Source organism: Myotis nattereri (assembly GCF_964212035.1).
Source record: "Myotis nattereri genome assembly, chromosome: 1".
NCBI lineage: Eukaryota > Metazoa > Chordata > Mammalia > Chiroptera > Vespertilionidae > Myotis > Myotis nattereri.
In genome coordinates this window covers 201,612,003-202,188,718 of record NC_138075.1, presented here as the reverse complement: position 1 = coordinate 202,188,718, position 576,716 = coordinate 201,612,003, and the positions used below count along the sequence as shown (strand labels likewise).

General features: G+C 38.4%; 3 protein-coding genes across 4 annotated transcripts; 1 reads left to right on the top strand and 2 right to left on the bottom strand.

The window, feature by feature from the left end:
- Positions 1–77,456: 77,456 nt before the first annotated feature.
- GABRA4 (gamma-aminobutyric acid type A receptor subunit alpha4) lies at positions 77,457–145,192 on the bottom strand. The gene is made up of 9 exons (XM_081088375.1): positions 144,716–145,192; positions 144,192–144,310; positions 128,935–129,002; positions 127,159–127,379; positions 126,916–126,998; positions 124,190–124,333; positions 122,608–122,760; positions 116,012–116,271; positions 77,457–79,955 (listed from the first exon to the last, which is right to left on the bottom strand). Exons 1-9 carry the CDS (start codon positions 144,799–144,801, stop codon positions 79,425–79,427), a joined length of 1,665 nt encoding a protein of 554 aa, XP_080944501.1. The 5' UTR covers positions 144,802–145,192; the 3' UTR covers positions 77,457–79,424.
- Positions 145,193–176,210: 31,018 nt separating this feature from the next.
- Positions 176,211–541,716, top strand: GABRB1 (gamma-aminobutyric acid type A receptor subunit beta1). 2 transcript variants are annotated; one of them, XR_013995819.1, is made up of 10 exons: positions 176,350–176,501; positions 176,658–176,749; positions 177,216–177,283; positions 321,054–321,274; positions 449,724–449,806; positions 521,029–521,166; positions 521,269–521,421; positions 524,320–524,564; positions 538,799–539,229; positions 541,432–541,716. XR_013995819.1 is itself a non-coding variant. In XM_081088362.1 (9 exons), the coding sequence occupies exons 1-9, from the start codon at positions 176,422–176,424 to the stop codon at positions 539,138–539,140; spliced, it is 1,422 nt and encodes a 473-aa protein (XP_080944488.1). In that variant the 5' UTR covers positions 176,211–176,421; the 3' UTR covers positions 539,141–541,715. The 2 variants fall into 2 exon arrangements, 1 of the variants encoding a protein (XP_080944488.1); XM_081088362.1 differs by having other exon boundaries at positions 176,211–176,501; positions 538,799–541,715.
- Positions 541,717–555,477: 13,761 nt separating this feature from the next.
- COMMD8 (COMM domain containing 8) lies at positions 555,478–563,091 on the bottom strand. Its single transcript, XM_081103165.1, has 5 exons — positions 563,002–563,091; positions 559,190–559,345; positions 558,196–558,348; positions 557,456–557,611; positions 555,478–556,367 (listed from the first exon to the last, which is right to left on the bottom strand). The coding sequence occupies exons 1-5, from the start codon at positions 563,065–563,067 to the stop codon at positions 556,347–556,349; spliced, it is 552 nt and encodes a 183-aa protein (XP_080959291.1). The 5' UTR covers positions 563,068–563,091; the 3' UTR covers positions 555,478–556,346.
- Positions 563,092–576,716: the final 13,625 nt, after the last annotated feature.

Below are 576,716 nucleotides of genomic sequence, written 5' to 3'. Positions count from 1 at the left end.
GGAGCACACAACTCTAATTATAAGTCAGGTAATCACCACCTCCAACATTACTGTCACTTCATACATGTTTTTCAAGAAACAAAGAATGAATTCTAGTTCTGCAATTTAGTTGAGGGATTCCTACTTTGAGTTAGCTCGCCAAAGGTAAGCCAGAAGGGTTTCTAACCACAGGAGAGGCTGAAAACTAGGTTGTCACATTTAAAGTGTCTCATGCTTGAGTTATTCTGTAAAGAAGTTTTAGAAAAGGAAATTAGAGGACTATGGGACTTGCTTAAATTATCCCCAGAACTATCTGTAGTAAAATTACTGGAACTTTAGAGACTGATGAGCTTAAGTACTTAGTCCTATAAAACTGTGAAGTCCTATACCTGAGGGGAATTCTGGCAGGGCTTAAAATTAGGCTTCCAGAGAAACCTATCCAAAGATAAAAGGTACCTGGAGTAGTCTACCTTTCAATCCTACGTGCATTGAAAGGATTACTTTTACATGGTTTTAAATCAGCAATCATGTGTGTGGCAAATAACTTTCTATTTCATTACTAGAGGCCTGGTGCACAACATTTGTGCACTTGGGGGAAGGGGAGAGTCCCTCAGCCCAGCCTGTGCCCTCTCACAGTCAGACATCCTTAGAGCTGCTGCAGAGGCAGGAGAGGCTCCTGCCATCGCTGCTGAGCTTGCCAGCCGTGAGCCCGGCTTCAGGCTGAGCAGCACTCCCCCTGTGGGAGTGCACTGACCACTGGGGGCAGTTCCTTTGCTGAGCATCTGCCCCCAGGTGGTCATTGTGTGTCATAACGACCGGTCATTCGGCTGGTCAGTCAATTTGCATATTAGCCTTTTTTGGACTGTGCTGATAATTTCTCTATTCCTTACATACCCAGCAAAAAAAGGGCAAATTGAGTCAGAGATCCATTGAAAAAAATGCCATGTTGCCCTCTAGAAGAGTGTTGCTAGATAAAATATTTTGGATACATTTATACTAAAAATTTATTCATTGTTTATCTAATATTCTAATGTAATCAGGTACCCTATATTTTTATTTGTAAAATAAATATTTATCTGATGTAGTCCCAGTTATTTTCTTAGTTTCCTTAGCCCTAGGAGATATATCCATAAACATATTGATATGAGAGATAGGTCTGAGATTTTGCTGCCTATGGTTTCTTCAAAGACTTTGATGGTTTTATGACTTACATTTAAGTCTTTTATCCATTTTCAGTTTATTCTTGTGTCTGGTGTAAATTGGTGGTCTAGTTTCATTTTTTTTTTTCACGTATCTGTCCAATTTTCCCAACACCATTTATTAAAGAGACTGTCTTTACTCTGGTGTATGTTCTTGCCTCATTTGTCAAATATTAATTGAGCATAATGGCTTGGGTCTATTTCTGGGGTCTCTGTTGATCTATAGGCCTGTTCTTGTGCCAGTACCAAGCTGTTTTGATTACAGTGGCTTTTTGTATAACTTGATATCTGGTATTGTGATCCTCCGACTTTGTTCTTCCTTCTCAAGATTGATGTGGCTATTAGGGGTCTTTTTTTGGTTCCATATAAATTTTTGGAGATTTGTTCTACATCTGTGAAATATTGTCAATATTTTAATAGGGGTTGCACTGAATCTGTAGATTTCTTTGGGTAGTATGGACATTTTAAAGATGATGTTTCCACTGTAATACTGGCTGCATATGGACAAGAACTAGAAGTTGCTGTTCTCTCACAACTTACTGAGATCCTTCTCTGAAGGCCTTGGAGCTTGTTTGTGAGCCTTTTAAAAGTGGGTGGTTGCCCTAGCAGGTTTGGTGCAGTGTATAGCAGGGGTGGGCAAACTTTTTGACTCGAGGGCCACAATGGGTTCTTAAACTGGACCGGAGGGCCGGAACAAAAGCATGGATGGAGTGTTTGTGTGAACGAATATAAATTCAAAGTAAACATCATTACATAAAAGGGTACAGTCTTTTTTTTTTTTTTTTTAGTTTTATTCATTTCAAACGGGCCGGATCCGGCCCGCGGGCCGTAGTTTGCCCAAGGCTGGTATAGAGCATTGGCCTGCAGATTGAAGGGTCCTGGGTTAGATTCTAGTCAAGGGCACATTCCCAGGTTGCAGGCTTGATCCCCAGTAGAGGGTGTGCAGGAGGCAGCAGATCAATGATTCTCTCTCATTATTGATGTTTCTCTCTCTCTTAGTGTCTCCCTTCCTCTCTGAAATCAATTTAAATAAAAATAAACAAATTAAAGTGAGTAGCAGACTCAGGATTTTGCTTCATTTTGCCTTTTGGATTTAGTGTATGGAGACAAAGAATGATTCAACCTCAGCTCAGACAACAGGTATAAGTAAGAAGTTAAAAGAAGAGCCAGACAAGAAAAAGGAACATTGAGGGAAAGCAATTAAACCTCAATTAAACAGAATAAGTGGTTAAAGAATAACTTGTTACCATTCTTTGCTAGAGTCTATTTTGATGGGTATGTGTATGGATGGACAACAGAAAGAATAAGAAAGGAACCAACAGTTATTTAAATGTTTACCAAGAGCCAGGCATTCTGCTATGCGATTTGCATGAATTATTTTATTCCATTCTAAAAACACTTTGAGGTACAGGTAGAATCATTATCCTCTTTCTGTTGATGAGGACATTGGGACTGCGGATTTAAGTATAGCTACAATGCAAATAGCCAAGCTTAGGTTCACATTTCCCTCATCAATCCCCTAAGTCTATGACCTCTCCCCTACCACAAGCCGAATAAACTCAGTATCAACATTTTCACTGTACATTTTCTTCTGTCATTCTTTAATTAGGCAACTTTAATTCACTAGCTAGGGCTCTAAACACTCTGAATAATTATATAATCAAGGCATAATCCTAGGTCACAAAGTATATAGCACTTTCTGAAATACTTTCCCCTTTTAAGAAAACATGATGAGTTAAAGCAAAAATAGCACAAAGGGCTTAAAGTCGGGTTGTAGAGTCAGGCTCAGTGAAATTTAAAGAAAAACAAGAAGATGGAGGAAAAGCAAGCCTCAAACTGGGGCAGCTGAAAGAGGACAGATTCTCTAATCATATCAGTAGTTTGGAGCTTTGCTATTGAGAAGAGTTGGAGCGTCACCCTATCCAGACCCTCTTCAAACATGTTTTTCCCTAAGCTTCAGATCTTGCTTTGTATGAGACATTTGAATAACGCTTTGAACCTACGCATTTCTCAGCAGAACATAGGAAAGACCTGGTTAGAAATTTAAATTTCAGAAACACTAAAAATTGCAAAAGAGTTTTTTGGGTTTTTTTTACAAAGTACTGTGCGGTGGCTTCCAGTGCATCTTGTTATGACTCTTCCAAGGGGTAACTTGCACTGACATCCATGCGGGAATGGATTGTTTGAAAACATCCAGAATGGCTGGACAAGTGAGAATGAGTGGAGAGAAAACTTGTATGTCAAGTCTCAATTGTTCAATGTCCCTGTATGTATTCAGTCACCTTTATATCGAATCAACTGACATTAATCTCAGCACATCCAGGAGAAAGCAGAAAGAATGTTCATTAGCATTTTTTATTGAAGGTCCGCTATGTTCAGAATATTGCAGTGAATTGTAAAGAATACTTTGCACGAAGACAGACTCCTAGACTTTAAGCATCTTTCAGTGGAATGTTAAACCAAAATAACAGAAATGTGCTTATTACTATGATCAATGAGTGCACACATTTTGTTATCATCGAAAAGTACCAATGATGGCATCTCAGTCTTATCTGTGTCATAAACACAAACCCTTGGTTCTGTGTTAACCATTTCAGACATGCCGTTGTGGATAGCACACATTTTGTTTTAGTTACTCATTTGGCTGTCTTTCTTCCACAAACACTGTAAGTTTCAAAAACAAAGAGACCATTATTTCTACCTATTAATATAATATATGGTGCTTTATATAATGGGTATTCAACAACTATTTTTGAATAAATGACTAAAATAAATGTTTTCAGAGTCACTCATTAGACATGTCCACACTCACCTCAAATTTTGCCCTTTTTAAAACAAAACCTTTAAAAAACATATTAGCTTCATTTGGTTGACAAGTGACAGAGTTTCTTGCATAATACAAATATTAAATGACGACTTCTCATAGGAAAAAACTATAAAATGAGGGTGATTCTGAGAACTCCCAAATCCACCTTTATTCATCAAAAGCCCCTTTTGTGACACCACTTTAGGATCACACCCCTTTCATTGGTTCTTCATATGTGAATTCAGCAGCTGTGCTAAGGGCTAGAAGTAGAGTAGCACCTCAATCTCAAGGAATTTATAGTCTGGAGGTAGAGAAAGCAATAAAAGCAACAAATAAAAATGTAACCATGGTTAAATGCTAAAGTAAAGCAGAGCTGTGTCAAGAAATCCCAATCTAGTCCCAAATAGGGATTAAAATATACAGGGCAAAATTCCAGACCTTGCTACTAAATGGCTTCATTCCAACAGGCAATTGCACCATTTCTTCAAGGCAGACTGTTAGGTACTCAGACTAAAATAATTCTCTAACTAATTTGATGATTTGGTTTCTGCTAAAACATAAAAACAGTTAAGCAGTATATCTGAAAGAGTAGTCAATCTTAAGGTAAATGTCAAGATTTATATTCAACAGTCTATGGCACAGTCAACCACAATTAATACAGTTGAAGCCTGGGAATCTGAATTTTAACAAGTTCTTCAAGTAGGTTTTATGCATACTAAGGTTACAGCCACTACCTTATGCTGACCTTGTTTACCTGAAAACCACCTCTGAGTTATCACCTGGTTGTTTTTAGTTGACGCTCTTTTGTTCTGAATTCAACTCAAATATGGATTGTCAATTAATTACTTTTAACAAGGTGTCACATAACCTCAATAGAAAATCATGAGGTAGAAGTCATGAGAGGCACTTGGAATGGTGCACTAGAGGAAATTCAGTCCCTTTCATCACAGAAAATAATGTTAGCATAAATAATTCCTTTGGACAGAAATTACTTTTCAAGAAAAAAACAACAACCATGAACTCTATTTGGCAGAAACAGTTTTTGAAGTTTTCAGTAAATCCCAAACTAACCTTAAATATATTTGATCTTACATTTTACAGCCTTTAGGTGAACTGACATAAATTAGGACACAATGCAATAAGCAACAAGAGTGATCATATGCAGCAGTGTTTTTAGTGACACAACAACTGGACTTGGAGATATGTATACCGTGAAAACAGAAAATAGAAGAAGCTATTGTAACCTTTTTAATTTCAAAGTAGTTTTAAGACTAAGAAAAATTATCTGATATGAGGAGGAACATCACATAATTACAGAGGGATCAATTCTTTGAGAATATGAAACAATTCTAAATGTACAGGAAGCTAACAAAAGAACTTGAAAATATATTAGATAAAGACTGATAGAGATGAAAGGAGAAAATTAAAAATCCACAATTATAATTGTAAACTTCAACACTCTTCTCTCAGTAATAGACAGAAAAATTAATCAAGAAATTTTTAAGTATAGAAATAACTTGAATATCACTATAAACCATCCAGCCCTAATTGAAATTTATAAAATAATTCACCAAACAACAGCAGAACACAAATTTTTCTCAAGTGCACACATGACATTTAAAAAATACCATATCCTGGTCCATATATTTAGTTTTAAAAAAACTTAAAAAGTACAAATAAAAATAAAAAGTACAAATAAAAACAAAGTACATTTTCAGACTATACGGGGAACATCAAATGATCATTTCATCACTACTTTTTTCCCCTCTGAAGAGAACATATTTATTTTTCATATATGTGACATGCTGCCAAGACTCATCTTTTTTTAAATCGAAAAACTATGTCAAGAATCATAATTCAGTTTTGTTGAACATTATGCAATAACAATGTCTCTCATTTCATAACAATCATTTGGTGACCATGGAGTAAGTATATATCATGGTGTCTATAAATAATCTATTTACAGATCCTTGGAAGAACTCTTTTTCTACCTCAACATGCACCCACTTTTACTAGTACTCTTTTGCAAAAAATGTTAACACCTATATTTACATATGAAAAAAGGTGGCATTACAAATACACATAAAAAGATGGGTTTTTTTCAATAAAAGATGTTAGGGCCACTAGTTTGCCAATTTGATTGCTTTCATGCATCTTTCTTTCACAAGTATTTTACTCTAATTATTATTATTCCAACCCTATTCTTTTTCCCCTTGATTATGACTCTACCTCATCAGTTCAACAGTATAAATCCTCAATGACTCAAAGATTTAAGTATATGAAATGAATCTTCATAAAATTATTAAAGGAAGCCATGAAAAAATTTTAAAATAAACTAGAGGCAATACTGTTCACTAAACACATATTTTTTTAAAGTAATTTCTTTAAAAAATGTAATGAATGGCAAAATCCTATAGGAATAATATCAAAAGACAAGCAAATTAAAAATGTAATGGCAACTAATACCATAAACAATGTACAAATCTCTAAATCTTTCCAAAAAATCCCTGAAAAAATGGGCAAGTATATAAACTTCTAATAATTTCTCAAAATGAAAATATGAATAATTCTTAAACATGAAAATATTCTCAATCATAATAAGAGAAATAAAAGTCAAAAGCAAATTGAAAACATCTCCTTTTTTTCCCCTCAACAGATTGGTAAAGACTCAAAAAATTGAAAACACTGTGTTGATGAAACATGGTGTAAAAAAAAAATGGGTGTTCTCATATATTGCTAGTGGAAATATGTATGACATTATAACTTAAAATTTGGAAGCATCTACCAAAATTACAAATGCACATAATTTCTACTTTAAGGTATACTTGCACATAGACACAACTGTAGTACAAAGCTATTTGTTGCAACATTGTTTATGGTAGCAAAATTAGCAAACCAAATGTTCTTCTAGTTTGTAAACATTCTATGTGAAAATGGATTGCTTTCAAAGTCATAAAAAAATGCAGTAACTGTTTTGAGATACACAAACACAACTTTTTTATTCTCAACCACAGGTTATATTCAGTACAATTCTGCACCAATTTCAGATGTACAGCAAAGTGGCCAGAAACCATGCACTCTACAGTTGAACATTATGAAATGTTCTACAGTTGAACGTTATGAAATGTTATACAGAGTGGTTACCCTGCTGACCCAAGCACCCACCTGGCACCATACCCAGTTATCTCTACACTAGAGGCCTGGTGCATGAAATTTGTGCACGGGGGGTAGGAGTCTCTCAGCCTAGCCTGCACTCTCTTGCAATCTGGGACCCCTCGGGAGATGTTCGACTGCCTAAACAGGCAGTCGGACCCTCTCGCAATCTAGGACGGCTCCTAACTGCTCGCTGCCTCCCTGCCTGCCTGATTGCCCCTAACCACTCTGCCTGCCTGTCTGATCAATCCTAACTGCTCGCCTGCCTGCCTGATCGCCCCTAACCACCTCTGCCTTGGTCCCCACGGCTTAGTCTAGAACAGTGATGGCGAACCTATGACATGCGTGTCAGAGGTGACACGTGAACTCATTTTTTTGGTTGATTTTTCTTTGTTAAATGGCATTTAAATACATAAAATAAATATCAAAAATATAAATCTTTGTTTTACTATGGTTGCAAATATCAAAAAATTTCTGTATGTGACAGGGTACCAGAGTTAAGTTAGGGTTTTTCAAAATGCTGACACGCCGAGCTCAAAACGTTTGCCATCACTGGTCTAGAATGACGCCTGGAAGGTCATTCGACTGTCCGGTCTAATTAGCATATTATGCTTTTATTATTATAGATTATTGACAACATTCTCCATGCTGCAATCTACATCTCTGGCTATTCTGCAACTACCTACTTGTACTGCTTCATCCTGTCACCTTTTCCACCCGCCCCCCCCCCCCCCCCTGCAAAATCCCTTCCCTCTGACAACTGCCAGTCTGTTCTCTATATCCATGAGTCTGTTTTGTTTATTTTGTGCAGTAGATTCCACATATATGTAAAATCATATGGTTTATTTTAGCCTATGTCAATCTCCTAAATTATCTTTTACATACTGTCTCCAGACTAATAACTATTATGATGGAAGTTTTAATCTCTTCATTATAAACTGAAATACTGAAAAATACTTTTAGCAAATGAGATTTAAAATACTTTTTAAAAAATAAAATATGAGTGAAAACTCTAGTTATCCAGAAATTTCTGATTTCCTTTAGTGATATAGAGTGGCAAATGATACACACGCAAAAACAATATTAGACAATTCCATTACAAATTAATAACTACACATTTTCAATTTTTATACCTTTACAGTACTATAGAATGAGAAATCTGCTTCAGAGTATAAATAAAATATATCTAATATATATTTTTTCCAAATGCAAAAAAATATTTATCAATGATTGATATTAAGCAACAGAAAATAAGCATTAGTTGAAGAAAACTTTCAACAATGATTGAGTCACAAAGGAAATTCAACTCAACTTTGATCAAAGATCCAAGTAATTAGAAAACTGTTCAAAAGGCATTCTATTTAACCAAGTTTTTCACGCTGCAATTTAGTTATAAAAAATATATTTTTTCATTATAAAAAATATCTGCACTACATTTTCCAAACGTTCTATTTCCTAACAGATCATCTTTTTAGTAATGCCCACTACTGGTTATTTGGTTGTCATTCTTTATTGACACCTGAAGGAAGATGTGAGTTTAGTAACCAACCTTAGAAAAAAAATTTGAAATTTTTCAAACTGTCCCTGGCTTCTAATTCATACTGCATTAATTAATCTGCTCAGGCAGCTATAACAAAATATCATAGCCTGGGTTGCTTACACAAGAGAAATTTATTTCAGAGTTCTGGAGCCTGAGAACAGTGAGATCAAAGTGCTGGCCAATCTGGTTGCTAGTGAGAGCTCTCTTCCTGACTTGTACAGTGTCCAATCTGGTTGTGTCCTCACAGAGAGCTCTAGTCTCGTCCTCTTGTTCTATTATTTATAGCTATAATTTTTGTAATACTAATTCCATTATGGATGTTCCACCATCACATCCTCATCTAAACTTAATTACCTCCTAAAAACCCCACCTCCTGATATCATCATATTGGAAGTCAGGATTTCAACACATGAACTTTGGGGAAACAAACATTCAGCCCATAACACATACTTTGCAATTATATTTAATATGAAGGCAACACAGAACCTTAACCACATTTCTAGGAATCATCGCATCATAACAATTGTCACTCTGCACAATTTTACTGAATATTTTTTAATGTTCTCATATACTGGTATTCATGGGTCTCACCTGGGGAGCTTGTGCAACATAAAAATGAGATCTAATCCAAACATATAAATATAGATATAAGTTATTGAAAACAACTTGATTGCTATCATAGTAGTTATTAGTCTTGAGACAGTATGTAAAAGAGAATTTAGAAGACTGACATAGGCTAAAATAAACCATATGGTTTCTCTATAAATTCTAACTACTGGCAGAAAAAAAAAATCTCTCCCTATGTAACTTATGAGGATATTAGAAAGTAAGGGAAAAAAACTCACCACTGAAATCAAACTCCTTTGCAAATTCATAGCTGTTTCTTGATTATTATATGTCCTTGATCTCTTTTGGAAATCTAATGCAATCATCAAGCTATATTCATCAAATATTAATAGTTCACTATAAGCATACACTTTTTTATAAAAGTCAGGAATGTATGATTTTGGAAAGAGAATTCATTATCAGGATGAGAGGGGACTCTTACAAAAGTAATGACAATTAAATACCCAATAAGGGTTTTTTGGTAACATTCTGCTTTATGTGTTCTTATACTGCCTCATGCTGTCTGTTGCCACATTTCAGAAATACCAAAGAACAACGTAATGTATGGAGAACAATAATATTAATAAACCATTTCATTATTTATAAGTGAAGAAAGGTACAAAATGTCAGAACTCCTCATTTTGAAAGACTGAAGTAGAAATATTATAAAGAATACACAGATAAGGTGAACATGGATATTTACTAAATCCTAGATGCCGAGAAAGTAAATCTGGTAAATAATATCCTCTTTGAAAGTACATTACTATGTTTCACAGATGAAGCAAAGCAGCCAAAAACTACAAGCAAAACAGTTTCAAAAAAAATTTAGGTGAGTTAAGCATTCTACATCAGCATCAAATTACAAAGGAAAGTTAAATTGTATTTAGGTCCCTCTTCTATGGCATTTGACATCATGCAAGATAATTATGCAGACTAAGAGGTAGCATTTTCAAAGTAAAAAAAATCATGAATGTACTACCTATATGTGTTACATTGAAAATAATTTCGATAATGTATAATACTTTTTTATTATTATACCTACATATAGAATATGTAATTTATCTCAAACAGAAATATATATAAAATGCAAAAAATTGCAGAAAACCACTAAAATTTAATTATGATTAGCACCCCTCATTAGATGAAGAGTATAGATGGAATATAATCATAGAAGCAAAAAACACCTGTTATCTATGTTAGTTGTTCTCTGTTTTATCAGGAAAATTTGACTTGTACCATAGAAGAGTATCTCTAACTTTCTAACAGACCCCACTGGTCATGAATCAAAACATACCTTAATCCATTAATCCTGGATAGAGTAAAAGTATGGAATATTTTGTGATTGCACAAACATGTCTTGATGCCTTTGGGTATTCATAGCTCTTTCAAGTGTGTGGTAAACTGGAGATGGTCAGTCATTATTAAAACCTGAATCATTGGCAGCTTTCCTTTTATTCATCTGTCACAGTTAGAAAAAATAGTAATGTGCTCAAATTTCCTTCTGTAGCTTATCCGGAGTCCTAAGAATTCTGAATGGCATTTGGCCCAGTCCCAGACATTTTATTCTACATTGATTTTGCCGTTCCTGGAGCCTCTTTCTTTCTTTTTTAATTCAAAATCTGTTCCCAAAATAATCACAAGATCAATCACTAAAATCAATGCCAATGTCCCTGGACCTTCTTTTTAAATCAGATTCTTTGAGCATTTAATGCCTTTTTAAACATCAACTGGTTATAAATTTTAAGCTTTATTTTGAGACCATTTTCTTATTTTAACTCCTTTGAGTTTCTATGATTTTATAAATAGTGTCCTTATTATGGTCTGCTTCTGGCTTTCCTCACAGACATTGTGGAGTCCCCGAGCAGAGCAGCCTATTTTTTGAGCTCTCTTGAGGAGGCTTGTTCCCTATCCCTCTCTCACTGTGAGTTTGTTCAGGCTGATATTTTGATGTCTCCCTCGACTAACCCTGGCCTTTCAACCACTGAACTTCAGTCTGCCTTCCTTGTTACAGCTCTTGGCTTTCTGCTTCAGTCTGTCAGTAGAATCCTTGGCAACTTGCTGTGTTGTTTCTTGCCCCTCTTCTCCACAGATTACTTTCACCAATTTGTCTTTTCAAAGACAGCCTGTCAGCAGTTCAAGGTGTGGATTTTATCTCTGGCCTCCTAGACTGTTCATTTTAATTATTAGTAAGAGGCAGCAAGGCTGACACATAAAAGTAAGTGACCACCTACACTGTGTCTTTGAAAAGGCACAGGGTGCCTGAAATTCCAGATGAGAGATTCATTTCTCTGATTTCAAAAACATTAATATTTTAGGAAAGCTTGATCAAATAGCAAATACTCTCTTTTGCTTACCCTTATGTTTATCTGCATGCACTACTGTGTTGCTTGTACTGTATATTGTAATTAATGTTTCTGTGCCCCCATGAGACCGTAAGCCATTTGCATAGGAATGGTGTTCCAGTCCTGATATCTTAGGATCTAGGATAGCATATGGTGACAGTAGTTCTAAATACCTATAGGAGGTATTTAGACCTACCGGTTGTTGAGTCAACAAATATATAGTTGGAGAGGTCAGAAACTTAATGCATTTGTTTTAACTGTAATACTAATTAGTAACAATTAGTTTTTGAGTCACTTGAGGCAACAGAAAACCCAAATAACAATGGTTTAAACACAACATGGTAAACTTTTCTCATGTAATGAGAAGTCCAAAGGAAGGAAATTACTGGTATCCATTTGGAAGTTCAAGATGTCAAGATGTCATGGCTAAACTCTCAGTAATAATCCTACCTTTTAATGTTGAAAGGTAACTGCTCCAGTTCTAGTCACCCTGTGTAAATTTCAGGAATAAAGAAGGGCCAAAAAGAAGATAAGGCAATATCTGTATCAAGAAAGCAAAACCTCTCCAGAAAGTCCAACAGATTTCTGTTCATATTTCACTGGACAAAATTATGACAGATTTTGTCTCCCATAGCAACAAGAAGGATGAGCAAATATGGGGCCTGTATCATATATTCTCATATTCTTTCTCTTTCTCTCTCTCTCTCTCTCTCTCTCTCTCTCTCTCTCTCTCTCTCTCTCTCTCTCTCTCTCTCTCTCTCGTTTTGTTACCATATTTCTCTCCCTCTTTTCTTTGCCTGCAGCAATATCTGGACTTCTCAAATGAGGAGAGGAGAATGAATATTGAGTGAACCATAATAAATCTCTGTCACAGAGGGGTACTGAGTATATGAATTCTGGGAGAGTCAATGTAAATGTAAATGAAAGATAGTCAATGTAAATGAGAGAGCATATGCTGTCAGCTAATGGTTGCTGCACTGTTCTGCCCAGTAACGGCTAACAGGAATGAAGCATTTGGATCTATCAGTTTTAAAGCCTAATGGAGAGATGAGTTTCACAGGAATTCTAATTCCATTCATCCTCTTCATGAACTTCATAAAGTTTTCCCAAGCATTTTCTATATATCTGGCAATACATAGAGTAATATATAGAGTAATATAATACTTGCCATCAAACTTCCCACTTTAAATTGAACTTTGCAATGACAGAGCTGAACATAGGGTCTTGCACTGGTCCACTGAAGAGGCACTAACTCAGCCTATGTGTGTGCTTTGTGGAGTGGGAGTTTAGTTGGGAAAGAATTGTCCTAGAAGGAGAAAATGGAGCTCCCCAAATGAAGTGCAGAAGGGTGTTAGTGGCACAGAGCATTAACTGGTAAAGGCATGGGAAGGAAAAGAAAGTAAAAAGTATTCTGGGATTTATAATTTTTTCAGTGGTGCAAAGTACAGAATCCAAAGGGTGAGGATAATGGTAGTGAGCCAAATTAGAAGGGAGGTAAGCAAGAACCAAAGCATTTTGAGAAAAAGACACTAAATGAATTAGTGTCAATGCTTTAGGAAAACTATATATTTAAGACTTGCTTTAAGAAAATTTACTGGATATAGGTATCATTGGAGAGAGAATATAATTAAAGGACTATTCCAATTGTTCAGGTGAGAAATATGAGGGCCTAACCCAAAATGATATTATGAGGGCCTAACCCAAATGAAACATCAGGGCCTAACCCAAACTGATTCCACGGACATTACACAAGTCTAAGTTAAAGAGCACATTCAAAAAATGTGTGTGTGTGTGTGTGTGTGTGTGTGTGTGTGTATGGGCATGGGAAAAAAGTGTAGAGGTAGGGCTAAAATGAAGGTAGAAAACTAAAATGACTTCCATTTTTTCACTCATTCATTGATTCAGTGATGACTGAGCCAACCTTCCTAAGGATAGTGTGTGCTTGGAGTAATGTACTACCCAAGTAAGATATAATAATACATACACTTGTCTGTATTAGTGCCTATACATCTGACCTAAGTATAACAGAAGTGAACCTCAACAAGAACATAGTTATTCAGCCATTGAAAATGAGGCCATGGAACCAAATGCCATTCAATGTGCTCTTAAATCATGGTTGAACAGTCTACTCCTTAGAGCAAATTTCAAAGACCAAGGGAATAATATGAAACACCAGATTTTATTTAACAAAGTATAGGCCTGATCATGCCATGTTTCCATGGTGAGTTACTTAGTAGACTTCAAAAGAAATTATTAACAAAATAAGGAACTTATTACATTGGCCTCTGTAGCAATTAAAAGAGTAAGATCTGATATGTAAAATATCAGGAAAAATTCTTAAACCACAAGAAAAATGATGAAGGCTTCACAGAGCCAATTCAAGTAATTAGATACTTAAATAGAATAGCAAGGCACACAGGAACAGAGGATAGGCCCAGGTCCAGAGAAAAACCAACAGAAATGGTAAGTTAGAAGCATGCAACAGTTTTTAAAATTAGCATTTTATTATCCTGCCTTTACATTATGCATAAAGGATCCTTAAGGTTCACTAACCCAATAGTCCTTGTCACTGCTGTTACCAGCTCAACCATGCTTTTAACAAGGGCTCTCTTAATGCACTGCCTGGTTTGAAAAAAAAAAAAATGTGTAGCAGAATAAATGCCCTAAAGTCACTCTGGTTTCTGGACACAAGGAACATCCCTATTAAAGAATCCACCTCCTCTTTTTCAAAATTTCTGTTTCCTCTATGTTTACACATTGGGAGACTATTTGACCTTAAGAACAATGAAATCAACAAAGTAGCAGAAATGAGTGTGATTAAAACAAATGCATAGCAGAATGGTGATGGTTCATTTTAAGTCAGAAAGACCATGATTAAAATCTTGGCTTTTGCACTTACCAGGTTTCTTACCCTCTCTAAGGCTTATCAATAAAGTAGAAATACTAGCACCTAGTTCACAGAACTGTTGTGAAAAGTAAATGTTCATGAGGCACTCAACCCCAAATCTGGCATATAGTAAGTGTTAAGTACATATTAATACAAAGGATGAGTTAACAGTATCCTGTGAAATAAGATTTGCATTTCATTTTACAGAAGAGATTGAATCTCTGAGAGGGTCATGGTGCTAGTAAAAATGAGAACTACTATTCAAATCCAGGTCTACTCTGGTAGGTTCACTGCTATGATTTTTTGTGTGTGTTTATTTTCTACATTTTAGAAGATATCCTTTCAATAAGTCAGGATTTAATACAAATACTGTACTGAGCTAAAGGGTTCAGAATTAAATGAGAGTACGAGAAGAAAATGAAAGTAAAAGCAGTGTATTGCAAACAGCTCAATATTATAAACATACAAGTTATCAAGTTTAGAACATGAACCCTATGATAAATAGTTAAAACTATAAAGATAATTTAGTCTGGAGAAGAGACAGTAAAGGGAAATATAATAGCAATAACCAATTGTACAGAAATGCAGTTTCAAATATTATGCATACTTTCACTTTGTAAGGATGGTTTAATGATTCCCAAAGGACTAAAAATTAAATGCAAGGAAAAATGACAGTTATAAAGTAGGTACTGCGCTGCCAGTTTTGAATGAGTATCTATGGGGGTGGGGTCACTTAGGGGATAGATAAGAGTTCTATTTACGATTCGGGGATGAATTATGCTTACATTTGCAAGTTCCGAGGCTATGGGAAACTGCTGCATTGTAAGAAAATCTCAAAACTTGGATTAATTTTTTCACACCATGAATATTTCAAAAAGAAAATGTAATGTTTGAATTTTCATGTTTAATTATTAAAGTGCCCATGAGTTTACCAAAAAAGGAAACCATGCACAGCAATTTGTCACTTAACAAAATTATTACCACCACAGAACTTGATTATCCTATAAAATTTTATCTCAGTATGTAATTTCACATTTACTAAGTCATATATTATTGGTTTTTAACCTAAAAATGATTACAAATTAGATATTCCCAAATTCTACTTTCAGGTTGACCACTGACTACAGATATAACTATGGATAAGGGCAAGAAAAAAATTAATTTATATTTATAGTTATACATCATACTGACCAAATCAAACTAGCATTAAAAAAGATGCTTGTCACTATCTAATAGAAAAATGAGGTTTTAAAAACAATGTCTAAATTTCTCATAAACATATAATTTCTCATAAACATATGGTGTGATTGTATTCACACCAGGGGGCGATCTTAACACTGAAATGATGGATGACATTTTAAAACACATGGTGGTTTCAGCTAGCCAAAATGAAGGGTTTTTTAAAAGCATGTAATACCTGCAACAAGAGCTCATCTCTCCAAAACTGTTGCCAGCATAACACAACTCCCTTTTCCTATCAAGTAAAACATTTTCTGCTGATAGGAAGTATCTTATTTTGAAAACATCTACCTATTTAGCCGGCATCTGTCTTATTCTTTCTGTGATTGGGCTAATTCTGAATAATAAGTAAAGCACTTAAAATTGCATACAACTTTAAAAACTTGTTTTATCATCAATGTCATTTTTTATAAAATATCCTACCAGAATTTCAGGGGTTTTTTTCTTTCATTAAAAAAAAGAAAAAGAAAAGAAAAAGGATTCTCAAAGTTATCTAAAGCTGACACTTACAATCTGGCCACTATGGGCCTTTTTCATATTTTCTCATTACCTGGTAGAAATTCTGAAGCTCAGATGATCTCCAAAAGTTCAAGATGCAGAATCCTAAAAATATAATTAGAAAATTACTGTAAAAATTCAAGAAAATAGAAAAAGGCAAAAGACAAGTATGGGCTAAGTTACCCAGAAATGCAGGTAAATTACAAATGATGCCTGCTTAAATAAACTTTAATAGCTTAAAGTAGAAAGGAAAGAATGACAAAGTATGTGAAAAGAAGAAAAGATAGCTACACAACTTTCTATAGTGGTAGAGAATGAGTTTATAAACTTTTCTCAAACATTATAGTTGAGGTCACTCCTTTTTTTTCTATCAGCTGCCTCCATGAGTCACCATCTGCCTGTGCCCAAGTTCAAACAGAGAATGTTCTGGCCATGGTTCACCTAATATGTATAGACAGTGGAGAGCTACCTATCCCTCATGAGTTCAAGCAAACAGTCATGAACCTTTCTATGTTTGTAAGCTAAATCAAATTAACAAGCACATTACTGTCTCAAATCCTGTTGATAGGGAAAAAAAATCATTTTATAACAAGAGTAACAGTATAAAGTAAAAATTCACCTGGAGAAAATAATAGATTAACTAGTTTAGACCTAAGTGTATATGAATGACGGGACATCATACCTATCCAGAAACATATTTTAACAGTTTTTGAGGATGTAGGGGAGAAGGAAGGAACAAAGAACATAGGATGAAAACAAGATAGGCCACAGAGGAGAAAACTCCACAGAAAGTGTATGTTAGACTACCATTACCTGTGTTACTCCTTGATCTTCGGAGTGAAACAAGTACTGAAAGGTTCATTAAGGTATATGAAGCCTTGTTTGGTGAGAGGCAACATCTGACATGAAACAATCTGGTATATTGTAAAGAAAGCCATGTAGTTTCGATCAATAGCCAAGACCAGAGAGTAGGCCCTGACCAGTTGCTAAAAATTGCTAATAGAGTTTACTCCCCATTAGGACTAGAATGGTTGCCAGGTAACCACCAATTGACCTATATTTTAGATTACATTTAATGCCACTTGAAGATAGGGATACTAACCAGAAACAGCAAAGTTTTTTAAAAGGTTTGAAAAATTGTTTTTTGGATAGGAAAGAATAGAAAAGTCAAGGATGACACAAAGGTTTTTGATTGGACAACTGAAAGGATAAAGCTGCCATTAAGTGGAACTGTAAAAAAAGCAGGTTATTAGGGGAAGTAATTATATTGACTATGGATATGTAAATTTGGAGATGTCCATTAGACATACCCAAGAGGAACAATATAAAGTAAGCATTGACCGTATTAATGTGGAATTTAAATATGGTGGTCAAGCTTTTAAGTACAAAACTGAACACTCTCCCTTCATTGACAGTATTTATATCCACAAGATACATAAATTGGGTGCAGACAGAGAAGAGATAGGGTGAAAGACTAGCCCTGGGATAGGTAGACTCCTGGGTGGCTCCATTATCCCAGCCTCCTGGTGGTCATGTCCTCCTATGAATCCCACTCCCTACTGTGTAGGCAGGACCTGTAACTTCTTTCTGACCAATAGAATACATGACAGGTTATATATGAGTTACACTGTGTGATCACATTATTACATTATATAAGTTTTTCCTTCACTAGCTAACTTTTGTGAAGCCAGCAGCCAAGTTGAGAACCCACTTGGCAAAGAACTGAGGGCAGCTTCTAGAAACTGAGGGCTGTCTCTAGCTGACATCTTATAAGATCTCCAGCCCCCAACAAACAAGAAAACTAAGACCTCACTCCTATACATTCAAGAAAATAAATTCTGCCAACAACCTAAGCTTGGAAATAAATCCTTCTCTAGCCAAGCACTCAGATGACAACCTAAGCACCAGGTGACACTGTGACTATAGTCTCACAGAAGACCCAGTTAAGCTATGCCCAGACTTCTGATCAAAGTAGGAAGTAGTAAGTATGTGTTGTTTTAAATCACTAAATTTGTGGTAATTTGCAATAGAAAAGTAATGCAAGCTGTGGGTTAATACAACACTTAGAAGCCAAGGAAATATAAAAAAGCCAGCATAAAAAGGTAGGACAATGAAGGAGGAGGAAAACCAGAAGAAAAGCATTTCTGAGAAGATTATATCCAGACTAGAGGCCCATTGCATGAAGAGATTCGTGCAATAGGCCTTCCCTCACTCTGGCTGCCGGCACCGGTTTTCCTCCGGCACCCGGGACCCAGGCCTTCGCTGCTCCGGCCAGAGCCTTCAGTCTTCGCTCTGCAGCTTCGTGCCTACATATGCAAAATAATCTCCACCTTTGTTGGGTTAATTTGCATACTCTCTTGATTGGCTGGTGAACGTAATGGAGGGATGGTCAATTTACATGTTTGTCTATTATTAGGTAAGATTCCTCAGAGAAATATGAAATAGAGATACTAATGAGCAAAGGGAAAACTGAATTCACTGACTTACTAAAGGCTCACAATTGAATGGGACATGAGAAGTCAAGTGGAGTCACCTCCATTCCAGCCTTAGGGTCTTCTACTTTTCCCCTTCCTAAGAGAAAGTGGTAAGAGGCAGTGGGAATCGATAGATGCCAGAAAGCATTCAGTTATTTCTGCTCCAGATCAGTGGTCACCAACCTTTTAGACCTCATGGATCACTGGTTGGTGACCACTGCTCTAGATGGTCATTCACCAACAATACTAGTCCTTGTATTGAGAGTTAGAGCTGTTTTTTAACAAAGATGGATTCTTTAAAGACTTTTTTTGTAGGGCAAGGATCCCTGTAATCTAGCCAGTTCTCAGGTAATCACCACTGAAAGGCGTTAAGAGCAGCCAGGTCTAGTCACCTTCATACCAGCCTCCTTACAAGGAGAAAGTGGTAAGACGCAATGTTAACACATTGTATGCGGGAAACGTATTTATACGTTTTACGTATTTATACGTTCTACCAGTGTAGTAGAGCACGGGACACGTATTAATACGTTTTTTATAGACTAGCGGTAGAATGCGGGTAACGTATAAATACGTAAACTAAAGTTATCATAATTTCACTGAACGTTGCCATTTTTGCAAAAAATTAGCAAAAATGGCCCGTGCCACCTGTTAGCGTGCGATAAAAACTACCCGCAAACAATGTGTTAAGTAAAGGACATGTAAACCTATTAGGCTCCCAGTACACCAAATTAGTGCCAGAGTTGTGACTGTTTACTATTTATAAGCCCTTGAAAGTTGGTATTTCAAAACTGGCTAACACTTAATTTTTTTTAAAATATATTTTATTGATTTTTTGCAGAGAGGAAAAGAGAAGGATAGAGAGTTAGAAACATTGATGAGAGAGAAACATCAATCAGCTGCCTCCTGCACACCCCCCACCGGGGATGTGCTCGCAACCAAGGTACATGCCCTTGACAGAAATCGAACCTGGGACCCTTCAGTTCGCAGGCTGACGCTCTATCCACTGAGCCAAACTGGTCAGGGCAATATTAATCAAAGTCAGCTCATTTTAATTACTAAGAACCTAACATAACCTATTTTTAAATACTTCATTGTAATAACATGTTTAGGTTGGTTTTTAATTTATTTTTTCATCAATACAACTAAATTTAATGAGCAAGTATTGCGCGCAAGGCTTTGAATTAGCTAGGTATAACCCAGGGAAAGAACCTGCCCTGCTTCTTTTTGTACATTTATATTTTGTATGCAAATAGAGCACTGTCACATTATGCCTTAATGTGATTAGTATTCAGCTTTTATCTAGATTTATATATAGTGAGCATCCTATTTATATATATATGGAAGTCTAAGCTACCAAACGACTGGTTGACCTGTCGCTATGACACACACTGACCACCAAGGGACAGACACTCAATGCACAGGATCGGGCCTGTGGGAATCGGGCCAGCGGGGATCAGGCTCCCTCCTGTGTGACTCAAGCCTGCAGGGATCGGGCCAAAACCTGCTATCTGACATCCCCTGATGGGTCCCAGATTGCAAAAGGACAAGGCCAGACTGAGGGATCCCACTGGTGCATGAATCTGTGCACTGAGCCTCTAGTTTTCCTATAATGCTTTAAAATCTATTTCTTCTCCATTCATTCAATGTGATACATCACATAAACAGATCGAAATATAAAAATCACCTGATCATATCAATAGACAAAGAAAAAGCATTCAACAAAATCCAACACTCTTTTTGATAAAAACTCTCAGCAAAGTAGGAATAGAGGGATCATACTTCAATGTAATAAAGGCCATATATGACAAACCTACACATCATACTCAGTGGGCAAAAATCAAAAGTATTTCCCCAAAGAACAGGAACAAGACAGGAATGCCTGCTTTCACCACTCTTATTCAACACAGTACTAGAAGATCTAGCCACAGAGATCAGACAAGAAGAAAAACTATAAGTCATTCGAATGAGAAAGAAATGTCATTATTCACAGATGACATGACATTGTACATAGAAAACCCTAACTGCTCCACCAAAAAACTACTAGGTTTAATAAATGAATTTAGCATTGTAGCAGGATACAAAATTAACACCCAGAAATCGATGATATATTTATACACCTATAATGAATTCTCAGAAATAGGAACTAAAAAAACAATACCATTTACTATTGCAACAAAAACATTAAGATACTTAAAACTATTTTTTTATTACATAAATCACAAAGCATCAAGATACACTGAGTAGAAGGTAGAACCATTATTTTTAAATTAGAATACTAATTAAGTACTACCTACTAGCAATAATAATTAAAAATTTCCTAATAAGTTGAACAAATATAATACAATCTATATCAACATATGTATCAATAGGTATCAAAAGATAGCTTTTTAGATTTTTCACATTTACTTTAGATAACTGGTTACCTAAAACATTGCATTTTTTAAAAATGTTTTATACATTAATTTTTTAAAATTCCTTGCCCAAGGATATGCTTATTGATTTTTTGAGAGAGGGATTGGGGAGGGGGAGGGAGGGAGGAAGAGAGAGAAAGAGAAAGATTGACATGAGGAATAAACATCTATCAGTTGCTTCCGTTAACACACCCTGACTGGGAACCTAACCCAAAATCTAGGTATGTGTCCTGACCTGGAATTGAACCAACAACCTCTTGGTATTCGGAATGACACTCCAACCAACTGAGCTACACTGGCCAGGGCTTGAATTATTTTATGATAAAAAAATAGTTTTATAAAAAATGTTTGGTTGGAAAGAGGAAAGAAAACATTGCTAGTTACATGACATCTTAACTTTAATCTTGGTTCTTCTTTAATCTTGGTTCTTCTTAATTATGAACTATCAGTTTGGTTTTTCTTTCACCCAATTGCATCTGTAATTTTTCAAGTACTATTAAATTTAGCAAAACTTCTGCAATAGAATACAAGGTATTTCTCTTCAAAGAATACATGAAAGAATATCTTAGTATAGATATGAAATTTGAACAGTGCACAGTAGTCAAGATACCTAGCAGATTTGAGAATATGAGAGGTAAATTCTAAACTAGCTCTATCCAAGATGGTAGCCACCAGTCATAAGTGGCTATTTAAATTTATTTTTATTTTAAATTTGTTAAAATAAAATAACTTCAGACGAAACCGGTTTGGCTCAGTGGATAGAGCGTCGGCCTGCGGACTGAAAGGTCCCAGGTTCGATTCCGGTCAAGGGCATGTACCTGGGTTGCAGGCACAATCCCCAGTAGGAGATGTGCAGGAGGCAGCTGATTGATGTTTCTCTCTCATCAATGTTTCTAACTCTCTATCTCTCTCCCTTCCTCTCTGCAAAAAATCAATAAAATATAAAAAATAAATAAATAAATAAAATAACTTCATTTAATGGGCAGACATCTCCAACATTGTAAAGAGTTCTATTGGATATTACTGCACTACACTATAAGCTCCATGAGGCTAGAGCAGGGGTGGGCAAACTTTTTGACTCGAGGGCCACAATGGGTTCTTAAACTGGACCGGAGGGCCAGAACAAAAGCATGGATGGAGTATTTGTGTGAACTAATATAAATTCAAAGTAAACATCATTACATAAAAGGGTATGGTCTTTTTTTTTTTTTTTTTTAGTTTTATTCATTTCAAAAGGGCCAGATCCGGCCCGCGGGCCGTAGTTTGCCCACGGCTGGGCTAGTGGGTAGCAAAGTGCCTTAACACATAGTAATCACTCAAGACATATTTGTGAAAAGAATGAATAAGCAGAAGATAGTATCAGGAATAAAATCCATCAACATATAAGAGATATTTATTACAGAATTTTTATGACATTGGAAATAAGTTATATATTCAATAACAAAGTCATCTGCCGAAACCGGTTTGGCTCAGTGGATAGAGCGTCGGCCTGCGGACTGAGGGGTCCCAGGTTCGATTCCGGTCAAGGGCATGTACCTGGGCTGCGGGCACATTCCCAGTGGGAGATGTGCAGGAGGCGGCTGATCGATGTTTCTCTCCCATCGATGTTTCTGACTCTCTATCTCTCTCCCTTCCTCTCTGTAAAAAAATCAATAAAATATATTTAAAAAAAAAAAGTCATCAACGTAATAATGTTCTTATGATGAAATATTATAAAGCCATTTAAAGAAGTATTTAGAGCCCTAGCTGGCTTGGCTCAGTGTATAAAGCATTGGCCTGTAGAGCAAAGGGTCTCGGGTTCAATTCCAACCAAGAGCATGTACCTTGGTTTCAGGCTCCTCTCCAGCCCAGGCCCTGGTCAGGGCTGTGCAGAAGGCAACCAATTGATGTGTTTCTCTCACATCAATGTTTCTCTCTGTCTTTCCCTCTCTCTTCCACTCTCCATAAAAAAAAATCAATGGAAAAAATATCCTCAGGTGGGAATATTCAAAAAAGCAAAACAACAACAAAAAGAAGTATTTAGAAATAATTGACTTGGAAAGTTCTATAGATAAGTGAAATAAGCCATAGTAACATTTTAATAAGAATTATCCTATATAATAAAAGCCTAATATGCAAATTGTCCCCTCAGGCTGTCGTTCAACCAGGAGACCCTGAGTTCGACCACTTGCTAAGACTTGTACTGACGTCCAAGGGGCAGCATGGAAGATAGGGGGTGTCCATGACTCCCTGTGACCTCTTGCCGGCTACCTGCGGGTGGGGGTGATGGGGATGAAGGTGCGGTGAGAATGTGAGGTGTCTGCCGAGCTCAGTCTCACTCCCCCGCTACCCTCTCCTGGGACACCAGGGCTTGTGGACCGAGGAAGCCCCACGCTCAGGTGCTGGGTGCCCACAAGGAGCCCGCCCTGCACCCGGGCAGACTCTTCCGGTGAGCCGGGCTGCAGCCACCAGGACCGCAGGGGCCGATTAGGCTCTCTGTGGGTTCACGCAGGAACTGGTCTGCGAGGCCAGCCAGGAGAGGACGAGCTGCCCACCTGGCTTCCATGAGGCGTCACTGGTTGGCTCAGAGGCCCGTGCTACACCCCAGCCTAAGGAGTCCTGCCATGCACACCGCAACTCTGCATGGGGACTCGGGCACCATGACTCAGGCAGAGGTGGGTGCGTAGGGACCCAGGGGCCCAGGTGCTGCCCTGGGCCCAGAGGTCAGCTGGGACCTGCCCTTCCACATCAGATGCTCGCGCTTCAATTGCCAGTCAGGCCTAGGGACCGCACCCACGCATGAATTTCGTGCACTGGGCCTCTAGTGAAACTATAAACCCAAAAGTTAAGAGTGAAATCTAGTTATTTGATTGTATTTTATTTTTCTTTTGTCAATTCCTCCTTTTAAAGTTTTTATGTTAATGTTTTACTTTTCTCATGAAAATAAAAGAAAAATGTTTGGTTTGTTTAAAGCTCATAGATTTAACTTATAAAGCCTAGATCTAGGATTGATTCCTAAAGAAATTAACAGAATATCCCAGCTAGTGTGGCTTGGTAGTTGAGTGTGGACCTATGAACCAGAAAGTCATGGTCCAATTCCTGGTTGTGGCACATGCCCAGGTTGCAGGTTTGAGCCCAGGTGAGGGTGAGGGTGTTCAGGCAGCAGCCAATCAATGATTCTCTGTCATCATTGATGTTTCTATCCCTCTCTACCTCTCCCTTCCTCTCTGAAATAAATAAAAATATATTTAAAGAAATTAACAGAATAACACTTAGAAAAAAATAATCATAAATGTTTACCTCATTATTTTAAAAATCAAAGATTTCTGTATAAGAATATTCAATACTTACTCCTAATTGAAAATGAAGAAAGAAATGAAGAATAGTGTAAGAGAGAATAACAAAATATGCTAATCATCACAGAAGAAAACATGACAACTACATGCTTCTGAGCAATATTAAATGTATGGCAAATTAGTCACATGTACTGGCTACTTTGATTTATGTGCTTCTTTAGTTACACAATGAGAAAAGATAAGCTAAAAATTACCTAGGCAATCTGATCCTAAATTTGTTGAACTTATATAATATAGAGGCAACAGGCAGTTGTTTAGACAGTGAAATACATGGAGCCAGAGAAATAGATAATTAACTATATTTACAATAGATTTCTCTGGGTATCAGGGTAACAATATTTTTCTTCATAGTTTTTAAAAAATATTTTATTATTGATTTTAGAGAGGAAGGGAGAGAGAGAGAGACAGAAACATCACTGATGAGAGAGATCAGCTGCCTCCTGCATACCCCCTCACTGAGGATTGAGCCTGCAACTGGGGTATGTGCCCTTACCGGGAATCAAACCATGATCTCCTGGTTCATAGATCGACACTCAACCACTGAGCCAGGCCAACTGGGCATCTTCATACTTTTCAATTTTAAAATATTCATAATTAGTCTGGTTTATCAGAAAAAATAAAATATTATATTAAAAAATAGTCCTAAAATCTGAGTTATCTGCTTCCTCCAATTTTTTACAGACCATTATGGAATGAAACAGCCAGGCAGAGGAACAGGGTTTCCTTCCAAAGCCACTGACTAACATCACCTGGTTCAAACATGCTTGACTCCACATAATCACCTCAGCTCCACACTATACTGGGACACTGACTTTCACTGCTCAAGGTCACCTTACATGGACTTAACTATTCACCATGTTGTTCATATGTTCTACTTTTCAACTGCAAAGTCCAGTTTCTATTCTTTTAGTCTCCTCCCATTGTGAATCATCCAGCATTGCACATAGCTTTTGATTTAAAAAAAAAAACAAAAAAAAAACACTATGTTGAACAGAAAATTTTCCCTTGAGTAGAAAGAAAGTGCACAGTTTTTCATCCCAGCAGACACCTTTAAGTAGAAAGGGCAAAATTAATAGTTGAAGACCTAACTATTCTTAGGGGGAAAAGAGATATTTTAAGTAATTGGAAAAGTCTTGAGGCCGAGTTATTAATTCTTGGAAAATTCTTGAGGCAGAATTTTTTTATGCAACCAGTCATCATAGCTGAAGTGTATTTTTGTTTGTTTTTAAGGGGAAAGCATCAGTAAGGGATATGTTCAGTGGAAGAAAATCACAGCTATGTTACTCTAGAATTTCACAGATGAGGTGAAATGGTGAATAGAAATAGAACAATTCAAACAATGGAGATAGTTTGCTATAACTGTGCAATAATGGTAGAAACTTTTAAATTTAAAAATTAAATTTCAAGCAATCAGAGGTAAATCAGACTGAAAATTTTGTCAACATTATACCAGCTCTTCTTATACATGGGCATGACAGATGCAAACAGAACAGGAAAGGTACGCACAGGATGACAAGGTAGGCAGCTTAGTGGTAAGGGTACAGAAGCAGAAGTCTGACAGCAAGAGTCAAAAATCTCACCACTCTCACTACCTATCTAACTCTCAACAAGTTACCTAACCTTTCTAGACCTCAAATTTCCCTACTATAAAATGAGGATAATAGCAATACCTATCCCATATGGCTCTTGGGGGAATAAACTTATCCCACATATTAAATTTAATAAGTACTTAGTTGATTTTGGGTGTGAGGTGAAGAACGTAACTATTTCAAGTGGAATCCATTTTATTTGGTTTACAAATATCACAAAAGCTTAATTTCTATTTAAAATTTAAACATCAATTTAGAGTCATGAATGTAGGTCCTAATTGGGGTTCTTCTACCTTGAGGTAAACTGTGGGCACACCACTTTCTTTTCTAAGCCCCGCGGTATGCTGGATAAGCATTCTCTTGCTGCTTTCAAACTCCTATGATCTATACAGCTGAGAAAAAAAAGTGTTTTAATACTGCTGCTTACAAAATATTTTCACAGCAGGAACTGAAATAGTGGAGCACTTCAACATATTTATGTAACAGCTAAATTAAACAAAGAGCGAGTATAATTTCCCAGTGGGAGAGCTACAGAAGTAAAAACTGATCAAAACAAAGAGTTTCAGAACGTGTGCAATACAAAAGTATCCGTGAACAGAAGAAAGGGCCTGGAAAACCAATCCTGGAGTTGCAAAGAGCAGAAAGAATAAGAGAAGCTTCTTTTTTTCCCTTCTCCTCTGCATTTTTCCTCCTTTATAAAGCCTTATTGAGAGATGAAAGGAATACTATTAACACATAAAGTGAATTCCACTGATATAGTTACACCATTTTACCTCATAATCTAATTTAACTAGTGTTTATTTTACTTACAGTGTGGTATAAATGTTAGTAGCTAGTGGGAATTTTCTTTTTTTTTTAAATATATTTTATTGACTTTTTACAGAGAGGAAGGGAGAGAGATAGAGAGTTAGAAACATCGATGAGAGAGAAACATCGATCAGCTGCCTTCTGCACATCTCCTACTGGGGATATGCCCGAAACCCAGGTACATGCCCTTGACCGGAATCAAACCTGGGACCTTTCAGTCCGCAGTCTGATGCTCTATCCACTGAGCCAAACCGGTTTCGGCAGGGAATTTTCATTGATTTTTTAAAAATCAAATGTCTGCTCTCTAGGAGTCTATTGTAGTATATAATATTTATGTAGAGAGAGAATATATACTACATATAGAGAGAATATATATAAAATAAAATATATTATAATGAGAGAATAGGGTACAGTTAAAAATGAAAAGTAGAATGTATTCAAATACAAAAATACCTGGTTTAATTCCAGGATAGTAAATTCAAATAATTACCAGGTCCAAGAAGGCCAAGTAAATAAATGCAAAAGGCAAGGTAGATACTGTGCCAAATGGAAGCATGTTTCCTCAGAAAAGCTGCCTACTTGCCTGGCCGGCATTGACTCAGTGTTGAGCCTTGACCTATGAGCCAAGAGGTCACAGTTCCATTTCTGGTCAGGACACACGTTCAGGTTGCAGACTAGATTCCCAGTAGGGGACACGCAGGAGGCAGGCAATCAATTATTCTCTTTCATCATTGATGTTTCTCTCTCTCTCTCTCATTACTCTCTCTTTTCCCTCTCTGAAATCAATAAAAATATACTTAAAAAAATAAAGAGCAGATTTTTTTTTTTAAGGGAAAGCTGCCTACTTAGCACCTATGATTGCTCATTATTTGGGAATTAGATGTTTTAATTTTCTAAAGAGAAACCAGAATCTAGATATTTATGTAATCTCCTGATTTTTTTAGGGTTGGAAAGTATTTAAAACATTGTGTAAATGAAATAGATATGCCTCTCTCTAAGGCATATGCATTCTGTGAGCTGTTCGTTTACAATATTTGGATTATCAAGTGCTGTAGAAAATATTTGTCAGCACTTTAAGATGCTTCAGATATTTAACATGCTATAATTTTTTTCTCATAAAACGCCAATTCTGACCATTTTATGGGGCATTGAGGATCAGGGAAGCTAATGTCAACACAGTCACATAATAAGTAAGCAGATTTGGTTTCAAAACCAGGTTTATCAAACTCCAACGTCCACGCCCTATATATATATAAAAAAAAAATGTTTAAAGATGTATGAAAAGAGAATTTTATGTTAGACCTGGGAGAATAGTTAAGACCTGGGTAACCAAAGAGGTGATATGAAATGGTTTAATTAGAGACAATATGTGAAAAAGAAGAAAACAGAAGCATGGTATTTCTAAAGAGTAGCTTAGAAACTGGCCTGGTCACAGTAGAAATTTCATATCAGGCAAACCAGGAAAAGTGACTTACATAGAAGACAATAATAATATTTAATTCGATGTTCACCAAAAAACAAAACAGTAAAAGCTAGTAACCTTAAAGAAATCTTTTTCTATTCATGTTAATCTCCAGTGTCAAGTAATGATCAACAACACTCTTTATTGTCTTATTATTTTCCTAAGAGAAACCAATATTTCAAACAAAAGTAAGTGCCCTTTCTAGATAAATTATCCATAAAATTATGTTCTTAATTTTATCTGAAGATTACTCAGTTTCCCCACAAAATGTCTTATTCCAGCATCTCAAAGCACATTGTCTGCTCAACAAGGAGCTAAAAAGGTGCCCTGATCACTGAGAAGAAATTAATCCACATTCTTAAATAATGTGTTTAGTTTCAAACCACAAAAAGAAGGCTGATTCCTTTAAAAATCCAAATTGTATTATCTCCATTAAAACAGCCCTTCCTTTGTGGGAAAATTAGAAATGGTATGTGTAAGGCTATTTATCTTGAACTAATATTGAAGAGATGGCCCAATATTGTTAGAATTTCTGATATTTATTTTCTTCTAAAGAAGCTGGGAAGCTGGTTTTATTACACGTAAAGTATGTTAATATTTTAAATTTTGGCTGAGTTTTAAAAATAACTTATGAACAAAAAATAATAATATTAATAATAATAATACTCTGCACACACTGCCCCCTGACCTGTAGTCTGTAACCTCTGGGTAAAGACTACAATAGTAAGCAAAACACAAGAACCTCCCACAGAGACATAAAGTCTAGAGAAAGATACAGAGATAGGATTAGGCAATTAAAAATTAAAATATTAAACTTGCAAAAGATGATTTGAGAACAAAAGGCTGTGGGGTCACCTTCTCAGTGTTAAGGAAGCAGGAAGGCTTCCCAAGACCACTCAACTGTTCACTGAGACCTAAAGGAAAAGTAGAATTAGCCAGGATTGAAGGAAGGGTGGGGTAGAATTGTAGCAATGAAATAGAAATGTCTCTTATTGATTATCTTTACCATGTCCTTCCCCGTCTCTGCCCCAATTGCTGAACCCTCAATTCCTTTATCTGGCTCTCAGGAATATACATTACCTTTGTTTCTTTTTTCTATCTCAGGAAGGTAATTCTTCACAAATTATATCAAAAGAGGAATTCTATGGCATAGAGTCATGAAGTGAAATGGGATGACAATGTCAAAGAATGCTACCTACCTCATAGGGCTCTGGTGATAACTTGATTAAATAGAAATTAAGTAAAGTAGGAAACACTTAGAATATGGTAGCAGCCCACTATTATTTCTTAGAAGTATTATCATTTCCTTATTTATTTAAACCACAATTTGGTTTAAATAATGCTGGTCAAAGTATCAGGGACAAAAATTGAGGTTTACTGGCTAAATGGATTAAAATATTAAGTACCCTAAAGAGAAAAATATATTTGTTTTCAGATTAAAATCCACTTTGTGTTTCTTTTTTTTTTTTTTTTTTTTTTTACGCCAATTACCATTTTTCTCTTTTATTAGTGTAGATTATTATTATTATTATTTTTTTTTAATTAAATCTTTATTGTTCAGATTATTACATTTGTTCCTCTTTTTTCCCCCCATAACTCCCCTCCTCCCAGTTCCCGCCCCACCATCCGCAATCACTCCCCACCCACTGTCCTCATCCATAGGTGCACGATTTTTGTCCAGTCTCTTCCCGCATCTCCGACACCCCTTTCCCCCCCAAGAATAGTCAGTCCATTCCCTTTCCATGTCCCTCATTCTATTATAATCACCAGTTCATTCTGTTCATCGGATTATTTATTCACTTGATTCTTAGATTCACTTGTTGACAGATGCATATTTGTTGTTCATAATTTGTATCTTTACCTTTTTCTTCCTCTTCCTCTTCTTAAAGGATACCTTTCAGCATTTCATATAATCCTGGTTTGGTGGTGATGAACTCCTTTAGCTTTTCCTTATCTGTGAAGCACTTTATCTGACCTTCAATTCTGAATGATAGCTTTGCTGGATAAAGTAATCTTGGTTGTAGGTTCTTGGTATTCATCACTTTGAATATTTCTTGCCACTCCCTTCTGGCCTGCAAAGTTTCTGTTGAGAAATCAGCTGACAGTCGTATGGGTATTCCCTTGTAGGTAACTGAGTTTCTTTCTCTTGCTGTTTTTAAGATTCTCTCTTTATCTTTTGCTCTTGGCATTTTAATTATGATGTGTCTTGGTGTGGTCCTCTTTGGATTCCTTTTGTTTGGGGTTCTCCGCGCTTCTTGAACCTGTAAGTCCATTTCTTTCACCAGGTGAGGGAAGTTTTCTGTCATTATTTCTTCAAATAGGTTTTTAATATCTTGCTCTCTCTCATCTTCTGGCACCCCTATAATTCTGATGTTGGTACGCCTGAAGCTGTCCCAGAGGCTCCTTACACTATCCTCGCATTTTTGGATTCTTTTTTCATTTTGCTTTTCCGGTTGGGTGTTTTTTGCTTCCTCGCATTTCAAATCATTGACTTGATTCTTGCGCTCCTCTGTTCTGCTGTCGGGAGTCTGTATAATATTCTTTATTTCAGTCAGTGTATGCTTAATTTCTAGTTGATTCCCCAATATAACATCGAGGGTCTCATTAGTTTTCTTGTAGATCTCATTAAGTTTATCGGCAGCTTCTAAACAGTTCTTGAGAGACCTTAAAAGTGTGGTTCTGAACTCTAGATCTTCCATTGACAATTTTGTCCTGTTTCTTTGTCTCCGCATTTTGTTATGCTTCCTTGGTGCACCCCCTAGTGGTCTTTGTTCGTGGTTTTATAGTTAAATCTTGATTGCTGTAGCTAATTCCAGGGAGGGTTTGACCTCCAGGCCAAGTGGCTATGAGAATCAGCTGTGTCAGCAGTGAGAGAACTTCTGTCCTCTAGGGAGGTGCTAATCTGGCGTTTGCCTGAGGCTATCTGGCAAATGCCTCTGTGCAGGGCTTGGGCGGGGCGGGTCGCACAGTATCAATAGGGTGGGCCGGAGAGAGCAGTGATGGCGGCTCTCAGTCCTGTCCCCAGGGGCTCTGCCTCTCTGAGTCCCAGCACCCGCTGCAAAGCTCGGAGAGAAAGCTGCACTCGCTCTGACCGAAGCCAGGCAGTCCCACTTCTCCCGTTTGAGTCTGGGTCCCTAAAGACTCGCCCGGATCTGGAGCTCAGAGTCTGTGACTCCCTCCGGATTGAAAACGCCAACCGCGCCCTCCGCCGCCAGCCCGCTCCGCGCACTCCGCACCTCAGAATTTGACTTCAGCACTGCGCCTCCTCTGAGTGTCCGTATGCGTTTCTCTTTCCTCCTAGTTGTAGGACTTCCATTCAGCCAGCGTTCCAGTGGTTTTGGGTGATGTCCGTTCTGTCTTTTAGTTTCACTTTTGAAGTAGTTGTTCAGAGCAGCAAACTCCGGCGTTAACCTATGCCGCCATCTTGGTTCTCAACCCACTTTGTGTTTCAAGTGAAATTTAAGCAAGGCCTCTCTTAGTCTGTAAACTTCAGCTTTTCCATCTTATTTTTTTTTTTAATGCATGGAAATTTGGCTGAGATTTCTGTGAAAACTAAATTCATTCCATCATTTACAACACATGACCAAAATCCAATCCTCAACTTTAGTGTTTTATGCAAGAGCAACATAGCTAGGAGGGGGGAAAATGTCAGAATTTGCTTAAATTTGTTATACTTTTAAGATTCACAAAATATACAAAAGGCAACGCTCTAGTTGCAGTGAAGACACAAGACAATCCCAAAGGAACGAAGTAGTTGAGTATAATTTCACCCCTGAAATCGTCACTGGCAATGTATTTTTCCAGTTGCAACCTCTAATGTGTAAAGCTAAAAAGCAACAAGCATATCTGCATTTTTAAGATTTTCTGGAGAGGACATGGAACAAAATAATTACAAAACAAGGAAATTAAAGATATTTTTAAATTCAATGGCAAATGCAAAATACTAGATTTTCATGTTTCTTTCAGATAATGCATTACCCACTCATGTTGCTTATCTTCTGGAGCCACTTTTAACCTTCCACTTTTTTATTTGTTTCACTGTGTTCTCAGCTGTCCCTGGAAAGAGGTCAGACTTGCTCTACCTTAATCCTCAGTATCCTAGCTCAGTCTCTAGGCCCCAAACACAGGTCATTTTTTAACTGCCTAAATGACAGTTTTCTCTGCCTTCCATCCACAGTGTAAACATCCTCCAGATTAAATTTCCAAATATACCACTTTCATCATGTCGCAGTACTGCTCAAGATCTTTCTGTTGTTTCAGTGATTATGAGAACAGCCCATACTTCTCAGTCTGACAGGTTCCAAGGCCCAGGGAATAACGTCCCATTTTTATTATCAAGTTAACCTCCTACGACATTCCAACTTTTTTTTTTTTTCAGAATAAACTCCTTTTTATCTCCATGCACCATTGCTTATTCTGCCTCAGTGACATTCCTCATATTCACCTCCTTTTCCCCCGATCTCTTCAGCTGTCCAAATCTTCTCTATCCTCCAGGGTAAACTGAAGTATCATAAATCCTCTAAGAATTTTCAACTTCTCCAGCCCATAAGTCACAGTATTCCCTAAAAATATACTATATTTACCATATGACTATAAAATGCCAGGAAGTTTATATGTTGTGCTACACTGTTTCTCCTTTGGAACAATTGCTAATCCACGTAGATCATAAACTGCTTGGGTCATGGAATACTCCCTATAGGTGTTTGGCTTCCCTATTACACACTGTGCTTTTTTCATGGCTAGAAACACACTAGATGTACAAGGACACAAAGTGGACTTCATATGATAACCTTTTTTTTAAAGGGGGTTTACAAAAGGCCATTCTGGTAAGTGTACTATTGTCTATAGTAGATTAATGATTGTCTAAGAGATATTAATGGGGCAAATCTATGTGCTGTGAAAGAAAGATTAAGTAGATATCAAATATTTATAAACAAAACAATAGTTTAAATATACTGACTGATAATACTTAAGTAATCTATTGATGACTCTCTCTATAAAGAGGACCACTGACTTTCTGAGTACCAAACTCAGTTTTCTGCCCTATTCTCTTAAGAAGAAACTTTTTGATTTTCTAAAACACGAAGTGAAAAACAAAACAAAACAGAACAGGTAGAAGACAGCAAAGCAGACATGGCAGCCAGCTGTGAGAGGGGTACCCATAGTAATCCAGACATGTGTATGAGAGCCCAGATGAGTCGAGGAGGGTGTTCACAGGGGAAATCTCCCTATGATGGAGTGTCAGGTCTAAACTGAGTGAGGAGGGCATCACCATGAAGGAGCAAAATGGAGTGAGCTATGAGGTGGGAAAGCATCCAAGCAAGAGAGAGGAGGCAAAGACCAGCATAGATATTCAGAACCAAGCAGAGTAAGTAGTGATCCCTATGAAAAGGTGGTCTGACATGAGATATCAGTACCTAAGCAAGATGAAAAAGGCAACCTTTGATGAGTGTGGCATAGTGTGAGGTGTCAAGAGCCTCAGTGGGTGAGAAGGATCTTCATATATGCAGTCTAGTCCATCAGGGAGAACTAGGAGTTCAAATGGAGCGAGGAGGATATATATGAGAGCAGCCTAGCACTGGATGTCAAAAGTCCAAGCAGGGTGAGAAACTCATCTCTACAGAGTGACTTAGGATAGGGTATAGGACCCCAAGTACAGTGAAGAGGACATCCACACACAAAGTGTCAGGGAGGCAAGGGCACCTGTGTGGGGGAGGTGATAGATATAAGGGAATATAGGCTATTTGTACATTATCTTTAATATTTCCTAGGAGAAATCAGGAAAAAGGTTATTCAGAATCAGAGATGAGAGTTGTACATATAGGCAAAATGAGAAAACTAAAATGAACCCTATGGTTTTAAGACTGGTATTGTATTAATGAGCACTCATGGTTTTCACTATTTAGAGAGAAATAATTATTGACATGAGAGTGTGTGTGTGTGTGTGTGTGTGTGTGTAATACACATATCAATATTTCCTAGATCTATCTACTGTAAGACCTAGAAACAGTGACACTTCAAAAGAAATCGGTACAACTAACTCCAAAAGAAATCAGTACAACTAACTCCTGAGTCTTAGCTTCTATCATTCGCCACTAAAAAGAATCAGGCTACTTGGAGAAATTGCTGATTCTAGGCCCGAGACAGAAAAAGTACAAAATAAGCTACAAATATTAAAGATGAGGTTAATATTCAAACTAGATAAGAAATTCATACAACTTAATAGCTAAAAAATAAAATAACTCAGTTTAAAAAAAAAATGAGCAAATGACCTGAATAGACATCTTTCCAAAGAGATATACAAATAGCCAACAGGCATATGAAAAGGTGCTCAGCACCTCTACTCATCAGGGAAATACAAATCAAAACCGCAGTGAGAAATCAACTCAAATATGTTAGGATAGCTATTTAAAAAAAGCCAAAGATAAGTACTGGTGAGATGTGAAGAAAAGGGAAATCTTGTACACTCTTGGTGGGAATATAATTTGGTACAGCCATTAAGAAAACCAGAAGGGAGTTTCCTCAAAACATTAAAAACACTTCTGGGGCTGAAACCGGTTTGGCTCAGTGGATAGAGCGTCGGCCTGCGGACTGAAAGGTCCCAGGTTCGATTCCGGTCAAGGGCATGTACCTGGGTTGCGGGCATATCCCCAGTAGGAGATGTGCAGGAGGCAGCTGATCGATGTTTCTCTATCATCGATGTTTCTAACTATCTCTCTCCCTTCCTCTCTGTAAAAAATCAATAAAAAATATATTTTAAAAAAACAAAAAAAAAAAACACTTCTGGGTATATATCCAAAGGAAATGAAATCAGTCTCTTGAAGAGATATCTGCACCCCTATGTTCACAGCATCACTATTTATAATAGTCAAGACATAGAAATATAGGAATAACCTAAGTGTCCATCAATGAATAAATGGATAAAGAAAATTTCATATATATTTTTCTTTATCCACTTATATATCTATAGATCTTTTATATATATGTAAATAAAACATCAATTATGGAATATATTACATATGCATACATATTATGAATACATATGTATTCATTTTATGTAATCATGTATTTATGTATTCACATTATATGTATTATGTATAGATAATATATGTGTATATATACAAAGTGAAATATTATTCATTCATTAATATATATAATAAAATATGTACTATGGAATATAACATATACATATGTATTATGGATACATATGTATTCATTTTATGTGTTCATATATATTTATGAATTCACATTATAGGTATTATACATAGATAATATATATGTATGTATACAAAGTAGAATATTATTCATTCATAAATATATATAAATAAAACATCTATTATGGAATATTATATACTTAGATATTATGAATCTTAATTATCAGTTTTAAGTTCTAAAGATCTACTGTATAAAATGGTGGGTGACTATAATTAATAATAATGTATTATATATTTGAAATTTCCTAAGAGAGTAAATCTTAAGTTTCACCACAAAAAAAAAAGTTAACTGTGATGCACGAATATATTCATTAGCTTAACTACATTAATCACTTCACAGTATACATTTATAACAAATCATAACATCATACAATTTAAATATATGAAATTATTTTTTAATCATATATATGTGTATGTATATGTATGTGTGTGTGTGTGTATATATATATATGTATGTATATATATCCTATCTAATAATAGACAAACATGATAATTAACCATACCTCTGCTACGCTTCCCATTGGCTAATCAGGGCGATATGCAAATTAACTGCCAACCAAGATGGCGGCCTGAAGCCAGGCAGCTGAAGCGAACAGGAGGCTTGCTTGCTCCAGTGATGGAGGAAGCCAAGGTTCCCCGCCTGTCGCAGTCAGGCTCTGTGCTCCAGTCTAAGCAACAATGTTGCAATTAGAGAAGCTAAACAATCCCTAGGTACCTGCTTTCAGCCAGCCGGCCTTGGAGCTTAGAGAGCCAGTGATGGCAACAGAGTTTCAATTATAGAAGGTAAACAAACCCAGATACCTGCTTTCAGGGGCAACGGCCTCAGAGCTGGAGCTGGCTCTCAGTTCCAGTGCACTATAGAAGGTAAATAAATCCCAGAATAAAAAGAAAAAGAAAAGATGCTGGGAGCTTCAGTCGCCCGCCAGCCTGAAAATGGCCCTAAGCCCCTCACACAGGCTGGTCAGGCACCCCAGCGGGACCCCCACCCTGATCCGAATCACCCTTCAGGGCAAACCAGCCAGCCCCCACCCGTGCACCAGGCCTCTATCCTATATAAATAAAGGGTAATATGCAAACTGACCCTAACAGCAGAAAGACTGGGAATGACTGGTCACTGTGACACACACTGACCACCAGGGGGCAGACGCTCAATGCAGGAGCTGCTCGCTGGTGGTGTGATCTCACAGGGGGGAGCTCTGCTCAGCCACAAGCCAGGCTGATGGCTGCCAGTACAGCAGTGGTGGTAGGAGCCTCTCCTGCCTCCTCAGCAGCACTAAGGATGTCTGACTGCAGCTTAGGTCTGCTCCCCGCTGGCAAATGGACATCCCCGAGGGCTGCCGGGCTGCCAGAGGGATGTCTGATTGTCATCTTAGGCCCAATCCCCGGGGGAGCAGGCCTAAGCCAGCAAGTGGTCACCCCTGAGGGGTCCCAGACTACAAGAGGGCCCAGGCCGGACTGAGGGACCCCTACCTCCAAGTGCACAAATTTTGTGCACCGGGCCTCTAGTATATATATAAAAGCCTAAGCGACCAGCTGACCAGCAGATCGGCCAACCGGTAGCTATGACGCACAATGACCACCAGGGGGCAGACACTCAATGCAGGAGCTGCCAAGCAACAGCAACTTTGCAGAGTGCCCTCTCGCACTCCAGGTCCACTTAGCAGTGGTTCTCAACCTTCTGGCCCTTTAAATACAGTTCCTATCCCTAGCCAGTTTGGCTCAATGGATAGAGGATTGGGCTGAGGACTGAAGGGCCCGAGGTTCAATTCCGGTCAAGGGCATGTACCTTGGTTGCAGGCACATCCCCAGTAAGGGGTGTGCAGGAGGCAGCTGATTGATGCTTCTCTCTTATCGATGTTTCTAACTCTCTATCCCTCTCCCTTCCTCTCTGTAAAAATCAATAAAATATATTTTAAAAAATAAATAAATAAATAAATAAATAGTTCCTCATGTTGTGACCCAACCATAAAATTATTTGCATTGCTACTTCATAACTGTAATGTTGCTACTGTTATTAATAGTAATGTAAATATCTGATATGCAAGATAGTCTTAGGCGACCCCTGTGAAAGGGTCATTCGACTGCCAAAGGGGTCGCGACCCACAGGTTGAGAACCGCTGACTTAGGGGATGTTGGATTGCCAGTTTCAGCCTGATCGCCGCAGGCCAGGCTGAGCTACCCCACCTGCCGGAGGGACCTACTCACTCCAGATACTCTTCAAGCCCTGGTGCCACCCTAGGTGCAGCTGACTGGAAAGGGACCAGGGGAGGTTGGCTCGAGGGCGTGTCTGGCTGTCTCCCCCAGTCACATGCAGTGGGCAACCTTCTAATTAATTTCCCTTCATTGTGCATGAATCCGTGCATAGTGCCTCTAGTACTTCTATAAAGCTAGAAAAAAAGGAAAGGATAAGCTACAAAGTAAAGAAGTACTCAAATAATGGGACATATCCAAAGAGCAGAGAAGCCAGCTTATGTGGTCTACTGCTGCATATTGCAAACAATTCTGAACACAAAAATAAAATAGAAAGACTTTAGCTTTGTAGATAAAATTAACAAATTAAGCAACTGATTTCTGAGGAATAGGATATTTACATAGCTCCAACACACCCTCCAATAAAATATTTATTACCAGGGAAAAGAGTTACTTTACAGTGAAGAAATCAGGCAGACACTACCTTAATCAAATAATTAAAGTGAATATCACTAGCAATGATACAAATTGAAATTGTGCACCACCTGACAAGATGCAAAGAAAACAAGAAAGCATTCTTTCTGTGGTTTCCTGACAAAGATGGCTGATCTGAATGTAATCATGAGGAAGCATCATACAAATTCATATTGAGGGAACACTGTACAAAATAACTGACCTGCAATCTTCAAAAGTGTCAAGGTCATAAAAGTCAAAGAAAATCTTGTGGAAATGTTCCATACTGAAGATATTAAAAAACAAAACAAAATGTAACATATAATTTTGAACTGGGTCCTTTTGCTATAAGTAATGTATTTGGAAAAACTGGAAATACTTGAATAGCATTTTAGATTTCCAGGATGTATCAAGGTTGATTTTTTGGTTTTGATGGTGGAACCATGATTACATGGAAGAATGTCCTTTTTTATAAAATCAAATCCGTAACATTCAAATGGTTCAGGGAAAATTGCATTAGTTGTACTGGGCTTCCAATTTTTCTCTAATTTTAGGATTTTGTGAAAAAATTATTAAAATAGATACTTTGAGTCCTTGTTTGCTAACCAGAAGAGTCATACAAAAATTTAAATATAAATAAAATACCATTATTAAATACACATTCTTGATCTAAAACAAAACATTAGATGGAGTAGTCCAAAAGTTTGGGACAGCAATCAGACACATCTTTTAACAAAAATTCCACTTCCACAGTATAGAAAGTTTCTCTCCTCTCTTTCTAGTATCATGGGCATTATCGATCAAGAGAAATTCAGAACTGGTTAGTACAACTGATTGGTATCTATGCAGAAAAATTTTACTGAAGGTTCTAGAATTTTAGATACAAAAAGATCTGTGTGACAACCAAACCTCTCTTCTTTCTAAACTCTGAAGTTTGGATTCCAGCTTGCCTGACTTATCTTCATCACTACTCTTGCCATATTTAAAAGATTAGAGAGACTAAGAGATGACAAAGATTGATTTCTTTTAAAAAAATATATTTTTATTGATTTTTTACAGAGAGGAAGGGAGAAAGATAGAGAGTTAGAAACATCAATGAGAGAGAAACATTGATCAGCTGCCTCCTGCACATCTCCTACTGGGGATGTGCCCACAACCCTGGTACATGCCCTTGACCGGAATCGAACCTGGGACCTTTCAGTCCGCAGGCTGACGCTCTATCCACTGAGCCAAACCGGTTTCGGCTAAAGATTAATTTCTTTACTCAACCACACCTGTATGTGGTCTATATGGCACCATAAACTCTGCCAATAGCTATATATACCTAATAAATTACCCTAAACCATAAATCATTTTAATGAGTCCAATTGAACCTGGGCTACAAATAAACTTTTAATTATTAAAGTTTTACATTAATAGCTCAAGGAAAGTCCTGGTAAAGATAGTGCCTATGGCTACTACTTCCTCTGCTTTTACAGTACAGTTTGAACAGAACATCCTGTAAGCTTAGCTTTTTGCAATGTAGCATGCAGATTTTAAAGGCCCAAAGGATATTAGGTAGAGCCTAAATGAAATCAATCTTTTGAATGCCGTTTGATATAGTAGCTTGCAGAGTGGGGTAAGAATTTAATAGTAAACTCTGGTCATTTTCTTAAATATTACTATAGCCATGGGTCTTACCCCTTATCTGTCTTCAAATATCATTATTACTGCATACCTGTACTATTCCTCATTACTTCTGATGAATTTTGCAATTGGGAAGAGACATTTAATGAACGAGATGGTCATTAAATGGGCTCTTGGGTAATTTAATTTGAAGGTTATAATTTTATATAAAATAGTCAAGTTCTATTTGTGATAAGCAGTGGGAAATAAAATTTCTACCTTAAACTTTTGACTAAAAAAAAAATCAATGTGTATTATATTTTCATACTCTAGACTGAATCCTAGGTAAGGCTAGTACCAACCCTGAGTATAATTAAATCAACATCACATCTGGATTAAATATTTTAATTCTAGAAGAAAATGTTTAAGCATGTGAAGAACATTATTTATTGTTTTCAATTGATTTAACAATTCCAATCATTTATTTTCTTCATGCTTATTTAAAATAATTTCATAGATTTGATTTTGGTATATATCTTGGTCATTTAATTTAGGAAATAATCTCTCTGATTTGGTCCTTTCAAAGTCCCCTATCTTTCCATATTATTTTTGCACTGAAACATTTTCTGAAGTTCTCATTTACCATCTGATACAGTATTAAACATTTAATCTGTTTATTTTTGCTTGTTTTTTAATTTTCTGTTCTGCAATGATCCTTAATTATTTTGCTTAATAGAACATTCTAATTCTAGTTATCTCAATTTTGAAGTAATAGAAGACATTCTATTCAGCTATGCCTCGTGTCTGACATCAGATAGTAGGATAAATACAAAGATGAATAAGATATAACCCTTTCCTTTAACAAATTTACAGTCTAGAATAAATACTTCAAAATTAGGCTTGATAACACAGGAAAGAGATTGCATTCCCCATAGCACCCTACTTATCTCAGCATTTAAATCTTCCACTGGAGGTGGAACCTATAATAATATAAGAGAAGGCGATAAATTGTTAGAGAAATTTGGTTTCAGGTCACAAGCTATCATCACTGACCCATTGGCCCAGTCACAGAAAACAGCACACAAAGCTTACCTAAATGACACTTTTTAAAAATTGGGTTTACGAGTCGAGAGATTTCTTTCTTTTTTTTTTTTAATGTATTTTTATTGATTTCAGAGAGCGAGAGAGAGAAACATCAATGATGAGAGAGAATCATTGATCGGCTGCCTCCTGCACACCCGCTACTGGGGATCAAGCCCGCAACCAGGCATATGCCCTGACCAGGAATCGAACTGGTGACCTCTTGGTTCCTGAGTCAACGCTCAACCGCTGAGCCACACCCGGCTGGGCAAGAGATTTCTTTTTCATGCTGGAATAAATGTACTGAATCAACTAATGGAAACTTCACCATGCAAACAACAGTTCAGTGTGTATAAGCCATGTGAAACCACCTTTTCAAAGGACTGGGGTGAAAGGTAGGCGTTAGGGATGAAAGATCTGCAACTGTCGCATGGCCATAGAAACTACCAAAACCGACATCATGTCAGCCTGGGAATATAACTAGTGCAAGTTTCAGGGACCGTCTTAAAAATTACTGATGTGCCAGATTCTTGTTAAAAAAAAAAAAACAACATTATCAACAAACATTTACTCCAGAACGATATGAAGAAAATGACCATGAAAACTATGAAAATATTTATTTTCACAATAAATAAAGTTATTAGTCCTTGGGGTCAATATATAATTATAGTAATTATAATTATCCACATATCTTTAAAATGAAGTTTATTTTAAAAGGATTCAATGAAGATGGTAAGTTTAGCTACTTCAAAGCAGCCCTGATTTATAAATGAAAATGTCAAAATATAAACTAAAAGAAAAATGTAACTAATCATCAAGTTATTTCTCAAATAGGAACAGGCAGTAACCCAGAATCTATTTTCAGCCTTTCAGATAATAAACAGGTGAAACCAAAAGTTCAATATGAGGAAACATCTTTTCACAGATTTAAGGAACATTTGATTAAAGGAAAAAGAAACCCCCTAGGTGTACATAAAGGAGTCCACCTACTGGACAGAACTGTTAATTGGTTTGGAAAAAAATCACAAACAGGTATTTTATGCTCTAGGCAGAATTCTTCTCTAAAACTGGAAATGTAATGGCCCCCTTTTTTGTAACAATTAGCATTACAATTCTAACAAGAGGCAGAAATAATTAAGTCATTAAATGTGCTTCCCATCTAGGAGGACTAAATACAAATCAAATCTAATGAAAGAAAAAAGTGTCTGTCCAGATCTTGGCTGTTGTAGATAACACTGCTATGAACATAGGACTGCATACTAGTATACTGTTTCAAATTGGTGTTTAGGGAATCTCAGGATATATTCCCAGGAGTGGAATATATCCATTTTTTATTTTATTATTATTTTTTTTAATCTTCACCCAGGGACATGTTTTTTTGTTTGTTTATTTTTACTTGAGGGGGGGGGGAATGCAAGAGAAACATTGATCAGTTGCCTCCTGTATGAGTTCCAGATTGGGGATTGAGCCCACAATCCAGGGATGTGCCATAACCATAAATTGAACTTGCAACCTTTTGGTGTACAGGACAATGCCCTAACCAACTAAGCCACCTGGCCAGGGCCATTTTTAATTTTTGAGGAAACTCCATACTGCTTTCTACAGTGGCTACACCAATCTTCATTTCTCACTAGTAGTATACTTGGATTCCCCTTTTCTCCACATCCTCATTAGCGCTTGTTGTTTGTTGATTTATTGATGATAGCCATTCTGGCAGGTGTGATAGCTCATTATGTTTTTAATTTGCATCTCATTGATGATTCCTTACATTGAGCATTTTTTCATATGTCTATTGCTCGGTTGAATGTCCTGTTTGGAGAAATGTCTATTCTGGGTGAAAATGGGGATATCCGTAATAGTGTCAACAATAAAAATAAAAGGAAAGAAGGGAAGAAAAGGAAGGGAGAAATTAATCCCATCACTTCTTCATAATCTTCCTGTTTCATTTTGTTCACTTTTTCCTGAGAAGCATTTCAGGGAAGGGATAGATTTTAACATGCATTTTTCATAGAAAGATATTATGTCCTTCTAGTCTAAGGGCATCAGCCAAAAATAAAACAAACAAAAAAACCACTCATTTAAGAAACAAACATTTATTCTACTAGCCAAATGGATGTCAGTGAGAAAACAGGAAAAGGTTGCCTTATGTCTTTCATCTGCACACAACCTACTACCCAGGGCTCAGAGATTTCATCTAAGATCATGTACATAAAACTACTTTACAAAATAAATATCCCAGAAATATACGATAATCAAATCTTATTTGAAAATCATAAGGAGCAGGCAGTCTTTCTACCTCTTTCCTTTCACCTCACCCCAGCAGAGTTAAACCTCTGCCCCCTGCAGGCAAGTTTGGAGAATGAAAACAAGGGCAGGACTTGGCCTAGTACAGGGATTTCTTTGCCACCTCCTGGACATGGCTCACTTCCACTTGGAGCTATTAATCAGGCCAAAACCAGTAGGCTGCCAACCCCTGCTGAAGGCATTGATGACCAAAATGGAAGGCCTACTTGCTGTGCTGACATCATTCTTAATGACTCAAACATCTGGAGAACAACATTTCACAGTGACAGTCAGAACTTCCCTGATAAATAATAACTCACATGCTGCACACTATGCATTAGAGCAGTGATGGCGAACCTTTTGAGCGCGGCGTGTCAACATTTTGAAAAACCCTAACTTAACTCTGGTGCCGTGTCACATATAGAAAGTTTTTGATATTTGCAACCATAGTAAAACAAAGACTTATATTCTTGATATTTATTTTATATATTTAAATGCCATTTAGCAAAGAAAAATCAACCAAAAAATGAGTTCGCGTGTCACCTCTGACAGGCGTGCCACAGGGTCGCCGTCACTGCCCTAGACGAGCAGCAGGAGCAGTGACGTGGTGCCGCTCAGAAGGTGCCGCCAGAGCTCAGTGCTTTCCTTCGAGATAAAGGCTTTGGGAGCTCAGAGGTGCTTGCAAGTAAGAGAATGCATTCCACCAAGACTGCAATGAATCCCTCTGGGATTATAGGAACTAAGCATATTTAGATCCTGGTTTATTTCCAGCTTGTTAATACCAATTTAAGAATATAAGTAATATTTTAAAAATAGATATTTTCAAATCACAAAAGTAACACATAGCTAGTCAAGTAACAGGGATAAGTGACTACATTTCTGAAGATGACAGACTACTATTGAATGATTATATGGCAATGCTATATCTTCCCTATTTCTCTTGTTTATATTTCCTCCAATTCCCAATTCTATCTCTTCCCCTAGTCCCCCTGTAGTAGGCAGTTAGACAGGTATGAGCAGAGTAAGAATAGGCCAGGTATGGAAAGTCACCAGGGCAGAAAGCCCCAGGTGCCTATCAATGGACAACTGTAGGGTGGGACCTCACCCCAGGTGACCTTTCCTCCTCTAGCATATCTCTGATCATGTGGTTTAGATCCCCTGACCTTTCATATCAATGGTCATGCAGTTTGGATCCTCCCCTGACCTTTCTTCCCCTGAAATATTGCTAGCCCTGTGGTAGACCCCCATAGAGGAGAGCAAGGAGGCTGGAAAATAGCCTCAGTGGACTCTCATAAAAGCCCTTGCATGCACTCCCTTAAGCATTAAGTCCTCAAGACAATGAAGTTCTGACCTTTGTTCTTAGGAACAAAGCCTTGGGTCTATTGACCACAGAGATAGAGTTTTGGTCAAACTAGAGATAACATCTAGGCCTCAGTTGTGTTTCAGCTCCAGGCCCAGCAAGCAGCAACATCAGGCAGAGGCAGGCCGTGGCTGACATCAGGACCAGGTGTGAGGACTAATGACTCCCTCCACTGGGGCCCACCAATCAGTAGAGACCACAACCCTGAAAGGCCACAAACTAGAAAAGCTGATGGATATTCTATTGAGATTCTCCCCTGAGGAATAAGAACCTTCAAAATGGAGGATCCAGCGAGGCTCTCTCTCTAGACCACACCAGCACTTTTCCCCACCCCAGTCTTTCCCTGGCACACCCTCTCTCTGGAGCATGAAGAGCCTTTCCCTCTCTTCTTCCCCCAGGTGCATGTATCCTTGCCTTTCTTTTCCCTGAGCTCCAAGTGCTCTTCTTTTGCCTCTATAGCTTGTTCCCTGAACCCACACAGCTCAGCTGGATCACTTCTTCCACAGCTCCCTTCTCCAACTTCTGTGATTTTTCTAAGTAAACTTTTGCTTATATCTGAGTCTTGACTCTGAATTCTTTCTTAGCCAGAACTGAAGTACCAACGTTGTTAAACCAAGGTCTAACATCTGGTGCTGTTTCACTGCCAACACCCTCACCAAAATCAAAAAGCAAGCACCAACAGCTAATCTTTAAGGAAAGTGGACAGCTATGTATCTGTACTTTCTGGTGTTCCTACAATGACAGTGTGTTAATTAAACAAACACAGAGAGAAAGATGCATTTGGTAGAAGTAGTTAAACGACTCATAAAAAGTTTCCACATTTCCATCACCCACTTTGCTTATTTTCTGTATTCTCTTTGTCTAGGACTTAACATTCATACTTGTTAGGTCTGGCGTGGTGCTATTAGTGACCTGCCACCTGCTCCCTGGATTTAGACTGTCACAATCTTAGCAGTAGACTCTTCCCCATGTCCACCAAGCCTGACACCACAGTACTACTCCCTCCTATTTTCACTAATTGAATTCTGTTTTCCAATATGCTCTGGTGTGTCCAATCAGGCTTCTCTTCTCTTAAAGAGAGAGTACAAAGGTCTGACAAAATGGACAAATGTACATTCAGGCACATGGAAAGAGTGAATTTTACTAGTAATTTCATGTAAAAGGATGCCTCCTAAGGAGCAGTTCATAATGAGGGCACAAAGTCAAATCCTCTCATATTTTAGAACAGGAATAAAGGACTCTGAACAGAAATATTGTTGGCTTACCCCAATTCTGTAAAAACATGCACAAACGATAAAACTGATAACACATCAAAATGTTAACAATGCTTGTTTCTGAGGAGTGGAAATTTGAATAATTACTTTTCTGCTTTTTCTACTACTGTTGTTTCCAATGTTTCCTCATTAGTTCAATCTGTATTACTTTTATTAGAGAAAAATGATTTTGACAAAGAAATAAATGCCAGTAGCTTGCATGCTAGGAAATTCACCTAAGCTTTGAAATTTCTAACTCACCGCCTGCTGAGCCCAGCTCCCAACTCCAGAAATAATGAATCTAGCTGAAGGCAGTAGGACAGCAGACTTAAGCCCCCACTAAGCAGAACCAGAAATGTGTACTGAAGCTTTGTTAGCTACCCTGTGTGTCTAAGTAGAAAAGTAACCTGAGTCTAGGCGTCCCTTAGTACATGATATGTTTTAATAATCACATGGATTTGGCTTCTGTTCCAGTACAGATTAGCTGCTGAAAGCTGGGTCTGGCAACTGGCTGAGAATTATAATGGATTTAACCATGGATATACTCCCTTTACCTATCCCAAGAGAAAGAATGCTGCTCTAATGCAACTGGCACTCCTAAAACATTAATTATGCCTTATTCATTCATTCCCTAGATATTTACTCAATGTCTTCCTAATGCCAGAACATTTTAGACTCTGGATATATAAGAGGACAAATCAGACCATGTTGCTTCCCAAAGAGATTTTACATTCTACTGGGAGATGTAGGTAATAAATAAATATATAAAGAAAAATAAAGCAGGGAAAAGGTGCTACGTTGACCAGTGCAGGCAGCTGTGAAGTTTTATCTGACAACCTGTCACTTAAACAGAGACTAAATGAAGTAAAAGAGAAAACCATGTAGCCCTGACCAGTGTGGCTCAGTGGATAGAGCGTCGGCCTGCAGACTGAAGGGTCCCAGGCTCGATTCCGGTCAAGGGCATGTACCTTGGCTGCGGGCACATCCCCAGTAGGGGGTGTGCAGGAGGCAGCTGATCGATGTTTCTCTCTCATTGATGTTTCTAACTCTCTATCCCTCTCCCTTCCTCTCTGTGAAAAATCAATAAAATATATATTTTTTTAAAAAGAGCAAACCATGTGGACATTTGGATGAAGATCATTCTGGACAGAGGGAACAGCAAGTGCAAAGACTCTAAGGTAGAGTCCTTCTAGCAATTAGTAGAGCAGCTGGAGAATAGCCAGTAAGGTGAAAATTAGTTAGTTTGCAGTCAGATAATATAAGGCCTTTGGGTCACAGTAAGGATTTTTGACTTTATATTGAATATAACAGAAAATCATCAGAGGGTTTCTATTCAGAGGGTAGTAGCATATTTACATTTTAAAAGGCTCTTTCTCATCCAGGGTGAATATAGGTAAAGGGGGATAAGAGTAAATACAAGGAGTAGGAGGATAAAGTCAGAATGCAGGCTAGAGATGGTTAATGGCTTGAATGAAAGTGGTAACAATAGAAATGGAGAGAGGTGGTGAGATTCCAAATAAATTTCAAATGTGTACAAACAACAGTTTTACTGATGTGAGATGTGAAATAAAGAGTAACATCAGGGGTGATTCAAAAGTTTCTGACCTGAGCAACTAGATGTTACCATTAATTTGAAGGGGAAAACTATGGGAGAAACAGATTGGGGGAGGGGGTAGAAAAGAATTCAAGTTAGGGTATGTTTTGTATTGGCAGACAGATATGGGTCTCAAGTTCAGGGGAAAGATTCAGGCCAGATATAGAATCTGGGGAGCCGTCAGTGTAAGGATGGTAACTAAAAGATAACCTAGGAAGTGAATGCATCAAAAGAAGAAGAGTCCTGGGACACTTCAGCATTTAAGGCAAAGGATCGGGCAGAAAGGACTGAAAGGGAGCGGCAACGAGACAAGAAGATGAGAAGAAAGATGCCCCAAAGTCAACTGAACAATATGACCAAAAGAATACACTTTGGCTCAGCTGGCGTGGCTCAGTGGTTGAGTGTCGATCTATGAACCAGGAGGTCATGATTCAATTCCAGGTCACGGCACATGCCCTGGTTGCGGGCTCCATCCCCAGTGCGGGTGTGCAGGAGGCAGCCGATCGATGAATTCTCTCTCACCATTGATGTTTCTATCTCTCTCTCCCTCTCCTTTCCTCTCTTAAATAAGTAAAAATATAAAAGAATACACTTTGGATAACACAAGTATGTAAAGTTCCCTGGTCTTATTTCTGATCTCAGAGCCCTGGAGCAAAGAGATCAGCTTACCAGTACATTAAATTTAAGTTTTCCCTATCTCTTTGACATCTATGTAACAGACTAATGAATACTATGCCATCCCATTATGGATTACTTGTTTAGCTCTGAACCCACTCTTGTTTCTTCCCCTTCTCCTCTAGCCTGTGTCACCAGGGAATTACATTGGATTCAGCACAAGTTGAAGAGACAACAAATTTTTCCAGGTAACACATCCTGAAAGTGGAGCTTGATTATGAGCATTGTAAAACCGAATTAAATTGCAGGCATGTTATTCTGATGCAGTGAAGAGAAAATGAGGCTCAGATGTAAGCAGGCTTTTTTTGTTCCTGTTCTGTGCAGTGGATCTCTTAGCATTTGTTTATTTCCTTACTCTTTCACCCTAGCAGTTAAATCTATTTTTAGCTATTGTTGGGCATCCTTCAGGAGAGGCAAATACTAAGGACTACAATGAATACAACCCAAAGGTTCCAAAGAACTGGCTTCTGAATGCCTCAATGTCAACACTTTTCCTCCCAGGAGAGTCAAGGACTTCCTCCTGCTAACTCTGTATATAGTCTAAAAAGAAATGAAAAGCAGAATCACACAAGTTGTTTACCAAATTTCACTGACATTTTTTATAATGTTCGTGGGACAAGTCTCTCAGGAATGTCACAGGAGTTAATACAGGTAGACAGTATAAGTGAACATTTTAAAAATTACTGTCATGTATGTTTGTTCCTATTATCCACGATACCATGATACAAGAATGGAAACACCCAAGGACAAGCATTCTTTGCATGAGTGTTACTTTGGGGACCTGCCATCAGTTTATATAGTAAGCAGAGCTTAGAGCACTTGAAGAGGTGATTTACTCAATGGTGCTTGACTGTTTTACCCCAAATCTTTGCCTTTCTTCCCCATGTGAATTTCCATTGTTAGGAAAATAACCATTAGAAGAAGAAAAAATCAAAGTAGCCTCCAAATCTTTGGAAAATATGACCAGAATAGGACATTGTTATCCCCAGGTCACTAGCTATTATGGGAAGGTATTTTTGATTTGTTGTTGTGTTGGCAATGGCAAGAATGGCACCAGGTGTTATAACAATCTGGTCAGACTGGACTTTTAGTCAGCAACCTCAGTACTTGAGTTCTGGCTAAGAAAGAAGTCAAGCCAAGGTTCAACAGAGAAAATTTATTTAGAAAGTCACAGAAGTAGAAGTGAGAGGTAGAGGAAATGGGCTCAGGAAACAAGTTACAGGGGCAAAAGAAGGACCCTTGGAGCTTAGGAGAGAGGAAGGTAATGGTAAGGGGAGGTAATGGTAAGGGGTTTCGGGCTTCATCCCCAGCTTAAATTTAATGTAAGCTGATGTCTTTGCTCCAGGACTCTGAGACCATTATCTTTGGGGTGAGGTCCTTGTTACCAGAGACTCTCCACCCTGGTAACCTTCTGTACCTGGCCCATTATCTTTACTCTGCTCATGTCTGTCTAACTGCCTACCACAATTGCAGAAATAATTTTTTCTAGACAAATTTATTTTAGGAGATTTTATTGTATTTATACTTTTTATAAGTAATTACAAATATTTACTGCCTTACCTAAATTTATATACATAAATTTTTATAAAGGGATCCCAAAATTGTATAAGCTTCAGGCTGCACCAAATCCACATCTTCCTGAGATAAAAATTATTGTTTAAAGTCATAGAGCTAGGAAAAATGATTAAAAGTGGGCTTATAATTAGGGCTGCTTGGTCTCAAGGAGTTATTTCTATTGCACTATCACCATGTTAATCAGTTAAACCTCCATGTGAATGATTTTCACCTTCTCTTAAGTATAAATAATTTTGGAGGGGAGAGAAAAATCTATGAGGCCTCTAAAGATGAGGATATCATTACACCCACAAAGAGGAGGTAGAGGTACCTAAAGATAAACTACTCCTACTTCACAATTTGCCTAGACTTGTGCCACTGACCTCCTGTTACAGGGCTGGCTAAAAAGAATTATTATTGAATATACATGAGTTTGAACTTTTATTTTGTCCTTACTTTGCATTTCCATAAATTTGACTATGGTTTCACAATCAGCATGCCATGAGATTGTCTGATTGGGGAAAAAGAAAAATCTGCAATATGCCCTTTGTTTATGGAAATCTCTATCTCAGAGGTACCAACCTACTTTTATTTTTAGATGCCTTGCATTATTGCGTCGATTGTGCTATTGGAAAATATACCCAGTGGCAATTTCATGACTTGCATACCCAATAAAAGCAATAAATAATTAAAGCTAGAATTAGGCATGCTAATAAGTGTACAGAATTGTTTCCTAAAACAATTACACCAGTAATGTAAAAAGGTTACAACAAGCAGAGAGACAAGCTAATCACACTTGAGATTTGATCATTTTTCTGAAAGATTCACAATTGCTCTGCTATTAAAGCTATTGGGAAAAACTTCCTCTGGGGACTATTTTCCCTGGTTCATTTTGTAGCATGCTAGGAGGAGGAGGAGGAGGAGGAGGAGGAGGAGGAGGAGGAGGAGGAGGAGGAGGAGGAGGAGGAGGAAGAAGAGGTAGAGGGAAGGGGAGGGAGGAGAAATGAACTAAAAACACAGGGTCTATAATAGGAATAAACCTCAATATATCTAATACACAGTTCTGGGCAACTGAATTATTTATTTTCTGCAAATAGCAAGCAACAGGCACCTTTTGTTTTTATTAATGCAGTTCAGCTGATATGAGTAGACAGAATTGAAACGAGGGGAATGTGTTTTATCATCTGTAGACAAATTTCAATTTTCTCTTTCAAGTACTACAGTTAAATGCATTTTCTTTGCAACCCAAAGACAGAAGATCTTGATTACTGATGCAAGAATAATCTCAGCCTTTGTGTGAAGATAGGGAAAATAAATAGTCTCTCTGGATGATGTGTCAGCTTGTGAACTTACAGAACAAGATATATTTTTGGAGGTAGGGAAATTAAATTAAGGTAAAATGGTACAACCATTAAAATGACAATTGAGGGCTTATTTTGTAGGCCTTGGCCTGCTTTCCAATTGTCCTTTGTCCTTAGCCTCACCCCAGGGCACAGACAATAGAACCAGAAACAAACAAGGTCAAGACAGGGGCAACTGTCTGGAAATACAGGTCATTCAGGCTGTGGGCCCAGTCAAGAACTGCCAGCTATTTTGTAAAATTAAGGTTCCAACTCCCTTCTCCTCTTCCCCTACAACCACTTTTATTTCAAGTCTTCAAACAGAAAAATACTTGATAACTCTCCAGATTTCTTCTCAGTTTTATCCATATGAAAAAAAAAAAATCAATCCAACACCTGTTTATTTGGGGTCTTTCTATAACAGGAGAATGCTTAGCATTCACCCTCTTGAATATTAGAAAAAGGTGTATTGCTCTGTCACTTGTACTTTATCCCCACTCAAAGGACAAACATTACCTGGGCTTCTATTAAGAAACAGAGTAGTAATGTGTCCACAGTAGTACCAGAAGACACTAGTTTAGGAACCAGTCCATTATGACCCTCTCAAATGTTCTCAAGCACCCCCTCAGGATAGCTCATATAGCTGCCAACTCAGCGCTGCTCTGCCATTACTACCCACACTTCTTCCTGTCTACACTGCTCAAATAAAATAGCTCACTCTCAACTCACCTGATAAGTAATTCTGCAATAATTGGTGACCTAGTTTAATGTGCAAATTTACATTACAGGCCTCTTCATTTCACAAACCACCCCACCTTGGCTATTATTTAAACCACAAGATTAGTGTGGCCTTCTCAGACCTCTTTTTTTTTTTTTTTTTTTTTTTACTTCATCAAAATTTGACACAGCTGACCACATAAAGTGTAAGCCCTGACATCCGGTTTTTCCCTTTTTTATAATGCAAGTGCCTGATCTAAGTGAGATTTGATTGCCAAGACATCCACTTCAAAGATGGCTACCTGGAATAAACACATTTCCATGGACAGAACTAGATAAGGCGACAGGCCAAACCTCAGTTTCCTTTGTTTTACAGATCTTGATTGATTGAGATAACCGACGAGGCTGCTTGTTTTCTCTCTTCCCATTTCATGCTTTAAAGTCCCATTCTTAAATTTTAAACTCACCCCTAGAGTGAGCCCTCAAAACCCTAGGCCCCCAAGCTCAACCTCAATAAAAGCGGAACTCCAGGCTCTCTCCCCCTCCTCTCAATCCCAAAAACAAAGGGAGAAGGTCTCCCAGTTTCTTTTTTTGTCAATTCAAATTCACTTATATTTATCAATATAACTCCCTTAACTACTCAGGTAGAAATTAGATGAGAGGCCAGGCATGTTATAGCAATGGATCTTATACATGAAAGGAAACATCAGAAGTGGGAGGAAGTGTTCTACAATCCTTCCCACTTACCATTTTCTCCAGCATTCTGTTCTCCTAAACCAGTGGTCGGCAAACTGTGGCTCGCGAGCCACATGCGGCTCTTTGGGCCCTTGAGTGTGGCTCTTCCACAAAATACCGACTTCTGCACATGGGCCACGAAGTTTCAATCGCACTGTACATGCGTGCTCGCACGTGGTATTTTGTGGAAGAGCCACACTCAAGGGGCCAAAGAGCCACATGTGTCTCGCGAGCTGTGGTTTGCCGACCACTGTCCTAAACCATTGGAATTAATCATTAAGCTTCAGCTCAGAGAGGGGAGTAGCTTCCCTCCTGAGAAAGGAATCAGCAGCCTATCATGACTTTTCCTGCTCCCACCTTTATCAGTCAGCTGCCTCACCTATGACTTTCATTATCCTTCTGGGACCACCATTGGCAATTCATATTTTTCAGCCTGGAATCCTCCAACATAGGTCAAAAATCACATTAATTAAATTAAATTTGTAGACATTCTATATCTAAAGTTGAAAATTTATTCTAAATTCTATTTCTTTTCCCAAGTTATGATCAGAATATTATCCAGCATTTCTATCAGAGGTCCTATAATTAAATCAAATGGCTTAAGTTCAAATAATAAAATTCTGATATTATAGAGATATCCCAAACTTTAAAATAACCTTTTTAAATGATTAAATTCCCAAGGAAAAACAAAAGTCCAAAAATTAAATCACCATGAAAGTTAAAATACAAAAAACCATTAAAGTTCAAAGGAATTACAGTCTATAGCCAAATTCTCAAGCTTGTGTAAACTACAGCTCAAAGACCTTAACATTGGACTATTTAAGTGAAAGTCCCAAACTCATCCTGACAAATTTCTTCTTTTACTTCCTCTCAGTCAAAGGCATTCTCAATGTCTGGAATGGGTAGAGTTCCTTCAGAGATTGAGAAATTATATCATGTCAAAAACAAGTTTTTACTATTTTAAAGAGTTCAAAGAATCTGGAAAAAAGATAAAGTTGAATCTATATTATAATCCATGACATTAATAAACTCAAAAAAGAATTAACGATTTAAATGTAAAAAATAAACCATGAACGTACGGAAAGAACACACACAAATTTGTTTCGTCAACCAATGGTGTCAATTCAATTCCAACAGGAAACCATAATTTGGACCAGGAGCTTCTTAGTAAGTATCTTCTTTCTCAGGGTCAACACTTTACAAACGTGGCATGTGAACGACATTACTAAATATGATTCAAAACCCATAAAAGAAAATATGGTACTGAATCTCGAGAAGAAACAAAACTGAAGCAGACTCATAGATACAGAGAACAGACTGGTAGTTCACAGAGGGGAGGAGGCAAAGGGGACTAGGTGAAAGATGAAAGGGTTAAGAAGCACAAATTGGAAGTTACAGAATAGGAAATATAGTCAATTATATTGTAATAACTATGTATGTTGTAAGGTGGGTACTATAAAGTATATACTTTGTAAAGTATATGAATATCTAACCACTATGCTGTATACCTGAAAGTAATATAAAATAATATTGAATGTAAACTGAAATTTTAAAAAAATACAGTACTGATATATTTCACTATATTAAAAAATAAGTACAGTCAAAAGACAAATGACTCACTTAGAAAAATATAATAGAAACTAACATCACAGGCAAGAGTAACTACATATTGAACAAAAATAGAACACTAAAAGCTTCTTAGAAAATGGGTAAAGAACATGAGAGCCAATTCACAGAAAAATAGCCCTTACAAAAATGAAAAAATATTCAACTCATTCATATTGTATTATTAAATAATAAATACAAGTTAAAACAACACTAAAATAACCTCTTTCACCTATCAGACTGGCAAAAATCTAACAATTTCATAATACTCTGTGGATGAGGCTATGATGAAGCATAATTCTCATGTTGTAAGAATGCAAAATGGTAAAAGATTTATGGAATTTGGCACTATATGAAGAACACTAAATATGGATCTTTTGATGCAGCAATCCAATTTCTAAAAATTTATACTACAGATATACCTGCCAAAAATGACAAGTATGTAAATTTACTTATTATCACACTATTTGTAATTGCAAAACAATGGAAATCACCAGTGTCCATCAATAGGTGAATGTTTAAATAAACTGTGATATAGTCAGATAACAAAATATTAATATTATGCAGCTATAAAAAAGAATGAGAAGCTCTTTACATACTCTTGTGTAAATATTTCCAGAAAACATGATTGATGTTGAGAAAAAAAAGAAAGAAAAAGGTGAAAAACAGTGTATAATCTGCTTTCTTTTCTAGAGAAAAGGAAAAATTAAGAATATATATTTAAATATGCATGTATTTGTACTTAAAAAAAAAAATGACTCAGGAGGCATACATACTACAGGACCTACTAAATTAGTCTGACCAGAACCAGATCCCTGGGTCTTTCTCTGTCACATACAAATTAATTAACCTCTGTGAACCTGCAATGGGGAATGAATGGGCTATACTACTTAGGTTAGTCTAACTAGCCATAGAACAGAACAAAAATGAGTATGTACTAACAAGGTAAGCTTACGAAAGAATCCTATATAATAAAAGCCTAATATAAGAAGTGTCCAACCATTCATTCATCCATTCGACCAGTCGCTATGACATGCACTGAACACCAGGGGGCAGATGCTCCGACCAGATTAGCTTGCTGCTGTGGTCCGGCCGATCAGACTAGGCAAGACAGGTCAGACATGCCCTGGAGCCAACCTCCCACGGTCCCACCCCGGCCTCTAAAATATTTCTTCTAATTAACTTCCTTTCAATGTGCATGAATCTGTGCACCAGGCCTCTATTTATATATATAAAGCTACCCATGTTAATCTTAGTAAATGTGATTTACCCAGATTGTTACTCTAACCTTATTTTCCTCAAAACTGGACCTTGCATGCTAAAAGTTGTTTGTGGTGGGGATTTTTTTTAGTATAATTTCAGGAGTTTCCATTCCTGTGTGAACCTAGGAAGCAGCCTGGCCTCACGACCCGCCCGCGCACCCCCCCCCCCCCCCCGCAAAAAAAAAACAAACAATTCAGCTGATAAATATGCCCAGATGGCGAACTCAAGAATGGCGACCATAAAAATCCATCTCCACGTGCAGGGAAGTTATCCTGCACAGTCTATATATCCTGTACATCCTACATAAAATCTTTATGCTAACAAAATAACCTTCTTAATTAAATAACATATAATAAATAATATATCTCCCTCAGTTTGTGTGTCACAGATTCCAGAAAATGTCTATTAATACATTAACTCTGACACTATGGATTCATCAAACATGGGAGCAAAATGCACTTAGCTTACATACTGCTATCTCTCTCAAAGAATGACATTTGAAACATTCCTTCCTTCCAGAAAAGTTTAAATATTTATAATAAAAATTACCAGATTTTATTTGTACATGAAAAATGTTTTAAAATCCTCTTCATTTCCATTCCCTCCTATAACCCCGTTTCTGGCTCTGTTACTGCTGGAATCAGAGACCATCTTATGAAACAGGGCCTACTATCTCCAGTAAGCAGGTATTTTCAATCCTATACTTATGACAGTGCTTCTTCCCCTAACTCTTGATATGGAATTGCTAAACTGCCTCTGAGGGAGGGTTACTCTCTTATCCCATTTGCTATAGCTGGAATATCATTCTCAATAGATTCCTGAACTGAAGCTACAATTGCTTCTGAAACCTGAGCACCTCAAGGCCCAGTGAGAAGGAATACCTCTTCCAGGTGCTCATTTAAGGCAGTCTTTTCTCAGTGAATTATTCAGATTTTGAATAGCATTTTTATGCAATGTATTTTTTCCTGGAAATATGTCTCTAGTTTTTATTTTCTCCTATCCTCCAACTACACCTTTCAGAATGTTTTAAGTTTTTAACTATTTAATCTGTTTAAGAACTGATTTTCTAACTGCCTAAGCTGCTCATTAATTTGGTCTCCTCTCCAAATAATATTGCTTTTTGCTGGAAATGTATACATGCTTTCCTTTTTATCTTTTTTAGACATTAGCTAGTTCTAATATATTCCTCTATTTCTTAAATTCCAGAATTATCTCTATCATCAGTGATGAAATCATTAACTTCTGGGTCTATTAAAAACCTCTACTATTTAAACAAATCTTTTCTGATTCCTTGAGATGGGTAATTCCATGGAGGAATTTTTCTACCATCAGACCCACATCAAGTACATACAAGCTTAGTCTTAACTCCTTTTCTTGCCTGGCTCCTTCCAATATGCCTCATCTTGCTGAGCCATGTCGAGTCAATTCTTGGCATGCTCCTTCAAGGCATAAGCTAGACCTATACAAAAATCTACAGTGACTCTATTACCTTGAAAATTACCTAATGATACTTTTTTGTGTATTTTACAGATCTTCCTAGTCTTTCCCAATTTTAAGATGCTGTTTTAACATATTTTACATCATCCCTTTTCTGTGACTTCTCAATAGTCTCCTGTTTCTAATCAAAAAGAGAGCGGCATAATCTTAAATGAAATGACTCCTTCAAAAAGAGTCAGATTTGGGAGCTGGGCCCCTATTTCAATCTAGTAACATACCTTGTTGTAGAGCACTTAGATTGCCTTGAATTTCCATTTCTCTCTTATAGGTATGTAGTTGAATTCAAATAGTTATTTTCTATGTCACCTCTGTCAAGTTAGTTTTGTATTTTCTCCTTTTCTCCTAAAAAAGTTTTATTTTCTTCCAGTCTATTTTTTTTTTCTTTTGGCTTCATTCTTCCATTGTTCTATATTAACCCTGAAACTTGTATTAAACTACTCCAACACTTTAAACTCCTAAGCAAAATCATTAGAACCAGAGCATTCCAAGCACAAGTCCTTTTATTTTTTACCCACTGTTTTTGCAGTAATTTCATTGAATTGTATCTCATTCTCAATGTAAGAAGGTATATGCTCTTTACAGGAAGGGCCCTAATTATTTTTACTTTGATATGCATCAACACCCTATGGGCAGATTCACAGTTTGAATCTCAGCAATCGAAAGCCATGGTCAGCCCTGGCCGTGTGGCTCAAGGTGGACAGACCTCAGCCCGGACGCCGAAGGGTCTGGGGTTTGATTCCTGGTCAAGGGCAGGACCAGGGCTGCAGTTCCATACCTGGTCCCTGTAGGAGCTTTGACGGGAGGCAACCAATCCACGTGTCTCTCTCACATAGAGGTCCCCCCCACCCTTTCCTTCTTTCCTCTCTCTCTAAAAATCAATGAAAACATTACCCTCAGGTGAGGATTAACAAACAAACCCCCCTCCCCCCAAAAAAGTCATGGTCAAACCATACAGAATTATCCAATTCAGAGGCACTCAGATCAAGAAGCAGCAACTTTTAAACCCCAGGACAAGTCACGTGACTCCTGGATTTGTCTCTTCAACGCCCCCTCTCTTGATTCCAATGGGGAGTCAAGCAATGTGCGAGGGATCGGAATCTGAGCGGACTTCCCCCCCGCCCCTACCTGGACCCCCCACGCAGGCCTGGCACTGACTACTCACTGCAGGTACTCCCTGCGGGCACTGCTGGGTGCAATGGAAACCTCTGAGGCCGGGGAGAGGCTGCTGCATGAAGAGACCCCCACTGGAGTCAAACCCTTGTCTCAGAGAACACGTCCTGGACGCGGAGTCCCAGGGCCAGTGGCCAGTGGCCGCAGCCGTTGGGCCGGAAGGAAGGATCAGGAACCTCCGCACTCGGTTCAGCCACGGCCTGCGGCTCCCCCTCGCCTCGCCCTCGCTCACAGCCCCGCGCACGCGCACTTGCCTTTAGGGCAGTGGTTCTCAACCTGGGCTGCACAGTAGAATCACCTGGGCATCTCTTTAAAATCCTGATTTCTGGGCCTCATCCTCCGGAAATTCTGTTTCTTTGTGATGGGGTGGGGGCCACAACTTTAGTCACAAAGAAACAGAATTTCCGGAGGGTGAGGCCCAGAAATCAGGATTTTAAAGAGATTCCCAGGTGATTCTACTGTGCAGCCCAGGTTGAGAACCGCTGCTGTAGAGACATGCCTGTGCGATTACATAAAAACAGCCACTCGCGCGTGTGCAAAATCGCCGTAAATGGCCACCACCCTCTACAACCGGAAACGGGCGGTCCGTTCTCAGTCCCAAACTCGCCAAGTCTCACACCTCCCTTGAGGCAGGCCCGGAGCTTTACCCCGCAAACCCTCCACGCACGGACTTCCTCTCTGGCTTCGTTTTACTTCTACCCTACTCTTTCCACGATGCTGGCGAGTGAGGAGGGTCCGTGGATAACGTCATTCTCTTCTCTAAGGGATTTAACTGAACAGAAAAACAGCAGGAAAACAAAAATATTTACAACAGCGAGAAGAGATATTTAAAGCTGTGGCTGACAGATTACAGAACCCCAGAGTTAGAGAGATTTACCAACGACGTCACAGGCAGCCCCCAGGGAAGATGGCGCAGAGGTAAGTTCCCTCAGCCGCGTGGCCTGGAGGGGTGGCGTCACACCGGCACTTCCTCTGGGCAGCTCGTCCCAAGGCAGAAAGGAAGGGGCGGGTCACACACGAACTGTCGCTTTCCAAGTTGACCAATCGGATAACTGATCACCAGCTCCACCGGAAGAAGGGAGCTAAGAGAAGCCGTTATGGGTGTTGTTCTCATATGTGTCCCTCCACAGTGAGGTAACAGCAGGCAGGAAAGAAGTGTTCCCCCTCCTCGACATATTGCTTGGTCTCCCCTGTAGGGAGCTTTTCCTTCCGGGTCACAGCGGCCTGCTGGCAAGCTCCCTGGCGCTTTCTCTCAGCTGCATCTTCATCCCATGGGGTCACGGGGAACTTTGAGGGGTGCCCTCTCCTAAGCCTCCCGGGTTGTTAATTACTATGGTAACCATATGATATTATATTGTCGAAATTAGGATCCTTGAAAGTGAAAGGGGGCAATAAAATTAACTCAAATTATATTTGCGATGTTATACTGGTGAATTTATTGAAAGTGCATTTCAAAATTCATTTTGTTCAATTCTTTCTAAAAATAAGAATAACTATAGTCAAATAGAAACTTTAAAAAATGTCTTTAAAAATAACATAGAATGAAAATGATTGGTGTTTGTTGCTGCATTTCAATTACATTTCCAGTCTTAATTGTCTACTAGAGGCCTGGTGTACAACATTCGTGCACTGGGGGGTGGGGTTGGGGGGGGGTCCCTCAGCACAGCCTGTGCCCTCTCACAGTCTGGGACCCCTCGGGGGATGTCCGCTGAGGAGTCCTTAGCACTGCCCTAGACGCAAGAGAGGTTCCTGCCACCGCCAATGCACTTGCCAGCCATGAGCCCGGCTTCTCTGCCTGCATTGAGAGCCTGCCCCCTGGTGGCCAGTGCACAATATAGCAAGCAGTCGTTCAGCTGTTTGGTCAATTTGCATATTAGCCTTTTATTATATAGGACTAGAGGCCTGGTGCACAAAAATTTGTGCACTCGGCGGGGGGATGGGGGTCCCTCAGCCCGGCCTGGGCCCTCTTGCAGTGTGGGACCCCTCAGGGGATGACCACCTGCTGGCTTAGGCCTGCTCTCCAGGGGATTGGGCCTAAGCTGGCAATCAGACATCCCTCTGGCAGCCCAGGAACTCTCGGGGTATGTCCACTTGCCAGCGGGGAGCAGACCTAAGCTGTAGTCGGACATACTTAGCCCTGCTGAGGAGGCAGGAGAGGCTCCCACCACTACCACTCTACTGGCAGCCATCAGCCTGGCTTGTGGCTGAGCAGAGCTCCCCCTGTGGGAGCACACTGTCCACCAGGGGGCAGCTCCTGCATTGAGCGTCTTCCCCCTGGTGGTCAGTGTGTGTCATAGTGACCAGTCATTCTACTGTTAGGGTCAATTTGCATATTACCCTTTTATTATATAGGATATATAGGATACAACCAGATGACGGGCCGGTAGCTCTTATGTGCACTGACCACCAGGGGGCAGATGCTCAACGCGGGAGCTGCCCCCTGGTGCTTAGTGCACTCTTACAACCAACCTCCAGTGGCTGGCCAACCTCCCATGGTCCCTCCCTCGGTTGGCCAGCTGGCCCCAATGGGCCCCACTGGACCTCGATCACCAGCCAGGCCAAGGGACCCCATATATGCACGAATTCAGTTATAATAGGAGCTACATAAAAAGAGTCTTTGTATGGGTTAATATGTTCAGAGGTACAATTATAAAATTTCAAAATTAACTATTATACATCATTCAAATGCCAGTTGAATTTCATTAGGTTATTTTTTGATTTTGTAGCAGTTAGTTTAAATGTTTTTCTATATTGCAAGCTTTCTTTTTCAATAACAGCAATCTGAAAAAGCTTCAAAATCATAATTTTATTAGCACAATTTTTGAATTATTGGATTATAAATTTCTAAATGATTGTTCACACAATGCAACAATATTTTATGTTTTATTTATAAAAAGTTCAGTACCTTTGTAGACCTTTTTAATTTATTTACAAAATATTTTTAAAGAATCAAATATTTGTAAAGTCCTATTTAGAAGCAACAAAGAAGAAACATGTGCTATTATGTTTAAAGGGTTTTTTTTTTTTTAGTACTCAAATCTCTAATTTTATAACAAACAGTTTTGTAATTTTATTCATCAAATTGTTATATATGCCAATATTTGTGAATTTTGACAATTGTAGCTTATATGTCAATTGCAGTTTGGATGCATTTATAAATTACATTTACACCATAGCCAATACCATGGATATAATTATTCCAAAGGTTTCTCAATAAGAATTTTTATTTTCTTTACTATGAACCTGTGCTCTGCCCAATATAAATTTACACTGTGCTTGGAGTAATTTTATTTTAAATATTATCCTTTAACACAATATACATTAATATTTAAAATAATAGCACATATTTTACTTTTAAAGATTTGATTTTTAAGTTTTTATTTGATTTCATAAATTGAAAAGAAAAAACAGATGGATATAGAAGTAACTCTGAAATATAGTGAAATGGATGGGATATAAAAGGGAATTTTTAGACATCTTCTTTGAGATTATATGTACACACCTCATGGTATTTCAGAAGTTCAAGTAAATAAATGAATTCACTTGATATTTGATTTTTTTTATCGTTGTGCTATGTTTTTATGACTGTCATTGTAACTCTAATATTTCAATAGGATAAAAATAGTACAACCAATGGAATTTAGAAGAAAATGTTATAAAATATGTCTTGATCAAGAAAATTCTCAAGTCTAAAATAATTAGCTATACTAGCACTTATAAGATATGTTTACTTTATGATACCAAGCTATACATCTTACAGCCTGACCATACACATGATTTTATGACAGGCTCTACTTCATGACTCCCAGTAAGTTTTTTGGTTTTTTATTAGCTTTAAAGCTGATAGTTTTTAGGTTATTTGACAGAACTGACATCTCCATTTATTTAGATCACTAGAGGCCTAGTGCACGAATTCGTGTACGAGTTAGGTCCCTAGGCATGTCCAGCAATCAGGGCTGATCTGTGGAAGGACCGACGGGATGATTGGGGAGCCCCCACTCACACCTGCCTTGGCCTGGTGCCACACACTCATCATCCGCTTCCCCACCCCAACGCTGCCAACTGGGGCCTGCAGGCTGGAGGCCGCTCCTGCATTCAGCGTCTGCCCCCTGTTGGTCAGTGAGCATCATAGCAACTGGTCGTTCTACTGGTCGTTCCACCGTTCAGTTGATTTGCATATTAGGGTTTTATATAAATAAATTACTTGTTTCATTCAAATTGCCACTTAATTGGCTCAATTGCCAGCCCACCATTAGGTATGAAGTTAATTAACTAAATAAAGGAACAATTAGGGGATAGAGTAATATCAGCAGAAATATATGATATCCTCACTGTCACAATCCCAAAGCTCAGAGTCATTTTACTTAATTGTGCTGCCATTTTTAGCTAAGGTTGAAGAAGTCACTCTCTTCTGGTAATTCTTTGCCCAGGAACCTGAATGACCTTTAACTTTACACTTATGTGACCTGATATTGTCACAGTCTTCTTTCATGTGTTAAAAGTAAAAAGATGTGTATCCTCTATGGATTTTATTGAAGGAAAAATGGTTCTTCCTTGCTATCCTTTCTTCCTGATTGGTGTCAGAGGTGACAGGAAAATAATAGCTTGGGTTATTTTTCATGTGTACTGATTAGATAAAGCTAATTATTCAAAGACCATTTTTAAAAATATCTCAGTGTGAAGAGTTTAGGGCCAACATATTTAAATTCACAGAGGTTTTTTAGTGAATGTTAGCATTCACTTAGTAGGCCACTGAATGATGTTAATATATTAAAGATGACTATAATTCATTGACACTCCTAGTTGAGAAGTGAGGGTTGTCCACACTTCTTGAATCTGAGAGGACTCTGTAACTACTTTGACCTGTAAATTATGGCACAAGTGCCATATTTGTACCAGTTTGAAGCTGGGTATTAATTGACTTTCTGCTTCCACTTTCTATCTCTCAGAATGCTTGCTCTGGGGAAAGCTAGCTGCCCAGTATATATGATTCATGAGATTCCCACGCTATGAGAAAGCACAAGGTAGCCACATAAAGAGAGAAAGTCTCAAATAGCCACCATGATGATAGCCCTTATGGTCCAGGTATCAGGCCTGTGAGTGTAAAAACATTGCTGTGACTCCATCCTCACCTGGCATTTACCTGTAAGTGTAAATTGTTGTTTTAAGCCACTAAATTTTGGGAAAGTTTACTAAACAGAAATAGAAAACTGGGATAGCATCCAACATGTATGACACACTTACCTATGTACCAGGTACTTCTCAAAACATGTTCACATGAATCAATTCATTTAAATATCAAAGCCACTCCTGAGATAATTAATTATCCTTATGTGACTGATGAGGAAACTGTGCAGCAGTGAGATGAAATAATATGCTTAAACTCACACACTATGAAGTGACATATGAATCTAGAGTCCCTGAGTCACCACTATGCTAACCTACCTCTAGGTAGTAAGTGAGGCGTTAAGCTGTCATTTTACATATCTCAGTTTATAATGCCTCATTTACAATATTGTGCACGATTGCCTGACTAATAATTTTTGCCAACATGTATTAAACCATCAAAACCATTTTCAGCTTCATCACATCAGGTGGCAAGATGTATATACATAAACTATGATGGCAGTATAAAGAAAGACAAAATTTGAAAGTAAAATCAATACCATTAATAAAGCCTAAGCGACCGAATGACTGGTCACTGGTTGCTATGATGCACACTGACCACCAGGGGGCAGATGCTCCCACAGCCAACCTCCCATGGCTGGCCAACCTCCCGCGGTCCCTCCCCCTGGCCGGCTGGCCCCAATCAGCCTCGATTGGGACTGGGCGAGATGGCCCCAATTGGCCCCAATCACTGGCCAGACTGAGGGACCCCATCCATGCACGAATTTGTGCATCGGGCCTCTAGTATAAAAATAAATCTATAGCATGTACATTTAGTTAGTTATATAGTACCAGACAATCTTCTTCCTTCAAAAGAACTTCTAACTCTTGAATGAGAGTCACTTGTATATAATCTTCTATCCATACAATATTACTAACATACATCATGTACTCATAAGAGTAACATTGAAACATTGTAAGAAAAATAAAATACTAGATCAAATGTAGTGTGTTCTTGAAGTGTTTATAGCCAGGAGTAGTAAGGAATTTTCAAAGAGGAAGGCATGTTAATGCAAGTGATATAACAAATCACTTTTTAAATTAAAAGTGTTATTTTTCCCTTTAACACCTTATATCTTCAGAGTATTTCTGCCCTCCATTTTTATTTTACAGCTTCCTCTCTATCTTTAAATTATTCTTACATTACAATTTAAAGATCAATTTATATCCTAAAGAAGTCATTTCTTGCCAACTAAGTAGGAGAAATGGCTGATTTAGTTAGTTTTGTTTTATAGCCACGAAACCAACACCATTCAATACAAGTAGCTAAATCAGCAACAATTTGATTGTGTCCACAGCAGAATGATACTAAACAGCTATGTTTCTATGCAAACAAGTCAGAAATAAGAACAACAACAAGCTTAGATATACATCACATTATACTGATTGAAAAAGACTCTTATTATTTTTCTCTTCATTATCTAAACTTATGTTCTGTAGCCCAAGGTTAACTTTTAATTGTACATGATTTGAAAATTGATCTAGAAATAGTAGAATGGCATCCCTGCTCTTTAAAGTATTTCATTTCATTCTACTCCTGGCCAACTTTAAAAACCGTTGTGGAACTTCTCTCAAAGTATTCCTTACCATTGTTGCTAATTTTTCTCACCCTTTTACTTCTTTTTCTTCCTACTCACACTACAGGAAGGAGTTTGGTACATGTTAGCATGCCATAGACAATGTACTAATATACTATTACTAAAATAAGGTTTTCATCGAACAACAATGGGATGGAAATGCTCTACTTTTGAAATCAGTGGAACTAGAACAAATTCTATTCTATAATTACTCATGAGAACATTTATTTCAAAACAATTTATATTGTCTGAATAAGGTACATTTTGTAATTCAAAGCATGATTATTTTCAAAGACACATAAATTTATTTGAATGCTTAACTGACAAAAATTCTCTGGGGATATAAAGAGAAAATGAGTTTTCAACCATGATATGAGTATGAAGCTGATCCTTTTAATTCTCTCTATATATTTTCTCACCAAGTGGCAGGTAAGGAAGAAATAATCAAGAACAGTAAAATTATATTTATTATTCACCAAAAAATACAATTTTAAAATAACTTTGAAATATATACATCTGAATCCCCCTCCAATTGATATCAAATAACTGTCAGAATTATGATTATAGATCCATGGTAATACCTTCATTTGGAAGTATTAAAAATGGTTGTTTTGGTCATAGTACCCAATCTTGAATTTGAATTGTATGAAGTAATTTGTTTTGCCTACTTCTGTTAAATAATGTTATTTTAACAAAATCTTATATAATAATAAAAGCGTAATCTGCTAATTAGACTGGCGACCTTCTGGATGAAGCCGGGGCTGTAGGGGCCAAGGCAAGCCACTATGGGTGAGAGGGCCGAGCCCCTTGCATGGATTTCGTGCATCGGGCCTCTAGTATATAAATAATGTGAAGGATGTTGGCATGCTATCCTCTTTGGCAATCAGCTAACTTCAAATCCTATATAATAAAGAGCTAATATGCATATGGTCATCACACCCTCGCACCCCCGTGCCCTCACGCCCTCGCACCGGAACTACTCAGACATTCAGCACTGGGGAGAGAGGTATGGGGACCAGCCAGGCACAAACAAGCTTGTGAGAGAGGAATAGGGACCAGCCAGGCACAAACAAGCTTGTGAGAGAGGAATGGGGACCAGCCAGGCTGTGACCTGGGAGAGGGACAAGCCACCTGCCCCGTGGTCCTGGGCGCCAGTGCCCGTGCCTACGGCCCGGGAGAGGGACAAGCCACCCGTCCCGTGGTCCCAGATGCCGGCGCCTGTGGCTGCAGCCCAGGCGAAGCCGCCCACCCACGGTCCTCTGCTGCCCGGGCGAAGCCAACCTGGGTCCTGGGTGCCTGCGATCCAACCTGCTGGAGGAGGGAATCCTGGGTCCCAGGTGTGGGGCAAGGCAGAGGCAGTTAGGGGTGATCAGGCCAGCAGGAGAGCAGTTAAGGGTAATCAGGCCAGTAGGGGAGCAGTTAGGGGTTATCAGGCAGGCAGGCAGAGGTGGTTAGGGGGTGATCAGGCAGGCAGACAGAGGGGTTAGGGGCCATCAGGCAGGCAGGCAGGCGAGCAGTTAGGAGTCAGCGGTGCCGGATTACAAGAGGCAGTTGGACATCCCCCAAGGGGTCCCAGATTGGAGAGGGTGCAGGCCGGGCTGAGGGCTTCCCTTCGTGCAAGAACTTCATGCACCAGGCCTCTAGTTATCTAATAAACTAAACCTACAGATGGCCAAACACTATGTAAGACTCCTCAGTTTATCATCAGACAATGGGCATATTGATTTTATTTATTTACTAGAGGCCCGGTGCACAAAAATTTGTGCTCTCGGTGGGGAGGGGGGTCCCTCAGCCTGGCCTGTGCCCTCTCACAGTCTGGGCCCCTCGGGAGATAACAACCTGCTGGCTTAGGCCTGCTCCCGGGTGGCAGAGGGCAGGCCCAATCCCTAGGTGCAGCCCCTGGTCGGGCTCAGAGCAGCGCTGCTTGGGGAGTTGGGGCGCTGCCCCCTGTCATGCATAGAGCACAGTGGATCAGGAGGTTGCGATGCCACCCTCAGTAACGCTCAGGGTAGGGCCGATTGGGGGGTTGGGGCACTGCCCCCTGTCATACTCAAGGCAGGGTTGATGGGGAGGTTGCAGCGCCACCCCCTGTCACGCACAGAGCAGGGCCCATCAGGGGGTTGGGACGCCACCACTGTCACACTCAGGGCAGGGCCGATGGGGAAGTTATGGCTCTACCTTGTCACACACAGAACAGGGCTGAAAGCAGGTTTCTGGGGTTTTGTTTAGCTTCTATATTTGTAACTATGTTTCAAACTGCAAGCTCAGAGGCCGGCAAGGCAGGCAGGGAATGTTAGAGTCCTCCGTCACTGAAGCAAGCAAGCTTCATGTTAACTTCAAGCTGCCTGGCTGCTGGCAGCTATCTTGGCTGGCAGTTAATTTGCATATCGCCCTGATTAGCCAATGGGAAGGGTAGTGGACATATGGCTAATTACCATGTTTCTCTTTTATTAGATAAGATTTTTATCTTTTTTTAATATAATTTATTGATTTTTTACAGAGAGGAAAGGAGAGGGATAGAGAGTTAGAAACATTGATGGGAGAGAAACGTCGATCAGCTGCCTCCTGGGTACATGCCCTCGACCGGAATCAAACCTGGGACCCTTCAGTCCATAGGCCGATGCTGTATCCACTAGCCAAACTGGTCAGGGTGATTTGATTTATTTTTTAAATTTATCATTATTGTTGGAAGTATTTTAGATGTCCCCTTCCCCCCTTCCCCCCCATTGACCCTCTCCACCCAACTCCCCAGGCCTTCACTGGACTATTGTCTGTGTCCATGCAGTATGCATATATGCATAAAGTTCTTTGGTTAATCTCTCCCCTCCTCCTCCACCCCCTCTGAGATTCCTCAGTTTGTTGCATGTGTCCATGTCTCTGGATCTGTTTCGTTCATCAGTTTATTCTGTTCATTAGATTCCACATATAAGTGAGGCATATTGATTTTAGTCTTGTTAAACTTACAAGATAAAACTGAACTTGTGATCAGAGAGCATAGTTTATTCATCCTTTATCCAAACATAATAATTTTACAAATAAAAACAGATATGTTACCAAATGATCATAATATATATGACAGACACTACAAAAGAGATGTTGAAACCATGAGAAAATGCCATGAATTAATTCAATGAAAGAGAATCATATATGGCATCAGTGAATGGGGACATTGGTGCTGTAATTTACAGGAGGTCATCAACAAGACCAGAGCAGGAGAAAGGAAATTGAGGCAAAGGATTAGCTTGAAAAGACTTCTAAGGTATGGTCATGCAGATTATCTTTTAGAGAATTTCATCTTGTCCTGGGTGAATAGATCATAGAATAGGTGGAAGGAGGGAATGAAGGTGATATGAGAGTTGGGTTGTGTTGGACCATGAATGTCAGAGGAAGGAATTCACATTTTATCCCAAAGGTGATAGAGATTCAGTAGAGACTCTAAGGCAAGTGTGAAATGGACAGAAATAGTCTGACATCAGCATGTAAAATGGGCAAGGCAGGAGAGATGAGACCAAGGAGCCAGAAATTAGACCACCGCTTGAGCAGAAATGCAAGGAGTAATTATGTAATGGACAATGATTACATTTCACTCAAAGTATACAATGAATGCCAGCCTTTTAGATCTGCTCTTTAAGGAGTGTATTTGAATAGTTCACTTGGCACAATCACTACAGGGCATTTTCGTTTCTGTCTATAGTTTATTCTTAGAGTAGCCAGAAGGTTTTAGTTTATTCACAGTGCAACCTTTTCTAAAATAAAGAGCAATAGCTTCCCCCCTCACATTTGCTTTTCTGCTAAAAGAAACAATTAACCTAGTTTTGCTTATGAGTGAAGAATATATTGTTCTCATTTATCAGGGACTATTATCAGTATATAATGTATCAGAAAATTATGCACTTGAATATACACAAAAATAGAACAATGTCTTTAACCCTTTCATTTTGCATGTAGAAGAGAAAGGAATTTTTGTTCTCTTCTCTCCGTGACAGGAATACCACAAACACTGGAGGAAAGTAGTGTTGCCATAATACTACATTTTTTTACTCTAAGGAGAGAGTAGGCTAAATGCAGTAAAGAAGAAATGAAAATGTTATCAGAATGTTAGAATAAGCATGCCAACTGAGATATCACCCTCTGTTAAGAGTACCCGTGTATCCATCTGTTTACTTTTCAATTGATGAAAGAACATGGGGCATTGTGACAATATTATTCTACAAGTAGACATATGGGCCTTACTTAATAAATTATTTTAGCAATTAGCATTTATCTTAATGCTAATGATACAGATTCATGAATCCGTTTGCCTGGAATACCAAGTTGATGAATATTACCCTGAAGAGCTTTCAAATGAGAACATAATCCAAATCCAAAGCGATGTTATTATTTTACATTCTCCAGAATAAAAGGAGAGGGATAGCATTGAAGAACTCAGATTATGGGTGCATATTTGACATCAAGTAAACATACTAGAATATAACAACAAGACTTCCATGTAATTTCTTATGAGAGAAATTAATTCTCAGGATGCACAGAGGATGACAATACAGATTAGGTACCATTGTAAACAAGTTCACAATTTTGAACTGCACCAGGGTGTATTTTCATAACCAAGCAGCCAGCATTGAGCTTCTGCTTCCAATTAGTCAGAAAAAAATTAACCTTTAACTATTATATTCCAAAAATGAGCTTTGTAGAAATTATTCATAGATTAAAACAACTGAATGTAGCATAATCAGTTGATGTAATCCAGTTAGAAAAGTCATAATACCCCGACTAGTACATGTTCCATTACTTTATTTTTCCTACCTCTCTATTTAAGCTTATATTTGAGAATAGTTTTGGTTTTGATTTCCCCCCCTTTTTTACATTAGCTGTGCTTTTCTATTATCACTATTGAAAATAAAAGGCAGGCACTTTGGAACTAGTATTCAGTTTAGTTGGGACCAGGTTCTGGTGATCAGTGAGACCTTCAGAATTCCTTAAAGGCATAACACCATTAGTGTTCAAAGTGCTTCATTTCTCAAAATAATTATAGCTAATATTCTGAGCTAGATATTAAAAGGCATAAGGTCACATATTTTTATAAGTTAGCCTCATTCAGTTTCTCAGAAATTTATTTTGGTCTCACAGGTTGGAATTAAGTTACAGATTGCTATTCTGTATTACTTTTGACTGATCAGAAATACACACACACACACACACACACACACACACACACATATACACACATAAATGATTCCCCTGCAGTTAATCAAAACCATATAGTTAAAGGTTTTCATTGTGCCAAATCATATTTCATGGGTCCTATAACTTTTCTTTATCCATTTCACCCACAAAGATTTTTTTCCAGCCATAAAAAGCTGGCAAAACTATACTCTAGTGATATTGGTTATTCAGGAAATTAGAGATGAGTGAAAACTAGGGATATTCATGATAGGAGCTGGGCTTCTAGATGAAATATCATGTCTCAAATGATACTATGACCAATTTAAAGGAAGGATACTTATTAAAAAATTCATAAACATAAAATATTCCAAATAAGTTTGTTTATTGTTTTAAATTTAAATAGAAAAAAATATTAGCTATGTTTAATTTTAATGATTCCAGAGTTTAGCTCCAACACATCTTAAAATATAAGTATCTATGAGCAAATTTTATGTCAATTTAAATCATTATTTTAAATACTCATTCTCCAGTGAGAAATTGAACACTGAATTATTCCACAGTGCTATGCTCAGGTATGCATTTTATTTTAAGAAGCAAAGACAGTTTATTACTATGAGTAATAAGCTAGCTTATTACTTATAGTAAGCTTGTCTTGAGAACCAAGCTTCTCTTGAGAACCAAGAAAAGCTTGCTTAAAGAGACATTAAAAAATGATTTACTGAAGAATTATTTTAAAATATTAAAACGACATTTGATAATATTCCTCTTTTGAAAACAAATTTGCAAAAGCAAAATTATAAGGACTATGTTGTCTTCACTATAATGTAGCAAGGTAATACTCTTACACAGAATAAAATCATAAATTTAAGGGGGCTTAAATGTGATTGCTATAAAATCAAGGAATGTGTATTTTATAAAAAGAAACAACACAAAACGGTATTTCTATAAAATAAAAATATCTTGATTACCAACATTTTTACTGTTTTAAATTCCACACTTTATTATTTGCTATTCTGATTGAGCAAGAATAATACAGCTCAAAATATAACAAGCTTAGCTTTCATGATATGACAAAATAAGCATTGTTATGTTTCTCTACTTTTGTAATAAAGAACATTTTCAATTAAACAATTTAAAATTATTCAGAGGGTAGGCATATATCCTTTTATTTCTCAGTATGTGCAACACTCCAAATGAAAAACCAAACAGAATGCTTTCTTTTTATTCCTTCTTCAGTTCTCAATATTATTAGTGTAAATTCTTCAGAAAATTTTATTGTTGAGGATAAACCAGTTGAAAGTTTAACCTCTTGTTTACTATGGCCATTCATTGTCTTATAGCATACAGCATATGACTTTTCATGAAAATTGGATTTTGATTTATTTTCCAGTGAAACTCCCTTAAAATAATAAAAACTAACCTCAAGAATAATTTGTACGTATCTTAAAGATTGAAGCTCTGATTTATTGTATATTTGAATAGGAAACAGTATATATAATCAATAAAATGACAACAAACATGCTCCACTATATTAGCAAACATCTGCAAAGATGAAATGCAGACTATTATTCACAAATACAAAAGACTGAAAAGACTATGTCAGTGAAAGGTTAACTAAAATAATACATATTTTCTATAATTATTATTTATTTTCTTTCCCCCAAAGGGAAGTGTTTCTTATTGACTGTGTTTTCACTTATTTAATCCCGCTTTAATACTGGATTGCAATGATACCTGATATACAGAAGGGAAAATCATGTAGCTCTGGTTGTCAATAAAGGATACCAGGAAAAGATACTGTAGTCAACCCCTGATCCAAATGAAATACAAATGAAAGATGGTGATTTAGTTTAAAATGGTGAAATAAATGCATTTATAATTCTCTCATCTCCTACGAAATCCCTCCAACAATATAATGAAAACTTGGGGAAAACAAAATGAAAACCATGCCTGAAATTATAAGTAACTGACAACAAACTATGATAAATAGCTTTCAAATAGGGAGCCATTTGCACCAATAGGAAAAAGGAACTTGGCTGGCACATAACTTGGTAAGGTACAGATTTCAATAAGTGTCACTGTCTTCGACATCCTCCAAAGACTGTTTGAAGTCATGCGATGAAGCATGAACAGTCAGGAGAAGAACAGAATCTCTCTTCATAGAATTGCAGTTATGTATTCCCACTGGTAGAATATGGGGTAGAGAAAAAAATTGCTAATAGACTATTTTTGGTAGTTGTGAAGCAGCCTGCTGCATCACAAGCATTACAGTGAGAAAACGGAAGAAAAGACAATAATCACTAGACCACTAACAACACTGAGAAAGTAAAACTGAGAGAGTGTTACCCTGTGAGCAACAAATACCACCTGAATGTCAAAAATAGATAAAACGGATCTGAGGAGATGGGCTTAAATCCTGAAATTTAAGTTGCTGTTGTGGGCTGATCTAATTCATTTTCCACACCATAGTTCATTCAGTAAATAGCTGGCTTCATTCAGTGATTAATAGAAAGAAACCAGACCAGAATATAGGCAAAGGAGACAAAAACACAGTGGGGAAAAAAAAAGATAAAGTTCATATCAAAGAAAATTTTTCATCAGAGGAATATGTATATAAATAGTTCACTATAGTCTCAAGTAAATTATAGACATATCTCGTTAATGGTGAGAAACAAAAATGTATAATTTCAATAAAGAGGTTATAAAAACAGCAGAAATAAATGGAAAAAATGAAATGGCACAGACCAAGAAAGCAATGGGGAAAAAAATGAAACCAAAATGAATTTGAAAATTACGTTAGAGGTTGCAACAGAGCATAAACACAACTGAAAACTCACTTGGGTTATGGTTGACACAAGTGAACTACAAATTTAAAAATACAAATATGGCTATTATAAATAGCTATAGAGACAAAGGGGATTTAAAATAATTAGCATTCTGAAAGAAAAAAATTATTTAGACAAATAATAGAATAAAACTTGCTTGAAATAAAGATTGAAATCTGGGATAAAAAGAGTCCCTAAAATGACTTGCTTTGATTAAATACTAAATTTCAACAATCTCTTCAGTTTACTCCAGTATTTTTTAAAATATATTTTTATTGATTTCAGAGAAGAAGGGAGAGGAAGAGAGAGAAACATCAATTATGAGAGAGAATCATTGATTGGCTGCCTCCTGCACATCCCCTACTGGGGACTGAGCCCGAAACCCTGGCATGTACCCTTGACCAGAATCGAACCCTGGACCCTTCAGTCCGCAGGCCGACGCTCTATACACTAAGCCAGTGGTTCTCAACCTTGGCTGCACATTAGAATCACCTGGGAATCTTTTTAAAATCCTGATTTCTGGGCCTCATCCTCCGGAAATTCTGTTTCTTTGTTACTAATGTTGTGGCCCCACCCCATAACAAAGAAACAGAATTTCCGGAGGATGAGGCCCAGAAATCAGGATTTTAAAGAGATTCCCAGGTAATTCTAATGTGCAGCCAAGGTTGAGAACCACTGCACTAAGCCAAACCGGCTAGGGCTACTCCAGTATTTTTATCTTAAATTGAGGTAAAGGTAAATTTAAGTTTTTAATTATTTAGCAACAACTTTCATATATGGGATATTGGGCTCCTAAATTATAAAATTCTGCCTTTTATTCAATGTACCATTCTAATATTCTATACAAACACATCTATACAAAAAATATCTGGAGAGATATTCATGAAATAGTAAATGTTTGGTGGTGAGATTTGAGATTGTTTTTTAATTTCTGCAATACATATATTATTTTTAACAATCATGTATCATTTTTACAAATAACAATGAAGTCATTGATATTTTAAATAAAACAAATGGAAGGCCAATAATAATTGAGAGAGAAAAGAAAAATGAGACATCTCAACTCTTGCAATACCTCTAGAGACTCATGGCCCATCATTCCATAGTTCATACAGCAACCAGGTGATTTATCTAAAACTGAAGCATAGTGTGTTCATTGTCATCTTATTATCCAGCAAGAATTTCAATAGATTGCCATTAAACTGAAATCAAATCCAAACGTTTTAGTAATTTACACAAAACTATCTCTAATCCGGCCCTACAGGTACTTCCAACATCAACAGCTACCACTTCCCTGCATTCACTTCCCTACCCCCACCCCTCATTACCCTGAACTATTTATAGTTGGAGTTCCCCTCTAAGTTCCAAATCTATACATCTCTTTTCATGCTTCAGGTGGTGCTAAAATGGTGCATTTGTTGTTTGTCTATTTGTAGGAGTACACAGAGGGGCTAGGATCCCAAATTATTCTATAAATATCAGTAATATCTCTGTGAAGGCTTCCCTGCCATCCCCATCAATTAAGTTATAAAATTGCATGTATCTTTTTTCTACCCTGTATATCAGTGCCATGCCAAGTAATATTAGAGTCCGTTGCAAAAGAAAATATCATTAATACTGATCTCATTTCTATATAAAATTTAGTTATTTGATTCACCCATGAATTTTGATTTTTTAAAATATTCTTTTTTAAAATATGTTTTTATTGATTTTTTTAGAGACAGAGGAAAGGAAAGGGAGAAGGAGAGAAACATCGATAGGTTGTCTCCTGCACGGCCCCTACTGGGAATCGAGCCCACAACCAGGGCCTGTGCCCTGACCAGGAATGAGCTGGTGACATTTTGGTGCATGGGACAATGCTCAACCAACTGAGCCACATCGGCCAGGGCTAAATATTCTTTCAAAATATTGTTTATCTGCTTATTGTGGTTTTTGGTACCCTCATATTGATAGGAGAGGGGCACGTAATAGAAATAGAATCACAGTTGTTTAATAGCTACTCAGTATGAAGAGATTTTCTTACAGACCCTTGGGAAACTGGAGGGTGTATTGCAAGCAGAACAGGCCCTGGAGATAAGGCAGCCACGGAGCCCAGATGAGCCTGTCACTCAAAAGAAAATCCCGATCAAGGACAGGACCTATCTGAAGGGAGACAGTGTTCCGGGCTAATCTTTTCCAGGGCGAGTCTTTGCAAGGAAAATGAAAGAGGGCAGACCCTGGGAACTAACTTTAGAAATTTTCCCTCCAACTACCCATATATAAGGGCTGATTTGAGATGAAATGTCAGAGTGGTCTTTTCAGGCTGTACACCTGCCACTCTCTTAGATAAATGCGCCGCAAGAATTCAACCTTGTCTCTACTTATTTGATGGGCAACAGGAACCTTTTGTCTGGTTTCAAATTTATTTTTGTGCCCAAGGTGAGTGCTGAACTCATATTACCCGAGTCTCAGCTCTATTCTATACTACTGTAGCACTTATGGTTCTTTGTCTACACATATGTCATTGCTACCAGACTGGGACCACCTGTAAGGAAAGGAACCAGTTTTGTTTATCCATGTACATCTAAAAATCAGCACAGTATCCAACATTACATACAGTTGGAAATCATTTAATTCAGATGAATAAAAACCCAGACAAGAGAAATAACCAAAATTCTTCAGTCTTTATAGAATATAATCTTCCACAGGGAAGAAAATATATAATCTAAATGGGGAGATTTATTTCTTTTAAGATAAGGAAATGATGCCCTGACCGGTATGGCTCAGTGGATAGAGCATCGGCCTGCGGACTGAGGGGTCCCGGGTTCGATTCCGGTCAAGGGCATGTACCTTGGTTGCGGGCACATCCCCAGTGGGAGGTGTGCAGGAGGCAGCTGATCGATGTTTCTCTCTCATCGATATTTCAAACTCCCTATCTTCTCCCTTCCTCTTTGTAAAAAATCAATAAAATATATTTTAAAAAAGATAAAGAAATGTTAATATTAAGATAAGGCCCAAGTCATGAGCTAAAAGTAATTAAGCAATGAACTAAAATCAATTCCTTCTCCCCCATAAATATATATTTATGGCACAAAGTATTGAGTGTATCTATTCCAAAAATATAGTCTATCTGAGAACCAGAGAATATTAAAATGGAACGAAATCTTAGTTATTTTTTAATTTCACCTTCTTTTTGTAAATAGAAAATGAACTTAGAGAGTTTAAATGACATATCTAAAAGCACAATAGAGTAGGCAGAGCCAGAACTTGGAGTCAAGTCGTCCGTTTCTCTGTTGGTACTTTTCCACTAGAGGTTATTCACAAATCTAGAAGAGGGGACACTGGGAAACAGGGGAGTGGAGGGTAGGCACTTTTTCCTAGGTCAGACAGAATCACCAATTCATTGATAAAATAAACCACAAGTTTTATGTATTGCTTGAAACACAGTCACTGCTAAGGAGAGGTGATTGAAAAATGACCTTTTAAAGTTCATTCCAGCCTTATGCTTTTTATCTTTGTCACTAAATTCTCTGTGATTCATTTCCTTCTGTAAAAGAAGGCGCTTCTACTCTCTGCCTACTCTAATTTAAGATCGGTGAGGTCCAATTTTAAATACACATTATTCATATATTCTGTATTTGAACAAATGCAAGCCATTTTTAACTGTGGATTGACCATGTAAATCAATACTTGATCATGCTTGGAGGAAATTGGAAGTAATTATGTAGCATTTATTGTCCAATTTGGTGTTGAAAGCTAGGATATAGGTATTGGTACTGAATAAAACAATTCTGAATTTTATATAAAAAAGAGAGACATACAAGGGCACTATTCTCAGCCAGAATTATTATTCTTCACAAATTGCCAGGACGTTGGGGTCTCATATGACTAATGAGATTTTCTAATGGTGAAAAGTGACTGGTTCTTCACAAGTGTTACATTTAATGTAGCTCTGAGTTATTAGAAAGATAGAAACGATGACCCCCTTGCCCCCCCCCCCCCCAAAAAAAATTAGCCTTGCCCTAGCCAGTGTGTCAGTGGTTAGAGTGTCGGCCTGCACAATGAAGGGTCTCCTATTCGATTCCTGGTCAAGGGCACTTACCTTGGTTTCCAGTTCACTCCCCACCCTCCACCACCCCCCACCTCCCCAGCCCCCATCCGGGCACTTTCAGAGGCAACCAGTCCATGTGTCTCTCTCATGTCGAAATTTCTCTTTCTCTCTCTCTCTCTCTCTCCCTCTTCCTCTATCCCTTCCATTCTCTCTCAAAAAGGAATGGAAAAAATATCCTCAGGTGTGGATTAACAACAACAACAAATTAGCCTTGAATTAATTTGATGGAATTCAGTTAGGGAAAAGCAAATTATGCATTATTATTATTAACATTGTTTGCATATGAAATAATTCCTTTTTGTACTAATAATTAGACTTTCTGATCGATATATTATTCAAATTAACAATTAAGAATTCTTGGTTAATTTTGCCCTTTCTCTTTATATGGCCACTTTATTTAAAATGTTCTTCATGTGCAAAAGTAAGAAAAATACTATGAGTTCACTTGGATCTCTGCTCTATAAATCTAAAATCATTTATTTTTATCCATTGACCATCTATAAAATTTATAGGAGAAGAATTTATTCTTTAAAAGGGAGGCCAATTAAATACTTCTTAAGAATAAACTAATAGATAAGCAAGGAGTAAGTTTCTCAGCAAAGAAATAAGGTCATTTCATTAGAAAAACGAACAATCATAGCTTCCTATATTTCAAGCATTGTCCTCAAGGCTAGAAATCTATTTACATTCATGAAATAATGCTTGATAAGTTTTGTGTACAAGAACTCTTTATTAAGTATATACATTTATACAGATTTTACTGGGCCTCATATTACTGGCCTCAATTTGTAAATAAGGGGTTTAGATTGGGTGATTTCTAAAGCATATTTCAGCCTTCAAACTGTTGATTATTTTAAATATCTAAAGAGATGACCAGTAAGGAATTCTCCAACATGACTCACAATTAATATTTGGCATTTGCACATGTTACAGGTCTCATACAAAGTTACTCGAAGGCAATGCAATAACTGAAAAACTAATACAAATTAATATCATTTCTTTTATAAAAAAAAAAAAAATAAGAGATCCTGTTTTCAAAGTGGCCATTTCTTTTCAAATGTTCCCTCAAACATGCAGAACACATTCATTCACAAAAACTAGGTTAGGGAGACAGAGTAGTATAAAATAAAAATTTGGAAGCAATACAACACAAAAAATTGGACCTAGATTTAGCAGCATAAGACAGCTGCCAGAAATTCAATTAACTTGTTAAGCCTACCTAATGAAAAAGAAAAGTCAGTACATGAACATCCTGATAAATTGCATAACAGAGTCAGTGGCATACCCTTGGGCTAGGGTTTTTTCTGTACCCCATTCCTGTGCTATTGCTCTTTTAATTCCAAACATCTCACCTTAGTTATGAAACTATACAGAGCTTCCCCTCCAAATGAACATGAAATTGTCCTGAAATACAGAACTACAGACACAGAAACCTCCCAGAAGTTTAGCATTTCACCAGCTAATACATTTCACCAAATCTATGTTGGGAAAAACATCTAAAAAGCCCTTGTGTTGAGTTCCTAATTCTGATGATTCTGTGATTCTGATCAAATTCTATTATGTGATACTGATCAAATTTCAGATAGGTAATCCATAAGGTCTTACAGTGCCCAGATTGCTACTTTCAGGCGCACAGTGATTTTCAGGTACAGAAAAGTCTGTACCACATTTTCATGATATTTTGATGTCAATTGCTGAAGTACTCATGTGTACTTATCTCCAAAGTGGCTATGTGAACAATATACCTGTTATCTCTATCAATGTGGGAGACAAATATTTTGAATATGTTTTCAGATTCTAGATCATGTATCTTCATTAAAGAATGCACTGGTTTCTGCTAGTTTATGGTTCATTCGCATGCGTTGACTATTCTATTTAAGTAATATTGTAGGCAAAGGTGAAGGAGCTTTCCTAGAGAGACAATGTCTAGCATAGTGCCTGGGACACAGTAGGCTCTGAATAAACACACATTGAAGGAGTACAGAACTGAATGAACTACTATCAAAAGAATTAATACAATGAGTTAAACTTTGGCTCAAAGCACAAATTTCCAAGTCAACTGTTAAGTCCTGTTTGGTCAACATATGACAGGGCATGTATTTTCCCTGGTCTCTGTATTTCTTTTTGATGCAGCAGAGGTTTCACTCCATTGGTCAGTATTTGTTTAGTTCCATTTTCCTTTTAAAAATGTTTAATTTAACAGGAAAAGTCCTTTTCTGCAGAAACTAGGTAAGAGGATCTCCAAAGGTCACGGCATATAATATCTGATAAACAATTCTGATTAAGGGCAGTGCCACTGGGAAATTTAGGGTGGTTGGTTGATATTCATAGTGTATATTAAAAAATGCCATAGTCCGTTTTCAAATTTCAATGCATAAATATGCACCACATATTTCTAAGAGCCCTATTTCTCTCGTCCCAACTTTCCAAGATGGTCTGTATTCTGTCTAATTTGAATGCTGAATTGATTCTATTTAAATCATTTTTCTGAAATGAAAATTGGCTCACTTTCTTTTCACTGAGGAATTAATTAACTCTCCCAATAACTGGCTTGAATTTTTTCAAATGGGAAAATTACATAGGATGTTTATTTTAGTAAAGAACAATTGTTTATCTTTAAAAACATTTAAAAAGACATTCTGCATTCAAGTTCATCATATTTTAGGAAACTTCTATAGCAAAAAAAAATTACAGTAGACTTTCTGATTTCTCCATAGTGTCCTTGGATAAATAAACAACCCAATAGACCATGTTAAATGCCCCAAATGTTACTGGAAAGAGAATGCGGGCATACTTGTCTATTTTACTTGTGCCAGATCCAGGAGGTGGTGGGGCAGAAGGAGGAGGAGTGGCTGACAACTTCCCAGAAGCCCCTACGGTATTAACTGTTGTCTTAATTCGCCCCAGTCTTGATCCAAACACATGGTGGGTAAAAGCAGGTCCTGCTGAAGCTTGCGGGGACACATACCCAGTTCTGCTAGGAGTAGAAGAAGCAGATGGTAGTGCTCTTGCAGCAGATATAGTTTCAGCGGCATTTGCATGGCTGAATGGGTTTGGACTGGAAGCTAAGTAAGTCTGCGATGTGGCCTCAGAAGCTGCTTGAACAGTCATGGAAGATCTGCTCGAATGGTTTCCTACCTCGGTTCTGATGCCAACGTCAGATTCAGACTGAACCAAAACATTTGTTCTTTTCCTCATGTTCAGATTGGCATTTGTGTTCTGAAAAGATATAATCAAAATTACATTGGCATGTCATTTTATATAGATTTATACAACATTTAAATGGATCAAATCATTAGAACTAGTTGTTTCCATAAAATAGACCTTTATGAGTATGCTATAATCAGCTTGATATAAAGGCTTACCAAAAAGAATGTGTACATATCTGAAACTGAATCAAAAATTTTCTTTTTTGAAATTGTTATCCATTCCTATAAATAATTAGGATTTAAATCTATAAAAAGAAGATTAGGCTTTTATGAGCATAAACTAGAGTTATACTTGACTTTAAGGATTCAGGATGATGGCAGTACAACTTATTTGTTCAGTTTTATTGTAAATAATATTCTGTGATATGTTGTGTACATTTCAGTGATTTTTATATAGTTTGCTTTATAAACAAGAAAAACTTTACTTATTCTTGTGCATAGAATAACAATAATAATAACCATCCACATGTGCATGCCATTCTTTAAAAAAAATCCAAAAGCTTTCATTTCTAAGTCCCTGGAATTTATTTTCATACTAGTAGTCTTCTATAAGCAATCATACACAACATTATAAATCCAGAAATCCTAATGCATTTTAGATTTTTACCATAATCAATAATGCAAAAACAAAAAAACCAGATTTTAAATAAAATGTTGTATTAGACATATAAACAGGATCACCATTGCATAAATATCTAAATTCAAATTATTTATGTATAAAATGTTTCAATAAACATGAAATTCAGTATTTTCCATCAAATTATATTCTGTGTAAAACAAAACTACACTTGAATGAAGATGCATGAAAAGTATTAAAAGTAATGCTCCTTGTATTTTGACAGACATGATAAATAACTGTATAGCCAACTATAGATTGTCCACACTAGTGAAGGAAAGCAATTGCTCAAATTATTCAAATGTCTGTCCTTAGCTATAGTTTGATTGTTTTGCAAAGATGTTTGTTTCTTAATTACATTTATTCTAAGTTATATTAAGGGTAAATAGTAATTGCTTTCTATATACTCTTCCCCTACCATTTCATGAAATAAATGATGGGTGAGAAGATGGAGAAGTAGAAGAGAGACAGAGGAAGAACAGCTCACAGTGTATGATTCAGAAGCCAGCCTACAAGAAATTTCACAGATATTACATACAATTAATTAATAATCCACTTTACAGAAAAATGGTTGGTCTACAAATATAATCTTTTTTCAATACCACACTCATCAAGCAGGTTAAATGTGTTCAACCCATATTTCATATATTTGTGAATTATGACTTCAAGTTTTCTGAGAAAGAAAATAAGCCTCACAAGGTGAGAGCCATAACAGGATCTGAGAGTCTTCGAGAGCGTTCTTCCTGTCAGCCTGGAGGATTCTTCTAAGTAGATTGCAGTTGAACTCTTGAGAACTTGTCTAACATATGGCATCTAATTTCAGTGGAGACAATTTAAACCAAAATTGACATCAACCTAAAAAGTGAATTATCATAATTTACCCAGAACATTTACTCTACAAAGCACACTGTACACATCACTTAATTAACCCTCAGATTTTGAGTCCCTTTTTTTTTTTTTTTTACAGAAAAGGATAACCATTCATTGATTACCTTTAATTCTAAAATGTAATACACATGGTGAAGAATATAAAGAAGTGTAAGGTATATCCACAACATTTAGAAAGCTTACACTATTATTGGTAAGGTAAAATGAATACCCATGCACATGATACAATAAAATATGTAACAAATATACTAAGAAGACAAGGAAGAGAGTAATAAAAGGACCAATTGGACGAGCAAGAGAGAAATATGTAGTTTCAAATACCGTATAATCTGATACTTTCTTATTGCCTTTTCCACCAAAAGTTAGGTCATATATAATCTTTAGAAACCCATCTTTTCATAAAAATAAACTCTAAGAATTGGATACAGTGGGGCCTTGACTTACGAGTTTAATTCGTTCCGAGACCGAGCTTGTTAAGGAGCTCGTTAACTCAAATTACTCTATCAACTCAATGCAAAAAATTGGCCGAGAGACAGCAGATATCTCAAAAAACGCGTTAGTCGGGACACTCGTAAGTCAAGTGTACTTCCATTTCTGGCCAAAATGGAGCCACAGAGACAGAATTTACTCTCCTGCATGAAGTGACTGGACAAAGCCCCACCCGGGTTGCTCAGTTGGTTGGAGAGTCACTCCCTACCCAAAAAGGTTGTGATTGGATTCCAGGCCAGGCACATACCTAGGAGGCAGGTTTGATCTCCAGATGGGGCAAGTATAGGAGACAACTGGTCAATGTTTATCTCTCCCATCAATGTATTTCTCTCTCTCCACCCCCTCCCCCTTCCCCTCTCTCTCAAATCCATGAACATATCCTTGGGTAAGGATTTAAAAAAGAAAAAAAGGATTTAAACTTAAAATAAAGGAAATATGTGAAATAAAAATTGTTTTTTGAAGAGACTGGGCACTAGACAACATAGAACCATAATCACTGGGAGAAAAAAAAAAAAAGGAAAGAAACAACCTTGAGAGAGTCCTATGCTTTGGTGCAGAAAGGGAGAATCTGGGCAAAAGCTGGCAGACTCCCTGAATTGAGGAGATGGAGCTGAGAATCTAGGGAAATCAAGGTGGTTAGCATTCACAGGAAAAAGTAACAGAGAAGTGTATGCTGAAAAAAGGAGAGAACTCCAAATGTCTGAAGAGTCCCATTGAGTATTTTGCTAAGCACAGATCAGATTAAGGGGGTGGGGAGAATTAACTACCAAAGGCTGCAAGAAGAACCACCTGAAAGGATTAGAAGCAGTACCTGGCATATACTAAACCAGTGGATATGCCTGTTCCCACCAGCCAGACTGGAATATCTCAAGATTCAAATAAAATTTGGCAGAGTACTCAGAAGGCATTTGCCTCAGTAATATGAATGACCAACTCCATACACTGATCTAGTCTTGCATAATGAATCTTAAAAGTAAGACCTAAAAAGATGAAACTAATTCTAAGTAACCTAAGTGCACCCCACAAGAAATCACAAGCACATTTATCGGATCTTATCTTCTTTTCCTCTAGATCAATATCCTTCTGGAACTTCCTGAAATCCCAACTGTGAATTATGTTCTAATGGTTGCTTGAATAATTCATCCTCCCTCTTCATATCCCACGCCTCACCTTCAGGATCTGGAGCCTATTTTCCTATAGGCTTCCTTATGACTTTCTCTGGCCAACAGTGTGGTGGAAGTGATAGTGTGCACTTCCAGGTCTTCGCCTTAAGAGCCCTGGCTTGCCTTCTACTCTCAGAACACTGCCACCATCATAAGAACAGAGGTGGGCTAGCCTGATGGAGAAATCTTTTAGAGCAGAATCAGTCATCCTAGGGAGGTTTATCCTAGAAGCCAATAGCTAACTGATCACTAGACATGTGAGTTTGCTCCAGCTAAGAGACAATGGACTGCCCAGCCAATCCTAATCCAGATCAACAGAACTTTCTAATTCACTCACAGTATTAAAAGCAAAAATAAATTGTTGTATGCTAATTAAGTTTTGTAGTTGTTTGTTATGCAGCATGGTTGTGGCACTAGATAACATACGTAGACCAACTAAACCAAGGGCCCTAAAGGAGGTATTCCCAAAACTCTGGAGAGGAGAAGTTCCCCAGACATTCTGGGATAATTAGAAGGTGTTCCTGCCCAGAATGTATCAAAGACCATTTGTAGACCCTATTGCCCAACTCCACACACTAGTTAAAGGACCAAGATATTTTGCCCTCTATAACCCCATTCTTAAAGAATAACATTTTAAAACTGCAAGAGTTTTTTAGTGATCAACTTACTCCAGTTCCTCATTTACAGTAGGGAAAAATCCAAGCAGAAAGGTCATGACTGAATGGAAGGCATACACTGAGTTACTTAACTAAGTGTTCTGCCATATTGTACAGCCTCTTCGTGCACAGATGTGGAGGAGGCATTAAAATACTTAATAAACTACTCCTTTTGAGTCATTCGAGTCAGTCAAGTATATGTAAGTCAATTATATTGTTAAAAATTATTTGAGACTTGGAAGTCAGAAATGAGTACAGCTTGTTCTTTCCATGTCATAATGGAGCATTAATTAACAATTCCATGCAAGGATTATTAAGTTTCTAGGAGAATTTACTTGAGTTTGATTTTGCTATTTAATATTGGATTTGAGCCAAATACTATGAAGTTATATATTAACTTGAAGGCTCTTGTCCAGTAAAAAGACCACCAAAAGTTATGATTTTGTTGGCCTGTAGGATGTTAACCACTTCTATATCTGACATAGCAACCTCATCCTAACATTTACTTTTTTATTTTTTAAAAACGTATTTTATTGATTTTTTACAGAGAAGAAGGGAAAGGGATAGAGAGTTAGAAACATCGATGAGAGAGATCGATCAGCTGCCTCCTGCACACCCCCTACTGGGGATGTGCCCACAACCAAGGTACATGTCCTTGACCAGAATCGAACCCAGGACCCCTCAGTCTGCAGGCTGATGCTCTATCCACTGAGCCAAACCAGTTCGGCAACATTTATTTTTTTAAAGTTACTTGTAGTTATTACTCATAAAGATTTTGAACCCATTTTATCGTTTAAGTGGTTCTCTCATTAATTAATGAGTTGAACATTACTTTGCCTTAATGTCCATTCAATATTTTTTTGCAATGTTTTTGAAAATTTGAAAATTATATTCTGACAACATCTATAATTAGACAAATTATAATCTATACTAATAATAGAGGAATATGCAAATTGTCCAGGACACCGTCACAGTAACAATAACAACCGAACAGCAGGCTGTGTGGGGCGACCAGGCTGGCAGGGGGGTTAGTGAGGGATGACCAAAAGACTAAACAAGCAGGCTGCATGGGGTGACCAGGCTGGCGGGGGGGGGGGGGCAGTTAGGGGCAATCAGGCCAGCAGGCAGAGATGGTTAGGGGTGATCAGGATGGTGGGGGGGGCAGTTAGGGGTGATCAGGCAGGCAGGCTGGTGAGCAGTTAGGAGCCAGCAGTCCCAGATTGTGAGAGGGATGTCCCAGATTGGAGAGGGTGCAGGCTGGGCTAAGGGGACCCCCCTCATCCCCATGCACGAATTTCATGGACCGGGCCTCTAGTTATCAAATATGTGTAAAGAAAATGTCTGGAGAGAAAAGTGATCCCAAGTCAAAGAGATGAGCTCAATCTATGGTGACTGAAAAAAATAATCAACAAAGTGAGAGACTTGATGAAAATGGAGGGAGCAGTATGAAGTGTGCCACTTAGGATTATCACCTGAAAAGAAAGGTTGAATCTTTAAGATTACCAGTGAACTTCTAGAGCAGGGGTCCTCAAACTACGGCCTGCAGGCCACATGCAAATACAAATACTGTATTTGTTCCCGTTTTGTTTTTTTACTTCAAAATAAGATATGTGCAGTGTGCATAGAAATTTGTTCATAGTTTTTTTTTTTAAACTATAGTCCGGCCCTCCAACGGTCTGAGGGACAGTGAACTGGCCCCCAGTTTAAAAAGTTTGAGGACCCCTGTCCTAGAGTATAAAGACCATCTTACTAATCATTGTAAGCTAATGAACAGAGCAGGCACCTACTTCATTTTAAAATAAATTTTAATGGAATGGATATAGAACAGAATCAAGATTATTTTTTAAATTAAGAAAATTAAAGAAAAACTGTACAAATATTTTCTACCTGACCTCCAGATTACTATTTCTTTGTTTATGGGTCAGATTTCTAGGATATTGCAGACAGTCCTAGCGCACGGAAATTATGTTGACTCAATCCCAAGGGTGACTGAGAATACCTAAAAAGTCTCTCAATACTCTATTATCAGAACATATAAAGGAAGGAAAATTAGACTGATTTGAGGCTTAAATCTTTGCTCTCTGCCAAACAGCCAAAGAATACTCAAGTTATTTGGGACTAATGTCTCAAGGTCTACTATGTAAAAAGTGTGTCATTTTCCATGGTGACAAACCACAAAAGGATTGAGAATTCTGATGATCTACCTGGCACAGGACTCACTAGGAATAATATTCACACAGTTTTCAAGTTTTGAAACAAACTAATGTGTCAGTCAGAGTAATGTTATGTTTCATACAGTGTTCAGAGACTTGAGTGGCTCCATCAGTATTCAGCAGACACAGTGGTTACAAACAAGAAAAGTACCTCAGCTTCATTTGAATTTTAAAAAATGATTTAGTTTGAAATTATTTTGTCATTAGTCACAATAGCCCGAAGCAGGGAAACTGGTGGGATAGAGAAGGGAGGTGGCAGATTCAAACATCACCAACAAATTAAAGCAGCAACAGGCAAACAGGAGCAAATCCAAGCAATTTGTCAATCATGACTGTGATCTGACACAGTTTCTAAAGAAGTATTATCAACTGCGAAAATGAAAATTCATCTAAACTTATTACTCTAACCACAATGAGATAAAGTGACTAATACGAAGTTTGTAGAACACAAGCTACATTCATATTGCCTGCTTGAGAAGCTAAGGAAGTTTAATAAAATGTAATTTAAGTCTCTAAATTAAAAACAAACAAGGCTAATAATGAACAGGTTTATCTTCTAGAATATCAATGAGTCACATACAAAAAAAAAATCCAATAATGTAAAGCTATGTATTCAGGGCCATTTCGACAGGGCTTCGGGGGCTAGCCACACATCCTATTTAATAAGGAAATAAACAAGTAGGGGGGAGCAGCTGAAACCAGACTCCAAGGTAGAGATTTACTGAGGGCTATCAGTAGTGTTTTAAGAAAATGGAAATGAAAAACACCCCCTTCAAATAAACATGCTAAATATTTCATACACAGTCACCACGGGGCTCTGTCAGACATTGAACAACAAAATGCAGTAATGAAAACGCTGAGTTTCCTATTTATTGTATTTCATTTCCTCCCAATGTTAGCATTTAATTGAATGTTTGTATTTCCATAAGCTATAGAAATATTACTTTCAATATCAGGAACTGGGATAAGAAATTTATGTCTTCAGTTGGGGGACTACCAGAGAACAAGGTCTTAAAGAGTTCATTCATTTCCTATTTACATATTTAGAAGTTAAAAATGTAAAATATTAGGATTTCTTGAAGATCTGTGACTTTTGTGGTTAGTTTTGTTATAGGGATTCTTAGTACTTCTTCTCCGTGCACCGCCCCCCCCCCCCGCCATGCTTTGTATATTAAATATGTGTCTCCAGCAAAAGAAATCTCTTTGTCAGAGACTTCAGTAGTCAGAGCACAGGGTCTAAGTTTGATCAAGCGATCTTGGCCTGGATTTGCTCCAGGAGATACATTCATTCACTATTGCGGCCAGCATAGCCCTAGAGATGGTAGAGGGCAAAGGACACGCCACTCACTTTCTCCAAATGCAAACACTAAGCTGGATGATTCTTCTCTTGCTCAATAATGAAAAGCAGCATTGTAGTCACTCTAAATGTTTATAAGAATGAACACTGGGCTCTAGCCAGGTGGCTCAGTGGGTTGGAGTGTCATCCCATACACCAAAAATAAAGGTTGTCGGTTTGATTCCCAGTCAGGGCACATATCTAGGTTGAGGGTTCAGTCCTCAATTGGGGTGTGTAAGGGAGGCAACCGATCGATGTTTCTCACATTGTTGTTTCTCTCTCTCTCTTTCATATATATATATATATATATATATATATATATATATATATATATACAGACACACACACACACATACATACACACATCCCTAAAAAATCAATAGAAAAATATCCTCTGGTGAGGATTTAAAAAGAAAAGAATAAACATTGGGAGTTAGTTAAAAACAGTTATATCAGATCACTGGTCTCTCTCTGTGACTTTTCCAATTATCAGTGAAGTCCAGATACTGGAACTCAGGGAAACCACAAAGACTGGAAGAACTGTTGCCATCCAAAGTACAGGACTATATTCACACCTCATTCTACGAATAAAAAGACACACCTAGAACATTGGCTCATAATTAGAACTTTGGCAACCCAGTTTGACTGGCACACTTTCTAAATATAACAGAATATTTTTAAAATTTGTATCTGTGAATATATTGGCCATTATAGTGTCACTCTTCTTTTTTATCTATTTTAATTACAGTAATCAAAACTACTTTCTTCCACATATAAATTGGAAGCAAGAAATGAGTCCATGAAGGGCATCAAATGGGATGTAGAAAGAAACAAATGTCCAAGAAGGCTTTAAAAAAAAGAAAAAGAAAAAGAAAGAAATATTAAGAGGTTTTAATCACTGCTATAGACTGAATTGTGTCCCTTCAAAATTCATATGTTGACATCCTGATACTCCCCCATTCCCAATAAGATCTTGGAGGAAGTGATTAGGTTAAATGAGGTCATAAGGATGGACCCCTGCTGAGACAGAGCTGCTGTGCTCCTGAAAGAGGAAGAGACATCCAAGAGCACTTCTCAGAGTCACACAGGGACACAGCAAGAAGACAGCCATCTGCAAGCCAGGAAAAGAGCCCTCACCAGAGTCCAAAACCTGCTGGAACCTTGGTCTTGAACTTCCTATCCTCTAACCAATGGGAAAATAAATTTTGGCTGTTTAAGCCATCCAATCTATGTTATTTTGCTATGGTTGCCTGAGCAGACTAAGACAATCAATCATCCAACTTTAGTAAAAATAAATTCAGAACACACACAATTTTAAGATTTTTAAATATTGTATATTAACTGACCTTTTCATAGGGAAAAAAAATAAAAGCTAAACAAACCTGCAGCTTTCTCCTTTCAGATACTCTCTTCGTTTCTGGTCTGCTCTGCCCTCTCTTCCTCATTGAGTGAGTATACTTATCTTATAACCCCAAATCCTAGGTAGAGTCAAGATAAAAGGCAGAGAAACTGAGATGCATTTGGCAAGAATTAAACATTGATCTGTTTGCAGTATTTTTAGTCATCCTTTATTAATAAAAATGGTAGGGGCTTCTACAGCCTCTGCCTAAATTATCCCAGCTGCCTGGATACCTTGAGTCACTTTCAGTTTCTCTTCACCCAAATCAGAGGATTTCAGTTAACTGGGGCTTTTTTTTTTTTAAGATGTTTTTAAAATTGATTTTGAGAGAGAGGGAGTGGGAGAGAGAGAAACATTGATTGGCTGCCCCATGCACACCCCCTACCTGGGATTAGGGATCTAGCCCAAAACCAGGGCATATGCCCTGACTGGGAATCAGACCAGCAACCTTTCAGTTCATGGGAGGATGACCAACCAATTGAGCCACACCTGCCAGTGTTAACTGGGGATTTATTTGACCTTCAGTTTGAATTTAGCTCCAGATTTCACTTCAACTGCCCACTATTTTTCCCTAAATATTTTTGCCTCTCTTCAGATTATGACTTTTTTTAATCCTCACCTTAGGATATGTTCATTACTTTTAGAAAAAGAGGGAGAGAAAGAGAAACATTGATGGGTTGCCTTCCTTATGCACCCCAACCAGGTATTGAACCCACAACCTTTTGGTGTAGGGACAACACTCCTACCAACTGAACCACCAGACCAGGGCCAGATTATGACTTTTATGTGTGACTGTGTATGTTTATGTGTGAATGTGTGTACACTTATTATGGATTTCAGAGCATGTATTTATTTAAATATTGGAAAGGTGTAATTAACCTAACTTATAACCTTTTCACACTTTATATTAAAAATATTTTTTAATTCTTAAAAGTAGATTAATATATGTAATGATATCTGATAAAACATTGTAAAAGGAATCTTGCTAGGTTTTTCAATTCCTAACTTGGGTGGCCAAATAAATTCATTTTTTAAAGCATCCACATCATATGGAAATGAGTTATTTCGGTTTCAAAATATTCAGAAAATCTCATTTAAACTTAGAAAATGCTTGTACAATGCCTTTTCCTTAATATAGACTTGATATGATTTGTTCATAATGACATTGTGCTATGACAAATAGCCACCCAGAAAGACGTAGATTCATGCCGACACTATAGGAGGCTGGCATAGCAAGTAATCTAAGTCACAGTTTTATCTGCATCAGCAAAGGCAAAAGGGGTACTATCCAAAAAGCAATAATTTATCAACACCAAATCCTCAGTATATACTTCTGCTGGGGGAGGGAGAGGAGGAATTCCACAGCCCAAGCATTATCAGCCACAGCCCTTTGTGAATTCATAGCTATGCAGCAGAGGAAGTCTGTGATGAGCCAAGGACCTTACCTGAAGTAGCCTGAGTTTGGAATATTGGACAATGTTTGCCTACTGAATCTAAACATTTATAATAGCTTTAATAGATTTTTTGGAGAAAAAAGCTCAAGTCCTATGCTTCACCTTTTGTTGGAAGTAACAGAAGGGCCACAATTAATCTCATAAGCAATAAAGGACCCATTAAATACATTGATTGATTCACTCAACTAAATCATTTATTTACAAATATGTATGAAGTGCTCAACTTTTAAAATTATTTTGCTTGGGATTGGGAGTACAGAGATGAAAAATAGTCCTTGAAATTTTTCATAGGAATTATAAAAAATTATAATACTAAATGGTATAAAGGAAAATTAGAGGAATTAAGAAATACATTACCTAGCCTGACTGCTGGGAAAATCTCTTGGTGAAAGTGGCACAAGAGCTGGAACATTAGGAATGAGCAAGAAGGTGAAACTAGGGGAAAGGTGAACTAGGGGAAAGAACTATGGGAAAGGGAAGAAAAGTTTTGTGGGGTGGGCACAATTGTCAAAGATTTTTCTCAGTGGGATAGAAATAAGGAACGCCAGTCATCTTCCTTGTCAATTAAAATTTGAGATCTCTTAAGGATGTTCTAAAATTCGCCTTTTCTCAGTTTACTCTTATTGGCTTTTGAAGTGGGCAATTAAAGCAATGTTTTCCATTCAGGGACCACTCTCACATAACGAAGGTCTGATATTGGCATTTCCTGACAGGCACCTTGAATCTATATCAGCCTCTCTACCATTTACTGAACACTTACTATAAATCAAGTACTACACTAAATGGTTTCCACAAATAACCTCCCATATTTATTACAACCACCAAGAAGATAGTATTAATATTCTATTTTTTCCAATGAGGACACTGAAGCTTAGAAAAGTTGGTATTTCTCCTACGGTAAGATAATTATCGGTTAGTCATAATTTGAATCCCAAACCCACATGTCTAACCACTTCAGGAAACTGTCTACGATAGCAAATATGTATGTTAATGGGACTGAAAGAAAGCAGAAAAGAATTTACCATAAATATGTCCACAGTAACATAAACTAGGTAAGTGACATTTATGAACAATTTGATTTTTCAGACTTTGATTTGATTTAAATTTACTTAGTTTTATTATAAGCTAAAAACTGTATTATCCTTATAGCTACATTATCTCACGAAAGCAAAACAAATAAAAAAAAACCTTCCTCTGTTTAATTCTACCTTTCTAATGTGTGTGAAAATTGCTCTAGAGTTTTTATGAATTACTAGAGGCCCGGTGCATGAATTCATGCACAGGTGGGGTCCCTCGGGGTGGCCTGCGGGGATAGGCCCCCAGCTTATGCCCCCAGCTCACAGCCCCACAGCCCCACCTGGCACCCTGTCTTGGCTTAGCACCGGCCCCCTCACCTGCTCCACCATCCTGTCTGTGTGGGGCAATAGGTTGGGGCCTGAACCCCGCCCCCCCCCCCCAGCTCCCTCAGTGCCTGGGAGCCAGGTGGCAGCCCAGCCCCCCGCTGCCACTGGTCATTGTCTGTGGGGCAATCGGCCCCCCACTCACACCTGCCTTGGTCTGGTGCTGCCCGCTCACCTGCTCCACCATCGCACCATGGTCCCGCTCTTGTTGGGGCCCATCGGGGCCAGCAGTGTCTCCACTGCCAGTGCCGAGTTACCGACACCCATCATGTTCCACGCTGCCCCCCCATGGTCAGCGCACATCATAGTGAGCAGTCAAACTCCCAGTCGAACGACTGCCCGAGGGGACAATTTGCATGTTAGGCTTTTATTATATAGGATTTTTGCTTCCATTCTTCCTAATATTCTTCCCATTTCTTTGGTGATTGGTTGTCATAATGTACTTATAGAAATTACTTTGTATCCTAGATATTTTATACATTTAGGCCTAAAAAATAGTTATAAATAGGTCTACATTAGATGATTTACTCTACAGAAAATTTTATCTTAACAACAAATACAATCCACTTGAGCAAATATTTTTAATTGAGTAAAAGACAACCTATTCAAGTTGTTTTAGAAATTAATCAACATCACCACCTAAAATCTGCATCTCCTATGTGATAAAAAAAAAAAATATTTCCATCATGTTCTTCTGCAAGAGGGAAACTGTGCTCCAACTTTCTTTGATAAATTTTCCCTTAAGTTTCAATATAGCACTTTCAAAGATGTGTAAAAATTGACTTCAAATAGATGGTGAACCTGAAACATTTTTTTCCCCTGGTGCAGAGGACCCTGCAATTTCAACTTCAACTGTAACCCAGGGAAGGTATCAACATAAGCATTATCCTAGTTGCTGACTTGAGAATGATTCTTAAACATGTAGTTATCTACAAATAATTAAAGTTAATAAAGTTCAATAATGCATGTGCCAAATTAGGTATAATGTAAATGTGTGTATACATGTGTATGTAGCAGAACAGGTCTCCTGAAGCCACCTATTTTTCAATGCTCTGATATTTTCAAAATCAATCTCCTGCTATACTCTTTACAAATGGAAGCACAGTCAATTGGTATAAAGCCTACGTTGAATTATCCTGTTAACACAATTCATTATAAATCTACTCCATCTACTGTAAAACAGTACAGCAGAACAAACTGATATTCTACCATGACATGGATTGGTAGCTCTTATATTGTCAAATAGATAAGTCCCCCAATAGTTGAAGCCACTTTGGTTTCCCTCCAGGAAATAATTTGGCTTGTCCCGAGGAGGAGTACCATGCTGTAAGCTACAGTTTCCAACGGGGCATTATCAAAACCACCCAACATTTAACAAGGCTCTCATCCTGAAACAGCTCGCTCATCCAAAGTGAAAATGTTAAACCTTCCTCTGAGCCTAGATTATCTTACTTGAGCAAGAAAATAAGGTATTAGACTATTTGGCATGTTGTACCACTTTAAAACAAGAAAAGCCAATTTTGCACTTCAGTAAAGGCAGATTGCAAATGTAGCATGAATTGAACCAGTAGCTGAGTTGCAATTTACAGCAAGTGGCTCATCAGCACATTAATGTATATCACCAAGATAACTGCTTCGGCCAAGCAGACCTGAAACTAGGAGACTCACATATCTGGTTGGAAGCAAGGCAAATGTGCCTTCTATAAAAATCTATAACACAAATCTTAAAACCCACAGCTACCAAAAACCTATCTTCATTATCATTCTTGTATAGCAGTATACTAATAGTTAGAAAAAAATTACCAGAACCATAGGTTCTGAAATTGGGTTGATTCAAGATTTAGCCTCTCTGCTTCAGATTTGTCTTGGGTAAAATGAAGATAATAAGGATAACTACTTCTTAGAGTTATTGATAGAGCAGTGTCTGTAAAGTGCTTAACAGACTGCCTACCGTGGTTGGCAAACTGTGGCTCGAGAGCCACATGCGGCTCGTTGGCCCCTTGAGTGCGGCTCTTCCTAAGCCTTAGGAGTACCCTAATTAAGTTAATAACAATGTACCTACCTATATAGCTTAAGTTTAAAAAATTTGGCTCTCAAAAGAAATTTTAATCGTTGTACTGTTGATATTTGGCTCTGTTGACTGAGTTTGCCGACCACTGGCCTAGAATACAGTAAGTGATCCACACTTGAATATTATTATTATATTGTTGTCATTTCATATCCAAAGACAAGTAGGTAAGTAGGTAGGTCCCATGAGGTAAAATAGTGCTATGTAAGTTTCCATGAATTCTGTACTCAGATATTCACTGTATTTTCTCAACAGAACTAAATGTTAAATGAATACTATAACTACCCATCTCAGGAAATGTTGGAGATTTATGGGAATGCTACATTTTGTGCTCTGTTCAAAATTCATCTCCTTTCCTAATCCCTAGGTGAAGATAATCAGCTCCACTCCTTGGAGCAATGCTAAGAACTAGCAAAAACCTAACTTGCCTAGATCTGCCAACTGTAGGAAGAGATAATTAAGGGCTCCAATTTAAAAGGTTTCCTTCTGGGCTGATGGATGCTTAAAGATAGGAATAAAATCAAGAATCCTGTAGGTATTGTTCTACTTAATTATATTAGCAATTTAATGAATGTTTGCACTCTCACAACATATTACGGACTTAAATTTCTCTCATGTTACAAAGAAGCAAATGCAGCCCAGCTGGCATGGCTCGGTTGTTGAGCATCCACCTATGAACCAGAAGGTCATGATTCGATTCCTGGTCAGAGCACATGCCCAGCTTGTGGGCTCCATCCCCAGCATGGGACTTGCAGGAGGCAACTGATCAATGATTCTCTCTCATCATTGATCTCTCTCTCTCTCTCTCTCTCTCTCTCTCTCTCTCTCTCTCTCTTTCTTTTTTCTCTCTCTCCCTTCCTCTCTGAAATCAATAAAAATATATTTACAAATAAAAAATAAAAAAAATAAAGAAGCAAATGCAAACATCATCTCCAACAATTTCTTGAACCTTTGACCCTTTCTAGTTGCTACTTTATCACTGCCAATTTGGGGGAAAATTGTCTACACATACTGTTTCCACTTCTTCATTTGCCATTTATTCTTTAGCCCACAGTTATTTTATTACCTTCCCCTCACCATCTTTCTCTTGAAACTCTTTGTAGATTATTCCAATAGTCTCTTTTTGAAATCTGTGTCTTACTGTCAGCGCAGCATCTAACACTATTGATCACTGCTTCCTTCTTTGAATGTTCCCCATAAAATCCATAATCTAGTGCTGTTCATCCTATTTCAGTCTCCAGTGTGGGATTCTCTTCCTCTACTTAATCTTAAATGTTATCTTTCCATAGGATTGAACTCTGGGACATCTTGCTATTCTGATACTTCAGGTGAGTAAACCTATCCTGTGGCTTGAATTACTATCTTTACAACAATAGCATAAATTCAATGTCTACTTCCCAACTTTTTTCTAACCTGTAGACCTATATGTCCAGCAGGACACCATTCAGATGAATACCATTTATTCATTCAATTATTTCACACATATTTATTAAGTGACTATTTATGTTAGGCACTGATCTTGGCTCTGTTGATGCAAAGTGGGGAAAAGTCCCAAATTTCTACCCTATGACACATTCTTACCACTGTCCAAAGTCTAATTTTTGTACAAATATATTCATATTCAATGAACCCAATATATTTAGTCAAATAAATACATCCCTATTGTTGTATTTTAGATTTTAGATATCAGCACACTATCCAGCTATCTTTCCAAGCCACAAAACTTCAGTATTACTTACTCTTTTCCACTAATGTCAGTACTTTTCCAATCTATTTTTCTATATCTCTCCCCGTCCCACCCAGTGGGATAGTTTTGAGGCATGTTCCACACATACCCTGGGAGTCTCTCGCATGGTAAGCATGCACTAGTAATTCTACTCATTGATCATACTTTATTGGATTTTCTTCTTTCTCCTTTTTTTTATCCCACTTCCCTCACAGAGCTTCTTGCCTTCACCTCAAAATTAAATTGCTTGCGCACAAATCCTTGCAATGGTGACAGTTTTGGGAGAAAGCCAATGACAATGCCTGGATTATAGCCAAGATGTCTTCACTTACTTCAAGTGTGAGCTGTACTGTCTTGCTTCTGGGTCTTTGTGCATTCTCTTCTAATTGCCTTCTTTCCTCCATCTTCTTTGCCTCCCTTTTATGTTCTCTAAAATAGTATTTAGCGATTTCTTCCTCTGAGAAGTTTAACCTGATACCCCCACTACCCTCATCAGAATCCCTCCACTCCCAACCCCCAACAGAGAGTCTAATCCAGGTGGTTTTATCTTCACACAGTTTCTTATGCTTTTTCCTAGCCCAGTAGACAGCACACTGTGTGAGTTCCTCCCAAGAATATACATTTCTTTAGGGCTACTACAGAGGCTTACTGTTCTCCTTTCCTCACTGACTAGCACAGAACCAAGCTCTAAAAAGTGTTCCATAAAGTAAGTCGAATGAACAAATAATAAATCTATACAAAATCATTTTGAAATAAATAAACAGCAAAATCATTCCCTCCTATACGCTCAGCACAGCAAAAATGAGTCTCACACAATGTGTCTCAGGAGATAAGTAGTTGGCAAAGCTATATAGCCAAAAGCAGCACTTTTAAATCCACTTGAAAACCAGATGACTGTCATTTACTCTATCCAGATTATACTTCCTGGGCCACTATAGTAGTTGATGGACTGTTTAATGAGTTGATCCTAGAATATTAGCTGATAACCAGAATTAAATGTGTTCCCTCTCCTAGTTCATACGCTGCCTGTTTAAAAAGTATGCCTAAAATTTTAAAAAGAAGAAAAATCACCTAAAAAAAATGAAAGTATGACTGCATGATTGCTGCTGAGCACATGAGAGTCCCCTCCTGGATCAACCTCCCCTCTCCTCTTCCCCCTGCCGGCCACACAGGAAAAGCACGGGGCCGCCGGCACCAGCCTGCCTCCCCAGGAGCAAAGTGATGAGGAACAGAGCTTCTCCTTCTTCCAATGTCCTGAAACGCATAGCCTGTGGCTGAAATAGCTTCTTCAGCAAGGGCTGGGTTTTTCCTCTCAATCATAGTTGTAAAGCTATCAGTTATTGAAAAGCTGATTTTCAAAGCACACACTAGAACAGCTTTTCTGTACAGCTGCAATGCTATTTAAATCTCCCATGACTCTATCCACAAACCCAAGAAAATTCTAAGCTGAAATACTGCTCTTAGAAAGGACATAGCAAAATAAGACCTGATGGGGGGAAAACTCAGAAGTGAAACCTGGCCATTCATTTTAATACTGAAATTATAAAATCAGGCCTGTGGCTTCTATTTCCGCCCCCCCCCCCGCCCCCCCCCCGCCCCCGCCCCCGCCACCACCACTCGCCCCTGGCTAGAACACCTGAAATCACTCTTTGGAAGGGCAGCCCAGAAGGCTCTTCTGTGAGACTCTGGCAGGCATTCGCTTTCGCAGTCTGCCTTGGAGACATTCTTGAACAGACCTCTGAAGTGCGGATGAATGCTGCACCTTCTGCTGTCATGAGGTTGGAAGTGGGAGTAGAATAAACATTAAAGACAATGCTTTGGAGACGGAGGTCAATGGGAGGCACAGACCAGCCTTGGAAAGACCCAACTTTGTAACCCAAGGTTCTGCTCCACAGTACATCTCAAGTCCTGTCTCCAGTACTATTGTGGGAGAATTCCCAGTAACCCTATTGGTGATCTGGCAACACTGATGCCACATCTCACATAACCAGCCATGCCATGCCCCTGCTGTGGTAAGCAGTTCCACCGCGACTGTCCAGGTGTCTCTGTGAAAACTTTTAGACGCCAGACAGCTACACTGCAATCGAAGTTTCCTTCATTTAAGACATTCGATTTCATCAAATTACCTACCAAACGAAATTATACTGAGCACAAGTCACTATTATAAATATTTCAGAGCCATTCACTTGGAAGCTGTTGATGAAAACAAGCTGACTATGCTTAAGAACGTTTACTGAAATCATTGACCAATGAAGAGCCATGATGAGAATTGTTCTGTGCCCCATCAAGTATTACGCAGCCCTGTGGTTCATTTCTACTATTTCTTTTTTTTTTTTAAAGATTTTATTGATTTTTTACAGAGAGGAAGGGAGAGGGACAGAGAGTTAGAAACATCAATGAGAGAAACATCAATCAGCTGCCTCCTACACACCCCCTACTGGGGATGTGCCTGCAACCAAGGTACATGCCCTTGACCGGAATCAAACCTGGGACCCTTCAGTCTGCAGGCCGACGCTCTATTCACTGAGCCAAACCGGTTAGGGCCATTTCTAATATTTCTTAGCTCCCAGTAGAATAGACTTTCCAGCCTGGGGCTAAATGAACGCTTGCTAAATTATTGATTCATTTCAAGTAAAGAAATGCCACGATATCCCATTTATATGACAGGATTATTGTAAAATGTAAGGCATGGGATCTTACACAGCCTCAAAACCTTGGCACTCGACAAATATGTGTCACATGAATGAATAAGTGAATTTGCATAATTTTAGATCCTGGTGTTTATGAAAAAGTTACTAAATACCTGTGCATTGACAGTTCCACACAACGGTCTTGAGTCATTTGACCACAACAAATGAATAAAAAGCTCAGCAGGGCCAAAGAAAATTAGGATCTAATCCATATGCTAAAGCATTGCATAACTAATAAATGAAAATGTAATGCCATTTTGAGCTCTTGTTGAGCTGTGGAAGCCTGCTGGTCCCTGGGTTTTAAAATACTTTCCCAGCATACTAAAATTAGAACTCTTTCTCATGTTGTTCTTTCCTTTGTTTCCATAGGAAACAGTGACTTTCAGTCATCCAAGATGACACAACATAGACTGCTGAATTGAATGCCACACTGCAGTTGCCAAGGAGATAATGTATGTCATTCCTACAAATAACACGTTGTTCATGCCTTCATTTTCTTTATCTAGCTTTATAAGGTTTTTTTTTCCTGCCTCAACTGAATTCAGATAATGTTCACTGTGAACTGACGGAAACATTGCTTTTTTAAAAATGTGTTTACCCCATTTCCCAAAGCACTTGATCGCATCACACATGCCGTCTGTGGAAGGTCTGAGCATATTTTATGCCGATTTTGGAACCAATGATTCAGCAGTTTTCACCGGGGGGGAAAAATGCATCCTGATTTCTGTCTGCTTGCGTTCTAAGTAAAGGTCCAATTAAATCCACACCTGGCACTAACATATTCCAGTTTAAAATGGTCCACCACAAGTGCAGCTGCATTCAGTTGAATTTACATAGGAAGGAAAGGAGTAAGCAAGCCAGAAATAAAAAGATGGAAGGAAAGAAGGAAGGAAGGAAGGAGGGAAAGAAGGAAGGAAGAGGAAGGGAAGGAACGAAGACAAGGAGAAAAGTAGGGAAACTCATGTTTATTGAGCACCTGCAGTATTCTAGATTAAACACCTGTAAGATAAACAAAGAGAATTTTAAAAATTTAAGATCTTGGCTGACATCATCCAGCTGGCAAGAGTTTGAGTACGTATTTGAACTTGAGCATGCCTCATTTACAAATATGTGTTTTCCAGGTATTTAGTGCTGCATAACAACCCCCCTAAATGACCATGGCTTTAAGCAATGGCAACCATTTTAACATTATCCTTCATGGGATTGGAGGGTAACTGGACTCAGCCAAGAGGCTCTCATTCAGGCTCTCTCATGTAGTTTCAGGCAGAGAGGCTGGGGCTGGCGTCACCTTGAAGGTGTCTTCCTTCACATGCCTGGCAGTTGGTGCTGGGGCTGTCAGTGGAATACCTTACCTGAGGTCTCCTCATGTGGCCTGGGATTCAAGAATGGGGTCTCAGGTGGGCCAGCCTCAAAGTCATAAAGCCCCACTTCTACTGTGGTCACAAGCACAGCCCAAATCAAGGGTTAGAGAACACAGACACCACCTGACATTGTAAGAAATGCATGTAGACGGCCATTGTGTGGGGGGGAGCAGAGGGTGGGGAGTGGGAGAAGTGAGTGGGCGGCTGGAAGGGGTGTCTTACTCCAGCCATCTTCAGAATTGTTTTCTAGTACAACATATTTTTGGCAATACACAGGAACGCCTCAAAAGGCCCGAGATTCAGGTTTCACAAGCTCTTTGTCTGCTTGGTAGAGCAATTGGGAAGGAAACAGTTAAAATGACCAGTCTAAAAAGAGAAATGGAACAACTCTTATTGTCAACTTGATGAATTGTGAGAAACAGAACACTGAAATTAAACTTTGTAATGAGTTTTCAGATTAAATTTTGTGTGCATTGTCAATTTTCAAAGCATTTGGACATCATAAAAACCAACTTAGCACTATGACTGTATTGTAGCATATTAAGATAAGTTACACTATATAACATTACTCAAAAATTGCTCTTATCTAATTTAGCTTTCTGGTACCTTGAGTACCTGGATAAATGGGAGTTTCCTACATTAATTACAGGTATACCTGCTCAGCATAGGGAATGCATATGTGGAAACCATAGCACCAAAGGAATTTCTGTTATAGGGAGTAGCTTCCACTTGGAGCTATGCTCTTATCATCTTAATCTATTACCTGTGATCAATATATCAGGAGGCTTCTGGCTAATGTCTTATCTTATCAGCACTCTTTAATGTTGTTCTGATACTGAACCTAGCTGGCCAAGACCATGCACCCATCCAGCTGATCTGAAACAGCCTTAAGACCTCCACTGAACATTTGAACTTTCACCATTAAAATACTCACATTTGTTTATCCTTTGGAAATCTATCAAATTACTATCACAAATAAGAATACCTCAGCCAGAAAATAGGATATTAAAGACACAATGGGAAAACACCATCAAGAAAATACAATAATCAGATGGTGGGAAGCTTTCAAACTGGGGAAGAATATTATGGTGAGCTAGGGGAAAAGCAACAGCAAATTTCATCTCATTGCTTGCATTGCTGAGAGGGTATGATTGTGCTCACTCTACTGTGCTGGCAGATTGGCCTGGAATAAACATATATAACGTTCATGTTTAATGTAGCTATTTTTGAGACGAACGGCTCTGTAATAAATCAGGCTGTGCTATGCGGTGCTAAATTGGGTCTATCAAGCAGAATACCAGCAATAATTCCAAACAACTGCAGTGGTCTATCCAGAATGTGACAATTGGATTTGTACCTCTTTCTTCCCATATGTGTCCAGCATCTATTCTCATTCAGGCCAACATATATGATGAAACTTTAGTGCTTCACAAAAAATACCCTAAAAATTGAAGTGCTCAGGAAACACACAAAGCAGATCTCAGGAAGTGACATGGAAGAAAAGACATCTTATTCAATACTTCTCGCTTTCATATTCCTGATTTCACCCTACATGTTTCAGCCTCAAATTTTACATCTTCCTGTATCTTGAGTCCACCACCCCCCTCCCCATGAGAATCTGATAACAAAATTCCTGAGAGCAAAGCAAGAGTATCTATTTATCTTAAATTGCATAACAATTGTGCCGTGTAATAAACATTGCAGCACAATGAAGAGTTGAGATCCTTTTTACTCTCAGTTTTCTTCAGTATTATGTGTCTTGGACCTTTATAATGCTATGATTTTTAATACTGAGTAGCAAGTCTCTCTTAATGGCTACAAAATGACTGCAGAGTAACCAGGAAGTTAATTTTAGCCAATAATTATCTCAAATTGTCTTATGAGATTCTGAAATCCCCTATTTGTTGCAATTTTAACCTTTAACTCTATTATAGCCTACCTATTACAGGCATATATATCTAGACTACTATTGGAAACATTTAATTTAAATACTTTGGCAAATGTTCAATGCTAGAAGACTGCTTATTTTATATTTGCTTCTTCATTAAGTCAAGACAAGATACTTTTGTCCAGAACAAATGCTAAACTGCATAGGTACAAGGACAATAGGCATAAACTCAGCAGCTACAGTAAAACAAGGACAAGATCAACCTATCCATTATACATTAATTGAAAAAAAATACTAATTTACAATTTGCTAGGCATTTGAAGATGACAGGAAAGTTATGCATGTTTCAAGATAATTTTTAAATCTTTCCATATGTTATCTCAATGATGCTCCAAAATACATTGCTTTAAAGTATATATATAGTAATGACTTTGATAAAATAAATTTGGCCTTGTACAAGGAGGTATTATCCATTGCGAATGTGCAAAATGAATAATTTATGGAGTTTTGAAAAATAAAATGCAATTCATAAAGAAACACCATGGAACAATATGTGTAAGAGAAAAAACTTAAATAGCAAATGCTCCTGAAGGAGAGATTTGTGTGATTTTTTTAATTAACAAAAAACAAATAGGATTCACCATATCAAATCTCATTCTATTTTTATGAATTGCTCGGGGATACTCATATAACTTTCTGTCGGCAGATCAAGTCCCCATTGAACATAATCTATTTAAATCTTGTTCATGGATAATAGGTAACCTTACTGGTGCCATTTTTAGATCAGCCCATTGGCAAACATTAAGCAGAAAGCGTGTTAACATTTTTCAGGATCAGCTAAGGCTTTAGCAAAGTGGCTTTCTTGCTTGCAGAGAAGCAGTGGTGAGCTAGGCATAGGGGAGAGGGCCTGTAAAGCTCTGCATCTGTACATGCCTCCACTGCTTCAAGTCAAAATAAACTAAACTAACAAAGCTATCCTACTGAGATCATGAAGACGCCCACAGAGGACAGGCCCCAGCAGCCTGCAGGCACATTGAATATAGCTCCAAGGCATTCTCAGCTCCAACCTAAGTCTTTACCTTGAAAACAAGTAAACTAACTAATGAATTTTAGAATGCTAGTCATCACTATAATACAAGGACAATTTTTTACTAATTACCTGTTTTGTTGTTAAAAAAAAAAAAAAAAAGGCAGCTGATAAAGGCAATTGTAAGTCAAATCCAGGCCACATTTTTAGTTCAAAAGACCATTTTGCTCTGTTGTGTGATTTTTTAAACCAGTTTTGACCAGCAAAAATGGTGTTTTCAATAGTGCTTCACCTAATAAAACCGAGCTTTTCTCAAAACAAACACGGGCCCATTTCTTCATGGAAGGAGCAGCCAGTGAAGGTCAAGTGCCCAGCCCATGCTGCCCACTTATTACTGCTTCCACATTTTTAGAGTTTAGGATCTGCTCTAAGAATATAACTAGTCAGTTACTAAATGGCTGTACAGCTCTTGCTAATTTTCTGGGAAGCACCTTTCCAGCTCTAAGGAGGCTTCCTTTTCTCTTCTTGCAAGCAGGATGCCCTTGTTAGAGCTTTTCCATTCAAACCAGCTCTCAGAAGGGTAGCGATTAGATCCGTTTGTCCCCATATAAAACCAGAGGACATTTCCAGGTATAACCTGGACAGCAAATTGAGCATGACTCTCACATCTCATGGAGTAGCCCATCTTCATTAGGAGAAAGAGATACCCAAACAACAAAACTAAGAGTCCAAGGCACAGCCAATGAAAGAACTGGGAGAGTAGTTGCTTCATATGAAAGTCCACAGAAGCCAGGTGGCTTTGGGTCAAGAATTAAAGCTTTATGGATTTCCTTTAGTAACCCCAAAGCTATGTGTGGGCCTCAAAAATTAAAAAAGCAATGCTGAAATGAAAGTTTATGAAAGTTTTTCCTATTGTTGTTGTCATCTAGGACTTCTCTTTCCTGTCATTGTTAATATTAATAATATTTTGCAGAGATTCATTCTTTCACTCATTGCATTCATTTATTCCTTCACTCATTGACTCAGTCAACAAATTGGATGGGCATTTTCTGGGCACCAGGCTCTGTGTTAAGCATTGGTCTTAAAGTTTGTAATATCCATACCCCAGATGTTCAGAAGTGCCCATAATTGGTTATGCTAGACACAACAGTATACTCATATTGTATAAGAAGAGTTGACTTTCTGCTCTTTGGATATAGACTCCTCACCACCTTTGGCCAAGTTCTCTTTGAAATTGTCAATTCTCAAGTGCCAAAGACCTGGCCAAGAGAAAGTAAAGGTGTGCTAAATGGTGGAGTCTTTCTTCCCTTATACCTCATCCCTTTATCTAATATTTTCATCACATAATATTTCATAATATTCACATAAAGGTGGTTGGGCTTTGGAAAACATTTTAGAAAGGCAAAAATAGAAAGTGCTCACAGAGAAACTAAAGGCCACCTTCATCCTCACACTCCTATTCCTTTCTCTGAATCCCCTAATAACAGCTTCTTCTCTGACCGTGGAACCCACAATTGTTTCCAATTAGCCAAACAAAAGTAAGTAAAAGTAACTTGTTTTAGCCAACTTGTCTCCAAAAGAGAGAAGGAATTTGAGAGAAAGGAAAAATTCACTGGACTACATGAAACTTGAGAAAATTAAGAAATCCTCCTACTAGTCATCTATATAAAAGCATTAGAATTATAAGAACTGAAGCCAAGTTCAAGAAAGAGAAATTGAGAGAGGCAGAAGAGAATCCTACAGAATAACTGATAACAGAAATGTGAAAATCCGGGCCCACTAATAAAGGCAACAGTACAAGAAAGCTTGGAAAAGAATAGGGTTTGTTATTCAAGCAAAATGCTAGGCAGGGTAAGAAGCCTGTGGAATATCAAACACCAGAAAATATTGAGAAAAACATATTATGCCATATAATCTGAGTGCAAAGTGTCCTCTTTTTAAAATGACCAGAATGTATAATAATTTCCTTCTACCAAAGACACTTTATACATAATGTTCTTGAATTCATTTAAGTAAAATAATAATACCCAAACTGATATTTCTTGAAACTTTTACATCATCTGAGGCCAAGGGAAAAGCAGGAGATTAAGTGATGTATATTATAAAAATTAGCCTCTCAAAATAGCAAAAGCAACACTGGAAATTTAGCGAAATAAACCAAAAGAAATGAATAATCTTACTCAGCAGCTTAAGGAAAAGAACTTGCTGGAAACATTAAGAGAATTTGTTTCAGGGTGGCTGCATCTTTTTGAAGATGACTGAATTTTTATTTTTTTCACTCCAAAAAGAAGTAGTGGACCATTCACACTGCTAACATAGATGGAAAACACACCACCAAATTAATAAAAATGTGACACACCATACAAATATTTTGATAATAAAACTTCCCGAGGGAAAACGTATGGTTCTCCCACACACGGCTGTACTAGGCAATCGTGCCTCTATTTCAGTTGTATGAGGAATGAAATCAATCAGTGGGTGGTCCTTTGAGCATATGCTAGGCTCTTAGCAAATCTGTGCCAGATGTGCTGGAGAGGTAACAGAGTAAATGGAGAAGTAATAAAAATTCCAACAATATGATAATAGCTGAATTATTATGTGGCAATTCTAGAATAATCTTTAAGATAGTCCATAAATATCACAAAGGAATTAATGATATTAACAGTAACGAGCTGGCTCATTTCCTTGTTACTTCCCTTCAATTTGCTGATCATCAATAAAAGATGCCTCATAGACAGGCTGAGTTCTCCCAAAGACCCTCCCAGAGTTCAGCATTTTTCTTTACAGATCCCTTGTCCCTCCAGAATATTTGCTCCTCTTGATCATTTGCATCACTATACTCTGTCACATTGTATAAATTTGTTGAGGGCAAAAACTCTCTCATGAACTTCTTTAAAATTTTCCCCAAAATCTGTAAAACATTCTACTGGATATATGTTGTAAATAAATAGTATAAATTTAATATATTAATGCATGTAAGATAGATTTTTCAAACCAAAAAATAAGAATAATGCTTTGAATGTTCTTTAAATGCTTAAAAGGTGAAAAAATATAATTTGGAAAATTATGGGTTTGTCTTCAGTTTGTTGAAATGGCTATGCTAAATCAAATGGGGTTTCTTTTTTTTTTTAGCCTTGACAAAAACCCATATATATTTTATGCAAATTTGGAGGTAAGGAGAGTGTTAACTAATTGTGACTTGGGCATCTATGTAAATGGAACTACTAGCTAAGGCAGGGGTGGGCAAACTTTTTGACTTGAGGGCCACAATGGGTTCTTAAACTGGACCGAAGGGCCGGAACAAAAGCATGGATGGGGTGTTTGTGTGAACTAATATAAATTCAAAGTAAACATCATTACATAAAAGGGTACGGTCTTTTTTTTCAATAGTTTTATTCATTTCAAACGGGCCGGATCCGGCCCGCGGGCCGTAGTTTGCCCATGGCTGATAAGGGATTGGGCTTATTTATAAAGTTTTAAAGCATAGCTTATATTTTCTGCAATGGAGAAACAACACATTTTAGGAAAAACTAGGACTGTGTTAATTAGTGAACATACAGTGATAGTCATAGTGAAGGGTTGGCAGTCGTGGTCATAGGTTATAACTGAGGGATAGTAATTTCTAGTGGATTTAAATCTTGGCTCAGTTGCTTAGCAGCTGTATGATTTTGGAAAATTACTTAAGTCTCTGTGTCTGAAAAAAATAGGACAGGATTGCTATAACAATTATATGAGTTAATGCATGTAAAATGTTTAAAATACTATCTGCAATGTGGTAGTACAGTATAGTTGATGCTTTTGTGGCTGTTGGAACAGTATGGACTTTTGCTGAATAGGTGAACATAAAATAAGCTGAATATTTAATTTGATCTAACTCAGTGAACCCAAAAGGAGCCATCCTCTCTCTAATAAGTTTTTATTAAATTAAGCACATGTTAGAGTATAAACAATCTTGCATTAGGTATAGTGTATGAGTTTGTAATAACATAGATTTTTAAGTTAGAAGGAAATTTACATATAATCTTCCCTATTTTTATCTTCTAACAAATAGAAAAATAAAAACCCAAATATTGGGTTATATGATCAGAGCTATACTGGGGAACTGAGGACAGAGATGAAATCTCTTTATGCCCGCCTGTTTTCTCTAGGTGAGAAGCAACAACACACATCTGAAAGTGTCCAAAATACTTCACCAAGGCTCATTTTCATCAACCATAAAATTATATAGATAGCAACACAACAACTCATCCTGGATTGTATGTATATATAACTATATGTATATGCAACAACATATATGCAACAACATACACACACACACACACACATTATATACAAATGGCACATAGTAGACAGTAATGATAGTGGTGGTGATAATGATGATGATGATGGCAACATGCTACCTCTTTAAATTCTATGTACTATATAAGTACACTTCATAGCTTATTCTTTTGTCATGATATTTGTAAACCGATAATACATGAAAATAAATGAACAAAGTTACTAATAATCTGTATCTATACCACACACACACACACATACACTACACTAAATTATACTAAGTTCACAAGATGCCTTACTTCTTCCCTGAACACTAGCTAATATATCTAGCCCTCTTAATGTAGCATTAAAATCATAGCACTTCCCTTCTGGAGGAGGAAATAGCCTAAATTGTCAATTATGATGCTAATGTTGGCATTTTACTTCCCAGGTGATGTTATTATCCATGATTATCAAAATGTGCACAATATTGTTTCACTAAGCTACTAAAATTGATTGCCTCTCCTCCTTTTGTCATTTTGAATGATATCCTTTATTTATTTATTTGCAACTCAAAGACTAAGTTGAAATCTCAGCTTAATTCTTTCTAATATAATTTGTCATTACTCTCTCTACCGCTCCTTCACAGTATTTTGCATATTTATCATTATTTAATTATTTGAAATTAATTATTGAATGTCTACCTCTCTATTACTCTCAGATCTACAAAGGAAGTGAGCACAGTATTCCAAGTGTATTGACACTTAATAGGTATTCTATAAATATAATAGGTTCCCAGTGTGTAGTTGGATATATAGATTAGTATTTCAACAGGGAGGTCTAAGGTAGCAGTGAAGGTTTGAGCATAAGTTTAAACTATTATAAGCGTGCTAGAATTACCCTAAAATAAAAACTCAGACCATATACTATAAACTAAATATAGTCACCCACACAATGAGTGGCCTGTTTCCTTCATGAGACTAAGTTCCTAGGTCTTGTCTTTGAATCCACAGTGCCTTGTATGGTGACTGGTGCACAGTAGTTGCTTGGTAAACTCTTGGTAAATGACTAGCTGAGATTCATCCTCATACATTAGCAACATGGCATTTTCTCATGAATCAGCACATGACACATAACAAAACTAACAGATAACAAACACAGCTGGAGATAAAACCTAATCCGGATATTCTTGTCACTTAAATCATACAGTTCAATAATTGTGCAATTAAACAATTACTCATTGCCTAAAGAGCATTACTACCTACAGAACATTCTGTACTGAAAAAGGTATGGGTTTGGGGAGGTACAGTTTATATAAGATTTAAAGAATGTCATTAAACTACTGTCAGAAGCACATCTAAATGTCAAGTGAATTGACAGTACTGCTTCAGGTCCTTGTTCAAACTGCCAAGGAAAGAGGTTTGAAACTAAGTCAAGATATGAACAAAATAAGGACAAATGGAAAAATGAAAGTTTTTTGCATACTAGCTTAAACTATTTTAAAAACAGCATTTCTAAGAGGAGCTTTGAGAATAACTGAAATGAAAATCTGAAACTGACCTATTTTGTACACCCCCTTGGAATGGAATGAAGCTTGCACATTACCAACCACTGGGAAATCATTGTATTTAACATCAATGTCACTCACAGTCACTGATATCTGTGCAAATGATATGACTAAAATGACCAAAAGACAGCCAACCACACTTTCCTCATAATGCACAGCTGCACTTGTAGGCTTACTTCAGCCTTTTGTTTTGCTTTATTTTCTTTTAAAACATCCTCCTCGGTTATCTCTTGCTGCCACTAGCGAAGTCCACCTGCTGACAAGGGTGTCTCAGAACCGTAAGAAGATCATCTGCTGTTCCAGAGGCTCATAGTGACCCAGCTCAAGCTCACTTCTTCCATCTGCCTGATGTTCACATTTACTCCAGGAAGAAAGAATCTATCTATCTATATATATATAAGCCTAAGCAACTGTTTGACCATTCGACCGTTCAACGGGTCCCTATGATGACCACCAGGGGGCAGACGTTCAATGCAGGAGCTGCCCCCTGGTGGTCAGTGCACGCCCACAGTGGGAGCGCAGCTCAGCTGACCAACGGGCGCCAGATGCCAGGCTCATGGCTGGCAAATGCAGCTTCGGCAACATGAGCCTCTCCCGTGGACACTCCCGCTGTGCGCTCCAACCCCAGCCAGACCACAACCGGGTTGGGACCAGCATTGGGACTGACTGGGCGCGAGCCCGTGTCCCGCTTCTCGGTCATGGGCATGCCGGTATTGCCTCAGACGGGTGCGCGGAGACTGCAGCAGAGCGGCAGCAAGCCTACCGAGCGGAGCGGCAGGGGCGGCAGGCGCAGCAGGGCTGGGATGAGCAGGAGCAGTGCAGTGCCCAGCCTAGGCTCGGGCTCCCCCTACTACATCCCTGGGGGGGTGTTGGACTGATGGTTTCGCCGCAGGCCACGCGGAGGGACCCCACCGGTGCAAGGTGTACCGGGCCTCCAGTTTTGTTTAAAAGACCAATGTTTTTGGAAATTGGTGATAAATATATTAGTTTTGGAGTCACCAGACCTCCTATCATCTGATTTCTATAATTGGCTCATTATAATCCATCAATAAAAACAACTGTATCTCTTACATACTATGTTATGTGCTATATGAAGCCATGAACAATTTTATTAAAGAGCTCACCTCCTAGCTAGGCAAATATAGCAATCATATGAAACAGTTCAAGCAAACTACTTCAGGATATTATAAATGATAAATTTTGTAAAGCATACCTTTAAACATTGAAGATGCTGAAAGAAATAAAAGATAATAATAATCATAGCCATTACTTACTGGGTACCAAGCATTGTTCCCTGTACTTTATATGAATAATGTAGTTTAATTCACACTATAAGCTTTTCTGGTAGGTTTTATTATTAACCAATTTGTAGATGTGGATTCTTGAGACCCTATTCCGGAGATCCTTGAGATCAGCTTGAATGAGCCAAATATGAAAAATAAGGCTAGAGTTTTACTTTGAAGGATGGGGAGTGAAAATGGAGCTTTTCCTCCATGCTCTTGAATTATGGAATCCAAGGTGTACCTTGAATTATTCAGATATTTTTATATTGTCTTTTTCTTAAAAACCCTAATTTTTATATTGTCTTTTTCTTAAAAAGAGCAAATCGCTCTTTAATTTTAGAAATATTCTTGTAAGTATCTATGAACACTTTAAAATGAAGAATCATTACAGTAAAAGTAAAATAGGCAAAGCTATTAGGTAGATGGGGAAGGAAAGGCAAACAGTGAAAAAGTATGCACTTGTAGTTTTAAAAAGTAGCCATTATTATCCTGGGATAGGAGAAAATATTCTACTGTGGAACTTTCTACCTAGCTAAACTTGAACTAATTCGCTACTTCATTAATTGTGCCTCCTTTCCTTCTTGTCCTAGTGAATGATGCTACCACCATCCATCTCATCCTCCATTTCCCTCACCTCACATTTCTAATTAGTCATTAAGGCTTGAGGCTTAAAAGTATAGGGTTTGCTGGCTTGGCCCTGCCACTTACCAGAGAGATGACCTTTGGCAGACTACCTCATCCCTACATATTAACATCTTCCCTGGCTAAAACATGGATAAAAATAGAACATATGTGATATGTTTTAAGAATTAAGTTATATATATAGTAAAAGATCTTATTATTGGAACATAAAAAGCATTCAAAGAATTTTACTATTATTATTGATTCATAGAAATATGAACAAAAGACTGTGTTAAGCTGATCATTTTATATGTATACTAGAGGCCCAGTGCACAAAATTCGTGCATGGAGGGGGGAGTTCCCTCAGCCAACCTGCACCCACTCCAATCGGGGACTTCTCTCACAATCTGGGACCGCTGGCTCCTAACCACTCACCTGCCTGCCTGCCTGATTGCCCCTAACCCCACTGCCTGCATGCCTGATTGACCCTAATTGTCCTCCCCTGCCAGCCTGATTGAGCTCCCAACTGCTCTCCCCTGCCAGGCTGAACTCACCCCCAACTGCCTCTGCCTGCCTGATCACCCCTAACTGCCCTCCCCTGCCATCCTGATCTCGCCCCCAATGGCCCTCCCCTGCTGGCCTGATCTCACCCCTAACTGCTCTCCCCTGCTGGCCTGATCACCCCTGCCTCTACCTGCCTGATTGCCCCTAACTGCCCTCCCCTGCCAGTCTTATTTTTCCCCCAACTGCCCTCCCCTGCTGGTCTGATCTTGCCCCCAACTGCCCTCCTCTGCCAGTCTGATTTCGCCCCCAACTACCCTTCCCTGCCAGCCTGATTGCCTCTAACTGCCTCTGCCTGTCTGATCACCCCTAACTGCCCTCCCCAGCCGGCCTGATCTCGCTCCCAACTGCCCTCCCCTGCAGGCCTGATCTCACCCCCAACTGCCCTCCTCTGCCAGCCAATTTGGTTCTGATTGGTCAGTTTCTATGCCAGTCAGCATCAAAAGCTCTGCCTCCTAGGCAGCCATTGGCTTCTCACAGTTGACCCAGATTTGGTTCTGACTGGTCAGTTTCTATGCCAGTCAGTGTCTCTGGGCCTATCAACGGGGCCTGATCAGAAAGGCAGGGCTGAGCCCAGGTGGAGGCCTGGAGAGAAATGGAGGCGGGGCTGTTGGCCAGGCCAGGAGAGAAAGAAAGGCAAGTTCTGATCAACGACTGCCACAGAGGCTATGGATCAGACCTTGTCTCCCTCTCTGCAAGCCTGATCCGTAGCCCTGGAGGCAGTCAGTGCTGAGTCCAGGCGCCCACAGCAGCGCCCGCCATGGCAACCCAGCACTGACTTCCTGTCCAGTTGAGCCTTCAGTTGTAACAACCCTGGCTCTTTATTATATAGATTAATATCTTCTTTATAGACATAAATAGTATAAAATGCAGTATCGGAGAGCAAGCTCTGTACTCACACACAGCTGAATTAATTTAAATATTGGGTTTACTATCTCTGAATATGTCACTTAACAACTAACTGCAAGCCTCAGTTTCTTCATCTCTAAAATAGTTACTGTGAGCTTGAAATTATGCAATATACTGAAGCATATCACATAGTACCTAACACAATTTAAGAGCTTAAGTAATGTTAGTTATTATATCATTATTTTTTTCCCCCACAAGATTCAATACGTAGGTACATTAATGCATACTTTCTGACTGAATAAGGACCACAGACTCTATTTTCAAGTGATTTTTTTTTAAAAAAATATAATTTGATTAAGAAATCTTCCTTTTTATTTTATTGTTACTTATTTTTCAAAATACCCTATTAGTCCAAATCATCTGCATCAGTGAGACAGTAGACACTCTAAGAAGCAGCAAGGGTATGGAAGGATAGAACCACAAGAATGGACCTCAACTCAAACATTGAAAGGACAGAGTCAAAGGCAGAATCAGAGTGATGCTGAGTCAAAACAGAACAGCTGCCTTTGCCTCTTGAGATGCTCAAAGACATATTCAAGCTGCCCATAGCTGCTATTAGATCTTGCCAATCGGCCTTTTTCCCTTGCTTCATGAATATTCCATAAACCATAAGCTTTTCAAGTCCCAAAGAATAGAAATGGTCACTATAAACCTCTGCCAGGCCATTAACAGTTTATAGATCCCATATAGTAACAACAGGTCAAACCACTACTGATGTAGACTCTGAAGGCTATAACAGAGGAGGATTTTAAGCACATTTTAAACATCATTCAAATAAGCAAACAGCCATACAAGTTGAAACACATCTTTGAATTAGCAAATTTCACCTATCTGATCAGAATCTCCACTGAAACGCCAAATCTTATAAGATTCCAGAATATTTATTTACACTAACGTGTTTTAAAATTTTGCTCTTAGCATAGCTTTCCCCTTGATTTCCTCCTCCTTATTTATCCTTTTATTTTCTTCTCTCTCCCTCAATTTTAATATATCCTCAACCTTAAAAGTTGAACTTAATATTGAAGCCATTCAATGGCAACTGACACTCCAAAGCCAGCTGTGCTCTGGCAGCAATCTGGAGTCAGGAGGTTGGGTATGCCAACCCATTAATCACTGTCTTTAGAACACAGACATTCTCCAAGTAAACTGCTGAGGAGATCTAAGTCATCACACATACACAGTACACTTGTAGAGGACATAAAGCATACGATGGATATTTTAACTACATTTATTATAAAATGTCTTTTCAACTTTTAAATGCTAAGACTCTATGCCCTTCACAAATTTCATCTTCTTGATCTTGAGTATGCCATTTGCACACAGCACGTGACCCAATGCTGTCAACAGGAGTTGCTGAAATCAGAGCAGACTTAGCCAATTGGATGTGCTCAGCCAAGCATTTACCAGCAGTGACAATTACTATAGTGAAGAGATATGTTACAAGGAGCAAATAAAATATTATTGGTTTTGTTCCTACATTTGGAAATTCTGAAAAATAGTTTTATTCTGATTAAGTGGCACTTTTAAGTATTTATAATATTCTACTCTAATACTAGTGCAAGGAGTCTCATTACTTTGCAAAAATGAAAAAAGAACTATTGCAATTCACTATAAACAGAAAAAATTATATATGTAAAATGTTTCTACATTTAGAATCTTTGGAAATGAGCAACTACTGGGTCAAGAGGGAGTTAATAGCTATATGGGAGAGTCAGTATACTTTATAATTTCAACATTACTAGAAAATCATAAGTAGAAATATGTTGATCTAAAATTTAAAATTAACCACCAGTGATATAAAACTATGACATATAGCTTCCAAAGTACATGAGAAACAAAAGAATATGAAAATTTTAGCAATAAAAATACATTACAAACCTTAATATTAAGAAATAATGTTTTAAAATATTATAACCAGACCAAATATAACTAGAAGCTAAAGGCATTATATGGGGGGAAAAGTTATTTTATGATTAAATGCATAGACTAATATAGAAATGGAGCAGTTATAAATCTTTACATGTTGAGTGTCACGTATCAAAGAGTATAAAACAAAAATAGTTAAAATACAAAACAAACATAAATAATCATAATATTAGTAAGAAGATTTTTCATATCATTTTTGGTATTTGAATGATTAAGAAGCGGTAACTGATTAAGAGGGTGATATAATGATGTTTTAAGTAAAATTGATTTAATAACTAAAATTAACTTTCAAATTGCCATTAAACATTTATAAGCTTTCAGCATAACTCAGGGGGTAACAAAAATATCAACAACATTCAAATCTACACAGGTAACATCTCTGAGCTAAAAATAAACAGGGAGCTAAATAAACAAACAAAATCCCATTTGGAAACTTTAATATTTTCTTCCCAATAATTCTTAGCTTATAGAGAAAACCAGTAACATAATTGAAGAATATTTCGCAAATAATTATGATAATATAGAAAGTTATGAGTATGGTCAAAACTATATGCAAAGGAAATCTCATTGTAATAAGAGAAACTTTATTATTAAATAAATAGCCATGAAAATAAGTGAGAATTAAACTCAAGAAGCTAGGTAAAAGAGTTAACAGAATTAACCTGAAATTAAACAAATAAATATATCCAAGAATTGATATGTTTTAAAAAGGGTGATCTCACTCATATGTGGGACATACTGATCAACATGATTTGATGAACAAGAATAGATTCAGAGACAAATGGCGGGGGGAGGGGAGGTTAGAGAGCAATCAGAGGACTTGTATGCATGCATATTAGCATAACCAATGGGCACAGACACTGGGGCGGGTGGGACTGGCTGAGGGGTGGGTCAATGGAGGGGGGGAGGGCAGAGACATATGTAGAACTTTAGACAATAAATAAATAAATAAGGAACAGTAAATAGAATTATTCTACCAAGATCTCAAATCAACAAAGGAAAGCAAATAAGAGTAAAAGGCAGAGAGGGCTACCTACGGGGAATGGGAAAGAGAATAATCAGGGTTTTTAACTGAAAATAGTATACAAAATCCATTGTAATAATTTTGAAAATCTTGATGAAATGAATTTCTTTAGAAGAAAATGTAAATAAGCTACCCAAACTTTCTCAATGGGATGGTAGTAATTTTCCTACCAGCTCACATGCCATTCTAGAAGAACCAGCACCCAGGGCCTTCTAGGGGCAGAGTTATAAACTGTAGGACCCAACAGTTAATCCCTGCCCAAGTGAACACCAAACCTAATTTGTTAAACTGCCATCTTCTCTCGGAGGACTTACTTCCTGATCACCTGTATGCTGAACGAAATCCCCTCCTCCTCATACTACCCCAGTATTCCTCCAGAGTGTCTCAGCACTACTATCATCTAACACTCCGAGTGTTTTATTATTTACCATTTTAAAATATCATGTCTCCTTTTCTTTGTCTTACATACTTACATGTAAACTCTGTAGTGTAGGATATTCTATTGGGGGTGGGGGGTGTATATTTTTGATTCTCAGACCATAAACAGGGTCTGGTACATCATTGGTATTAAATGTCTATTTGTTAAATGAGTAGGGGGTTGGGGGAGAAAGAATGAATGAGCAAGTGAGAGAATGAGTTATTACCTACAGAGAATAAAGTTGATGATTTATATACATTTGGATTTGGGCACATACAAACGAAAGTAGTTTTAGACTACCATTTGTGGCAACGACAATAAAGCTGTGTATAAATGACCACAGACACTGCTGATCCAAGAAAGAAGCTGAATGAGTGAGAGTGAAAGAAGGAGAGCAGAACATCCCAGAAAGAGGGGGAGGGGAGGGTGAAGAGGATGGGGAAGGGGAGGTGGGGGGCTTCCTGTTTGTTTTCTTACTTTCATGATGATCTTGCTGTTTGTACAACTGGAGTCCGTAAGGAAAACATCACTTTAAGGTTTTTTTGTGTGTTTTTTTAATCACGTAAATGTCCAATGTGAATTACAGTAGCTCTTGTTTGTTTCCACATCCTTTGGCTCTGTCCCTTGACAAGAAGATTTCTCAATCTTCAATGTACATCAACTACAACTCTAGGTCTTCCTATTTGTAGGTTTTATTTCCTTATGTAATACAAGGGCACAGGCCCTGCCCAGCCCCATGGGCTAGTTCTCACATGTTCAGAACCGCTGCTTTACTCTGTTCAGTGGACTCTGTTCAAAGCACATTTCCAACCCAGTCAAAGATAAGCACAGGTTCCTCTTAATAGTACACAGAAGATGCTGCCCCTTTCTCTGAAAAACCTTTAATGTTGAAAAGAACTTTCAAACAACCAGCACCATCTGGCTCTTCCAAAGCTATTTAATCTTTAAGTCATTAATCATAATTATAAAATTTAAATTTATAATTATCCCTTCATATTTTCCTGGATTTTTAAATGTCTTACAAATTGTCACTGGTATTTCAAGTTTTCATCCCCACCCCCACCCCCGCAATGTAAATATAACCAAGAAACTCAAATCTTAAATTGAAGGAAATTGAGTCAAATACCTGCAGGGGGGTTTCAGGGTGCATTGCTCTCAGCAATGGAGCAGCTGTCATTTCCTGGAGAGCTTTCGATGTCTTCTTTTTGGCTTTTTCTATTTGAATATTGGTAAAATAATTGACAGCAGCAAACTCAATAAGGGCGGAAAATACAAAAGCAAAGCAGACAGCTATGAACCAATCCATGGCAGTGGCATAGGACACTTTGGGCAAAGAATGCCGTGCACTGATGCTCAGTGTGGTCATGGTGAGGACTGTGGTGATGCCTTTAAAGCAAAAGAGCAAAGAGACAAAATACTTCACCATTACTTCTCTGCAAAAACAAACAGAACAAAGAGGGTGGGGTGGGTGGTGGGGTAACAAACTTTATAATTCAAACCGAATCATCTTTGATGGAAGAGACTAAGCCTAGTGGTTCAATGGAATTAGAATGGGCTTTTCCATTGTTGGCTCAGAGTGCCTTTGATTAAGTTATGAAAACTCACTTGATACCAACCTATTGGGTCTGCCATATTGATTAAAAGTATATAAGGCACCTAGTGTAATATTGTATCTGAGCCAACATACCTGAGAAACTCCACACACACACCTACTAGGAAGTGCTACTCATTGAAGCACTGATTCTCAACCAGGAGTAGCAAGTTGGTAGCATGGAATATTGGGGCATTTTTTGTGGTAGGCATGGTCCATTGCTATTGAGACTCACTACCAGAAAAAAACACAAATTGTAGATTCTTATCATCTTTAACTAAATATTACCTATTGAATTAAAATAATAAATTTACTAGTTGTGAAAGACAATTTATATAAAACAATAGATGTATATTCCTGAACAAATAGATTTATAGAACATTTTGGTATTAAAAATATTAAACATCTACCACCCACCACTTTATGATTGGGAGGAAAATATTTACAACAAGAATAGAGGTACTTCCCTTTCATCAGTAGGCTCCTAAAGAATATCACCCCCAGAAGAGCCTTTTCCTCAATCTGGAAAAAGGTTAGTCCCTATTCTCAATGGAAAAATTCTGCTTGCCACTGAAACTATAGAGAAATGAATTATTTAAGGATGTTAGTATTTGTACAGTAGTTGTCCCTTTCTTTATCATTATCTATCTTTATATTTAACCTGTATTATCTAGTTAAGCTTGGATATTTCTCTGGGGATTTACTAAACCCATTCTATATATTGTGTATAATTGCTCCATAATTGACACGCCTAGTTGTTTGGGGATGATGATAATGATGACAACAACGATGATGATGGAGGCATCTAAACTATATATTCCAATCCATGCCTATCCTTGCTGAAAGCCAAACTATATATGTTAGACTGAAGAGATTATGAGCCTCATACAACAATAAAGGAATAACAGTATTTTTATTTGGGGAGAAATTATCTTGTCTTCTCAGATCAGCATTTAATTATACCTGCCTTGTATTGTTTCTTAGTTGTTCCAACTTTATTGGATGTAGCCTCTGTGAGAGCAAACGTGTCTAATATTGCTCCAGGATTTACCATAATATATATCATAGCGCCAAGCACATGATAAATGCACAGTAAATAAAAACTCATTTTTTTTTCAGCTCCTCACCAATCCATTTTCTCTCCAGTCCCTTCTGAATTGTCAATGTTTAGAACATGAAAAATTAGAACACTGTGCAGTGTACGAGCTATAGATCTTAAAACAATCCATAAACTATATAGTGAATGGAATTGGAGAATTTGGTTGTATTCCCTTTTAAAAAACATTTTGTGTTATTTTTAGCACTTTATTAGTATAAAATAGATTTTAAATTTTTTTTTGGTCAAACATAAATCTCTATGAAAATGCAATATGAAATTACTGGAGTTCGTTTCAGAAAAAGACCTTACAAAGTTAAGGCCTCCTTTTTAAATCTCAGGAAAATGGCATCATTTCCATGCTGGCTGGGAGATGCATTGAATAAATCCTAAATTAGTTTTGAAAAATTTTAGCTAAAAAGTTTAAAAATAAATTAATTTATCTTCTTATTCATAATACTTTAAGTTTAATGGCCTATTAAGTGTTCAAGAAAATTCGACAACTTTCTTAGGTATATTTCCTCTAACATCATAGAAATTATGCTGAAAGCAGTAGAAAATAAAATATGAAGAGTACAGCTTAATAAGAATACTACCCAGAACTCATAAAATTCTACAGAGATCATAATGTAACAACAACAACAAAAAGACCCTAAACAATAAAATTGAATATAAGCAACTTAGAATTCCTCATGTTGCTTTGAACATTTTTTGGGGGGTGGGGTGGGGAGAAGGGATAAAACAATTTATCCTGAGGACCAAAAGTAGCGCTCTTCTTCTTCTCCTGCTGTCGTAGGAAGAAATTACCTTATTAATGTTGAGCAAGCAGAATACTAATGCAATTATTGAGCCATGAATTGAAAAATTACTTTCTGATTGTTAAGGGGTAAACCATTAAGTTCAGGATGTTAAATGATACTACGGCCATCAATGCAAAAAAAATGTTGGATATGTGGCCACTTTCTAATTCTATTTCATTATTTCGAGTCAACTTGATTTTAAAGTTTGTGGAGTAGCCCTCCAAATAGTATGGCTCATATTTTATGACTGGTGCCAAAATTAGGATAGTGATTGGCATAAACAATTGGCTAAATATTTGAAGTGTCCATCTCTTTAGATATTAAAAAGTTCTCTCTGCCAGAAGTTCAAATTTAAAGAACTCCCAGCATGATAGGGATGTGCTTCTTCCACCTGCCTTAGGTGAAGCATTTGGTTAAATAAACACCAACAGAATAAGAAACAGAAGCCAACCCTTCAGCTCAGAAGCCATGCTTTTGCTGTATCTAGAAAGACAGTGCATCTGTTTCATTGGCTTAGCTGGCATTTACCCTTGAAAACATTTCAATAACCATAGAATATTTTTGACACATTCAAGTATTGATGCCAGTCCGTTTTTAGAATGCTGAATATGCACTGCATTGGCTGGTTCAGGAGCTGGGAGAAGACGTGTGTGAGTAGGCTAAGGCTATACCCAAGAGCAAAATTCTGGCTGCTCACTCCTAGAAAAATGAACTGGTAATGACTTAGATATGCCAGTTGGCATTTATCCAGGTTTAATGTTTTACTATACTGGAATAATTAGAAAACTTAAAGGCATACAACTTTGGAGATAGAAGGCCTTTGGAGAGAGAGATTTAGCTCACTGTACTTCTCATATTTACACGGATTGGTTTTATGTGTGTGTGTGTGTGTGTGTGTGTGTGTTTGTTTTTCGTTTTTGAATTATCTCTAATGAATACCTGACCCAGCAAATTCTCTTCTTGAGCAAAAAGGAAAGTAAGAATTAGGGAAGATAAATACAAGCCTGGAATTTTTTTACCTAACTCTCAAATGAAATAGATTGCTAATGCCCCTCAATACTTAAAACTTAACTTTCTTAGAAAAATACCATCCCAGAGCCTCAATGAATAGTCTAATTATTACCATTTTGACATATCTTAGGTTTTTGAGGACATACTTGTTGGGCATAATTTAGCTGGTCAATCAAAACCAAAAAATATCTTGGCACATGAGCATAAGACAGAGGCAAATGTCACATATTAAGTTGAAAAGGCTACCCACAAAGTATTTTCAGCTCATATCCATACAATCTCCACTCAGCAGCTCTGGAATTTTCCACAAGCCACAATGATAGTTCCTGAAATATTAATATTATTTTTACTAGGAGACGTTAAGGGACTAATTTGGTGCTCAGCTTTACCTACCCCCTGTAAAGGCAGAATGTCAGAGTAGAAATGGCAGAGAAATTGTCTTGGGTCCATCACTTTTAAGTATATGACTTCATGAAAGTTTCTTCATCGCTCTGAGTCATTTTTCTTATTCATAAATATTAATAAAGCCTACTCGCTGAGTTATTGTGAAGATGAAATAAGATGTCTCCTATCAGCATATGGCAAATCTTATAGTCATTATTAATAGAATTGCCATTATCTTTACTGTATGCTAATTAATTTCCTTAAAGGGTCTTCTCTGGAGAGGAAATGCTGGGTGGGTGCAGCTGTGACCAATGCTATCACTCCCCACAGCACTGAACGTTTTTATGACTTGGGGATATACTGGACAGAACAGTGGCTACCAGTTTGTAGGCAACCAAGAAAACTTTCAAAACTTATCAAACACTAACAATGACATACAGAGAACCTTCACATTATAGCGTCAAGTTGTGATTCTCAAATGAGGCAGGTGGCAGCATGGTTGCCATAATAATAAATGATACTCAAATAATATTTACTGTCAGGTAGGCACTGTTCCAAGTGCTTTATCCAAATTAACTCATTTAATCCACATGGCAGCCCTCGGGATCTCATCCTGCTTTGACACATGAGGAAACAGGCAGAAGTAACTCACTGAAGGATCACAGCTAATCCATGGTAGACCGTGGGGTTAGAAGCTAGGCTTCTGGAACCAGAGAGTCTGCCCTATGACACCATGGCCTCTTCATCAGAGGCACCAATAATGGGTCAGTCTTTTCTGTTCTAGAAATTCTTTAGGACCATAAAAAATGAGAATACTATGTGCACAAGTGATTTGATTTTTAATGATGACAGTTCCTGAAATGTTAATATTATTTATACTAGGATAAGTGAAGGGACAGATATGGTGATCAGCTTCACATCCTTCCTACCAGGTCAGGCGGCCTGTCCGGTTAGTGTGAGCACTAAACGAAATAAATGAGATAACTTAGCAGAGAGCCTGTTGATACACAACAGAACAATATTTTCTTTAAAAAACAATTAAAAGTCAAGGAAATCAAGTCAGAAAAAAATTAACCTCCCCTACATAAGAGAAGTATGGGAGAGAGTAACTAAGATGTTCTAAGGGCCCCATACACCCTGTATATAATGAGCACTGCATGTAAATCTAAATTCTCATTAGTCTGTGAAGAAGAGATGTATTGTCACAATTTTATGGGTGGAGAAAATAAGTGGCAGATTGCAGTTTGGACTACTATTGTAGTCCCAAACTTAGATTTGTTGCTTTCTCTCTTCCACACCTATTTTTTTCTTTATTGATTAAGGTATTACATATGTGTCCTTATCCCCCTATTGCCGCCCACCCCTCCCCATCCATGCCCTCACCCCCTGGTGTCTGTGTCCATTGGTTAGGCTTATATGCATGCATACAAGTCCTTTGGTTTATTTCTCCCCCTGGCCCCACCCTCCCCTACCTTCCCTCTGAGGTTTGATGATCTGATCGATGCTCCTCTGTTTCTGAATCTGTTTTTGTTCATCAGTTTATGTTGTTCATTATATTCCACAAATGAGTGAGATCATGTGATATTTATCTTTCTCTGACTGGCTTATTTCGCTTAGCATAATGCTCCACACCTATTTTTAATAGTTTAAATGTATTCAATGCTTGCAATATGCAGTTTACTCTTTAATTCTCACAACTCTACGTATCTTGTGCTATTATACAAGCTCGCTGCCTTCCTAAGGTCACACCCTGGCCCCCATCAACCCTTCTGGGAGTTTCCCCAATAAGATTTCAATGCCTTTTCTAAGATTAAAGGTGTGTGGGTGGGTGGGGGCTGCCTATGGAAAATCCCCATAGTCAAGTCCACTGAAGAAACTATGACTCCTCATCATTTGTTTTCTGCAGGATGGGGAAGTGGGATGAAAAGCTCCCAGGCCCCTCCCTAGCTCCTTCTCACCAGCATCCCTTCAGCTCTCAGTGATAAAGGCTATTACATCAGGGCTTTGACTCTACCAAGTAGAAAAGGCAGGGGGAGATTGGTATCTCTTGTGAGAACTGTTCTTCCAGAGAAATTCTGATTTTTTTTCCTTCTAATATCACTATTGAATGCTTCCACTACTCACAATCAACAGAAAAATAATGAAGAAATATATTTAATCAGGTAAATAGCATAACTAATTTTATTTAAAAGCATGGCTGATATATAAAAGATTTATTTAACAGCTATAAAGTTTAAAACTCTTATATTCTGGACTTCATATAGTTTAGAATATAATATATAAAAAGCCACCTTAAAAACAAAAAAAAATGTTCTGTTTAAAAAAATGTAGATAGGTAACAATGAGCTAATAACCTAAGCATATACCTTCCAAATCAATGCATTTAAACCATTTGCATTTTGTTCCTCTTCATTAAAAGGCAAATGATTCTAGACTTTCATATTCATCCAGCCATGATTTTTGTTTTATTTTAAGCTCCCAGTGCATTTCATTTTAACACCTATATATAATTTTAATTCAATTACATAGCATTAGGCTAGGAGCCCAAGAATACCACCAAAAGTGAAACTATATCCAGATTCACACTCTCCACTTTCCTGCTCTCAATAAGGGAAAACTGATGGGCCCCAAAGAAAGGGATGAACTGCCTATATCCCCTCAAGCCTTATTACTTTGTATTGGCTGGATAAGAAATGAAAGCTTATATGATTCTTTACTCAGCACAGTCTGATATATTACTGTTTAATATTTTCTTAGAAATTATATCTAAAAGCCATTCCCATGAAATCATGAGCAAATATAATATGAATAAAAATACACAAGAAATGAATTTCAATTACCAAATACAGTCCTAGCTGGAACGGATTCCTTATTTATCCAGAATGAAACTTGTGAAAGAATCACTGTCATAATACATGGAATGTACGTCTGAATCATAAAATAACCCATCTTTCGTCTGAGGTGGAAGTATACCGTCATAACAACATATTCACCTACAAATAAAACATAAGGAAAATGTATTATTGGTCCTGCAGCTATTCAATGGCTTCCAAACCATATTTTAGACTCACAAAAAGCATTCTAGGCAAAAAAAAAAAAAAAAAAAATCTGTTGTGCACAGCAAACAAACATGGAGAAATATACAGTTCCTAACTTGGGGGTGGGGGACTATACTGTATATCATTACGTAGAAAAGCACTTTTGTTCTACATGGTGCTTAAGCAATTTAAGAAAGTAAGCTATAACTTTCAGAAATGTCTTATAGTGCTTTCTATTTTAAAGGCCTAGTACTATGAAAGCAATTAGATTTCATTTCCAGCATCTTCAGAGAAAATTTAGACCTAACTTTAAATCACTGGAAAATGAAAATACATACACCTAAACCTTAAATTTAAAAATAATTTAAATACACAGATAAACATTTTAGATATGCATACTAGTATGCTGCTTTATTGCCTTAGTTTTAGGAAAGAACTGTATTTCTCAATGTTATACATATGTATACATATATGGATAAAGAGACATAGATAACATAGAGCCATATATATCATTCCCAAGTTCAGGAATATTTTATTGACATTTAGACAAAAATCTAAAAAGCTGATAAGGAAAACAAATCATAAGATTTCTTGGGTTGATAAATTTGTTAATGTTACATCTAAGAGGAACATATTAAGAGAGACTTAGGAGTCAGTAGCCTCATTCTCAAACTGTGAAACCAAAGATCCAGAATCCTCAAATCTCACTTGTTTTCAATTCCACTTGCAGGCTAGAAAATAAATGTTTTCAAAAATACTTTTTCCTGGCAATATGTGCATGTAAGAAATAGTTTCAGAACAAGCAATAATCAGGCAATTTTTCCCATTAAATATAAAGACAAAATCTTATGATTCTTTCCATTTACATTTTAAAAGCAAATACAGACCAAGAATCACTGAGAATAATCATCCATCTACCCATGTGACATCTTTAACATATACCCTCAATGTATTTTGTAACTAAGCTTTATATTTTGCTTTTACTTTGGTAAAGAGAGGGAAAGCAGCACCACAAAATTGGGCAAGATAAAAAAAAGATTTTGGAAAAGCATCAATAAAACAGGAAAAGCCAGTGTCCAAACATCAGGGGTCAGGATTCCTGTCTCAGAATTCTGTTGAAAATAATGTTAATATAACTGATTACTGGCTTTTATTTCTGAATAAGAAAATTAACTTACATCTCAATAACTCAGAATTTATTTTAAACTAAAAATATAAATTTAAAAATTCTGAACTATGATTTATGCCTCAACTCTATTCCTAGAATATTTTTGTTGTCCACCCCCCCCCCAAAAAAAAAAAAACAACAACACACTAGATATTTCCATTAAAAAGCTAGGACAAAACTCCATTGCTATTAACTTTAATCGTTAAAAGATCTCACCCGTAATGGATTTGATGGTTTCACTTGATACGGTTTGCCCAATCAAGTCATACTGAACTAAGCTGGAAGATTCCTTGGGGACTTCTACTGATTTCTCGGGACCTTTTGTCCAGGTATAAATCATCTCACTCTTCGGGTAAGCATCTGAATAAGAGCACAGAATGTGATTAGAGTCCGTGCTCCTTTCTCCTCAGCACTGATTGATGGTAAACACGCTTTAAGAATATTACACTTGTTCAAGAAAGATGGAATAAATGAAAAGCAACAGTCATTATGACTTACTTAAACACGTTTAAGATTGAGAACACTGTAGAGATTAAATAAATAGCTTCTGCATATTTATTTTATGCCAAAGAAAGTGAAGGAGGAGAGACTAAAACTAAAGCAACTGTAATGCTATGTCTGCATCAATGCGCTTGGATATGTTTCCCTACTAATCAGCAGCTGAAAAGCAGAAATAATAACCCCCCCCCCCAAAAAAAAGCAGCCAAATTGCTACTTCTTTCCATTCCAATTCACTTCCAATGCTTGACCAATATTAACTCTTCTGTCCTAATACAACTCTGCCAATTAGATACGTATGAAAGGCTGCCTGTAATAATACAACAAAAACAAAATAAACCCTACTGTTGGGAGAGCTCTCCAGGAGGCACCTATTCCAGACTCTGCCTTTGGGCAATACCCATGCTGTCTGGCTATGCGGTTTGTAAAGCTCTTCAGGGAATATAATTACACAACCAGCTCCACTACCTTTAAACTCTTACAATCAGGACATTTTTCCTTCCATCTTCAACAAATCCCTCCCAGCAGCAATTTAAGCTCATTTTCTATTATTCGATGTTCAATGTAAATGGAGACCAGCTGCTTGCTTACCAGTCTGCCCAGAACAGAAAGCCTGGCTCACACACAAGTAAGTTCAAAAGAACCAAGATAAATTGTGTACTACGCTCCACAAACCTTCCTAAAATGGCTAGAGCACAGTAGGTCCTCGGTGGAATTGTTTAATTCTACAAAAGGAGTTGATACCTAGGGAAACTATCTTTACAAAGGACTTTGCAAAACAAACTATGAGGCCTGTGCTGTCATTTAGCAGTATATAGTCATGTCTCAATATTGATCTCCTGGAGAGTATTCAAGTGCCCAAATACTATGTTCCTGCCCCTGATATTTTAAATCAGGTAGCCTTCTCTGGGCTAGCCTACCTTGCTAGACTAATCTTTTTCTTAATGATCTAATATTTGAAGCCAGGTTGGGGGGAGGGGGGGGGGTGCATGAAATGGGTGAAGGTAATCAAAAGCTGTATCTCTCTTTTTAATTCCAAATCTGAAAAAATCAACTTCCAAGGAGTAATTTCTTTATTTTGTGCATGCCTTTATCTATTACTAGCTATGTTCAAGTCACTCTGAAGAGTACTTTCTATGAGAACCCCCGGGGCGGGGGCGGGGAGTGGGGGGAGCGGTGTGGGGGGGGGGGGGTCGGGGAGGAGTGGAGTGGTGGAATTGGGCGGAAAAGATAAAACCCTAGATAAGAACTATCTGGGTGAAATATAAATTACTATAGCTCAAATGAATTTTAATTCTGGCCCCAGTTGGAACAACTTGTCTGTCTATGTATTTTTCTGTTTTCATCTTCTCTCACCGAGTTACTGGTCAGGGAGCAAGCGAGTCTTTAGCTTCAAGTTCATCCACTGACTATTGTGCTTACCAGAGGTTATAAAAAGAATGGTGACTGCTGATTCTCATTAAGTTAAGCAATGAGCAATGATAACAGCAGGCAAGTTTCACAATCAGTGCGACTAAGAATCTGAAGCAATAGTAAAATCCAGCATCTATTTTTGGCAAATTCTGATTAAATCAAATATTTGAGGCAAACATTAGAAGAGGCAATCAAATTTTGCTGCCATTTCAGAGAAGGGAACTTAGGGGAAAAGAATTCTATATTCTTTCCTATTAATCCTCTTGCTTTCACTTCCACAATATATCCCAAATCCATTGATCTCACACCTTTTCCTTTAGTACCATCTGATTCTAAGCCATCTCAATCTTTGATTATACTAAAACAATAGCCTCCAAATTTTCTCTGCTTTTATTCTCTGGCCTCTCTACAATCCATTCTCCATAGAAAAGCTAAAGTGAAATTGTGAAATGTTAGTCAAAGAACACCACATCCCTTAGTTAAGCCCTCCAGAGGCACTATATTACTTGGCCTTGCCTACAAATCAGACCAATCTCCTACTATACTTTTTGTCATGCTTCAGCCACTTTGAAACTAACAATGCTGCTTATATTTTTCTAACCTATGTCATGTCAAAAAGCCCTGACCCATATTTGGCCTTTTTCTTTTCAAGTCTGCCATAAAGGACTCTGCTTGTAACAGAACAAAACAAAACAAACAAAATAGTTTATGACTTGTTATGTTACACCACCAACACAAGGAGTTCAGAGGCCTAAATTTCACACTAACCATTAGTCCGTTTTTTATGACACAGCCAGTCTACCTAGGCTATCTGCAGAAATAAGGTTTTGGTTTTGGGGGGAAAGATGATTGTTTTGACTTCTTTACTTAAATATATTAGATAACAAACAGTCTCCTAAAAGTCAAATTTTGTACAGTTGTTGTCATGGACAAAAATTTAAATATAGGATTATGTAAAATTATGCAAATATATAGCTATCAGCTTACATGAGATAATGATTAACACTAACAAAATTTTTATTATAACTTACAACTCCCAAATTTCAAAGGGCATGCATGACCATCCATGGGGAAATCCACCAATCTCATGGGACACTCCGCACTTATGGTGAGTCTATGATGGAAAATACAATTAGAATAATTTTTTTCTCTAAAAATAAAATTATAGAATCTTAAAAGGAAGGAAGGAAAGAAGGAAGAAAGGGAGGCAGACAGGCAAGAAGGAAAACGAGGGAGAATAAAGATAAAAAGGGAATAAGGAAAAAAGAGACTACCTCATTGTGTATAAAATAGTGCCATTTCTCATAATTCTAAAAAGCTTATTTGGGGCTGTCATATTATGTGAGACAGACTTCTTTCCATTCCTGAAGAAAGTATCAGGAGTCCATACTTTTGTTACCATCATGTTGTTCAATCTCAAAATTTCAATGGGACCATCATATTTTAGTCTTTTGTCAATCCATGTCTGTCTGAAGAACACATCCATTGTGTATTCCTAAGAAAAGTAGTTTGTGACATATTCAAATAACAGATGATTACACATAAATATACAAAAAAATGAATTAAATTCTAGTCTCTTTCCCATTCATATAAAAGACTGCCCAAATAAAAACTAAATTAATAGCAGCAGAAACTTCCTTAAATCAATGGAACAAAAAGATTTTCAACAATTAAAGCATGTTATACTAGTATCCATACATTTATTAGATAAATTACCATACATATTAATCATTCACAAATAATAACTATAGCCCTGGTTGGTGTGGCTCACTTGGTTGAGCATTATCCTGTGCACTGAAGGTTGGGGGTTAATTCCCAGTCAGGGTACATACCCAGGTTGTGGGCTCCATCTCCAGTAGGAGGTGAGCAGGAGATAACCTATCAATGTTCCACTCTCACATCATGATTCTCTCTCTCCTTCTCCCTTCCTCTCTCTCTAAAAAATCAATAAAAATATTTTTTAAAAATAATAACCTATAATAATAAAAGTATAATATGTTAATTAGACCAGACAGCCAAATGACCTTCCCGATGAAGCCGAGGCTGCAAGGGCTGAGCTCCTTGCACAAATTTCATGCACTGGGCCTCTAGTAAATATAATAAAACTGCCAGCACCAGGTAATTATAGTTGCACTTTACTTTAGACCAGGTAGCAAAATTAGTGACTGTGTAACAAATATCATTGCACAATGAACCATAAAATTGTCAGCATGTCTTTAAGACAAATTAAAATATATGAATAAACTTTATGCTCATAAAATTTATTAACCCTTTGTATACCATAAGCATCTATAGATGCTTTAAAAATCATTTTTTGTAAGAATTTGCAACTGAAAATGTTCAAGCACATCCGAATTGTGAGTAATATATTTATTTTTATACTATTCATTGCAAATTGATTTTTGAATTAAATTCAAAATATCGCGGCATGTGAAGCTGGTTTCTGTTTTGGACGCGTGGCAGTTAACTGGTTAAAATTAGTCCAGGAGCCCCAGAGTCAAGTAAAAAAGTTAAGTGGTCAAAATGTTTGACCTTGAAACAAAACATATTTAATATTAGCACAATTGAATGGATGAATTCATCTTGACCAGTGCTTGGTGTTCTAAGTTCCTTAAACATGAGAGGAAGCAAGGGAGAGGAGGGGCGGGTGGGGATGGGGAACGAGCCATTGAGCCAACATGGAACACTAAATGCAATCAGGACTACAATATAAAGTTTCATACCAAAACTAATTGCAATCACTACTTTTCTCCCCTTCAAAAATTTTCCAAGGGAAAAGAATACTACGTACAAGGTTGTGTCACGGAGACCAGTAACAGGAAAGTTCTTTTCTTTGTTGAGAATGACTCCAAGCCAAAAACTCCAATGTTAGAGCTAAAATGCAAATTCAATGTCTTACTTCTTATAAACTTCTGAGCCTAATTAGGCTGTTCTTTGACTTTCTAGCTCTAACTTTGTGTGATTGACAGCAAAATACATATTAATTGCCCTCTTTTCTGTTTCTTTTCTTCAAATCTCAAGAAGTGCATTAAATTTTCTTAACTACCTACCATTTCAACATCAGAAACAGGTCCAAAGCTGGTGACATATATGTCAGTTTTTACTTCTGTAACAGGACCTAGTGGGTATGAAGTAAATAAGTGTGAAAAAATAATTACCAATTTTACAGGCAAGGTGGGCTTTGATTATCAAAGAGTAAATACAGATACGACATCTCATATTTTTACAAACATCTTCAATTTTCAGTGAGATAATGCATCTCTACAAAAAAAAAAAAAAATGTAGCCAAAAAAAGAACAAAACCAGAAAGCAGTATTTACTTACAGGCAAACCAAACAAATCAAAACCAAAAAATACCAATTACTTACCAGGAACTTGTTTCTTCAAAGATATATCACCCCCAGGCACTGTTAAGACAGGCAGTGCAGAGAACAAAAGCTTTAGCCTTTGTAATTTTTTTATAATCCGTCATCTGATTGGCCTTTTAGTAAAGAAGTGAGCTTTTAAAAAGAGAGAACTTAGCCGCAGGTAAGGAGGAGAAAAACATAAAGTCTGCAAGAAATGTACCTTCAGAGAGCTGAGGATACTGGTAAATAACAGGCACAAATATAATTCATGTCACCTTTAACAATAGGCAGACCATCCACTGGCAATTGGGATCAAAGACAAGCTCTCCTCTAAATCAGACCTATTCATGCTCTGCCACCTAAAAGCTGTGTGATCTTGGGCAAGTTACTTATCCCCTCAGTAGCAGCAACCATACATATAAGGCAAGATTGTTGATAGGGATCAAATGAAACTGCTCATATGAGACTATGAACCAGCGAGTCTTTCACAGTATTTATTAAGTACAGTGGGGCCTTGACTTACGAGTGTCCCGACTAACGAGTTTTTTCGAGATACGAGCCATCTCGCGGCCGATTTTTTGCTTTGAGTTGCGAGCTAAAATTCGGGTTACGAGCCAGATTCAGATACCCCACCGCTAGTTGGCAGAGCGAAATGTCACAGTGAACGCCACAACATCAGCCCAGCATCACGTGTCTCACTCGTTCACTTTTGATTTGACATAAGAGTAATTTGAGTTACGAGCTCCGTCACGGAACGAATTAAACTCGTAAGTCAAGGCCCCATTGTAGTAGCTTCTCTTTGCTTCTGATAATGGCCACACTGAGATTCTTTCCTAGGCCTAAATAAGACTGGTGCAGGAACAAATATATAGGTGTGTTTGCATCTTGACAATGGGCTGGCACAGACTGTAGACAAAGGAAAATTGCCACAACCTGGATTTAGCACGATGTGAAAAATCAAGAATTCTGGAATTCAAATTTGAGTCTAACACTTTTTAATTGTTTGATTTTGCCCAAGTCATGCATCCTCGGAGGTAAACGTTTTAATAACAGAAATAACATATGTAAATCACATGTTCCTGTCTCTAGAACATAATGTGTTCAATAACGATAGCAGTTATTTGTACATATAATATAGCTTTTTATTATTAACAAAGATAAAAATTGTCTTCTTGAACATCATTTCCTTACAAGATGATTTATAATACTCTATGACCTGGGGCTATGTACTCCATACTGAAGAAAAAAAATAACATCTGTTATCAAGATAAACTATTCCCCTTGGATACTGGTTGGGTGAATGAATTTATTCCAAAAATGACAAAGAGAAGTTGGTATAGCTTAATGCCCTAGGTCTAAAGTTATCCTCATAAAAATGAATCAGAATATTTCTTCCTGTTTAGGATGAAGCATGAGCCATAGAAAGAAAAATACTTTGAAGGAAAATGAGAAAATTCTTTCCTGAATAAGTATCCTAAAATATATATATATATATATATATATATATATATATATATATATATCCTTTAGAAGTACAGTCAGAGAAAAGGCATAGATCAAGCTGATCTGTCATGAGTTTTCATTTTTATTTATTTTTTATTTTTTCTAATATATATTTTATTGATTTTTTACAGCGAGGAAGGGAGAGGGATAGAGAGTTAGAAACATCGATGAGAGAGAAGCATCGATCAGCTGCCTCCTGCACACTCCCTACTGGGGATGTGCCCCAAGGTACATGCCCTTGACCGGAATCGAACCTGGGACCCTTCAGTCCCCAGGCCGATGCTCTATCTAGTGAGCCAAACCGGCTAGGGCATGAGTTTTCATTTTGAAAAAATAATACCTTTGGAAAACAGAGAACGTATGAGAAGTTAGTTGAATTGTTATTTGAATGAGCAATTTGAAACTACAGAAGATAGTAGTAATAACTCATTAAAGCAGAACTGTTCCAGGAAGAGATAGGTATCCAGGAAGCGGGTAACATGTGTTGAACCTTAGAAGATGGAAATTTCACTCAGAGTGGTCCAAGGGTGGGAATAATCACTCTGCTAGTTCCTTAAGGACAACTACTAAAGTATTAAAAGAACCGTTTAACACTGTAAGTCTGGACAAGGAGAGATAGAAGAATTAAAGTTGAGTATATTGGGACAACTAAACTGTTTGACAAGATTCTTGAGAAAAATCAAAAGTTACTTTGAAGATCAACTTAGGGCAGTGATTCCCAGACTTTTACTGGATCAGAATCCCCTGGAAGCCTTGTGAAAGCACAGATTGCTGATTCAGTGGGACTAAGGTGGGGCCTATTTGCAAATCTAACAGGTTCCTAGGTGATGATGTTCATTTTACTCCAGTTTACAGGCAATGTGCATCTGTTGTTTTTAGATAGTATGACTCCTGGAAAATATGTACAGGATAGGTATCTATGGGAGTGGGGGAAGTAGAGGAGAGGGAGGAATTAAGCCAATGACATTTTTCCTTATAAATTTATTTCAAGGTGTGTGGGTTTATGCTAATTCTACTTGAAGCATAATGGTTCTATGATATTAATGGGTAGTTTCAAAGATTACATAATATATCACTTTTCAGTGATTCTTGAAAAGGTTTTGCATTCAGAATTTCAACCTTGGCGTTTGTGACATTGCTCAGTATTTGCTTTATCTGGCATTCAAAATCTTTGAGATTGAGGGAGGTCCTAAAAACATATGATGGGTAAAGGGGTCTCATTGAGATGCTCATTCAATAAACAGTTTTTTGAATGAGCATTTGCTGTGTGCCAGGTTCCATGCTAGGCCCTGGTGCTGACTGTGCTAAATGAGACTAATGAGTTCCCTGCCTCGTGGAGTGAACATGTTACTGGAGAAGTCAGAGTAAAATAAAGAAATAAATTCAATGGAAGAATACTGTCATTCAAAAGGGGAACAAAAGAGGCTGGTAACTGTGTGAGAGGCTGGGAGGGCCACTCTTGATTTCTTAGCCACTCTTCCAGCATAAACCATAGAAAGAGCTGAAATGATCGCACAGAGAACTTTAGGGGGAAAGCTCAGAGGCAGAAAATACCGTAGTGTGTTTAGGGACTAGGAAAAGGCCAATGCAACTGGAGCAAAGCAAGTGAAGAAGAGAATGAGAAGAAATAAAAGCCACAGAGGCAGAGCAAAAACCAGGGCGAGCGGACATATTCTGAAAGTGGCATCTTTTAAACAACATATTTATAATATATGTTATAGTAACAGTTCTTAAAACTACATGGGAAAAACTTGTAGAAATTGCAGTGACTGATGGGAAACACATAAAGAGGTTGTTGTGGGCTAAATTATGGTCCTCCCAAATTTATATTAAAGTTCTAACCCCCAGTACCTCAGAATGTGAACATATTTGGAGTTAGGGTCTTTAAAAAGGGAATTCAATTAAAATAAGGTCAGTAGGATGGGCCCTAAGCTAATGTGACTTGCGTCCTTATAAAAAGAGGAGATTAGAACACAGGAACACACAGAAGAAAGACCATGTGAAGACACAGAGGCAAGACAGCCATCTATAAGCAAAAGGTAGAGGACTCAAAAGACACCAACCCTGCTAACACCTTGATCTTGGACGTTGAGCCTCCAGAACTGTGAAAAAATAAACTTGTTATTGTTTAAGCTACTCAGTTTGTGGTACTTTGTTATGACAATCTGAGCAAATAAATACAGAGGTTCATCATTTTTCCCATGTTTCCCCCCAGTGTTCTCACTCTCATATGTCGCACAGCTCTGCCTCTGCGTACAGGTTGTGTGTGATAAGATGCTTGATTTGTATCCTTTAATCATCAAGGATTCAAAGTAAGGAAATTTTATGATCTGAATTGTATGTTTTACAAAATCACTCAGGCAGTTGTATGGGCAACAAAGTTTAGGGGGGCAAAAGCATGAGAAAGGTTCTTCTAAGAGGCTGTCATCCTAGTCCTGCTGAGGAATGATGCTGCCCTGAACTAGAGATATGACCAAGAGGATGGGGAGTGGACAGATGAAGGGGCATGTTGTGTGTGGAACTGCTCACAGTGAATGGGGTTTCTCCAAAGGACAATAAACAGGTATATAATAATTCTATGACTTGAAGGTTTACTATGTATAAGGCAGGCTACAAGGCTCTTCCCATATGCTATTTCATTTTTAAAAAAATATATTTTATTGATTTTTTACAGAGAGGAAGGGAGAGGGATAGAGAGTTAGAAACATCCATGAGAGAGAAACATGGATCAGCTGCCTCCTGCACACCCCCTACTGGGGATGTGCCCCCAACCAAGGTACATGCCCTTGACCGGAATCGAACCTGGGACTCTTCAGTTCACAGGCCGACGCTCTAGCCACTGAGCCAAACTGGTCAGGGCTGCTATTTCATTTAATCCTCTCGCCAACCCCCAAAGGTGATATTATCATGAGAATTTTATGGATATGGAAACTGAGCTAACAGAGATTAAATATTCTATGCCAGAGTCAGAATTATAACTCCCTTGTATTGATCTTCATAGTATGTTCTAGCTTTACTACACTAATTATATCCTTAAATAATTAATCAGTAATTAATTATGTTATATAATTTTATATCTAGTATGTAACTGCCATGCCTACATGTCCTGTTTTGTTTCTGAGTAGCTTCTGAACTGTGTTCCTGCAGCTCTTTCTATGCCTTTGCTCAGCTTGAGTCTCTCTTTCTCCCATTAACAGCAAAGACAGAATCTTAAGCCTCCTTGAAGTCCCCAACTTTCATAGTGCTTTGCACACACTAGATGCTGAGTAACTATGTGTTTGATTGTGTTCCTAATACCATCCCAGTCGTGACGTAAAAAACCTCCCCAAAGGAAAAATTACTGAGATTCATTTGTTACATCAGTTAAGCTAAAAATATTTCCCGATAAAAACAAGAACTGCAGCTTATTTATATTTGTATCCACTCCCAGAACTAATCCCAGGCCTTAGATGTAATAGGTTTCCAATAAATCAGTTCTCAGGGAATAATGGTAGCTATGCAATTAAGAATAATTCTTAGGGACGCTTCCTCTAACAGTACTGTTTAAGATGTTCAAATCAACCTTACTAAGAGCATAATGACATAGAAACCAGATAATTTTGGCTTGGGAGGCCTTCTTATAATTTTATACGCATTTGTATAACATCAAAGATGTGTTCTATTTTAAAAATTCCACTTCTTTGGAGATGTGTTTTAATCCCAAAATATGATGGGTAGTTTGTAAGGCAAATAAAGTGACTTTGAACAATCTTTGAAAGAGCCAAAACTACAATATCAAATTCAGGGAAATAGTCTGGTATTATTAATGGAGCTAACTGGCTTGGAAGGTAGGAAGGCAATTAACAATGTTATCAGATGATTTTCCATTGTTAATTACGTTAGCTCTATAGACCTGACCAAAGGATATCACTATTTAATTTCTCTTCCAATAACAGTGTCCAGTTTGCTATCACACCAGGAGAAAGACCTAGCCTTTTGGTGCTGTTGAAACTAGTCAATATTTGTTCTCCACACGGCCTCCCCATGTATGCACTGGAGGAGACGTTTCTGCTTTCAGACATCTACATCTATGCATCAAGGTTTCTCTTACTAAATACTATTGATGCATCTCCAAAAAACAAGAAACTTAAAGTATTTAAGAAGTACATCAACAACAATAAGGAATCTTGAGTGAAATATTTCCTAAAATCTCTAATTTTGCTCATCATTTAGAAAACAGAAATACTAGCCTTCCTGCATATTAAACAAACAAAGGATATCAATTGACATCACAGAGTAAGCAGAAAACTATAGAGTTTTACTTAGATAACATTAAAGATTAGTGTTGCCTATGTCCCTGTGATCCTTCTAACAGTACAGGTCAACTTTTTATATAAAGAAATTACATAAATATGAAAAACATTTTTTTAAAAAAACAGTAAGATATGGGCAAAGATGAAATGCAATTCACAGATGGAAAACTCTTGTAGGCAAAAAAAGATTTAAAAAGCTGTTCAACCACATTAAAAATAAAAAAAAAATTGAAATCATTTCAAAACAAAATACCATTTCAAGGATTCTATGGAGATTGTACATATATTTATATATGAGGAGAGTTGAAGGATTTGTGGATCCTGAATCTCATATTCACTGTAAATGGGAGTTTGAATTTGTAAAACTATCACAGAAAACAGTTTGGCATTATCTCATCAAGTTGAACTCCCACTTACACTAAGATCCACAAAAATCTATTCCTGAATACATATGCAAAAAAACACAAAAAAAACCAAATTCTTGTACATTTAAAGCAGGAAATTTAGGCCAGAACATTCACAGCATTACAATCTTGGAAACAAGCAAAATGCCTCCTGCCAACAGAGCAGATGAATAAACTCGTTCCTTGCAATGGGAATATCACACAGCAGTCAAAGTGATCGATCTATGGCAGCATAAGTGAAAAAAGCATCAAAGGATTATATATCATGTTCAAAACAATTACATTTTTAAAATTTAATTTATTAAAAACTAAAGTTGAGCTAAAACAATATTCAAAGAAAAGCTATGGATCATGTTTAAAGGGACTCAGGATGCTGATTACTTTGGGTGGAGAAGACAGGAAGATAGGATGAGGGAAACCACACACCAGAATAAAAGTTGATTCCAAGGTTGTGCTGTTTGATGATTTCACTGGTATGTTTATTATATAATGGTAAATGAAGGAATAGATGAATGGGTGAATAAAAAGAAGGCTATGTGTGACCAATGATGAGAATCTGTCATGAACCAATGATGAGTAATCAAAATCCAATTCGTGCACTAAAGTCTTTTTAAAATAAATACAGTAAAAAGGCCTAGAGAATGATAAACAATTGTAATATGATGTATTTTCTTTTCATCTAAAAGAAAACTAACAACCAAGTGAAGTATTATCTAAACATCCACCAAGTTACTAATAACCTATATTTAGATTTTACAATGCCTATTTCAGGAAACACCAAAAGCAATTTGCATATCCTTTCCCAAAAAAAAAAAAAAAAAGCAAATATATAATAGCACTATATATCTTTTTTTGTTATACTGAGAGCATAAGAAAGTAAATTATGTTCTGGGTTCTATAGTCCCTTGTCTTCTCAAGGGCATCATTCTTTCAGTTATCCCTTCCATCCAATCTAATGTTAAATTATCCTTGAACAGATTATTCTAGTAGTACACAAACAGAATACAATATTTCTAATCTTAATAAAGAGGCAACCTTCCCTCTTCTCTTCACTTTCACTTGTAAGTTTCCGGGGTAACAAACCCCAAATAAAAAACTATTTCGTTGCCTCTAATTCTTCCCTTTTTATTCACTCCATCATCCATTGTAATTTGGTTTTCATGCTCAGGATCCACTAAAATTCTTTTTGTCAGTATTATTTGTTTTTCCCTTTTGGTAGTAACTATTCCCACAAACTTTAACAAATAATCTTATTCCTCCCATCTTTAAAAAGGCTCTTTTGATTCTACTTCCCCTTCCATTTACCATCCAATTGTTCTACTCCCCTGTACAAATGCCCAGACAAAAAACTCCCATTCTCTCTTAAACCCAAGCAGAATTACATACCCATCACACCACCAAAGCTGAGCTTGTCCAAATTACTAAAGTTATAAATATTGGTAAATCTAGTGGTCAATTCTATGTTATCTTTCTTAATCTTTCAAGAGAATTAGATATAATTGATCAATTCTGCCTCCTCTTTGAAAAAGAAAATTTAACACATCCAGTATACACACTCTTCTTGCACGGTTTTCCTTCTACCTCAAAGACCACTCCTTACTCTTCCTGGAACAGAGATTCCTTCTCCTCTTTTCCCACCTCCTAACACTGCAGATTTCAGAGATCAAATATGTGGACATCCTTTCTATCACCCTTTAACTCCTTGATAATCCCTTTAGTGTTATGGCTTTAAATTCCATATATATTGTCATACCCATCATCCCTGCATTCCAGGCTCATCTCCACTTAATGTCTAATAGGAACCCCAAACTTAACATATTCACATGCAAATCATTCATCTGCATCCCCAGTTTGCTTCTGCCACAGTCTTGGCAACTCCAGTTTTCTAAATGTTCAGGTCAAAAACTTTGGAGTCAGACTTGATACCTCTCTTTTTCTCACATCCTACATTCTAGTTGACATCAGTAGACTAGGACTTTAAAATATAACCAGAAACCAATCATTCCTTACAACCTTACAAACTTCTCTGCCACCAACTTGGTCAAAATGCCCATCATCTCTTGCCTAATTTATTGTGAAAACCTCTCTGCATTTGCCTTGGACCCCGACCCCTGACTGCCTGTTCTCAATCCAGCAACCAAGGTGAGCCTTTGAAAATTCTCCTTGGGGCCCTGGCTGGGTAGCTCACTTGGGTAGAGCATCATCTCTATATGCCAAGGTGGTGGGTTCAATCCCTGCTCAGGGCACATACAAGAATCAACCAATGAATGCATAAAGAAGAGGAACACGACATCAATGTTTCTCTCTTTCCCTTCCCCTCTCCCCCGCCCCTCTCAAATCAATCAGTAAAAATAATAATAAAACAAAATTAGCCTGGGGTCTTTCCCCCTGCTGGAATCCCTCTAATTACTGACAAGACTCAAAGAAAAGTTCTTACCAGCCTGCAAATCTTTATATAACATCAACCTTATATCACACTGGCCCCTTCTCACTCTTGCAGGGACAATGCCTTCCACGCTTAGGGTCTTTGCACCTAGAGTAGCCAAAAAACTCCATCCAAATGTGGCCTTATGCCCTTACCTACTTAGTATCATTGTTCAAATGTCACCTTCTCATTTAAGTATTCCCTAACTACTAGAGTTAAACCTGCAACCTCCTCACTTGCTTTAAAGCAGTTGTCAACCTGACATGTTCTATATTTTATTTCTGTTGCTTAGTTTCTAGAATTCCAGCTCATGAGGGCAGAAAATTGCACCTCCTTCACTCTCTAATGTATCACCAGTGCCATCCTAGAACAGTGCCTGGCACATATTATAAGACTAATGAAGATTTGATGAAAAGTTAATGAAATAAAATATCTCCATGTAGCCAAGGCCTAAGCTTACTTAATATCTTAGAGAAATTTGAGAGGTGCATCAACCCTCCTCCTTAATACATTCTATTCCTGTGAATTATATAACTTCATACTCTTCTAGTGTCTTTATCATCTTCTACTCTTTTTCGATCTCCTTTGATAACTCTACATACGTTTTCTACATTTCCTCAATTGTTAATGTTCCTCAAGGCTTGGTCCTGGTCTCTTTTTCTGCTATTTTCTATGTTCTCACCGAGATATCTATTCTCACAGCATTATACGCTGATGACTCTCATATATCTCCAGACAAAGCCTTTCTCTGATATCTAGACCAGTACAACCATCCAGAAATTACATCTGTATCCTTAATTTAACATGTACAAATATCAACTCTTGATTTTACCCCCACCCTTATTGTTCCTCCCCCAGTCCTCCCCAGTTTAAATAACACCATTCTTTGCCCAATTTCTCAAAATAAAATTCCAGGAGTTATTTTGATTTCTCTCTTTCCTTTAACACCCATTTGCAATCCATATCCATTCTTTATTGAATTATACTTCCAAAATACATCTAACTTTTATCCACTTATACCCTTTTTTACTACACCTACTATCTTATTCTAAGCCACCATTAACTTAATGGGGAGAACTAAAAAAGAGCTTCATTTGTCACCCTGCTTCCAATGTTGTCCCATTTCCTCATCTAAGCCTTTATTCTGTAGCCAGAGATGTCACATTACAATCTAAGTCATGGGATGTTATTACCTTCAATATTAACTAAAAACTCCAATGGCTTCCAAGTTCACTAAAAGAATAATCTAAGCTCCTTTAGAGGAGGATATTTAAGGTCTTGCTTGATATGGCTTTGGCCTACCACTCCAAACTAGTCCTGTGAGATTCTTCCTCCTGCTTTCTGGCTAAAGCACACTGAATTCCTTTCACTATCTAAATCACATTAATTTCGCAGAATCCTTGGGATCTTTAGAATTTTCTGTTGCTTTGTTTGTTTGTTTGCTTTTTTTGCATGAAAACAACTTTTGCTTACCCTTTCCATGTCTGGCACCCTTAGGTCTCAGCTTCAAAGACTTCTTTGACCACCGTATCTAAAATAGGTCCCTCACCCTATTTATTCTCTATTCTTACCTTGCTACTGAATTGTCCCATAGCAACATCTTTGTTTTTGTTTTTGTTTTTTCCTTGTTTTTTTCATCCCTCTACACCACTTACCTATTAATTTCACCAGGGCTTGTGTCTGATTAAAAATTATATCTTCACATCCTAACATTGCTACTGACACATAGTAGTCTAAATTTCTACTGGTTGAATGAATGAATGAATGAATATGGCAAATCAGAAGAGAATGAAGCTGTAATTTTCTGCTGCTTTGTGGATATGAAGAGTTCTTTTCATCTATATATTTTTTAAAAAATATTTTTCTGTTGACAGAAAATTAATAAAGCTAATTAGTTGAATATAAACAGAAAATGTATTTAATTTTTACGTTGGGATATAGACTACTTGAAAATGTGAGGCCATTTTCATTTATGTGGAAAATTATTCAAAATTTACCTGAGTGTATATATACACTTTGCCATGTTGGCTTTTCCATTTTAAAATGTTATTAAAGCTTTAAAATAAAAGTTCTCATTTCATTCCTTTGGGGGAAATGTAGTTTTGCTTATTTTAATGACCTACTTAGATAGTAACAAGAAGAAATGTTAATGAAAATCTGACTCTTGGTAAACAGAAGGATTTAAGGAAGACTTAGAAATGGAGGTAGCAATACAGCAGTAGCCTAAGGTTTTAAAGACTAAGGTGTGGGTGGTGGTCTTGTCCACTATTAGTTCAAGGGTTCTCGGGCAATTCATTGGAACTTTTCTCTAGCGCCCTTTGTAACAGAAATGATGTCTGCCCTGTTTATTTTGTTGTGTTATTACAATAATCTTATTTGATATTGTTATATGAAAATGTTTTCAAAACTTTAGAGGACTCCATGAATGTGAAATCCTATTATGCTAGTGAGCACCCTTGCAAAACTGACCCTAATGCTCCACTCTTATTTCAGAGAGGTTGAGAAAGATGTTCTAAGGCAATTTTATATATTGAGGCCCAGTGCATGAAAATCGTGCACTGGGAGGGGGGGGGAGTTCGTCAGCCTGGCCTGTGCCCTCTCGCAGTCTGGGACCCCTTGGGGATGTCCATCTGCTGGCTTAGGCCTGTGGGAAGCGAGCCTACGCCAGCAGGCGGACATCCCCCAAGGGATCCCAGTGCTGCTGCAGAGGCGGGAGAGGCTCCCGCCACATCCACTGTGCTCACCAGCTATGAGCCCCGCTTCTGGCTGAGCGGTGCTCCCCCTATGGGAGCACACTGACCACCAGGTGGTAGCTCCTGCGTTAAGCATCTGCCCCCTGGTGGTCAGTGCACATCATAGCAACCAGTCGTTCCACCGTTCAGTCTATTTACATATTAGCCTTTTATTATATAGGCTAAGCATTTATTATTTCAAATCATGTACACCAAGAGGCTGAGATGAACAACAGTTTGTGTAAGCCTTCAATAAGTGGGAAATGGGTAAGGGCTGGCTTCCTGAACAATCTCCTGGTGGTCAGGACCCTAGCTATGCATCTTTCAGAAGACTTACAACAGTGTTGAAAGTGGATAATGGCACAGGGGGATGCTTTTCTAGCTCCTCAGTGGCTTGGATGCCACTTCTAAGCAGGTAGAAGCTACTTCAGGATGCTAGCAGACTGATTTGTCAGAGACTGAATAAACTTCACCCATCAGAAGTCCTAATCTAGCTTTCACACCATGCCTCCTTCCTTCTCTTCTCACCTTTCCCCCTTTTCTTCTCCAGTTGGAGAATGTGGGAAACCAGTGAGAGGAGATCCTGGAGGGATGAAAAGAAGAGAACTATTTCAGTTCCTTTTAGTTCCCCCATTGCAAGCTGTGCTGCTGAGTTAAAAATATGTAATTTAGTTTCTAAATCTATTTCAACCCTTTCCTGGCCTACTGAGCAATCACAAACCGTCCGGTTTCAATTCAGATCTTTGCTTTCAGCTTTACTTTAAATGGAACACAGCTAAGTTGTACAAACAGATATAAAGTCAATGATCCACAAAGAGCAAAGGTAGGATGAAAGGAACCAGGATGTAGATCCATATTTATAGCATACTGGTCAAAACCTGAATTGTTTTCATTTTATTTTTAAAATGCCAAACTTTCCACAAAGTATAAAATTTCAAAGAAGGGATCACACTTGTGGCTTCCAAGAGTCTCTGCTAAGGATGCATTTAGTTATTATTTTCAGTGAATTCTATTTCATTTACAACAGCCTGTAAACAGGTTACACATTTTCTGCAGGTGAGAATTACTATTCCTTTGTCACATTTGGCATACTACGCATTTATAGACAATGACCCACTTCTAAAAAATGAATCACATTTACCACCAACATTTATAAACAGAGCCAAAAAAAAAAATTGTGCTATAGTAAATTTGTACTGATTAATCAACTGCTAACACTCAAAGTAAGGTGAATTCAACCCCTTCCCATAAAACTATAAAAAGTATCTCCAGGTGGGTAAAGCAGATCACTTGGCAGTGACAAGTAAGATGACTAATAATGCCTTTGAGATATTTCAGCAGCACTGCAGCTAACCAAAATCCAGCAATGGCCCACGTAGACTGATTTCACTCATGTTATTGTCCGTATAATATTATGGGAGAAGGTAGTTGGTAAAAAGAGCCTATCTACGGTGGATCCCTTATTCCTTTTCCATTAGAATTTGTATCATAACTAACTGGGCAAATATTATTTTAGCTCTCAACGTTTAATAATAAAACCATAGTTTTGATTATAAATTTTCACTTTAACTTATGTTCAGGTGCATCAATTCTTTAAGGAATATTTAAGCAACATGTGATTTAATACTCCTGCTTTTTCTCCCCTTTACTTGAAATGTCACGTTTAAAACCTTTATGAGCAGATAAATCTTCTTTTATTGGCATCATATAGATTTAAATGCTATCACATCACCCGAAACATTCTCCACAAAATTATGTTGGATCTAAAGTGTTAATTCCCCAGTCACTTATGAAAGACTGTGCACTGACAAATGATTCGCTTTTGTAAGAGAGCCTCTTTTCAGATTTGCTTAAAGGCCATCACAGAGCTGAGCAGCCTACCCCTGGAGAAGCATGTGAAAAGGACCAGGAGAATCTTTCATCCTCCTCACTCATATTTATCACTGTCAACACACAAAGGTTGAGTTAATACCCTCATGGCTCTCCATAACCTTCTCATGAAATCCAGAAAAGAGTGGTTTGGATCAGAAGACCTGGCCCGACTCCAGTCTATCATTACTAATATGCTGTGTTCCTGTCTAAACATCTTTGTCAAACGAGAAGAACAAAAGGACTCCAAAGATTCATCCAGTTCTACTTTATCCGATTCTATTTTGTTTTTTCCAACAGGTCTTTGTAACCCGGGACCACACTCCTTCTATATCACATCTAATCCTGTACTCTTTCACAGGATTGTTCTGCTCCCTTTTACTCTCTCCATTTTCCCATCATCTTATCTCCTACACAGCCTCAACAGGAAGCTGAAATTCCTCCAAGCTTCCAATACATGTCATGTGATCCTCATCGCACAGCATGTGATCTCCTCCCAATCTGCATGCATTTGTCTTTTAAATACACAACCTGAATTGGGCTCACATCATGCCCGGGCCCCTTGCTAAATGTAAACTTGCACCACCTCCTGACCTCCCGAAGCCTCAGTTTCTTCATCTGTAAAATGGGAACAGTAATAGCTTTCGCTCACAGTTGTTGTGAGGGTTGAACAGTAATGCCTATGAAATAGATGATATGAACATTCTAATAAATACCTACAATATTAGTTGTCATTGTTGTTATTACTACTGCTACTAGAATGTCAGCTCCCTTAAGAAAAAGTCTGTATCTTCAACTCATTTCCTGAGAAGGATCAAGCGCATTGTGTGATGGGAATAAACAGGGACTTGTTGGTCAGAAGACCTGGGCCCACACTTCTGATGAAGTCCGTAGTCTTCTCCGAATTGGTCTGAGAGGGAGTCTGAAGGGAAGAATCGTTATCTTGAGATTTCTGTAAACCTTGTACTTAGCACAGTGCCTGCCACATAGGTTTTTATTATGTAAGCAAAGGGAATAGAAGTATGCAAAAGAGCAACAGTATTGTTATGGATGCACCTCTATTCGACCTTTTATAAATATTTATTATAGAAATAAAACCGAAACACCTCTGACTGCAAAGTCTTAGGAGAGAAGCAAATGGCCCCTCCCCAAATAAATAAAAAAATGCCTCCCACTGTAGAAGAGAAAACAGCGGGGTTCTCCAGCAGAGCAGGCAGCTTCCTGCCCCAGATTCATGTCCTAGGTAGAGAACAAGGCCGAGGTTTTGGCTGGGGGACTGACACCACGTGGGAGCACAGGGGACATAGGATCAGCTGTTTCCAATGCAACCTGCTCTGAGACAAATGGCCAGGTCCAGGGGAACCCCCTGCTCAGGGCAGGAGGCAGCGGGGCAGCTGAGCCCCAAGTTCCCATTTTTTACTTTCCCCTCCAACCTCCCCCTCCCAGCCGTCAGGTCCCGGGGAGGTAATTAGTGTGGGGGAGAAGCAAAGCTTCCGAGGGGGCAGGGGCGGGGGAACATGTGTTTGGGGGCGGTCTTCCTGCCAGAGGTCTTTCTTAGGGGAGGAGAGGGAGGAAGGGGTGTCAGAGGGGAGGGTGGGATGGAGAGGAAGAGAAATAGATTGATATTGCAATTTTACACGCGAGGCATACCTAATGATACTCCCACAGACAGACAGACAGGCAGACCGAGAGAGGGACAGACAGGACACACTTGAGCGTTTGAAATCGTTCATACCCCCAAATCCAGGACGCAGCCTGTTGTCGTAACCATCCAGTAAACTGTCCAAGATGCGGGTAAAATTTTCCGGGCATAATTTCTCCTCCTTTGGGTTCTGTCCTGGGGATTCGTTTAAACTGCGGATGAAAAAAAAAAAAAAAAAAAAAAAAAAAAAACGGGGGTGGAGGGGGTTATTTTAAGAATCACGGAACAGGTGGGTAACAGGTTTATCTTCCACGGAAAGAGTTGTTGCCCCAGGCTAAAGGAGGCAAAGCTGAAGGATAATGGAGAGGAAGGGTCAGGGAGACGCACCGCGCGCACACGAACCCCAACACCCCCACTCTTCTTTGCACCCGGTGGCCCTCCGGCTCTCCGCGTCTACGCAGTCACAGAAAAGCCTGGCTCCGGCTCCTGACTTTACAGCGCAGACAGGAGGGTCCGGTTTGCCCTGTGAGGGGCAGACGGCCGGAGAGGTCCGGGAGCAGGCCACATCGCCACCTTCCCCTAGGGCCCCCCAACCCCCAGGACCCCCGAGAACTCACCAAGCCTCCAGGCACAGGATGTGCAGGAGGGCGAAACTGACTCCGAAGGACGTCGCGATCGCGGGTACCTTCTTGGCAGAAACCATCTTTGCAACATGCCATACTTTAAGCCTGATCACGGTTCCAGGCTCTCCGGATGCCCTGAGCAGGATGCGAGGCGAGGGCAGAGCTCTGCACGGCGTGCGCACACTCGCGCTCACACTGGCCCGCGCTCACTCCCCCCTCCCTCCCTCGCGGGGCTCCCGATGTGGATGGAGAGCGATGTACACGATCAACACCCTTTCATGCCCGCACCCCGCAGCTCCCGGGTTGGTGGTGGCTAGCTTTCGCCGGAAAGCTGAGCAAGTTCTTCCCGACCTTGAACTCTGGGGCGCAGGGCCGGGGTCTCCCGGCGCGAGGAGGGGCCCACGCGCCCCCACCCCAAGCGCATCACTGCCCACGGCCCTGCTTAGCTTGCACTTCTCCTTTCGGTCCCCCTCTCTACCGCTGGGATTTGGATCCAACCAAGGAAGCTCCTCCCTCCTAAGGTTGTTCGGGACCTGTTTGCACCCATTTTCAGGCTGGAGGCGGAAAAAGGGCAGGATGACAAAGGCTTGCTGGGCGGAAGGGTGGGAGACCGCGGTTAGGGAAGTGATGCGGTCCAGGCTGAAAGCAACCTCTGAGACTCCCTTTGAGGTGCTGGGGGGCGGCGAAAGAACTGAGATTCTTCCTGGCAAAAGGGGTTGCAACTCACTGAGCGGACTCCTGAACTATTCGGAAGTGGACTTGGGCCTCACTCTGTAGTAGATGCATTTCCCAAGCTGTTGCTGTGAAGATACCGAATTCCTTTACTATACCTGCCCCCCACCTGGCAGACACAGGGCCTCGCTGTCTTGTCCCATTCTTTCCTCAGAAGAGGGGGAGAGATAGAGACAAAATCACTACATCTTTTGCTTTGTGTGACACTCAACAGGCACTCTTTTCTTCCATAATAGAGCTGACTGAATTCAGAGGTTTGTTGCTTTAGGGAGGTAGAAAGGATGGCTGGGGAGAGGGAGAGGAGAGATACAGGGAAAAGAGAAAAATGTGTGTGTGTGTGTGTGTGTGTGTGTGTGTGTGTGTGTGAGAGAGAGAGAGAGAGAGAGAGAGAGAGAGAGAGAGATAGAGAGAGAGAGAGAGGAAAAGAGAGTGCAGACTTATGAAGGTGTTCAGTTATACCTCTTAACTTTTTTCTTTAAAGGTAACATAAGTCTTTGATTGCTCTGTTTAATAGAATTTGAATTGGGTCCAAGTACACTATCCCCAAACATCATTGTATTATGTCAGCCACATATTATAAATTTACCATAGAGATTTATATCTGATTTGGTGGGATGCAAATAATATAGATCATCCTACTCTTAAAGTCTTAGGATGGACCCCCAGAGTCCACAATAATTATGAAATTCCTTGAAAATGAATGCATGTAAGTATTCGTATTTCTGTGGGACTGTTCATAACTTTCATCAGTTTCTCAAAGGTTATGGACAACTATAGTATGGACTGATGTTTTAATATAAAAGATAACACATGTAGTAGAACACTCAACCAAGTGATTCAACACTTGTGACTAATGTGTGACAGTGTGACAATCATCTCTATCTCATTTGGTAAACTTTCTATTGCCAGTTTCTATACACTATTATGTTGACTTTGGATCTCCTTTGAAGGTATTTGTTATGAATTTATCAAATGACCAAATAAAATGAATAATTTGAAAGGTTTCAACCTGTTCTTACTTTCCCTTAATTATTTCTGGTAAATATTGAACCAATTTTAACCATTTGAAAAGGGTAATGATGTGAATTACTGTTTTAAAATCTAAAGGTTTGTGGATATACACCAGTTGAAACATTTTGGTTTCAAGAGTATAGAAGCTACCAATTACTTTTATGCTAATGCATTTCTTTGTCCCATGTGTTTAAGATAAGTGAGAAGAATCAATTTGATGCTCTTTAGTCATGCCTTTCCTTGTTGGTATGAAACCAAAGTTTCTACTGAAAGTTTACTTGTATGCTGGCCCATTATTGTCTGATGATAGATTTTGATATCCATTCTTAACAGGTCTCAAAACTGTGCCTATTGTATTAAAAATTACTACATAAAAATAATAATCTGGGGTACCTTAACAGATTCTATTTGAATGAACATTTCATGATAGCAGTTGATACTGGTTCCAAAATAAGTAATTTTTTTGCCATATAGCTAATGCAGATTTAGTTATTTCAATGTGATTATTTGAAAGAATAATAGTTGGGCAACAATTGTATCTTATCTGAATAATTTCTATATATAAAATTTGAAAATTTAACTATTATATTGTTTTTAAGTTATTAAGTATTTTTCTAATTCTCCATGATTAAGTTAGGCATTGAAGTGATACATCTATACTTAATAGTCTCCCATTTCCCTCATTCATTTAAATTACAATAAGAAATACTAGCTCTCTAATATCAGCTTTTGTTTCATTGGAAAATCCAATGTTTTATAATAAATAAAAAAATATATATATTAAGGTCCTGGAATCGAAGTAATGAATTTAATAAATACTTTGTAAACTCATTTTCAAATGGCTAGTAATGTGAGAAGCATTATTTTATTTTTTAGAGCTTGAATTTTGGAATGACTTCTTAGAGTAATTTTAAGACTACTTTATAGTCAGTTCCAAAGAGATCCATGATTTCATGTTAGTGTGTGTGTGAATGGTTTATAAAGTTTATACAGAAATATTAGAAGGAACATTCCCTTGATTGTACATGCATTTATGTGTGTGTATTTCCAAGTTTCTAGGGGAAAAATACTATTATCAAGTGATAGATTTTTTTGTTCAATACCTGATAGTAATGATTAGCAAGGTCAATTTATGCATTACCAATAGTGCCCCAAATTAAACATATTGTTAAATTTGCTGCCAAGTTCCTACTTTGTGATAAGTATATTATCTTTATCTTCTTTCTTTCTTTCCTTCTTTCTTCCTCTCTCTCTCTCTCTCTCTCTCTCTCTCTCTCTCTCTCTCTCTCTCTCTCTCTCCTTTCTTTTTGAGGGTGGTGTTCTCTGAGGCCTCTCTCCACAGTTTATTGATGGTCATCTCCTCACTGTCTCCTTATATGGTCTTTTTTTATGTATGCATGCATGTCTGTGTCCAAATTTCCTCTTCTTAAGAGGACATAGTCATATTGGATTAAGAACCACTCTAAAGATCTCAGTTTAACTCAATTGTCTTTTTAAAATCTTATTTCCAAATCGAGTCACATTCTGAGGCACTGGAGGTTAGGACTTAAGAGTATGAATTTGGTGCTTGGCCAGCTCAGTGGTTGAATGTCGACCTATGAACCAAGAGGTTATAGTTTGATTCTCCATCAGAGCACATGCCAGGGTTGCGGGCTCAATCTCCAGTGTGGGGCGTGCAGGAGGCAGCTGATCGATGATTCTTTCTCATCATTGATATTTCTCTCTCTCCCTCTCCCTTCCCTTCTGAAACCAATAAAAACATATATTTTTTTAAAAGAATATGAATTTGATTGGGGAAACATAATTCAGTCTATAACAGTGCTGAAGCTTCAACTATATAAAAAAATGAAACTAATATACATATGAGTTTGTAAGTTCATTAAGCCATAAAAACTATACTTGTTATTATTATGTCTAGTAATGATGATGATCTTTATTATTATAATAATACCAATTCTTATTTATTCATAGCTAATATAATTTAAATGTTCAGAAAAACACAAGTAGTTAGATATTCATTTCCAAATTTTGTAAAGAAACTGAACCTTAAAAATGTTAACTAATTTGCTCATAGTTAGTTACATGACCAAAAAATAGCAAGGTCAAGGTTTTATTCAGTTTATCTGGAGAATTACTTTGGAAGAATTTTTTTCGTTTTGTTTTTTAATTTGATATGTGTATGTATTGTGAAATGATTAGCACAATAAGGTTAGTTAACACATCCATCCCATTATATAGTTGCCTTTATCTGTATGTGTAGTATGAACATTTAAGATCTATTCTCTCAGCAAATTTCAAGTATACAACACAGTATTGTCAACTGTATTCACCTTGCTATATTTTAGATTCCTAGAACTTCTGCACCCTGTAATTGAAAATGTGTACCCTTTGACCAACATCTCCCACACCCCCAACCCTTGGCAAACACTAATTACTCTGTTTCTATGAGTTTAGCATTTTTAGATTATACATATTAGTTCTCTTTCTATATTGTCTTGTTTCAAGAGTGATATGGGACTAATACCACCAATTTGGAAAGCCATTTGGCAAAATATTAAAGTTAATTATGATCATACCCTATGATCAAGCCATCACATGCCTGTTTTATAGGCCATAGAAACTCCCAAACATACAACAGTATATTTGTAATAGTGGACAATTTGAAACAAATTAAATGTTCTTTAGCAGGGAAATGGATACATAATATTGTGGTATAAATTGAGTACTATTAAGCAATTAAAATGAAAGAAATCAGGTATATGTATTAATATGGTTTATGTCAGGAATATAATGTAAATAAAATGCAAGTGGTGGAATAATACCTTCAGTAAAATATTATTCATACAAAATTTAAAGCATAAAAGATAATGTACATTGTTTAATGGTACATTTGTAGTGATCTGAAAGCTGCTTGGAAAAGTTAACACCAAATTAGAGATAATGAGTATCTGTGGAGAGGAAGAAAGAAATGGGATAAGGAACATTGGTTACTACAACTTTTTATTTAAGGCTTTATTTCATTTTTTAAAATCTGAAGCAAATATGACAAAATGTTAAATCTTGACAAATCTGGTAATAGACACTTGGGTTTTCATTATATTACTTTTTCATATTTTTCTGATTATCTTTTGCCGTATATAACAAAGCATTAAAAACTAGCTTAAAACAACAATTTATGATAATCTCTCAGTATTCATGGCTAGACAAGGCTCATTTGGCTGTTCTCCTTGGAAATTCCTCACCCTGGGTGGTTAGATGGTGGGTACAGGTGCAGTTATCAGAAGGTGTGACTGAAAGTCATAGAAGTCATAGAGTGACACCACTCTTGCATTCTACTGGTCAAATTAAGTTGCAGGACCCAATCAGGTCCGTATAGAGGGGATGCACAAGGTCAGGTTACTGGGAGACATGGTTCATTGGGTGGCCATCTTTGAAGATTATCATATATACTTTTTATATGCCTGTAATATTCATAGAAAAAGTCAAGAACATTTTATAAAAATGGTGTGATGGATAATTTTATGTGTCAGCTTGGCTTGGCCACAGTACACAGATATATGGTCAAACATTGTTCTAGATGCTCCTGTGAAGGAATTTTTTTAGATGAGGTTAATATTTAAACCTGAAGATTTGAATAAAGTAGATTATGCTCCATGACGTGGGTGGGCCTCATCCAACCAGTTGAAGGCCTTGATAGAAAAAAGACTGACCTACCCAGAGGAAGGGGGAATTCTGCCATTGGACCACCTTCAGACTTGAACTGGAACTCTTTCCTGATTTGCCAGTCTGCTGACCCACCCTAGAGTTCAGATCTTGGACATGCCAGTCTCCATTATTCTGTGAGTCAATTTCTTAAAATACGTGATCTCTCTCTCTCTCTCTCTCCCCCTCACTTCTCTGTTTCCTCCTCCCTATTGGTTCAGTTTCTTAGAAGAACCCTAATTTAGCACAAGTAGTGTGGAGATACAAGACTGTTTATCAAATCTTTTAGGTAAAGTAAAATTTAATCACTATGTCCATTCAAAAAGTTAAAAATGTTCTCTTTTCTTTCAAATGCCAATAAATTGTTCCCCCAAAAGTGGTATGAAATTATTATAGAATTTTGAATCTTATTTTATAAAAGCTTATTGTCATTGTGGCCTATAATTTGTGACAGAGGTAAGGACTCATGTGAGCATTTATAAATGTTAATACACATGAGCCATAATTTTGGTTTTAAATTAATCACTATATTTTAATTTTATATTTTTGGTTTTTTTAATCAGTTAAATAATACATGTTTATTATAGGAATTTTGGAGATTATGAAACACCAGCAAAAAAATAAAACAAATTGTGTATAGTGCAATTATTCAACTAAAACTATTCTTGACTCTTTCTTAAAAAAATGGGGGCAGGGCTAAGCCTTGAAAGAAATAGCACCATTTTATTTATAAGCTTTGGGGAAAATAATAGTGCATGCACATATTTGGCAATTAAATAAGCCCAAGAAGCAAAGATGTGGAATGTGTTGTATATTTTATTATACATATTTTCATTAGATATTTTCATTTTATCAGTTTTTTGCTAGTGATATTGAGATTCCTATTCAAATATGTACATAAATAGAAGAAAACTAAATTAGCCTAAAGGATATATTTATTTTTACTAATTATTCTAGATACATATATTCGGCTCTTCAAAATATTTAAATAACAGAAATATTTAAAGAAAATCATAATGGCAGATATTTGTGTGACTTTTCCAGTATTTTAAGATTCTCAATACTGATTCACAGATCAGATTTACACAAAGTAAATAATCAAAGTATCACAGGTGTACACTGTCTGCCATCAAGCCCACACAACATTTGCAACTAAATTTTCCCGTGAAGACTCAACACGACACAACGGTAATACATTTGGTCCTCAGAAGATTATGAAGCCAGACTGCTCTTCATTACCATCTGGTGGCAACTGCATGGAGTGGCATTAACCATAATTATAAAAGAGAGTTAAAGGAACTGAATGTCATACTTAAGAACAGAGAGGAGAACCTATTACTGATGAATATTAAAAATGTGTGAGATAAAATCAAAACCAAAGAAGAATTTGGGACTTCCTTTACAATAAAATGTGCACCAGAAAAAGCTATTTATTGGGAACATTTTACAATTGATGAAAGTTGAATGTCTGATAAATATGATATCTGAATAGCATGTTTTCCAAATCATAACTATTTGTTTTATAACATAAAAAAGACATTGCAATTCTTTTTATTTTATTGATAAATTAGATGTAACCCTTTTTCTGGATTTACTAAATCATTTAGTCATACATATATTTCACATGCCATTTGCCAAGAAATACCCTTTTCTATTTTATTTACCTGGTAAGCACTTACATGTCCTTAAAATTGTAGCTTACATGGTGCCTTGCTATCTGTGCCCTCTGGCTAAAGGTCCTGCTAGTCATCCCTCCAGACTATTGTTGCATTATCTGCAGATCATTTGCCTGATGGTTTCTTTTCATTACAACAGAGTTTCTCAAGGGTGGGGAAAGTGTCATATTCATTCTTATAAGCATTTAGTATTTATGCAAGGAATGAATTCAGGAGGTTCACTGTTTCTTAGGAAATTTAAATCAAAGGAAACCTTTCACATGTCAGGCTAACCAGACAGTGAAACAAGAACAGAGATAGTTAGGTTTTGGAGAAAGTAAATGTTGATAGTAAGCTTTCACATTTCCCACTTGCATCATAGAATTGCAAAGCACCAGTAGAACCCAAGAAATCTGTACTTCTTAATCTCTGCACTTCTTTCATCCAGCCCCCCAAATCCCCTCCTCTCTGACATCCATCAATCTATTCTCTATATCTTTTTTTTATTGATTTTTTTTACAGAGAGGAAGGGAAAGGGATAGAGAGAAACATCGATGAGAGAGACACATCAATCAGCTGCCTCCTATACACCTCCTACTGGGGATGTGCCCACAACCAAGGTACATGCCCTTGACTGGAATCGAACCTGGGACCTTTCAGTCCACAGGCCGATGCTCTATCCACTGAGCCAGACCGGTTAGGGCAATTCTCTATATCTTTAAGCCTGGTTTTACTTTGTTCATTTAGGTTGTTAGATTCCACATATAAGTAGAATCAGGTGGTATTTGTCTTTTTATGTCTGGCTTATTTTCTTTAGCATAAGACTCTCCAGGTCCATCCATGCTTTAGCAAATAGTAAGATTTCATTCTTTTTTTATGGCTGAGTAGTATTCTATTGTGTAAATGTACCACCATTTTTTTTAATCCACTCATCTTCTGTTGGGAACTTGGGCTGCATCCATATCATTGCTATCCTATATAATAAAAGGCTAATATGCAAATTGACCAAATGGTGGAACAACTGATAGCTATGACATGCACTGACCCCCAGGGGGCAGATGCTCAATGCAGGAACTGCCCTTTGGTGGTCAGTGCGCTCAGCAAGAAGCCAGGTTCACGTCTGGAGAGTGCAGCGGCGGTGGTGGAAGCCACTCCCACCTCTGTGGCAGCACTAAGGATGTCCAACTAATAGCTTAGGTCCCCTTCTCAGACGAATGTCTGACTGTCAGACATCCCTGGAGGGCTCCTGGACTGTGAGAGGGCACAGGCTGGGCTGAAGGACCCTCCCCTCCCCTCGAGTGCTTGAATATCGTGTACCAGGCCTCTAGTTATAAATAATACTACAATTAACACTGGGGTGCATATATTCTTTCAAATTAATTAGTCTTTTAGGTTTTTCAAATATATGCCCAGAAGTGGAATCACTGGGTCATAAGGCAATTCCATTTTTTGATTTTTGAGGAACCTCCACACTGTTTCCCACAGTGGCTGCACCAGTCTGCATTTCCACCAACAGTGCCTGAGTGTTTCTTTTTCTCTACATTCTCACCCACACTTGTTGTTTATTGATTAAGCGCCAACACTTGTTTGTTGATTTATCATGATAGCCTTTCAGGCAAGTGTAGGGTGTTATCTTATTGAGGTTTTAATTTGCATTTCTCTGATGGATAGTTATGTTGAGCATCTTTTTATATGTCTATTGGCCATGTATACGTATGTCTTCTTAGGAGAAGTATCTATTCAGGTCCTCTGCTCACTTTTTAATTGAGTTATTTGTTTTTTTGATGTCGAGTTCTTTATACATTTCGGATATTAACCCCTTATCAGATGCATCATTGGCAAATATTTTCATTGATTCAGGTTATCTTTATGTTTTGTTGATGATTTCTGTGCTATGCAAAAACTTTTTAGTTTGATGTAGTCCCATTTGTTTATTTTTTCCTTTTGTTTCCCTTGCCTGAGAAAATATGTCAGAATAAATATTGCTAGGAGAAATGTCAGAGATTTTACTGCCTTTGAGGCAGCAAGTAGGGACCTAAAGAGTATTATGCTAAGCAAAATAAACTAGTGAGAGAAAGACAAATATCACATGATATCACTCATATGTGGAATCTAATGAACAAAATAAAATGACAAACAAAATAGATCCAGAGACATGGAAACATGCAACAGACTGAGAATCCTCAGAAGGAAGAGGTAGTAGGGAGGGAAGAGATCAACCAAAGAAAGAACTTATACACATAACCCATGGACACAGACAACAGTGGTGTGGGGTGAAGGCCCGGGGAAGGGATGGGAGGGGGAGGAGGGGGCCAAGAGGGAGGAAAAAGGGAACATTTGTAATACTTTCAATAATAAGGATAAATTAAAAAATAATAACATGTTAAAACAAGAGATTTGGATGGGCCGTCCAAGCTCTTGCAGATAAACTAAGAATTCTTAGTCTGCCAAAGCTGACAATTAAACCAGGTTTCTGCTCACCTCTGGTGAAAGGTGGCTGTTCTGTCCCAGATTCTCAGCCAGTCTTAGCTGTGGTGCATATTCAAGGAAGCTTTCTCAATGAGTGGTACACAATGTCTTGACCTCTCTTTGATAAATAACAAGGCAATGTAGCAAAAACTGCATTGGTATTTCTCTTCCATAAGCCCCACAAACATCAAGTGCACATCCCTGCCTCTGACATAATGGCTACTATAGAAATTTATGTTTTCTGGGCTCTCACAATATGAACTAGAAAGAAAAAAAAAGGAGTGCTTAAGTCTGGAAGAATTAATGAGGTCAAAAATCTCTTATTGAAAGAATATCAGAGGCAAGAGTCATGTTCAAGCAGTTTCATCAGAACAGTCTAAGACTAGACTTCAACTTACCCTTGCAATTTATATGATTCAGAACTTGCTCCTTATTCCCTGAGACTCAGTCTCACCGGTAGCTTAGACTTGAATCTGAATCCTGTTGTTATTCTCTTTGCCCAGGTAGTGAAATCCTGGGTTGGAGTTCCCATTCTTATATATTTCCCTGGTACAACTCTCCATATGTCAACTTGGACATTTGACTGCTTGGTGCTCTTCATCCTCATAAGGATGTGCCCTAATCTTATCTGTCTGAACACACTGTTCTTTATGTTAGATTTCACTAAGCTGCTTGGTACCAGTCTTCACTGAGACAGACTTGTTGTTTACATTTCCTGATTTCCATGTTCTCCTCCCAGTATCTGGGTTTCTTCCAGACTTAAGCTCTCCCAAAGCCTACCTCCACTTCCCAGTGTCTTCTAGGCTCTTCCACATGATTGATGCTGGCTGGGCTATTCTTAGCCTTTCCCTCCTCTGCCTCACATCTGAATACACACACTACTGTCTCCAGAACTGAATCAGCAATGGATTTCAAGTCTCAAGTATTCAACAGGTATGAGGACTCACGAGTCAGTTCACAATCAGCTGAGTAATAGGGTTCAAAACGAAGACACAGAACATTGGACAACAAAAACAAAGTATTTCTTTTCCTTTCTTTTCTTTTTAATGTTTAAGGCATGACTAGATGATCATATTAACAGAGCATCATTCTATAATAAAACATTGCCAAAACACTATCCAGACCAGACCTTGTCATAGACTATCCTATATAATAAAGAGGTAATATGCAAATTGGCCATTACACCCTCGCACAAGATGGCAGCCCCCATGTGGTCACAAGATGGCCAGCAGGGGAGGGCAGTTGAGGGCGATCAGGCTAGCAGGGGAGCAGTTAGGCGTCATCAGGCTGGCAGGGGAGTGGTTAGGGGGTGATCAGGCTGGCAGGCAGCCAGCAGTCCCAGATTGGAGAGGGTGCAGGCTGGGCTGAGGGACAACCCCCCAACCGGTGTATGAATTTTGTGTACTGGGCCTCTAGTTAAACATAAAGAACTTTAAAAATTATTTAAATCAATTCTCTGTTTCCTACTCTGGTTTTCCTTTAATGATTACATTGTAATTACTGTGTTGCATACTAATGAAAGTAATACGGTAAGCAATGCAGAGATCAGTTTATTTCGTTAGTACAAGTAAATATGATTAATTGAAATGTTGGCTCATTTCCCTGACAACTTTTATTGTTGTGAAGTATCATGCCATCTCTATATTACACTTATAATGTAGCAATGTTCCTGCATCCTCCTCCCCAAAGCTTGAATTTTATGGGCTCTGACCTATTCTATTGGCTCCCCCAATTTCCAGCTGTTGCTTTTTGGGAACATCTCTTCACTGCTCTGGGATTCATTTTCATTATTTGCAAAATAAGGACTACGATAGTACCTGTTTTCTAGAACTGTTAACAAGGATTAAATGTGTTAGTATATGTTAAAAAGAATCCCAAGAGTGCCTGGAACATAGTGAGTGCTAACAAAGTGTTAGTTATATTAGTAACTAACACATTAGGTTTTTAAAACTGGCACTTTTTTTAAAAAAAAACAAAAACAAAAAAAACCTCATTGCCACTGATGGAGAGAACGTCTTTCTATGGCTAGAGGTAAAATAAACTCAAAAGTGTTAAAACATTAGGGAGTTAACAATTCGGTGCGAATAAGTTTTAGTTCAGGTGAGAATGAAGGCATGAGACAATTTGCAGTTTTAATGGCGGATGGAATACCAAGGTCAAGGTACCTGGAAGATGAAAGGAAGTGCAACTGAGTGGGGAAAGTTGGCGAAAGAGGATACTGGTGGCTCCGAGTCAAACTGTAAAGATTTTGCAGTTGGTTGGAGCAGGTCTTGGAGAGGAAGTGGCTTTCAGTTGACCAGTGATCCTGACTTTTGGAGGCTCCTCACCCACTCACTGTCCTTGGAATCTACCGTGGGCCCACCATCCCCTACACCAGGAGCTGTTTCAAGGACATAGCCTTGAGAGAATAAGGTGTTGTTGAGACCTTAAGCCTCCCTGTTACTTTACAAGATTCTAGCGGGCATGGGCAGAGGTATACCATTCCTCTGCAAACGACAAGGAGCCAGGATGCGAAACAACACAATGTTGTCCTGAAGGCCTCCTGTTATTGCTGCTGCTGGAGAGAACTCCACTGTGTGATCAGGGTACGCCTGTCTTTCCTGATTGACTGTGGACACACACGGAGCCTGCAACAGGGATCCTGCTCTAGGTTGAGGGGGCGCAATAGGCATCAAGCCCAGCTGTGAACTGTCTGGGCAGCCAATACTAAGAAAACTGGCAGCGAGATGGCTGTGGGGCTGAGCCAAGGACATCTACATTTTGTACTGCTTGCCTGGGGCTAAAAACCAGGTGCAGGGATGGATGGATGGAAGTGAGGTCCTACATGGGGCCAAATGGTCATGCTTGCCGGGAAAGTGCAGCACGTACCAGACGCGCGCCAGACTGTTCCCACGGAGATCTGTCTGTGGGCGCGCGGACCTGCTCTCCGCGGTGAGTGTGGTCCAATCCCTTGTGGTGGGGTTTATGAATATGACTAATCCAGGCTTCACTTTGTGTTTTTCAAACTGTTCCAACTCCGGGGCAGCTCATATGTTTATACGCTCTAAGCAAAATACGTTTCTCTGGAAAGGGAAAAACGCTTCCCCTTTTCAAGTTTTATGATTTGTGCTTCAATCTAATTTTACATGTTTGATGAATATATCAACATTTTCTCCCCAGCTATTTATGATTTGTAAGCTCCTATCTAAACATCTACCTATCATTAATGTTCATTTTTTAAAATATTTCAAAATACAGGCAAAAAACCAAGCACCCACCCAAAACAGAGAACGATATAACACACATCCAGAGGCTCCATATTCAGCTTTATTAAATTCTAACATTTCGTCAAAATTGACTCAGAATCTATTTCATAGAAACAAAACATTACAGATATTATTGAAATTTCCTGAGTACTCTACCAAAACTGCCCTTCCATCTCTAAAAGTAACCATCATATTGAACTTGGTCATTCTTTTTCCATGCATCCTATATAATAAAAGCCTAATATGCAAAATGTTTAACTGGAAGTTCGACCGCTCACTATGATGTGCGCTGACCATCAAGGACAGGCATGGAACATGGCGCTGGCAGTGGGCAGCAGTAGAGGCATTGCTGGCCCCAATGGGCCCCAATGAGAGCGGGACCGGGGTGGGATGGTAAAGTATGTGAGCAGGCAGCGGGTGCAAGTGGGGGCCCGATTGTCCCGCTGATCACCCCACAAATGGCGACCAGTGGTGGCAGTGGGGGTGGGGGGAGTGCGTGGGGCTGCCATCTGTCTCCTAAGTGCTGAGGGAGTCAGGTGGGGGGTCCAGCCCTGATCGATTGCCCTGCAAGCGAGATGGTGGAGCAGGTGAGGGGGCAGCACCAGGCCACAGTGGGGTGCCAGGCAGGGCTGCGAGGCTGGGGGCGCAAGTTGAGGCCCAATCCCCACAGGCCACCCTGAGGGACCCCACCCCTGCAGGAATTTGTGCACCAGGCCTCTAGTATTTACATATTATCATTGCATATGTATTCAAAATCAATAGCATTATCGGGCTTTTTAAAAAATATATTTTTATTGATTTCAGAGAGGAAGGGAGAGAGAGAGATAGATACATCAATGATGAGATAGAATCATTGATCAGCTGCCTCCTGCACACTGTGATTGAGCCTGCAACCCAGAACCTAGGCACGTCCCCTGACCTGGAATCAAACGGTGACCTCTTAGTTCATAGGTTGTCACTCAACCACTGAGCCACACTGGCCAGGCTACTTATCATGCTTTTAATATTTTTATATACAGTATCATCATGCAATTTTCTTTTTAAATTAACTTTATGTTTTTGAAATTCCTTATTTTTGTTCACATCATGGTAATTAACCCTAGCTTATACAACAAACAACAAATAGCAAAATAAGATAAAAATGGTATTTCTCTTTCATGTAAAATCCAAGGTTGTTTACTCCCATAAAATCCCTAGTAGAGTTCCTCCAAGAAATGATTCACAGATCTGAGCTTCTTCCATCCCATGGCTCCTCTTAGACTCCCCTCCCCCTAGTCACTGAAGTGGGAAAAAGAGGAAAAGTAGGGAGAATACACTAGGTATTTAACCATGTTGGCTAAAAAGTAACTCATATTTCTCATGACATTTTTCTATTGCTTGGAACATGCCCCACGGTCACTCTAACTGCAAGGGAGTTTCTGAGATGCAAAAACAACAACAAATGGTTTCATAACATTAATTACAAAGTGGTGCCATTAATTGTCTAATTTAATTTGTAGAGATTTGTCTGTGGTATATCAGTGTACTACATAAGTAATGGGCAGATGTGCTGCACTCAGCATGGCCATGGGCGAACCTTAGGCGGGGTGGGCGGTGAAGGATTAGAAAAGACAGACAAGAGAATTCCTAGAGGAGGACACAAGCTGGGCCGGGGGGGGGGGGGGGCGGGGGTGTGTGTGTGTGGTGTGTGTGGTGTGTGTGTCGGGGGGAAAATATATCCAGCTAACTACAGAACTGTGGGAAAATGTTCAAATAGAAGTTTTAACCAAATGCTGCAGCAGCTAGAATATTAGGCATAACTATACTTTGAATTTCCCAGGATGACATGGGCAGAGAAACACTGTAGAACTAGAATCCAGCATGTAAAATGCTTGCTCCTCTTTATACAGAAAATCGGAGCAGTTCAGTGTTGAATATCAAGTACCTTGTAATGCGGAGGAGTTTAATGAAGGAAAACAATAGAAATAATATAAATTATAAGGCATGGTTTCTTATGTCCCTTGGGACAAAATATGAACCAGGCTGCAAAAGCCAAAGGTTCTTTAAAAATGCTTAACTCTTTGCTATATAAAAATTAACATTCTTGTGTACAAAATAAAAAGTAAAATCTGTTATTTTTGATTATTTTTCTTTCCAATAATTAAAAATGTTCCAGGTCTTTAATAATAATTTAATAGAAAAATTTTGGTAAACTTCAATCATTTGAGTTGTAGTTTAGTGACATTTTAGTGAATTATAAAATTGATTAATGATTTGCTGAAGAAAAAAAAATCACATCCAGAAATGTTCTTTACTGTCCTCTAGGTGTCAACATTTTTATTATGCAGACAATTCAATGGACAAAATGATGTTTTTTGGTTGAAATGAGTGTAGAAACAGTTTTTGAACTAGGTCCTAAAAATGCCTGACTTATTTTATTAGAAAATTTAACTTTTCATTAATATCATGGTTTGTTTTAAAAGAAGAGATAGAGAATAACAGAATTAATGCATTTTTTTAATTTTTTTGGACTGGAGAAAGGGCTAATGAGTTATATAGAAACAGAGATGTTTGGAGTTAGCTGACCAGAAATTACATGTACTAGATGTGTGGCCTTCTTCACATCGTATAGTTTCTATGTATCTCACTATTTCTCACCTCAAAATGCGAGTGTTGGATAAGAATGTTAAATTTCCTGCTGATGTTATCATTCAATAAGTCTAAAGAAGTGTTTGGCGCCCTAACCGGTTTGGCTCAATGGATAGAGCATTGGCCTGCGAACTCAAGGGTCCCAGGTTCCATTCCGGTCAAGGGCATGTATCTTGGTTGCGGGCACATCCCCAGTAGGGAGTGTGCAGGAGGCAGCTGATCGATGTTTCTAACTCTCTATCCCTCTCCCTTCCTCTCTGTGAAAAATCAATAAAATATATATTTAAAAAAATGTTTGGCAACATGCTTTTGATATAACTGTCATAAAAAGTATTATAACTCTGACAACGATGTGACATCATACACCATAAGCATGATGCTTTGCTGATGACTGCATTATTCACTCATTTACTGATACTCCTCAGAAAATTTAAAATGAACATTTTCTTAACTGAGTACTATATACAGTATAACTTCAGAGAAATATTGAGAAAATGAGATAGGCTTGTAGGAAAATTGTACTGTGGCAACTAGTGTAGGAAGCCACCTAACACCTAACCCCAAATAAATACATAAGAAACAATTGGAAACAAATAGGAAAATATAAAATAGAAAAATATAACTGTAAATACCCATATGACTTCATTTAATTTTACCCCTTAAAGGGCCTATCTCAAATACAGTCACATTGAGGGTAAGGCTTCAAAATATGAATTTGGGGGAACACACAATTAAGTCCATAACAAATCATCTGCATGTGGATGACTTTTTATTTTATATCTCCAGCCAAGACCTCTTTTTTGAAATGGAGTTTTCCACATAGATCCAATTTACATGTCCCAAACTGAAAACATAAACCCCCTTTCCCAAACTGTTTCTTCACATCCTCAACTCCTCAGACAGTGGCAACCCTGCATCTGCTCAACTCAGAGACTGCACAGTCATCCTTAATTTCTCTCTTTCCTGCGCTCACACCCATATCCAGTCTGTCCAAGAGCGCTAGTAACGCTAGCTTCAAAATATAACCAGGAAATGACCACTTCTCATCCCTTCTCTACTCCTGTGATTTCCCACCTGGTTTAGGGCCTAACTCCTTCCACCTTTACCCTTTAACAATCTATATTCTAGAGTAGCTACAGTGATTCTGTTAAAAAAGCATGCCAGATTATGCTATTCTGCATATCAAATTTTTGCGGTGGCTTTTTATCTTACTTAGAATAAATCCTTTAACTCTAACGCATCTCCTATTGCTTTATCTGCCTCTCACTCTTCCCTAGCATCACTGGCCTCCTTAAATATACCAGACCCATTCCTACTTAAGTTTCTATACACTTGCTGTTTTCTGTTGGCAATGTTCTTCTTCCTCATAGATCAACATGGACCACTCCATGACTGTCCATAGCTCTTCACTCAAATATTAACTTTTCAATGAGATCTTCCCTGACCACTATTTTTAAAGCTTTAACAAACATTCCTTCTCAGATTCCTATTTCTTTCTTTTCTTTTTCTTTTTTGGGGGGAGGGGGGTCATTTTTTGTCATTAATTTATTCATTTTTGACATTATTTAATAGACACCTAAATAAGCACCTATATCAGGTGGTTAAGGATACAAAGATGATACAATACCCCTACTCTCTTTTTTTTTTTTTTAGCTTTTTCCCTTTATTGATTAAGATATTACAAATGTGTTCTTGTCCCCCCAATGTCCTCTCATCTCCCCAATCCTGCCCTCACCCTCACCCCCTGTTGCCCACATCCTATTTCTATTCTCTGGTTTGCCCTTTTTTTTCCTCCTACCACTATCTTAATATATAGTATGCTTTACGTATTACCTTGCTTAAGGTCCCTCTCCCTTACTGGAATATAAACTCCATAATGACAAGAATGGTTTTTTACCTGTTTTGGTCACTGCTGTATACTCAGTATTTAGAATAGTGTTTGGATCATATTAGACATTCAATAAATATTGCTGGATTTATTTATGTATTTACCAATAATTCAATGAGTATTTATTGTATATATAATCTGTGGCAGACACAATTATAGATAAGAGGTATGCAAAGGTGAGCTAAAGTAAAAGTTTATTTTCCTTACAGAGCTTCAACTTTGTGGTTTTATTGTAAGAACTAGAGGCCCAGTGCATGGATTCGTGCACTGCTGGGGTCCCTCAGCCTGGCCTGTGCCCTCTCACAATCCGGGACCCCTTGGGGGATTTCAGAGAGCATGTGCATGAATTCGTGCACTGGGCTGGTTTCAGCCAGATCCCTGCAGGCCGGGCCGAGGGACCCCACCAGTATATGAATCCGTGCACTGGGCCTCTAGTATGCATATAAAATCTTTGGTTAATCTCTTCCCCCTTCCCTCTAAGATTCATCAGTCTATTCCATGTTTCCATGCCTGTAGTTTCTGCTCCTGCGTTGAGCATCTGCCCCCTAGTGGTCAGTGCTTGTCATAGCTGTTGGCCAGTCAGCCAGTTGGCCAGTCGCCTAGGCTTTTAGATATAGAGATGCATATGAGAGTAAAAAGCACAGAAGTCTCAGACACAGGAAATGCTGAGCCACTAGGGATAACAGAGATCATGAAGTTGGAAATGGAAATGGAAGTCATTCATGGCAGCCCACAAGCGTCTCTATTTTGGGCTCCTCTCCAGGTGCGGAGATCTTCAGTCATGTGTGGTCTTCACCCCAGGGTTCTACCCTATCATTATCTCAACTGCTATCCCAGGTACTTCTGCTTGCGGGGGGAATTCTCCATTATCTGTTCACCAGCACTTGGATATCTCTCCCTCCACCTTTTCTCCAACAGAAGCAGTGTAGCACAGTGGTTAATGATGCTGGCTTTGGGCTTTTACTTTTGTGAGCGGGAACCCGGCTCTGTCCCATCTAAACTATGTGACCAATAACAAGTTGACCTTTCCATCTGTTGTTCTCTTGAAAAATCCTGGAAACTGAATACAACATTAGCAAAGTTTAGAGTTGATATTTATAAATGTCCTAATGTATGAAAAAAAAAAAAGACTTAAAACAGTGCTTGGCATATAGTAAGCACTAAATAAATTATTGTTTTCGTTTTTAATTCATAGTTTCTACTTAAGAAGTATGGTTTATTCAAAGGATATGCTTCTTTCTTCCTGCGTTATGAGAACCTGTCAACTTCATGGCACCCCCTCTAACTCATAAATGTTTAAGTTCTGGGCTTTTTGCCTGTGGCTGCAGAATAATTCCTGGACTTTTTGCCTATGGCTGCAGAATAATTTCTTAACAATTACCTTCCATTTCACTGACTTTAACATAAAAATTAGAGAAGAATTTGCTGTGCTGGCTTACCACTTCATTTTGTGTCTTAATTTTCTCTTCCTTGTGTTGATGTTTTGTTTTGCTGTAATAATCTTTAGGCAATTCTGCTGAAAGGAACTATGGGGGCAAATCGTTCGCAGTCCTTTTATGTCTAAAAATGACTTTGTTTTGCCCAAACAACTGAATGCTAGCTTGTGAGAATATAGAATTAGCACTTCAAAGTCACTTTAGCTCAGAATTTTAAAAACAGTGCTTCATTGATTTGTCTGATGCACAGGTTATTAAACTTGTGTTTGTTTTTCTCTCGCTAACAAAAAAAAATTCTGGACTAAATTGCTGTAAAAATGACAAATTATTCCCTTTTCTATGTAGATAATATGATTTCTTTTTCTCAAGAGAATTTTGGATTTTTTTTTTTCTTTATCCAGGGTGCTCTGGAAATTCACCAGAATATGACTAATTAATGCTGTTTAACATTCAATGAGCTTGTTCAATCATAAAACTAATAACTTTTGTCATTTCTGGGACATTTCTATTTCTTTTATTATCTCCCCTCCTTTTCCTTCTTATGAAACTTCAGGATCTCTTTTCAATGACTATTTTGTCCTTTGTAATGCAATTTTGATAATTACTTAATTTTATCATCTGCCTCACTAATAAAATTTTCATTTCTGTCATTCAATTCACCTATCAAATTTTCTTTTAAAATTTTCCATTACATTTTGATATCCTCGGACACCATTTTTTCCCCTCCTTATTTATTTATTTATTTATTTATTTATTTATTTATTTATTTACTTAAAGTATTACAAAGGGTATTACATATGTGTCCTTCCCCACCCCTCCCCCCGACAGTCCCCTAGCCTCCCTTATCCCCCAGTGTCTTATGTCCATTGGTTATGCTTGTATGCATGCATACAAGTCCTTTGGTTGATCTCTTACCCCCCTCCCTCCTGCCCCTCAACCCTCCCCGGCCTTCCTGCTGCAGTTTGACAATCTGTTTGAGGCAGCTCTGCCTCTGTAACTATTATTGTTCAAAAGTTTATAATGGTCTCTATTATCCATGAATGAGTGAGATCATGTGGTATTTTTCCTTCATTGACTGGCTTATTTCAGTTAGCATAATGCTCTCCAGTTCCATGCATGCCGTTGCAAATGGTAAGAGTTCCTTCCTTTTTACAGCAGCATAGTATTCCATCGTGTAGATGTACCACAGTTTTCTAATCCACTCATCTACTGATGGGCACTTAGGCTGTTTCCAGATCTTAGCTATGATGAATTGTGCTCCTATGAACATAGGGGTGCATATATCCTTTCTGATTGGTGTTTCTGGTTTCTTGGGATATATTCCTAGAAGTAGGATCACAGGGTCAAATGGGAGTTCCATTTTCAGTTTTTTAAGGAAACTCCATACTGGCTTCCATAGTGGCTGCACCAGTCTGCATTCCCACCAGCAGTGCACAAGTGTTCCTTTTTCTCCACATCCTCTCCAGCACTTGTTGTTTGTTGATTTGTTGATGATAGCCAGTCTGACAGGTGTGAGATGATACCTCATTGTTGTTTTGATTTGCATCTCTCGGATGATTAGTGACTTTGAGCATGTTTTCATATGTCTCTTGGCTTTCTGAATGTCCTCTTTTGAAAGGTGTCTATTTAGGTCCTTTGCCCATTTTTTGATTGGATTGTTTATCTTCCTTTTGTTAAGTTGTATGAGCTCCCTATAAATTTTGGAGATTAGGCCCTTATCAGATATGACATTGGCAAATATGTTTTCCCACACAGTGGGTTTTCTCGTTGTTTTGTTGATGGCTTCTTTTGCTGTGCAGAAGCTTTTTATTTTGAAGTAGTCCCATTTGTTCATTTTCTCTTTAGTTTCAAGTGCCCTAGGAGCTGTATCAGTGAAGAAATTGCTTCGGCATATGTCTGAGATTTTGTTGCCTTTGGATTCTTCTAGAATTTTTATGGTTTCCTGTCGTACATTTAAGTCCTTTATCCATTTTATTTTTGTGTATGGTGTAAGTTGGTGGTCTAGTTTCATTTTCTTGCATATATCTGTCCAATTTTCCCAACACCATTTATTGAAGAGACTATCTTGGCTCCATTGTATGTTCTTGCCTCCTTTGTCAAATATTAATTGAGCATATTGGTTCGGGCCGATTTCTGGGCTCTCTAATCTATTCCATTGATCTATATACCTGTTCTTGTGCCAGTACCAGGCAGTTTTGAGAACAGTGGCTTTGTAATACATCTTGATATCTGGTATTGAGATCCCACCTACTTTGTTCTTTTTCAGGATTGCTGCAGCTATTTGGGGTCTTTTTTTATTCCAGATGAATTTTTGGAGAGTTCCTTCTAGATCTGTGAAGTATGCTAGGACACCATTTTTTTATTTTTTTATTTTTTGTCGTTGTTGTTTGTTTTTGCCTAACAATTTGTTCTCTTTATAAGGTACTCTGTATATACTTGAATTTTTCTCAAGCTATTAAAGTAGTCTTACTTTCCATAAGGATTTAGTTTTCTGCTTGTGGAATTTATTCCCATTCCTTCATGAATTGGTTTTCCTTAAATATTTGCTACTTATGGTGACCTGTATGTATATTCATATTAAACAGTATTTCATTTCTTAAACCCAAATTAGAATTGTTTTATGCTATGGTTATTACATTTCTGATTCTGGAAGGGAAGGAACCTGTAACTTGTGAATATTCTTCCCCATATCTATTCAGCTTTAATATATAGAAATGACTTTATGACTGAAGAAAATATTTGGTTGCTTAAAATGTTTTAAGATTTAGCTAAAACATTTAGCTAAATGTTTTATCTCCAAGAGGGAGGATGGCTTTATACATTTACTTTCTTTACTCAGAAATTATTATTTTTTTAATTAATGAATTGCTCTGTCACTGTATCATTTAAGCGCACCGTTCAAATTTCTAGGTTTTCCAAAATTTTCTTCAAATCCCGCCTAAAATAATTAGAAAAATTTCAATGACAACAAGATAAAAAATGACCAGCTAGTAATGTTATGATCTCCACTTAGTAATGGTGAACAAGTATTTAATATAGGGCAAGAAAAACTTGTTTATTTTCCAACCAGATTTCCTACTTCCTTTCTCCAGTTTAATTCTTGTTTAGCTGACAGCTGATACCCAAAAATGTGGATGTTGCTTGAGTCCCAGTTCTTGTCTCATGAAAATGGAAGAACGAAATTGCGGACAAAAACAATGAATGAAACCAAAGTGTATTAGAAGCCAGTCCCGGAAAAGGTGCACTAATAGCTGGGGTTGCAAGAGTAGGCAGTGCCTGGAGTTTCCTTTCCCTGTCGTAGTTGGGAGTAGCTTAGCATCCGAGCTAATTAGTCTAAGCCCAGGTGTGGAGGCCCACAGCCCACCTGGGCGCAAGGACGTGCCCAGCCACCACGCGTGGAAGAGAGGAGGGAAGGGCACGCCCTTTAACTTAGGGCAGGTAGTCTTGCTAGCTCCTAATTGGTCTTTTCAAAGAATTCTGCCTTAGCAATAGCCTTTGGATTGGTTTACACGCCCAGCTGCTTTGTGATTGGTCATCGGCAGGCTGCCTGTCTTGGCATTACCCATACATTTTAAAGTTCATGCCGGTGGGCGTGCCCTCCCTTCCCCCAGTCTGGGGACCTTACTGGGGCTCCTGGTTCTATTCCTTTCCTGTGGTCCCTCCGCTATGCACCTGGCCTCCTCCTGTCTCCTCACAGCAGGACTTACTCCCTTCTTCATGGTAGTCCCTCCTGTCCTCCTCCATCACCCCAGTCCATCGCCCCTGCGAACTCAGTTTTGCTTAGTTCTCCCTGAAGTACCACCATCTTGTCGCCACGGGCTCCGCTGTGTAGCCAGGAGCCGTGGCCTATGTTCCCTCCAAGGTCTGACCTCTGCGAATTCAAGGTCTGGCACCAAGTATGGACTCCCTTGGGGGCCTTCCCTGACACTGCAGGGTAAGCTAGGAAGTTCTGGTTTCTAGCATGTTTTGCATTATAAGCTGGGTGTGCGGATGTGTTTACCCAGGTGTTTATCTTTTATTTTGTGTAATCCTGAACATCTTTTTGAGTCAATGAATGAGCCCGGAGGCTAGTGGTCGGCAAATTCATTAGTCAACAGAGCCAAATATCAACAGTACAACGATTAAAATTTCTTTTGAGAGCCAAATTTTTTAAACTTAAACTATACAGGTAGGTACATTGTTATTAACTTAATTAGGGCACTCCTAAGGCTTAGGAAGAGCCACACTCCAGGGGCCAAAGAGCCGCATGTGGCTCGAGAGCCACAGTTTGCCGACCACTATAGACCAGTGGTTCTCAACCTGGGGGTCGAACGACCCTTTCACAGGGGTCTCCTAAGACCATCGGAAAACACATATATAATTACATATTGTTTTTGTGATTAATCACTGTGCTTTAATTATGTTCAATTTGTAACAATGAAATTGGGGGTCACCACAACATGAGGAACTGTATTAAAGGGTCGCGGCATTAGGAAGGTTGAGAACCATTGGTCTAGGCAGAAAAATGTTCCCCCGGATACTCACCTGGCTATTTGTAACACTTTTGTTACCCGGTTAATCCCAGGTACTAAAAGTTTAGTCTGTGAAGCCAGTGAGATGAAAAGTGTAAATAATTTCTACTAAAAAAAAAAAAAAAAATACCAGTAAAATCTCCGCACATGGACGGTTGTGAATGGCAGCATTTTTAGGTGACAGTTGACAGCATCATGTCACTGGTAGCAGCCTTAGCAGCCATTGTCTTTGACATTCTCCTTCCCGTGGCACCACATTGGTCAGCCAGCTTTCAGGTGACCCTTTATAAGATTCTGTTTGGGGAGCAGAGGCCTATTGTGCTTAAAGAAAAAAAAAATCTCAAATTCTGGCTTGTTCTGAAAATGCAAATAACTCGTAACACAGATAAATCTAAAGGCATTTAATTACATAGGCTTTACAAAAATCACATAATTACCTCAGTAGAGGTTAATAAGTATTTGGTGGTGGCAAAATTTTTTTCATAGTTAATAGTGTACTGGTAAAAGAGTATAGACTGCCATTAGATTGCATGAATTTGGATTCTGTCTCTGTCATTTAATTTTTGATACTGGGTAAATTAATGAACTTTCTGTGTCTCAGTGCCCTCATCAGTAAAACACAACTAATTATAGTATCACACTTCATAAGGTATTATAAGCACTAATTATGTTAAGTGTTTAAAAAATTATTGGTAAATAATAAGCTTATAAAATGTTTATTATTCTTACTAATCAGTATTGGCATTTTTAATAAAAGCAGTAACTTGAAATCTATTAATAAGACACAGTATATATTTTAAAACAAGGAATCATATATTCGTTTAGGTAGAATTCTCCTTAAACAAGAAAATAATACCCTTGTAAGCACTAAAAAATAGTGGAGTTCCATTTTTAGTTTTTTGAGAAAACTCCATACTGTTCTCCACAGTGGCTGCACCAGTCTGCATTCCCACCAGCCGTGCACAAGGGGTCCTTTTTCTCCACATCCTCTCTAGCACTTGTTTGTTGATTTGTTGATGATAGCCATTCTGACAGGTGTGAGATGGTACCGCATTGTTGTTTTGATTTGCATCTCTCGGGTGATTAGTGACTTTGAGTGTGTTTTCATATGTCTCCTGGCCTTCTATATGTTCTCTTTCGAAAAGTGTCTATTTAGGTCCGTTGCCCACTTTTTGATTGGGTTGTTTATCTTCCTTTTGTATGAGTTCCCTGTAAATGTTGGAGATTAAACCCTTATCAGTGATAACACTGACAAATATGTTCTCCCATGCAGTGGGCTTTCTTGTTGTTTTGTTGATGGTTTCTTTTGCTGTGCAGAAGCTTTTTATTTTGATGTAGTCCCATTTGTTTACTTTCTCTTTAGTTTTTATTGCCCTAGGAGTTGTTTCCTCAAAAAAGTAAAAATGGAACTCCCATTTGACCCAGTGATCTCTCTTCTAGGAATATATCCCAATAAACTAGAAATAGCAATCAGAAATGATATATGCACCCCTATGTTCATAGCAGCACAATTTACCATGGCTAAGATTTGGAAACAGCAGTGCCCATCAGCAAATGAGTGGATTAAAAAACTGTGGTATATCTACACAATGGAATACTATGTTGCAGTAAAAAAGAAGGAATTCTTACCATTTGCAACAGCATGGATGGAACTGGAGAGATTATGCTAAGTGAAATAAGCCAGTAAGAGAAAGATAAATATCACATGATCTCACTCATTTGTGGAATATAATGAACAACATAAACTGATGAACAAAAACCTATCCAGGGTCAGAGAAGAATCAAATCAGAACGCCAGACCTCAGAGGGAAGGTAGGGGAGGGTGGGGGTAAGAGGGAGAGATCAACTAAAGGACTTGTATGCATGCATATAAGCATAACCAATGGACACAGACACCAGGAGGGTGAGGGCATGAGTGTGTGGGGGGAGGGTGAGGGGCAAAGTGGGGATAAGGTCACATATGTAATACATTAATCAATAAAGAAAAAAAGAAAAATACTGGAAATAGAGTTCCTGGACATAGTAATTTGAGAAGTAATTCAAAAGAAGTATAAATATATAAAAATAATAAAATATGAATTCATTTATTGAAGATAACATAATTTACAAAAATGCTATAGCATGATGCTTAAAAAGTAAAAATAAATTAAAATGTACTTGGATATATGACATGATATAAATTTTAGTCTCAAAAGTCCACATTATATTATATAAATTAGAAGAGCTGAAAAATACCAAGTAAAAAAAAAAAAAAGGAAGACATTTTTTCATATTAGCAGCTAAAAATCTGTTAAATAACTGGCTTTTATGTAGCCTGAAACACAAGAGACTTTTTAAAAGAATATAATAAACCCATAGATAATACATTCATATGGAAAAATTAAGTGAGACCATTTTCATTAACACAGAAACAATACCACTTAAGTTAATTAGTAGATTTACTATAATAACAGTTTCACAAGATTTTATAATCAATAAATTAATACAGTGCTTAATCTATAAAATAAAGTGTTAAAGCATAACAAAGGATATGTAAACATTTTAAAAGGTAATAATAGTGTGGCTACCTTGCCAAAATTAAAATTTTACTAATAGTGATAGTGATAAAAATATATCATGTCATAAATGAAAGTGTGTACTTTGATCAATTATAAAATGAATAAGTTCTTGAGATCTAATGCACAGCATGATTATAAAAAAAAATACTATATTGCATACTTGAAATTTGCAAGGAAAGTAGATCTTAAGTATTCTGATCACACACACAATGATAACTATGTGAGGTGATGGACATGTTAATTAATTTGACTGTGGTAACATTTCACAATGTATATGGAAGCATCATTATATGTATTATATAATTGAGTATGTTATTTTCAATGACATTATGTGTTACATGTTACATATTGCATATTTTATATATAAATAATACTAGGTTAAATCAGAAAACATGATCAATGAAACAGAATGAAAATTCCACATATAGATTTAATAAATAGTATAATGTATGGCTATTAATATTAAAAATTGTTCTTAAGATAAATTGTGGTAATATATATTATCTCCAAAGTTTCTGAAATTATATTTTCCACAGTATTCGTAATACTTGGTGTTAAACCTTTTTAAAACAGATAACTAAGGGGCTATGTATCCATCTGTAATACCTTTTTGTGCATGTAATTAGGTAAAGGTTTACTTTTTTTGTCCCTGACAGGTCATAAATTGTCTCCACAGCATTTATCGAATAGTTTATTTTTACCTAAAAGAGAGGGATATATTTATGCTCTTTATTTGGTTGTACTATCTTTTCTTGTCTCTATGTGAATCCCACTGTTTCATGAACTGAACACTCACTGCTTCAATTTCTATCGTTCAATAGGTCTTGGTATCTCAAAGATAAGTGTCCCTCAACCTCCCTCTTTTTTTTTCTTCAAAATTTTCTTGTCCTTTTTCTCTTCCGGTTTAATCTTGCATTTGAGTTTTAGGGTTGGTTTCTTAATTTCCACTGCAAATGTTTGAACTTGATTCAAATGGATGATATTTCTTAGAGTGGGTACAATTGACATCTTTAGTTATTGAGTCTCCCGTCTCAAATATGGTACATTTTCCTTTGTCTAGGTCTTACTTTATGTCCATCCATAATGTTATATAGATTCTCTCTAAAGCTCTGCAACATCTCTGTTTTAGTTATTCTTGGGTACATTGAAGTTTTTGCTATTAGTGTAATGAAGTAAGTTTTCCCATTATGTTTTCTTGTTGGTAACTGCTGTGGATAGTAATGCTGGTAACATGTATTTAAGTGTTGTTTGATCTTCATTCCAGCCAGCTGGCCTAACTCTCTTATTGTAGTCTTATATGTATGGAGATGCTGTTAGATTTTCTTTCTAGGCAGACTTACCATGTGGAAATAAGGAAAGCTTAGTTCCTTTTTTATTTTTCTATGATTTCCCCCCAATTTTATTTGTCTCATTGAAATATCATACCTCTGGTAAAATGTTGAATATTCATAATTTCATGGAAGTGCCTCTATCACAATTAATTATTTTTCAGGTATATGATTTAAAAACAATTTTATAATTGTATTCATATCAATATACAGTTTTTCAAAATTTTTTCTCCTTTGACCAGCATTTGTCAAAGAGAAAATATGTTCTATATTCACTTATTACATGATGAATGGTTATTATGCATGTACCTATCTATTATTTCTATGATTTCATTTTTTACCTTTAAGTCCTTCCTTCATCTGAAACTTATTTTAATGAAAACTATAAGGAAATGCTTTTATAATGTTAATTATTTTTTCAAAGCGATATTTTTTCTATTATTCATTAGAAAACATGTTATTTATCCACTAATTTGAAACATTAATTTAACCAAATGCTTAATTTTTTATACTGAAGTTAATATCTGGAAAATGCAGGATTGAATTAGGATAGGCACTTCTTTATTCTTTAATTATGTTTAAGAACCTCCTTTATAGTACTTCCAAACAATTATTATCACCTTTCTTTCACATACATCCAAGCTAATATATCCATTCACATAAGGTTTTAAACTAAGTTGAGGACAAATAATAATGGACTAATTATGACTGCAGAGTTGCATACTTGCTAGGCACATAATAGATGCTCAACAAAAAGAAGCCATACTGACTGCAGTGAACTTTAGTTATAATCTTAAACTATAAAATTAAATACTTACTATTTTGTTTTAACAAATTCTGTAGTACTCCTTTTAGGGTGTTTCATCTACATTAGAGCTACACAGTGTCTTTGATATAGCTTATTAAAGAGAGCTTTAGCCTATACATTATTTGTCTGGATTCAGTATTTACAAGAATAAATAAATAAGCCGGACTAATTTGTAAGTGAAACCATCATTTCCAAGTTTGATCCCAATTCAAAACAGAATTTAAAGCTGCTTATTCTATATTCTAATCAATAAGCATATTCACTAAGAGTATGTAAGAATATGTCTTGATCTTCAGACACTTCCATCTTAGTTGGGTGATTATTTTTAGGATCCTCCTTCATTCCTTCTAAGAGTTATCAGAAGATAATAGTTGTAGGAATAGCTTGAACAAAAAGTGGAAATTGATTTGAATCTTGAAGGAGGGAAGCTCTTAATTAAGAGCGTTGGTTTTGGGGAAAGACAAGCAACTTCACAGAGAACGTAAGTATTGGCTTTTTCAAGCCATAATAAATCCCACACTGTTTCTGGATCTGGTGATTTTTAATTTTTTTAAATTAATTACTTATTTCTTATTTTAAATTTATTTCTTTCCCAATTAGTGCCAGAAATTATTCAAGGCAACTTACACACTATATATATTCAGTGCAACATACTGTTTTTAAGTTAGTAAAGTGTGAAAAAGGAAAAACAAATTTAGAATTCCAAGTCATCATGGAGAAATGTAATATATCAAAATTCAGGTCATTAAGATCTTACATCATTATTAAAGCTGAATTGTACCTATAAATCTAATATTCTCAGTGGCCAAAGAAAATAGGGAAATTAATGAATTACAGGATTCATATTGCCCATAAGATAAAAGCTATTTAGGAAGTGAAAAAATTTTCAGAGTACTAGGTCTCATACATAAGATACTAAGTGATACACTGGGCTTTATCCTCAATAGCATCCCAATAAAAGATGTGATAATGAATATCTTATGAGTTCTTGTAGTGTGCTTCCATGTAGGTGGAAGGCATAATAATTTAAAAGCCAAATTCAGTGAAATTGATCTGAACTGGGGCATGCTAAACATTAGAATTCAAGTATACAAAGTCAGTGATATTCTTTCTTAATGCTAGGATAAAATCTTGGCTCTTTAACAGACATTGTTAAATAAAATCCTGGTGGTTGTTCAAAAGGAGCTTTGGGGATGTATGACCAACTGGAAAACATATATCCCAGTAAAAGTTTTATAAGTTACACAAACACAGTAAACACCAAACTAAATGCTTCTTTTATGAATAGAATTTGGCTAGCAAGGCTGACAATTTGCAACCACCCATAGATGGATCAATTGACAAATTCCATGTGCAAAGGGACTCTGTATGCTGTCTTTTTCACTGTTGTATCACCAGCTTTTAGCATAGTGCCTGACAGTTGATGTTCAATACATACTTGAGGAATATATGAGTGAACAAATGAAGTAAATGTCCACAGATCTAATTTTCTACAGCCTGGCTTTTGCAAAGAGCTGTGCAGTATAGAGAGGTTCTTTGCTTCAGTGAGAACCTGAATAACAAATATTCTCTTTACCAATTAAAGAGGATCCATATAAATTAAAGAGGTAGACTTCACATACTTTTAAGAAAATTAAGAAAACAGATTAAGAGCTAACATTGTCCCCAGAAGAAGTAGCCTCATAGTTTAGGTATGAGGCTCAAAGGAGAAAATAAAATTAATTTATGTGAATAGTTTCAAGATCTACATTTTTATAAATGTTTGTACAGTTCATTAGCACCTTCTGAAAGTTTCCAAGCCCTGAGCCCCCCAATTATTTGATGCTCCCATTATACTTTAGAAACCTTGCACTAGTCTATGACCTCTCCATGCTGCAGTTCCCTTTGCTTGGGGTTGTAATAATAACCCTTCTTTCTTCTCATTTTCCCTGTCTGTTTCCTCTTTTGGGGTCTATATTTCAAAACATAGGGTAGTTAGGTTCATAAATTCTGGGTTGAAACACAGATTCCACCATTTATTAGCTGTTTGATATTAAACTAGTTACATTACCCTAATTCATTCCTAGCATCATTATCTATAAAATGAGAATAATATATATCACATTTATATTATTATAAAGTTAAAAGAGGTAATAGGTAATGTATACACAATAACCAGTAAATAGTCAGCAAATGACAAATGTTAATTGTTCTTATGATTATTCTACCAGAACATTCTGTCTAAAGCCTAAATCTGACCTTGACCATTCCTACTTAAAACCTCCAGTGATTTCCAGAAGCTCATATCTGCATAGTTCTGTATGTAATTTTATTTATAGTCTGGCTTCAGTTTCCCTTTACACCTTCATCACCTACCATCCCTACCTCCTTGGTTTATATTCTGCTCAGTCTTTTCAGGGTGTAGCTATTCAAGCAGACCAGTATTTTAAGTCTCTAGGATTTGGCAGATGTTGTTCCCTCCTTCTGGAATACCCCTCTCTCCCTGCTCTGGCAAAAAAGATTTCTCCTCTGAAACCATATCCTACTTCTCCCTGGTAGAATTAACAGCCTTCCTGTCACCATAACACTGTCTAGAGATCTATATTTAATATGCCTATATTTTTACCCCTCTGTCTGATTGGTGAATTTGTCTAGGACAGGAATCCTCTTTAATGAACCAACCCCTAGCCCAGGGCTTCCCTCCTAACTTGTGCTCAGTGACATTTATCAAATTGCATTGTTTGAATTTATTTTAATTCACACAACTGTTGCTCCTACAGAACCCCAATCTGCTTGCAAACAGAGGTTAGACCCTCTGGGTGTTTCAGAGCCCCTTCTGGGTTACTATATACCAGCTAACATACTGGCAATTTATGAAAGAGATTTTCCTCACTAGAACCTAGAAGAAAAGTGGAACTTGGGCCCAGTGGCCATAGAAAAAGGATAGCCTGCCCAGAGATGCTGTCTCATTGCTTGTTCCCCCCTCCTACCTCCATCCTAGGCTGCAGAGACTAAAAGGGGGAGGGAAGAAAGGAAGCGGGGGCGGGGGAGGAACTGACCCGCCCCTCCTCCTCTCCCTCCCACAGAGATGGGCTACTCTAACAGGGAAGTCTTAAAAAGCCTCCCAGGGGGACCAGATTCTTGGAGTCCTCAAATATTCCTGGGTTTCCTCTGCCTTTTCCCTTCTTCTCTGGCTTTCCCTCTTCAATTCACTTCATTCTCCACCCCACCCCACCGCCAAGCTTTCCTCCCTCCCCCTTCCCATCACACACACACACACACACACACACACACACAGGCGACCAGAGAACCGCCCTCTCTCCAAACTCCCAGTTCTGGGACCACTGTGACTGTTAACGAAAGGTTCCAATCACAGGCAGCCTTAGCCAGATGCCTGCGAGTTGAGTTAAAAAAAAAAAAAAAAAAAAAAAAGGCAGGTTGAGGGCATAGAGGAAAAGATCATAGCAACCTCCAATCCCCAAACACATGCACGTAGGATTCCCAACAAGCAGACAGCAGGAAATCTCCGACTACTCCGAGGACGCAGAGCACCACAAACAGGAACTTTAAAGGGATTGAAATCTGTTGCCTGTTCCACTAGGAATATTGTTTGCAAGGCACAAGGTGTCTTTTGGTCGAGAGCACCCTCTGCGCATGCGCAGGTCCATTCGGGAATTACTGCCCTGCCGCCGACTAAGTTGCATTCCTTGAATCTTCGCCGAAAAGACAATTCTTTAATCAGAGTTAGTAATGTGGACAGTGCATAATCGAGAGAGTCTGGGGCTTCTCTCTTTCCCTGTGATGATTGCCATGGTCTGTTGTGCACACAGGTGAGCTATTTTTTTTTTTCCTTCCTGAGTGTTTTTCTTGTTACATGCTTGCTGGATCATGTAGCTTGTTATTTGGGGGTAGGTGTGCCTATCTATTTTTATGTCTGCTCGCAGTTTGTGCTCATTCTGAATACGGTCCCTACTTCTTCCCTTCAGCGCCAATGAGCCCAGCAACATGTCATACGTGAAAGAGACAGTGGACAGATTGCTCAAAGGATATGACATTCGCTTGCGGCCGGACTTTGGAGGTAAAGCTTCATCTTTTTTCAACCTGTAACCCACACCTAGTTCTCTTTTCCTGACAAAGATAAATGTCAGAAAAAATAAAAAGCATGTAATTTTCGTAAGCGTGCACTATGCCCTACGCCTTGGGCACACACACACACACACACACACACACACACACACGCACGCACGCACGCACACACACAGGATCCCCCCAGTAGCAGGTGGATGAAACCCCAGGCAGAGCCAACCTTACCCCGGCCCGACACACCCTCTGCATAGTCACTGCATCACGCGTGTGCCCACACCTGTTTTCCCAAGCTGTCTCCCCCCCACCACACACACACACCCTCCCCTCCCCCCCCCAGGAGGGATGGGAGTACAGGGAGCCCATTCAGAATGTAGGAAGTGCCAAGGAAGCCCCTGTCCCCTCCCCAGTCTGTCGCCACTCTGAGAATATGCCCATAATACGTCCCATCTCCCCGGCAGGGCCCCCCGTGGACGTCGGGATGCGGATCGATGTCGCCAGCATAGACATGGTTTCCGAAGTGAACATGGTGAGTGGTCTCAGGACGGGCTCGCGGCTGGGCTTACGCAGATACGAAATGGACCGGTCCCCGCGTCCTCTGCGTTTCATTGGCGGTCATCTCGCCCCGGCCGCGGGAGTCCCAGTCCGCGTGCGCTCCCCGCTCTGGCACACACACACTCCCTGTGGCCCCTGGTTTGTATCCTATTTGGGACACACACACACACACACACACACACACACACTCGGGCTACTGCGGTGTTCCGGAGGAAACGTGCGCGGCACTATTTGGGGAAAGACGGGTGACAGGCAGCCGCGGATCGGGTGGGGCGGAGTCTGAGCGGGACTCGAGCAGGGTTTCCTTTGGTGTTCCGATGCCGAGGGCACCATCTGCCGGCGGCAGGCGGCCTGCACTTGGGTGTTCGGACCCAGGTCCGCAGCCTCCTTTTCTCCAGGTCGGTTCCCCGCAGCCTGGAGCCGGACAGACCCAGTCCCAGCACCGAGTGCACAAGCACACCGAGGAGGTTTCGGTGTCCCCTCCCTGCGTCCAGGCTCCAGCACACCCCGTGGCAGGAGCAACAGGCTGAGACAATAGTCCATGCTTGCGAATGCGAAAGTGCTCAAGCCAGCTTCTGGGCAGGCTCGTGTTGTTCCCATGTGGGGGGTTGATGAATTTGCCTTGTTGCATTTTGCAAATCTAAGATGAAACAGAATGACTCCGGTTATTGCTTTGTTTTGCCCTGGAAACTTAAGCGTGCTGCAAAAGCCTGCTGATTAAAAGGATGGTGGAAGGAAGGGGGCGAGAGTTAACAGCGCAGTCTTTTCATTTCCAAGGGTTAACATTCTATTGTGGGTTTTTTCTCTCCTCCCTTTCTGAAGCTATTGCAAAAATGGATTGAAATCATATCTGACAGTTTCTCTATTGGCTGGTTCCAACCACTGAGGGGTAGCAGTTTTCTAGTTGTTAGAGTTTCTAACTGTTGCTTCCGGTAAGGCAGGGGGGAAAGCCTGTTGCTTTTCTAGAACCAACCACCTAGGGAACAGCTAGATCTAGGTGAGCAACATGTCATTTTTTTTCCGCTTGCGAAAAAAATATTGTGGCAGTAGAAATTTAGAGAGCCTGAATAATTTAAAGACTATAACCTTTAGGGATTTTATCCGTTTATAGTTGTAAAGGCTATTGAATTGTCTTTTCATTTCATTACTAGTGTGTCATTCTATTTTAACATGCTAAGGTTTAAGAATTTTTTAAAGATTTGGACAGGAAGGGGGAAATACGTTTATAATCTATTGAATATGATTATAATAAAAAGTATGACTATTACATTTCTGTATTTTATAGTTGTAACTTACCCAACTTTATATTTTAAATTGATTTTTCAATTATAGTTGACATACTGTAATTACGTCATATTAGTAACATTGTGATTAGGCATTTACATACCTTAGGAAGTGCTCACCCCAATAGTAATCTACCCAGATTTAAATAGCTTATTTAAAATACTATTTCAAAATAAGTCATCTAATTATTGTATTAGAAAAAGAAAACCAATTTTTAAAAAGTAATGCACAATGAATATTTTCTGATGTGAAAATGATTTTTAATAGACTGACTTATTTAAAATATTTTGTTCACATACATGTCACTAAAACAAAGCAACCCAAAACACAATATTTACAAACGCTGGGTAGCATAATAACATGTGTACATATGCAAATCATGCTCAATCTATGCTATTGCAGCTAAACAAATTAGAAAAAAACAAGTAATATGTATCATGTAGATAAATAATAACATTTTTATCCTTTTATTTTGGTCTCTTGTAAGTACCCACATAAGTAATTTATAAAATAGGAGATTAGGAGAGCTCAAAGGGAATCAATGCCTTTGCCAGTAGTAAGTATTCTGTTTGGCACATTATACTTTTTAGAATTGTAAAAAATGTATAATTCTGTTGACTATATTTACAAACACCTTTTCAGTTTTTTTAATTTGAATTGGGAAGTTTCTATTAACCCAAACAACCACCACAACAAAAAAAGCTCTGTATTGAATTTCATATATAAGCTTAGAAAAATAATTAATTGCGGTGCCACTGGAAATAGCTCCTAATGATGGAATAATACAATCTATTTACTCACTCCGCTATGTGTATATGTACTTGCTTTAAAAAAATATTCACTGAGCAGATAAATCAATGAAAAATACCTTCTACTAAAATATGAATTACCTTTCCACAAAAGTGTTAGAGCTCTATGGGAAAATAAAAAGCACTAGCACTGAAAAAATAATAAAACTTGACTTGCTTATTCTTCTTTGTTTCTCCTTTTAATGATAGCTACCAACATGACCTGAGGTTTATTTAATATTTTCTCTGACAAAACATTGAAGTGAATAGATTGGAAATAACTCCAAGAAAAATGGAAAACAAAGAGGAATTTTAGGATTGAGGGTTCTGTATAAACACAGCCTGGATAGTTTATCCTGGTTAAGAGAATGGTCTATATAATATGCTTTGGTTTTTAGATAATGTAAGTAGGGGGGAAATGTCTATGGGAAATAACACCATTGCTTATTTTATTAATCATGTCTTAGTAGCCCGATGGACAGTAACTTTTGAAGTTATGTAATAGGAAATGTTCACCAAAATTAATTTAAAAAATAAGAATGGACAAATAATATAATAACATAGCTTTAAGGAAAATTCAGACAAAAATTCATTACTAAAGCATTGCTCATTTTTATATTCTTATTCATTATTGCTATTATCCACCCATCTATAGCTGGGAAAATGACATGATAATCATACATTACATTAATGGGTTTGAAACTAGGTTATGTTAATTTTGTTATTTTTTAAATTATAATATAATTCCATATTGGTTTATGGGATTGTTTGTTTTAAAGACTAGCATAATATCAAAAATATTTTCTGATTTATATACTTCAGGATAGAAAATATTTTTCCCAAATAAAAAAGTAAAATAGACAGCTTTTATAGTCAATGATCTCTGCTATCCAGAATCATAGTTACTGAGCAGTGAATGCAAAGCCTCTGTAGAATAATACTAATGCAGAAAAAAATAGATACTTAAGAGCAAGGCTTTTCTTTTCAGGAAATAATATTATTGATTGAATTAAGAAGGATTTTCTTCTGACATCATGTGATATATTGTGTATGTGCCAGTGACTATAAACCACTGTGATTTCCATTTATTGTTATATTAACCTCTCAACAATTTCTGTCAAGCCCTACACACACACATACACACACACACACACACACACACACACTTTCTAGGATGATTAAAAATGAACAGGAGGCAGTTGGGACAAAAAGAGACAGTAGCCTCCAGAAATTGCCTTAAAGTAACCACTAACATCTCCTAATATAAGCCCAGTGAAACAGATAACAATAAGCAAGTCTTCTCTTTGTAGTAGCTGTAGTAGACTTGGGAAACATGATATTAATTACATGCAAACAAGTGGGTGAACTCTTGTATTTCATATTTCAAGGACTTTTAAAGAGGTGGCTTCTTTTGAACAAATAGGAGTTCCAACCACAGAGCTCCCTGATCTAAAGACACCAGGGCCCACGTGACCACTCCCAGAAGACTTTACATCTATTGAGTCCTGATTTAAAGTAGCCATTCCCAGTAATAGATGACTGACAAGTATTTATTTTCTTTCCTTCCTTCATGCATGAATGGATGCAACTGTGAATTTTCTTATATACATTATAAATAATAAAAACAACCAAAAGAAAAAAAAAGAACTAAAATAAGTCAACTGTATAAATAATGCCTAAAAGAAAAGCAAATATAATTCACTAAACATCAGTGTTGCTAAAGTCCACTGTTGTTGCTGTTGTTATTTTAATATTTGATTCCAGGTTCTGTTACTCCCTTCAGTTTATCTCTATTTACCATCATCTTGGTAACACAAAATAGTAACCACCTGTCAGAATCACTCCCCTCCCCATCTATTTCTTCAAATCAGTGTTTCTCTATCTTTTAAGTGTATCGGAATCACTCTGAACTTTAAAATATTAAAATGCAAATTCTAAATCAGAGGTCTGGGATGGGGTTGGACAGTGCATTTTTAACAACTCCCAGTGATGCCAATCACTGATATGGGACACACTCTGAGCAGCAAAGGCTGCAGTACATCATTCTAAGATTTAGCATTATTAACAAATGAACGTCTTTTTTTTCTGTTAAGTTTCTCTAGGAATAGTATTATTCCAAGTTTCCAAATTAAGTCTCAAGTTAATTTCCAGGTAGTTTAAACAGATAGCTGTGTTCAAGAGGAAAATTTAGTTTAGTAATTGATGATAAGCAACAGAATAAAGGCAAGAGCCTGGATAACAGGGCTTGACTTACGCTAATAAGCAGCCCTCCTCACTGTGTCAATACTTATGAGTCAGCCAACCTTAAATGATGGCTGTGAAAATATCGCCAAGCACTGTCATTCTGACACTGCCATCCTGCTGCTTTACAGAACACCAATGACTTCTCTTCTTCAGAATAGAGAACAGTGCAAACTGTTTTTGCCCCTATTGAGGCACTTGCAATAGCTTTGTAAAATAGCCTCAACATACTCTTGCTGCTGTCAGTAAATTCTCTGAGGTTATAACAGAATTCCTTTGCAAATAGAGGAAATAGGTCAGTACCATTTAAAGGGAGGAACAGATATCAGCAGTTAAATAAAGACATAAATAAAATTTTGTCTTATATGAGTAATCAATCAGGTCTCACTTTTAGGTGCTGGGTTACAATATTCTACCATCTGGAAAAGCTGACAGAGGAAAAACTTCCCTTTGCCTCTCTGTTTGGAGAGAGCATAAGGATCTTTTTATGCCTCAAGCCACTTCTAAGCAATCCTATCCAGATTTTTAAGAGTTTGAGTTCACATTTGAAAGCCTTTGTTCTTAGGATCACAAGGCCACACTGGGTATTAAAATGTGTAATACAATAGTAACATTTATTGAACATATCCTATGTATCAAGTATGGTTATTAAATAGTTTTTCCTTTTTGTATTAGTAGCTCATTTAATCCTCTGTTTAAGGCTATGCAGTAATTATGAGGTTGGAGAGGGAGACTTTGGTTGAGAGAGGTTAAAGAGTTGTTCAGAAGATATATAGCTGGCAAATAGCAGAGCCAGAATTTGAAACCAGGCAGCCTTACTCCAGGAGCTGGTTCCTATCTGCTAGGTAACTCAAAAATTATCCCTGGAATTTAGCTTTGGAACCTTGAGTGAGTCATTTGACTTCTCTGGGCCTCAGGTGTCTCCTCTGTAAAATGAAGGTAAATGACATGATGGCTAAACCTATTTATAATTCAGATATTCAATGATATAAACTTAGACCATTAAAGAGTTCAGATTATCAAAATCAAGATTCTTCCTCTCCATCTTATTCTCTAGTTGGAGTCCTTCTGTAAATTTTATTTTCCCGTTATATGTGTCAACCAACAAGTATTTATTGAATTCCCACTGAGTACAAACGATGATAGTCTCCTGGGAACATAGCAGCAATTACTGCAGGCAATTCAGGCTTCTTGAATCACCATTTTAGTTGGTCATGGCATTATCTTCCTTTTTTCACCTACTTAAACAGATCCCCAAAGACAGAAATGAGAAATGTTGGCTCAATAGTCTTCAAAATGAGACTTGACTGATGCTTGGTTTATATTGTATTGAATATTGGAACCAGGACCAAATTAGAAATATTTCTGTCTGATACTGTCCATTGTATTCAAACTGGGAACATTGTTCCACTACTGCCAAACTAATACTTTTTTCAACACTTAATGTGAAACAGAAGGAAACTGTTATTTTCTAGGACTGAAATATCCTAAAGGATTTACCTATTGCACCTAAAATCTTTCCATCATGTGGTCTGGTAGCAAGGGTGTTTATCTCAACTGAATATCACTTATGTCTGATGCTTTCTGTTTTGGCATGCCTCCCAAAGTCTTAATAGCACCCTCAAAACACACATAAGTGAAAATTTGCATTGCCCAGCCGGCATGGCTTAGTGGTTGAGTGTTGATCTATGAACCAGGAGGTCATGGTTAAATTCCCTGTCAGGGCACATGCCCAGGTTGCAGGCTCGATCCCCAGTGCGGGGGTGTGCAGGAGGCAGCTGATCAATGATTCTCTCTCATCGATGTTTCTATCTCTCTCTCCTCCCCCTTCCTTTCTGAAATCAATAAAAATCTATATATATAAAAGCCTAAGCAACTGTTCAACCATTTGACCAGTTGCCATGACATGCACTGACCACCAGGGGGCAGACACTCAATGCAGGTGCTGCCCCCTGGTGGTCATTGCACTCCCACAGTGGGAGCGCCGCTCATCTGACTGATGGGTCCAGGTGCCAGGCTCAGCGCTGGTGAGCACAGCTGCGGTGTCATGAGCCTCTCCTACAGACACTCCCCCTGTATACCCTCCCCCATCTGGACTGGTACCAGGATTGGGACTGACTGGGTGCGAGCCTACAGCTGCTTCTCATGGGCACGCGGATATCTCCCTAGGACGGATGTGGAGACCACAGCAGAGCAGTAGAGAGCCTACCTAGTGATTGCGGCAGGTACAGCAGGCCCAGGATGAGTGGGAGCAGTGTGGCACCTGGCCCGGGCTCAGGCTCCTCCTGGCTGCCTGCTGCTTTACACACTGCTATATCCCTCTGGGGATGTAGGACTGCTGGTTTTGGCCCGATCCCTGCAGGTCACGTTGAGGGGCCTCTAGTCTACACTAGTAAGAGAGAAAGATGCAAATTAACCATCACTCTGTCACTCTGCCACTCCTCTACACCCACAAGCCACACCCACCAGCCAATCAGGAGATAATATGCAAATTAACCCAACTAAGATGGCGGGGGCCATGGAGCTGGAGCGAGCAGGAGGCTTGGGTTGCCCCCAGCGATGGAGGAAGCCAAGATTCCCACTTGCCCTGGCTGGCCCTGGGCTCCGCTCAAGGCTACAAAGTTTCAATTATAGAAGATAAATTAATCCCAGATACCTGCTTCCAGCCTGCCCTGCCCTTCGCTCAAAGAGGTGCTGGAAAAAAAAGAAAAGAAAAAAAGGAGTGGCTGGGAGCTTGGGTCACCGGGGTGTGTGGCTAGCCTGGATACGGCCCTCAGCCCCTCACGCAGGCTGGCCACACCCCCATGGGGTGAGGATCCCCACTGGGGGGCTTAGCCAGCCTGAAAACCGCCCTCAGCCCCTCACCCAAACTGGCCAGGCACCCCAGCAGGACCCCCCACCCTGAAGGGGCTGTGGCCAGCCTGCAAATAGCCATCAGCCCCTCACTCAGGCTGGCCAGGCACCCCAGCCAGACCCCCATCCTGATCCGGGACATCCTTCAGGGCAAACCAGCCAGCCTCCACCCGTGCACCAGGCCTCTATCCTATATAATAAAAGGGTAATATGCAAATTGACCCTAACAGCAGAACAACTGGGAATGACTGGTCACTATGACACACACTGACCACCAGGGGGCAGACACTCAATGCAGGAGCTGCCCCCTGGCGGTCAGTGCACTCCCACAGGGGGAGCTCTGCTCAGCCACAAGCCAGGCTGATGGCTGCCAGTACAGTGGTGGTGGTGGGAGCCTCTCCTCCCTCCTCAGCAGTGCTAAGGATGTCCGACTGCAGCTTAGGTCTGCTCCCTGCTGGCAAGTGGACATCCCCCAAGGGGTCCTGGGCTGCCAGAGGGATGTCTGACTGGCAGTTTGGGCCTGCTCCCCTGGGGAGTGGGCCTAAGCCAGAAGGTGGACATCCCCCGAGGGGTCCCAGACTGCGAGAGGGCACAGGCCGGGCTGAGGGACCCCCCGAGTGCACACATTTTTGTGCACCAGGCCTCTAATATATATATAAAAAAGAAAGAAAACTTGCATTCTCAAGGATGGTAAAGCATTTTAAAAGAAAAATGGTATTAAATTTTTCCAAGTGATTTAGTTTCATAAATCAAATGGCATTATTATCCTTGAGGATAATAGGAAGATGGATGAATATATGCTTATAATTGATTACATGTTAGTACAGAATTTCCCCATAAAGTTTTTCAGAGCACTGAATCCTATTTTTCATAAAATCACCATCCACCAAGTTTCTGTATTTTAGAATACTCCTGTTTTCAGCAGATTGTGCATTTCATGAAATCTCTTAACTGCTATCTACTGAAAGAAGTCAATAGTCAGTAGTAAATAACAATCTATTACATGGCACTTGGAAGAAATGCTCAAGAAAGGGTTTATAATTAATTCTACCAGAGGTGATAACTTAGAAAGAAGGCTGGCCACAAAAAGGATGTGTGGGTTTCTTTCATGAGCCTAGTTACCTCATTTTCATAGTATTTTTTCTGCCAGTAATTATTTCTGCTACCCCTTATGCCTAGGGTATTCCCACCCTTGCAGCTCCAATATAACCCATCATTATATTGTATATTTAAGATTAAAGGCCATTTTTCCAAGAGCATTCCTTCAACTACTCTTGTGAATAAAGCCGATAAGATGTCCTGTGGCATTTACACTCTTTTAAAATATATATATATTTAAATCTTCTATTCCAGAGTGAAGATTTTACCCCTTTGAAAGATTTTGAAACATCCATAGTTAACATGGTCTTGGGTGTTTGGGCCCAACATATGCTTATAGACAACTACAGGCCCGGTGCACAGTTTTGTGCACAGGTGGGGTCCCTTGGCCTGGCTGGTGATCGGGGCCAATAGGGGCCAATGGGGGCCAGCTGGCTGGGGAGGGACCACTAGAGGTTGGCCAGCCGGTGCCAGTCAGGCTGATCGGGGCTGGCTGGCCAACCTAGACAATTAGTCTTTTTTCATGGTCTAAACTGGGCTCTAAGGATGGAAATATGACCAAGACATGCTTGTATTTGTCATATAATTCATCATTATATTGATGAATTATATGACAAATACAAGCATGTCTTGGTCATATTCCCTACTTTCAAGTATTTTACAGAGTACAAAACTATATATACATGAAGTTATTTTAGGACAATGTGGTAGATGCTGTGATAGAGACAGACAAGACCAGGATCCTGTGGGTGCACAGAAGAGTGGTTTCTCAGGCATGGTGAAGGGCTAATGCTTGACATGAATCTTAAAGAGGCTGGTTAGTCCGTACCATGTATAGGCTGCAAATGAATAGAAAAACCTTCCAAACCAAAGGAAGGGCATAGGCATTAGCAGGTGTGCCTGAAAACAGCATGGAGTGTTCTGGGAACTACAGGTAATTCACCATGGTGAGAACTTAAAGGGCATTGGGAAGATTGTCAAGAGATAAGACAGAGTTCTAAAAGCAGAGTAAAACAATGTTAGTGAATGTTCTCACTTATATAAAAAGAAGCCTCTCTAGAAACATATATATTTATATATTTGTATAGGCACTGGCAGTATCTGGAAGAATACACAAGAAATGAGTAACAGGGTTTCTCTTAGAAGTGGACCCAGGACTAGGAGAATGAGTTGGAGGGATACTCATAGTTCTTTATATATCCTTTTGAATTTTTTGCTTAAAAAATATTATGCTGACCCCCTCTACCCTGCACCCGCCCCTCCCAGGCCTTCACCATACTATAGTCTGTCCACAGACCCCCCATATATGTTAATCACTTCCCACTCACCCACCCACCCTCACCTGCTGTCTGAGATTCATCGATCTGTTCTACCCTTCTCTGTTTCTGAATAAGGTACTTCTGGGAACATTGAGGTTGAATAGTAAAAATTGGAACTATCCCGGAAAAGACTAGTTTCTTGGTGACTCTTATAGTTCTGTTCACAAATAAGGCAAATTGTCCAGAGAGAAATCCTGGGGCCCATAGACATGGTGGCTGAAATGGGCTGGTTAGAGATATGGAGAAAGGGTGCTGGCCAAAGACAGAGACTACAGTGCAGTCAACTTTAATCTCTAGCAACATTGTTCTTTGACTAGGAAGACCTGGGCCCTGACAGGATTGAGACCAAACTTTTCAAATTCCCCCAGAGAAGTGATTTTTATATTCTGTTTCAGTTGCCTTTATAAAACCATAGAGGTGGGGAAAATAGATGTGTGGGGAGCCCACTTACGTAGCACCTGCTCTCTTCTCCATGGTGTCCCTAAAAGGATTCCAAGCAGCGAAATCAGTGTGAGTTCTCATATAAATCGTATTTGGGATGTGATGAAACTGGGTATAACAGACAGCACCAGTGCGGCCCATAGTGTGCCCGGAGAAATGAAGCTAGCTTCTAGGAGGCTAAAGAGGGGCTCCCAGGAGCTTTGCAGAAGAACTGAAACAGTTGAAAAGCCTGGTGGGGATGATTTTAAATAAGAATTCACCCTCCCCCCCCCAAATGGTCTCCTAGAAAGAGGATATCTATTTAAACAAAGGCATGTTCAGAGATTGTTTTATTTAGTTTAGAGGAAGAGGCAGAGAAGCAGCTCAGGGAATATATTCAAATAAAGAGGGTTCATAGGTAGCCATTAGCAATCAGCTATTCCAGCCCTACCTCAACTGCAAAGGAGCACAGGTTTAAGGCCCCTTGAATAGAACTGAAGAGTCAGAGGCTAGATGCCTGGCTCCTGTCGCTGAAAGGATTCATCAGGCAAGTTGCGAGGAGTATGTCCTGCTTGAATGAGAGGGTTTGTTTGGGGGAGTAGATTTGTTGAACGCTATGGGGGGAATGAAAGGGGAGGAATGGATTTGTTGAACACTAGGGCCTCTGCCTACTCTAACCCTCTGTGACTCATGGGGAGGTTTTTCTTCTTCTGATCTATTATTTTCAGGGTGATGATATACAATTCTCTGATCAAGAGAAACAGTTTTGTGGTTTTCAGAGAGACAGTTCAATGACATTTATCTGAAATCCTTCCTGTGCCTAGAATGTTTTTTCATGTCAGAGGCCATCATTTCTCCCTCCTAGCAATCCTCTCCCACCCAAATGCACCTAGAGCTACTTCAAAACCCACCGGAAGTCATCTTGCTTCTGCAGAGCCTTTTCTGTAGCCACACTAGAGAGAATTCTGCTGGAGAACAGGTATTGGGCAGATAAAAAATCAAGACCCTGAAAAGACAAAAGACCCAATATAAGCAATGATCATCTTTCCGCATGCAGAAGGTTTTTACTTATTAACCTCGTCCTTTTCTCTCACACTATATAAGCTCCAGGAAGTTTCGGATTGTATTTTTTATTCTTTTTATGTAACTCCTTGCATATCGCAGGGACTTAATAACAAATAACATTTGTTATGATTATAAAAGAATTTTTCTAGTCATAAAAAAGAGTAATAATGGCATTTAAAATTTTAATTCTGGAATTAATAGTTTCTCTGTCAGGTCTACCTTATACCTTCATCTGTAATTTTCTTTTATGTTGATCATGAATCATGAGCTGTTTCCATAGAAACAACTTCATCACATGGCGCAGCTAGTTTCACAGACACAAAGTCACTTCATACAAATATCAATGTTTGCCTGTGTGTGTGTGTGTGTGTGTGTGTGTGTGTGCGCGCGCGCGCACTTGCGCGAGCTTCTTGACTTACAGTGGGGGTATGTTCTGACAAACCCATCCTCAACTGAAAATAGCATTAAGTAAAAAATGCATTTAATGCACCTAACCTCCCGAACATCATAACTCAGCCTAGCCTTTCTTACATGTGCTCAGAACACTTATATTAGCCTGCACTTGGGAAATTATGTTGAGTTTCATCTCAAGACTCATTGCCTTCCTCTTCTCAGCAGAAGCAGGAAACACAGATGGGTGTTTCATAGACATGATGGGATGCGAAAACACAGTACACAGTATCCAGAAAATGCTGGCAACATGATACACTTTAGAGCATGGATTGTTTGTCCTGTGATTCACTGCTGCTGCCCAGCACCAGGAAGAAAAGAGTATCATAATCATGTCACTAGCCTGGTGAAAAGTCAAAATTCAAAATTTGAAGCACTGACTGCATATTTCTACTGGCTAGGTATCAATTTTGCAACATTTTAAAGTTGGAAAATTCTAAGTCAAGGCATGGCAGGTTGGAGTCCCCTATACTTATGCATGTATATACTTACATGCATACAACTTTATTTTAAAATATGTTTTTATTGAGATCAAAGAGGAAGGGAGAGGGAGAGAGAGATTGAAACATCAATGATGAGAATCACTGATCTGATCAGCTGCATCTTGCATGCCCCCTACTGGGGATCAAGCCTGCAACCCCTTCCTGTGCCCTGACCAGGAATCGAATCATGACCAAAAGGTTCATAGGTTGATGTTCAACCACTGAGCCACACCGGCCAGGCCACACACACACGACTTTTATCAGCTTTAGAAATAATGACTGCTTTTCACTTTCAAAATGTTATTTCCATACGGGCACCTGGACTGTCACTATTTCTGGACACATTTAAGAGATTATTAAAGAATAAATTGATTAATGACTACAAAATGAATGGCATTTAAAAATAAGGAAAATCAACCAAAAAATATAGTATGGAAAAGGGGTTCTTTAGCCAATCTCGAGACGTTTTGGATCAGATAAGTTAAATTTTAAAAGATAACCAAGAAACTTAAAATTTTAAAATACTGTGTAAAGTAAAAAATATGTCTAATCCAGAATTATATATTTAATATATATGTATATGTGCCTATATATGTATATGTATGTATGTATATATATATATACATATACATATACATATATATATATATATATATATATATATTTACATCTGTCTATGTCTATCTATCTATATCTAGTCATTTTTGCTTCCAATTGTGTCCTTGCAATTACATGGTATGTTTGCTTTGAAATGTCAACTTTTGTCTGAAACTCTCACATCCACACAGTAATTTGTTATAACTAGTGTGTTAAATCAACTACCACATTACATAATGATAAAATATTCTTTCCACTGACATCACAACCCCTCTGCCCTGTCCCCCACTCCATCCCCAAAACACACACAAGTCAGTACATCTCAAATAAACAACTGAGGAAATAAAAACTCCAGTTCAAACTGACTCCTGAGTTTAGGCAGATGAGAGGAGAGAAAAAGATTCACTATAAAGGTTAATAATGTTGGTCAGTTGAACACTTTGGCTTAGTGTGTTGAGATCTGATTTTTAGAAGTTTTGAAGTTGGGAATAAGAGAAAGACAGGATGAAAAATTTGGAGAGTAGGATGTATTCACAAAACTGAAACATCATATTCAGTCCTTGTTGAGTTGTTGGTGCATCTCTCCTAAGTCAATGCAGATGCCACTTTGGGAGATACCCACAAGCTGTATCGTCATGAAGTTTGAAGGGGATTTCATAACCTGGTTCTCTGAATTTGTGGAAGAGAATGACTTTCAGGATCAACAGATGGTATCTGCCTTACTGTGTTCAAAATCAGTGTCGTACAATGTAAGCATATCTTGATGAATTGGTTTTGCATTGGCACCTATGCAGCTATTCCACATTTAAATTTTCACTTGTGTGATTCTGCAAAATGGATAGAGATATATGAATCCAAAGTCAAACAAACCAAACGCCATTATTCCTTTTCAATACTATTCAGTCTTACTGAGTGGAGGTTTGTTTTTGAGTCAAAATATGGGCCTCTGTTGGTAGTGTATGTAGGGGGCATCTACTGAAGGTGATTTCAGGTTAATTGGGAAGTGACCCGCTTGAAATGCCTCTGTCAGATCTCAATATCTTCAGCTTTGACTATACTGAAATACAAATAACCCTGAGAGAGTCAACAATGATTGTAGTTTTCATTTCCTGTATTTAAACCAGAGTGTGAATGAATGGTTGAATGAGCAAACAGGTTTGTTTAAGGGACAGAGATGAGAAAAGGACATGAGGAGAGAGGGAAAACGAGTTATTTTATACTTTTGCCCAGAATCAGCAGTTTCCTGACTTTGGGACCTGAGATGAAACTGCTAGAAAAAAATGGCTCAGGTGTGCTGAGACAGCATTGTTCACGCTGATCCCTGATTCGAAAGGCATTTGGCTGGATTTGACAGTGATGCCCAATATTTTGTAGCCTAAGATGTGAAATGAACAAATTCACCTCTATTCTCTCTAGGTGTAGCATCCATGCTGACTGGGCAAGATAATGATAATGTCTTGTAGATTAAAAAACCCGATGAATCTCATAGTTAAAATCAGTGTCTAGCAGGCAGCACACAGGCAATTTTTTAAGTCCAGACACTCCTTATCTGGCAAATATAATTTTGGTGTTTTCCCTTAAGTATGTTCCCCTTGAATGCGCTTCTGTCAGGTTCTGTTTCAATAATTTTAAATCACTTTGAAATGTCTGAATGATGTTGTATTCTAATTTATACTCTGAAGTATAAATCTAATGACATGCTTAAGTCCTTTTGTTTTTAGTTCCATGTAAAATAGAAATAATAATTTCTGTTCCACGTATTCCAGGGAGCTGTGAGAATCAAAAGAGAGAAGTCATGTACAAATATGTTCTGTACATGTGATGTATAATCTTTAAATTGCTATATAAATTTTAACTGTTGGTATTTTTATTATTTTTCTATTATATTTCAGATTTTGAATGAATTTATCTCTTATTTTTCTTTATGCATTAAGGCATTACATATGTCTCTTTTTCCCTCCATTGCCCGCCCCCCTCTCCCCCGCCTCGCACATGCTCTCACCGCTCTAGTGTCTGTGTCCATTGGTTATGCTTATGCATGCAAGTCCTTTGGTTGATCTCTAACCCCTTCCCCACTCTCCCCTGCCTTCCCTCTGAGGTTTGATGGTCTGTTCGATACTTCTCTGTCTCTGGATCTATTTTTGTCCTTCAGTTTATGTTGTTAGTTATATTCCACAAATGAGTGAGATCATGCGATATTTATCTTTCTCTGACTGGCTTATTTCACTTAGCATAATGCTCTCCAGGTCCATCCATGCTGTTGCAAATGGTAGGAGTTGTTTCTTTTTTACAGCAACATAGTATTCCATTGTGTAGATGTACTCAGTTTTTAATCCACTCATCTGCTGATGGGCATTTAGGCTGATTCCAAATCTTAGCTATGGTGAATTGTGCTGCTATGAACATAGGGGTGCATATATCCTTTCTGATTGCTTTTTCTGATTTCTTGGGATATATTCCTAAATGTGGGATTATTGGGTCAAATGGGAGTTCCAATTTTAGTTTTTGAGGGAACTCCACAGTGGCTGCACCAGCCTGCATTTTCACCAGCAATTCATGAGTGTTCCTCTTTCTCCACATCCTCACTAGCACTTGTTGTTTGTTGATTTGTTGATAATAGCCATTCTGACAGGTGTGAGATGGTACCTCATTGTCGTTTTGACTTGCATCTCTTGGATGATTAGTGACTTTGAGCATGTTTTAATATGTCTCTTGGCCTTCTATATGTCCTCTTTTGAAAAGTGTCTATTTAGGTCCTTTGTCCATTTTTTTTTATTGGATTGTTTATCTTCCTTTTTTTAAGTTGTATGAGCTCCCTGTAATTTTTGGAGATTAAAACCATATCAGAGATCACATTCGCAAGTATGTTCTCCCATGCAGTAGGCTCTCCTGTTGTTTCATTGATTTTATTTTTTCTGTGCAGAAGTCTTCTCTACCTTGATGTAGTCATATTTGTTTAATTTTTCATTAGTTTCCAATTGCCCTAGGAGCTATATCAGTAAAGATATTGCTACAACATATGTCTGGTATTTTGCTGCCTGTGGATCCTCTAAGATTTTTATGATTTCCCATCTTACATTTAAGCCCTTTATCCATTTTGAGTTTATTTTTGTGTATGGTGTATGGTGTAAGTTGGTAGTCTAGTTTCATTTTTTTGCACTTTTCTGTCCAATTTTTCCAACACCATTTATTGAAGAGACTGTCTTGACTCTAGTGTATGCTTTTGCCTTCTTTGTCAAATATTAATTGAGCATAGAGGCTTGGGTCGATTTCTGGGTTCTCTGTTCTGTTCCATTGGTGTATATGTCTGTTCTTGGGCTAGTACCAGGCAGTTTTGAGAACTGTGGTGTTTTAGTATAGCTTGACATGTGGTATTGAGATTCTTCCTACTTTGTACTTCTTTCTCAGGATTTGGGAATAGCTGCAGCCACTTGGGATCTTTTTTTATTCCATACTAGAGGCCTTGTGCACAAAATTCATGTATGGGTGGTGTCCCTAGGCCTGGCCGGTGATCAGGGCTGATCGAGGCCATGCCAATCAGGGCCGGGTCGGAGAGGAGGCGATGGTCGCCGGGCCGGGTGTGGAAGGAATGGATGCTGGATGCCACCACTGCCATTGTCGGTACCCTTCCACTGCGTGGTTCTCTGCTTCCCCCACTCCTTCTTCCCTTGCCACCAGGCCACCACGACAGTGGGCAGGCAGCAGGCCGATTGGGGCTGCTGTCCTGAGAGAGGGACAGGGCATGGGAGGTTGGCCAGTCACGGGGAGGGACCGCAGGAGGTTGGCCAGCCAGGGTAGGTTGGCTGTGGGAGTGTACTGACCACCAGGGGGCAGCTCCTGTGTTGAGCACCTGGCCCCTAGTGGTCAGTGCGTGTTATAGCAACTGTTGTTTCCATTCGTTCTGGTTGCTTAGGCTCATATATATATGTGTGTATATATATACACACTAGAGGTCCGGTGCACTACATTTGTGCACTGGAGGCAGAGGGGGGTTCCCTTCAGCCAGACCTGTGCCCTTTCACAGTCCGGGAGCCCTCAGGGGATGTCCGACTGATGGCTTAAGCCCGCTCCCCACAGAGAGTGGGACTAAGCCATCAGTTGGACATCCTTAGTGCTGCCACAGAGGTAGGAGAGGCTCCCACCACCACCGCTGCGCTAGCCAGCCGTCAGCCTGGCTTCTGGCTGAGTGGCACTCCCCCTGTGTGAGCACACTGACCACCAGGGTGCAACTCCTGCATTGAGTGTCTGCCCCCTGGTGGTCAATGCGCATCATAGCAGCTGGTCATTCTGCTGTTTGGTCAATTTGCATATTAGCCTTTTTATTATATAGGATATAGATGAATTTTTGGAGAGTTTGTTCTAGGTCTGTGAAATATGCCACTGGTATTTTAATGGGGATTGCATTGAATCCATAGATTGCTTTGGGTAGTATGGACATTTTAATGATGTTGATTCTACCAATCCATGAACATGGTATGTTCTTCCATTTGTTTATGTCTTCCTCTATGTCTTTTTTTTTAACATCCTGTATGTTTCCAAGTATAGGTCTTTTACCTCCTTAGTTAAGTTTATCCCTAGGTATCTTAATTTCTTTGTTGCAATGGTAAATGGGATTTTTAAAAAATCTCTCTTTTATAAGTTCACTATTGGTGTATAAAAATGCCAAAGATTTCTGGGTATTAAGTTTGTATCCTGCTACATTGCTGAATTCATTTATTAAGTCTAATAATTTTTGATGGAGTCTTTAGGGTTTTCTATCTACAGTATCATGTCATCTGTGAATAATGACAGTTTTACTTCCTTTTCTCCAATTTGAATCCCTTTTATTTCTTCTTCTTGTTTAATCGCTATGGCTAGCACTTCTAATACTATGTCAAACAGGAGTGGTGAGAGTGGGCATCCTGTCTTGTTCCTGTTCTTAGGTGAAATGGTTTTAGTTTTAGCCCATTGAGTATGATGTTTGTCATACAAGACTTTTATTATGTTGAGGTATGATCCCTCCATTGCTACTTTGCTGAGGCTTTTTATCAAGAAAGGGTGTTTGATTTTGTCAAATGCTTTTTCTGAATCAATTTATATGACTATGTGACTTTTATCTTCCAATTTGTTTGTTATGTATCACATTTATTGGTTTGCGGATATTGTACCATCCTTGCATCCCCGGAATAAATCCAACTTGGTCATGGTGTATGATCTTTCTAATGTAATGTTGGAACTGATTTGCGAGAATTTTGTTGAGGATTTTGGCATCTATGTTCATGAGGAATATTGGTCTGTAATTCTCTGTCTTTGTATTGTCTTTATCTGGTTTTGGGATTAGGGTAATGCTGGCTTCATAGAAAGAGCTAGCAAGTGTTCCTTCCTCTTGCATTTTTTGGAATAGTCTGAGGAGGCTAAGTTTAGTTCTTCTTTGAATGTTTAGTAAAACTCCCCTGTGAGACTGTCTGTCCCAGGACTTTTGTTTGCTGAAAGTTTTTTGATTACTGATTCAATTTCCTCCATAGTTATTGGCCTATTGAGATTATTTGATTCTTCCTGATTGAGTTTTGGGAAATCGTATTTTTCTATGAAAATGTCCATTTCCTCTAGGTTGTCTAGTTTGTTGGAAAAGAGTTGCTCATAGTAATTTTTTATAATGCTTTGTATTTCTGTGGGGTCTGTTGTTATTTCACCTCTTTCATTTCTGATTTTCTTTATATAGGTCCTCTCTCTTTGCTTCTTGTTGAGCCTGGCTAGAGGTTCATCAATCTTGTTTATCCTTTCAAAGAACCAGCTCTTGTTTTCTTTTCTTTTTCTTTTTTTTGGGGGGTGGGGGGGACTCTATGTCATTTATTTCTGCTCCAATCTTTATTATCTCCTTCCTTCTGCTCACTCTGGGCTTTTTTTTATTGCTCTCTTTCTAATTCTTTAAGTTGCAGAGTTAGATAATTAATTGCCAGTTTTTCTTGTTTTTTGAGGTAGGCCTGTAATGCTATGAACTTCCCTCTCAGGACTGCTTTCACTATGTCTCATAGAATTTGGATTTTCATTCTCATTCGTTTGCAAGATGTTTTTAATTTCTTCTTTGATCTCTTTGGTAACCCAATTATTTTTTAATAGCATGCTATTCAGGCTCCAAGTGTTTGAATTTTTTAATTGTAGTTGATTTCTAATATTATGCCATTGTGGTCTGAGAAGATGCTTGATATGATTTCAGTCTTCTTGAATTTGGAGAGACTTTGCCCGTGACCCAATATGTGATCTAACTTTGAAAATGTCCCATGTGAACTTGAGAAGAATGTATATAACATTGCTTTGGAGTGAAATGTTCTGAAGATGTCAATTAAGTCCATCTGATCTAGTGAGTCATTTAGGATTGCTGTTTTTCTGCTCATTTTTTGTCTAGAGCAGTGGTTCTCAACCTTCTGGCCCTTTAAATGCAGTTCCTTATGTTGTGACCCAACCATAAAATTATTTTCATTGCTACTTCATAACTGTAATGTTGTTACTGTTATGAATCATAATGTAAATATCTGATATACAGGATGGTCTTAGGCAAACCCTGTGAAAGGGTTGTTCGACTGCCAAAAGGGTCGCGACCCACAGGTTGAGAACCACTGGTCTAGAGGATTTATCAATGGGGTATTAAAGTCCCCTACTGTGATTGTATTGTTGTCACCCTTGATATCTTCAAGAAGTTTTTTATGTATTTGGGTGCTCCTGCATTGGGGCATATGTGTTTACCAGAGCTATATCCTCTTGTTGTATCAATCCCTTTAGTATTATGAATTGGCCTTAGATCTTGTTATGGCTTTCTCTCTGAGGTCTATTTTGTCAGATATAAATATTGCTACCCCAGCTTTTTTTTTTTCATTTCCATTTGCCTGAAAGGTATTTTTCCATCCCTTCACTTTCAGCCTGTGTGCGTCCCTTGTTCTGAGGTGGGTCTCTTGTAGGCAGCATATGTATGGGTCATGTTTTCTTATCCATTCAGCCAGTAGATGTCATTTGATTGGAGCATTTATGTTTAAAGTTATTACTGATAGATAGTTGTTTGTAGCCATTTTTATTTTTTGTACCTGTGTTCCTTCTTCCCTTTTTATTTCTTTTTTTTTTACACCAGTCCCTTTAGCATTTCTTGCATTGGTGTCTTGGTAGTGATAAACTTCCTTAGCCTTTTTTTGTTGCCTGTGAAGCTCCTGATTTCCCGTCCAATTTTGAATGATAGTCTTGCTGGATAGAGTATTCTTGGATTCAGTCCCTTGCTTTGCATCACTTTGCATACTTCCTTCCATTTCTTTCTGGCCTGACGTATTTCTGTTGAGAAATCATTTGATAATCTAATGGGAGATCCCTTGTAGGTAACTCTCTGTCTCTCTCTTGCAGCCTTTAAGAGTCTCTCTTTGTCACTAATGTTTACCATAATAATTACAAAGTGTCTTTGTGTGGGTCTTTTTGGTTTCATATTGTTTGGAACTCTCTTTGCTTGTGTGACTTTTTTCTTCCCCAAATCGGGGAAGTTTCCTGACATTTCTTCAAATAGGCTTTCTAACCCTTGCTCTTGTTGTTCTGAAACCCCTATTACACGTATTTTGCTTTGTTTCATGTTGTCCCAAAGCTCCCTTAGTCTCTCCTGCCTTTTCATTTTTTTCTCTAATTTCAGTGCCAATTGGGTGTATTTTGTTGCCCTGTCTTCTAATTCACTAATTCAGTCCTCCGCTTCTTGTGGTACACTGTTGAAACCTTCCATAATGTTTTTTATTGAATCTGTATCACTCTTTATTTCCCCTTGATTCTTACATAAGTTTTTGATTTTCTCATCCATCCAGTTTATGAACTCTAGGACCATTGGTCTTAATTCTTTTTCTGACATATTGCATGCCTCCATTTTATTTAGTTCATTTTCTGAGGATTCCTCCTTACCTTTCCTTTGTGGGTTGTTTCTTTGTCTCCCCATTTTTGCTCTCCTGGAGGGAACTCAGTGTTGAGTCGCGTAGGGCCTGTGACTGCAGTGATGGGTTTGGTGGCAGGTCTTGTGGTCACCAGTCCCAGGGTCGAAGTGGCAGGGTTGGCAGATGGTTGCATGGTCCTGGCTTCCGGGATCGATGCGTCAGGCTTGGCTGGCATGGTTGCAGCAGCAACTCCTCATGCAGTTGTGGTTTCCAGGGCTAAAGCATTGGGCCGGTGGGAGGAGAGCATACTTTGGAACTCACAGGAGCCTGCAGCTGGGGAGACTGGAGTCCTGGTGTCTGCCGGTCTGAAGCTGAGGCAGCAGGTCCCTGTTTAGAGTGGCTGTAGGGTCCTGGGTGGTTTCTGAGGACACCCTGGGTGGAAGTGAGCTGGGCTCCCAGTCACAGCAGCTCTCCCCTTCAAGATGCCATGGCCTCTGCAGTAGAGCCAGCTGCCCCAGGAGTGATTTCAGCATTAGCAGAGGCTGCTTGGCTAGGCAAGCTCAGTCCACCAGCCCCTGGAAGTCCTGCAGGATCTAACCGTCACACACACACAGACACACACACACACACACACACACACCATACGTCCACACACTCCTCTTTCACTTCCTCATTCATTCACACTCTCTTCCTCACTGCTATCCTCTCAGTTGCCATCTTCCAAGTCCAAATTTCTCTCTTTTTAATGCCAAGACATCAGGAGTAACATTTATATCATGCATATTCAAATATAATAATATTTTATATGATCTTTTCATTGTGCAGTTGAAATTCACAATACTTCTAATTGTGAAATTTTTCTGTGAGATGACAGAAAAAAATGGAAATAATTTCCCCCACTTTTCCTCCTGATCATGTTCTCTTGGTACTCTTGGCTCTCTGGGGTCCCTCAAACATAAAGTTTCAGCCTGTAAAGGGACCTCCCAAAGCTCTCTGAATTTCATATTTTGTATTACTCCCAATTATGTGGAAGAAATGAAATACATGGTTTTCAATGGGATTCATCTAGGGATTAGAGCTCTGGCATTGACTTAGTTATATAATTTACTTATAACCCTTAGCTTGCAAGATATGTTACTTTGGCATTAATTTAGTCTAGGGTAATCATGTAATTTATTGTCCTGATATGCACTTTTGCTAATGAATGGGAACACCATTAATATTACCTGGTACAAGAAGTGCAAACCAATACTGTCTTGGGAAAGCTAGGTTTATGATCATCCTATGCCACACAAAGCTTGAATTTTTTCATCTTTAAAATGGGGAAAAATGATACTTTTTTCTTAGGTCATTGAATGAAAAATAAGATAATGTGTTGTCTGACTTGGGGAAAAGACTTTTTCTTCTTCTCCACCTCCCCCTCCTCTTTCTTCTCCTCCTTATTCTTCATTATTGTGTACCAAGAACTGTTATCAGTTCTTTATATGTAAATTAGAGGCCCGATGTATGAAAATTGTGCACTTGGGGGCTCCCTCAGCCTGGCCTGCACCCTCTCACAGTCCAGGGCTCCTTGGGGGATATCCCCTTGCCAGCTTAGGCCCGCTCCCTGGGGGATTGGGCCTAAAATGGCAGTCTAACATCCCTCTGGCAGCCCGAGAGTCCTAGGGGGATTTCCAACTAACAGCTTAAACCACAGTCGGACATCCTTAGCACTGCTGAGGAGGCAGGAGAGGTTCCCGCCACAGCCGCTGGGCTCGCAGTCATCAGCCCAGCTTGTGGCTGAGCAGAGCTCCCCCTGTGGGAGCACACTGACTACCAGGGGACAGCTCCTGCATTGAGTGTCTGCCCCCTGGTGGTCAGTGTGTGTTATAGTGACCAGTCATTCCCTGTAGTTCCACTGTTAGGGTCAATTTGCATTTTACCCTTTTATTATATAGGGTATCAAAATATAATTAGGTGGATTATGAGATCACCTAATAAGAATCTTTCCACTAAAGTTTGAGATAATCAAACTAATAAAAACATTATCTATCAGCTCACCTTTGCTCACCAAGTACTTCATAAGAGCAAAGAAACTTGCTAAGAATTATGAGTTATTAAAAATTATAGGATTTGCCTGACCAGCATGGCTCAGTGGTTGAGTGTCAACCTATGAACCACGAGTCATGGTTCCATTCCCGTTCAGGGCATATGCCTGGGTTGCAGGCTCTATCCCCAGTAGGGGGTGTGCAGGAGGCAGCCAATCAATGATTCTCTCTCATCATTGGTGTTTCTATCTTTCTCTCCCTTTCCCTTCCTCTCAGAAATGAATAAAAAATATATTTTAAAAAACATATCCTCTGGTGAGGATTAAACAATTATATTAAAAAAATGTAGGATTTAGTTTATTCCTTCAAGGAACAGCCAAGAATTTCACTGAGAAGATAAGTTATGAAAAGATAACTGTCTTCATGATATCATACTATAGCAAAAATAGTACTAATAAATGGATCCTGAAGATGAGATCACAACTCATTATTACATGGTAGATAAGAGAGTGCAACCAAGCTGAGATGTTTAAGAGGAGAATAATGTAGGTAGGAAGATGATAGCTAGTCCAGGCAGAGAAAATGGTACTAAGAAGTCTCTAGAGATAAGATTACAAGGTCTGGAGATTTATCCTGTAGTCTCTATAATAATACAGTACTTACTGAACACTGTTACAAAGCCGGTTCTATTCTAAGTACCTTAAAAATATTAATCCACATAATCCATAATGAAGCATTATGAAGCATATATTATTATCTCTATTTTATTAATAAGGAAACTGAGATGTAGAAAAGTTAAGTAACTTCCCCTAAGTGACACAACCATGAAGTGATAGAGCTGTGACTTGCACCAAGGTGGATTGACTTCAGAGTCTATGTGTAGGAGTTAGGTTACTAAACCAGTTAGATCATAAAACATCATTACTTCTAGTAACATTGAAAGGTAGAGAAGTTTCAAAGATTAGGAAATATGGTCAATATTTAGCAAAATGCATTAGCAATTGCTATTATTTACCCCAGAATTAAACATTATAAATATTAAGTTGTGGCTTGATTAATATCTTCAGGTTTATGAAAATGTATGATCTAGTCCCTGATTGAAATCACATTGGAACGATTGTATACAAGGTATTACTTAAAGAGCTGTGTTAGGAATTTATTGGAAATAGGAAGAAAGAATAGATTTGATGCCCCTTCTGAGAGAACTCTTAAAGAAAGAAGCAAAGTTTAGATTAGACATAAGGAAGAACATCTTAACTGAGATGAGTAAGATGCTGGAAGGAGCTACCAAGAGTAGTTGGGAAATGTCCTTCCTTAAAAAGCTTCAGAACAAGAAAAGATAATTATGTCTGTCCTAGTTGGCTTATACAGCTCTTCTATCCAAAGCCAAGAGGACAAGACAAGAAATATTATTTTTTTAGGACCCTTCCTGATGAAGGGATTTTATTTTCTAAGATTTTTTTTTTACTTGATACTTATAAAAAGTCCATTGTAAGATCTTGTATAATTACCACATTTTGATCACCTTTATAGTATATATAATTCAGGATTACAGCAACACTCAGAGGCAGTGTCAGGGCACTTGGCTGGGTTGTCATTAATTCAGTTGCTCTTTCTGAACAACTAATTTATTGACCTTATGGTGCACAGTACTCACACTTATATCTCAGAAAAAGTTGCATGTCACTAACCATTAGGGTAGTTAATAAAGAAAAGATGCAGGAGACATTAAATACTCAAATGCCAAGGGTCTCCTGTAATGAGAGCTTATTGAAAACTTTGCCAGTGTCTTTCACACAGGGCAGGCTGAGTTAAACATGTTGAATTAAATTTATAATGTAATGCATTCAGCTCAAATCTGTGTATACTTCTGTATGCAGTCCAGGAAAAAGAAAGACAACCCATAATGTTAAGTATAGAAATAGTTATTAAAATATAATTAATATGTACCATTTATTTGGTACCAGAATAAATACTTGAGATCAGTTTTTACAAGATCCATCGGATAGAGGAATATTTAACATCCCAATTTCACAGATAAAGAACTGAATCCAGGAAGGTTGATTTGTGTTGGAGTTGTGTTGAAAACGCAGGCCTGTTTGATTTCAGAACCAGACATTTAACCCCCTCTTTTGGGTTCTGGGACCCAATTGCAATGTGTTTGTTTCTGTGTGTGGGGAGAGGATATTTCTCACATATACACCAAGCAAATGGGTGTCCTACAGTTCAACTCAGTTCTGACACTACTTATCCAGTGATCGATCCTATCAGGTTCCACAGGTTAAAGGTTCAGTTCTATAGGACTGCCCCCCACTTTCGATGCTACTTGCAAGCCCAGGTTGCTTGCACTTATATAACCAACTGTAAATCAGAGGTTTCCATGACCTCCTTTTAGGGTTCAATTCTTTTTTGCTAGAGCAGCTCACAGAACTCAGAGAAACATTTTACGTACTAGATCATTGGTTTATTATAAAAGGATATGACTGAGAACAGTCAGATAGAAGAGATGCAGAGGGCAAGGTATGGGGAAGGGGTGCAGAGCTTCCAGGCCCTCACCATGAACGCCACTCTGCCAGCACCTCCGCATGTTCACCCACCTGGAATCTCTCCAAACCCCATCCTTTTGAGTTTGATGGAGCTTCATTGCATAGGCATGATGGATTATATCATTGGCCATTGGTGATTGAACCCCATCTTCAGCTCCTCTCCCCTGCCTGGAGGTCAGGGGGTGAGACTGAAACTTCCAGTCCTCTAATCCTTTGGGTGGTAACCTGGCAACCTTCCAAAAGTCACCTCATTAACATAACAAAAGACTACTTTATCACTCACAGTACTTGGGAAATTCCAAGGGTTTTAGGATCTCTGTGCCAAAAAAGAGGAAGGATGGAGGAGAAGACGACTAAATATATATTTCTTATAAATCACAATATTATGATCCCTTTCTCATTTTATCCAACAATCTTTTTTTTCTTCTATTTTGGAGTTCACTCTGAATTGTGTTATTAAGAGCAACAGATCTTTTATTTCTCTAAGTGAAGGGTCAGTCAGAATCCCTCCCAAAGCATTGAGGTTTGAATTTCAGGCCACAAAGGAGCATTAGCATGGGGAATAGTTGGTGTTCTTGCTCAGATTCAACTGGATTAATTTCCTGGACGGAGCCTTACCTCTTAATCTTGTGATCAGAAACATTAAAAAAAAAATGCCTCTCACCAGAGGAGAGGGTTGTTTGATGGGAGCCCAGGTTGCTGTTTCTCCCTCCATTGGCATCTTTGTCATGGTCCGTGTCATGGTTCATGAAACAGGCAGCATAACATTTTTCCTGTTGGGTTCGCTTGCAAGGAGGATTTGTTTGTTTGAGTCCAACATGAAGACTCAGAAAATCTAAAATCTGTTATTTTCCAATTCACAAGATTTCCTGCCAGTAGACAGAAAGAACTGCTCTCTAACCGGGGCAGGATTCTCTGATGGGGGGTGGGGTGGGCAGGCTCCAACAACAAGATGGAGAAGCATGGCAACTGATTCTTGGTGAGGAGAGTAGGGAAGCTAATTAGACGACCCATTTCTGGGACCAGAAGACAGAAAAGGCTCAGGTATATTTAGCTGTTTTTATTTTTCCCACTGAACAACTGGGAGAGAAATCAAACAGGAAAATGTAAAGGTCAGATCATCTCATCACTGTCCTTTCAGAACTGGGAAATCACATTAAGAAATGCAGATGGCATCTGGAGGTTAAAATAGCAAGTTATTATTACCCACATAGCTTACAAGAGGTGTTTTTCAAATTTCTGCCTCCTAGAATAATAGGTATTAAACAATTTAAAACACTTCCATGTCTTTTGGCTTGATCTAAATGATGACAGTGGAAATATGACAATCACTTAGCTTGCTTCTACAGAAATAAAAACCAAAAGGATTTACTGTAGAAGAACAGTATATTTATGAAGGAGGAGATATTCATAGAACACGGTTAAAAGAAAAACGGCTTGCTTGAAATAAACTTGTTTCTGTGTTTCAAAAATGCAAAGTTAGGCTATTCGAGAGACTTCTAAATTGTGCTAAAGCCATTCCAGGCTTTCACATTTACCTTTTTTTTTTTTTTTTTGGTATTAAATAAAGCATAGTACTGCTACTCACCAATACAGATCTTGCTATCTTTGTTCATCCCTTACAGCTAAAGAATAATATCTGCTCTTTTGTCTCACTGGGGACAGTAGCAAGGACAGGCTTAACTACGTATGTGCTCTCACTGCAGGTGGCAGCCCCATGCAGGTTTGGGCGCGCTCAGGTCAAGGATATTGCTAAGTTCCTGGGAGGTGGGGTGGAGTGGGTGCAGCACAAGATGGAATTCAGGAAGAGTTATAATTTTAGGCATAATGCTTTGTGGGTTTTACTGAGGTATGAAATTATGCCATTTCAGAATGACTTTCATAATTGAAATCATCAGACCAGTATATTATTTTGTAACTTCTAAAGCCCTTTACCTTCTGATTTTATTGGAGAGTTACTAGAAAAGAAAAATCCTGTCAGCCAGTAAACCTATATACATATATATGTAATAACCCATATGACTGTATATGATATAACTATATATGATATAAATATATATATGAGATGAAAGTTAGAAATTCCCAAGAAGTTGTTTTTTGTATGCGCGGAAATTCTAGATACAAAGAGGAAAATAAAGGCCGATTGCAAACAGTTCAGGGAAGCAAAGAATAATTTTGATGAATAACAGTTTATAGATACCTGCTTATTATCTTTGTTGGACAGCTGCTTTGCAGATGGCTTGCTATAAGTAGACATTCAGCACTGAGAGAAGGACTATTTTCCCACAAATTATCTCCTTTGCATTCAGAAGCAAATTAACAGCAAATGTTCAATACCATCTCATGACTCTTCACATTCTCTCCTCCTCACTTTACATGAATGAAAGAAAAACTTCAATTACAAACTCAATTTCAATATCATTGATAATTCTTCTCTCTTCTATCTTTCCATCCTTTATACCATCTTTCCCCCTCTGTTTCCTTAATTTAGTAGTTAAGGGAGACTCTTTGGCTACCGTCTGTTCTGGGGAACCAGCACGGTAGAAAACGAATGGGTTGGTACTTGGCCCACCTTGGGTTCTGGCGCTCTTTGTGAGTCCTCTCTGTTCATTTCCTTGTCTCTGAGTGTTGGGGCAAGAAAAACAAATGTCATTCAAACTCTCAGAGCTTGCTTCTTTTTTCTCAAGCAGCAGGGCATAGTTTATATCAGTAGGAAAATAAATCTTTGGGGTGTCCCTTCCACTTGCTGAGAATAACAGAGAGGAAGAAAGAGATGATTTCAAAGGCCCTGCCACTTCCTCTGTGGTGGAAGACCCAGAATAAGTGGGCCTTTGTTTAGGAGGTATGTTAATGAGCTTTTGGAAACACAAAGTATGTGCTGAGTTACGAAGGGCAAAAGAGGGGGAATTCTGTGGGTAATAATATAGGGGAGGCAAGGCCAGAATATAAAATAGAGGGCTAGGGTAAAGAGGAAAACTAGAAACAAAAAGAGCTAAGAAACTAGATACGAAGTGGAAGTTCTCAGCAAACAATGCCCAGTGTTAGAGTGACTGAAAGAATTTAAAACAGGGATTTCATTATTTAGTATTATGTTATTTTCTTTGCTGTGATATAAAACATCACTGAATCTCTACTTTTTCAAAAAGTCTGTTATTGGTGCAGTTGCTTTGTTGGAATATTTCTGAGGTGCTGAGTTTGACATATGGGTCAGCATGGAGTTTAGGGAAGAGAGCAGTGTACTTAAGACCAGCCTATATAATAAAAGGCTAATATGCAAATAGACCAAACTGTGGAACAACCGAACAACCGGTCGCTGTGACGTGCGCTGACCACCAAAGGGCGCATGTGGAACATGGCAGGTGTTGGCAGCAGGTGGCAGAGCATGGAACATGGCGGGTGTTGGCCATGGCGGGATGGTGGAGCAGGTGAGCAGGGGCGCCAGACCAAGGCGGGGAGCTGGTCGCTGTCATCAGGGTGAGCCTCTGGTGGTTACTGAAAATTTTTTGCTCCCATGTGCTGCAGTTCCGCCTGGTGCTCACACCCGCTGCCGGTGCCCCGTGTTGTCAGAGGTTGCCAGCAGTGGCTGCCGGCCCCAATCGCCCCTCAGGGCTTCTCCACCTCCCCCTGCTCCTGTGGGGCGATTGGGGCAGCAGCTGCCCTTCGCACCCAATGATGGCGCTGGCCTGCTCACACCCCCTGCTGGTGCCAGCCCCACTCACTCCGCGCTGTCAGCGGGTGCAAGCGGGGCCAGGGCTGTCCTTTAGGCTTACAATAGTACATGATAAAGGGCTTCGGTTAATTGATTTCAGTCTCAAAGGATGCCAACTGACATCTGGTTATGTATAAAACATTAATGCCACCATATGGGAAGCAGAAAACTTGGTGTCTAGAAGATGCTAAATAAACCTGGAACTCCTTCTTTTCACAGAAATAATATGGAGGCTCTGCTGCTATGGGAAAGGGATATGGGAAGACTTGAATTGAGGGCACAGAAAGACAGTCCAGGGCAGTAATGTATCATCATTGCTTCCTTCTATGATTTCCTACCAGACCTCCCACAGAGGTACAGAACCTCCTGGGTGACTATTGATATCCATATGCAGATACGGGGCTGAAGGGGTGGGGAGAGGGGCCATCTGGCAATTAGTCCCATAGTATATGTACAATTATTTAAAAGCATATGGACCACCCAGTTAAAGTTATTTTATATACTTGTATACATAGCCCATGGACACGGGCAATAGGTTAGTGAAGACCTGGGGATGGGGAGGGGCTTGGAGGAAAGGGGAGGAGGGGGGAGGAATGGGAGATTTTTATAATACCGTCAACAATAAAGAATACATTTAAAAATAAATAAAGTTGTTTTGCAAACAGAATCACAAGGACAGAGCTATTAGAGCCACAGAGTGCCTTAAGACAGAGCTACTATAGCCACAATGTGCCTTAAGACCCAGTTTGTGTTTCATCCTTTTAAATATGAGAGGTACTTCAGCCCCCAAATTCCAAAGCAATGCTTTAAACTCATTAGAGGCACATATACTGTTCCTCTTGCTGGCTCTGCTGATGCTTCTGTTTATATCCTGTGCTTTCTAACTTGCTGTTCAATTCTCTCATTGTTCTCTCTGACTTTATCTTAGCATTATGAGTCTTTCTGTCAATGTACTAGGTGTACTGGTTAATAATGGTGGATTTTGTAATCAAAGAAAACACAGTAATTTCAAGAGAAACATCAAAAGTGCTTTATTCAAAGTAATGTCCATCGCTAGCTACACATTTCCCCATATTTCAGGTAATTTGTGGATACCATCCCAGTAGAACTTTTTTTGTTTTGAGGCAAACCACTCAGAGACCAAATTTTCCACTTCTTCATACGTTTTGAAGTGCTGCCAGAAAGTGTGTGTGCCATCCATCAGAACAAGTGGTAATCTGAAGGAATAAGGTCTGGTGAATACGGCTGGAGGGTTAATGCTTCCCAGGCAAGATCTTTTAACGTGTCTTTAACTGGTTTTGAAGTGTGTGATGGCGCATCATCATGAAGCAAAATTACTTTGCCATGTCTTCTGGAACATTCTGGTCATTTCACAATCAAAGCATGGTTCAAATTGATTATTTGTTATCAGTAGCGATCAGTATTAATGGTTTCACCTGGTTTTAAAAGCTCATAATACACCACACCTTCCTGATCCCACCAAACGCAGAGCAGTGTCTTCTTTCCAAAGAGATTTGGCCTTGCATTCGATGTTGATGGTTGACCTGGATTAACCCATGATTTTGTGCGTTTGGGATTCTCAAAATAAATCCACTTTTCATTGCCAGTCACAATTCAATGCAAAAAAGACTTTTGTGCCATTGAAGCAACATTTTACTGAAGACTTTTCGGTTTACCATTTGTCTTTAATTCAGTTGATGTGGCACCCATTTTTCTTCCTTTAAATCCTTTTCCATTGCTTGGAAATGATCAGAAATTGTTTGCTGAGCAACGTTTAATCTTTCCACAAGTTGTTTTTGAGTTTGACACGCATCTCCATCCGATCATGCTTGTAATTGTTGGTCTTCAAACTTTTTCGGTTGACCTGGACGTTCTTTGTCTTTCACATCAAAATCATCACTTTCAAAGCATTTAAACCAGCGCTCACAAGTATCTGAGATGGAGCATGTTCGCCATAAGCTTCCCCAAGTATACGATAACTTTCAGCAGCACTTTTCTTCAAAATAAAGTAATGAATTATAACTTCCTGCAAATGCTCTTTTTTTGGCGTGAAATTTGACATTTTTAAGCGTAAAAATAACTATGATGTTAACACCTTCAGCAAATTTGACATATGAAGTTTTTTTTAAAAAATTAAATCTTTATTGTTCAGATTATTGCATTTGTTCCTCTTTTTTCCCCCCATAACTCCCCTCCTCCCAGTTCCCACCCCACCCTCCGCCCTCACTCCCCACCCACTGTCCTCATCCATAGGTGCACGATTTTTGTCCAGTCTCTTCCTGCATCTCCCACACCCCTTTCACCCCCAAGAATAGTCAGTCCATTCCCTTTCTATGTCCCTGATTCTATTATAATCACCAGTTCATTCTGTTCATCACATTATTTATTCACTTGATTCTTAGATTCACTTGTTGATAGATGCATATTTGTTGTTCATAATTTGTATCTTTACCTTTTTCTTCTTCTTCCTCTTCTTAAAGGATACCTTTCAGCATTTCATATAATACTGGTTTGGTGGTGATGAACTCCTTTAGCTTTTCCTTAACTGTGAAGCTCTTTATCTGACCTTCAATTCTGAATGATAGTTTTGCTGGATAAAGTAATCTTAGTTGTAGGTTCTTGGTATTCATCACTTTGAATATTTCTTGCCACTCCCTTCTGGCCTGCAAAGTTTCTGTTAAGAAATCTGCTGACAGCGTATGGGTATTCCCTTGTAGGTAACTGAGTTTCTTTCTATTGCTGCTTTTAAGATTCCCTCTTTATCTTTTGCTCTTGGCATTTTAATTATGATGAATCTTGGTGTGGTCCTCCTTGGATTCTTTTGTTTGGGGTTCTCTGCAATTCCTGGACCTGCAAGTCTATTTCTTTGACCAGGTAGGGGAAGTTTTCTGTCATTATTTCTTCAAATAGGTTTTCAATATCTTGCTCTCTCTCATCTTCTGGCACCCCTATAATTCTGATGAGGCTCCTTACACTATCTTCGTATTTTCGGATTTTTTTTTTCATTTTGCTTTTCTGGTTGGGTGTTTTTTGCTTCTTTGCATTTCAAATCTTTGACTTGATTCTTGCACTCCTCTGGTCTGCTGATGGGTGTCTGTATAATATTCTTATTTCAGTCAGTGTATGCTTAATTTCTAGTTGGTTCTTTATCACAACATTGAGGGTCTCATTAGATTTCTTGTAGATCTCATTAAGTTTTTCGGCAGTTTCTAGAAAATTCTTGAAAAACCTTAAAAGTGTGGTTTTGAGCTCTATATCCTCCAATTCTGATATTTGTGTCCTGTTTCTTTGTCTCTGCATTTTTTATGTTTTCTTGGTGCACCCCCTAGTGGTCTTTGTGCGCAGTCTTGTTGTAGTTAAGCCTTGATTGTTGTAGGTTTTACTGGGGGGGATTTGACCTCCAGGCCAACTTGCTGTGAGAATCAGCTGTGTCTGCAGTGGGAGAACTTCTGTCCTCTATGGAGGTGCCAATCTAGCCTTTGCCTGAGGCTTTCCGGCAAATGCCTCTGTGCAGGGCTTGGGTGGGGCGGGTCCCAGGGGATCTACAGGGTGGGTGGAGTGAGCAGTTATGGCTGCTCTCAGTCCCGTCCCCAGGAGCTCTGCCTCTCAGAGTTCCAGCCACCGCTGCCAACCTCGGAGAGAAAGCTGCCTTTGAGTTCCCGACTGAAGCCAGACAGCCCCGCTTCTCCCGTTTGAGTCTGGGTCCCTAGAGATCTCCCAGATCTGGAGCTCAGAGTCTGAGACTCCCTCCCGATTGAAACAGACAACCTCGCCCTCAGCTGCCAGCCCGCTCCGCATGCACTCCACACCTTAGTATTTTATTTCAGCACTGCGCCTCCTCTGAGTCTTGGTATGCTTTTCTCTTTCCTCCTAGTTTTAGTACTTCCACTCAGCCAGCCTTCCTGTGGTTCTGGATGATGTCCGTTCTGTCTTTTAGTTGTATTTTTGAAGTGGTTGTTCGAGGTAGCAAACTCCAGCGTTAACCTATGCTGCCATCTTGGTTCTGACATATGAAGTTTTGAAGCTTGTTGTCAATATAGCAAAATAGCATACATATCAAATCGCATATATATCAACATATATATATATATGTGTAGCTCCAGCTATTGAAAAAATCCTCATTATTAACCGGTATACCTAGTATATATCCCTCTGTGGATTAGCTTCCAAAGCATTCAGTGGATTTAAACATATGCTTTAAACCAGCTGTCCTGATGGAAGCAGATAGAATCTGCCCTGTGCCACCTTTGTTCCTGAGCATGGAGGTCCCTAGCTGGGCTCCTCTATTTGGCACACTGTTTAGGATCAAAAAACTGGGTAGTTCATAAAGGGATAGGCATGTTGACAGAAAGCTTCATAATGTTAAGATAAATCCAGGGAAGTAAATGAGAGAACCAGACAGAACAATCACATATGTGAAATAAGCAGAGAAAGCAAAAGAAAGGAGGATGTGAGGAGGAGGAGGGAGATAGAATGAACACACAAGCAAGTGTGCTGGGCTGGGGCTAGTGTGAATTTAGTGAGTACAGTTAATGCTTGTGGAAATCAGAGAAAAAATTCAAATTAAGAGAAAAGGGAAGAGTATGTAGGTTGGGACACAGTTGCAGGTTGGGTTCCCCTGAATCTCTGAGTTTGAAATTTCTGTTTATCAGGTTATATTAGAGAACATTCTCAGGAAGTGAGGGGAATAGCACTAGTCAAAAGGAGAAGTGAAATCAAGATTTAGTTTTTGTCAATGTGTCTCTAACCCCAAGGAGAACTCTGCAGATAAAACGACCCTGCAGCCCTAACCAGTTTGGCTCAATGGATAGAGCGTCGGCCTGCGGACTCAGGGGTCCCAGGTTCGATTCCAGTCAAGCGCATATACCAGTTGCGGGCACATCCCCAGTAGGGAGTGTGCAGGAAGCAGGTGGTGGATGTTTCTCTCTCATCGATGTTTCTAACTCTATCCCTTTCCTTTCCTCTCTGTAAAGAATCAATAAAATATATTTAAAAAAATGACCCTGCAGAATTATTTGGCATTGAGGCATATGGCCTGGGTCTTAACACTCCACCTCCACCTAGTAGCTTCAGTATCAACCAGCCAGGTGATGTAGGCTATCCCTGAGAAAGAGCTGTGACCCTGAGCAGAGCGAGTGCCTCAGTTGAAGCAATTTTAGACAGAAACTCAGCTGAGAATTACCAGCCACCACTCCCAGCAGGTGGAAGAATCAGTGTTTCAGTCCTAAAAGGGGTGTGAGGTCTGGGCTGGGCTTCACAGCATCTCTCACACACCCCTGCAGTCAGAACACAGGTGAAAATGTGGACCAGAAGTAGTGAATTTCTCTCAGAAACCCTGGAGTTTAGTCTCATACTATTCACTATTTTATGTGCATTGGTCTTATCTCTTACCTAAACTTTAAACTCTTTGAGTACCACTATCATAATATATATATATATATATATATATATATATATATATATATATATATATATATTTTACCCTTTAATACTTTCTTTGGCTGAGTAATTGGCCAAATCTCAAATAGATAGAAAAATGGGTTCATTGTTTATGTGGTAATATGATACTGAAATAATAAAAACTCATATTTTGAGAAGATATAAAAGACTTTACGTTGATCAAGTTTTTTTCCCTTTCTTTCCTTTTTTTCTGTCATGCATGCATATAAATGTCTTCTGAGTGAACTGGCTCTGTAACAGAGGCAGTCCAGTTGCTTAAAAATTCTAAAGAGAAGGTAAGGGACACCAAGGGATATATGTGGGAAAGTGAGAATCTACTTGCTTCAGTGGAAAGAACACTTGGCTGGAGTCTAAGGACCAGCCTCTGTTTCTTGATATCCTGTCGCTTACCATGTGACCTTGAAAAAAATCAATTGAACTCTCTGAGACACTTCTTTCTTCCTGTAATGATTAGGCACGATTTTGTGTGCTTTACCTTCCTGAATAGCAGTGGATATTGGGTAGAAGGATTGTGATAAGGATCAATGGGTAATGCCTGGTGCTTGTTTGATATGTTTGAGGTCTAAAAAGCAGTCCAAGAATAGTCTTATTATTAGTGTAAAATGAAATTTCTTAAAATTTTAATTTCACAAATTGTATTGTATATAGTAATAAAAAACTGATTTTAAAAAAGTAACCAGTAACAATAATAGAAGAAATATACTTTATTCATAATGGAAGACCCTGAATTGTTACATTGGCTTCTAGATTCTTTTTTCAAAGCGAGGGCTGGGTAATTTATGTGACTTCTCATATATGTTTGTATACTAAACTTCATAAACGGGCATCTTTCAAACCAACATTTTCATTAACCAGGGGAAGTATGATATGGATACTTCCTGTGTCTAACAAAGTGATTTAATTGTTAGTGGGAAGAAAGATACTATAGATGTACATGTAGCATAGAATCTGGAACAGAGATGGTTCGGAAGAACTTCAAAATATTCAGGGAAGAAAGGTTAACCTTCAATAATTTCAGACTGCCAAACTTAATTATGGGTTGGAATTAAATGTTCTCCATTAATGCAGTTATCCATTGCATTAAGACTGAAGGGTCTCAGTAGTGGCCTTTTTAATTACCTGTTTTCGTGTGGAAAGCACTCTCGTGGTAGTGGTAACCAAGCAGACACCATTTACATAGGCACGCACTCCGTCTAAACATTGTTTGCAATGTTAATTACATTCTCTAAATGGAATGACTTATTTTTTTATATTTGGCTGATCTTAAATTAAACAAGCCCCTCCTTAGCAGAGACAGAAATGCTGGGTGGAAGGTGAGATGTCTCATGGTGACAGAGCTGGACACTCAAACTGACACCATTTGCCAGCTGGGGAAATTACCAGCCATAGATCCGCCTTGTCTTTTCACACCTACTGTTACCTAAGCTTTGCCCTTCCCAGCCCACTCTGGGTACCCAGTGTTTTCATAGTTTTTATACCATAGTTACTCGATCAAAGAAAAAATAAAAAGCCTGCCTTCAAGATTAGATTTAAAACCTATTTTTAATCATATTCAATCCATTGAGAAGGCTTAATCTGAACCTGTTTAGACGCATTGTGCTCATACAACATGCAAAGACTGAATTCCAATAATGGGTTTTTAATAGTGAAATTTCTAGCATTGGTGAGTCCTAGGCCAAGGCATTCAATCATCAATGAACATCTATTTAGTATCTTCCATATGGATGGCATCTATGATGCTCTGTTGATATTCTAGATCCCAACTCTTATTCTACTCATGACCCAGTCTGAGAGACAATAGTGTCATTATTTTTATTCAACATGAATCCTTATTGAAAACAGAGCTTAAATTGATTAAACACAAAGCCATAGAAACATGAGAAAAATCATTCTCTCAGAAATCTTTAAATCTGTATTCTTTTTCTTCGGTGAAGAAAATTTAAAGTCAATTATTTTCATTGTGGTCTTTTGGGGAGCCACCCTCTCTAAGTAGTTTGAGAGGCATTTCTTTAAAATCAGTGTTCTTGCCTCACTTGAGTTTGCCTGGGTTTGTGCGAGGATTCCTCAGGCCCTAACATCTTAGGGGACTAGGTGAAGCAGGGCAGGGTTACTAGTCATATATAAAGACATGCTAGTTAATCCTTTTCTCTTTACTTTTATTATCCAAGTCAAATATGAGTGAGGAGGAAAACCAGAGGAACACATATAAAAATGGAAAAATTAGGTGGGATGAGTTCCCTAGAAGACTCAAGCCTGGGCTTAAATTGCTAGGAAGGAAGATTGCTATTTAAATTAATTCACAGAAGGACTTAATGAAAAGAAAAGGATTTGAACTGGCATCCTGATGTGGTATTTGCCACCTCTGTGGTCCAAAATGTAGTTCTTCATTCTATTTTTTATCACCAATCACAGCAAGGGACAGACAAAATGGACTGAGGAACCTAGATCTTTCTCATGGTGGTGTCTCTGATTGAGCCTTCAATCTAGTAAAAAAGGAATGATCTCTTTAAGGATTATGGCACATGCATTTTTCTATTAAATAGCAGACATTTTTGAGCTTTTTAATACTATGTGACTCATTGGATTATTAAGATAATGATTACTATTGTTTTAAAAGAATTTCTCCAGTGTTGCGATTAAATATGAAAAGTTCCCACAAATTTAGAAACCATTAGAAAAGAACCTGGAGAAGACGATTCTAGAACATTTAATGCTTACACTAAAGATGAGTTTCTTTACAAAGTAAAACAATTGAATTTTTTCCCCCGAGAAGGTAGGTTATACAGTGTACATCCAGTACAACTGAAGTCCAATGAACAATAGCTTAGTTATGTAATCTGTCACCATCTCACACATCCACCCTGGCTAGTGACATCATAATGCACTTTACAGAATCAATCCACATTTTCTCCTCATTGCTTAAATGAGTTGCAAGTCTGAGACATCTAGAGGAGTATGTTTACTTGGTGCAAATATGGACAGCTATTTGGTAATGGTCTAACTCAGCAAGGTACATGTGGAATAGTCTCAACCTCTAAGCTATGCATGGATTTTTTTTTTAATACAAGTATGCCACCTAACGGAGATTTTTATACAAAATATCTAGGACAGAAATGGGATTAAGTAGGTTCCTGATAGGGAGTGACTTTAGCTAGGATGGCAACGTGACAACATAGTGATAAAGGGCCCAACTCCGAGCAAGAGACTAGAGTCTGGAGACTGCATAATGCATAACACAGATGTCATATAAAAATGTGCAATTGTAAAAACTACCATCTGAAAAAGGCACACAAAGCTGTAGTCGTGATAGGCAGGTGATTCATTCAGAACACAGTTTTGTGTAGCCTGTGAGGTTGAAGAATGCCAAGGATTCATGAGTCGCTGATAGTACCTAGACTTTCTATTTAGAGAACACAACATTCATTTATGTGCAGAATGGTCTGTCATCACTCAAGAAGCCCTTATTAATCACTGACCTGTACAGAGAGGCAGGTCATTGAACAAATAAGTAAACAGAATCTATTTGGGGAAAAGTCTATATGGTTTCTATAAGTGGATATCATGCCTGATTAAACAACCTGAATCCACTCAGGCGTGAACAGGTCTTTTATAAAATAGACAAATGCCTTGTAGACAAGGAACTGCCAATGGAAGTAATTTAATTAGACACGGAGAAAGCCTTTGACAAGGTAAACCTCAGGAGATATGTCATTAGAGGGACTTTCAAAAGGCTGGATATTCATGCATCCATGTTGAGAGATGTGTTCGTGTGTCCAAAAGAGGTCATATCACACAGGAATTTTCAAATTGTGCTCCTTGGACATTCACAGATGAGCCCTGAGGGCCATGGATGGCCAACGGAGCTGATAAGGGACTGGCTTCAATAAGGCAGTTCCATATTTATTTTACATGTTGAAGTTCCTAGTAAAGTTTCATTTGAATGGCTTGACAACAACTCCATTAAATTACCTTTGAAATCTCTTCTACTTTTATAAAGACTGTAATTATCATTCTGGTTTACTCCAGTGCATATAAAGTTTTATTCACCAAAGAACTTGAGTAAGTTTAATACATGAAAAAAATCCACACAGCACCATAGTGATAAATTACACATTTTCTAGTTAGAAAATAAATAAAATGCTGGGGCCTACTGAAAACCAATACTGAGGTCCATCTTATTAATTGATTAACTAATTAACTTGTAGTCAGTGAGAAGATTGCAATATCCAGTTTTGCAGCTGAGTCTAATTTATCTTGGGAAAAATGTCAATTCGTTTGGCACAAATATTACTCTAATATTTATGCTAAGCAAAATTGAGGAGGAGTGCTATGAACTAATTCTGTCTTAGAGTAAGTTCTCTGCACCATGGGAGATTTAAGACGCCTCCAAATAGTCATATCCCAGTTTCACTCACCCGTGAGTAAGGGGTGAAAAGGCATACTGTTCACCCCTGGCCTTGCTTTGTGCTGTGTGGCATCCTGTGGTAAGACAAAGCCCTTTGACTTCTCTATTTCATATGACAAGTTCATAGATGTTATTTCTATTAATGTGGTTTCCTGTTGTCTGAGGAGTAATTAACATCTTAGACCTAAATGCTTTTTAATAATAGAGGCTTTGTGTCATTCTAAATATATTTTTTAGTATAACATAAAATCCTAAGGAAAAAAAAATAAGAAATTCTATGCTAAATAAACCTGTCATCCATCGAGCCCAGTGTTCTGTCTCTGATTGTCAAAAATGGCTGTGGAAGGCCAAATCTTCCATCTAAAATATGTATGTTAGAGATTGTATCCAACTTAATTACTTTGAATATAACCTGAGTGCTGGTGACTTCCAAATACATAGCTCTGGCCCTGAGCCTTCCTCCACACGTTTAGTGCCTTATTCAACTGCCTGCCAGTCCATTCTTATTATAAAAAAGGACCAATTCTTAAACACCATTATCTCAAAACTAGATTTAGAACCCTTCCCTCCCCCAAACCAACACTTCTAGTATTCTCAGTTTCTGTGAATGACACTACGTCAGCACCAATATGTGGAGTCATCTTTGACTCCTCACTTACGTTCTTGCTACTGTTTTATACTGTCTCCAAACAAATGCACTTGAATGACAAGTCTCTGGTGTCAGCCGCATAGGAAGTGGTTCACAGTCTCTTTCCATGCTTTATCATTCATAGATTTTTCTCAGAACAGGATTCAAAGCATATATATGACCTTCCATGGTAAATTCTAACATATACAGGGTGTCCCCAAAAAATGTATACACATTTTAACAGCTGATAGCTCAATTTTGAAAATGAAATGTATTTTAATAAACACCGCCTTTATAATTATTCATAGTGTATGTATATATTTTGGGGGGATACCCTATATTCTACATAGCTGATATTTCATAAACTATATACGATCTAACACAGAAACTAATGGAACTGGAGTGTAAACACAGGCCCGCCAGACTCTGAATGTACGACCCCCTTAAGGTCATCATCACTGAATCTCCTAGCAAGTACAGCTGTAATGTTATCCATAAGTGGAGGGAAAACCCACAGATATATCTCAGCTTTCCAGAGGTTTGCCTTATGACCGCAGAATGAACATATTTGCATTTGCATTGGTGAGAATTATTTGTTTTTCTCTCGGTAGAATTAACTTCCATAGGTCATTTTCAGTTATAGTAAATACAAGCAAAGAATTATAAAGAGTTTGCAATTTGGTAGAAAGCATACTAGGGATTTTCTTTTTTTGACTTTATATGTAGAAAAAACCCCATTGTGGTCTCTGCTGAAGCCAGTGGCATGCCTGGTACCTCCTAGAGTTTCCCACTTTAACAGCCATCTCTGCAAGGGACAGATTATTGGCTGGTATTACTGGATTCAGCAGCTTCACTTTAATTTCTAGTATGGAAATAGCCTTAGAATGAGTCATGTAAGCCCCACAAGAAAGGTGGCACTTTAAGATGAATGTGGAGCGTTGACCCCCACCATCTCCCCTTTTGTTCTTCATTACATTATTCAGAGTTGGTTGGATAAATCATACCATTATTCATCTTAAGCATTTTGCTATTAAAAGTAAGTGTCCAATTCCAGGATTTTATGATTTTAATTGAAGAATTAATGTCCCATGGCGAATCTACAATAAACATATTTAATCTTCCCTCCCATCATTATGAAATACAATATTACTAAAAAATAGCTTTCAAATCCATTTGTTTAAAAATATTTTGCTAGGAATATAATCATGCTCCATATGCTTCTATTTTTCAAAAGGTTTTAATATGTGATTTGAATTTCCCTTCAGGTTGGAAGTCTGTACATCTGTAATTGAGCTGCCAACTCTCCCAGAGAAAAACTCAATTCTAAAATGACTTTTTATTTTCACCTAGCCATTCATTCTAAGGAAGCTAACAAAAGTGAACTACATGTATGGTATTTCCCCCCCTTAAATTATTGGTCTCTTCTATGAAAATAATTCAGTTAAAGTTTGAGGAGTCATGTAGGCAAAATAAAGAGTTGGCTAAAACTGTTACTTGTTTGCTAGACTCAAGACAGTGAGGGAAAGGGGAATAGGCTGGGATACTGAGGCACGGTGCTTCCTTAGTTAATCCAACTAAGAAAATAACTTGCTTTTATGCAACTAACTGGGTGGATTACCTGCACTTACCCAAACAGCGTTTTGAAGAAAAAACTGAACTAAAGAAATAAGTCATGTTAGTGAGCAAGGCAAAGTTCAAAATGCCTTTGCTTCCCACAGAAGCTACAAAATAGATCCGGAGACATAGAAGCATGGAACAGATTGTGGAATCTCAGAGGGAAGGTGCTGTAGGTTGCGGGGCTACGGGGAGGGGAGAGGTTGGGCGGGAAGAGATCACCCAAAGGACTTGTATGAGTATATGCATAACCTATAGACACAGACAATAGGGTGGTGAAGTGGTGAAGGCCCAGGGCGTGGGGTGGGGGGCAGGGGAAGGTGTGAGGTGGGTTAGAAGATGTCAGTGGGGGAGAAAAAAAGTGGATTTATGTAATACTTCCAACTATAGATTACAAAAAAGAAAGTATGTAAATCATTGCAGGAAAATGTCTTATCTTCAAAGTCCTTACTCTGGGGAGGTGGTCTTCTTAGAATCAAATTTATCCATCCCTAGTTTCTCCCCTAAATTCTCATCACTGTGCGACTGCCTTAGCAATGTTTTCATTTGATTCCTTTGGTAGTGTGTGCTTTTTTCCTCCGGTGAATTTGTCACATCAGCCTTGTTTCAGTTTAGCCCTTCTCAACTCTCACATGGTAATATCCATTCTTATTTTTCATTCCCACATTGAGTTCTGCATTCTGTAATAGTGACAGATATGATGCTGCCAAGGTAGATCAGACTCATATTTATCTTCTCTTTGGAGAACTTATTGCATTATTTAGTATCATGAGGTCTTTTCATTTATGCTGCTTTGTGCCTTATTGGGTCCCAAAGTCCTGGTGAGCCCACTTCCAATCTGATGTGACACAGCTGATAGCATTTGAACTGCATCATTAAAGGGGCACTTGTAAGCCATTTATGCCAGATTCCACTAAGAACAGAGGGAAACCAGACAGGGTCATTTTCTCAAAAGGATTTTTTCAGTCCTGAGCTATTCCCATCAGATTTCCAGTGACTCCTTCAGGTCAAGCTTGAAGCGATGTCTTTTTTTGACAAGCCAGAGAATAATTTATTTCTTGGTTCTTTTGCTGACACAGTGGAAACCTGTTTCCATCAGAAAAATACTAAGACTTTCTCTGGATGATTTGACTTTTCTAAAATGTTCTTTGATGGTATATATATTTTAAATGATAATTGGTGAAAACTCCTATTTGTAAAATAGGTAAGGCATTTTATTTTAAGTTAGTTACTAATTTATTTTAAATTAGTGACATGACTTGAATATTTAAATATATTTTAGGGCAATACAATAATTTACTTTTCTTCTCCAAAAGCAGAATTTTCTAACTCTTTGCCTAACGCTCAGGCGATTTCTTTATTACTTTCTGATTCTCTTAGAAATCTTGTAATGGAAAACACTCAAAGTCAGGAGACTCAGCCTTGTCATAGTAAGTAATGAGTCCTTCAGCATATCTCTTACATTCCTTCTGTCTTGGTTTGCTCACCTAGTGGTGGTCTTACCCAGTTGATGTCTTTAAATACTAACAGCAATTCATTGATGACTAAAATTTATGTAATCAATGTCTGTGATGGGATGTGTGAAAAACCTCAGATTTTATGCATCCAAAACATTATTCTAAACCAGTTCTCTCAGTGCTTTCCATTTTAAAACATGGTGCCACCATTAACTCAATGACCTAGGTGACAAATCAGTAACTGTCTTACACGTCATATCCCACCCATCATCAAATCCTGACAGACATGCCTTTAAATATATCCCAAATTTGATCCCCCTCACCAAGTTTGGTGCCACCACCCAAATCCAAGCCATATTCCCTTCTCCCTGAATCATCAAGATAGTCTCTCAGCTTCCAGTGTTTCCACCTTCAAATTTGTTCTCCATTAGAAGTCAGGGGGTTTATTGCTAAAACACCACTTGGAATATATCACTTCTCTATTTAAAACCTTCTAATGGCTTCCTCACTTACCTAGAATAAAACCCAAAGACATTCTGCTAGCTTTTAAGGCCCTGAGCAATCTCTCCCTGGCAACTCCCCAAGCTTACGTCCATTCCTCTCCCTGGTACTCAGTTTCCTCAAGCCCTATTGACACCCCCTCACCCCCCGTGTAGGCACTGAACATGACAAACATACTCCCCAGTCAGGGCCCAACAGGCGCTATGAGCCTGATGCATATACTATTTAGGAGACATGGTCTAGGGAAGAGAATATAAACATTGGATATAAAAGGGCATATTTAGAATAAGAAAATAAGTCACGGCAATTTACAAATTTGAATAAGCTGACAGCATAATATCATTAAGTTACTGCCCTCTGCACCTCGGCAGAGTGGGCGTAGGAGCATTCTTGGATTCCTACACTGGGAAGCCAGCAATAGCTGAGATCAAAAGTGACTGCAAACCACACGAACCCACTAGCACCTGACTACATGCGTTTTCTCAGTATTCCAGCAATGACACTGGCCACCCCATCACTGCCTGCCAGGAAGGAGGGAAGTGCAGTGGAAATAGAAGTAGCTGTGAAAAGAGGTAGCAACCATAACCAATTGTGGTTCAAGTTCCTTCTGGTGCAAATTTTATTTTTTAAAAAGTGACCCTGTGAACACAAGGCAAGGGCCCATCCCAGAGCCTTGGCAGGAGTCTGATCAAATGAGGAGCCTGAAAGCTTCAGCTTCCTTAGCATCAAGGTGGGTCTGCCTCTGGCCTGTGCATTTGCTTTTTCTCTTCCTGGATTATTATGCTCCCATTTGGTTCTCTATTTAAACATCCCTTCTTTAATGAGGCCTTTCTTGTATGTTCTAATTAAAGCAGCCTGTGCTGTCATTCTCTCTGCCCTTCCTGTACCCTGTAATTATAGCAATTATCGACCTAATATTATATTATCTATAATTTATATTATCCTATATAATAAGAGTATAATATGCAAATTGACCGAATGGCAGAACGACCAGTCGGCAGGGGGCAGGGCCAGGGAGCAGGCAGCACCAGGCCAGCCAAGGCACGTGCCAGTGGGCAGAGGGAGGGAACGGTGATGGCGGGGGGGTGGGGGGGGGCGTGACGACCAGTGGCAGTGGAGGGGGTGATCGGGGGGGGGGGGCGGCACTGTCCCCTGATTGGCCCGTCCAGTCACCTCCCACAGAGGAAAGCTGGGCTGCAGTGGCGGAGTGATGGTGGCAGTGCCATCCCGTGATTGGCTGCCAGTTCGCCTCCCGCAGAGGGAGGCTGGACTGTGGCTTAGGCCCGCTTGGGCCCAAGCTGTTAGTAGGACATCCCCTGAGGACTTTTGGACTGTGAGAGGGTGCAGGCTGGGCTGAGGAACCCTCCCCTCCAGTAAATAAACATCTCTATTAATTTATTGTTTGCTTCCCCTGCTAGAATGGCAGCACGTTGTCATTGCAAGGACATTGTTTTGCTCAATGTTGTATCCTCAAAGCCTAGAAGAGTTTTTGGTATGTAATAGGTGTTTAATAAATATCTATTGAATGAATTAATGGATGCATTATCTTGCAGATGTTTGTGAAAGCCAACGTGGTGTGAGAACAGTAAGGTCTCATTGTTATAAAGACATTAGTGATTTGGTTTCGGCATCTCTAGAAGCCTGCTTCTTCACAGACAGGATATTTAATTGGGAAATACACAGGAAGGATTTTGGCAGTGCAACGAGAGATTTGGCTGGGTTTTAATTACGAATTTGTTAAAATTGGCTTGTACTCTGTGAAGTGATTTGAATGCCGTTCCCATGGTTTTACCTCACCGCTGGGAAAAACTGGTGACATTTTAAATGGCAGTCGACGTTGGAAAGACAAATGGCATATTAAAACCCACACACCAATGTGCCATGCTCCCTAAAACCAATAACAACACTTCTTAATAAAAGCAATGTTTCATCTCACGCATAATAAAGGTTCTTCCTTCCAACCCAAATGCACATTGTCTCTTTCAGGCAGACATGGGATTTTCCCCTCTTTAACAAAAATTGTAAAACTGCCTCCTTGTTGAAGCTATGCAATTTCTCTGTTTTCCCAGGATAGCTAGCCAGCTCGTCACTCACAAGGTGCTCCAATAACGAACGGACATCATGAAAACGTGAAGGAAGTATTGTGCAAAGAACTTTAAGACAAGGGAAAAATAAACCATTTGAATACTTTGGAATAGAATCCCAATGAGTGGTGAATGGCAATATCTTGAAATGTCCCTGTTTTCAATTATTCTTGATATAACAACTTCAGATTATTGGGTGTCACCAAAAGTTGTCAGGCTTTGGATTAGCCAAACACTGAAAACTCCTACAGATTGAAGAATTGATGGTTGTTCTAATTTTCTATCCGTATGTTAGAAAATGAGGGATGAAAGGATGGCCTCTCTCCAAAATTCATAGAAGAATGAAACCATTCATAAACCTGGGATCAAAGAGTTTCTTAAGTCTGGAAAAGCTAGGTTAACCTTAACAAAAATTGACATTGAAAAGCAGCATTTGTTGATTTAATTCCTGAAAAAGAAATTTAGTGGGGCTCTCCACTAAATTTGGATAATAGGTTCTAAATAATGAGTTAGATATGTGTCCACTGATTTTGGATTATAGGTTCCAAATGTGTTAATTACAATTACGTGTCCTTCCTGTGTGTTAGGGTAAGTATGTTAAGAGGTGGAGATTTATAACTCATCAAAGTGTCTTCTATTTTGAGTCAATCAACTTAATGAATCAGCTGTAAAATGTATGAATCAGCTGTCAAGGTCCTGAGAACAGTTGCCTAGGTGCCCAGAACAAAGAAACCTGGTTCAGGAGGTGAAGCAATTAACAGCAGGGAGAGATGCCAAGCCATGGCTTCCTCCAGAAAGTAATGATTTCACCAACTTGGCCTTTTTTCACTCTGGGTTTTTATTCTAATTGAATCTCTTTTTTTTAAATTTTGCCTTCTTTCCTCCCATCCCCATCTTTGGAGGACTCATAGAATCTCCCTTACACAGGATTAATTTAGCTTTGAGCCAGGAAACCTATGATGGAACAGAAGACCACTGACCCCAAATCAATAATTTCCTCTTTTGTTACCCAGGTTAGGAAGCATCACCAGTCTTCCTAAACCCTCTGGAAACCTTGATGTTGTCTTCAAATCCTTTTCCCCTTAGTTACTAATTATCTATTTGTTGTTGTTGTTGTTGTTTTAAATTTTATTTATTTATTTTAAAAAATATTTATTGTTGAAAATATTGTATATGTCCCCTTTTCTCCCCATTGACTCATTCTGGCCAGCCCCCAAACCCAGCCCCAGGCCTTCACCATCCTATTGTCTGTGTCCATGGGCTACTGATTATCTATTTTTGAGATGTTTCTCAGATCTGTCCTATTTTTAACCTCCTAATTCAGGCCTCCATTCTTCCTCTTAAAAAATGAAATTATTTTTTTTTAGTTATCTCCATCCATTCAGTTCAATCCTCCAGTGGACTCTCCAACCCAAACGTTCTGCTAGAGTTACCATAACACATATTTGTTGAAAACCATGCTGGTTTATGTGATATCATGTACATTCTTAACTCTGCAACTAACAATCAATAGCTTCCCTTTTTTGACCTTCACTAACTTTCGTGGTTGCATTTTCTTCTTCACTCCAGGTTATGCCTTCAGGAACCACACTCTTCAGCCACACCTCTCAATACTTCTGAGCTTTAAATATGCTTTTCTGACTAGAAAGTTCTTTTTCTCATGCCTGTCCATCAAAATCCTTTACACTGCCACCTCTTTAGAGCCTTCAACTTTCTCCTTAGAAAAACCATTCTTCCCTTTTTTTTTTTAAATTTCCCATCTCTAGTACAGTTCCACTTCTCTCTTTCTCTTCCCAACAAAAATTCTTAAACATGTTAATTATACTCCCTACTTCCAATTTCTCTTCACACATTTCCCTTTGAACTCATTGAACTCATTGAAATTAGACTTCATCCTCACTATTCCACCAAGACAACTCATACCTGGATCAATGGAAACCTTCCCATTACTATAACCAGTGCTCAATTCCCAGTCATCTTACTCAGTGAGGATATTGCATATTTCCTTCTTGAAATATTTTTTTTCATTTGCCTTTCAGGATGCCACTCATTTTAGGTTTCTTCTTTCCTTGTCAATGAATTCTTCCCAGTTCCCTTTGCTGGTTATTCATTCTCTCTCAACTTCTAATCTTTGGGTCTATTTTTCAGATCTTTGCTCCTTTCACCCCACTCCCTGAATAACTTCATCCAGTCAAATGGCTTTAAATACCATCTTCACTTTAAGAACTCTCAAAGTCAGAAATTTCAAGAATGGATTCCAGGCTATTTATCCAACTACCTACTTGACATTTCATTTAGATGTCTAATGTGCATCTCAAATGTAACATGTCCAAAGCCAAAATCCTGATTCCCAACCTTCTCTCTCTGACCTAGACTTCTCCCACAAATTTTTCTTTTTTAACGAGAAGAAAATGCATCTTTGTAATTGTTCACATCTTATCATCCATTTAATGGGATCATTCTTGATGACTTTCTTTAAGATCCCATATCAGATCCATTAGCAAGCCCTAAATGCTCCACCTTTCTACTGTGTTTACACTTCTCACAACTGCTACTGTGAGTCCTGGATTTTAGCAAAAGCTTTTGAGCTAATTTTTTTCCTTCTGTACTAAACCTCCATAATCTATATTCAACAGAGCAGCCAGAGTGCTACTTATAAACCCCAAGTCAGACCATGTTTCTTCTAGACTCACACATTTCAGTGACTTTCCTTTTCACTCAAAATAAAATTCCAGACCTAAATGTAGTCTATAAAATCTTTCTGGCCCTAGCTACTCTTCTGATTTGACTTTCCCCCAATCTTCCCTATCTATACTCCTGTGAACCCAGCCACACATGCTTTCTTTCTGTTCCCAAACATTACAAGCATTCCCTTGACAAAGTCTTTCTAGTAGTTTTCTCTGCCTGGAATATATTTATTCAGATTCCTGGATGATTTTTCTGTCTCCCTTCCTTCGGGCCTCTGCTCAAATATTATTTTCTCAGTGAGGACCTCCCTGAGTATCCTGTATAAAATAGCACACACTCCCTTAACAGGGCCCCCTTCTAGCACTCCTTACCCTCATTACCTTATTTTTATTTTATCAATTCAACTTGTCAACTTATTACATATTTTCTCATGTTTGTGTTTTCCCATCTCTCTTCAATAGACAATGCTATGTCTAAAAGGGCAGAGACTTTAATATACTGGGTTATACTTTATTTCCAGTGTCTAGAACAGTGCAAAGCATATGGAAGGCATTTGATAGATATGCATTGAATAAGCTCTTTTCCTTTTTTAAAAAATTCTTAACTCTCAAGCTAACTAGTGGAAATATAATACATATATAACCAAGTTTCAGCAAAGCATAGAATTCCTGTTCTATTTTAATTGGGTGATGAAGGTGATGAGATAATGAAGCTGAGATTAGAATATCTTGAGAGCCATTATGTGATTGTAAATTCCTTTAAAAATCTCTATGATTTACAGGGGAAATGAAATCATTGTATTCTCTCAGTCATCAGCAAAAACAACAAGTAGATGTGATACAATGGAAAAAGACATGTTAACTGAATGGAAACAATATTTTCCTGCTTTGAAAAAGCTTCAAAATATCCTTTAAGTTATGCCCTCTCAAGCAAACTTTGACTCTCAAGTATATTTATTCAATCAGGAAAATTAATATTACATTGCAGTGTTTGGAGGTAGTGAGTTCTAGTGGCTTTACCATTTAATGAACTGATGACATTTACCATAGAGATATACATGGATTACAATTCTGGAGACTATATTGTTGAGCGTTTCTTTTGGTTTCACAGTCTAAGAAAAAAGTTAGAATTTAATATTTTATAACTCACAGCAGGTTACACATTCAAACTAAATATGTTTTAGCTGAAATTCTTCAAGCTACCAAAGGCCATTGCTACTAGAGGAAAAGGAAATGTTAGTTTATACTATACAAGCAGCATTATAAAGGAATCTGCTATTTTAGTCCTATAATATTGAGCTAAATACAACTTTCATTACATGGAATCACGTTTGATAATGCTCCTCTAATGTACAGCTGAAAACATAAATTGCATAATGATCAGGCAGTGCTATAAATGTAATCTACTCATATATTCTTGCTTCCTTTTTTAAAAAGATTTTTAAACATTGATTTGAAGAGGGGGAGAGAGAGAGAGAGAAAGAGAGAGAGAGAGAGAAAGAGAGAGAGAGAGAGAGAGAGAGAGAGAGAGAGAGAGAGGAGAGAGAAACATTGATGTGAGAGCAGAACATTGACCCGTTGCCTCCTGCACATCCCCAACCAGGAATTGAGCCTATAACTCAAGCGTGTGCCCCAATGGAGTATATAAACAGCAACCTTTTGGTGAACTGGCCAGCACCCAACCAACTGAGCCACACCAGCTAGGGCTCTTGCTTCTTAAGTATGATATTTTTGCAGCACTTGGTTATATATTGTATCACATAAAAAATACAGATTGATTTAGTAAGCTGGTTTCTGTTTTCTCTTGTGATAGATTTCTTGAAATCCCTATTATTTATGTGTTGTCACTAATTTAATTTAATTAACATTCAGAAATTATACAGCCAATTTGGTGGTACTTTAAGTTAATGCAGTAATTTATCTGGCATTGTTAATGTGATTTTAAATGCTGACACTGTCAGCATTATTGAGTATTTACTGAATATTTCTGTTACTCAGCACACTTACAATGTTTTGTCTCTTTAAATTAGATAGTTATTATTAAAAGTCTGTACTTATCAAAAAAGGCTATTGAAACACAGATACAGTTAATTTCAATAAGTGTCCAGGATTGGATTAAATACAGACTCTCAATGGCAAGAGCTATTTTAACTGCCTAGGCAGCTTCTCTTCTTCTTACCTGCTTTGAAAATTATAAAGGGTCAAGGAAAATAAGCTTATCCTTGGTATTGTAGGAAAGAAAAAAAATGTCATAGCCCTTCTACCATTCAAAGGCCTGGAAGTACTTAGAGCTCTCTTTATAAAAAATGGGTATGTTCTATAACAGGCATATTAAGACAAACTGTTAATTTGAAACAGTTTTTTTTTTCTTGTTTCTCCCATTCATTTGAGAAAATACTTTAGGTTAAGCTCCTTCAATGCTATATTGAGTATGCAAACATATACCAGATAGTCCAATATTCTAAGTGGGCATAGTACGAAAGTGAGTGGAATTGTAGATGTAAACTCAGTAACAGAAGGTCAAACAAGTAAAAGGGAGGCTTTAAGATTACTCAAAGACTAAGGGAAAGTTGGAAATTGTGGTCTTTTATCTATCTACATTTCAAAAGATCTCTTTGTTTTCAGTCGTTATTTTTGCCTTTCTATTCAACCAAGTTCTCTTGCATTTAAACTACCAGTATATAAATTTGAAAGTTTAATGCTCAGGGAAAAATAATTCATCTCTTCTGGCACTCAGGTACCACCTAGAGTGTCCTGTTAGTGACAGGAGTCCTTTTGCCACAGAGGTGGGAAGGCTCTCTTTCTGTTACTTAAAAATAGGTGACTTCACACACTATTTATCTGCTATGAGGTCAGCAAGCAGCCAGAATATAAATAGAAATGTCACTGGATATCATGGGATGAGTTTTTTGTGGGTTGATAGAAAAGACACAGATTAATAGGAATCTCTGACTCCCATTATTTTCTTTGGATTATCATTAATTTTAAACTATTATTAGATTATTTCTAAATAACAGAACATGTATAAGAAAAATACAATTTCCTCAGATATAATTTCATAAACAATGTTGCTCTTGCCAAGTATTTTCTAATGGTTTTTCTGGAAAAATAGGACTGATTTTCATAAAGTAAAACAACCTTACAAGAAAATATGCTTAAAGTATACAGGCATACCTCAGAGATATTATAAGTCAGATTCCAGACCACTTGTAATAAAACAAGTCACAGGACTGAGGCCCTTGCCCTATGGTGATCTCAGAAACCCTGAGGATAACCATTTAGGGTCAGAAAACAACAGCAATGGCTGCTAAAGGGGGTGAAGCAACAAGAAATCTTGCTTAAACATTTTAACCATTTCTGCTTTCCTAGGTCAGCCTGTTGAGCTTCAGCTTACAGAGCCATGGTGCTTTCTGTTTGGGGTTTAGTGAGGCTACTTTTACAATACCTGATTTCTGAAGAGAAGCTTCCCTGTCTGTTTACATTTGGGCTCTGAAAAGAAATCTGACACTGATATGATGTCACAGCAGCAGGACAACAGGCTAAGAGGGCCAATCCCATCCTGGGATATGAAAGAGGCTCCCTCAAACAGTGCCATATGGTAGGCCACCCTCCATGTATGTGTTCCCCCAAATTCATATGCCAAAGTCCCAAACCTCAATGTGATGGTATTTAGAGGTGGGACTTTGAGAAGTAATTGGCTGTAGATGAGTTCGTGATGATGGAGCCCCATGATAGGATTCGGTCATGATAAGAAGAGAAAGAGATGCCAGAGCTCGTTCTCTCTGCCACGTGAACACACAGAGAGAAGGTGACCATCTAAGCCAAGAAAGGGCCCTCACCAAGAACTGAATCTTCCATCGTTTTGATCTTGAACTTCCCACCTCCAGAACTGTGAGCAATAAATATCTGTTATATAAGTTAAAGAAAGTCACATGAATGTTTTGGTTGCCCAGTGCATATAAAAGTTATATTTACATTATACTGTAGTCTATTAAGTGGGTAATAGCATTATGCTTAGAAAAACAACGCAAATACCTTAATTGAATATACTTTCTTGCTAAAATATGTTAACCATCATCTGAGTCTTCAGTGAGTCATAATCTTTTTGTCAGTAGAGGACCTTGCCTTGATGTTGATGTCTGCTGATTGATCAGGGTGGTGGTTGCTGAAGGTTGGTGTGGCTATGGAAATTTCTTAAAATAAGACAGCAATAAAGTTTACCACCTTGATTGACTCTTCCTTTTGCAAATGATTTCTCTTAGCATGCAATGCTGTTTGATAGCATTTTCCCCACAGTAGAACTTATTTCAAAATTGGAGTCAATCCTCTCATACTCTGCTGCTGCTTTATCTACTAAATTTATGTAATATTCTAAATCCCTTGTTATCATTCAACAAACTTCACAGCATCTTAACCAGGAGTAGATTCCATCTCAAGAAACCACTTTACAGCATGGATGGAACTGGAGAGCATTATGCTAAGCTAAATAAGTCAGTCAGAGAAAGATAAATATCACATGATCTCACTCATTTATGGAATATAATGAACAACATAAACTGATGAACAAAAACAGATCCAGAGTCAGAGAAGAATCTATCAGACCGCTAAACCTAAGAGGGAAGGTAGGGGAGGGTGGGAGTTAGTGGGAGAGATCAACTAAAGAACTTGTATGCATGCATATAAGCCTAACCAATGGACACAGACACCAGGAGGGTGAGGGCATGAGTGTGGGGGGGTGAGGGGCAGAGGGGAGATAAGGTCACATATGTAATACCTTAATCAATAAAGAAAAAATAAAGTAAATGGGTTATATTTCAAGATTAAAAAGAAAAGAAAAGAAAGAAACCACTTTATTTGCTCATCCATAAGAAGCAACTCTTCTCCATTGAAGTTTTATCATGGGATTGTAACAATTAAATCACATCTTTAGGTTCCACTTCTGTTTCTAGTTCTCTTGCTATTTTTACCACATCTGCCTTTACTTCCTCAACAGAAGTCTTGAATTCCTAAAAGTCATCCAGGAGGGGTGGAGTCAACATCTTCCAAACTCACATTAATGTTGATATGTTGAACTCTTCCCATCAATCGTGAATGTTCATAATGACATCTAGAATGGGGAATCCGTTCAGAAGGTTTTCAATTTACTTTGCCCAGATCCATCACAGGAATCACAATCTATGGTAACTATTGCTTTACAAAATGCATCTCATAAGACTTAAAATTACTCCTTGAACCATAACCTGCAGAATGGATGTTGTGTTAACAATCATGAAAACAATATTAATCTCATTGTACATCGTGATCAGAGCTGTTGGGTGACCAGGTGCACTGTCAATGAACAGTAATATTTTGAAAGAATCTTTTTTTCTGAGCACTAGTTCTCAACAGTGAGCTTAAAATATTTAGTAAGCCATGGTATACACAAATATACTGTCATCTAGTCTTTGCTATTCTATTTATAGAGCACAGGCAGAATAGATTTAGCATAACTCTTAAGGGCCTGGGATTTTCAGAATGATAAATCAGCATTGGCTTCAAGTTCAAGTCATCAGCAGCATTAACGCCTAACAAGAAAGTCAGCCTGTCCTTTGAATCATTGAAACCAGGCATTGACTTATCATCCCTAGCTATGAAAGTCCTAGATGGCATCTTCTCCTGGTACGTATAAGGCTGGTTCATCTATTGGAAATCTGTTTCTCAGTGTATCCAACTTCATTAATTATCTTAGATAGAACTTCTGGATAACTTACTGCAGCTTCTATAATAGCACTTGCTGCTTCACCTTGGACTTTTAAGTTATAGAGATGACTTCTTTCCTTAAACCTCATCAACAACCTCTGCTGGCTTCCTCACCTCTCTCAGCCTTCATAGAAACGAAAAGTGTTGGGGCCTTGCTCTGGCTTAGGCTTTAGCTTAAGGGAGTGTTGTGGTTTGATCTTCTATCCTTCTAAAACTTTCTCCATTCCAGCAATATGGCCACTTCACTTTCTTATTCATGTGTTCACTGAATTATCACTTTAAATTCCCTTCAATAACTTTTTTCTTTTGCATTCACACCTTGACCAACCATTTGACACAAGAGGCCTAGCATTTGGCCTATCTCAGATTTGACATGCCTTCTTCACTATGCCTAATGATTTCTAGCTTTTGATTTAAAGTGAGAGATATGTGATTCTTTCTTTTATTTGAACACTTAGAAGCCATTGTAAGGTTAATAACAATGGTTAGAAGCCATTGTAAGGTTAATTAATATTGTTGGGTCTCAGGGAATAGGAAGGACTGTGGAGGGGGAGACTGGGGAATGGCCGATCAGTGGAGCTATCAGAATACTCATTATACTTATTGATTAAGTTCACCATCTTATATAGTTGTGGTTCATGGAGCCCCCAAACAATTATAATAGTAACATCAAAGATCACTGACCACAGATCACCATAACAAATATAATTATGATAATATTTGAAATATTGTGAAAATTACTCAAATGTCATACAGAGACACCAACTGAGCAAAGGCTGTTGGAAAATGGTGCCTGCCAATAGATTTGCTCCACACAGGGTTGCCACAAACCTTCAATTTGAAAAAAAAAAAGTAATATATTTGAAGCACAATAAAACAAGTATGCCTGTATTTAAAAACACCTATATAAAAAGGAAGCAGATTAAAAACAAATGCAATGTGCTCAAATGTATCACTGAGGTTTGTGTCTAAAAGTGGTGAGCAATTAAAGAGTCTATGTTTTGGTCTTTGAAAATTGATTTCCCCTTGTAGCATGCAAGGCTAATGTTTGATTTTTCTCAGATTAAACTTTATGAAATACTTCCTGAGATGTAGTCAATAAAGAGCCAGGCGATTGCCTGGGCAGAGATGTTGAAGGCAGGACATCTTTACTTGTATAACAGGGATACTAATATTAAGAATTATTACAAAGATTAAATGTTACAATGGCTATAAAGTGCTTAGCATGGTACTTGGTGCATAAGAAGTGCTCCAGAAATGTTAGTTTAGCTATTGTGACATTATTACTGTTATTACGAGGTAATACACAGCACGCTAGATCCAGAGGCAGGAGTAACTAACAGGAAAAACTTAGAAGAAGTGATATATGAGGCTTATCTAGAACATGACTATGCAGTCGTTCTGTAAAGATGGAAAGGAGATGAAGTTGGAGGAAATGTAATTACCAATGAGGTTGCAATTCTTAATTCAATTTCAAACCACTTTTTTTTTTCTCTACAAAGCACCAAAAGTAACTAGATGTGGTACTAGGAAAATCTAAGGATTATCTCAGCATTTAAGGGCAGATCACTTAAAATATCTATGCTACTGAAATGGAGGAATTTCCTTCCTTTCTTGCCAAGGTCTGGTGAGAAAGAGATATTTTTAGGGGAAGTTTCTTCCAAAATTAAAAAGGGCCTCCATGTGGATTTTCACTGCCAATTTGAGGCTGTACAAGTCATTTCTCTTTCACTGAGGAGCCACTAGCTCAGAATTAAATCAGTTGAGTTCAGAGAGAAGGGAAAGCTGCAGGGATTGTTTCTGTTGCAGCAGCAAATCAGAAAAATCCTGTGATTTCCCCCCTGCAGTTTCTAGCCTAACAAAAGAAGCACCCAGAAAGTTCCACAGGTCCTAGGTGCATTAGCTTTTGCAAATGTTATGAGCATGTAAACTTACACTGCAATATACGTAATTGGAGACGCATGCTTGGTGCTATTACAGTAAATAATTTAGTGATGCATTTAGAAATAAAGCCTGCATTCCAGGTAGAGCTGTTCTCATGAATAGGCAAGAAAGTGCTTAGTCTTTCTGTCACAACATGTGAGTCAAATGTTAAATCTTTTCTCCAAAAATAATGAAGGGGAGAATGAAGCTTGCATTTCATCTTCTAGCCAGCATGTTTGTGATATATAGAGCATTCTTTTAAAAAATCTTTACTATTGAAAGTATTATATATGTCCCCTTTTCCCCCATTGACCTCTTCTAGCCCACACCTGCCCCCACCCCAGACCTTCACCACCCTATTGTCTGTGTCCATAGCTTATGCATACAAGTTCTTTGGTTGATCTCTTCCCACCCACCCACCATCACCTGCCTTCCCTCTAAAGTTCAAAAGTCTATTCCAAGCTTATATGTCTCTTGTTCTATTTTGTTTATTTTGTTCATTAGATTCCACATATGAGTGAGATCACGCGATACTTATCTTTCTCTGACTGGTTTATTTTGCTTAGCATATACTCTCCAGGTCATGTTGTTGCAAATGGTAAGAGTTCTTTGTTTTTCATAGCATAGTATTCCATCGTGTAAATGTACCACAGCTTTTTTATCCATTCATCTTTTAGATGCTTTAAAAATGGACTTCTGTCTGCCCCCTTTGTGAGTCATTCCTGAAGGTGAACTGGTTGACTAGCCCCAGTCTTGGCTGTTGGTGGCCAGCCTAGAACCCTTAGAGCAGTGGTTCTCAACCTTCCTAATGCCGCAACCCTTTAATATAGTTCCACATGTTGTGGTGACCCCCAATTTCACTGTTACAAATTGAACATAATTAAAGCATAGTGATTAATCACAAAAACAATATGTAATTATATATGTGTTTTCCGATGGTCTTAGGCGACCCCTGTGAAAGGGTCGTTCAACCCCCAAAGGGGTCTCGACCCACAGGTTGAGAACCGCTGCCTTAGAGGCTGGTGAATTCATTTCTAGCCAGCCATGAGTGTTGATGTTAAGACTCCCAGGAGTACTGCTGTTCTCTAGAGAATTGCCTTTAGTCCAATGGGATAATTTCCTGAGAGGTTACCTACCACCCTCCCAGGAGCTAGCAGTCAATGACATAAAAAGGGCAGCCTCCTGGATTCAAGGTGGGACCAACTCTGTGGTGAGATTTGTATTCCAGGGTGTGGGATAGACAGGACTTTCTCCACCAGAGATCACATACTTGCTTAGCTATTTTCCCTATTGGGTTCCCACTCCTATTGCTTCCTTTCTGACGGCATTCCCTTAATAAATGCCTTTCCCAAGAAGCCCCATTTTAGGCTCTGCTTCTAAGGGAGCAGACCAAAGACACCTTTTCTTTCTCTTTGGCTCACTGCTGAGATTCCAGGGCTTGTGACCAAATCATGAGTTAACCACCTCCCATGCCATAAGTTGGGCTATAAAATCACCTCAGTGCGACACATCATCTGCCAAGCCAAGCATACCTGTACTCAGCCTGCTTCTTTGTCTCCTTAACTCCCACAGCCAGGCCCTGAGCATCACATTCTCTCTACCCTTCCTGCAAGAAAACCTTGCATAACAGTTTGTTGCATAAACCTGGAAGTACAATGGAACTCTATCAGAAACTAAAATGTACCCAAGTCCTGAAAGCCACTTTATCATTGGCACCACTGGATCCTAATAGAAAAAAAAACAACTGAGTTTCTGGAGGTTAATATTTACTCCCTTATTGCCTGGCTTGTTGGGGGCTACATTTCTGTTTTCAATAGAGTGGTTCTTTAAAAACATAATGTCACAACCATTTTAAGAAGCTTTACACACAATATGCATTAAGCCACCCACCTGGTACCCATCACCTCTTTACCATCCACCTGGAGCATGGCAGAAAAATAATGAACTCAAGTGGTACATGCAATATCAATAAAATAGCTTTTTTTTTTCTTATTCCATGTCATCTGTATGATGTACCTTAAAAATGCCTTTGAGGCAAATATATTTTGAATAGAATGTACAATCAGCAAATATTCTATTATTTACAAATTACTAAGTATAGACTGTCAAAACACTTCCTAAAAATACTTCATATTCTCTCAATCATGTTAAAAAGACACAATCACTCAAGGAAGAGTTTGCCTACAGAATATCACACCTTCTAAATAAAGTTTGAGGGAAACCACATGAGATACTTTGCTCCACTTTCATGCTTTGCTAAAAATGGGATTATTAATGACCTGCCGAGTCCTTTTTTTACAAGTCTCATTATCTCATGGTTTTTTGTTGTTGTTGTTTTGTGTGTGTGTGTGTGCTTTACATTTTTTTTAGAGAGAGGAAGGGAGAGAGCGAGAGAGCGAGGCAGAGTGAGAGAGAAACATTGATATGAAAGTGAAACATCAATCAGTTGTGTCTTGTACACAACTCAACAGGGTATTGAACCTAAAACGTAGGTATGTGCCCTGACTAGGAATGGAATTCAGAACCATTTAGTGTACAGGATGTCACTCCAACCAACTGAGCCACCATGCCAGGGAAACTCATGTTTTTATTATTGACTAGAGGCCTGGTGCATGAATTCGTGCACTGGTGGGGTTCCTTGGCCTGGCCTGCAAGGATTGGGCTGAAACCAGCTCTCCGACATCCCCCGAGGGTTGCAAGAGGGCACAGGCCAGGCTGAGGGACCCCACCAGTGCACGATCGGGGCCAAGGAGGGACCACGGGAGGGCTCAAGGGTGTGTCTGACCCATCTTGCCCAGTCCCAATCAGCCAGACCCCAGCAGCAAGCTAACCTACTGGTCGGAGTGTATGCCCCCTAGTGGTCAGTTCATGTCATAGCAACTGGCAGAATGGTTGAACAGACAGTTGGACACTTAGCATATTAGGCTTTTATTAATAGGATTAGAAATATAGCCGTATTATCAGTCACTGACATTCAACAGATGCATGGCTAATTGAAGGTATAGGCTGTTCTCTCTTTTTTCCTTCTTTACACTTCACTTTCCCTAACTTCTTACCTTTCTATCCAAATTGTCACTTCCACACCATAAGTTTTCGCTATTTACATTGAAAATAATTACTTAATTTAAATTCTTTCTAAAATACAACCATTCAGCAACCTTGAAAGTTGAGTGAAAGAGAACAACATATGAAGTGAGGAGGCCTGACTTTTATTTCAGCTCTGTTTTTTTCTTCCTGTATGTCACCTTGATTTGTTTGCTTCTTAGTCTTTCTTACAGCCTTCACTTTGAGCATCTGTAAAATGAGAGTGAGAGATCAGTGATCCTGAGGATATTTTTGAACTCTAATACCCTAACAATACTATAATTTCATTTCTGGACCCCCCCCTCCTTGTCATCCAGTATCTAGCTTTTCTTATAGCAATGACTTAATGTTGGCCATTGGCCCTGGCCAAAAAGCTACTCCCGGACCTTGTTATCCTTCAGTTCATCTTTTCTATCCTAAGGGTTCACAGTCCTCTTCTGCAGGGCCCTACTTTCTGTCTAGTAAATAACTAGGGCCCTTCCCATTACGCATGCATGACTTCTACATGCATGGCAAATGGCAGACATTTCCTTCTCTGCTTCTGTGCAAAATTGGACTAATAATAGTATTCCATCAGTTGTGAAAGGTTAGGAGTTAGGAGGATGAGCGGGAAGAGTGAGTGTGAATTATTGAGTGTCATAGAAATGTAGTGTATTATGATAAATGAACACATTAGCATAGACTGCTGTGTAATTTCTCCTAGGTACTCCTGTTCTTTTTAATAAGAACTTCAAGAGACAAATGTCTTAATCGAAAACAGTGACCCTGAAGGTCTTGTGAATACTCTGCCAGTCTGGGGGAGAGATGTCCGGGCGATGAGAGGAGCTTTATGGCACCTCTCCAGTTGTACTCCACAGTTTTGTAAGCAAAATGCAGATTTTTTTAAAGGTTTGTGTCTTTATAGATCAAACTGCTCTAGCTATACTTAACAATACTGTGTAACCTACTCAATATTCAAGATCAGTGCATCAGGTGGACGCATCTTTATGCTTTGAACAGTGTCCAGAAGCTGGGATGAAAAAGAAGGGGACTTAAATCTAATTCTCTAAGATTATGTTTTACAATGAATGGTAATCCTGAGGAATGAAACATTGTGAATTAAAAATCATCTCAGCTTAAGATGGCATAATGCAGCCTTTGATATCTCTGAAAAACTGTCCAAAACTAAGACCCAAAAGTACTTAATGGATCAATCATAACCACAAAATCAGATTTTTCTTTTCCCAAATCATTACGGGGAGAGAGCAATGAAGGCATGTTTATGCAAATAGAGAGACGCTACTCAAGAGACCTTAGGCCTGGCATTTAAATTCTTAGATCCTCACTTTCTTCCTGTACAGAATTAAGATAACCTAAAGCCCTTGGTTGTTTTGAAGGTTCAATGAGAAAATGCATATTAAAGTAGCATATATCAACTTGACACAATGGAGGTGATTAGTTCAATTCACATATGTATTTTTTCTCTCTCTGAATTTCATGCAATATATTTTCTCTGTGCAGTGCTATAAACATTTAAATAAGTTGTGCTATTTTTGTGTTCATAGATCATAGTTTTATACCTTTAAAAATACATTTCCTTCATTTTTTCTCATGCTTAATGTTTAATGAATTTCAATTTATTCAATTTTAATATATTGAATGTTTTATATAGGGGACACAATAATGGCTTTTCCCTAAGGGAAGGTTTTAGAACCCATGAAAACCCTTTCAATACCAACTGGCTATTGTGTATAGCAAACTTTCCATTTTCATTGACTGATGGGACAAGTGTCCTGACTAACAGGCAGAATAACCTCTGGAGAAAATGAATTTAACTTCTATTATTTACTTGTTTTGTGACCATATGAAAGGTTTATTTTTCTTGGCTTTATTATCTTCCACCGTAAAATAGGGATGGTATTATTGCTTGCTCTGCTTATTTCATGAAATTATTAAGTAGCTGCAAATAACTAGATAATATGTGAGTTATATAAAAAAATCACAATTTATGAAGTTACAATCAGTGTTATAATTGTCATTCTATATTTGGTTTTATTCAACTTTAGTCATCTGAAGCCACCTTTATGGTTTTTATGATTTTTTGTGATTGGTAAGGATTGAGCTCTGACTTACATAATATTTTATATCAACTCTATTTTGGTAACAAAGTTAATTTATTTTTAAGATAAACTTTATATCACTCTTGCAAATGAAGAGCAATGCCATTTTGGAAAACAGAAGTAAACTTTACAAATAAATTTAATTTTTAAAATGCCATTAAATTCTAGTTTGGTGCTGCCACCTGCTATGCTTCCAACCTTTTGTTACCCTGTTAAAATCAGAGACTCGTAGATATTACAGAGGACTTACAAATTACATTTGTTTTATTCCAAGGCTTTCTCCTGTATGTAAATCAGAAGTACTGAAAGACACTGAAGAAGAGAATAATTTTCTCACTGTGTTATTCTCTGTTATTTCTTTAATAACTTAACATTATCTTGCCTACTATCTGTAGGACATGTCCCTGCCTGGGAGGGAGATCAGTGCTGGGAGTCTGTATTCTACCCCAGGCCTTGGCATGTCACCTATGTCCATGATCCTTAGTTTCTTAATTTCAAGTAAGAATGTTAAGATATAGTGTTTCTAGTCCTTTTCCGTCTGACTTATTTCACTTAGCATGGTACTCTCAAGGTCCATCCATGTTGTCACAATGGTAATATTTCTTGTAGTTTTTTTATGACTGAGTAGTATTTCTTTATGTAATCATGAGTTGAATGACACTTAGGTTGTGTCCATATCTTGGCTATTGTGAGTAAGGCTGCAATGAACATAAGGTTGCATATATCTTTACAAGTAAGTGTTTTCAAAATTTTGGGATAAATGCCCAATAAATTTAATTTAAAAAAATGAGTGATTCTTTCCCCAAAATACTCTGTGGTCTATTTTATTTGTACATGCAAAAGAGATAGCACCTCATTTAGTAAATGCCTGAAAATATCTGAATTCTCATTTCTAGAAGAACAATCTTGTTCATCACAATGTTCCATCTTTATGAGAAAGGTCATTCTGAATTTCTATTGGCATCCCCAATTTAAGAGAATGCCAATTTATGAGGAAATCAGGGAATTTACTTTAATGGAAGATTATATGCAAGAGTATGTGAAATTATCAGATATTTATGAAAAATAGGATATCGTGACCTCTCCTGCTAAAGAGCTACAAAAATGTCTTGATTAATAGTATGTTTCCGAAAGGACAGATTAACCCACTTCCAACAAACTTAAATAAATACAGCACTAGATGAATTAAGGAGGCCATTAGTCTTGTATTACATGGGTTCTCATTGATTTAATGATGACTTGAAACTCAGGCTTTGATAATGTCTTCAGCTCTGCAAAGCAGGTTGTGTAAGTTGGTGGGTGACAATGACCTATGCTCCCCATCACATATTTTAGACTTTTGCTTTCTTGAGACAGTTGTTACACACATGTTATACCCATATGTATTATATATTAATACAAGGTAGGAAAATTTTATTTGAATTCCTTTCAATTTGGGGGAACTTGCAGCTTTCTGTAAAGTTTTATTTTATTAAACATATGTTCTCATAAAGCCAATGACTGTACTATCCAGTTTTCCCATTGGTTACCACAATAAAGTAACAAATGTGCATCAAAAGCTTTACTTTTAAGGCCTGAGATTAGGGGCTTACTCAGGTGAATTCTATCACATACAGGTCTATCATATTGCTAGCTACTCATCCCATGCCAAGATCCTTCATCTCCTTGCCCCACACCAATGTTATCTAATACCTAGCTTACACCTCCTTTAGAATTGTGGTTCCTACTCTGGAATTCTTGCATCTGTTAATGATGCCACCATGATTTACCTTTACCTTACCACTAAATTATTCTGGTTCCTCTAAGCTCTACTCATCTATTCCATATTCTGATAAAAGACATACCTCACTAGAGAGTTTGCACAATCAGCCACTTGCTGTAGGTTCCCAACCAGCTCACTGTCTCCCAGCCCAAGTCCTCCAGCCCCTGAGTATGGGCATTAACTTTGTATTGCCTCATAGGGAAAAATATCACAGCTGTGAAGGGTAAAAAATAAGAAAAGAAAAGACAGTTTGATTCCTCTAAATTAATACTAATTATTTTTTCAATCTAAAGGAATTCTTAAAGTAAGTCATCAATATGAACGTAAAGTAGCAATTGTTTCTTTCATGGATGATAAATTAAATTAAAAGTCTCAAGGACCAACATCAATAACAATTTAAATAAGTAGAATGTGTAGAACTGAAATGCCACTCCATTTATATTTCAGCCTTCTGTGGGAATGCTCCTGCCAATATGTGGTTTTGGCTTTGCAAGGCAAACATAGGAGAAGCTATTTTTTTGTCTTCTAGATCTTCAACTGGTAATCAGTATAACCTATCACCATTTAATTGGTTAAACTTGATTATTGTCTACCTTTACATATATCTTCAAACCAAGCTTACTTATCCCTGAAGTTCAAGGTCAACCCAATTAAAATAAAGACAAGATTATTAAAGCATCTTTGATGCGGGGCAATATTTCTCTCTCTCTCTCTCTCTCTCTCTCTCTCTCTCTCTCTCTCTCTCTCTCTTTCTCTCTCTCTCTCTCTCTCCCTCCCTCTCTCTCTCTCCTTCTCCCTCCCTCCCTCTCTCTCTCTTCAGATTCTTTGAATAACCAGCATAGAGATCAGTAATCCTTCCCTAGAATTTGTTTATACTATTTATGAAGGCATAACTTGGCACAAAATAGAATTCTGTAATGGTAAGTATTAGTTTGGGGCTTCTCATAGTGCTTGATTCATCCCTCAGGCTCAGTTCTGCTTCAGGTTCTAAGGAGTTCAGAATGAGTCTTAAAAACATAGCCCAGGTGTCCACAGTGTTCCCTGGCAAAGCTAAGATGAGGCTCCTTACAAATGAGCATTTAAGTTGTTACTACCTTCAGATTGCACTGTGCACTTGAATTCTACATCATCAAAACCAATTTCTTATTTCTCTCTTGGGTATATTCTAAAATTACCCCCTTTTTAAACTTTAATTTTGTACAATCCTTGGGGATCTTTGGGCTGAAGTTGAGAAAGGTGACAGCTGGAACTACCACTTACTATGGGACAGTGGACAAGTTAATTTACCTGCTATTCTGTTCTCTTCATTTGAGAGGGCTATCAGTAACTTACTACATAATTTAGAGTAAGACAACTCATCTTCAGTTTTCTCATCTCTAAAATGAAGACCTTGCTCTTGTCATCACTAGGTAATCTCTAAAATTCTATTTAGTCTATTTAAATATATTTAAAATATATTTTTATTGATTTCAGAGAGGAAGGGAGAGGGAGAATTAGAAACATCAATGATGAGAGAGAATCATTGATTGGCTGTCTCCTGCATGCCCCCTACTGGGGGTCAAACCCGGGACCCTTCAGTCCACAAATGGAAGCTCTATCCACTGAACAAAATCATCCAGGGCTAGTCTATTATTTTTATTCATTGTCAGATGATTTAAAAATATATACCTGTGATAAATATTTGTCAACTAGTTACATAGCATCCCCCCCTTATGACACTGAAGCCTTGATGAAGAGAATCTATGATATACAAATTGTTCTACATAAGATTTTGTGGCTTTTGTCTGTGTTTTAATCTATAAAACACTTTTTTTTTTTTGCTCCCAAAACAAGTGAAAATGAGATTCACAAGTAAACAAAATTCAGTTAGAACTGATGTAACACTTAATTTTCTGTATTCATCAATTCACAGATTGTCTATGACAGTAGAGCTCTTTTCTATATTGGCATTTGACAGAGAGATTGAAGCAGTATATTGAGCTACAGTAAAAAACAAATTTAGCCCTAGCTGGTTTGGCTCAGTGGAAAGAGTGTTGGTCTGCAGACTTGAAGGGTCCCAGGTTCAATTCTGGTCAAGGGCACATGCCAGGGTTGCAGGCTTGCACCCCAATGGGGGGCATGCAGGAGGCAGCCAATCAATGATTCTCTCTCATCATTGATGTTTCTGTCTTGTGAAGAGCGGCCGTGTTTGGACAGGTTCAAGCCTCGGACTAATGAGAGGGCACAGTCCTCTCATGGCCACGTGCAAGTCCCAGAACAATTATAGCCAGAGGATATAGTTGTAAGCTTGAACCTGTGGTCCGAACACGTGGCCCCACGTGCCTGAGTGATGTGGGCTTGATAGAGTTCAGGTGCATGTAATTGAGCAGGCTCGAACCCATGAGAATGTTGTAAACATCGTGACCACGCTCTTACTTTGCCTTGAGGAATCTGGCTATAAAATAAAGACAGGGCTTGTAGTCCATGGCGCTGTCACTAGCTCTCCATCAGAGAGGCTCTCCATCAGAGAGGACAGCGTCCCACCCAGACCCAGCTTTTTCTCTTGTCTGTCTTTTCTCAATCCTTCACTGCCCCCTCTCAGGGTCACTGAACCTGGCTGAGCTGGCGTGGCACGTAAAGTGCCCAAAGTGGGGCTGAGTATGCCATGGCCGTGCCAGCTTGTCATACTATCTCTCTCTCCCCCTCTCCCTTCCTCTCTGAAATCAATAAATATATATTTTAAAAAAACCAAAACACAACAACCCGCCCCCCCCCCCGCAAAAAAAAAAATTTTTAGAACAGCAGGTTTTTGCAAAAAAGAAAAAAGTCGCACCTCTCAAGAGACCTTATTCTTCAAGGAAAGAAAATATTATATTGAATTACTTTAGTTTGTTGTTGCTACATAACAATCCAGTCCAAAATTTAGTCTTAAAATAATATATTTTAAATTTTTGCATGATTCTTTGGGTTGGTAATGGGTCAATTTTTTTGGTAGTCTAATTTGAAGTCACTGATGTGGCTGCAGTCATCTGGCAACTCGGTGGAGGATGGCTTTATTCACATCTGGCAATACAGACTGGCTATGCCGCCACCTCCAGCTGGATTCTCACTTCCACATCATGGTAATCCAAGGTTGCAAGTGGGCCAGAGTTGGACCTGCAAGGTCTCTTAAGGTTTAAGAAGAGTTTGCAGCATCATTTCTGCAACATTCCATTGCTCAAAGCATCTCAGATACACGGTGAAGAAATAGACTCCAGCTTTTGATGGGAAGAACAGCAAAATCACATTGCAAAAGGTTTGAAACAGGGAGGAGTGATTTATTATAATAATCTGCCATGTCAGCACACTGTTTCCATAAAGACAGTGTAAATCCTCATAGTCTTAACATTCTTGATTTTAAATACTGTATTAAAAGAAGAAGAGTTTCTACAATTAAATAGAGAATAGTATGAAGAATTTTGGATAGATAACTACTTTCCAAATGTTGAGGATTCTTGGTCAAACATTCATCTGATTAAAGGTAAATTTATAGTCTGTGGGAAATAGTTAATGGTTCTTTTGAATTTGAAATGGAATTTCCTTACCAAAAATCTTTTTATTTTCTTTCAAGGAAGTTATTGGCTACATAATTCTTATGATAGTTTACCTAAAGCAATCCACGTTAAAAACAAAAAACTAAATCTTTAGCACAGTCTTTTATATTAGAAGATTTGTAATAAACATGAAAAAGCCAAAAGCTAGAGAAAGGATAATATTATTGCAAAGTATCCTATATAATAAAAGCCCAATATGCAATGTAACCAAACAGCCGAATGACCAGCAGAACGACTAGTCACTATTATGCGCAGTGACCACCAGGGGGCAGACGCTCAATGCAGGAGCTGCCCCCAGCCCGCAGACCCCAAGCCAGCCAAGGCAGGTGCTAGTGGTGGCTCCCCAATCGCCACGCTGGTCACCCCACAGATCGGCCCTGATTGCTGGCCAGGCCTAGTGACCCTACCCATGCAAGAATTTTGTGCACAGGGCCTCTACTTGGTTTATAAAGAGAAATGACAAGCACTCAGGTGATCTGAACTTAGAATCTCATCAGTGAGGAAGTACACAGTCATTGAAGAATCAATAACGGGGTATGCTAAACCAAGCTGAAAACTAGAACAAAAACTCATAGCATGGCTCTGTGGAATAAATACAAATGTGCCTGTGCATGTCAGATTATAGCACTCTTAATTTGTTGACCTATTACCCTGACCTGTGTCACAGGATGACTTGCAGTCTGCAGGAGTGTCTCTTGTGATCACTAAAATAGGGCTGTCATTTCTTCCAAGGCATCCACAAATTTGTTTTCAGTGCCTGGGAGGCTACTGGGGTGTGGTGCTCAGTACTGCTTTTGACACTTCCATGGGAGTGGTCACTCTGTTTCTCCTAAATGTTGCTAGATTTCCCTATGTTTTCACGATGCTATAGAATATGGAATTTGGGGAATGTTGCTTTCTCCCCTGTTTTGTGCCACAATTTTTCAAATTTGCCCTTAGGCTTTACTTATTATACTCACATATCTCACAAAGCACTTCATGTATTTGCAAAGTCACTTCAACCTGTGCCTGCATTATCTGCATTATCCATGAGGATGGCATGGAGTAATTGTTTTAGTTAAGGTTCTCCAGAGAGACAGAACCAATAGAGGGTATATGTAGATATATACTAGAAGAGATTTATTATAGGAACTGGCTCACACAGTTATGGAGGTCAGGAAGTCACACAATCTGCTGCCTGCAAACTGGAGAATCAAGAAAGCCAGTGATATAATTAATTCCAAAGGCAAAGAACTAAGGGAGTTACAAGTGTAAGTCCCAGAGTTCAGAGGCTCAAAAGTCAAGAGCTCCGATGTCTGAGAGCAGGATATAGATGACCCAGCTCAAGAGGACAGAGAGAGGGGGAGGGAGAAGGGGGATGGGGGGAGGGTGAAGAGAGAGAGAGAGAGAGAGAGAGAGAGAGAGAGAGAGAGAGAGAGAATGAATGAACTCACCATTCCTTTGATTTGTTGTTCTCTTGGTCCCCTCATAGGGTATGACCATGCCCACTCCCATCGCTGAGGATAGATCTTTTTACTTAGACTACTGAATCAAATGCTGATCTCTTCCAGAAACACCCTCACAGACACACCCAGAAATGATGTTTTTGCAGTTATCTGAGCATCCAGACAAGTTGACACATAAAACTAATCATTACAGTGATGAAGACAGGCTATTGTCCCCATTGACCATTTTTCTCCCCTGCTGAAGTGTTTCTCAAGCCTAGATGATGGGTATGATCTGATCAATAATAAGATGAGATCAATTTTGTCTGGTCAATAGAAAAAAATTATTAATATACTAGAGGCCCAGTGCACGGCATTTGTGCAGTTGGGGGAGGGAGGGGATCCTCAGCTCGGCTTGTGCCCTTTTGCAGTCTGGGAGCCCTCTGGGGATATCTGACTGATGGCTTAGGCCCATGAGGAGTGGGCCTAAGCTGTCAGTCAGGCATTCTTAGCGCTGCCACAGGGGCTGGGGAGGCTCCGGCCACTGCCACTGTGCTCGCCAGCTGTCAGCCTGGCTTCTGGTTGAGCGGGGCTTCCCCTATGGGAGCACACTGACCACCCGGGAGGGGGCAGCTTCTGTGTTGAGCATCTGCCCCCTGGTGATCCGTGCACAACATAGCGACCAGTCCTTCTGCCATTTGGTCAATCTGCATATTACCCTTTTATTAGGTAGGATACTATGGTTACCTTTTATACTATGCTTTTTGTTTTTGTATTTTTTCCCCATATTGATTTCTCAAGAGAGTGGAAGGGAGGTAGGAGCGGGGAGAGAGAGATAGAGAAACATTGACGTGAGAGAGATATTCATTGGTGTCCTCCCACATGTGCCTTCACTGGAGCTGTGGACCTGCAACCGAGGTACATGCCCTTGACTGTGAATCAAATCCCAAACCCTTCAGTCTGGGGGCTGAAATTCTAACTACTGATCAAAACCGACCAGGGCTACCATTTATACTGTTAAAATCTGGGAAGATAACAGAAACTATATGGAAGTAAGTATTATAAAAAATAATTTATATTAGTAATTATATTTAACAAAATAAATTCTAGGCTCTTTCAACCACAATAAGAGCAATTGAGAATATACCAGTTGTTTTCACATTATTTGCAAATAGCAGATTTAGGGCAGAAACCATACTTTTCTTTTGATAATTCTAGATAATAATATCTGGCCAATGTCATTTTAGTTCTATCTCATCTGTGACTGTTCTTTCTTCAGTAGATTGTCTAATCAGTAAACGGCTAATGTTATCAGACTTTTTCTGTTGAATATAAAAATAATTACTGTTCTGATTGAGGAAGTTATTAATGCCATATATGACCCATCTGAGGGATAAGAAATTGAAAATAAGTTTGTTTACTTTTATATCCTGTTAGCAAAGAAGTTTGAATGACATTCTATTAATGTCACAAAATAGAAAATGTCTAATACAATCAATTGTAACCAGCCTTTTCTGCAAGAGACTTATCCCATCCCATCTATTTTAGATTACAAAATTGTGCAAAAATGATTATACAAAGCCATGCTACAGTGGTTCCTTTTAGTCATCTGAAATGTTCAAATCCAGAAGTGTAAAACTGAAATCTGATGGTAGGAAGAAAAGGTAAAATGAGGAAGTGGGTGGAAATCAGTCAAACTGACTAATGAGATTTTCCTGGTGCCTGAGGAGACAAGCACAGCTTTGGAGAAGCCATTGAGGTGGTAACAATAGCATATTGGACTATTTTGGAGTTTTTTCAGTCTTCCTCCTCCTTACCTTTTCTACCCTCCAGAATTAAGGACAGAAACACTGGCTTGGGCTGACCCTTTCTATTGATCTCAAGGTACTGGGAAATAAAAAGCAGTTCTACCTTACTAACTGATGAGGATTAGAGAACCTGCTAAAATAAAAGTGTGGAAACAAGCAAACTTTACCAAGAAACTTCGGACATGTGAGTGAGGCTGGACTAGAACGTCGGGACCTTTGCAGCAGAGGATGAGCTCTCTGTCCGTCCTGCCCCTGCTGTGCAGTGTGAGGCAGGTGCGCCTGGCTTGGGACAGCTTTTTCCTACCTAGCACTCTCCTACTCTTTCTTCACGGGCCACCTCAAGCATCACCTCTTCTAGGAGACTTTTTCAAACAATGCCTCCTATCTTCCTAAAGAATATAAGCTTCTAATGCTCTGCTCCCATTGTGCATAACTCAGTAAGAACACTCATCACATTTTAATATGATCAGCTCGTTTATCCTAGAGGCAATTGTACCCTCCAGGGGACACTGGGTAGTGTCTGGAAATATTTTTGGTTGTGACATTTAAGGAGAAGGCTGCTTGCTACCAGCATTTTGTGGGACAGAGCCAGGGATGCTGCTAAACATCTTACAATGCACAGCACAGCCGCCCTCCACAAAGAATTGTCCTGCTCAGAAAGTCGATAGTGCTAAGCTTTAGAAGCCTTATAATAGCTCATTGTTAAACTCTCACTAAATATTAGAACTTGTGCTAGGTTCAGAAGGGAGAGATAAATAGCAAGAAAACAGGGTTGAGTTATTTGTTTACATAGCTGTCTCCATCTCCATATTCATGGTTTCAAGCAGAAACCATTCTTGAGACTCTGGCCTACAACCAGCCTCTTGGCCTAGTGTGTGGCGCAACCATCCATTTACTTTCCTCAAGTCTAGAAATCACCTTGGTCTGAGGTCATGCTACAGATACCAGTTGGCAATAACAGTTTCTGACATTATTCATAGTTGACCCACAGTCACTGCTCAATTATTTCAAATAACGATAAATACAAAAGGAAACTAGCAACACACCACAGATCTTAACATTATTGTGTAACTTCTTAAATAATTGGTTTTATAGGGAATTGTTCTTTTTTTCAAGTTTGATTAATTCACATAAGGAAGTTTTTGGAGAACTTTTCCTTAGAAAGATACATGTTTGGATTCCATGGGAGAGAAGTAGAATTGTTTCTTATTCCTGGTGTTAAGAAAATGGTGTAATAATTTACCTGTATTACTTTTTGATGCATGTTAGTAATAGATTCTATAAAATCACCTGTCCCTTAATCAAAATTGCCTTTAAATATGAATCTTCTTAGAGTATCTCTGCCATAAGGTAGTAAAAGTTGTCGTTTTCATTTATTATATTTTGTTACAGTTGCCCATTATTTTCACATTACTTTTCAGGTCACCTATTAATCTCTGGAGTAATCAATGGGCAATGGTCCCTATAATCAATACTGTCACCCCTCACTCCAAATAAAAACAAAACCAGAAATACCAAAACCACAAGCTTGTCTTTTTATTTTAACTCCTTGGTATTGTGATTTGCTTGATTGTGGGAAATTACAAAGTTGTAGGCAGCAATTATTTACACCATTTTTTTCTGAAGACAGAAGGAAAAATATCTTATGTCCTATTTACCTACCAGAGTTCCAGATTATCACTTAATTGAAATAGCAAGGTAATCTGAGATTCAAAAACAACTTCCTAATCAAAGTGTAAGTAAAACATTGGAGGGAAAGTAATTTCTATCTTTTAATGTATATGTATATCAGAACCTTAAGAGTTGAAAATATTTTGTAATGTCACAAATGTGCACTGATGACCATGGTACAGTCTCTCTTAAAATATGAGATTAAGGCCCTAGCCAGTTTGGCTCAGTGGATAGAGTGTCGGCCTGTGGACTGAAGGGTCCCAGGTTCAATTCCGGTCAAGGGCATGTACCTTGGTTGTGGGCACATCCCCAGTAGGCAGCTGATCGATGTTTCTCTCTCATCGATGTTTCTAACTCTCTGTCCCTCTCCCTTCCTCTCTGTAAAAATTCAATAAAATATATCTTTTTAAAAAATATGAGATTAAGTAATTCTAAAGGACCATTTTATGCTCTAAAATTACCTAATTGTAATAAATAAGTTTTTTATGTACTTTTTCTTTATATGTATCGTCCAATAGAGAGAACAACTTTATACATTTGCTACCATTTCCACCTTATTTAGGAGCTTTAGAAAAGTAGTGATCACACTGCTTTCCATCTGCCCCTAGTGCTCTGTAGTGTCCTTTTAGTGACTGTGGGTATGGGCAGAGGAGTGCTATAGAGGGAGGGTGGGCTAGCACAGCTAGACAGGTAAGACTTCTGTTCCAGCCTTATCTCAACCAGAGAAGCTTCTTGGGCTGTGGTTAAAAGGTTTAAACTATTGTTATAAAAGGTCAAAATGCAAAAAAAATAATTATAATAATTCTAATCACATACTGTTAAGATTTTATTGTTTAACTAGAGGCCCGGTGCACAAAATTTGTGCACAGGTAGGGTCCTAGGCCTGGTTGGCGATCAGGGCCAATCAAGTTCCCTGCCTCCCCACCTCTTCCTTTCCTTGCTCCCTCAGCATCCTGCCACCACCTCTGGTCATCCACCATGTTCCAGGCCTCCCCTTGGTGGTCAGCACATGTCATAGCAAGCAATTGAACTGGTCTCTCAGTTGAACTCCCGAGGGAACACTTTTCATATTATATATATATATATATATATATATATATATATATATATATATATATAAGTCTAAGTGTCTTACATGTCTAGAGGGTCCCGAGTTTTAGCTTAAACTGTATCTCCTATAAGGATTAAGACTTCTGGAGTGCACCTGTGGCACTGGTGAACCATGACAACTAGGGGGTAGAGTGGGGGGGTGGGGGTAGGAGAAAGAGAGAGAGAGCTGGCAGAAAAACTCTGGCTTAAAAACAACAATGACAACAGGAACAACAAAAAAACCCTGATACAGCCTTATAGCCTAGTTTTGAGGATTTGGTAGGGGTAGAGCTGCTCAATGCGAATTAAAACTTATTCCACTACAATGTAGTGAGACATGGGGCACAATGCTTTGGAACCCCTTTCACAGGGTATTTAACAGATTTTACATAGAAAGAGAAATAAATGCAATTACTCATTGTGAGAAAACCCCAAACAACTCGGGGAACTTAGCTGCCCAGAAGTGATGATGGTGGTGCTAGGCAGGGGCTAGGAAATGCGACAGACCGAGCAGAAGTACCACAGGCACCTGGCTGACGTGGCGTTTCCTGACAAGGGCAACAACACTCTGGATGCAGCAACATGTGAATGATATGCAGTTCCCAGAAAAAAAGGACCAGGGCAAGAAAAGAGGGAAAGTACTATGCTTGGCAAATAACGGCTACAGCTGAGGAGCCTGGTTCACAGGGCATGTGTAAGAACTTTATGAGAACTTCAGATTTGTGCACATGCATCGGGGCCCAGGAGCCTTCGGAACATGATGACTAGTGTATATGCCGCACCATTTGTACCTGCAGCCTGGTGAGGTCTGGGGGAACACTGGGAACACTTGTGACTCATCATAAATGTATTCTTGATTCATACTCATCTTTTAATCTTCACATTCTTCAGTTACTTTCATTTGCTGCCACTGCTGAGTTACTCTCTTGAAATATCACAGATGTGGATATTAATGTAGTCTTTGAAAATTGTGCTTATTCTTCAATGGAAAGGACTAGTATTTTGATAATTTAATGAGAAATTTCATTCCAAAGAGCAATCCCCTGCATCAGATTCCATAAGCCATGTGTCATCCTTACCTAGAATTTAAATGAGAATCATTACTTTATATTAACTTAAACTTTATCTTGGGGGAAGGAATCATCTGATAGACTAACCATATGTTTGAGGAATAATGCAAAGTCTTTCCAAATAAACAATGCTTAGAGTAATGAAAAATATTTCACTTTGCTTTTATTGAGCCTATTTTTATTCTTTTTAAAGGACTTTTGTCATGGAGTCATAGAACTGAAAACACCTCCATATGTCGTATAATCTGTCCTCCCGCCTTCACACAGATGGTGGTCTAGCATACTTCAATATATCTTCAGGGATCCCTTCTCGCTCTGCTCAGGCCAGTGTCAATAGTAAAACTTCCCCTGCGCGGAGAGAAAACACAGCCTCCTATACCCTGTATCGCTTTTAGATCCTAGAAGTCTTTTTGGTATTCTGTTATTCCTCTGTTTTGCTTTCCCACTGATGAGAATGGACATTCCAAGAGAAATAGTTTGTGAGACAGGCCGCACCTGGGGAGAAAGGGCAGTAGAAACAAGACATGGCCACCGAAGTGAGGTAGACCCACCCATCCATCCCTGTGGAGAATTAGTGATTTTGTAACGGGAACAAGGCACATGCACAAATAAAAATACTATAAGTAAGATATTTATTTTGTGGTAAATCTGTGTGGTAGGCAGAATAATGCTCCTGTTTCTTACTGATGCCTATGTCCTAATCCTTGGAATCTGTGAATTTGTTAGAAACTTTGCAGATGTCATAAGTTTGAAGACCTTGAGAGGGAGAGATTGTCCTGGATTATCCAGGTACATACAATCTAATCACACACATCCTTAACAATGAAGAACCTTTCCCGGATGTTATAAGGAGGGTGAACGGTCAGAGTCAGAGGCAGATGTGCCTATGGAAGAATACTGAGATGCAAGAAGGGCGATGCAATTGAATTTTATTGCTTAAAATTCTCCAGTGGTTTCCCACCTCAGTCGTAATAAAAACAAAAGGCCTCATAATGGCCACCAAAGCACTACATCATCCTACCCTTCTTCCTCTCAATCTGTTCCAGCCACACTGACCACTTTGCAGTTTCTAGAACTCATCTGATCTTAGGATTTTGAGACTGGTATATCTATAACCCAAAACCTCTTTTCTCAGACAGCTGCATGACTCACTTCTGCACCTTCTTAGGTCTTTGTTCCAATGATATCCATCAACCCAATCTTCCATGACCACAGATATGTTGTAATTATTATCCCTAATTTTTACTCCTATATTATGTATTCACTTTTCTTGAGTTATGTTCTTTGGTCACAAAGCCTTTTACACATATTACGCAACACCATTTTACTTATATTTTACTTATTTATATTGTTGTTTATCTTTCTCCCTCCATTAGAATGGAAGGCCCATTAAGGTACAGAGCTTTTTCTATTTTATTCATTGCTGACTCTTCAATATCTAGAATATTGCCTTGAACGTAATTTGTGCTTACTATATATTTGTTGAATAAATAAATAAAAATCACATTAGCATTAAAAGAGGAAATAACCTTGGGTGTTTATTGCCTTCTTGATGTCATACAAACAGTTATATTTAGTGTGATTCCAGTATACATTTTTTAAAAACAATATGAGTCTCTATACATACCAGGAATTTCATAGTTTTTCTTGGGGTTACTTATCTCACAGTTAGTCTTTCTCTAAGATATCTCAATTCTTCCAGCTTATTTCTTAAAACTTAGCTCCTTAGCCTTGGTACAATATATGCATGTCTGTGATTATGAAATTTGCCATGGCACCTGTTTGTATCACTAATTGGCCTTGTCAAACTGGGACATACTTAGCTGTATGTGTTTTCTTTCCACAGCCTCTTATTAAATTCAAGTGCATTGGACACAGTGGTTGTAACTGATTTCTTTATCATTAACAATTAGCATGGTAACCTGGAATGTAGTTTGTCTGTACACACTTTAAAAAGTGTTTTTCAATTGCATTTCTTTCTTCCTTCTCCCTTTATTTCCATTTTAACTTCATTAAAATTTGCCAAGCCTTCCCTGGAGTCAGGTCTCACTGTATCACCCCAAATCAATATAGCTATCATTTACTTTGGGGGTTTATTGATTCACTGTACCTGGTTTAAAGAGCTCATTACTGTGTTGGCATTTTATCATGAAACTTTACAAGTGAATGTTGTCATTTTCACAAAGGAATAACTCCAAACCCTTCTGCTGTCTGCCATTTGGGACTGTTTCTTTTTCTAATTAAGATTTCTACCAAATGTTATTCTTTTGTTTATTTTTTTTTCCAAATAAGAGTCCTGATATAGTTGGGTATTGAGACTGATTTATAACCTAAGACTGAATATGCTTTATATTTCACAGCATCCAATAAGACTAGGTTTTAAAATTAGCATTAAACATCCATTATCTCATTTGAATCTCACAACAGTATAGAGGCATGTGTAGGGTTAAATTTGACTGACTCACTATGACTCAGGTTTATATAAATTGTCTACAATTAAATAATTATGTAAGAATCTGAGGCAGGGAGAGTTATACTATGGTGTTACACTGTATTGTGATGGCTAGTATTGTGATGCCAATCTGGAGCTTTCCCAGGGGACCATGTTCTTTGTTCTATAATAATTCCAGGTAGATGCCACAAGTTTGTGCTTATGTATTTTCACTGAAAGAAAATGCAACTTTTTAGAAGCAACTCATTCCATTATTGGTTGTGTCTTATTGTTAGAGAGCTCTTGTATCCAGGGGGAGAAGAATCTACATTACAGTGACTTCCATCCATTGGTTCTAGTTCTGGTTTCTGAAGCAACACAAAGTACTTTATTCTTTTATTTATTTATTTAAGTTTTAAAAAATTGTGTGTTGTGTGGGTTTTTTTTGAGGTATAATTTGCATGCAGTCAAACTTTTATTTTTTCAGTCTACTGTCTATGAGTTGTTGTTTTATTACTTTAAATAATTTAATTTTTTTCAATTACAGTTCATATATAATATTAGCTTCAAGGGTACAACCCAGTGATTAGACATCATATAACTTACTAAGTGATCATTCTAATTAATCTCCCACCTATCTGAAACCATATATAGTTATTAGTATATTATTGACTATATTTCTTAAGCTATACTTTATGTCTCCATGACTATTTTGTGATTACCTATTTGTACATTTTAACCCCTTCACCTTTTCACCCATCCTCCCAATGCCCCTCCCATCTGGCAACCTTCAAAATGTTCTCCATACCTATGAGTCTTTGTTCTACTTGTTTATTTATTTTGTTTTTTTAGGTTCAATTATTGATAGATATGTATTTATTGCCATTTTATTCATATTTTGATATTTTTCTTTTTCTTCTTAAGATCCTTTTACATTTCTTATAATACTGATTTGGTGGTGATGAATTCTTTTAGCTTTTTCTTGTCTGTGAAATTCTCTATCTGACCTTCAATTCTAAATGATAGCTTTGCTGGGTAGAGTAATCTTGGTTGTAGGTCTTTGCTTTTCATCAATTTGAATATTTCTTGCCAATCCCTTCTGGCCTGCAAAGTTCCTGTTGAGAAATCAGCTGACAGTCTTATGAGAGCTAACTAACTGCTTTTCTCTTGCTGCTTTTAAGATTCTCTCTTTGTCTTCAATCTTTGCCATTTTGATTATGATGTGTCTTGGTGTGGGCCTCTGGGTTCATCATGTTTGGACTTTCTGCACTTCTGGAGTTGTATATCTATTTCCTTCAGCAGGTTAGGGAAGTTTTCCATCATTTTTTACATAGGTTTTCAATTTCTTGCTCTCTCTTCTCCTTCTGGCACCCCATGATGCCAATGTTGGTAATCTTGAAGTTGTTCCAGAGACTTCTTATACTATCCTCATTTTTTAAATTCTTTTTGTCTTTTTGCTGCTTTGATTGGGTGTTTTCTGCCTCCTTATCTTCCAAATTTCTAATTTGACCCTATGCTTCAACTACTCCACTGTTGATTCCCTGTAATGTATTCTTCATTTCTGACTGGTTGTTTTATATTTTCTATCTCTTTTTATGTTCCCTATTTTTTGAAATTCTCATTCAGTTCCTCTATTCTTTTCCTAAGCTCATTTGAGCATCCTTATAACCAGTGTTTCAAACTCTGCATCTAGTAGATTAATTGTCTCCTTTTTGTTTAGTTCTTTTGCTGGAGTTCTGTCCTTTTTTTGTCGTTGTTGTTTGTTTGCTTTGTGTGTGTGTTTTTTTTACATTTGGGACATGTTTATTTGTCTTCTAAGTCTTAAGTCAAAATCTCCTCTGGTTTTTGCTGCCAGAATTTATGGGTACTTCTTTTCCTGGCACTAGAACTCTAGGACTGGGGGCTTGGGGTGGGGATGGGACCCCTTGCTCCTCAGAGAGATCTCTGCAGCTGAGACATCCCTCCCAACTTTTATCCACCACACATTCTTGTAGTACCAACCCATTCCATGTCTCCACCCCTCCTACCCGTCTCACTGTGGCTTCTTTTATTTTTCTTTTTTAAAAATATATTTTATTGATTTTTTACAGAGAGGAAGGGAGAGAGATAGAGAGCTAGAAACATCAATGAGAGAGAAACATCGATCAGCTGCCTCCTGCACATCTCCTACTGGGGATGTGCCCACAACCCAGGTACATGCCCTTGACTGGAATCGAACCTGGGACCTTTCAGTCTGCAGGCCGATGCTCTATCCACTGAACCAAACCGGTTTTGGCTCACTGTGGCTTATATCCTTATATCCTTAGTTGTAGGACTCCTGTTCAGCTAGATTTCAGGTGGTTCTTAATGACAATGGTTCTGTAATTTAGTTGTAATTTTGATGTGGTTGTGGGAGGATGAGAGTACCATATTTTTATCTATACCACCATCTTGACTAGAAGCCCAGAGTACTTTCTATTCTTCTCCACATTTGATATAACTATATAGTTACAACTCTGGTATAGAATCTACATCTTTGTTGTGACAATTGCACTAAAGGAAGAAAACATTAAAATAAGTTACAGAACAGAGTTTAGTGGGAAAATGCCAACATTATGACCTCAGGGAACCACAGTATCTGGTCATAGAATTTTGATCATATGACCCAAGTGTATTAAAGAGATGAAAGATTGAGAGTAAGTGCTGTAGGAAATGATCTTCATCTCTCTAAGGAGAATATGAGATATATTCGACTCTTTATTCCTCCACTTTTGAGCTCTGGCAGACATATGTTATGAACTCTCCCAATGGCAAGATAAATCTACCTGGTTCCTTGTTCATTCCTTGAGCTACATCTAACAAAGATGTCTACCTGCTGATGGAAATTCATAGTGACCATAATAACTATAGCTCTCCTAAATACAAATAAATTTCATGCTAAAAAATATATGAAAAAGCATTTCTGAGTGAATGGATTGCTCAATTTCCGCTGCCTCAAAACTGCTTTTTCTTTAAGTCCTACAGAAGCAAGAAATATTTAGAGCTGGATATTTTCCCCCCATACAACACACCTGCAGAGATGTGCCTTTAGGGCTACTGGATGATTTTCAAGCAAGAAAGTTAGGCAGAATAACTACAGGATGAAAAAGGAATTGTGCATGCTTCTGCAAGTGTATCCAAGACTAAGATGTCTAGTGTTATCAATGCTCTGCTGTAATGAGCATAAAATTCATGATAAAAGAGCCAACCAAACACTTTTCTGTAAACAAGTTAAATGCCTTATTTAGTGATTATAGAAAAGGCACTTAGTTGTAAATTTGCTTACATAATTTAAGAACATTTATATTCTATTTTACTCAGAAAACAACATTCAGAGATTATCCCAAGAGAAATATAATAAAGCAATCAGATGATACATATTTACTTTAGTTACTTTTTATATTTAAGATAAATGCTCCAAGTTTTAAATACTTAAGAGACAGTTCAAGAGACTGCTATTTTGTTTTATATATTCAGAGGATGGGGACCTATTTCTAACTTAAGTGCAATAAAAATCAAATAACTAGAAAATTAATTCTAAAATAAATTCTGTTACGAAAAATAATAACATATTAAAAATAATAACTCATTCAGGAACATGTTTGTTGTATAATTTTAATTTATAAAATTATAACTAAGAGCCTGAAACTGCTGATACAGATTTCAAATGTGTTTTTATCGCAGGAAGCTCTTTGGTTCCTTTGGATACAGGGTCTGAGCAGGAAAAGGTCATCGAAGAAAAGCTAGTTAGATTTTCCTAAAGAAAAGGAGCACGATAGTATCATTTTCTTGGTCTTTTTAGTAGTATTATAAGTGAATCTGAGATGTTTTGATTATTTTTATATACAAATAATTTGGACTTATTTAAAGATATATTTTTATTGTTTTCAGAGAGGGAGAGAGAGATAGAAACATCAATGATGAGAGAGAATCATTGATTGGCTGCCTCCTGCATGCCCCCCACTGGGGATCGAGCCCACAACCTGGGCTTGTGCTCTGACCAGAAATTGAACCATGAGCTCCTGGTTCATGGGTAGATGCTCAATCACTGAGTCATGACAGCTGGGCTGGACTTATTTTTAAATTTATGTGCAATTATAAGTGAAATAGACCCTTTTCTTCTAGAAGCCTCTCCTGATTCCTCAGAATCAATTATTCCTTTCTTAGCTCCCATAGCATTTCATCGATTTAAATAATGTATTCGTCAGCACTGCACTATGTTTTTGCCACCATATGTTGTGGAGAGAAGGGATGGGAAGGGTAAGGGATAGAAGCAATAAAAAAGTGTATTTAATACTGGACTTACAGTAAAAGTAAAAAGTAGGAAGGATCTATCCTTACCTATGAAAATATTTATATGAAAAGCCTATAAAATACTTATATGGAAACCTATGGAAAGCCAACTCACCCCAAAGATCAGACTCAAAGAAGGAAATAAAGTTAATAGAAGGTCTTAAAGTTTGATAGAAGGGACTTGCAGGTACTTCTGAGATGTCAGCTTAAGTAAAATTATGAAGGTATAGAAGAGTATACATATGAGTGACATTAGAAAATCAGACACTTTTTTTAACGTAAGGGTGCATATGGGGGATGGACATACGAGGCTTGAAAGTTAGGTTGCAGTGAAATTGTGAACAATTTGGTATGCCCTGCTAAGAAGGTTAGACTTAATCCTCCATATATTAGAAGTTTTACATGATATCCACCTTCACTGGAGTAGATTTTCTTAGGACGGGGTCTATCTGCATTCACATGTTTTTGAGCTAACTGGTATAGCCCTGTAAATACTTGCTGAATGAATGTATGAGCATGAGTCATACATGAAACCAGATTATTACGATATAATCAAAGGCTATGATGCTGAAAGAAATGTGCCATGCAGTAGCCTCAGAACAAGGGGAACAGAAATGCAGAGTTCAAAGGCAGCTTTGCCTTGTAAATGATTTTTAAATGTGAAAAAAGGATCATTATGAAAAGCACTTTATATATAAATTACTATGACTTTGTTTCAGTTTGGTGGGATATATCCAATATCCAATATTTATAAGATCCATATAATTAGTACCTTTATCTTAACCACTTTGCTTTTGAGCCAAATTCCTTACTGCCACTGAACCAATAGCTCCTTTTAACAGTAGAACTAAAGAGAAGATAAAAAATATCACTTTTGCCTGAGATCATCTCTGCTGACCCCCATCCTGTGATGCTTTGCAGCTATTGTTTATGCTGGGCTCTAAGTGCTTTTTGTGAAAAACCATGTTGATGACATAGCTGTAAATATCACAGCAAGATGAAAATACATTTTTATTTTAAGAGCCAAAGCAACTAAATGATGGTGAAATGCACAGATATAGAGTATTTTATATTATGGGTTTGAAAATTTGGTTCTTAGATGTGGAGTGCTTATTTCAGAAACAGAGTAAAATGGCAGATGGGTGTCCACTATTTCTTTGAAGTTAGAAAGGCATTTTTATAAAAACACCTCCTTTAATGTTGAAGTGTATTTCTAAATAAGAAGAGGAAAAGTGTCATTTGTTTTTTTGGTAGGAAGTGCTAATAAACTCCATTCTGCCATTTTAAGTAGATTCTAGTTGAAAAATTGAAAAATGAAATGATCAAGAGTGGACCAACATTCAGCAAGTCCTCAAAAGGACTTGACTGTGAAGGTACAGGACAAAGGAAAGTCACAGTTTCACAGGCCTTACTAACCTATTTATAAACAGAGTCCAAAGAGAGAGGGAAGTTTGAGTTTAAGCTGGGATTTAAAATCAAGTTATATTTTTCTTTTGTTGTGTGTTATTCAAACACAAACCATTACCAACACACAAATATACCCTTAAGGACACCCTTCTAAGGGATTTTCAACCGATGTGTAGCAAGAGGCACACTGGTGTGCCACAAGAATTTTTAAAACATGCAATACCTGACTATTTAGTCAGGCTCGCTGATTTCTTTTCCCTTAGATTGTTTAATTAAAAAATGACAAGAGCCAATACAACAATAGTTGTTTGGTGTGAATGAAGCAAAAGTATGTCAGATGGGGCAAAAATATATTTTCTGTGTGCCACAGATTTTAGTAATTAATTTATGTGTGCCATGAGATGAAACAGGTCGAAAATCACTGTTCTAAGAGATATGAATCTAAGACTGAAAATGATCTTGCCCCTACTCTTAAGAGTTTAGGGATTGTTTTAAAGGTGAACAAGTAAGTAGAATAGTATGAGTGTGCACTAAAAGAGATAGAGGACCATAGGAGTTGCTGTGAAGAGTTGAGTTACCTTAACTAATCTGGAGATTCCAAAAAAGTAAAGTCTAAGTTGAGTCCTGAAGACAGTTGGGAGTTACTTATTTAAAGAGGGTGAGAAACAAAATAGCAGAAATGAGCAAGAAAATTCAAGCTCTGAGAACTTCAAATTGTATAATGTGGCTGAAACATAAAGATCTACAAAGTGCTGAGAGATGAGGATGGAGGAAAAAGCAGGGTTCAGTACATGGAGGACAGGAAACGTAAAACAGAAGAGTAACGTAATCAGATGGGTACTTTAGCTGCATTCATAAGACTGGGTTGAAAAGGCTAAGACTGGAGACAAGGGGAGCCATGAGGTTATTCCAACAGTCTTGATGTAGAATGCTGGGCCTCTGTCACATCAATGGTGGAGAGATACAAAAAGTGTAAGGGAGGCAAATGAATAGTACTCAGTGATTACCTGGAGGTGAGGGAGAAGAGAACTTAAAGATGACTTCTAACTGCCCACGTGGACACTGATGAGCGATTGAACATTCTTTGAAATCTGGATCATGAAGGATGAGTACGGAGGCTGGTGTAAGGGGTTGGTAGAAATGAGGAAGGAGAGGATAAATTGAGTTTTCCTTATCTGTGGGATACCAATGAAGAAGATCAAACATTGAGTTTAAGAATTTTACACAAGAGCTATGAATATATAGAAATAATGTTGGAAAAAGCCTTCTGTTCTTTATATCCTATAATCATTATTATTACTCATCTTTCACTATAACAATGTGAAAACCAGACCTATGGACGTCATAAATATTAAAGAGAGATTTTACAGTCTTTTCCTGGAAAACTTTTCCAAAATGGTAGTTTTCTATAGTTGAAAAATTATAAGGTAAAACCTATTGGAACCCAAATGATTTTATTTAATGCATAGTTTTCTTTGTAAAAACTGTCGCATAGTTAGTTTTATACTTAGATTTAGAAATACTTTTGTTATTAGATTAATACATATTATTCTATTTAGCTATATCATGGTACCAGTGGTCGGCAAACTCATTAGTCAACAGAGCCTAATATCAACAGTACTTCTTCAAAATAGACTCGCCCAGGCCGAAAACCGACTTCAGCGCATGGGCCACGATGTTTCAATCGCACTGTACATGCGCCCCCACGTGGTATTTTGTGGAAGAGCCACACTCAAGGGGTCAAAGAACCCCATGTGGCTCGTGAGCTGCAGTTTTCCGACCACGGGATATGCAATTGAAGAAATTATCTTCTGTAATGTATATATTTTTCAATACAAGAAAGTTTAAACCAGTTCAAGTTGTTTCCAGTAAAATTCAGACTATATTTTATATTTACTTGTAGAAACTAGTCAATGGCTAAAACCACATGAATCAATTAATTAAATTAGATTAATAGTAAAATAATTTTTATATAATGTGCTTGAAGTTAACATTTGTCAAGTACCAACTATGTCCTAGAGATCATGGTGTTTATCCTGCATTTCTTTATTTTCTGGTGTGTGTGTGTGTGTGTGTGTGTGTGTGTGTGTGTGTTGCTATAGTTTATGTGATAGAAAAATATTTGGTTAAATTTTTTATTATGTATAAGTATATGTAGTAAGATTCACCCTTTGTACTATATAATTCTGAAAGTTTTGGCAGGTACATAGAGGTATGTAACCACTACAGTCAAGAAATAGAAGAAAATACATCATTCCCCAAACTAATCCTGTTCTTCCCCAACCCTCAGCCCTTGGCAACCTCTGGTCTATTTTCTGGCTTTAGGAATTTTTCATATAAATGGAAGCATATAGTATGCAGCCTTTTGACTCTGACTTCTTTCACTAATCATAATCTATTTGTGATTCATTGATGTTGTTGTGTGTGCCCTTATTCTGTTCCTTTTTATTGCTGAGTTTATTCCATTGTATGAATGTACTATAGTTTATCATTCCCTAATTGAGCAATATTTGGATTATTTTTGGTGTATGCATTGTGGCTGTAAACAGTCATATACAGAGCATAGTGTGAAGATAAATGTTCATTTCATTTGGGTAAATACCTGTGACTGGGATTGTTGGTTGAGTGACAAGTATATATTTATTTTTATGAGGAAAAACAACGCTTTTGACTGTACCATTTTATGAGGAAAAACAACCCAGTTGACTGTACCATTTTGTATTAATATCAATAATCTATGAGAGTTCAAATGGCTTGCATTCTTAACATTTGTAATTATCAGTATATTTTGCTTAGACAGTTAAAAATAAGAAAATCAATGGAAAGAGAAATAAAAAAATAAGAAAAGATAAATCTTATATTTGCTTCCATTTGTACCTTTCTAGCACTCTTTACTTCTTAAAATTTCAAGTTTCTGGTATCTGATTCTTTACATATTAAGAACTTTTTTAAAAATGTCCTTTAGTGCAAGAATACTGGTAATGAATTCTATTTATATTTGTACCAAAAATTTCATTTTCTCTTAATTTTTGAAAGATATTCTTACTGGATATAGAATCGTGGGTGACAGCCCATTCCCCTTTAGCATCTTAAAGCTTTCACTTTATTTTCTTCTGATAAACATGGTTTCTAATGAGAAATATATCATCATTCTCATCTTTGTTCTTCTGCATGTAATATATCTTTTTCTACGTCTGCCATCATGATTTTTTTCTTTATATTTAGTTTGCAGTTGTGTAAATATATTTGTGTCTACTTTTTGTTTTTATTTATTTATTACTTCTTCTTTAAGCTCTGTAACTTTCATTAACTTTGGAAAAATCTCATTATTTGTCATTATGTCATCAAATTTTTTTCCTGCTGTATCCTTCTCTCTCTCTCTCTTTTTTTTTGGATTTATAATACATGTACACTAGTCCACTTTTTATTTTCCCATAGCTCTTAGATGTTCTGTTCATTTTCTGTTGTTATTTCACTCTTTTATCTCCTTTTCCTTTTGAATAAATTTTCTTAATCTATGTTCAAGTTTACAGATTTATTTTAACTGTGTCAAATTTATTAATTATCTCATAAAAAAATTACTTATCTCTCTTACTTAACCTCTCTGCACCTCTGTTTACTCATCTTTAAAATAGTGCCAATAATATTAGTTCAATTCTTATAATAACCATTAGGGTTGCTGTAGGAATTAAATGAGTTAACATAAGTACAGTCCTTATACTAGTAACAATATTTGGTGCATAGTGATTTATAAGAATTACTAATATTTGTGAGGTAGGAAGAAAATCAATCTGGAGAAAAAATGAAAGTAGCTCTTGCCTCCTTTGTCAAATATTAATTGAGCATAATGGCTTGGATCGATTTCTGGGTTATCTATTCTGTTCCATTGATTGATATGTCTGTTCTTGTGCCAGTACCAGGCAGTTTTAAGAACAGTGGCTTTCTAGTATAGCTTGATATCTGGTATTGTGATCCCTCCAACTTTGTTCTTCTTTCTCAAGATTACTGCAGCTATTTGAGGTCTTTTTTTATTCCAGTTGAATTTTTGGAGAGTTTGTTCTAGATCTTTGAAGTTTGCCATTGGTATTTTAATGGGGATTGCATTGAATCTATAGATTGCTGTGGGTAGTAAGGACATTTTAATAATGTTGATTCTACCAATCCATAGACATGGTATATTCTTCCATTTGTTTATGTCTTCCTCTATCTCTTTTTTCAGCATCCTGTGATTTTCTGAGTCAAGGTCCTTTACCTCCTTGGTTAAATTTATTCCTAGGAATCTTAATTTTTTTTGTAGCAGTGGTAAATAGGATTGTTTTTTCAGTTTCTCTTTCTGTGAGTTCATTATTGGTGTATAAAAAAAGCCACAGATTTCTGGGTGTTAAATTTTTATCCTGCTACATTGCCAAATTCATTTGTTAATTCTAGTAGTTTTTTGATGGAGTATTTAGATTTTTTATGTACAATATCATGTTATCTGTGAATAGTGACAATTTTACTTCTTCTTTTCCAATTTGGATGCTTTTTATTTCTTCTTCTTGTCTGATTGCTATGGCTAGCACTTCCAGTACTATGTTGAACAGGAGTGGTGAAAGTGGGCATCCCTGTCTTGTTCCTGTTCTTATGGGAAATGGTTTTAGTTTTTGCCCATTGAGTATAATGTTGGCTGTAGCTTTGTCATATGAGGCTTTTATTATGTTGAGGTATGATCCCTCTATTCCCACTTTGCTGAGAGTTTTTTTATCAGGAAAGAGTGTTGGATTTTGTCTAATGCCTTTTTTTGCATCAATTGATATGATTATGTGATTTTTGTCTCACAGTTTGTTTATGTGATGTATCACATTTATTGATTTGCCACAAGATAGTCTCTTAAATAAATGGTGTTGGGAAAATTGGACAGACACATGCAAAATAATGAAACTAGACCACCAACTTACACCATACACAAAAATAAACTCTAAATGGATAAAGGACTTAAATGTAAGACGGGAAACCATAAAAATCTAAGAAGAAGCCATAGGCAGCAAAATAACAGATATTTGTCGTAGCAATATCTTTACCGAAACAGCTCCTAGGGCAATGGAAACTAAGGAGAAAATTAAAAAATGGGACTAAATCAAAATAAAAAGCATTTGCACAGCAAAAGAAAACATCAATAAAACAACAAGAAAGCCCACTGCATGGTAGAACATATTTGCCAATATTATCTCTGATAAGGGTTTAGTCTCCAAAATTTATAGGGAATTCATGCAACTTAACAAAAGTAATATAAACAATCCAATAAAAAAATTGACGGAGGACCTAAATAGATACTTTTTGAAAGAGGACATAAGGAAGGCCAAGAGACATATGAAAACATGCTCAAAGTCACTAATCATCTGAGAGATGCAAGTCAAACAACAATGAGGTACCATCTCACACCTGTCAGAATGGCTATCATCAACAAATCACCAAATGACAAGTGCTGGAGAGGATGCAGAGAAAAAGGAACCCTCTTGCACTGCTGGTGGGAATGCAGACTTGTGCGGCCACTGTGAAAAACAGTATGGTGCTTCCTCAAAAAATTAAAAATGGAACTCCCATTTGACCCACTAATCCCACTTCTAGGAATATATCCTAAGAAAACAGAAACAGCAATCAAAAAGGATATATGCACCCCTGTGTTCATAGCAGCACAATTTACCATAGCTAAGATTTGGAAACAGCCTAAGTGCCCATCAGCAGATGAGTGGATTAAAAAACTTTGGAATACCACCCTGCTGTAAAAAAGAAGGCATTCTTACCATTTGCAACAGCATGGATAAAACTGGAAAGTATTATGTTAAGGGAAATAAGCCAGTCAGAGAAAGATAAATATCACATGATCTCACTCATTTGTGGAATATAATGAACAACAAAAACTGATGAACAAAAATAGAATCAGAGTCATAGAAGCATCAAACAGACTGTCCAACCTATGAGGGAAGGCGGGGGTGAGGGGATAAGAGATCAGTCACAAAGGACTTGTATGCATGTGTATGAGCATAACCAATGGACACAGGCAAATGGGGGTTGGTGGTGGTGAGGGCATGTGCTGGTTGTGGGGGCAGCCAGGGAGAGGTCAGTGGGGGAAAAAGGAGACTTATGTAATACTTTAAACAATAGAGAATTTAAATTAAAAAAATAAAAGTAGCTTTCTATCCGTGATCCCAAATATTCATTGAATTTTCTTAAAACTTAGAATTTAAACTTAGAATTTTCAGAAAATATAGTCTTTTATAAAAGAGTACCTTATATATATATATATTGTTTTATCTTTGAAAATAAAAGAAAAGTCTAGAAGAAATTAATAAAATCTGATAAAGGTGGGCATTTTTGATCATTTATATTAGTGTGTGTTCTCACTTTCCATTATCTGGAAGCCAGCAATTGTGTTTACAATAACCCAAATCTCGTCCCTTTTCCAATTTAAATGATGCCGCTTTGAATTCACTTCAGATGCATGGTTTTATAATTTTATATTCATGACATACTATTCATTTCCTCTGAACTTGCCTTGCTACACCAACAATCAGAATCCCCTCAGATAAATTTCAGACACTTTAAAATTAATTCTGAAAAGGTTGAGGGGGCCATTGAAATTTTTAAAGGACACTTTTAGTTTAGATCTCAGTGGTCATCTGAGTTAATATCCTGACTTATTACCACTTTTTAAATTATAAGTATATCCATGAAAGAACTGAGAAAGGATCAATAGAGAGGAGGAAACTTTGAAAAACTTTTGGGAATTAGCTGCCTTATGGTTTTATGGCGTAAAATTTATGCTGAAGTAGTTCTAAAGTTGTCAGGTAAATACAAATCTTGTAAGAATCACATTAATGTAAACAGTACATCATGGATTTTTAACATTTCATTACTTGTTTAATAAAAAAGCATTAATTTATGGCTCTGAATTTCAGAGATTCATCTGGAGTAATAACTATTAATCACAAACAAAATCTAAGAGAATTTTCATCTAATTAAATTTTAACGAATAAACTATCACTCTTCATCCATATTATCATATTAATTTGTTTAGAATTACATGGTATAATCTTTGTGATTATTGCTTTTGGCTTGTATGAAGAGCCTATTTAGCGAGTACTAGTTTTCATTATAGGAAGTAGTAAAACAATGGCATAATTTACTTACATGTGTTATCTTAAGAGTCTTCTTTTTTGACAAATAAAAAAGACAGTCTTTTTTTCTGACAAACTGGATCCATCCCTAATAGCCAGGATATTAAAGTGGATCATAAAAAATAAACATTATTTTTCACAGACTTTAAATTATCTATTATCTGGAGAGATTAACTCAGCTGCTGGAGTAAAGCTTGATGGATTTGTTAAAAGGCATTTGGTTCCTGAGGTGTCAGGGGTTACAAAACTGTTTATGACTTTGAGCTATTTTTAGAGTATTGAGATTGTTGTGAGAATTCAAGTAAAATAATATGTGAAAGTTTTTTGAAGTATTAAAGCGCTCTACAATTATTTATCTTTGGTAAGTTATGGTATATCACTAATACTTTTAGCAGAGTACTAACATAATCAGATTTATTTTAGGATGATTAATATGAATGTGTTCTGAAGGATGGCCAACAGTGAGGAGAGACTACAGGCTGGGTGACCGGATAGAAGGCTATTTTCAATAGAAATTATTGGCTGTGAGTGAATCAGTGGGAAAGGAAAAGACAGGACGAACAATAGAGATGTGAATGATTTAGGTGATCATTAAAGTTTCTTTGAATATTGACACTCATGATTAGAATCATTTAAAAAAATTATTCCTTGCCATCCATATGCACACAATTTTATATGATTTATCTGAAACCTATAAACATCTCTATGTAGAGTGGGAGAGAGTGGCAAATGCTAGATAGTGTAGAGGTTTGGCTGTGGATTGATTTGGAAAAATGATCATGTCTTAATAAAATCAGGGACTACAAAAGGGACTTATAGGTGAGGGTGTGCATAGACTTGGAGTGGAAGCTAGGGAAAATATGATCAGTTAGGTTTTAGACATTTTTAATTTTAGAGGCTAACAGGCTATATAAGGGCAGATAATCTATCAGGTGTCTTGCTTGGGGTCCTGAAGCTCATGAAAGTGGTAGATTTAGAAAGTTAACTCTAACTTTGGAAGTTATCTGCATACAAAAGATGAATGCTGGGATTTGAAACCTGGAGTGGTTTGTTTATTTAATACCAGGAATTAAACTAGGACCTGGCTGGCATGGCTTCAACTGTTGAGCTTCAGCCTCTGAATCAGGAGGTCACTGTTTGATTCCTGGTCAGGCCACATGCCTGGGTTCCAGTCTCAGTCCCCAGTGTGAGCTGTGCAAGAGGCAGCCAATCAATGACTCTCTCTCATCGTTGATGTTTCTATCTCTCCCTCTCCCTTCTTCTATGAAATCAATAAAAATATATTAAAAAAATTAAACTAGGGCTTTGGATGTGCATTTCCAGGTGCTTATCATTGGTTGTACATTTCTTTAGTATATGTGAAGCACAGTCCCAAAGCTAGTGTCAATGTGTAAGGCCTGTGAACTAAAATGGTACAAGCAGAATAAGAAAATGAAGGGGTTAATATTGTAGTGGAAGAAGGAAGCAAGGGATCAGAGGTTAAGGATCAACAGAGTGATGCTTATAGTCAAGAAGGAAACTATCATTTGCCAAGGAGGGAAAAAATGAAAAGAATTCGTTCAGGAAAAAATGGGAACTTGAGAGGTGAATTGGATGAGGTTAGTGGTTCTGGACCATTTCTGAGAATATAACAAGTTGTCAGGAATTTCTTTTAAATATATTGGGCCAAATTTGATAGTATGAAATATTTACCCAGATAATCAGCTGTTCTTTCATCTTCACCTTTTTTCTGTTCATTATCTCCCTTAAGTAGATTTTTAACCATGTACAAATCTGCTAATTTTATCTGTTCTTATCATTAGATAAAGCCTTCTTCCATAAATAGTGGCAACTTCATTTTCCTGAACACAAAGCTATCTTTTCTTAATTGAATTACAATGAAAAGATTTGCAAGCCAAAGTGTACATCTTTTGAATAATGCTATTTTGGGTATATCTTTGTTAAATCTTTGCTTAACCAGGTCAGGGCACATGCCTGGGTTTCAGGCTCAATCCCCAGTGTGAGCTGTGCAAGAAGCAGCCAATCAATGATTCTCTGTCAAATTATTTTTTTCAAACCATGTGTTATTTAAACAAATTTATTATAATCAGTAGTAATAAATCATATATATTTTTTATTCCAAAATACATATAAAGGAATCTGTTTTACAAGTGAGAAACATTTTTATTCATAGTAAATAAGATTGGATTTGATTTTCACTCAATTAAACTATTTTAATACATTCATGAAAGACAAGTTTGAGAATCCTATCTGCTTTGATACTGGTAGAGTGATGGTTTACTAAACACCATCAGTTCTGTCAGTGGAATCTAAAATATGAAGCAACATTAATTCCTTATTTAGAGAATCAATTGCCAAAATGTGGAAGTATGTGAGCTTCAATTTATTCAACAAATATTTACTGAGCTCTTACCATATGCCAAGGAGTTTTTAACCTAGATTTCTTTAAGAAACTGGGTGAGTTTCAACTATGAGGCAAGCAATTTCAGATTATAAGTGTAAATAAGGTTTACAATAAAAAGCTCTTATAATGTTAAGCAAGAATCTTTCACTCTTCCAAAATTGAGTTGGATCTAGTTACAGATATTTTTAACTGTGATTTAGGGAAAATAATGATGTACTCATTTTTAGTTGTTCAAGCATTTGCTATCTCTGAGTACTAACCTAGAACTTCCAGGTAAAAATTAGTTTCAGTGTTATGTCATTTTATAGCTCTACTAGACTAGAGGCCCAGTGCACGAATTCGTGCACCTGTGGGGTCCCTCGGCCTGGCTTGTGGGGTTGGGCCAAAACCGGCTCTCTGATATCCCCCGAGGGGTCCTGGATTGCGAGAGGGTGCAGGCCAGGCTGAGGAACTCCACCAGTGCATGATCAGGGCTGGGAGAGACACGAGAGGTTGGCCAGCCAGGGAGGGACCGTGGGAGGGCTCCAGGGCATGTCCAGCCCATCTTGCTCAGTCCCAATCTGCCAGACCCCCAGCAGTGAGCTAACCTACTGGTCAGAGTGTCTGCCCCTGGTGGTCAGTGAATGTCATAGCAAGTGGTTGAGTGGCCTTAGCATATCATTAGCATATTATTCTTTCATTGGTTGAATGGCCAACTGGTCAACCGGACACTTTGCCTATTAAGCTTTTATTATATGACATAAAATATGAGGGTACAATTGGCAGTTAAAGAACACTGTTCATAACTTCGTACAAGTTCTGGTATTATTAAGATTCTGGGGAAGGATGGACAGAAGTAGCATGTGTCCAATTAAGAAATTAGGTGTGAGGCCTGACAGGTATGGCTCAGCAGTTGAGATTCTAACCAGGAACTGAGAGGTTGCTGGTTTGATTCAGGTCAGGGCATTGATGTTTCTATCTCTCTCCCTCTCCCATCTCTCTCTAAAAAATCAATAAAAACATAGTTTTAAAAAGATATTAGATATGAGGGCCAAAACAGAAAACTAAATTTCAGAGAGATACAAATTCAGGCTTTTAATCAGAAGTTATTTTAAATTAAGATTAATCTTTCTTAGTGTCACTTTAGGATTTGGAGAGTAAAAGAATTGTTAACTTAAAATTGGTGCCTAGGCTGCCATTTCATTGCCTGTGAAAGATCTATCAGTATTAGAAGTCCTGTGCAATCCAGTAATCCTAGGGAGTGTTTTACTTATGTCTAATTTGAAAAATCATTTGGCATATTGGATCCTTTTTTCTCTTGATTTCCTCAGTGAAAAAAAGTAATATTTCCCTGGCCATGTAACTCAGTTGGTTGGAGTATGGTGCTGTACATACTCCCAGTCACGGCATATACCTAGGTTTTGAGTTCTCATCCTCAGGTAAGGATTTTTTTAAAAAATAGTATTTTGTTATTTTATAGAAGAAAATGTTATGTTATATATACAGGACCTTTGGAGGGAGTCAGGCAGTTCTTAGTTTGATTATCATGTCCACCCCATAGTGCTTTATGTGACCTTGGTGCAGTTATTTAAATTTTTGGACTTTCATTTGTTTTAAAAAATGCATAAGCCTGAGGATGAAAATGAAATAATGTATAGAATGTACACAGTGCCTGTCAGTTTATTTCCTTTTCTGTGTTAAGTATCCCGTATCCATAATTCATCCATTCATTTATTTATTCAACTAAGGAATGTAGTTCAATCAATGAATGCTGAGCATCTACTTTGGGCCAGACACTCGTATTGGGGAGGCAGCAGTGAAATAAAACAAACAAACAAACAAAAAAGCCCTGCCCCTATGGCACTTATTTTTGTGTGTGGTGAAATGTAATTGCATATTTATTAAGAAAATTAGTCATGCGCTTGCCTCTGAAAGTATAAATGTATGTAATTATAAAATTATTGAAACTAAAAATTCCTCTCTAAATCTTTCTTTCATCTCTTACTTCTTTTTCTAAATTAAGCCCTTTCTGTCTTCCCTTCTAACTACAATACAATTTCATATCTTCCTCTATATTAAGCTTGGATGGAGTTGGAGGGTTGGTGAGGAGGGTATACAAAAGTAAGAATTTATATGTAACCTCGAGAAACTGAATGTTATAACAAGGAAAGAAACCACATAAGTAGAAATAATAGTTCAATCCATGTGATAAAACATAAAACATAGTTACATGTTAGATGATAAGCACCAGTATAACCAATGAGCATTTAGAAAAGGGAGAAATAAGTCAATACAATTAGTCAAAATGAACTTCAAAAAGGAGATGCAATTTAAGACAACGTGAAAGGATTGGTAAAGTTTAGATGCATGGAGATGGAGAAAACAGTCATATATGGGCAACTTTTTTCTTTTCTCTCTCTCTCAGCTCTGAATGCCCAGGTCCTTAATTAATATTTTTACCCTAGTTGTTCCAGATTTCCTTTTCATAAAACGCCTTGTCAATTTAAGAAGGCACAACCTGGAACCAAAAGATTTTTGTTGGCTTCATTAATAAATTCAAATTTTCCAGGTATAATCTTTAATTATTCAATTTATTCAGCTATAAGTGAGAGAGATCCCTACAGTTATGCGTTTCAATAACAAAGAGCATACATACATAGTGTCCTTAGGCCGTCTATGATCAGGTAGGAGGGTCCGCCATCCTCTACCACCTAGGCCAGATGGTAAGGTGTGTGTCCACAGCTTTTTGGGAATCTATTATGCCTATCAGGACTCAGTTCCCTCTATTTCAAAGTTAGGGTTGTCAGACTGGTCAGTAATAGGTAATGCAGGTATGTTCAGGTTAAGCCAACAATGTTTTGCATTTTTATGCTTCTTTTCTGTCAACACTAATGAGTCAACATTGCCTGAATGTCTGAATAATGAAACACATCCCTGTTTAAAAGTATGTAACTGAAAATGAAATAAAAAATAAAGGCAGTTTTTTTTAAAAAAAGTTAGGGTTGTCTGAGTTAGAGATGCAGATGCAGCTTGCAGTCCTCCTTTGGTTCTAAAATGCTCTACCCCTCCTCACCAGCAGCATGCATTGTTCTCCGCCATCCCTCTCTCTCTCTATCTGCAGCGGTTTCCTTAGGCAGCTAAGCATTCCAGGGTGTGCCAAGAGAGGTGTCTTCACTCTTTTATCTTCCTCTACTTCCTGCACAGGTCATTCTCAGAGTAGTTTCTAAATACATACAGTGGTTGAGAAGAAATGGTTGTAACAGAAGGTGTGTAACTCTGGTTTTGGTTCATTTTAAAGAGTTTCTAAATATTTAAGGTAGGACAGCCTGTTTTTCTCTGTTCTTGACAGTCCCTCCATAGCAAATTTAAGTACTAAAAGTGTCAATGAATCAAAATGTTCATCCTCATCCCTACCTGTATATTTTGTGGCCATCTGCCTGACCATGATTCTGGGCATGCGATATTAGCTATACTGTCCAAGAATTTGCTTACCCAGTCATCTTCATCAAGGAGGCAGGTAATTGAATGCCTGCCCAGATTTTTGGCATGTGGCTTTTTTTCTTTATTAGTTTGTGGCATTATTGCCAGTTTTATTTCTGATTTCATAGAGTCACAGGTATTTTAATGAGAATCCTGGAAGACATTTATCAATTCACCTCCAGGTTGGCTGGGAAGTTACTCCAACTTCCATTTTTGAAACCAGCACAAAGCAACATAACTTGAGAAGCCCAGTGCAAAAGAAAAATGCAAGGCCTCTTTTCCAAAATTCTTGAAAAGAGACCATGGACACAGAGTATTAAATCACACATGGAACCTCCTCAGTGCTAGGTTCTGTGCACTCGCAAAGGTCACATACCCATGAAGCTGACATTACTTAAAATTCTCTCCAGCTTTGGGTTTGATGCCGCTGTTGTCTCTTGATGTTTCTTTTCTCTCTCCTAGAGCTTCTCTTCTCATTGATTGACTTCACTCCTTGTCTTCCTTAAGTTCCCTAAATACGGGTAGATCAAAGATTATATCCTTAGTGCACTGACATTCTTTTTCTCACATGTAATTCTCAGAAACATAAACTAAATTAATGATTTCAATCACTCTTTGCTGAGGATGATTCTAAGCTTAATATCTCCAGCTTTTGTGATTTTTCATAAGTTTGAGATACACATTTCTAATTACAAACAGACATTTATACTGACAGTTGATATGCCTATAACGGGTCCTTCATCTTATCTCTCAAACTGATTCCTTCATATGAATTTTATTTACTCTGGTTCTGAACATTTCCTTCCCTTGGCTTCACAAATCTAAGTAACAATTAACCTTTGATTTTTTTCTTAAATTTGGGCACTAACTTAATATTTTCTGATTTTTTCACTTACTCTTTCTTGTTACATTGCCTGAATGCTTTAAGCACTTTTAATCTCTTTTCTTTTTGATGGCGGGATTAAGACAGCATAAATAAGTAATATCTCAACAAAAGTGAGATGGAAAAATAGATTAAAATGAAAACATCAATAATAGTGTTTATTAAGGGTATGTTCAGCTTACATTATCTCTATATTTTTCTGAAACATTTGAGAATAATTTACAGACATAATAACCCTTTATTTTTTAGTATTTCATTGTGTATTTTCTAAGAAAAAGTATAATGGCTTACATAATTGTAGTTTCGTTATCCATTTCAGGACATACAACATTGTATATGGTTTTATCTAGTCCAAAATTCCCATTTTACTTTCATCAATTGATCCAATATTGTATTTTATAATATATCTGTATATATTTTTTTCTTAGTACAGAATCTATCTACTAAAGAATCATGAACTTCATTCAGTTGTCATATTTCTTTATTCTTTTAACTGGAACAATTTTCAGTCTTTTTTTGTCTTTCAAGACATGGACATTTGTGAAGATTTCAGGCTAGTTGTTTTTAGAGGATGTTTCTCATTTTAACATTGAACTATACCTGGCATATAACATATTAGTTTGAAGTGTATGACACCATGATTCAATATTTATATATATTGCAAAATAATCACCACATAAACTTATAGCATCTTTAAATCATGGGTGATACACTTGATTTTCATACACTTGATTTAAATTTTAGAAGCTATCCTACTTAAAAATCAACTGATAATTATTTTCATATAATGCTTTTTTATTCTAAAAAGAGAAAAAAAACAACTTTTATAGTATATAAATAATGAATTGGAAGACTTTTCCTGGCATATCAAGATTTTTAAATCAAAAGAACTGTGTTAACAAGATGTCATAAAACAAATTTATAGCAAGAAGAAGTTTCTCTGATTATTCAAAATAAAAATATCATTTCTTACCTCTGTAAACTTAATCCAATTTCACATGAATGCTGAAACAAACCATATGGTGCTGTGCTTTTATTTGTATTATACTTCGTAGATTCCCATTTTGTTTGCTTCATTTTATTCTTACTGTCAATGACCACATTCATTGGGCTGTGTCATTTTGCCAAGGACAACCTCAGAACATTTTCTACATTTAACCAGTATAAGCCATTCATAGCATTTATGTTAATTTGACGGAAAATAAGCTTCAGCCTTCAAAAATATTTTTTCAAATAGCCTGTGATTTTTAACTGTTAGTTTTATCTGAGCATTTTATAACAAAACAAATTGCCAAGGTTGGTCTATAGCTAGTTACCTAAAGGTTTGTTTCATTTTGCTTCCCTGAGAATTATTTGTCTGTTCTGCTGTTGAAGTATTTAGAAGTTCATTCCTAGCCCAGGACATTCATCTCAATTATTTGAATCAACTCCCTGCAGATAGCCCTTAATATGGAATATCATTCGCTTACAAAATAGTTGCTGCAGACACATCTGCCAGTGCTCAACCTGGCAGTAAAGATGTGTCAAAACCACTTCAAATTATGGACACACAGAGAATATCACTATACAGTAATGTTTAGTGTTATGATTTGTCTTCATTTACTCTCTCTAGTTATCTGGTCTCCTAAATCAGCAGAATTGTCATGGCTAAATATTTGGAACATGTAGTAGTAAATTAGTTTGGCTGTTCAACTCGCCGGGAGAGTTGGACGTGTACATTAATTTTTCATTGGAATATCTGATTAGATATTTGGTTCACTGGTCCTATGATTTTACTGTTGTGATGACGATGCTCTGGAGCTTCCAGGGGGCAAGCAGAATAAAATGTAAACTGCGGTAAAGCTATTGTACAACTTTATGTACAATAGGGTCACTAAAGATTTTTATGTTATAAGAGAAGCAGGTCCTCTGAGTTTTTAGAAGATAGGTGAGTTATTTTTGAAGACCATGGGCATCAAAGTATGCATGTTAGAGATGGGGTTCAGCCATGTGAAAATACCTAGAGTCCCCAAGGCAAGCACCATGAGGCCTCCGGGTCTTTGCACGAGTATGCTTCCGCTCTAAACACCCTCTGCAGCCTTTCCAATTGCTAGTGAGGGTTCTGGTTGCCTCTTGATGAGCCATTTGTCAGGATTCAGTTCTGGTACATCCTCCTCTCTGAAATCCTCAAAAGCAACAATATCTCTTTATCATCACACATCTCAAACCTCACACTCGTAGTTGGCATTCTTTCAAACCCTAATAGAATAGAACTCGAGAAAAGACAATACTTTTGCAATATCTCTGGTTCTACCATTTAATGTGAGTAGGAGTTATCAGCTACAGGGTTACTTTTTGGTGTTAAGCTCTAGAAAATATCCTTGTTAAAGAATCAACTGAAAATTCTCATAGTAGATTTGCTTATAAATTACTCTGCTTATAAAATAACCTTTTTGTATATAATAAGGTTAGATTATGAAATATGTTGGGAGAAAATTATTTAGACTACATAAGCTCAAGTTTTCTCATTTGTATGATAAGGAGAAATATATATGTGTATATATATATATATATATATATATATATATATATATATATATGATTAGGAACATTTTATTTTTTAAAAAATACTAGAAACATCCTATATAATAAAAGCCTAATATGCAAATTGTCCCCTTGGGTGGTCGTTCGACTGGGAAACCGAGAGTTCAACCACTTGCTATAATGTGCGCTGACCACTCGGGGGCAGTGAGGAAAATGGCGGGCATCAGCAGTGCGCTGCGACCTCTCGCCAGCTACCTGGGGGTGGGGGTGATGGGACAGAGGTGCGGTGAGAATCCAAGCTCTCTCTCACTCCCCCTGCTACCCTTCCCCAGGGTGCCAGGGCTTATGCTCTAAAACTTATTCACCTATATATTACCCACACATAGAATAGATCCTGGTACCCAGGTGGTGCTTAATAAATATTTATTGAAATAAAATATGTAGGATATAAAATATTATGATATAAATAGTTAACTTTTTATTACTGATTGGTGGAATGGGTCCAAAAAGAGATCTTTTGAATTTAGTCTAAGTGTTAAAACCTATTTTAATAAGGATGAAGATTAATTCATAGTAAAAGTCATAGAGTTCAAATGCCAATGAGTTTAAAGGACATTTAGCCCTTTAAAATATTAGTTTGCTTTCATTTTTGCCTATTAACTTCAGTGAATGTAACTAAAGACATTCATGGAATCAATATGAAATTCATTGACCAGAAAGATTCAGTCTGAAGTCATAAAAAGCTAGGTTTCATGTAACTATATCAGTGATTTCACTCTTTTTTATGTGATAAAGTATTTTATATTATTTTCAGTTTCTAAATATGAATTGAAATTCTGTCAAAAGTTCTGTTGACTTGCCAGTAATTATATTAGCCTCTCAAATGTAATAGAAAACACTTTATCCATAATAAAAGCAATATTCAGAATTCCATATATTGACTTGGTTATGTATATGTGACCCCTGATGAAGTCCTTCAATCTTTCTTATAAATAGATATGATGTAATTTTTGAAGAGTAACCTCAGAGATGCATGTACATATAGTCACACAACACACTCACACACACTCTAATGTAAATATGCAAGTATAAAAATCTATATATACCTTCAGAAATAAGCATCAGAGACTGCCAACAAATTGACTAGAAATTCATACCAACTGGATGATGAATTTCTAAGCCAAGCACCTTCCTCTTCTATTAGCAACCACAAGGTGCAATACAGGTGGTTGTCACATACACTGAGAGATAAGAAAGAAGAGGGTTAATTAAACTAGATGTGAAATTATTTGGAGATAAAATAAATTAGTAAGAGTTCAATAAAACACAAAACTTCATTTTTTTCAGTAACACTTACAAGCTATACATGCATAAGAAAACATGCTCTACCAGATTTTAAAACTTATAAAGTTACTTTAATTAAGACAGTGTGATATTGATATGAGAAGAGAATAAAAGTTTATGTATATATAAATATATTTACCTATACATGCATGAAAATTTAGTATATAATAGCTTTACAAATCAGAGGAGAAAAGATTGTCTATTCAATAAAAGGTGTTGACAATTTATACATATGCAATAATAGAACATTCTATTTTATTAATATTATACCTTAAATAAATTTCATATATACATAAAACCAAAAGTAAAACATTCAAATTTAGAAGAAAATAGAGGCAAATATATATGACTTTATGAGAGAAAATATTTTTATCAAAATACAAGAAAAAAACAAAGTAAACGTTTGCTGAATTTGACCAGACCACCTCAAAACTAAACCTTTAATTTTAACCTAAGACACCAAGAACAAAGTTAAAACACAAAATTCATACAGAGGGAAAATTTTTAAAGTGTGTATAAACACATAGCATTACTAGCTATAACATATAAAGCTACTCAGTAGAAAATTAGGTAAAAAATATAAAAAGCTAATTTGCAGAAAGGAAAACTCATGTAGCCAATACGTACCTAGGAAGAGGTTCAATGCAACTAATGAGGACATGCAAAATAAACAATGACATATTATAAACTATCCATCATGCAGGTATAAATTAAGGAGTCAATGGATATCAATTAGGAACACTCATGCCCTTCGGTAAGGAGTGTTAAGTGGTAGAAGCCTTGTACTGATAATATTTAGTATGGTTAAAGATGTATATAACATTTGACCCAAAGGATCTCACTTCCAGATACCTAATCAAGATAACTGGAACTCATAAGCACAAGTGGATATGTTCTAGAATGTTCATTGCAGCCTCATTTAAGAAAATACTGAAAACAGCTGTAATGTTTATCATAGAAGAATGGATAAGCAAAGTGGCATACTCAAAATTAAATACTTGAAGTCAGAGTGAGTGAACTAGAACTACCTTATATCAACATATAAAAATCTCAGAAATTTAATTTTGAACAAAAAATATGTTGCAAATGACATGTATGTTATAGCTTGTGTAATGTTTGAAAAGTTGCAAAAGAATTGTATCTACTTTACACAAAGAATTATATATACATATACATGAAGCAATAAAAGCATACATGTAAAAGTATAACATCAAAATCACCTCATAGCTACTTTGGCAATGAAATTTGGGAATGGATTCTGGGGGCATGCAAAATTCTTCAACCAAATTGGTTATTATTAATTCTAAAAATTCAAAATTATATATTGCAAACTGGTAAGATTTATTAATAAAGCTAGTTAAGTTTTCAATGTACATCATCCACTCTAATATTCTCTAAATTTAAAAATAGTTGATAATTAAAAATGCATTCTCTTTAAAAAGATCTTATTGCATTCCCTTTAAATATTAATGTTGATTAGATGGTTTAACATTTTGATTTTCAAAAATTATACACATAAATATATACTATGAGGAAGAGCAAAATATGGCACACCAAAAATGCCACTTCGGCATGTTGATTATTTTGAATTAAAGTTACTTAAAAAACAGTGGTACAAGAACACTCTGACCTTCCTTTGTCCCCTTGAAAGCAGGAAGTAGATCTCCCATGTGAAGTTATCCTTCCTATCCCAGGAGGATAGAAGGCATCCTTATGACCAGAGATAGGGAATTCAAGGCTGAGAAAGCTGCATAAACAACTTTGTTACTTCTCCATTAATTTGCGACCGCAAGTAAAACCCCTTTGTTTTGTCAACCTTCACAAATACTTGTTTCTTTATCTAAAGGATCTAAAAGCTTCCTGCTTTGATCACTCCTTTGGGCTTCATATCTTTGGGTTCCCTCTACAGTAAAATTAAATTGTGCTATCTTGATGCCAATTTAATAATTAGACCAGCCATAACAAAAATCCTAGAAGGGTACAAGAAAAAATTTCCTCTCCTACACTATATAACATATAAATACCATTAAACTGAGATATACTTAGACATCTGTCTATAAAAATGTATCTTGCATATAAAAATGGATTCCATCTTAAAGAATGTATATGCAAACTGATTTTCATTAAGTGCAGACATTTAAATTATTTTATGTAAGTGAAAGAAAACATTAGTTTGGAATTTTGAGATGCTTTTCTTATAGTAGGGAATTACAAAATAAATGATCATGCTAAATAAACACCAAATATGTATAATTAAACAATGTTCTTTGATTTCAATACATCTCAAACTATTTAATTTATTAAGACTTCATTCTTAAAAAAATACTATGAATTTGTTAGTCAAAATCTTGTGAATAAAAAAATAGATACTTTTATTCACTGGTTTGGTAATCCATTCCTACAATGTCTATACCTTTAACTCCTCTCCAGAGTACTGTTTGGGCTCTCAGACTCCCCAAACAGCCTTGAGCGGAGCCTCTGGGGAAAACTTGTCAGCATTTAATATGTGATCATCCTGTCACCGTAATATTGCCCAGAGCTGTACTTCCAAAATCACATAACTGGATTTATGCTTGAAAATTTGGAATCCTCAGCGGTCAAGGAAATATTTTTCTGCAGAGAGGTTTAAAATTTTACTTGACAATGTTCAGTCTTAACTTGCTGAACTCATCTGGGGTGAAATAACTTGCAGACTGGTTCTTCTTCCTTTTTTCCAGGAAAAGTCTTCCTTTTGCATTTGATATACTAGGCAACTGCAAGAGTCAAAGGACAATTATAAAATATCACGAAAGTAGCAATTTCAGAAAACAGCTACTATCCCTATGGCTGGATAAACTATGGGAAAAGTTAGAATTATTAATACTCAGACACCTGGAACTGAAACTCGGGCCTTGGAGGGGTGGGCACTGCTAAGCAGATGCTGGTGTCGCTAAGGGGACCAGGATGGAGCTGGTTCTGCAAGTGCTAGAAAAGGGGCAACAGCGGCTGTCACACGACAGCCTTGCTGGGGGAAGAAGCCTTGCTGAGGTCAGGCTCACAGGAACCTTAGTGTGCAGTAGCTCGCAGGACACCCATAGGAAAGAGCGCCTTCCCTCTTCTCCAGCCTTGCATCCTCCCTCTAGCTCAGCGGTTCTCAACCTGTGGGTCGCGACCCCTTTGGGGGTCGAAGGACCCTTTCACAGGAGTCGCCTAAGACCATCGGAAAACACATATATAATTACATATTGTTTTTGTGATTAATCACTATGCTTACTTACGTTCAATTTGTAACAATGAAATTGGGGGTCACCACAACATGAGGAACTGTATTAAAGGGTCGCAGCATTAGGAAGGTTGAGAACCACTGCTCTAGCTCCTCCCTCTAACTCCTTCTATTGGCAGATCCTAAGATGTGAACTGGCAACCCTGAAAGTTGTTTAATGGAGTTCCATATAGTCCCAGGACAGAAAGTGGAGGCTGAAACTGAGAAATAATTTAACAGCTGTCATATTGCCTATATTAATGTACAAAATTAGGAGGCTATCATTCTACAGTCTGAGGCAGATCTATGTACAGCCCAGAATTTTCCTGATGTCTGCAAATCTCTTTTTGACATCATATACATCCCTGGTGATTATTTATTCAATAAATCCAGTATCTTTTGTTCATTTTTTAAAATGAAATTTCTTGACAACCATTTAACAAAAGTACTATTCTGAGCTAAAGATGAAATAAACTTGGTTTCTTTCTTCAAAGAATTTCAAAACCTAAAAAGCAAAATGAAAACATTTGTATAAATCACTAGGAGAATAAAAAGCCATGTAATCTAACTATACAGACTGAGGTCACAAGGGCTTCAGATAATTCTATCAATTCTTTAAACTAATTGGTAGAGGAGATCAAAAGGCCAAGGAATTATTTCTAAAATAATTTATTGCAGAGACCTTGTGGTCTTAAAGAATTGGTGGGATTTAAAATTGGATGTTGGCATTAGCAGGGCTTTACAGATAGGGAGAATGGCATATTAAATCTGGGCTTGCAGAAAAATAAAATATATATTTAAAAATGACAAAAATGCTACTGGAAAATTTTGAGCAAATAGAGAAAAAGTCACAAGGGTAAGCTAATGGCGATGTGAAGGCTGAGTCAGAGGAGAGAGACATACTGCCAAATATTGAGAAAGATCAGTAATGAAGCCGAACCAATAGAAAAGAGGGAATAAGGGACTTGAGCAAAATATATGTATCTTCCCATCTTTTTTTTTTTTTCCTACAGTAAGCCTTCATTTCTGCATAGGCTGGACGTGGCGCTAAAAGTGTTTTCTATGTAGGTGGTTATCCTCTGCTTCCACACTCATAATACACAGCTGTCCCTTTCCATGTTATTTGGAAGAATTATAAAAATAGGCCAAAATCAGATATAGTTGGAATTTTTAAAAATCATAGGAATAGCTCCTTATGCTAAATCTCATTTCCTAGTTATAGCATCTTGTATGGATTAAATATTGATCATATTAATTAGAAGAGTAGTGGACTAAAGAACTTTATTGAGGTCAAGCATATAGGTATGAGATCAACATGCTTTATAAAGGACTAGGATTGTGAAAAAGACTATAACAAACAAGCATACATATACACACACACACATATATATATATACACACATATACATATATACATACATACATACAAATATACATACATAAATGAAATTATTTAGTATTAGAACATTTGGATATACAAATTAAATTAGCCTCAACTAGTTTCTATGGCCATAATGCCCATGGAAATAAATAGGAAAATGTTTAGAAAAATTACGTTTTTTCTTTGTTTACTGCTACCACATTTTCTAAAACCCTGTCTTTTTCTTCATAAATTAATTCATCAGCCATTAAAGAAATTTGGCATCTAGTCTCTTTCTCCTCCCTTTCATGCATGTTTTCTCACTATCCCTTTGCTCATTTTCTGCTCTTCACATAAGCTACCTCAGCTGGGCTAAAGTCCAGGTTTGCCTTTTGCTATTTTTCTTTGCTTCTTACAAGCTGATATAAAGTCTTGGGCAGGGATATAAAGCCTCTGTGCTGCAAGTTATTTCATCTGTAAAATGAGATTAAAAAGATTGCTTCCCACTGCAATGAATTAAAGATGTATATTTTAAACTCTAAAGCAACCACTCAAACAGGTAAATGAAGGTAAGTAGTTAGTAACTCAATAGTAGACATAAGATAAAATACTAAACATTTATATAATCTAAAAGGAAGCAGAAAAGGGCAAAAAAAAAAAGAGGACAGATAGAAAACAAATAGCATAAGGTTGATTTAAATCTAACCATATCATTGATTACATTAAATATGAACTGTATATAGACAATCCAAGAAAAGGCAGAGTGTCAGAATAATGTCTATAAGTAATCCATTTTGGGTATAAAGATGCAAATAAGTTAGAATAGTGCAAAGATGCATGCTTTAAACACTAATAAGAAAGCCAAAGAAATTATATTTTGAACTAAATGAAAATGAAGATCCCACAAATCAAAAGTGTGAAATTTAGCTAAAGTAGTGTTGAGAGGAAAATTAAAGCTTTAAATGCTTGTATTAAAAAATGTTCTTGCAGCAGTGATCTAGCCTTCCATCATAAGAAGCTAGAAAGAGCAAAAGAATTAAATCAAATTATGTATAAGACAGAAAATTAATAAAGATAGGAGAGAAAATTCAATGTAATAGAAAAACTTCTACCTAAACTAATATAGCTAGGCTAATCAAAATAAAAAGATAAGACACATTATCAATATCATTAATAAAAGAAGAGTTGTAACTTCACTTCAAAAACTGTGCTGAGCAGGACACAAAAGACTGGATATTGTATAATTCTATTTATATGAAATTCTGGAAAAGGCAGATTTAGAATATAAAGAGCATGTTTTGTAGGTGATTTAATGTATAGGTTTCTTACTTTATTGAATTTCAGTTATCATGCTTCAGAGTTTTTTCCTTCTGTATATTTAGACATAACTCTCAGGGGCGGGCAAAGACCTTTACTTCCTGGGGAAGGTGAGTAGTGCCATGACTTAGTTCTCGATGTCACTATGTGGGACTCCTGCCTTTTCTTTCTCTCTTGATCTTGCCAGGCTCTGCCTTCTATTCTGTTGTTTTCAGTCTGCATCACTCCAGTATGGGCTTGATTATATTGACTGGATCAGATAAATTGCTTAAGTACAAAATTGGTGACCTACTGGCCACCTATTTGTAGGAATTAATGAAAAATAAAATACTCTCAGCAATATAAATTATATGTATTTGACCAAGATTGTACTAATGCACCTCAAAAATGCTGCTGTGAATTTTCTCTTGGCATTTAGGAAAAGAGATTGCAGCAATCTTTTATATATCAGCCATTGAATTCATGATTTCCTGATGCTGGTCATGGACGTCCCCAGGCAAAGAACATGCTTTTAATGGGTAACTAAAATATTATAGTCTATTTCTCTATTTCTCTCATCTCTCATAAATATTTATTCACTATTGATGGGATGGCTTTGAGAGAGAGAGAGAGATAGAGAGAGAGAGAGAGAGACTGGTTTCTCATATTTTTTTTCAGAGGAAATGCATGTGAATGAAATTTGTCTCACTTCAATAGAGTGTGACTCTGTAGGCTCTATCGCTAAATTTCAACTCACAGCGCAGTCATCCATTGCTGTGGAATCATAAATGCAGCATAGCAGCAGTGCTAGAGTGTGACAATTAAAGGTAGAATAGCTCTAGATAAGCTAATACATCCCATAATCAGAGTCCTAAGAAGAGCTATTAGTAGTGATTGGATTTGCCATGAGAATACTAGTATCTTTACCAAAAGGCAACTCGCAGTTGTCAAAATCACTTCATAGGCAGTGAATTTCTGACATAATTTATTTCCAAATATGTCATTTCTTTTCACCTCTCCACATACCTCTCTCTCCGCATCCCTATCCAAAGGTACAGAAATTAAATGTTCTCTCAATTAACTGCAGGCCCATAACAGAATCTGCTTTCTACAGCAATCATTGCAAAAGAGGCATGATGGACAATCACTAGCAATGCAAGCACAAATCTGAAATAAATGAGATGTTCTCCCCATCATCACCAAATAACATAAACCAACATGTACTGTCACCCTAAAAAGAACCCAGGTATTTCAAATATAAATAATATAAATGTGGAGTTAATCATGCCAAGTAAGTTTTATTTTAATGCATTCATTTAATTGGTAAATACTTTTTCTGTTTCCATGATATTACATAATATAAAAAGGTGATATGATAGACACAGTTCCTGCCTTCAAGGCATTTATAGTTGAGTGAGAGAAACATAGAGTTAGATAAGCAACTGTGAATAGGTAATTAAGGGCCATGAGCCCTCTGCTGCAATGGGAGCCACTATGAACATAGCTGCCCTGGATTTCACTGGAGTCAATTTAAGACTTCTTGGAATAAGGCCAAAGAATTATTAGGATTAACCTACTCAGGCTGAGTAGAAGAAAGGGCAAGGAAGACTACTCCCCAAAAGAGGATGCATGAAGCCTTCAAAATTCCAGTTGAGGGGAGAGAATCAACCTGCCAGGAGTAGAAAGGAGGTCTGTGTAGAAGACAATGGTTAAAAAGCAGGAAGTTAGATGTATAAATAGATGGGTAGGTAGATACATATAGATAATCCGGCTTTACTTTTCAAGTTAATTTTTAAGCATCCAACTGTTATTTTTTCCTTTTCTTTTAAGCATCCAGCTTCTGAAAAGTATATTGGAAAGTCTGCTACAATTTTCCCAGGAGACTGCATGTCCTCACATTTCTCGCCTAGATGATAATTTCCTGTAATAATTTTCTAACTGATCCCCACAGCTCTTGCTCTCCACACCAAACCAGGGGTTTTCATTCCAAAATGCAGTTTTTTTCTTGTCACTCCCTTGCTTAAACCCTTCAGTCTCTCCACTGCTCTCAAGATAAAGGCCACAAACCTTATCCAAAGCTGGGTGGGTCAGCCCCTTCTCATCTCTGCGTGTTCGTGTCCTCCTCCAGGATGTCTGGTTCAGCTATCATGGCTTTTCTGTCAGTTCCTGGAAAATACAGTGCTCCCTGTCTGAACCAGGGCCTTTGAACAAATTGTCCTCTTCACTTGAAGCCCACTCCTGCCTTTTATTTTATTTAATCTGGTTCTTCTCAAATATGCTTCTTTGTGAATCCTTTCTGATCACTTTCCCCCAGCCCCCAATCAGGAGTAGCCAAATCCTTGTATTACATTCTTTTATAAAGGCAGGCAATCTCTCTTATAACACTAATTAACATTTTAATTTATATATTTAATTCTATAATTATTAGATTAGTGCCTGTCTCCTTCAGTAGGTCATTATCATAATGAGAACAGGGACTCCATATGCTCAAAGACCCAAAAGGATGAGAACATTTTTGTTTTACTCACTACTATATCCCCAGATCTCAGCACTGGGATTGGCACACAGAAGAACTCACTAAATATTTCTTGATTAAAGAAAATATTTTATATTTGAGAGAGCTAGTATCAAGGCAAGTTTTTAACATCCTTTAGGTAAAATTACAGAGAACAGATCTATTGAAGATTGACTGGTGGTCAGACTAATAAGTAGCATAAAACCAGAGCTGAAGGTGTGTCTATGCTTTTGCAAAACCATCTCCACTTATGTCACACTGCCATGATTCATAGCTTCTGTGTGCTAATATTCACAAAAAAATTGTGTTGTTCTTTGACCTGGAAGAAAACTGAAGAGGTCATTTTCTGATAGCTTGAGTTCAATATTCCTTTTGGAGAATCTTGCTATTTCTGAATGTAAGTCAGTTTTATATAATGTAGCCCTTGCTTTAGATTTCATCATTGCCTGTCCTGCAATACTAGGAAGCAGTGGGAAAATTTGCCAGATTTGGATATAGGAAATATTTCTAATTTTCAAATGAGCTATTCAGTGTTATAATATAATGAAAGAATGAATACCTGGAGTTTGACAGCCTAGTTTATATTTCTATTTGTTACCAACTCTCCATGAATTTGTGCAAACTATTGGTTTAAAGACTCTGAGTGTCTTCTAGTGGAAAAGAACTGTACCTAAGGACCATTATGATTTCTCTGGCAGATGAAAACAATATTTAATAGCTCATAAAATCAGAATACCATATTTAAATATATTTTCCTTAAAAAATGCAATTTAACTTGAAAACAGCCTCTTGGCTACTACTCCAGAAAGAAAAGAAGTTTAATGAGTTTTCATAATATTGAGAACTAGGTTTATTTGCTTTGTTTTATTAAATCATATTTTATTAGATATTTAACTATGGTGATATTGAAGAAGAGTGAAAGTCAATTCATAAAACATTGCATTGGGCAGATTTCATTGGGAAAGTACCATTCAGGTTTAATTTCTTTCTTTTTTTACAGTTTTATTTTCTTTTTAGCAATATGAGTCATTGTTTATATGCTATATGCTAACTTCATCTTGCTATTTCCCTCTTGATGTGAGAGATAGCATAACAACACAGATCCTCATCTTAGTATTACTATTAAAATCCTCCTATGCCCTTATGGTGTTTTAGAACCTCTATGAAAAAGTTATCCCTTTTAGGTTTACATTAAAATTGCTTTTAAAAAGCTGAGCGATCATGTTGGGAAGAATATTTTTTATGTAGTTTAAGCTGATGACCTGAGCCCAGTCATTTATGTCCTCTGCTCTTACAGAGTCAATTAGAAAGAAGATTTTGTAAGTAAGATGTCATGACAGTGAACAAAGAATAGAGCCATTAATGAGCTAGAAATATCAACAAATTTCTGGATTGTAGGAAAGTACATGGATAAGGGTAGCCTGTTGAAGTTAGATGGACATAGTCACCATTTAGAATATGTTCTGAAGACCCTGCCCCTGAGTAGGGAGTCAGCATGCCTGCAGACCCCCAGAGAGACTCCATGTAAGAATTAGAAGTATCTATAATTCCTTCAGGAAAAAACTCATCTTGCTTTGCATGTCTGATTCCTCTGCTTGTAACATGCTTCCTTTTACCCTCTCTATATCTTTCTACCTCATTTCTTTCAAGTACCTGTTCAAATACCGTCTATCAAACACTGAACCACTTTATTCAAACAAAGACTATCTCTCCCTTTCCCCTCAAAACCATCACTTGGCTTTAATTTTCTTCATAATACCTAACATATTATATTTTCATGTTTTAATTTGTTCAATATCTCTCTTGTAAAAGAAAGTAACCTTCCTAAGAATTTGTCTGTTTGGTTGACTAATTTATAAACCATTAATAACAATTTGTGGATTGATTAAGTGAATGAATGATTGAAATGTGAATATGAACTTCTGTAGATGACCTTCACCCCAACTGCACACTTCCCTACTACAATATTTATAATAACTAGTACCTAGATATTTACTCCCAATTTGGCAGTGTGAGGAAAGGAAGTTATCTAAAGAATGAATGACGGGCCCAAAGAAACTGCAGCAACTAATGTAGATGTTAGTGCTTTGGGCAGAGGGTTCCCCAATATAATGGCTGGCTTCCTATCAATTTACCAAAGTCTACAGACTTCCAGTCAGTATATTTGCTTCATCCATAAACACAATGATCAATCAAGATTTGCCATATAATGAAGAAAGCATGTGGGATGACAAAGATCAAGCAGAACAAACAGAATTAAAGCCCAGGAGGTCTAAGATATAACTATTAGGGATTCCAGAAATAGAAAAAGAAAGGTAGGAGATTATCAATAAAACAACTAAATAACATTTCCTAGAAATGAAGAAAAGCATAGATTTTGAAATTCAAAGGGCCTAGTAAATATAAAAAAGAATAAATGACAAAAATACCACATATAGGAATATCATTATGAAACTGCAGACTACTAAAGATAAAGGAAATATTTTAAAAGACTCCAGTGAAGCAGAAAAAATAAACAAACAACAGTAATTTTAAAAAATTCTTCACCAATAATGAATGAGAATCATGTTGGCATAAATTTATCTTCAACAGCATTTTAGCATACATAGATAATTGAGTTCAAAGTCTTGACAGAAAATGGTTTAAAATCTAAAATCCAGCAATTTATCAGTAAATTAAGAGTCAAGTAAAGACATTTCGAGATTTTCAGAGGCTCAAAGTTTACTTAGAAAATCACTTGAGAATGTTTATCAGAAAATCAAGAGGGTAAATTTTTAAAAAGATAGAAATACTTGGGATCCCTGGGTTAGCAAAAGCAGTAAAGAAAAATTCCATAAAGAAATCTCTGTGGTAAATGTAAAGAGAAATGAACTTACATGGGATCAAGCCTCTGGAAGACCTGATTCAATTCTGGTATCTAGAACACTAGTTCAGAAGAATATATGCACCCCTACATCAATTGCAACATTATTTACAATAGGCAAGAAATGGAAGTAACCCAAGTGCCTGACAATAGACAAGTGGATAAAAACCACTCATACATATATGCAATGGAATATTACTCAGCCATAAAGAAAGAATGAAATCTTACCATTTGTAACAGCATGGATGGACCTACTGGCTATTATGCTAAGTAAAATAAGTCAGTCAGAGAAAGACAAATACCATATAATTTTTTTATATGTGAAATCTAAAAGAACAATATAAATGAACAAACAAAACAGAAACAGACTCATGGATACAGACAACAGACTGATGGATGCCAGAGGGGAAGAGCATTGTGGGACTGGGTGAAAGTGTTGAAGGAATTGAGAAATACAAATTGGTAGTTACAAGGTAGTCATGGCAATGTAAAAACAGCATAGGGAATCCTATATAATAAAAGGCTAATATGCAAATCGACTGAACGATGGAATGACTGAGCGCTATGATGCGCATTGACCACCAGGGGGCAGATGCTCAATGCAGGAGCTGCCCCCTGGTGGTCTGTAAGCTCCCACAGGGAGAGCGCCACTCAGCCAGAAGCTGGGCTCACGGCTGGCAAGTGCAGTGGAGGTGGAGCCTCTCCACCTCGGTGGCAGCACTAAGGATGTCCTACTGACAGCTTAGTCAGGGAGCAAGCCTAATCCAGCAGTCAGACATCCCCTGAGGGCTCCCAGACTGAGAGAGGGCACAGGCCGGGCTGAGGGACCCCCTCCCTCCAGTGCACAAATTTCATGCACAGGGCCTCTAGTATACTCAATAATATTGTGATAACTATGTATTGTGTCAGGTGGGTACTGGAAATATCAGGAGAACACTTTGTAAAGTATATGATTGTCTCACCACTGTATTTTACATCTGAAACTAATACAAAATAACATTGACTGTAAACTGTAATTGAAAAATTTTTAAGAACAGTTCTTTGGGGTTAAAGGGGAATGGTGTTAGAGAAAAATAAAGTCATTTGAAATTTTGAAATAATTTAAGATTAAGTTAAAAGCACAGAATATAAGTAAAAAAATAGAAATGTAAAAACTCTAAAAAAAATTAAGTTAAAGTCAGTGTTTCTCAGAAAAAGGAATGGATTTCAAGCAATTAAGGAAGAAACCATATTAGGAATATGATTTCTTCCCCCATCTTCCAAACAAATGCAGGCATGTGTGTTTGGAAGATGGGGGAAGATACACACAAAGGTACATCCTAATATGAAGCAAATTAAAATTTGGCATTACTGGTGCAGCACTAAAAAAGGAATGTCCATGTAGCCTTCCTTTGAGCTCTGAAGACTGACCCTGGAACAGGAGGTAAGGAAGTATAATCACAGTGCACTACTTGGCTCTGCATTGAACTGTCTTCATAGTCATGAGAAAAGGATGCTATTCCTTGGTTTTTTAATTATAGACTAAATCTGTAGGCAAAGTACAAAAGATTTAATTGTGTCTATTGAGTGAAATGTTATCAAATCAGTCCTTATGAAGGAGAGCGAAACTAAAGCTGACAAAAATTGGGAGGTGGATACAAAGTGACATGAAGAAAAACACAGTGTGTAAATATCCTCATTTTACAAAGTGGGGAGTCAAGAGAAAGTCTGTAGAAAATAAGTTCTAGAAATAGAAGAAAATATTTTAATTTCAAAGATTACTAATAGAAGAAAACAATGCCACAATTAGATTGTAGAGAAGGGAAGATGTATGTGAGCTAAATCTTAATCTATAAGAGCAGAAAGTCTTAGATAGTGTTAGAATTTATAAATTATGGGAGAAATTAGGTATATTATTGAGAATTATGATAGCATCTACCAAAACTAAAAATAGAAATGTTTAAAAGTTTGAGCAGAGCCCTGGCTGGTGTGGCTCAGTTGGTTCGGAATCGCCCTATGCACCAACGGGTTGCTGGTTTGATTCCCGGTTGGGACACATGCCCAGGTTGCAGGCTCTATCCCCAGTAGGAGGTGTACAGGAGGCAGCTGTTCGATGACTTCTTCTCACATCAATGTTTCTCTTTTTTTTGTCAACCCGCCCTGTTCTGCTGAGACTTTCTATCCTCCTCCTCTCGTTTCTTTCTTTTTTTTTAAAAAAAAATATATTTTATTGATTTTTTTACAGGGAGCTGGGGAGAGGGATAGAAAGTTAGAAACATCGATGAGAGAGAAACATTAATCACCTGCCTCCTGCACACTCCCTACTGGGGATGTGCCCGCAACCAAAGTACATGCCCTTACCGGATTCAAACCTGGGACCTTTCAGTCCGCAGGCCAACGCTCTATCCACTGAGCCAAACTGGTTAAGGCTTCCTCTCGTTTCTTAAAAAGAGAAAGTTTGAGATGCAACAGAATAAGGATACTCCTTCTCTATTATTTTAGTATTTTAAAAATGCACATTGATTTTTTTTGATAAATTCTAATTAAAGTTTTTTAAAAAATGTGCAAAGACAAAAAAGTAAAAAAATTCAAGGACCTTTTCATCAAGTGCCAAAATATTAGAATGAGTGAGCATTACTTTAAAAAGAAAAAGTTATAAAAAAAAAAAAAGAGGTATATTTTGTAGCTTTTTATTTTGATGTAAGTGCAAATTTACAGAAAAGTTGCAAGAATTATACTGAAAATTCCCCTTTTGTTTACATTTTCCCCATTTCCTCCATTAAATATTTGTTGCTTACAGACACACATACACACACACATTCTCTCATATTTTTTTCTGAACCATTTGAGACTAAATCGCAGACATTATGCTCTTTTATTCCTAAATATATCAGTGAGGATTTGTTAAGAACAAGGACATACCCTTACATAATTACAGTACAGTTATCAAAGTCAGGAAATTTAGCATTGACACTTTGCTATTATCTATTCCAAAGTTCACATTCATATTTCCTTAATTGTTGCATAATGACTTTTATAGTTAGCTCTATTTTTCCCAGTTCAGTTTCTAATCGAGGATCACAGATTGCATCATGCCACTTTTACATGGACTAGTTCATCGGTCTGTCTTTGTCTTTCATGACCTTGACATTTTTTAGGAGGCAGACAAGCTACATAATAGACTATCTCTCAATTTTCCTCATTCCCTGGTGCATCCATTTCCCTACAAAAATAGCTGAACTTTTTTGAATTGATCAGGATTGTGAATCTTTCTACCACTCTCCCTGCAGACTCTTAATCCTTCATGCAGACCTAGAAAGTATATCACTGGCATAAGACAGGCTGAGAGAGAAGGTGCTTCTGAAACAGTTTCCAACAGTCAATAATCACCTCATTGCCAGTAGTCCTCAGACCTCAGCCAAGCAGACATATAACAAAGGCTTCCAGACAGTAGGCCAGACAGTAGGCTCTATAGCTTGTAGGGTCCACATCATCTCCATCTTTTTGCTTTTAACTTACCACCAACTTATACATTTACATTATTTATACTCCTTTGAACAACGAAGGAAGCTTTATAGTGGTTGACATGAGGTACTGATATTTTGAGCAGAAGAGTCACAGTATGGGAGGTGCTATGGGGGAAGAGGAGAGGGCCCATGCGATTGAGCAGTTGACAATGGGGTCGCACATTTTGATTTGCTTGCAACATATTGAGACATATGGTATTTGAAAGGTTAACATGGTGGTGTGGCGCAGGCAGGCTTATTAGTCATCTCAGGTGGTGAGAAATTGAAAAATTGAAGAGAAAAATTGAATTTATTTAAGGACAAGTGTTGAATTCAGTGGATCTATGGATTATATTCCATAGTTTTAATTAAACTAACTCTAACAAATTGGCATGTAATTTCAAAAGTTTTCTGCAAAGTAATCTCAGTTTGAAGTTCATGATAATAATGCAGGCACAGTTAAATAAGAAGAAGATGGCAGTACTATAACCAGACAACCAGTGGTTTGGGGCTGCCTGTCACTACTTGAGCCAATTAAGCAGAGAGAGGGTTGGGTTGTATATGAGTGTTTATTTCAATAATGCCAGCAGTATGGGAGCAGCAGGAAAATCTGCTCTGCACTACCCCATAAGCCGCTGCTTATATTGGGTAGGACAGAGATTATATGGGGAAGTCAGTACAGATATTTTGAAATCATGTCCTTGAGAAAGTGAAGATCTCTAGGGCTTACGCCTGTCATTTGCATCCTGATCATCTGGGGAACTTGACAAAATACAGACTCCAGGGTCTCATGCTAGTTCTGTTGGGTCAAAGCCTCTGAGGAAGAGATCTAGGAAATTTCATTTTTAACCAACTCACCAGTTGGCTTAAGTCCATAATTGGACATTACAGAATTGAAGCCAGTACATAATTTTACCCAATAACTTAGATGAATTTATGTTAAGTTATTCTTAATGCTCTACTGCACCCTTCTCTGACATTAATGTAAGTATGAATCATCTGAGTCTGTTCAAAATGCACATTGAGTAGATCTAAGGTAGGGCCTGAGATTCTGCATTTCCAACAAGCTACCAAGAAATTCTGATGTTTTAGGTCTGTGTACTGCATTTTGAATAGGGCAGCTTTAGTGCACTACACAAAGGCTATGAAAAAATCAATAAGAATACATATACAATAGCCCCCTCCCTTACTGTGGTCCAAAATATTAAATAGAAAATTCCAGAAATCTCACTCCATCCTATCCAGGACATGAATTATCCCCTTGTCCAGTGTATCCACACTGTATATGCTACCAACCCATTACTCATTTAGTAGCTATTGGTTATCAGATCCACTTTGGTGGTATCACAGTTCTTGTGTTCAAGTAACCCATATTTTACTTAATAATGCCCCCAAAAGGTAAGAGTAGTGATGCTGGCAATTCAGATGTGCCAAAAAAAAAGCTGTAACATGCTTCCTTTAAGTGAAAAGTGGAAGTTTTTGACTTAACAAGGAAAGAAAAAAGATTATATGCTGAGGTTGCTAAGATTTATGGTAAGAAAAAATCTATCTGTGAAATTTTCAAGAAGGAAAAAAAAAGTGTTTTAAATTTGCTCTCACACCTCAAATAGCAAAATTTATGACCAAAGTGTGTGATAAATGCTAAGTTAAGGTGGAAAAGGCATTCAATTTGTGGGTAGAAGACACGAACAGAAAACAGGTTTTGATTGACAGCAATATGTTGCACCAAAAAGTATTGAGCTTATGGAAGAAGTCAGCAAGAAATTCCATGAAACTTGAGACATTAAGACATTTGCTGCAAGTGAGGGATATTTACACAGATTCAAAATAGCTTTGGACTGAAAAATATAAAGTTTACTGGAGACAGAGAGACCACAATCATATAGCTTTTGTTACAGTATAGTTATAATTATTCTATTTTATTATTAGTTATGATTGTTAATATCTTACTACTCCTAATTTATAAAGTAAACTTGATCACTGGTATGTATGTATGTATGTACAGGATAAAACATAGTATGTATAGGGTTTGGTACAATCTGCAGTCTCACGCATCCACTGTTGGGGGATGGGGTGTGGGTTGTCTTGGAACATTTGCCCCATGGGTAAGGGGGGGGAACCACTATAATTAAAAGATTAGGTAAATCATAAATCTGGGCTGTGGAAAAATTAAAGTAGGACAGCACTGATACAAATGTCACATGGGCACCCGGGTTGCTTGACATTATAGAGTTGTATAAGAAGACTACAATTTGCCTGGCAGCCAAGTCAAATAAGAAATAGCACACTCTTACAAGGTCCCGGGATGCTTAAAACAATAACAAAAACATGCAAAATAAGCCTTAAGGAGAAGCACAAATTCTGTGAACACTGTGAAAAGTAATATATATTATAATTTTATAATTAAACTAGAAGCCTGATGCACAAAATTCATGCAAGGGACTCAGCCCTCACAGCCCTGGCTTTGTCCGGAAGGATGTCTGGAAGGTTGTTCGGCTGTCCGGTGTCTATTAGCATATTATGCTTTTATTGTTATAGATAATTTGCCTGACTTTTTCTTACTTTATTTCTCTTATCATAACAGGGAATTATCATTAAGAAACACTAGTTCTTGCCCTTGCTGGTTTGGCTCAGTGGATTGAGCGTCGGCCTGCAGACTGAAGGGCCCCATGTTCGATTGCGGCCAAGGGCACATGCTCGGGTTGTGTGCTCGATTCCCAGTGGGTGGTGTGCAGGAGGCAGCCAACCAATGTTTCTCTCTCATCATTGATGTTTCTACCTCTCTCTCCCTCTCCCTTCCTCTCTGAAATCAATCAAAGAAATACATTTTTTTTTAAAAAAAAAGAAACACTAATTCTCTTGGAGCCAAAAAATTCAGATCAAAATATGCAACTCTCTGATGGCTTTGCTTGGTATCAATGTAAAATTTGTAAAGATAGATAAATGGAATGGGATGCCTTCTAATCAGGTTGGATGACAGGGAAATCTAGAAATTCCCAAAGGGCTCTTAAACTCTTTGTTCCTACCTTGGAGAAAAGGACAGAATTGTCTTAACAATGATCACATTTGTCAGGTGTGAGGTAAAAATAGTACATTGACATGCAAAACAAAATGGGTAACCTGATCACATGATCTATGAGTTATTTAGCTCTGACATTCATGTTTGCTGTTACCCTTCCCTCCCACCCCCTTAACTCCCATCAAGAGAAAGAACACCTTCCCTTTCCTTGACTTTGGGCCATGTATACATTAGTCCATTATTTCTTTGATTTGTTCTTTAAGATTAAGAGATCTTTGGTTCTAAAACAAAATAGAACTGACTTAAACTAGCTCATCAAGCAGGAGGTATATTCTATGTGGATATAGAGGCACATCTGATGTACAAATTATTTAACAGACTTTTTTGCCAAGAGCCTAAGTATCCCTTCAATTGTGAATCAAATATCTCATGTTCAATCCCTCAGGGTGTCTGTAAGAAAGGTAAGTTAAAAATTGGATTTTACTACCAGTGGCTCTAAGAAGAGCAAGATGGGAAGTAGAAACACTTAAAAACTAATGCAACTTCGATGCCAATCAGTTTGAATGAGCTACAGTTATAAACAAACCGATATTCAGCTGAATCCCAGTCCTGTATAGGGATGTAAAATGCTAACCAAGGCTAGAGCTGTAGTGAGCCTCAGGAAAGGAATAGAAACTGGCATTAAAAATCTGCTAAGTGGAATAAGTCAGTCAGAGAAAGACAAGTATCACATGATCTCACTCATATGTGGAATCTAATGAACAAAATAAACTGATGAACAAAATAGATCCAGAGACAGAAGCATTTAACAGACTGTCTGTCAAACCTCAGAGGGAAGATGGGTGTGGGTGGATGGGGAGAGATCAACCAAAGAATATATATATATATATATATATATATATATATATATATAATATATTTTTATATATATTTTATATATATGAACATATATATAAAATATATATATGTATATATATATGAATAATCAGTGGGCACAGAGAATAGTTGGTAAAGGCCTGGGACGGGGGCCAGGGGTGGGCTAGAAGAGGTCAAAGTAGAAAGAAAGGGGTCGTATGTAATACTTTCAACAATAAAAATTTTTAATAATAATAATAAAGAAAATGTATCAGGACTCCTCCATTTCCTACAGTTGCTTCTGTCTACCTGCCTGCTTCATTCTTCTCTCTGTGAATAAGGTTCTGCTTCTTAGTCTGCATGATAAGTTGATGACGAGCATGTACAAGTTCTCAGCACAGAATTGTAATTTCTTAATTCAAATTCAGAATTTTCCGGAGAAAGCAGCTGGTCCGATTATTTCCTCCTAGTCCAGTCAACTGTGGCTAGGAGTGCTGAATCATATTCTATTAAAATGCCTGCTAGAGACTCAAGTGGTCATTATGCATATTGTATTTTATGTACCATGAAATGTATTTCTTGCCCTATTTTTGTTTACTCCTCTTATCTTGATTCATTTATATGCTATATTATTATTTTATAAAATTCTACAATCTTCCTTATTTTTTCTGAAGTTGGTAGTCATTTCTCAGAAACACTCCATATCTTTATTAATGGTTTTTAAGCTATGACTAAAGACCCTGTTAGCTTGGATACCTGTTTTTTTTCTAAAGAGACTCATGATCCTCATTAACTTCAATAGGAATTCAAGTAAATATAAGCATCTATTATGCTGAACAACATCCCGAGACCATGTGTTAATATGTGACTACCCTTTTAAAGATGGTTCTGCCTCTATAGACACAGGCTCCATAACATACCCCCCTTGAAATGACTTTTTTATTTTTCTGACTCATATATCAATTAAGTCAGACTATATTCCTTGAGGACAATAACTATGAGCTAAGCATCAGTTAGATGCTAGAAAGAATGGATGAATAAAATAGAATTCCATCCCTAGGGAAGCTTACATTATAAAGGGAAGGCATTAAGGAAACAGGTAATATAAATGAATGTGATAAATGGAAAATAAAGATAATCAGAGAAGAAAGAAAATTCTAGTCTGAACATAGATCTTGACAGTAAGTAGGAGAGAAGGAGATAAATTATCCAAGAGATGCAAATCAAAACAACAATGAGGTACCATCTCACACCTGTCAGATAAGATTTAGAAGTTATAAATGAAACAAATTGAGAGGGGGAAAACACCCACATAGTCATATCAATTGATGCAGAAAAAGCATTTAACAAAATCCAACATCCTTTCTTGATAAAAAACTCTCAACAAGGTGGGAATAGAAGGATCATACCTCAACATAATAAAAGCCATATATGACAAACCCATAGCCAACATCATACTCAATGGACAAAAACTAAAACCATTTCCCTTAAGAACAGGAACAAGACAGGGATGCCCACTCTCACCACTCCTGTTCAACATAGTACTGAAAGTATTAGCCATAGCAATTAGACAAGAAGAAGAAATAAAAGGCATCCAAATTGGAAAAGAAGTAAAACTGTCCTTATTCGCAGATGACATGATATTGTACATAAAAAACCCTAAAGACTCCATCAAAAAGCAATTAGACTTAATAAATGAATTTGGCAAAGTAGCAGGATACAAAATTAACGCCAAGATATCTATGGCATTTCTATACACCAATAATGAACTTACAGAAAGAGAGACTAAAAAACAATCCCATTTACCATCACACCAAAAAAATTAAGATATCTAGGAATAAACTTAACTAAAGAGGTAAAAGACCTCTATTCAGAAAACTACAGGACATTGAAAAAAGAGATAGAGGAAGACATAAACAGATGGAAGAACATACCGTGTTCGTGGATTGGTAGAATCAACATCATTAAAATGTCCATACCACCTAAAGCAATCTATAAATTCAATGTACTCCCCATTAAAATACCAACAGTATATTTCACAGACCTAGAACGAACTCTCCAAAAATTCATCTGGAATAAAAAAGACCCCAAATAGCAACAGCGATCCTTAGAAAGAAGAACAAAGTAGGTGGGATCTCAATACCAGATATCAAGCTGTATTACAAAGCCACTGTTCTCAAAACTGCCTGGTACTGGCACAAGAACAGACATATAGATCAATGGAATAGAATAGAGAACCCAGAAGTCAACCCGAACCAATATGCACAATTAATATTTGACAAAGGAGGCAAGAACATACAATGGAATCAAGACAGTCGCTTCAATAAATGGTGTTGGGAAAATTGGACAGATACATGCAAAAAAAAAATGAAACTAGACCACCAACTTACACCATACACAAAAATAAACTCAAAATGGATAAAGAACTTAAATGTAAGATGGGAAACCATAAAAATACTAGAGGAATCCAAAGGCAACAAAATCTCAGACATATGCCGAAGCAATTTCTTCACTGATACAGCTCCTAGGGCATTGGAAACTAAAGGGAAAATAAACAAATGGGACTACATCAAAATAAAAAGCTGCTGCACAGCAAAAGAAACCATCAACAAAACAATAAGAAAGCCCACTGCATGGGAGAACATATTTGCCAATGATATTTCAGATAAGGGTTTAATCTCCAAAATTTACAAAGAACTCATACAGCTTAACAAAAGGAAGATAAACAATCCAATAAAAAAATGGGCGAAGGACCTAAATAGACACTTTTCGAAAGAAGACATACAAAAGGCAGAGAGACATATGAAAACATGCTCAAAGCACTAATCATCCAAGAGATACAAACCAAAACAACAATGAGGTACCATCTCACACCTGTCAGAATGGCTATCATCAACAAATCAACAAATGACAAGTGCTGGAGAGGATTTGGAGAATAAGGAACACTCATGCACTATAGTGGGAATGCAGACTAGTGCAGCCACTATGGAAGACAGTATGGAGTTTCCTCAAAAAGTTAAAAATGGAACTCCATTTGACCCAGTAATCCCACTTCTAGGAATATATCCCAAGAAACCAGAAACACCATTCAGAAAGGATATATGCATCCCTATGTTCATAGCAGCACAATTTGCCATAGCTAAGATTTGGAAACAGCCTAAGTGCCCATCAGCAGATGAATGGATTATAAAACTGTGGTATATCTACACAATGGAATACTAAGCTGCTGTAAAAAAATAAGGATTTCTTACCATTTGCAACAGCATGGTTAGAACTGGAGAGCATTATGCTAAGTGAAATAAGCCAGTCAATGAAAGAAAAGTACCACATGATCTCACTCATTTATGGATAATAAAGAACATTATAATCTGATGAACAAAAATAGATACATAGGCAGAGTAGCATTGAACAGATTGTCAAACTACAGCAGGAAGGCCGGGGACAGTTGGGTAAAGGGGGGTAGGGGTGGGGAGAGATCAACTGAAGGACTTGTATGCATGCATATAAGCATAACCAATGGACTCAAGACACTGGGGGGTAGGGGAGGCCGGGGTAAGGTCAAAGGGGCGGGGGGGGGGAGGAGACATATGTAATACTCTTTGTAATACTTTAAGCAATAAATCAAAATTTAAAAAAATAATCTACCAACAATGAAAAAAAAAGAAGTTATAAATGAAGGATACTGGTCATTGATTGGATGGGAGGTTGGAGGTAAAAGAAGGTAAGACAAAATCAAGGATGACATCCAAGTAAATTGACAACCAAGATGGTGCTTGGAAAGGAAAAGGTAAAGAATTACCACTTAATTGAGTGATTTTCAGTCTCTTTTATTAGGATTTGTATATATATTATAGGTTAAATTTGTTACTTCTTTGTCACTTTCCTTTTATTAAAATGATCGCCACTTCATATTCTCCGTGTCCTCTTGGAAAGCATGATTTCTTTGACCTTGCTGGGGGCCAGAATTGCAGATGTATTTGTCATTATAAACTAAAAATATGCTGTTAACTGCACTAGAAAGTTTGTACCAATACCGTTAGCAGCAGTACCCTGGGATGACTTTTCTATGATGTTATGGAATAAGAGCAGCAAGCTAAAATGCTTTTCCCACCTTGTGGCTGGCAGGTGAAAACAGGAGGCTAGGAGGATGTCACCAAAAAACAAGTATTTTCTCTCTCTTATTTTAACTTGTCAATTGAATGAGCAATGCCCTTCCAGCAGTGCTGACGCCGGGCACACTGTGCATTGTATAAAATGTGTCTTCCATGGATACTCTCATTTTCTTCACCTGCATTGTTTTCCTTCCCTTTTAGGGCATCGTGTTTGAAAATGTCAAGGGTTTCTACTGATTGCTCTATCTTGACAGGAGGTACACATGCACACAAATACTTCTAGATATAGATTTTAAAGTAAACCATATACCATAGGGACATACAGACATAATACATTCATTTTTAGTGTGGTCTCCCTAGGATTTTACATATCCTGTGGATACTAATGGTATATGGATGGAGAAAACATTTTGGAGGTGCTTGTGATATCAGACTCTACATGCAATTACCTTCTTCATTGCTGGGTCAGATTGACCTTGTATCTTGGGCTTTGTAGTTGCATAGATACTTGTCTTTCAGACAATAAATTCTAAATATATAGTTATATGCTAGTTAGGTGAATAATAATAATAATGTCAGCTCACATGCATTGAGAGGCTTAATACATGCTAGGTCTTCTTACGTACCTAATGTCCAACAAACTTGTTCCTGTCATAGGGCCTAGAACTATCTTGTATTTCTCTCTGGATCGCACTGAGAATGGAGAAGTTTTATATCTTGTTCATTGTTGCTTTCTCAGCAACTAAAACCATCTTTGCTGCATAATATGCACTGAATAAACTTCTCTAAGTATATGAATAAATACTGCTCATTAATTGTTTTATGTATATTTGTATTTTCTCCCTGCCCATACTAAAGACAGAGACCTGATAAATTCCATATCTCACATAGGACCTAAAATTCTAGAACTGAAAATTCTGAGTACTAAAATATTACTAGTGCCCTGACCGGTTTGGCTCAGTGGATAGAGCGTCGGCTTGCTGACTGAAGGGTCCCAGGTTCGATTCTGGTCAAGAGCATGTACCTTGGTTGTGGGCACATCCCCAGTGGGGAGGGTGCAGGAGGCAGCTGATTGATGTTTCTCTCTTGATGTTTCTAGCTCTCTATCCCTCTCCCCTCCTCTCTGTAAAAAATCAATAAAATATATTTTAAAAAAATAAAAATAAAATATTACAGTGAGGCCTTGACTTACGAGTGTCCAGACTAACGAGTTTTTTGAGATACCAGCTGTCTTTTTGCATTGAGTTGACCGAGTAATTTGAGTTAAGGAGCTCCTTAACGAGCTCGGTCTCAGAACAAATTAAACTCATAAGTCAAGGCCCCACTGTACTGGTAAATCTGACTGAATAATAGATTTATGTTACTGAATACCAAAAACATATATACAATAAAGACAGCTTTAGGAGGTGTGTTAGTTTCCTATACCAGCTATAATAAAGTACACAAGCCAAGTGGCTTAAAACAATACAATTTTTCTCTCAGAGTTCTGGAGGCCGGAAATTTGAGATCAAGGTATCAGCAGGGCTGTGCTCCCTCTGAAGGCTCTAAGAAAGAACCCATCTTTGTTTCTCCCAGCTTCTGGTGGCTCCTGGCTTCCTTGGCTTGGGGCTACACAACTCAAGCTTGGCTTTTGTGTTCACATCACTTTCGCCTCCTCTGTCAACTGTATCTTCCATGTATGTCGCTTATAAGGACACTTGTCATTCACTTTAGGGATCACTGAATAATCCAGAATGATTTCAAAATCCTTAAGTTAATTACATCTGCAATCTACCTTATTCCCAAATAACTTTACATTCATAGATTCTGGGGATTAAGTCAAGGACATACCTTTTGTGGGCCAACATTCAACCCTTATAGGAGGTATGTGGTATACCAGGGAGTATACTACAGTCTTGGAGTTGGGCATAGCTGGATTCAAAACCCAGCTTAGACATTTACCACTAGACCTTTAAATATCTCTCAGTATGTTGTTTTATCACTACACCTGCTTTTATGAATTGCTAAGAATACTATGTGTGATAATGTATAGAAAGTGAATAGAAAAATATCTGGTCCATTGTAAATGCTCAAGATATGTTCCCATCCACTGTGGCTGCGTGACTCCGTTGGAGTGTTGTACTATACACCAAAAGGTTGTGGGTTTGATTCCCGGTCAAGGCACATACCTAAGTTGCAGGTTCGAGCCTCAGTTGGGGTGAGTGAGAGAAGCAATAGGTTCATGTTTCTCTCTCACATTGATGTTTTTCTCTCTCCCTCTCTTTTCCTCTCTCTCTAAAATCAAGAAATATGTCCTCTGGTGATGATTTAAAAATAAAAAATAAATATCCCCTTCCTTCTCACTTTCTATGGACTTGAGTGAAGGAACTTAATTAGTTTAAGGCTTTCTTCTGAATACCAGTTATAACTTTCACAGTATTTTATTGGCTACTTCTCTTGTCAAAGTCTTCTCAGGAATTATTCTTCTGTGGAATCTCGTTATCAAACCAATTAAAAAACATACTCAAGACTAAATACAACAAAACCTCTTTAAAAATTACAACTAAGCTTCTGTCCTTAAGAGTTTGCAATCAATATTTATTTTTAGATATATGGAGGTAGTTACAAATAAAGGGGATTGGTGATTTTCCTTGGGAGGGGTAATTAAATGGCTCATAAATAGATCACTGTGTCTTCTATGACACTGTATCAAAAAAAAAAAGTATCTGTGAAATACCAGAAATGCTTACCTCAAGTCCTTATTTTGGCAATGCCAAAAATCTCTGAGATAGACTGTACTTAGGGCAAAATTAGAGGATTAATGAAATTAAAGACTTCAATAAAGGAACAAAATCTAGAACTTTTCAACATGTGAACTTCAAAAAATCCTTATTTATATGCCAAATAAATTAACGTAAGCTTGGATGGGGCAGGTGTTCACCGTTTCATAGCTAGAAATTAAATTTACAGTAGAAGTTGAACATACTATGTGTCTGAATGAGGGCATTGTTTGATCAATTTATTCATCAATGCAAACATCCAAGAGTGCTGATAAATGTGTATTATACTCTGGATATTGTGCATAACATGGTAAAAAACAACAACGCATAAACACTTCCTTCCTATAAGGCAGAGTCCAGGAAGGAGTACAGACATGTAACTAGATAAATGCAATGTGGCATGCTCAGTTTAATACTAAGGCATAGGAGTAGCATAGAGGAGGGAAGAAGTAAATCCCCTGAGGTTCCAATGCTTAGGAGAATGCCTAGATAATAGTAACAACTCAAAAAATAGTTGGTAGGTGAATAAGAGATTACCTTGGGGTAGGTTTCAAACAGTAGATATGTCTAAGTCAAAAATAGTAAGATCCTAAGCTTGGCACTTTCAGCTTATAAAGAGAATAGCCCAGTTACGATTATTTGAGTTGCTAATACATGGATGAGTCAGCACCCACAATAGTCTTAAGCACCCTAATAGCTAGCCTTCACTGAGTAATAGGATTTAGGATTCAGGATTAGCTCTAGAGATCCTCAGCAGTACCATTCAAATGACTCAGCTACTTGTCTTTGCTTTACCTGTAAACACATCTGATCCCACTGCTTTTGGCAGCAACCCTTGCTAGTCTCCCTTTTTTCTACATACTGCATCTTCTCTGTGTGTCTTTGTTTCTGCTCCATGCTCCTAACTGTGTTCTCTTCTGTGTGTCTTTACTTTTAAGAGTCTCTGTTCAGTACAGAGCAAACATAATGTGCAGAATGAATATTCAAGGACAATTTATTGCCCACTGCCCAGTCTTTATAGGTCTATCTTTTAATTAGAGTTGTGGCTAGCCAGGGGAAGTCGTTTGACCACAGTATGGTCAAATATGTATAAAATTAATTACTGTGGACATGGCACACCCTCAGAGAACTATTTCCTGTACTATATAACAACCACAAAGGGGATGCCAGTAGTATTGTGAGAACAATGGAAATAAAGCAACCTCTTGGGGTATCCCTGAGTTACACTTGCAGTAGTAAGAACTACTATTTGTTAAATATGTAATTATGTAGTAAGTGCTATGCTAAGTCTTTATTACATTATCTCAATGAATTCCAATAAAATGATGAGGAAACTGGACCTCAGAAAGATTGACTTGGTAACAGAGCTAGTAAAAGGCAAAGCTTTGAATTCAGTTCTTGTTGACTCCAAATTCTATCCTCCAATTGTGATACTATTTGATTACAGTTTCTAAAAGTGCAGCTCCACAGTGGATTTTAGGGGAACTATCACAGCTAACAGCACATCATGCTCAACTAAGAAAGGAGTGCTCATGTATAATGCATTAGAGAGAAGACCGACCTATGTGCATATGACTGCTTTGCCATGTTATGAACAATCAGATCCCCAAATCTCCTCAGTTGGCTGTTTCCCTGGCCATGGTGACAATGATTTATTCAGTTTATATCAACATATTTAAATCTACTTAACATCTATTGTGTCTATGTTCTAGATTTTGCGGGCATACAAAGATAAATGAGACATGGACCACAGTCTCAAAAACATAAAGTAGGAGATAAGTGAATAGCTTAATCATGACCATTCCAAGTGGAATGGGTAAATGTTATAGTAGAGACCTTAACAAGGTAACAAAGGCCAGGGTAAGGGAAAGATTAATTTGGCTTGAACCGAGGATTGGAAGGTCTTTGAGGAAACTGGACTAAACCAGTTTAGTTTAGTGGGTAAGTAGAATTTTGACTTCCAAGAAGAGGAAAATACAACCAAAGGCATAGATAAGGAAAAATACAAGAATGTAAGTGAAATAATAAGCAACCCTTTGTGTCTATAGCAGGGTACACCTAAGTGAGCAGGTAGTTAAGGGGGGAAAATGTTGGAAAAGTAGGTTGAGAAGATTGTTGAGAACCTTGCTTGTCAAAGAGGCGTCTGGTCATCTCTTTTTGGAGGTACAGCAAGTACAAACAATTGTATTCTTCCAAGTGAATCTTCCCTAAAATACAAATCAGGAAACCACAAAAATGCTGCCCATAGTGACTCCATACTAGACTATAGCCATCATTTGCATTCATGTGCAGCTGCAGGGTGGCAAGCCAGCATGAATTTTCTACCACGCTCCTGAAAACTGGGGCTCATGATGGCTATGCAGAGTTTCCTCTTCAAATATTCCAAATATGAAGGACACTGATTACACACATACATGCACACACTTACACCCAAGAAAGGGGATGGATTGAGGGAGGGAGAGATTGTACTGTGAGAACAGAAAGGATTTTTATTGACTTGTCTTTCATCTTGTGGAAGAAATGAGCATGATGCAGCATGTCTATTCATAGATCTCTAAAAACCATTTCTATTCAGGTGATCTTGTAAAATCAGGGAATGCATATATAACATAATGAATATTTAAATGTAATGGGAACCTCAGATCCTCCTGAAATTAAGGCATTTCAGTGACAACATCAGAAGGGGACTGACTCCAAAGGGATGAAAATTGTTACCATGGCAACTCCAAGGCTGACTCATTCATAGAGAACTCCTTAAACTTGTGGCATTAGAGAAATTGCTTGAGGAATTTTAACACGGTACCAAAATACACATTGCTCAATGCAGATGAGAAAATACATCAGCATACCCTTTTTTTTTTTCTCCCAAAGGCTCTTTCTGACATTTTTATATGAGATCTCTCCTGTCCTTCAGTCTCTCCCATGTTCAGGCTGGGGAAGTAGCTCAAGAGTAAGTGTGGAATATTGGAAGGAACTCAAGTTGCTATTAGGAAATAAAATTCAGCATTATGATTGAAGATATTACTTTAGTGGCCACACCGTTTGCTGATTCTTGATTTCTCCTCACATCTGACCAGGGGATTCGATTTTCAGTTTGCTTCAGCGTTACATGTTTTAAAAATAAATGTGCAAAACCAGAAGTAAGTTGGAGGTACAGGAAAACTCATAGTACCAGAAAGTAATAGAACTTTCTCTTTCTCAGTCTCCCCCTTTTCCTCTTTTTGTATTCGTGAAAATGTCATTTTTATAGGTGACACCAAGACATTTTCAGGCCTACAGTTCCTTTGGCTGCAATGGAAAGAGAGTGTAAAAGGAAACTGATAAAATTGAAAATGACATAAGTGGAGACAGGAGCAGATTTTATAGGATGAATGAAAGCATAGTCATTGCTCATTTAGGAACCTGAAGAACACTTAGGGAATACCAAGGTCACTGTTTCTCAAATTATATTCTGAAAATTAATAGCATACTACTCTCCTTGGAAGCATCTATCAAAAAATATAAATTTCAGAACAGTTCTCCTCAGAATCATACGAAGTGGCCCAAGTAGTCCTGGTGGAAATTACGTACATTGAGTGTGAGAATCATTGATCTAAGCAATGTACTCACTTTATCAGATGAAAGAGCTCCCTGTCTGGGAATTCGACTTGCCAAAGATTATCCATATGCTTAAAATTCACTTCTCCAGACCCTTAGATTATTCTCTTTAGCAAACCAAGTTTGCCACATGGATTTTTTTTTAAAGGTAACATATTTAGAAAATAATTTTAAGTGCTACAAAGGTTAGAAAATGACTAAATTAATACCTTTTAAATATGCTTAAAAGGAATGTGTTGGAATGTGACTCCACAATTTAACTAGAAATTTGATTGGCTGGGTGGTACAATATTCTGATCCATTTTTGTAGCTGATGTCTAACTTTGAAACATCCACCCACCTCCCTTAGTGGGTGGATAGGGCCCACTAAAAAAAAATAATAATATGCTTTAAAAAGTGAGCTTTACTTGTCCTTTACATCTTGCACTTTACATGAGAAAACACTTTTCTCAGCTAAAGATTGGAGTTTGTTAATACGTGTTTGGAGCGTTATCTATAGATTTGGATACTTATGCTATTCATCCTCAGCAATACTCCATCGCTTGAGTGATGACAGATGAAATGCTTGCATTCACACACTAAAACAGCATTTTGGTTCTCAGTCAGTGGAAAAAGAAACACTGATAGGCACTAAGCTTCTGTCCAGGGCCCTTGTCTTGCCTTAATACTTTGATAATTTTATTTAATCTGGTAGCCTTAGTGTTGATAAGGACTCATTAATCTGTACCCCTGATCTCTCCACTCCCTTATATCATCTATAGTATTTATATCTCTACTTTAAGCACTTCAAATTAATATCCAAACCAAAAGCATCGGTGTTTTTCTAAATTTAGTACTTTTCTAGCACCTATATTCTTTTCTGCCTCCCCCATACTTACAGCAACCAATTTAAATCTATTCTCTTTCCTTGCTATTTTTATCTCTCTTTTCCCTTTATATGACCCCTGTTTTTCTACCCCCATTCAGACTAATAGTATGTTAGTAATAGTACCTCCACTGTAATTTTAAATTGTTTTTTAACTGCGCCGCTGCCTAGGGATTTTTCTCATACTCTAGTCCATTGATTGGACAAGTAGGCTTTGGGCCTTCACTAGACTGCAGGCCCTGTGCTGAGCACTTGGGAATCACAAAACAGATGCACCCTCATGGAGTTCGCAGTACCGTGGAGGAAATAGAAGAGCACCCAGCAGGCTGCCCTGGACAGGCTGTGATGAGAAGGCACTGTGGGAGCATATGAGGGGCCGAACCCAGACCCTCTAGCTTCTGATGAGGGGAAAAAGTTACCATTTGGCTTTCAATTTGAGGCCTCCATCAGTAAGGGGTAACCAGGCAAAAGGGCAGGAGAGGATGAATGAGTGTTCTAGGCCAAGACTTCACAACAATAGAAAATACATTGTGTTTGAGTAACTGAGAAGAGACCAGAGTGGCTGGATGACAGAGTAAAAATGGAATCAAGTAAGAAGTGCAGCTGGAGAGACAGAAGCAGAGAGAGCACATTGCTTGCCCCGAGGGAGTTTGTATTTTTAACCTCATAACATTGTGGGCCCATTGAAAGTTGAAACTTTGGGGCAACATAATCATATTTGCAATTTAAAAAATTGAAATAACACTTTATCTGCCACAACAAATGGATCAGGGAAGAGCAAGACTGAAAGCAGAAGGCTAGTTAGGAGCCTAAACCCCGTAAATCAGGTGAGAAATGATAAAGGCCCAACTAGATTATAGTAGCTGTAAATAGAATAAAGAGATATTTTTATGAAATAGAAGTGCCAGGTTTTATTGATTTATTTAATGTGAAAGGTAAAGAAGAGAAGAGAGTCAAGAAAGACTCTCAGTTTCTGATTTGATCAATAGGGTGGGTGATTGTTTCATTCACTGAGAATGGGGGTGGAAATGGAGAAGGTGATTTCAGGGTCAGTGGTCATGATTCTGTTTGGGGCATGGATAGTTCCTTCTTTTAGCATTCCATCATCTTGGTGTTAGAGGCATGGATGTAGAATATAGTAGCCCCTACCTTCAACCAAAGTATGCTCACCCGCTTCTTCTAGAGTGTTAGGCAAAATAAACACAATCTAAAGGAAGAGATTCTTAACCTGTAGGCATGTGCCAAGTTTGCTTTTAGTCTGTCACTTAGAAATAATTTCTAGCAAGGGAAATATAGTTTCTGCCTTAACTAATGATTAAGGAGGCTTTTACTTGGAAGTGGTAAAATATTTTTTAATGTGAAAGACATTCTACCATCAGAAAATCATTCTCCTTTCTGTACTCTTCGAGGATTATTATGGAACAAAAATGTCATCTTTCCCTCAGCTAACATCTGAAGAATCATCCAGAGTAGTGATGAACAATTGATTGTGTTTAGCATTCCGTGGGGATGCTGCGGCCCACGGATAAGAGCATGGCAGTGGCCTTCATTGTCACCACCAGCTGATGAAGGGGAGTTCATGGGTAACACATCAGAGAGGACTGAAAAGTCTACATTAGAACTGAATGTTAATGATTAATTGGCATCCATAAAAAAGCAAAGAAGTCAGTCTTAAGAGATAAAAGCCATGTCCTAGGATGAAAACCTTTTGTGCTTGTAATACATACTTAGGACATTGCTTGTTATGTGACACAGTGGAATTTAAAGTAAGACAGAGTTGGGTTCAGAATTGCAGCTCTGGCATTTCCCAGCAGAGTTGCTTTGGGCATTCCTAAAACTCAGTTTCATCTATAAAAAGGAAATGTTAAATTCAACTTCATAGAGTTGTTGCAACATTTAAATAATATATAGGAAACACTTAATAAACTACTTGCCATATAATTAAACCTTCAGTAATAGGCAGCTCTCATTAAACTTGATAGCTAAAGAGAATAAAAAAATATGTTATATACTAACTTGTTATGTAATGTGTTAAGCTACTTGGTTTTCCTTATTTATTCAACTATAATTTTCAAAGTTTTTTAGACTATTACGTACCTTATTTCAAGTTATTATTCCAGCAGACTTGCTGATCATTTTCCTGCCCATCACATATATAAGAAGATTGATTTTTCAGACTAGTTGACAAATTTGCTTCAAGATCACAGAAGTAATGAACAATGAATCTTAAACTAGATTTCAACATTCTATTTTAGCCAGACACCTAGTTGAGCCCAGCCAGTGTGGCTCAGTGGTTGAGCGTCAACCTATGAACTGGGAAGTCACAGTTCATTCACAGTCAGGACACATGCCTGGGTTGCAGGCTCGATCCCCAGGGAGGAATGCAGGAGGCAGCCAGTCAGTGATTCTCTCTCATCATTGATATTTCTATCTCTCCCTCTTCCTTCTTCTCTGAATTCAATAATATATATATATATATATATATATATATATATATATATATATTAAAACTTAGTTGATGGCTCAGTTTGTTTTGGCATGGTGTTAGCATGGAGGTCTTATTCCTCGCTGGGTCCAGTCTGTACTTAAATATGCATGTTTGATAATGGACCAAGGATGACTATGAAGTTACATGAGAGGGAAATTAAATTTATCAGAACTATTAGCTTCAGAATTTACAAACCATTCTTTCCATGCTTCCAAAGAAATTTCTAGAGTTTGATTTTTTTTCCCTTCCTCTCTCATTATATAGCATAACATTGCCAAGATCCTTCCCTGCAGCAGTCTGCCAAGTCACTTTTTAGCCAGATCCAATAGAAGACCAACAGAAATTTGAGCAGATGCTCAAAATGAGTTTGAGCCACTGGTGATGGCCAATATGGATATTTATGTAGCTCTTTGGTTCTGTAAACCTGACCATGTTTTTTATAAATTTGAATTTAGCTCCATATTTAGAAAATGGTGCTACCAAAGGAGCAGACTGTGGCTTTATTTTTATTTACTTTAGCAAGTTATCATATTAAACTCCTGAGAATAGTATTATACTAGGCAAAAGATGCAATAAATACCAGTATTTGATATCTATCTATCTATCATCTATCTATTGAAAAACAGCGCTTTATTGCAGAATTATTTATAGTTGTAAAAATTTTGAAACAACTTCAATGAACATTAATATAATTATGATTAATTTCCATATGATAGTGTCTTTGTAGCCATTAAATGGAAGAAGCTATATCTCTACCCATTGATTTGGAGGAATTTCTGTGCTGTACCATTAAGGAAAGAAAGAGTCACAGAACTGAATATAATGCTATATTTTATTTAAAAAATATTTTTATTGATTTCAGAGAGGAAGAGAGAGGGAGAGAGAATCATTGATCGGCTGCCTCCTGGATGCCCCACATTGGGAGTCGAGCCTGCAACTTGGGCATGTGCCCAGGGGGGAAAATTGAACCGTGACCTGCTGGTTCATAGGTCAAACTCAGCCACTGAGCCATGCCAGATATATTTTAAAAGTAATGACAAAAGCTCCATCTATATGTGTATGTGTTCCTATATAACTGTATGAGCATGAGCAACACACAAAGTGTTGCCCACCAAAATACCAATTGGCTGGTGACAAAAAAAATGGGATGGAGGGAGAGAGGTTGATAAGCAATAAACAAATAAAAAACAGTGAATAAATAAATAGCTGTGGAAAAGGTAACAATTTTCATGATTAAAAAAGTAGTATATATAGAAGACTTTTTTATTTATTTAAGTAGATAGAAAGAATAGGTAGTCACCAAACTTTTATTAAGAGAACATGATAAAGTTGAAATTTGGGTATTATAATTTGCTACCCATTCTATTTGGAGAGTTCCTTGGTGTCCAAGAGATCATTACCCACAGTCTCCCAGAATTAATAATTTGGTGGAAATCCATCTTCCCCTTTGAAAGTCTGAAAATAAGATTCCTCAGAGTTAGCTAAGGATTTCTTCCTGGGAAGGTATTTAAAAGTTCTAAGAGATTATCAGAAATATTTGATTACTAAAAGAGAGATTACTGCATCCATTAACAATCCCTTCTTTTCCACCCTATAACTTTTTAAAAATTAAGAGAGCAAGAGAGAGAGAGGAGAGAGAGAGAGGAGAGAGAGAGAGAGAAACATCGAGGAGAGAGAACCAATGATTGGCTGCCTCCAGCACACCCCCTACTGGGGATCAAGCAGTGACCTGACCATGAATCAAGCTGGTGACCTCTTGGTGCATGGGAGACAACACTCAACCAACTGAGCCGTGTCCACCAGGGCCACCCCATTAATTTTGTTAAGCTTTCCTAAGGTCTTATTCTCCTCCAACAAAACAGTTCCAGACCTAAAATCCTTGCTGTTGACTACTCTATACACATTGCAAGATCGCAAATCACAAGAGAAAACTATGTTCCTAGGCTAGAAAATTATGTCATTTATTTTCCATCTCTTCTAAGCAGTGTGCGTGTGTGTTTTGATAGAATCTTGGTTTAATTCTGATTCTCATATCCTATCCCAGCTTAACTCACTGCCTAGTTGGCTTTTTCGAGTTGCCCTGAGTTCCATATACTGCTTACCGTTCTGGTCATATATTCATAGCTCAACTCAGAATCGTCAACCGCCACATTATGAATATTTCACTAGATCCTCCATGTAGCTGATTTGATTTCTGCTCTTATTTAGATATTGGGGAAAATAGACACACTAATTTTTTATGATCCTCTAGAACTAAGGAACTTTGAAAATAATCTAGTGTGTCATATATAATTAATTATATTGTTTAAAATGTCAGTGAAGTTTATGAATCATTTTCCTGATAAATTAATCATCAATCTAATATTATTTTATTTATAGTTTTGAATATTGACTAACTTGTAAATGAGCTTGAAAGTTTCACTGAATAGAGATCCATTTTTAAAGCTTTAGTATAAATAGGCTTATACTTCCAAGGTTTTGGAACTATCAATGAAATTTCATTTGATATACTTAAAAATGTTGAAAGTCACTGTGAATTCATTCCTAAAAAGTAACTTTGCTTTTAATGCCAGGTGTTTTTACCATCTCCCAGAAATTTATCAATTTTCTATATTAGTGGGAGTTATAGACTCATTAATCTTGAGTGGTTAGCAAATAGAATTCTGGATTATTAATTTTTTAGTTAACTGAAAGTCCTTATGTATATTATCTAAGGGTGACCAGTTTTTCAGAATTTAAGATGAATTTGCACTAACATGCTTAGTGCTAATATAAGGTGACCCAAAACACACAGCATTACCTAAGTCACACTTAGCTAACATATCTGAGCAGCTGCTATCCACTGTCCACTATGCTAGGGCCTAAATATAGAAACTTGTGTCCTTAAGGAGTTCAAAATCTAGTGGGACTGAGAAGTAATTACAAAATAAGTGCTACAATCAAAGTAGGAGAGTGTTGTGGGAACTCAAAGGAATGAGTGACTAATCTTAGAATCATATTTCCCAGGGGTTCTGTCCTCTTCTCACCTTGCACTGTCTCCATGGTGAGCTAATCCATTTCCAGGGCTTCATCTATCAACATGACTCACATAGCTGTTTGTTCTCCCCGAGTCCTGTTCTGGCCCATAAGGACTTACTTGGTACCTCTACGTTCAAATGCCACAGACACCCACAAAACAAACCAGCCCAAAACACATTAGTCATCCTCAGCTCCAAATCTTCAGTTCTCATTGTTATCTTACTCACTAAGGTCAGAAACCAAGTGGTCATCTTTGATGCTTCCTTCTAATCCCCCAATCAAAAGGTCACCAAATTCTGCCTTTAAGTGTTTCGCACACTGTTTCCTCTTCTTCACTCCCCTGTCAGGGATAACTCAACTCTGACTTATTTATCTATTCTGCAGGTTAATACCAGAGCTTGTTAAACTGATATTCTCCTACTTAATAATTTTGTCTCCTTGAGTAGGTAGCTGCCAATAAAGAAAAGTGGAACCACTCCAAGCTCTCTGAGTATGTCGACTGGAGGGAATTTCATGCAGAAATTTGGTTACACGGGTGATGGAAGAACTAAGAAGCCTACGGAGGGCAGCGGGCCAGCTTAGAAACAAGCAATGCTGAGTCTCACCCACTGGCCTATGAGTTACTTGAGGCAGGCAGGGGAAATGTATTCAATTTTTTCTCCCAGGCATCTGGTATAATACAATTATTTAAATACAGGGGTAGGCAAAAGTAGCTTAATAATAATAATAATACATAATGCAATAATTGATTAATAATAATTCAAGAATAAATTCATGATTTGTGTACTCACAGCTATATACCTATTTTTGCTCACCCCTGTATAGTCAATAATCATTAAATGTTGACAAAATGAATTAATTACTCTAAGAACCTAAGATCTTTTTGACTGAGAAGTTTCTAGAAAACTGTCCCTGCTTCAGGCCCATTTCAATATATCTTACCATGGAAACAACTCTAATTATTTGAGAATTTGAGTCTTTAGGTTCTAGAACATAAGACATTTAAACTGTTACCAAATGAAACAAATATTTTATCATATCCATTTTAAGAAATTGGATTCCTTGTATAGAAAAATGTTATATTTTTAAAGAAAATGAGTATTTATAGTTTCTACAATAGATATTAAATTACAAATGCTGAACTTCTTATATTGATGTCATCTCAGCTTCATCTAGTGAGACTCTCATGTAGGTCTTTACTTCAGAACACAAGTACATACTTTAGTTGTCATGCCAATGTCATATGTGTTTCATATATCACAATGTGCCCATGTGACTCTCATTTGGTATAGGCCTATAACTCTTAATGTTTTTATTCACTGACAAAGTTGGTTAATTACGAAATTGTTCAGAACACAATGCAAGGCTGACAAAAATATCCGACTACACAGATGGATGAACCAAATGGGGTTATTTAGGATGAGACAAAGGTAAAAAAAAGATTATGATCTCTGAGGCATAGCATGAGGCTACAGTTGGTAAAAAAAATAAATAAATAAATACCAATAATAAATAAGAATGTGGGCTTTGGCAACAATAAGAATGCCTGTATTTGGAGAACCAAGATGGCGGCATAGGTTAACGCCGGAGTTTGCTGCTCTGAACAACTACTTCAAAAGTGAAACCAAAAAACGGAAGGGACATCACCCAGAACCACAGGAACGCTGGCTGAGTGGAAGTCCTACAACTAGGAGGAAAGAGAAACGCATACGGACACTCAGAGGAGGCGCAGTGCTGAAGTCAAATTCTGAGGTGCGGAGTGCGCGCGCGGAGCGGGCTGGCGGCGGAGGGCGCGGTTGGCGTTTTCAATCGGGAGGGAGTCGCAGACTCTGAGCTCCAGATCCGGGCGAGTCTTTAGGGACCCAGACTCAAACGGGAGAAGCGGGTCTGCCTGGCTTCGGTCAGAGCGAGTGCAGCTTTCTCTCCGAGCTTTGCAGCGGGTGCTGGGACTCAGAGAGGCAGAGCCCCTGGGGACAGGACTGAGAGCCGCCATCACTGCTCTCTCAGGCCCACCCTGTTGATCCTGTGCGACCCGCCCCGCCCAAGCCCTGCACAGAGGCATTTGCCAGATAGCCTCAGGCAAACACCAGATTAGCACCTCCCTAGAGGACAGAAGTTCTCTCACTGCTGACACAGCTGATTCTCATAGCCACTTGGCCTGGAGGTCAAACCCTCCCTGGAATTAGCTACATCAAGATTTAACTATAAAACCACAAACAAAGACCACTAGGGGGTGCACCAAGGAAGCATAACAAAATGCGGAGACAAAGAAACAGGACAAAATTGTCAATGGAAGATCTAGAGTTCAGAACCACACTTTTAAGGTCTCTCAAGAACTGTTTAGAAGCCGCCGATAAACTTAATGAGATCTACAAGAAAACTAATGAGACCCTCGATGTTATATTGGGGAACCAACTAGAAATTAAGCATACACTGACTGAAATAAAGAATATTATACAGACTCCCGACAGCAGAACAGAGGAGCGCAAGAATCAAGTCAATGATTTGAAATGCGAGGAAGCAAAAAACACCCAACCGGAAAAGCAAAATGAAAAAAGAATCCAAAAATGCGAGGATAGTGTAAGGAGCCTCTGGGACAGCTTCAGGTGTACCAACATCAGAATTATAGGGGTGCCAGAAGATGAGAGAGAGCAAGATATTGAAAACCTATTTGAAGAAATAATGACAGAAAACTTCCCTCACCTGGTGAAAGAAATGGACTTACAGGTCCAAGAAGCGCGGAGAACCCCAAACAAAAGGAATCCAAAGAGGACCACACCAAGACACATCATAATTAAAATGCCAAGAGCAAAAGATAAAGAGAGACTCTTAAGAGCAGCAAGAGAAAGAAACTCAGTTACCTACAAGGGACTACCCATACGACTGTCAGCTGATTTCTCAACAGAAACTTTGCAGGCCAGAAGGGAGTGGCAAGAAATATTCAAAGTGATGAATACCAAGAACCTACAACCAAGATTACTTTATCCAGCAAAGCTATCATTCAGAATTGAAGGTCAGATAAAGAGCTTCACAGATAAGGAAAAGCTAAAGGAGTTCATCACCACCAAACCAGGATTATATGAAATGCTGAAAGGTATCCTTTAAGAAGAGGAAGAGGAAGAAAAAGGTAAAGATACAAATTATGAACAACAAATATGCATCTATCAACAAGTGAATCTAAGAATCAAGTGAATAAATAATCCGATGAACAGAATGAACTGGTGATTATAATAGAATCAGGGACATAGAAAGGGAATGGACTGACTATTCTTGGGGGGGAAAGGGGTGTGGGAGATGCGGGAAGAGACTGGACAAAAATCGTGCACCTATGGATGAGGACAGTGGGTGGGGAGTGAGGGCGGATGGTGGGGCGGGAACTGGGAGGAGGGGAGTTATGGGGGGAAAAAAGAGGAACAAATGTAATAATCTGAACAATAAAGATTTAATTAAAAAATTAAAAAAAAAAAAAAAAAAAAAAAAAAAGAATGCCTGTATTTTAAAGATACAACAGAACATGACGAAGAAGTAAGCACAACAAACATATGCAGAATGAATATTAACATAATACTAAATGATGGTAAGATAAAAGTTTAGAAATTAACAGCCTATCTACAGATACAATGATGAATTTCTGTTGCAGATGTACATAATGGTGACAGTAATATGCAAAACATTAATTTAAACTGGAGGTTCCATTAGAAACAGATGTTGTGTGGTTCATTTCAATTACAGCTTATATTGGTTTATTTGTCAGGCCATTTATTACTATATTTCGTTTTCATGAGATGCAAATTGTATGGTTTTCTTTGTCCTATCTTTGCAGGAGGTATTAGTTATTACACTTAGTCTCCAGGTTACTTCTTCATTGTGGTTGACAGAGGATTGTCTTGATAGAAGTAAATGTTTTCCCTCTCTCTCCTTGTTCTCTTGGTTAATAAAACTAATATGTCTTCCCCACCCCTTTTTATTCAGTCATTTAGTAGCTCTGGGTCTCAGATTTCTCATAATACCTCTTTCTTTTTTTTAAATCAGGAGATGGACCAGATGATTGTTTTTCCTGGGTTTCCTTAATGTGTATAATTATTGTTTAATGAGATTCTAATATGGATGTTGATCAGCATCATTAATATGGCTCTTTCTGATTAGAGGAAATAAAGATGGAATCAACTTAGCACAAGGAAAGTGGAGTTTGTCATAATGAGACAAGAGCACTCATTAGAGGTTGAATTATTGAACATGTCCAGACCTCGTAAGAACTAGAAATAAAAGTAGAAAGTCTCTGTGAACTTGGTTGTTCATTCTATAACAATATCAGACCCTTCCTCTGATGGCTATTTTCTGCATCTTTATTTTCTTTCTTCCTTTGTAGGGTGGCTTCTTCTTTTCATTCAGAATCTCTCCCATCTCCAAACCTCATAATAGCAGTGCAACCCTAGTTAATATCATGACCTTTGCACTGGTCATACATCTATTGTCTCAGATCCTTTATCCAATAGCAAATTTCTGGGAGAGGACTCTGATTGATCCGTCTCATCTTTTTGAGCCAGGCACAAGTTTATTGCCTGCCTGTGGATCAAGTGCTCTTAAGCAAGATATCTAGTCTCCATTTTCAAGGTGGATGGGGACAATATTAAATGATATAGAACTTGGCCTTGCTCAACCAGCAAGGGCTGTAGACAGGGCAGTTTCTATCACAAAGGGACTGTAAAAGTGGTAAACAACAATGCACAGCTCTACTACAGTCCTCCTTTGGGAGAAAACAACCTTAGCTTTGGAAAGAGCAGATATTGAGTTCATGTACAATGGAAAAATAATTTTCAGGAAAGAGAGATTTGTATTTGGGACCCCTTATAATGTATATTCACATGATGAAAGATAAAATACAAACGTGTGCAAGAACCCTGGGAATATATATATATGACCTGATTATATATGTGGCCTTTTTAAAAAAGAAAATTTTTAATTTTTTAAAAATTTCTTTATTGATTAAGGTATTACATATATGTCCTTATCCCACCATAACCCCCATGTGGCCTTTTTTGAAATAATTTAAAAAGGAGGGGTTGCTCGCATGGGCCTTATGAATGGATGCAATATTGTAGGATGTTAAAGCCCCATTTTTTCTCTTTACTAACAAATTAGACTGAAATTTGCTGATTGTGGAGGCAGCTAATAAGGGATGCTCACTTTTCCAACCCACTATGAAGTCTTCTTAGAGCTCATACTGGTAAAATGCATACCTCAATATATTTGCCTAACACATAACTCTTTTCCCCTATTTGGGTGCTAGATAATTAATGGATTTTTATCAAATGATTTCTCATGGTAAAGTGGCAAATTATACATGATCTAATGCCACCACTCACAAAGTGTCAAGGGGTATATTAAAGTCTTGGGGTAGACATATTAGAGTACATACTTTTCATAATAAATAATGATAGAAGATTTTGATATTTTTTATGATACTAAAAAGAAAGATATATTCATCTAATGTAGGGTTTCTTAACCCTGGCACTACTGACATTTTGAATCAAATAATTCTGTGCTGAGGTAACTGTACTGTGCAGTGCAGTATATAGGGGCATCCCTGGCTCTCCCCACAGATGCGAGTAGCACACAGCATTACTCCCAGTTGTCACAACGAAACTGCCTCCAGACGTTCCTAATGTGTTCGGGGCAGGGGGGTGGGGGGGTGTCAAAATTGCCCTGAATTTAAACTGCTATTAAAACAAGTGTAATTTTTATTCTTCAAAAGAATGACTTTCATTTGTTGTAAGTATTTTCTTATTTCTTTAAACATTTTTAGATTTAAAAAGTATGCCCTTCTGGAGCTCGATTGAGTACTCCAATTTGCTATCGTCTATCTTCCTTTTCCTCAATGAATTGAATTTTGTCATGCCTGAATTAGCCTGACCAATTTCATTAGCTCTCTCATACCCATTAATCCCATTAATTTGCCTCAGTATCAAAGAATCCCCTACGGCCTGTAGTTTCTAAATATGTCCCACTTCCATTTAAGGAGTAGCTTGCAAACCTGAGAAAGCAGATTGGATACTTGTAAATACTTGGGAAGAAAAATTATTTTAGAGGTTCCCACCAAATTATTAATACCTTTGATTTTTTTTCCTGAACTTTCATTCTCCCTGGAGTGCTTGCACTTTGGACTAATGAAGAATTAATAGAAAATCTGTTGTATGAGAAAAAAATACAATAATTTTAATCTTTTCATTTCTATATCAAAATAGGCTACACCAAAATGATGTCATAGGCTTTGTTATAGTCAGATGTCACTGTTCATATTTATATTAAGCTTTAGAGGGAAAGAATAATGCATTTAAGGCACAGTTTATCATCTCTCAGACACGTAGATCATAATGTCTGTCATAGAGAATTTGCCGATCTCACAAGGTTTGGAGAAGAATGGTGATAGTAGATATGAAGGGTTATAAAAACCACAGTGCACCCTCTGGGAGAAAGAGATTATTGTCTTGAGTAAGGTACAATGTAGATGGTACAAAAAGAAGAGATTGCTGTGCTTTAGGTCTTTCCAAAATGTTTATCATTATCATTAACTTCAAAAAGTTTTTATTAAGGTTAGGAATCTCATATGTCTCTATTTCATTTATCATATAATCAGGTTATAGATTAAAATAATAACCTTAGACATGCTTAGGAAGAAACCTTCTGAAGGGTACTTGTCCCACATCACCCATTTCCAAATGTAACATTGGAGCATAAATTTTCACTGAATTACTTCTTATTGAAAATAGGGTAAGTTATTGCTTTAATTTAAAACCATGATGTGACTTTTAGTCAATGTTTATTGAAAATAGTGTGAGTTGTGTAGAGCAAAGATCTTACTGCATGTGTATAGTTCTTTCTCTACGGGAAACAAAACAGTTTCCAGAAAGAGAAGGGAAAATCACACACCCACAACCCCCAACCCCCCAAATACACACACATTCAAATGTATGCAGAGATTACTCCTGCTTACATTATTTTCTCCTTTTCACTCTCCAATGTTTACTTACCACAAACTCATATTTTAATTATAGTGTGTATTATTACAGTTTTATTTTGTCATTATAATCTTTCATACTTGACAATAATAAATGTTTTCCCAGTACACATTAAAACTATTGAGGAGAATATGGAGTAAGAATTTCACTTCATGGTCTTATTCTGAGGAAATCCTTCATAGCACTCATGAGATTCTGGAAGTTTATGGGTATTCAACATGAGTATTTTTTCCTATTTATTGAATTTATTGGGGTGACACTGGTTAACAAAATTATAAAGGTTTCAGGTGCACAATTCTACAACACATTATCTGTACACTGTCAAGTCTCTGTCCATCACCATTTATACCCCTATACCCTTCCCCACCTCCCCTCACCACCATCCCCCCCACATTGAAACATGTATTCTATTGCTGATCATGCTGATTCCTATGGCAGAATTTACAATAACATGTCTTTGGCTAGTTATTACTTATCTTACACTGGCTGAATTACAAATAAGAAACCAACACCAAAACTTACAAGTGATCACAGTTGGTTGCTTATTTTCATGGTCAAAGAGGTCCTCTGCCTACAAGTACTTTAATAAGCATCTCTTTAAAAATAGAAATGCTTATGAAAATGAATATGTAATTTGGAAGTATGATATAAATCTTTAAATAGCAATGAGCAATTTTGAAGATAATATTTGTGTAGCATGTTATAGTTTCTAAAGTACCTTCACCATAATTTTCCCAAGTAATGCTCACAGTAAGCCAGTAAAATGCTATTATTTCTAAAATGAGGCATTCAAAATATAAGGGGTTAAGTTAGTTGGTCATGGTTACATAGCTCTGCATGTGGTAGATCTTGGAATCAAGGTATTTTGGAATCTAAAGATCCAGAATTTTTCTAATTCATTTCCCTCTGGAAAGGTATGATGTTAATTTAAAGAGAACACAGATAAGAATGGTAGCAATTAACAAGGGAATTGTGTATAAACCTGTGGGTTCCTTTGTAATTGAAGGTAAGGTGGAAGGAAGTTTTAGACATTTAAAGGGAATATTGCATGATTAATAGCAAATAGCATATATCCTTGTCATTGAACAAGAAATAATAAGCTTTGAATTATTGCAAGATGGTTTCTGAGTAAATAGTGTAAGCATTCTTGAATATAATGGTTAAAGGGCACTGAAACTCATTATCCAGACTGAATATTGTGTTATTCTTAAGAAATGCATAAATATCCATCCAGAGATCTAGATAAAGCACAGTTTGCCCACATGTGAGGCATGATGTGAGTCAATGTTTCTCAACTAGTGAGTGGTATGTAGTGTACATACCACTCTGTAAAGCAATGGCATTGCACCAACATTGTGATGTCATTGCTACCATTTTTTTTTTTTTAATGGACAACAATCATTTGTATTATTGGATTTCTTTAACCCTGTCTGATGTGGCTCATTTGGTTGGAGCATTGTTCCATACACTAAAGGGTGGTAGGTTTGATTTCCAGCCAGGGCACATACCTGGTTTGGAGATTTGATCCCCAGTTGGGGCACTGCAGAAGGCAGCTGAACGATACTTCTCTCTCTCTCTCTCTCTCTCTCTCTCTCTCTCTCTCTCTCTCTCTCTCTTTCTCGCTCTCTCTCCTTTCTTCTTTCCTCTCACTGAAATTTAAAAAAATAATAAAACCAGAAAATACAAAAACAGACAATTGCAGATCTAAAATAATCATTCCCTTTCTATAATTTTTAGTGTAACCTTTTATAGGAGGTGAGAAAGCAAACTCAAGTACAAACCTATCTCTGACCTCAAACAAATTCCTGAAACAAAGCAGGAATGAGAGTAAGAGAAGAACTGATGAGCAGTTCCACCACTGATGTCGTTCTCAGGCCAAATAAACATCTCCATCCAATGCTTTATAAACTACCTTTCAGGACTATTAGACAAGTTGTCATTTCTAGAAAGATTCAGATAATGGTATTAATAATCTTCATAGGGCAAACAACAGTATTTATTCAAAAGGCATTCACAGTTTGCAAAACACCCTCTCCTTTTACGTGCATACATTTTTAGTTATTACTTAGCAAACATTCCCTCCAAACATGTAGTAAATATAATATCCAGAGGTCAATTTTTGTGAACATGGCTTGGTATAATTTTCCTTTTTGACCTTCCCTGTGATATCATCACCTTAACGTCAAATATTAAAATTCAATTAAATGTTTTTTTCCTGTGTTGGTGGGAATGGCTGTGCATGCATCTAATTATTGCTGTAGCACCTCTAACCTATTGGTTGCCTTGTGCTTAGAGGTGCAGATGTCAATATACTCACTCACATGTATCCCCTTAAGGGACAGCAGGGTGAGACCATGTGTCTCTGGGCATTCACAATACCACAAGCTATCACCTTCTTAACAAAAGTCTTCAGATGATGATGATGATGATGATGATGATGATAATGACGATGATAATGACGATGACAGTAAATTCGTTTTTGTTGTTTGTTTCCTTTATTTCACAGGATTATACGCTCACCATGTATTTCCAGCAGTCTTGGAAAGACAAAAGGCTTTCTTATTCTGGAGTCCCGCTAAACCTCACACTAGACAACAGGGTAGCCGACCAACTCTGGGTACCAGATACGTACTTTCTGAATGACAAGAAATCATTCGTGCATGGGGTTACAGTGAAAAACCGAATGATCCGGCTGCATCCTGATGGAACAGTTCTGTATGGGCTCCGGTGAGTGGCTTGTGTTGCATGTTTTACTGTTGTTGTTGTGTTTTATGTTTCTTTCTTGAGGAAATGGGCAGAGGGGAGAGAAGCAAGTAAGAAAATACCTAGACTCTTTTATCTGTATAATGCAATTATATTAAAAACCAGAAAAATCTCTTTTGGAACCATTTGAGCTAAATCTAGGCAACTTTTTCCATTGAAGGTGAGTGAATTATTTGCCTTAAACTTTAAATAATAAACGGTAGTAAGAAAATGTCTGCCAGACAGAATTCACATCTAGGTTATTGTAGAAGTTATCTATTTTTTTAACCAATTGCTTAATTATCTTAGAGCCACCCAGACTGAACTGTGTTCTAAGTATTCAGTATAACTACTTAATTATAAAAGGGAATTGGGTAACAATATTTTAAACTAGTAGGACAATATTTGTGGTGACTTTGAGAAGATCCAAAGTGTTTGTTTTTTTTTAATTCTTGATTGTTTAAAGTATTACATATAGTATTACATATGTCTTCTTTTTCCCCCATTGACCTTTCCCCAGCCACCCTCACCCCCCAGCACATGCCCAACATGGTTTTATTCCCTGAAATATCTATGTTTTACCTTGTATATTTAGGCATATGATTCATATTGAATTAATTTTTATTACATGTAAAGTAGGGATTGAGGTTCAGTTTTTCCATATGGCTATCCAGTTATTCCAGCAACACTTATTGGTGCCTTTGACTGAATAAGTAGGAGTCTATTTCTAGGCTCTCTTCTCTTCTATTGTTCTACTTGTCCATCCTTAGGCAGTTTCACAATACTTTAATTGCCATAACTCTGTTAAATTACCAAGTCAAGTACCACAACTTTGTACTTACTGTTTAATATTGTTTTGGATATTAAAGGTCCTTTGCATCTGCCTACCAAAAGAGACTGCTGGGATTATAATCAAGATTGCATTGAATCTGTAGGTCAGTTTAGGGAGAATTGACATGTTAAAATTATAAAGTCTTTTAATCGATGAACATAATATATCTACATTTAGTTAATTTATGCTTAATTTATATCAGCAATGTTTTACACCATAGTGGATTTTGTTTTAATTCTTTGCATCTTTGAGAATCAAGTAGAAAAGAGGTATCATACACTTATAGAGGTCTATTATTTTATTTTATTTTTAAATTAAATCTTTATTGTTCAGATTATTACAGTTGTTCCTCTTTTTTCCCCCCATAGCTCTCCTCCACCCGGTTCCCACCCACCCTCTGCCCTTACCTCCCCCCGCCCACTGTCCTCATCCATAGGTGTACGATTTTTGTCCAGTCTCTTCTCGCACCCCCCACACCTCTTTACCCCCCGAGAATAGTCAGTCCACTCCCTTTCTATGCCCCTGATTCCATTATATTCACCAGTTTATTCTGTTCATCAGATTATTTATTCACTGGATTTTTAGATTCACTTGTTGATAGATGTGTATTTGTTGTTCATAATTTGTATCTTTACCTTTTTCTTCTTCTTCCTCTTCTTAAAGGATACCTTTCAGCGTTTCATATAATACTGGTTTGGTGGTGATGAACTCTTTTAGCCTTTTCTTATCTGTGAAGCTCTTTATCTGACCTTCAATTCTGAATGATAGTTTTGCTGGATAAAGTAATCTTGGTTGTAGGTTCTTGGTATTCATCACTTTGAATATTTCTTGCCACTCCCTTCTGGCCTGCAAAGTTTCTGTTGAGAATTCAGCTGACAGTCGTATGGGTACTTCCTTGTTGGTAACTGACTTTCTTTCTCTTACTGCTTCTAAGATTCTCTCTTTGTCTTTTGCTCTTGACATTTTAATTATTATGTGTATTGGTGTGGTCCTCTTTGGATTCCTTTTGTTTGGGGTTCTCTGTGCTTCCTGGACTTGTAAGTCTATTTCTTTCACCAGGTAGGGGAAGTTTTCTGTCATTATTTCTTTAAATATGTTTTCAATATCTTGCTCTCTCTCTTCTTCTGGCACCCCTATAATTCGGATGTTGGTATGCTTGAAGTTGTCCCAGAGACTCCTTACACTATCTTCATATTTTTGGATTCTTTTTTCTTTTTGTTTTTCTGGTTGGGTGGTTTTTGCTTCTTCGTATTTCAAATCTTTGACTTGATTCTTTTGATCCTCTAGTCTGCTGTTGGAACTCTGTATAATATTCTTTATTTCAGTCAGTGTATGCTTAATTTCTAGTTGGTCCTTTTTCATATCCTTGAGGGTCTCACTAGATTTCTTGAGGGTCTCACTAAATTTATCGGCGGTTTTTAGAAAATTCTTGAAAAACCTTATAAGTGTGGTTTTGAAATCTATATCCAGTAGTTTTCTTTCCTCCATTTCTGTCATTTGTGACCTGTTTCTTTGTCTTCGCATTTTTATGATTGCCTGTGTTGATAGAGTGGCTTTCTGTGCTAGGTGTCCTATAGGGCCCAGTGGCTCAGCCTCCCCAATTACCTGAGGTGGATATTCTTGGTGCACCCCTTTGTGGGCTTTGTGCACAGTCTTGTTGTAGTTAAGCCTTGATTGTTGTAGGTATCACTGGGAGGAATTGACCTCTAGGCCAATTGTCTGTGAGAATCAGCTGTGCTTGCAATGGGAGAATTTCTGTGCTGGAGACACCCTTCTGGGGAAAGACTTGCTTCAATGGGGCTTTGGTGCTCACTGAGTCTACCCCCTGAGTGTGTCCATTATGGATCTGAGGAGTTGTAATCTGGATGGTCCCAATCTCACCACTAGGTACACTGGCTCTTAGATATCTAAGGAGGTGCTAATTTAGCCTCTTCCTGAGGCTACCCAGCAGGAGCTATGGAGAGATATGAAGATTCCTCTTCTTTGTTTGGGGTTTGGAGGTGCCCAGATGAGGCCCAGCTGTGAAGCAGTGCAAGCTGCTGTGGGGCCTTGGGCCTTCTTTTGGAAGTTCTGGGTCTCTCTGACCCAGCTGCAGTTTGTTAGGTAATTTTCAGATTGCAAAGGGCCAAGCCTTTCATATGCAAAAGCCTCTGCTTATGTCTTGGGTGGGGCAGGGTCTCAGGGAATTAACGGGGTGGAGCAAGCAGCTATGGCTGCCCCTCAGTCCTACCCTAAGAGGCCCCGTGTCTCAGTGTCTCGGTAATCGCTGCAAGCACCTCTGAGAGAAAGCCACCCGCAAGTTCCGACCGATGCCAGACAGTCCAGTTTCTCCCCATACGAGTCTGTGTCCCTAGAGACTCGCCTGGAACTGGAGTTCAGAGCAGTCGGGAGCTTGAGACTCCCTCTCGATTGAAAAAGACACCAGCGTCCTCTGTTGCCAGCCCTTTCCATGTGTGCTTCCGTACCTCTGCACTTTACTTCTGCACCTCCTCTGAGTCTCAGTGTGCTTTTCTCTTTCCTTCTAGTTGTAGAATTTCCACTCAGCCAGCCTTCCTGTGGTTCTGGGTGATGTCTGTTTTGTCTTTTAGTTGTATTTTTGAAGTGGTTGTGCGAGGCATCAATTTCCAGTGTTTACCTATGCTGCCATCTTGGTTTCTCCCCTAGAGGTCTATTATTAACCCTCATGTAGTAAGGGTCCTTTTAGGCTACAGTTTTAGGCTAAAATTTAAATTAGCTGTCAGTTTTATGAATATCAAAATTATGACATACTATTATTATTGTAGGAAATATAAAATAGTGTTTTTTAAATTCTTTTTGTCACCTTTTGTGATCCCTTTGAAAAGCTGATCAAAGCTATACATCCAGAGGCTCATTCAGCCTCAAATTTACCTACTATTTTAGAGTGTTTATCAGCCTCCTTAAAAATTCTTCTTCACACCATTGACTTTGAGCTAAAACCTTTATTATAGGTCATAATCCTACAATTAATGTCTGTATGTTCAGCCATACCCCCAAACAATATGCAAGTGGAAAAAATAAATCTTGATAAAACTTGTGAATTTAACCTAGTGGTTGGTTATCTTTAATCTTATTGCTGCATATTCTTTTCAGACTTTGCTCCATTCTTTTATTAAATTCCCCAGTCTTCCCTCTCTATTGGCTCTACCCCCCCCCCACCCCATGTTCTCTTGGAGCACCCCTTCTTTGGTTTCTTCTACTTCCTCATCACTCATTGACTCCTCAATCTCCAAAACCATGGTGGCCCTCATCCATGTGACCTTCCTAAAATAGCTCTTTCAAAAATTCCCAGCACCAATTTCAATCTACACTCTTGACTTCTCTGAATAATTGAAGAGTGATGACTGACCTTGACTTCAGTATTTCCAAGACCCAACACAATTATTTCATTACTCCTTGTTCTGTCTCTTCGCTATTCAATCACTTTCGTTTCTAATAGTGCCCAACTCATTGAATTTAACAGCTTAAGTATCTAAAATCTCAAAATCACTGAGTACAGAAAAATATTTGTAATTGCTTACTGAGCATCTGTATCTGGATACCCTGCCAGGTCCTCCTGACATGACCCTTATTTCATATATCTGTTTTTTCATCCTACTCCTTTCCTACCTGCTAACAAAATCATTATCACCCTAGTCAACAGGCATAAATGCAGCATCTTTGACTTTACATCTCTTTTGTCCCTGAGATCCAATCTGCTGCTTTTACTCTATCTCAACCATCTCTATTTCCAAACCGTTCCCATCACCAAATAAATCAATATCCTCACTATATGTCACTTCCTGGCCAATTTGTTGTCTCAGTTTTTCCCCTTTTCATCATTGCTATCTTATTTTTTCCTACAGTGTGTGTCAGATCATATCACTCCCACATTAAAAAAAGTTTTCCACAGTCCGCATAAAAAGTATGTTTTCAGTCTTCTGTGTCGAATCTAAGACCCTCTATGTATAACCAAAGTTCTTTCCCACATTATTGCCCATTTTCTTCCTCTAAGGCCTTTAAAAACAACTTACTATTTCTCTGAACACATCCAGGACATTTTAAATTAAATATGTCCCAAATATTGCATGAATCGTATCTATACTAAAAAACAAAAAAGGAACAAAGGACTATTGCTATTTATTTGAAATTCAGATTTAACTGAGCATGTTGTATTTTATCTGGCAACCTTATAGCCCTACTGAAATGCACTCTCTTCTTTATCCCCAGAGACTTTCCCCCACTTCACTACTTTCTCCTTACTATCTTTTTAAGCCTTTCTCAAATTCCATTTTCTCCTTGAGGACTTTTGCAATCTTCCTAACCAGATGAAAACTCTCTCATTTGATACCTTACTTCACTTTAATCTCATAAAGGCCCTTGAGATTTGTTTGTAACTCTCTTATAATACTCTATCTTTCTGTCTTAGAGTTATTTTTCTGTGATGCAAACAAAATTGTATTTGTTGAAATGTGAACTCTATTTCCTTAACCTTTGTCTACCCTCTTTCAAACCAAATCAATGTTTGAAAAATGAAAATGAAAATGTGTAGGATATGGTCCCCCAACTCAAGATAGTTATCAGCTGCAACATTTCTGATATCTAAATGATGACTTTTAACAAAATAGAATCACTGCTGTTAATGACCAGATGTGTTCTGCCTCTTGTCCAAACATGATCCAGCTGGCTGCAAACCCCGATTTTCTCCAAGGCCTAGCCCTGTGGGTGCTGAAAGACTATTTATCTTAACATGAAAATGGCAGGCATGGGATGACTTAATTCTGGGAAGACATTTAGTGGCATATTTAACCTCCTTAAATTACCCTTTTGTTTGCATTTCCCTCCTAACCATGGCCTTGGCTTTTCTTTCAGAGTCCTATAATGCTTCTTTTTTGCAGCTTCTAGCAAATGTGAGCCCAGAGCCAGATGGCTTGAGGGTATAGGTGAGACTGGGCAGTGGAATTGGTAGTAAAAATCTTCCAGCCAAATACTAGCTCACACTGGTACTCAGTAAGTGTGTTGCAGAGTATGCATGTGGACTTGTGTCCACACACTGTAAGCAGACACAGTAAGATGTTCTTATCACATCATTTTAACTAACACCTAAATAAATAATTGAAACTACATAATGCCTCAGGCACTATGCTAAGTACTCTACTGATACTGTTGTATTTAATCATTACCATAACACTGAACTGTATACTATTTTTATGCTACTTTTATAGATACCAATACTAGGAGAGCTGAAGTAACTTTACCTTTCTCATATTTTATTATTTACTTTCCATTTGTAAAATTTTTTAAATATTTATTGTTGAAAGTATTACATATGTTCCCCTTTTCTCCCCAATGACTCCTTCTAGCCTGCCCTCCCCAGCCCAGGCCTTCACCACCTTATGCCTGAGTCCATGGGTTATGCACATATGCATGCAAGTTCTTTGGTTGATCTCTTCCTACCCACCCACTAACCCCCGCCTTCCCTCTGAGATAGGTCCAAGCTGATATACACATTACAATTGTCTGATGAATTACCTGAAATCTCTTTTACTCTAAATGTGTTCTATTCCTTTATTCCCCCTGGTAATTATTTTTAAATCATGTTATTTTTATGATTACATCTCCTTGTTGTAAATGTGTTCCTCTATTTCCCACAGCTGAGGCTTGGACAGGCGTGTATTAGTTATTATGTTGTGTTTTGGCAATACGGCTTCCCAAGCCATATTGTGTACCTCTATCAGGAGACACAAATGCCCGGATATATCTCTTTTTGTGATCTGAAACTTGATGAGCAGATTTAGGCTTTGGCAATCTGATATAGCTACTGTAATAATCCCATTAATTTATATGTAATTGTATTAGTTTGCTATGGCTGCTGTAACAAAGTATCACACAATGTATAGCTCTGGAGGCTGCCAGGTTGGTTTCTTTTGAAGGCCATGAGGGAAGGATCTGTTCCAGGCCTCTCTCCTTGCCCTATGGATGGCCTATCCCTGTGTCTCTTCAGATCTCCTTCCTTCTGTGTGTATCTCTGTGTCCCCTTTTTATAAGGACACCAGTCATAGTAGGCCTATGCTAATGATTTCACCTTAACTTGGTTACCACTGCAAAGACAATATCTCCAAATAAGGTCACATTCTAAGGTACTAGAGGTCAGGACTTCGATATATGAATTTCGTGGGACACAATTCAGGCCGTAACAGTAACAAATTTTAGCAGTCTCTGATAACCTTTCCCTAAATTTATTTAGAGTTTGCAAAATGATATTGTTCTATCACTCCTTCTTTACTTATTAACTAAATTATTCTCTAAAGAAGAACTCTCCCTCATCAACTATTGGGTAATCCTGAGGTAAAGTTGGTACAATGAAGGTAGGATCCGTATTTGATTGTTCTCCCTCATTTAGCAGTTTTCAAATTAGCAAGTTGTTTCCTGAAAACCCCCAAATGTGATCACTCAGGTTTGGCATTTTGTTGTTTGTGTGTTTATCCTCATGAAGTCACATGTTATAAACAGGTATGTCTGTTTCCATCCACTGTAGCTATTGTTATTTTTGATTTTCATTTTGTCTAACTTTGGCCAGGGGCAGACCCTTTAAATTGGTTCCTGAGTTCTTTCAACATGACCCCAGTTGTCTCTGATAACTTCCTTGTCTTCTGTTACACCAACTTGCACACTCTTTGTCCCAGAAATGGAGAAGATACATCATGAGTTCAAACTGATGTTTCCAATGCAAGTTTAGAATTACAGAGCTTTTAGTCAACTTCTTTGGCTTAATTTTTGTTTCTTTTCCATTAAAAATATTGATTCTTAATATATTAACATGCTTATTTATTTACTTTATCCTATTAAATATGCATAATATAATCATGAGCATATATATATTATTCATAATAGCTTTTAAATAATAGTAGCAACATTATTGTTACTAATGATGTGACTACCAGAAGGGGGTTAGGATTTCTCTGCAGTCTTTTGTTTGTTTGTTTGTTTTTTGTTTTTAGGATGTATCACGTTACAGATGGTGAGTAGAATTACTATGTTGAAGTTATATTTTAAGTTTCAGTTTAGGACAGTTCCTTCCTGCAGGGTTAGTCTACTAGTTTACTTCATTTTGCTTTTGATTTTTAAAATTAACTTAATTTCATAATTATGTAAAACATTTGCATGGTTCTAAAGTCAAAACGTAAAACAAAGTCTTACCGCCTTTGCTGTCCCCACCCTTCTCCCATTCCTTTCCTTCCCCAAAGGTAAGCATTTTCATTTGTTTTGGGATTTCCCCTCCGTTTTAACAGACACATATGTCTATTCCCACCTGTGCTAGAAGGTAGCATTGTACACCCACTAGTCTTTACTTTTTAAACTGATTTTGCAAAGCCACCATAAATGTTGGAAGCAGAGTTTTAACCCAGATCTTCTCATTTCAGCTCACACCCTTTGCACTTGCACAAAGCAGCCTATTACAGTCCTGTGTGAGTGTTTCTTTCCCTGAAGTTCATTTCTAGGAAGACAGTTGTTCTTGTGGATGCTTTCGCTTCTCACTATTATAGAAATGAAAGTAATTGCAGAAGGTGCACAGCATGAATAGGGCTAGCTCTGCCAAGTGGGTGAGTTTTTAAAAAATGTACACAACTGTGTCAGGTTCGCTAGCACGTACTCATGACTCCAAATTCCAAAGAGACTCCTCTAAGCTTCTGCTTCAGATATGTATCTAATGTTTACCAGAAACCTGTGGCCTGATGGGTGTGAGAACTCCCTACCGCATTTGCTTACTGAGCTCTACTCTGAATCAATATTTTGATGTTCTTGACAGTGCCTGACTATGGGTTGTACAGGAGAACAAAACCAATGGCTACGTTTATTGAATATAAAAGAAAGAGAGAGTTTTCCACTATTCCTTGGAGGATCATCTCCTCCTGTCTTGGTTTTCATGATAAAGCAAAATAAAAAGTAAAAACAATGATTTTGAGAATACAGATCCAAGAGGAAGCCTGCAGTGTTGATTTTAAAGGTAGTTTGGGGATTCCTAAGTGTTTATGTTAGCGTTCTACATTGATTGTACACCCCGAAAAAAGTTATTCTCTCTCCCTACAGACTTACCCTGTATAGAAGCAGTTACTATTATATTCAGTAGTTCTGATCAGATCGCATAGGGCTTACTTTCAGATGTTGGGCAAAAATATTGTTGATTGTAGAGAATAAATATGGGGGCTGGTGCAGTTGTTTGCAGAGGAGGGCTGGCTGGTATTGATAAATGCATCCTGTTAAGAGAAAGAAACTTTTACTTCAAATGGAAGAGGGGGGAAAAACAGGCCATGCATAAAGAATAGATAGCTCACTTTATTAGAAAGACCGCCTGGAGACACTTCCCCCACCAAAGAGCACAGTATTGTTATTCCTCTCACACTGTGGTTGGCTTATATGCTAGAGTTTCATCAGTGGAGTACAGAAAGAGCTATTTAAAATGTTCTCCAGTGAAAGGGCTATACTTTTGTCTCTCAAAGATATATATATTTTTAATAGAGGCCCGATGCACGAAATTTGTGGAAGGGGCTCAGCCCCTGATGCTGTGGTGGCCGCCTCTGCCTTGGCCCCTGCTACACGGCTTAGTCCTGAAGGTCATCTGGAAGGACACCTGGTCTAATTAGCATGTTATGCTTTTATTATTATAGATATTTCTTATTCATCTATTTATATATGAAAAGGTTTATTACAAAATGATGCTTGTTAGGGTATTCTTTTTGATCATTATAATATTATGATTACTTTAACTACTAAATGAGCATTTTTAAATAATTATGCAGCTACTATGGCTATTGTGTGATTATGTGATCCGTGGCTGTGTAAGTACAATTAAATTAATTAAGTAAAAGATGGACCATAATTTATCTGAAAAGCAGCCACAGCCCCTCAAGTTCATAACCTTCGTGAGTCTGTGGAATAACACCAATGTGAACTCTCAGGATAGAAGTAAATAACAGGAGGGCAAAACTGAAAGAAGAAGGGAGGTGAAAGGAAGGAAAGAACGATGAAGGAAAGGAAAACCAAATATGTTAGATCATGTGCTGTGAACCTTAGAACCTAGTTATAGCATTACAAAGGACACTACTTCCAAGAAGGTGTATTAGGTTTGGACAACCGTTTGTGGATTTTAAAAGTATTCTACTGCATGATTCTCACTTCATTCCATTAAACCATCATTTTCAACTTCGGTATTTTTAGCACTGCTGTCATGAGTTTTTGCCACAACTGTATATTATCTAAAATATTGATTTATTATTTTACTTAAGTATATATGCATGTGTGTATATAAATGCATATAAAATTTTAAAGGAAGATTTTATTAGTCTTGTACATGAAAGAAACATTATTTAAAAAAATAGAGATTAAAGTGCATCTAAGCTAGAAATTTTATTAAAATGTAAAAATGATTATCCATGTTCTATCTACAGTGATCTTTCCTTATTTGTAGAATTGAGATAATAATGTTGTTTCTTGTTATAGGATATTAAATACGTTAATAACAACAAAGGATTTACAGTATTCTTTTTTTTAATTTAAACTCTTTATTGTTTAAAGCAGTCGTCGGCAAACTGCGGCTCACGAGCCACATGCGGCTCTTTGGCCCCTTGAGTGTGGCTCTTCCACAAAATACTGACTTCTGCGCATGGGCCACAAAGTTTCAATCGCACTGTATGTGTGTGCCGCATGTTGTATTTTGTGGAAGAGCCACACTCAAGGGGCCAAAGAGCTGCATGTGGCTCGCGAGCCGCAGTTTGTCGACCACTGGTTTACAGTATTACATAAGTCTCATTTTTCCCCCATTGACATCTCCTTGGCCTTTCCCACCCCACAACACATGCCCTCACCCTCACCCCCCATCTGTGTTTTTGGTTATGCTCATATGCATGCATACATGTTTTTTGGTTGATCTCTTATTCCCTCACCCCTCACCTTCCCTCATAGGATAGACAGTCTATTCTATGCTTCTATGACTCTGGTTCTATTTTTGTTATCAGTTTATGTTGTCCATTATATTCCACAAATGAGTGAGATCATGTGATATTTATCTTTCTCTGACTGGCTTGCTTTGCTTAGCATAATGCTCTCCAGTTCCATCCATGCTGTTGAAAATGGTAAGAATTCCTTCTTTTTTATAGTGGCATAGTATTCCATTGTGTAGATGTATCACAGTTTTCTAATCCACTCATCTGCTGATGGGCACTTAGGCTGTTTTCAAATCTTGGCTATTGTAAATTGTGCAGCTATGAACATAGGGGTGCATATATCCATTCTTATTGCTATTTCTGTTTTCTTGGGATATGTTCCTAGAAGTGGGATTACTGGGTCAAATGGGAGTTCCATTTTTAGTTTTTTGAGGAAGTACCATACTGTTTTCCACAGTGGCCACACCAATCTGCATTTCCACCAGCAGTGAAGGAGGGTTCCTTTTTCTCCACATCCTCTCCAGTACTTGTCATTTGTTGATTTGTTGATGATAGCCATTCTGACAGGTGTGAGATGGTACCTCATTGTTGTTTTGATTTGCATCTCTTAGATGATTAGTGACTTTGAGCATGTTTTCATATGTCTCTGGGCCTTCTGTAGGTCATCTTTTGAAAAGTGTCTATTGAGGTCCTTTGTCAATTTTTTGATTGGATTGTTTATCTTCCGTTGTGAAGTTGTATGAGTTCCTTATAAACTTTGGAGATTAAACCCTTATTGGAGATAACATTGGCAAATATGTTCTCCCATGCAGTGGGCTTTCTTATTGTTTTGTTGATAGTTTCTTTTGCTGTGCAGAAGCCTTTTATTTTGATGTAGTCCCATTTGTATATTTTCTTCTTAGTTACCATTGCCTTAGAAACTACATCAGTAAAGATTTTGCTACTACAGATGTCTGCTACTTTGCTTCCTATGGCTTCTTCTAACACTTTTATCGTTTCCCGTCTTACATTTAAGTCCTTTATCCATTTTGAGTTTATTTTTGTGTATGGTGTAAGTTGGTGGTCTAGCTTCATTTTTTTTTGGGGGGGGGGGTGAATCTGTCCAATTTTCCCAACACTATTTATTAAAAAGACTATCTTGACTCCATTGAATGCTCTTGCCTCCTTTGTCAAATATTAATTGAGCATAGTGGCTTGGGTTGACTTCTGGGTTCTCTGTTCTGTTCCACTGGTCTATGTCTGTTCTTGTGCCAGTACCAGGCAGTTTTGAGAATCGTGGATTTTTAGGATAGCTTGATATCTGGTATTGTGATCCCTCCAACTTTGTTCTTCTTTCTCAAGATTGCTGCAGCTATTTCGGTTCTTTTTTTATTCAAGATGAATTTTTGGAGAATTAGTTCCAGGTCTTTGAAGTATGCCATTGGTATTTTAATGGGGATTACATTGAATCTATGGATTGCTTTGGGTAGTATGGACATTTTAATGATGTTGATTCTACCAATCCTTGAACACAGTATATTCTTCCTTTGTTTATGCCTACCTCTATCTCTTTTTTCAGCATCCTGTAATTTTCTGAGTACAGGTCCTGTACTTCCTTAGTTAAATTTACTCCTAGGTATCTTAATTTTTTGTTGCAGTGGTAAATGTGGTGGTTGTTTTTTAGTTTCGTTTTCTGTGAGTTCATTATTGGTATATAAAAAAAGCCATAGATTTCTGAGTTAATTTTGTATCCTGCTACATTGCCAAATTTATTTATTAAGTCTAGTAGTTTTTGATGGAATCTTTGGGGTTTTCTATGTACAATATCATGTCATCTGTGAGTCCCGGTGTCCGTGGGTCAGCAGCAGGTCCCTGGCCAGAGTGGCTGTAGGATCCCAGGTGGTGTCTGAGGGCCTCCTGGGTGGAGGTGAGGCTGAGTTCCCAGTCACAGCTGATCTTTCCTTCAAGATGGCATGGCCTCTGTGGCAGAGCCAGCGCTCCAGGAGATATTACAGCAGGAGCAGAGGCTGCCTGGATATGCAAGCCTAGTCCACCAGCCCCTGAAGGTCCCACGTGATCTAGCTCTCCCTCATTCAGACACACACACACACACACACACACACACACACACACACACCACATGTCTACACACACCCCTTTCGCTCCCTCCCTCACTCACACTCTCTCCCTCACTGCCATCCTCCAGGCCACCATCTTGGAATCCTTACAACATTCTTTTTTTTTTTTTAAGTATATTTTATTGATTTTTTACAGAGAGGAAGGAAGAAGGATAGAGAGTTAGAAACATCAATGAGAGAGACACATCGATCAGCTGCCTCCTGCACACTCCCCACTGGGGATGTGCCCACAACCAAGGTACATGCCCTTGACCAGAATCGAACCTGGGACCCTTCAGTCCGCAGGCCGATGCTCTATCCACTGAGCCAAACTGGTTAGGGCTCCTTTCAACATTCTTTACACATTGTAAGGGTCTGATGAACATTGACTTATATTCTCTAAAACTTGTGGTATATGTACTATAGATAATAAATATGTGCTAATGACATAATAATGAGCATTATAAAAATAAAGGCCCAAATTTTCTTTATTAACCTTTTGGGGTACCAAGTAAAAATTAGTATCCTTTTTAGCATTAGGTATCCTAGATTGTGAATTAGCTACCTTAAAAGCCACCAGTTGGCTATATTGTGATTCAACATCTAATATTATATACCAAAGGAACACCAGAGACTTTTTCTCAGATCTAAAATTTCACCTTGGTTTCTCTTTTCGAGATAATACTAAACCTGCTGCTACTTCTTATTATTAAGTACTATGACATCATAACTTTCAGATGTGGAGCAGTCGATGGAATATGATGCTTATGGATCATTCAGTATCCCATCACCATTTTGAAAGCAATAGTCTGCTTTAGAACAGAAATATCACAGAGGATTTCTGGAAAATTATGTGCCATTGAATACAGTAAGAAATCCCTAGCCTGTGTTGCTCAGTTGGTTGAACATTCTCCAATGCATGGAAAGTTCAATTTCCGGTCAGGGCACTTTGCCTAGGCTATGGGCTTAATTCCTGGGGGGGTTGTTGGGGTGAAGGGGGCGTGCATCCAAAGCAGCCAATCACATCAATATTTCTCTCTCTCCCTCTCTTTCCTCTTTCTCTGAAATCAATAAAAATGTATTTTTAAAAATACAATAAAAACCATATTTTTTAAGGCTACTAGTAGATGTTTTAGAAAAATATTAACTTATTTTTTATATCAACCCAAGTAAACTAATTGGTGTTAATAGTATATGTTTGCAGTGAATCTAATATTGTTTTATTGTATCTAAAAAAAACCTAATGGAATAATAAGTACCATAATTTACTAGAATTAATGCCCCATTCTTTTGAGTGTCTCAACCCACAAAACATTTTGGAGAAAAAATGTGCTTCCTACATAATACCCCCTCCCTATCTACCCCCCACCCCCACCCCCCAGTTTGGAACAGCGAGTACTGTTTATACAAGTAAAGCATGCTTTGTTCTTCCAGGACATAAATAGTTCTATCAAAGGAGCAGATTTTTGTCCAGAGAATTAGTACTTGCTTTTTCTAGGAAAATTTTAATTTTGTCTTTTCTAAATCTTTTTCTTCTTTTTAATAAAAACAAGAATGCAGCTATTGGCATAAAGCCAACCTATAATGAAAGCCAACCTGTAATGAAATCACACAAAGCTTGGAGCTAATAGAGCTGCCTGATCCATTGTTTCTCTAATTGGAAAGTGGTAGACAGTTCAATAACAATCCTGTATAAAAGGCTAATATGCAAATGGTCCTCTTAGGAGTTTGACTGACCAGTTTGACCGCTCACTATGACATGCACTGACCACCAGGGGGTAGTGTGGACTGAAGGAAGGCCCCAGCTGACAGCCAGCAGCCTGGGGAAGGAAGGCCCTAGCCAGCAGCCGGAAGGCCCTGATCAGCCCTGATCACCGGCCAGGGATAATGACCCTCCTGTGCACGAATTTTGTGCATGGGCTTCTAGTCTATATATATAAAAGGCTAATATGCTAAGTGTCCCTCCTACTGTCTGACTGGTCACTATGATGTGCACTGACCACCAGGGGGCAGACACTCAATGCAGGAGCTGCTAAGCTGCAGTGACTTGGCAGTGGCGGTTCTCAGGTGACGAACCAGAGAGGAGGGAGCCTGATTCCTCGCAGGGCTGCGTGATTCCATCTTCGGCCGTAGGTTATGTTGCTGCTGGGGCACAATCGGCCCCAAATCTGGTTTACTGCACACTTGCGTTTGTGTTCCACACCCTATACAACAGCAACTTTGCAGAGTACCCTCTTATACTCTGGGACCCCTCGGGAGATGTTGGAGAGCCGTTTTCGGCCTGATCCCACAGGCCAGGCCAAGGGACTCCACCAGCCAGAGGGACCCCACTCACTCAGCAGACACTGGGGAGGGACCGCGGAAGTTTCACTCTAGGCCTTGTCCAGCTCATGTCGCCCAGTTCTGCCCCACCAGCCACCTTCTAATTAATTTCCTTTCAATGTGCATGAATCCATGCACCAGGTCACTAGAATAATGTAAATATGATTTTTATTTTTTAATTAAATCTTCACATTCTTACTGTTATGTTTTTGAACTTGTATAAAGTTGTTTAAAGCAGAGTTCTTTGTTCTTCCTAAACATCAAAGGATTACTGAAGATGGAGAAATGTATTGCTCTAGTATCTAGATTACTGTATTACATTTCAATAACTAAAGTGAAATCTTAAAAGTAAATGAGTAACAGTTATAAATGTTATTTACAAATTTCTAGCTTCTCCATTAAAAAATGGACAATAACAGGAAAGATTATCTCTTTAGGTTCAAGAATATTTTACTCTCAGGAATGATAGCCATGGGCCCCAGGGCTTGCCAGCTTTTCAGTGTTTTATAAAAACATTTGAGACATGAAAAGGAAAAATTAGTGGCTCCAAGATAAGAAAGAAAATTCTGAGATTAAAATTATAATTATTAATTCAATTTCTCCAGATGTGACATTATATCTTCAAGTTACCTGGAGATTTTTTTTTAAAAAGATAAAACAAAATTATAAGCATTACATTAAAATTTATATGTACTGCATTTGCTCAGGAATGCCTTAGGCCATGTGAATGCTCACAAGCACCTCACTTATGCCTCAATTACTTTGGAGTTTTCTACCTTTTCCCTTCTAGTCTTTCCTCTTTCAGTTCTATCCTGCAGCCTACAAGCAGATTCATTTTAAGAAAGCAGTATTTCATCATGTCTCTTTCCTGCTCAGGAAACTATTGACTCTCAATTTCTCATCACATCAAGTGGAAACTTCTCTCCAGACAGTCATGGCACTTCACAATTAGATCGACCCTTTTTACGCAGCCTCATTTAAGACTTTGCTCAACCATGAAGCCTTACACCACCAGTGTGGGCTTCCTTTTACTCTCCCTAATTACTCCACTGATTCTTATTTCCTAGTCTCCACTGTCATTCCCTTTCTTTTTCACTCAGCAATGAAAAGTCTTCCCCTTTCTTTTGAACTGTACATTGCTCAGATTCTAAGACCCAACTTAGAGATCACCTCTGAAAATCTCCTATAACTATTTCAACCCACATAGTTCTCCCTCTCTGTAATGACATAGCACTTGGAATTTTTTACAATTTAGCACTTAATTATAAAATGTCTTCTCCAATATATGTTAGTATCATCATCCCCAAAAGAATAGAATCTTTTTGAGAATAGAATACAGTTCTTATACTCATTTCCCCACAGTGTGTACCACAGTTAGCACATTCAAGGCAAATGGCACACTTAGCATTTTACTTATTTACTTTCAAACTTCAATCTTGCTTTTAACCATATCTCCCTGACTATCTCTCTTTTGCACTTAGATTTGCTAAATATTAAGGAGAAAGCTTACTCCTTATATGAAAATAAAACCTATATGAAAATGGAACCCTTACATGCAAATAATTGATCTTAAATGCTTAAGATTTTTCTGTAGTTCATGGGTAGAGGGCTTTATCTTTAATTAGAGGCCCGATGAATGAAACCTGTGCACTCAGAGGGGGCCCCTCAGGCCGGCCTGTGCCTTCTCACAGTCTGGAGCCCTTGGGGGATGTCCGACTGACGGCTTAGGCCTGCTCCCCATGGGGAGAGGCTCCTGCCCCTCCTGCTGCACTCACCAGCTGTGAGCCCGGCTCAGGGCTTCTGGCTGAGCAGTGCTCCCCATGTGGGAGTGCACTGACTACCATGGGACAGCTCCTGCATTGAGCATATGCCCCCTGGTAGTCAGTGCATGTCATAGCAACTGGTCATCCCACTGTTTGGTCAATTTGCATATTACCCTTTAATTATATAGGATTACTCATCTTTAAAGCAATTCCCTCTGAAATATATATGCTTATTCTTCAAAATATTTTGACAACTTCTCTTTAAGAATTTCATTTGAACCTTTGGCCACATGTTTAAATATTCAAGATAGTGGCAAATTGTTAGCTTGAAGGTGATTATTGGAAATAAATAAATGTGGGAAATGAACTTGTGAACAAATTTGTTGATCAAAAACTGATTTCAACACACACACACACAATTTTTTATGTTTCATTAAATAATTATATAATTATATAAATAATACGTATTATAAATGAGAGTTGAAAAATACATTAGCCAAGGAAACACACAAATGAAATAATTTCTTGTCTCTTCAATGGTATCACTTTAGCACTCTAATCTTATTTGTATTTTTTATACTTATTGCTTAGTTCAGATGGTGTAACATTAACATACTAGAGTCAAATAGAAGAACAATTCAACTTCTATCTTACTTCCACCCTCTCAGGTAAGGAGAATCATATTCTTTTGGAAATGATTAAAACAAACATCATTTAGAAATTACTGAAAATGAGATAATTAACAAATTATAGGAGGACATTAACTTACTCAGAGAACACTTACTTATTCAGAGGACATTTAGTTAAATCAGTGCTCAGTTTGGATTTAGGATATACAATAAAAAAAACTAGTCAATAATGATTCTAATATTTTTGACCTGAGGAACTGAAAGTACAGAGTTGGGGAAACTATGGACAATATAATTTTAGGAAGAAGTTAAGCATTCTTTGAGGGATATTATATGTGAAATGGTTGTACACATGCAATTGGAGAGGTTGATTGGCAGTTGGATTCAAAAACTTGAAGTCCAGGAGGGAGGTCTGGATTCAGAGTCATTAGTATATAGATGACCTTTAGCGTCTTGTGACTAGATACTATCACCAAGGGAATTAGCATAGAAAGAATGGAGATGAGGCACAACAGGAGAAAGGAGAAGTCCTTCCAACATTTAGAGGTAGGAAGAGAAAAAACAACAACACAGGAAATTAAAAAGAAGCAGCCAGTGAATGTAGGAGGAAAACCAGGAAAATGTGGTTTCTTTGAAGCCCAATGAAGACAATGCTTCAAGGAAGTGAGAGGAATCCATTGTCTCAAGTGTTGCTGATGGGACAAATAACGTGAGGGTTCTTGGTGACTTTGACATGACCACATTGGGTGCAATAGTGAAGAGCAGAAGAAAGATTATTAACTGGAATAGATTCAGGAGAGAAATGGAGGAGTGGAATTGTAAAAAAGGGCAGATTAGTGTTCTCTTTAGAAAAATACATTCGAGAAGAGCAATTTGATAATTTAGGAGAGAGAGTGAAGAGCTATGGGGCAAGAAGATATGGGATCTACTGCACAAGTGGAGGCTTAGCCTTAAAAGCATGAGCAGTTCATTCATGTGGGTGTATACTCAGGTAACTGTGATGGTAGCGTTTAAGCATCACAATGACTTCTTAAGATAGGTGTTCCTTTTTATTTTTTCATTTTAAAATGGGGAAATGGAGGTACCAACAAGCTAAATAACTTACTTAAGGGGCTGAGACAGAATTTGAAATGAAGCAATCTGAGTATTTTAAGATAAGTACAGGATTCCACACAAGGTCAGATCTCAGCAACAATATTCTTCTCAGTTGTGGATTTCACATTGTGAGAACATTGAAAATCCAAAGAAGCACTACTAAAATAACAAAGAACTTGGAACTCTGTCATATCCAGGTAATGAAGCTCTGAAGATTATCCCTCTTGGATCTCAAATATAGTTGCTTATGTTTAAAAATGTAAGAAAAACAGAAGCTATGGGTTTAAATACTATTTAAAGAAAACAGGAGCAATATGTAGAAGGAACTCATTTACCTTGGAGAAATATAACTCACCTGAAATATTTGAAAGTCTCCAATTTCAAAGACAGCTTATGCTTACTTTGTGTTGCTTCCAATAGAGGATCAATGACAAACATGTGGAACTTTCAGGGAACACATCAGTTCCATTTGCTGATCTTTGTGAATCTAACGTGAAAAGAGTACACTATAAATATTCATCTTACATTCAAAAATGGAGTGACTACCTTGTTACTAGTGCCTCTTTGGAGAGAGGTAGGCTGATGGAAAGAAGTAAACATGAAACCACTTGCTGGTTAGGACCAGTTACTCAACTTCTCTGAACCTGTTTCCTCATTAATAAAATGCCTATAGTGATATCCATCTTTCTTTCAGGTTTTTGTAAGAATTAATGTGTGTTAAGTGAAAAGAGCCGTGTTTTCTTCATTTGTTCATTTTGTTTTGTTTTTTTTCTCACATCAGTCTCTCCACTATTCAGAATGTTTAGATAGAGCTTAGATGAGCACAGATGTCAAAGATGCTGCAAATGGGATTCTGGCCCTGAGTGTGAGGTTGATTAAATGGATTATTAGGTGTATTATAATACCACATTACCATATAGCTAACATAAATGTTATTCATAAAGATTAAAATCATAGATGTTGGAGGTAGATCATCCTTGTAAATAATCATAAAACTCTTCAGTGTGTCAGCTATCTGACCTTGCACATGTCAATTTACCTGTCTATGCTTGAGTGTCTGAGAAAATATCATAATAGGACCAATGGAGCATGATTATTGAGATAATTACATGAAAAAGTGCATTTAAAATGCATAGCAAAGTGCCTGTCACATAGTAAGCACTCAGTAAATGGTAGCTATTTCTAGTCTTAGGGAGTGCTCTGTAGGCTAGTATTTATCTCTTTAAAGTGGTACTGCACTTCCTTGGGAGGTGTTGCTATTTTCAAGATCATCGCCTCTTTAGAATCACTTGGATTACCTTTGATGATATCTGCTCCTAGCCCTTTAGAATCTCCCTAGGTTTGTTCAAGCTGGACAATGAAGAAGAATTTCATTCTTTTCTGTGCTCTGAGTTTTTTGAGTCATTGGATTATTGGGGCCAGAGAAGAATAAAGCCATTATCTTGGTACAGGAGACTCTGTTATTGCTCATTATTTTGAAGTATTATGTACTTTTGTCCTTTATGCCACAGGATAATTCTGTACCAAGGAAACCATATAAGCAAAAAATATAGAATCATTTTTATTCACCCTCCTATAAAAAGGGCAATGAGGAATGCCATTTTTAGAAAATGACAGTCTTTGAAGACCAGCCTGCTTTGTGTCTTTTATCTCGAAGTACACATGCCAAATGAGGTGCTGAGAGGTTTGGTTTCTGCTGAGAAGCTTAAGAAAATTAGGGACTACAGCTGAATGCAGCATTTATGGTTTAATATTGAGAAAATAGAGTATAATGAGTGGCTTTTTTCCAGGTTCTACTTTCAAGTTTTTTTCATCTTCATCTTTATTTTTAAAAAATTTGAAATATTACTACTTCATGACTGTGAGGATGATGAGCCATACTCTTAAGTCATTTACTTTTTCCAAAATGGATGTTTTACTTGTTTTCAATATCTGAGAAAAATCAAAAGGAAACAATAGCGAAATAATTAGTTTACATGGTATATTTCAAAGAAAGTGGATAACTAATGTCCAATCAAACAAGCGTGGTGCTAAGAGGGCCATCTATCTCTGGAATACCCCAGAGTCTGAAAGGTGCTGGAGGCATGTCTCTCTCCTGACCTTCAGCAGCTGCAGCAACAAATTTGGGAAGGGTCACCTAAGTGCTCACTAGTCTAGGCACTTACCTATTCCATTTTCCTAACTCTACTGGGGGACAAGAATGGGCATTGGAATCAAAGAACCCTGGACTCCAAATCATGGGGCATCCACTGGAACTTTGGGATCCATCCATTAAGATAAGATTATGAATTCAAATTAAGTTTGGGATATAAGGGGATATTAATTCTCCTCTATAAACCAGAGACACTGATGAGTATCTGAAATATAGGTTGTGTGCCGGGATCCAGTCCATCCTTGCTGTTTCAAGGGAACTGGCATATATGGCATACTATTCTTAATATGTTTGCTCACCTTCTTGGCACTATGTGTTTTAACCAAGGTCTCTGAGAAAGGTTGTTTCCCCAGGTAGGGATTTTCCCCTGAAGTTAGGGAGGGAATAAAACCTCTTAACTAAGTGCCAGGAGGGTAATTAATCACTTTAACTACGAACAATCATGCTTAAGCTACATAATCTTTACTCCCTGGAATGGAGATAAGAAACGCCCTAACCTTTGGAATAGAGATTGATAGGATTGGAATCAACTGGTATAAATACAGATGTAACAACACAGAACTTAGAAGACAGAACTAAGAAGACAGAACCTACACAGAACCTAGCGAGAGAACATGGCAAAAGATCCTGGACTGAACCTGACTACAGAAATTGGCAAGAGAACCTGACTAGAACCTGGTGACTGAACCTGGCTGGAGAACCTGGACAGAATCTGGCTGGAGAACCTAGCGAGGGAACATGGCTACAGAACCTGGCTGGAGAACCTGGAGAACCTAGCAAGAGAACATGGACACGGAACCTGGCTGGAGATCCTAACCAGAACTTCGCTGGAGATCCAGAGCAGAACCTCTCTGGAGATCCAGACCAGAACTTGGCTGGTGAACCTGGCTGGAGAACCTAGCAAGAGAACATGGACACAGAACTTCGCTGGAGATCCAGACCAGAACTTGGCTGGAGATCCTGGTTAGAGATCCTGGCTAGGCTGCTGATCAACTGAACGCTGTCTCCGTGTCCTTCCTTCTTCACCGACTCCGTCCACACCTTTGGGGACCCCTGGACCTGCTGGGGCTGGACCCCAGCAGTTGTGTTGTCTTACTTTTGTATATCCTGTATTTTCCCTCCACTGCAAGAATGGAAGCTCCTTATTGTGCTAGCAGGGAGTTAGAAACAAAATCAGGAATCACAGATTATAAAACTGGTGGTGGAACTGCTTCTGAGATTAGAATACCAGGCCACCTCTACTAGTATGCTGGGCAAAGTCGGGGGTAATTTATTTATTTTATTTTATTTTATTTTATTATTTTATTGAAGAAGGGAGAGGAAGGGAAGGAAAGAAGGAAATAGAGATAGATGATAGATAGATAGATAGATAGATAGATAGATAGATAGATAGATAGATAGATAGACAGATATATAGACAGACATTGATGCGAGAGAGAAACATTGCACGTGCCCCAACAAGGCATCGAAACTGCTACCTGGGTATGTGCCCTGACCAGGAATTGAACCTGCCACCTTTTGGTGTATGAGCCAATGCTCCAACAGCTGAGCCACACCAAAGAGGGTGAGGTCATTCTAATTAAATGATTTTGGCCTCTGAGGTGACCATGCCCCTGCTTATTGCAAAGAGCCTGCAATAATCCTTCACTCTAGAAATACTATTGAGAAACCACTACATACAACGTACTGTTACGACAAAATGCTGTTGCAACCAAAAATGTAAAGATCACTAAATAAAAAAAGAGGAAGCTGCTACTATTTGGACAAAAAGAGTGAAGTGTCTTGTTTCTTGTGTTCCACTCCATCTAACACCCAGCAGCATAGGCGACTAAGAGCATGAACACTGAAATGGATGCTGGAGTTCTAATTCTGGCTGCATAGCCTACTGCCTTTCTTCTCTTGAATAGTTACTTAATGTAGCAGTCTTTCAGTTTCCTCAGTCATAAGAAGGCAAAAATAATAGCGTCTATCTCTTAGGGTTGTTAGGACAGTAATGAGACATATATGTGAAGCATTTAGTACAATGCCTGGTACATAATTGGTGCTTATGAATAGCTGCTATTATGACTGTTATTATTATGATTACTGTTTTCTCAAGTGTAAGATTTCACAGTATTTATTTTCTCTTGTGTGTTTGGTAAATTTTGTTTATTAGCTCATCTTCCAAGGAAAATTACTCCTACAAACATTCTGAGATAATGCAAGCGTCTATGACCTCCTTGTAGGGCAGGACTGTGAAAGCTTCAGCCTCAAACCTGCAGAGGGGAATGGTTATACCCATATCTTGTATAAAGATATTTAGTTCTGACCCTGATTGGACGGCCAAGGTTCCAACCTTGTTCCTTGACTCTACAGCATAAGGCAACCTAGGATGGTGGCCCCAACCAGAGTAGTAACATGGCACACACGTGTAAATTGGGAGCACAGAAGGCTGAGTTTGAGCCCCCGTATTTGCTTAGATCCTATGACTAGAAGACTAGTAACTTGGCATCCAAAAATGAGTGACCTTGTTGTGTTGGAGGTTAAAAGAACTGGTTCATAGGTAACATGTGAGACTTTTCCTAGGATATCCCTGAAAATTGTGAAAGAGATTTCTTGAGTATTTTGGGGGGTGGGAGGGTGATAATCATGTATGCTATTGATTACTATTAATGTAATGCCTTTTAAACTCCAGGGTAGTATGATGCAGGAACGCATGAGAAGTAGAGATTTATGGTTTCACTCTACAGAAAATAAAGCATGACATTAAGATTTTCAAATAAAGAATCAGAAATATTTCCTTTTTTTATTATAAGCAAATGCTTTAGTAAAATCTCATATTTACCAAGTGGTAACACCCATGTTATAGGGTTCCCTTGATATTTAGAAAGAAAGACATTTTGTTGCTTATATTCATAGGGGACATTATTTGCCTCAGAAAATAAAATCTTATTTCATTCCTTACTGTGTAGATTTAATGTGGAATTCTGTTATAATTCTCTGGTTCTTGCTTGTTAAACTTTTAATGTTGTTCTTATACATAATACAAAAGTTTTTGCAAAAAATGTCAGTTGTTTTTTCTCATCCACATTCTTTCTGGACCTGTGATCTTCTATGCATCTAAAAGCATGCTCTATCCATTTATTTCTACCACAGAGCCCTACTATGACTTCTACCAAACTTTGGAAGTGAAGTGCTATGTAAATATCATCCTTTTTCTCAATTGCTGCTTCTAAACAAATCGCTCTGTTCTTTTGTTTTGTTTATAGCTTTTGTTTTTTATTAAATTGACATTGGTTAATAGGATCACACAAGTTTCAAGTGTACATTTCTATGATACATCATCTGTATATTGCATCATATGCCCATCACCCAAAATCAAATTATCTTCCATCACCATATGTTAGGCATATGTTAGGCACCCCTCATCACCCAGTAGCCCCACCCACTTTCCTCTGGCAACCACACACTGTTGCTTGTGTCCACAAGGCTCAGTTTTATATTCCACATGTGAGTGAAATTTTGATATCTATCTATTCCTCCCTCTTTCAATCACTGCTGCTGTTGCCTCGCATCGCCAAGAGGTGATAGCTGCCTTTCTATACAATCACATAACTCCATTTTTTTCTCATCTTATTTTACCTGCAATTCAATGAATTCTGCATCTAAATAAATAATAGTATGGGGCACTTAACTTTTTAGTTCCTTGACCTCCCGCTTCATTTATATCAAAAGCATACAAGAAACTGTACGCTTGGTCTACCTGCTTTTTTTATTTTAATATCATCATCTATCCTCCACAAGTTCTCAATAGTTATTCCAGATCTTAGTCCCTTCCCAGTTCACCCACGTTAGACTCCTGTTCAGTCAGGATGTGATGGTTGGCTACAAATATGTGGTTCCCAGTATACTTTAAGAGCTTCTCTCATTTCCAGGAGGCTAGTGTCTACCCTTGATCACTCTAATAATCTACTTGCTTTTTTTCCATTCGTGGACAGAAGATAACATTGGAGAAAAGCACTCTTCATCATTCACTCTCTCTATAAGCCCATCACTCTACCAAAACAGTCATTGTTTTAGTCATTAGTCATCTTATAACTACCACCCCTTTCATCTGTCTTGTGAGGATGTTTTGTCTCCAACTAGATCAGCGGTTCTCAACCTGTGGGTCGCGACCCCTTTGGGGGTCGAACTACCCTTTCACAGGAGTCACCTAAGACCATATCAGATATTGACATTACAATTCATAACAGTAGCAAAATTACAGTTATGAAGTAGCAACGAAAATAATTTTATGGTTGGGGGTCACCACAACATGAGGAACTGTATTAAAGGGTTGCGGCATTAGGAAGGTTGAGAACCACTGAACTAGATTATCAGATTTGTAAGGGCAAAGACTCTACTATACATTTCTCTATCTCTTTAAGAATGGATATATTGGGACATAAGACACTGGGGGGTAGGGGAGGCCAGGGGGATGTCAAGGGTGGGGGGGAAGGAGACATATTTAATACTCTTTGTAATACTTTAAGCAATAAAACAAAATTTTTTTTAAAAGAATGGATATATTTATTGTAAACATGTAATATTGTTTTTGAATAAGTGAATGGCTAGATGAATAAATGAATGAATGGTTGGATGGATAGAGGAATGATTGGATATCCTTAAAAATCAATAAAAACTTTGTTTTTTCATCCTGCCTTACTTCACCTCACTGTAAGTCATGAGCAGTAGTGGTAGAACATCATTTGAACACTACACTGAAGCAATGCCAAGCCCTGCTCAGCTCAGTCCTTTGCCAATTTAATTGGTTTCCTTTTAAGAACTTCTGTTGTACTCCTATGAGCTACATCAGACTACAGAAGCCAATTCAGGAATTCAGGTTCAAGAGTCAGATACAATGATAACTCAGCTGTGGTTACTTTGACTTGGCTTTGCTCCTTGATCTACAACACTTAGGGATACCAGATGGCATGAGTGGCCATGGCTCCCAGAGGCCTCCCTTAACCTTCACAATGATACATCTGCAGTTTGGTGGCCTTGATGGCCCTGACTGGGGGAGGTAATTATGAGATCAGAGCGTCCCAGACACGCAGGATTTTTGAATATCACATCTTTTAGAGTAGTTGAAGAGTAGGTCAGGACTTAGAGGTCCACCTTGTTGCCACAAAGTTATTACTTTGCTATACCATGATTATGTGTCTCACTTTTCATTTCATTCTGAGCCATGGCTTGGGTTATAGGGCAACAGACCTACCATACTTGCTTTCCCTCCTCTAAAATAGGTATTAGATTTATTTTTAATTTAGTTTATTTTTATGGTGCCTCAGGATTGTTCTGCTTATATTTGTAATACTTTTTGCAATGGAGTTATTTTCTCATAGCTCATCTCTGTGCTTTTATTAAAATGTCCAGTCCTTGGAACATAAAAGTTAACAAAATCTTTCGTTTTCCACTACACACCTCCTCAGGAGATTATTCACAGGCAGTAGGTTACCGTAGCTCTCCTCTGGTCTTCCCAGAAAAAGGTGGCCTTCCTTCTCTTAGTCCTTTTGCTTCTCTCAAAATAAATTCTTAGAAAGAACTAAAACTACTGCTCTTGGACAATTGTTTATACCACCTCCACACCATGAAGTAAAAGGTCACAGCTTATGTGAAATCAGTCATATAATGGAATGAATTAAATTTCAGCTCCAAATCTAAAGGTCAAGATTTAAACTTCCTGACATAAGATATATAGAACCATCCACTGCTCACTCCCCTTGTAAAAAATAGTATTAGTGAGTGGAACAATGGAATTGTACACAAGTGCACTCAAATTGTAGTTCTTATTACCTGTGAAACTTCAGAATAAATCTTATAGCACTTCAGTTTTCTCATCTGAAGATGCTAATGACACCAATTATGTCACAGGATTTCTATAATTTGTATTGTATGTTACATCTAGCAAACAGTAAGAGTTCAATAAATGATAGCTATGGACCCCATTTTACAAATAAGTTATCTCAACGGATAGAAACAGTGATCAAATATTGGAATGCAATTCCCAGCTCTTTAGTCCTGGGGCTAAATTCCTTTAAGCTAATAGCAACAGATTGTCTTTTCTTTGGAACATGGTCCTTCTGTTCAGATGTCTCATGGAGGAGTGCCATGCGTGCTATACTGTACTTATCCAAGTGAAACAATCAAATGATGTTCAAAAGTGGTCATAGCTGGTTATATATAGCTTTTCCAGAAGGTTCCCATGTGCTTAGTTGAATGTCTTCTCAACTCCTTTCTGTGTGAATCCAAAATATGGCACCAAAACCAAACACATCTCTCAAAACTTTTTAAATTTTATTTTCATTGTTGACATTGTTAAAGACTAGAGGCCTGATGCACGAAATTTGTGCAAGGGGTTCAGCCCTCGCAGCCGCAGCTTCGTCTAGAATAGTGGTTCTAAACCTGTGGGTAATGATCCCTTTGCGGGTCGAACAACCCTTTCACAGGGGTCGCCTAAGACCATCTGAAAACACATATATAATTACATATTGTTTTTGTGATTAATCACTATGCTTTAATTATGTTCAATTTGTAACAATGAAAATACATCCTGCATATCAGATATTTACATTACAATTAATAACAGTAGCAAAATTACAGTTATGAAGTAGCAACGAAAATAGTTTTATGGTTGGGGGTCACCATACATGAGGAACTGTATTAAAGGGTTGCGGCATTAGGAAGGTTGAGAACCACTGGTCTAGAAGGTCATCTGGAAGGACGTCTAGAAGATCGTTCAGCTGTCCGGTCTAATTAGTATATTACACTTTTATTATTATAGATGTTCCCCATTTTCCTCCCTTTTGCTCCCCTCCACCCAGACCCCACCCTCTGACCCTCACCACATTGTTGTCTGTGCCCATGGGCTATGCATATTTGTTCTTTGGATATTCTCTTCACCTTCTTCTATCCCATCTGCCCCACCCATCTCCCCTCTAACATCTGTCAGTCTGTACCATGTATCCATGTCTCTGGTTCTAATTTGTTCGTCAGTTTATTTTGTTCATTAGATTCCACATATTAGTGAGATCATATGGTATTTGTCTTTCTCTGACTGGCTTATTTCACTTAGCATTATAATCTCCAGATCCATCCATGCTGTCATAAAAGGTTAGAGTTCCTTCCTGATTACAGCCATGTAGTATTCCATTGTGTAAATGTACCACAGCTTTTTTATCCACCTGTGTACTGATGGGCACTTGGCTGTTTTCAGAACTTGGTTATTGTGAACAATGCTGCTATGAATATAAGGGCGCATATATTCCTTGTGATTGGTGTTTTGGTGTTCTAAGTATATATTTCCAGAAGTGGGATCGCTGGGTCAAAAGGCAGTTTCATTTTTAATATTTTGAGGAAACTTCATACTATTTTCCAGTGGCTGCACCAGTCTGCATTCCCACCAACAGTGCACAAGGGTTCCCTTTTCTCCACATCCTCTCCAGCACTTGCTGTTCGTTGATTTGTTGATGGTAACCATTCTGGCAGGTGTGAAGTGATATCTCATTGTGGTTTCAATTTGCATCTCTCTGATGATTAGTGATGTTGAGCATTTTTTAAAAATATATATATATTTTTTTTATTGATTTTTAGAGAGGGAGGGAGGGAAAGGGAAAAGAGAGAAACATCCATGAGAAAGCAAAATATAAATCCATTGCCCCATGCATGCCTCCTTCTGGAGATTGAGCCTGCAACCTGGGCATTTGTCCCAACTGGGAATCATACCAGCAACTTCTCAGTACACGGAATGACGTCTAACCAACTGAGCCATGCCAGCCAGGTCTGAGCAGTTTTTTATATGTCTGTTGGCCATCTGTACTAGTATGTCCTCTTTGGAAAGGTGTTTACTCAAGTCCTTTCCCCATTGTTCAATTGGATTGTTTGTGTTCCTGATGTTGAGTTGTACAAGTGCTTTATATATTTTGGAAATTAACCCCTTATCAGATGTATCACTGACAAATATATTCTCCCATAAGTGGGTTTCCTTTTCATTTTTTTTATGGTTTCTTTCTCTGCGCAAAAGCTTTTTATTTTCATGTAGTCCCATCTTTTTATTTTTTTCCCCTTTGTATTCCTTGCTCTAGGAGATATATTGGCAAAAATATTGCCACGAGATATGTCTGAGATTTTACTACCTATGTCTTATTCTAGGATTTTTATGGTTTTGTGACTTACATTTAAATCTTTTATCTCTTTTGAGTTTATTCCTGTGTGTGGTGTAAGTTGGTGGTCTAGTTTCATTTTTATTCATGTACCTGTCTAATTTTCCCAGCACCATTTATTGAATAAACTGTCTTCACTCCATTGAATACTTTTGCCTCCTTTGTCAATTATTAATTGACCATATAGGCATGGATTGATTTCTGGGCTCTCTGTTCTATTCCATTGATCTATATGCCTGTTCTTATGGTAGTACCAAGCTGTTTTGATTATAATGGCCTCCTAGTATTAGTTTGATATCATTATGATCCTTCCAACTTCATTCTTCTTTCTCCAGGTTGCTGAGGCTATTGGGGGTCTTTTCTGTTCCAGATAAGTTTTTGGAATATTTTTCTAGATCTGTAAAATATGCCATTGGTATTTTAATAGGGACCTTGTTGATTCTATTCATTTTTTACAAAGCAAAGAACTAATTGATAGGAGTGTTTAAAATAAAACACATCACTAAAGCAAAGCTGGGGGAGTCAGTCTTGCAATGGATGGAGAATATAGTGCATGTATGCCAGGTACAGGAATCAAACCTATAAGCCTAGTGAGGTCCTTATACATAATGGTATGGAAGTGATGAGCAATCCAAGTTTAGAAAATAGGCTCATATCTATTTCAACAAGGCGCTTCCTGGGAACAATGTGCAGGATGGAGTACAGGAAGGCTGAGGCTGTTTTGGATTTCTAGTAGCTGATGCATACTTGGAAACAGGAATTTTGTTAAGGAGCTAGGCATTTTCCTCCATGTACTCAGAGTCTGCCTCTTGTACTACCTTAGATTATGAGTTCCTGGAGGGGCAATAGCTGGTCTTATTCATCTTTCTTTCCCCAGGACCTAGCAGAGTTTCTGGAACTGTAGGTACTCAATAAATAATTTTTTCCTTGAATCAGCCTGGCCTGTTGTGTTGTTTTATTAATGCAGTGAGATCCCAGGCACTGTTACACGACACTGTTACACAAAGATGGAGACATCCTTAAGCCTTTCACTGCTGCCCAGTAACCCATCTTTGATAAGAAGCAGCTATGCTGGAATTCATGATCTAAGAAAATTGCATTGGAAAATATACGAAAGCACTTCAGGCCACCTTGGTCTGTTCTCCCTCCCCAGCAGGATAAAGCCATAACAAATGGTTCAACTAGAGGTAACTTTGAATTTCTACTTGACATGCTACCTTTACTAGGGTCAGTAAGTAGAATAGTGTGAAGATACTTGGTAATACTTCTCTGAAAAAAAGCATTTGGAGCCATCTTTGGGGAAATTTAGTTATGAAAATAATTGAATGTGTCATATGGAGCATCTTCCGGCAGCTTACTCAACAGCTAAGGTAGTTAGTACTGCCCACATATTCCCTGCTAACCCTGTTCCACTTTATACAAATTAGTTCAATTGATGGTGAATTTGTAATGGATTTGGGAAACAAGAGAAGCATACCTATCACATACTGTACAATACTATAAACCAATATATAATATGTGCTAATAGCTTATGACATATCGTTTTTAATCTTTCCAACAAACCGGATCATAGTCAGCATTTTCCTCCATATGTACTTATGAAAGTCATCACAACAATTTCCAAAGGCTTTTAAATCTCCCAACTTCAGAGCACAGTGAATATATTCTTTTGAGAATAAAAGAGAAAAGATATGGAACTAAAATTCTGAGATATTAAGCTGAGCAAGGCCACAAATTTAATAAGAAATGGAACCCCAGCTAGTGTGATTCCCAATTCCACTAGTTCTCAAACTTTAGTGTTGTTGTTGTTGTTGTTGTTTCATTTTTATTGAGATACAATTGACATATAACATTGTATTTGTTTAAGGCATACTAAATAATGATTTGATATGTGTATATATTGTAAAATAATTACTATGATAAATTTAGTTGATATTCATTATCTTACATAGTTACAATTTTTCTTCTTGTGATAAGAACTTTTAAGATCTACTCTCATAGCAATGTTCAAACATACAGTATTGAACATTGCATCCTCAGTATTTACTTATTTTATAGCTAGAAGTTTCCACCAATTGACCACCTTCATCCATTTCCCTCACCTTCATCACACAAATTTGGCAACCACAAATTTGTTATCGATTCCAGTGGGTTTGCTTTGTGTGTGTGTGAATCATCTTGGGATCTTGTAAAAATGCGTATTTTGAGTTTGTTGTGCTATGTGTCTACGGTGGATCCTGAGATTCCAGGACCACATTTTAAGTATAAGTGTTCAACCACTGTGGTTCTAACCCACTGCACTGGGCTCTGAGCATGGAAAACTCAACCTGGGCCAATGACAGTGACAGATGTTTCACTGTAAGCCCTGTGAGTGTAGGACCCAGTCTTACTCAAACATTGAATTTTTCCTTGGCCTAACATTGTACATTTTATTCCTTGAATTTTCCAATTTTTTAAAATAAAATTCAGGTCTTTTTGAGACATTAAACTCCCAGCAAAGTATTTATGATCCACTTCTTTTTTTCCCCCCTCTGTCTTTATGGCTCATTTATTCTGAGGACACAGGGGGAGCATGAATTAAAAAACACATTGATGTTAGTATGGCCCACTTCTTATTCTTCCCCTCATCTGGAAGGAAAACGCCCGCATAGAAGTCAGGTTGGAGAATGAAAGAAAAATATGATCAGAGAGTCAGAGAACCTGCAGAGATCTAAGTCCCTACCAATGTTGACAAGATTTCACAAGGCCAAGAAAGACAAATAGCTCTAAAAGTTTTCTTCTTGTAGTTACTACAAAATGCCCAGCTCTTCCATACCTCAGGGCCATTTGTCCATCACTTTTCTGGGATTCTCTTTCCCCAAATCACCTGGTCAGTTTCTTTCAGTTTTGAGCTCAAATATCACCTCCAACAGAAAAGACCATCTTACCGAAAATAAATCCCCCACCTTTATTTTGCCCACCCTAAGCAATCCCCCAATATCCATAAATGCAGGAATTCCCTTCTTCCTGGCTCACCAATCTCAGTCGCCCTCAATCATTAGTGAAATGCATAGCTCATGGAACAGAGTTCACAACTATTTGTTAAATACCCAAATGAAAGCTGAGCAGGATGAGACTAAGAAAATGCCAGTGTATTTGATAATTAGTAAATAAATTGATATCACCCTTGGGTAAGAGTGGTTTCACTAAGGCTGTGGAAGTGAAAGAATACTTTGATGGAAATTAATTTAATTTATGTGCTTTTTAGAAGATTGGCCATGACAGGAAGAGTAATTATGAGGAAAGCACCAGGTAGGCAGTAAGGGGAGGAGATTTAGTGTCCTACATATTTGAATGTTTCTGTGAAGAAAAGAGAAAGGGTCCACAGCATGTGAGAAACTAAAAATGCAACAGACAAAAGAGTTAAACTATAGAATAAATAACAAAATGGAATTTCAGTTATTTAAGTGAAAACCCAAACAAATGAAGCAAAGAGACCCCCAAACACATAGAGAAAATGCAGATTTACAAACTGAAAACTGACGAATTATGACAAGTAGTCATTTAATGACTTCGAAGCACTTAAAATCCTAAATTATTCAATAAACCTGTAATAGCACCACGCTATAATTCACATTTTCTTTTCCTTGTTGTGATCCTTGAGTTCCTTCCTTTTATTTTAAGGCTCAAGGGTGACCACACCAGAATCAGGGTAAGATGTAACTGGATGCTTGAGAGAGGTTCTTGAAAAAGACACACTGTGTCCCTGTGTCTTTAATGCCTACCAGCACTTCAATCCCAGCCTGATGGCAAATGGTGCGAATGCCAAAATGTGTCTGCACTGAGTGTAGCACCTATGCTGGTGGCTGTCCCTCTCTATAAGCTTTTGAAAGCCACTGCACCTGTCCTCTAAGGCTTTTGAATCACCTGACATCCAAGCACGGCGAATATATTCTTTTGTGAAAAAAAAAAAAAGGGAAAAACAATTTAGTTCAGCTCAAATTTGAGCAGAGTAAAAAAATGAAAAGGATATTTCAAAAATACATTTCAGTCTGTAATTTAATTATGAGCCATTATATGCTTTTTCCTTATTTTATCACTGATTATTTAAGATGTTCATACTACCTATTTCCAAGAGGTTTTTAAATGGCTTCTGGATTAAAATAAAATTTGCACAATTTTAAAAATAAAGCAGAACAGATTTTATCTTAAGATAACAAATCATTTTTAAAAAATATATAGAACAATTTTGAATTACTTGTTTATAATAAATGTGTTATATATCTCCCTCCACCTGACAGGCACCTTGAAATAAAAGATTATACTCTCCAACTATATGCTATAGTCCCACAAACAGTAGATTCTGCAATATACGGGGGGGGGGGGGGCAAAAGTAGGTTTGCTGTTGTTTGTATGGGAAATAATACACTAATTAATAAATAATAATACAATAATAAACTGTGTTTTGTGTACTCACAACTGTAAACCTACTTTTGCCCCATCCTGTATTTACCTAATGGTAAACATTTAAAAAATCAAAGTTGAGGAATATAAAATTAATCATTGATTCAGTTGTCAGGAGACCATATCAATATTAATTATAGCTTAACTTTATGAAGTCCTAAAATACTATTCTAATTGACTTACATGTATTGGCTCATTTAATCCTTAAAACAATCATAAGCTGTATTATTTTTAGCCCCATTTTAATAGATGAGGAAGCTAAGATATAGAGCAGGTAAGTAACTTCAACTTTACATGTCTAACAAGTAGAGAAGGTAGAAATTCCAGCCAAGGTGCTCAGGCACCAGAGCCCACGAGGCTGTTCACGTAAGGAGGATGTTTTGATCCACGTGGAGCACTCACTTTATAAACAAACACAAGCTTTTAATCCTTCTCACAGCTCTCTGAGATATGTGGTGTGATCCATTTTACAAATAAACACATTGGAACTTAGAGCTGGGCTCCCTGCAATCTGTGAGCACTGACAATTTACTTAATCTCTTTAAGGCTCAAATTTCTCACTTGTAAAAAGGGTCAACATCAAATATCTCCTAATTGGGGGCGGGGGGAGGGAGGAGGGGAGAATTAAAATAAAACATATATCTGAAGTGATAGATTCTGCAGATGTGGCTTTTTATAAAGAGTGTTTCCTAAGTCTGTCCTCCAGGAATGTCTTTCTCAAGGACCTTGGAGGCATTACTTTGAAATGTAATCATCAAGAAAGACAAAGGCCTTATCTCCCAGGCTCCAAGGGAGGGTAAGACCCTAACTTCCACAATGCCAATTAGCAAACAGATGGCCTAATCACATTGAGCAATCTCACCCATAAGGTTCCCTAATACATTTCCACTAACATTCAGGGTTTTAAAAACTCTTCCATCTTTTGTGTCTCTCCTACTGTGTGTCTTGAATTAAGTCTTCCTTGCTTGTTTAAAAATTAATCTAAGTTTTTTCCATAATAAAATAATTTATATTGAGCCTAAACCTACTTTATCAATATAATTTTGTGCAGAAATGGGATTAAGTATATATATATGTGTGTGTGTGTGTGTGTGTGTGTGTGTGTGTGTGTGTGTATAGTGGATTCAAATTAAAATATTACCTCATTATACAATTCTTCATTAAAGATTTGGAATCTTCATTACTTGACAGTGATAAAGTAAAATTATGCAAAATATGATTGATATCTGAGTGCCATTTTTATGACCAAGAAAAAATCAGCAGCTTCTTTTTTTATCTAAATTCCATGCAAAATGCATTATTTCAGACACAGTATTCAAGAATGAGAGACAACAGATGATTATTCTGAAAACGACAGCATTAAACTACACTCTGCTTCTCTTTAAATTTTCACCAGTTTCATTAACTGTAAAATGGCTTGTGCTTTGACTCTAGCACTCTCATCTCAACATCATTAATATACTGCTTTTCTGTTTTACAAAACTCATGTCAAGCTGATTAAACCAGGACATAAATGCAACAGTGCGGGAAAGAATTGACGTCATTTTGTCAGATGGTCTCCTTGCCTAGAATCAGAAAGCAGCCTGAGCCATGTACTCCAAATGTGGAATGTGTTTCTTTAGTCAGCCTAAGGACCACATAATAATACACATACTCTTTTTAACCACCTTACATTTTTTTTTTCAATGGCTAAATTCTATTTATAATGAGTAGTTGTTTCTGCCAGTCTTCTTGTTATGCCTTTTCCATCTGCCATTTCTGTTATTAAAAACGAGGAAAAATACATCATGATACCTCGTGGGGTTATTTTATCTCTTCTCCTCATCCCAGAACTGTTGTATTAAAATTCACATTTATCTTTTGCTTGCTTTATTTTAATAATACACTGAGAGTTCTATATTCTTACGACAAATATGGTTTTGCCCACAATGAGTCATCAGGTGGGTGTTATTCAATGTACAAAGGTTACTAAATAGAAGTATATTCTTTTTTTAATATATTTTATTGATTTTTTACAGAGGGGAAGGGAGAGGGATAGATAGTTAGAAACATCGATGAGAGAGAAACATCGATCAGCTGCCTCCTGCACACCCCCTACTGGGGATGTGCCTACAACCAAGGTACATGCCCTTGACCGGAATCGAACCTGGGACCCTTCAGTCCGCAGGCCGACGCTCTATCCACTGAGCCAAACTGGTTAGGGCTATTCTTAAACACTTAATAAGATATTTTATTGAAGACCTTCTCAGTGAGGGTATTCCAAACAGTAACTGCAGGACTCAATGAATATACTCTAAAGAGAGAAGATTTGGTGTCAGTGAGAGCTTGAGCCTTGATTCTTTAAGATGTGGCGCACTTAGCATGTGAAGAATATAAAGCTCCTTAAAGAACCCAGCCACATATTAAGAAGTAACTTGGGACCAGGACAGAGGCATATCAAGGCTTTAGAAGCCAAGAGATGTACAGTTTAATACATAGTTGCAAGGCTCCTTCTAGGATCTTATAAAGGGTTCAGTAAAAATGAGAGGCCTTGAAATTGAAGTTTCATTAATTTCACAGTGAATTTACCTCTTGACATTATGTAGGCAGAGGTGGGTGAGGTGGCTGGTGATGGTGCCCTACCGACATGAATCAATATCCCAAATTATGATTTCTAGTTTTAAAATAGTCCCACCACCTCAGGCTCAAAATTAAAACTGTGTAAATGTTCATAAGGATTACAATTCTGATAGAACTTTATGTCCCCAAAATCTCATGCCTCCAAATACTGTACAATATTTATGTATCCATTCATTCATTCATTCATTCACTCATTTATCTTTGTCAATAGTGCTAAATTAAGCATTGACTAGGTTCAGGCACTGTCTTCAAAACTTCTGAATTCTTTTATTTAATTCTCTTAGCAAAAGGGAAAGAAACATGATTCTTAAAATTTTTATTGTTGAGAAATTAAGACTTAAACAGTTTAGGTAATTTGCCTAAGATCACCAATGATTCTATAACAAACTCTTTCGTTTAATGTCAAAGACTATAGTCATCCCTTCTCTGGCCCAAATGCAGTACTGTTTCTGTGGTTTAAAGTGAATAAGAAAAGTAAAGGCAGACCATGATAAACATTCAGAGTTTTGCTGAGAGCTCAAAACACATGTTATAGTAGTGAACATTTTAAGACTTTTAGAACAAAATCAGTGGCAGTAACAGCTATTTATTCACCAAACATTGTATCCCAAGAGGTCCCCCCTACACACACACACACACACACACACACACACACACACACACACACATATATATATATATATGAACATAATCTTGGTAAGCAAGGGCTATGGATCTGTGGATCTGTTTCAGTGATTCAATGAATTCTCAAATAGTCTCCTGACAGATCATTCTTGAGCAGAGAGTAGATTATTTGTCAGAATGAACAACTCATACATGAAATATAAGTGAATGCTCATGGGCTAAGATAAATGGTCAGCTTTTCTAACAATTCCTTTTCAAGGACTTTCAGAAGTGTTCAGAGTCTATCTATTGGGGCCCGAGTCTTCACTGGTTTCATACTCTGTCATCTCATCCCCATGGTGGAAACACCAGGGAGATCTGGCACTGATCGAGCCTAGAATCTTGAATGTCATCTCAAGGGCAGGCCAGGTAAAGCACTGAGGTCTCTGTGCACAGGCAAACAAGCAAGATGGGTACAAAAAATCAGAAAAGAGTTCATCTCTCTCCAGGAATAGGTCTAAATAATCCCCAATGACCCCCTAGAGTTATGGTTTACCAACAGATAGAGGTGTCTTGGGGACAAAGGGTACATAAATAGGGACTAGAACAAAGTTCAGACAAGTTAGCATCTAGGAAAATATATAGATAAACTCTTATCAGCATGGTGTTTTTGTAAAATAAAAATGCTGGTACTTTCCATCTGTGGAATTATGGTGTAGCCAGAATCAACATGCTCTCATTATATTTCTGTGCTTTTGTACAAACATTTTACCTTATGTGCATTGTAGAGCATTTCACTGGTTTCTTGTCTTCACACCACTAGAATGTGAGCTCCTTGAGGGCAATATTTACAATTCATTCATATTTGTAGCCCTTATGTGCTTCACACATAGGCTCTCTAAGTGTGTATGGGTTGATTATAGACAAGACAGTGAGGCACAGTGAGATTTGAGTAAGTTAGGTATAGTAACAAATCAGTGGCAGAAACAGAATTAGGACAAAGTCCATGAGTTCTTGGCTAAGGCTCTCTTCATAAACTGCAGTAACAGCCAGGTGTCCTCTGGAGGTGGCCAGACAGCACTGAGAACTACTGCAGTTCCCAGGCATCTAGCATGATCAGTGTGGAAAGTGATGTGTCTTATTCAACAGAGCTTGGTTTTGCTACAAAGCCCAGGACCTCCTATGTGTGCATTAATCTACAGTTGTTTTGTGTCATTTGAGTAAATTTGTTCATTGGATTTTATTTTTCATGGATTACTCCTTTTTATTAATTGTTTTTCCAGGGTCTGATCTCTTCCATTCTGCCCCCAATTAATTAATGGCAGTGTGGCATAATAAATAAAACCCATCTGCTGGTCCATTTTTGTTGACCTAATCAAATGACTCATTAGAACTGTTGATTTTTTTTTAATATCCAGAACTAAATATGATAAAGGCAAATAGTGCTAAATTGTCCATTTCCCCAGGTGAATCAATAGTGCTGCTGTTATATTGTGGAATCCAAGCCCATAACTCTATTATAGTGCTTTCCAAGTCATATTATAAAATGTGTGAATATAAAAGCTATGATCCCCCATGGGAATATAGGCTTCTTGAGATAAGAAGCCACATCCTGTCTACCTTATTATTTCTAAGTCCTAGTGAGTAGCTAGCCTGTAACATATATTCAATTCATGTTTGTTGAAGAAAAATAATAATATATTACTATTTTGCTCATTTGCATTGTAATTCAATATATGAGCCTTTTGTGATCTTTTGAATAATTTTATTTATAAAAGCAGCTATGCTATTTTTCCATTCTGTGTATGTCACTCACTATGCCAGTCTGTACCACCTGAATTCTGTAAAATGCCACTATAAATTCCCAATATAAAAATCACTATAAAGACTCTTTAATCACAGTATATCCCCAATCCCCCCCCCTCACCCTTGTTCCCTGCCTTACCCCCACCTAGGTAAAACTGAATATTATGAGGAAGTATTGGGGAGAATTTGGCTTGGGGTCTGTAATATTGCCAGGCATCAGCAGATCAAATGAAGTATTACACAAACTGATATCCTTTCTGGTCAGTTAGTTCAGAGCCTGCAAGAGCTTCTTGTCTAATGAAGTGAATTCCCATGACATATACAAGAGAGCCACGAGGTTTTTAAGAATATTATATAAGCAGACACATTACCTGCTTGGACTGAAAGGGAAAGACATTACAAAATGAAAAAAAAAAAAGGCTCTTAGCTTCCTAAAGTCTAAGGCAAGGAACAGGCTAATTGTCAATTGCAACCACATGCTACCTTTCATAAGTGAAGGATGATTGTTGGTGTAGGACCTTTGCTCCAAATTGTGGAACCCGGAGCCACCAATGATTATTCCCAAGCTTTAAACCCTAATGGAGTTTGCTTTGGTCATATTCCTAAATTTCTTAGGTCCAGTGACTACTTGTTTCCCTCCATTTTCTCACTTTTTGAATGGAAATATCTACAACTGTTTTCTTATGCATGTCTCACCATTGTTGTTTTTTGGAGCAGGTCACTTGTTTTTTAGTTTCACAGTTGCACAGATGGAGAAGAATTTTTTTTAATCAAAGATGGATTATACCCAGAGTCTTACCCATAAAAACTTAGGAAATTTAGATAATTAGTGATGAATTTTTGAGCTCATGAGACCTCAGTAAGATTTTTGGTCTTGAGTTGATGTTGAAATGAGTTGAGACTTTTAGGAAACTTGAGATGAGGCAATGTATTTTACATCTGGGATGAGCATGAATCTTTGTGGGCCAGAGGGTTGACTATGGTACGCTGAATAATGCCTCCCCCCGCAAAAGATGTCCATTTCTAATTCCATTGTTTTCACACAGTTGGATTCAGCCATATTGAAAATGTGTTGTTTTTTAACCTGGATCACATGTGTTTTGTTATTATGCTTAAAATGTATGAATTTATTGCAACTACTTTAAATTTATGAAGTAGTTTATAATATAAATTATAAAAACAAAAATTATATATATATATATATATATATATATATATATATATGTAATATGCAAATGAGGTTGGGACTCCATAATGGTCACAACCAGCTCAGTAGGAAGGTGCGGGAACGGACCCAAGCCTGAGAGAATAACACACAGGCGTGGCCTGGAGCCTGAGAGATCAACACAGAGGGCCGCCTGCTCCGAGCCACCATGGAGCGGCTGGGGGCACACACACACACACACACACACACACACACACGGGGTGCCTACTCTGAGCCTCCGACGTGGCTGGGGGCAGGCCCCCAATGGACACAAACACAGGGCGCCTGCTCCGACCCTCCGTGGTGCAGCTGGGGCGGGCCCCCAGCAGACACACACACACACACACACACACACATACACACACACACACACACGAGGCTCCTGCTCTGAGCCTCCATGGGGAGCGGGCCTAAGCCATCAGTAGGACATCCCCTGGGGCTCCTGGACTGTGAGAGGGGGCAGGCTGGGCTGAAGGACCCCCACTCCCCAGTGCATGAATTTCATGCACCGGGCCTCTAGTCTATATATAATAGATCAAAGAGGAACAATACCAACTCAAAAGAGCACATGTGCTTATTTTCAGTGGCATGTTTCCTTTCTGTCTATTCCAAATTTTTGGAAGGATATAAGTTTCATTCTATTTTATAAGTGGCATAAAAGGGTAAACCTGTAGCCATGAAGGAATTGATATGGGACCTCCCATTCTAACCCACCATGTACTGCCCTCACTCCACAAATAATGCTCTGTCTCTTGTCTCTACACCCTCACCATCCTGACTTCAAACTAGCCTTCGTTCATTTAATAAGTATTTGTTGAATATATTGTCTGGTTAAGGAATCATAACTTTTGAGATCCTTTCTATCCTATGTGAATAATCCACATTGGGTTTCACAAACACATAATCTCTTTTAGTAGTCAACTGGCTCCTATGGAGAAAGGGGACAACTGGAATACTTCCTGAGAACAGAGCTAGTGAAAGGAAAAACAAGCACAGACTTGACATGACTGTCTCAATGAGGTCATTTTCTTTGACTGGGGCAAGCACTTATGTTCCCAGAAGTGGTCTACACAGCCTTCTTAACTAGTGTGAAAAAGAACTCTTTCCCAGTAATAGAAAAATCCTATCTTAGAAATCTCCCAGGAACAATCAGTACTATATTAAAACTAGTTCTTTTGAACTGACCAGGCTTTTACAGAAAGAGAAGCAGACACTGGCTGCCTGATTGGGTGTCTGCCCATGTAAACAGAAGCCCCGTGTTCATCAGCACTCAATATCATGGCTCTGCGGGTCGGCTGTTGCACTCACTCACTCTCTAGTCTAAAGGGACACAGTGTCCTGGGTCTATGAAGTGGGCATGCGAGGCTTGAAAGAGAAAAAAACAGGAGGCCTCTGCCGCCTCCACCTCCCATGTGGACACCCTGTAGGCAGGTTTCCCTGAAGAAAAATGCTGGTTTCTTTGGCTTTTAAGTATATCATCCATATTCACTCCTTGTCAGACTGCATAGATTAAGAAAATAAACAATCCCAAGCACTTGTAACTACAAAGAAAGTATTTTCCCTGCCTCCCCACCCTCAGGCATTCAATGACTAAAATCTACCTCCTGCCCTTTCACCGCAGGGAATGGTTTGTGTGCCTTCATTTTGCAATGTGCAAGGCATTGTTATGTTTCACATTCTCTGACCGAATGCCACTAATGCCTCTCCCTACATCTGAGCAGGGGAGTCTATCACTTGCATTCTTTCAGTCAGCGTTTTAATTTCTCCACCCCCTATTCCACTTTGCTGAATCCCCCCAACATATCACACAAACGATGATGGGGTAGGAGCTGAAGCATGAGTAGGAACGTTTGAAGCAAGTGAAAAAAGGGAGACAGAAAGAAGTGAGAATATCTGTTTCTGCTGTTACAACCATCACTCCTTCCTGTCATTTTAGCACAGAGGTGCTCTGGTTGCTGATGGCAACCCTCAGTGTCACACACCGGTGGCAAACAGCATATTTTTCCTGCATGGTCCCACGGGCACAGCGCCAGACTGCCATGCATATTGGTTTTCCTCTCATTCCATCGAGACATCACAGCGGCCCCCTCAGAGCGTAGGTGGAGGCGAAGCCTCCCTCCTGAGCAGGACAAGTGTATGCTCACAGCACTGCTCCTGGAACAACTCCCATGCTGCTCTGAGCCTTTTCCTTTTGCTCCTTCTGGGGTTCAGAAAATGAAAGCAAGGACCTCAGAGGACCTTAGGCAATCCTGAAGAATAAAAAATAAAACAGCCGGGTTAAAACCACCTCAGTAATTTCTCCGCGCTTGGCACTCTCTTTCTCTGAAACTATGACTGTGCAAGATGCTGAGAGAAAGAGAAAAATGGCACCTGGCCTTGAGCTTTCAAGGCAGGAGATGAATCTAACTTTAAGTGGGAAATCACGGTGGTCCTCTTTAGGAGGCGATTAAATCATCCGAGCTGGGTGCTTACATAATTAGCATGCTGACACACTGGCCTGGGATTTGTGGTTACATGCTTGGCACACGTGGGTCCGGTGTCTGCTCACAACTGGCTGCACGTTGTGAGTTTTCAAAATTAGAACCATGGGCAGGGAATATGGTGCCAAATAGCACCGATTGGACAGATGTTTTAGCATGTCCAGGGCTCCTAAATCACTGTGATGCCTAGATCTTAGATCACAGGTCAAATATTATTGTTTGAGTAATTTAATCTGATTAGAGGGGATCTTGAAAGCTAATTCTTGTTCTCACTCTCCTCCCATGAGAAGTCCCCTAGCATACACATCAAAAAAAAACCAAAACTGCTCATCTAATCAAACACAATTCCCTTGGCTTATCTAGGGCTTTAATCTGTTGATAAGTCAACAGCCTCACACACGTGAAGTAAATGAGTTTCTGGTGGGTTTCAGGGCAGCTTCCCTGTATCTCCTTCACTCGCCATTTCACATGCACACAGATACAGATGTGTGCACACAAAAGCAGTCTTATCAGCTTGCTGGTGTATGAAATTCCTGTCATAATAAACTCTACTTTTAATGCCAAGGCTTAACCTCCAAATACTCCTGAGAGAGAGAATGTAAATTTATACTGACTGATAACAGATTCTTTCATGAGAATTGTTTTTTTATAGAAAGAAGGTCCTAGGATTATAATGAGATGGAGAGAAAAATGTGGCAGGGGAGATAAGAGCTGTCTATTTCTCAATTTTTTAGGATGTATTCAGTTCAAAGGAATTATGATGAAGTCACATGTTGAGATTTGGTTTATGTCACCCACATAAAACATGTTGGCTTGTAAGAATTTATGGGGCATCTTTGATGTCAAAGTATTACCTTTTTCCTTGACTTTATTTCTTCTAAATTAATTTTGTCCAAAGCAAACACTTCAACATATCTTGATTTCACTTCACATTTTAAAAGCAATCTCATTTAAGGTTTATGTGAATGTATGTTCTGAAATACCTTCTGAAATTCTATAAAAAGCTGTGCTGGGATGGTTCTAAAGGTCATGCTCTTAAATTTTGGTATTACAGCCTCTTGGACAGCGGTTCTCAACCTGTGGGTTGCGACCCCTTTGGCGGTCAAACGACCCTTTCACAGGGGTTACCTAAGACCATCCTGCATACCAGGTATTTACATTATGATTCATAACAGTAGCAACATTACAGTTATGAAGTAGCAACGAAAATAATTTTATGGTTGGGTCACAACCTGAGGAACTGTATTTAAAGGGCCAGAAGGTTGAGAACCACTGCTCTTGAAGGTTTTCCAATTACAGTTACTATCTAGAACAGAGGCTAGCATTTTGCTTTATTCATATCTTCCATCACCTCTTTTTCCTTTGAGCTTCTGCAATTATTAAATAAAGGAAAAGTAATAGAAGAAAAGAAAATATCGTCTATGTAGTGCTAAACCAATCTCTTGAAGAGACTTTTCCTAAATATAATGTATTTGGGAGGGAGAAGTAATTTTACTGATTTTTTTCCAGAGGTATCTTTACCATTCTCCAACCTTTTGTTCAACTTATCTGTAAATGCTTAAAAAGATGAGCCCAGAGTATATTCTCGGAGTTAACTAAGGCTTTATAGGCTTAACTACTAAAGAACCATTGGTATTTTCTTAACAAAATACTTCACTTTTGAGCATTAGGGTCACAGGATAAAACCAAATCAAACAAAAATGCCAAAATGTTCATAGCAGCACAATTCACCATAGCTAAGATTTGGAAATAGCCTAAGTGCCCATCAGCAGATGAATGGATTAGAAAACTGTGGTACATGTACACAATGGAATACTATGCTGTGGTAAAAAAAGAAGGAATTCTTACCATTTACAACAGCATGGATGGGACTGGAGAGCATTATGCTAAGCGAAGCAAGCCAGTCAGAGAAAGATGAATATCACATGATCTCACTCATTTATGGAATATAATGAACAACATAAACTGATGAACAAAAACAGATCCAGAGACAGAGAAGCATCGATCAGACTGTCAAACCTCAGAGGGAATGTAGAGGAGAGTGGGGATAAAGGGGAGAGATCAACCGAAGGACTAGTATGCATGCATATAAGCCTAACCAATGGACACAGACAGCAGAGGGTTGAGGGCATGAGTAGGGGGGGTCAATGGGGAAATAAGGACACATATGTAATACCTTAATCAATAAAGAAAAAAAAAGCCGAAGGAAAAAAATGCCTAATGAGAGAAACTGAAAGTAACTAGGGCAGAAAATTCTAACTCACAACAAAAGCCTTATTAAGAGTAACCCTCTTAAGCTTTCTTAAATGTAACAGAAGGGAGACAATAACTACTAAGTTTAAGATTGGGGTGTACATAAATGTAAAGGTAGAAGGATCCAACAATTTACCTAGAAAAATTATCAGAAAAATAATTGGTACGACCTACTGTATATCCAGTTGCTAGGAATCAGGATTTTCTATATACTAAAAATGGGGTCTAATTTCCCAGATTCCTTTAGCCTACACTGCATGTGTGTGCTACACTATGAACTGAGTGTTTAGGAAATGTAATGTATAGTATCCATATAAACCTGTACCAGAGCTGTCTCTCTCAGTTCATTTCTATTAAGGCCCTTCTACTAAAAACAGGGACAAATGAGGAGCAAGCCGGGGGTGAGAAGGGGAATTAAGGATACTGTTCTACAGCTCTCTAGACTCTGAGGCATGTGAACTCATGGATCCAGATGTGCCAATAGACATGACATAGCAAACATGACTTAAAATGACCTTATAAAGTAATGAAAAAAAATGCCAACACACACACACACACACACACACACAAAACCCCACTGAATTTCTTTAAATTATGAATTGACCTTGAGGCTGTAGGCTTTCTCTTTGCCAGGATGAGGCTTTTTTATATTTTTTTATTCAGACACTCTGGTGGGAAAACATAGTTAAGAAAGAAGAATTAGTTAATCTGGCGGCGGCTAAAATCTATGGGGAAAATACTTGGTACTAGGGTTTTTTTTATTTGTTTGCTCATTGTTTTAAAATTTATGGAGGCTCTAAATTCTATCACAGTCTATAAATTATTTTATTCATTTATTTTTTAATTTATTGGGGTGACATTGGTTCATAAACGTACATGTTTCAAGTGTACAACTCAATAAAACATCATCTGCACACTGCATTGTGTGCCCATTGCCTCAAGCAAAGTCTCTTTCCATCCCCATCCCCCCTCTCTGCCCACCTCCTCCTACTCCCCACCCTCCTTTCCTTCTGGCTAACACCACACTGTTGTCTATGTCTATGTGTTACGTATATATGTGTTGTTGTTATTTGCTTAATCTCTCCTTAGTAAAGAATGCTAAGGGTAGCAATGCGTTTCACATGGGAGCTGGATGGTTTATGATCTCCTTAAATATCGGATGGTCTCACATCCTTTTCAAAGCTATACCTAGTCCTACTCAATTTTTGCAACAGCATCTCAAGAAAATAGCCAATAAAATACCTAAAGTTTATATGTTTTATCCTTATTTTAAAACATAATGAATATTATCATTGAAAAATAAATATAATAGCTAACATTGTTTTGCATGTAAGTTTCATCATTTCGCTTAACTCTCACAACACTAAAAATCTGGTTTTATTATTTTTCTTATTTTGCTGAGGAAACCAAAGAATGGAGGTAACTCATCTGAAGTCACAGAACTAGCAAAGAGTAGTTAAATATATAACCCATACAGTCTAACTCAAACATGCAGTCAACGTGTAAACATAGGGCTAAGTAGTATAGACTAGGTTTCATTTTATTAAATTACTATTATGTCCCAGATTACAACAGGAAAAATATTTCCTGAATTTAAATCCTGTTCAGAAGCCGAAAAGGCATTAAACCACCATGACAGTGCCTTCTGTGAGTTGATTTTCCATTTTCCCAGCAATCTGTATTACTTTAAGATAAACTCAAACCTAACTCCTTGACACAGAAGAAAGGGACCAGATGTTTATAAAGAGACTAGATGCCTGGTGCACGGATTCGTGTACTGGTGGGGTCCCTCAGGCTGGCCTGCACCTCTTGCAATCCGGACCCCTCAGGGGATGTCGGACTGCCAGTTTCGGCCCAATCCCCAGTGCGGACATCCCCCAAGGGATGTAGTAGTGTGTAAAACAGCAGGCAGCTGGGCACAGCGCTGCCCCCGCTCATCCTGGCTCTGCTGCACCTTCCACCGCCGCTCGGTAGTGCCCTGCCACGGAGGCGGGAGAGGCTGGTGCCTCCGCAGCTGTGCTCACCAGCAGTGAGCCCGGTGTTTGGCACCTATCAGTCAGCTGAGTGGCGCTCCCGCAGTGGGAGCCCACTGACCATCAGGAGGCAGTGTCATAGCGACTTGCCGTTCGGTTGTTCGGTTCCTTAGGCTTTTACATAGAGAAATGATTAGAATTTACTAGTGTATACCAATGACTTTGACAGGACATGTCAAAACTTGTAGCATCATGGCACAACTTGCACAAACTCGATGTAAGGTGAGCTTACTTATCTACCTAGTCCATCCATCAACTTGATTCTAATGTAACATTACATTTCTTTAAAAAAATATTTTTAATTTTTTATTTTTTTAATTGTCTAAAGTATTGCATATGTCTCCTTTTTTCCCGATTGACCCTCCCCGGCCCCTTCCATCCCCAGGACAAGCCCACACCGCCCCAGTGTCGGTGTCCATTGGTTATGCTCATATGCACGCATACAAGTCCTTTGGTCGATCTTTAACACCCCTCTCCCCTGCCTTCTCTCTGAGATTGAACAGTCTGTTCAGAGTTACCTTGTCTCTGGATCTATTTTTGTTCATCAGTTTATATTATTCATTATATCCCATATATGAGTGATGTACCACAGTATTTTAATCCACTCATCTGCTGATGGGCACTTAGGCTGTTTCCAAATCTTAGCTATTGTAAATTGTGCTGCTATGAACATAGGGGTGCATATATCCTTTCTGATTGTTGTTTCTGTTTTCTTTGGGATATATTCCTAGGAGTGGGATTATTGGGTCGAATGGGAGTTCCATTTTTAACTTTTTGAGGAAACTCCATACTGTTTTCCACAGTGGCTGCACCAGTCTGAATTCCCACCAGCAGTGCATGAGGGTTCCTTTTTCTCCACATCCTCGCCAGCACTTGTCATTTGTTGATTTGTTGATGATAGCTATTCTGACAGGTGTGAGATGATAACTCATTGTTGTTTTGATTTACCATCTCTTGGAAATCAATAAATGTGATACATCACATAAACAAACTGAGAGACAAAAATCACATAATCATATCAATGGATGAAGACAAAGCATTTGACAAAATCCAACACCCTTTCCTGATAAAAACTCTCAGAAAAGTGGGAATAGAGGGATCATATCTCAACATGATAAAAGCATTATATGACAAACCTACAGCCAACATCATACCCAATGGGCAAAAACTAAAACCATTTCCCCTAAGAACAGGAACAAGATAGGAATTCCCACTTTCACCACTCCTGTTCGACATAGTACTGGAAGTGCTAGTCATAGCGATCAGACAAGAAGAAGAAATAAAAGTAATCCAAATTGGAAAAGAAGTAAAATTGCCATTATTTGCAGATGACATGATATTGTACATAGAAACCCCCAAAGACTCCATTAAAAAACTACTAGACTTAATAAATGAATTTGGCAATGTAGCAGGATACAAAATTAACACCCAGAAATCTATCTTATTTTTATATAACAATAATGAACTCACAGAAAGAGCAACAAAAAAACAATCCCATTTACCATTGCACCAAAAAAATTAAGATACCTAAGAATAAACTTAACTATTGAGGTAAAAGACCTGTACTCAGAAAACTACAGGACATTGAAAAAGAGATAGAAGAAGACATAAACAAATGGAAGAACATACCATGTTCATGGATTGGTAGAATCAACATCATTAAAATGTCCATGCTACCCAAAGCAATTTATAGATCCAATGCAATCCCCATTAAAATACCAACGGCCTATTTCACAGATCTAGAAAAAACTATCCAAAAATTCATCTGGAATTTAAAAAAGACCCTGAATAGCCACAGCAATCCTGAGAAAGAAGAACAAAGTTGGAGGTATCACAATACCAGATATCAAGCTATACTACAAAGCCACCGTTCGCAAAACTGCCTGGTACTGGCACAAGAACAGACATATAGACCAATGGAACAGAACAGATAACCCAGAAATTGACCCAAGCCATTATGCTCAATTAATATTTGTCAAAGGAGGCAAGAGCATACAATGGAGTCAAGACAGTCTTTTCAATAAATGGTGCTGGGAAAATTGGTCAGATACATGCAAAAAAATGAAACTAGACCACCAACTTACACCAAACACAAAAATAAACTCAAAATGGTTAAAGAAATTAAATGTAAGATGAGAAACCATGAAAATCCTAGAAGACTCCATAGGCAGCAAAATATCAGACATAAGTCATAGAAGTATCTTTACCTATACAGCTCCTAGGGCAATGGAAACTAAGGAGAAGATAAACAAATGGGACTACATCAAAATAAAAAGCTATTGCACAGCAAAAGAAACCATCAACAAAACAAGAAAGCCCACTGAATGGGAGAACATACTTGCCAATGCTATCTCAGATAAGCGTTTAATCTATAACATTACATTTCACTTGAACTTCTCTCTTTCTATTTTCTTTAAAATTCCAAGTTTTGATTTTGTTTACTTATTAGTATGTGAACTCTAATTAGACGATAGGAATAGAAAACTATGCCAACATAATGATTGTCCTGGTTATTTACGTTTGCTTTAAGATTCTTCATTTTATGCCAATGACAAAAGCAGATGCATCAGAATTGACTTCTGTTGAAATTGACTTTCAGAAAAGTACCATACAATTGGATGTAGTATCCACAACTCTCCTACTCTTACTCCCTTTTAGCTCTGTATACAAAACTGACTAGAAGTTAGCTAGTAGTCAACCTTTGTTAGAAAAGATGAGTATTGCAGGTATTGAAAGTATAATGCTGATGTTTTGATCCAGTGATTTCAAATATGCAGTATTTTTACAGAATATTATGAAAGCATTCACAGCAGCCTATTATATGCACAGATTATATATATACTGATGATGCTGATAGATAGAATTGCCTCCGCCTCACCCACATGGCCAGCTGTTTATTACATTTATGCAAGTTTCCATTCTATGTCATGCCTCTGTAGCACATGGAACTCCAATTCATTTTAGTCCAAAATGTACTCAGGTGAGTTGTAATTATATATTTAATCTAGAGAAGTCACTCTGTTTTAGAAAATATAGTTCAGTGGAAATATAGTCAGTAGATAATTTTCCTGGCTATGACTTCTTCATAGACCTTGAGAGAATTACTTTACTCTTAATCTGTTAAGTCTTTGGATTTACTTAGAGAAATTGAATAATAACTATATCAAAGAACTTTTCTGATGTGTACAGCAATATTCATAGTAGCATCAGTCATAATAGTCACAACCCAAGTGTCCATCAACAAATGAATGGATAAACAAAAAGTGGTACATGAATTTAATGGAATATTATTGAGCTATAGAAAGAATGATCTGATACATTCTATGACATGATTGGTCTTGAAAGCATTATGCTAAGTAAAATTAACCAGGCACAAAAGACAAATATTTTATAATTCCAATTATATGAATTATCTAGATTAGGCAAATTCATAGAGACAGAAAATAGATTAGATGTTACCAGAGGCTGACACAAGATGATTTTAAAACTTAGGAAATAAATAATGGTGATTGTTGTACAACATTGTGCATGCATTTCATGCCACTGAATTATACATTCAAAAAGGTGTCAAATGTCAAATTTTATGTTATTTATTTACCAAAATTTTTTAAATGAATAGTGTAACCCTGGCTGGATGGCTCAGATGGTTGGAACATGGTCACATACACCAAATGGTTGCGGGTTTGATTCATGGTCAGGGCACATACCTAGGTTGCAGGTCCAGTCCCCAGTTAGGACTCCAATGGGAGGCAACTGATCTCTCTCTCTCTCTCTCTCTCTCTCTCTCTCTCTCTCTAAAAAAAAAAATTAATTAAAAAAAACATATCCTCAGGTGAGGATTAAACAAACAATTTCAATGAATAATGTTATATGTCAAAGACATCAAATTATATACTTTGAGTGAATTGTATGGTACGTGAATTACATGTCAATAAAGCTATATAAAAAACACAAAAATATATTCTGATGTTCACGTGGACAGCAGTAACCATACATATGAGGAGGGGAGAAGGACTTAGGGTCTACACAGAGTGGTTGATGTGGTATAGGAGTGAGAGCTGACACTGTTGTATTCCCATAAATTGCTCAGGTTTGCCTCTGATCCTTTTCCTGCTGGGAATGCTTTATACTCTAGTGGTATTTTCGTTTCTACCCTATAGATGAGTCCAGACATGACCCAATGGCTTTAAACCAAGTACTTTGTTAAGGCCTTGGTGCTGTCCACGTTATCTCTTATTAAGAATTAAGGGATAGGCTAGATATTGGCAACACTTGTCCTTATGAATGTGACTGTACTAAGCTGAAGATGATATTGCTCAAATTTGTCTGCCTTCCCCTTCAGTTACGCAGATATCACTTCATATCACAGACAGGGTTGCCCACTACATCTGAACCTTGAAAGCATTAGTTATTAAATTATTTTTAGACCTTTCCATTTCTCCCCTAACTGAAATGTCCCTAGATACTTGATAACTTAAAAGCTTGTTATTTTCTTTTGGGTATATTGTCAGCTCCCCTAGTAGACTATGAATTTCCCATGGCAAGGACCCTGTGTTATTTATCTCCTCACTACAACCACAATGACTGGCCTGTCATAGACACACACACAAAAAGTCAATGAATCAATGAATGAAAGAATGGATCATAATGAATAGCATTGAAGAACCCTGTAGGTAAAATAAATTCTTCACTGATTTTAAAAAAAAAGAAGCATTGTTAAACATTTTCAGACATCAAAATACATTTTGAATTATAAATAAAAAATTTAGAACATAAATGTTCAAAGAGAGAGAAAAAGAGAGGGAGGTAGAGAAAAATGAGGGAGGAGGAAAGAGAGAGAGAGAGAGAGAGAGAGAGAGAGAGAGAGAATAAATGAGAGCACAAATGATTAGCCCTCTGTCATTATCTTCATCTTTGCTAATCAAATATTGGAAGTATCTATTTCCTCGCCTGTCTCCCACCACTACACTGTAAGTTCTTTTAGGACAGACTATGGGAGTGAAAAAAAAGTGTCCAGTTTTGTGACTAGTAAGAAATTTAGTGGGTCAGTCATCAATAAAGTATGTAGAGATGTACAGATAAGCCTTCCCACTACCCTAGCAGCCTCTGTAACTATAAAAACCCTTTCCTTACTGGTTGTGATGTATGTTTACAGTCCAAAATTTGAAATCTTATGAAAGAAGAGCAAGACATTGCCTTTATCAACAAGCATAATTTCCTGCTTGTAGCATAGCAGAAATGGATCAAAGCCTGGCTAACTGTGTTTTCCAGTTCCAGAGCGTTCTCTGTTTACTTACTCAGACTGTAACTCAGTTGATGCGCCAGCACCAGGAAGGGGAGCATGCAGACCTTCCAATAGATCGTCTATTAATAGTAAAATCCCGTCACTTTTTTCTAAGAAATAATGCATATTAAATGTGTGCTCCAGATTTTTGACCCAATGCTTGACTTGATTCCAATAGAAAAATCAATGTAATTTATTTAACCTTACAGCCTGTATAATCATGAAAGCAAAGAGCTGAAATGCACACAGAGGCTGTGAAGCATATAAATGACCAAAGTTGAAATTTATAAAATGATAAATTATCCACATTAAATTTAGATAGCAGAAAGGAATCTCTCAGGGACCTACAGATTTTCGATTTCATATGAACATTTGTATTGGTGTCTGGCTGTTCCATTTAAGGTAACTATTTTTGCATTGTGGCATTTTCCCTGCATTATTTTTGTCTACTGCATACTATGAAAAGCTATTAATTTCAACTCCTGGATTAGATTCAATTTAATACTAGGAGTAGTGATGTCTTCATACAAAATGATGCAGATTTAACTTTACTTGTTGCATATTACTCATTCACTCATGATTAATTAATTAAATATTTGTTGAGACTATTATGAATCAGACACTATGCCAGGTCTGAAGGACATAGACAGGATGAACATAGTCTGTCCTAAAAGAACTTACAGTGTTGTGGTGGGAGACAGGTGAGGAAATAGATACTTCCAATATTTGATTAGCAAAGATGAAGATAATGACAGAGACCTAATCATTTGTGCTCTCATTTATTCTCTCTTTCTCTCTCTCTCTCTATCTCTATCTCTATCTCTCTCTGACTTACTTGCTCTTGATCTTTCCTCCTCCCTCATTTTCCTCTACTTCCCTCTCTTTTTCTCTCTCTTTGAACAATTTATGTTCTAAAATTTTTATCTATAATTCAAAATGTATTTTGATGTCTGAAAATGTTTAGCAATGCTTAACTGAGGCTAGAAAATTTTCTTACTGTTTTCCTCTGCTTCACGGTGAGTTTGGTGAAGACTGTTTATTAGCTGACATTCTGTGATTCTCATTCCTCTCTTCTTATATAAGCATTGGTTGTCATCTTCTGATCATTGTGAAATATCTGATATTTTTCTGGGCCAGCAATAACGGTTGCGTGTAGTGTTGTGTGTGGCTTACAAAACTTCTTAGCTGAAGAGAGCTTTTTTCTGTCAGCCACAGAAAAACAGGCATACCGTTTTGAAAATCATGAGTGCCTTCTTTTGTTCTTTAGAGATGTTGAGTTATCCTCTTATTTTGTGATTCTTTTCTACTTCAGTGAGAATGTTAATTTTCACAACTTCTTACCTTTTTTAATCTTTATCACCAAGCCTCAAGTTTGTTCCTCATCTGCAGAAATCGTGTCTTAAGGGACTGCAGCCTCTGGTTCTGTGCACTTGCAATCCCCTTCCCTCCAGTGCTTGGCCCGAAAATCTGAATCCTGTGCTCATTGCCTCCCCTCTGATAATAGGACGCCTTTTGTCTGGACTTAATCGGGCGTGTGTTCTATCCCCCTTGCCCGCTTCTCCCTTCTCTGTATCTCCCCCTGACACTGAGCTCCAGCACGGACTGTAGCTGGCTCCACCAACGCAGAAATAATTTCCATGCAAAATATGGCTCTAAAGTATTCAAGTGTCATATATTATATGGCCACATTTTTAAAACATGTTTTTATTGATTTCAGAGAGGAAGAGAGTGAGACAGAAACATCAATGATGAAGGAGAATCATTGATTGGCTGCCTCCTGCACGCCCCACACTGGAAACCAAACCCACAACCCAGGCATATGCCCTGACCCAGAATCGAACCTGATTCATAGGTTGATGCTCAACCACTGAGCCACACTGGCCAGGCTGTATTACCTCATTTTTATTATTAAATTTAAAAACTCTTCCCTCCAAATTGATCTCGTCCTAAAAGCCAGTGACATCAACAACAGTATCCGCCTCAACCTTCATTTTGCTTCCAAGTCACCAGCCAACAGAATTTCCTCATGAGAGAAGGCTAATTAATGTTGTGATAGAGACTTACAGAGGTCCCCAAATGTCTGTTCCTCCCTTTATATTAAAAAAATAAAACACTAAGTTTTAGCTAGGCGTGTGATTTCCCTAAGTAAAGATGATTTAGCTTCCCTTATTGCAAAGTATCGACATAGAACATGTACTGATTAATGATATATACCCAAAAGTGTCATGGTGGGATTTCTGTAAGGATCCCTAAAAGGAATAGGTGCACCCTTATTCACCCTTCTTTATTTTTGTTGAATGTAATACCAACATAATGACTGGAGCTCAAGGAGCTGTCTTAAACATGTGGAATTCCCACATGTTCAAGATGGAAGAGCAAAAAGACAGAAATAGTATGGGCCATATCATTTCAGGAATGCTAAATTCCAGATTTCATTTAAGAAAGAGAGTACTAATATATGTGATTTTTAGTGCATTGTTATTTGAGGTTTTCTTTCCTTTTCATCCAGGAATTGGGGATAACTGCAGATTAAACAACTGCTTCTGTATAAACTGTAGCTTCTAAATATGGCACTAACATCACCTTATATAAATGGCTCAGATAAGTGTAGTTCAGTTTGGAATAACCAAGAATAATGTTTCATCTATGCATTGAACTGTTATATGTATATGTGTATATATATGTATACATGTATATATATGTATATATGTATATATATATATATATTTCTTTCATCTTCTTGTTGATGTAATTGATCCTATATTATGACACTTGATCTATGATATTTAACTTACAATTACCATAATTTCTCCTAACTTTGTTTCTTTAAAAAGCTAATGCATATTTTGTAAGATTGAGTCTTAGATACCTTACAGTTTATGTTTCTATTGAAAATTAATTTCTTTTTCAGCTCTTATTTTATATTTAGTTATATTCAGTACTGCCGTTGATTTGAAAAAGTTGATTCTGTATCTAGCTACCTTCTTGAACTCTCATATTAATTCTAAAAGTTTGCTTGTAAATAACTCAGTTGTGTTTAAAGTGTTCAGTGATATAAATATCATTGCAAATTCAGTTCTTTACTGAGTCACACCCAGTTCAAAAGACTATGTTAGGTTAAGGAGGGAGAAAATAAAAATATGGATAAGTAAATAAGATTTAACCTGAATCAGTAAAAAGCTAATATACTTTGATATACTATAAGATATTGTTTCTCTGTTATTATAAATGAGGATGAGAATAAAAAGAATCAATCATACCCTTAGAAGAACCATTACTTTTAATTCCCCAGATATTTTAATATGCTGATCAAATTAATTTTTGGAATTCATTTAAGTCATTGCAATAACTTATTTACAGGAAATTAGCCTAGTTTAGAAATTTTGTTCACACTAAATAGTTGCTCAAATACTCTAAGAAGTTACCTGAGTAAGAATGAATATCACCTCTTTAGAAGCCAGCGAGTCAAATTCTTCATTCATATTGGATGACACAGCTCCTCTCAAATTATTCACACAAGAGCTTTATAACTGCATAAATTATTTCAAGTGGCTGATATCACATTCTATGAAATCTGTTACCTTAAATAAATGGCTGGTGTGGCTGTCTGAAATTGACAAATTGGAGTGAAATATATTGCTCACAAAGAAAAATAGTCTCTCCAAGTTAAAAAATGAAAATAAATAGAGAAAAAATGAATAAATATCACCATTTGAGGAGAGAGGAAAAAAATGCTTGATTTTATGGGGAAAAATGTCTCTTTTTTTAGCATCAAATAAGACTTTTCAGTGTGATTCGATTGTTTTTCACACTTCAACTTATTTGAAGTTTATTATATTATATCAAATCATATTGATAATATAACTTTATAATATCTAATCTTTCGAGAATGCTCTAGAGAAAAGGAAATGCTCTAGAGACACAGGTGTCTATGGCCTGTGTCTGAGACCAAACATAAAGTGATATATTGTTGTTTTATATTCCACTTAGAAAAAAGTCATGGTGATTGTAGGAAACATGTGATGGGAAAGTAATCCCTTATCTTTTCCCCAGAATTAACCCCAGTGATATTGTTGACTTTCAGCATCAGGGCTCTTTGTAATGAGCCACTCTTTGCTGCCATTTCCATTCCTCTGAAGGATTTATTATAATGAAAACTATGGTCAGAGTAATATCTGGACTAAGAGTGCAAAACCACTTTCAGCTTTATACCCTGGCCAGGTGGGTCAGTTGGTTGGAGCATTGTCCTGTACACTAAAGCGTTTTGGGTTTGATTCCTGGCCAAGAAAATAATCACTGATAGCTGTCCAACAAGAATAAGAGAAGTCCAATGGCAAATGGACTTATGATAAAATAACTTTGCTAGTAACTGGTGAGTTAGCATGTCATACCCATTAGATTGAAAAAGTTTTAATAAAGCCTGTCAGTGACATGTTGGCAATAGGAACTCTCATGCGTTACTAAAGGGACTATACATTTGGAACAACCACTTAAAAAAAAGTTTTTATTGATTTCAGAGAGGAAGGGAGAGGGATAGAGAGACAGAAACATGGATGAGAGAGAGACATCGTCAATTGGCTGCCTCCTGCACACCCCCTACTTGGGGATTGAGCCCATAACCTGGGCATGTGCCATGACTCAGAATTGAACCATAACCTCTTGGTCGATGCTCAACCACTGAGCCACACCAGCTGGGCTGGAATAACCGGTTTGATAAACAACTAAGTCATATCTAATAAAATGGATTTATATATTCTTCTACTCAGGAATCCTAGCCCTAAGTTTATATTCTGACACATGTTTAAGAAGAAATGCAAGAAAATGTTTATTGTAGTATTTTTAATGGAATTTTCCTTGACCAGAGATATTTATGTAACTGTATAATATTGTGTGATATAGTTTTTTTGTCCTTGGATTGCAACCCACAGCAATACCCTTATCAGTGAGATTGAGTTATAAAGAGATCCTTCTAGAATGATGCAGTGGACAGAGCAAGGTTTTGAGGCAAACTCATCTGTGTGAAATTGGGCAAATATATAACCCCTGAAGTAAGTTCAGTTTCTGCTCCCAGTGAGTATAACTAAACAGCACTGTTTTATAGAGTGGTGCAGCAGGTGTTAATGTGTCCCTTACACAGAGAAGGAAACTGACACTTAGGTGAAATAGGTTTTCCATGGCTAGTAAATGGTGGACCTAAGATTTGAATCTAATTTGCCTGACTTCAAAACTCTAGATCTTAATTACTATACTAAGCTCTAGCTTAATGGCTTTTGGAAAATGAAGTGAGCTAAATTATTTGAAGCGTCTGACTCAGAACTTCCATGTGTGTGATGTTCAATGCATGTTTGCTGTAAGAATTTGAATGAATGATTGAAACTCATGCTGAATGCCCATCCAGTATTTTTATAGTTCATTTCAATTAAAACAGCCCAATTTCTGACAAAGGAAGTGGATAGAGAAAATATACTACTTATTTGGCTCTGACTGTACCACATGAATTAGATCTGTGCAGCATATTGACTAGTTTGTGTGACATCTAAGTGTCAGATAATTCTATGCTGATTGCTGGCAAGAAAATTAATATATCCAAGAAAAATGGACTTTTGGTGACAATACTGTCTGTGATAGCTGAAAATAATGCCCCCTCAATTATATAGTCACGCCCTAATCCCTTGAAGCTGGGAATATTATCTTATATGGAAAGAGAGTGTATTATCTTATTTTTCAAACAATGTAACTAAATTAAAGATGTCAAGGGAAAGAGTTTATTTTAGATTATCTAGGTGAGCCTGATGTGCAGCCACATGATCCCTTATAAGAGAGAGGCAGGGGGACTTTGATACAGACACACACAGCAGAGAAGGCAGTGTGAAGACAGGGACAGATATTGGAGTGATATGATCACCAATTAAGGAAAGCTTAATTTAGGGAGCCACCTGAAACTAGAAGAGATGAGAGAGGGTTTCTAGAGTCTCAGGAGGGAGTGTCTGTATAATAATACAACCCAAATCCAAGACCCTGATTTTTGGATTCTGGCCTCCAGAACTATAAGAGAATAAATTTGTGTTTTTTTAAGCCACCAAATGTGTAGTAATGTGTTAGAACACACTTGGGACTCTTGTCAGAGCCGGATTTGTAAGGTACAAGGCTTTAGAGACAGAGAACAGAAACTCTGGGGCTGAGAATTGGTGTCAAAATGCTGGACCAGAAGCAAAGTCCTTGAGTTCCCATCCTTTGTTCCTTTCTAAAGCCACATGGACACTGGCAAGACTTCAAGAGCTACTGGAAGATTCATATCAATTTACTAGCAAGACCTTTTGCAGTAAAAAAATACATGATGTAAAATTGATTTTTTTTATAAGATAAGTTTAAAATAATTAGCTATTTCAAGAGAATCAAATAGGAACAGAACAAATAGAAATGTCACGCGCTTAAATCATATTCGTGCTCTGTGTTAGTCATTTGGCTTCATTGGGCCTCAGTTCTTTCATCTGTAAAATGAGGAGGTTGAAAATATAATTATAGCCATGTCATGTTGCCAATGGTCTTACAACCTATGACTCAATCACTAAAAACTGGAAATGTTCTACTTCTATGATGATAAATCACTTCCTTACTGCTGTAAATGTACTTAGAAGACAATAAAAAATTTCCTGGATGGAAGTGGAAATTAGTCTATTATATGGTGCTTTTCATTATTGGACAACACAAAGTGACAATGGGATGGCTACCTGGAAAGTGTAAACCCTGGAGACAGACAAATTCCATTATTTGGGAGAGCAGATTAGCTTTTCATATTGACCAGAGAAATACCGTGAGCTCTTTGAGTACATGTACTGTGCTTACACCAGGCTTGGGACATAATAGGGGTGCTCATGTTCACTGGAAAAGCCAATTGTGAGACCTTTATTACCAGATGCAGGTAATTACTGATGAACTTGGAGTATTGTGTCCATGTTCAAGACTCTGTTGGAGTTTAAATAAAAGTTTTCCATGGCAACAAACTGATGATGGCCATAATTATAGTTAGCATATTGTATTTTTTAAAGTATTATATTCAGGGTTCCAAGTATCTTTAAGCCCTTTGTGTAGAGCATATTTTTCTAACAATTGCCTACAAACTAGTAGGTATTATTTTTCTAGTCTAAAAAAAATGGAGGAAGCAAACCGTAAACTTGACTATAAATCTGGCTTTTGTCCATGGTATTAAAATTAAGTTGTCTCTCACCTGTCACAACAGCATTAGGGCCAAAGTCCCTCCTGGTGCTTGGAACAGTGTCCAACTCTAAAGCCCCACAGCCAGAGCCATTTTTTTCTACCTTTCAAACATAGAAGTCATCAGCTTGGCCCTCAAAGGTGATAAACTGACTTCTGGTATCTTTCACTGAGATAACCAGGGACTCATAATTGCAATTTTTAAATTTTATTCTATTAGGCATATTCTATATAATAAAAGGCTAATATGCAAATCACCTGAAAGGCAGAACAGCCAGTCGCTATGACGTGCACTGACCACCAGGGGCCAGACGCTTAATGCAGGAGCTGCCCCCTGGTGGTCAGTGTGCTCCCACAGGGTGAGCGCCGCTCAGCCAGAAGCCAGGCTCGCTGCTCTTTAGTGCTGCCTCAGAGCCTCATGGCTGGAAAGCGCAGCGGCAGTGGCAGGAACCTTTCTCCCCTCCATAGCAGCGCTAAGGACCCCTCAGGGTATGTCTGACTGCAGGAGGGCACAGGTTGGCTAAGGGACTCCCCCACCACCCGCAGTGCACAAATGTCATGCACTGGGCCTCAAGTTTTATATATTTACATACATATTTATCTATTTTTACCATTTTTTGGCCTTGAGGTAGAACTTCCCTACTTCTCCTCTTTAATTTATTGGCCTGTTCCTCATCCACTAACAGTCCTTGACCTATTAATCTTCCCCAAGTTTGTATATCAACCCTTTTTTCATTTGGGCCACCCATGATCACCCACTTTTGTGACTTCAGTAATCACCATTTGGCTGAAAACTCTGATCTATCCTCTGAATCCCAAATCTGATTACACATACCCCCAACTGGATTTCAGATTTAGTACTTAACACATAGTTTAAATTCCAAGATAGAACTCATAATCTTCTGCAAACCTATTCCATCTCAACACAATACACTTCTGCTGTTAGTACCTGCATCTATCCTATTTTTCATACATCTTAATTGGACAGACTCAACTCCTCATAGTGTATCCAATGGGTCATTAAGTCCTTCAGATTCTACCTCAAAAATGCCCTTCTCAATTTTCTGTCTTGTCTCCATCTCTACTTCCTCTGCCATAATTCAGATTATCACCTCCTTTTTTGTTTCCATTACAATTCTTTTCTTCCCATTGTCTCTCTCTACTCTTGACTATTCTCCACACTCCTGCCAAAGTCCCATTGTCACAAAATGGAGCTTAATTACATTACTCTCTTACCCAGAAACCTCACTGAACCCCAAGAACCCCAGCTATTTGGAATAAAATTCTAACGTCTGTACTTGCATGTGAGGGGTTTTACAACCTGGACCCAACCTCTTTCATTATCTTTTGCTGCTCTTTGCCAAACACTTAGTACCACTGACATTGAACATCTTTAACTCTCTCTTCATATCCAAACCTTTTCAGGATTCTACTTTTTAAACGCATTTTTTCTTCACGATGTATTTTACTTCATAATAAAGCCTTTTCTTATTATCTGAAGAATGGTTAGTAGCTCCTGGTCTAAGTTCTCAGACCTTTTAGTTTTTATATATTTAAGTGCCAACTTACCTAATTGTACTAAAATTTCTCCGTTTATGTCAGTTCACACCAACAGACTGTATTAATGTATCACTTTCTATGTACAAGATTTTTAACAAATCTAAAAAGTGAAATTTGATATGCAGTACATTTTACAAATGACATACTAATTTCATTTTATGGTGTTTTAAAATTATGGTACATCTACTCAATGGAATACTATGCTGCGGTAAAAAAGAAGCAATTCTTACCTTTTGCAACAGCATGGATGGAACTGGAGAGCATTATGCTAAGCAAAATAAGCCAGTCAGAGAAAGATAAATATCACATGATCTCACTCATATGTGGCATATAATGATCAACATAATTTGATGAACAAGAATAGATCCAGAGACAAATGGTAGGGGAGGGGGGGTTAGAGAGCAACCAAAGGACTTGTAGGCTCCAAGCGGTTGAGTGAAGCCTGATGGCCTGGGGGCCGGAGCAGCGATGGCCAGGCCGGAGCAGCGAAGCCTCACGGCCCCGGGGCTGGCGGAGCAGCAAAGGCCTGGGTCCCGGGTGCTGGAGGAAAACCAGTGCCAGCAGCCAGGGGAAAGGATGGCCTATTGCAGGAATCTCTTTGTGCAACAGGCCTCTAGTAATAAGATCATATTAACCATATAACATCATCTCCATTGGTTTAAACAGAAGATTTCCTTAGAATGCAAACTATGAAGTTAATCATAAGAATTTAATAAAAGTTAAAGTTCTAAAGTTCTAAAGCATAAGGCAATGGTTTCTCACTCGAAAAATATGGCCACAATTCCATCACTTAAGGTTTGCTATGCTTCCCTGAGTTCAAAAACATTTGTAAGCACTCTAGTTCATTACCTTGTCTTCATTTTATGATAGAAGTCTATTTTCTACTTCTTTTACAAGATTTTTATTTGCTTTTCTTTTTCTGTAAGGCTTTTTCTTTTTTAATCTTCACCTGAGGATATTTTTTTCCATTTATTTTTAGAGAGACTGGAAGGAAGAGGGAGAGAGAAACACTGATGTGAGGCATACACATTGATCAGTTGCCTTCTGCATGCCCCACACTGGGGATTGAGCCCACAACCCAGGCATGTGCCTTTGACCAGAATCAAACCTGGGACCCTTCAGTCTGCAGGTCAGTGCTTTATCCACTGAACCAAACTGGCTAGGGCTACACTAACATTTTTAAATGATACAGAAGAAAGGGAAACCCTGAAGGCAATTCAAAAAATGAAAGTTATTAGAGACAAAATTTGCCTGAATGTATGAAGGTAACTTTTTGCAAGGCAAATTGCTGTAAAATAAAAGAGCAGAATGAGGAAGACATAACAGATGAACACAATTGATAAACTTTTGCTATTGAAATATAGAGAAAAATGAGGTTAATATATATAGTTACTACATTGATTCTGTTTAATAAATGATAAAAAATAGCACACAAATGGATAAATATAGGAAGTTAGCTAGTTGGGGAAAATCAGCCACCATTCCACTAAAAAATAAGTTCCTGTAAATAAAGAGTCATTTCATTTTGATTTTTAAACAATGACTTTGGGGGAAGATGGAACAAACAGATAGTCTTATAGCGGCATTTGACACCATGAATGAAGCCAGCCCTTTAGAAGTAATATGGCATTAAAATAGGCTCTGAGAATCCACTCATGACCTCTGTCTAAATAGTTCCACTTCAAGGAATCTATCTCAGGAAATAAGCTGAGAATGGAAAACCAAGAGGATCCATTTATTTTGAATAAAAAATTGAAAATACTGTAAGTTCTAAAAAATAGTAAAATTGTTAAGAGTCTACTAATAAAATACTAATATAATGCATGAAATAAGTATGTGAACTGTGGCAATGCTAGGAAATGTTAACATCCTATATAATAAAAGGGTAATATGCAAATTGACCGTAAAGGCTGAATGGCATGCTATGATGTGCACTGACCACCAGAGGGCAGACGTTCACTGCAGGAGCTGCCCCCTGGTGGTCAGTGTGCTCCCACAGAGGGAGCTCCATTCAGCCACAAGCAGGCTGATGGCTCCAAGCGCAACAGTGTTGGCGGGAGTCTCTCCCATCTCCTTGGCAGTGCTAAGGATGCAGGCCTAAGCCATCAGTCGGATATCCCCTGAGGGCTCCCAGACTGTGAGAGGATGCAGGTCGGGCTGAGGGACCCCTCCCCCCAGTGCACAAATTTCCATGCATCGGGCCTCTAGTAAAATTATATTATAAGTAAAGCCTGGTCAGTGTGGTTCAAAGGTTGAGCATCGCCCCATGAACCAGGAGGTCATGGTTTGATTCCTGGTCAGGGCACATGCCCAGGTTGCAGGCTCCATCCCCAGTAGGGGACATGCAAGAGGCAACTGATTGATGTTTCTCATCAATGTTTCTATCTCTTTATCCCTTTCCCTTCTTCTCTCTAAAATCAATAAAACTATATTTTAGAAAAAAAGTAAAATTTCACCATATAAGAAGATCTTAACATATATGTGTCATTTCATATATATATATATATATATATATATATATATATATATATATACACACATATCCTATATAATAAAAGGCTAATATTCAAATTGTCCCCTCCACCAGGAGTTCGACAGGAGAGTTCAACCAGGGGGTGGGGCCAACTGACCAACTTCCTGCGTCTCCTTTCGCCCCCCTCCCCAGGCTGGCCCAGCCTGATTGGCCCTGATGGGAGCAGGCCAGCTGGACCGCACCCGTGCACAAATATATAAATATGTTATATGTTTATATGACATTTCATCCAAAAGTAACTGAATACACATTCTTCTCAAGTACATATGGAACATTCTCCAGGATAGATTACATATGACACCACAAAACAAGTCTTAATAAATTTAAGAAGATTGACATTATAACAAGCATCTTTTCTAACCGCAATGGTATGAAACTAGAAATCAATAACAAGAAGAAAACTGGAAAATTCACAAATATATGGCAACTAAACAAAATGCAAACAAAAAAAGAATGAAAAAAACTCAATATAAATATTAAATAGATATCACCTTTTTTGCTGTCTTAATTATTTTCCAAAAAGAGAAAACATGAGCTAACAGATGAGACATAAAGTCTTCAACTGTGGTAGGAAGATCATTAGAAACATTAGTTAAGGATATAAGTTCATGGACAGCAAACAGATTTGTAGCTCAGACCATTTTATTTGGGACAGCTTTTATTGTCTTTTGTATTTTTTCTGTTGTGTTGTATTTTTTAACTTCTTCATTGATACATATAGTAAAACCAAAATTAAATGTCCATCTTGAGGTAGTTTCACAAATGTGTACATCCATGTATCTATCCCCAGATCAAGATATTGAATGTTTTCAACACTCTAGATGACTCATTGTAACCCTTCTCAAACAATACCCCACCCAAGGAAGTAACCACTATTCTGACTTCTCTCAGCATCTACTGTATTGCTTTTTAAAGAAAGTTTACACATATGGAATTATACAGCCATTAACCCTTTGCATCTGCTTTCTTTTAAGTCAACATATATCAGTGAAAGTCATTTATGTTGTTGAATGTATCAGTTCATTCTTTTTTTTTTTTGCATGTAATATTCCAGTGTGTACATATACCACATTTTAATTATTTATTTTCCTATTTGTGAACTTCTTTGCGTTAGGTCCAGGTTTGCTTATAAACATCTCTTGGTGAACATAAACAGTCATATCTCTTGGGTATATATGTACTGAGAATGTGCATAGAGGAGAATGGCTGAGATGAAGGCTAGGTGTATATCTTGCTTTAGTAGATACCGGCACATTGTCTAAGGCAGAAAAACTGAAGTAGCAGTGGGCCTCTCCAGTTAGCAATAAGTCTCATCACTTCTGCAGCCTTATTTATTTATATTATTTACTTATAGTCTTGTTTGGTCTGGTTCAGAAAGGCTTTGAGTTTGCAAGTCCTAATAGTAAAAGAACTTAGCACATTGGCTCACCTGAAATTAAAAGCATCGGATTTTCAGTAGCAATGGCTTTTAAGTATTTCAGTTAAAGAAAGGTGAACTTTTCCAAGGACAGTGAACCATTCCTCTCAGGAGCAAGGTTACCTCAAAGTCAAGAGCAATCACTGTCTTTCACATTCCCAGTGATGCTCAGAGTGGATGCAGTCGTGTGCTCCGAGCCTTGGGCCTTCCTGCAACAGCTCGGCACCATCCTCGCTGGCTGTGCTCTGGTGCTGCCTGCTGAGCCAGCCTAATTGGCCTTGCTCCTCCGCACTGCCACAGGGTCTGCGCTGAGGCCAAGGCAATCATCTCTGCACACATTCCCCCTGCAAGTCTCTTTCCTTTTCTTGTATTTCACTTAGTAAAATTAGTCACTACACATGGTGGATTAGCAGCAGCGGCAGCAGCTCAGCCTCCCCGGATTTATATGAATTTATTCTCAGTGGAGAGATCAAGAGGCAATTTATTCAGTTGTTGGCCTTGTTAGGAGTTGCCATCATCCCACCCTGCCGCTCTGTCTCAATAACATGTTTGTGATTACATATTATTTAGGATGATTATTCTCACTTTTGCAGGCAGCTACTAGGAGATAGTTTCCAGAGTCTAAACTTTCCTGAGCTAGTTTAAGAGCAAGAGGGGGAGCAAGAGAATAAAAGGTAGAAGTTTTAAAACGTAGGCTAAAATGTCGAAATCTTGACTGATCATGAAACACCTCTCCAAGTCCCTATTTTTGCCAAGTTGCTCATCAGGCTATTTCTCTGAGAGACAAGAGCTGTGTTTTCCAACAGACTATATCTATACACTGTGCTTGCATATGAATAAATGGGCAATTCAGATTTTCAAGAGTGGAGATATAAACATTGCATTGCTCTAAGGCTGCAGCCAGGGAAGAGGCAAGATCTCTGGCTGTCTGTACCAAATGAGAGAGGGGCACAGGTATGCCTCACCTCCTTCGTGCCTAAAGATATGCCGCAGCTCTGGACAGAGCTGAATACGGAACCATCAGGAGCTAGAAAGTAAATGTGCTTTTCCTTTCACAGCATCAGAATGCACAGAGAGCCTTACATTTTCGTGGCTTGTTTTCTTCTCACATGTAAGATGGGCATCACAATAATGCCAACCTTGTAGGACTTTGGTGGAGATTAGGGGGATCAGGCCTTCCCAGGGCATAGTGTGGTACCTGGCACTTACATCATTCAACAACATCACCATCATTATTATTGTGACAATTATCATTGCCTTTCTTTTCCTTCTCCATCATCCCCTTCCTCTTCCTCCTCCTCTGCCCTCCAATTCCTACATAGAGAAATCACAAATTGTACATTCTCGTTAAAATGCCCTATGTGGCTAGATGAGCCACAGAAAGTCCCAATCTGTAGACTCGAGCCCCTTTTCGTATATAATGAATCAGCATTCCTCATGTCACTTGCAGACAAGTTTCAGATCTTTGCAGTGCAGAAAGCTGTTACTTTCCTTCCTGTGTTTGAGCTCCACAGCATCATTTATAGTTTCACAGGTCATTTTTCCAGTGAAAGAAACTGAGATTTTGTGCACATTGATTTCTTGTGGTGGGTGGCAACAATACAAATTTCATGCTGAAAATGACTTCTTTTCCCTGAAGATAATTTGGGCTCAAGAGAAAGTGCTAAAATGTTGTAGGATGGAATGGTTGCTTTCATTCTCCACCCCCCTCCCCTTACAGCATGTAAGTGGTTATTGTGTTTTTGTGCTGGCTAGTGAGCAGGATGTCTGTACCTAACTGATGGTGAGGGTAGCAGCCTAGCACACTGTGGGTATAATCTCACCAGGACTGTTCATATACTTCAGGCTTACATCAGAGGAACTTTCACCAACAATCTGCTCAGTGCCTTACAGCAGTGTTGACAAACATTTGCCTACCTTTCTCCCCTACTTGCAGGAAAGAAACCCTCCTCCAGAAAGGTCACATGCTCATCCACAGGCAATGCCCAAGAGTTGCTGAACATGACCTCCAACTCTCACTTTCAGCCCATAAAATGGGAGCTATGGAGACACTAGTTAATATTTACTTAACATCTCTTTTGTTTCCTTTGATCACACAAAGGGACAGAAAGCATGGGTCTGGCTCCTTAAGAGTTTTAAACCTAGTATTCTCTGTGAGAGATTTCATAACTTAGGTTCTTTTTGTTTTTTTGTAATTTCTTTCCTGCATCCAGTATGTTAAAATGTAAAATGGGCAATTTCTTGATGTAACTAGTAATAAAGATGTACCGAGTGGCCAGTATTGGAATTTTTCAGATAGCCTATCAGTTTTGCTCTATGAATACAAAGTTCTCAGTTACTCAGAGAAAGAGCAGGGAGTTCTGATGTTCAATTATCCCTCATGTCAAGCAGTTACAGAAAGAACTGACCATTGTCTTTGCTCCCTGGAAAACATTTTAGGGAATCTGGACTTTATTTCGTGATTAGACAGGAGGAGGGAGCAAGATGCACACATATCCAGGAAAGCAGGGAAGTTGACATCCACCAGACAACAATCAGCAAACGTAGGTGTCAACATTATGGCACTGTTCTGTGAGACCTGGTAGAAAGCTATGGTGAACCACAAGGAAAGCAGCTGGTAAGGTAAAAAAGATGATAATACAATATTCCTAACTAGTTAGACTGTGCTTCTGGAGCACTGTGCTCAGGTTTAATCACCATGTTATTACATTTAGGAGACTGAGGAGCATTGTGCATGCACCTGTCTCTTCATTGAAGAAAAAGGCTGCTTAGAAACACATATCTGAGAATCTATTGCCAGTAGATGTCTTTGCTGTTTAATTGAACACATACATTCCTTTATTGTTCAGATTTCTTACCATGTCTGCATACTATTTTTAAGAAAATAAATGAGAGATCTTTAAATATACTTGGAGAAATTCAACAACAATGTGTTAACAACAATAATAACAGAAAATACTTTTATAGTGCTTAGTATGTCTCAGACACTACTCTAAGAACTTAATATACATTGATTACTTAATTCTCATTATAATCTTAAAGAAGTAGAAACAATCATTTTTCCCAATTTACAGATGATCAAAGTGATGCACAAAGGGGCCAAATAACTTGCCCCAGGTCACACCTCCGGGAACTGGGAAACCTTGATTTGAAGCAAGGCAGTGTCGCTCCAGGTTCTGGGCTCTTAGCCAAATATACTATCATATCTAATAATAGAGAAACATGGTAATTAACTGTAACTTCACTACCCTTCCCATTGGCTAATCAGCAAGATATGCAAATTAACTGCCAACCAAGATGGCGGCCGGCAGCCAGACAGCTGAAGCGAACAGGAGGCTTGCTTGCTCCAGTGAAGAAGGAAGACAAGGTTTCCTGCCTGCCACTGCTGGGCTCTGAGCTTGCACTCTAAGAAAAAATGTTGCAATTATAGAAGCTAAACAAACCCCAGAAACCTGCTTTCAGCCATCAGAGCTGGAGCTGCAACAGTTTTTCAATTACAGAAGCCAAACAAACCCAGATACCTGCTTTCAGCAGCTGAGGTCTCAGAGCTGGAGCTGAGCCTCAGAGCTAAAGCCGCCTCTCAGTCCCAGTGACAGCCATAGAAGGTAAATAAATCCCAGAATAAAAAAAAAAAAGAAAGAAAAAAAGGAGAGGTTGGGAGCTTCAGTCACCCGCCAGCCTGAAAATGGCCCTCAGCCCCTCACCCAGACTGGCCAGGCATCAGTGGGGACCCCCACCCTGAAGGGGGTGTGACCAGCTGCAAACAGCCATCATCCCCTCATCCAGACTGGCCAAGCACCTAAGTGGGACCTCCACCCTGATCTGGGACACCCTTCAGGGCAAAGCAGCTGGCCCCCACCCGTGCACCAGGCCTCTATATAGTAAAAGGGTAATATGCAAACTGATCCTAACAGCAGAAGGACTGGGAATGACTGGTCACTATGACACACACTGACCACCAGAGGGCAGATGCTCAATGCAGGAGCTGCCCCCTGGTGGTCAGGGCGCTCTCACATGGGAGGAGCTCTGCTCAGCCACAAGCCAGGCTGATGGCTGCCAGTACAGTGGTGGTGGTGGGAGCCTCTCCTGCCTCCTCAGCAGCACTAAGGATGTCCAACTGCAGTTTAGGCCTGCTCTCCGCTGGCAAGTGGACATCCCCCGAGGGCTGCTGGGCTGCCAGAGAGATGTCTGATTGCCATCTTAGGCCCAATCCCCTGGGGAGCGGGCCTAAGCCAGCAGGTGGTCATCCCCTGAGGGGTCCCAGACTGCAAGAGGGCACAGGCCGGGCTGAGGGGCCCCCCTCCCCCCCGAGTGCACAAATTTTTGTGCACCACGCCTCTAGTCTATATTATAAAAACCAACTGACCCCTAACACCATAACAACCAAAGACTGGTCACCAGGAAGCTGGTATGTGGATGGGTGGGGCTGTGCACAGGTGGGTGGGGACTTGACTCTGGGTCTCGTGGATCGGCAGGACTCGGTGGAGTCCCTCGACAGGTGGGACTCGGTGGAGTTCCATAGGGTAGTGGGGTCTGGGGTCCGGGTCTCGTGCCATTTCACATGCTGGATCACAAGTAAAGTAATAAAGTTAAAGGAAGAATATAGAGATGGTGTAAATTTTATTCTTATGAGAAATTCAAAAGGGAAGAGAAAGTTTTGTTTGTTTGTTTGTTTGTTTGTTTGTTTGTTTGTTTTAATCCTCACCCAGGTCATGTTTTCATTGATTTTAGAGAGAAAGGGAGAGAGAGAAGCAATCTGTTGGTTGCCTCCTGGCATGGGTTTTGAGTATGTGCTCTGACCCTTTGGTGCACAGGATGACACTCCAACCAACTGAGCCACACCAGCCAGGGTGGGGAAGAGTTTATTAGTTTGTTTGTGTCTACAGAGAACCCCATTTGTAATACATGAGCTTGTATTAAAACAGAAATAAATGGAATTTTATGTACAAATGAACTTGACTGTCAGTTGAAGAGACTCTGGAATGGCAAACCAGGAGGGTGGCTTTGAAAACATGGCTTGGCTTTTTAAAAATTATTAAAAATGCCTCTGTAGAGTAATTATGGTAATTGAATGTTCCATACTCACCATTACCATTTCTCCTTTGTGATGCAAGGTCTCTCATCCTCTCCTTCCATTTCCTTAGTCTTTCTTCTTCCACGATTAAGTATATTCTAGTGCCTTAAGGGATACTATCTTGAACCCTACCCATCCTTTTTATAGAAGTAACTTTCATTGATTGGTCCCATTACTCTTGCAAGGATGAAATTATGACAATTGAATAAAACATAAATCATTAAAGTAGTCTATGTGGAGTACGTGCAGGAAAACTAGTAAAGAGATTTTTGAAGCTCACTTTTTTTAGGACACATTTTTCCAGTACATAAAGAAAAGGCCAAAGTAGTCAGCTATTTTTTTTAATGTCATAATTAAACTTCTTTAGTAAAATTGCTAATGGACTGATAATTGTGTACTTTATTGAATATGCTGGTACTCATCAGTAATGTGGTCCATTAAATGAATTCTGTCTCTGACTTTGTTAAGATTAGAGTAGCAAATGAGCTGACAATGCTTACAAGTAAAAAATATAGGCTATTGTACTGACAATGCGAGGCACCTTATTTTGGAAAGAAAGAAAGAAAGTAGAAGTTATAAAGTGGCTATTTTGTAAATGTGATAGATCATTTTCTCTTCTAGCTGTGCGTAGGGCCCATAATCAAGAAGACTGAGTCTTCTTGAATGTCTGCACCAGAGAACCTACTGTAGAGAATCCCCCTGCTTTTAGTGAGAAATAAAATTGGAAGAAGCTTTCTCAATAACCCTGATAACCCCTATGTCCACTCCATTATATACTTAGCAGTTCTATAAAATCATAAATTACATTTTCTTTTACTGGAATATACATGATCAATGATGTTCCCCTCCCACAAAATAGGTTGTAATTTTTGTGCAATTTCTTTTCCAATAACTATATTGCCAGGCTCTTTCTCTTCCTTTGACAAAAGCATATTAATATTCAAGAATCTGGGAGAGATGTTATTATATAAATAATCTTGAATCCTTATTAGTGTATGCAAAAATAATCATAAAGAAAATCTATTATTTTAAATATTACTTGTAGCAAATCTTATACCTAATCAGTTTTGGGGGAAAAATTAGTTTGTCACAACAATATGGGAGAGAACTGACATATAGTAGCAAGTCTTCCATTTGCCTAGTGACCAACTGGAACTAAATTACATTGCCTACAAGAGAGCACTGTTCTTCTCTCTTTCTACCTAGCTTGAATTAAAAAGTGAATCCTTGAAAAAAACAACTTATAACTAATTGCTTTCTCAGTGTTTCAAAGATAGCACAATGTTTAAGTATCTGACTTGGAAGTCAGACAGACCTGAGTTCCAGTCTTGGCTCTTCTACTTGCTGGATTTGTAATTCTGAACAAGTTACAAAACCCCTTTGAGCCTCAATTTCTTCATCTATAAAATGAGGCCAATTAAATCGAGTTTGAACCATTAACTGTTATTAGTAGGAGAAAGAATAGTTTCTTATCATTGGCATGTTTTCAGCAGAAATCTGATTACATAAAAGCTCCCTCCTTTCTCCTAACAAATGCATCAACCTTCTGAATAAATATTTGTACAAAACTATTTTCCCAAAAAGTTATCATAAGAGATAGGTTTCTTTTTTCAAACATGAGAGTTCTCTGAACAAATAATTACTCAGATTCAATGAAGCTAACATTAATTTGTTAAAAACCAATCAGCAAATCAATCCTGGAGTCTTTGATGCCTGAAATGAGTCTTGAAGATGAATTAAATGCAATGGACATTCCAGAAAGAGATTATTAGCATGACCCCACGACTCAGAGGCAGTGAGTAGATCTGGAACTTGAGTGTACAACAGAATCACGTGGAGGGCTTTTGAAAACAGATAGCTGGGCCTCATCCCCCAAGTTTCTGGTTTAATAGGTTTCAGATAAAGCCTAATAATTTACCACTCTAACAGACTGTAGTTGACCTAATGATGTCAGCTTGGGCACACTTTGAGAACCATTGGAATAGGATAATGTATTCAGGGATTGCAAGGACTAGGGTTTGTCATTGATTAAATAATGCAATGAGCACATACCAGATATGGGCCTGAAGAGAAAGAAATGACCCAGGTCATGGAACAACCAAGGAATCTACTGTGATGGGTATAAGCTTAGTCTGAGGACCACTGTGGAAGCATCAGTGCTGTAGGGATAAATCTGGGATTGGGAAGCCTGCAATCTGTTTGGGTAGTTGAGGAGTTGGTGTAATAAACCTGGAGAGAGATGATAGGGGCTTGAGTTAAGTTAGAGTAGTGATAAAGATAAAATAGAACTTGATATATGAGGTCAAATGGAAGGAACCTAGTTGAAGATTCTCTTTGAGGACTCACTATCTATAATAAACTATATTAACCATAATAGTTTTAATTGTATGTCAATATCATTTTGAATTATTTTATATATTTAAATTCATAATAAAATAGAACTGGTTTGAAAGAACTTAGTAGGTTCCACCCAACTACTGACCACTTTGACAATCTTTATCCATTTGGTAAACAATTCCCCCAAAATAATAATGATAGGTAATGTGCATTCAGTGCTTGCCCTGCACTAGGAACTATTCTGCATACACTGCTCTTAGTATTTACTTCATTCTCAACACACTATACAAAATGGGTACTATAGTTAGCCCTGCTTTACAGAAGAGGAAGCCATGCTCACAGGTTAAGTCCTTTGCTGTTTCAGATATCTCCCATTTGCCCCTCCAAATCCACTCCCCATTCTTTTCCATCTGTTTTCTGCCCCAAGAAGTTGACCTGTGTGGACAAGCTTCCAAGTGGGAGAAATGGGCAGGAGACCAGAGTGAGCAACAGAGTATGTCAAGTTTTATTCCCTTCTTGCATGTCCTATCACACTGACTGTGTTCCACAGCCAGGTGTCACAGATCCTCTGAAAGTGGCCCTGTCAACACAGCTTTCTCCTTCCTGGTTCCAGGAACCAATTCTTCCCCATGTCCCTTAAGGTGTAGGTGTAGTAACAGCTCTTTGGTTACTGAAACTAGGACACTGCACAACAGCCTTCATAGTTTCCTTATGAACTGTTTACAGTTTTAAAATTAGTCCCTTTATGAAATTCTTATCAAATTATGCTACTTTGAGCAATCACAGAACACAGCTAAATGGTAGAAGAAGCAGGGATTTGAATCCCACAAACTGATTCCATGCTTTTAGAGTACTGGGTGGGGAAGAGGGGAGCTGGAGGGGGGAATAGAAGGTTTGATAGGAAGATCTTCTCTTCTATATTTTGGAACTGAATGCAGAGAAAGGCAAAGAATGCGCATCTAGTTAAATGGATTTCTAGACATCAAGAAAAGCTAAGAGGTTGAAAAAGACTAATGAAAATCCATTCTCTGGCCCCTTGACCAGTTCACCCTAATTGGGAAAGAAAAAAGACTCTCTACCCAGCCCTCAACACCTTTATATGACAGCAACAGTCTGTTTAAAAACAGATAGAGTCTAAAGCCCCGTCATTATGACGGTATTAAGTGGCAACCCTTGGTTTTCTCATTCTCATACCTCACTCCAGTGCCTGCCCCTTCCATCAGCAAGACAGCAATTAAAATGGTGTGGCGAACAAATGACACAGGATGGAGTTTAAGTTTCTGTGAGGTTTCTGAAGAGGCCATTTAAACTAACAACCTCATCAAAGGATGTAGATGACCTTTGTTCAACGATGAAAACAGAGGTAGAGAATGAAAAGCAGCATTCCCAATAATGCTGCTTTATCTTTTCATATTCATATCCTGTTAAAAGAGCTAATTTCTTGCAGTGTGTGCTATCATAACTCCTGATTATAGAGTGTCATGGATAGTGCTGTAGACAGTTATATGGAGGTAAAGAAAACTATATATGAAATCATCAGAAAACAGATGGATGTTCAACTTTCCAGAACTGATTAGAATTGTTAATCTGAGTTCAGAGAAGGGTGCAGTCACAGCCAAGATGCCAGTTCCATGTGCTTGTGTTCGTTTTTGTAACGATGCATCGCCACCAATCCCTGTCTTACCCATAGATAAGTTTAAGCTATGCACTTGCCATTTTACATTTAAATATGTTATGTCCTTAATTAAGAAGTCAAAACCTAGGGGGATGTTGTTATAAAATTAAATGTAATATATTGAAAACATGGCAATGTGATCACTGTTGAGAAAATAATAAACTTGAGAAATGGAGAACAAATGAAAGTTACTAGAGGTAGCACACTTAGTTTTTTCTAGAAAATTGTAAAGTGACAACAAATACGTATATAATACAAGAGTTTTAAAAATTCAGAATTTAGAAGAATGACAACTTACTGATCAAGAACTGATTTCCTAATGAATTACAATATTCAACATAGTTTATTTATGTGCACAAAATAACATGTGATATTTTATAAAACCACTGGAATGTTTACATTCAATGCGTATATGGTCAGAGACAGTTCAGTTTTCCCCCCAGAAACTTTCTTGTTAAATTGGGAATGAGTAGAACACCAGTTCACTGTGAAATCTAGATCTCTGGCCTCTAATCCCAGGGTTATTATTACTTTAGTAAATTTCTATTCTAATGAATTGCACAAAAACTATTAACAAAATGTCTTAGTTCCCATGCCCGTACCCAACTTTCTGTCTGCTCCTTTGGATTTAATCAAGTGAATCTATTCCAGGTCATGCCCATATGGAGCTGATGTAAGTGGATTGCAGCCTTGATTGGAACCTTCGTTGCTGCCATTGATGTGATCAATTCAGTCCTCACAGCCAAATTGTACACGCAGCAACAGACATCCATCTTTGAGACAGCCACATTTAACAATGCCAGCATGCCTCTGTCGATTTACTTTCAGCCACAGACAAGTGTGACCCTCACATTGGGCAGTAGGTTTTCCTACTAGACAGTTGCCCCCAAATTCTAAGGTTAATAATGAGATGATTCACCATGTATATAATCATAAACATAACATTTGTTTAGTTCCTGGCACCCAGCCCCAAAAACCCTCGGAATTTCCTAAGTGATGGGAATGGTTGTTGTTATTCATCAGAAGCCTTTTCCCACTATACTTGAGTTTATTCTAATGAAGTGGGTCCCTACATAGCTTAAGACTGAGGGTCGGTCGACAGAAATAAAAAATCAGGTGACCACAGCATTGGAATTTTAAGCCCTTCTCACAACCTGCAGAGATGGAGTTCAATCATGGAGCCAATGATATTGACCGGTCATGCCTACATAATGAAACCTTGATTCAAAAGCTGGACAGTGAGGCTCAGGGAGCTTCTAGGCTGGTGAGCACAGCAGTGTGCTGGGAGGGTGGCATGCCCAGATTCCACTATGAGTGGGCACGGAAGCTCTGCGCCCCCCACTCCCCGCTCTCACCAAGACCTAGGCATCTTTTTCATGTGGCTGTTCCTGAGTTGTGTTCTTTATAATAAAACTGTAATTGTAAGTGCTTTTAAAAAGTTCTGTGAGTTGTGATAGCAAATTATCCAACCTGAAAGGGAATTGTTGGAACTGACAAATTTATAGTCAAGATAGAAGTGCAGGTGGCTTGGGGAAATCCAGGACTCACAGCTGGATCTGAATTAGGAACAGACATTTGGGACTCGGGTTGGAACTAACTCTAGTTATAATTGACTTGTGAGACACTAAGTGTCAGAGAATTGGATGTGGCAAAGCAGTTGCAAAAGCGTAATGTTATGTCTCTTGGCCATTTCTACTGGTATGTCCACTTTGGAGAAGTGTCCATTAAGGTCCTTTGCCTATTTTTCAATTGGATTGTTTGTCTTCCTGTTGTTAAGTTGTATGAGTTCCTTATATATTTTGGATATTGACCCTTTATCAGATGTATCATTGCCAACTATATTCTCCCACGCAGTCGGCTTTCTTGTTGTTTTGTTGATTGTTCCTTTTGCTGTGCAGAAGCTTTTTATTTTGATGTAGTCCCATTTGTTTATTTTCTCCTTGGTTTTCCTTATCCTAGATGTATCCACAAACATGTTGCTATGAGAGATGTTTGAGATTTTGCTGCCTATGATTTCTTCTAGGATTTTTATGGTTTCACGGCTGACATTTAAGTCCTTTATCCATTTTGTGTTTATTTTTGTGTATGGTATAAATTGGTTGACTAGTTTTATTTTTTATTTTTTTGTATGTATCTCTCCAATTTTCCCAACAGCATTTATTGAGGAGACTGTTCGGCTCCCTTGTATGTTCTTGCCTCCTTTGTCAGATAGCAGTTGAGCTGAATGGCTTGGGTTGGTCTCTGATCTGTTCCATTGATCTATAGGCCTGTTTTTGTGCCAGTACCAGGCTGTTTTGATTATAGTGGCTGTGTAGTATAACTTGATATCTGGCATTGTGATCCTCCAACTTTGTTCTTCTTTCTCAAAATTGCTAGAGCTTATTCAAGTTCTTTTTTGATTCCATATACATTTTTGGAGTATTTGTTTTAGATCTGTGAAATATGCTGTTGGTATTTGAATAGGGATTGGACTGAATCTATAGATTGCTTTGGGTAATGCGGACATTTTAGTGATATTAGTTGTACCATGAACACAGTACATTCTTCCACTTGTTTATGTCTTCCTCTATCTCTTTTTTCAATGTCCTGTAGGTTTCAGAGTACAAGTCTTTCACCTCCTTGGTTAAGTTTGTTCATAAGGGCCCTAAAATGCTCAAAGTCACTGATCATCAGAGCGATGCAGATTAAAACAACAATGAGGTGTCACCTCACAACTTGGCAGAATGGGTACCATCAACAAATCAACACATGACAAGCGCTGGTGAGGATGTGGAGAAAAGGGGACCCTGTATACTGTTGGTGGGAGTGCAGACTGGTGCAGCCATTATGGGAAACAGTATGGAGTTTCCTCAAAAAATTAAAAATGGAACTGCCATTTGGCCCAGTGATCCCACTTCTAGGAATATATCCTAAGAAACCAAAACACCAATTAGAAAAAATGTAAGCACCTCTATGTTCATTGAAGTGCAATTTGCAATGGCTAAGATCTGGAAACAGCCCAAGTGCCCATCAGTAGATAAGTGGATAAAAAAGTTGTGGTACATTTGCATCATGGAATACTACTCAGTTGTAAAAAAAGAAAGGAAAAAGAAGGATCTCTTACCCTTTGAGATAGCATGGAGGGACCTGGAGAGTGTTATGCTAAGCAAAATGAGCCAGTCAGAGAAAGATAAGTATCACATGATCTCGCTCATATGTGGAATCTAATGAACAAAATAAAGTGATAAACAAAATAGATCAAGAGACATAGAAGCATGGAACAGACTGTGGAATCTTAGAGGGAAGGTGAGGGTGGTTAGGTGAGAAGAGATCAATCAAAGAACTTGTATGCATATATGCATAATCCATGGCCACATAGTGTGGTGAAGGCCTGGGGTGGAGAGCCAGGGTGGGCTAGAAGGGATCAATGGGGGAAAAAAGAGGACCTATGTAATAATTTCAACAATAAAGATTTAAAAAATAAAAGTATAATGTTTGAAGTATGAAAGTTAGTACCAGAAGAAAAATCTAAAATGGTTCAAAGTTATTTTCTCTAGAGAGCCAGATTAAAGGGTAGACAAGAGTGGGCAGGAGCTGCTTTATTTTCTTAAGATCTTTTAAACTTTTTTACTATGTGCATGTATTACATTGGTAAAAATGAAGTTTGATTTTAAATAAGATTTAATTCATTTCAAGAGGTGAGAGTATCAATTTATTATTTACTAAATTCTCCAAATCATAATGCCCATTATTAAGTCATAATTCACTCATTTATTTGGCCCATATTTATTAAGCATCTCACATTCTGTGCTCAGTGGGAATAAAAAGACTTTTGGAATGTGAAGTAGGATTGAAAAGAGCCACATGAAAAAAGTGAAAGAATAAATGCAGAGTAATATATACTATAATATATCATTATCAAGTGGCAGAAATAGATATTTTTTTCTATCTACAAAATAAGGTTTTAAAACATATTTTTAATAACATGATTGATTAAATAGAGAATGCAATTTGCCTTATACATATTATCACTTATTATTGCACAAAAGTCCTCCAAATTTATCATAATGTATATGAAAAGTCATTTTGTGAGTATAGGAAAGCCCACTTTTCATATAAAACATGAACCCAAGCTGTTTTATTTTCATGCCTGGCTTCTCATTTGGCATCAACTTTTTAATATCAGAATTGTGACCTGTGCTACAGTTTGTTTTGATGGTCTTCAAATCATTGATTTTTGGCCTGGTGCTATACACTGTTCAGGGTTTACGCAATGAAGTTTGGGTTTGTTTCTTTTTTTTATTCATTTGCATCCATATATTTATTACTTTCAGCTTGCAAGAAGAATGTATGGGTGCATTTTTTTAATTATTGAATTTCCCAGAAAAAATATAACTCTGCTATGGCAAGGCTGAAACCCCTCATCCCAAACCCCTTTGGAAATGCACTTTTTTATATTATTATTAACTAGAAGTTTCTTAGACAAGCATCATTGCATTAGAGCAGAACAGACATTGGAACATTTAACAAAAGAAAGCAGGATTCCATTGGGGCATAATCAGATCAGGAGAAGCATGGTGTTAGCCCAACGAATTCTGTAAAATCATCTCAGCTGCAACCAGTGAAAAATGGGGCTCACTGGGAGGTGGGCTGGGGGGGACGTTCGGGCGACATCCAGCAGTTGGTGCAGCTGGGAATGGCACTACCCTCAAGCCAAGATGTGCCTTCTTCTTTCATGGTCCTTTCCCCTTTATTGGTTTTCTCTCTATTCTGTCTTTTCACTCTTCTTTGTTTCCCATCACTCCTGACTCCCTCAGGCAGTTTTTGAGCCAAATAGCACGTGTTATATATCAGGGTTGATATATAAGCAGCATGTACATACTAACTCAGCAATCCTCACTGCCACCTATGAGATGGGTGTTATTTCTAATATTCTGATAAACTGAGACACAAAACGAACTCCCCAGATTCACATAGCTGGAAAGCCCATGTTCTTAATGGTTACATTGCACTTAACTGTTAGTTGCACACTGCTTCACAAACCACAGGCTTTGAGGTGCCCTTCTCAACGCCCTCCCGCATACACACACAAGGCTTTGTTCTTAACGAAACCCAACAAATTCCATCTTCAACTAGTTTATCCAAATTTGTCAGACTTTTGCCTGCAATGCAGTTGTTAGTTTTCCCATTTGCCTTTGGATTCTCAGACCATGTCCACCTTCCAAAGCAATGTGGAGTGTTGTTACAGAAAAATAGGAAGAAAAAGATTTGCTGGATATGCATTCACCCATGTGACATGGCTGTTTTGGTTTTAGCCTCAGGGTGCCTTATTCGGAAAGCTTACCTATGCTTTATAAGCTGGAGTGGGCAGACTGTTGCTCCTAAAATGAGGAATAATTCCTGCCTATTAGCAAGTGAGTTTACCTCCAGGAAACCACTGAAAGTCAGTACAAATCAAAGAGTTTCTGCAGGAGCCTAAATTAACCTGCAGGAGCCTTTCAGCGCTGCAAGCAGCATTGCTCCCAAACACAACAAGGTCAGCCCAGTCACGATTTTGGCTCCGCGTCTGAAGTGGGAGTGATTTTTGAAAGAGAACTCGCCTGTTGCTTTATGTTGTGAAGAAGAAGATAAATATTAAGAAAAGGTTACTAATCAAGCGCTAGAAGACTGGAAAACAGAAGTTTTCTGATTAGCAATGCAAAGCTGGGATCATGTCTTCTTGTATTTGTCAAAGTGAGGAACATAAAATCCTGCTAACCTATTCAGCTAGCTAAAAGGTTTCCATGACAACTGTGGAAACTGGGAACATTCAGTACTCTTATCTTCAAAAATAACCTTTCGGTGTAAGCAAGAGATTGTTAAATCGCTAACCCACCTCACCTTCCCAACCCAAGGTAACTATCTGACCATTATCTCGGTCTCTTCCTACTGCGGAAAAATTTCAAATGGTCCTTTTACCCCACCTGCATAGAAATAAAAATTCGGGTAACTAGGCCCAGAATAAACTGGGCTTTATCTCAGCAGGTGATAGCCCTTTTCCTTTCTGCCCTCATTTGTTTTTCCAGAGAAAAGGGAAATTCTTCAACGCAAGAAATTATACACATAAAAGGTTTTTTTTCCCTCCTTTTAAAGCCAATCAAGTTGAAAATAGAAATACAGTTATCTCATTAAAAAATTTCCTGAAAAGCCAGCATCACATGCTCATGGTAGATATATAGAAAAAAAAATGCTAAGAAAATAAAAAAGCATCCATTATCTCACAATTATATAGATAAAATGTTTGTATTTCCTACTAGTTGTAAAAATTCCTCTATTTTTTGCTCATTTTCTTTTAAGCTAAACCATTCTTTAAGTTGCACCCACAGAGATAAGCTTGGATAATGGAGGGTTTAGTGCAGAAACAAAAACAAAAACCAAACATACTAGACTGACTTCATAAAGAACCAAATGAATATTCATTGAACTTAACGAGTACTCAAGTGTAATTAACCTCCCTCGTGTGTGCATTTGGCATTTATATTTTTCCAGAAAGGGGCTCTGATTGGTCTGCTGACCTTCATCCAGCAGGGAGCATCTCTTTTCCTGGCTTACTCAGTGTGTGCCTAGGTGACCCGTTTAGTTTCAGGTGTCAAAATGGCAGAAATCTCGCCGGTCCATTCCATCCTACCTTGTGCAGAATGAAGTCTCAAAGGTTCTTTGTACATAGTAAGCCTAAACAAGTATACCTGATATACAATCTTATATCTTTTTCCCCCAGAGATTTATCATCATCAAGGATGTTTCAGGATTGGGACAGTAGGAGTAGTCATCCCAGGTGTGGGCAGCAAGAGGGTGATTAGAGAAAAATTAAAAGCAGTAATTAATAAATAAAACCAACTAAAATTCAGCCTGCTCTGTATTACCACAAGGCTCCAGAATTCTAAAGGTCAGAAATAAAATACTCCTCCAAATTGGTTTTTTTTCTTTTATTCTTTTGCTAATCTAAATTTTAAACATTTAGTGAAAGCACTGATGGATTTTACTAATCCTATCTAATAATAGAGAAACATGGTAATTAGCCATAACTTTGCTACCCTTCCCATTGGCTAATCAGTGAGATATGCAAACTAACTGCCAGCCAAGATGGCGGCTGGCAGCCAGGCAGCTGAAGCGAACATGAACACGAGGCTTGCTTACTCCAGTGATGGAGGAAGTCAACGTTCCCCGCCTGACGCAGCTCAGCTCTGAGCTCCGGATGAAACAATGTTGCAATTGCAGAACCTAAACAAACCCCAGAAACCTGCTTTCAGCCAGCAGGGCCTCAGAGCTTAGAGCGGCCAGTGATGGCAACAGAGTTTCAATTATAGAATCTAAACAAACCCAGGTACCTGCTTTCAGCCAGCAACGGCCTCAGAGCTGGAGCCTGCTCTCAGCTCCAGTGACAGCTATAGAAGGTAAATTAATCCCAGAATAAAAAAAAAAAAAAAAGAAAAAAGGAGAGGCTGGGAGCTTCAGTTGCCCACCAGCCTGAAAACAGCCCTCAGCCCCTCACCCAGACTGGCCAGGCACCCCAGTGGGGACCGCCACCCTGAAGGGGGTGTGACCAGCTGCAAACAGCCATCATCCCCTAATCCAGGCTGGCCAGGCACCCAGGCGGGACCCCCACCCTGAAGAGGGTGTGACCAGCTGCAAACAGCCATCATTCCCTCACCCAGACTGGCCAGGCACCCCAGTGGGGACCCCCACCCTGAAGGGGGTGTGACCAGCTGCAAACAGCCATCATCCCATCATCCAGGCTGGCCAGGCACCCAAGCAGGACCCCTACTCTGATCCGGGACACCCTTCAGAGCAAACCAGCTGACCCCCTCCCATGCACCAGGCCTCTATCCTATATAGTAAAAGGGTAATATGCAAACTGGCCCTAACAGCAGAAGGATTGGGAATGACTGATCACTATGACATACACTGACCACCAGGGGGCAGACGCTCAATGGAGAAGCTGCCCTCTGGTGGTCAGGGCTCTCTCACATGGGAGGAGCTCTGCTCAGCCACAAGCAAGGCTGATGGCTGCCAGTACAGCAGTGGTGATGGGAGCCTCTCCTACCTCCTCAGCAGCACTAAGGATGTCCGACTGTAGTTTAGGCCTGCTCCCCGCTGGCAAGTGGACATCCCCCGAGGGCTGCTCGGCTGCCAGAGGGATCTCTGATTGCCATCTTAGGCCCAATCCCCTGGGAGCGGGCCTAAGCCAGCAGGTGGTCATTCCCTGAGGGGTCCCAGACTGCAAGAGGGCACAGACCGGGCTGAGGGACCCCCCCACCCTCCCCCACCCCCAAGTGCATAAATTTTTGTGCACCGGGCCTCTAGTCTATAATAATTTTTAGCTAATATGCTAATTAGACCAGACATCCTTCTGGACGTCCTTCCTTCCAGACAAAGCCGTGGCGGTGGGAGGTGGGGGCCAGGGCCAAGGCCCTTGCATGAATTTTGTGCATCAGGCCTCTACTATAGTATATATTTAAGCTTCAAATCACCACAGTTTAGTTATTTACACTTTAATAATCTGCATGGGAGTTAATTCAAAGGACTCCCTGTGTGGTCCATGACACAAAGAACCAGCTATAGATATTCCTCCCTCTTTTTGTTGTTATTTTGTTGTTGTTGTTAATCCTCACCCAAGGATATTGTTTTTATTGATTTTTTAGTCAGAATTGGAAGGGAGAGGGAGAGAAACAGAGATAGAGAAACATCAATGTGAAAGAGACACATTGATTTGTTGCCTCCCTCACACACCCCATCCAGTGCCAGGGATTGAGCCTGAAACCAAAGTACATGCCCTTGACCTGAATCGAATCCATGAACCTTCAGTCCGTGGGCTGATGCTAACCACTGAGCAAAATGGGCTAGGGCATATTCCTCCCTCTTAAAAGTTCATTCCAGAAGGTTTGGAATCATCCCAGCTCATGTTGGGTGCAGCTCATGTATTCAACTATGCTCTGTACGTTTCTTTACTTAACCAGTAGGTTTGAAATAAATAGTGCTAGCATAGTGGTTGTAAAAATGAAGAAACAGCACTTGAGTTAGTTCAGTCTGTCATTAGATGTGCAAATAGCTTACTGAAAAAAGGAATTCAGCCTTTTGGTAGTATTTCCCCATGCACTTCCCCCCTTCCTTCCAAAAAATTACTATAAAAATATTAATTGGTTACTTTTTCTGTTTTTGATATTATAATGTTTACTTTTTAAATCTACTGTAGTCTGTTTCTTCATTGGCATGGAATCATATAAAAAGTTTAACATTGGAAATATTTTACTGTTCATATTTCTCTTCTGACCCATTATTACAGTTTGCTACATTTCATGATTATTACTGAAAATAATCTGGTTTTATAAATGAGGAAGGGGTATTTAAAATATCAAGTACTCTAGATGTCCCATTATCTATCATATTTTAAGCATTTAATATTTTTAATATAAACACTATTCTACAATAATAACATTCCTTTATCCAGATATGCCAAAATTCAACAATTAATCTAATTTTGGATAATGAGATTGTTTCCAGATTTTGCTATTATAAGTAATGCTGTATTGAATATCTCTGTACAAATGTTATTCCTACTTTCTGACTTTGCCTCAGTGTGATTTTATGGGACTGGTTAGGCATTAACAGGGCCAAAAAGTGGAGCAGTAGCACCACGATGGATTATCCACCACCTAGCGGATGTGACACATCAATGTAGTGAACTCCAGCTTATTCAATAGTTAGTTATCCACAAGCTGAGTGTCCATAATTTATATGACCTACCTACAGCATCCTGGAAAAAAAACAACACAGAAACAAGAAACCAAAAAATCTTATGGTGCAGTAGCTTTAAAAAGCCTCAAGTATCTCCCTTTTTTTAGATGCATCTATTATTTATGTGCAGACTTCTTGAACATTTCCATCTATCATGTTATGCAGAAGCTTTGCAGAATAAAATCCTCCCAGGCAGCTCCTAGTCATCTGGGGCATCCTAATCTTCTATATTTATTCATGTTTCGATGCACACGCTGAATAAGAAATTGGCAAAATGATGCAAGAGGCTATGGATATTCAGCTTTGTTCTTAAGCTCAGAGTCAGGCAACATTTCCCTGGATAGTTTATTTTCTACTAAACTTGCATGTAAAATATAAGGAGAATCTGATACAACACCCACACCAAGGAAGCAGTCCTGTCCTAAAATCACAGTGTAGAGTATTAGGGAGAGGATTATTCTGTTAGAGACAGGGCCAAGTCATGGTTTAGAGTTTGACTCTGTTGCTAGACTGCCTGGGTTTGAATCCCATTGGCTGTGACCCTGGGCTAGGTAGGAGCTGCACTAGGCTCTGGGGTAAAACAATAAACAAGTTTTAGTGTCTGCCCTGGTGGAAACTTATAGTTTAGACCAGAGTCAAATCAAGGATCCCATCCAACCTCAGTATATCTACCAGTTGCCATTATTTTATTATTGAGATTGATGTCATCTCCCATAGAAGATTCAATTCTTTGTAGTGTACCATAGATACCGTGGTACACAAACATTGAAGTTAGAGTTTCTCTCTCTTTCTCAAAGATAGATTCCCTCATGCCCATACGCACACACATTTACATATAAACATTTACATACATACATACATAAATATGTTTTTTTCTCCTTAGGAAAAAATGGATGCATGCTGCCTCCATCTCCCTTTACTATTTGGCCTTATTATTCATTGTTTTGTTTTCCTTCTTGCTCAGCTAGGAGTACCGGCTCAAATCCAAATTTTATCTCTTGCCAGTTTTCTGACCTCTGCTGAGTTTACTTGCTAACCCTCATATTTGCTAAATCTCAGTTTCTTCATCTGTAAAATGAAGATGAAACAATATGATTCTATAGGGATTTATGCAGGTTACAAGTGATAGTGGATATAAAACGTTAAATATAGTTCCAGGCACATAGTTAAGAATTCCATAAATGTTAGTTGCTTTACAATTAGTACTTAAACTACCTCAGTCAATATAAGGCTCATCCATAGACTTGGAGCTCATCAATACCCTCCCTCTGGGAGCTTATAACTATTAAAGACCATTTTATTGAACACTTGTAGGAAATATAAAAGTGTCTGTGCGTGAAAGGGATTATTTTCATTGGCTAGCCTAGCTGTCATGGCTCCGTTGTTGAGCATTGACTTATAAACTGGGAGGTCACAGTTCACTTCCCAGTCAGGGCATATGCCCAAGTTGCAGGTTCAGTCCCCAGTGTGGGGTGTGCGGGAGGAAGCTAATCAATAATTCTCTCTCATCATTGATGTTTCCATCTCTCTCTCCCTCTCCCTTCTGCTCTGAAATCAATAAAAATATGTTGCTTAAAGTAAAAAATATATATATTTTCCTTGGCTGTCTATGAACTGTTGGATACAGTAGGCTGGTTCCAATTTCTGCATGTTGCCTAGATAGAACTCTTTTCTCCACACATGCTCACACCTCCTGTAAGTGTCACATGCCCCCAATGTTCAATTCCAGCATGTAGAGAAGGTTGCTACACATACAAGTAAACCAAATGGAGCACTGAACAATGTCTTAGGCACATAGGCAAGCATTGCTTCTGCAGGAAATTGAAAAGACAACACGTTGGCTACCCTCCATGCAGAATTCTCACCAGTGGACCATAAGATGGAGAAGTGAAAGCATGGGCTTTGTCCATGCTTGTTTAAGAGGCCATGGTGTGACATCCCACCTGCTACTGGCTGACTATACCTGTGTGTGGAGCTTGGGAAATCTTTCTTTTTGGACTTACCTGCTGTCCGCATGGCCGTTGCCATGGCTAAAGGAGACTGCCTTTTCAGTTGCGGGAAAGAGGTCAACAACTGGATTAAATCCGTTTCCAAGTTGTTTTCATGCCGTGCTTGGAATAAAGCCTTTGAAAGTTCAGCATCTGAAATTGCGACAACTTTGTTCCCTGGATCTATTTTGACAACTTTCTTTTAAGCCAATGAGGGCTTCACATCCAGCCACCTGGCCAAAGGAGTTAGGGAGGACTTCAGGGCACAATTCAATGAAGCATGGAAGGAGGAAAACCACAGAGGGTGCACATTACATTTCCTCTCTGCATCCTCCACCAGTTAGCCTTGGTAAGAAAGCAATAGAGGAGCAAGCACCACAGAGTGGTCAAGTCCCTTGAAACTAACCCCACTCTTAGTTCAATTGCAAATAAAGTGCTTAAATAATCACCGCATTACTGCCAACACAGGGAAGAGGTGAAGGGTTAGATGAAGAAAAGCAGTCTCTAGCAGTAGTCAAGACCATATACTTTTTTAAAAAAAATTATTGAATTTATTGGGGTTGCATTGGTTCATGAAATTGTATCAATTTCAAGTGTACAATTCTATAACACATCATTTGTATATTGTATTGTGTGTTCACCACCCAAAGTCAAGCCTCCTTCCATCACCCTTTATCCCCCCTTTAACCATTTCTACTCACCTCCACCTTCCTCTCCCTCTGGTAATCATTATACTGTTGTCCATGTCTCTGAGTGTTTTTTTTCTTAATCCCTTCACCTTTCTCATTCAGCCCCTCAACCCCCAACCCTTCTGACAGCTGTCAGCTGTTCTCTGTATCTATGAGTCTTTCTATTTTGTTTACTAGATTCCACATGTAAGCAAAATCATGTGGTACTTGTCCCTCCCTGACTGGCTTACTGGTATTTCACTTAGCATAATACTCTCCAGGTTCATCTATGTTGTTGCAAAAGGTAAGATTTCCTTCTTTTTTACAGCCGAGTAGTATTTCATTGTGTAAACATACCACAGCTTTTTTATCCACTAACCTACTGATGGGTGCTTGGGATGCTTCCCAATTTTGGCTATTGTGAATAGCACTGCAATGAACACAGGGGTGCATATATTCTTTCGAATTAGTGTTTCTGTTTTTTTGTGTGTGTTTTTTTTTCAGGTATATTCCCAGAGGTGGAATTGCTAGGTCATACGGCAGTACCATTTGTAGTTTTCTGAGGAAACTCCATACTGTTTTCCACAGTGACTGCACCAGTCTGCATTCCCACTAACAGTGCATGAGGGTTCCCTTTTCTCCGCAACCTTGCCAACACATTTTTGTTGATTTATTGATGATAGCTATTCTGGCAGGTATAAAGTGATATTGCATTGTGATTCTAATTTGCAGTTCTCTGATGATTAGTGATGTTAAGCATCTTTTCTTCTATCTATTAGCCATCTATTGGTCTTCTTTGGAGAAGTGTCTATTCAGGTCCTTTGCCCAATTTTTAAATTGGATTGTTTGGGGTTTTGTTTTTTTTGGTGTTGTATAAGTTCTTTATAAATTTTGGATATTAACCCCTTATCAGATGTATCATTGGCAAATATGTTCTCCTATCCAGTGAGTTGACCGTTTATTTTGTTGATGGTTTCCTTACCTGTGCAAAAATATTTTTAGTTTTATATATTCCCCTTTGTTTATTTTTGTTTGTTTCCCTTGCCCAATGATCTATATCAGAAAAATATTGCTGCAAGAAATGTCTGGATTTTACGGCCTATGTTTTCTTCTAGGATTTTCAAGTCTGACATTTAAATCTTTATTCTATTTGGAATTTTTTCTTATGTATGGTTTAAGAAGGTTGTCTGGTTTTATTCTTTGCATGTATCTGTCCACTTTCCCCAACAGCCTTTATTGAGTAGACTGTTTTTACCCCACTGTATGTTCTTTCCTCCATTGTCATATATAAATTGGCCATAAAGTGTGGGTTTATTTCTGAGCTTTCTATTCTGTTCCATTGATCTAAATGTCTGTTTTTATGCCAGCACCATACTGCTTTGATTACTGTGGCATTGTAGTATGGTTTGATATCAGGTAGCGTGATTACTCCAACTTTGTTCTTCTTTCACAAGATTGCTGTGGCTATCCAGGGTCTTTTGTGGTTCTGATGCCTTTGTAATAACCTGGTTATTATTTAACAGGAAAGGAGGAAAGGGAACACTAGATAATATAGGCATGTCATTTATATGGTTTTGCCAAAAAGCTGCATTTAACTCTCTCCAACTCTGTTCCCCACTGCTCAGTAGGGGAAGGCACTGGATAAAGACTGTTGATGCATGCCCAGTAAGGTCTGAGTGACGTGGGCAGGTACCTACCTGTCTGCCAGTCACACCAGTGGCCAGAATGGGTGTGGCCACTACAAGCACTCAAAGCCTGAATATGTAAACTTCTAGACAAAGAAGCAGGCTCTCTCTCCTCTCTCTGGTGCGCCGGGTTCCTGGCTCTCCTGTGGCAGGATGCACTCCCCTGGGCCCCATGGCTCATGGCCATGTGGTACACAACAGACTAATGGACTTTAATCTGGCCTGAATGCCGAACTACACCCAGCTGCACCATGGAAAGGAAACTCTGGACACTGACCTTGCTTTGGGCTCTGCTGAACCCCAGCTGCTCCTCTTCCAGGACTGGCTTAAGGGGGATGGGTCCCTGGAGCCTGAGAAATGTAACCCCATGCAAGTAAAGCCTTTTACCACATCTCATTCTCCCTTGGGGCTTCTGAAATTCATATTTCAGCAGTACCCTGAGAACCTCTCTTTGGTAACAATTCCACATAACTTTTTGGAATATTTTTTCTACTTCTGTGAAAGATGCCATTGGTATCTTGATAGGAATTGTGGTGAATTTATAGATTGCTTTGGGGAGTATGGCTGAATTCAGTAAAGTAGCAAGATACAAAATAAATTTTCAAAAACAGTTGCATTTTTATACACTAATAATAAACTATCATAAAGGGAAGCTAAGAAAACAATCTCATTTATAAGTGCATAAAAAAATCTAGAAATAAATTTAACTAAGGATGTAAAATTATAAGATACTGAACTCGAAAAATTTTAATATACTGAAGGAAGAAATCGAAAAAGATATAAATAGATGGAAAACCATATACTCTTGAATAATAATAATAAAAATAGCTTTGGTTCTTATCTTCCTTCAGCTACTTATATAAGCTAAGTGACTTGGGTTAATGGACTTACTCAACCTCTCTGAGCCTTGGCCTCCTCGGTTGATAAAGTGGATGATAATGATAGATCTGACTTCACTGATTATTTTAGAAACTAAATAATAATAAAGTTTGGGCATATAGAAGTAGAAGAAATATCTTCTGCTACCTTTAAGGGAGATGGGTGGAGGAAGGTTTAAGTAAAAAAATTTTAACTAAAGAAAGAAAGAAAGAAAAGAAAAGCACAACACCATGTTATCTGTGTTCTGCTGTATCAGGCCTGTATTATTAGTTTTAGAGATGAGGAAACCACTTGATGCCTTGTCTGATGTCAGCAGATCATTTTTGTTGTGCAAAATTCACATTTTGCAGGCCTCCCAGAAACTGTTATAGAATGAAGCACATAAAAGATTCATGCACATTCGGCAGTTACCTCCTGGATAACACTTCTCAGGGGATTGATTAAGGAATTTAATTTAAACCAACAGAACCAGTAGTATTTCTACTGATCCCTTGTGTAACCGTGTTAGTGAACATAAATATACATGGACAGGCTTTGGGTGTTCTGTGATTCTTACAATTATCTAGTTCAAAGGAAAGCAAACTGATCTCCATATGCATGAAACTGAGAAAGAGAAAGTTCTGTTCTGTGTCAGCAGGAGGAGGAAAGGTGGTTGTAGAAAATGAACGTCTCACTACTTTTATTGGATGTGTTTTCAGTGCTTGAATAAAGAAACTGATCACGAAAATAGGACACGTGGAAGCCAACTGAGTGGAGTGTGCATTTTTCTTTGCCAGTTGCTGTCCAAACTTTGAAGAATAGTAATGCTAGTAGCTAGCATAACCCCTTCAATAATGTGGACATTCAAGGGATGAAATGCTAAGAGATAAAGGGGTCAGAATCATTTTCTTCTGTTTGGCTATCATGACATACTTAAAACAATAATTACATAATATTTAAATAGCATTATATCGGACAGCATATTTCCTTTTTCTGTATCTTTCACAGAAGATTAATTTATATAATAAGTGAAAAGCAGAAATGTCTGCTAACGGTGTAGGTTAGATACCTGAACCTTATAACCTTCCCATCACTCATAAGAAATTGCCCCTGAATGACCTTGTGTACTAGTAATCCAAGGACTCAAAGCAACATAGTTTGAAAACAACTGTGTAATGCATTACTTTACTATGTACTTTCTTTTTAAAAATATATATTTTCTTATTGATTTTTTTACAGAGAGGAAGGGAGAGGGATAGAGAGTTAGAAACATCAATGAGAGAAACATCGATCAGCTGCCTCCTGCACACCTCCTCCTGGGGATGTGCCCTCAACCAAGGTACATGCCCTTGACCGGAATCGAACCTGGGACCTTTCAGTCCACAGGCCGATGTTCTATCCAATGAGCCAAACTGGTTTGGGCGTTACTATGTACTTTCAGACCATTTTATTTGATCTTCACGAAAGCCCTCTAATCTTAACACTCTTCTTTAAAAAGAAAAACCAAGATTTAGAAGTGAAATATTTCCCAAGATCACTCAACGTTTGAGTGTTAGCATTTGAACTCAAACCCAAATCTTCTTGCTCTAAAGCAGGGTTTTTTAATGTTGTCATTATTGATGTTTTCAGCTGGATAATCTTTGTTCTCTGGTGCTAACCTGAGCAGCATAAGATATTTAACTGCATCTTTGGCCTCTACCCACTAGAAGCCAGTACTATATCACCCCTAAACTGACAACCAAAAGTGTCTCAGATATTACCAAAGGTTCCCTGGACTGGGGCAGGGAGTGAAAATGGTCCCAGCTGGAGAATCAGGGCTCTTGTTCTGAATTCCATGGAACCCCGGAGGGATGGACAGGATTCTAGGTGTCCTTGAGTTTGAATGGGAAAGGGGAATTTAATATTTTTTTCCATGATAAATGTGGGCAACTGTGAATTATCAGTACTTGTGACTTTCAACCAATAAAAATCTCCTAAATACCAGATTTTATATCTGATTCCAGTTATTGCACATATTTCAATATATCATTGAAAATTAGGGTAAATGACTCTAATTACTACCTCAAAATTATGGCAGCTATTTGACACACTGTCTGATCTTATTCAAGACATTACTAAAGAAGCATGTGTATTTCTTAAGATATATAAGGATGAATCATCTTAATATTTCTTAAATTTTGTTAGCAGTATTTTAAAATTATTATTTTCCTTTGTAATTCTTTACTTTTTTTTTGCTTCTATATATTTTTGGCGAAGGCATTCCTAGGTTTAACTTGACTGTGAAAAGGGACAAGTGATGCAAAAAGTTTTCAAAGCCTTGTTCTAAAGCTCTTGTAGCTTATGACCTTAATGCTTGGGGAAGACCATTGGTAAAGTTGTTACTAGGTGTACCGGTTAATAATGCAGATTTTGTAATCAAAGAAAACATGCTAATTTCAAAAGAAACATCAAAAGTGCTTTCTTCAAAGTAATGCCCATTGCTAGCTACACATTTCCCCATCTTTCAGGTAATTTGTGGATACCGTCCCAATAGAACTTTTCTTGTTTTGAGGCAAACCATTCAGAGACCCAATTTTGCACTTCTTCGTACGTTTTGAAGTGCTGCCCAGAAAGTGCGTGTGCCATCGATCAGAACAATTGGTATCTGAAGGAGCAAGCTCTGGTGAATACGGCGGGTAGGTTAATACTTCCCAGGCAAGATCTTTTAATGTGTCTTTAACTGGTTTTGAAGTGTGTGATGGTGCATTATCATGAAGCAAAATGACTTTGCCGTGTCTTCTGGCCCATTCTGGTCATTTCACAATCAAAGTGTGGTTCAAATTGATTATTTGTTGTCTGTAGCCATCAGTATTAATGGTTTCACCTGGCTTTAGAAGCTCATAAAACTTGGAAGCTGAATAGCATGTTAAATATTGATTGGGTTACCAATGAGATCAAAGAAGAAATTAGAAGCTCATAAAACACCACACCTTCCTGATCCCACCAAACACAGAGCATTGTCTTCTTTCCGAAGCGATTTGGCCTTGCAGTCAATGTTGATGGTTGACCTGGATCAACCCATGATTTTGTGCATTTGGGATTCTCAAAATAAATCCACTTTTCATCGCCAGTCACAATTCTATGCAAAGAAGACTTTCTTTCGTGCCGTTGAAGCGACATTTTACTGATGACTTTTTGGTTTTCCATTTGTCTTTCATTCAGTTGATGTGACACCCATTTTCCTTCCTTTAAAACCTTTCCCATTGCTTGTAAACAATTGGAAATTGTTTGCTGAGCAAGGTTTAATCTTTCTGCAAGTTGTTTTTGAGTTTGACACGCATCTTCATCCAATAATGCTTGTAATTGTTGGCCTTCAAACTTTTTTGGTTGACCTGGACGTTCTTTGTCTTTCACATCAAAATCATCACTTTTAAAGCGTTTAAACCAGCTTTCATAAGTATCTTGAAATGGAGCATATTCACCATAAGCTTCCTGAAGTATATGATAACTTTTTCTTCAAAATAAAGTGATGAATTAAAACTTCCTGCAAATGATCTTTTTTGGGCACGAAATTCGACATTTTTAAGTGTAAAATATCTATGATGTTAACACCTTCAGCAAATTTGACATAGAAACTTGCTTTCAATACAACAAAATAGCATACTGTTGGGGTCCAGCCCCAGCAGGTCCAGAGGTTCCCATAGGTGTGGACGGAGTCGGCGAAGAAGGAATGACACGGAGACAGCGTTCAGTTGATCAGCAGCCTAGCCAGGATCTCTAGCCAGGTTCAGTTTAGGTTCTCTTGCCATGTTCTCTCGCTAGGTTCTCCAACCAGGTTCTGTCTTTTATTGTCTTGTTACATCTGTACTTATACCAGTTGACTTTAATCCTGTCAATTTCTATTGCAAAGGTTAGGGCGTTTCTTATCTCCATTCCAGGGAGTAAAGATTATGTAGCTTAAGGGTGATTGTTCGTAGTTAAAGTGATTAACTACCCACCTGGCATTTAGTTAAGGGGTTTTATTCCCTCCCTAACTTCAGGGAAAAATCCCTACCTGGGGAAACAACCTTTCTCGGAGAGGTGACCTTGGTTAAAACACATAGCGCCAAGAAGGGGAGCAAACATATTAAGAACAGTATGCCATATACGCCAGGTCCCTTGAAACATATGCTGTGCAGATGTTTCTTCCCTGCAGCGACTGTGTCAAGCAGCAAGGATGGACCAGCTTTCGGCAGCGTACATATCGAATCGCATATATATCAACATATGTGTAACTCCACCGATTGAAAAAAATCCACATTATCAACTGGTACACCTAATAAGTGGCTAAAAGCACAGTCTCTACTCCACCGGCACTTAAATTACTGAATATAACCTTAACCACATTAAATAACTCTCTAAGCCTCAGTTTCTTCATCTGTAAAATGAGAATAATATTAGTACCTACCTCATACCAGCTCTCCTAACAGTGTTTAGTACAGTGCCTGGCACATAGTAAACACTTAATAACTGGAAGTTATTATTATTACTCCTTTAGTGTCTTATAATATGGGAAAGTTCAGATATAATTGTCCAGCAAGTATTTTACCAACAGTAGTGGCATTGATGAACCACAGAAGTCTCTGAAATATATGCCAGGGAATAATAAAATACTTACATTAGTCTCTCCTGGTGGTGGTTAGCATTTTCTGTTTGCAGGAGACATATAAAAAATTGATTTATTTGAAGAGGTATTTAAATGTGTTCAAAATTCCATTTGCTCCTAGACACTGTGGGGATGGAGACAGCATTTATTTCACAGTGCTGTGCTCGGTGGGTGAGAAAGCAGTAGGAACAATGACAACAGAAGTAAACTGGGAATTGTCGGACTGGGTGCAGTTTCAATCCCCAGGTTTCTGCCTTTTGCCTGCCCCTCAGGGCCAATTACCAACAGACTCCTGGTGGTTACACCTTTCCATCCCTGCTCAGTTCTCACTTGAAAGAATTTCTTTTCTCGTGTGACGCCAATTCATGATAAATGCTCACAAAGGCATGACAATTTCGATTGCCAGACCATCTGGCTACTGGATATTTTATGTGGTTTTCAGAGCCAAGAGCTTCACCAGTTGCCCTGTTTCTAAGGAAACAGAAGCTATGGTGACAATTCGTGACTTAGATGAACTGTCTCACTGCTCATTAGAGATGGCCTCTGGGGGTCAGCAAGCACAAGCTGTACTAGTGTTCCTTGAGCCAGAGCCCTGGGTACTATATTGCTCATTATTCATTATTCTTATTTGCATCTTCCCTTCTGAATCACTTGGGAAACCAAACTGCAGTAGGATCTGTGCATAGAAAAGTCTTTATTTCACTTTGTTTCTGAGGAATGGATGGGTGGATGGATGGATGGATGGATGGATGGATATAATCATTCATTCAATCAGTTAACAGACAAATATTGAGAATGTAAACATCATGCCACTTCCATGCTTAAATATTTCAGGATAGTCCAAGTTCTTTAGTGTAGAAAGTAAACAAACAAAATTCAATGCTGTTTATGCTGCAGCCCCTTGTTAATGGATAAAATCAATTTTGTGGATAGTGACAAGCATTTTTACAAATGAAAAATAGAATAGAATAGAATAGAATAGAATAGAATAGAATAGAGAAAAAAAATGCATTCTAAGTATTTAGGGTAAATGTTGCCTCATGAATCTTTTCTTAAATATTCTCAGTATGTTGTATTGAGTTGAAAACTAAAACGTAGGTCAGAAAGCTAAATGCAGGTTGTCTTAGAGCAGTGATGGCGAAGCTATGACACGCATGTCAGAGGTGGCACACGAACTCATTTTTTTGGTTGATTTTTCTTTGTTAAATGGCATTTAATATATATATATAATAAATACCAAAATTTAAATCTTTGTTTTGCTATGGTTGCAAATATCAAAAAATTTCTATATGTGACACGGCACCAGAGTTAAGTTAGGGTTTTTTAAAATGCTGACACGCCGAGCTCAAAAGGTTCACCATCACTGACTTAGAGAGTGAAGTTAAGAAAAAGTTTGAAAGCCACTGGCAACAAAGGCCCTTTTACTGACCTCCCAACCCTATCTCCAAATGCTGCATTAGAAATTCATCTCATCACGCTGCAGTGCTTCATTTCTCCAAAAGCACACATTCTCTTGTGGCTCTGACCCTTGCACACAGCACTCTTACGCTCTCCTACAATACTGCCTGCCTCACTGCCCTTTGCCCTACCTCTAGCACCTTCAGGAAGCTTTTCTCACCCCATCAACCTAGCTTGAGTATCCTTCTAGCAGCTTATAAGCCCCTTATGGATCCTAGCATATATATATATCTACACTAATAAAAGAGAAACATGGTAATTGGCGTACGACCTCTACCCTTTTCATTGGCTAATCAGCGAGATATGCAAATTAACTGTCAGCCTAGATGGCAGCCAGCAGCCAGGCAGCTTGAAACTAACAGGAGGCTTGCTTGCCTCAGTGAGGGAGGATCGTTGGAGGAAACCAACCTTCCCCGCCTGCGGCTGCAGGCCTCTGAGCGGGCAGTTTAAGAAACATTGTAACAAATACTGCGGGTCTTCAGCCAGCAGATTCGCAACATTGTAAGCGAAGGCCAGAAAACTACTTTCAGCAGCGGAGACCTAAGAGCTGGAGCCAAGCCTCAAGATAAAGCTGGCCCAGAATAAAAAAAAAAAAAAAAGAAAGAAAGAAAGGAGCGGTTGGGAACTTCAGTCACTCCCAGCCTGAAAACAGCCCTCAGCCCCTCACCCAGGCTGGCCAGGCACCCCAGTGGGGACCCCTACCCTGATCCAGGACACCCTTCAGGGCAAACCAGCCGGCCCCACCCATGCACCAGGCCTCTGTCCTATATAGTAAAAGGGTAATATGCCTCCGGGCACCGGGATCAGCGTGACAGGGGGCAGCGCCCAAACCCCCTGATCGCCCTGCGGCTCTGTGTGTGACAGGGGGCGGGGCCCCAACCCCCTGAGCAGCCCTGCTCTGTGCCTGATAGGTGGGAGCTCCCCAACCCCCCTCCCCCACGGGCCCTGCTCTGTGTGTGATGGGGTAGAGCCATAACCTCCCCATCGGCCCTGCCCTGAGTGTGAGAGTGGCAGCGCCCCAACCCCCTGATCGGCCCTGCTCTGTGGGTGATAGAGGGCGGTGCCCCAACCCCCTGATTGGCCCTGCTCTGTGCGTGACAGGGGGTGGCGCCGCAACCTCCCCATAGACCCTGCCTTGAGTGTGACAGGGGACGGTGCCCCAACCCCCCAATTGGCCCTACCCTGAGCGTGACTGAGGGTGGCATCACAACCTCCCAATCTGCCCTGCTCTGTGCATGACGGGGCGGCGCCCCAACTCCCCAATCAGCCCTGCTCTGAGCCCGACCAGGGGCTGCACCTAGGGATTGGGCCTGCCCTCTGCCACCTGGGAGCAGGCCTAAGCCAGCAGGTCGTTATCTCCCGAGGGGTCCCAGACTGCGAGAGGGCACAGGCCGGGCTGAGGGACACCCCCTCCCCCCCGAGTGCACAAATTTTTGTGCACCGGGTCTCTAGTATACTAATAATATCTTTCATCTTTTCAACTATATTCTCTTTTTTCTCTCCACACACAGGTGCCTCTATTATTAACATCTTGAATTAGTGTAGAACATTAGTTATAATTGATGAAGCAATATTGATGCATTATTACTAATTAAGGTCCATAGTTTACAGCAGCATTCACTCTTTGTACTGTACAGTTCTATGGGTTTTGACAAATGTATAATGATATGTATCTACCATTACAGTATCATACAAAATAGTTTCACTGTCCTGTAAACCCCCCGTCCTATCCTTATTCATGCTTCCCTTCACCTCCCAGGCCCTGGCAACCACTAATATTTCTTCTCATTGTGGTTTTGCCTTTTCTGGAATGTGATATAATTGCAGTTGTGCAGTATTTAGAGATACACATTTAAGTGATATCCCTTATAAAACTCTTATGGGTCCTAGCACACACATATATTTTAACTGATATTATCGTTCCAACTATATGTTCTTTTTTAAAATTTATTAAATGTATTGGGATGACATTGGTTGATAAAATTATATAGGTTTCACATGTACAATCTGTAACACGTCATTTGTAAATTTCATTGTGTGCTCATCACCCAAAGTTAAGTCTCTTACCATCACCATATATTTGACCCCCTTTACCCTTTTCAACCTCCCTTCCAGCTCATTTTCCCACTGGTAACCACCATGCTCTTGTCTGTACCTATGATTTTTTGTGGTTTGTTAGTCTTATTTGTTTGTTTGTTGCTTTCAGTTTTATATTCCAAGTATGAGTGAAGCTATATGGTTCTTGACTTTTTTCATTGATTTATTTTGCTTAGGATGATATTCTCAAGATCCGTCCATGTTGTCACAGATGGCAGTATTTCATCATTTCTTATGGCTGAGTGGTATTCCATTGTATATATGTACCACATCTTTATCCAATCATCTGTTAAAGGACACTGGTTGTTTCCATGACTTGGCCACTGTGAATACTGCTACAATGAACATAGGGATATATATATATATATATATATATATATATATATATATATATATATAATCTTTCCAAATAAATGTTTTCAAATTTATGGGGTATCCAGAAGAGGGATTGCTAGGTCATAAGTAACTCTATTCTTCATTTGTTGAGGAACCTTCATACTGTTTTCAACTATATGCTTTTGAAATCACAATTATGTATGATCAATTTTGTAGTTGTGAAGAGCAGACAAACCACAGAAACAATAATCTAATTCAGTGTGGTCAAATTGTGATATGCTTACTAAGATAACTTTTGCTTAAAGAGTGGACTAATGGGCATTAAATGACAAAAACATTAAATAACATTGAATCATACAATGAGGAAATTATTCCCTTTGCAAATCTTACCCATCCTTCTGATTATAAAAGGGAGACAAATCTGTTTGGTATGTTAAAGGATAGGGTTTTTTTTAAAAAGTAAAATTATGACTCATACCAATATAAAATGAACACGTGTGAGAGATTGAACTCATTGGCTAAGAAGGAAACCAGTAAGATGTAGCAAGCAGGTCAAAGGGAGGTTCAAAGGACACCCACATCTAGATGAATAAGAAGTGCTGAAATAAAATTCCAATTAGGTGCAAAATGGGCCTAATCACAGGACAATAATCAGTTTCAATTCATTTGAACACAACTAATTTGTGTTTCCATGGATAGAATTATTTGCATTATCATCATTTTCTACAACTTGACTCAGAGAACAATGAAAAGCTGAGATAACATAGAAGGGTTATCTTTTTGGTCCATTTCAAACTCTTTCATAATTTTTCCCAACTAGTGCAAGTCTCTTATTTCCCTCCAACTATTGCTAATCTTTTTTGTAATAAATGGAGAGTAAGCCCCCTCTCAGAGCCTCTGGCATGCAGTAATGACTAGCTATAATTTAATAATATTGCTTTATATTTTATGATCATTTTATACTTATCTTTTGTTATTTACATAGTAGTGGTGTTAATTTTTTTTATTAAAATGTGTTAATGTAATGAGTCTACAACAGGAAAATAATGAGAAAATTAAAACACAGGGTAAAAATATTAGGAGGTCATATGTATGCTAGTTAGGACAGACAGAGCCAGACTCTCTGGGATCAAATAACCTTGGATCAAATTACAAATGTATAATCAAACTTTACGGAGCCCTAACCACTGCCCAGTAATCCTACTACATTTTCTTAATCAACTGACTATTTGATGCTCTGAGACTATTTCACCTATTTTCTTCTCAAGTCTTTTCTACCCACACCATCTTCTCACTTTTAACAATTGTTCTTGCCAACACTTCACTAAGAAAGAGAGAACAATCAGAACAGAACTATCATAATTTTCTATCAGAGGGAAATCTACCAAACCTCTGAAAATATTACTACACTAGTGTCCCAGTGCATGGATTCGTGCACATTGAAAGGAAATTAATTAGAAGAAATATTTTAATATCGTTATTCGCCCTTTCTCAATAATAAAAGTGTCAACCAAATTCACGGTTGACAATGACAGATCGAAATACACATGTGCAATTGGCCCCAGCGAGAGCTTTATATGTATTGCACATGCGTGAGTCAACTTTTGTTTTTAAATTGCCAGTGTGTGTCATATGTACCAGCTGGTCGGTCGGTCGGTTAGATGGATGGATAGTCAGTCACTTAGCCTTTTATATATATATAGATAGATAATGGATTTATTAAAGAAATAAGACCTTATTCATTTAAAAGAGAGCCTGGAAAGTTACAGTCCTGATAGGGATTCTGGAGCATCAGAGAGCAGTCTCTAACGAAGTCTTCTAGAGCAGTGGTGTGAGTAGACAAGTTGGAAATTCCAGGGATACCTGGGAAACCAGGTACTTTCAGCAACCAGGGGGAGACAATGAAGGGGAACTGGTGAAAAGTCAGTAAAAATGTGCTGTTTCTGCTAAGCTGTCACTTCTGTAAGTCCATAGCCAAGCATCAGTTGGTGGCATTATAGCCACTATTGGTCAATATGGCGAGTACTCAGGAAAAATAGTTGAGTGCAGAGGAGGGGAGAGCAAGTACACAATTGAATCTACCAGTGCATATATTTACAGGAGGAGCAGTGGGCTAAAGAGAACACTGCGAGCAATGCCATTACTTAAGGGACAGACAAATCAGAGGCAGTCCCTTAACAAAGAAGAAATGGGAAAATCAAGGAGAGGAATGAAAACAAACAAGAAAAACAAGCAGTAGAATATAAACCAAGAAAATTGAGTTTTATGAAGCAGTAAGTCATCAGCAGTGTCTGGTGCTTCAGAGACATTCAGTAAGGTAAGAACGGAAAGGTGGCCATTGAATTTGACAGTGTGACAGTCAGTGATGATCTCTGAGTGCAGAAGGCTAAGTGCAGTCATTGATCTTTGTGGTAAAAGAAGCGTGCAGACACTATTCCAAGAAGTTCCAAGGAAAGAAGAAAAAAGGGAAGGCAATAGCTTGAACAGGGGGCATAGCCAAGAGAAGACGCTTATTTCTGTCTGGCTGGCCTTTTCTTGCTATTTTTCACTTGTTCTCATTGGAAGCCAGTTGAGAGTTGCCCTATGGAAATGCCTGTCTAACATAAAAAGGACGAGCTCCAGCCAACAACCAGCAAGGAACTGAGTCCTACTAACAACATCCATGTGCCTTGGGAGTGGGTCCTGCTTCTTGAACCTTCAGATAAAATCACAGTCTCAGCCAACACCTTCATTGCAACCTTGTGAAAGGCCTTGAGACAAAGGCACCAAACTACATTAAGCCCAGATTCCTTGCCCACAAAATATGTGCGATAACAAATGTTTTATTGTTGTAAGCTGCTAAGTTTGGGGGTTAATTTTTATACATCAACAATAGTCCATACATTCCCTAGATACACTTCTACTCTAACGCTAATCACAGAGCACTGATGTGTTATGTCTGTGCAACCCATGAGATTACTTGCACCTTAAAGATAAGAATTCTATTCTAGTGATGTGTTCCTAGGGTCTAAAAGCTCCTGGAATGTATGAGGTTCGTGTCTGAGATGTTTAGTGATTTGAAGACTCCTTGTGGTAATCTAATCTTAATAACAAAGCAAGTGGTTATTGAGTTCTTGCCCTTCAAGGCAATTTTAGAAATGCTTTATAGGTATACTTTTATGTAATCTTAATATCAACTCATTTTGGAAAGAAGGAAATTGAGTCACAGAGAAATCAGGTAACTAGCCCAAGGTCAATATCTAAAGAAGCCTGGCTGTGAATAGACTATCTAAAGCTCACATTCTTAAATGAAAAGGATTACATTCGTATATTATATTTCTAATATCATATGCACCGTATGTACTAGTACATTGAATATGTTTTGCTTTGCATGCATTCATCAACATAGTGCCATGGAGAGGATTGATAAATACAAGATATGTGAGTGAGTGAGTGAGTGAGTGAGTGAGTGAGTGAGTGAGTGAAGAATAAGCATCAGAGATTTTTTTTAGCTGAGTTTTTATCTTCAGCGTGAAAAAGATATGCACATCAGCAATGGAGGAATTCTCTGACTCTTCCCTGAGGGCCTATTATCATCTGTGATGATGTGAAACAGAGACTGTCAGTCCACAGAGACCTTTTCAATTCCCCATTCTGTCTGACTGAAAACTAAAACAAACCAAAAAATGCCACATTTTCAAGAATCATATTTTTTCTTCTACCATTTTTTTCTCCATTTTGTATTTTGAAACTGTTATTTTAAATGAGCTCACTCAAAAAATAAAGTGCATTATCTCTTTGAAATGAGATCCAACTGGCATATAGCAATCTCATTACATCACCGTTACAAGTCAAACCTGAAATGTGGTAATCACAAACCGAAGACTTCGCAGCTATTGCTGTTGGGGGTGGGGAGAGATTACTCGTAGATTATAACAGACCAAATGCTGTGAACACCTGTCTGTTCTGTTCTCGACCTTCAGCCTGCCTCTGGGAAATTAAACCCCACCACAGGAAATTTCTTTTTTTATTGGTCTTTTATCTGTGCTCACTATGGTAGATTGGCCACTCCCTAAATAGTATGTGCCTTATTTTTAGAAGTTTAGACTACCAATTAGTAGATTCTTTTGTCAAATCCATAGAGGAACACTGGGTAAGCAGGGGAAGTTCCAGGACAGTGTATCAGCCTTTCTGCCTCTACACATAGATTAGGTCGGAAGTTAAGCCATAACAAGGGACAGATGAGCCAAAAACCTGACCCCCACCAGGGTCTCTACCATTTTTTAGCCTTGAGACTGTTGTGGAAAGCATTACAAGACCCAGAAATAGCAATGAGATAGCAATGCATCAGAGGAACCTTCAGGGAATGGGACTCAGTTATGCTGAAATTCAGAAGATTTAGCAGATGAGGTATATGGCCCCCAAATGCAGCAGGAAATACTGTATGACTATCTATTTTGCAATTTTGTCTAGAAATAAATCTCAACAGCACAGGTGGAGCCAGACAGGGACCTTTCTGTCTAGAAGATGCTAGATTAAAATTAATGAAGTAAGACTGTGGAAAAGTATCCACTTTTAAAAGTTAACTGAAATTATGACAAACCATTATACTCTTGTTGCTTAACATCTTCAGGCAAAACACCCCATCAGGACTCAGATAAATACAGAAAATATATGGTAAACATGGGGAAACTAGAGAGAACTATTTAGTAAGACTTTTGAACAGTGTTTCCTTGAGGTTAATACGTATGAAAAGCAAGGACACTGACACATTTTCAGGGACTTCCCATGAGGCCCACACTGTCTGAAATATTTATAGTAATAACATCTTACCTATGTAAACTTAATTGGGGGCAGGCTGAGCATATCTTCCTACTTGACAACTCTTCACATGCAGTTCTTACAAAATGACTATGTGATATTTCAGAGGCCCTCTGGGAAAATTAAAATATATTTTTATATGTAAAGGATTCTTAGATATAGATGTAGATATATATGATCTAAGAATTGCAAAATCAACCCTGGCCAGTGTGGCTGTTGGCTGAGTGTTGTCGCATGCACCAAGAGGTCACCAGTCTGGTTTGCTTCCCACTCAGGGCACATGTTGAGAATGCAAGCTCAGTCTCCAGTAAGAGGCCTGCAGGAGGCAGCAAATCAATGTCTCTCTCTCTCTCTCTCTCTCCCTCCCTCCCTCCCTCTCTCACTAAAATCAATAAAAATATATTTTTTAAAAAGAATTGCAAAATCAAATAAGTTGCTAGAGATTTGAACATTTGATTAAGATAGGGTCATGGGTGCAAGCTTTGTTGTCCATATTTTTTAAATAATCCAGAACATAATAATGTCAAAATAAAGCACAAAAAATTAAGAGACAGAGTTTTTGCTCTCTAAGTAACTGATTACACAGAAGGTAAAGAATAATCTCTCATACTGTAGGAAAAGGCATTAGTCAGTAAATCAAGTAAGCAAACCCACCATGATTTAGTCAAACTTTGCTAAAATTGTAATGCTTTTCATAGCTTGTCAGCCTCAGGCATTAGAAATAAATGCAAATAAAATTTACTTTCAGTGTTTGTCCATCATGTTCTTTCATATTCTGGACCATACATAAGCTTCACCTTGCTCAGTGCAATGCTTCTTTATCCAGCAATCTATGTGGTAAAAACTATTTTCATAATAACACTAAGATGTTAACCTGCAACACAGTCATCATGCTCTCTTAAGATGAATCAATAAATACATGTTAATTTTTTATCAGTTTTAATTTTAAACATGGTAAACATTCACGGGATATAAGAGTATAAATGGATCTGGAGACCAAAAATTTGAGAATCATGACTTTAAAATAAAACTATTTCTTTTTACTTGAATAATCAAGCACTATACAGCTATATTTCTTTGTCACTATTACTCCTAGAATAGTCTCAGCCAGTCCTATTAATTATAACTTCTAGTCAAAAAAGAAATGAACTTGTACCTCACAAAGAAAGCTAGAGAGAGGAAAATTGAAAAATCTCTCATATGTAAGTATTGTAGCAGACTAGCAAAACACATGAACACACTTAACCCACCTTTTTACAGACATACCCATTCATCCTTTTAACATCTTTTCTAAAGTGCCAAAAATAAACACATTAACACAGCCCAAAGTTATAGCCACTCCATAGCTTTAAAAAAAAAAAAAAGGCAAAAGTATATAAATTGTATTTATTTATTTATTTTCTTATTTATCTTTATTTTTTTCCATCACCATTTATCTCCCCTATACCCTCTTCCACATCCATCAACCCCCCTCCTCCCCCTGCAATCACCACAATGTTTTCCATGTCCATGAGTTTTTTCACTTTTTAAAAAATAAATGTTAAAGTATAACATTTACTTTAAAACCAAATCCAACACCCTTTCTTGATAAAAACCCTCAGCAAAGTGGAAATTGAGGAATCATACCTCAACATAATAAAAGCCTTATAAGACAAACTTATAGCTAACATCATACTCAATGGGCAAAAACTAAAACCATTTCCCCTAAGAACAGGAACAAGACAGGGATGGCCACTCTCACCACTCTTGTTCAACATAGTACTGGAAGTGCTAACCATAGCAATTAGGCAAGAAGAAGAAATAAAAGGCATCTAAATTGGGGGGGGGGGGGGCCGGAGGTAAAACTGTCATTATTCGCAGATGACATGATACTGTACGTAGAAAACCCTAAAGACTCTATCAAAAAATTACTAGACTTAATAAAGGAATTTGGCAATGTAGCAGGATACAAAATTAACGCCAAGAAATCTATCTTATTTTTATACACCAATAGTGAACTTACAGAAAGAGAGATAAAAAAAACAATCCCATTTACCATCGCACAAAAAAAAAACTTAAGATAACTAGGAATAAAGTTAGCTAAGGAGGCAAAAGACCTGTACTCAGAAAACTATAAGACACTGAAAAAAGAGATAGAGGAAGACATAAACAGATGGAAAAACATACCGTGTTCATGGATTGGTAGAATCAACATCATTAAAATGTCCATACTACCTAAAGCAATCTATAGATTCAACGCACTCCCCATTAAAATACCAACAGCATATTTCACAGACCTAGAACGAACGCTCCAAAAATTCATCTGGAATAAAAAATTTAAAAAAAACAAATAGCTGCAGCAATCCTGAGAAAGAAGAACAAAGTAATAAGGATCTCAATACCAGATATCAAGCTGTATTACAAAGCCACTGTTCTCAAAACTGTCTGGTACTGGCATAAGAATAGACATATATACCAATGCAATAGAATAGAGAACCCCGAATTTGACCCAAACCACTATGCCCAATTAATATTTGACAAAGGTTTCAAGATCATACAATGGAGTCAAGACAGGCTCTTCAGTAAATGGTGTTGGGAAAATTGGACAGATAGATGCAAAAAAAACAAAACAAAAAAAAAAAAACCCGAAACTCGACCACAAACTTACACCATACACAAAAATAAACTCAAAATGTATAAAGGACTTAAACATAAGATGGGAAATCATAAAAATACTAGAGGAATCCACAGGCAGCAAAATCTCAGACATATGCTGAAGCAATATCATCACTGATACAGCTCCTAGGGCAATGGGAACCAAAGAAAAAATAAACAAATGGGACTACATCAAAATAAAAACCTTCTGCACAGCAAAAGAAACCATCAACAAAACAACAAGAAAGCATAGGAGAATATATTTGCCAATATTATCTTTGATAAGGGTTTAATCTTCAACATTTACAGGGAACTCATACAACTTAAGACAAAGAAGGTAAACAGCCATGGCCGGTTTGGCTCAGTGGATAGAGCGTTGGCCTGTGGACTGGAGGGTCTCGGGTTCGATTCCGATCAAGGGCATGTACCTTGGTTGCGGGCACATCCCCAGTGGGGGACTTGCAAGAGGCAGCTGATTGATGTTTCTCTCTCATCGATGTTTCTAACTCTCTATACCTCTCCCTTCCTCTCTGTAAAAAATCAATAAAACATATTTTTAAAAAAAGAGAGAGAAGATAAACAACCCAATCGAAATATGGGCAACAGACCTAAATAGATACTTTTCGAAAGAGGACATAAGGAAGGCTAAGAGACATATGAAAACATGCTCAAAGTCACTAATCATCCGAGAGATGCATATCAAAATGACAGTGCGGTACCATCTCACACCTGTCAGAATGGCTATCATCAACAAATCAATGAATGACAAGTGCTGGCGAGGATGTGGAGAAAAAGGAACCCTTGTGCACTGCTGGTGGGAATGCAGACGGGCGCAGCCACTGTGGAGAACAGTATGGAGTTTGCACAAAAAACTAAAAATGGAACTCCCATTTGACCCAGTAATCCCACTTCTAGGCTTATATCCCAAGAAACTAGAAACACCAATCAGAAGGGATATATGCATCCCTATGTTCATAGCAGCACAATTTACCATAGCTAAGATTTGGAAATAGCCTAAGTCCCCATCAGCAGATGAGTGGATTAGAAAACTGTGGCACATGTACACAATGGAATACTATGCTGTGGTAAAAAAGAAGGAATTCTTACCATTTACAACAGCATGGATGGAACTGGAGAGCATAATGCTAAGCAAAATAAGCCAGTCAGAGAAAGATAAATATCACATGATCTCATTCATTTGTGGAATATAATGAACAACATAAACTGATGAACAAAAACAGATCCAGAGACAGAGAAGCATCTATCAGACCATCAAACCTCAGAGGGAAGGTAGGGGAGGGTGGGGATAAAAGGGAGAGAGATCAACCAAAGGACTTGTATGCATGCATATAAGCCTAACCAATGGACACAGACACCAGGAGGGTGTGAGGGCATGAGCCGGCAGGGAGGGGGGTGGGAATGGCCAGATAAGGACACATATGTAATACCTTAATCAATAAAGAAAAAAAGGGGAAAAAATGCAACTATCAAAATGTTAAAATAAATCTACATAAATACTGATTATTTATTAATTCATTCAATTTAATATTAATCCAGGTTTAAGCTAGATATCAGGAAAATTATCTTCAAGATGACGTATTACAAAACAGAATTGCTGTTGGAATAAAGTCTGTCAGAATAATGATTCAATTTATTTGAACACAAATTCACATTTTCCAAAATCTTACGTATTATAGAGTAAGTATTAATGTTAGTACAGTTGATTAGAAAATGCTTAGAAGTTTAGGGAAAGCAAATCAAAGTAGAGCAAAAAGTATGCTTTCATTACATTTAATATTGATAAATCAGAAAAGATGTAGCTGTTTTACATTAAACCAAAATTATTAAACTAGGTCCATTTACCAAAGATTTATCTTAACTAGGAAAACGTGGATCCATAAATGTTCCTATGTTGGTTTTGATAAAGAAAACATTTAAAACATTTAACATTTCTCTTCCATATGTGATGTCTTTTCAGTGTATCTGTCCTTGGATTTCCCTTTGAACTGATTGTAACATCTTACTAGTTCTCTCATTAATGAGTAAGTTGAAATCTCCGGTACGTTTTTGTTCTATATTTTTACATCATTTTTATCTTTTTAAAATGATTGCCCTTTTACAGCATTGGCGGTAGTCCATCAAGATGACTAATGGACTTACCCAACAGAGACAGGTAACATGTGTTCCTGTCTTTAAATGAAAACATTTAAAAACATTTGATAAAGAAACATTTAAAATGTTAAAAATACAGTTGTTGTTGTTTTTTATTTGGGGGGAATTTAGAAATATTTTCTTTACATTAGGATTTATTTACCTAAATAAACCAATCAGGAGAGAGCCCTTTATATTAAGACTTTATAATCTCATTTATTAATACTCTCACAATGAGAAGTAAAGTCCTTTTTGAATTCTAGGTACAAAGACACTTAGACTGCTTATGAATTCAGACCTACACTTTGCCACAGGTCAAAAGTAAATATAGAAACACAAAAATTCATGATCCAGATATCAAACAGCTGCTTTCCATTCCACTGACCACAAGATTCTTAATTGTCTCGAGCTCAAATTGATCAAATAGATAAAACAAACAAAGAAGACTAACAAATGAGACTCTCTGTTGTCTCTTATCCAACAGAGTGCAGAACTCTAACTCTATAATCCATTAGCCTACTTACAGAAATCATTACATGTTCAGACCATGAAACCAATTCTCAATCATTGCTGTCACCAACAGGAAAATAACATATTGGCTGCAAGGCAAACCAGAAACAAAAACAAAAAATCAGTAGAGGGAAAGAAAAGAGAGCAACAGAGTCAGCAAAGTTACATTTTTGTGTTTCACCTTAAGATGAATCAATATATACATAGTTCACCTCTGGGAACCAAGGGAAGTCATGCCTGAGCTTACGCTGCCAATGAGGTGCACTTTTCTGGGAACACATGTTACCTGTCTCTGTTGGGTAAGTCCATTAGTCATCTTGATGGACTACCGCCAATGCTGTAAAAGGGCAATCATTTTAAAAAGATAAAAATGATGTAAAAATATAGAACAAAAACGTACCGGAGATTTCAACTTACTCATTAATGAGAGAACTAGTAAGATGTTACAATCAGTTCAAAGGGAAATCCAAGGACAGATACACTGAAAAGACATCACATATGGAAGAGAATGTATGCATAGACGCAAACTGGCAAAATTGGCCAATGCCTGCAAGGCAATAATCAGTAACCACTGCAATTCTGTGGTAAGAATCACTTATATTACTATCATTTTTCTAGGATGTACAGAGTTGCAAAATATGTCTTAGACAATGAAAGAGGAGATTGCCCTGACCACTAGACAAAGACATCTAGTAAACTTTCTTGTTCTTTTCAAAATCTTTCACAAGTTTCTCTATGAAATGAGAAAGGCCTTCCTGAATTATAGATACAAAGAAATAGAGTGTTGATAAATTCAGCTCTATGCTTTGCCACAGGTCAAAAGTAAATATAGAAAAATAGAACTAGTGGGTCATGATATCTTTCCCTGCTTTGATATAACAGATTTCTCTTTGGACCAAACAATTCTCAGCATGGAGAGATACTGATGATTTGGGAAGATAATATATGCAAAGTACCAAACACTATTCCTTCCACTCTCAATTTTCTATTTGCTGTACTAGATGTAGCATGTAAATTTCTCTATTACATAAAGCAATTTATTTGTAGAAAATTTGTGAAATTTTAAGACTCGATTTTTAAGATAGAGATGTTATTTACACTTCTATCATTCATACTTTCTATTTACATAAGTGATATTATAAGTTTGGAATATTGTCAAATATATCAGTTGCTGTAAGATTATTGGTGATTAATTAGTACAATATTCATAAATATTAAACTAATAAACTTCATTCAAATATTTTAAAATATTCAAAATTCAGGAATCCTTTACTACAAAGCAGCATGTTTTTTAAACGCAAATTATTATGTATAGGGATATTCAAAATTAAGTTCAATATGTATATTGCACAACATTTTCTTTATAAATAATTACAATTTAAGAATAAGATTTATTGGATACAGCATTTCAAATTTGTTTCGTAAGATAATGGTTTTCACCAAAATTTAGTTCTGACTTATGCAGTTTTTTTTCATTGAATAATAAGATTGCACCATTTGTTTATTCATTTAAATGGACAAGGTGCTAAAACAGTCTTTTATTCTGAGTAATAATTACCAGAGTTAATTGGAACATTCAGGTTTCCATCAACCTAAAAGTGGTCCCTATGAATTTTATTATTCTCAAGGGTAATAGCAGAGAAATAACTTTATGTTTAATGTAACATAGGCAAAGATATATATATGTGTGTGTGTGTGTATATATATATAATATATACATATATTATGTATATACATATACATATATATATATATATAATTTCCCCTGTTAAATACAACATATTTTAAATAGAACTTTAGCAATCCATATATGTGCTCGTGTGTCATTTATGAATAAAGTGTATTTAGGGGTTTCTTGTTCTGTGATTTAATTTGAGAATGTTAGTAAAAAGGGAAGATAAGAAGAAGTGCACATTTGGCTATTTTCTGTGTGTGTGTGTGTTTTTAACTTATCTTTATTGTTGAGGGCATTACAGATGTCCCCCCTATATTTCTTCATTGCCCCCCTCCACCTAGTTCCCACCCCAGGCCTTTACCACCTTATTGTCTGTGTCCACGGGCAATGCATATATGCATATAAGTTCTTTGATTAAGCTTTTTTTCTGTTTTTAGAGATAGTTGGGATTTTCTTTATATTCAAGTCTAATGAGGCCAACAGATCAGGAGACAATCGCTATTGAAAAAAGAATCTCTTCTCACAGTTCCCAAGAGGAAGGGCACACAGGGCCACATGGGGAAGCACCGGGGTTAGTGAGGAGGCGGAGAAGCGAGGGAAAAGCATGGGCAAGAGCTGAGGTTTTTTTGTTTGTTTGTGGTTGCTGTTTTTGGTGTCTGTTTTTTTCTTTTATTTCATGCTTTTTACTTTTTAATTTATTTTTTATTTTCTTAAATTACAGTTGACATTCAATATATTAGTTTCAGCTCTACAGCATAGTGGTTAGACATTTATATAACTTACAAAGTGATCTCCCAAATAAGGCTAGTACCAACCTGGCACTAGAAAGTATATTCATTTTCTCTAAATTTCTAGAGACTTAAACTTGTTTTAAAAATAAGGTCTACCCTAAAAGGGCAGGAAATTCATAGAACTTCTGTGAATTATGCAGTTTACTTGTACTTGTCTTTTAATAAGCTAATCATAGCCTTCTTGAGGTATACATTATGTATTTGTGTATAAATGGATATAAATATAGATAAATTTGCATTATTAATATTCAATGGAGAGTACTGATGATCGTTAAAATTATACTTAAAATGTTGAAGATGTGCTATTTATATATTTTTTTACATGTGTGAAAATGTTACTTCCTGTTACAGGATATTTTTAAGTTGTTCTGTATGTCCATTTATGTTTCAGTTCCTAGATTATCTAGGTTATCCTTTAGATTATCTAAAGGGTCCTTCATTTTTCTTCACTTATAAATTAAAAAATCGAGTCAACATGAATTATTAATTATTAACCACTTGTGAGGTTAGCATTCTAATAATGCTGATGCAAATTTGATGTTTTAATGATTTTCTAAAATACTCTCATGATTTGTAAATATTTGCTTTTCACATAGAAAAGGCCAGCCTAACGTGAGAGGGACTAATTTAACCACTAAAGGCCCTTTCCTTTCATCTTCTTGGCAAGGACAATCCTTATTTTGCTCCTGGAATGGAAACCAATTTTCTGTACCTTGAGGCTCTAACCTATCTGTTTTCTCAAAAGTAAGGGAAGGAAGAATCCCTGAACCAATACTGACAGTTGGACTATCTTATGCAAGTGCCAGGATTATAACCACTTTTCTCTTAAGCTATATAGCATCTAAAAATGGTAACAGATGAAGGTCCATGATAACTGGCTTCATTTAAGCATGCTTTCAGCAGCTTCATGGTCCTAGAAATTACCTAACTGACTAGATCCTGTGGCTGTGTATTTAGCAAATGCACACAAGATGATTTCTAATAAGAAATTGAATAGGGATGGGGGGAAAGGATCTTTATCCTGAACCTATATTCCAAACAACATTGGCATCGTTTTTTAAATAAAGACAGCATGCTGGCCTTTTTCTGTCTTTTTTTAGAGAAGTGATGGTTTCAGTGTTTCCTTAAGTTACATATTAATTCCATTATTTTACACTTCAATTCTGTGCCAGACACTGGGCTGGAAGCTGGTAAATGAGTCATTAATGCTGCTGGCACTTACCATCCACTCAAGTGGTCACTCACAGAAGAAACAAGTACTCAAATAAATAAATGTATAATTGCAAATTGTGATGAGAAATGTGAGGAAAGATATATCAGTTTCAAACACTGAGATCTGTATAAGGTGATAGATTTCTTAACTGAAGGGACTCATTGCAGAAGATTATAATCCTGTCCACTATTAAATACCAATTAGGTAGAAAGTCAATGTGAGGGAGAGAGAAATGTTGTATTCCTTTCCTTTTTTAATAGTAAGTCTGGGATGGAGGACAGGAAGATGGCTACACACAGTTCAGAACAACATTTAAAATAAGAGTGTAAGTGGGTTACTTAGGGATTTATCTGTGGATATCAAATTGGAGAGTAATGGACAGGTTAAAAATCTGTTAATGTGCTGCCCTATTTGCTTCATCTTTCTTTAAAGAAAGAATGACAGCAAGATGGACAAAGGAAAAGAGGGGAAGGGAAGAGAGGGAGGGGAGGCAGGAAAGAAAGGAGGGAGGGAATGAAAGATGGATGGAAGACAGGGAGAACTTTCAGAGATCACTATAATTCCATCTGCCTCTTACCCTGTCTGTCCTTCCCTCCCCCAACACAACTACTGTGCCAAAATCACTACGTGTAACATTTTAATGTCTATTTTTGTCTTTTACTACACACACACACACACACACACACATGCACACAAGTACTCATGATTTCTTAAGAAATATTCAGTCTTGTAAAATTTTAAATAAATGTAGTTTTTTATAGTTTCTATATTGTTGTTTTCTCACACAACACTCTGTGAGGCATACCCATGTTGATGCATATAGATCTAGTTTATTCATTTTAACTCCTGTTAAGAAGCCCATGGCATCCATTTTTGCTTTGCTGGAGAGTTGGGACCTTCACCCATTTGCTATTACAGGAGTGCTTGATGAATAAACATCTCTAGTGTGGATTGGTTTGGTCATGCTGAACTGTACTTGAAAAACTTAACATTGTACTGGAAAAATGAATAGAAAAGATAATTATATATTATAGCTCTATTTTGGAAGTTTTTGCTTTACAAAAGCCCTGAGATAGAAATAATATTTTTGTTATTATTGCAATATCTGGAATGCTTCATCATTAACTTGGAAACATATGAAATCCCCTTCCTATTTTTGCATTTTAGAATGCATGATCACCTCTCAATTAGCTTAATTTTGATGGTGTTCATTATGAACTCCAAAAAGCAATATAAGCTTTATTTTAGATTTTTCTTTCTATAATTATACTTCAAAAAATTAACAGTAAAACCATGAAAATGCATATTAAATTCAACATACAATTTATTCACCTAATTAACTGAACAAGATGGCAGCAAAGTTATTCAATAATGGGACTCTGTACTCTTGCCTGACATTTGGTAAAATTCTATTATTGGTCTTCTTTTAATCATAAAATTATACACCACTAATGATTTTAGTTTCTGGAGAAAAAAAATGGTTCCAAATACAATTTGTAAGCAAATTTATTAAAAATACTTTACTATGTTAGTAATAAAAAATTAAAATACATTGAAAGTGCCAATTTTCATCAATTAAAAAAAGTACAGCATCCAATTAAGCAATAGTGTAGGAAAATTAGTACTCCTTTGCATTATAATTTCAGACAATCTTTTAAGAAGCCAAAAAATTTTTTTATATATTTGGGTATAGTAATTCTACTTATTCTGTTTCTATCCTAAAGAAATAATCCAAAATGTAGGAAAAGCCATACAGTCATGAAAATGTTTGATTTTAACCAATTTTAAACTGATAAAATTGAAAACTATCTAAGTATCCAAAGGAAGGTATATTGTGTTCTACCAAAAAAAAATATTGCAACTCTGATGCCAAGGAAGAAACTATTATGATTAAGAATTAAAGGGCAGAAAATTTAATCTTGAACACAGTTACAAACATGCAAAAATCCAACATAACTTCAAAAGGGGCATTGAATATAAATATACCACAGTGCTAATATACCACAGTAGCTGTTGTGGTAGAAGTAATATTTCTCCACTACTCTCAGAATAGTTTAAAATTTGTAATTCTTTAAAAAGAAAAAGCAGATCTTCTCAAGCCCTGCTCTCATTTCCATAGGGAGCTCACAATTTTGCACAATTTATACACCTGCCTGACTCATATTTGTTTTGTGTTTTGTTTTGTTTCTCAAGGGAAAGCCATGTCCTAAGACAATGCAGTATTTTAATGTTCTGTCCTTCTTGAATCTTACTTTGCTCCTTCAGGAATACAGTTTCAAGATTATTCTGATTACCTTTCAGAAAATGTGTCAGCTCTTTGTTCTGGGAGAAATCATCATGTAGTAAAGCAATAGAGCATTTTTGCAAATAATCCCCCAAAAAAATAACCGTGAAAGAAGACATATCTTTACCTCCTAATTCTGACTGAGTCCTTGTTTAATTATCCTGTACTTATTTATTACCAGATCATGGCATCCAATTCAAGGTAAACATTTCCTTTGACTTCAGTTTTGACTTTCACTTCAATTTCCAAGTCCCTTCCCATTGTTATTATTAAAGGGCTTGTTATTATTTTAATTCCTCGTGATCTGTCCATCATAGAAATTCCTTATGATCAAGATGATGGGAATAAAGATGCTCTGATTTAGAGGAGGAAGCCTTATTTTTTTCTGCGCCCTGGGATGTATTTCAGCTAATCACTATTAGGAAACATTAGACATAGTAGAAATTTAATACATGCTCTTATACTTCACAGATATATGAATACAGTGATATGATTTGGGCAAAAATAGCCTGTCTTGAACTCAGCCAGACATCTATGGTAAAACATGACTGAGATTGGCAGTAGATCCTTGACAAGGATCTATTAATTACTACTGCCTTAATATTACTTTTCTTGCCCCCCCTCCCCCAGCCACTCTGATGTATGAACTGCTTCTTATATTCACAAAGTGGTTCATGAATCACCCCATCCGGACAGAAATGAATAAAAATGAGCCCATTAAAAAAAATGAGCCCATTTACACAATGTTTGGTATGTAGCTAATTACCTGAAAATGACTGCTTGGAATTGCACTGAAAAGAGTGTCATTAACATTCAGCACTAAGAGTACCAAACAGAAGGGGGAAAGAAAGAAGAAACCTGAAATAAAAAAATAAAACTATAAGAGTAGTATTGGTCGTAGTGTGGGGTGTTTTTTTTTTTTTTTTTTTAAAGAATCACCAAAGAGTACCTAATGTGTTACAATAGAGGAATGGTAAGTAAATCATGGAGTGTCTATATAACAGAATTTTGAGACTCTATTAAAATTGTGCTCATGGAGAATGATGACTTAAGAAAATTCTTACCAATACAGTTACCTCAAAAGCAACAAATGAAATTGTTAAGTACACTATAATTTCAACTTTATTAAACAATCTACACTAATAAAAGATAAACATGCAAATTGACTGTACCTTTGCTATGCACCCAAGACACGCCCACCAGCCAATCAGAGCAACTATATGCAAATTAACCCAACCAAGATGGCAGCCAGTAGCCATGGAGCTGGAGCAAGCAGGAGGCTTGGTTGCCCCGGCGATGGAGGAAGCCAAGCTTCCACCTGCCCTGGCTGGCTGTGGCCTCCGCTCAAGGCAACAAAGTTTCAATTACAGAAGATAAATAAATCCCAGATACCTGCTTCCAGCCAGCCTCCATTGGGAGCTTGGATGGCTGGGGGCCATGGCCAGCCTGCAAACAGCCCTCAGCCCCTCACCCAGGCTGTCCAGGCACTCTACCAGGGACCCCCACCCTGAAAGGGGTGTGGTCAGTCTGAAAACGGCCCTCAGCCCCTCACCCAGACTGGCCAGGCACCCCAGCCGGACCCCCACCTAGATCTGGGACACCCTTCAGGGCAAACCAGCTGGCTCCCACCCATGCACCAGGCCTCTATCCTATATAAGAAAAGGGTAATATGCAAATTGACCCTAACGGCAGATGGACTGGGAATGACTGGTCACTATGACACACACTGACCACCAGAGGGCAGATGCTCAATGCAGGAGCTGCCTCCTTGGTGGTCAGTGTGCTTCCACAGGGGGAGTTCTGCTCAGCCACAAGCCAGGCTGATGGCTGCCAGTACAGTGATGGTGGTGGGAGCCTCTCCTGCCTCTTCAGCAGCGCTAAAGATGTCTGACTGCAGTTTAGGCCTGCTCCCCGCTGGCAAGTGGACATCCCCTGAGGCCTCCCTGGCTGTCAGAGGGATGTCTGACTGCCAGCTTAGGTCCAATCCCCTGGAGAGCGGGCCTACACCAGCAGGTGGTCATCCCCTGAGGGGTCCCAGACCTCAAGAGGGCACAGGCCGGGCTGAGGGACCCCCCCAAGTACACAAATATTTGTGCACTAAGCCTCTAGTATATTTAGAAGAAATGAAATTAATAGTAAGATTTAGTAATGAAATTATGGGTTATTCTTATTCTTTTATCTATAACTTTTCTGTATTTTCTAGATGTTTTACTATGCCTGTGTATTAATCTTACAATGTATTTGTATTAGTAATCTTACATGTATTTATTTAGAAGCATATAGTTTTAAAACAATAATAGCTATAGTTAATTGAGTGACTACTGTGTATCCAGCATTGACCTGGTGTGTTCATATAATAACCTTCTTCTCTTTCCTTGTTCCATGCTGCTTCCCACCTGTATCATACCTCTGTTCACAAATCAAGGTTAAGGCATCTTTGGTCTAAATTTCCACCAGCTGAGTAAGTGTGGGATTGCACTCTCTCTCCTGAGTGAATTTCATGCTTTCTTGGCAATGTAAACATTTCTCTGATATAAGGTATTTTTATTTTTAAAAATGGCAAAGATTGACCCAAATGAGAGATAAGCATATCCTACCTGGCCATTTTATGAAACCAATAGACATCTTGTCATTTTCTGAGACATGACAATAATAAAATAGACAAAAACAAAATAAATTTGACAGCATAAAGGTGCAGTTGGATATTTTACATGCTAAGGCCTCAATGCTCACAATATTCCCTGGTTTCCAGTATACGTCCTCTATCATTTTTATACACATTATTTATTAGGTAAAGAATGTTCTGAATTACTGATAACTAGAAGAACTCTAAAATATCTATATCTATATCTATATCTATATCTATATCTATATCTATATCTATATCTATAATTTATTGTATTGCTTGTGGGAGAAATTTTCCTGAACTAATTGTTCCCTGCTTAGACTGGACTGAATATGATAACTGGAAAGAAAATAAACCTCAATTATAGCTCTTGAGTCTAGAATAATCTGAATTTTGATCCCAGTGCTACCATTTACAGACTATGTAAATTTGGAAACATTTTTTAATCCCATCAGGTGTCAGTTTCTTTATCTTTGAATTTGGTGTAAAAATGACATCAACATAAAAATGCAATTTTACATACTAAATCCAATAATACATGTGTCATAGTCAGAATAATGGTCCTCCAAAGATATCTGTGTTCTGATTCTCAAGACTGGTGAATAAGTCACCTTACATGTCAAAAGGGACTTTGCAGATGTGATTTAACTTAAGGATTTTTGAGATGAGATTATCTGGATGGGCCCAGTGGTCAGAGGGTGAGGAGAGGTGAGGACAGAAGCAGACCCAGGAGTGATGTTCTTTGAAGATGGAGGAAGAGGCCATGAGACAAGGAATGCAGGCAGCCTCGGGGAGATAGAAAAGGCAAGTAAATGGACTCCCGCTGAGAGCCTGCAGAAGGAACACAGCCCTCCTGAAACCTGGATTTAAGGACTTCTGGCCTCCAAAACTATAAGAAAATTAATTTGTGTTGTTTTAAGCCACTAAATGTGTTGTAACTTGTTACAATAGCAATAGGAAACTAATACAGTATTTAAGATGTTTAGAACAGTGCCTTCTCATTTAAGATCCTAGCGTAATATTATCTCAGAGCATTCTGCCCCTTGCAAACCCGATAAGAATAGCTTAAAACCCAAATTTATTATTTGTGAGACTTCAGCGCCTTGCCCCTGATTACTGAGGCTCCCTGTGGGGCTTACATGATTTGGCCATCTCTGACTTTGAAGCTCTGAATTGGTTTCAGAACTGAGTTTTTGCTGAATTGGTTCAATTTATAAAATACTGTTCCATGAATACTGCCAAGATATGGAATGCAGCCCCTTTCCAAGAATAAAAATAAAACATTTACATAAGGATTTTTCTCTGTTTTGGGGGGGGGGGGGCAGGCTTGCTTAGGTAAATAGAGAAAAATTTATTATCATTGCAATGCAAAAATCTTAAAATTGATTATTCAATATGACTGTTCTTAAAATTTTCTTGCTACTCCATCATTTTGCTTCCCGTATCTAAATTCCTCTTAAATCTTACAGAGCAGTTTATCTCCTTTTGTTTTCTCACCATTCCTGTCTCATGCTAATAAGAAATAAGTCGAGCCCCAATTCAGGGATCCTGGTAGAACACTAAACATACTCGGGAGCCAGGCAGCAAGGCAAATATCTTTACTTCTATGTAGAAGGGTGTGCACACACATGGTCTGGGAGCACACACACACTGAGCAGGCGGTCTGCTTGGCTTTTCAGTCCTGATGCACGTGACCTGTCCCTCACTCTTGATTGGAGCTCAGGCCCACAGTCTTTCGTCATTGGCTAATTCAAAGGGAGGATTGGCCTTTGCTGTTTCAAGATGGTGGCCCCCAAGGGAGCTGTAAGCCATGCAGCCAACATGGTGCTGTCTAAACTCTTCTTTGACAGAAAAGATGGCTTGTTTATTCTCACAATTCCCCCCTTTTCTTTATTTAAACTCTTTTCTTCAAATTCAGCTGACATTCATTGACTTTCATGCTCGCAGTGTCTAGGAGAAGACTAATTTGCTGCTTGGTCAATATGGTTTCAGTTAACCTTTGGATAATACATGGGATGATGTAACATCCCATCACTGTAACTCCTAATCAAAGGGGTGTACATGGATGCCATCGCTCCCTTCCGCTTTCAAACCATTGTCTAGTGAATTGGAGAAAGGGTCCTCAATCCCAGGTTCCAGCTCACTCATTAGCTAAAGCTGCCAATGCCTGCAGGGCCTCAGTGATGGTCCATCTGGCTGTGTTGTCAGGGATGAATGTACAGCACTGACTCCCAACATTACACATATATCTTCTTTTTCTGCCAGAATCATATTCAAGGCCAACCTATTCTCCGAGGTCATCCTGCTGGTGGCATCTAGTTGTTCAGCTATACCTTTAACTGCATCTCGAGTATAGTTAACAAGCTTTTGCTGGTTATCCTATATAACAGTGGTTCTCAACCTTCCTAATGTCGCGACCCTTTAATACAGTTTCTTGTGTTGTGGTGACCCCCAACCATAAAATTATTTTCATTGCTACTTCATAACTGTAATTTTTCTACTGTTATGAATTGTAATGTAAATATCTGATATGCAGAATGTATTTAGGGCACCCCTGTGAAAGGGTCATTCAACCCCCAAAGGGGTCGTGACCCACAGATTGAGAACCACTGCTATATAATAAAAGGCTGATATGCAAATTGACCAAACAATGTAACAACAAGTCACTATGATACACACTGACCACCAGGGGGCAGACGCTCAAAGCAGGAGCTGCCCCTTGGTGGTCAGTGCACTCCCATGAGGGAGTGCCACTCAACCAGAAGCCCTGAGCTGGGCTTATGGCTGGTGAGCGCAGCGGTGGTGGCAGGAGCCTCTCCTGCCTCCAAGGCAGCACTAAGGATGTCCAACTGACAGCTTAGGCCCACTTCCCACGGACAGTGGGCCTAAGCCATCAGTCAGACATCCCCCAAGGGCTCTCAGACTGTAAGAGAGCACAGGCTGGGCTGAGGGACCACCTGCTGAATGCATGAATTTAATATACTAGGCCTCTAGTAGTAAAGATAATTAATCTAACCACATTCTTGTTTACAGTGGGCCACCAGAACAGAACAGACTCAAATCCTGCAGCAATCTGATTTCTAGCTTTAAACTCCTTTGGCATTCCTCCTGGAACTCCAATGGAACCTATGTATATATGGGGATCAAAGGAGCCCTCTGGACTCTCTTTCCTCTTCCTAGTCTGTCCATTGGAAAAGGTTTACGTATGCCAAAGTGAAAGGGATAGCCAATTATATCAGATCACAAGTTCTGCTCCATTTGATGGGCAAGGCCCAAGTCAGGGTCCTCCATAACGCCACCAGACATCAGCACCGGGTATCGACAGTGCAGCAGGATGGGCTTCTGAGGATACTTGGCCATTTACACATCCGGATAAATTTCTCATAAACTCCAAGTACTGTTACTCCCTCTCCTCCCTGCCCCTTGGGAGGCAGGAGGTATAGTTTACGTGCAAGAATGGGGGCTGGATCATTTTGGGGGGTCCTTGCTCTTTACCTCTGTTGAATGGGAACAACAGGGCAAGAGTCTTACAAGAGGTGTTTCCCCAGGCAGTTTCCTCCTGGTACAAGGCAAGCACATATTCCATCCCATTACTGTCTGAGGTCCATCCGAAAAGAAATGGGACCACTTGGGCCTCTAGCCTTCCTGCCACGCAAGCGTAATATCGCTTTTATTTAGGGTGCATACAGGATATTTAATCCATTCCACCCAGGCATTCATTCCCTTATATCCTACTTCTATTTGCATGGTGGTGGCCATGGCCTAGGGGATCTTGCCCTGTGACTTTTATTCCTAAATCTAGTCCTAGCCAATCTTTTGACCTAAAAGCTGAAATATTCAAGTCATTCAAGTTACCTATAACAAATAACTGGGTAAGCATGATCCAGATTGTATATCTTTCTGCAGCCCACATTGTAAGCCCCTGCAATTTGCCAGATCTCTAAAGCAAATAGAACTCAGTACATGATGGTAATTAAGACAGCTCACAGTTTTTAGCATCAGTTTCAAGGGGATATGTCGTGGTATGGCTGTTCAAGTTGAGGTATGTCTGCCCTTAACCCGTGTGTGATGGGTCCAGCCCCACTCTGCAGTGCAAGCAGCAGTCTCTGTGGTAAGCAAGACAAGGTAGGCTCCTTCCCAGGAGGGTTCCAACTTGCTTCCCCTCCAAGTCTTGGTTAGAACAAACTTGGTCTCCCGGTCGATGACAATGAACCGGAAACTCAAGAGGGCCTTGGGTCAGGAGGTCTTCTTACCTGAGAGAGATTAAAGTAGAAGACATACCCAGTACATAGTTCTTGAGATTTGCTCCCTAGTTTCCATTGTAGGAAGATCTTGAGGCAGTCCAGGGCCTATTGGAATCACCTACAGTCAACTCTAGGTTAAAAACAAAACAAAAAAACAAACTTTTCTTAAAATTTAAACCCTAGGAAGGTTGTCAAACCCATTCTACCAAAATATTACGTAGTATTCAAAATGACAAGAGGGTATTAAACACAAACATAAGCTAGTAAAACTTTAGTTCCCACAACTAATATTACTTTTTCTTAATACCTGATTAATATAATATATAAAAATTTATAGAACTTTTGCTTCAGAAAAGGACTAACCAAAATAAGGTTTATTTTCTAACTTCATTTGTCCTTGGGTGTGGTCAGCAAATAACACTAATTGGATTTCTGCTATCAGTCTCCCTGAGTACATTGATAAAAGCTATTTACTTTCTGTTTAGGGAGGCAAAATGCAAATCATTCACTCATAAGTGTCCTTGGTTAGGGAAGATAGGGTTTATTAGATGGCTCCAAATTGCTGTTTAATTATTTCAATTTCCCTATTCTATTTATTTTGGCTTATAAGCCTGTGTCATTTATTCAATTTCTTTTAAACATTTTTTTTTTACAAATATTCTATAACTTTCACAAATCTCTCTTTAGAAACCTTATAATTTTCAGAACTAATCAGCTTTAGAAACCACTTTCTTTCTTCTTCAAAGTGTATTTTCATGTCTCATGCTTTCTCTATGATACCAAAACCATAATTTCTTTTCATAATTTTAGAATTCTTAACCCTTAGAAACCTTAATTTTTAGGTGGCATATAAGTAATTAATATGCCTCAGATTAGCAATACATTCACATTTTAAGAGATATTTCAAATAAAATACAAGACTTATTCATTAATAGATTCAAATCCATCCTCTATACCGGTATTTTCCCTAAGAGGCAAATTCAAATTAATGTTTCAATATCCTGTTACTTCAAAATATTTAGATGTTTATCATTTAACCCAGCAATGCTCCAAAACCTTTAAGTTATCAAAGACTTCGGAAAATTATGTATAGGCATATGAGGCTGGAGAAAGGGGTGGAGAGAGAAGGGAGCAGATCCCATAGCCTGTTCCCAGACCTCTACCTGCTTGGATTCAAAACTGCCACAGTTTTCCTTAGTGATAACATGCTAAGGTTTGGGTGACGAGTTCAGCTTCTGATAGAAGCTGGACTGTTAAGTAAAGAAATGTTCTTTGGGAAGGGGGTGAGAATGTGGCCTTGGGATCTAAAGGCTCAGTGAGAGTCCCTTCCTTTTTTTCTGTGGCCCATATGCTCCCTTTCCCAGATGGCCATACCCGGCCTTCAAATCACTCCCCCTTCTTTTCCTGAGAATAGTATTCCCAAGACAGCCATTGATTCGGGTCTATGTATACACCTGTGGGCCCCAAAATGCGGCTAGGTCAGCTAGGCCACGTGGGTCTTCCAGCAGAGGTTTTAACTCTTTTTATTACACTGCTCCAACTCCTTTCACAACCTGGAAAAGCTGTTTCCTGGAGGCACAGAGGCCTCAGGGCCAGTTGGAGCCTTATCAGGACAGCCCTCCTCCTGAGGGGGAGGCTGGGATTGTAAATCGCCATCTTGGATGTTCCCTCAGATGGTCCCCCGGCTGCATAGGGAGGGGAAGGCAAGGCAAGGGATCCCCCTCCTCTGTCTGCCCTTGTTCTCTTTTAGGCCTCTCTGCCTTTACAGGGAGAAGGACAACTGGTCCCTTCCTCCAACAGAGAGTGACTGGACTTTTATTATTAACATATTTATAATTATTACTGAAAAGCTCTATCATAAATCCTTCATTTTAGTTACATCAACTTTGAGAATTTAAAGCCAATTATTACCTAAAGCTTTTTCTTGACCAATTTTGTAAGAGGGATAACTCAATGTACTATGTTATTTTTCTCTATAAGAACAGGAGTGACCCTGCTTACTGCTAGAGGGTATGTCTACAGATCTGTTCCTCCCAGTGTTATGGGGAAAAACAGAACATTGGGGACTAGTTATGGTTATATTACCATATAATATATGGGGATATATTAATTATGCTGTTAACCATGATTACCCTTTTCATTCAAACAAAGGACATACCAACCTGACTGGGAGTCCTATGCCCCCGGGACGTGGGAGTCACCCTTGTAATGTGGTCAGTCCTCATACAAGAACTGCCCATTATCATGGAAGCATTAACCTTGTTGCCCAACCCAGCCTGCATAGCTTACTTCCCCATATTCATAAACCAAGGAAGAGCAAACTAAAGTCCCTAAAAGATAGAAAGCCAACATTACATTACAGATACACAGATAGAAATCTCACTAGCTAAGAGTTTCTGGTGGCTAACATTCTGAGAGGGAGAGCAGGAAGAGTCCCCAAGAAAAAAATTGTTGGCAGCTGCTGGGACTTTCCTGCAGTCTCTGTCACGTGTTCAGCCTCACCACACATAACTGGGCTTCCCCAAAGCAATTAATTTAATTTTTAAACAAATTAAACAAACAAGAAAGAGACATAGAACATCAACTGAAAAACTCTTATACAGGTGCACACAACACACTAAAAGTTTACACCACAGAACCCCCTGCATTAAAAACCACTAAAGCAGAGCAATGTCTTCTGTCCCTGTTTTGGGAACTGCCTCCCCACCCCTACCCCGAATCTCAGCATTCTCCCCAATGGACTATTTGAGGGGAATATATTCCCTAGGCCTAGAATTTCTATTTCCCATCCTTGGCAGGTCCTTTGTGACTATGTTCCCAACCCCCCATATTGGAAGTTTTAAGATGGTGGCCCCCAAGGAAGCTGCAAATCATGCAGCCAACATGGTGGCTGCCAAGTCACGCAGTACAAGATGGTGGCTATCTAAGCTGTTCTTTGGCAGAAAAGATGACTTGTTTATTCTCACAAGCTCAGGATTTCACTTTCAAATACCAAGGTATTTTCCTAAACATGATAGCCTACCAAAAATAAAACTTGATGCCAATTATGAAGATTATACATATTCTTTTCACCACTCAGTAAGTGTTAGCTAAGGGGAAAAAAATCCATGTACTCAATGGTTATAACTGAGGATAAGCTTGCTCATCAGTTTCTCATCAGTTTTTTGGGGTGACAAACGTCACCTGGATTGAGGGTGCAGCCTTGAGGCCAAAGAAGCAATTCTTCAAACAAACTTTACTAAGTGATGCTGATATCAACTTTGTAATTGTGACTCACTATCAATTTCACCCATCTGATGAGTGTGATTAGAATTCAGCATGTTCAGACTTTCCCCCTCTCTGTTCTCATAGTCTCTTAAAACAGATTCTATTAAGTTGGTACAGTTATGTTCTACAGAAATTAAGTTTAAAACATGGGAGCTCATCCCTATAAAATTGAAATCCCAACCATATGTACATTATTTGTTCCTTTATTTAAGTTCACATTCTTACTAGCATTTGCAAAGTGGTGTGTGTGTTTAGATTTTGAGCTACTCACGGGCCAGGTCTTCCTGGATGGTGTTGTGCCAGCAGTGAGGGTCACACTGCCCTTAGACATCAAATATACATGATTTGTAATTACAGTGACTTTTTCTGTCAGTGACCATGTAGAATTCACCTTAATAAATGAATACTACAGCAATATGATTTCCATTCACTCCCAAGTATCACAGGACCATAGCTTCTAACAGCCTATTATAGTGTTCTGACCTAACCTTCAAAATGTCAATAAATTGGATTATAATGTAAGCCATTCTAAATGTCTTTGAAAGAAGACAGATGGATGTTATGCTGTCATGAATCTGAACCTCTGGGAAGTCTATGTTCAGAAAAACAGGAATTAATGTTTTTGCTTTAGCTGGTAATACTCTATGCTACCTTCATTTGCAATTGGCCAATAATAATAATTTTAACATGAATGACTTGAGTGTGAAAAGTAAAAAAAATTTTCAAAAAACACTTTAAGCTTGAAATGCTCAACCCATCCAGTTTTGGGGTTTTTTGTTTGTTTGTTTGTTTGTTTGTTGTTTTGTTTTGTTTTTTTGTTTTGTGTTTTTAATCTTTGGCACCTTTGATCCCATAGATATAGATTATCAGGCTGCTTCCACCACAATGTGAGCACATTTCCATATGGAAGTGTTAATTAATTGCAGAGGTGACTAACTACTGCTGAGCAATTGCATTCAGCAAGGTGAACAAATGGAAAAGCAGGGAGGGAGTACTCATTCTTAGAGATGTTCACTGTTGCTTCTCACCCAGATCATTTGTTAATGATCCTGGGAATTCTTTCTGAACATTTTTTTTTCCCTCACAGAGAGCCCAAGGCATTCAGCTTACTTAACCATAAGCATTAAAAAAATCTAGGAATGGCAATCCCTTAAATTAGCGGAGTCTGATGCTCTGTTGCATAAATTTCTACAGGCCACAACACCAATTTCTGAGAACCAGCGTGTATAGGGGTCCTGTCAAAGTCTCAATGATCCCTCCCTTCTCAGGACCCTTGTGGGTTCCTGGTGACCATATTTGTGCACCTGTGACTTTCCTTCCAGCTCGTACTGAATAATTTTGGGAGAGTTGGCACCTAATCCGAGGTGAACCAAGGAAATACTCTGGGGAATTGTGCATTAGGAGCAAATAGATCCCAAGAAGAAAGTTGTTTCACTGATGTCAGAGATTTCCAGAGGAAGTCGCCAGGCACGTCCTACAGCTCAATTTCCTGGAGCTGCCTTGATTCCCTCCCTTTCTGAGTTATGATTACTCAGCTTTTCTGGGGATCATAATAGGATCTGGGGCAAGAGAAACTAACTTGTCCAGGATATCATAACTGAAAAAATATCAAGTCATGGACAAGTCTCTGGTATGATGTATGGTTTCCCAAGGTAATATCAATTAGATTTATTTTATCTATTGATTGCTGAATGGATTGATCATAAAGATAGCAATAGTAAGTTCAGTTATGCTTTCCAAAAGTTGAGTGTTTTTTTATTATTGCAACTGTAGGATCCATGCACATGAGACATTAATTATTCATTTTACACACAAGGCTTTGTTAGCTTTTCAAATTGCTTTGTAAAAACTCCAGAGCTTCACAACGTGTGAATCAGTGGTTCAGCGTAAGATTTCAAGGCATGTCCTGATTTTGATGTGATGCGGTTAATTAACCAGATGACACCTGTCTGAAAATGAGGTCAATTAAGTGAGGTATGCCGACCAGTGGGAGTCAAATGCTATTTTCAAGTATCTCTAAGGCTCGTTAACAGTCCCACAAATAATATTTCATTCTATTTTTATGTTAAAATGTTATAATTATTTAAAACTATAATAAAAAACAAGTACACTATGTAGTGTCCTATGTACATTTTAATGCATTCAAGACCACCTCAATATTAACTTATGCAGCCAGGTTAATTTATGCAGAGCATGGAGAATTTTTGCTTTGAAGCAAGTAACGCTTCCTTTTAATCCAGCGGTTCTCAACCTCTGGGTCATGACCCCTTTGGGAGTCGAATGACCCTTTCACAGGGGTCGCCTAAGACCCTCCTGCATATCAGATATTTACATGACGATTCATAACAGTAGCAAAATTACAGTTATGAAGTAGCAACGAAAATAATTTTATGGTTGGGTCACAACATGAGGAACTGTATTTAAAGGGCCAGAAGGTTGAGAACCACTGTTAATCCATCATTAAGCTCCTGCTAGAGATCAACTACCTATGAATGTATCTGAACCATGTAGAAAGGTGTCATTGATCATAGAGGTGGTTACTTGGCACACAGGTATGGGTTTTTTTACCCAATTCAGGGTAGCCTATAACTGGTCATATAAGATTTTTAGAAACAAATGTTTCACCATTATCAGGATTTTCTCAATACTATACTAATAAAATACAAAAGAAAAATATTGCTGCTGAGGGAGATTTAAGGCCCTAATTATAATTCCTGCTTCCAAATTTGTGTGGTCATTAAAATAGATGTCAACATTGAACTTATAAGATAATTTTATATTAACAAAATACTCTTTTTACTTATTTTATTTCTATTTTATAGATTGAGCTTCTATTTAAGATTTTGCTTCATTAATGTTTTCCTCAAAGGAAATGGTTTGAAAACCACCATTAAGCCAAATTTCTCAACCTTGGCACTACTGACATTTTGAAACAGATAACTCTTTACTATTGGGGGCTTTCCTGGTCATTGCAGGATGTTAGGCAGAATCCCTGGCCTCCACCGAGTGGATGAAAGTATCAGGCCTCCACTACCAGCCTGACAATCAAAAATGTCTACAGATATTGACGAATGTCCTTTATGGGGGAAAATTATCCACTGGCTAAGTCATAGGATCATAGGACTTGCCACACTTTAGTAATCTATGTATATATATAAAGCCCATGGCCCTAACACCATAACAACCAAAGACCGGAGCGGGTGTGTGGGAATGCAAGCACGGTGAGGCCATACAGGTGGGTGGGGCCACGCTAGTTCTCGTGCTGGGCTTCTAGTTTATAGATAATTTTCACAATCTTTTTACTTATAAGAAACTATGAAACAATTACTATAGTAGGGTAGATAGATAATTTTTAAAACATTTAAAAATATGTATTGTGTTGTCTTGTTAAGGGTGTTCTAAAATACTTGCAGGCCATAAAAACAGGCTTGTGAAATTGTATTTTTAGAAAACAAAAGATATGCAGTATATATTTTTAAGTAAAAAAATTAATGCATGTAATTATGAGAGCAGGAGTCAAGAAAGAATCTAATAAAATCCTTGCATGTGCTAAATTCTGGACTATAACTAGTCTTTAAAATTTTTGTAAAACACTTGGAAGAAATGTTTTATAAATTGAACCTGAATTTTTTTTTTTTTTTGCTTTTGCCTATTGCTCAAATAAATCTTATTACATTGACCAACATCCTGTCTAAGAAAGGCTTCAAAGGGAATGCCCCAATGCTCATCCTGTGAACTCTCATCTTTCATAAGGAAAGCCTGTGAGAAATTGGAAAGGATTAGGGTCTTTTGTAACAGTGTTTTAAGAAGAAAGTTCCCGTTAGGTTAACACACATGACCAAAACAATAAGTCACCCTGGCAGCCTCAAAAAACATAGAAATGAAGAGTACTTTGTCAAATTTAGATACTCTGTTAGTGGGAGCGTAAATTGGCACAATCTCTACCAAGGGCAATGTGGCAAAACTTACAATGCATATACCTTTTTCCAACCATTCCCTTTCCAGAAATAGCCAACAGATAGTAGTGAGACATAGTGGGGTGTACCAGTATATTCAGTGCATCTTCATTTGTAAAACTAAAAGACAGGAAACAGTGTAAATGTCCATCAAAAGATGACTGGGAATATAAAGTATGGCATTTCCATACAACTGAACACATTGCAGTAAAATTTTTAAGACAGCTTATTATTTACGGATATAAAACCAATTCCAAGATGCATTGTTAATGCAAACAAGAAAGGTTCAGAGCAGGTAGGCAGCTGTCTAAGAAGCTATCCTCTAAGAAGATATAGCCGTACTCCTATTTGCACAAGGAATATTCATGGAAAATTTCCAATGTTGTGGGGATTAAAGTAGCAAGGAAACTTTCTATTATTAAATTTGAATATTTTGAATTCTTTACATTACAATCTCGTTACTTTGTGAGAGAAGACCATGCCATTTTTCAAAGAAAAGTACTTTCTCAATTCCATAGTAATATGCAATGTTCGTAAGAGTGATAGCCTAGGAATTTCAGTTACTCTCAGATTCCATAGCCCAGGCAAATGGAAATGAAGGGATAATGGAAACCCAGGTGAGATATCTAGAGTCAGGGTTTGGGGTCTTGCATAAAAACATAAGCTCAACTGGAGTTGGTGACTATGTGGTATGAACACCAATCCTAAGGTCGTGTTTCTTTCCTGGTTATATTGGATATAGGTGGACCAGGGTCTCAGAGATGAATTTGACAAATCTCTGTAATAGTGGGTAGTGTTAGGCACTGAAAGTTATAGAGGACAGGTTTTGTTGTTGCTGTTTTGGTGTTTTATTATTAGGTTGTAGCAGGAGATGAAGGTAGGCTTTGATGCATATTGTAGATAATCTACTCATAGGCAGAACTTGCTGAAGATACTGGCAGAGACATTGCCAGGATGCTTTGGGATAAAAATAGCTATAATAATGGCCAGCATTTGTGGAGCACACATCTCTTTTAATTCTCACTGCCATTCATCCTATGTAGTAGGTGTTATGATGGATAAGGGGACTGAGGCTCATGGAGCTCAATTAAATAGCCAGGCTCATAAGACTAGTTAGCAGCAAAGAAAGACTCAAATTCAATCTGCCTGCCTTCAAAAATTTTAACCACTAAATTTTTATGCCCATTGGTAACATGATCCGGGGCTGGGAAGCCTGGAACCGGAGGCCATCATACTTATGATGCTATCTTTCTCTCTCTCATCCTAACAGAATCACAACCACAGCTGCATGTATGATGGATCTCCGAAGATATCCTCTGGATGAACAAAACTGCACTCTGGAGATTGAAAGTTGTGAGTTACTTGGACAGGGGAATGGAAAGGGGGGTGCGTGCTTGACTCAATTAAATTCCACCTTGTGTTGAATGATTGCTAGGATATTTTCAGCTATACTGTGCTGCCAACTTTTTAAGGGTTTCCCACTCTAGTGACATTTCTCCTTATACTGGTGGCTCCAAGTTCATTTCAATGCGGTTAAATTTTTGAACCATGAGGAAAAGTCTGCTTAGTTTAGCAGGACAATTCATGCCATCTCCTCAGAGTGGAGTTTCTCCCAAGGTGTTCTAACACCCAAACTGCATTAACAAGAGGGGGAAAAACATTTTAGCATGTAAAGGCTTTAAGAGATTGTCTTTGATTTGATAGTCTCCACCTGGAGGGTTGTAAATTGTTGTATTTTAGGAAAACACTATGGTAGGGTCTTGTGCGCTTTTGTCTTTCTTCATTGGAAGAATAAACCTTCATGATGCTCCTGCATTGGGACAAAGACCTGCTATGTTTCAGGTCTAGTGACTAATTTTGGTTTGTCTTCTTGGGCTGTTTTCATTGATTGCTTTCTTAACAATTTGAATATTTTAGTCACTGAGACTTAGTTTGATTGACTTTGTTTCATAGCTATCAACAAGCAGGCATTTAGTCCATTTATTGTGAATACCAGGCCTAGGCCATTTCCTGGTTTTAAGGGACACAGAAAGGTGCAGTAGTAAATTCAGAGCATTATAATGCCACCTACTGTAATTGTAATGTGAGAAATAGACAGATATTCACTTAAATCATCTGAAATTCTTCCCAGATCTAAGCATCAGAATAGTAAAAGAAAATGGGAAAAATTCAGTGACCTCATAGTATTAAAAGAATACCAGTAAATACAGTACTGTACTCCTAATTATCTGATTATTAAGGAACTAGAGGCCCAGTGCACGAAATTCATGCATGGGGGGGGGGGGGCGGCGGGCAGGAATCCCTCATCCCGGCCTGTGACCTCTCGCAGTCTGGGAGTCCTCAAGGGATGTTTGACTGATGGCTAAGTCCGTTGTCAGACATCCTTAATGCTGCCACAGAGGCGGGAGAGGCTCCTACCACTGCTGCTGCACTCGCCAACTGTGAGCCTGGCTTCTGGCGGAGCAGTGCTCCCACTGCGTTGAGCGGGATTGGGCCGAAACTGACTCTCTGACATCCTCCAAGGGGTCCTGGATTGTGAGAGGGCACAGGCCAGGCCAAAGGACCCCACCTGTGCACGATCAGGGCCTGGGAGGGATGCAGGAGTTTGGCCAGTCAGGGAGGGACCATGGGAGGGCTCCAGGGCATGTCCAGCCTGTCTTGCTCAGTCTCAATTGGCCGGACCCCAGCAGCAAGCTAACCTACTGGTTGGAGCATCTGCCCCCTTGTGCTCAGTGCATGTCATAGCAAGCAGTTGGGCGGCCTTAGCATATCATTAGCATATTATGCTTTGATTGGTTGAACAGATGACTGGACGACCGGACACAGCATTTTAGGCTTTTATTAGTATACTAGCCGCCCAGTGCACAAAGTTTGTGCACATTAAAAGGGAATTAGAGGAAATATTTTAATATTGCTATTTGCCATTTCTCTATAATAGAAATGTCAGAGATGAAAGAAAATTAGTAAAATGTATATGAAAATCTTCCTCCTTTCCGAGTTTGGGGTGCGCCACAGGACCCAGAGTCAAGTCCCGGCCAACCCGCGCACGCCTCGAAATCGCATGAGACCTAGACCCAGCTGGCCCCACCCCCATTGGGCGAGATGCAGACCCGGCCAGTCACACCCCCATCAAGCCCCGCCGGGTGGGGAGCACAGCCTCAGGTCCCCTGTCAAGCCCCACTGGGTGCGGGGGTTGCAGCCTCAGGTCCCCCACCCTGGCCCGGTGCCACGCAGCCTCAGGTCCCTACTGATCACTCGTTGAGGGAACCCCACTTCCACTGTGTGCACAGCTATCTTGTGACAGCGTGAGGATTAATTTGCATATTACCTCTATTATATAGGAAAATAGGATTACATTAATTTTCTACTTTTACTGAACACAAACATAGAAATAGATAAATATACTTTTGTAGATATAGATATAGATTCAGACACAGATGGTGATATACTACCACTAAAACTAGAATGAACAAGAAAATTCATGAGCTATTCTTTAAGAAATATTCTAATTTTAAAATGCATTATATAAATGAGCTGGTTGATAGGTGTTACTATGTGATGTGATGACTTTTGATTTAAATGACAACCAAATTCAAAAGGTAGAAATGAAATATGAACACAATCATTTATTAATGGCCAGTAATAGTTTATAAATAAGGCAGAACTTGAGCTAAGCAAGTAAACCATTAGCTTTTGGAATGGACATGGAAAGAGGCCATCATGGGTTGCTTCATATGGATTGCCTTTTAGCCTTGGCATCTCTTCTGTGGATTGTGATCTTTTACCTTTACTTCACTGGACAGCAGTAGGATATGACATCCTCTCAAAATTCAAAGACCTTATGGTTTACATCAGTCACCTAAAGAAGTAATGAGTTTGACAAGTCCTTAAATTTATTCTGTGTTGTAAATTATCAAGCTAAAATTATCAGGATTTATTGTCTCCTAAAATGCATTTTTATTTTATAATACATATTGAGTTTTTATATTATTATAAGTTATACTTTTCTTTAAGTAGGCAATTAAATTTATTCATATTTAGGAAATAGATGGCTTTGAAGTCCATTTATTATATCATATAATGACCAAAACAAAACTATAGATGAGGAAGAAATAAAACATAAGTTTCATGTGGCAGGGTTGGGGGAAGCACCAACAGCCAGATACCCCAAAATAATTATAAAATATGGTGTCAGGCAATAGGTGGTGACCCAGGCATATGGAGTCATTGAGGAAATTCAGTAATATGCCATCAGCTGTCTGGACAGATGGATGAAGCAGGTAACTGGACCCCTCAAGTCAGCTAATAGGTAGAATTGCAGGCAGATGGTGGCCGTCATTCAAGTGACCCAACAGCAGGTCACAGAACTCCAGTCCCTACAGATATTTACCTAAAGCAAAGCAGAGACTCGAGTCTGTAAGAGTCTGTGTAACGAGGAGTTTATAACGGCAGGAATTTGGGAGAAAGGGTGAAAAAAATCACAGAACTGCCTTGTACTTGCCAGACCGAAGCTAGGCATTAATATAACAGCTCCGTAACATACATATTTCTACCAACTTTTGAGAGATAATGTATCTGAGGCTCAGAGAAGTGAAATAACTTACCCTGGCCAAGGATAGTGGTGAAATGGGGCTTCAAACCCAGGTAATCTTACTGTCATCGAATCTTGCAATCAACAGGTGAGCAAGGGAGCAGAACAATATCCCTAATACAGGTTAAAATAGAGCCCAGAAGCTGAGGCAGAACTGGCTCTCAGGTCAAAGGTCAAATGATTGCAACTGCAGAGAGGGTAGTCTGTGGATGCAGGAAGCCAGGTAGTCCTTGATTCCATTCATGTTAAACTAAAAAAAAAAAAAAAAAAAAAAACAACAACAACAACAAAAAGCGTAAAGGCCTCAAATGACAACATTGTTTAGCTTTAATATTTTAGTTAAAATGTATACCTTCTTAACAATAGATAAATCAATGTTAAGAGATCTTAAATATTAAAAGGAATAATTCCAAGCAACGAAGTATCATATGGCAATACTGTGGAGTTCAAATGAGCTTTGCTTGTTCCCTGCCTAAGTACATAATCAATATGTTGTTAAGTACTAATAAATACAGAATCTGGCATTCATCTTTTTTTAACTCTTCATGAAGAAGCGTGTGCTGCATTATTTGCTAAAATAGCTCTCCCTGAATTTATGAAGCCTGTAACTGAACTTTAAAGTGATTACAAATGAGAGGCTGTCGTGTATGTTGGGAAATAAGAATGATAAAGTAGACATGCTGCCAAAGTAAAGTTGAACCGATCATACTTTTGCGAACAATAGAATAGAAACATTATCTACCTTACAAAATGCACTAGTTTGTATTCTCTTCCATCACAATCCCAAGGATGGGGCAATGTTTTGCTTGGTTAGGTCTTTTGAGAAAAATTAAAGATGTTTCACTTTTTTTAAATGTCATCTAATCAAGTAAAATTGGAAAGGTTATAAAGCCTTGTTAAATTGAAATTTTAGTTGAACTTGGAGCAGATCAATAGCTTTCTAGCCCTGGGATGCTATAAAAACAGTTAATGGCACATAGAAAAATTGATCAAGAAATTTAGTACTAAGAGGATTTGGAATTTGAAATCAATAAAGCTGTCATGTGAAGGTTTGATAGCCACGAGCTGCATGTAGATATAGAAGGACTTGGGATAACCATCATGGAGGATTCAGGTGCCTTTTCCAATTCTCTGCAGCAGCAATGGAGGAAGATATTGACCTGAATCTCATCCTCTCAGTACAAGAAGATCTTGTCACTTGTCACTTACACCCAAAGCAGTAGCAGCCGTCTCAGGCCTGAAATCTCTCAGCAGCCTCACCCATCTTGTTCTACACTTCCTTGTGTCTTCACCATTCTAAGCTGGCCCTCCGTATTTCAGAGGAGGAGGTGCTCCACTTCTTTTATAGCCTGACCTTGGATCCCTGTGCTCAGGATTCCATCTGTCTTCCTCCTCTGAGAATTGACTTTTTTTCAAGTTCACACACACTCCACCCCTAATCACTTTGATCCTCAATCTCACCCTCTGGCTAGCCCTTTATTCAAAGCCTAAAAACAAGTTTAAACTCTTCTCATTATCAAACACTTCTTCTGTCCCCCTACAACTCCCCTTAAGCTTTCCGTAATTACTCTCCTTTTCTTCAAGCTACCTGGAATAATGGTCTATATCTGTTGTCCAATGCCTCAACTTCCTCTCAGCCCACTGTATTTTGGAACCAGTCTACCCATCTCTCACCCCCACTGATACTGTTCTCAGAAAGGTCACCTCTCTTTATATACCATCTTTATTCCAATAGTTCCCAAATATATATATCTCCTGCTCAGTTATCTTCTAATTCCCAGACGATGTACATAGCATTGTTCTTGGCATGTCTATTTTTATGTTTCAAAGGCATCTTAATTTTCTCAAAAGTTAACTATCATTTTTCCCTCCCAAATGAGTTTTACTCCCAGTCTCCTTAATCTCAGTATCCAACCAGAATCCTTGGACTAATTGTTGACATTTCCCTTATACTCCTCCATTCCAATCTATTGTCAAATACCACTCGTTCTACCTGCAAGGTAGAATGAATGGCTGAGTTGCTTTTATCCATCACGGTTCATTTGCCTTTTCTCGTCTCATCCTTCAGTTCTCCCCTAAGATGACACCTCCAATAAGAGGCTTTCCTGAGAATCCAATCTAAATTATGAACCTGAGTTATTATCTCCAAATTCTGTTAGTTTCCCATATAGCATTTAGAAGCATTTATATGCTTGTGTGTTTATTTTTTCTTCCTTCTGTGGGTTATAATAAAACCCATGGAAACAAAAGATCATTACTTTGTTTACAAGAATAATTACAACTTAGGGTAGTACTTAATAATGAATATTTTTGGAGTGAATTTATGCTAAATTTCTTAGCTCCAAACTTCTCAAGTCTTTTAAATTTTAGAAGATAGAAGTCTGGTCTTCATTTTCTCAGACCTGATTTAAGGCATGGGTTCTTTTACTTGCCATAAAATATTCTTTCATTTGTACAATTTTATATTTGTGCTTTAAGATTATCTCAGAATTTAAGATTATAAATGTGTCAACTAAGAGCCAGATATGGAAACATTTAGGAATTTCAGTGTGCTGGCAAATGTGATAAGTCCCTATGATTTTTTTGTTTCATTTTTTAAAAACATATCTTTATTGTTGAAAGTATTACAGATGTCCCCTTTCCTCCCTCCCCCTCCCCATTGACCCACTCTGCCCTGCTCCTGCCCCCACCCCAGGCCTTCACCACACTAATTTTTGTTTCATTTGAGTCATTGGCTGTCTATATCCCTCCCACCTGAACCACAACCAATTTATCAAACAAAGGTAACATTTAGTGATACCTGATTATTTTTATATTTGTATCTTGTTTTTAAAAAAATGGTTTGGAAACTTTTAACTTAGGCATTGTCTTAATGTGTCCAATTTAGTGAATCATCCACTCAATCTATCTTTTAGTCTCAGAATATTGTCATTGTGTTGATTTCAATGTTTTCATGTTCACAAAAATAGTAGAAATAAGAAAAATGTGTCTACCTAAATACAATGGCATAACTTAACTATGCAAAATTTCCTGTGAGAATGTGATTTTTGCAGTTGAAGTGCTGAGTTCTATTTATATAATGTGTTACATCAACACTTGGAAATAAGATCAAAATAAGTGTAATGTCCAGATATGAGACAGGAGTAGTTTTACAGAAGTCTGCCCTTATAAAGCCACATGTGGAGAACTGTGTCCAGTTCTTAATGCTGAATTAAAGTAATTTCCTTTAGAGGAGGATACCAAGCTATCTTGGGGGAAATTTATGAAGGAATAATAGCCATTGCTGAATGCGTTAAATGCTATCACATAAAAAGAAAAATCTTGGGTTTGGTGTTGGCCAGTGTATTAGGATTCTCCAGAGAAACATAACCAGTAGGATGGATGGAGATTTATGTATATATAATTATATATATATAATTTTATAAAGAAATTGCTTATGTGATTATAGAGACTGATTAAGTCCCAAATCTGCACAGTAAGTTGGCAAACTAGAGCGCTGACAGTGCAGGTCCAGTTCAAAGGCCAGCGTGCTTGAGACCCAGGGAGGACCCGTGTTTCCATTTGAGTCTGAAGCAGGAAAAAGCTGATTGTCCCAGTTCAAAGAAAGGCAGACAGGAGGAATCTTCTCTTACTCTGAAGGTCAGTCTTTTTGTTTTATTCAAGCCTTCAACTAATTGGATGAGGCCTACCCACATTAGGGAGGGCAATCTACTCAGTCTACTATCTTATTAGTTAAGGCAGTGGTTCTCAACCTTGGCTGCACATTAGAATCACCTGGGAATCTTTTTAAAATCCTGATTTCTGGGCCTCATCCCGGAGGCCGGAGGTTCAGAAATCAGGATTTTAAAAAGATTCCCAGGTGATTCTAATGTGCAGCCAAGGTTGAGAACCACTGAGTTAAAGGCTAATCCCTTCCAAAAGCACCCTCCCAGAAGCAGGAAGAAGAATGCTGGATCCAGTATCGAGGCACTTTGTGGCTCACTCAAATTGATACATAAAAATAACCCACTCAATACTAGATTCGAACCCATTCAATTCACTTCAGTTCAACTAGCATTTCTCACCTGTTAACTACATGTTCTCTGCATGCTAATTGCTGGTGTCACAGCAGCAGCTGGGCAGACCGGTGGGCAGAAGTTATAGGAAGGTAGATGTTGAATTTAAGAAAAATACTTTCCAATGAACCAAGGTACACATTCACGAGATCAGTCCCTTTTTAAGAAAGACTTCCCTTATCAGAGACACTTCAACTAATTGGAAATGGCCACCTACCAGCATTAATGTAGAAGACATTCCTCATTGAGATGCCAGTTAATTATATAACCTTAAAGTTCTCTTTCAGCCCTAAAATCTGAAACTCTGGGAGTTTATTCAATTTAGTTGCATTGCCAGTTAGTTACTTTATGTGCTTGCCTAAAATAATGGTTCTAAAGTAATCCTGATTTATAAAAGATATTAGAATATAGCAAAAATGTTATGTTATGACTACATGAACATATAAATACTCACAAGAAAATATGAAATATAGGACAATTACCAGCAAAGCCTTTGAATCATTCTTACTTTATTTCTGCCTGCCAAATCATTAATTCTGATCTGAAGTAATTTAAAAATAGCATCTACAACATACCACACACTTTCTATTCATGGATGCTAAACACCAAAAATAACAGAAGTAAATTGAACTTCATGAATGATTCATGGCTTTCCTTGCTTTATGTCCCCATTGTCAAGGAAATTAGCAGCATTGGATATCTCCTTAGATAAATTTGATTTTGCCATATTCAGTAGACTACTTAATGAAAATGAGTATTTCACACTTATGTTTATAGAAATGTTAATGAATTTTAGCGCCTGTAGCTTTTTTGATGAGCAGAGGAGTGGGTGTAGGGAAGGAGGGAATATTTTTTGAATTAATGTATTCCTTTTTCTAGACTGCTTCTTTGAAACTGTGAAAAAACACTCTTTCTGAAAAGTCTCTGATCTTTTTAAGTTACAAAATAAAAGCCAGTGAAGGAATGGAGTTCCTTTTATGAAAATTAGTTTTGCAATCAACTTGACTATAAAGTTAGCCTCATAGCTGTTCACTTCAGCCCTATTACAGTTTAAGTTTATTTTCCATGCCTGGGTAAGTGGCTATGTAGATTGATGAGGATATCTCAGATTTATAGATTTGGATTTCTGAAAATTTCTTCTCTCCATGGTGCTCTGATGAATGGCCATTTTGCTGCTAACTTCTTAAGAGGAAGTCAAAAACAAAGCTATTGCTTTACATAAAGGTTTTAATATTAACCAAACATGTAAAGAGACATTTTATAATGGAATTTTAATCTTCAGGAACAGACACTCTTGTTAAACTGAGGGCTTTGGTTCACTGGGGGTCAAAACTTGATAATAATGACAGCTAATATTTATTGATTATATATTACTAGAGGCCTGGTGCATGAAATCCATGCACTGGGGGCAGAGGGGAATCCCTCAGCCTGGCCTGTGCCCTTGCAGTACGGGACCCTTCACTCCTTACCACCCATCTGCTCACTGCTCCTTACTGCTCAGTTCTCTGCTCCTTAGCACTACTGCGGAGGCAGGAGAGGCTGCCACCACCATTGCTGTGCTCACCAGCTGTGAGCCCAGCTTCTGGCTGAGCAGCACTCTCCCTATGGTCAGTTGAGCATCTTCCCCCTGGTGGTCAGTGCACATCATAGCGACTGGTTGTTCTGGTTGTTCTGCCATAATGGTTACTTAGGCTTTTATTATATAGACTAGAGGCCCAGTGCACAAATTTGTGCACCAGTAGGGTCCCTCGGCTTGGCCTGCAGGATAGGGGCTGGGGAGGGACCACAAGAGGGACTGCCAGAGGGCTCCAGGGTGTGTCCAGCCCGTCTTGTTCAGTCCCTATCGGCCAGACCCCAGTAGCAAGCTAACCTACTGGTCGGAACGTCTACCCCCTGGTGATCAGTGCATGTCATAGCGACTGATCAACTTGTTGATTGCCCCCTGGTGGTCAGTGCACGTCATAGTGAGCAGTTGAGCAGCCTTAGCATATCATTAGTATATTAAGCTTTGATTGGTTGAACTGCCGACAGGTCGACCAGACACTTAGCATATTAGGCTTTTATTATATAGGATGGACCAGACACTTAACAAGGATTTCCCATCGAATCTTCTCCAAAACTCTATTTTACATAGGAAATCAAAGCACCAATGTAGTAGTAATTTCTTCAAGTCACAAAATTAGTGGTCCAAATGGGATTTGAACTCAAGCAATCTGACTTGAAAGTCTAAGATTTAGAGGAAAGATGGAGGAAAACCTCTTGAGAAAACTTCTCCATAGTGTCTTCATAAAACTCTTCTCTCCATCTTTCCCACTGTGTGTGACTTGGGTGGTTATGAAAAGATCTCACCTGAAAACAAAGCAGGTTTTAATTGGTCCTTCTCTCAATTCAGTTTCTACATGAGCATTTATTTTCTGACATTCTTGCCAACTAAACTGAACATTGATACAATTTAAGGATAACCATTATTTTACCAGGTCACTTCTACTTGCAACAGGTCACAAAACGGTCAGAAATCCTTTCTCTTCTAGACGTTTACAGATACTATTTCCCACATCATTTTAGGATTGTGCTAGGCCTGACTGACTGCAGTGGTGCTGTAGTTTCAAAATCCATTTATTTCTCATAATGTTATTGCATGGACATCTATAATCTTGGGAATGGATATATTCCCATGAGGGGTCTTGAGTTGGATTGTTCTGTGAACCACATTCATAAAGGAACCATGTGAGGATATATATGTTAGTTTTCATTTAGGTATCAATTTCAACATTTAAATTTCGTTATTCTTCTCTTTCAGATCAAAGATTTTCAAAGGGGGCTTTTACAAAATATTGATACCATGATCCCACCCTGGACTAAAAAGAGAATTTGTGGAAGGTGCCCTTGAAAGCATTTTTTAAGCTCTCCCTCCAGGTGATTTCAATATGCAGCCGATTTTGACAGACACGGCTTGAAGGCTGTCATGCTTTGAATTCTTGCTCCTCTCTTTTTCTGATAGACCCAGTTCTCTAAATGGGAAGCAGAATGGAAACAGAAATAAGAGAAGAAAGTACAGCAGAGAACAGAAAATAGCATGATTTTCAAAGAAAGAAATCACTGAAGTGATCAAAGGAGAAAATTTAAACTACTCTTTCTTTTATCCTTCCTGACAGAAGGCTCCATTTTTTCTCTTTCTATTTAAAAGTGCCTGCCTTGAAATAACTAGGTAGACCAGTAGACCCTGCTTTTCATTGGCACTGAGTGCTTCAACCAGATATTCAAATCCATGTCATAATTGCTCAAGTTGTTATAAGACACTACTCTATTTTAAAAGCCCCAGTATGAATACGTATTAATAGGAACACAATTAATGAAACATTAATTTGGATAATGATGCTGTCCGTGGTAAATGGAGTTTTCCACTTTAGAGAGAGAGGACATCAAATGCTTTTAGTAACATTCTCTACTCTGTTAAGTAAAGAAAATAGCTAGTTAAAATTTACATTTGCATAGCAACAGGCTTTCCAGGAATAGTTTAACCAAGCTGAAATTAAGCAGTTTGTTTCACCCATAAAAAAATAATATAATCATAATTTCTACAATCATTCTTATCTCCCCACACTCTGCCCCATAAACATGGGACTATGCTTATTTGATTGTGCGAAAGGGCAGATTTGTCACAGAGCTCTCATTCGATGTCTGCACTGATTCTAAGCAGATTGTATTCTTAGTACTTAGATTCTGTAGATCTACAATTCAGACAAAAAATGTCACTGAATAGAGCCGAAGGGTTGCCTGCTCTTACCTTAGAAGCTGTCAGCGTAGAAACCCATCACGTGTCTGATGTGCTCCCTGTGTTGCTTGTCAAATGTCCATGTGCTTAAAGGGATCTTATGAAAATGCATTCTGGTTTAATGAGCTGGGTCTGGGGCCCAAGAATAGGCATTTCTAACGTGTTACCTGGCAGTACCTATGCCATTGGTCCATGAACCACACTGAGTAGTAAGAATCAGTAAAAGAAAGGAAAAAAAAAAAAAGCAAGCCTGTCTCACCTATGCTCCTCAATCTACCCAGCCTGTTTGCTTCCTACTGAGATTTAAATAATTAGCTAAAGCCTTTGTCTCACTGGTTGCAGGAATTTGGAGTTTTAAATTACCTGAGGCAGAAAAGTCATTTTCAGGTGACCTGGATGTCTCCAAAACACTGGAATTTGAAAAGCTTTAGATTTTTGTAAAATACCTGGGTGTGCAACTTCTGTGCCTTACCATTTTATATGTGGGAGATTCCAGATGCAGTATGTCATCAGTACTCTGAAGACCACATTAAAGATAATACTTGGGTGAATATATGTAGAAAGATTTAATTTTAATAAAGGAAAAAATAGTGTAAAGTATTCTAATGATTGTACTTGACTCTATGTCCATTAATGAGAGATTTTTAGTGGAGGGGGCATGTTGCTCCGCCTCAGCTAGCTAGCCATCTGGGATTTAATGAGTCATTCGGAAGAACGCAAGTTTCCCAGACTTTAACTATTTTGCTGTGAATCTTCCTCAATAGAGAAGTCTAAAAACCATTTATTCTTTTTTAATTATTCAGGATTATGAGCATTATTCATCTAGCTTCATCTCAAGCAAAAGCAGATGTAAGGGATTTACACTCTGATCCCCATGGTGACCTTAAGACCTGCCTTTTTGTGAGTATCTTTCTAGAAGGAGTGATGAAGGTTCCTATCTACATAAATAATGTGTCAACCAAAAAATGTCAATCTCTAGCCAATTAAGCACACTTTAGAACCCACGACAGAGGTGTGTTTCTGGCATAGTTTTCATTTTAAGTAATCTAATGTCTTCTTTAAGGATCAGTATTAGCTCTATCATAAATTGTTAGCTTCAAGGTCTCAGCCATTGTCCAGATCCTGTGTCCACCTCCTCATCACCTTCTTGATCCTGAATGCCATGGTGAGGGCTCACAATTCACCTGCCCTCACTTAGTATCCATACTTGAGTTATAAGGGTTTCCTACATATCATACCCCCTCTTACTGTTCCTGCCATTATTTTATCTCTTCCTCTTTAAATCTGTACATACTACCTATGCCAAAACAGTACCTTGTAGAGGGAAGATATCCTATATAATAAAAGGGTAACATGCAAATTGACCCTAACAACAGAACGACTGGTCACTATGACAAACACTGACCACCAGGGGACAGACGCTCAATGCAAGAGCTGCCCCCTGGTGGTCAGTGTGTTCCCACAGGGGAGCTCTGCTCAGTCACAAGCCAGGCTGACGGCTGCCAGTACAGCAGTGGTTGTGGGAGCCTCTCCCGCATCCTCAGCAGAGCTAAGGATGTCCGACTGCACCTTAGGCCTGTTCCCTGCTGGCAAGTGGGCATCCCCTGAGGGCTCCTGAGCTGCCAGAGGGATGTCTGACTGCCAGCTTAGGCCCAATCCCCTGGGGAGTGGGCCTGAGCCAGCAGGTGGTTATCCCCCAAGGGGTCCCAGACTGCAAGAGGTCACAGGCTGGGCTGAGGGACCCCCTCCCCACTCCCCACCCCCAGAGGCACAAATTTTTGTGCACCGGGCCTCTAGTTTTACATAATTGTCATCTGCTGTTAGGTTGGAAATATTAAGAAGTGTCTTCCCCAAGAAATGCAAAAAGATACTCTCCCTATTGTCCTCTGGATCATTTAGTTCAGACCTTTTATCTAGTAACATCATCAAAAGGCCAATCCTGATTTTCAGAATTTCCAGTTTCCTGGCCAGTTTAATAAAACTAAATTTTCTTCCTATGTTGCATGAAGAAAAGTATCTTTCTGCTACTGTGACTTCTAATCATAGTTACTCTTCTTAAAATTTTACTTTGAAGAGAATTTCATTCGTAAACAATATTAAAAATTCTATCTTTTGTTCCATTTGGGGCTGAAAAATAATAACAATAATAATAATAATAAAATGATGGTGATGGTAATAATAATAATAGAATTGCTAGGACATAAGTAGCAATGCTGAGCCAAACCATGCTGAGCTAGATGTCTCAGATACTATGTTCATTGCCAAAATTTAGACCATGGAAAAGCCTACCCATCCAGGTCAGGGGAAATTCACCTGGTTTAAGGTGAGGTATATGTTGAATATATATGGAGGTATGAATGCATGCAAAAAGTTCAACACATGACAAAGATGGCACAGAACACCAGCTCTGAGTCATATCAACTCAACAGAATTCACATGGGAAACATCTGTTTGTGTGTTTTTTCTCAGACACAGTCGAGATCTAATTTTTTCAGTAAGGTGAAATGGAGGAAATGAACATTTCAGGAAAAGAGGTCAAATAATTGAAATCTGGTGTATAGAAAAATACTCTATATGCATATTGGATTCACAAAGAACTAGGACAGGAGCATGTAGGTGGACAGAAGCTAAAAGGCGTTAACCTTGGATTGGCAGATGACAGCAGTTAAGATGACATGAGATTCAAACTTAGAGGTTTTTAGAAAGAAGGGAGAGAGAATAGTCTAGAAGGGACAATGAGGAGCACAGAGTCACTTAATGTAGCTTCCAGACCCAATACCAGGAATGCAGGAGGAAAAGCAGCCAGTATTTTGAGAGGGCTGTTGGGTAAGCTGTGTTGTGAGGGAGAGCAAGGTTTTGGTGAGGACCAGGAGGTTGAGGATAGAGAGGATTTTGCTTCTCCCAACTGTGCATTTCCTTGGGCATAGCGGGTGGAGGGATCATGGAGGTCTGGGAGATGGGGACAGAATAGACATATAGATCCTTATGGGTTCTTATCATGACATATAAAGTGCCTGGTACTATGCTTAGCACATTTAAACTACTCAATAAATGGTGGCCACAACTATCATCAAAGTAAAGCAATCAGATCTTTGTTCCCCCAAATTCTGAACTGCTCCAACTTCTACATGTTATAAGTGCTGCTTTTCTCCATTTTGTCACACTTGTTATCACTCCGACTGTACCCGCTGTTGCTGTCAATGTCCTCATCACTCTCCTCTCTTCATTTCTAACCATGTCCTCCCATGTCTCTTGGCTTTTACCTAAAAAGCCAAGCTTTCTGTACATCGCCAAGCAATCAAAGCCCTCTTCTCCTCTGCTCTTGAGCTGACTGATGACAGAGTGCCAGGAGCAACTACTTTTCTTGCTCTTCTTGGCTCTTTTTGTCTATTTCTAGGTTCCCAGAAGTTTCTGATCCTTTCATCATATATAGGTGCTTATTGTGAAGATACCATTTCCGACACCATCAGAACTTCTTGTCTGACAAGATGACTATATCATAGTCCCCCAAAGGCTACATTCCTAAAATAGCATTTGTACAGAAGTACTAATGCCATTTTCAAGAGTTTCAGATTATTAGAAGCTAGGCCATTGACCAGTAGCTACAGATATTTTATCTTAGCATTAAAGTCCAATGCACTTTCTTATCAGGATCACAGAGCAGTGGCTCAATTCCTCTGAGGTTAACTTGGGATCACTTGAAGAGATTGGGGGCACATTTTTCTCCCTATCATTGGCAACTTACATGCAGCTACTGGTTTTAGCATATTCCTGTGCATCTCATTGTTAAGCAGACTACTTTTCAACATTCTTTTGTGTGTTGTATGAAGCACTGTGCAGATGATTGCTCAGCTTGCTTTATGGACAAGGAAGTGAGGTGACAAAGAATTTGGTCCATGGTTTCTCTAGCTAATTCCCAGGAAGGAAATATTTATTATTTGTTGCATTTGAAGAACTGTGGCTCCTACACAACTATAGATAAAGCCTCCATTTCCTTAAGGTGGAAAATGTGGGGGAAGGTTCCAAATGTTAGGACATTCTTAAAAATATATCCTCTTTGCAGATTTAACGGTTCAGTTTGTAGCTAAGAGTTTGGGGAATCAAGCAGAATGTGAAAGACAAAAAACTCTCGGATAGTAATTCAGAGACTCATACTTTATTCATTCACCCACAAAGTTTCTGGAGTCCTTATCACGTATTAGGAACTGTTCTAGGAAAAACAAAGCTCCTGTCGTGATATAGCTCACAAGCTATCACAGGGGAATAGAAACTAATAAAACAAATATTACGCAGGAGTGCCCTATGCTGTGGCAAGTGTGCTGGAGAAAAGAAAGCCTGGGCAGAGGAGTGGAGATGTGTGTGGTGTGTGAGCATGTGCAGCCTTACATGCACACTGTTTTGGATGGGGAAATTATGAAAATCCAATAACGTTAATAGTGCCCAAGGAAAGATCTAGAGCAAGCACATCAAACTCAAAGGCTAACACGGGCCAAGTAAACGAGGCAGGCAGCCCACGGGCTGAGTGTGACATGCTTGCGCTAGAGTGTGTCTACATTTCATGAGCATGAACACCAGGCACTGAGGTGTAGAAAGATCTGTTCAATGCCACCAGGACACTCAGCAATTCTGAACCACTAGCTCTTGTCTTCTTCCCTTGCTCTAGTGTATAGCCCCACCTTGCCTCAGTGCACTAAATTTAAAAGGTCTTCTTTTTTACCTTTTTAAAATTATATTTATTTTTCCATTACAGTTGACATTCAAAATTATATTATTTCAAGTGTACAGCATAGTGTTTACAAATATTACGAAGTGATTTCCCTGATAAGTGCAGTACCCACCTGGCACCATACATAGTTATTATAATATTATTGATTATATTCTCAAAAAGGGTCTGTTTTAAATAAGTCATGTGTGGAATCCTAACTATGTTTATTCAATAGCTTAAGGATAGTGTCCATAGTGTCACTTTCAGGGAGCATGTAGATTGATAAGTTATCTTCGTAGCTTTGAGAAGTGTACTTGATGTTCCTGAACAGTGACCTCAAGATAAAATGTGATTGTAACAGTGACTTTCTGGGTGGAGAGCAGTTAACACCTCTATCCTTGTGGTCTGAACTATAACGTAAGCAGTTGGAGAACCGTCCAGTACTGGAGCAATGAAGGTTCCCACTGCTGCCCCAGGGAGGCTCAGCCCCACAGTATAATGTCCTCTCTTGGCCACTGGCCTTTATGATGACAGGCCACACTGGGTGGGTCTCAGGGTGATAGGCGTGCACACAGCCACCACAACATTTAACCTCAAGGGTGAGAGCTATACTTCCATGCTCTCGAAGTTGCTTTTATTGAATCTTTATCAATCTCCATTATTATTTGCCTTCGAATGTGAGCTTAGGGAATAATAATATACGTATATATGAACTGCTTTCACACATTTTCATTTGAGTCCCACAGCAACCTAAAGGAAAAGAAAGCAAGATAGTTGTCATGACTCCCATCATGCTGATGGAGTTACCAAACTCAAAAGAAGTTTAATTTGCCAAATACACAGGGTTAAAGAGTGGCTGGGCTCAAACTAAATTATGGGCTATATGAGTTTAAAAACCTGTCCTTTTCCCTATAGGCAACTTTATCCCATTTCACCAGGTTCTTCCTAAAAGAAAAAAAATATGATTCTCTGAAAAATTTCATGGACTTTCTTAGTTCCAAAGGTTTTGCTGAATGAAGGAAAGCAATAGTTTATTAAATAGTTGAATAAGATAATAGTTTATTATCTTAATGGGTTTGTTAAAAAATTCTATGGTTTCCCCCAAAGTACTACCTATAACTCTGTGTATATAAATGCATTTAGTTGAACCTTAACATTCCTAAATTTAACATTTGAGATTTTGTTGCTAGTCAAGGTTCTGTCAAGAAAACAGAAGAGCCACTCAATATATTCAAGTGATTAAAGGCGTTAATATGAGTAACTAAGAGCACACACAAAGATTGGAAAAGCTGTCTAGCAGAGGTCAAAGAGATGAACCTCTGCAACTTCAGCCTGAAGCACTCGAGCAGAGACAGCATCAATACTCAATCATCTATGGGAAGCTCCCACCAGTGATCTCTGCTTCGATAGCAAGGTAGAGGTACTCAGATCCCCAGCAAGTCACTGTAAATTTCACATCTGCCCACATATCTGACAGTAATGGCCTACAGAAAAGATTGGCCTTTACTTTGCCATCTTCTAAATCTGTATATTTAATTACATTATATCAATGCCTCTCTCTGGAAAACTCCAAGCTGAAGAAGATTCTGGGAAAGTTGTTTTAACATCTCTTCAATGGTACTTGGGGTGGTGATGCCAAGTGAACAACAATTTAACACAGGCATGTCAAAGTGATCACAAAATTCCATGTCTCACTTATGAGTTTTCTGAAGCACAGCATAGAATCCTATATCTTAACTGGCATAGTAAAAGAGCAAGCCATATAGCTAGGGAGGATACCTCACTATTCATCCTGCTCCTTCCATATAACCAATAAATGTTTGATAGAACTTTTTATGTGAAATTAAAAGAATAGACATGGACCAAGTCCTTGTGGAACCTACATCATGATAAAGCTTTGTCCTTAACTCCAATGAATTTTCATTTTGGGGGGAATTATGTTCTAGGAGTCACTCACTAATTTGGGGAACATTCAAGAGCCTAAGATTGCTTCAGCCATCTTAATGACCAACTTTGCAAAATCATTTGGTTTAGTCAGAAAAGCAATCCAAGATACCCACTGAGACATCAAATGTCATTTCTTGATTCACAGCCATACTCTCAGGAAAATAATAGTCTGCACCTTGCCCGGGTTGCGGGCTTGACCCCCAGTAATAGCACTTTGTACTTACTAAATGGTACTCTCTAGCATTGTCTTGTTTGACCCTCACAAAACACCTTTCAGATATGGGCAAATAATTTTTCTATATTCATTAATAAAAAATTAAGGACAGTCCCAGTCAGGAGGCTCAGTTGGCTGGAGCATTGTCTCCTACACCAAAAAGTTGTAGGTTCAATTCCCAGTCAGGGCACATTGCCCGGGTTGCAGGTTTGATCCCCAATAGGGGGCGTACAGGAGGCAGCCGATCAATGATTCTCTCTCATCATTGATGTTTCTATCTCTGTCTCTCCCCTTTCCTCTCTGAAATCAATAAAAAATATATAAATAAATAACAATGAACATATCCTTGAGTGAGGACTAAAACACACACACTAAGAACACAGTAAAGGGAAATAAATTTTGTATTTAATTATTGACCAAGTTGGACTTGAAAATAGGCCTTATCTCTCATCTTAGAGTCCTTCTACAGCATCCCACTGTCTCTTTTGTAATAAAAGAACTAGAACCAGCACTTGCTATATATGAAATTATAGAATTTAAAAGACCCTGGCCTTCTAAATCATTTTTATTGCCCACTTGTTATTATTCTTCCAGCTATATTCTGAACTGAGGAGTCTAAAATTGTCCTCTTCTTTGTTTAATGAAAAAAAAGAAGAAAAAAAAAAAAAAGCAAATCTCCCTTGGACAGAGCCCTTCCTTTCATGAACACCCTCTGCAATAAATGGGCCACCTGGTCACAGTCTTATCTATAAGTAGTTTATGAAGTCAGATCTGTTTTTGAAATATCTGTGTCTGGCAAAAATCCTTTTAGGAAACACAGGCATTTGAGACAGATCTTAGAACAAGAGTGGATGCTGGGGTTTACTTAAGCCAGTTCTCTCATAGAGAGATGAGGAGAATGAAATCCTGCGAGGCTCCATGACACTGAGGTCAAAGTCACACAGCCAGTTATTTAGGAGCAGATCTGTGCGCAGAGTCTGGTTTAAAGGTTCAGTGAGTTACTGTGCTGCCAGGATGCGTGTGGGGGAGAAGGGAGAATATAAGAAAATTTAAAGACTATTCTCTGGCTTAACATCAAATTGTGGAGACATTAAACAATGAAAGAAGAACACAAGGCCGGAAATAATTACTAAATAATGGTGCATAAACTATAACTGCTGTAATTCACAGAAGAAATAGATATGAGTGTGGGGGGCGAGGGGGAGGGGGGGTTGGGGGTTAATTAGGGGATGAGGAAACATTTGTAATACCTTAACCAATAAAGAAATTTTAAAAAAAAGGAATTTATTTTTAGTCTTCACCTCGTTATACAAAAGATGTGAGGCACTTTACAAAAATACTTTCAATGCAAAAGAAATAAAGTAAGCAGGTGTGGTGACCAGGGCAAAGGAAAACTATGGGCAAAAGAATAATAAAGCCATACCTGTTATCGGGGGTTATTTCTTTGAACTATGCAGTTAGAAGAAATGGACCCCAGATTTATGATGAAGTTTTTTAATGGCCAATGCAAAGTCAGCACAATCCATTTATAAGATTCAAATTTTTCATAAGACAAAACCAAATTTACAGTATTATTCCTCCAACAAGGTATTCAAAAAGAGAACTCTGAGGTTTCTCTAGTTCTTTCTTAGACAATCCATCAGTGTGGTCCCTTGGCATAATATCAAAATACAATTCAGTAGAGCAATTCTATTTAATCCAAAATGATGTCACTGAAAGATCCAGCAACCTTGTGGTCTGGCTCAATTCAAAGGCATCCTTCAGGGTATGGAGAGAAATGGATCAATTACTTGTCCTCAAGTATTTCTCCCAAACATTATTTATGGCAATGTGAAAAGTGAGGAGCTCTACATTGCGATATCTGGCAAGTGCCTATGGTGTAGATAGGCTGTCATGCTGGTTGATGGCTGCTCCACAAGCTTGGAGAATCAACCAAGCAGAGATGAGTGTCATTAGGGGCATCTGTGAAAATGTAGGAGCCTAATTGTCATATTTAATACCTTTGTTCAGAGCTAGATAAGGTCAAAATCACACCACCCACCATTAAAGAGGTGGGGGAGACTATTCTGGGTCAAGAGTAAAACAGACCTGAGATCAGGGGTTAGAGAATTTAGGAATGTCTTTGACAGAGATAGAACTTAAACTTGGACAGACAGAGAGACTAGGAAAAAAACCACATGAACACATGGTGGGGAGGTTGCCGATAGGAGACAAGTAGATTTGCCACCAAAATTTGTGAACTTAAAATGCAGCGACAAAGGAGCAAATTTAAACAGAAAACCTGATCCAATTTAAACAGAAAGCTTGATCCTTTCATGGAAATATTTCCAGTAAAAAGTTCTTTAATTTAATATGACAACACTGGTTTGGTAGGATTTCCAGCCAATGAATTCAGTAAGTGGATTTGTTTTGATGACCTTTGCTAATTTGTGGAATGCCATGTAAACCCCCTGTAGATTTTCTAACAGCTCCAAAGCTAAAAATAGTGACCTCACTGAAGATTCCGTCAGCTGTTCTGATTGAGAGAATGGCTGGCAATGTCTGATGGACTCGGGTTCCACAATGAGGCTCAGAAATTAGGAGCCTGGTATGTCTCATATATACCAGAAAATGATGTCTACGCTTACCAGAATGCATTCATAGGCACAGAGGGAGCAATAAGGACTATCTTTTTATAAATAAAATTTTAATTGCATTATATCTAATTGTAGGCGAACTATGTGCCAGGTATTGTGCTTCGCAGGCAGTACATGATTCATATCATCCTCACAACCCCTCCATGAAGGAAGAACTGTCACTAGGTGTAATAATAAAGGCTCAGCCCTAACCGGTGTGGCTCAGTGGATAGAGCGTCGGCCTGCGGACTGAAGGGTCCCGGGTTCGATTCCGATCAAGGGCATGTACCTGGGTTGCGGGCACATCCCCAGTAGGAGGTGTGCAGGAGGCAGCTGATCAATGTTTCTAACTCTCTATCCCTCTCTCTTCCTCTCTGTATAAAAATCAATAAAATATATATTTTTAAAAAATAATAAAGGCTCAGAAACTTTAAGTAACTTGCTCAAAGTTACAAAAAAATTAATGCCAAGGACTTTGAATCCAGGTCTTTCTAACTCAAAAGCTAGTGATTTTTTTAAACCTATGACTCTACATAATACAGATTCTCAGCTTTTTGGAGCTGTTGCTTTATATTACTGAAGCACTTTGGTTGACAGTATAAAGCGCTATAAAGAAAAGCAATTCCTAGGAGAATAATCATGGACTATTAGGGATAACTGAGGACCTATGGGATCCTTACCCCAATCCTCTAATTCTGAATATGAGATACCAAACATGAACAGCCCAGTTAATGGAGAATCAGGCCATCCAGTTCACAGTACTGTGCTCAACACTGCCCCCTACTGTCTTCTCTGGGGCTGGTCAACAATTGTAGAGTATGAGAAAAAGCTGGGTATATAGAAGGGAACCTAAACCCTTTACCATATTCAGTCGGTGCCACCCATGGTATTATATGGTTAGAGTACTAGAAGCTGGGTTTCTGCATTGTTAAATATCCTGACCAAGATAATATTAAAGGGTGATTTTTTATAATTTGAAGGGAAAAATTCAACATATATACAGAGTCATATGTAACTTGGTTGAAATCAAACATTGATCTGTTTTAGGCCACCATCCCTTGGAGTTCAGCAATCACCATTAGCATTTCATGATTGTATTTAAATTTTCTTGAAATCTCTTGTGTCAGTAGGGTATCTCCAGCCTCTTACTCTAGCATTCTGATGCATGAACCCCTTAGTCTATATAGTGTCTCTCAGTGCCTGGTCATTTAAAGACACTATTATAATTTACATCTGATCTTACCAAAATAGTGACTTCCTCCTTCCCTGAACAATGAAATATCCTTCCTTGAAACATAGGTAGTTTCTAGAATTGGCATCCTATAGTCAGAAATGTTTGGTAAACGATGTAATTCTTTCAGTAATCCATTCTGTAGTCTAGGTGGTGCCTGGCACTATGCTAGCGGACAGTGGTGAGCCAAAGTGAAGAGGTCCCTGTCCTCCCTCATGGAGCTCCCAGGCAGGGGAGGGAGACAGACATTTATCAGAGACTTATCCCAATAAAGATAAACATTGAAAAAGAGTAACAAAATTTGTATAAGTTTGAATTTTAAAATAATGAATTTAATTAAACCTCTTGATTTTGTAAAAAAACAAAACAAAAAAACAAAAACCAGTAAACATTTAATAGTGCTATTAAGGGGTAAATTATGCTATTGTGCAACTCAAGGGTAAATTAAGGAGATTGAATTCATGGAGGTTAAGAGAGTGTTCTTGAGAATGTGTCCATTGTTTCAAGCTCTAAAGAATGAGTAAGGAGTTAACTAGGCAAAGAAAGAGAAAATGCACATTTCAGGAAGAGAGAACATTAAATACAAACCTGTAGCAAGAGGAATCTTGGCAAACGTGAGGTTGTAGTAGCAAGAGGAGAAAAAAAAAAGACCATGGGTGGGTTGAAGCTGGAGAGGTAGGGGGTAGGGTCTTGTGAGAGTTGTGTGTGTTTTTTAATTTATCTTTATTGTTGAAAGTATGACAGAGGCCCCTCCTCTTTTTTTATCCTAAGAACAGTGAATCACTGAAGATTTTCTAGCTGAAGGAAGGAGGGATCGCATGATAAGATTTATGTTTGAACAATCACTCCATAGCTGCAGTGTTGAGAATTAATTGATGGAGGTGGAGAAAGCAAATAAACCATTCCATCAAAAATACCAGAGTAGACCAGGGTAAGAGGATGCTAACTTAAACCAGTATAAAAATGGCAAGAAATTGGTGGACCCATGGGAGAGTTAGAAGGTAAAAACAGATGGGACCTAGTAAAGGATTCAATATGAATAATAAAGATACAGGAATGAAGGATGACCCCAATGTTTCCAAGTTTTTTTGTTTGTATTAGTGGATGAACGGGGATGCCATTTGCCAAAAAATGGAAAGAAAGGGATGTTTACGATTCTGGATGGGGGCCTCGGAGGGGAATCACAAGTTTAATCTTGGACTTCTTGATGTATGATACCGGTATGGAACACAGAGAGAGGTCTGCCCTGAAGATACAAATTTCTGAATCATCTAAATATTTTTATGGTACTTATAGCTATAGGGATGGGTGAGTTTTCCTGAACAGGTGATGCAAAGTAAGGGATGAAGAGGGTTTAGGAAGCCTTAGGGACTCCAATATTTAATGATTAGGTAGAATAAGATGAGAATGGACAGGAGACAAGGAAGGAATGGGCAGAGAAATAGGAAGAAAACCATGGAATGTGCCATTGCAGAGGCCAAGGAAAGAAAATAAAGTAAACCTAGGTCCAAGTATCTATATGTCTGTCTTTGTCTCATTGTGAAAATTACACATCTTTCTAGTCAAACTCAAAATGGAATCAAGGAAAGAGCATGGAGTTTGAATCCCAGCTCTGATACTAATTCTCACATCTTGAGCCTCAGTCTTTGTGATACATTTCTTTTTTTTTTTTTTTTAATCCTCACCTGACGATATTTTTTTCCATTGATTTTTAGAGAGAGTGAAAGGGAGGAGAGAGACAGATAGAAACACTGATGTGAGAGAGACACATCGATTGGTTGCCTCCTGCACACACTCTGACTGGGCCAGGGAGCAAGCCTGTAACCGAGGTACATACCTTATTGTTCCCTCATATGCAGTGGTCTTTGTTTCTGTTAGTTCTTTACCAGCTTTAAAAATACTTTCTGACTTTGTGTTCATGAAAGTACTTAGCATGGAATATTATAATCTGTATTTTCCAATATACTTTTGCAATAGACTTTTGTTTATTTCTTCATAAATTATAAGAAGCTCATTTGCAAAGTGACTGCAATCAGCTAAATTAATACTTGAAAAAATGTGTTACTTAACATCAGTTCTTATTTTCTCATTATTTAAAATATTTCCCACCCTAGCTGCTTTGGCTCAGTGGATTGAGCATCGGCCTTTGAACTGAAGGGTCCTGGGTTCGATTCTGGTCAAGGGCACATGCCTGGGTTGCAGGGTCGATCCCCAGTAGGGGGCGTACAAGAGGCAGCTGATCAATGGTTCCCTGTCATCGTTGATATTTCTATCTCTTTCTCTGTCTCCCTTCCTCTCTGAAATCAATAAAAATATATTTTTTAAAAATAAATAAATTATTTTCCTCTGGGGCTTAGATTATATATACATATAAAATGAGATTTTAAGACACTCATTAATGAATACATATATCTCAATCAGTTCAAGTCTGGATTTGCAATATATGTTTCCTTAAGTAAATTTATGTGTATATGTTAATATATCTGGCCTTAATGTATTACAAAGATAACAAGCCCTACTGGCCAACTCCTCTGTAGCATAGGAAAAAAGGCAGGGCTATAGCATAGCAGAAAAGGCAGGGAGTAAGAATCAAACATCTCTGGGTTTGATCCTAACTTTGCTACTAGGGCAGGTCATCATCATTTTGCTCTGTGCCTCATTTGCTTCATCTGTGAAACAGAGACAATTATACTTACCTCATGAAGCTGCTGTAAGGAGCAGCTTCTATGTGTAGACAATGACACATAACTACTCAGTAAAGGTTAATACCTTCTTGACATCTCAATAATAATAGGAAGCCAGGATTATAGGCTCCAGAAATGCAAAAACTGCCACCTGGAATTGTAAAACAAAAGTTGACTGTTTTATAAGCTGTTGACTAACATATGTGCCATCCAGAAAAATCATCACATGGTTTTCAGTATATTCAGACTGCTATGAACCCTGATAACATTGATAGCAAACTGACTGTGTTTATGGTCATCTCATAGCCTGTGCGCAGAAACATTTCATGACTTGGTCAATGTGGAGAGTTCACTTCCATACGATTTGAGAGAAGAAAGTGATGGTTTCTCCTCTACTCATCATCAGGAAAGAAAGCCCAACAGAGAGGCTTTCACAGAGAATGCCTTCAGTAATGATTTGTTGAGTGAATGAATAAATGAAGCAAAATGAGTAGAGTTTTTCTCATTTTTAGGAAATGTGTATAAATTAGAGATTATGCTGATTTTGCAAACTTCACAGCTCTGTGGAAAATTGGTGCTATGCTGGGCTCTACAGTCATTCATTAACTCAACAGATAGTTGTTGTGATGGTTAAAAACAGAATCATATCTATAGGTCCCTGCCCTAGTGCCAGACAGGAAAATTGTGAACCAGATAATCACAAGATTATTTCCAAAACTCGCCAAATAAAGTAATAACCCTCATCTAGTCTTCATCTAATCCTTCCATTTTGGGCCAAATAAGTCTATTATGTCTATTATGCTTCCTCAACAAAACAATATTCAAACCAAATACCAAAACAAATTGTTGATTCCCCTTCTTTTAACGTCACCATATAATTTTGTCTCCTGTATGATACTGTTTGCTTCTGAGCATATAGGTACATTCTAATTTCCCTATTGCTTGGTTGATATTTTGACAATCACACTTTTTTGGGTTTGCACATTTGGCTTTGCTTATATTGCATTTTGTTTATTTCTTTCCTAGTAGTGAATGTTTAATGAAGAGAAAGTACAGGAGGCTCAGGAATCTTTTCTGGCATACTTCTATATCCAGTTTCTTTCCACTGTTTTTAATTAAGCAAAGACTACTAAAGAAGTATTAAAATGTAATAATGAATTCCATCATAGGTCCTTCCACTTCAGTATTTTCTCTGAAAGTGAGATCAGACAGATTTCAGGGGAGTTCATGCTAAGTGATCCCTTTGATATTTCGATCACAAGTAAGTACGTAACTTAATTATTGACAACTTTAAGGTGAAGCAAGATCAATCTTTAATTAATTTAAGTTAGTGCTTTCGAAAATCTTATTGCTATCAATGCTTGAATTTGTCTTCCAATATAAAAGAATATTCCCTTTCCCACCCTAACAGGAGAAAAGTCACTAATTAGGGAGCAAATAGAATATTCTGAAATATTGTAAAGAAAGAAAACTACGTACTACAAACATATAAAGACTCAAGAATCAGAATAGCATTGGTCTTCTCAACAACAATATAAGAAGCTAGAAGACATTGGCATCTTGCCTTCAAGGTTCTACCAATTACCTTTGCTTCCTCATAGCAAAATGGGAATGGCAATACCTATCCTGAAATACCACTGAGCCTAGTACATAGTCAGCATTCATTTTCTATTTTTATTTTTATCATGTACTGTAGTTTTCCAATGCCTATTATAAAAACAGCAGTCCCCTGTCCCCCTCTATATCCCATCTCCCTTCATTTCCATTACCAGCAGTAAATGACTAAAACTCTTTTAGTTTATTTGTTATTTACCTTCACATTTCTAAATATAGCATCACTGGTCATGCTACTTCTTGGTTTTTCAGATCTACACATTATACGTATTTTCCCATGCTGCCACATCCCCAAACTAACACGTGTGCGCGCGTACACACACACACACACACACACACACACACACACACACTTCTTTCCCCTTCATCCTCCTAATATTGATGGCTAATGATCAACCAGTATTCACTAGAATTAACATATTGAAAATATCCTGTATATATTGGAAAGTAGTGATGTCTTGGAGGTTCCCAAGTGACACCTTCACTCTGTAAGCCCAACCCCACCCCTGGAACCCCCAGGTAGTCTCCTCCTACAATTTGGCAATGATCTGAGTAATGCCTAGCACAACAGCATGCCCTCGGCACTACCCAGTGTCCAGTATGCCTTGGTTTATGGCCCATACCAGACCAGTTGGTAAATATTTAGTATTTTAATATAATCTCTGGTTATATGACAATTTTGGTTATACTGATAGTCAACGTTCACATTATTACAACTCTCAGAACATTGTACACAGTTGAGCTATTTGGTACATTATGACTAAATTCACTTGGCTGTGCAAATTTGCCTCTTCCCCATTATTAAATTATCCACCAACTCTTCGCCCCAGGTGTACACCTCTTCTCGAACATAGAGGTGCTCTGTAAGATAAATCTCCCGAAGGACATCGCGCTCAGAACTCCGTGTTCTCTGGCTCCCATTGGAATGAATTGCTCTCCGGGTCTGCCTACACTACTGTCATCTTTGGATCTCCTTTCCCTTCAGCTGGGGGACTTTTTGTCTGTCTTTTGCTGGGGAGTCTCTGTTTCCTGGCTCCTACAGTATCATCTTCCTTAATTTACATCTTGAGAGTGGCTACAGGGAAGATAAATTTTTGATGCCTTGCATGTATCAGAATGCCTTTATTCTGTCTTGACAATTGATTGAATTTTTACATATAGAAACTCCTATGTAATAAATTAATTCCCCTCTCACTTTGGAAGGCAAGATTACAGTGTCTTCTAGATTCTGATATTGCTGTTGAGAGGGCCAATGCTATTCTGATTCTTGAATCTTTATACGTATGTAATTGTTTTTCTTTTCAACATTTAGGCTATTCTATTTGCTCCCTAATATTCTAAATGTTATCATTGTGAGCCTTATGGTAAACCATTTTGATCATGTTAGGGACCAGATAGGATAGGACTTTCAATCTGAAAACACTTAGAATGTCATATAATTGGAATCATAAGTGTCTTAGTTCATTTGGGCTGCTCTAATGAAATAAGATAGATTGGGTGGCTTACAAATAACAGAAGTTTATTTCTCACAGTTCTGGAGGCTGGGAAGTCCAATATTATGACGCTGGCAAATCCAGAGTCCTGTGAGGACCCACTTCTTAGTGCATAGATCGCTGTCTTCTTGCTATGTTCCTATCTGGTAGAAGGGTCAAGGGGTTTTTTTTCTTCCATGTCTTAAAGGTTTGATAGCTCATTTCTTTTTAGCACTGTATAATATTCCATTTATAGGTATACCACAGAGTATCCATTTGCCTATTAAAGGACATCTTAGTTTCTTCCCTGTTTTGGCAATTATGAATAAAGCTGCTATAAACATCCATGTGCAGATTTCTGTGAACATAAGTTTTCAACTCTTTTTGGTAAATACCAAGGAGCACAATTATCATAATTAAAGGACAGGGAATAGAATTGTTTACTTTTTCAGAGACTGAAACATAAAAACAATATGGTCTAAAGATTTCCTGGGGTCATTGAGCAAGGCAATACATTTCTTTCTCTGGCGTTTGCCTCCCTATCTGTGGCTATAACTATTACAATACCATTTCTGCCTCTTGATATCAACTCAGTGGGCCTAATTGCTATTTTCCTAATTTATAGAAATTGTAAGCGCCATTAATGCATGTACATCAAGGGCCCTAGGGAGCAGTAATTCTCCTGCTGTACATTTAAATGATCTAGTCATTTGGTTCATCAACTGTGTGAGTCATAAAATGGACTTTTCCTGAGAGGCTGTAGAGCAGCCATTGAGTTTGGCCCTGCAGTCACACAGACCCCATGGCTATTCCAATTTCTAGGTTTATTGCCTTAAGCAAGTTAGTTAATCCTTCTAAACCTGTGTTTCTCCATCTATAAAATATGTGTGCTTTCCAGGTTTGTTGTGAAGATTAAATGTGGGTAAAGCAGTGAGTATAGGGCCTGATACATATCAGCATGTTTTGAATGTAGCTATTATTAACCAGCATATAGCATACTGTTTTGCACTTAGTAGGCACTCAATAAATAATTGTTCAGTGAATGAATTGCATGTGACTGAATTTGATTAAGACCTGGATCCCCAACTGGCCTAAAAACTGCCATTAATAAAGAGATCCTGTCTTTGTAATTCCTCCTTATACCCTGGTGCCAAAGTGCCTGGCCCATAACACAAATTGAAATTTTTTCAATAAAGGAATGAGCAAATAGATATGTCTTGTTCACATTAATTTTCGGGATACAAAAATTAATTTTTTTCAAGACAACTATTAAGTGTATGTATTTAGAAAAGTCAGTTTGCTGTTATAAGAACACCCTCTGTTCCTCATTGATCTCCAAATAGATTCTTCCAAGGAGCAAATTTTAGGCAAAGATTTTTTGACTAACCGTGACCAGTTAGGTATTCACTCAGTCTTGTCTGTCATGCCCTTTCTAGCTGCATTCGTACTAAGGACAAAAGGAGAAATGGGGAAATGCTGTATTTAGTAGTTGGAAAATACCTGTCCTAGATAAAATGGTCCTTGTACTACTTGTGTGACAAGGGTGTTAGTGTATTTTGGCAGGCGATATACCTTAAAAATGCCTTAGACAAAGAAATAAACTGGTTCTTTTTCCATAAAGTTTCCATCATGTATTGTTCACTAATAATGTTATCCAGAAAAAAAGGAACCATGCAAAAATAATTGACATTTATTTGTTCTGTAGATATAAAACCTGATGACACGAGATTAAAAATATTGCTTTCTTGGTCTTTTTAATGGCCCTTTAAGCTTAGGAATGATTGCAGTAGGTCCTAGTTTTGTCCCACATTACATTATATAATACATTAGTATTAAATACTAGAGGCCTGATGCACAAAGATTTGTCCAAGAATGGGCCTTCCTTCCTCTGGCTGCCAGCACCACCTTTGCTCTGGCCGGAGCCGCCTTTCCACCTTCCCATGCTGCCCAGAGGCCCGGAGCGGCTGGGGCAGTGCTGATGCCTGCATCATCACCATGGTCTTTGTTGGGTTGATTTGCATACTCACTCCTGATTGGCCGGTGGGCATTGCAAAGGTATGGTCAATTTGCATCTTTCTCTTTTATTAGTATAGATATCCTACAATACATTATGCCCAGTTCTCACAGACATCCTTCAGGGTAAGATGAAGATCTCTCCATCCTTCATGGAGAGATGAAGACAAAGGTAAGAAACGTTCCAGTTATCATTATCATGCTAAGCAGAAAGTCAAGATATAGACCCCATTCTTTCTGATTCCAATATTCATGCTTCTTGATACCTTTCTCTCTTGTAATGAGGATTTTTTTCTTGCAATCATAATGAAATATCATCACAGATAATGAAATAATATTAGACCTTCATGTGACACCGGTCACACCAGATTTCCTAAACGAACTCAATATCTACAGAAAGGTTAGGAAGTTTAGAGTTAAGAGTATGGGAATTATAGGTAGTAGTGGTTGAGAAAGAAACAGAAAAATTAGAAAATAATTGTTATAAATAGAGATAAACACAAGAGTTTCTGTGACAAGTGAGCAGATTGTTTTAAATGTCCATTCATGTATATGGTGAATAGTTGTCACTTTTTGAATACCCAGCATTCTACGTTTATGTATCCCCCCATCTTGTAAGGCAGAGCCTGTCTCTCACTATCAAAATTGAAAATACCTCATACTTTCCCAGAACCCCCTGCACCTGGGTATGAGACAGACCTTGGTCCTACCACTAACTTATGCTCATTGCAAACATCAAATCAGAGATTAGTGGTGTGAAGAAGAAAGAAACATGCAGAGCCCACTATGACAAAAGTAGTCTCATGACAACAGCAAATGGAGTGGTTCTGGTGGCACTTCTGTCTCCAGCATTCATGGTGTTAATGGTAGAAGTACATGGAGGGCAGTAGAAGTGAGGTCTCACAGGACCAATTCTATGACATTCATCTGGCAATGATTTCTGGTGACCTCAGAGCCTGGTTCTCTGACAGTCTCATGGAATCCGTGAGCTCCCAAATATCCTATCTAATAATAGACAAACATGGTAATTGACCATACCTTCGCTATGCCTCCCATTGGCTAATCAGCACGATATGCAAATTAACTGCCAACAAAGATGGCGGCTAATTTGCATACTGCAGGCAGGGCGGGACACCAGTAACTGCCATCCAGGCCCCCGTGTGAACCCCAGGAGCTGCCAGAAAGCCAAGCTGCAGGCAAGGCAACCCCCCAGGACCCAGGAGCCACCTTGCCTGCAGCCCGTGATCGTGATTGTGATCAGAAAGCTGGGCCACAGACAAGGCGGCACCCCGGGACCCAGGAGCCGCTTTGCCTGCGGCCTGTGATCATGATCAGAAAGCCGGGCCGCAGGCAAGGCGGCCCCCTGGAACCCAGGAGCCTATCGGCGAGGTCTGCAGGTGAAGCAGCGATCAAGCTATGAGGGTGAGGTGGGGGCGGAAGGAGCTACAGGAGCAGCTCTGGCGGGAGACTGAAGACTCCCGCCTGAGCGAGGAGCAAAGACTGAAGGCTCTAGCCGCAGCAAAGACTATGTCCAGAGTGAAGATGGAAGGCGGTGGCCAGAGTGAAGGTCTGGGTCCTGGGTGCCAGAGGAAAACTGGTGCTGGCAGCCAGGAGAAAGAAGGCCTATTGCACGAATCTTCATGCAACGGGCCTCTAGTCTTTTAATAAATGCCTTTGTATTTAAACTAGCCTTCATCAGTTTTACTGCCCATGACTAAGAATCCTGACCAAAACAATGCATAAATATCAGCAATGATAATAATAACCAGCACAACTTGAGAGCTTAAGATGTGACAGTACACTCTGCTAAATTTACTCTTTAAGTTCTCAGTGCAACTCAGTTATTCCCATGTTACAGATGAGAAAACTGAGGGATTAAATGGCTTGCTCAAAAACATACTGCAGAAACTGGCAGAGCCAAGATTTGAACCCATCAATGTGACTCTGAAATCTATTCACTCAATCACTAAACTTGAATATATAATTTAGGGGTAGTTTGTACTCACATTTTTTAAGAATGTAAATATCAATAGGTAGTTGTATTAGTCAGGGTTCTCCAGAGGCACAGAACAAATAGAGTATGTGGAACAAGAGATTTGTTTTAAGGAACTCGTTTACAAAAGTGTGGTGGCTGGAAAGTGAAATTTGTAGGGCAGGCCAGCAGGCCAGAGACCCAGGGAAGAATTAACTTTGCAGCTCAAGTCCAGAGATAGCCCGGAGGCAGAATTCTCTCGGTAGGTGTCTGTATCCAAATTCCCTCTTCTTATAAGAACATCATCATATTGATCATGATACACCAATGACTTCATTTTAACTCAGTTACTTCCATAAAGGCCTAATCTACAAAAAAGCATTCTGAAGTACTGGGGTTTAGCACTGCAACATATGAATTTTAAAGGGGACATCATAATTTAGTCTATAACAATAATAATTTCAATGCAACGCTTTTGAAAGCACTCTAATGTAAATATAATTTCAAGGATTTTCTGAGTATGGGTGATATACCTAGAGGTGTTCTTTTTTTGTGTTTTGGGGTTTTTTTGCGGGGGGGGGGGGGGGGGAGAGGGAGGCTCAGGTTTTGAAAGACCAGTCCTTCCCATAGCCACCATCAAAATGGTAAATCATAATATTATCGGTAACCAAGTTCTCCTATGTCCTTATTAAATAGCTCAGGTCTGATAATGCCCAGCTACATGGACATTTTAGATTGTGTTTTCCACCAAAAGTCCAAGAACTAGTTGCACTACAGTTTTCCAGTACTTTAACTCACTGGGAGAATCAAGTGAAATAAGCTGCATGATGGCACGGTGACAGGGATACTCAAAATAGTCTTGTTCAAGTCCTGATGGCTTTTGGCTATCACCACACAGGTCTTGCAAAGGTTTCCAACCTCAAGGGGCTCAGGCAGCACTGCGAGGTCTGCAGTATACCTCTTAGCAATGCACATCATGGTAGGAACATTTGTCATCTTTTTTCACGTGTACATTTGTCATTCAGTGGTTGCCAGTGCAGGTGAGTGTTTGGAAAAGACACCTCAACACTTCCATCAGTGATTTAATAGCCACTAAGCCACTTTACATTTGTAGAGTGCTTTGTACTTCCAAAGTGCTTGTACATGCATTAGTACGTTTCATCCTAAATGGTCCTTGATTGGCCTAAAAGTTAAATCAGCTTCCCAACGTGACTAACTATCCTAGAGAGCACTTTAGGAGCTGCAAACACATGACCCAGTGTGAGGAAATGGCTCGGAAGCATTCTGTAAAATCAAGGCGCCGCTATTACCCAAATTCACAAACAGTGAAGCTACCAAGTTAAATCCTTAGGGGATTGTGGGAATTCTCCCAAGATTTTCAATCTCTTACAGTTTACTTTGTTTTTTTAACACCATTTTCTGTGGGGCTAGCTTTTAAGTCCAATGTTACCTTGTTAAGATTTTCAGACAAAAGCATGCCTCTGTTCCCATTCTGCTTTTCGGTTAATATCCAAGCCTACGTATTCCCTTTAAAGAAACACAGAGGGCAATTTGTGGTCAAAAGATCCTAAACCGAAAATACTTGTCACAATTATATGAGGCCTGAACATTTCTCCCTACACAAAGCAGATGGTGATTTCTTTTTTAAACGAAATAGTGGCCTGCGTTTCTGCTTGAGTGCCTGTGAATCAGATGTGAAGTAAAAATGAATTTCCATTTTGTTTCACTCTGGGAGCCTGTTACATTGACCAACTTTGGGGGCATGAGGAGATCACCTAATTTGTTCAAATATAACCACGCGATGTACAACAAAGATGTTGGCTGTTTCAGCTCTCTGCAGGAAAGCTTAAAAAAAAAAATACTGAGCACACGCAGCATAATCTTGAGAATCCTCTTGTTATTATTCCGCTGGTGGAGTCTGTAGCCACGGAGACATCTGTGATGTGGGATAAGAAAGATCTTTGTGTGTTTTTTCCTGAAATACAAAGAGTACAGAAAGTAGAAGATCATTCTTAGGATTTAAAATCTAAGAAACAATTGTATTTGTTGCCTGTATGTGTTTTAAATGATTTGATTGCAGGAGTACTGCAATTCAGACTTGATTTATTTTTCCCCGTTTACTTGGTGTTCAAAAATAAAAATGAAATCCAACATCTTCAAATATGTAAAGAAATAGCTAATTTCACGTAGCAAGTGTGGAAGGCACTGCCTGTGTTAATAACATAACGTGCCTCTAAGCCTGGATTCTAATATGGTGTGCAGCCATGTTTCCGTGGAGTTGGGAGTGCAGATAAACCCTTGCTTCAAAGCTGCTTTCTGCTATTGATTTGATTATACAGTTCTCTGGAGCAAATCCTAATGCCTTTACAGTTAGTCCTACAAATAGCATCTCCCCTATTTTAATATAAAATATCTATCATTACAATGGGGAGTCTATTGTGCTTCTTTAGAATCTGAATTTGAGTAATCAAAACTATTCTTCAAATACGATATGTGTTATTACATGCAAAGTAAAGTGGAGCTTTGAGTCAAGAATCCATATAAGTAAGACCCAAAAGTCATTTTCAAGTAAAGCTCCCTGGCGATTCAAGCTGTGATAAGATGGGAAATAATAATAACACAAAATTTTATTGAGTGCTTATTAGGCACTAGACAGCATTCCAAATGCTTTGGACATGTTAATTCATTTGCTTCTCACGTCAACCCTTTGAGAATAAGTATTATTATTATTATTATTTCTATTTTATAAATGAGAAAATAAAATCACAGAAAGGGTAACAAGGATCCAACAGCTGGTGAATACAGGAACCAGAATTTAAACCTAGTTAATTTAGATCCAGAGCCCAGGCCAGTGACGGCTATATAGTGTGGACACTCAAGAAGCTGGTGGCCAGAAGGAAACATGGCACATTACATAGTTCATTGTGTCTGCAATATTATAGTAAAAGAAAATAAAACAAAAAGGTCAAGGGAATTTCAAGTGCTATTGTGTGATGTGTTTTTGTTGTGTGTGTTTTTTTAATTTGTTTGTTTGTTTTGCCTTAATAGTAAAAAAAAAGTTTCTCCTGGAGACGATGCCTATGAAAATATCTTATGAGCTGATAGTAAACTAGCCAAAGGGATGAAATAAAAAATATTCCAGATTCAGGAAGAAATAGCAGCATATGCAAAGACCTGTGGCAAGACAAACCATGGATGTTTGAGGAGATGAAGCTGAAGCCAGAGTGATTGAAGTCAATGCGAGGGCAGCCTGAGGGGGAAGAGGTTAGAGAAGTGAGGAAGCTTTCCACTCAGGGTTTTGTAGACATTGTTACGGGTCTTGGTCTTGTGACCTAAAAAGAGTGAGAAACCAATGAGAGAATTTAGTCAGGGTAGGTAACATGAGCAGAGGTGCACTTTGAAATCGGTCACTGGCTGCCAGTTTGGAGAGATATAAAGTGGTAGCAACTAGAGCAGCTTAGAAAAAATTGCAGTAGCATTAGTCAAAAGTGATGAAATCGGAATTATCAGTGGAGATAGAGAAAACAGAACTGATTCAAGAGATGCTCCCATGTTAAAATTCTAAAAATAGAAGAGATTAGTTATTGGAGATTGGAGTGAGATATCAAAGATGACTGTCAAATATATGACTAGTGCAACTGTGTAGATGACAGGTTTGGATGAGAAACTCAGGAGGTCGTGTTGAAGATATTGAACATGATGTGGCTTTAGTCATCAACTGAATTTGTCAAGTTCACAGTGAGACTATGGGTCTGAAGCTCAGAAGCAAGGTCTAGCCTAAGGCATATATATTTGGAGACTATCAAGGTAGAGAGCATTACAGAAGCCAATGGCATTGATATCTCATCCGGGGATAAAACATAACATGAGTGGGAAGACAGGAAGGCCTAGGTCTGCAAAGAATTATAAGACAGGGCTCTCAGATAAGTAGGAGCATGACCAGGAGAAAATGGTGTGAGGGAAGCCAATGGAGGAGAGTTTCAAGAAGGAAGGCAGGGACAACAAGGTCAAATGCTGCTGAGAGGTCAAGTAAAATTGGGACTGAAACTTTAAATATAGCAAAATGAGAGTAAAAGTCATGGCCACATTAGCATAAACTCCCAGAAGTCTGACTGGAGTAGACTAAATAAGTAATGAGGAAATACAGGAACTGTGGAAAACTCTATAGAAATTTGGCTATGAAACAGAGAAGGGAATCAGGGTGAAGGCAAGCGAGAGATAATTAGATAAAGGGAATGATCTCACACATAAAATTCAAATCTCCAATGACAGTATATCAGAATCTGCCCACATTTCTAGACTATTGATTACACACAGAATTGTAATACTTTAAAAGAAATTCATAGTTTATTATTTATCACAAATTTATATAGGGTGACGTGAGTCTTATTTTTCTTTCATATAGTGATTCATTAACCTGGCCATGATTTTGACCACAGAAAAGTCTTATCCATCTGGATACTCAGAAGACAGAAAGTGAGTTTCTTCAAGGACTCACAGGCTTCAGCTCACTGCTGGATATGAACTTTGAGGACGTGGCCATTGCCTTCTCCCAAGAGGAGTGGGGGCTCCTTGATGATGCTCAGAGACATCTGTACTGTGATGTGATGCTGGAAATCTTTGCACTTCTGTCAATTGTCATTGGCATAAAAGGGATGATGTGGAGGCCTATTCTGAGCACAGTGTATCTGTAGGAGGTTCTCAGGTCAGGGCTTCCAAGACAGCTGCAGCTACTCAGAGGACCCATCTGTCCCCATCGCCCCATTCGAGGAGCAGCAGCAGCCCACCCCGGTCCAAGGAGCAGCAGCCACACGAGCAGACTGCCCACATCCGAGGAGCAGCAGCCTGGCGCAACACGCACCGGTTCGAGGAGCAGAGCCACACACAGCCTGCACCTGTCCAACGAGCAGCAGCCGGGTGAGTGGCCTGTCCCCGTCTGAGGAGGAGCAGCCACGCGTGCAGCTCACCTCCGTCCGAGGAGCAGCAGACTTGCAATCAACCTGTCCAAGTCCAAGGAGCAGTAGCCCCACAAGCAGCCCACCACATCAGAGGAACAACAGCAGCGTGCAGCCAGCCCCCATTCAAGGAACAGCAGCCATGTGAGCAGTCTGCCCCAGTTCAAGGAGTAGCAGCTGCGTGTGTAGCCTGCCCCCATCCAAGGAACAGAAGCCTTGTGATCAGCACACCCTCTGTCTGAGTAACAGCAGCTGTGTGTGAAGCCTCCCCCCACCAGCCAGAGGAGCCACCAAAGCTGTGAACAGCACCCACCAGAGGGGCTGCTACCAACTGAGGAGCAGCTGCTACCAACTGAGGAGCAGCTGCTACCACAACCACCCAAGGAGCAACCACAGCCCGAGGAGCTACTGCCACCCAAGGAGCAGCCCCTGAATGACTCAACATCTAGTTATGTCAGTGAGATCAAACATGGGTAGACAAAGAAACCCCCAAAGGAAAGAAAAGGAAGGCTCGAGAGAAAAGCAGCTAAGTGAAACAGAGGCATGCAACATGACAGAAAAAGAATTCAGATTAAGGGTCCTAGAATGCCTAAACCGGATGGAGGAAAAAATCAACAAATTATGCAAGAATCAAGAAGAAACGAATGAAAAAATCAACAACTTATGTAAGAATCCAAAAGAAATGGATGAAAAAATCAATTACTTATGTAAGAAACAAGAAGAAATGAAGAGTGATATGAGCTGCAATAAAAAACACCACTGAAAGTTTCAATAGTAGACTAGGAGAAGTGGAGGACTGAATTAGCGAATTAGAAGACAGGGAAGCAAAACACACCCAAACTGAACTGCAATTGGAGAAAAAAATTTAAAAGACAGGATGAGAGCCTAAGGAAGCTATGGGACAACATGAAATGAAACAACATATGAATAATAGAGATGCCAGAACAACAGAAAGAGGAACAAGTGTTAGAAAACCTATTTGAAGAAATAATATCAGAAAACTTCCATGATGTGGGGAAGAAAAAAGTCACACAAGCACAGAGAGTCCCAAACAAGTTGAACCCGAAAAGACCCACACCAAGACACATCATAATTACCATGGCAAATGTTCAAGACAAAGAGAGAATCTTAAAGGCTGCAAGAGAGAGACGGAAAGTTACATATAAGGGATCTCCCATTAGATTATCAAATGACTTCTCAACAGAAACACATCTGGCCAGAAAAGAATGTACGGAAATTTACAAAGTAATGCAAAGCAAAGGACTGAATCCAAGAATACTCTATCCAGCAAGGCTATCAGTCAAAATTGAAAGGGAAATAAGAAGCTTCACAGACAAAAAAAGGTTAAGGGAGTTTATCACCACCAAGCCAGCAATGCAAGAAATGCTAAAGGGACTGGTGTAAAAAGAAGAAATAAAAAGCTAAGAAAGAAAAAAGGCACAAAAAATAGAAATGGCTACAAACAAGTACCTTTCAATAATAACTTTAAATGTAAATGGACTAAATGCTCCAATCAAAAGACATCGACTGGCTGAATGGATAAAAATAACATGACCCATATATTTGCTTGTCTACAATAGACCCACCTCAGAATAAGGGACTCACACAGACTGAAAGTGAAGGGATGGAAAAATATCTTTCAGGCAAATGGAAATGAAAAAAAAGCTGGGGTAGCAATACTTATATCGGACAAAATAGACCTCAAAGTGAAGGCCATAACAAGAGATAAGGAAGGCCACTTCATAATACTAAAGGGATCAATACAACAAGAGGATATAACCCTGATAAACATATATGCACCCAATGCAGGAGCACCCAAATTCATAAAAAACTCCTGGAAGATATCAAGGGAGAGATCGACAACAATACAATCATAGTAGGGGACTTTAATACACCACTGACATCACTGGATAAATCCTCTAGACAAAAAATCGGCAAAGAAACAGCACCCTAAATGATTCACTAGATCAGATGGACTTAATTGACATCTTCAGAACATTTCACCCCAAAGCCACGGAATATACGTTCTTCTCAAGTGCTCATGGGATATTTTCAAAAATAGACCACATATTGGGTCACAAACAAAGTCTCCCCAAATTCAAGAAGATTGAAATCATACCAAGCATCTTCTCAGACCACAATGGCATAATATTAGAAACAAACTACAATAAAAAAACCCAAAATACTCAAACACTTGGAAGCTGAATAACATGTTATTAAATATTGATTGGGTTACCAATGAGATCAAAGAAGAAATTAAAAACATCCTGGAAACTAATGACAATGAAAACACAACAATCCAAAACCTATGGGACACAATGAAAGCAGTCCTGAGAGGGAAGTTTATAGCTCTACAGGCCTATCTCAAAAAACAAGAAAAAATGGTAGTAAATCAGCTAACTCTACATCTAAAAGAATTAGAAAGAGAGCAACAAGAAAACCCCAGAGTGAGCAGAAGGAAGGAGACAATAAAGATTAGAGCAGAAATAAATGACATAGAGACCAAAAAAACAATACATAAAATCAATGAAACCAAGAGCTGGTTCTTTGAAAGGATAAACAAGATTGATGAACCTCTAGCCAGGCTCACCAAGAAGCAAAGAGAGAGTACCCAAATAACCAAACTCAGAAATGATAGAGGCGATATAACAAGAGACCCCACAGAAATACAAATGATTGTTAAAAAAAAAAAATACTATGGACAACTCTACTCCAACAAACTAGACAACCTGGTGGAAATGGACATATGCCTAGAAAAATACAACATTCCAAAATCAATCAGGAAGAATCTAAAAATCTCAATAGGCCAATAACTATGGAAGAAATTGAAGCAGTCATCAAAAAGCTTCCAGCAAACAAAAGCCCAGGACCAGATGGCTTCACAGGGGAGTTTTACCAAACATTCAAGGAAGAACTAAAACCTATCCTCCTCAGACTACTCAAAAAAGTTCAAGAGGAAGGAACACTTCCAAGCTCATTCTATGAAGCCAGCATCACCCTAATACCAAAACCAGGTAAAGATAACACAATGAAAGAGAATTACAGGCCAATATTCCTCATGAACATAGATGCCAAAATCCTCAACAAAATCTTAGCAAATCTGATCCAGCAGTACATCAGAAAGATCGTACACCATGACCAAGTAGGATTTATCCCAGGGATGCAAGGATGGTACAATATCCACAAATCAATAAATGTGATTCATCACATAAACAAATTGAAAGAAAAAAACCACATAGTCATATAAATTGATGCAGAAAAAGCATTTGACAAAATCCAACACCCATTTTTGATAAAAACTCTCAGCAAGGTGGGAATAAAAGGATCATACCTCAACATAATAAAAGCCATATATGACAAACCCACAGCCAACATCATACTCAGTGGACAAAAACTAACACCATTTCCCCTAAGAACAGGAACAAGACAGGGATGCCCACTCTCACCACTCCTGTTCGACATAGTACTGGAAGTGTTAGCCATTGCAATTAGACAAGAAGAAGAAATAAAAGGCATCCAAATTGGAAAAGAAGAAGTAAAACTGTCCTTATTTGCAGATGACATGATATTATACAGAAAAAACCCTAAAGACTCCATCAAAAAACTATTAGACTTAATAAATGAATTTGGCAATATAGCAGAATACAAAATTAACGCCAAGAAATCTATGGCATTTCTATACACCAATAATGAACTTACAGAAAAAGAGACTAAAAAAACAATCCCATTTACCATCGCACCAAAAAAATTAAGATACCTAGGAATAAAGTTAACTAAGGAGGCAAGAGACCTGCACTCAGAAAGCTATAAGACACTGAAAAATAGAGATAGAGGAAGACATAAACAGATGGCAGAACATAACATGTTCATGGATTGGTAGAATCAACATCATTAAAATGTCCATACTACCCAAAGCAATCTATAAGTTCAATGCACTTCCCATTAAAATACCAATAGCATATTTCACAGACCTAGAACGAACTCTCCAAAAATTCATTTGGAATAAAAAAAGACCCCAAATAGCTGCAGCAATCCTGAGAAAGAACAAAGTAGGAAGGATCTCAATACCAGATATCAAGCTGTATTACAAAGCCACTGCTCTCAAAACTGCCTGGTACTGGCACAAGAACAGACATATAGATCAATGGAATAGAATAGAGCCCAGAAATCGACCCGAACCAATATGCTCAATTAATATTTGACAAAGGAGGCAAGAACTTAGAATGGAGTCAAGATAGTCTCTTCAATAAATGGTGTTGGGAAAATTGGACAGATACATGCAAAAAAATGAAACTAGACCACCAACTTACACCATACACAAAAATAAACTCAAAATGGATAAAGGACTTAAAGGTACGACAGGAAACCATAAAAATTCTAGAAGAATCCAAAGGCAACAAAATCTCAGACATATGCTGAAGCAATTTATTCACTGATACAGCTCCTAGGGCACTTGAAACTAAAGAGAAAATGAACAAATGGGACTACATCAAAATAAAAAGCTTCTGCACAGCAAAAGAAACCATCAACAAAACAACAAGAAAGCCCACTGCATGGGAGAACATATTTGCCAATGTTATCACCGATAAGGGAACTCACACAACTTAACAAAAGGAAGATAAACAATCCAATTAAAAAAATGGGCAAAGGACCTCCATAGACACTTTTCAAAAGAGGACATTCAGAAAGCCAAGAGACATATGGAAACATGCTCAAAGTCACTAATTATCCAAGAAATGCAAATCAAAACAACAATGAGGTACCATCTCACACCTGTCAGAATGGCTATCATCAACAAACCAACAAACGACAAGTGCTGAAGAGGATGTGGAGAAAAAGGAACACTCGTGCACTGCTGTTGGGAATGCAGACTGGTGCAGCCACTATGGAAGGCAGTATGGAGTTTCCTCAAAAAACTAAAGATGGGATTCCCATTTGACCCCATGATCCCACTTCTAGTAATATATCCTAAGAAAACAGAAACACCAATCAGAAAGGATCTATGCACCCCTATGTTCATAGCAGCACAATTCACCATAGCTAAGATCTGGAAACAGCCTAAGTGCCCATCAGTAGATGAATGGATTAGAAAACTGTACATCTACATGATGGAATACTATGCTGCTGTAAAAAAGAAGGAATTCTTACCATTTGCAACAGCTTGGATGGAACTGGAGAGCTAAGTGAAATAAGCCAGTCAATGAAGGAAAAATACCACATGATCTCACTCATTTATGGATAATAGAGACCATTATAAACTTATGAACAAAAATAGATACAGAGGCAGAGCAGCCTCGAACAGACTGTCAAACTACAGCGGGAAGACCAGGGAGGATTGGGGGTGGGATGGGGGGGGGGGGGTAAGAGATCAACCAAAGGACTTGTATGCATGCATATAAGCATAACCAATGGACATAAGACCCTGGGGGGTAGGGGAGGCCAGGGGATTGTCAAGGACGGGGGAAAAAGAAGACATTTGTAATACTTTAAGAATAAAACAATTAAAAAAATAAAAAAGGAAGAAAGAGTACATAGAAGTTGAGGTTATTATCCATCTGTTGCTTAAGAATTAAGAGGAAGAACCTTTCCTTTAAGTTACGTAGGGCATAGTTATTAAAAATCTTAAGGCATCAAACATTCATTACCATTTTTTATTAAATATCTATTAAACACACTATGTACTAGCTATGTTTGCTATTGAGAATGTCAAAGTGAAAAAGACATAATCCCTGAACTCAATATATTTATCTAATAACAGAAGAAGAATACATGTAAAGAGATGCCATTAGTACACTGTAAAATTCCATAAAAAGATTTGCACAAAATGGTATGTTGAAAGGGTATGTGAAACACCAGACAGAAAAAAAGAGGGTATGTGTCTGATTATGCACATGTGTGAGCTCCTATGGGGCTCAGTCATGGACTATTTCATGGAGATAAAATCCCCTGAACTGAGTCTTAAATGATAGTAACAATTTACATTATTGAGAAATTATATTGTCCCAGGTAAAGTGGTAAGCACTTTATATCTTAACCAAGTTATTATACCCATTTTAGAGATAAAGAAGTGGAGGCAGAAAGTGTTTAAGTAATTTGTTCATGATAGAATTATCTAATGAGTATGAGAGTTGGGATTCAAACCCAGTTTTCCTTCAGAGCCTGTCTTCTGTACCACCATGCCATGACATAAAATTAGAAATTAGCCAAGTTTTGTGTGTGTTGGCAATGGGATAATGGAAGTAGGGAGGACAGATCACTGGCCTTAAAATTGTTCCATCTTAACTCTTCTCTGTTTTCTCATTACCAATATAGCATGGAAACAGAATGAACAACAGGTTCTGTCTATTCTCAAGTAAAGTTCAGTGAGAATGGACTGGAGGATAATTTTTTATTTAGGTTAATAAGCCTATATTGAGAAAAACAGCTCACAGGGAAGCAATCCTGCTCTTTCCCTAATGACTCCAAGTTAGGCTCTATCAGACCACCTGGCAGTCATGGCACTTAGAGCAACATAGGTGATTAACGCCACTCGAGGCTGTGAAGAATAAGTAAACAGAAGATCAAAGAAGAGAAGCACTGTTCACTTTGACAGGGGCAGGTGCACATCAAGATCAATCGTGGCTAGCTTCCGAAATGCTGAATCAGAAGAGAAGAACATTCTATCTTATGAGCCGAGGACCTCAGTAACAATCCGAAGGTCAAGGGAGGAAAGAGGCTAATTGACTTATCCCCAGTGCTACTCTTATGTAATGACTGAAGATAGAAAGGGTCTAAAATCGCACCATGGAAACTGCAGGCAGCAGGAAAGCAGCATCACAGAAGCCTTATCCATAGGACCTGCAGCAGACTGGATATTTATGTCCCTGCAAAATTCATATATGGAAATCTAATCCCCAGTGTGAGGGTATAAATAAGATTAGTGTCCTTAGCAAGAAACCTCAGAGAGGTCTTATGGAAAGACACAGCAAGAAGAGGACCTTCTATGAACCAGGAAGCAGGACTTAACCAGACACAGAAGGTGCTGACATCTTGACTTTGGACTTCCCAGCCTCCAGAACCATGAGGGATCAAGTTCTGTTGCCTGTAAGTCACCCAGTCTATGGTATCCTGTATAATAAAAGACTAATATGCTAAATGTCTGGTCATCCATTCAACCAATCAAAGTGTAATATGCTAATGATATGCTAAGGCTGCTCAACTGCTCCCTATGATGTACACTGACCACCAAGGGACAGTCAACCAGTTGACCAGTTGCTATGATGTGCACTGACCACCAGGGGGCAGATGCTCTGACCAGTAGATTAGCTTGCTGCTGGGGTCTGGCCTATCAGGACTGTGCTAGATGGGCCGGACATGCCCTGGAGCCCTCCCGCGATCCCTCCCCGGCTGGCCAAACTCCCGTGTCCCTCCCCAGCCCCAATCATGCACTGGTGGGGTCCCTCAGCCTGGCCTGCATCCTCTCACAAACTGGGACCCCTCAGAGGATGTCGGAGAGCTGGTTTCAGCCCGATCCCACAGGCCAGGCCAAGAGACTCCACTGGTGCACAAATTCGTGCACCGGGCCTCTAGTTCTGTTATAATAGCCTACACAGACTAAGTCAGAGAATCAACCAACAGAGAAGTGGCTAAAAGAAGCTGGTATTGATGTAGATTGTTTTTTAGGATTCTGGAGAGAGGATTTGGGGAAATTATCTTTCAATGAACTGAGAAGTCATTAGGGGGATAGTAAAAAAGTGGCTGAGGGACAGGTGGCTAGAAGAAGGCCTCCAAAAATTCCATTTAATTTATGGGCTTTCTTCAAATTATAAAACCCTTCTTAAAATGATAAAAACAAGGTATAAAATAAAGGAAAGAAGAATAAGGATAAAAAGTAGGAGAAGGAGAAGGGGTTGTTGGGGAGGGGAGAGGAGCAAGAATGTTATAGTAGAATGATGAAGGTAGAGAAGAAATTTAAAAAGCAAATAAAAGCATAAAATTAAGTCTAAGTAAAATTAAAGGATAACAAAATACAGAAAAAAATTAGTCTAAAAGTTTATTAAAGATAAACCTAAGGAATAGAAGGAAAAATTATCTAAAACCAGTAATTTTTAAATATCAAAATATAAGAGGTATAAAAATAAGAGGCATAAAAATTTAAAGTAACCCAGCATAAATAAAAAAACATAAGACCTAGAGCCAGTGAGATAAAAAACTAGAAACATGAAAGTCAGAGGGATGACAGGTAAAAGCTAAAACAAGTGTAGCCAAGTTAAAAGCAATACTTACAAGTTGAGCATAAAATAAAGATTGTTTCCAATTTTTTTTTCTTAAAACAAAATAGAAAAGAATCTGAGATAGGAAGTGAAGACAATGGAAAAAAAAGAATCCTAAAGAATTAAGCAGAACAAACTAAAATGGAACTAGAGGGGGAAAATAAGTAATCAGCATACACCGTGGCAACAAGAAATTATAAAATGTTGAGATGCTGATTTGTATGTCAGCATGTGTTCTTGATGCAATAGGAAATAAAAGCAATAAACCAAAAAAGGGAAAGAAATGAACTCCTAGAAAACCATACTCTGAAAGCGTATCCTTGGTTCCTGTCCTTCCTTTCACCTCTTCAATTCTCATATGAAAAGAAAAGAAAGAAAGAAAGACAAGCATATTGCAGAGATATTGTGGGTTGGATTCCATATCATTGCAATAAAGCAAGTCACAGGAAATTTTTGGTTTCCCAGTACATATAAAAGTTACGTTTATAGTCTATTAAGTGTGCAAATAGCACTAGATTAAAAAATCAATGAACCTACCTTAATTTAAACGTATTTTGTTGTTTAAAAAATGTTAACCATTACCTGAGTCTTCAGTGAGTTGTAATCTTTTTGCTGGTGGAAGATCTTGCCCCAGTGTTGCTGAAAATGCAATGCCTGCAAAGCTCAATAAAGCAAAGTGCAATAAAATGAGGTATGCCAATACTATTGTTGTCTAATCCTCAACTCAGTCCTTCCAACTGCTTACAGTAAAGAAACACAGATAAGCCCTGGCTGGTTTGGCTCAGTGGATGGAGTGTCAGCCTCCGGACTGAAGGGTCCCGGGTTTGATTCTGGTCAAGGGCACATGTCTGGCTTGCAGACTTGATCCCCAGTAGGAAGCGAGCAGGAGGCAGCCAGTGAATGATTCTCTCTCATCAATGATGTTTCTATCTCTCTCTCCCTCTCAATTTCCTCTCTGAAATCAATAAAAATATATTTAAAAAATAAAAAAGAAGCACAGACAAAACCTCAACAGCTTAGCTATGGCTAGTCCTAGGTAAAATTGCAAAACATACATAATCTATGTTTTTTAATTGGTTTATCCTTTCAATATCCTCCTACTTTTTAACCTATTATTCATTTATTATTTAATTGTCTCTTAGTTTCACTTAATTTAGTTCTACTATTTCCAGGCTATCTTGTGTTTTAAAAGGAGGCCCATTGGAAAGGTATTTTGGCTAAGAATCATTTCTTCCCATCCTAGGTGTTAGTGATTAGTAACACCAGGGGGCTTCATGTTAGATGTCTTCCCTGTGTTCCACCCCCTCCGCCCACCACCACTCCCCATCTCTCTCCACCCTTCTCCATTCTGCTCAGTGTTCTGGGAGGTTGACTTTCATGGACTGTGTCCATGGCCTGGGCTAATGCTAGGGCTCTCTGTAATGGTGATTTTACCAATGGGGGGCATGGGCAGGATATCAGAGAATGAGATGAGAGAGAGGTCAGTGTATTCATTCCTGTGGTTCCCTCACTGCCATGGATTGATTCCATCGCTTGACCAAGGCCACACAGCTCCTGCTGGCAGTCTTCCTCTACAGAATCAGTACCTCTGGATTGTGAGCACAGGTAACCTGCTCTCTCCTCTTGACCCTTCCGTCCTAGGAGTGGTTGGTAACTGGCTCCCCAGCTTTCGCTGGTCCTGGAATGCTAAACTGGCTGGCGCTTGCTGGTTTCTCTTAGCCCTGTCACTGAGGTTGTAAATAACCCTTTTATTAACTCTTGAACATTGAGTATGCCATCTGGTTTTCTGCTGGAACTCTGATTGACAACAGTAGGTAAAAGTATGTCATAGGCAAATTTAACTTTGGCGGTCTCCACTATAACATTCAGTATCCTATGTCATAGGTCCCCATTTGGTATACCCATGGGGCTATTGGATCATGTAGAATGTGTCTGACTTCCTCTTTCATCCAAATGTATCTATATATTGAGCCATTTTTTCAAGACCCAGATATCTTCAGTGTGCATGCAGGAAAATCCCTGTAACTAGTCTCTGCCAGAAAATGAATCATCTGTTGCCCTGATAGTGGGATGTTTCCTAATGGCCCTCAGATTACATTGCAATGAATTATTCATTGCAAAATGAAAAAAAACAACAATTTTTTTCTTCACTGTTGTCCCCCACACATTAATTTCTCCATAAAGACATTCTCATTATGCCACCAACTGATTTTAAAATGCTTCTCATTGTCCGAGGGATAAATTCAACCATGTAAGATTCACAATCTGGCTTCAAGCAAGTCTTCCCTTTATCACCATTACAGAGAGCCCTAGCATTAGAAGAATAACATGAAGTAGGCAGGGAAAAGAATCTCAACACCACCACCATTCTTTCCCGTCGTATTCTTCAATAACAGAAGAATAGCGTCACATGGCAGGAGTGGACTCCTCCATGAGCTAGCTTTCGTAATTCTTTGATTTTAATTTCTATCATGATGAAAAGTTGCAAGGTTTACACTACAACATGGACAAAAAGTATGTGACTTACACTTCACGTTTACCTAACTGATTCTACGTGCTATCACGTTTTCGTTTCTATTGCATCTTAAGACTATTAAAATGCTTTCTGAGATTTTGCGATATGAGATTGTCGCATTGTAAGTGGGTTATCACCTGGGGTACCAACATTGTGTGATGTCTCCCACACCCAATGCTGCATTCCTTCTGCAAAGCCTGGACATGCCCACCACGTGCAATCTGACTCCTTTCCTTCCGAGCCTTTCTATTCCCTTGCCTGAAATGTTTATGTTCCTGTCTGCTTATCCAAATACTGCTGGCACATGGCATGTGCAAAATCATTAGTAGGCATTACTGTTATTACCTTCCATTCAAAACTCATTTCAGGCATCATTCTCAAGACACCTTGCTGCGGACTGGTGAAGTTCTCATATACTACATTATTGCATGTGTCTCTTAATATAGCTCAGGGTTCCCTGATTAGACTGTAAGTGACTTTAGAGAGCTACCTTGTCTAATACTTCTCTGTATCCCACATTAGCACACCACCCCGAGAATTGACCAAAAATAGAAGCTCAATAAATAATTTATAGCTCAAGTCAAAGCTTCCTCTAGCTATGAAAGGCAGCTCTAAGGAGGCAGACCTCTCACCCTGACAGAGAAGGGATAACTTCACTGTACATCCCTTATCTGCTCATAGAGACCCTAAACTGTTAGGAAAATATTGATAATTGACCTTCTATCTGACCACATGCAATGAATGCAGGAAAAGTCTAATCAGGTAGATGTTATGCTTTCCTGGAAACCTTTCATGGGCTCTTCTGTCCAGTGAATCCCTTTGCTATGCTGCTGGGCAGTAATTTGTAGTTCCCATCCTGTTGTCAGCCTTCATCTCCTCGCTGGTCATCTTGTCATGTTGCCATGTAGGTAGAACACAGACTATGTTGCAAGAACAAATAAACCCTACAATTCACTGGCTCACACAGACACTTGTTTCTCTCCCGTTTAGCAGCTCGGAGGTGGGTAGGTGGTCCATCTTAATTGTGTGAGCTCAGCCAAGTTTTACTCTCTCTGGGCCTTAGCTTCCACTTGGCAAAGTAAGAGAGTCACTTTCCAAATTCCCTTCCAGTCCTGATATACTTTGCCTACCCAGAACCTCTTTCAGCCTAACCTCGCACCCTCCCACACCTGTGTGGGTGATTAGTGTCATGAAAACATAATCACCTTCACAAGTGAAGACATCGGCATTGCATAACGTAACAGTAGCAAAAGGCTTATGTTTGATAACTTCAAGATTGACTGGCCATGAACATGCAACAAAGGGTAGGTATTTTGTGGTTTTATCTTTGCAGTCCTTGCTTTCCTTTTTTTACTCTACAACCCACACTAAGAGAAACAGAGAGCAAAAATCAAATTTAAATATAGACAGTATCATAGCTGTGCTTCTCTTTAGTTCTCCAAGTAACTCTCCCAAACCTGCTTTTCTGTGTCATAAAAAAGACCTTGTTCTGCCATTTAACCAGCTGTGAGATCCTGAGCAGACCATAGCCCTCCCGCGCCTCAGGCGTCCCATTCATTACATGTGAAGAGTTGGACTCTTCACATGTGTGTACATCGTTTTATTGTTGTCCTCAAGGTTTGTAGTGGCCGTTTAGGATTTGGTAAGCAAATTTTTTGTATCCCACTAATGCATATACAGTTTAAGGATATATTACGGGAGACTTTAGGCGACACCCAGAATAATGATCCAGTTAAGCCAGCAGTTCTCAACCTTTCACAGGGGTCACCTAAGACCATCCTGCATATCAGATATTTACATTACGATTCATAACAGTAGCAACATTACAGTTATGAAGTAGCAACGAAAATAATTTTATGGTTGGGTCACAACATGAGGAACTGTATTTAAAGGGCCAGAAGGTTGAGAACCACTGAAAGTTAAAATTAAGGATTATGAGGAAAGAAACATCACGATATCTGTGACTTCCAAATTTCTGGGAAGTTGCTGTGTACACCACACGCCCTGCAGGTGTTTACTGTGCTCCAAGGTGGGCTAACACCTGGAACGTTAGAGACGGACAGCTGTGCTCAGCTGCTTGTCTTCCCGGGGTCTCCCAGAAGAAGCAGGTAGTCGCCTTTAATCAGGCACACCACCACGCGGCTCATAAGTGGATCCTTACAGTGGACAGGAACGAATTCTTAGGCATTCCCCTGAGAAGTATAGAAAACGTTTTCCCACATTCCACTGTCTGAACAAAATTCACTTTGTGTGAAGCAAGGAGGCTGTCACTTTAACAGTCTCTTCAGGTGGCTGGTTAACTAAACAGCCAGAACTTGTTGGATTCAAACAGAAGTTTGTGTTTTTTTCTCTGCTCCTGGCCCTCAATATGCTAATGATTCTCCCCTTTCAATCCCTTTGCCTCAAGCTGTTTCCATAATTCTCTGTCCACATTCAGTTACTTACCAACAAAACTCAGTCCTGTTTAAAATTCCAATCCCATTCTCTGTCTCTATCTTTGTCATATAAAGCTTCTTTCATTCATGTAGTAAAATAAAATAAAATTCCAAGTGCTTCCCAATAGCTCTCCCTTTCCCACCCTGTAGCTCACATAATCCTAGTAGGAGGGAAAGGGGCGGGATCTGTGCTGTCACTCTGCCTTCCTCGCTGGGACTAGATATTGGAAGGAGGAATGTGTACCAAGAAAAAAAATGGTCTGTGCTTCATGGCCAAGTGACTGCAACCTGTGCCAGATGGCAGTGCTTCTCCAGCTTACCCAGTCTGACCAAGCATGCCCTCTGCATGGCAGGCATCCAAAGACTGCCTCTCTCTCTGGGTATAAATTCTGGGGAGATGAGGGCTTCCTCATTACACAGTTCCCTGATATGAAGGTAAACAGCTACCACCACCAATGAACACGCTCCCACCAACACCCCCTACACACACACACACCCGCACACACACATATCCTGGCCCTGAGAATCACCAAACCTCTTTCTGCTGGTCCACTTGTCCTACAGGCAGCCCTCTTAGAGGGTCCACTTGAGCCCCTGGAAACTTGACCTTGCTAAACAGTGGAGGACAGGCTGCTGCCCTGTTTTCCCTCTTCCTCTCTACCTGGTCTTGCACCCTTTCCCTGCTGGCATGGGGGCATATCAACAAGTCTGTTGCTAAGTAAAGAGTCCCTGCAGGAAGGAGGTGCAAAGTGTTTCTTCCTGCAAGTTTTTAAGTGGTTTACTCTATTCTTCCTCTGAAGAGGTGGAAAGCCGTAACCTTCTCCACTAGCTGACAGCTCACACCCTGAGAATTACCTCAAGCGATTCATTCCTCCTTTACTTTCTCTGCCTCCATACCCTCTTTTCTCTCTTCTTCCATTCTTTTTATTTAGGCTGGTGTGGGAATGGTGACTGAAAGGGCAGTGTCTGCTGCTCAGTACACCTAGGAAGGGACATGTAGTCCCACCTGTTTGTGCTTATCTTCAGAATGTGAGGCTCTTTGTACCTTTTTTTGCCCAATTTTGGATTCCATCACCAACTGGGGGGCAAAAGGAAAGTCACATTTCCATGAGTTTTACCCCCACATCACCAAGTCATTGGGCACATCGATCTACATACAAAGACCACAGTCTTAAGAGATATATCTAAGTTTAAAATCCAGCCCTGCCTCTTAACATGTATGGTTTTAAGGCAAATTGCTCAATAAAAGATCAAGATCCTCTACAATAAGGACCATATCAACCTTGTGGAGCCTTGAGCTATGACTTACAAACATGCTCATTAAGACACATTATTTAATATTCCCATTAGATTCACAAGCAGCATTGTGAAAACAATGTTTAAGATACTGAGTAGGTGAGGCTTGGTGTCAGACATCAAGGAGTCCACAATCTAATACAGAGACAGACACATAAAGACATAATTACAATAAAATGTGTCAAGTGCAAGGAAAAGGATATACAAAGTGCCTATTAGGTCAGGTTGAATTAAGGGAACTGTGAGGCAAGATGTCTATGAAAATTTCCGATTTAGTTGCCTATTCATTCTGTTAGCAAGAGAAGGATTCCTGCCCTGGAGTGGCTGAACATGCACTACCTGACTGCAGATGGAAGACATCAATAGCAGTTTATTAATCATACAGGTGTCCATGAAGGTCATGTAAGGGTTGCACTCGGGCACACAATGAACAATTAGGGTCTGGGAGGTAGGCTTTGTGGCATCGAGAGTAAGGTGCACCCTGGTTTCCATAGGGAGGAGGTATGGATATGATTGGCTTCTTTGATTATTCAAACAAGGCTGGCAGGGAATTGAAACCCATTATTTAAGGAGAAGCAGAACCTGTGCCTGGTCCCCCTGATAAGGAGGGTTATTAGTCTATAGGCCATTATCCACAGGAACAAGTCAAGGCCCGCCTGACTTCACTAGACATCAGGGCAGAACATCATATTGAGCCTTAATGCTAGGTTTTACACCACAGCCTCTTGCAGCAAACATTATCTGAACTTGGTCTAAAAGACTGACCATAAGTTGTATGAGCGATTAGCATGGATTTGAAGTCATGGCATTCCAGTTGGAATAAACAGCATTGCTGAAAGCAAATTTCTTCCATGCACCATGTATTCAAGATCTTTAGGCATTTAATGTTGCTGAAGCATAAACTGTGAAGTAGAAGGTAGTAGGAGAAGAAGCTGGAGGGATGGACAGAGGGAGATCATAAAGAGCCTTGGAGACAAGGGAAGCGTTTAGACAATATTCTGATATTTGGATACTAAATGCCATTCTTCTAAAAATGGTTAGGGGTCCAGCAATCAGGGAAAGACAATTTAAAACAAGTTCTACTAATTTTTTTTACCACATGATATTATGATATTCTAATGATGTGCATTTGTAAACCTCCAAGACACTGTGCATTATTGGTTCAACCTTTTTGAATCTGGGGACATTAGTCTTTTAGGGTTGTTTTTTTTTTTTTCCAGAACACCAATTAACTGTTCCAGGGAATGAATTTTAAAAATTACTGTTATAGGTAATGAGGTATCATTAAAAGATTCAAGCTGGGAGTGACATTATTATATTTGTATTTTAAATTAAACACTCTGGTAGATATGTAGAAGATAAATTTGAAAGGATAAAAATTTGAGTATTTAGTGAACTCAGCCAGGAGGCTGTGGAAGTAATCCAGAAAAGCAAGCCTGAATAGAAATAAGATAATAGATATGAGAAAAAGAAAAATTGAAAGGAACTTCTAATAGATGAGGTAAATATATCAGTGGGAGAGCTAAGTCATGTTGTGGCCAGAAGCACACATCAAACATACACCAAAATCTCAGTGGTTTACCACAACAAAGGTTTCTACCCTGTTACACTGAATGTCTATCATATGTTAATTGGGGAGAGGGGGGGTGGCGGTCCTGCTCCACAGGATCACCCAGATGGTGAAGATTCTGGCAGCACTATCTGAAAAAGAGAGCTTCTTGGGTCATTACAAACTTGAAAAGAACATGGAGATTTAGAGAGTAGGTTTGATCTGAAGTAACACCTGTCACTTTGGTTATAGCACACTGACGAGAATTAGACCCTTGGGCTAATTACAAGGGGTCTTGGAAATGTGACCTTCCATGTGCCTGGGAATGGGAGGAAAATCAAATATCAGTAATAACATTATCATAAGTGAAGAAGAAAGCATCAAGGATGTTTTTCACCAGCAACTATGTGAATGGTAGTACCATGTACTGGGAGCATGATAGTCCCAGAAGAGGGACAAAGTGTTTGGGAGATGAGATGATGACTCCCATTTTTGAGAATTTTGAATTATGTGCCAAAAGAATTTTCATTTCAGGATGACAGGTAGACTGTTGGAAATGTAAAGTCTCTCTCTTAAAAGAGAATGAAATCCTGGGAATAGGATTTAGGAATCATCATCAATACCTAAAACCAATAGTGGGAGTACTATCCAAGAAGAACAGGATGTTCCCTAAGGAACATCAGATTTTTTAGTTGAGTGAAAACCCCAAAAAGAAGACAGGAGAGTACCCAGAAGTGTCATTTAAAAAAAAATGATTTCAGAGTTTCTGAGAAAACATAATCAGCAACAACAAACACACTAATAAGTCAGGTGCTAGAAAGGGCCCAGTTGACTTGGCAGTTAGGAATTCATTAATTTCATAGATACGTGACATCATGCAGTATTTTCCTTTTTTCTCTGACTTGTTTCATTTAGCACAATGTCCTCCAGGTTCATCCATGTTATCACAAATGGCAAATTCCCTTCTTTTTAAAAGCTGAATAGTATTCCATTGTATGTGTACTACATTTTTTTTTATGCATTCAACCATTGACATTTCGGTTGTTTCCATATCTTGGCTATCGTGAATAATGCTGCAATGAACATGGGATTTCTAATATCTCTGCAAGATCATGATTTCAGTTCCTTTGCATTTATGCCCAGAAGTGAGATTGCTGGATCATAAGGTGTTTCTCTTTTTTAAGTTTTTGAAGAATCTTCATAATGGTTGTATGAATATACATTACCACCAACAGTGCACAAGGGTTTTTTTTTCCACATTCTCACCAACACATATCTTTCGATTTTTTGATAACAGTCATTCTAACAGGTAGCAGGTAATAGCTCATGGTGGTTTTGAATTGCAGTTCCAATTATTAATGATGCCATGCATCTTTTCATATACCTGTTGGCCATTTTGTATGTCTTCTTTGGGAAAATGTGTATTCAGGTCCTTTGCTCATATTTTCATTGGGTTATTTGGCTTTTTGTCATAGAATTGCATGAATTCTTGTATCTTCTGGAGATTAATCCCTCATTAGATAAATGGTTTGCAGATATTTTCTCCCATCCCATTGGTTGCCTTTTCACTCCATCGATTGTTTAATTGTTTCCTTTGCTGGCTATTTGAAATATTTCCTAGTCTTGCCTGTTTAAAAGCACTCTGGGATATGTTTTTCTTTTTTGTTCAATTGCAATAAAAAAAAAGAAAGAAGAAGAATAAGCTGTTGCAGAAAAGGTTCATGAGAGGAGTAGACACAAGCTAGGGTGATTTGATCAGTGAGAGGGCAGTGAGAAAATGGAAGAGGCAAAGAAAGTGAAGTTTGATTCCTCAACCCTAGGAATCACTTGTTCATTTCACCAATATTCAGGAAGGACTTACTAGTTGCAAACAAGACGCCTGGGTTTTCTTCTCTTGAGATTTTGTTTTAGTGGATGAGTATTACATTTCCTCTTTGCTGTTCCTGTAACATTTTGTACATTCCTGTAATTTAGCACTTATAACATCATATTGTGTTTATTTCTTCCTCCTATCTCTCTTAGGACAATGCACTCTTTGGGGATAAAGACAGGAGAAAGATTTAATTGATCTGTTTATACCAAAAGCTTGTCACAAGCCTGGGTATAGTGAGCATGCAATAAATTTTTAAATTAAATTATTAAATGTTGTGAGATAGTTATGATTAGCCTCATTTCACAGAGGAGGCTGGTGAGACTTCAGGGCAGCTACAACTTGCCCAAGGTCACAAGCAGTAGGCGGCAGAACTGAGACCAAAATCCAGGCTTTGGATCCATGCCTGTTTCTCTTGATCATACAGAATTGCCTTGACATCTTTTCTCCTGGGGTGATGGATTCAAAATGACTTATTCATTGCTTTTCAACTACCTCACTCTATTCAAGATCAGCAGTGCAATTCGAGATGTGGATAGCACAAAAAACATTTAAAAAAGGAAAAGAAAAAAAAAAACACCAGTCGGCAGATTCCCACAGTGCCCAAATCTATAGTCGTGACTGGGCTGAGCCAATACTGTATTGAAATTAACCTTATGAAATTGCTGTGTTATGTCCAAAAAAAAGTTCAAATATCAGCATTTTCATGTGATTCAACTTACTAGAGTGGTTCTTTCTACAGTATGAAGCTAAAAGTATGAGCTAGTAATACAGATTAATGAGTATGAAGCTAACCAGTGTGGTGGGGAAGAAAGATTTTGGAAATAGACCAAAAGGTTCGGAACCCTGTTATCTAAACTTTTTAAACCTAGTTTCTTAGTCATTATATTGGAGATAATAATTTCTTCTAAAATGGCTGTTGCAAAGATTGAAGGTGTATAAAATGCCCAGCTCTAGACCTGACCTGGAAGTGGCACTGAATCAATGGCAGCTATAATTATGATCATAAGAGGACATGGATGCTTTTGAGATAAGGTGTTTATTTAGTCACTGATATTTATTCCCAGGGTCTATTCAGAGATTTTCTAACTTTCTATACATAAATTTTATATTGTTTCTTTGGAACTTCTTGTGATAATGCATATTACTTGCCTCAGAATTAAAAGTTCCATTATATGAGGCATGTAACAAGTAGCTGCCTACCAAGCAATACCTTTTAGCCATAGGGTTTCAAGGGAAAATATTCATATGAAGTTTCTCAAAGAATTCTCAGGAGCATTGACTGCTCTGAGCGCTAGAAAAATAACCTAGTCAAAAGCTTCCTTTTGAAATGAAAATTAATAACCAGACATGGCTGCTCCAAAAGCAATCTAGATAAGCATCCAGCATTATCTTCGCTCCCAGGGTTCTTGGTCAGCGGTATGTGGACAAAACTAAATTGTTTCTGAAAATGATAACAGTATTATTTTATTTTAAAATCTATGTTTCAGTAATATGAACTTCTGGAAACTGAGCACCCAGCTATAAAATTGAGAAAGATGAAAATGGAGATTCTTTGGGGGAGAATAAAGTAGTTCAGTCTGCTCTTAAATCCCCAAACATGTTGTCTCATGGGAATCTAACTGTATGTCTTCTTGATAGAATTCTAATATGGCCCTTGGATATTATATGGAAATTGTATATAAGAATAGACTTTATGACCTCTGTACTTTTTTCTCACAGATACAGCTAAAATGAGTAAGAATTTTAGTTTACAAACTAAAGTATGTCAAATGCATTCTTCATCTTCTACAATTTAATTTTAGACTGTATGGCTCAACCTAATAACTTCCACATACTCTCAAATTCACCAAGTAATTTCTCAGACACTTAATATATAAATGCAGTAATACCAGGATTGATTTTTATCTTCTTGCTGTTACCTCTGGCTTTGACAGTGAGCTCAGAGGGCAACAAAGTAAATGCTACCAGGAGAACAGAGGACATGTGCCTTAGCCAATTCATACTTCAGCTATGACACCCTCCCCCAGCAGGGGAGTGGGTTGAGGAGGAGATGTCCATCTCTCATGCTCAGTCTGTTGGGTCCTGGGCCTCTGACTGACCTCAAGTTACCTCAGAGGTAAGTTATCCTGTTTGGGACTCAGCCACAAGTGAAATCGGGTCTCACTGCAATGGTGCTGACTCAGCTCCCACTCAACTCTCCAGCACTGGTCATGTGCCTGCTGCATCCTTTCAATGAGGTAACCCTGAGATCTCTTAGAGGACCATGGGTTCTCTCCCACTGCAAGTATATAACCAGAGACCCTCTGAAATCCTCCTTCACTATTATAAACCCACAGGAACCTCAGACAGAGTAGTCTCTGGCACTCAGCAGCCTTAACAGACCATACTGCCTGTCTCCCAAATGGAATAGAAAGCCTTCTCTACAAGCCTTCTCTATGCTTACCTGCAGCATAAGGCCCAGGCTCTGCTTACATCCAAAACTTTAGGAGGCTATCTAGCATTATTCCCCCACCCCAGAACCCAGCTTGAAGGGGCAGAGGCAGACACAGAGCTTCCCAAATTCACATCTGACTCCTTCCTCTCTTCCTCTCTACTTACCTTTCCCCTCTTTACTTCCTGGGAGTGTCTTTAATTAGTGTTTGTGTTGTTGGAGTTCAGGGTGAAGAGAATTCTTCAGAAAATTTGCATGTGTAGACATCCTTCTATCTGACTTTCAGACTAGCATCTCTTAAACCAAAGAACCAAGAACCTGCCATGCTTATTATTTAGATCCCCACCCCCAGTAGTATGTGATCACAGTCATATTACCTCGGCCAGAGTTGGGGATGAGGCCCTTAGGTTATCAGTGAAGAAATTCCACTTACCATTTTATTACAGAACATTTTGTATCTTCCTTTCCCAAAAGTACTATTTACTTAGAATGAGATCTAGGTATTATTATGAACCACTTGTCGCATCACTCGTACGAATGATTTTAATATGAACCCTTCTGCCAACCACAGCATTCTGTAGCTATGAGCCAGGTGTTTCATCCTCAGCACTGTTGACATGTCGGGCTGGATAATTCTTGTAGAATGCTGTCCTGGCCACTGGAGAGGTTTAGGATTATCCCTGGCCTCTACCCACTAGATACTAAGCAGCACCCATCCCCAAATTATAATGACCCAAAATGTCTCCAGATGTTGCTGACTGCCCCTGGATGGAGGGAACCACCCTGTATTGAGAACCACTGCAAAAATCCATCCTGAAGCAACATGTGATGCCTGTGTCATGCTTCTAAGTATTTCTATGATAAAGTGCTTCTGAGAAGCACTCTGTAGCTATAACTATGCCAAACGACCTTTTTTTATCTTCCCTGTGAGTCAGGTAGCAGATTATTAGCCCAATTTCCACAGATGGAACCTTCGAGGCATTCAGCTTTCCAATCAGGTCACGGAAGCCCAGGCTTTAATTTCCCCCCTCTGAAAAATGAAAATGATAATCATTGTTTTTCTTCCCTGGCCTCAGGTAGAACAATAACTAGGGAGAATTGCCCTTTCGTAACTGTGATTCCCACACTGCTACACCAGGCAGCTTCAAAGATAAATTTATATTTGCCTGTCTTCCTATTTCATGAGTATCAGAAATAAAGCCTTCAACATGAATAAAATGGCAGCAAGGCACATGTTTCGTCAATGTAACAGCCAAATTTCACGGAGTGAAAAATCAATCCCAGCAAAACCAGTAATAATCGAATAGTTTTTTCCATCATGCCCAGACACAATGCAATTTTTAAAACAGATATTAATGTGTCCAACAAGCATACCATGGTAACCTCTGTGACACCAATCTAGCACTTGGGAATGAGTGCAGATAGGCTAGAGCTACAAACAACTGTGCACTGTTGGCTCTACTACACTATTCACATGGATGTCAAAGGCCAAGAAATTATACAAGAACATATAATAGTTTGTGAGTCACAAAAGTACATGGCTTCAGCTCTGGCCAGGTGGCTCAGTTGGTTGGAGCATTGTCTGGTACACTAAAAGGTTGCTGGTTCAATTCCCAGTCAGGGTACATCCCTAGGTTGCTGTTTGATCCCTGGTAAGGGCATAGATAGGAGACAACCAATTGATGTTTCTCACACATCAATGCTTCTTTTTCTCTCTCTTAAAAAATATTAATAATTTAAAAAAACCCTCAGGTGAGGATTAAAAAACAAGTAAAAAAAAAAGGTACATGGCTTAATTTTTGCTAAGGTTATCCAACCTCATCCTAGATGGAACACACAAAAAATGGGACTTTTTAAAATTCTTTATTGTTTAAAGGATTACATAAGTCTCCTTTTCCCCCATTTAAAAAATATGGGATATTTTAGGATGGCTGAGAATTGCCAGAAAAATCTATCTTGTTGGGAAATAAAATACAGCTTTTTTAAATATGAAAGCTTGCTACTATGTGATTATTGCAGGTTGTATGCAGTGCACCTGTGAAAACACAGGGCAGGGACTATATAATTCCAGGGACTACATGATGTCTTCCAAATGCGGAAGGCATCAATCAGATTTATAAATTGAATTGAATGGGTCTCAATAAATGTCATCTAAGTGTGAGTGAATAAGGGATCTGAGACTAAAAAACATGTACCTAAAAGAAATCAGAAATTAGGCAAATAAATTAGTGAAAATTGAAAATAAACTCAGATCTGATAAAATGGTAATTTATAATTTAGTGTATTGTATTGTTACCAGCTGCATAATCATAATAACTGAGATATGAAGAGTGAATCCATAGCACTTGCTGCACATAGATATTTGTTAACTCATATGTTTAGTTAAAAGGGCATAGACTGTCCTTTTCAAGATGTTAGTGAAAAGATTATAACTTAAGCATTAAATATAGCAAAAGAGGCAATTTTTTATACTTATTTTAGTAATCAATTAGAGTTGCATGTATATAAACATATTTCTAGCTGGAAATCTGAATTTGTGACAAGGTATACTAATCATAATTGTTCTAGTGTTATTTAATATAAATTAATTTTAAAATAAAACCTTGTGAGAATCAGTGATCCAAAGCTAAAATCATCACAAAAAATCCAAAATTCCTGCAACTGAAAGGAATACATTTTCAGGCAGTATCCTGAATCTCTGCCTGTGAATCTGAAAGATCTTGATTGCCCTCTACAGGTTATCTAAATAATTTTCACAGATTTGGAGTTTACTCTCCCAAAATATATCTGGGTAATTTTAGAACATAAAACTAACTTATTTGGGTTTGATTTTTAAAAGAATTACAAGTTCACCACATAAAATTTTTAGAATAAAAATACCTTTAATTCTAATATTTGGAAATAACCACTATTAACTATTTTCATATATATTCTTGGTTAATATATACATGCACATACATTTTTAGGATTTTTTTTCCTTAAAACACACTGTAAATATTTTACTATGACTGGTTTGGGTATTACTCTAAAATGTGTTTTATTGACAAATCATCATTTCTTTTTCTTTTTTTTTAATCCTTATTGTTGAAAGTATTACATATGTTCCCCTTTTTCCCCCATTGACCCCCTCCAGTGCCCCACCCCAAGCTTTCTGTGTCCATGGGTTATGCATATATGCATACAATGTCTTTAGTTGATTACCTCCCACCCTCTCACCCCCCAACCCTCCCTCCCTCACCTTCCCTCTGAGATTCTGTACTCTGTTCCATTGTGTCCATGTCGTTGGATCCACTCCATTCATCAGTTTATTTTGTTAATTAAATTCCACATATGAGTGAGATTATTTGATACTTGTCTTTCTCTGACTGACTTATTTCACTTAGCATGATACTCTCCAGGTCCCTCCATGCTGTCTCAAAGGGAGGCCAAATCATCATTTCTTATCATCAGGATTTCTCAGTGAAAAGTGATCCTTCCCCCCACCAAAAAAATGGTGGGGGAGGGGGAGAAGAACTTAAATAAAATAAAATAAAACTTAATAACCACTTAGTAGTGGATCTCATAGGAAGAAAATCAATAATCCATGGGGGTATCTTGATTTCTCTAAACATAATTCAAACCAGGCTTCATTTTCTTACTTGATAGGATTTCAAATAAAAATATCTTAAAGATGTTATGAATAACTTTTTTTACATTTCAGATATAAAGTGGTCATTAAATTAAATTATATAATTGATGTTATCATCTAAACTACTAGTCTAGGATTTCAGGCCAACAATAACATTGCCAGAGTAGTAAGGTTAAAATAATACTGCATTTGAATTAGCTGGATAATTGCATAGATTTCTACTATACTTGTTCATTATCTTTTTTCTCCTTCAAAGTATACACTTTAGAAAAGAAAGCTAAATGGGACATATTAGGTGCTTGTCGAAGTTAGAAGTGGACTCCTTTATCTAGATTAGGCCTGACTTTGTCTTTTATTCTTTTAAACAAAGCAATCATGCACATTTTTAAGGATGCCAAATAGATTAGTTATTCTTAAATAATACATCATCTTAAGGCAGATTTTAAAACAATCTTACACAACATTCTGATTTTGACACACTACTTAGAGCCCCTGCTCATGGAGTTCTTTCTTTATATGTTCAAGTGAATATGGTTACGCCACTGCTTAGAAAATACAGGTTTAAAGGCCTTTGCCCACAACCAAGCAACTGTTTTGGCATGTAGAGCGGTGTTGTTGTTGTTGTTGTTAATCCTCACCCAAGAATATTTTTTCCCATTGATTTTTATAGAAAGTGGAAGTGAAGGAGGGGGAGAGAGAGAGAAATCAATGAGAGAGATAAACATCTATGTGAGAAAGACACATCGATTATTACCTCCTACACATGCCCCAACTGGGGCTGGGGATCAAACGTACAACCCAGGTATGTGCCCTTGACCAGAACGAGCCCATGACCCTTTGGTGCATGGACCTATGCTCTAATCTGGGGTGAGGACCATCTGGTCCCCAGAATCATTTGGTATGGCTCTACCAAGGCATTAGGAATGAGTTAATTAAATGTTTGACCAAATACAGCAGGCTAATTTTTAAGTTGATAATTTTGTATGGCTCATGAATGATGTGATAAATATCCAAATAGTCTTTGGCAGAGAAAGGTTCCCCACCCCTGTCTAATTACTGAGCAATACTGGCCAGGGCTGGAGAGGGGTTTTGATCTTCCTTTTTATCTGATGCAGAAATAACTGGCAGAGATGACATTCAATCACAATAACTCTAAGACCTCATCTGAGGTGAGTTAAACAATCAAGGACGTCCCCACTCCATGATAGCAATATTAAGCAAAAGGCTGTCTCAATATTTGAAGAGATTTCTTACTCAACTTTGTAATGAATATAGGTTTTATTTGGTTGCAGTAGTGTGAAGTTCATCTTTTTGAGAAAATTGTACTCAATCTTGGCAGAACTTCGGAACAAGATTTAATAGTCACAGTTTATTCCATCTTTTGCCCAAATTATGTTTTTAAAGGAGGAAGAGTGCAAGGAGTTCAGATGGTCATTAAATCTATAAACAGGGTAAGAGGGTTTCAAGACTAGAAAAGAAAATCTGACTATAAATATCCCAGAAAAAAACTACTGGTATTGTTAATAGAAATTGGAAAGAAATCGATAAGGATTTTTTCCTGAGATATAAACCATTCTCTCCTTGACTTTTAAGATAAATCAGATGTAGATAGCTGGTAGCAGTTTGTTTTGAGAAAATTTTATTGGAAACACCATATAAGACATTTAATTAATAAGATTTTAGCACTTCTATGTGTGATTATCTTTGACTCCACCACTGATTTGGGCCATAGAGAAACACTAATGCTTTCTTATCTGTGACCAATAATTTTCCTAAAACATTTGCACCTACATACATTAATGCAATATAGTTCTATTAGCATTTACTAAAGGAAGTTGGGCATTGTAAAGGGAAGGTTATTATCATGAGCCTGTACACTTAAATTAGTATACCAAATGGTCACTGATGTTGACAGAATGGAATACACCATCTCATTGCTCCAGAAGGTAAGAAAGGTATACTCTAAGAAATTTATCGCTGATGAGATTGAGTCTGGGCAAGATTCTAGCCCTGGATCCGATAGAAGGGGAATCAATAATCTGTGGAGGCAGCTTAATTTCTCTAAACACAAGTATCTCACTGTCTTACTTGATAGGATTACAAAATCAGTGACTCAGGAAAATGTGATAAATACTGAGATACAGACTGGAGGCTAAAGCAATTAGACAGATATTAAATAGATAAACGATGGTGCCACCGTGCAAAATGCTGATCAGACATTTGATATCAACCTACAGGGATATTGCCAAGCGAGTGTTACAGCGCTCTGTCTTTGTCTCTGCCATTCCACATTTGTCTCAATCAAGAAAGTAATGATAAAAGGCATGTTTGTCAAATTTGGAGATAACATGAAACTAAGAGGATGAGCAAATAAGGATTAAAAAAATCAACATGCTAGAACAGCGACTCAAATTGAATTAGATAAAATGTAATGGGGGCTATATTAGATCTTATATTTGAATCCAAAGGAAAAATAATGATGTGACTGTTAAAAAGTTAATTTGAACTTGTGCTGTTTTAATAGAAAACCGATGACTAGAAAAAAAAAAAGTCCTGATCTTTGCTAGCCACGAACATCATGAGTAGAGCAGGCATGACATAAAGCATTTAAAAAATGTATTAGCATGAAGCCAGAGAAATGGTAGAGAAGGTCAGAATAGAATCAGACAGAGGCTCAGAAAGGGCACTGGACAACCCAAGGAGATAGCTAATACATGCAGCCCAACCTGGAAGGCAGTTTGATCTTGAGATGTTTCAAGTAGCTGGCTAATTGAGAAGTCAAGATGGGCCACAGCTGAGGTCAAGAGATCTGATGATGGCAGTAGGATACCCACCAGTGGGAAATTTAAGAGGAGTTGGTTGTATTCCAAATAAAGAAAGCTTGGAAGGAGATCTTAGGCAGTGCACTAGGGCCCTATTGGCATCTGGGGCTCAGCCAAATCATTCTGCCACCAAGCACTGTAGGCAAAATGTCTACATGCTATGAGTTTCTCAAGTGTCTTAAATTGTTGGCTCCAAAATACATAAAGAAAACTACAATGTTAAAACTAATATAACATTGTGATATCAAGTCAGCTGCAATCTAAAGCTTTTATAGTGACATGTAAATAATATTTAACATGACTGTGAATGCATTTTAACGTATTTGTTATACTGTGCAAAGGTTTATTATCCAAAAGCAAAAGTGCGTGGGGGCCAAAAGACTTTAAACAAGGATAATCTGGGGTAGTCAAGGTTCCAGTGGTTCTCAACCTTCCTAATGCCGTGACCCTTTAATACAGTTCTTCATGTTGTGGTGACCCCCAACCACAAAATTACTTTCGTTACTACTTCATAACTGTAATTTTGCTACTGTTATGAATCATAATGTAAATATCTGATATGCAGGAGGTATTTTCATTGTTGGTGACCCACAGGTTGAGAACCGCTGGGACAGTGTTAAGCAAAGAGATATGAAGTAGCAGACTCTAGAAAAGTCATTCTGAGAATTTACATGTTGATCAAACATAGGGGATGCCAAGGCTTGCCTAGAATGGGAAAAACCTGAGAATCTGACTTAGTTCCTGGTGAATCAGGTCCTAGGCCTGCCTGGAAATCAGGGGGCCTCTTAGAGGATGCTTAAGAAACCAGGAACCATGTCTAGACTCTAAGATTCTAAATCTGAAGGACATGAAGTAATTCCAAATCTGTTGCTGTTTAATTCCTAAACCAGTCAGAAGTGGCTCAGTGACCAGAGCAGGAATAACCTCGGGAGTGAGTCAAGTCAGGGAAAGGAGCCAGATAACTCCGAAGGAAGAAGAGACGGGTAGACATGCCCACTTCTCAGCTTAGGACTTCACACTTCAAGGGGCAGAAAAGCAAACTGGGGGTAGACAAGGATCAGGTGGTGCATGCTCTCCACGAAGATGAACTTTTACTTATTATACGGTCATGCTCTCTAATTATTACCTAAAATCCTAATCAACTATTGAGTTGATTGAGAAAATAGTGAGATGGCCATCTCTAACAACTGAATGACTTACCACTCAGAAGGTGGGTGGTCAGGTAGAAGACAAACAGTCTATGGATTGTTGAATAGATTTGTACTTAGGGGTTTTCAGTGCTGTTAGAGAACTTTAAAAATCTGGCTTCCATGGTTTGCTTGCTGCTTCTTAGAATATCATGGAGATTGAGATATGGGTGAGAAAGGAATCTCAAATAGCCTTTAGAATAAGGTGTTATAACAGATAGGGAGCCACTTGGCTTTCTTTGATCCAGTTGTATTTCTTATCCTCTGTCTAGATGCACAGTTACAAATATCTAATCATCTTGGCATGGGAAGGATCTGCACATATACAGAGCAGTGATACTGAGAAATTTCTAATATTTCTGCCCTCACGTGGGAGGAGTAGAAGGAAATGGGGAGTAGCAGACAACTAAGGTTATTTTACTGGGTCATTTTCTAACCACAGTTGAAATGCTGATCACAGAAGTTGACTTGACTTGGGGCAGGAACACACAATGCAACAAATGCAATATACAGATGATGTATTATTGAACTGTACACCTAAAACCTAAACAATTTTATTAACCAATATCACCCCAATAAATTCATTTAAAAAGAAAAAAAAAAGAAAATGTTGATCACAAGTTTACTTCAGTTAGGTGCTAGTAATGACTATGAAAGCAGGAAGGGAACATGTTGGCTCCTGTAACCAGCTTAGCCACTCTCCACTCAGCATTTCTTATTTGCCAATAGCTAAAAGAAAGGGGGAGATCTCTGCCCTCCAACGTTTGGACAAAAGTCCTGGGTTTCTCTAGGACTGGACCAACTTGGGTCACATGTCTATTTTTAAGCAATTAATTTGGCTAGGGCATTGCTATGAACTAGTTGTCTTAGGCTTGTCTATTGCCAAACCATGAGCCAGTCACCATAGCAAAATACCATAGAGAAGATATTTTGATAATTGGCCTAAGCCAATCAAGCCCCACACCATGAAACCAAAGATGAGGCTATGGCTGCTCCACAAAGGGATATACATTTTACTTAGGCTCACTCATGGATTAAAAGCTTAAATTTCTACATTATCTAAAATTCAGTTAAGTACAATTTTAGACCATCCTCCTAGCTCTATTAAGCACAGCAGGGAGCAATTTTTATTTCCAGATTAGAAAATGCATTCTAAATAGAGTGTTTCAAATAGCAAAGAAGAACAATAACATCCAGACACTTCTGCATTTGTACTAGCTCCATGCATCTTTATCCACTGACATCAACTTAATTTTATCTGTACTTTCTGCATCACTAAGAAGTCCCTGGGGGCTGAGGGGAAAATTTGAGAGCTTCTATGTAGTTACTGTTGCTAGGAAACAACATCCTTGGTATCTAAGTGTTTGAGCTTTGAGACACTGTGTGAAGCCACTGGTTCATAAAGGAAAACCTTTGGTAAATAGGTTGTTTAGGTGTGAGCAAATTGATGTTCTCTCTCTCTGTAGCAAATGTTCTTGTGTAACCTTTGAATAATAGTGTATTTGTAGGCCTTTATTCTTTCCTTTGAATCCAGCTGCCATTATGGCTCCCAGGAGAACTCAAACTTCTACAGAAATGGAGTGAGCATTCTTTCTTCCCTCCATATCATCCACAATTATCTCAGTGCCGTGAACACGAAGCCTAATGGGTTTTAGTTAAACAAAGTGCAAGTGAGCTTGGAAATCTAGACCCAGACCACTGACCATATAAACTGCTGCATGCTATTAAAATCTGCATGGATTTATTGATAGCCATAGCCCAGCTTTTTGATTGTCCATGGCCTTGAGGTGTTCTGTCACTCTTCACAGGTGGGAGACATTGAGGAGTGCCGTTTTGGCCCACCCACTGCCTTCACCCCTCTCACCTCCAAACTGCAAGCCATCTCTGGACTCTCAACTCTAATTATCACTTATGTTTCTCCCCTAGGATTCTATATCTCAAAAACCAGCTTGAGGTTGTAATTTATCACTTCGTTACTCAGTTAGCCTAAAATTAACAAGCAGGTTTTCCATTTTGTTGGCTCCTAGATCTACCTATAAGCCCCCTGTGAGCAGAATTGTCTTTATCAAGGAATAAATGTAGCTCATGAACTCTACCAAATAAGTTACTTATATCAGGTTAGTGGTTTGGGACAATAGTTAGAATTCTAAGCAGCAAAGAGTATTCACTAATTCATTGATTCAAAAATATGCATGAGGTACTTACTAGAGACAAAATCTGTTCTAGACATCAGGAATTTTTTTAAATGAATAAAAAAATGCCCTTGCTTTCAAAACTTTATAATGTAACATTATATATATATATATATACGCCTAAGCGACAGAACAACCCAATGACCAACCTGTCGATCGGTCACTATGATGCGCACTGACCACCAGGAGGCAGACACTCAATGCAGGAGCTGCCCCCTGGTGGTCAGTGTGCTCCCACAGCCAACCTCCCACAGCTGGCCAACCTCCCATGGTCCATATCTTCAGCCAGCTGGCCCCATTGGCCCTAATCGGAACCTTTCACGGACCCTCCCCCCCGGCCAACCTCCTGCTGCCCCAATTGCCTTGATTGCCAGCCAGGCCAAGGGACCCCACCTGTGCACGAATTTGTGCACCAGGCCTCTAGTAGTATAATAATAATATACTAGTACAATAGAGATGACAAAGGCAGAGGTAAACACAGTTATATACACAGATAAAATATTTGCATTTACGATATACTGTATATTTGACAGGATCTCATCAGGAAAGCAGAAACGATTCAAGGTTTTTCAAAAGGGAATTTAATTGAGAGAATCGGTTACAAAATGGGAAAGGCTGGAAAAGCAAAAGGAAAGAGGAGAAAAGAGTGCAAAGGGCAGAAGCTGCTAATAGCCCTGTCCTGGAGCCCATGGGCCTGAATCTGCTGTGTTCCTGTGAGAGATGCTGTTCTAGATGTCTATGAACTTGCAAAAAGAGGTGCTGCCCCTTCTTCAGCTGTGAGAGTCTGAAATCACCCACCGCCCTGGCAGCAATCACAAGCAACTGCAGCACCACCACTTCCAGAGCCAGAACCAAGAGCCTTCCCTCTCCTCCACCTTCTAATCTCCAGCCAGTTCTTCTGAAAGACAGCACCTAACATGAAGCTGGAGAGACAGGGAGCCTAGGCCCAACAGTACAGAGCAACGTGTAGAAAGCAAGATATGACATTCAGAAACACCAAATGAATAGCTGGCACAACCCACAACAGAGGTTTTAATGTAAAGCCCTGGTAATCCCAAACCTGGAGCAAATAATTCTTCCCTAGAAGAGAGAATGCAGCTCTGTTGCAGATAAAGAAAGTCCATTTGGCTAGCTTAAGCAGAAAGAGATTTAATACAGAGAAGTAGTGCTTACAAAATTAAAGAATTAAAGTAGTAGGCTCCAGGCAGGGCCACTGGAAATGACTCCCAGACCACAGTGCCGACTGTCCTACGGATAGCTCCATCACAATCAGGAAGCTGGTGTTGACTTGAGGACCACCAAAGCTAAAACCAGAATTCCTGGGTCCAGAGATACTTATACTGTAGGAGTTGCACCAACAAATGAGTGCCTCCAACACCACCTCTGACATCATTTAACTCTGTATGATCCAGGGAACCTAAATCATGTCCACAACCATAGTTGCAAGGGAATCTGTAGTTTTTATCTTTCCTAAAGGAGATGAGAACATGCTAACGGAAGCCAGTCCAGACAGATACCTGCCATGGAAGGAATTTTGTGAAATGTATAACATTTAAGATACTCCTTGCAGGCTCCAAGAGGACAAGAGCCAGGCCAGTTTTATACTCCCAGGATGTTTCCACCATCTGACACTTACTCAGTACTCAATAAATATCTGCTCGTTGAATGAGTAGAGACATGTGCATAAGTTAGTGCCTGGTTGTAAAGTTAAGGTTGGTAACACAAAGCCGGGAGTCTTGATGATGAGAAGCAAGAATGCAATATTCTACATACTTTTATTGGATACCACCATATGCTAGGAGCTTGGTACATAGACACTGAGGTATAGAAAGGAATGAGAACCAGTCCCTGATCAAGGAACTCAGAGCCTGGTGGCTGAAAGACAGATAAAGCAAGTAAAATTCAGCATGGTTCTGTGCTTTGTTCAAGGCGAGCACATTGTCTAAGTGATAAAAGGCAATAGTGGGCAAGAAGGGCTGTGACTAGTTGCCTTGGGTATCTGTCCACACTTCTTCCCATACTCCGTCATGGCTACCTAATCATTTTATCCTTCTCAGCTCAGTTTTACCTTTGCATAATGAAATCTTTAAGGATGTTACAGTGTTTGTATGTATTCAACTTTGCCCTGCAAGTTTCCATTTTCCTGCTAAAATTAAATTGCTTACTGAATAAACTTTAGGAAGTAAATCAGTTTGACACTGACATCAGCTTCCTTTATGTTATTTACTCTATGTTATAAGTAATCTCTCTGCTGGCAGGTCTGCTCTAGCCATCTGGCCAAACCCTCTGCAAAGCCATCTCTAATTCCCTCAGGTCGATAATTTGCTGAGACTGCTGTTAGATCATGAGATCCTGGAAAGCAGAACTAGGTCTATTCCTAGACACTCTACATGCTTAGTACCTAGATAGTGCTTGACACATAGTAGACACTCATATATGTGTACTGGAATATCGAATATAATTTCCATTCATTTGCCTTGCCAGCTTAAAGGTGGTGGTGTTGTATGCTTCAGCAGGAGTCCTGATGGATGTCTAGGAAGACAAGAGGTTGAGTCCAGAGTTGTTCATGGCAGCATAGAAGAGTCAGCAAAGCCCACATTAGAGTGCTCGGGAAGGGGATGTAAGCAAGCAGGTGCCTCTCCGGGGAAGCATATAGAAGTTGTGTTCTATCAGCCCTGTGTGTGTGCTGCCTACTAGAGAGGGGACACCCAGGATCATCATCAAGCTAACGGCAGGCATAATGAGGTCAAAACTATAGGTGAATGAATCCAGCCCCAAACTGAGATGAGGGCAAAGGTTGGTATTTGGGCTTTGATCTATAAATAATGTTTCTCTCCACAGAGAGTTGCTAGATACTGGGTTTAAGAACTTTCTCCCTAACAAATGCTTGGAATTCAAATATCCTATGTTGTCAACTAAAAGAAAACTCGTGTTCAGTCTAGCTCAGAATAGGTGAGCTATTCATTTGTGCAAGGTGAGGAGCCTGCCAAAAACCTGCCTGAATGAAAGACCACCCAGGCCCACATACAGGTGAGCAAAGGGTATGAGACAGGCTAGTGAAAAATCCACACTCAGATCAAGCCGGACAAGAAGACAACTTGAAATTTTGGATATATTGTCTTGGCTTCTTAAAGGATTTTTTAAAACTAAACTCTATGTTGATTCCATCCATCTTTTTGAAAAAGCTTATTTCTCATGCCAGCTTCCTAAATGGATGATGCTGGGGCATTTTTCATCCGACAAAAAAGGTCCATGGGAGAAACTTCCCCCAGGCCTGGCACCAGCACTTCTTCTTCCAGGCCAATTGCTTTGTTTCTAACTCATGGACTGTGAATTTTTTAACTGATCTGATTCTGTGATAGAAAGGCACTTCTATGGCTATGAAGAGGAAAAGGTCCAAATGATCCTGAAAGCTCATTTCCTTCATCCTGGCAGGGAGCAGACTCAGTGGATCTGAGTTAAGTGGATAGAAACACAGGCTGGTCCCAGCTGCTGGTTCCTAAGGCTATGCCTTTCCGACCGGGCGCACCCCTTCCACTAGGGCAGTGATGGCAAACCTTTTGAGCTCGGCGTGTCAGCATTTTGAAAAACCCTAACTTAACTCTGGTGCCTTGTCACATATAGAAATTTTTTGATATTTGCAACCATAGTAAAACAAAGACATATTTTTGATATTTGTTTTATATATTTAAATGCCATTTAACAAAGAAAAATCAACCAAAAGAATGAGTTCGTGTGTCACCTCTGACACGCGTGTCATAGGTTCGCCATCGCTGCACTAGGGCTTCCATTATCACACAGTCACATAATCACACAAATGTCCATTCGATTCTCTAAAAAGAACAGCATTGTAGGCATGGCTCATCTCTACTAGAATCTCGGCCACAGTTCACTCAGTCCCCTCTGATGAGCCTAAACCAGGGGTGGGCAAACTTTTTGACTCGAGGGCCACAATGGGTTCTTAAACTGGACCGGAGGGCCGGAACAAAAGCATGGATGGAGTGTTTGTGTGAACTAATATAAATTCAAAGTAAACATCATTACATAAAAGGGTACGGTCTTTTCTTTTTTTTAGTTTTATTCATTTCAAACAGGCCAGATCCGGCCAGCAGGCCGTAGTTTGCCCACGGCTGGTAAGCGGTAGAATAATGAGAACTGGGGGAAATTTGCATTTCACTACAACTCTACTTAGAATCCTGATTTAAAGCATAGTCATCTTACCATCACTTGCTGGGAATTGTGTCTTCAGCAGCTCCCAGTCTTCAAATGAACTCCTAGACCCGTGGTCGGCAAACCGCGTCTCGCAAGCCACGTGCGGCTCTTTGGCCCCTTGAGTGTGGCTCTTCCACAAAATACCACGTGCGGACGCACACATACAGTGCGACTGAAACTTCGTGGCCCATGCACGGAAGTCGGTATTTTGTGGAAGAGCCACACTCAAGGGGCCAAAGAGCCGCATGTGGCTCGAGAGCCGCGGTTTGCCGAGTTGCAGTTTGCCGACCACTATAGACCAGCTGGACTCTATTTAACGACGCTGTATCCTTGGTTTCAGATGGCTATACTACGGACGACATCGAGTTTTACTGGAATGGAGGAGAGGGAGCAGTCACCGGAGTAAATAAAATTGAGCTTCCTCAGTTTTCAATTGTCGACTACAAGATGGTGTCCAAGAAGGTGGAGTTCACAACGGGTGAGGACGTTTCCTCCAAAGTAAACGAGGGCACTGCGAACGAAAGAAGGTGTTTTCAACCAAGTGATGATCTGATGCTTTCTCTTATTTTTTTCAACTCAGGGTCATATCCACGACTATCACTAAGTTTCCGTCTAAAGAGAAACATCGGCTACTTCATTTTGCAGACCTACATGCCTTCCACACTGATTACAATTCTGTCCTGGGTGTCGTTTTGGATCAACTATGATGCTTCTGCAGCCAGAGTCGCACTAGGTAATGCACTGCTAGCACCACAGAGAGCTGGTGGGGTTTAGCTTTAAACAAACAACCAGTGTTTGGAATTATAGACAAGGGTCTTCTCTCATAGCAATCCAAAGAATGCAACTGACATAAGAGTCCTTGATGATAAAGCACCTAAGTGTAAGCTCTTACAGAGTGAATGTTTTACAATGCCGTACCTTTTCAGCATTTTGTTAAAAATACTGCTCTTAAAAAAGGATCTTGGAGTATGTTCAATACTAGGTAAGTGTTTCTTAGAGTATATTTTTTAAATTCTTATTGGACTAATTTTTACTAGTGGTGTGATGATTTTCTCTTCAGTCCCTACTTTTTGCAGCGGAGAATATTTACACTGCATTATTCTCAAATGGATTTGAAGAAAGATAGATGTCATGACTATTACCAAGCTATGTTGAATGTTGGGAAATACTCTCTCTTGAACATTAACTAAAGTTAAATCTTATTGGTCTGAGTCTCCCTTAAATGGAGCTCATCATACTTGAGTAAGGCACAGATAATCCATCAGGTATATTAATGAGCTAGGCACAGATCATTCACAGCTCTATTCTGTGATCAGCACAGAATTAAAATGGTTTCCATCCTGGGGGAAAAAATTCAGAATTAATCTTGCCATGGTTGAGCAGTTGCTGCAAGCTGTAAGGCTATATTTGAGACTTTAAATGGTTCCTTGGAAAGTTAGAATGTATAGTCTGTTTGATGAATCTGAGAATATGTGGATCTGTCTCATTGTTTTATCATAGAGCCATTTCAATTACCACTTTCTGGGGCTTATTCACACACACACGCACACACACACACACACACACACACACACACAAGCATAATTTCTGGCTAAGCTAACACACATCTCTTCTCTTCCGAGATTACTGAACTGGTAAGATGATCAGATACCCTATCATGCCTAGACTAATTGTCATCTCTCCAGTTTATTTCTAACGGCTGGGTACATAAAGCTCATAAAGTCAAGTGCTGACAGTCCCTTATTAACCTTTGAATATTCCAAGACTAAGAAAAGTAAACTAATAGTTTATTACATCATATGTATGTAGCTGCATGTTACTTTAATGTGCATATGAATATATGTATGCTATGGTTAAGGAAAACTCACTGAATGATGTCCAGAGTGGGGAATAACAACTACCGAGGTCATAAATTGTGGTTTTCCCTACACTTCTATCCTCATTGTTAATGATATTTTGATTAGAGATATCAGCATATAAATATGCTGACTTAACCTGTACTTTGAGATGTAAAACCTGTGGTATTTTAATACTTATCTAACTAGAAAAAACATTCATTTACTAACCCATCTTGCTTTAAAAATTTAAACCAAGGAGTGAAAATAGAAATACAATTAGTGGATTTGTAAATGAATTGTTTGTTATTAGCTAGAATTATATTAGGTGAAATTTAAAATTTTATTCAAAAGTAAGACCACTCATGATGGTATTTCATATCATTGCAGCACAGTTGATCTCATCACCCATCTAAGCCAATTTAACTTTTTGTATGGTAGTCTTGACTTCATACTTCATCTGTTTTCCTAATGTTGAATAGTCAAATCAGGGAATCTATCTAGAATAATCTATTTAGCAAATGATTACTAAACTATTTTTTTTCCCTTTTCATTTTCTACCTTCCATACCTGTTGCCAGCTTTCCTTTGTCTGTAATATTCAACTCATATTTTCTGTCTTTATTTTTAAGGACTGCCATCAAGTTTCAGGTGTTGTTTTTTTAATCTCTGCTTTTATTTTAAATGCCTTTGTTTAACAGCTCCTTGCTTTTTTTTGTCCCTAGCTGTGTGATCTACACCAAAATAATCTCAGAGTTTATCTTTATTCAACTATAAAATGGAAATACTATACCAGCCCTATCGCACTCAGCAAGGTCTTATAACAGCCAGATAAGATAATTCATAATCAACTATAAACACTATAAAAATGTGTAATATTAGTATTACAGCACAAACTATGTACATGAGATTCCAACCTCTTTTGCACTTCTTAGTTTTTCCAATTACCATTTCATCAATACCAAATACTTATTGTACAGTCACACAACATTATATGGTTAAGAATGCTATATTTAACAAAGCTGGTAATGTGAAATCTTCCCTTTAAGATCTTACAGCCTTAAACTTCTTTAACAAAGCCAAGTTGAAATTTTTAGGAAGTCTTTTCTTGGCTCCAAGAAACTAATTCATTCTAGGTTCTGGAATCAAGAAACTAGAGGTAATATTTGAAAATCCAATGCAACAAGATTTTATTATAGCTAAAAAATACATAAATCAAGTGATTAATGAAAATCATGAACTTCCCTATATGCTTCTTCTTTTAGTGTTGTCTCTATCAGTTTATTTTAAAATGTAATACTGACCTTGTGATCTAGGTGCATTACAGATTCATGGGGAATGAGGTAGGTTTCCTCAAGCTGGTCACCAACTTGCAGCTTGGTAGTGGCTGCTGTGGGGATTAGTATCACAAAAACAGATTTAGAAGTGAGATAAGATGCTGAAAGAAGAAGAAAGATGTAACATATAATAGAATGAGGGGTATTGGGCATTAGTCAGTAGGCATATCAATGGGATTTTGATATGCCTTTCCATCCACTTGTCCTTTTTCTTGGTGCATTATTTTTAATGGTTTTTAACTCTCCATTAGTGCCACATCCCACTTTATGATTTGTTCATGGACCATGTAGGGAGTCTGCAGTTTTGTCTTTCAAAATGTTTGCCCTTTCTGCCCAGTGGTTTATTGCATTACCGCCATCGTTCTCGGGCTTCAATAAGGGAGTGGCATCTGTCTTCTCAATCTTAAACAGGGCAACTTAACAAGTGCATTCTGCTAAGCTGTATCTTTCCATCTCCTAGGGATCACCACGGTGCTGACAATGACAACCATCAGCACTCACCTCAGGGAGACCCTGCCAAAGATCCCGTATGTCAAAGCAATTGATATTTACCTGATGGGTTGCTTTGTGTTTGTGTTCCTGGCTCTGCTGGAATACGCCTTTGTAAATTACATCTTCTTCGGAAAAGGCCCCCGGAAAAAGGGAGCTGGCAAACAAAACCAGAGTGCCAATGATAAGAACAAACTGGAGATGAATAAAGTCCAGGTAATGTATTAAATATTCCTAAGCCTTAACTGGTTTTGCTCAGTGGGTAGAGAGTCCGGCCTACAGGTTGAAGGGTCCTGCTTTCAATTCTGGTAAAGGGCATGCGCCTTGGTTGCAGGATCCATCCCTGCCTCTGTCCGTTGGTGGGTGTGCAGGAGGCAACCAATCCATGTGTCTCTTTCACATCGATGTTTCTCTCTGTGTGTCTTTCCTTCTCCCTTCCACTCTCTCAAAAATTCAGTGGAAAAATATCCTTGGGTGAGGGTTAATATTCTTAACAATATTCTGAAATTTAGCAGCAGCATGGTGCTCAGGGCTCCCACAACAGGGGAAAAAAAATGTTAGTTTGTCTTTAATAAGGCTCAAATACTCCTTCATTTTACGTATTTGAGAACTGAGGATGGAAGGAGTTAGATTGATGTTTACATATATTAATATCACAGCTGGGCCTAAAATTCAACCTCAAGTTCATTATTCTTTATTCTAAACTACATAGTTGTAAAACTATATGCAAAAGAATAATTCCAGGTCTGCTTGATAAATAAATGAGAACTAAAGTGAATAAGCACTGTACTCTGGAAGTGGAAATGAGACAATAGAGCACAGTGGTTATAAACACAGATTGGAATCAAATTGCTTGTATTAGATTCCCAGCTCTGCCAGTCACTGGCTTTATAACTTCAGGCCAATCAACCTATGTAACTCCTCATCTAATGTCAGTTCTAAATATCATCATCCATAAATGGAGACGATTATGGCATACCTATATCAGACTTGTTATAAGAACTAAATGAGGTGTTTTTTAAGTTCATTATTTAAAACAAATCCTAGAACATAGTAAGTACTCAGTAAGTGTTAGCTATTATCATTATATACAAGATATTGTCACTCTTTTTCTTTTTGCTGTTCATTGGTCAATCTTATGACTTATACTCCCAGTGGGTGGCATTAAATTAAAATTAATGCACTGTTTATTCTTTTAAAACATGTCTGTAGTCTCTTCTTCTATGCCATTTTTACTGGAATCAGTTTAAAATTATGTACTTTGAAATACTGTATTCACTACAAATTGTGAATTTTGTAGGCCGTTTCAAAACGGCACACAGGGTGACAACTCAAATATCTATCCATTTAACCAGTGTTCTGAGCACTGCTCTGAATGGGACAAAGTTCCTTGCCCTCGTGGAGTTAGAGTCTAGCGTGGGGAGACAGGCAATATACTCACAAATCAGCACTAAGAGGATAATTTCAGGTACAGGTAGGTGCTACGAAGAAAGTAAAAACAGTAATGGGGATGAGCATGGTTTGGTTCAGGTTGCGGCAACAGGGGACTTTAATCAGGTGACCAGGAAGTCATCTTTGAGGAATTATCATTTGATCTGAGACCTCAGAGTTAAGAAGCAACAACCATACGCTGTCCCATGTAGGCAAAGGAAATAAGTACCGAGGCTCTGAGTCAGGAATTGCTAGATGTCGTAAAGTGCTGAGAAAAAAAAACAATGTAGTGAGAGCACAGTAAGTGAGAGAGAAAATAGACTATGAAATGTGGCTGGAGAATCAAGCAGAAGCCAGACTATGAGCCTTCAAGGTGTATCTTCATGCTTTTTCGTAGGATCTCAAATTTGGACAAGTACTGCCAGATAATTAGAAAGTTATAACCAAAGGAAACATGCAGACTCAGCCACATGGTCAAAATTCCAACCAATGCATTCAAATAAATTTTTATTCTTGTGTGAAACACTAAACTGGATGCTAACAGTGAAGGAATAGGCATGATACTTGCCCTCAAGAATCCTCTAATCTTGCTGGGAAAGAAAAGTATACTCCTATGAGGTGATGGGATTATAAAATGAGGCCGGATGGCATTTATTTTGAGGAATATATCTGAAAGGAAGAAGCTTCCCACTGTCTGATTGCAGCCTTAATAGCTAGAGAAGTATTTTAGCCGTAGTTTTCAAGGCCACCTCTTTTCTATTCCCATCCCCATCTCAGTTGTCTCGTAACTCTATTAGCTAGTACTCTGTATAGCTTGGAATGTCTGTTAACTGATACAACATAAAGAAATGCCTTACATAAAGTGGCAGAGTAGAACTGGTAGGAAAATTCAGAAGATATGAACTGGGTAGACACTTAAAAGATAGGTAGAACTGTGAAGGTACAAAGCAGAAAATGCCCTTTCAATGGGCTAGAAAAGCAATGTTCTATAGAGAGTAATTAAATGGAAAGGTCAAGCAAACTGAAATCTATTTATTTCAATAAAATAAAAAGATTATAAAACAAATTTTAACCAGTTTTGTGGAGCATTTGCCATGATTCCAGACCAGGATATGAGAATTTTCTAAGGTGCTAAGGGAAAAATAAAGACAGGAAAAAAACTTAATATATCATCATATCTAGATGTATACAGGTAATATATATTGCTCTGAAGAGAACTTACTGACTAGCTAATAAATAATTTAAATGTTCCCATCTAGCTAAGCTTGCTGGGTCAGTTGGTTGCAGCATCCTCCTATACACCAAAAAGGTTGTGGGATCAATTCCTGGTCAGGGCACATTTCTAGGTTGCAGATTCGATCCTTAGTCAGGATATGTACGGGAGGCAAATAATTGATGTTTATTCTCACATCAATGTTTCTCTCTCTCTCTTTCTCTCCCTCTCCCTCCTGCTCGCTCTCCTTTACTCCCTCTCTAGTATAATATATATAATATAAAAATATATTATAATATATATAATATAAAAATATATTATAATATATATAATATATATAATATAAAAATAATGAACTATTGATACATACATCAACTTGGATAGCTCTCAAGGGGATTATGCTGAGTATTAAATGATTACATATTGTATGGTTCTATTTATCTAACACTCCTGAAATAAAATTATAAAGATGGAGAACAGATTAGTGGTTGCCAGGAGTTAGTGATGGGGAGAAATTGGGTGAAGGCCACATGGAACCTCTCTGCTATTTTTGAAACTTTTCAGGAATCTACAATATTTGTTTAATGGTTAAAATAAAGACCAAAGGAAAAGATTAATAAAATACATGAAGAGATGGCGAGTCTCAGGAGAAAAATAAAAGAAACTGTAACAAAGAAGCAATGGAAATTATAGAATTGAAAAAGAATTAGATGGATTAGTACCAGATTTTATACAGCAGAAGAAAGAATTAGTAAAATTGAAGACAATATTAGCCTTCTCTCAACTTTTCCAATGTACCAGTTCTTTCCATAAATGCTACTAACTCAAGGGATGCCTTAACTGACAACCTTCTGTTAGTTTGCAGTTGGTACCCTTATTATTTATGCTCATGACTTCCTGTGTTCTTCCTCCATGGGACTTATCACAATTATCTAAATAATAAAAGCCTAAACAACCATTATGGCAGAACAACCAGAATGATCAGTCGCTATAATACACAGTAATCACTAGGGGGCAGACGCTCAACACAGGAGCTTCCCCCTGGTGGTCATTGCACTTCCCCAGGGAGAGGGCCACTCAGCCAGAAGCCAGGCTCGGGCTCACTGTTGGCAAGCGCAGTGATGGTGACGGGAGCCTCTCCCACCTCCACAGCAGTGCTAAGGAGCAGAGGAGCAGCAAGCTGAGCAGTAAGGAGCAGTGAGCAGGTGGGCGGTAAGGAGCGAGGGGTCTCAGACTGGGAGAGAGTGCAGGCTGGGCTGAGTTCCCCCCGCCCCCCCCCCCCCGCACGAATTTCATGTACCCGACCTCTATTGAGTATATATTTATCTGTGTAGTTATCTTTTAATGCCTAATTCATTATTAGAGTACTAGAGGCCCATTGCATGAAATTTGCACATGGGGGGAGGGGAGGGTATCCCTCAGCCTGGCCTGTGCCCTCTCACAATCCAGGACTCCTCAGGTAGGGTCCCTAGGCCTGGCAGGCAATCAGGGCCTATTGGGGGCTTTCCTTCCCCCAGCTGCCGGGCAGCTGGCTCTGCCCCTGCCGCTGCCACTGCTTCCCATCTGTGAAGCGCTGCCTCCCCCCTCCCCCCACCCCCCCACCCCCACCCCCCCCCCCCCGCCACTGGTCACCTCCCTCTGTGGACAACAGCCATGGAGTGCGATCACTTGACTGGCCTGGGCCTTCCTCTGTGGGGCGATCGCTGGCCAGCCCCACACACCCGCCACAGCGTTACTGGCCGGTGGCCTGGGCCTCCCTCTGCAGGCCAATTGTGGGGCGATGTCAGGGCCCCCCCCCCAACCAATCACATCACACCCGCCTTGGCTGGCCTGGCACCAGTGCATATCATAGCGTGGTCGTCCAGAAGGTCATCTGGCGGTCATTCTGCTGTTCAATCATTCGGCCAATTTGCATATTACACTTTTATTATGATAGATAGGCTTCCCAAGGGTAGGCACTCTATTATGTTTATTGTTCTTTCCTGGAACAGAGAAAATACCAAATAGCAATTGTTCAAGATGAGTTCTTAGATATCACGCAAGGTATTAAGTAGTACATCATAATGTCTTATAAAATCCTTATATAGTCATAAAAGTAAGAAAAAGAGACTATAGTCCCCTTTAATTTCTGCCCTTTCTTACTGTTTCTATCACTTTGATTTTTAACATTTCCTAAAGATGTTTTATATCAGCCTCTGCTATTCTTTGGGAATCACAGTGTCATATGACTTCAGATAGATATAATCTTTAAAGGAGTGTCATGGCTAAGATTTTGTAACCTTCTTCATATTTGTATGGAATAGTAACACAGTGTTTCCATCTCGGGCAACTTATAGTCATCCCTGCAGCTGCTCAGCTTTTCCAGATCCCAACTTCCTTGTCCTCTTCTAAAACCAGGGGCTCAGACAGACAGTGTGCCAATAACAACACAAATGTATTACTTCATCTGTTCAGTGTATCATCTCCAGGAGAGAGGATAATAATGCAACCTGTGTGGTATTTAAAAATGCTACCCCCTGGTTGAATTTTTAAAACTAGAAAAAAATTGATTTTTCCTTTCATTTAATGATTGGTTGATACTTGTCTTTCCTTTTAGATACTTGTACACAGTTGAATTCAAATGACATATGTGCTGTGGTCCCAGAGAATGTTCATCTGAAGGCTCCCTAATATTTGCCTTGGTGCCCTGGAGCATAGAGTGGCATTGATCATTTATTACACGTTACTTTTGATGGCCTTGGCTGGGCAGTCATGTCAAGGGGCAGCTCTACTGAAGCCTCAGAAGTGCTTGCTTTGTCTTGATTTATTGTGCTGCCAGCCACACTGAAGCATCTTTTTATATGAGTACAGATGCTGAATCCAGACATTAGGAGAGTTTCAACCTCCAAGGTGATAACGGCTGTAGATTCATGAACCCCTCAGGCATCATTTGAAACTAGAGATGGTATTTAGAGTTTTGAAAGACACATTTCATAATACAATGAGACTGTAAGGAAGCCACTTCTGGTCCTGGGCCACTTTTATACTAACCTGGAACATATATGGTTGTATCTACTCGCCATATTGCCTGCCCATTTGGCAACAGATCAACCTAAGATTAAATGGTTGTTGTTACATGGATGGTCCTTGATCAGAGACTGATTCAAAATCATTTTAAGTCACGGAGGACATGGGTAGGATCTGCCAAAGATTCATACCAAATGTGCATTTGCAACCCCAGAAGTAAAAAAAAACAAAAACAAAAAAACAGAATTTTCCCTTCAAATTAGATATTGATACTGTAATCTGGACTCTTTTCTCCAGATTTTTATTCTCTGTGGTGAGTCATCTACATTTTAGACACCTACACTTCTAGACAAATTTGTAAATGTAAATCAGCTTTGTATTATGACTAATTCTAAGGTACAAAGTGCATATGAAAGTAAACAGCTCTCTCCTTAAGTCTAGCTTGCAACTGCTGGATATCTATACTAGCCTTTGAGCCTAGGCCCAGGGCCACATCACTGCGTTGCCCTCTAGCCACTAGGACACTTCCCTCAGCCTTTGATGAAACTTTAGCTATTCTGACTAGCATCTTGAATTGCAGATAAATCTGTGTTGACAGTTCATGATCTTTGGTCCTCAAATCCCTGCCCAAATCTGACTTGGTTCAGCCTTTGCTTAATCCTATCTAATTTTGACAGTCAAATGTCAAATAATAATTTCCAAGTCTCTCTCTCTCTCTCTCTCTCTCTCTCTCTCTCTCTCTCTCTCCCCACACACACACACACACACACATACACACACACACACACATCTCAACTATCTCATCTCATCTGTCTCTTTATCTTTCTTATTTTCTATCTAGTTTCTCTATCTTTCTATTTTCTATCATATTTTCTATTGCTTATTTTCTTCTACACACAGTTAGGATTATTTTGGTAAACAAGAAAGAAATCAAACTTACTTAACTGGCTTAAGAAACAGAAAGGGAGAAGAGGATTTTTGAGCCAGTATACCTGATGGGTTCATATGTGGCTATATCCAGATATTCAAACAGTGTCATTAGATAGCACCTCTCTTCATCTCATAATTCTGCTTTCCTTTATATTGGCTTTATTTACAGTAGACTCTTCTCACATGGTCATCCCACAAAAGTACTTTCTTCCATCATTTAATTACACTTAAAAAGTCTCAGGAGAGAGTTATAGTCTCAGGACAAATTTAATTCCTCTGACCAGGAAGATGAAAAACATTAAAGGGTCACGTTGGCATGAGGATCCCTGAAGCTCACCTCAATAACATGCACCAAAAGACTGTCAGGGCAATGTTTTCAGGAAGGTGGGATAGTACCAGGTATGTCAAACCAATAGGCATTCACCACAATCCATCTCAGACTCTTTGCCTGGAGGAAAAGATCCAGACTCCTTAATGTGAGATACAAGGTCCACCATGGTTTCATTCTGCTTTCTTCTTTTGCCTCATTTCTTCTCCCTCTCCCCTTCACCAACAGCATTGGGCTCCAGAATTAGAACATAATTTTCCCAAATTGCCATGTTTTCACTCTGTGGAACCTTTGCTTTGGCTTGTTGCCCAGAGGCACCTCTTGACTGATGTTTTCCCTGGCGCCTCAGGCTGAGCTGGTGCTCCTCCTATAGTTTTGCAGAAGTCCTGGGCCATTGAAACTCAAACAGAGCTCAGAGAGATGGCTCCAAGTCTGAGTTTCAGAGTTCCATATTCTTCAGACATTTGTCAGCCCCTCTTTTGGAGTATCTCAGGCGTGGTTCTGGAAGAGCAAGGGGAATATACAATGATGAACAGCAACAGCAACAAAAAAGCAGCTGTTCTCCTAGAACTTACATTTCAGTTGAGGTCATCAGTTGTGTAGACACATGATCTAATGGTAGATGATGATAACTGTGGTGAAGAAAATGATGGGAAGCTAGCCAGGTAACAACCCGGGGAAGAGCACTGCAGGAGAGAGGGAACAGCAGGTGAAAAATACCCTGAGGACTTGAGGCATCAGGGACAGCCAACAAAAGGACAGTATGACTGGAGCAGAGAGTTCGAGGGGCAGGGTAGAGTGGTAGGAAAGGAAGGCAGAGGTGCCTGCAGGAGCCAAATCGCAGGTGCTTTGTGGATTCAAATGGGAAATACGGGTTTTATTCTATTCTATTTATTTTATTCTTGGGAGGTAGCTAGAAGATCCAAAAAGAGGAGACATGATCTCTATTACATTTGAAAAGGATAACTCCAGCTGCTATGCAGAGAAAAGACCAGAGGGCTCATTCCTGGAAAGAGGGAGATCAATTATGCATCAAGAGTTGACGGTGGCGACAAGTGGTCAGAATCTACTTCTCCAAAACAGAGCCATTAGGACCTGCTAATCCACTGAATGAGAGAAGTGAGGGAAATAAAGAGATCCAGGGTAAATGTGTCTACCTGAGCAATGTTCTGGAAAATGGGCAGTTGTTTCATTTTATCTTCATCTTTTATCTTCTCTATTTCTTGAACAATATATGCAGTGTTTAGGTTTATGTAAGTTTATGCTTAACCTTTTATTGCTTCTAGGAATATTCAAGTTTCCAATTCTGCCCGTAGTTGTCAAGACAAGTAAAGAGACATGTAAATCATCTCCTGCAAAGCCTCTGATTCCCTTTACACACACCCCCCCAAAAAAAAAATTTTAGGAATTTGATACCAAGGGATTGAGGGTTGGCAGCCCTGGTAAAAACAAATGAGTAACAGCAACAGCGTAAACGTGGTGCATTTAGGAGTGGGATGGGCAGGTGGAAGCTGGGCTGTGTGGCTCCCTGTTCTCTGCAGGGGGAGCGGTCATTCCCCTGGACAGCGGCACTGCATAGACTGCAGGCTTCTGGAGGGCAGCGCAGTCTGTGGCCAGCATCACTTCCCTCGGCTTCCTGCTCTGTGCTTCAGACCCACTTAGTGAATATGAATCTAATTGAATCGGTTAGCAAGAAGGAAATGATTTTCTGTTTGCAAAGTAGATTGAGCCTGGAGGTATTTCTCAACAGGGCTTTAAAACTGCCACTGAAAACAAGATTATATTTTATTCCAATTACACTGAAATGAGTTCTGCTATGTTTATATATTTGAAATATCTGGAACAATTATATTCAGTGAGTGGCAACATTTTTCACAGCCTAAGGCACTGTTCAGGGGATCTTGTTGGGGCAGAGAGGGGAGGATGAGGGAGACAGAGAGTGAGCGGGTGGGAGAAAGGATAGACCCAAGCTAGGAAATGAATTGCATGTTTGCAGAGGGTTTCCGCTGAGGGATAAAACACAGCTATCAGATCAATGTTTTGTGGATTTTAGACATTTACAAATCACCCTTATGACGAGGGTGGGGGTAAGGGGGAGAGATCAACCAAAGGACTTGTATTCATGCATATAAGCCTAACCCATGGACACAAACACCAGGGGGGTGAGGAAATGAGTGGGGCAGGGGGGCGCGCAATGGGGGATTTAAGGACACATATGTAATATCTTAATCAATAAATTAAAAAAAAAATTTAAATCACCCTTATGAATTTTACGCTAGCCTTTCTATCACTCAGGGTTCTCCAGAGAAAGGGAACCAACAGACACAGAACAAACTTACACACAAAAAGAGATTTATTTTAGGGAATTGGCTCATGTGGTTGTGGAAAACAGCAAGTCCAAAATCTATAAGGCAGGCTGGAGACTGGGGCAGGATTCTACGTTACAGGTGTGAGGTAGACTTTCTTCTCGTTGCACAACTTCAGTTTTGCTTTTATTTTTTTTCCTCTGACCAGTTCTATTTAAGATGTTAAGGTTTCACATAATTTCTATTTTATTGTATTTTTATTGAAGTATAATCATCATACAACATTGTATGAGTTTCAAGTATATAAAATAATGATTTGATATTTGTATATATCATGAAATCATCACAAATCTAGTTAACATCCATCACCAGACATATTTACAGACTTTTTTTTCTTGTGATAAGAACTTTTGTGATCTCTCATAGCAACTTTCAAATATGCAATACAGTATTATTAACCATAGCTGCTATGCTGTACATTTCATCCCTATGACTTATCTATACTAATAAAAGGATAATGTGCTAATTAGACCGGACATCTTCCTGGCAACCCTCTGAACATCCTTCTGGACAAAGCCATGGTGGTGGGCCTGAGGCAGAGGCAGTTAGGGGCGATCAGGCTGGCAGAGGAGAGCAGTTAGGGCAATCAGGCCGGCAGGCAGGCAAGTAGTTAGGAGCCAGTGGTCCCGGATTGTGAGAGGGATGTCCAACTGTTGGTTTAGGCCCAATCCCACAGAGAAAGGGGCCTATACCGGCAGTTGGACATCCCCCGAGGGGTTCCCATATTGGAGAGGGTGCAGGTCGGGCTGAGGGACCCATAGTCCTATATAATAAAAGGCTAATATGCAAATCGACCAAATGGCAGAACAACTGGTTGCTATGACACGCACTGACCACCAGGGGGAAGATGCTCAATGCAGGAGCTGCACCCTGGTGAATCATTGAGCTCCCACAGGGAGCAATGCTCAGCCACAAGCTGGGCTCGCAGCTGGCGAGTGCAATGGCAGTGGCGGGAGCCTATCCCACCTCCGTGGCAGCACTAAGGATTTCCGACTGCTGGCTTAGGCCTGCTCCCCACGGGGAGCAGGTGGAGAGTGGACTTAAACTGTCAGTTAGATACCTTCCGAGGACTCCCAGACTGCAAGAGGGCACAGGCCGAGCTGAAGGACCCCCCCGCACGAGTGCACAAATTTCATGCACCAGGCCTCTAGTTTGTTTATAACTGGAAGTCTATCTTTTAACTCCCTTCACCCATTTCATCCACCTCCCATCCCCCCACCTCTGGCAATTGCCAATTGCTTCTCTTTATGTGAGCTTGGGTTGTTCTGCGTTCTTGGCTTTTTGTTTTTTGTGCAATCATTTGGTATTTGGTATCTGTCTGACTTATTTCACCTGACATAATACCCTCAAGGCCCATTCATGCTGTAGAAAATGGAAAGAACTCATTCTTTTTTATGGCTGAAATATATATATATATATATATATATATATATATATATATATATATATATATATACATACACACACTCACACACACACTAGAGGCCCAGTGTACAGATTTGTGCACATTGAAAGAAAATTAATTAAAAGAAATATTTTAGGGGCCAGGGAGGGACCACAGGAGATTGGCCAGCCGGGTAGGGACTGCAGGAGGGCTCCAGGGTGTGTCCAGCCAATCTTGCCCAGTCCTAATCAGCCGGACCCCACCAGCAAGCTAACTAACTGGTCATAGCATCTTCCCCCTGGTGGTCAGTGCATGTCATAGCAACTGGTCGAACAGTCAGACACTTATCATATTAGGCTTTTATTATATGGGATAATTTATTTATTCATCCAACCATCCATGGACACAGGTTGTTATAGTAAACTGGAGGCTTGATGCACAAAATTCATGCAAGGAGCTCCGAGGGCCGAGGCAGCAGCCCGGCCCTTGCAGCAGCAACCCCAACTACCGCCCCGGCTGCCACCCCAGCCCTTGCAGCAGCAGCCTTGGAAGGATGTCCAGTCTAATTAGCATATTACACTTTTATTATTATAGACTAGAGGCCCGTTGCAGGAAGATTTTTGCAAGAATAGGGCTTCCAGCGGCTGGAGCGAAGCAGAGAGGGGAGCGAAACCTGCTGAGGCGGGCTTCGCTCCCACTCCGAGCCGCTGCGGCTGGGTTTCCCTCCTGCTCCCAGCCGCTCCTGCTGGGTTTCCCCTCCCGCTCCCAGGCGCTGTGGCGGGTTCCCCTCCCGCTCCCAAGCGCTGTGGCGGGTTTCCCCTCCCGCTCCCAGGCGCTGTGGCGGGTTCCCTTCCCGCTCCCAGGCGCTGCCCCTTCCCCTCCAAGTCACTGCCCCTCCAGCTCGCAGCCACTGTGGCTGGGCTTGCCCTCCCACCTCCCGCCTCCCACCTCCGCAGCCTTGGCTCTGTTTCTGTCCTCAGGCCTCTGCTTAGCTCCCTTCTGTACGGCTTGGCCTCCATGTTGTCCTGTCTTCCCTCGCAACTGGTATATGCAAATTAACTGCCATCTTTTAGCTTCTATAATTGAAACATTGTATCTTTTGGAGCTGTTGCTTCAGGAGCTCAGAGCGGCGGGCGGCGGCAGGCGGGGAACGTTGGAGTCCTCCGTCACTGAAGCAAGCAAACCTCATGTTCGCTTCAAGCTGCCTGACTGCCGGCCGCCATCTTGGCTGCAGTTAATTTGCATATCTCGCTGATTAGCCAATGGGAAGGGTAGCGGACGTATGGCTAATTACCATGTTTCTCTTTTATTAGATAGGATACTGTTGAAATGAACATGGGGTATGGATATCTTTTTGAGTTACTGTTTTCATTTTCTTCAGCTAAATACCCAGAAGTGAAATTTCTGGGTCATATGGTAGTTCTATTTTTAAATTTCTGAGGAACCTCCATACTGTTTCCCATGTGATAACATTTTTCTCCCTAAGAATGTAAGCACCCACAGTTCAAGGACTTGCCTGTTTTGTTCACTACTATCTTCCCAGGACATGTGTCCTCAGAATTTAAAAACAACAGTTGTGGTTGATAAGCAATGCACTGCAGGAAGGAAGGAGAGGGGCCCTTAATCCATGTCTATGCAGTGAAATCCCAGGCTTTCCTTTATGTGTGAGCCCCTCCAAGGTTCGCCTGTAGTCAGGAGGTCTCAAGGTTAGGTTTAATAGCTTTAGCCAGAGGAAATAATTATGGACTTGCACAAAGATTTAGCTTAAATATGTTCCTTGAAGGCTTGTTTACATGACACTACAAAAGTAAAACAAGCCTTGACATCTAACAATATATTAATTCAATTATATTTTATCCATATCAGCTATTAATAAATGATATCACAGGAATACTTATTAACATGAAAAATTACCAGGTTATATTGCTAACTGACAAAAGCGGATTGCAAAGCAAAATACACCCAGAGAACCTGTGTGTGTAAATATATATGAACAGAAAAAAAGAGTGGGAGGCTAGCAAGATGTTAAAAATAATGGACTCCGAGGTGATATAATGGATATTTACTTTTTATTTTTAGTTTCCTGTTTCTAGTTTTAAAAGTTTCTATGTGCCACCTTTGTGAAATGAAAAAAAAATACCATATGTGTATATACATACATATAGACAAACAATATATGTATATATGGCTGTTCCCCCAAAATGTATACTCACACTTTGAATAATTATAAAGGTAGTGTTTATTAAAATACAACTTATTTTCAAAATTTAGCTATCAGCTGTTAAAGTATGTATACATTTTTTGGGATACCCTGTACCTCTATGGATTTAATAAGTGGTAGTTATTAACAACAAAAATAGTATCCTAATATATAAAAACCCAGGGTCTGTAACATCCAAAACGACTGAAGGCTTGACTGACTGCGCCACTGCAGGCCCCCAACCCAGCACTGACTGCCAAGGGGACTGCGGATCAGGCCCGAAGAGAGGCCTGGAGAGAAGCAGGGTATGATCTGTAGTCTCTGTGACAGCTGTTGATCAGCACTTGCCTCTCTCTCTTTCTCTTTGGGCTTGGCCAGCAGCCATGCCTCTCTTTCTCTCAGGCCTCCGCTGGGGCTGATGATCAGTCCCACCTCTCTGATCAGGCCTGTTGATAGGCCCGGAGATGCTGACTGGCATAGAAACTGACTAATCAGAACCAAATCTGGGTGAAGTGTGAGAAGCCAATGGCTGTCTAGGAGGTGGAGCTTTTGACGCTGACTGGTATAGAAACCGACCAATCAGAACCAAATCTGGGTGAACTGCAAGGAGCCAATGGCTGCCTAGGAGGCGGAGCTTTTGACACTGACTGGCATAGAAACCGACCAATCAGAACCTAATCTGGGTGAACTGTGAAGGCAGAACCTAAGGTGGGGGCTGAGGAGGGGTTTTAAGGGCAACAGCTATTTGGTGTAAGGTGTGAGAAAGCAGTTCAATTTTTTAATGACCAGTTTGGCGGTATAGTGCATATGGCTGGCTATCAGTCCAGATACAGGGATTATGTATTTTTGTCTGCCAAGAGCATCTCCTCCTGCTGAAAAAGGCTCCCCCCCCCACCCCCATTTAAGCAATCCTATCCTATATAATCTATCTATACTACTAAAAGGGTAATACGTTAATTAGACCAGGTTGACCAGCCATCTTCCAGACATTCAATTTCCTTCTGAACAAAGCCATGGTGGTGGGGGCCGAGGCAGAGGCCATTAGGGGTGATCAGGCCGGCAGGGGAGGGCAGTTAAGGGCAATCAGGCAGGCAGGCAGAGAGGTTAGGGGAGATCAGGCAGGCATGCAGAGGCAGTTAGGGGCAATCAGGCAGGCAGGCAGGCAGGCAGGTGAGCAGTTAGGAGCCAGTAGTCCCAGATTGTGAGCGGGATGTCCGATTGGAGAGGGTGCAGGCTGGGCTGAGGGAACCCCTCCCCCCCATCCCCATGCACAAATTTCATGCACCAGGCCACTGGTGTAACTATAAATTCAAATATAAATATATAGTTAATGCATATATACACACATACATGTGTTTTGTGGGTGGAGATCGATGGATGGATGGATAAAGATAATGGTAGATAGACAGATGATAGGTAGATGATGATAGATAGATAGATAGATAGATAGATCCTCAGATCCAGGACGCACACAGAACAAGATGACTTCTTGACCGTGTTAGATGAACCGCATGTGGTGTCATCAGTTACAAGTTCATGAAAACAAGCCAATATCCCGGCAGTTGTGCCTGAGCATGTTCTTTCTCCGTCAGGTCGACACCCACGGCAACATTATCCTCAGCACCCTGGAAATCAGGAACGAGACGAGCGGCTCGGAAGTGCTCACGGGCATGAGCGACCCCAACACCACCATGTACTCTTACGACAGCGCCAGCATCCACTACCGCAAGCCCCGGGCCACCCGCGAGGCCTACGGGCATCCGCTGGACCGCCACGCGCACGGCAAGGGGCGCATCCGCAGGCGCGCCTCGCAGCTCAAAGTCAAGATCCCCGACTTGACTGATGTGAACTCCATAGACAAGTGGTCCCGAATGTTTTTCCCCATCACCTTTTCTCTGTTCAACGTCGTGTATTGGCTTTACTATGTCCACTAAGGTCTGTCCTAAGGGTTCGGAAACGACTGCTTTCCGCTTTTGAGTTTTAACCCCACAGGTCCCCACAGCGAGACTGCTGTGTTTTTGAGGTAAGAGATTCAGCCATCTAATTGGTTTTAGGTCTTGCATATCAATTTTATTACTGCACCATGTTTACTTCAAAAAAGGAAAACAACAACACTCTTTTTTTCCAGTCTACTGTGGTCCAGGTTATCAGCTCTTTCGAGCTCTGTAATTGCCATGTTTACAAACACCCTCGAAGAGAGACGTTAGATAGGCAGCTCTTGAGCAGTCCTTCCTAGTTGCCCTGGATTTTATCGCTTCATTTTTAAAATAAGAAAGAAAAGAGGGCCTAGTTCTCTGTGCAAGCTGCTTCCTGGTAAACTGTAACAGTCTCATACTGCCAAAAACAACAACACAATTTCCAGGATCTCAGAAGAAAAAAACACACAAAGCCATTGACCAGTTACAGATTTCCAGGAAGGAAACAAAGAGGAGCCTAGAAGAGAAAGACTCCTCCCACCCCTAATTCTCTGGCAGCAGGGTTCTCAGCTCAAGGAAGAGGGGGGAGGATTGGCAGGCACTGGTGGAGGTCATGCAAACCCAATCTTGCCAGTTTCACCTCCCCATTGAGCCAGACATTCTGAAAAATATTCTTTCTCAGACTTCCTGGCTGATTTAAAATTAACATTAGACTCCACCCTGGTAACCATTGAGAACATTTTTCCTTTCTTCTTGAGAATGAGGAGTTTGGGGGTTAGTGACTTTTTTTTTTTTTTTAACTACTTCAAATGAACAGCCCTGAACTCATTCATTAGCCTGGAATCACTTGACGCTGACATGAAGCCATGCCATCACATTTCCCTGGTTCCTGCTCCAGAGAGAGTGAGAGGAAGGGGGGTGGGAGAAGAGGGCTTCAAAGATGGGGATCGTGAGCAATTTTTGCTTCAGAAAAATATTGCTCTTTCCATGAAGAAGGCGAGACTTATCTGCTGTGAAAAGGGTGCCTGGGCAGTTACCTGAACTGCCAAATCTTAAATCAAATAGTATATATTTCTTAAGCCTCCCAGAGAGCAGTTTCTAATGGTGATAGGCTAGTTGCACCAGCGTCAACTGGCCCCTTATGGCTCTGCTCTCTGAGCTCTGCATTCCAAAATAGGAAACGATTGCTTCAGGAAATGTGAATTGCACCCATTTTGGTGTCAGACTTCTCTGAGGCCAGATTTCTATTTTAAAGGAAACCTTCAAAAGGGCAAAACCACAGATAACAACAATGACAAACTCACTGGGCCTTCGAACATTTACACCAGACCCTAGCTACACTCATTAATCGCTGTCATCACTGCTCTGCCTTATCTCTGTTCATAGGTTGCTTTGGTCATGGTCATCATAGGAGGGGCATCTCTGAGTAGCCCAACACATGATTCTAAATCGCTCTAACCAGCTGCAGATGAGACTCATACCATTTATGTCATTAAAGACCCATTGCTTTTATTTTTTTTTCTTTAGCTGAGCATCAAAGAATTCTGTATCTTTATTTGCGTGGTTGTGTGAGACCCTGAGTTTACCAATGAATTATGGAGGCGATTGGGACCTACTCCTTGGGTGTAAAATAAGGGTTGAGGAAATAATAGGATGATTGCCCCACTTAAAGACCTGGCTTTCTCCCTAAGGCTGTGATGAGGGTCCATGTTTACAATAGCATCAGCTGCTAGAAATTATAGTCTGCGTTGAAAGGTAAGGCTGAATTCCTATCGATGAGCCCAAGGAGAGAGAGTTGTAAGATATTCTACTAGAAAGCAAGAGGAAAAGAGAATCCCAGAACAAATGAATGGTTATGGCTGTAGTCAATATACGCTAGTAAAAATGTAAAAACTCTGCTTTAACTGGGAAAATCGTCTCAATGGTTTCATAAGAAATTAATAAGGTTACGGGGACCAAATTTTCATTCGGGTTTTAGTTGTATACTCACAATCCCCTGGTCAAGGAAATCTTTAGCTTCTGGGGATAAATATTTTGAAACTAATTAGGTCCTTGGCAGGTGAGATGCTCTGCCATTGTAAAAATCCCCCAAATGACTGTAAGGTTAATATTTCCAATGACCGCCCAGGAACCACTGTGTAGCCATCTATTTTAAACACAGAAAGGGAGACTTCTAGCTAATGCCTAACAGGAATAAATCATTCTGATGTCAAAGCTCTTTAAAAGTGTTTAGAGGTGAAATGCTAAATCAGAAAGGAGTACCCATAATCCATGTTCCTTAACAAAACAATTTTTCTTTATCCGTTTAGATCATTCTTCTTGGAAAAGATTGAGGTAATTTATATTTTTATTATTTTTTTATCTTGCCTTAAAAGTTTAAAGAATTTTATGCTTGTAGATGAAAATGTATCTCTAATGGGAAAAAAGAGAACATTTTGAATTCTTATATATTAACCTTTGTAAAATTCGTAAGCCTGAATATTCTGTCAGGCATGAAATGGTGTCACTGTCTGGCCCTCCAGATGGTAAGGGGTCCCAGCCACCATCATGCAAGTCCTGTTAAATAGCTCTGATTTTAGAGGCCATGGCAGCCAAAAAAAAAAAAAAAAAAAAAATTAAGAAGCTGCCATATTTCTCTTTAATGACCTCTTTTCCCACTTCTTTCTTCTGGACGCCTCCCAGCTGAACCCGCCCCTCCTTGGACCCCACCCACTCTCCCTCCAGGCTGAAAAATGCATGGAAACTTACCCGTCCTTCTCTGCCTCTCTCCCTTGTTTTGCCCAAAATGATGTACATAAAACATGAGAGTTGTTAGACATTCTTAAGTGCCCTCACACGGATCCTGTTGCTGAAAGATTCAGACCCATGCCTAAAACAGGGGTTACTGCTGTTCAACTATTATTTGGTTATTTTTTATTTTTTTTTTGCCATGAAAATAGCCATAATCTCCTTCATTACTGAAGTGGCAGCAAGGCTGAAAATTGTATGGACTCTCTTATGCTACCGTCATGTCCAGGGGACCCCATGTTCACAATCCATAAACTGTGACATATATTGTGTCATAAACGTAACCTGTGAAACCCAGCATGCATCCCATCTTTCACTGGACAGTGATGACTACACATTCATCCCTTCCACTCATGTTGTTTGGCTTAAAATGTCAGGGGTGACGTGGGTTACACTTACCAGCTTCATGAAGCAAAGACCCAGGTAAAGATGCGTTTGGCTTGAATTACCCAGGACTGTTGCCTCCATTCTCTACATTGCCAAATAGAAACAGCAGACTGGATGGTCATTCTGCTGAGTCAATGATACGTGTTTTCATACAAACCATCTTATTGTGCATTACAATCAGTGAAGGATTTTGAAAGTGCCAAGAGAAAAATGCGATGCGGAGAATAAAGTTTGGTTTAGGGATCCAAGAGTAGACTTTCCTTAGACAAACAGTATGTACAACACACAGAAATGTTGACTAAATTCCAACTTTCTAAAACCAATGACTACTTTATAAATATTCATTTCAAAAAAGAGCTCAATTAAAATTTGCCAAGTTCAACAAAAAAATAAGGTATATTTATAATGCTAGAAGGAAACTATCTTCAAGATTTCTTATATGGACAATTTTGAATAGTATCTGACCAAAGGGTGATATGCCACATTTTTTTTTTTTCTAATCAAAGTGTAATTGTTTATCCCAGAGGGAAGCAAAAGGCATGTGCCAGCATTTGTTCATGGTGGTTCAATCAGCAGTTACTGGGATGCGGAGGACAAACAAAACTATCTCCGTTTTCTGAACGCAGACAAGTAAACAACAAGGTACACTTGGTAATGGAATGTAGACTATTATGTAAACTTCCTTGTAAATTCTGTATATAGTTCATTGAACTGTTACTGCTGCGTGGTGGCCCTCGGCTTTGGGTGGGCATCTGGAAACTCTGAGCATTGTAAATAATGTCAGCTTCCAAGGCACTTGCTTTTCTCCATGAAGTGAAATGACTAGTGATTTGGGTCCAAACCAGAATCTTTTTAGCTCTTGCTCTCTCGCTGCCATGTTCTGTGTGCACTTGTGTAACTGCCAGGTGTCTGTGACCACTGCCTCATGCCCCACCCCCACCGGAAGGGACAGTAACTGCGGGGAAGGCTGCACCCCTGTGGGGCTCGGGGACAGCGCACCAGCAGAGACAGAATCTGTAGCCAGCTGCTCCTGGAAATGCGTCCTGGAACGTGGACGTGTTTCTGAGTCATTCGACCGACTTACCTGTGCTTTTCAGGGGGTGAGGAGTGGAAGAGATGATCAAAACCCACAGGTAATCCAAAGCTTCATTTGCACCAATGCTTTACCTTTGAACTTTCTCCCTTCCACAATGTTTCCGGGAACTTTTCCTAAGACTAGAAGCGGATGATGGATTTCATCAGGGTCAACGGTCAACTGTCCAAATGATGGGAAGGAGAAAAGGAAGAGATAGCGAATGACATTGATAACACAAGCTGGCTGACTCACTTCTGGAAGACCCAGAGGGAATCATGTCACTATTTTTAAAGGAAAAGAAAAATCTTGGGAATGAAAACAGGTGTTTTACAACTGGGGGGCCCAAGATATGTTTGATGTATGCTAATTAAACTTAAAAGAGAATTTGATAAGTAAGTATTCTCAACTGTATTTCTCCCCAGTCCTGATGTTCTTGGAAAAGACGTTCAGAATGGTGGGATGTGATGCCATAGATGTGTTTCCATGCAAACTGGCAGTCCCAGAGAGTGTGGTAGTGTCCACAGAAGTTCATAATATCCAGGCAAGCAGGGACATAGATTGGTATTTTCCTTAGTAATGTCTTAGAGTGTCCAATGTCTTTCTCAGAGGTCAGAACTTGGCAAGACAGGGCTTTTTGTGCCAGCATTTTAAGTGCCAGAAGGGTGCAGGGAGCCATCACTGTGAGACATTTTTGGTTCCAAGATGTGCCAATGAGAGTCTACCATCAATTGAATAAGAAAAATATCGTCTTAGAGCTAATCCATTTCTACATTCAAACTACATTGTGCTTTTTACTCTAAACGTGCTTTTTCTAGTTAACTGAAATCAATGACACCGGCAGAACATTAATTGTTAGAGGTTACAACTCAAAAGCAAACATTTGAAAGGGAAAGCTTTTTAATACAAGAGTTGCAAATCAGAAAATACTAAGGTCCTGGTAGGGTACGGGGAAGACTTTGGAGTTAGCTTTTACTTCTCCAGGAGCAAGAATTTCCTAATTGGAACTCAAGATGTCTAACGTTTGTTTTGTTTTTCCTAATCAAAAAGTCCTTGGTACATCAAGGGGCTCACAACCGTCCCTGATTGGCCCCTACATACCTTGCACATCCTGGAGCAACCAGCACTCATCACAAAGGCTTCAGTAGGAAGTCAGCATGGGAAAAGTCGGTGTAGTAGTTCTGAGCCAGCTGGGAACGAACTCCATTCCAACTCTGCCTGCATTTTTTCTGCAGACAATAGGAAAATAAATGAATAAAAATGAATCATTAACAGGCATGGGCAAGAAGGAAAAAGATGAAAAAGTCTTTCCCCCTCCTCACTCATCCACTTCAGCCTTTCAACTCATCCGAATTTCCGCCTACTGAGGCAGGCCAAATAAACAATACAAGAGGGGGAAAAATAGTAAGTGTTTTGATGAGCCACTCGGTAATGGCAGGGTACACTTCCTATTAGCACTCAAAGCTACTAGTAAAAATGCTGAGGATAACCCTTTTCTTTACTCGTTTTGTATATAAAGCACCATAATAAATTATAAACAAGACAATAAAAAATAAGTATATAAATCATTAACAGAGAGGCCAAATAACTTGGTGCATTTGCCTTAGGTATACAGGGTCACAGAATCACTAGCTTAAAATAGCCCCAGGGGAAGCCAGAGGACAAATACGAGCAGCCAGTGTTGCTATCTGGCCCGTAGTCTCCCTGGGCTTCCTTTTGAAGAGAAATGAGGGAGGGGGGAACATTTTTCCAGTATAACTTTTATAAGTGAAAAGTATTAAAATGTGATGTGTGTGTGCATTTTGCAGGTGTGGCTGTGTGAAATAGATTACCTCTCTTGTGTTCATCCCTTCCCAGCGCCATAGAACCCTAACCCTCATGCCTTAGCCCAATGAAACTGATTCGTGTATTTTTCCTCTTTCTCATTTCAACCTCAAAAGCTATTCTGCCCACGAATCCCTGAAAGCTTCAGCTTCTGTGGGCTTATATTGCACGTCTTCAATTGAATCCACACAAAAATAATAAATTTTAATAATTTTCCCAAATTCCTTCTCCTGTTGCCTTTAAGGGGTCTTGGGAGGCAGCTTGTATGCTCACATAGCCTCCTCTGAACTGCCTTGGTTACTTTTTTCTGCTTTCAGTCTTGATGTGAAGAGTACATGTGTTTACATAAACCTTCTCTCCCAGTGTAATTCAAACTAAAGTGGAAATAAAATCATCAGCTGAAGCCTAGGAAAATTTATATCTACACCAATGTTTGATGATAATACCATCTCTTTACCTTATAGCTGTAATGCAGTGAATTCATGCAGTATCAATTCTTTTTCGTTATTCATACCCTCCTTCAGCCTTAATTGTGCACCATTTAACAATCTATTATTCCTCCCAGAATAGCTTATCATTCAAGTAGCACACGACTAGTTACAAACCACCCTCCAGGAACTTGACCCATTTTACCCTTTCTGCATCTTTTTCCTATTACAGATTTTCACCCCTGTGCATCACCCTACCTACTCTGCCTTAACCTTCTAGCAGACACTAAATATAGTTAGTAATTGGACAGGTCATAATGCAAACTGTCTGATTTTCCCCTATAAAATATGTAGAACTTCTTTTTCCTCTAGATAGCATTTCTATACTTAGAAAACAGCGAGTTCTCTAAACATTATACTTAGCAATGTGCAACCCAACGTTAAAAGTTAACAATAAATGAGCTGCATGGTCAGCGGAGGGAAATTATAGTGGGATACACAACACCCTGGAATTCAGACCATGTGACCAGGTCTTTGTGCTGTCTCTACCACCGCCCAGTTGTGTGACTTTGGACATGCCATCAGATGAACTCCAACCTCCCTTCCAGAACTAAGTTTCAGAGGGAGTTGTTTTCATTTGTATAGGAGAGTCCCAGAAATACATAGGAGGACCATGGCCTCTGCTAACAGCCCCACAAATTTAATGATGTTCTTTATTGCGTGTCTTTGGGAGTAAGCCATCAGGTGTCAAGTTGAATTGAATTTAATACTTTTCTATGTTCCTTTTAAAAATATATAGAACATAAAGTTAAATTGGCAGGCAAGTGGCAAAAAAATTATTTTATTATTTTGGTAATGGTCTACAGTATTTCCCTTTAAGAGCATTGGAGACCCTCGGATAAAGTACATCGGGGTGGTCATTACTTTCAGGTTTCCAGAAGATGTCACTCAGCCAGGAAAAGCCAAGAAATACCCTTCATGAGTGGAAAAGCCAACTTCTAGGTAACATCTGAGCAGAAATGCTGCTGCAATCCCCTTCAATGCTGCTCCCCGTTCCTGGACCCCATCGCTGTCTTGTGTTCTTTTTGCCTGGATGATCCCTGTCTTGATTAGTTCAAAAGTGAGTGGAGGAAAGAGAACAATTTCCACTCCCAACAGCTGACTCTATGCCTGCCCAGTAAACTGCCTAGTTCTCCTTTTTTCCTTCTCCTCCACTTTCCCCAGCCCTCACGCCAAAGCCTTTCATTCTTCCCTTGAAGGAAAGCCCAGAAGGAATCGTTTTCACAGCAACTGAAGAGCCTAAATTGTGCCCTGGTTCTTTTTGGATGACATTGTTAGGGAACATATGACCCAGCTTTCCTAAGGTAGTAAAACAGTCCCAGGGGTGCGTAATGATCAATAGAACCACCTTTCACTCCCAAATTGTCCATTTACATGATAAGTTATAGAGTCACACTAATAATCAGCTCTCATAATTCCCATACCTGGAGGGTATGAGACATATTAATAACTTAATGTTAACACCTTGAAGAAAATGTATGTCTTGGCTCCCTATGGAATCATTTGTGAAGTCTGACCTGTCTTCTCCACCACTCATGGGCACCTTCTTTCTCCTTGTTCCCCTTCTCAGCATCCAGCAAGCTAATCCTCAGGTTTTCCCTACCCTTCCACTGCCATGGCCACACATCCCAAAAGCTTCTTGTTGCTATGCTTGAAGTTTTACACTTTATCCCCATTACCCAGACTTCCCTCTTCCTAGCTCCTTCCCAACAGGATTATAAATCAGGCCAACATCATCCAAAAGCCAACCATGCGCAACCTTCCCACATTCTGTTCACTCTCCTGCTAGTCCTCCCTCAATTCTTATGACCATTTTGTCCTAATAATAGGTATTTCATTTGTGCATTTCCCAGTACTATTGCAAATAGATGCTCTGCCTCCCTAAATAAAGTATAAGATCCTGAAGGGTGAATGCCCCATTTTCTCATTCTGTTGTATTGCCCAAAGCATCTATTATTCTGCACATGGTAGAAGAAGGTCTGTTAATGCTGATTAAACCACCCGCCTTGGTGATTGCAGCCATAGAAAAATACATGTCTCTAAGGGGCAATACTGCAACATTACACGTACTACTCTGTGAGGCAGGTGCTTTCCCCACACGCCCCCCATGTTGTTTGAGCTCTATAGAGCCTACTGGTATGTCTACAGATCTCTGAGTGAGTTTAAAAGCTGCAGTCAAAGTTACATTGAACCCAGGCTGGGGTCTGTGCATAGTGGTCACTGAGATTTTTTTCCCATTGCTTATGACTAAACAGACAGAATCCTAATACCACCCTTCTAGATTCTACCAGTTCTGGCAGAATGGAACATTCTGTGCTGATAACTACTGCTTTCCCTTATGGAAAAAGGGAAATCTTTACTTAAAATTCATTTTTCCTCATTTCCCCATGTTTGCCTTCTTAAACGCCTTTTAAATCTAGGTTCTGTGGGGCTGTTTGTGCTCGAAGCTGGGAGTACACTGCCTAGTTAGGAAACTTGAGAATTCAGATAATACTTACAGAGAGCATTGAACACCAAATTTCAGTCCTGCCAAGAAATAAACAGAAGTTTAGAACTATCTAGAGGAATGGGCAGTTCTTGACATTCATCACTGTCCCTCAAGACTGCATACATAAATGTACAGTAAAATACATTTTCTCCCCCCTTTCAGTAGTTAACTTTCCTGTTCTCCTGTTATATTATTTACACGTTAGCATAGGAAATATATCATTTGCAAGCCTTACCTCAAAGTGGCAACCAGCCACCCCACTTTCACTAGATAGCATATTTTTCTACTTAATCTTCCCCCAAATACACCGAATTTCTTTTTTTTAAAGCTAATGAACTCACATTAATCTGTTTCCTACATATTTTAAAAATACTCATTGGATAAAGCTTGAAATATTTTATATTTTGCAACAGTGCCCCTAAGACATTTTTTAAGGAAGCTTCTTGATTATTCTATCTTACTGCCGTGTCATAGAAACAGAATTATATATCCAAGTGACATTTCCCATTCAGAACATCCACTACTCTTCTAAGTAAGGAACTCTTGTGACCAGATATGCATATATTCATTGACTGTGTTGCTCTACTTCTCCATTTAGAGAGGACCAGGAACCCTCTTGATAAAACGACCATGTGGCATTATTACAAAGTCATTAGGTTGCATGAAGTTTCTGGAAATCCCAAATGATATAAATGTTTACAAGGAGCAAAACATGTTTGACATCTTTAAATGACCACCAGGCAGCATTTTATGCCATTGTGATTGGAACCTAATGACTAATGTGAAACGATGTTGACATGTCATTTAAAAGGTCAATGGAAATGTAACTTGGAAAGATTAATATTGTATAAATCCAAATAACACTGTTTCTGAGAGTAGTGCATCTGGGTTAGGGTGGCTTGCTTGAAAAATTCTCTTGGCTATCCATCATGCCTGAATGGTTATTTCACTCCTTGATCTGGGGAGACCTGGCAAAGGTCTGTGCATGGTGATTCTGGGCGTTTGGGAAAGCAGGATTCATTAGGCTAAAGAATGAGAAGATTATTATCCTGCCAGCAATGGAACACCTCTTTGGCTACCACCTCACCTAAACCTTGGTTAAATCCAAAAATTGTTCTAACTCACTGCAGTGTCATGGAAAATCCAAAAATCAGCTAAACTTTCCAAATCAGACTCCTGCCATTTTCATTCATAGCACCCTGTACTAAGTAGCTGGGGCTTTCCAAAGCAGGTGCTACCTATCTACAGAAAGAAATTCACAACTTCCGTTGCCTCTCCAGTTCCGTTATGCTAAACTCACCAAATAGGTTAGAAAATGTTAATTGTTTGGTTCCTTGTGATTTCAACACTCCACTAGTCAATTTGCCAAATTATCTAGTCACCCTCCCCCCAAACATGATTTAGCTCGTCCCTATCAGATTGGTATCACAGTTCTTGCAAATGCTCTCTCCTTCTTTGTCAGCAGGCAGAACTCCTTTCATTGCAAAGAAACGTAAATCACAACATCTTAATGTTCTTTTGCTCTTTTGACATAAAAGCATTTGCCTTCTTCTATAAACAGATACTTTTGTATATCTACCTGATCCCAAATAAAGCTAAAATGGCAAGAATGAGCATTTCTGGAAACCTATGAAATTTTAATAAAAGGGGACAGGTTTAACAAATGTCAAGAAAAGAGGGGTAGACTCCTTACTTTTATAATTCAAGTTTCTATTTTGTATTCATCTATGAGCATTTTCTGACTGAAACTGCGGCTTTGTCTAATGAGACTTGTATGATTTTCTGTAGTTGCTTTTTACATTTGGAAGCAAACTTTCCTAAAGTGTGCTGGATTGTCTCCTTTCTGTTAGGGATTTGATTAAAATATTCTAGCTGTTTCAGTTGTTCCTTGTTATGTGCTTAAAATATGTGATGTTATGCCTTTGCCATCTCAAAAACTATCTGTGGACAAAATCCATGAAGCCTGCCGACTGTGATCTATACACATGAAAGAAGAAATAGATTTTTCCTCTAAGCAGTGAATCAGTGCATAAGAAACTGTTCAGCATCCTCTGATTCCTGACCCTTTTGCCCTTCATGGCCTTTTTTTCTATTCGTAATCATTCATTGAGTAATCGTGTATTCTTGTACAATGCAAAATCAACTTACATGCAATCAGGTAAGGACACAAGACACACTTGTGCCCTCAACTTCAGGACTCACAGATACCCTAGCAGTCACAGGACTGTAGTTCACTCAATAGTTGTGTTAACGATGTGGCTTTGCTATAAACTAAGTTGCTGTTTTCTTTACTTTGGACTCTAAGATTTTAAATGTTGCAATGAATTAAAGAAAACGTATTTGAAGGCTGATCTCAAAAACCATCAGCTATTCCTCTGAAAGCCGTTGTGCAGCTTCTGAAATGTAGTTTATTGCTGTAAATATGTACTATTTATGTTCGCTTGTTTATTCCTAAAACAAATAAAAATTTTTTATTAAAAATGCCTACCTGTAAAAAGTTTACTTTGTACTATTTTAAAAACATGCACAACTTCAGATATATTTGTATAATATTTAAAATGTTTAAAATTCTGAATCTATCATTTGAGAGCTTTTATGGTAAAATTTAATACAAAGCAAAACCCTTATATTTGGAAGAAATTCTTTGTAGTATTATCCAACAATTGGGGGGAAACACCAACACTTTCCCAGGAGCTTATTTCTGTACCACTTTGACTTAAAAAAAAAAAAAAACTATACTAGTATATATATTAACACACCTTACAAACATTTGAACAAATGGACAGTTTGTAAATTAGAAAAAAAAAAGTCCTCTTATATTAAAAAATGCTGCTTAAAGCAGATTTTAATAACATCCATTTATGAGGTATGTTATGGCAAATTTCAAATTTTCACTGTAAATATATTCATTAGAGTTGGCCTACTTGTCAGCCTTTCCTAATTTGAAAACTTCCAACCTCCAAACTCATTCTCTCCCTTCAGAAATATGTTGGCAGTAAAATAATTAACAAATTAAAGGTGTGAAGCTTACTTCTCCATTAGTTGGTGCTAAGCGTCTAAATTCCAGAGTAGGGAGGACAAAGGTCGTTAAAAAAGGAAAAATATGGCATGATTCCACTCATATGAAGTATTTAAAGTAGACAGACTCGTGGAGCAGAAAGCAGAATGGTGGTTGCCAGGGGCTAGGGAATGGAATTGGAGAGCTGCTGTGCTACGCGTAGTTTCAGTGACACAAGATGTAAAAGTTCGAGAGATCTGCTGTACAATGATGTGCATAGTTAATACTGTACTGAACACTAAAAGTTTTGTTAAGAAGGTAAGGTTCATGTTAGGTGGGGTTTGTTGTGTGGTTTTTTGTTTGTTTTGTTTTGCCACAGTTAAAAAAAAATGGTACAGTGACTTTGAAAAAGTTTGGCAGTTTCTTACAATAATTATGCAATAAAATCCAGCAATCACACTCCTAGGTACTACTCAGTTAATGTGAAAACCTGTGTCCACATAAAAATCCACTGGTGAATGTTTACAATAATTGGCAAAAAGTGAAAACAACCAATGTCCTTCAATACACGAATGAATAACCAAACTGTGGTACAACTATACAGTGCAATATTATTCAGAGATAAAAAAAGAAATGATTTACCAAGCCACACAGAAACATGGAAGAATCTTAAATGCATATTGCTAAGTGTAAGAAGACGGTTGGGAAAGACTACATACTGTAGGATCCCAACCATATGACATTCTGGAAAAGGTAGAACTATTATAGACGTTTTAAAAAAATCCCTGGTTGTCTGGCGTTCAGAGGAAGGTGTAAAGGGCTGAATAGGTAAAGCACAGGGGATTTCTAGGGAATTGAACTATTCTGTGCAGAGGATACATGACCTTTGGCATTTGTCAAAACTCAGCACTATTCAACATAAAGAGTGAACCTTAATGTGCGCAAATTGAAAAATCACTTAGGAAGCTGGGTGATTTTTCAATTTGCAAGGAATACAGACAATGATAAATAAAAACAAAACAAAAACAAAACTTAACTGTATTACAAATATATAAAACAACCTCACTGGAACATATTATTAAAAGAACATTAGGTATGAAGTCTGAATAAACTATGGAATTTAGTTTAAAATAATATACTTATATTAGGTCATTAATTGTAATTAATGTACAATACTAATATTACACATTAATAATCTGGGGGAAAATGCATGTGTGGTATATGGGATCTCTCTGTACTTACCTGCTCAATTGTTCTGTAAATATAAAAGTGTTCTAAACAAATATAGTCTATTTACAGAAAGAAAAGAACAAGCTACAGATTGGGAAAACATACTTACAAGACATACATATGATAAAGACTATAGCCAGGCTATATAAAAAACATCCCAAATTCAATAATAAGAAAACAGTCCCATTTAAAAATGGGCAACAGATCTAAACAGTCAATTTGAAAACCTGTGTCCACATAAAAACCCACCTGTGAATGTTTACAATAAGATATACAGATGGCAAATAAGCACATGAAAAGACACTCAATATCATTGTTTTATTAAAAACCACAATGGGATACCACTACACACCTATTAGAATAGCTGAAATTAAAAAGACTGACTGACAAGTGTTGGTAAGGATGTGGAGAAGGAATTTTCATAGATTTTGGTATGGAATGTAAAAATGGTAAAATCACTTTGGAAAATAGTTTAGCAGCTTCTTGAAAACATAAACTACCACACGTCCAGTCATTTTGTTCCTAAGTATTCATAGGAAAGCTTATCCTACATAATAAAAGGCTAATATGCAAATTGTCCCCCAGGCAGGAGTTCGACTGACCAGGAGTTAGACGTGCGCTGACCACCAGGGGGTGGTGTGGAATGTGATGGGCCCCGACAAGAGCAGGACTGTGGCGGGATGGTGGAGTAAGTGAGTGGGTGGTGCCAGGCCAAGGCCAGCAGCCGCTAGGGACCCTACCCATGCACAAATTTCATGCACTGGGCCTCTAGTGTCCATAGAAAGACATGTATAAGAATTTTTATGTATATATATATATGTATATTAAACAACCAAAATATACATTAATAGGTAGATAAACAAATCTTGGTAGACTTTTACAGCAGAATACTTGACAATAAGGAGTGAACTATTGCTATATGCAACAACATGGATGAGCTCAAAATAATGCTGAAAGGAGCCGATCACACACAGACAGTATCAACTGCATGATTTTGTTTATATTAAACCCTTGAAAATGTGAATAAATTGGAGTCGTTCATGACAGGAAGTAGATCAGCAGTTCTCTGGGTGGGGGGAAAGGGCACAGGAACAGGGATTACAAAGGAATAGGACACTTTCAGGAGTGACTGATATGTTCACCACCTTGATTGAGGTGATACTCTCCTGGGTGTACATATATCATCAAAACTCGTCAGATTGTATATGTGCAGTTTATAGTATATCAGTCAGATTTCAATATGCTAATGTAGTGATAATGTGGTACTAAGTAGACCAAGATTTTTTTCCTTCTCAGAGAGGAAGTTCTGTATGGTGGGTGGAAATTCAGGACTTTCAATAATGACATGAGGAACTTGCACAAGATCAATCAACTACCTCCCTAAGTACACTGTTTAGTTCAGCTGATATATATTTTTTCATAACCAAAATTTCCCAGTGAAGAAAGTATATTGATGAACATTCTGGCACCAGGTCATCTATAATCATATATATATAAAGAGGTAATATGCAAATTGTCCAGGATGTCGTAACATCATGACCACTCAGCAGGAGGCTGCACATGCAGGTGGGCAGGAGGGGATTGTGTGTGTGGTGAGGCAAGCCACGGATGGCACAGGACTGGAGAGAAGAGGGCCTGCCAGCCACAGTGCACCAGCAGTCCCACCTCTGCGTGTGAGCTGCACAGGAAACACCTTTTCTGACCGCTCGTTGTCTAAGCTCCTGGTACTCCACTCCAAGGTGATCTAGGGTTTTTCCACCTCACTCCTGGAGGAAAAAATGAAGGTCCGCTGCTAGAGGGGCTAAGAAATGTCATATCCTGCCCTAGCCGGTTTGGCTCAGTGGATAGAGCCTTGGCCTGCAGACCGCAGGGTCCGGGTTCAATTCTGGTCAAGGGCATGTACCTAGGTTGCAGGCTCCTCCCTGGCCAGAGCCCAGGTCAGGGCTCATGCAGGAGGCAACCAATCGAGGTGTCCCTCTCACATTGATGTTTCTCTCTGTCTTTCCCTCTCTCTCCCACGCTCTCTAAAAATCAGTGGAAAAATATCCTCAGGTGAGGATAAAAAAAAAAGAAAGCTCATATCCTATGAAAGAGACATCTTGAAAATGTCTAAAGTTGTAATTTTTTCGTGAAGGGGCTGAAGTCTGTGTTGATGAGAACACCTTGGCAGCTGCTGTGGGAAGCAGTGGCAGCAGCAGCGGGGTGATGGGGGCAGCGTCTTCCCCTGATCAGTCTGGTCACCTCCCACAGAGGGAGGCCAGACTGTGGCTTAGGCCTGCTCCATCAGTAGGACATCCCTTGAGGGTTCCTGGACTATGAGAGGGGGCAGGCTGGACCGAGGGGACCCACACCCCCAGTGCATGAATTTTCGTGCACTGGGCCTCTAGTCTATATAATAAAAGCATAGTATGCAAATTATCCCCTCAACAGGGAGTTCAACCAGGGGTTGGGGCTGGCCAGGGGAGGAAAGGGAGGCCCCGGCCAGCAGCCGGCAGCCACTAGGGACCCAACCAGCAGAGGAATTTTGTGCACTGAGCCTCTAGTCTACTATATATATAAAAGCCTAAGTGACCGGCTGCACACTGACCACCAGGGGGCAGACGCTCAACACAGGAGTTGCCTAGCTGTGGTCACTTGGCAGTGGCGGTTCTTGGGTGATGCAGCCGGAACCAGAGAGGAGAGAGCCCGATTCCGGGGTACGTCATCCAAAAACGAGCCTCTCGCAATCTGGGACCCCTCGGGGAATGTCAAAGAGCTGGTTTCAGCCTGACCCCCACAGGCCAGGTGAGGGACCCCACCGGTGCACAAATCCATGCACCAGGCCTCTAGTTAACCTATAAATAGCTGACTGGCAGAAGTCTAAGATACATTTTGAGAGCACCATCTAGATTACACTCCGATATGTATTAACCTCTCTAAGTCTACCCTCATCTATATATAATGAGAATAGTAATAATTGCTCTGGACACCTCAAATAATAGCCTGATGCTCTCATGAGCTATAAAACTTACAAATAGGAGGTACCAATTAATTATGTATTATTGTACTATGTAGAAAGTAATTTGAAATAAAGCAATACAATAAAATAAAATTGTTTTTATTTGTTCAGAATGCTTATCTTTAAACTTAACTGAAATTAAAAATGATCTGTTTGCCAAAAAAGTTAACATCCAAAACTGTTAAATTCAATATTGAGTTTATAAAAAATGGACATAATTTTACCTATTTGAATAGTAATATATAAACTATACAATGACATATATTCTTTTTATCAGCTCATGCTCTCCCAGACATAGAAATACAAGAGTAGCAGTGTTATTGCATTTTTCCTATGTTCTAGTGTAAGATTTTAGTTTGTAGAATTCATAAACTCAAAATTGTCCACAGACAGTTTTTTCTTATTCGTCTGAAGAGCTTCTTTCTCTAAGCATTCTTACATTTTATCTTTCCTTTGAAGTATGAGTAAGATATGGAATCTCCTGAGTTATTTATAGCTTATAGTCTTTAAAAGTTATTTTTAAAATATTACAAATTAGTCATATATATATCCATAATACACATCTTTGATATTCACATACTTCTTTTAGCAAGATTCAAGCTTATTTGTGCTTTGTATGTTAACATTACTTTAGAGCCTATTTTTAGATTTCAGTAAAACTCGGTATCTATAAAGATCTGTCAAATATTTAATAAATGAAGCAGAACAGTCATTATGAAAATATAAACTGCTACTATAGCTTTTTATCTTTAATTTTTTAATGCATTTCCTGTCAACCATGTAATTTCCTGTTCTTTAGGGAACTTGATAAATTTTTATCTTTGTCATCTCAACACGGCTGCTTTCTCAGCGTGGCATAATAGTATATTGCAGGTTTTCTGAACACACAGTCTTCCCTGTCATATCAGTTGTAACAGTGGAATCTGATAATGCTGGTATTCATCATTTCCAGTTATTTGAACTGCCGAATGACCTTAAAAACAAAGAGGACAGGGGAGAATCAGTTTATACCAGAATGATGCCAACATCTGCTGTATGAGATGCTTTATAGTCTGTGAAGTGCCTCAAGAACTGAAAACAAATACACTGCTCAGTAAGTGATGGCGCAGGCCTGCCAGATCCATGGTTCAGAATCATTTCACGTTTATACCAGGCTCTACCACACACCCCACAGACCTTTAGCCCCATTCAAAGGCAAGCCAGTACCAGTTTGGTGACTGGGCAGGTGGACCAGTCATCAAGGCACGAAAACGGCTGAACAACGGCAGAGTATGAAGGGAAGCTGAAGTATACCAGGGTTTAAAAAAAGACAGACACAAGAAGATTGGTTAGTGGCAAGAGATTGGTAAGAGAAACTGACTTTAATCACTGAGATTGATCACTAGAGAAAATGCTGAGCAATAGTGAAGGGAACATACATAACAAAGGTAATTATTTTTATTTCTTCCTCACAGCAGCAGTTTCTACAATTTAAATATTCTTTTTCTCATTAATTGAACACTGGGAATGGTTACTGTTATTTAGCCCTTCCTTTGTAAATGTAAAGCTGTTAGTCACTGTCATTCATTAGTTCTATCTTGTCTCAACTGGATTTTGTCATAACGATAAGGCATATTTTTGTCTCCTATAGTTAAAGCAATTTTCTATTATTTGTCCAGTTAAATAAGACACTCTTTTCTTCAAGATCATGCTATTTTAAATCATAAAAGCTCTTCAGAATTAACTAATATCATATTCCCAAGGTAAAAAAATTAATTTTTATCATTAATGTGCACTGGAGCAAAACAAATCTAGCTGTTAGAACGGCACTATTATTCTCTCGAAAATAACTACTTGATAAATTATGCTCCAAACAAAGTAATTAAAATTATAAGTTATAATTAGGTTAATGTCTAAATCTAAAGATACCATGTATATAACAAAGTATTTTCTGTGCCTGACATAAAATATCAGGAAGAAAAGAAATATTAACAGCAAACTATGAGTTTTTTCTTACATGACTCTATTGGTATCTATCAAAACTTAAACATTTAAACCACAAAACAAAATTAAAGCAAATACCTTATTAGCTGCTTCCAAGGAATTTATTAGGTTCTGTAGCTCTTCTTTACTCATTTCGATAGAATATGGTTTGACTTCACCATTTTCTTTTACATCTAGATGAAGGTTTAAAAGTGGCATTTGTAATGTTGCAATCTTGTCACTGGAAAGTGCAAGCTGGTTAAAATGAGGAAAACAGTAATTAATAGATATTAAACAGGCCTATGTTAAATATGCATCAGAGCTTATGAACAACACATTTTATAAAAAAAGTACTCCTATTCGCTGTTCAGTACAGGGAAAGGTGGAAGAAGTAGCATCCAATGGATCTAAGATATGAAAACTATTCTTTATGACTCTACTTGAAAAATGTTTTTAAATGCTGTCTTAACAACACATTACAGATTTTCCTTGGAGGTAGAAACACATTTACCAATACTGGGAAGACTATAAGGTCTAGAAAATTCCAGCCCGAAATATATGTTAAATATATACATATAGCTGCACTATTTGAAACATGTAATGATTTACAGCCCCAGTTAATGAAATTTATCATTGTAAAGTTATTACACCTGGTTTGGATATTTATAATATACTGATGTCCAGTTAATACAAAAGATATAATTTTAATTATCTTTGATATCTTTATGGAACATTACATCCTCAAAATGAAATTTTAGATGTGCACTATAAAAAAATAAACATTTCGTCCTATTCAAAAACTGAAATAAAACCATACTCCTAAATAAACAGATTCTCACCTTTAACTGCCAATCAAAATCCTGTAGCTGTGCAGAGGAAATATCAACTATTTCGTTTAACAGAGTCTGCTTAATTTCATCTTTTCTACTTTTCAAGCATTTCATGATAGTTTCCTGATGAGACGAATTCAACTGATTCAATTGCTGAGATATCTATGAACATAAAAAATAAATGGTTAGAAAATAAGTGAAAGGACCTCTCCATCTAAAATGTAAGCCCATAGTTCCACTCTCCTTTCACATACACTTTAAGATGGTAGTAAATGGCCGAAACCGGTTTGGCTCAGTGGATAGAGCGTCGGCCTGCGGACTGAAAGGTCCCAGGTTCGATTCCGGTCAAGGGCATGTACCTGGGTTGCGGGCACATCCCCAGTAGGAGATGTGCAGGAGGCAGCTGATCGATGTTTCTCTTCCATTGATGTTTCTAACTCTCTATCTCTCTCCCTCTCCCTTCCTCTCTGTAAAAAATCAATAAAATATATTTAAAAAAAAAAAGATGGTAGTAAATGAGAAAAAAAAAGATACTTCTCTCACTATGAAAAGAGTAAGATGAGAATGCATAACCAGAAAACTAGGTTTTAACAAATTTTTGCAAAACAGAAAGTAAAGGAAAAGGGCTGACTGATGAAGAGCATGAAAGTGATTACATCTGGAGACTACCAAAAAAAGCTGGTATAGTTATATTAATATATCAAAATGTTAACAACTGTGTAACTGTGGTATGGGAATGTAGGTGTCAGCTACTTAACTTTCAGTTTTCTTCTATGACATTTAAATGTTTCACAACTTAAAAAATATAAACAAACAAAATAAAACTACAAAAACCCAGAACTTCCACAATCAGATTTTCTACTTACTCACAATAATGAGGTTTTTCTTGTTAGCTACTTACGATGGCCCTTGTATTATATAGTGTCCTAAAGACCAACTTAATAAAAACTCTGACCACTATTTATTATTTATTATAACATATAGGAATTTAGACTACAGTTACCTCTTCATCAGATAATTTTTTGCCCACTACAGCTTTGAAAAATTTGGTAATATCTTCCAGAACATGCATCCATTCTGTGGAATCCCAAACACTTTGATAATCCTGGTAGAGAGGATAAGTTCGGCCACAAATGCCATCAATTATTTTGTGAAGAAGCTAGAGAGTAAAAACGAAATAAATGTAATTATGAGTAAAATTATAAAACAGATTTATCTCCCTTACAGCAAACATGAACTTCTCTTGTTGAAAGAAGTTCATATCATCTGCAAGAGCAACTGAGGTTGAAATGTAACTATTTATTTATTTATTTATTTACTTACTTTTGTTAATCTTCACGGAATATATCTTTTCCATTGATTTTTAGAGAGAGTGAAAGGGAGGGAGGAAGGGGCAGAGAGAGAGAGAGAGAGAGAGAGAGAGAGAGAGAGAGAGAGAGAGAGAGAAATATCTATGTGAGAGACACACTGATTAGTTGCTTCCCGCATGCACCCCAATGGTTTATGTGCCCTTGACAGGGAATCAAAACCGTGACCCTTTGGGTGTGAGGGCCAACACTCTAACCCAGCCGTGGGCAAACTACGGCCCGGCCTGAGGACCCGAAAGAGCGGAGGGTTCTCTTGCTCTCCCCTCCGCTCCTTCACCAGCAGCAGTGTTAACATGTATTAGTTCACACAAACACTCCATCCATGCTTTTGTTCCGGCCCTCCGGTCCAGTTTAAGAACCCATTGTGGCCCTTGAGTCAAAAAGTTTGCCCACCCTTGCTCTAACCCTTGAGCCACACCAGCCAGGGTGAAGTGTACCTACTTTTAATATTATTTTATTAATTAAAAGTTAGAACTTCACACACACACACAAAGTATCATTTTGTCCATGTTCAGAAGCTAAAAAGTTATACAGATACACTGGTGTTTTTCCAATGTTACTGAAAGGAAGATGGTGAGTATAAAGGATTCATCTTGAGATTCCTTAGACATTGTATTTATACCAATTACAACAACAAAAAGTGTTTAACTCTTAGAGCAAAGTCTTTTACTGTAGATCTACAACTTCATTTTCCCTTGCCCCCATTTTTCACAACATTCATACTTACTTCTTTTGGTCCATCCAAGAAAGCCCTCAGTACCTATCTTTTCCTTTTTTGCACTCCTTTTTCTCTATCCTACCTTAGTATCAGCAATGGAAATCCTACCACATACATAACTGAACACAGTAATTAAGACTGTAAATTTTGGAATGAAACTGGCTAGTCTGAATATTAGTTGTACTACTTAACTAGTTTTGTCAAGTTATTTAAAAGTTCTGTGCATGTTTGCTGATGTATAAAAGAGGACAATATCCATATCCTCGTAATGTTGTAGGGATTAAATAAGAAAACATGCAAATCACTTGCCACATTGCTGGCATATACAAGACGCTTAAACATTGCTAGCCATTATCATCATCATTATTAGTATCACTATTGTTACTACTACTACTACTACTACTAATGTTCCATGCCTTTAACATGTTAACTGAGTACCTACCATGTCTGCACTATTCTAGGCAAATGATTAACATGGTATTCTTCCTCGGGGGCTATTTATGTCTTATACGAAGAGTATTTCAACCCAAACAACTTGGAAATGCATTTTAGCAGCAAGTCCTTCAACTCTTTCCCCCTGGATCATACTGACTCCATTTTAAGGAATAATTTCTCTATGACACCACACATATCAGAACAGAGGTGAGCGACTGGTGACCCCGCTTCCAAAAGCTGGCTAATGCGCCATATGAATTTCTTCATTTGTAAAATCAAAGGAAAGGGTTAAGAAGATTTTGTTGTTGTTGTTTATCCTGGCAGGAATTAAGTAATTTCATCCCTTCTATTCACTGTCCCCACCCCCACTCTGCCACCACACTCTCCCCACTATAAAATGGAACAGAGACAAAAGGCAGGCCAAACTCTGGAACTTATAAAAGGTACTTACCACACACCCCTCTATCACCGTATGTAGGCTAAGCACCCATGCCCACCCTTCACCCACAGTGAATGGAACAGAATAGGGACTTTTGCAAAGCTGCCCACCACTGGTATCCAGACGACTGTCCCAATGATAACGCTGAGTTTAATGTGCATGAATTGATTACTGTCCTCAACAAACACCGATTTAAGAACCACCTTGAGCCAGACACAAGTCTCAAGAATTGGAGATATAAAACAAGTATCCACCCTGAAGGAGTTCAGAGTAGGAGAGAGACCAGAGGCAGGAGGACCAGCTAAGAAGTTGTGTTCAAGGAAGACTTCACAAGGCCTGAACTGTAGGGGAAGGAGATGGTGGGAGTAAACATATTAACATGTTAATTACAGCACCAACTGTCAGTCGTGGACTGCGGTCAGTAGGCAAAGAGAAGCACAGCTCCCAAAGCTAATGCTGAAGCTCCATATCGCATATATTGCTTTCTCTCGCAGTCAGCAAATTTCCTTCAGGTCTAATACTTGGGGCGCTAAGTTTTTTGCTTGAAAGTTCAAAGGGGGAAAAAGCCCTACTTCTCAGTCAGATTTTGCTGTTATAGCAACCACTGGGCTTTCTTCCTTTCACAGTTCACAGTCAACATACCGTTATATGTACTGTCTCCACATTTCTCTCATCTTTCAAACTCACTAAAGTTTTGCTGCTGCCCTAAGCAATACGTACTTCAAGATGCCAGTGCCCTGGGTGGTAAGGCTAAACACAGGAGCACGGCACAGACTGACTCCAGCCTCTGACTCCTGCTCACCTGCCTTCGCTACCCTCCTCTGCTTCTCACTCTGCATTTCAGCCTCTAAGAATTACAGCAGGTCCTCAAAGCCGCCCTGGGCGGGTGGGGGGGGGGGGGGAGGAAGACTTCTGTCCTCCAGCCTCTGTAGCTGCTATTCCTCTGTTTGAAACATTCCCCCGCCCTCTAGCCGGTCTGGTTCCTACTCATCCTTCAGGACTGAACCTAGAAAGAAATCTAGATGCTCCTGCTTTGAAAACCTTCCCTTGCCCCTTCAAATCTGGGTTGCTACCCCTCCCGCAAACGCATGACTGGATAACTCCAGGTTTCCTTCCTAGACAGCCAGCTCCCCGGGGCACAGACTGGGTCTCAGTCACCATTTGGCCGGCCCCCGGGGCAAAAAGCGAGGGGCAGCCGTCAGGAACAGCTGGGTGAACAAATGGATGAGGCTTTCTGCTTAGGCTGGAGGTGCCAGCCTGCATGTCCTCTAGACTCCAGCGGGAAAGGCCGCCCTGGGACACATTACCTAGTCCAGTCGCCCAGTCATTGGCAGCACTCACCCATTTTTTTCCTGCTCCCTCAAGGGGCCCAGGTATGCTTCTCCCGGTCACCACGGTAACCCAGGCACTTAGCACTGTGCCTAGAGCCAGGCAGCGTTTGGGAGGTATATGTTGAATGAATGAATGAATGAATGAATGAAACGAAACTTAGGTGAGAAGCTGCAAACCACCGGCCCACGAGGTAAGCTTTCACAGACTACGTGACAGCTCCGCACCCCCCGGTGTCACTGGGTTCCGGGCCACCCAGGGAGCATCGGGCCACCCCAGGAGCAACGGGCCTCCCCCCACCCCCACCCCAGGGTGTGGGTGCGGCCGGCCCGGCGGAGTCTGCGCGCAAAGCCCCGAGGAGCAACTCCCGGCCACGGCGAGGAGGTGGCGCCCCAAGTCTCGGCCTCCACCGCTTACCCGGAGGAACAGGGGGCCGGCCACCCGAAACCCCGCCCCTGACCCTCCCTTCCCTGGGCCGCGAGCCCAGCCCGCGAACGCGTCTCGGGTGGACGGGCCTGACCCCTCACCTGCGGGCCCCGCTCGGCGGGAAGCTTCTGCAGCCGCCACAGCGGCGTCCCCTCCTCGGACTCCATCTCTGGGCGAGCAGGCGTCCGGATCACGTGACAAGACCAGGCCGCTCCTCCCCCGCGTGACCCTGGTGGGCGGGGCCCGGCGTGGCTGTGGCTCTCTGGTGCGCGTGCGCAGAGTCGCAGCCCAGCCTTTTCTGCCTGCTGCCGCACTGCTTAAGCACAGTTGCATGATTACTTTGAAGGTAAATTTGCAAATCTCTCAAAGCAGTTTTCACCTTCATTGAGAGTCTTACTGAACTTTTTCTGCACTCCTTAGAAAGCCGTATTTGGATTGCACCGGGCCCATTTGTCCTGGAGGTTTGCTATATCTTACTAAAGTATTCTGATTTGGAAGGTGAATTAAGGGTTTAATATGGGCAAGATTATCCCATTTCCTAGTAACAGATAAGAGAGAAGTCACTATGGTTGTCATTTTTTAAAAAATTTTATTTATTGATTTGAGAGAGAGAGAGGCAGGAAGAGAGAGAGAGAGAGAGAGAGAGAGAGAGAGAGAGAGAGGAGAGAGAGAGAGCGCTTTGTTCCACTTATTTGTGCATTCATTGGTTGCTTCTTGTATGTGCCCTGACTGGGGATAGAACCTGCAACCTTGGCTTATGGGACCACACTCTAACCTACTGAGCTACGGGGCCAGGACCCACTAGGGATGTCATATTTAAGCAAGTAAAATGCACAGGTGCCCAGTTAAATAAGAAATTTCAGATGAACAACGGATAATATTTTGTTATAAGTGTGCCATAATGATTGCATGGGGCACACTTATACCAAAAATGTATAAGCAACAACTTATATTTTAACTTCTTAAAATATTATAACAAGATAATATTTTGTTATAAGTGTGCCATAATGATTGCATGGGGCACACTTATACCAAAAATGTATAGCTGTTTATCTCAAATACAAATTTAACTGGGTGTCCTGTTTTTATCTGTCAATCCTAGAAGTCACTTACCTGAGCTAAGAGGCTCAGCATGACATTAAAATCAATCGGATTCTAGAGCCACACTCAACATTGGACTAACCCTAAAACCCAACAGCTTTTCTGTATTTCTCTCATTATTACAGTTATTCCTTTAACCCTACCAGACTGCTGTACCGATTTTTAGGTAATTTCCACACGAAGGTGGAATATTGGCGCTAGATGAAAGGTTGATGAAAGGTAGACCTATTTTCTACAATGTCTCCAAGTTCCAACTTATTCTAACCACTTGTTTGCATGTTGCTAACATTTTTCTATATCATGTTGTTTTTTTTCTCTTGAATGCTCAGGAGCCCAGGTATAGGGAACAGTTAGGTTCAGGGCCTCAGGTCTAGAACTCAGCGGTGATAAGACAGTCCCTGCCATAGGAGGAGAGTGCACAATAAGGAGGACATAGAAGCAGGAATTACAGTCTAATGTACATTTAATTTTAAAAATCAGTTCAAAGTAATGAAGTATACCATAGAGGAGGAAGTAATTATTTTAGTCTGTTGGCTATGCAGAGACGAATTACTCATTATTGACATGCTTTAAGGTGTAGCTCTAATGCCCTTTCTCTACTCTGTGCCCCAACTCTTGGAGGTGAAAGCAATTTCTCCCTCTTCTGAATCTTCATGACGGTCCCTCACCTAAAATATTTCTAGTTCTTAATATAGGTAAGTATGTACAACTCCTGTTGTTCCAACTGAAACATAATTGTCTTAAGATGTTTTGTGTTTGTGCATAGGGGCTCCCCCAAGTAATATTTAGTAAATGAGGAAGAATCTGGAAAACTATTTAATTTATATCTGTTAATAAGTCTACTGAAGGCAAGGTCTATTTCCTAAGACAAACCTAATTTTACCTATTGTAATAATTGCAATAATAATATTTATCAGGAATTTACTATATGCTGCCTTGGCCAGTGTGATTCAGTTGGTTGGAGCATCATCCTATACACTGAAAGGTCACCAGATTCCGGTCAGGGTACATGCCCAGGTTGTGGGTTCCATCCCCAGTTAGGTGTGTATAAGAGACAACAGATCAATGTCTCTCTCTCTCTCTCTCTCTCTCTCTCTCTCTCTCTCTCTCTTCCTCTCTCTCTCTCTCCTTCCCTCCCTCCCTTCCTTTCTCCCACTGTCCCTCCCTCTGTCTCTTTGAAATTAAAAAAATCTGCTATATCCAAGCAATTTATATATTTTATCTTATTAGTCCTCTCTACAGCCTTGTGTGGTGGGTATTATCCCAACTTTAAAGATGAGGAAACAAGGTCACATAGGCAGTAGTTGCGAAGTCACTGGTCTGAGTCTGGAACTGGTGGTCTCAGTCTTCGGGCTCCATGCCCCTAATGAAGAAGGAAAGGCATTGTGAGGTTAGGTGACTACCTAATGCCATACAGCAGGTCACTCAAAGCAAACAGGCACAGCAAGCAGGGCAAGAGAGTTAGTCGGAGGACGAAGCATTAGGTCCTGGTTTCACTTTCAGACAACACTGGGTGCCAAGAATTTTTCTTTGGAATTCAACTTTTAACAAATACAGCTTAAATAGTTCACGAAGTGAGAGAGAAAGAGAGCTTATTATTTATGCTTTGATTAGTAAGAAGATGTTCTTATGTGTGTAATCCAAGAGGTTTTCAAAACATGTTTCTGGCTCTTCTAGTCCTGTTGATGTGAGTGTTCTAGTCCCCCGCCTCCAAATTTTACTTGTAAGGATGGTTAAAAACATGGAGCTAACCTAAAGTTCAAACCCCAGATTGGCAAATTACTGCCCACGTAATAATGTTAGGCGAGCTGTTTCACCTCTCTGTGTCTCTGGCTCCTCATCTGTAACTGGTTATAATGACAGCACAGAATTTACAGTCGTTGTCAGTTCACATATGTAAAGTTCTTGAAATGAGTCTGACCTGGCACATAGAAAACATTATTAGATTCTCTTCTAAGTGTCCTTATTCCTATTTTCCGGCCAAAGATCAGTGGGTTCCAGAAAGCAGGGTGTTGGGCAGTCTCAGCTCCCAGGATGTGATCTGATTCTGAAACCCATCTAGGCTGCTCTATAGTACTGTTTAGGCCAGGGGTGGGCAAACTTTTTGACTCGAGGGCCACAATGGGTTCTTAAACTGGACTGGAGGGCCGGAACAAAAGCATGGATGGAGTGTTTGTGTGAACTAATATAAATTCAAAGTAAACATCATTACATAAAAGGGTACGGTCTTTTTTTTTTTTTTTTTTTTTTTAGTTTTATTCATTTCAAACGGGCTGGATCCAGCCCACGGGCCGTAGTTTGCCCACGGCTGGTTTAGGCAATATAGGTCAGCGGTCACAGCTGGGAGAGACCTGGGTTCTAATTCTATCTCTGTCATTTACCAGCCACATGACCTTGGGTAAATTCTCTGTATCTCAGGGTTTTTCATTTGGTTTTGGTTTTGGGATTTTGTTTGTTGTTGTTTTTTTCCCTGAAAATGGGGAAGAAACTACCACCCACCTAATGAAGTGGTGAAATTCAAATGGAATAATGCATACAATGTGTTTAACATAGCATCTAGAATGTAAGTTGCCCTTAGTCAAGCTTAGCTATTGTTTTTAGCTGGTAGCAGTAGTCATTCACACACATACACCCTATGCTAGCACGTCTGTGCTAGTGTGGCTTGATAAGGAAAGCTAAAGAGAGAAGTGGAGCTGATTCATCCCTGTGAAGGCCATAAATCCTGGGCAGGGGTAGATGGATTGTGCCAATCATCCAAGCTTAAACTGGGAGTCATCATAATTTGGGCATTGTGGCACAAACTGCCATTTGTCCCCCAATATCTCTTCTTTTGTTGCAGCTTGAATTCTATCCCCACTAAAATTCATATGTTGAAGTCCTGAGCCCCAGTACCTCAAAACGTGAGCTTATTTGGAGACAGGGTCTTTATGGAGGTAATCAAGTTAATGTGAGGGTATTAGAATGGGCCCTCATCCAGTGTGACCAGTGTCCTGATAAAAAGAGGAAATTTGGACACAGAAATGCACTCAGAGGGAAAGCGATGTAAAAGACACAGGCCTGGCTCTCCAAGGAGAGAGGCCTGGAACAGACCCTTCTCTCACAGCCCTCAGAAGGGACCAATAGTGCCAATACCTTGGTTTCTGCTTTAAAAATAGCCAGACCTTGCCTGAACTCACCCTCCTCCTCCTCCAACATCTTACTAAATGCAACCAATAATAACCAATATTCAGTGATAATGACCTATTTTCCCACCCTGTTGTCTAGAACTAGTCTCAGCAGGGCTCTGCCTTCCAAATTGTCAAAGGCATTGAGTAGCATGAATCCTAGCTTTCAGGCCTCCGCCAACCACTAACTACGTATTTTAGGATATGGTTCAGCAGCCTCTCACTCATACCAATTTTGGTATTGGTTGGAGTATGTTAACTACTTTAATGATAAATCTAAAATATGTTCCCTCCAAATTGTGATAAACTATTTATTTTCATTCTAGGGGCATTTTTGGGGTAAAGAAAGAGCAAAGCATTCTTTCATCTCAACTGTGAAAAATAACTTTCTTTGACACTCCTTTTCACCAGATGTCATATACCCTTATTATTGTTTCGTATCCAGTGGTTCTCAACCTTCTGGCCCTTTAAATACAGTTCCTCATGTTGGGACCCAACCATAAAATTATTTTCGTTGCTACTTCATAACTGTAATGTTGCTACTGTTATGAATCATAATGTAAATATCTGATATGCAGGATGGTCTTAGGCAACCCCTGTGAAAGGGTCGTTCTACCGCCAAAGGGGTCGCAACCCACAGGTTGAGAACCGCTGGTATAGACCCTGGACCAAGATTTAGGAAACATTTCTTTTCCACAGAGTTATGCTGGGAATTTCTATTCTGCATCATTGTGGGTTGAGTCTTAGTAGTAAATTTTAAATGATAACTTTCCTTTGTCCCTAAATTCTAAGCTCTCAACTTTCACCCATGAACTGACCACATTAGTTTCATTCATTATAATTTCTGACAAATGTTGGAGGAATCAGGAAAAGCTATTAATTCATTATTCAGAGTTTATGACATCCTTTAATAAAAGAAATGGTCTGTGACTTTTCACACCTATTCAGTCATTTCAAACCTGCTTTTCATGTTACGTTATGACTTAAAGTTGACTAATTTGTTCACCTTACTTAGATATGTTACAATATAGATGTGCTTAGTGATTTGCATTACAATCTATGTAAAATGATTCTTGGTCATACATTGTTGAGAGACAGGGACCTTCAAGTTTAAATGAGTTTTATTATTATCTTATAACCATACAGGAATTTTTTAAAAAAATCTTTATTGTTGAAAGTATTGTATATCATACAGGAAATATTTAAAGGTTACATTGGCTTTGGTTCTATTGCATTGAAAAAAGTTATGAATAGCTAATTTGTAAAGATTTGGGAGGTATTGTGTTTGATCTTGTCTGTAAAAACAGTTTCTTAGAAAGTTAGTTGCATAAATAATTTCATTCTCGCGAACAAACTTAAGAACCTGAAGGGCTATATCTTCTTTTTCTGAGCTTTGTACTAATTAAGAAATGCTTTTAACACCTCTTTATTCCCTATTTTGTTATCAAAAATATTTTATCTCAGGCCATCTGAGTTCTCCATTAAATAAATCTTTAAGACAGACATTTGGATTTTAAAAGGGCAGTAGAGATCGCACACAAGTTATTTCAGTGTACCACTAAGGAATGCAACATCTTAAAAGCTCTGAAATTGCTCTGTTCAAGTGAAATACTTGAGTGAACTGCAATTTGGGACCTTAGACATAATGCACTGTAATCTGCACAGTATCCTCAGGGGTTGGCTGTCTTTTCTAATGGCATGTCAACTGCTCAATTAGTCTTTCTGATGAAGGTTCTCTGCCTGGAAGACGTCCCTTTACTCAGTTGCCACCTCTTTTAATCACTGTACTGAGAACTCCACATCTGTAAGCTGTTAGGATTTCAGCCAGTGGTTCTTAATCAAGAAGATAGCACATTACAGTCACCCCAGGACATTTTTGAGTGATGATTTTTCACTTTAAATGTGCTACATTTTTTGTTTTGTTTTTTTAAATAGCTTTGTAATTTACATATCATGAAATCCTGCCATTTAATGTATAGTGTGTTGGGGTTTCCTAGATTTATGCAATCATCACCACAATGTACATTAGTTAAAATATTTTTAAAAAATAGCCACAGCATATGTATGTGTATGTTTTTAAAAGGTCTGGAAAATTACACAACTTACATTGGCAGCTTCTGGAAATAAGACTTGGAGTAGTGTTAAAAAGGACTCTATTGATATCTGTAATATTTCACTGAAGAAATAAGAGATTGGAGGCACAGAATCCAAAATGGCAACTGTGATTAGTTCCACATGATAGGATAGTGTATATTTGCTCTATGTTCTTTATACTTTTCTAGATCTTTCAAATTTCCCACAACAAAACAAAAATGAAAGTAAAGTTCCCATGACAGGCCCAAGCAAGGAGTTGGGAGGAAGGGGAACGCACTCTCAGGGCAGTCAGACTCCTTGTGGTGAAGGAATGAGCAGATAGGTTGAGAGATGGGTTGAAAACCCATAGGCAGGAAGGATGAGCATAGCAATTCAGTGGCAAGGAATCACACAAACCAAAAGGATAGATAATAAAACCCAAAGTCAGAATATACCCACAAGTGAGCAAATTTGTAAATCAAAATTTGATGCCAAAAAAGAAATTTCTGTATATAGTATTTTGAGGAATATTCAGATCCAGAAAAAAGCAAGTAGATTTTTCTGAGATGGCCCCACTGTCGGCATTTTTGCTAAATGATAGAGCTGAGCAGGACGAAATAAGAACTCAGTTAGGCAATTACAGTGTTTAGCCTCAGAAGGCAGCTAATCTCACTTCCTCTTACAGAAGAGGGACAAACTCCCAGGATTTAAAGCCACAGTGGTCAAGTCCGACGCAGACTCTGACCACAGCATCAAAGTCATCAGAACACAGTTCAGTAAGGACAATCGTGTCTGACTCTCTCCTATGGTACAGCACAGTTATCCACTTGACATGCTGCTACATAAGGAGAAAGATGAGTGGAAGTCATAACGTATGCTCTAGATCAGGGGGACGTCCAGCCCGTTGGCCATATGAGGCCCGCGAAATCATTTGGTCTGGCCTTGCCAAGGCATTAGGGCTGAGTTAATTAACTGTTTGACCAAGATAACAGGCTAATTTTTAGGATGATAATTTTATATGGCCCACGAATGATGGTATAGATATCCACATGGCCCTTGGCAGCAAAAAGTTCCCCACCCCTGCCTGCTCTAGATGGTAAGTTTTTAAAATCCACAGATAAAACACAGACACTTTTGTAAATTCATTTTTGTTCAATCTATTTTATTCTAATCTATGTGCAAAGAAAGATTATTTTTTAAAAAAATCAAAGAAATGTTAGTATAAATTAAACTAGGCAAATTTAGACTGTATAAAAGGTTAACATAAGACCTCTTAGAATCTGTAAGAGCCGATTTAATGGAATGCATACACACATAACATTTTTAAGAATTCTTATAAGAGCCCTATATCAATGACAGCAAATGGATCTTATGCAAACCCTAGTAACCTAGGGGGGACCAGGTGAAGGACCACTCAGAACTTAGCAGGCCCATGAAGCACACTGCACATAAGTAGTGCCCTCTTTTAAGAAAAGTGACATAACAAAATTTAACATCATAAAAGGATTCATTACCAGGCTCCTTTAATGATGAACTTCTCTAGTGCCTGTGAACTAAAATCTGATTTATGGGACATCAACAAGCACATGAATGTTAAGAAACATATTTTGGTTAAATAGAAAAATAAATGTTTGTCTTGCTCTATACTCACTGTGCATTTAGTACATGTGTCTCTCCTGGATGACATATGGTCCAAATTAGGCTAAACATGAAACATGCCCTGGGTAGACTTGAGCAATAACAGTTTTCAGAGGAATAGTCAGTGCCAGCATGTGTCAACAGAAGTAGTTTTAGGCACAGCAAGGAAATCAGCCACTTGGGGTCTAGCCAGCTCGCTTTTCTGCCTCTCCATTCTGCTTGTCTGATCCAGGACGGCAATTGCTAGGATATTTTCTGATTCTCCCCTTCAGGTTTCAACAAACACTTCAGCAAATGCCCGGAACTTGCAATTGGGAGCTTATTGATTGGAGATGATAACGTGGGCCAGGACCAAGCAAGTGAGAGCAGGAAAGACCTGCCTGTCCTAGCCTTCTGTTCTGGAGGTGCTTGTTGACATATTTGACTCCCTTGCATTCCAAGGGCCCTGGTTTGGAGTATCTTTTTTTTTTTTTTTTAAGTCTATTTTATTATTTGCTCATGGGGACTTTCACAACTGTCTTGGCCAACCTTGGGAGCTTGTATTCCACATTATAATCTCAATCTCCAGCAGAAAGGAAGATACTGACTGTGTTTTAATGTTTAATGTATGTTAACAGTTTAAAGGCCACCCATCTACCCACCTGTGATGGTTAATTTTATGTGTCAGCTTGGTAGGCCACAGTAGCCAGATGTTTGGTTGAACATTATCCTTCTGGGAAGGTACTTTTTTAGATGCGATTAACTTTAAATTGGCTGACTCTGAGTAAAGCAGATTAACTTCCACAATATGGGTGGGCATCACCCAGTTGGTCGACAGCCTTGATAGAAAAAGACTGACCTTCAAAAGAGGGTGGATTCTGGCAGCGGGCTGCCGGTGGACTCAAACTGCTACACCAGCTCTTCCCTGGGTCTCAGCCTGCCTGCCCACCCTGTGGATTTTGGATTTGCCAGTCTCTACAATTGTTTTGGCCAATTCCTAAAAATCTCTCCATCTTTCTCTCTCTGTATATTTCTATACATATTTTAGGTTCCATTTCTTTGGAGAATCCTGACTAATACACCACTATTGAGCTTAAGAAATAATAGAACATCCTCTGAACTTTTGAGTTCCACTGAGTGCCCCTCCCTGGTCATATTGACTTTTCTATTGTGTTTTTTTTCCTGGTAATAGAGACACTTGATCAGCAAAATTACTCAAGGAAGAGAGTTGGCACTTGACCCAGTAGATGGCACGAATATCACTACATTCAGCATGGAAACTTGCACTAGGCTCAATGAATGAATGTCACTCCCTATCGCCGTTTAAGTCCTGTATCACCTGTCAGACCAAAAATGCAGCAGCTAGGATTCTGCCAGTCAGCCTGCCCAGTTTGGGCTCTTCTGAGGAGCTCAGGCCTCCCTGATGACCCCGTCACTGCAGGGCAGTAACATTCCTGCAGGCTACACAACCTCTGTTGTTGGGTGCAGTTCTGTTTTTATCAAAACAGGGAAGATCTGACCTTGCGAAGACTCTGGAATGCATGCCTTCCTTTCCACACTACTTCCTCGTTTCAGGCCGTCATTTCATCATTCTCATTCTGCAGTGTCTGTCCTACCCTGGGCTTCTGGGTTCATACAACTGTCCTTCTCAAAAACCTTCTCAGTGGACTCCCAATTTTCTTTCTCTCCTTCTCTGCTGTGCACCGGTCACATAAAAACTAACACATTCTCGAAGGTGCCATATACTCCAATGTGTTTGTATTTTTCCTCGTATCTGTTTGTTGTTTTGCATTTTGCTAGAGGCCTTTTCTTTATTTCCTTATTTCCCCATCAGGGCATTCCTAGTCATGTCATAAGGCCCACTCAAATGACAAATCCTATCTAAAACTTGCTAGTTCCCCTGTCCCATTAGGAGGATTAATTCCCTCTCTTGTATATGCCCATATACCTGATTCATACCTCCACTGTAAAAATTTATTCTATTAGCCCTTTACAAGCTGGTATTGAGGTTCTGTGGTGATATGTTAAGGGAAAGGATCAAAGATAATTCTAAGAGGAAGATACCATGTTCACTTAGAATCATCCAACCCCTACAAGGAGTAAGATGTTTCACTGGGCCAATCAACTCGGCCTGTTTTTGTTTTGTTTTTTAATGACTAAGTCCCAAGAGGTTCTTGGGTCTCCCATGCTAATTAGCTTCTGGTGGAGGGCCCCTCTAGTTTTCCAGACCTGCCTACACATGACTGACAGGGAAATGGGAAGAAGAAATGGAAGGAACAGGCATAGAAAGAAGGGCACATTGCTCTGGAGGTACCAAGATGACAATGCCACCAGGAGGAGGTGCTTCCCGGGCATTGGAAATGCCCACCTGAAGCTCAGCAGAGGGCAGAAAGGAATTTGGAAATCCTGAGCCAAGAGACCAAAACTAAATCCAGGATAATAAATAAGATTACCTCAGTCCTTGGAAAGACCACCTGTGTTTGAGGTAAAGAAAAAAGCAGATGAGCCAGGAGTCTTTAAAAAAAGAAAAAATCAGGAAGAACACCAGCAACTCTTCAACGAGGAGCTCCAGGTGTAGGGAAGGGTCATGAAAGTCAGTTGTGACCATGGGCAATGGGAGAGAAGCAAATCTGACAGTTGGAATTGTGACCTTTGATAGATTTCAGGGGAGAAAAGGTAGGAAACCAGGCCGCAGAGGCTTAAGGAGTTAGTAAACATTAAGACAGTTCTAGTAAATGTTGGGAATGTGGTAGGGAGAAAGAAAAAACCAGAGATTGATCAAGAGTGACATCAAGAGAAAGGTTTGTTTGTTTTTCCTCTCCTCTTTTCCATAAAATTCCTTCTTTCTCTCTCTCCCTTCCTTTGCTCCTCTCTTCTTCTTATTCTTTGTTCTTGTTGGTATATAAAACATATATATTCATCTCTAAATTAAATGTGTGTAGGCTGAGAGGAATAATCCAGTGAAAAGCAACAAAGTGGTGATTTAAAAAAGAGGCAATAATTGATAACATAAAGCCCTGGCCAAGAGCTAGTAGCCAAAGATATGAACTTCAGAGAGAAATAAAACTCCTTACTCTGATAAGAGGATGAAATGAGGTAAGAATTGTAAAGCACTAAGAACAGTGCCTGACATACAAATGTTTTATTACTGCTCAGTAAATATGAAGGAAAGAAAAAAAAGAGAGGAAAAAAAAATGCAGTGATGATGCTATTAAAATCAGGGTTCATCTATAAGTAATAAGCCTTTATTGCTTGAGGCACTTACTTCCTTTTTTTGGTCCAAAGTTAATCAGAAAGCTGATCTTGGGAAATAACCTCATCTGTGCTTAAGTCAATAAGATAAATACAGAGGGAAAAAATGGTTGATTATGAACCATGAAAACCCACCTTGTGTTTAGAAAATATCAGTGTTTAGGAAACAGTGGTATATGTCAAATATTTTGAGGCAAACAAACAAAACATTGTTTTATGTGTTACATGTGAAAGCAGTGGCCTGAAAGAATGTTTTTCATCACTAGATAAGCAGTATCATTGGTCATAGGGATAATTATGCTTACTGCTTTATGAAATTGTTTTCTAATAAATTTTTAGTTCACTGCTGCCATGTTAATTGAGTATGTTTTAGAAAAGAGAGGAAAAAATAGAAGTCAGTAAATTGATAATTATCACTATCAAGCACCTGTTACTTGCTTTACACATTCATAAGCAATTTAGCTGCATGGCTTAATGTAATTTTAATAACACTGAAGTAGACATTATTAGATTCATCTTATTCCTGGGGCTTAGAGATGGTACCAAAGATCATATATCTACACTTTTGCAGAGCTAAGATTTAAAGCCAGATCAAACTAGATATTTGACTACTATGTTACATGTTTCCTACTGGCAACGAATTATAAAGCTATTAGTATTGAGATATTAATTACAAATAATTTTTCACTTGGAAAAGATGAAATTTCCTTATATCTATACGATATAGTTTGAATATTAATTTTTTAAAAATTTCATGAGAAGATAGGTACATGAAAAATTGAATATATTTCTGAAATTATAAGAAAGTAACTGCAAAAATTTGGCAATGATTGCATGGATTAATACTTACATTTTGGTAGCCAATGTATTAATCAAAGATTTTATGGATTTATTTATTTATTTTTTTAGAAAATAGAAGTGACCCTTATAAAAAAAGTTAGATATTCAAGAAACATTTGCAAAAAAGAACAAACTGAAGCCCACTTTCATAGTGCTTACTTTCAATGACATACAGAAGCATTCATTTTTAAAACTTGATTAGGTATATTTAAATCATACATGGGATACATACTCCTTTTGTTCAGTCAAATGATACAGACACAAATAGGACACTAGTAATATCCCTTCACACTTTCACGCTTCTACACTAACTAAGCAATTTTGATGTGTATCTTACCACATATTTTCTTCATTCATATTAAACTATACAAATATATATAAGGATAAGTTGGATTTCAAAATGTTTCACATTAATCTGCTAGTGCATTTTTGGTTTTACTTAAATATAATGTAGATGTTCCTCTAAGACAGTGGTTCTCATCCTTGGCTGCACATTAGAATCACCTGGGAATCTTTTTAAAATCCTGATTTCTGGGCCTCATCCTCCGGAAATTCTGTTTCTTTGTTATGGGGTGAGGCCACAACATTAGTAACAAAGAAACAGAATTTCCGGAGGATGGGGCCCAGAAATCAGGATTTGAAAAAGATTCCCAGGTGATTCTAATGTGCAGCCCAGGTTGAGAACCACTGCTCTAAGACAATTTACCTCTTAAGCAGTGATTCAAGGCATGCTACAGATTAGAATCACTTGGGCAACGTAAAAAAAAAAAAGGAAATTGCCAGAGCCCCACCCCCCTGAGATTCCAGTTTAATTGGCCTGGGTGGGGCCTTGGCATCAAGCTCCCCAGTTGACTCTGATGTGCAGCTTGTTAAAACCACTGATTTAAGCAATCCAAACCGGCTGGAAGTGCCGGCCGCCTGCGGAATGGTTCTGGCACACTCCTCCCGGGAAGGCCCACCCCTAGTAGGACAGCCGCAGTGCTGATTGGGGAGACTGGGACGCCCACTTCAAGGCTCCTCAAGAAGACTGGCTTGATAGGACATTTTTCTCTTAAATCATGTCAGGAACAGTCCCGTGACTGCAAAACGTATCACCAGGGCCAGGAATTTCAGAGGCCACCTAAGTAACCGTGGGCTCTGCTGGGCTGGTTCATTCCCTGAGCTGACTAAACGCCAGAGATGTGCCCTTGCCTGCAGAGGTTCCCAGTGGCCCATCGCAGGAAGCCACACCCAGACTGGTTTCTCCCTGCCTGGGAGAGGCGCCTCGCCGCTGAAGGAGCTTGTTCAGCTCCCCGGGCTGGTCGGGGAGAGTTTGCAGGCAGCGCCATGTGTCCGTCTTGGTGAGCCAAACATGTGGATGGACATTTCGTCTTCTTCACTATCGCTACGCATTTAAGAAACCGGAAGATAGAGGCACCAAACAGGAGAATTATGGAGGCTTTTGCTCCGCTTTTAATTTTGTTTCTGGGAGATCAAACAATTGGCAGCCAGTGACCATTGGGTTTCGGCCTGCATGATTGCCACCATTGGTTCTGCCTTCAACCAATGCCCTTCCCCTTTCTCAAAGCACTTAGTTGGTCAGAAGTTTTGAGAGACCAGGCAGGTTGTTGGAATTTAGGAGTAAAAACAAACCAAAAAAAACCCAACTTTTTTTTTTTTTGAAGGTGTGAGTTTTAAGCTAACGGAGTCTGGCAGGTGAGTGGATAAAGCCACAGTCTATTTAATGAGGGAGGGAATCAATGTCAGGGAGTGAGAAAAAAAAAGACTAA

Coding starts and splice junctions, on each gene's coding strand:
- COMMD8 (XM_081103165.1), bottom strand. CDS start 563,067: ATGGAGTCCGAGGAGGGGACGCCGCTGTGGCGGCTGCAGAAGCTTCCC. Junction 558,349..559,189: donor AAAAATTATCTGATGAAGAG/GTAACTGTAGTC, acceptor TTATGTTCATAG/ATATCTCAGCAATTGAATCA. Junction 557,612..558,195: donor ATTTTGATTGGCAGTTAAAG/GTGAGAATCTGT, acceptor CATTTTAACCAG/CTTGCACTTTCCAGTGACAA.
- GABRA4 (XM_081088375.1), bottom strand. CDS start 144,801: ATGGTTTCTGCCAAGAAGGTACCCGCGATCGCGACGTCCTTCGGAGTC. Junction 129,003..144,191: donor GCTGCGTCCTGGATTTGGGG/GTATGAACGATT, acceptor CATACCCACTAG/GTCCTGTTACAGAAGTAAAA. Junction 122,761..124,189: donor AACCATCAAATCCATTACGG/GTGAGATCTTTT, acceptor TTTTATTTGTAG/GTGAATATGTTGTTATGACG.
- GABRB1 (XM_081088362.1), top strand. CDS start 176,422: ATGTGGACAGTGCATAATCGAGAGAGTCTGGGGCTTCTCTCTTTCCCT. Junction 176,750..177,215: donor CTTGCGGCCGGACTTTGGAG/GTAAAGCTTCAT, acceptor TCTCCCCGGCAG/GGCCCCCCGTGGACGTCGGG. Junction 321,275..449,723: donor ACAGTTCTGTATGGGCTCCG/GTGAGTGGCTTG, acceptor TCATCCTAACAG/AATCACAACCACAGCTGCAT.